A 576,716-nucleotide genomic window follows, 5' to 3' on the forward strand; every position below is an offset into this window, starting at 1 on the left:
TCAGTAAACTTACTTATTCTTTCTGTTCTCCTATTTATAAACAATGAGTTATGGTCGAACCTGAAAAATTAAGTGATTTTTTATAGTATTTCCTTATTCACAGCTATACTTGGCCTTAATATATAGAATAACTAATAACATTTCCTTTGCTTGTAATATAACTTTTGCTACATTGAAAACAAATATAGGACTACTCTTGGAAGCCTTTCCTGCAGTGAATGTTTCCTGAAAGCACCAGCCACAGGCAAACAGTAAAAATGCATCTTTTTCAGACATAACAAGGATTCAGTTACGTTACTTTATAAAAAAAAAAAAAAAGACAATATAGTTTCACCACAGCACTGCACAATGTGAGCTTAAAAGCTCCTGTAAGCAGTTGCAATACATGTACTCGTTTGTTATGGCTGAAAATTTATTTCAAATGCATTCCCTAAGAAATATAGTACCCAACACCACATCTTTCCTTGTTTCTCATAACATTAACAAGAGAATCGTAGAATTTGGAAAAATCTCAGGGCGCTAAAATTCCCTGAAATCTTGTCCATTACTTATTTCTAAATATTACAAGTAGTAACTTTTTCCGCCTCTCTTCATAAAGACAGTTTCTCCTTCAACACAGATGGAAGAACAATATCCCTCAGACAATGAAGTCCCATGAAGAACTTATTCTTTAGGAATTTCTGTGTTCTTTTGTACTGAATGAGAATGAGATGAAGCAAAGACAGCCATTTCCTTCTTTCCCCTACTATTCTCCAGCTCCAAAATGGTAAAGAACTGTTATCTTACTTAAGAACAAGTTTACTTTTGTGTTCTTGGAACTCTGGAAGGCAAAAACCCTTCTCAAAAGCAGCATTTCTTTGTGACGTTTTCTGAAAAATATTCACTGCAGTTTTTGAATCTTTTGCTTAATTAAAGCTCATCGAATCTAGGGCAAAGTTTGTGAATAAAACTGGATTGTAATTAAGCAGCAACAAACTTTGCACTTCCATTGCTTATGATTGTATGGATTATAACAGCATCCTGAAAACATGTTACTTTTAGCAGAGGCCATCACAACATCATCAGTGTTGTTTTTTCTAGTTAATTAGCAAACAACAATTCTTTTCATTATAATTAGCAAGTAGTATAAGATAGACAATGTTACTAAAGATAAACTCAGTCTCTTAGCTCTCTTGGACCCAAGGTACTGAGTGCTGGAGACAGTCGAAGCTTTAGATTTTATACAAAGGTTGACAAGGTTGTGACACTGTGTGACATTATGGAACTATTCACTATAATAGTAAATTTGATGTACAGGAAGAATAGCACTTTCGAGCGTCTGAGATTGTAGCTTGACTTCCCACAGGGACCAAGATCCATTAAAATTCTCCTCATTTTCCATCCAAGACATGAGAGAAAGAAACCAAGAGACCAAGAAATAATTAAGGGAAATAATATTTCACAGGATTTTGAGTTTTGGGCAATATGTGCAAAACTCAAAGAATAAATTTTGAATTCAGACTGTTTCAATAGGTTTAAGATATTCTAGGAATCAAAAAACAACAACAACAACAAACTGCCTGCTCAACTTAAAGAGAGAGAAACTGTATCAGTGAAATACTCACTGAAGAAAATACAGAAACTATCCTGTGACTTGGATAGCCTGCCATACACGTGCATACCTTGCTCCGCAGGCTTAAAAATGAAATCCCCTCTTGCTATTTTTACCTGCCCCAAAGAAAGAGAAAGCTTTTTTCTTCTGTACTTTTGAAGAGAGCCCCCACATCCTCAGTTGTCTGACATATTCTCCTGAGGAGTTTTGGTTTACAGCCCTTTCAGCTAGAGGAGGTAATAGGATACAAGTCCCTCTTTTCCTTGGCAACTGTGCTAACTGCTAGGTTATTCTATCAAAGAAAAGCGTAAGTCTAGCTGAGTTGTATAAGGGCAAGATTGTTGGTGGTTACTATCAAGAAAAAGCTTTGCCAAGGCATTTTGTTCAGTTCTATAAGCTTTCATTCAGCTAAATGCTTATTAGTGCAAGTGGATAAGATAATGAGACAAAGCAAATCATAAAAGACGCCACAAAATATAGGTACCTTAATTGGTCTGGTAGTGAAGAGCATTTTACACCGATGTTAACAGTATTTAAATAAATATAGCTAAATATAACTTGGCCCGTACTGTTAACCTGCTTAGAGGGCCAGGAAGTGATCCCTGATACGAAGGGCTAATGACACTAACCAACACACAACCATACTTCTTAGTGCTGGTGCCTTGTTGAGCAGATATGACTTGAGTGAAGTTAATCCAACACAGAGACTGAGACTCAGTTAACGACTAAGTAATACGCTAGAGAGAACTCTGGTGCCCTCTTATTTCTAGATTTACTAGAACTCAGATATCTAAGTTAATGCCTTGTGTTTTCTCAAAGTTTTCAAAATCTTATGCTGGCTTCAAAAATTTATTTGATTTAAGAGTTAAAGCTAGAAATAGCTAGGTTTTAGGCAAGGAATAGACTCATAAGGATTAAACTTTTTTATTTTGACACCAGCAGTCCTACCTGAAATAAATTCAGAGCATTCTGGTTCATAATAATGCAGCTAAAGTCAAAGAAAGATCTTGTAATCAGAATACAGCTACAGCAAAGACAGTATCAGTTTGAATGTGGCCGTAATGATAAGCTAGCGTACTAAAGAAGAGTTATCAACCTTTTCTGCTTTTGGGTGCTATTCATATTTTAGTAGAATAAAAAATTAAGCTCACTGACAAAACAATCCTCCTGCTTTACTTAATTACTTGTTTTCCATTTTTTAGGAGTTTACAGTCCTCAGGAGTCTGGGTATCACGGATTAAAACCCACTATGCTGGACAAACTCTCCTAAGTCTCATCCTCCAGTCCTTTCTCATGCACAATTTTCACTTACTTTTCTTTCTGATTTAAATGAGACTTCTGCTTGATGTGGTTTGGGGGTACAGTTGGGCTCCTGTTTCCTATCTATTTTCTTACAGAAAAGGTTCTTCCCCACAGCTTGTTTCCAGCTGGTGGCTGGATCTGTCTCTGCTTTCCAAAGCAAATACTTTGCTAAAATCTGTAACAGGAAAGTCAACTGACAGATGTGTGCAAGATAAAAGCATACTTCTCTCCCAAACAGCAAGTTAAAATTACACAGGAATCTATATTCACAGACCTAGATTCCCTCCACCTATAAAGCATCCTACTATCTTATGCATTGATACACTTTCAACGGCATAAAAAGTAGTTACATTTATTCTGCAAAGCAACTGAATAATGAGTTACGGCACAGAACTACACTCTATATATACACCCTATGACATCTATTCCATCACTTTCACCAGTTCTAAATCTAACACAGTCTTCAGAATAACAATTTCTTCCCAACCTTCTTTTAAGACCAAAAGCTGAGATTTGTCTATGGCTAAGGGATGTCACTTTCACAGGAAAAATTTTAATAGATGTAACTGAACAATATGAAATCTCCTGACAGTTTCTTTACAGAACAAAGCTGTAGAAAAATTTGGAAAATATGACCTGCTTTTCAAAAAGAAAAAAAAGTGACAGTGGTTGCTTATTTGTCTTCCTGAGAGGTATTACTAGGGGATCCAGTCATGAGGGAGATATGTTCAGCAGCACTGAGTTAATGAATGCCAAAGGGAAATAGGAAATGGGCAAACTCCAAAGAACCTAGCACCCTGAGAAACTTATCCTAAATAAGTTCATCTTCCAATGAACAAGGGAAATTTTTTTTAGGAGTTCTTCTCAGTATGTACAAGTAAGACATTGCTGTCATCCTCCCTGGTCATGTGCATACTTTCTTTCAAATGTATTGCAAAGTATTGACTCACAGAAGTCCTTGCAAATTTATTTGATTTCTGGAGTTTTGACCAAAACTGAAGTACGCAAAACTGAGTCAATATTTGCCTCCTTGTCACAGGAAAGAGAGACACCTGCCAGGCTTCAATCTAAGCATCTCCTCTAAAGTAAGCTTCCAAGTGTAGGATCAGCTTCTGTATAGAAATTAGGCCAAGACAGAACCACAAAAGCTGGATTCCAAAGGTGCTCACTTTCACACACATTGACATCAACTGCCCTGTTGTTTCTTATTTACATTCTTATGAAGATGTTTGATCCCAGCTCACTTCAAGCTGCTTGTTTAGACTCTGCCTTCCAAGAGGGGCACAGAGAATAACAGCACTTGTACAATGACAGTTTTGGAAGGTTCCTGTAGTCTCTCTACTCCTAATGATACATGTAGAGCCCAAACCACTCCTTGTCCTCATGTTGGAAATGCCCACACAGTCTTGAAAGCCGTCCGCAACTGTATCTGCTCTTTCTTTCTTGTCCAATACTTGATATTCTTCCAGTTAGCAGTCCTTAGCATCATCTATTAACCTGCTCATTAATGTCCTCATTGCATTTGGTCATTTCAGGAAAGGGAGAGGTTATTTTGGATAGGAATAAACTTCTTCCCCAGTAAAGAATACGTTCTACTGACTCTGTCCTCATTCAGTGGCTAAACACTCCTTCAGTAAGCATTCTCCCATGGGAATAGTTTCTGGCTCAAGAATAGGTCAGGTGCTCCTCTCCTTTTATCTTCTGGGATAACACGCTCTGTTCCTTACCTCTGAAGTGACTCTCTGTAAAACAAACTCATTGGGAAAGTTCTGTACAGCTATGGACAGAACTGTGTTTCAAGGGTTCCCTGAAGCTTTGTTGCAAAATTCCCTCCTGATTACTTCCCTAAAGGCATCGAGGTCAGTCAGGGAAGCAACCAGCATGCAAATTCAATGGTGGCTTTTATCAGGGAGGGTAATGATGTATTTTTTAAATCTTTCAAGCAGAGTCCCTATTAATGCATGACTAAAATAAAAAAGCCCATTGGGATAGTCTGAACTTAATCCCTGTGCGGATCTTCATGGGGTTTCTTTGGTTTAGAGAGCAATGCAGATGATTGCCAAGCCAGGAACAGTTGCTTGCAGCAGTTGTGAACTGTATGACTGAACCACAGGCAGAGCACCCTCACTCAGCCAGGTAGACTAGCAAAGGGAGACACACCCATGTGCTAAGAAGTCACCACACTAAGACTTTGTGGGATGTGGAGCAAGAAGTCAGTGGTTCCCTTTCTTCTTCACATTCCTGAGCAGCTGTTGCATAATTTGAGCTGTGGTGAAGCTATCAGATTGATCTTCTCAGCCAGTTAAGTGGAATGAAGTTCCTGAGTAAGCTGCTTTCAGACTACTAAATCCTACTACTACCCAGTAGTGCTGAGGTGTCTAGTTTCACCGAGGTCCCAAGTGGAATCTCACAAACTCTGGCTTAAACTTACATGCAACTTGGACAAAGGGTTTCAACATAAAGGATTGTGACGGGATCATTATTATCCAAATAATCTAACTTTTCCATTTTTACCTAAAATCCATTTAAGCCATTTCCCTGGAACCTCATAGATAACTTGCATTTTTCTGTCAATTGTGGAGCAACCTTCAGAATATATGGGTTCCTGGGGCCAATTACATTATCATCCACTTAGGATCACTCTTGCAGGTCTCCTACCTCACACGATAGCATGCTTGTTATCATCTTTAGGATGACAGTTGCTGAGGAAATCACCTGAACCACAGTTGTATCAACCAGTCTGCCAGATTTCAGGTCATCCACATCTGTCATACGCTGAGCAATCTGCCAGATCCATAAAGCATTTCAAGAGACTGCTCCTGCTCATGCTGGCAGAAAGGTGTCATGTCAGCCCACTGATCTGAGATCCCTCCACAAAGTGTGTTCGTTTCCATGGTAAATATGGGCCTGACTCGTTGCACAACCTGAGGCACCTAGGGTCTCTTTCCCTGTCTCCAGTAGCTAACGAAGAATGGCGCACATAGACTTGTGTCATACTTGCTGGTTCGGTGTGTGGGCTATCCAGGGCATCCTGAATTCTCTAGTGCATTTCAAATGACACGTATCAGCTACGTTTGGGGAACTGACCTGAGCACTGTCTTTCTGTGATGAGACTAGAGCTAGATAACCTAACTCTTGGCAGAGGCTGAGTCAGCTCTTTCAGTACTTTTGCAGCAGAAAGGCTGGTCTCCCATCAGATTTTGAGCCAGTAGCATCTCAAGCTCTCACTTGAAGCATCTAAATTAACTGTCTGCTCTTAAAGCTGAAGTCATGACAAAACCCTGGAAAGGATATTGTGATATGGATTCAGAAGAAAATGTGGAGCTGAACACACTAATTGCTTCATGATTTTGAGTTTCCTCTCGTTTCTTACAGAGGGGAAACATTTAGCTGAACTTTCTCCTCCTCCAAACGGAGCATTAAGTACAAAAAATAGCTCCAGGAAAGATCTGGTCTCTACACCTCTACAAGGGAGCACAGAGCCCACATCATAGGACTCTTCAGTGGCTTAGCTGAATATAGTTTAAATATAAAGTGCGAGAAGCTGTATCCACTTGCAACAATTATTGCATGTCCCAGCAAGAACTCCCCATGCGTCACATGTTTTGGAAAACAGATTTATCAGGCAGATCTCCTTGTCAACTCAAATCTGATTGGAAACAGAGAAAGAAGCCTTCTTTCATTGGAAAATATTCCAACAGGAGGGTTAATTAACTAACTGATTCCTGTTGGAATGGGAGAAAAATCTCCTATCAATGATATTAACTGAAAGGCCTCTCTAATCAGACTAAAATTTTCTCTCTCTACTACTGAAGCTTGAAATAGATTCTACTACTTTTAGGAGCTCCTGTAGTCTGGATGACCCCAGAAAAAGAGAGAAAATCATAAAGGAGGGAGCACTGTATTAGTACCTCTAACTCCCAAATGCTGTAAGAAAAATCATTTGGGGCTTTGGCTAGCATGGAATATTACAGTCTGGATCCCTTATAACTAACATTATAAAAGGTTGAAATGTTTTTTTTTTCCCATGCTAATGCATGCAACTATTTCAGCTTTCTGGAAAAATATCAGTTATATAAAATATAACTTAGGTTAAATCTGATTTCTGCGTGTACCAGCAAAGTGTCACAAGCCATTCATTAGTCTCTGGATTTACACTATCTTATACTAAGCCTTTTATGTTAGGTCATCATAGGACCCATTTACAGACATGGAAGAAGAGACAGAAACCTCACGCAAGTCCTTATATTTTCTCAGTAGCACCTCCAGATGGCAAGTTAGCCCACCTATGATCTGAATCACTCACTGACTGTTGAGAGCCAAAGGCAGCCGTATTTCCAGTTTTGGATCTTTGGTTACTTGCTTAATGTTAGTTTAGAAAAATGCAGACTCTAATATAAAGCTTCAACATGCTGGCTGATAAAACTCAACAATGAGCTTAATGGAATGAAGTGCAATCTGCAGAGCAAAAAGCAGAGCTAAAAAAAAAAAACCTCTACATTTCTTCTGTGTAATTAAATAAAACAGCCAGAGATGAAGCACTGGTTCAAGTTTAGCAATCCTAAAAGTTTCTCATTTTTCTCAACACCAGTCCCATTTTCTCATTTCTATTCCATCTAAAACCTGTATTGGTTTTCTTATTAATGGATTACTTTAATTAAAAAAAATCTTAGAAATTATTTACAAAATTGCCTTGTATCTTCCCCCAAGTAGCTGAGCTAATCTAGCTTGCAACTATATTTCTTTGGTTTATTTTATCAGACTGGCTTATCTCTCTTTTATTTCCTAATATTTTACATATTTTACTAGTTCATGTATCTGTCTCTTCTTAATCATAGTTTCTTGTTGAGTGTCCTTGTTTCTCCTTATCTTCTGACACATTATGTTGCAAGACATGTTTTTATGGTTTCTAAAAAAAATTTCCCATACATTAATATTTGTCAGCACTAGCTGCATGGTTGGTATACAAATAAATCACTTCCTGTTCCCTAAACCTTCATAAACAAACAAGAGGGGAAAAGGGAGGAAGATGAAGATTTGGCCTCAATCTGACATGAAGATGGAATGCAGCTGGAGAAAGTATCCATACTCAGAAAGAAAGCCAAATAAGACAATAAAAAGAATAAATTTATTTTTCTTATGGGACTTCCTTAACATACCTTTCCAGAGCACAGTACTGGCTGTTTCATCTCTTCCCAGCATCAGTGTTTAAAGTTCTACAATTTGACTGTCAGTTCAGATTAGAACTAGACAGAGTTCAGTCAACATTTGTTTCTTCTTCATTTTCAGCTAGTCACTTTAGAATTACTAAAGGAAATTATAGGTTTAATTCAGTAGAAATTCAGAAGCAAAGTTTTATTTTTGTAATGATTAAAATCAAAGATCCAGGCTGTTTGCTTGTTTATCTTTAAAATGACCTGGCAGAAAGCACAGCTTCATGTTCATAGACAGATTATGGCGAAAACTTCAAAGAAATATGTTTCTTTTCTCTTCATACCTTTTATACTTCCTAACCAACCATAGCATTCCTAAAACATTAGATTATCTACTATTACTACACTCATTTAAATCAAATGTATATTAGCTTCTATTACCAAATCACCATATACTATGTTATTAGTATAACTTAACTTTGAACTTGGGCACTTTCAAAAACAATTTTACCAAGCATCCAAGGCATTCTAACTCAATAAAGATATAGCTTTTCTTTCATTTCTAACCATCAAATAAGATTTAAAAGGTCACTAGAATCTTTCTGCTAGTAGAGCAACTTCTGTGTGTCAGCGTACAAACAATTCAATTCAATCTCTCCATACAAAGCACATTTCTTAAACCTAAGTTCTCCCTCATTACACTTCTGCAAAGCCAAAAAACCTTAGTAGCTTCACTGTAATTTTTATATAGAGTTGTTGTCAGGTAGAAAAAATTTGAAGGTCTTGAAATTTAAGAGTTACTCCTCGTCCAGTCTTTGACCTTCTTAGGAAAAAGTCTAGTTCCAGAGAAGGATCACCTTATCTTTTCATATATTTAAAAACTGCCAAAGTCTGTATGGCCTATTGTCTCAGCATCAACGTGCTATCCAAGGTTCAGCTAAGAATATTAATACATTCTTCATAAAGTCATGGTTTTCTATTTTTCTCAGAATATAGCAGACGTAAAAGTCTAGAAATTCAAGGGTAAAAAGGTCTAGCAAAAACTCGATTATTAATTTTGGAAGCAAAGGAATCTTGCTGCAGAGCTTCCTAGAACGGGAACAAGTTAAGACCTTGTATCCGAGACATACCTCAATCAGCTGACCAGGCAACATAAAGCAGCATAAAAAGGACTGTTTAAAGTGCAACGGAAAATTAATAGGATGAACAGCAGCTAGGACTTTTCTAGAAATTAAGGTCCGTGGACTATACTGGGATATGGTTTCAGCTGAAAGTGAACTGGTGTGAAAGGCAAAATGATAGCAGCTGGAAGCAAGATTCTTGAAGATTGAAACATATCTTTTCCTGTTGCAGAGGTCAGGTTAGCAGGGCTTGCCAGAAGGCTTATAATGAAAATGACTGAGTAGAAGTTTAAAGGCTAAGGACAATGAAGGCATTTTGCTTGTACTAGCTCCTAAAATAGATCTATATCTAAAGGAGCTAGTGAATTCAAAGCTCACCTATAGTTAAAATAAAAATGCCCTTCTAACCAAAGAAATTAAAAGCATGGCTGCATCACCCCTTTACAGTAAGAAAGACTTGCAACGTGTGGCACATCTACCTTCACATTTAACTACTTTGTGTTGCGTTAAGATGAGTGAAGAAGCTGGAAAAAGCATCGTAACTGCCTGATTAAAGGAGATCTACAGCTTTTATGTACTATTTATCTATTTCAAACTTTAATTAAAATATGGTGGGCATCTCTGGAGGGCAATTTATTCCACCATAAAAACAGGTGCCTGAGGCAGGTGGGATGAATTGCCCTCTGGAGACACTCATCTCTTCTCATTCACTATGGAAAGAGCTTAACTAGTGTAGGCAAAATAGCTAATACATATATGGTTAAAATGAGCGAATCCTGCCTGCAGGAGATAGATTGATTATTAGCTGCTAGTGATAGACTTACTTAGACGTGTTGCCTACTTAATTAAATATTGAGCTAGATCAGAGTGAGATACCTAACCTTTAGATAACTAAAATTAGATAAAATAAATCTTCCCTTTTGTGACAAGAATGGCTACCGAAGAGAAGGGGTTGTAAGTCAGCTTCTATCTTATTCCAAGTGTGAATTGGCAAAGGCCAAAAACTTTTTCCTTATTCGTGGCACTGTTTTGAACAGGAAAAACTCTAAAATTTCATCAAAATGTAGCTAACTAAATTTATATTATATTTTATTGTTTTAAACTCATTATTGCAATAGCTGTTTTTAAGGGAGTGAAGTGCTAAGAGGTGTGCCAGGTTACCCTAAACTGAACAGGCATTTCCAGGTTATTTCTGAGCACAGTGTGGCAAACAGTCCTATTCTCACATCACCTGTCAGTGGCTCTGGAAAAAAGGATAGCCTGTCTGTATATGACCGATAATCTTGTAGCTTGCTCCAAATCCCTGTATCGGTATGCCTTTATGCAGACATAAGGAAAACTTATAGAGAGATGTTCGCAAAGCTCATGCTTCATTTCTGGATAAAATTTTGCTGAATGTCATACTCGCATTTCTGTTCTTTTGGTTTTTTGTTAGTAAATATGCCACACAAGTTTTAAAAGAGAAAAACATTTGTAATTAAAATGTATACTAATTGGTTAATAATCCACCTATTCTACTTTAGTAAATACTCAGTGGTCAGTCATAAATTAAGCAGCTTATTTAAAAAATATAGAAGAGGAATATATCAATTATTTAACTTTATAACATATAAAACCTTTCTACCTTTTTGTCTGCAGAGTATAAAAATACAGGGAGTGTAAACTGATACAGATGTAAACCAAATAGATATGTTTCTACTTAAAAGCCATGGCTGCTCTTTCACCTGGTTTTTGCAATGATTTCTACAACACAGAATATTAGCCTGGCATTAAATTTATATAACAAGAATGCAACTTACTTAACCCTCTTTTTCACAGAATGTTTGAAGATGTTGTCACCTCTGATTCCTAATTGCAGTAATGCAACAAACAATAAAGTATAGTTATAGAGTTATTACTTTAAAAGTTGTTATTTTAAACCTTTAAATTTTATTGTGACCAGCACTTACTGCTGCCCATATTGATGCCTGCTAATGAATCACTTGTTTTTAAATATTCCTTTAATATCTTCATATAAATGTTATATAAAATGTACACAAGAACAGTCTTTTTGTTACACAGACAAACATAATATTATAAGATCCTGCATGTCTTCACTGATCTTAGGGGCATGACTGAAGGGTGGGGTCAGTTTTAATCCTTGTTGTAGCTCTGCAAATCTGTTTTGCTGCATGAAGGATGTTTCTAGCTTAATAGCAGGTACCTAAACTGTTTTCTCGTAATCTAAACTCAGTAAGGAATCCTTCTACCAAATGCAAGGGCAGGAGGAAAAGATCAGATTGTCTCTTTCTGATACCCTCTCCAAGAACTTCAAAATAATCTTTTCAGTGGCATTTATAGTACTGGATATAATACTAAATACTGACTTCAACGGCTTGGTATATATACATAGAATCAACTTTCCTTCCCTTCTCTCCACTTCTCCATTATGTAATGAAGGAGTATACCAAGTCTTTTTTGATACCACACTGTGCCTAGACATTAAAGTAACAGAGAGTATGGATTCTTTAAGAACTTAGGAAAATAGCTTGCCCTTGGTTATGAAGAGATAGTACACACCTGTGGATCAGCTAAGCTGTATAATTCCCAACTGATGACTTTAAACACAGGCCAGGCTCAGAGAGAATGATATTACTGGTGGTGAGAGGAGAAAGGAAAAGAAAGTCAGAGGCTTTAGGCCTTGTATGAACTGAATGGGTTCATACAATGGGGTTTTTTGCTAAGTGAACTAAGTGATGCTCTTTTTTTTTTTTACTTTGTAAAATAATGCCTGTCTATATAATTGCAATAGTTGCATGTAGCTGTTAGCTGTTATGACTAGCCTACTTTCATGTCCTTGTTTCTCTTTAAAAAAAAAAAAAAAAAAAAAAAAGGGAGAGAATTCCTATTTCCGAGACTTGGTTTTGTGCATTGTAAAATTGTAAGAATCAAAATCTTATGTAGCTCTATGGCACTTTTTATATGACTTTCTCTAATTTTTGTATTACGGACTTGTGTAAGAATGGAGTTGCGTTCCTGTCAATGATACAAACATATTTTGTGGTAAAAGTAAACCCTATGAAAGTGTAAATCATATATGTTAGTACCTTTTGGAGAAGTATTTGTTAATTGCCTAGTTCTTAATTTATTTACTTCATAGCCTACTGTTTTTTGTGGTGCTGTCTGCTGAATCAGAATACTGTGTAGTATTAACTTGGATGCCTCTAAACTTTTATTCTGCCAAAGAGAGAGAGACTTATTTAATGAGACCTATTCTTATATGAGAACATGACAAATGTTATTTCACCTTGGTTCTCTAACACTGCACTCCCTTCCACTTTCTGATTTAGGATTGACACTAAAACAATTAAAGGATAAGTTATTGTTCTCATCCTGGTTGTAATTCTGAGTACTAACACAAAACCAGTATTTTGGTTCTCTTTTAATAATCTGGGACTACTAGGGGAATTCCAGAAAAAAACCAAATCTTTGAATCAGTAAGGTTTTCAATTAGCATTCTTAGGATTCTTATGTGCCCCTTCTCTGTAATCAGTTAATTTTAAAAAGCTTATTCCTGTCGGTTTTCTTAATATCTGTTTTAACGGAATGAAAAACGTCTGACTGCTTCCAGGTAACGCAATTACTTTCCAGATATAGAATAACCACATTAGAGTGGTTAATATTTTTAACTTTACTATCTCTATTTACTAGTAGACAGAGGGATACCCCTCTTTCGGATATACTGCTTCCAGATACACGTTATTGCTCGAAGCCATGTCAGTCAAAAACCTTCCTTGACGTCTGGTTTTCTTTATTCATCTACCTTTTGTAAAGTCTTAGAGTATCTTTCCTCCCCTCCCTCCCTTTTCCCCATATCACGGTTGGTTTAGGGCTGAGTGTTGTCTTAATTTTGCAACAGAAAACAATAGGCTTTAGGTAAAGTTGTCCTCTTTTCTGACTTTTAAAAACCTTTTAAAAATAATAAAATAAACTTTGAAACTCTTACCTTGTAGTAATTTTTCTGTCTCTATTTCTTCCCCCCAATATGCTTCAGTCAATTATCCTATCTCTAGATCTAGATCTTCTAAAACACTAAATGCATGTAAATAGTCATAGCAGTTGTAAACAGAGTATTTTTAGTTTATTCGATATAATCAAGTCATTAGGATAGGTTCCTTGGTGACCTCCAAGTTTCCGTGCAGAGACCACCTTCATAGTTAGTCCTTGTAGTCCAAGATAATTGTCAGCTTGAATGTAGATCTTCATATTTTAAAACTATGCTTCTCTACAAACTCGTTTCTTTGAACCTTCATCATGTGTCTCCTGAAGCCCTTATAATAGTAACATTATTCTTTTTTTAATGTTAAAGACGAGCACAGTCCTTTAATAGTTTCTTTGTTTTGACTTCTCTTCCCTTTCTTTTTTTAGTGTGCTGGTGTGATTAAACTGTTCACAAAATTATCTATGTACCACCAAACATAGGAGAGGAAGAGTCCCTGGTTCAGGGTTCAGCTGGCATCAACTGAATCGTGTCCAAAATGCTTAGGATTGGCTTCCTCTAGAGTAAACTACATGTACCTGACTTATAAGGCACATGGCTTTGGGATTCCTCTGTGTACAGAGGTATGTCTAATGGGCTGCCGTTCTCCCTCGTATGCCGTCACGACTCTGGATTTCAGGAGAGTAGACTTTGATCTCTTCAGGGATCTGCTTGGAAGAAGCCCAAGGGAGACTGCTCTGAAAAGAAAAGGGGTCCAAGGCTCACCTCCTTCTAGCTCAAGAACAGTCCATCCCATTGAGCAGCAAATCAAGCAAAGGTGACAGGAGGTCTGCAGTGATGAACAAGGAGCTCCTAACTAAACTAAAAAGTGAAAAAGAAGCAACGCAAGAGTTGTAAGAAGGGGAACAGGTGACCCCATATGTATAATAACCTGTGGCAACGGACTCCTCTCAGTGGTACCCAGTGACAGGACAAGAGGCAATGGGAACAGACTGAAACTCAGGAAGTTCTACATGAACACTGAAACTCAGGAAGTTCTACATGAACATTTAAAAAAAATAATAATAATTTCTAGCTGTGAAGGTGGAACAGATTGCCCAGAGAGTTGTAGAGTCTTCATCTTTGGAGATATCCAAAACTGGACTGGACACGGTCCTGGACAACCTGCTCTAGCAGACCCTGCTTTGAGTAGAGGAGGCTTGAACTAGATGATCTCCAGAGGTTCCTTCCAACCTCACCAGTTCTGTTCTATGTTTTTCTTGAACAGGTAGTAACGGTGTTTTACCTTCACATTCATATAAAGTGTCCCACAACCTTTAGTGAATCCAATTATATAAATTGAATGGTTGTTCATATTTAGACAAGTTCTTAGCGTGCTTATATAAACAACTAACAATAAAACATAGTGACACTTTTCAATTTTGTTCATGATGTGCTAGGTGCAAACCTGTAGCATATGTTCTTAATGTGTTCTCCTTGCAGCATGAAAAATCTTTCTACCTGTTACACCTCATCCTTTTGCTGAGATAATTACATTTTCCTCCCACAATCATACAGATCATCTCACTCATACATCTTTCTTTCCCACTTGATTTATGAAGTACTCAATTTATTTTCATGCTCATTTTACAGCTAACAATGTGCTTTAATATTTTTCCTGTCTTTTCTGGAGTCAGCATAAACGTCAAAGAATACCAGCCTCTGATTTATTCTCATCAGATTTTGAAGGTAATTGTAACTTTCTAAAGCTCCTGATGACATCGTCATCTATCCATTGTGTTTCATCATTGTTGGAGACTTTCTAAAGAAGTTCACAGTTCTCAACAGTGCTGCTTATAAAGTCTCATTTTTGTTCAAGGGGACTGAGACACTCTCCTCTTACCCATTACTGAGTTCTCTATATGGCTTCCTTTTTTATATATATAATCAACAAATTACAACATATTAAGAATTTGTCTTTCTAGGCAGGTTGAGAAACATCTTTTGACAGCTGCTAACATAACACTGCAAAGTTCCTAACCTGTCCTGATCAAATTCCAGACATCTTTGTAGCGAAGAAATCAAACATAATCGTCGTGGCTCTCTGCATCCAAGCATAAAAGCTGCAGCACTATCCTCTGAAACTTATCTTGTTTGCTGGCATGTATGTTTGTGTATGATAGGCTCTGGGACGTATAAGAATATGAAAGATCTGCCTCTTTAAAACCGTTCCAAGTTGAGAATAATATTCAGCTCTACTGAACAGTAATAACAGTTCAGATCTGTCAGCTCAATTGACTGAGTATTCGACTACCAGTGCCAAATTCAAAGATAGTGTTCTATTCCAGTGCTGCTTGCAACAGTGGGAGTATCTGGGAGTATCATGAGTTGGTATATTGTTTGGGCCAAAGTAACATGCCTTGCTACTCAGAATAGTAACAGTCATAGGAGTGTGTCATCTTGGTGGTACAAGAAGTAATTAGAGCTGCTTGAGTTCAATTCCTAATTTCACTCTTTTCGGGGTATATTTTTCATTTAATTCCTGCATGTTTCTTGTAGTTTGCTAGCTTAGTGCACTGTGACACCATTTTATTTTCTTGTTAGAACTTGTAATGCAAGATACAAATGTGCTTGGGTTACTGAAATCCACACTTTCCCTGAGTTTGACAGTAAGAGAGAAAGAAACATGTCTTAGGCTGTTAACCGTATTTCCTCAAATTAATTCACTAGTTACACTAGAAGGTGCTGAAATATGACGTGCCTGGAATAAATTCAGTGTTGATGTCCTTGCACCAGTGAGCCACCAGCCTCGTGACTATGGTGCGCTTAGAAATATGAGACACTGAAGGAGTGACCAGTCAAAATTCACCCTGACTCATATACTCAGTTTGAACTAAGGGTTTCTCTTTCTTAAAACGTGTGAACAAGGGGGCTGTGACTGTTTTTTTTCCCTCCTCACATCTCAGGCACAGCTGTAATGTATTTAAGCAGTCTGCGCAAAATAGAACAACTTCAGCAAGAAATGAGAGAAAAATCACCACCATAACCTCCCCTTTAAGGTGACCAGAAGAGTTTTGAGGAAATGGAAGATATGGTTTAGAATATGGAAAATCTGTTTTCAAATCTATCTGTAGTAAGCATTAACATTAAACTAATCTTATGGAGCTAGACCACTTTCCTTGTGTGCTGCTACAAATGCCTGGAAAAGAAAATATTATTTTTGGGTTAAAAACATAATTTTCTTTTTTCATGGAGGTGAGAGAAATTGAAAAGCTCTCCCCACCTAATGTGAACGGATTCTTCTCTTGCACAGCTACTAAGCTGCAAAATCACATAGCCTTAGTTTGACGTATCTGTGTGTGTCTGTGCCTGTGTTGGAAGGAGGATGAGAGAAAAATTGCATCAATTTCACTCACTACTTGGTCTCCTGATTGGGCTGGAAAATAATCAAAAATGAGTCTAGCTAACAGAATTCAGTCACCCAGTACCAGGGCAGCTTATTTCTTAACTTTATGTTAAACTATCACCTCTATGAAGTAATTCACCGAAAGGCGGAGCACAATGCCTAAGCTCTATGGCAAAACACTGTGCCGGTAATGGTAATTATCCACATGTAACTTGATATACCTTCTGCAAAACACGTGAGTGATGAAAATAGTGTTGTTTTCCCCCTGCCCCTCCCTCCTTTGAATCAATACAGCTATGCATAAAAGTAACTTTTGCAAACTCACAGTTTGTAGTCTTTTCCCTCTAAAGCGATAGTCAGCATTATTTTAAGTAGCAGCTTGAAGTGTCTCTCTCTTGTTTGTTTGTCCGATATTACGGTAACGTCACCAGGCTGTGCTGCTAGTAATTCAAGTGTGTGTGATGGCATATGTGAGCCCATTCCCTGTATGCAGGAAAGTGTTCTGTCTTGCTTGGATTTATATGTTATCCAAGGAGAGAGGTCTGTCTGAACACCAAATAAGGTGCCATCTGAAGGACTAGTCAGGGAGGATAAATACAACATTTCACAGGCATACTCTTGAGTGGCACAATTAATTTGGGGATTCTATGGACTTGGGGGTGGCGTGTTTTTTAAGTCTTTTGTTTATTGCCTAATAAGCCACACAAGTTAATTTGGTAGTATTATATAAGGAGTTACTTCGCAATGGAAATAACCTTCCTTCAGTGGACCTAAGCCCGCTGTAAACAGAGAGAGGTAAACAGAGAGAAGTCAGTTCACAAGTCTGGGCAGTGAATTTGATGTATTATTAAACATGATAGCAGTCTTATAGGTGAGGATCTGTGCCCTATTTGCTTTGCAAACAGACTAGCAAAAAAAAAAGAATAGGGAACGGAAGAGGTGTGCTTCATATCAGAGACAAAAAAATAGAAGAAAATTGTATCTATAGATGTCAAACCATGTTAAGTCATAACATCTGAGACTTCACAGTCCTCAGAGGTGGTGTCTCCATGTAAATCATGCTACAGCTCTAAGAAAAAGTAAATAAAGGAAAAGAAAGCTTAAGTATAAGGTACAAAAATAATAGAATTTGGATTAATCTATACTGAAGAATGATCCGAGGGAAATGCTCTAAAGCAAAGCCTTCAAAACTGTCACAGGCACAGCCCCTGATGCTTCTAAACATAGGTAGGAGAGCAAAGACGTTCACAGAACAAGAATTTGGGGGAGGAAAGAGGGTAAAGTAAATAAACTCCTTGTTTTGAGTTGGAGGAATGGGATTGAGAAGGGGTAAGGAGAGGGGAAGCCAGCTGGATCCTAGATTCATTCCATACCCTATTAAGTCAGTAACAAGCCTCCAGAACAAAGATCCACCTCCTAATATACTACGAACATGTTACTAAAGCATATGAGAAACTACACTACCTCATGGTAGAATTAGCAAAATCCATACACTTGGATGCAGGCCATTTAGCATGGTAAGCTGTAGAGAGCATCCCATAAATAATGGCTGAGTAGGCTTTGGCCAAACACTTTCAAATATGTCAAAACACAAGTTGAAAGAGAAGTAGTGGGCTGCCTATTTGCTTTTGGTTTAACTGTTTATAATCTGCTCCCAGAAGTGTCAGGAATTGCCCTTGTTCTAGGGACCATCTGAAATGTGTTAACCCAGGGTTATTCTACTCAAGTAGAATAAAAGTTAAAAACACACCTATGGATGTGGAAATTTCTCACTGGCTGATTTAGTGATGTATATTGGTAAGGAAATCATCTCTCAATTGATTAATGTAGTAGTCTTTAGTACTTATAAGCCAATGAGGCAAAAAGCCTCCAAGAATAAAGTAGCTGGTGCAACAACGGGTATACGCATAATGCTCATTCATGGTCTAGTGACTGCAATGTGATGATTCAGATGTAGAAAGTGTGTGTTGTTTGACCTTACAGCTGAGAAGGTTGACTGAGCTACTCATATAATCAAAATCCTGTGAGTCTGTGTGTTTAAAAGAACCAAAATTAAAAGATTTAATTTAATTTATAATTGCTCAAGAAAATTATTTAAAGTAACTTACACTGTTAGTAAAAGTATGTCTGCATATAGATGTGTGGCATTTTAAGCAGTTGTACCCTATAACACTTTTTTGCTGTAACATCCTTTCACCTTCCTATCTAGACTTCCAAAACTTCCACTGACAAGTGAAAGTCCTACATATATCCCTGGCTCCCTGGCTCCCTGAGAATTTGAGATTCATGAATTTGAGATTGACCTATTTTATCCATTTGAGAAGACTCAATAATATCATTTCAGTCTTGTGTGAAAACATAATAGAAGGGGATATATAATCTTATCCCACTATTCTTTCTGGGATACTTAAGGTTATTGTTAGCAGATTAACTTGTTTGAGATGTTAAAAGAATTTTTTTCTCCCAAGCCAATAGAATGCAGGTGTGTTCTGTATCTTGTACAGGATGCAAGATTTACAGTCCCCACTGAAATGTTCCTCACATAGCTTCTGGCAGGACACTGGACTTCACCTAAGTGTTCTTTCTAATCCGTGTATCTATGGTAGGACTTCTGAATGGGATTAAATCTTACTCTGTATTCTATTTCCTTATCCTATACAACATGCTAATAAATTATTCCATGGGATCTAATCCCAACTACTCTTATTTACTGTAATGCTAGTCCTATCACCATGTTACAAGTAAAATGTTGGGGCATTTTTTGGGGGGGTGGGGGTGGGAGGGGTGATCTCACTACTGCACCTGAGGGAAGTCACTACCTTAACTTCAAGACTTGATATATATGGTACGTTATAAAACGTTTAAGACGATAGCTTTTACGCTGCAGGATTTTTTTGCATACTTTTAAGTGAGTTTCAAAGAAAAAAATTTAAAGAAAGGAATGTAGTGAATTAAAGGATAAACATCAGCAAAATAGAAAGTAAAAAAAGACAGACGTTGGAGAAGGGAGCTTTTGGACAGAAGGCTCTGTGGAATCTGTGACAGCCAGCATTCAAAATAAAAATGGTCATTTTTTTCCCCTTTAGCAGGTGTCTGTAATTAAGTTTAGGAAAACTTGACTTGTAAAATACATGAGCAAATACAGATATGAGGATTTGCTAAACTGGTTTTGAACATCTCAGTTTTATTTTTGTTTATATGTGCTTCATATAGACATTAAACATTGGGAAGTGTTAGAAGGTGTCACTGTTGGACCTGGAAAATAATCAGGTAGACAGGTACAAGCATCTCCATTGTAGGAATGGATAAGAAAGCATTTTCTCTAATGCGGAGAGAGCACAGTCCTACCCTGTCCTCTTTATAAATAATCTATTATTTATAATAATTTAATACATTAATTATAATTAATTATAAAAGGCACAGGATAGGAGCTATGTTGTAAAGTTCTTTTTTTCCTTTAAATATAATAAAATCTCAAAATAAATGCTGGCATTTAAAATATAAAAAGTTGTATATTTGTGAGCAAAATGATAAAACGGACTTTAGTTTTGTTGAAACTACAAAATGAAAAACGGTCCCTTTAACTAATCACATTAGCAGTGGAGCTGTAGGACTAGGTACTTAAACTTAGGTATCTCTTACCATGTCTTGTCTGCTTCACAAGACATCTTGATAATGACAGAACTTTAGTGACCAACAATTTTCTTTTTCACTGTTATTAGTTTAAGTCCCCATTCCTGGAGAAAATCTGAGAGCAAGAGGTAGCTGCTGCAGGTGAACAAAGAACTCTAAATAATAACCTGATTGTAGTAAATTGCAAGTTCTAGTGCAGAAGTGCTGAATTCTGTTCTTCACAACTCTCCCTGACTGCAGTTAACTATCTAGTTTACATATGTTGAAGTTATCTTATTCCAGACTCTGCTTGCTTTTGAAGAAATTACTATATTGTTTTTTTATGAGATTTTCAAAGTCTACACAACCAAGGCCTAGAAATATAATTCAAAAGTGAAAGGGTGAGATGCTGAAATCTTGGATGTTTGCCCTTTACATGCCATGATGTAGGAGAGGGGAGCTTTTGAATTACGTCAGAAATTCTTGTTCTGCTGTGTAGAAACTCATGTTAATACAACACTGATCAGTGTGAGCGGTGACAGTGAACGTGACCGGCCATCAGATTCTGACTCTGAAGGACTTCCGAACAATCTGTTCCTCTAAAACTAACTTATGAAGGTACGAAGTGGAGGCATTGAACTGCTAGAAACCCCACCTCAAGGCAAAAGGAAGAAGCTGACTGGAAAAGTATTTCATTCTGTAACAGCAAGCAGCAGATGATAGCAAAAAAGGAGGAGATGATTATTGTCAGAAGCAAGCACTTAATGCAAAGCACTTAATGGTTATTTTCATTTGACGGAAGTCATGTTTTGGCGGTACAATAAATTTATCTTTTAGGCATCTACTGCTGTATCAGATCTCCTGCACCTACATAAAGCAAAGGGCTAATCTGATGCACTTCGATTAACCAAAACTACCCTACTAGTTGTTTTAAACAAATATAAATCTGTAATCATTTCATCCCAGCTGCAGAAGTACTGGCAATACCAGTTCTGGGATAAAGCTGATCCAGATGTGTACTGTTGACTGTTTTTACATTGCATGGATCTGGTATTACCCAAATCAGTCTCAGAGAAAGAACATGAAATGTGAGTACTGTACCTCACACTTTAAAAAAAAAAGAGGAAGAGGAGAAAAAAAAGGGGGGGAGGGGCAAAGCACGTTCCTCATTGGAAGAACAAAAAAAGTGAAAATATTGCTGTGTTCCACAATAGCCTCACTAGGTGTCAATCATTTTTGTATTGCAAAAGCAAAAAGAGCTTGGAGATGGATGTATGGATGACCCAGAGTTACTCTTCCTCGGCAAACGCCAGCTGTATTGTCAAACATTATTGCTCATCATAGGCTGAAACTTAAAGGAGGACTGTACTCTGATCCTATGGATACTTAAAAAGATTCCTCCCCTAAAAAGCAAAAATACTTGAGATGAAAAACACACGTATAATAGTAGTTGCAGCTTGCAAAGAATACTGTTTGCCACACTGTGTGCAGCTCTGTACAACACAAGCCCAGACAACTTCTGGAGTTTGAAGCAATAAGCAAGAATTGCAATCAATTGCATCACTTCATAAAAGTGTGCCGGCGCTCTGCTTTTATGGCGCACACATTAAGAGAGCTACAATAACAGCATTAGTGCCGAAGAAGCATTCTGAGAGGACAATGCTACAGCAGAAGATAGCCAGCCAGCGCACACTTGGTGAGGGAAGAATTACTATTTGGATGTGAGAGAGGCAGCAGCTACAAGAACACCCCCAAATGATCTGAAACTTGCCTAACAGGAATGATTTTAGGTAGCTGCTGAAAGAGGTGCTAGAAACACTTAATAATTCCCAGAAGCAATACAATTTTTTGGTAGTTACCACCAGATGACATGCAGCATGGTTTCTTGTGGCTCCTCGTCTCACTGCTGGATTATCCTTTTCTGGTCTTTTTTTTATACACTACACTGTAAGAATTATGATTGAAGACTTTTTATGTAGTTAGTATTTTAATACCTCTCTTTGGCTGGACCCTGGTGCCTCTATCTGCATTTAGGCAGTAGCTTTTTCTTCAGTGATGGCACTAATTTGGCTGTCTCTCTGCTTCCTGGACAGCTGCCTTTTAGAAAACTTGTATGAATTCATTACTTTTGACATTCCATTTCTCTGCAAAGAGTACTTGAAATTTGGCTGGACTGTGTAATTATTGGTGGGCTATATGCAAGTTTAAAAAATGACACGTAATTCACCTGTATTTGCTGTTACGCAGGAAGGAAGTGTTGGAGAAAATATTTCTCTGTATTCAGCATCTACATCTTGCCAGGCTTTTTAGGCCCTCTTTTCAAAAGAGAAAATATGATAGCATGCATCTTCTTTGGCTGGTAGTTTTTCTGCAGACTGCAATCCAACCTGCATTTGGCATGCAGACTTAAAAACAGTATTTTTTTGTTTGCCCCCTTTTTTTTTGAAGTGTGCTGTCATCTGTACAGCTGAAGTTTTCAGCTCAGTACTGCCGTAGAAGGTGCGACCAACAGCTTCGAGCAGCAATGAAGGAGCAGGGACACAGGCGGCAGGGCTAAGATTAACATGGATGAAGAGCGAAATAGAAGACGAAGGGAATGCAAGAAGGTAGTCTAGAATTAAGAAGAACGTATAGGAAGATAGAGTAAAAGCATCTTGGAGCCAGCAAAGACAGCTTAAGGAAATTGAGGCCTAATGTAGCAATTGAATTATACAAGAGTGTATAAATCAGAAAAAGAGTGTTGTTCCTCGAAGGGGTCCCGGTCAGGCAGTGGACACAAAGCAGTCGCTGGCGGAGCAGGGCTCAGCTGCTGCGGCCACGCACCTGAGCGGCACGCGGCTGCCGCCCCGGCGCGGGGGCCTCGTGGCTAGGCCGCGAGGGCCACGGCTGCTGAGGTGGGGAGCGCGTGCCTCCTGCCCAAATACCGCGCGATGCCCAAGTAAAAGACAGAGCCCCTCTCCCCCCCTTTCAACACCCAGGGACGACAGCCGGGATGGGGGGGGCGAGGAGGCGCTGGGCCCGCCGGGCTGTGAAACGAACCCCCCGAGCGGCGCTGGCCTCGCCGTCCTCCGCCGCTAACGGCGGCACAGGCGCTCGCTAAGGCGGCGGGAGCTGCCGCGGCTGGGGGGGGGGGAGGGAAGCGCCAACGGCCGCCGGGCGGGCGGCGGCTCAAGCCAGCGCAGCAGGTGCCAGCGCCTGCCCGGCCCCGGATTTCCCGGGGGCCGCGCGGGGGGAGGAGGGGCGGGGCCGCACTGCGCATGCGCCCTCCGCCCCGCCTGGCACACGGCGGGAGGTGGGGCCGTGGCGGCGGCTGTGCGGCGGCGCTGACGAGAAACTCCGGCGGGGAAGCGGCAGCCGCTGGCCTCCGCCCCCTGCAGCGGGAGGAAGAAGCGAGCGGCCGCCTCCATCTCCTCCTCCTCCTCCCCCCCACCCCGGCCCCGCAGACGCGCGGTTCGGCCCGGCCTCCGGCGGGAGGGGGCCGCGGCCGGCTGTGCGCCCGGGGCGGGGCCCCAGAGCCGCGGCTGAGGGGAGGAGAGGGGGTACTCCCGCGCCCCCGGCCCCAGCCCGGGTGGATGAGCGGCCTCGAGGGCGGCGGCGGCCTCTCCATGGCTGGGCTCCGGCGGTGAAGGCAGCGGGAGCCGCCTGTGTCCGTGTCTCGCCGGGAGGCAACTTAGCCACCAGGGGGCGGGTGGGGAGGGGGATGAGCGCTGCAGCCGCCGCCGCCTCCTCCTCCTCCTCCTCTGCGGGAGCCGCCGTCGCCGCCTGCACCGGGGGCGAAGGCGGCTTCTTCTTCTTTTCCAGCGGCTCTGGTGCGGCGGGGCCCATGGGGCCCGAAGAGGGCTGTGGCGGCGGGCTTGGAGCCCTGCCTGGAGCCCTGGCGCCGCCGTCGCTGGGCTGCCGGGGCCGCTACCAGCTGCTGCTTTCGGGGAAGGCCCTGGCCGAAAGATACCGGAAGATTTACACGGCGGCGCTGAGCGACAGGGAGCTGGGGAGTCACCCGGGCAGGTAACGTGTGCCGATCTCCCTCCCGGGCGAGAGGGATGCGGCCGCTCCTACCCCGGGCTGGGGGAAGACCCTGCCGCCGGTGCCTCTCCCGTCTCCTGCCCTTCCTTGCCCTCCTCCGCTTCCCTGACATGCGGCGCAATGGCCTCTGCTGGGGATAACGTGGCCTTGGAAGGGGGGGGAGGGAGGGAGGGAGGGGGTGGTGATGTAACCCCGCTGCTCTCCGGGTACCATCCCCTGGCTGCCGCCGAGGCCCTGCCACTAGTTTGGCTGGCGGTGCCGTGCAGATGGCGCTGCCAACCCGTCCCCCCCCCCCCCCCCCCCGGCCAGTGCAGCAGTTACCTGTGCTTGTTTCCCCTCCCCCACCGCCGAGACTTGGGGCTAGATCACGCCCTTTTCGTGAAAGATAACCGTGTAAACTCCGCTCCTCCCATCCCTTTGCGGCCACCAAGGTAATAATTCATTTCCTCATAGTTTCCATGTTGAAATCCCGGGTAAACAACTAGCCCTATGGCCAGGCCTTGAGTCTCGCTGCTGTCAGGGTCTGGCGTGGCAAGTCTGAATCTTATGTTTTCTATTGAGACCTTTTGCTGCCTCCTTTGCACAGCACCTGCGTGTCCTCCTAGTGGGGCCATCCAAGTAAGCGGTCTTGCTGTTTTGCCTTATGTCAGAACAGCCTCTACCTGTCTCGCCTTATTCCTTGCGGTGATCTCCTCCTCTGCCCCCGTGTCGGCAGCCTAGGTATCCTCCAGCCTGCATGTCTTGCTACCCTGTGTCTGGAGAGGGACCACATCCCAGCTGTAGGCAGCTTTTTCCCCGGGTAGGAGGCGGGGGTGGGGGGGGAGAAAGGGTGTGTCATCCCTCCCCCTTCCCAGGACCTCAGACGGATGATGCACCCAGGGACTGCCTTTCTCACAAGCAGCTGCCCCGTCCTGCTTGCCAGTTTTCACCCTCCTCCATCCTCAGGCCTGAACAGGACCCGCAGGACCGTGCGGGTGCTTTTCCCCAGGGCTGCCTCGCTGCCTTCCCCCCGCCGGCCGTGACACGCTGGCTATCCCAGCGCAGCCCCAGCTGGGAGCCTGCCGCTTAAGGCTTTGCCGGAGAATCCCCCTGCCTCGCCGGCGGGGAGGAGGCCGCCGCAGGGGCGAAGGCGACAGCGAGGCGGGCGGCGGCGATAAAGGGCCGCCCGGCACGTGCTGGCGGGAGGGGCGGGGGCGCCCGGCGCGAGCCGCCTCCCTCCCCCCTCCTTCCCCCCCCCCCCCCCCGCCGCCGCCTAGGCGGCCGTTAGCGGGTGCCGCGCGCGGCCGAGGCGGCGGCCGTTGGCCCGCGGGGCCCGGCAGGCCGTTAACCCGCGGCGCGTGCAGCGCCCCGCCCAGGGCGGCGCTCCCGGGCCGTGGGGGGGGGGGGGTCGGCAAGGGGAAGGCGCCGGGCCGCGGGCTTGGCGGACGCTGAGTGACGGAGTGAAACGCGGCGCTGAGGGCGGGGTGAGGGGCTCGCAGCAGGAGCCCTGTCGCGGCGGCCGCTTTGTATGAGGGGGCCGACGGGTGGTGCTGCCTTGAGCCCTTTGGGGCTCGTCCCCCCCTCCGTGAGCGGTGCTCGAGTGCTCCCCGTTGTTTTCCTCTGGGGTTTGTTGAGGGCGTGGATGACATGAAAAGAGCACGTTCCCGTGTTTGCATCCTTTACTGGTATTAAGCTGTGGTGTGGGTGCCCTAGTCCCAGTATGAGTATTAAGTCACCGTTATTTGAAGTTTGCAAATGGTTGTAAAGCACTGGGTGGTTGTGGGGGGGAGGGGTTCTATTTTTTTCTTACTTTCTCCTTCTAGTTTCTTATATTATTTTACTCCTGCATGTATCCTTCTTGGTGGAGCAAATAACCCGTGTTATTCAAGTCACTCTGGAGAGAAAGGAACTTTCTCGTTTTGCTTTTCGCAAACGCAAAAAAAAGTGGACTTTTCAAACACAGGCATGTGGCATCTTTGCAATTACCTGATTCTGTTCAGAGTATGTGATAGGGAAACTAATTTCTTTGATTCGGTGCTTGTAAGAGTTTCCTTACTCTTATAATCTGTAGTTCAGTGCTCATACTTTTTTCTCTTAACTGCTCTTTTCCTACTCGGAGTCCTGTATTATGTAATCCTGCTACTGCAAACACTAAATGTAAGGAAACTTAAGCTTTAATCAACCGTGTGGTTTGTTCTAAGGTGTTCAGACATTTATCTGAACTTTACTTGTCTATATATTTTTTTAAAGTTTTGGATTTGTTGTGTTCTCGGTGTTTTTTTTTTGGTTTCAGGATAATTTAACTTGTATCTTTTCTACTTAACTGTTGTGGAAAATACTAGCTTTGAGTGTGTGTCAATTTTGATGTTTCTTTTAATTGACGTTCTTAAAACATTTGCCTCCAGGATAGCGTAGATTGCATTCTTCTTGGATCTGTTTGTTACTGAAACATTGTTATGGGAATGTCAACTAGAGTTGAAAGAGTGAAATTCAAAATTACTATATATCTTTCTTTTTGAAGGCTAGACTTCATCATATCTTGGCTACATTGTGTCATCTTAGAGCAGATCAAAGAAGCCAGAATCCTCTACAGAGGGAAAACAGAATATAGCAAGTGAAGAACAGCTAGTTTATGTTTGTGAATGTAGCCAGTCTGGACTGTTGAACTTCTAAGAGGATTAATATTTAATAATCAAATAGTTGTCCAATATCTCTTGATACTGACCTCCAAAGTCTATTGTATCATACTTTCTAAAGAGATGCTTTCAAGTAATTTGTGATTGCATCTAGGTATCACAGTAGATAACAATATCAGATGGATTAATTCAAGATTAAGACACTATAGGTTATAACATGCATCTTGATTTGGTTTTTGTCTAGGTGGAAAATTGAAGCCTCTAAAGCTCTCGTTAACAATGTTTGTGACTAGAAAAATATCTTGAAGTAGCTTAAAAATTAACTAATAAAATTCTTCCTGTGTTCAGAGGAAACTCTGTTTTGAGGAATGATAGTGTAACCTGTTTGTAGTATGTTGACACAGAGTTTTTGCTTCAAGCATGCAAAGTAACATTCCACCCTTACAATGGTGTGACCAATGCTTCAGGGAGCACTTTATCACAAACCTGACCTTGATTTTTATGAAGAACTAGAAAGCAGTATCAAAATGCCCATGCATAGACAAGGAAAATTAAACGTTGTGGGGATTACTTAGTGTCACATGTAAGATTAATTTCACATTTACAGAGTGTTTGTTTGAAAGTAGTAAGTATTACGTGTTGAATGGGATGTAACCATTGGCTTTAACAAAGAAGTAACAATGCTTTGCGTCCCTTATGTGGTACAGGCCATGATGTCATGAACACTTTTGTCTTTAAAAGAAACAGTTCCGTTCCTATGCTTGTTCCCCGCTCTGTGCTGATGTACTTATGTATGTAGCCTCTTGCAGTACCAGGTTAGAGACCTACTCTGGGTTAAAATTAACCCAGCAAACATGGTTTGTTTTAATCCAGATTAATTCCCCAATCTGGCTCACCTTGCAATTTTACCTGTGCTTGTGACAGCACGAGGGGAAGGGTTGCCCAGGAATTTATGTAGACAGGTGGGATGAGAGAAGCTGCTGCTTTTGTCACTAGTGTCAGCTTAATATGTTTATGAAAGGAAAGCAGAAAACAGTATCTGATCTTCTCATGTACAACCATCTTCGGTCAGATGACAACTTTAGGAGTATATTATAGTACTATTAACTGTTCAAAATTTGCTTGTCGAGATTTTTTTGAAAGATAAATCTAATTTGATTATACTTAATTTGTGATCTGTTTTGTGGCTGCTGAAGTAATTGAAAATGACTGGTAGTTGCATAATAGCTGGTATAGCCATGAAGGTCTGTAAAACACCAGCAGAAGGTATGAGCTCTGTTTAGAGGGCAAGTAAAACTTCATGTTATTGGAGTATTGTGTTTCTCCTGTGCTTGGTATTGAGTAGATGAAACTGCAAGTCTGCTCTATTGAAGCTAATCAAAGACAGATAACCATGTATTTTTAATGTTGAAAGTTGCTCATAGCTCAAAGAAGAAGGTCTCTCTCTCTCTCTTGTGCGCGCATAGTTCTGATATTTCTTATACTTATTACTAAAGATAATGCCGTCCTGCTGATAGTCTTCAAGTTCTTAATTTGTTCTTTACAAGAAGTTTGCTAGAAACGTGCTATCAATTATTTTAAAAATAGTAACCATTTAAAAATACAAATGATTTCTCTGGGTTACCTTTTTTGCCCATCCCTTCTTTATTAGACTTGCCTCTTTTAGTTTAAATTCTTCACAGGAGGAAAAACTTCTATCTGTATTCTGGGAAAAAACAAATCCAAAGTTGTGAAGTGGCTTGCCTTGAGAACAGGGAAAATTCCAGTGACGACTGGAATGTAGGATTTCTGCTATTGACCTTCTGCTTGTTTTTTCCAGCCATTTTGGCTGAAGAAGAAGCAGCCAACTTCTTCATACTTGGTGATAAAGGGAATTTTTGGAGGTAGGCCAACTCATCTGCACTCTTAGTGGTAAATTATGCATCTATTGGGGCAAACTGATCTCTAATTTAATGTTTATGCATTTCAGAGTTGACCCTAAATCTTCCCTTTGCTGAAAAATGCAGTATTGATTTGGCCCCGGAATGTTTTTAATGTTTACTTTTCGGAATTTCATTGGAGAAGGGCTACTGAACTACTTTTGCACTGCCAAGTTAATAAAAAAAATTTGTAGAAACAGTGTTTTGTGTTTAGATGTGTGAAGTTTGTGTTGATTTGGTTGTTAGTATACCAGAAAGCCTTAATTTCTTAAGATCTGCAGCCTTTACAAAGCTGTTAGCTGTTTTTGGTTTGAAATTTGCATTTTTTAAATGAAACTATAATTCCAGAAAACTTGGAAGCTTTTGTTTGAAAAGCTGAAGGTTATGTGTAAAGACTAATAAAATAAGGAGATGTTAGTGCTTCTTATGAAGTATTGTGTGTTGCATTGCCTCTCTCTTTATTTTTCTAAAATAAGATTTGCTGCTCTGTTTTTTTTTTTAATTCTAATGTTTTATAAACATTGTTTTACAAAAAAGAAGTTGAAGTTAGTCCGTGTGTAAACTTAAAACTATATTTTGTTGGACAATTGATGTGCTGTTGGGTCCTACATTAAGCTAACTTATGCTTCAGAAAAGACGATAAGAGTTGCTGTCTGCTTTAGACTTTTTGTTTGGAATATAATAGTATTTTGCTTGTTATTTAATCCCTGTTAACCCATAGCACAATAAACTATTAATCTCGTGCGTTTTAGTTATTTGTCAGTTTTTTCGTAGCTTTTATTTTAAAGGCACTGTAGTAGACACTTAGACTAAGTCTAACAGGGTTTCTATTCATGCGGTGTTAGCATAGAAAAAAACAGTTATAATGAAAGCTGGAAAGAAGCAAGTAAACTGCAAAATTATTAATAAATCAAGGAAATAGAATTCAGGATGGAAAACTGGGGCAAAAGTTTTTTAGATGTTTTTAAAAGGACAAACTGAGTTCTCATCATGAAATTGCTTGGAGAGGCTTAAGATATATGTCATTTGAGAAATTAGAAAACATGGAATCCATGAGGGGAGCATTCAGATTTTGTGGGTTGCTGGAAATGAACCTTCTTTTCATGAATACAGAGGTGGAAGTCTCATTAGAAGTCTAGTGATGCTAAAAGACACCTTTATCATCTTGTGTAGTCATTCATTCTTCTGTTTCTTATTTAGCAGGACAGTGTGCAGTTTAGGAAGGAATTAGTACATATGATGGAATCACGCTTTGTGTCTTTGTTGTTTACTAAATCATATATGAAGCTTTTGCCTTTCAGTCACAAGTTTGACTATAGGCTATGGCTAAAATTGAACAGAAGCTCCAGAAGGGCTGTCAAACTGGTCTTTTTAGCTAAGGGGGTGTGGTTGTAGGTCAAGTACCAGCAGCTATTATATACTGTTAATTACATTACATGACTATATACTGTTAATTAATGACATTCGGGATCTTTACTTGTGGAGAAAGAAAACAATTAGGTGCAGAACATATCAGTTTGTTACCGAATTATTTGTATCGGTACCCTGACCATTTCACTATAATGTCTTGATTATTGTTGGTTAAGCCTTTTTTAGTGTTTTAGTAATATGGTAATTACCTCCGGAAGTGTCTTTCTAGCGTGACAACTAATGATGGTGGTAGATTGCTGCATCTTTTCCTACTCCCGTTACTGGCTCTTGAGTTGCAGCTTTGGCATTTGTGTAGATACTTTTCAAGCATGGATATGCACTTATGTCATTTTCCTTTATTGCTAGATGAATCCTTGATGTTTGTCAATCTCTTGATGTTGTTGCCACCTTTAAGGATCTTGCTGGCTTAGCATGCTCTGAAGTACTGCGTTTAATGTGCCTTAAACTTTGAGATGGTTTGTCCTTTATAAATATTGGGTTTGGGATTATTGACGGGGATGTTTTTGTGACTGATTGTAGGCGTTAGGGTCTGTACAGTGTCAAAGTTTTCAGCTATGGCAACACATCTTGCTCAAGCATTAGCGTTATATTAGCTCTATATGAGCTCACTTTGCATGAATTTTATTTTCTCTGTAGATAACAAAATGTCCTCTTTTCCACTTTAAACAAACAGATTTTTGCCTGAGTATTCTACTGAAGTTCACAAGAATTTGGAATTTTAATATGCAAACATAAGAAAATACAACTTTTAAGTGGGATGGAAGGAGAGGAACTGGCATATTAGATTTGCAACAGTTGTGATTTACTGTTTTCTTAATATTTTAACCTGTGATTGATTTTTCTAATTTATTTCAAGATGAGCCACACCTGGCAAGTCAAGGAATAGTCAAGAGTTATTTTGCTTAATTGAAATTGGACTTACCTTTAAAAAAAATTTAAGTAATGAGAGTTCTATTGGCAGTTTTAATATGAGGGCCAATATTCTATTCTCAGTAATCTTCAGACTTTCTAAGCTACATGGCCCTGGGAGATTCTTCCACCTCCTGACTTGAGACCATCTGTGTATGTGTTCCAGAGTCTCGTATTTTTTTTATTTTTATTTTATTATAATTATTATTTACTAGAGGAAATGCCTGTTAACATTTCAATTTCAATTATGCTAACTGCTCTGGCTTGCTGATGGTCTGGTAGGTGGCAAATACAAGCAGTTCAAGTTATGCTGCAGTCAAATGTAGCTGCAGCAATTTAAGAAGTTAACCATCCCCCACTGCTAGCTGAAAAGAGTGCTGTAAATGGCCTTTCTGCTTCCTAAAATCTTGACACTGAATTTGAGCTTCTGGTATGTTAGCCATCTCTCTCCCCAACCCCTCCGCCTTTCCCGATAATATTTTCAAGATACTTATTTAGTAAGGTCTTCTCCTGGCATATGATTACAAATATGTTTTACCAAATCTGCAACTTAACAGTATTTGTCTTTATAAAGAACACCTATGACATATCAGTAATATAATCTTTCATATTGAAGACACGCATTGCCTGTGTTAACTTTGGGCACTTGATCCTTTGCATCATCTCTCAAATACATAATTATATTTTTGTCTTTTTCCTACCAACTTGCCATAAACAGTGCTTCAGACCGAGGTACTGTTTGGAATAGCAGTATTTCAATTCAGTAAAGCTTTTAGATGCCAATAAAAGATTGCTTAGCAAAAGTATATTGAGAATATAACTTCTGCCACTCCATAGGATCATACTACAAATTGTCACAACAGGAGGAAGGGCTAACTGCTATAAGTGGCTATGTTAGCATATGTGGTTTATGCATGTTTACATGTAATACACTTTCTTAGTAACTCATATTTCATAGTAGATAGCATGTGGCTTACTACATCACTGCGAAGAGGTGAATGTGCGGATGCACTTAATCTCACAATTGATATTGTTGTCATAACTGAAAAATGCTTCTTTCTTTGCATGTGTTATAGCTATAAATACTTCAGGCTGAGAAAACTGTGGGTTTTTTCTTTTCTGATTTATTTTGTTATTAATTTAATGACTCTAAATCTGTACCTGTTGCACAGCTTAGAAAAGAGAAGCCTTAACACAGCTTCCTTGTCCCCAGATAATTTTGATGCTCTGTGCTTAGATTAGTGCTATTCCTTATTTTTTGTGTGTTTTTTTTTTTCCTCTAGCCCAGGACTTTTGCCTGTACAGGTGCTTGAGTTCAAGAGAAGTAGAGAGAAGACCCTTTCCAAACTTGATGAGCTGAGTTTCTGTAAAATAGGAATCTAGGTTTAAATCTCCTCAGACCAAGATTCATTGTCTTCCTGTACTGTTTTCATGGCAAGTACTTTAAACCACTGGATGAACACTTTAGTTGGTGTCACAGCCTCTTTTTCAGATGTCTCTGTGAAGGTTCTTGTGGCCGCTATACTTTGCGGTGAACAAAAGTATTTCACACTTGTGGCTCAGTGGTGTTGGTGCTTATTAGAGGCAGTTTGCCCTCTCATTTGAATTAGGTGCAAGGAAGACCAGGTTAAGATTTACAAACAGGCTTTTTGTTACATGTCGCTTTATATGCACATGGAGACAATGTCATCATATGTGTATGCTAGCAGAACTCTTGGCAGCTTAGAAAATTTTCTAAGAAAAAGTCTTATATCATCTTCTGTTACCTAAAAGATTAGGCAGAAGTTATTTGGATTGTTTTCTTGCATTTATGATACCAGAAATTGCATGATTGAGCTTTATAAGCCTGCCTGCTCTTTTCTTTTTTTGGTTTTACCCTAAGTCCCATTACGTGATTTTTATCTTGTTTGAACTTGTAAAATTACTGAATGCATTTAGCTTTTTAATAGAAAATACTGTGGTTCAACTGTTTAGAATTAAAAGAAAAAGTTTTGAAAATTATTATATTGCGTTAAAATGTATTTTTTCAGTTCCCTTGTGGATGCACAGTGCAATATTTGTCTGTTTTAAAGCTAGGAAGGAATCTTTTCTGTCTAGGACTTTCTTAAGGCAACTTAATTCCTTGCAAAGCCAGGAGAGGTGTGTGTAGAATCCTTGATTCATGTTCCCAAGCATAATTGTCTAAGGTAATGGTTTTTGAACTGTGGTTTAGGAATTCAGGGTGGGGGGGGGGGAGGGAAATCTTACAGGTTCAATGAAGGGGAAAGTAAGAAAAAGTCAAAAAGAATAAGCCTGTTAATAGTTTTATATTTTTCAGTAGAGGTTTGCATTACTCGCCGTATTTCTTTTTTTTTTTTTTAATGAAAATAATTGAAAATCTCTTCCCTAACGTGTGCTGCAGTGCCACAGTACTTAGACCATTTTGGTCCTGCCCTCCATCAGACTGTAAAAATGTTGTGCTAAGAGTTTTAACCTTAACAGGATCAAACCCTGAACTCTTTATTTCCCTTCTCCGGCGTCCTTGCTGCAGTTGATAACACCACTCATCTTTACTATTGCTGAGTCTTTAATCCAAGGAGATTGTCCTTATATAGATCTGCAGTCAGTCATTCTCATTACATTGAGATCAGCTTGTTCTTAAATGAAGACCTTATTCTCCCATTTTTATTGTTATAACCTCTTGCCTCTTATTTTGATTATTTCACCATGAATTATCTATATTGTTCCTCACAACTCACCTCATACCTGCTTTTGCCTTTCTCCCATTGGCCAAAATATTGTTTCTTGCTAACAGATATGCTCATATGTTTTCATTATGCTTGGGTGTTCTCAAACTAGTCAAGTGTCTATTCCATTTTTCTTCAAACCAATCAATTCTCTATCCTATTTTACTTCTAGAATATAAGTTATAACATTTGCCATTGACAATTGCAAACTGTTAAGTTTTATTTCAGTTGTGTGCACCAGTTGATTGTCTTGTGCTACTCAGTGAAGACAATGTTGGGTTTATTTGGTTTACTTGGGATAGTAATTACTCTATGGAAAGATGTACTGTCATTAACCTCCGCTAAAGTGCTTTCTTTTAATAAATACAGTTTTTCCTAAACTTTATGGAGCATCTTACCTCTCCAAATTGAGCCTTGCATAGAATCATATCAGCAAAATTTTAAGATTGCTTTGTAGGTGTTTTTTTTATTTTGGTGGTTGTATTTTGATTGGAAAGTGGCCAAAAGGTGCCGATATTGTCACTTTTGCTGTGGTTGAAAACTTTTCAACAAAGCAAAAATCAGCGAGTCCTAAAACATCTGTTAAGGGTGGGAGAAATAGATATATTTTTATATGGAAAGCCTTGAGGTGGAATGTTACCCTTGTGTATGTGGTCTCACAGATCTAACTTCTTAGACAGCATTGCAGCTAATTAATGAAAAATCAGATAATTGCAGAGACAAACCTACAGCTTTCAGTGTTTATACTGAAAGGTCGTTCCCTTTGTGTAGGGAGTATGTTGTAGGAATACCTTCTTGCATGTTCTTTGTTTATACAAGATATTTTTATGCTATGTTAAAAGCATTTGCACTTATAAAAGGGAGATTACCAAACACTATTTTGCACTTTTGCACTTTTGCACTTCTGTTGTGGTTAAATGAAAGTCAATTCCATTTCACTCGTGTAGTTGGTTTTAATTTCATCTATAGTACCTGCAGTATTTAGATTTCAGACCATACTGGAGAGGTTTAGAAAGGATGTTCCAGGAATCTGAATAACCCCTTTCTTTAAGCCTCCAAAATTTTAGTTTTAAAGAAAAAATGTTGATTGTTTTTAAAAGTTTGCAGTAATAACAACAACGATACAGATAGGTGTCATAAGTCTGAAAAATAGCTCTGAATTATAAATTGAGAAGTCAGACATAAAAAAGATGTGCAATTCCAACTTGCAGATAGCATATCAAAGTGCCAAGTATCAAGCAGTCAGGTGGCCTTTTACTTCTTCTGAAACGGTGTGTGTGGGGAGGAGTTCCAGACCACAGTAATGTGACTATTGGTCTTACTCCAGTCTTCCAGATCTGTGTTTGATGTCTTAACTGTCTGTAGCTTCTGGTCAGCTCCTTATTCCTCCCCACCCAATGTTCTCTCAAATCTGTCTCCTTTAGTTTTCAGTTTTTCTTAACCTTTTCTCTTTAGGTACCTTAAAAGACTAATTTAGCCTGTCCTACTCGTCTGCCTCCGCTTTCCCTTAAGCCTATCTCAATTGGGTTGCAGTTGATATTCCTTACCCTGGTTTAGAGGCTTAGGTGTCAGGATTTTGATGTTTTTTCCATTTGTAGATGTGCTATTGAGGCCCGAATTTTCCTTTTCTATTGACGTGTATAAGTTCACATCAGAATGTTTATTTAATAACTCAAATAAGATAATACAGTGGCTGGTAATGGTTTGGAGGGCAGACTGTTAGAAGGAGAGTTGAGCTATTGCCCGTTTATTTAAAAAACTGATGGGGTTCCTCGAGCATTATATCTTAGGCTTACCAAATTAAGCTGCTATTATGTTAAACATTTAAAGTTATTTGAGAATCATAATGTCATTGTAACCAGTAGCAATTGTGAAGTCTTAATTACAGCTAAGGAAAAACTCAGTTGTGCTATGTTGTGTCCTTTTAGGATCTGCCAGTCAGGCTGGGACAGTTTACCTCTCCAGAGATTTTCCATAGCTGAATTTCTTAAAAAACCTGTATCCCCTTGGTGAAAAGTAATGCTACTGCTGGTAGTTTTCAGTAAGAGTAGATGATCTACAGGTGCCTTCCAGGTAATTTTTAGGAAAAATACTCCATGAGTAGGAGGGATCTCCATATGAGGCATACATGCCTGTTTTCTGACAGGAGATATCACAGGGAACAAACATGTGGAGTGCTGAACAGTCAGTTCCAGCAGCAGAGCTATGGCTGCAAGAAGTGGTCACTTTGTTACTGGAAACATTTATTGGGTCTTTAGGCCATCAGTAGAAGTAAAGGGCTTATAAGCAGAACTGAAAAGTTAGCGATAGTTGTAGTTTTTAATAAATGAAAGATACGTACTTTTGTCTTAACATTCCTATATGCATGGTAGTAAGATCCAAATTCAAGTCACTTATTTGAGTATTGTAAAACTGTTTTCAGGCCCTATCTGTATTTATAATCTTGCGGGGACAGTAGGCAGGCTTCTAAGTGGCAGTTAGCCCACAGTTTGGGGATATTATTCCAAAAGTTCCAGCTTTTTTTTTTTTTTTTTTGGCCTGTAATTTTGGAAGAGGCTGTAACTGTTGTCTTTTCCTACCCTACCTGCAACTGTGCAAAGAAAAAGGGAAGATCAAGAAACTTCTTCTGGGAGACGTTTTTCATGAACTGCTTCACAGAGTAAAACTATCTACAGAGCAAACACGTGATCAGAGTTACTCAAAAACGCAGGGGTACGAACCACTGGCTACAGAATTTTGATTGCAAAAGGCACTCTTTCTGAAGAATCATGTGGAGTTCATTGCGAAGTTACAGTGGAAGAATTTAAATGGTGTATTTATTTCTTCAGAAATGTACATTTTTGACTTTTTCTCTTTCCTTTTGTAATCTATAGGTAAAACTTTGAGTTTGTTTATGAAGGAAGTATAGGACATAACAGTACAGTGACTCTATGTGCATGTATATTTCATAAAACTTGATAGTTCTTAGAAAATACTTTTTCATTACGCTAGGAGAGTTCATACGTATTTATATAATACATATTTGTGTACCAGGTTTCATTTTATAGAGGTGCATTATTTCCTTCTCAAACATATTATGGCAAGTCCTTGTTGAATATTGATCAGTATTATTGCAGGTGATATGAACAATTAAGTATTTAAGTTTGCGGAGCTATTATTTGTGAGCAGACTTTTTATTTATCAAGAGAACAAATTGATATTTTGGGTTATAATGTTATTTGATGTCCTCTGGGACTGGAGGTTGAAAGTAAGTTGCATGTTTGGATGATAAAAGGAATGTAGCTGTTGGCTACTTAGGCATCAAAGGGAGGTATCTGCAAAGGCAGAAAGTAAAGCAAGGAAAGCCTTAAAGTTCAGTTGTAGGATGCTTCAAAGAGCTTATAAGGGTGGTGAAACACTTACTGAGACCAGTCAACATGAATAGCTCACTTTGGCACTGATTAGGATTAATCCTTCCTGTAGTAGTTTTGTATTGTAGAGACCTAGGTGGAGGAATCCAAAAGAGAGTCAAGGACAGAATTAGGAGTTAGGTGGTATAGACTAGAGCTAGTGCTTGAGGTCATTTATGAACAACGTAGCTGTAATCTTCCCTGAAGTGATACGTTCTGTATGTCAACCTTATGGTATGTTAGATAGCATCAATGATGAAAGCAAGAATATAGAAAGAACAGGCTAGAGAGCAGTTAGCTGTTTTCGCAACAGACCGATAATATTTCCCCTTTGGGTGGCTGGGAAAACTGGCTGAGGCAATTTCATAGCTATTAGGGATTTTCTTGGAGAATTCATGGAAGATGTATAAGGTTTTAGAAGACTAGTATAAAGTGAACAGGTAAATAGTGCCTGCTTTGAAAATGGATAAAGGAGAACTCAAGATACTCTAGAGTAGTTTGTGTAAATTACATTTCTAAAAGTACTGGAAAAATTTTATGTTATATAAAAGAAGGTGATGAAGTAGACACAAAGTGGATTTATGATGAACCATGGCGGGGAAACTTAATACAGCACTATTAACAGCTATCTAAAGCTCATTTTCAAATAATTATAGGCGATCGTTAGTATTGTCCCAAAATAAATCTTTATTTTAAATGCTAAGCTTGTTCTAAAATCAGATGATACAGTTTGTATCCAGCTCCAGACACCCAGTTCTGCAACTCGGGGCTTGCTCTGAACCAAACCAAACCTTACAATATCTTGTTATAGCAGGTCAGATGGGACTGTACCAGAAATCTACCTCTAGTCTTGGGCCTGCACCAGGAAGCATGTACCGAACTCCAAGCAGATGCAAGTGAGAAAAACATGAGAACTGGTGCTGCCCCTGTCTGCTTATTGAATGGTCTGTAGCCATCCTTTCTCAGGTGGATTTTTTTTTTTTCTCGTGTTGTCTTCCCACCTCTTCTTTCCTAGAAGAATAGCAGGTTTGGCTTTTGGACAGTCAATTTGATTATCCCTGCTCTAGATGGAACTACTGTAAGGTGGGTTCAAAGCTGCTTAGAAAACCACCCTTGATGGCTGCTGCCGACTGGCTTGCTGTCGGATGGGCAGAACGCATGAAGAAGTAACAATAGGTGTTGTCCACCTGGATCTGTCCTAGGTCCTGAAATATTCAATCTTTTCATTAACAATTTGGATTATAGGGTTGAGAGTATGCTTTGTGTATGACACCAAGCTTGGAAAGGTTATAAGTATACTCAAGGTAAGAATAACCTCAATACATGATTCAAGAAAAAAATCGATAAGCACAAACATGAAAACAACATTGTGAATAAAATGTAAAGTAAAAATTCTTCATGAGAGGTTCTGTGTATTATATAAAATTATAAATTGAATGTCATTCAGCAGTATCATTCTGTTTGAGTACTTGTGCTTTTTTTCAAAATGTGTTGGAATTTTTTTGTTTTTTCTTTTTTGTTTTATGCACTGTAGGAAACCTGAAGTAATTTTTGTCCTTTACTTTGCACTTCAGGACTGGGGGGCTTTTTTATCCCCTTTTTTTCCCTTCATTGAGAAGGATGAGTTGTGAGTGTAAAGAGAATAGCAAAATTGGATGTCAGCGACATAAATGATTGGTAGTTTAGAAAATACGACTGCTAAGCTTGAAGGATTGATACTACTTAATTGACAGAAGACTTATCTCTTCTCAGTCTTCAAATAAATTCAAGCCAGCTGTGGAAAAAGAATGAACTGTTTTTTTCTGTGCAGTAGAAGTAAAATAATAGCATTTAATTTCCACAAGGGAGATTCAGAAAAGACTTCAAAAAGTACTTTTTAATAGATTTAGCTAAGATGTAGTGGATGGATGGTCGTTCTAAGCATTTACTATCTCTACAGGGAGAATGCCTATCATCAATGAAATAGAATTTGACTACTCCTGCCCTGGACCATGGGATGGAAAACCTGACCTTTCAGGGTCCTTTGCAGACACTGTTTTTCAATGATTCTAGAATACTCTCCACCTCTCAAATTACATTTTATATTACCTGGGGACATGCACAACTTTTCTGTACCATTGAAGTTGTCTGGAAATAAATATTTTAGTCTTAAAGATCCTGACTGCCTTGTCCCAGTTGATCCATCTGCAGAGCATAATTTTTGGTTGTACATATTGGTGCTGTGCACTTCTTAGGATATCCTTCAGCGTGGGTTATAGGCAAGATGGAATATGGATTGATTCAAGTGAGTGGCTTATCTTGTTGTGGGTGTGTATTTTAGATGTGGTAGTTTGATTTTCATCCTTTAAGTGTGGATACTATTCTAGTATTGATTATGCTGTGTAATTGCCATAAATGTCTGGTTTTATGCCTAAACTGTCTGTATATTTGCTGCTCCAGATGGTGAAAAGATGAAAAATCTCAGTGTCCCTCTGTTAGGAAGCATAATGAGATCTGTGGTACGGAACTAAAAAAATGCTACATTTAGGATTAGAAAAAATGTACTGTTCCCACAATATGCAGGGACGCTTGTTATACACTCAGATTTTACTTTAGTATGTAAATAAAGAGTGAGGATCACAGAATAGTTGAGGTTGGAAGGGACTTGGGGAGCTTGTCTCATCCAAGCTCGCTGCTTAAAGCAGGATCAACCAGAGCAGCTCACTCAGGACCTTGTGCCATTGGGTTTTGAATATGCCAAAAGATGGGGAATCCAGTCTCTCAGAGCAACATGTTCCAGTGTTTGATGACCCTTATAGTAAAGAGGTTCTTATATTTAAATGAAACTTCCTCTATTTGTTTCATGACCTTTCACTGGGCACCACTGTGAAGAGACTGGCTCCATCTTCTATACATCCTCCCATCAGGTGTTTACGTGCATTGATAAGATGCTCCCTGAGTCTTCTCTAGGCTGAACAGTCCCTTCTCTCCTATGAGGAAAGGCAGCAAGAGCTGGGCCTGTTCAGCCTGGAAAAGAGAAGGCTTGGGGGGAATCTGATCAATGTGTACAAGTATCTGAAGGGAGGGTGGCAAGAGGATGGGGTCAGACTCTTCTCTGTGGTGCCCAGTGACAGGACGAGAGGCAACGGGCAGAAACGGAAACACAGAAGTTCCAGCTGAGCACGAGGGAAAAACTTCTTGGCTGTGAGGGTGACAGGGCACTGGAGCAGGTTGCCCAGAGAGGTTGTGGAGTCTCCCTCGCTGGAGATAGTCAAAACCCGCCTGGACGTGAACCTGGGCAGTGTGCTCTGGAGGAGCCTGCTTGAGGAGGGGGGTTGGACTAGATGTCCAGAGGTCCCTTCCAACCTAAACTCTTCTGTGATCTTGCTCAGCATCTCCTCATGGGTCAGATGCTCTAAGCCTCTAATCGTCTTTGTGACCCTTCACTAGACTTGCTTCATTATGCCCATGTCTGTCTTGTACTGGGAAGCCCAAAGCTGAACATAGATGTGGCCTAACCAGTGCTGAAGAGAGGAAAAGGATAATCTTGTTCGAGCTCTTGGTAATGTTTTTCCTAATGCCATCCACAATGCTGTTGGCTTCCTTTGCTGGCTCATGTTCAACGTATCCACCAGGAGAAAGCCCCAGGTCTTTTTCTGTAAAGCTACTTTCTAGCTGGGCAAGCTCTAGCCTGTACAGGTGCATGGGGTTATTCCTTCCCTGGTGCAAGGCTGGACATTCCCCTTTACTCCTTCAAGAGATTCGTGTTGGCCAATTTCTCCAGCCTATCGAGATCCCTCTGAATAGCAGCATAAGCATCAGGGATACCAACCAGCCCTCCATGTTTTCTGCCCTCTGCAGACTTGCTAAAAATGTACTCTATCTTATCATCCAGGTCACTAATGAAGAGCTTAAACCGTATTGGCCTCAGTATTCACCCCTAGGTGATCCTACTGGTGATTGACCTGCGGCTGAACTTTGTGCTGCTCCTTGCAACCCTCTGAGCCTGGCAGTTCAGTCAGTTTTCAGTCTACCTCATTTCCACCTACATAGCCTGTACTTCATCAGCTTGCCTATTAAGATATCATGGGAGATAGTTGTGAAAGCCTTACTGAAGCGCAGATAAACAACATCTGCTGTTCTCCCTCTATCCGCTGAGCCAGCTTTCTCATTGTAGAAGGCTACCAGGTTTGTCAAGCATAATTTCCCATTCATAAATCCAAGCTGACTATTCCCAATCACTTTTTCACCTCTTATATGGTTGCTTTTTATATTTTATTTTAGGCAGGATCTCCTTGTTACAGAATCACAGAATGGTTGAGGTTGGAAGGGTCCTCTGGAGATCATCTAGTCCAACCCCCCTGCTCAAGCAGGGTCCTCTAGAGCATATTTCCCAGAGTTGCGTCCAGACGGGTTTTGACTATCTCCAGCGAAGGAGACTCCACAACCTCTCTGGGCAACCTGCTCCAGTGCCCTGTCACCCTCACAGCCAAGAAGTTTTTCCTCATGTTCAGGTGGACCTGCCTGTGGTTCAGTTTGTGCCCGTTGCCTCTTGTCCTGTTGCTGGGCACCACGGAGAAGAGGCTGGCCTCATCCTCTTGACACCCCCCCTTCAGATACTTGTACACGTTGATGAGATCGCCTCTCAATCTTCTCTTCTCCAGGCTGAACAGGCCCAGCTCTTGCAGTCTTTCTTCATAGGAGAGGTGCTCCAGCCCTCTAATCATCTTGGTAGCCCTCCGCTGGACTCTCTCCAGGAGTGCCATGTCTCTCTTGTCCTGGGGAGCCCACAACTGGACCCAGCACTCCAGACGAGGCCTCCCCAGGGTTGAGTAGAGGAGCAGGATCACCTCCCTCGACCTGCTGGCAACACTCTGCCTCATGCAGTCCAGGAGACCCTTGGCCTTCTTGGCCACAAGGGCACGTTGCTGGCTCATGTTTAACTTGTTGTCCACGAGGACTCCCAGGTCCTTCTCGGCAGAGCTGCTTTCCAGCAGGTCAGCCCCCAGCCTGTCCTGGTGCATGGGGGTTATTCCACCCTAACATTCCTAATTTCTCCTTTCTTCATCTGTACTGGCTTCCTGATGCCTTTGCTTGACTTGTGCACATGCAGGTGGACCATTTTTGAACTTGGAGGAGGTGATTCTTGAAAATCAACCAGCTCTCCTGCAATCTTTTTCTCTGTAGGCCTATATACTAGATTATTCTCTGTGTGTGTGTGTGTGTGTGTATATATATACATATTAGATTATTCTAAGCAGGTCCCTGAAGAGGCCAAAGTCTGCTCTTTCTTGAAGTTCAAGGTTTTGATCCTACTTTCAGCTTGCTACGTTTTCTCAGGATCTTGAACTCCACCATGGTCACTGCTATATAGTTGTAGCTGTGGCTGCCCCTGACCTACATAACCCTGACCAGTTCTTCCATGTTTGTAAGTATGAGCTCCAGCAGACCTTCTCCTCTCATTGGCTCCTTGATCACCTGTTTCAGGAAGTTATCGTCAATGCGTTCGAGAAACCTCTAGGATTGCTTGTGCGCTGCAGAGTTGCCCTTCTACCAAAGATTGGGCTGATTAAAGTCCCACATGAGTACTAGGACCTGTGAATGTAAGGCCTCTTGTGGTTATCTGAAGAAGACCTGATCTGCTTCTTCCTGATCATGTGGTCTGTAGCAGACAATCATAACAGTGTCACCCGCGTTGGTCTGCACTCTTAATTCTAACCCATATGCTCTCAACTGGCTCATCATCTGTTTCATCGTCTGGTGAATAATGAAAAGGACAAGGCCATCCAGTTGGCATGATGCCAAAACTATGATAAACATGCTAGTTGAGCTTGGACATGGAAAGGTAAAGGAGAACCATCAAACTGAATGGTACAAACATGTGAAAATGACTGTGTCTGCAGCTTTCTTTGAAGTATAATTTATACCTCCCAAAGACTAAAAGAGGAGAGTGATGGAGTCGTGGCATTTTCTAGGCAGTCATTTTATGCTGATACAACTCAATTTACTCAAAATAGTCTTCTCTTTCCCTATTTCTCTTTTATAAACAAGTCTGTAATACTTTGGTTCTGCAGTGGTGAATTAGGAGCACGACGCTTTTGTGTGCTGTAGAGTGACTATGAAGATAAGTCTTTGAAAAATTGAGAGGTGCATAGGTGTTATTGTAATATGCTTTTTCAAAAAAATAAAAAACCACGAAAGAGGTGTAGACTTCTTGACAGTTTGCTGGATAGGAGTTAAGGTAGGTAAGACAGGACACTGTGGCTGACATCTAACCCCTTTGGACCAATTAGCCTTTCTCTGGTCTTGTTGCCATTTTGGCAAATGTGATGTTCCATTGTATTGTGGTAGTCTTTGCATAATGTATTTTGTAATTTGTGGATCCTTTATGACAGTAATAAACCTGTACAAAGAAAGCTGCCAAGCAGACTAGTGAGTATGTGATTTCTGCATGTAAATATGAGTATTTTTATTACTGATCTTGAGCTGTTATTCCGTATGAAGCAGCTGAGGAAAACAGAGTGGAGGAAGCATCAGTCAATTGCTTTTCAACCTGTGTCTATATGTCAGTATGTTACACTTTGGTATGTTGGTAGATCTGCAGCTGTTTAGGGAACTTGATGCTATGATGTTTTTACAGACTCTAATGAGGATGTTGAGACACGATGGTGACTACAGGACTCTCGGGGCTATCATGATTGTAGTTTGGAGTTGCAGGCTACTTGACTTAAAAAGTTGGTTGTTAAGCTTGGTTGTTACGAAGGTAATGCTTTCTATTTCTTGTCCAACCAAATTGACTTGTCAGCGACTGTAATTCATCAAATTCAGGGAACAAAAAAATGATTTGATATCAGTAATATGACAGTGTGCACTTTAGTGTCACTGAGTAGTTGCTGCCTCTAATAGCGTTTTTTCCATCAGCCCTTGACTGCTGAAGTTAACTGCACAGAGTGAATACCTATGGAAACTTGAAATAATATAGACTATTTGTCATTGATCTAGCCACAGCATGCCTTTGTAATAGACCTCTCCTGTCAACAGTATGCTTTTTCCTAGGAAGCCTAGCCACCTCATCAGAACCAGCAAGTTTAGAAAAATTCACTGAGTTAAATTCAGTTGGAAATTAAAAAAATATATATTACCGTGTGGTAGCATGTGGCTTACTAAATTCACTCATTTCTCCAAAATGTACTCAAAGATTTAATCAGTAGCAGGGTGACTGGGTGTGAAACTGTACTAGCTATCATGACCTTTGGTAACACATTTCACATAAAAGAAAAGCAGTTTAATACAAATTTTGTTACTCCCATTTTGCCTTAGCAGTAGGGACAGAATAATACTTTTAGTGATGCTTTTAGTGTTACATGGTGTAGCCGAGACGCAGTAACGTTGCCCTGTATTTACTAATTCAGTGACAATATTGGGGGAAAAAAAGTCCCACACAAAAACTTCCTGTTCCTTCTCAAATGTAAGTTATAAATTGCAATTCAGGACTACTGTGCTTCGAGGAAAGGTTCTTCTCTTTGGATTTCCTCAGATCTTGCAAACAGAATAAGAGTAATGATAGTAAAGCAGCTGATGAGTGTCTCACCTTTAATGTAGCAAATCTTGCAAATATTACCTTCTGATTTAAAAATTAGTGAACTAGTCATGGTGTTACTTCCTTCCATTGCAGATGCCACAACATTGAATAGAAAGTCATTTAACAACTACATTTAAAAACTGTTAAACAATTGGTCAGTTGCCTTTTTTTTGTGTGTGTCAGACAATTGCTTGATCTTCCCGAACGGAACATTTGAAGTCTTTACTTTTATTCTCAGCTTCTTCTCTGAAGGCAGTAGGTGCATCACCTTTCAGTCTTTCTTTGGGTCCATTTGCTATGAGCATTTTCTTGCAACGGTCTCCTGGTGTTCTACGCTCATTTGATATGTGATTTCTTTGGGGTCTAATTCAAATTTACTAATTTAGTCTCAAATACTTCCATAGCTTGAAGCAGTTTGCAGAGTCTAAGACTGGGTGATGATAGTAGTTCGATTTGCATGGACTAAATAATATTAATAGCTGACTTGAAAATTAAAGGCTAAAGGCCTTCTGCCAGTGGAAGCAGACTGTCAGCATAGAGTCCAGGACTTTTACAAATGGTAGTTTATGTCAGTTTATAATTGTTAATGAAGAATGTACTTGATAAATCAGCTTAAAAAAAAAACACTGAGGAAGCCACATCAAGTTTTGTTAATCTTTAAGCAGTAGAAAAGTCAGAAGTATAATTAATGCTTGTGATTTCCAACAGGAAATTACTCATAATCTGCTTAACTTTTTTCATGAATATACCTGCCCATATTCTATACTTTCTATCTGAATATTAAGACTTCCTGACATAATGGAATGTAACAATAGAACAGTTTCATATACGCACATACATATATATGTATATATGCTAAATGTATGCACGTTATTAACATATCAGCATTAGTATTATGCGTAGTAATGATGATAGGTTTCTCAGGACTGTTATAAGATTAGATGCTGATGAATGTTTTCATTAATTGATTACTAGTTCTGAAGTTTCTTTTGGATATTGGATGAAAGTATAGTCCTTGACAAAAATGTTGGGAGTGTGTTATCCTTGAGACTTCATTTTAAGAAAAGAAGAAAATTAGGAAATAAAATGAGGATTCTCAGCATGACATTTCTGTACTCAAGTAGTTTTTGTGCAAAACATCATTCAAGCCTAAAACGTGCTAAAGATAATGAATGTTGTAGAAAGTTTATACTTGCAGAGTCTTTCATGGTTGATGTATGAAAGAGGCAGGTCATAGCACCACCGCTTGGACTCTGAAAGAGCCTTTCCCACTTGCTAATTGAAAAAAAAGATTGTCTGGGCATCGTTGAGAAACGAAATTAATCCTTACAATAGTGGGGGGATGTCATTTTGAAAATGAGCCGAACTCTTGGCAGGAAAGGAAAAAGACTAAATTTGGAGGGTTATATGTAGATACACACACACACACACACACACACATGAAAAAAAAATGTTTATAGACTATAAAAGATTTGGGAAGTTTGCAAGGATTTTGAGAGGCGGGATTAAATTTAAAAAGTTTTGGAGAGCTGAGTTAGTGTCCTTTAAAAAAAACCCTTATCAGGTTATCTCTGGTAAAATGCAAAATGTACTGACTGTGTTTAATAGGCTTAATGAAGAGCACACCTAGGTAAAGAGGGATGGAAGCTTGGTTTGCAGGTTTGTAGAAAAAGGTCTTCAAGTTACTTTGGATTACCTAGGTCTACCATGCCATACTTCCGTGAAGAAAGCAAAATAGTAGCTGGTTCGTAGTTAGAAGTGTTATCTTTGAGGCATATGAAGCATTTCTTCCTCCTCTGCTGAACAAGTAAGAAAATACTTCTCTCTGTTTTGGTCAGTGCAGTTTATATGCGATATGGACTGAGAGAGTCCACAAGTCCAAAATAAATCAGGTCTTCTACACCTGAAGCTAGGAGGAAAGTTTCGTAAAAGGATATTTCATCTAGAGAAAAAGATTTATCATGGCTACAGAGTGGAAGGGACTACACTATTCTTTATGTTTGACAGTAGAATAAGAATGAATTGCACTAAACTGTAATAAGAAGGACAATTTTTTTCGATATAAGGATACTTAAGTAGTGGCATGAGCTGTGGAGGCTGGTTGCAGAAATTGGGATATTAGAGGTGGTGTGTGGGTTTTTGGGTCCTCCTTATCCAAATAGCGTGGGCACTGTGCTGCAAATGATTTGAATATAATTGATCCTGTACTGTTGAGGAACCTGAGAGATCCTCTATGTTCTCTTTATAAGCTCCAATTTACTGTATCTTTTCCCCTCTCTGAATCACTTCTGTTAACTCTAGGGTCATGGTAGTTATTCCTTTTTGTATTCAAGACTCAACATCTATTAGTAAAAGGGCGAGATAATTTGCTTCTTCAGAGAGTGTCCGGATCAGGAATGTACCTCTCTCTTTCAAATCTGAAGGCTAACAGATGACAGTGGGAAGGATGATGAAATATCTCGCAGGCAGCTTTTTTGGGGATATTGTTTGCAAGGGTTCTTTGAGCTTGTTTTCTGACTGGTGAGTGCTGATCAAACTGCAGTTTCCAGCTTTCGATTGCTGGACTATGAAACTTTTATCCTCTTGAAGTCAGAGTGTTACACAGGAGATAGTAGTAAGTAATATCTTGTTGGTCCCTCAAAAATATTATTTAGAACAAAATTGTTCAAATAAAATATTTAGATTTCTCTGATTCTCAGTCTCTCTCCTATCTGTTACTTGAAAGTGCAGCTTCTTACTTCCTGTGATTTTGAGACTCCATATTATTATTATTATTGTTATTATTTCAATGATAAACATTATTATTAAATAATATTACATAATATTTTTCCAGCTAAGCTGAACTGTAAATTATTTGAGTGATGTTCGAGTGACATAAAAAATGTTAGTAATTGTTGCTTAAAGTCCAATTTAGAATGAGCTGTATGCTGCACAAAGAACATCAGCCTCTTTCGCAGAGGACGTAATCTGGATAGACCAGAGAAAAGCAGAGCGGGTTAAAAAGATTACATTTCAAGCAGGGTAGTCTCTGTGATGGTGGTAAGACAAAACAGTTGTGTGTATGGTGTCTTTTTTCTATGCTTTTTTTTTTTCCTTTGGAGAACGTTGTTTTACTGGATAAATAAAATGGAAGAGAAAAAGAATGTGATAGGAATGTGATAGGAGGTGTGGGCAGAAGAGGATTAGAGGATAATGTGTTAGCTGGAGCTGTAATGTAAAGAGACTGTTGAAATGAAAATCCTGTAAGCTTACGATGGGGAGAGTCCAGCCAGGAGTGTAAAAAAACTTTGTATTCAAAAGTTGTAGTTTTTTCCACCAACTGTAGTTTTTGACAAAATATATATTTTCAAAGCTATTTCTTTGTCATGGAAGGCCTGAATCTGTATCTGGTAAAGACTTAGCAAAATGCACACATTACTGACTTTCCTAAATTTGTGGTAATAATTTCTAGTATTGATACAGCACCACTGGGCTTGTAATAGGAGCGACAGGGTAAAATAGTATAATACTTAGGGATTTCTTTTCTGTCCTAGCATATATTCTGCTTAAAGTGGTAAGAGTAAAGGCTGTTGATTCAGTAGAGAATTAGGAAAGATTTATTTTTAAGACCTCTGTTTTATACTCTGAAATTCAAACCATATCGATTTCCTTTGCCTAGAAGAAAATGATTAGGAGGACTTCTAACAGATTTTTCTCTACAGATGCTGGTGTTTGCCATGGGTAAGGAAGGGAGTTTAATTTTTTATTCTCATGATTTTCTGCTCTTTTTTTTCAGGAGTAAGAAACTTTTTAGCAAGAAAAAATTAAAAAGGAAACAGAAGACTAAATTAAAAGTAAAAACACGCAGCAAGGTAAGACTGTAGCTAACTTTTTGGAAGTACAGTCTGAAAAACAGAAGTAAATTCAGCTGAGATAAAGGAAAAATAAGTGTACTTAGTTTATTTGCTTAGAAAAGGTAACAATCCAATAATTTCTGTCTATTTACTGTGTTCTACATGACTATTACACCAATATTAATCTTGTTAACTTATGTTTGCTACTAATGTTCAGGATGAAATAATGTTTTTAGTTTTCCAGTTCCTAGAAGGTTGATGTGGCTAATAAACGTGTGGCTCTTCATAATTAAGTTTTAAGAGATGCATCTCTAGCCAACAGCTAGAGACTACTGCTGCAAGCACTTCTTCCGATATTAACTAAAGGAGAAATGGAGCACCCAGTGTCCAAGCAATTCAAAGTAACGCTTGTAAATTCCTCCCTACAGGAACAAATAATTATCAATTTCTTTTAAAATCACTTTAAACGCCTCGGAGCAGTACAGTGAGCTTTATTAAAATATTTACATGAGTAGTTCTTGCAGAAGTCTAGGCAAAAGTAACAGGAGTTTTAAATATTGCTCTGCTGCATTGGAGAGCTATTCTTTCTGTATCGAAGGGAGAATCTTGGAGGGATTTTCATGAAGGGTCACTGTAGACGCAGCAGAGGATCACTCCTCCTAGGTTCCTGTTGTAGTCAGTAGAGAGAAAGTAGCTCTTCTCCGGAATGGTTCTGCAGGACAGTGCTACTGAAATACCAGTAAAAGCGTTTTCTAGTCAATTGAATACCCCCATAACGCATGTATGCCATCAAATTGGACCTCTTATCCCTATTTGTCAAACCTCCTGTAGCTACTCTATCTGAAAGACAGATGACTTTGGGAGGGCGAAGCAAGACCAATATCTCTTAATTTAGTCTTGCCTTTTTGGATACTTGCCAGGTTGTTGTGCTTATCTCAAGTAGTGTAGCTCCGGACTGTGGTGTGAAAGGGGCTTATCTTCAACATTTCTTTCCTGTAGCGTACAGGAAAACGTTTCTAGTGCAAACTGAGTTTCTCAACCTTTTTTTCCAGTCACTATGAAATTAGAGAGGAGTTTAGCCTTATTCTCTTTTTCCTTTTTTATCAAACCCACTGCCAAGATAGAAGACAAAGCTAGAAATTTGACAAAACTCTGCAGAGTGTATAATTTTTGTGTGCTCTGTTTGGTGACAGAAGCTTGTGCTTTTAAAATAAGGTAACTCACAGCTCTTCAGATAACTCTTTTTTGATTATAGTTACCGTATAAAGGGAGCCTTGTCTTTCCAGATAGCAGTGCCCTTGTTGAAAAACCAAGCAGGAAGTTAAATCCAGAACTCCTGTTCTCCACAAGCTTGGCAGTCAAACATATTTCTTGGATTTAGTTGCATTGGATAAATGGATTGGTAGGATCCCTTTGGAATGCCCTAGAAAGACGTAAATTTTTTAAAGTCTGGTTCTTATCAGTAGTTACATGTTTGGTGCTTGCTGATTGTACCTCATGCCTGTAGATGTTGGTTCCCAGTATCTTTTTTGGGCTTAAAGCAGCTTCTACTTTAAGCATTAAGTGGGATTTTTTTTGTCTTTGAAGAGGCCCGGTGGGTTTTTGGTAGTCCTTCGCTATTTACTGGTACTCTGTTCTAGGCAGTCTTTCATGCAGGCCAAGGCTGACCAGCAGAGGATTGGTGTTCATTCTGAGACGTTGAGGTGCAGAAAGGCGCTCCATCGTACTCCTTCATGATAGCAGGAAGCTGAAAACTTCCTGGAAAATGTAACTGAAGAGGGGAAAAATAAAATTGGCTTCATAATTTCAGGCTGTCAACTTTGGTTTATTAACTAAGTTTTTTTTTTTTTTTAATCCAGCTGCCTTTCAATGTGTTCTCATGCTTACCAGAGCAGAATAAGCAAAATGATCTCTTTTGCACCATAATGTCTGAAAACAGACCTGTGTTTGGTGAGGGAAATTTGGATTTCCATTTTAAGTCTCGTATTAGGGCAGATCTTCCTGTAGTGATGGACTTTTCTCTCTGAGGAGGAGAGCTTGCAGGGATCAGTTTATCTTATAAGAACCAGAGTCCTGTAGTCCTAATCTAGCTTTCTTTTGGCAGCTTTCTTTTGATCTGCTGGGGTGGAGGAGAGGCTTAAATTAAGAATAATCTGAAAGAACCCCCTAAAATTTCTCCATATCTTGTGATTACTAAGAATGATAATTGAATAAGAAAAGAATGAGTGACTGAAGAGAGGAGAATATAAAAATTATCACTGCTGAGAAAGTGGAATAAAATCATTCTCATCATTTAGGCATTAATGTTCTAACATTTAAATAAAAAGTATTCATTGATGTCTGCTGCAGCACAGTGGTTTGGGTCTTACTCTTTGTAAGCTGCGGTCATGTTATGATCACTTGTATTTGAACTACTGCTAACTTGTGGTTTTTTAGTTTGGTATTTTTTTAATGAAGGTATCTTTTTAAATTAAGGTATAATCAAGTTTTTTCTTGTGTGTGCAGTGGTTTTGGCTTTAGAAATTCAGTGCTGAATAGAATGACGCTTACATAAGAAATGAATATGTGATCATTATACCTGGGGTTAATACCTTGGATACCCCTTTTTTGGGAAACGTCATTATGACTAGAAAATTGTCATCTCTGTGGCTTGTCTCTCAACACTATGAATGTTGCCTTTTTTTCCTGTGTATTAGACAAGCTTCAAAGCAAGAGGGAGTTTCCCCACTATATTATTACCACATAAGAGTACCAGTTAGGACACTTATCTGGAAGGCTAGAATTTTGGGCTTGGATGGAAAAGCAGAGTTTGTCATCTTCTGTTCCAATGATGTTATTCAAAGAATACTGAAAAATTGGGTTCTGCCAGAGATGGAAGATGTACTTGTAGTGAAAGGCATCAGGAACTCCATCTGTTTAGTTTCTGCAGAAGAATTTTAAACTGTGACTTGTTTAGCCTAACAGAAATGTAAGGAATAAAACTTTGGGAAAGGATTGTTCAGATAACAAGAGAAATTTGTCACTAACTAATGACTGCATGATGAAGTCAGATCAATTGAAATAAATAATCATCTCTGTTATTAAAAGCACGTTTAGCTTTTTGGATAATTTGGCAATGTTTTCAGTGGCTTCTATATTATTTGATGTTTCAACCTCAAGAGGGCATCCCTTTCTAGGAGATCTTCAAACTGTTCAAAGAAGAATTAGCAAGGTCCTATACTCTGTATTATGCACAGGTTAGATAGATGATTATTATTGCCTTATCTATCTTTAACAGCAGATTAACTTTCATTTCCTAGATTATAGTCTATTTCTGTCGCATCCAAGAATAAACCGTTATTACAGCCATCTGGTTCAAAAGGAAGGAAATGGATTGGTGAGAATATAAGCAATATCTGGATTTCATCTTTTGGGAAATCGATTTATTCGGGTGGGAGACAAGCGTAGAAGAGAGGTTTTGTTTTTTCCACTACTTTCCTGGAGAGTACTTGAACATTACACAAGGCTAACTGAAAAGAGTACTTGTGAGTCTGGTTGCTCTGTTTTATTAAGAAAATCTCTGCTGTTTGACCTCTTCTGCATAACATATCCCTCCATTTAACAGGGACTTTACATTTACAAGGGCAAGTTGTGCTTCAGGGTATGGGCACCTGTGCTTCATTCTCTTTCTCATATGATAGCCTCTTTCAGAAAAAAAAAAACACACAAAGGAAATAAAGGGTTTATTTTAGTTTGATGTGCTAAGACTATGTTTATTATTCTTAACTTATTTTGACTTTGCACGTTCTCGTTTACCGGTATAATAGATTTTATTTTTCAGTGGTTCAGGATCAAATTGTTCTTTGTTCAGTATCTTTAATAAGACTTTTTAATTTTATGTAGTTTTCTTGGAGAGCATCGTTTTCTTTGCCTACCGAAGTGCAGAAAGCTTTCATGAAAAATTTAAATAAACGACACTGCGCTTTACAGATTCACCATTTGTTCCTCTGAAGAACATGTCTTAGTGCTGCTGACCATTGAAATGAGTTCACCACTGTTACCTCATCATACATGGTTTCAATTTGGAGTTCCTTTCTGAAGTTTAGATTGCACATTTCATAAGAATGACATATGGTATTTAAAAATGGCTCTGCCTTTCTACCAAAATTTAATTGTAGCTATTCTTTCAAGCACAAAAAAAAAGTTCCACCATCCAAGACAGAAGACGTGACAAACACAGGCTTTCTGTTTTCTAATGTATGTTTTATTGTGTACCTCAACCCACGAAGGTGGATTTTTGATTTGTGGTGATACAAAGTGAAATAACAAAGATAAAAATTTCAGAATGTCCCACTTTGATATGGTTCAGATCAGAACCACTACTCCAAAAGGTGTAATTTTTTTTTTTTCTAGTCTTGAAGCCCCGGGTATGTTTATGTGTGATTTTTGTTTTCATTTTTCAGGGCAAATGCTTTGGTAGAAAAAAACCTAAGCCTATCAACTTGTCTTTTACTCAGACATCCTACAACCTGTGCCTCTGGTCATTCTTATATTTAATGAGCGCTTTTGATTACAGTATTCCAGTAACTGTTAAGAAAAGACATTTAGAGGCGCAGAAAAAGTGGTTGCAGCTTTTCTCGTTACTTACACGCTCCTAAAAAGCTACCTTTCACACATCTGTGGATCTCAATATACTTAAGACCAAGAAAACAAGCTTTTTTTTTTCCCTTGAAATAATGAATTCCATCTATCAAGAGCAGTCTGATTTGAATTATTAATTATCCTGTATCTACATACAGTTAATTAGTTGCTTAATTGAGTTCTTAAAAGATCATTAACATTTTGACTTAATGTACAACTCTACCTTGGCAACGGGGAAGTATTATGTGTCAATGTGAAATGCAGTGCTGTCAGTAAAATAATTGTCATAACACAAATAGACTTTATTAGGTTGATGCAAGAATTACTAAGTGGGGTTCTCTAGCCACTGCTAGTGTTTAGATTGTCATAGTGATCTGTTCTACTTCAAAATCTAGTAGCAAGCTTTTAGAAGAAGTGGCAGAAATCTCATATTACCTAGGAAGTCTGCTATACTGCTAAGGCTCTGCGGAAGAGCAACCCAGCATCACGGATCTCATTAACTGCAAAACAGGAAACTTTCAGATGGTGGTGAAATGAACTTAAGTCTCAGTTTCTTAATTTGATAAGAACATCTGAGCTCTGAAAGGTACTCTGTGAAGTGAATCTGTTGTAACTTCGAAAGGAAAAAAACTTCTTACCTGATATGGGAAAAATTTTGGATGTCTGTTTTGAATGCTTTGCACTACCACTTTATTTTTTTTTAAAGGAGCTCCTTTGAACTGGGAAAGTAGAAAAAATTCCTGTCTTTTTTTTTTTTTTTTTTAACATTAGTTCCCTTTATCTGTGCTTTTGTAGAATAAAAGGGGACGTTTACGTAACCTGTTCATATTCTTCTTCTTTTGACCTGAAGTTTGTCTCAAAGACCTTGTAGTTAAAGCCACCGAGTGAGTTAAGCAAACTGATTCTGAATAAATTACTGGTAATTTTTACTTTATGGTAAATCAAGTGGAGAGAGAGAAGAAGTGATCACAAGTTCCCTTCCTACTCTCCAAAGAGAGGCACAATATATCTTTTTTTTAATAGAGCATCTTTATTTTGCCTTGAGAAATGCTAAACGTTCATGTGCATATACTTTTACCATTAATTATTCCAAATAAAATGTAAAAATTATAAACCTATTTTTCTCCTCAAGTGAAAGACACTGAACAGTGCAAGTCATAGTGACATTTCAGTTTTAGCCTGTTCTTACAGCCCTGCCCAACTTACTGTTCAAAGAGGGATTTATTTGGTACACTCCAAAGGTCAATGGTTTTAAGCTGACAAAAGCTGGGTAGTGAGTGTTAAAATTATTCTTAAGGGACATTAGTAGAATTGCTACTATATTTATCAAGTATATAACAAAATGGAACATAAGATGCTTTTAATTTCAAAGAATTAACAATTCTGATAGAAAAGGTGTTGTAGGAGGTGAACTAGGGATATGAAAGAAGACAAATCCAAGCGGGAAGTTAACCTCAGAGCTAGGAGTAAACTCTGAGTCATGTATTTTAGTGCTATGTTGTCTGTTTAGGTAGAGCAGACTTTTGTGGAGAGTGTTGTACCATATTGAAGTCTGAATTATTGTCTCTAAATTTATAGTTTGTGCACTGTGGTAAAAGAATGAGACACAAAGCACAGAATGATAGAATGATTAAAATGATTACAGTTAAAAAGCTAAAACGTTAGGTAATGGCCTTTTTAATACTGGTGAAGTTACCTGAAAATAAAGCAGGAGTTTATTTCTGAAAATTAGTCAGTTTTTTATTAACAGGCAAGAAAACAGTCATCGATACTTTATCTAGCCCTATAAAGTTTAAAATTATCTATGCGGCTAAGATGATTTGGCCAGCCTACTTCGAAAGAGGTCATGTGAACTATAGCAAACCTGGAGTGAACAAACACTAGCTTTAGCACATGACAAGAAAAAACTAAAAAGTGGAAGCTCTTCACATAAGTTATAATTACAATATTTGATACTAATTAGATAAGTGAACTTCAGATAGAGATACTTTAGAGGATCCTGATTTCTTTTTTCGTGCAACTGTTGAGCCATGAAATAGGAAACGCATAGTCAATTTACTAACTTTATTTTGACCTGTGCAAATGAACTGAGTTAGCTTTAAAGCTGAAAGCTAATGTGATAGCTTGTATATTTGCCTTATCAGCAAGTGCAAAAGGTCTTGGGGTATGCGTATGAATGTTTGACAGATAAGGATAATACAGACATATAAGATTATAACACATGATTTCTATCTCTCCGTGCTAATAAACCGTTTAGTTTTCTGGTGCCAAATAAACTTTAAAGAATGTAATAGCTCATTATTGTTGGTACCAGTTCAAATCTGTTGTGATGTAATTTGATATTGGAATAATATAGCAAGCTATATCTTGAGTTGTTGAATTGCTTGGTGTCTTGGGTTTTTAATAGCAGCTTTATTTATTAGTTCAAAGATTTTCATGCTGAATGAAAACTAACCTAACGTTCTCTTTGCAGCCCTAATGACAAACGAGTTCTCTTGTGCTCAAAAAGAGTCTGAATGTGTGTGTAGGGAACTGTTTTTTCAGCTTTTTTTTTTTTTTTTTTACATTTTCTTCATTTTATTTGTGTATTACTGTTAGCACTGACACAAGTTAGAAGAATTAACACCCTCTGTCTCTGTTGGATAAAACAGGTTTCAGACTAAACCACTGCTTCTTAATGCCTTAATCTGGAATAATTTTACAATAATAATGCAAGTGAAGGATACCCGAACATATACCAGTACAGTTAGAATAACACTATAGTCAAAAAGAAATATGCAAACTGTAAAATATTTTGAATTTGATTTAAGTCTTCTGTTCTTAAGTGTTGCAATACATGGTTATTAAAAGTTCCAACTTAGCTCATGTTATTTCTGGTAATAATTAAAACATATATGCAGATAAAATGCATTATGAATCATTACTTTCTTTCGATGTACAAAGTTATACCGTATTATAGAGTAAATCACCTCCTTCAAACATTATCCAGTTCAGTGGTTCTCAAACTTTTTACCTTCTTCTCTAATAGTTTAAGATCGTTTTCCCATCATTTCTCTCGCATATGTATGTATATTTCGACCCTCTGATCTAATCCAAGTCACTGTAACATAATTTGCTTTGTACTTCCCTGCTGTATGAATGCAGTCATTCATAATATCTTTCTCCCTTTTAAAATGTAAGGGCAAAAAGTCCTCCACGCCACATGCCCTAAAACTACAAGAAACAAAACAACCTTTTGAAGTCGGTCATGACCCTTCCTCAGTATAGCCTAATCCCCCTGCAGATTTTACATTCCATGTTCAAGCACAGTTGCCCTGCATTTTAAACCTAGGCCTTTTGTAATTCTTTAGTTTCTCTGTCCTCTGTTTACATAGAGTTATTATAGGGAATTGCTTCTCTCCCTGTACCTTTCCCTATACTGGGCTATCCCTTCATAGCCTGGGCTCGTAACAGTCTGTCCTACTAAGCAACCCAAGATAAAGTACTCCTTGCCTGGTTTTTGTGTCTGTGTGTATTTTTTGGGGGGTGTTTTTGTTTTGTTTGTATTTTAGTTACTCCATTCTTCCTGCCTCATCTCATTCTCGCAGAAAGGGATGGTATGGAGCAGAACGTAAAAAATGTTTTTCAAGTCTCATGACAGCCTCAGGTAGGCTGTTCTGGGACTCAGCAGTGACTGCCTGTATGCTAGCAGTACATAGCTAGGAAAAGGGATGGCAAGCATTTGTGTAGTGGTAGCTTCCCACAACAGTTTCCCAACTCTTATTTTATGGCTCAGGGCTTCTGAAAACAAGATGATGTCCTTCTGCTTAATAAGCTTTGAGGGACTTTTCATCAGGAATGTATCCATTATGTTTTCATTTCTTTTTTAATTGTGTAATATTATCTACAGCATCTTGCGGTGGGCATTTTTTGAACCTTCCATCTCATCAATGAAAAAACGACTAACGATGTTTAAACATTGTAATATAAATTTAGTAAACAGATTATTAATAAACAATAAAATTTAAAGTTAACAGCTACAGTATTAGCACATTTTAAAATTCAATAATAACAATAATAAAACTGATCCTTGTTCAGAAGATGAATCTTGAAATCTGACAGCCAACTGCCGGAGACGTTGGACAGTGCGGACAATTCTCAAGTCTGAACTGTCTTTGACCCTGTTCATTTTCCATCCCAGTGTCCTCATTGAGTTATGTGAGACAGGGACTGAAGCCAAATGGAACGTTCGGGGATTTCTTTGTCTTCCTCCTTTCTTCCCTGCCTAAAATATAGTTAGTGCCTTAACAAGAAAGTTCAGTCACCAGTTTGAGAATCACTTGATTGGCCAAAATTATTGTGAGACTGTTGAGATGACTTATCTTTGGCTTGAAATTTCTTTGGCTTGGAGCTTGAAACTTCTAATAAATTTCATGCAAAACAGAATTTTGCTTCCTCTTAAAAACCAATCTTGTTTTTCAGACGGAAAACCTAGAGAGTACAATAACCATACCGGATATCAGATTACATAGCAACCCTTCAGCTTTTAATGTTTACTGCAATGTACGCCACTGTGTACTGGAGTGGCAAAAAAAGGAAGCATCCGTATCTTTGGCTTCAAAGAACAGCGTACAGAGTGGCGATTCGGACAGCGATGAAGAAGAGGAATCCAAAGAGCCACCCATTAAACTTCCAAAGGCAAGTAACTGGATGCCATTTCAAGTGCGCCATGTGTGTGGTCTAAAGTTGGTATGTTCTTTGTAGGGGAAAAAAGAAAAGGATTATAAGCTAGCTACTTGGAAAATAGGAATTATTGTATTCGTAGTCCGTCTAGTCCAGAATCATCTGCAAGTGTGATTGTCAAATGCACGTGAGCGCTTCCAATTCTCAGAGAATAGGAGAAAACACATCTTTCCTACAAGAGGAGTTGACTCTTTCAATTAAAGGTAGATGTATTTACTGAATTAGATTTAGGTACCTGCCAGATAATTAATATTAGTGAGTTAAGTATTCTTTTATAAGTACTTTTATTTTTACTTTTACTTGAAAATAACCTGCAGCTTCAAAAGTCTGCACAAAATGCAGATAAGGTCACTCCTCCAGCTGCTGGAAGCTAGTAGCTTGTGGTAGAAAAGGATACTTTCTCTTGCTTTACCCCCAAAAGAGAGTAAATGTCTGTATTATTGGAATTCGGTTTGGGCATATTTTTTAAGATGATCTACAGGTTATACATGCAATTGCAGTAACTGTGAATTATTCCTTAAATTTTTTAAATTCTTCCTCTTTTAGCTTCAGTGCCTTTTTATCATAGATAATACTAGGTGATTAGTAATATACATTAAGATTTTGGACAGTATAGTACAACGATCAGGTGCATTTTGGGGGGGGGGGGTTGTTTTGTCGGCTTTGTTTACCATTTGAGATTAATCCCTTTTTCTATGTCTATAGTAGAATCAGCAGTGGAAAGTCAGAAATACTCTAGATAGGAATTACTGTTTTTTTCCCTTTATTTTTCAATTTGCTCGTAATTCCACTTGTTTTGTACTGTGTAACTGCAATGGATTCAGTTTTGTTCATTGTTAGCTTATTAATGCTATGAATCCTGTTTCTTTTTGGTTTTTTTTGAGTCTAAAAAAACTTATTCAGAGTAATTTTCCCTGTTTCTTCTAATTATATTCCAAATACTGAATTAAAAAGACTACTGCTACAGTAATTTTGTTGAATGTTCTACTTGCTTGGAAAGTTAGAATTTTATAGATGATTGTGTTTAGATAGTTTTATCTAAAGGACACAATTGGTATTCTGGAAATAGCAATAGAGAATTGCAGAGGAATGTAAACTAGGTTACTATGCAGCTTGATAACTGAAATATCATTGTATATAGTTGCAAAATAATGCACAGTCAGTAGAAAAAAGTTAGCATTATTAATGCACTGTATATGACTGCACATAGATTGTATTAAGTGAGACAAGTTCTTACAGATGCTTCATTTAAAATTGTAATTAAAAAGCAATCTAATATTGCAAAGAATGGACTGGAGTTTCAAAAAGCTTCTGGAATTAGAGGATGATCAGATATCACCATGGCACAGACAAAACAGTTGCATGTGGAAAGTAGAAGATTGCTATTGCTAAGGGTGTCAGAGTTTAAAATTTTCAAGTTGTAACACAAAATAAAGGAAAAAACTATTCTCTTTAGAAACACTTCAAGTCTTTTACTTGGAGGCCGTTATCTGTGTGAAGTCTTTTATTTATATAGAATAGAAATAAATTAATGCAGAATAGTAAATATATTATTACATACTATGTATTCTTAAAAATACATATAAATTAATGCAGGTATTTAATCATGCAATTATGAGGGAGAAGTTAAAGGAAATAAAATGATAGTGTAGATGAGACTTCTTGAAGGTTTTTTTTTTTTTAAACAATTAGTTATGGGTCATAATACCTGCACCCAGGATAGAAATGATATGTACCATTCATAAGGCAAGCTTATACTTTTAAGTCTCAAAGATGTTAGAAAGGGAGCAAGAGGATGGCTGTACGATGAGCGTCAGTGAAAGCTGGCGGGCTGTGACACAAATTGAGACTGCAGCACCACTTATTTTGGCTCATAGAATCTTGAGAGCTGGGAGAAAAAGTTTAAGATGTCTTGAAAAGAACTGTGTTCTTACTGTGTCATTCAATGTACAGGATTTGGAGGAAGGCTTGTTGTTGTTTTTTTAATAATGCTCATATTTTTGAGTACCCTCTGCCTCAGTGTAGCGCAGATAGTGGATTTTTCTCAGCTTAGTCTCCAAGGCCGCATGTGTGCCCCATCTATTCTCCTAGCCACACTAGTGAAACCTGTGGGGAGAAAACAATATAAAGAGAGCTTCCAAACTGTAAAGCAGGATCAGGGATGTGGGATGCCCTTATCTTGGTTCTTCCTGGCTATAGCAGTGAACGCACACAAACCTCTCTGGTTTCCAGGGGTTTGTCGCTGAATTTTGTTAAGTATTTGCTTACTGTGCTTTTTCTCTGTTAAATCTATGTTGCCTGGGACTGTCTGCCACCTTAGTAGTAGGTACGAAAGTGAAGAGACCTGTCCAAGGTCTGTATCCAATCTGCTATCTCAGATACTAAACAAAATTTGTGTAGATTTGGATAAATTCCAGTATAAATATCTGTTGTTGATTCTAAGTTAGTTACTGTTGTAGTGGAAGTTCACCAAATTAATTCCCCTTCTGTTTTACATTTGTTAGGTTCTCTGCTTTCTCCAGCTGCTTCTGTCACCTGTGAAATAGGCGTTCTGTTTGAAGATCAGATAAAACTTCTAGACGCATCTCAGAAATATTATCAGTGAAAATAAAGTTTGTAGAGATGTTGTACGGTGCATCTTATTCTTTAGCCTGCAAGATTATGCAGGGTTTTGGACCCTGGAAAAAACATCCATGCTGTCATTTTATTGACAGGTTTTTTTCTGTAGATTCCATGCATGTGTTTCATTCCTTCAAAGGAGAGGAGGGAAATGTAAAGTGCAGTCCACAGGAAAACTGATGTTGCGCTTTGGAGACTTTATTTGATTTTGTTTTTATTCTTCCTCCATCAGTCAAACAGGTGCTAAAATAACTTCTGAAAGACAAGAGTGAGATAAATAAGATGACAGAAAAGATGGTTACAGGGCATCCAGTAGACATTTTAGCTGGCTATCAAAATAAGTCTGTAGCCTCATTTTAAACATGAGTGGCAGTTCTGTCAACCGTTTTATTTATTTTCACATTTCAGTCTTTTTCCTTCAATCTTAATCAAAGGTAAATCTGTCTTAAATACTCTAAACATGAGGGCCTGTCTCTTGACATCTTAGCTCTAGATTTCTGAATAGAAACACACAGTGAGCTTTTGAAGATGGACTCACCTGTTTGTAACAAGAGTTCCTCCTGCTTTCTCTTATTTCATCCACATAATTATTAGAAGTACTGAGTTTGATAAATTCCTGAAAGGAGCAGTCAGTGAAGGGAAGCATAATTGTAATCTCAGAATATTCAGGAAGGCTAAAAAGGGAAAGTTAAGAGTGACTGTAACAGTACTCTTACAGGTGCTGTGTAAGTTGGCATAACGTGTGTCTGTGACAAGTACAGACTTTAGTACAGTTTTAGTAATGAGTAAATAACCTTCATTTGATTATGTTGCCTCAAAAACTATATGAGGCTTTTGAGGGGAAAGTACTAGTGGTACCAATATCAGCTGAGAAATGTAATGTTACTGAAGTGAGGAACTCAGGTTGCACGTGAGTTCTCACTAGCTTGCTCACATTAATGAGTGAGGGAAAGGGAAGTAAGATCTGTCAATTGAAGTGTGAACTCAATAGAAATTAGGAGCAGTCAGAGTCATGGTTTCTCTTACATTCCTGACTCTGTCCAAAAAGTGGAAGTTTCTTTATTTTTTTCAGGGAATTGCTACTGTATTTAGATGTGCTCTTCCATATAACAGGCATAACTTCTGTTAAATACTTACTATTATAGTTGTGTAAGTAGATTTTAGGTTCGATACTTTCTTTCTTTGAATTAGTATTATATTCTGTATTACATCGTGTTAGTCAAATGACTGTCTTGTTCTGTGAACATTAGGATGTACCATTATTGATGAAGATCCAAAATGTTATCAGATCTTCTAAAATATTTTGTACTTTTTTAGATCATTGAAGTTGGATTATGTGAAGTCTTTGAACTGATAAAGGAGACAAGATTTTCTCATCCATCCTTGTGTCTCAGGAGTCTACAAGCCCTACTTAATGTGCTCCAGGGCCAGCAGCCAGAAGGCCTCCAGTCAGAGCCTCCTGAAGTCCTAGGTAATATCTTTCTTCCCCATTTTATTTTATTTTCCTCCCTTTTTTTATTTTATAGAAAGAATACCGAAGAAAATGGTTTTAGCAAACATCTGTGAGACAGTAGCGTTTTTTCCTTGTTTTAATTAATGCAGATTTATGCTTGTTTTCTGTTCTGAACTCACTGGCTTGGTTCTGGAGGGTAGACTCCCTTATGGTGTGTGTGACTACTTTCTCGCCATTAACCTTTTGTAGAACAGAAGTGCTGACATTTAAAGGTGTGCAAAAAAAAGTATTCTGTAATTGCGTGATGTAAAGTTTCACTGAAACATACCATAAACCTGGTAGCCTAGTAAATTTTGATTCATTTGCTTTACTGTATCTATAAACGAATGTATAAAACATTGGGTGTTAATGTAGAGAAAATAATTCTACAGAGAACTTCTGTCCTGATCTACCGCTCTATTCTATCACTTACCTATTTAATACTATAATATAATATTATACTTTATATAAAGCTACCTAAATTGTTAGAGTTGTTAGAATTCTTGCTTTTGTTTCCGCTTGTCAATCAGAAGTTTGTCTGGAAATTCCTTTTGCTTTTAGTGGTACTGAACACAAAAGGTCAGCTGTTAATGGCTGTGGATATATGGGTGATTATACTGTCCTTTCAGTTAAAATGCGGTTATCCCCTGGCTATAACCATAGTTTTTACTGGCTTATAGGATTGCAAGGAAAGGCAGACTGTAATATCTGTTGTTTTAAAACAAAAACAAAACAAAACAAAACTCTTCAGACTACCTACCTGTTTGTTCTATGTTATGGCTCGGCAGTGTTCTATTTCCGAAGATCATAGTAGTTTACGACCAAAAGCTTTTATATGCTGTTGAAGTAAGGTTGCACAGAGCATAAAAGCTACAAAGCAGGCTTGGTTTTGGTTATTACTGCCTTACAGTGCCTTTAATTTCATAAAAATTGAAGTAGATTTTGTTTCTACATTGATTGCTATGGATGTTCAGTCGCTAAGTAGTGCTTAAAAAATAAAGCTTATGGTTAAAATAATTGTCAAGATACTGATTTGAAATGCTAATTTCTGATAAATGTGATATGCTTCAACCTGGGTAGCGGTCACAAAGATTAGACAAGGGTTGATTAAAACCTACATGTAATCTTAGTATTGAGCTAGCTTGAATGGGCAGATAAATAATTCCTTTTGGCCCATTAATTATTGATATATGTTCCATTGTGACAGAAGGATTGAGGGTTTCCTTATTCTTCGGTCATTGTGAATATCAAGACTTACCTTTTTCTGGGGAAAAAGAATGAAGCATTAATGACTTTTGCAGGCCTATCTAAATAGGATGCTTTATCTTTATTTACTAGCGCTGATTAATAGCTAAACAAAAGGGGGAATAACTAATGTTAGAAACTAGGTGCTACTCAAGGACTAACATAATTTGCACCTACTAGAAGTATTTTGTAATTTCCTCTCTCAAACTTTTTATGTAGAAAGACCGGTATGAGCGATCACTGGTGAAAACAGATTGTTTTAACCTTTGGTTATTGACTAAAGACATCAAACATGAAATATGATCTGAAAGCAATTGACATAAATTATACTTGAAAGAATAAAATGTTACTCTTTTTCAAAGTAGAATTACATTTAAATTGTATTTGTTGGGTATCTGCTTTGGAATTGGAAATAGTTTCATGTTCCAAAACTGTTTAGATAAGCCTGTATGCTTGAGGGCAGGAGAGAAAGCATCCTATGCTAGAATTTCTTAGTCAGAATTTCCTGACCTTTGATAATTTCTGATGCTTTTGACTAGGTTCATATGTGTACTATATTATATTTGCAAATAATAATTTTTGTGATAAGAAAGTAAATAGTGGTATTAAAATACACGCCTGGGATCATATTGATCTTCTTGTGAGTTTAGGGCTCTACCATGTTTTTTGATTTCTATGTTCTGTTCTTTAGAACTAATGACTCACTGAAGTTCCACAGTAGTATAGTGCCCTTTGCAGTTCTCTTTTCTCCTCATTCACTGGCATAATTTTAACCATCAGTAAAGTGTAAAGGGAGAAACTGAAAATAGGACTAACTAAACGTCTGAGGAAAGATATACACTGTGTATTTTCTAATACACTGTTTAAAAATTAATCTCCCACGGATTGGAAACCTGCTTAGTGTGGTTTGGCGACTTGCCTACGTAATTGTTGCATTTTATTTGCAGAATCCCTGTTCCAGCTTCTTCTGGAGATAACTGTCCGAAGCACGGGAATGAATGATAGTACAGGACAGTCCTTGACAGCACTTTCCTGCGCTTGCCTCTTCAGTTTGGTAGCTGCGTGGGGAGAGACAGGAAGAACATTGCAAGCAATCTCCGCTATCCTCACCAATAATGGCAGCCATGCTTGTCAAACTATTCAGGTCTTGCACTAAATCTTCTTTTTATCTGGAAGTTTGTGTAAATCACACATACCTGAGTTCTGAGAAGATCTAATATGTACATTCAGCTGCCTTCTTTTCTTACTATTTTTGAAATGGATATTTCTTTTTCTCTCTTAAGTTGGAGATAGTACGTAAAATAGAACATAAAAAATGGGCAAATGGGTTTTTGGAGTGTGAATTTAAGCTTTTTATAGTTCTACTATGTAATGTAAAATGTTGTGATGGAAGTGCCATAATCTGTTTATTTGTTTTATTGTTTAGGTGCCAACCATTTTAAACTCTCTTCAGAGGAGCGTACAGGCAGTTCTGGTGGGCAAAATCCAAATCCAGGACTGGTTCAGTAATGGGATAAAGAAGGCAGCCCTGATGCACAAATGGCCATTAAAAGAGATATCTGTAGATGAAGATGACCAGTGCCTACTTCAGAGTGACGGTTTTTTCCTCTATCTCTTATGTAAAGATGGACTTTACAAAATTGGCTCTGGATATAGTGGGACAGTGAGGGTAATGCGATTTCTTGTCTGGTGAATGGCAGTTGAAATGTTGATTTACCTTTAGTGATGTTCTGTTGCCTTTTAGAATCTTTTGTAGCTTACTAATTTGTTCTTTTATGCTCTCTCTAAACTCTTCTGATGATTTCTGTGAGCATTTTACAGCCTTTTCTTTCATTTTTTAAAATTCTCAATATGATTGAAGACTTTTTTATTTAGATGATAAATGAGTAACTGTAAAATTGGCATTCTGACGTTTGTTAAACTACTGGTGTGTGTGTGTGTGTTTTTCTTTCTTTTTTTTTTTTCTTCTCAGGGCCATATATACAATTCTACATCCCGCATCAAAAACAGAAAGGAAAAAAAATCCTGGTTAGGCTATGCTCAGGTAGGTGAATACCTAAAACATAACCCCCTGCCCAAATGTATAACTCAAGTAAAGCATGATTTAGGGTAAGCTTACATGACTGTTGTATTGTTCCTTTTGTTTTGGTTTTAAATTTATTTTTTTGGTACTGACTTTAAATTATGGTTGTGAAAGATGGGGAACACTTACATGTACTGGCATACAGAAAGAATTAATGAAAAGTATAATTTATTTGTGCTATCACTTTAATACTTTTTCAGAGTATGGTGGTTTAACTTTTAAATCTGTGAATTGTGCAGTTGCTCTTAATTGATGTACTCTAATTAAATTGTGAAGTGAGTATAAAAACATGCACTGTCATAAGAAAACAGTATAAGAATACAATTTCTAGTTGCTAAAAACAGCTGTTTACAAAAAGTAATTGTTTTAAAAATATTTGCAGTAAAATACAGAAGTGCTATTTTGGGAGTAGGGAGGGTAAATATAATAACAAGTAGAGATATCTGTTGACATTACCTCTGCAAAGTTTTATCTGTGTTTGGATATTTTGTTTTTTTAGTTAGTTAGCTTTTTGGAATATCAGCCACCTTTTCCTATACGTGTACCTTTCATTATAAAAATAGATTTTGTTTAGAATCCTGTTTTTTCCACTGAGTGCCCAGAAATTCCAAATTTAGAGAATTTGCTTCATTTTGCAACTACTTAGCAATTTTTATTGAATTTTTACTACTAACTGAGTGAGCTCATTGTGAAACTAAAAGCATACTCATTGCATGCTTTTGAAGTGAAATTGTCAGTTAGAAATAAATATTCCAGTATTACAGTTATGTATATGCATATATATATGTGTATATACATACATATATATGAAATCTGATTTTGCTCCGTATTGAAAGAGATAGATTAGCAGAAAATGTATTGGTGCAATACAAATGTGGCAGGAGGCATACACTCAGAAGCTTTTTTTTAAATTAGATTAGAAAGAAATAGGAACAATTCAGTTTAACTGTATATAGTTACATAATTTGAACATTCTGTATATGGCCATAAATATATATTTTTTGAGTGCTTACGCAGGTGTGTGCAGCAAATGTGTCACACACTGGTTGTTCCTGTATAAAGCGACTGCTAGCTGGGAAAATGTCAGGCTGAGGCTGTATTTCTAGGAGGATGTGCAGGTCATACTTAATGTTAAATATATAGCCATAAAAAGGTGGGATATGCCCTCGCTCTCATTTCCCTTCAGCTGCTTGGTTAAATCAGCTCAGGTTCGAGTCACTTTTCTTACTTCGTCGTCTAAATTAAACTGAAGCTTTTCTATCCACCTCAATGCTCTTTACTTATTTTTCCTAGTTTGATTGTGATTTTTTCCTCCATCACATAGATTGCTTTATCCAGAAAAATTCCGGTAGCTTGGATGGGAAGGATTTAGTTGGTTGGTTGTTTTTGTTTGTTTATTTATTTGCTTTAATTAGACGATCATAACTAGGATCTCTTATTCTTTCAAAAATGAGGATATTCTGGGGATATGCAGACCTCCCTGTGAAATAAGTCCATTCTTAGACATGCAGGATTCTCACCTGAGACTATTCTCGCTTAAAGCCAGTGCGAGCCATTGTCAGATTTCTCAGTATGACATTGCCATTGCCAGAATGGTCATTTAGTCATTATTCATCCTGGCGTCTGGAATCCTCCTGTAGGTGAATACTAGTTTGCTTGGCCTTAGTTACATTGAATGAGCATGTTGATAAGTGCCCTTAAATAATCTTTTTCCTTTCCTGTAGCTGCTTTTATATCAGAAGTATTGTATGGGAGTAAATTCCCTAACCATGTTTCTACCCTGCTTCCTGAAGGGTTCACTATCATTGTGGAATTGAAAAGATGTGAGCGCAGAGTTACTATGTTGCCTCTCTTATGGATCGTTTGTGTTATGCAGAATCAGAGATTTTGTAAGCTCTATAGAAAAAGCTGAAGCAAAACTTACTGGACTGTATTTGTTTATGTGTACAGTCAAAGTTACAGCTGTAAGTAATAAACCTGAAATGTGAGTTCCAAGTAAGCACATCTTTTTTCTGACAAACCTACTAAACTGGTGACTGAATCAAGCCTTTTAAAAAAAAATCTGTGAAGATAGAGAAGATGCTGCTTTGGTACACCAAAGGAGAATTGTCAATATGGGCTGCTGACCAGAATAGGTAATTTGGGGCAGATGAAGATCTTCTGCGCGTGGAGGGAAATCATTAGGCTTGAATATCTCCCTTCTCTTAGGTTTCATTAGCAACTGGGAGATGAATATAACAACTTAGGTGTTCAATCTTTTGTATCATGGCTGCTGTCACCAAAATCACCATATGCTTTGGGAGATCTCTTTGGTGAAGAGCTGAGAAAGAACACATACATGGCATCATGTTTTTGTCAAAACAGACTTTTTCCTAGTAGGAGTCAAGGTAGTTGAAATAATTAACATTTCTGAAAAATCCTCTAGTCTTTTAATATATGTATTAATCCTCATTAATCTTCATTCTGCTATACAGGGCAATATATGCCCCTCCTTCCTAGAGTTCCTGGGAATCTTTTATGAATTTGGAAGGTGGGAACAGGAATGTGGCGCTGGGGGTGGTTTGTCTGTGTGTATATCTCTGTGTGTGTGCGTGCGTGTGTGTATGTATTTTTTTAACTATCGCTGTGCCTTTTTCACTGTATTTTATACCCATATGAAGAATAGAGAGTTATTACATGTGGCTTCAAGAGCTGTTTATGAGCATCAGCATGCTGATCACAGCATGAAGACAGTGTGGAGAGGGCCAGATTGCCAGCTTTTATCCTAGAATTTGGTTAATGGAAAAAGTTAATTATCAAAATGAAGCAATGAAGTAAAAGGTTTCCAGAGTTATTACAGAATATCTAAAATAATAATGGATCTTTTTTTCATTTTTCACAATATCCTTTGTATTTAAGAAAATGTCATACTAAAATATTTTTACTTTTACCAGGGGTATCTGTTATACAGAGATGTGAATAATCACAGTATGACAGCCATAAGAATAAACCCTGAAACTTTGGAACAAGATGGTGCAGTTGCTTTGCCAGGTATGAAACTCCAGATATGACTCAAGATGGTGATAGCTTACTGTTCACATGCTGTGTATTTTCAGGTAAACAGAAGAGAAATCAAGATAGATTTTGAGGTCAGAAAGAGACTGCTTTTTGTGAGTCTGATCTGACAAGCTGCTGTAATTCATTCAGAGCTCTTGCACCTACTTCAGTTGCTGAAAGAATATCAAAACTTTTTAGGATGTATAGTCATCTTAATTGAAAGACTCCAGCTGTTTAACTCCCCTTTTAAAGAAGTTTTATTTGTTTCTAGTTCGAGCTAGAGAGAATTTGGCTTACATATAACTTTGTTTCCAGTATCTTTTATGCGTAGGTGGTTACAAACTATGACCAAGACCGTTGGTTTTTAATATAGGCATATCCAGAGAACACATGGTTCTAATGTTTAAATGGGGGGGAGGGGAAGAGATCTTTGTTGTTATTGTTTTTTTTAGATATAGGAGCATCATAATCTGGGTTTCTGTTTAGAATATGAGGATATTCCTGAAATGTGCTTTAATGACCTCCCTGTGAAATAAATCTATTCTTAACCCCTCCTGCAAACAGCTGATGAGGCACACAATTATCTCTCAATCAAACAATGACAGGCTCGTTCTGTAGATCGGAAGAAAGATTTTGTGCTGCATCCTGACCTAAATAAGGAAGTGCTGATTGAAACCTCAGAAAAACTCTCTGGGCTTCCATATTTCAAACAGAAATAGTAATTTTTAAAAAAACATATGAATGTAGAATCTACTCTGTGTAACCTTTTGTAAGTCCTTAAAATGTGAATGTCTTTTTAAGCTGTTTAATCTTTGTGGAGCTGTAGGTGAAGTTTGAGTGAAGCGTGTCCAAGGACCTGACAAATTGCCTTCCTGGAATTGCTTTTCCACTTTCTTCTCCTCAAGGCAGCTTCAACCATTAGGGCCCTTTGAGATCCTTAATTATGTTACCATTGATAAACAAATGAGTGTTCTTCATGCAAATCTTGAGAGATGCTTGAACACATTTGCAGTCTACACCTCAGAGCTGTTAGCTTTGTTTTGCAAATCTCAGCCTAAACAAGTGTCCTTCTGCAAGACAGCCTCTTTATACTTCAAAAAAGACACTAGTATAACAAGGGTATGACTTCTATTAATTCTTTACTGCAAAAGTAAATCTTATAACTATGGGAATACCCATTCAGAAATCCCTCAGATTCCCTCATGCAAGTGTATTTTGTATGGTTTGTGATAGCGTCAAAAAAAAAAAAGAATGCTAGATGATGCCCCTGACAACTGTTTTCATTTCAGTTCTTGAACTTGTGCTGTCTTGCTTTTTGCACGTCTACAAATTTATCTTGCAGTGTTATACTGTGAGCAAATACAGCCTTGTTCTTTTGACTAGGACAAATGTAAATGTTACTTAATAACCACTTCCAGTTATTTCCGTTTTCCCATTAGAAGGAAAGAAATGGCGCTGGGAGGAGGGTATGTTGACCTGTCCTGGGGAAACTTGAATATGCACACAACTCTAAATGGTAGTAGTTGCCCCACTGTAATCTTAACTTGCAGCATTTGTAGCATGTTCTGTTGTTCTGAAAAAATATGTCGTATAGTATATCTCTACCATATTTGTACCGTGTCTGAAGAGCCATATCAACTAGGAGGAAATACTTGGATTCGTATAAATGTTCAGCTGTTAGCGGGCGTATTGCCCTCTGGTTCTGTCCTAAGTTACCTCTTTCAAATGCCTGGGTTGGTGATAATGCATTCAAATAAGGTACTCGCATTTATTCATAAAGGGTTGTGTGGCTAATAGGAGTAGATCTTAGTCAGAAGGCATGAGAGCCTTAGAAAACTGTGAACATTATTTTCTCCTTTCTCAGACAATAGAGTCCGTCAGACTCTTGAAAACCAGAAAGTTCTCTTTCGAGAGACAGTCTTTCCATTCTGACAGATGACCTAGCAAATGACAGCGTATCTGAGACTACCAGGCTATGTGTCAACAATCTTGCACCTGACGCCTTTGCCAAACTTCAGATGCGGTCCTTGAGCTGTGTATCTCTTCCCTGCCCAATTACCATACACGAATCCCCAAATTCAATGAGACTTGCTAGGTGATTGGACCTGAATTTACAGAGGTTTTCGTCTTGAGTTTCTTTATCAGTAATGTTTACTAGGTACCTTAGTGGCTCCACTGTCCTTTGCAATTACATATGAATATCTTGGAGCTCAGAACTGTTCACCTGGTCTGCAGCAGTACGGCCAATTTAAGCTAGTCTAGTAATTCCTGCCTGGTAAGCACCACATCCGTAACGTGTACTATATGAACGGGGAAGGGATGACTTGGCAGTCGTCTTGTCTTAAAGCCTATAACGATGGCTGAACTGTTTTGAATAAATGCCTGATGCATTCAGATATATGCCTTAGTTTCCTAAAAACCGTGGATCTATTTTCAGTTATTAGTCTGGCAAAATTTATAAACAATTGAAAAAAATGAGATGAATAATGACAAGTTTGACTGTCATCTCTGTCCATAGGTTTTATAGCCTGGATCGAGGACACTCCTTAAAGATACTGACCGTGATTTAAAAAAAGAGCCAAAAAGAAACAAACCAAAGAAGTTTTTGGGGTGGAGGAAAGATTAAATCTCCCAGCAACATCAGAATTTAGTTGTGTTATAATAATTTAGGCTACTCTATCGTTAAATGCTTCTATTGGGTAACCCCTTTTATTTCACACAATGGAAGGAGTTTTAACAAATCTTGAAGGGACAAAGGAATATTATGTGCTTTTGGTAAGAGAGAGAGGAGATCCTAGAGTAAAATGATGTTATCAGTAGTGTGATGTCTCTTTAGGCAAATTGTCCCTAGAAATCTCTTAGTTGAAGTGACAGCAAATTAGGCAGAAGTCGAGAGCAGCATATGCTAATATAAGTTAATGCAGTGCGCGTCATCTTTCTCTCACAGATTGTCATACTGAAGGGCAGAATATCCTCTTCACTGATGGAGAATACATTAATCAGATAGCAGCCTCGAGAGATGTAAGTGTGGCATGTAATGGGTAAACTTATTTTCTCTCACCTGCTAATATCATTTTACAAAATGTATGCAGTTGCCTTTTGTTTAAATATTTGACTTTTTCCTAGCTAACAAAAGGAAGAAATCCATGTAGGTAGAGATAATGAGAAATTGCAGTGTACGTACCTAATGAGCAGTTTTTGGTATTTATCCATATGATTTTGATTTGTGATGGAACATGATTTTTCAGATAGCTTTAAAGAACAGCCTTGTTGCTGTGTCTGGGGAGAAAATATCTCATACCTGGAATAATAGATTTTTTTAGCTGATTTTTCTACAAGGTCTCTCTGGGATAAGCTTCCTAGTGCTTAATTTTTCTCTAATTAAATTTCTTGTAATTACTTTTGTACCGATTAGTCAATTTCAGCTAGATTTGATAGAAGAGGTGTCAAAGATGCTCCTTTCCTATAGGCTTTATATGAAAATTGACTCTTGGTCAAAGGTGTGGAAACTCAAATTAGTGCTTCTGCTCAGGGCAGAACAGGACTAGCTGTTGTATATTTTATCTGATAGGCAGTTATTACATTCATAGTACTGGACTGGGCACTGATTTTTTTGCTGATAAGAAGACTACAGTAGTGGGGGATGGGGTTTAATGCTGTGGAGGGTGTCTGGAGATGCCAGACATGCATCTATAAGGAAACTGGGATTAATCTATTTCACTGTTCGGTTCAAATGCAAATATCTAGAAGTCATAAATACTGTTGAGTTAAGTATCTCAGTTAAAAGGGAACATTTTTAAATAGTAAAGGAATTAATGATTTCTTACTCCAATCCAAGAAGGAGAATTTGATCTCCAGTTAAGATTTGCCCCGGAGATAAGCCCCAGTTGATACACCTGTAAGCGGAAACCTATTCTTAGCTGCTGTTTAATGCAATCACTCTTAAACTGCACAGCAGATTTTGAGTTTTTAATGAGGAGAGGTTGAGGGCTTAACAGGTAGATAGAAATAATTGTAAAAACAAGATTTTTGTAGTGAAAGTCAGAGTTAATTGTTTCTGTAGCAATTCACTATTTTTATAGTGAATTCAGAATTTTTCTGTTGTAAGGTCTGTCAGATGGTTCTCTTCAGCTCATCCTGTTTGCTACTTCCTTGTTTTGTTAGCAGTTTTCTCTTCTGTATTACATGTAACTTTGTCAGTGTGTCATCTGATAATATGATCTGGAATATTATTCTACCAGATGCACTTAGGCCATGAAAAGTAAATGAATGTATTTATTGTCTGGTATGAAGTGAATATTTTGCTTATTACAGGATGGCTTTGTAGTTCGAATATTTGCAACGAGTACTGAGCCAGTACTGCAGCAAGAACTGCAGCTTAAGCTTGCAAGAAAATGCTTACATGCCTGTGGTATCTCATTATTTGATCTGGAGAAAGACTTGCATATTATCAGTAAGTCCCCTTCTTTGAAGACTAATAATCAGCTGGTAATTCACTTAATACAACTGAATCACTGCCCTTCCCTTTATTTGCCTTTATTATGTGCAAGAAGATACAGCTCTATGATAAACATGTGGAGAAGTACAAGGGTTTTGAAATTACTTAATCACATTTGACTCATAGTAACGCACACAGAAAGACCACTGTTTGCAATGAGTGTCTATGGTGCTATCCATGGAGTCCATTTAGCTTTCTAATTAAACATGATAGTTCTTGGCCTTCCAACATTTTCTTCTAGTTTGGACTAAACATATCATTATTCGAAGTTTCGACTTCATAGTAGTGCTCCTATAACATGTAGCTAAGCTATGGAACTCCTTGCCATGGGACAAAGTTTAGAAAAGTTTAAAGGACTGCTGGCTGGATTCATGGAAATGAATGTGTTGAAAGATGCAAAATGCTTGGAAACAGTGGTCACATCAGAATTTGAGCTGTAAAAATTGTTGGTGTCTAAGAAGTATTTTGCAGAAATATCACTTGGCATTTGCTTTGTTCTTCTGCTTTGTTAGGTTTCTGCTTTTTTCGGAAGAAAAAGATATTTATCTAGATGAACCTCTTGTCTGGCCAAGTGTAGTTACTCTTACATTTTTATGCTCTCTTTTTTTCCTTTGACCTGTGCTGGGTCTAGCCCAGTAAGCCTTCTTGTGGTAGCAAAACTTCATTTCACTTGCAGCTTTCTTGGAAGCTTTATTGTGGTCTGACCTCAGTGACTGATTATCCCTGGCAGAGTTTGGTTCGTAAAGAATAAAATGATCTGTGAAACTGCCTGTTAAACTGAAATCTTATTGTGCAGGTACAGGATTTGATGAGGAATCGGCTGTCCTTGGTGCTGGAAGAGAATTCGCACTAATGAAAACTGCTAGTGGAAAGGTATTGGAAATGTTTTGTAGTAAATATTAAATTGTATCAATATATTTCTAAACCTTTTTTAATTTTAACTATTCATTTCTACAATTATATTCTACCTCCTTAATATAATTAGAATAAATTTATATGACTGTATTGTCAGAGCCCTCTTTAAGAGAAAAAATGAAAATGACTAATTGAATATTTAAACAGATAGTGTTGGAACCCTTGGGAAATCGGTTCTTAACTGTTTCAGTGAATTCATAGGCATCTTCACAATCTTATGTAGATGCATTGTGGGGCTTTCTGTATTGGATTGGAGGGGTTACCTTTTTTTCTACAAGTGGTGTATTAGTACATTTGCAGACTGTCCACCTCTCCATGACTTTTCATAAGCATCCACCTATAGTCATTTATTTAAATTCTGGCCCGATTTTTTTTTTCAGATACTTCAGAGAATTAACTTGAGACTTCCCTATGTGATGGTTTCAGTTGACTTTAAACCTGTTCTTAATAATCTGATATGACAGCTCTGCTCAGTGGAGACTGTTTAATTTTGCTGAGGCACTTGCTTATTCATTGACATTTACAAGTGATTTTGCTTACTTTGCCTGTGACTTTTCCTATTACTTACTGTGTTTTTTCAGTTTAGGAAACTAATAGTTTTTTACTTGTATAAGCATAGAAACTTTGTTTCTGTGTGATCAGAATTCTGTTGCTTTATTGGAATAGAAACTTTGTTCTGCTCCTATCAAAACAGCAAGATGGATGAAAATGGCCATAAATAATGGGAACAAAGCTGTTCCCAATAAAATTTAATAATGAAAAACACAGAATTTGATAAAGCAGGACTCTTCGGACATTTAGAGGAGGCAGACTAATTTGGTCTTAAGAGTGACAAATGCCCCTTCCTATTAAAATGAACAAGTTTCCCGGTTTTGGTCCCTGAAGCGGTACATTCACCTTACTAAAACATAAAATGCATTGCATAGGGTGTAATGAAAGACACCTCTAGCTGCCCACAAAGGTTAACTTAGCTATTTTTATAGTGCTATTGAATAGCATAGTTCTAGAAGAAGCCTTTTTGTCTTTAACAGTAGTTCTGTATTAGTTCATGGGAAGTACTCTATATTATCTTACACAGTTTAGGTGCTTAGTGGCCACTGTGCATTTACTGAAAATATGGTTTAAATAATCATGCCTTAAAGCCCGTGTAAAATGTGCAGTCATTTGGTAATAATTTTTTTTATTTTCATTGTTATAATATGGTTATAACCATATGTCTTTTACATGGACCTCATGTTTCTCTCTGAAATGTTTTAAATGTTTAGTTTCCTCTGAGTAGTTTTCTCTTGTGTATTCAACTTTTCTAGTAAAACAATTTTTAAACCAAAGACAGCAGAAAGCATATTTCAAAAGAAGTAGAATGTAATCAAAATGTTTCCGACATGAAATCCAAATTCTTACATTTAGGATAGAGACATTGAAATGGCGTAATAAAAATCAGGAAATAATCTGTGCATTTTGAACAACACACTTTCAAAACAAAGGTGCAACGCCCATGTGCTGTGACGTAATTGGAAATTATATACTGTTTTCTTTTAGATTTATTATACTGGCAAATATCAGAGCCTTGGAATCAAACAAGGTGGTCCGTCAGCTGGAAAATGGGTTGAACTACCAATCACAAAATCTCCAAAGATTATTCAGTTCTCTGTTGGACACGATGGTTCACACGCCTTACTTGTTGCAGAGGATGGAAGTATATTCTTCACAGGTTCTGCTAGTAAAGGAGAGGATGGCGAATCAAGTATGTATTATATTTCTTTGATCAATGATTAATAAAAGATTATTAAACACCTGCTAATTTGAGAGAAACAGTGCTAAGAATTTCCAAGAACATATAAGCATTTCATTGATAAAATTTGGAAAAGTATTTTATGTAATAGATCTGATGACTAGGACTACCTCTGTCTGAGAGAGATGTTAAAATAATTACCCATATCAAATGTCTCTTTAGGATGTGAGCACAGCAACTAACTCCATGAAGTTATATTCTCAAGCAAAAACCTGATTGTTACAAGAACTTTACTGTTACGATTTTCCTAATTTTTTTCAGTATTGGGGTGATACTTTCCACATAAATTTAAGTGCTGCTGGATTTGAATTTTACCTGAGGCACAAGTCTTGACAACCAGTTTCAGTATCTCTCCCAGACAGAGTTGTTTAACTCAGTTTAGCACAGTTGGCACTATGTGGTTAGAGTGCTGTTTTAGAGCTTTTCTGAGAAAAGGCAGTAATAGATCCGGTCCAAAGGCCACGCAATCTGACTGGGACTTTGTCTTGAAACTGAAAAACCAAACTCGTGCCTTTTCACTGTTGTTTTAGAGAACTTTGGGGACAGGTTTTTTGCCAGCTAATGCTTCCCCATAACAGGAAGGACGCGGATTAGCAATTGTAGAGTCTCAGCCTTCAACAATTAAATACTTCACTTTAGGAAACAGGCTGTTATATTAGGTGATTTAGAGGAGATAAAAAAGGTAAAGGATGTATTCTGATAAATAGAAAGCTCCTGACGATCTTTAAACAAAACTGATCTTTCTGGGTAGGCGTTCTCATGATTGGGTGCATTTTAATAGGGGAATATACTCTACATTTTATAGTTCATATTTTCATATAGCATTAAAGCTTAACTCAAATTCACATTCATATTCCCTAATGTTCTATTTAAAGAGTATCATTTGATATTACCATTACAATTAATGGACTTTTCACAAAAACATGGTTGTTGAAAAGTTCAGTCTGTCAACCACGAAATTTAATTTCAGATCTAAGAAGACAGAAATTTTTCTTCATCAGTACAGTCAATAATAAATATGATAAATCCTACTCAAATCTCTGTATAATATTTAAGTCTTTAACCATGGAAGATGGTTAAAATTTAAAAACTCTGATACGCAGCATGGGGTAGAGTCCAGCTTTTTGTCTCAGTGAACTCTATGGTAGATTTATATTTCAGGACAGTTGTTAACAAAAACTGAGTGGACTACACATGTGACCAGGCAGGAACAAGACATTTAACTTACTATAAATGTATTCCTGTGAAAGATTAACTATATTAACAGTAATCCCAAGAATGTGTTCTTTTCTCCTTTAATATAACTAAAATTAAAAAGGGAAGAATGTATTTTAAGATTTGATAATGCATATGGAGCTGTGGGGGAGAAAATCCTAAATATTTTAGGGACTAGGTGTGGATTCTTAAATGTGTTCAGGATAGGGAAGTTCGAAATAGTACTGTTGCACAAAAGTCTCAATAGCAAACTTGGTATCTGCTGTAGTAACCTTATAGTATCATCTGAAATGCAAATCTTCTGTGGGACAAAATCAAACTTCTTTGTAGCATAAGAGTATGTTTAAGAAATTTAAACATTTCAGGCAAAAAGATTTCAGAAAATATATTATAAAGCTGGAGTTTTGCAGTTTTTTTGATTAGGGAAGTCATCCAAAATACAGTTAAACAGATTCTTTTTATTGTATACTTAATCTACAATTTTATATGAAATAGAGTTCAGCACTTTATTGTGAAGTAAATTACCATTACTTCTTTTGTTTAAACTAGTGAAATTTAAGTTAAGAAGATCTAGTGCTTATACTATCATACAGCACGTATATATGTGGATGTGCATGTGTGTGTGTGTGTGTGTGTGTGTGTGTGTGTGTGTGTGTGTGTGTGTATGTATATATACACACAGAGTCTTGGAGATTCATCATTGGAATATACCTATTTAGTCCTGATTTTGCTTACCATTGAAATTTTAGAGAAGACATTGCAGTCCACTAAAAATTAGACCAGGAGACTATGCTGATGGAATTTTTTAGTAGCTGTCTGAAAACTAACCCCTACTTAGGAAACAAATGTTACTGTTTGTGGTAAAAACTGTGTCTTTAAAGTTTGTTTTGTAGAATGACTTATGATTTCTGTATTTATTAAAGCTAAAAGTAGGCGGCAGTCAAAACCTTATAAACCCAAAAAAATCATTAAAATGGAAGGAAAGATTGTGATATCTACAGCTTGCAATAATGGAAGCAGTTCTGTAATTTCAAAAGATGGAGAACTCTACATGTTTGGAAAAGATGCTATTTATTCTGATAGTACAAGTAAGTTATTTTTATCTTGAAGTGATTTCTCAAATAGAATAATTGAAATCAATCTGAAATAAAGTCTTAGCCTGTGGAAATGAGGTTTGTGCCCTCCTTACTCTTGTAGTTGCTTTCTGAATCTCTGCTCATTCAGTGAAATATGATAGAGGGGTGGAAAGAGAAGACCGTTTCCTTGAGTTCTTTGAAAATGCATGAAAAGACTTGGGACAAATACCTACATTAATTATAATTTATTAGACACTAAAAGGCTGCACAGGGAAAAGTCATAGAAAATGAGGCATGTTAGGAAGAAAGGTGACAGGAAACCAGGCATTGTAGGTGTCTTTGCTTATAGAATGGCCTGTTTCGGATTAGCTTGTGATCCAGTACATCTCAATTTAAATAAAAATATTAGGGAAACAAATTCCAATTGTACTATGACTCCTTCAGAATTATTTTTCAGAAGCAGTGATTTGGAGATTTGGGGCATTGTTTTTGCTTTTGGCTTTTCCTTTTTGTAGAACAAATAATCTAGGACTAATTCTCCTTTCACTTCCTGTTTTAGCACTCGTTCTGTGTATCTGCTATTCTCCCTTACCCTTAAGAGTTGTCAGTACCCATTAATAATTTTATTTTAATTGTGGATGTTTCCTTCTCAGGAAGGAAGTGCCGTTTGCCGCTGAACTATTTTATTTCTCCTAGGTTTAGTAACAGATTTGAAAGGGCACTTTGTGACTCAGGTAGCCATGGGCAAAGCTCACACCTGTGCATTAATGAAGAACGGGGAAGTTTGGACATTTGGCGTCAATAATAAAGGACAGTGTGGACGAGACACAGGTTCCATGAGCCAGGGAGGAAAAGGTGAGGAACCTAGATTTATTTCCTTCCTTTTTTTTGTTCTTGAAAATAGGAAAATTAAAAAACATAGCTAAGCATTTTATTCAAAATATAATTCCAATAGTACAGTTTAAGTATGTACAGTGTGCTTAAAAAGAGACAAGCACAAGTGCTTTCATTTCACCTGTCAGACACTTGGTGTTCTGTACATACTAACACGCATAGCTGTATAAAAATTATCTCAATTGCTTTTCTTTTGTTAGTGAGAGGAAGCTTTTCTTTAAAACAAATGAACAAAACCAAACCTCACCACTGCAATCATATTACTATGCGGTTGTCCTGGTAAGAATAAATTTCTGCCTTTCCTTGTTTGCCTTCGGTCTTGAGGCTGCTCTGTTTGCGTGAGCAGGGCATGAAAGCAAGTCCACTTCTTTCTCCATGCGACTGAATATTTCCCTTACTCCTAAAACCAGGTGTGAGGAGTCCGTCTCCTCTACCTTTGCAGGATTGGAATGTTTTATGCATCCCGAGTAATTAACCTGTTGCTAGTACACTGGATGCAAACGTTTAATTCCTCTTTTAGTTGCAAAGTCTAAGTATCTACCCCAGCCCATGCCTGGGGAGATTTCAGAAGTGCAGTCAGGCTGGTTGAGCATGCAAATAAGGCATATGCACATTCCTTTCAAAATCTAATGTGTACATTTTCTTCGGAGCTTCTTCAGTAGCGACAATTGGCCTCAGAAAACAGCTATTTTTTGTGTTTCAATCTTACTAGGTTTTGGAGTTGAGAACATGGCAACAGCAATGGATGAAGACCTAGAAGAAGAATTAGATGAAAAAGATGAGAAGTCCATGATGTGTCCTCCAGGCATGCATAAATGGAAGCTGGAGCAGTGCATGGTGTGCACTGTATGTGGAGATTGCACAGGCTATGGAGCCAGCTGTGTTAGTAGTGGGCGGCCTGATAGAGTACCTGGAGGGTAAGGAAATGTGTTAGCGTTCGTGTGTTGAATATAAACCAGACTGCTGTGTTCTTAAACTTCAGTCTAAAATTGTATTGTGTCTAAATGATATGTGTTTTTAAAATCAGAAGTAGGTTACAATTCTTACAAACAACTTGAAATGGATGCAGTTAATTCCTTTTAAATGTATTTTTTACATGTGTTTAGGATATACTCTCTGCTTTACTAGAAGCTGGTGAATATAGACTCATGTAGTTTGCCTTTTGCCTAGATGACATAAAGTACTGCAGTCCAAATGACAGAGATACTGGCTTTGGGATAACCTTTCTTCATCCTATAACAGAAGAATTTTATCTTGCTGTTTCATTTGCTTTTATCTGTTATTTCAGGGTTAAGCTGCATAAAGAGTCGCTGCTTTATATATTGCTATTACCATCTTCTCCAGCACTGCATTGCTCATTGTTTTCTTGTTTGTGTTTTCACATAGTGTAATTTTAATTAAATGAAGAAAAGTTAATGCTGAGAAGTCAGTTCAGACATCTGTCATCACTGTATGCTCCCTGGCATTGGTCAACAGTGTCTAGGATTTAAACTCGCTCTACTTCCTGTTTATCTCGGGAAGAATTACATTATTATTCCGTTTGGTTGGTAGGCATGTATGTTTTAAATGTCCAAGGCATCAGTAATGCATGAAAATAAAAGTAGTGATAAAGCAACTCTGTTTGCTGCAGAATCTGTGGCTGTGGCTCGGGTGAGTCAGGCTGCGCCGTATGTGGCTGCTGCAAGGCGTGTGCTAGAGAACTGGATGGCCAAGAGGCAAGGCAAAGAGGAATCCTTGATGCTGTAAAAGAGATGATACCTTTAGATCTCTTGTTGGGTAAGTGATATGAAACTGGCAGGCTGTTCTTTTTTAACTTTCTTACTGCAGTTTTTTTATTTCCGGTTGAAGTGAGTATTTTTTTCTCAAGACTTCTGTGTGTACTCATTAAATAAAATCAGTCCCACTGCTGACTTTTGAAACTTGAGACAGAGTAACCGGTTAGTGTAAGAAACAGGACTGTTCTTTTCAGTTATTATTTCTGTTTACATTTTGATTTTTTTCCTGTGAAGTGTGATAAGGCTTTGTATCTTAACTAGTGCAGTTCTTTCTTTGCAGTCAGTTACTGACCTTCAGACTTTTGTGACAATTTTAGTGTAACAGTTCTTAATACGGATAAAATGTTGCCTGTCAAGCAGTTTTATTTCTTAGGAAGTCTAAAAGAGAAATTTTTCTGGTAAGTGAAAAATTTTGTAGTTGACCTTACCATAGATAATGTGTGCCATTTTGACTTGTGTCATTAGGATGCTAATACTGATACTACAAAGTTGTTCCTGTCCTTTTGTGACAACCTGAGAGGTTTGCTATAATCTTTTTTATCAGAAATTTTTTGCAGTAGAATGCCACATAAAAGATGGGGAATGCTATTTTTTGAAAATCTTTCTTTTTTCCTCTCCAAAATTTTTGGAGAAAATGAGCTTCCAGGAGTGTGAAAAATACTAAAAAAAATTACTGTAGGGAAAAAAAGGCAATGATGCGGTAATTGGAAAATACAAATTGGGGTCTTGTCGTCTTAAAAGATCTGTTATCAAAGCATTTTTAATATCTTACTCTTTGTACTTACAGCTGGGCAATTTTAGGTTTCGGGGAAGTTTTGATAGCTCTGACTTCGCTCCCTTAATTTTTTATATTTAAATACATATTTAGGCATTCATCCTACATGGAGGTAGCAACTGATATAGAAAAGGACTGTAAAATAATCGGATTCATGACCTGAAAGTATTTATACATCTCACCCACTTTTTTTTTTCAAAATAGTAATAATTTTAAAAAATCCTATGCTATAGTTTGACTGTGGGATTCCCCCCCCCCCAAAAGTTAAATAAAACCTGGCAGTGGTTCTCTTGATAAGTTGTTTTAAAAGTAAGGATCCCTAATACGTCATTGTGCGCTCCTCATATTCCGTAGTCTGACATGCATATATTCCTAAATATAATTTACTTCGGTATGGCTAGCATAGAAATAGATTTGTGCTGTATTGCACTGATGGTGAATGGCAGCAGCCGCTCTGCTTCCCAGCTCCGTTCTGATGCATGACCAAGGAGGAGTTACATTTTCTGTGCTTTACACTGCTTTGCTAACTCCTCTACTAGCAGGTTAGATGACAGCTCTTGATCCTGTGCTGGGTTTGCATAGTTTGAGTTGAGAGCATTGAATTGGTTGGGCCACATCATGTAGAAAGCTGACAGAGCTCCCAGCTTTTTGATTTGATATTGGGTGCAGGGGGGCTGGCTGGTTGTTCATTTGAAGATGTTACGATTTGGGAGGTGCTGCTGAAGAAACATTGGAAGAAGGTAGTGTTTACAGCAGTTTTATTGTTAGTTCATTCTAGTCATATTTTCTGTTACAGAACTGCTTGTCAGAGTGTTTTGAATTGTTATTGGATTAGGCAATGAGGTAAATATATCAGGATTTACATATAGATGTATGCCTGTGTTAAAATAATTGCATCTTTCTTAGGAAGCACAAACTGTATAGTGGCAAAGTGTTCTTAAAGTAAAAAACATCCAATCTATTTAAAATGTTTTAATAATATAATTGATTTTGTGTTTGTTTTAATAATAATGATATTTGAAACTTTCTGAGTAAAAATAGAGACAGCCATGGCAGCCCATAACTAAATATAAATGTGTATATGCCTGATGGAAAGAAAGTACTAAATTCTGTTAAGTGATGTTGAAATTGTGTCGGACTTGTGAAAATCAGGAAGTTCAGAGATGAGGCCTAAGGCACATGAACACCTGAAGTCTGCTTATCTCCTTTCCTTATTTCTAAATACCATATCAGAGCCATGTAAAGGGCAGGTAGTAGGCCTCAATTTTGATTTACACAGTAAGTTTTACTAGGGTTTATTACTATAAAAACAATTTAAAAAAAAAAAAAGTTTTGTATGTTTTATTTTCTTAATTGATGTAGCTGTCCCTGTTCCTGGAGTTAATATTGAAGAACACCTTCAGTTACGGCAAGAAGAAAAGCGGCAACGTGTAAATAGGAGACACAGATTGGAAGAAGGAAGAGGTAAGTGACCTTCTTATGAGAGATTTGAATAAGTTAAGCTAACTTCCTAGTCCATTTTCTAGCAAAGGAAATTAATTAGTTTTGCTCGAATAGACCAAGACAGTTTGCACACAAAAATCGGAACCTAAAAAGCTAGCTTATGTTATTTAGCGTGCTTTGGAAAATTGGGAAAAATCTATATGTTTGCCAAAGTCTACTCGTTAGAGTTAGAATTTTAATGATTAAGGTTTTCATTTAATATACCTTTAAATAGTCAGTTTTCATTTTTTGCTGTTTCCTAGCTGAATAGTGTTTTTTTAATGTAGATGCTAATACTGCCTTATATGAGTTGAAATGACTATATGCCTGCCTAGTGCTATTCTCACTACAGTATGAGCTATGTTATTATTATAATTTTTAATGAATTTTTAGTATAACGGTAATCAAAAGTTCTTCTGTTTTATAAAAGGAATTTTTTCTCTATTTGAATCGTATGAAAAAATCTGGTACACCAACTAAACTATTTTAGAACTGTATCACTTCAAAATTTTCTTGCCCTATGTATTGCTTGCCTCAGAATTGCTCCTGATTTTCACACAAATTGTGCTTTGACAGGTTTTCAATATGCCTCTTGTTTTAAAAGGCCTCAAAGTGTTAATCTGGTAAATAAGTTGAGAGATTCAGGCTGATAGAACTCCTAATATTTTAGTGAAACATGCTGATGCGGTTGATAAGTTCTTCTGTTGAAAACAGAAGCGACTTTGTTTAAGTTTTATGGGCTTCTCCTGTGGGTGTAAGTACCATTTTGATTCTCCTTTTAAGAATTTGATGCAATTTTTTTCTCAGATATAAAATGTGGTCAAACTTAGCTCCTAGACTGCAAGCCAGTGAACAGTGTGGGACAGCTTTTGGGTTTATTTTACTTGCCTGTAAGTAATAACTAGTCTTACCACAAGTAAAGGAGGATGGGAAGAGAGAGCTTAGAACTTCCTAGACATGTGGAAAAGGACAGAAGATTTATTTTCCTTCAAATCTCTAGGGGTTACTTTTAGCTAAGGTGTGGAGAAGGGAAGCCTTTTTCTTGTTCTGTCTTATCTGATACTGGAGCTGCATACTGCTGACAAAATTAGGTACAGCTAGCAATCCTGAAGTGTCCCACATTAGTGTCTAATCCCTTTTCTTAAATGCTCATTACTGTGGCTTTTCGAGCCCCTGGGATCATGCAAGGCTGCTACCGTTGAACCCAGAAAGGTAAGGTTGATGATGGAGCTGGGAAATAAATTTTTAGTATCTGCAGACAGAGAAAGAGAACAACAGAGGAGTATTTCAGTTTGCTCCCATTTCTAAGATGTTACAAGGCTTTTTTTGGTAATCTGAATCTTAACTGTGACTGGAACTAGAACCAGAGCATCATGTCCCTTTTGTGTGTTGTCCATCTCTTAAAAGAAAATGTTTTGAATCTAACCAAGGCGCAGATGATCGATAGTAGGAACGTATTTGTTGTTGGTTTTATAGGTGTATGGGGACTGTAGCTGAAGTGATACTGTTGGACAGCTTGCACGTATGCACGTATTCATGTTCTTTATCAAAGAACATTGAAATTCCCTACCTCTGCCAATATTGGAGGTAGTGGGTATGTCTGCCTGGAAGGGCAGAGATTAATCTCCTGTTTAAGTTCATGATGACTTATGTGATAAAACTGGGAATAGTGTTGTGAGTTTTGCTCATACTTGATTTAGAAAATCAGATATTATCCAGTGAAAATGTTGGCATTGTCTGCTGCTTGTCCCTCCAAAGATGATGCTATTTTCCCTGAATGTGTGGAAAGAACAGCACCGTTCTTGAACTCTTTATGTTACTGTTCTGGTTCATGAGAGAGACCTGGAACATTCATTCAGATATCTATTAGGTTTTCATTATGGTGTGTGAGAAGTTTTGCCTGAAAAACTTAAGTTAAACTGATGTTAGAAAGAATAGACTGTTGTCCCAAGGAGTTTGAAAATGTGAGCATTCACGAAACCTTGCTTTTGAAATGGCTATTTAGAGATCCAAAGAAAGGTTTTAACCTTTTGCTTTTCTGAAAACTTCCATTACTCAGTTAAAGGCCAAATTAGCTCTCTGAAGGGCTTCCATTCAGGTCCACAGGGATTCATTTGTTAGGTTTACGATTCTTGCATTGTAACAGGTTAGTGTATGGCTTTTGTTCTTTAGCACCAAATCAGCAAGAAACAAAGCATGTATCACATTTAAGTAGGGTTTTTCTTGCCTTAGTGGACTGTAGAATTCCCGGACCAGCAGGTTAAGGTGTTACCCCGGTATACATAAAAGCTTAAATTTGTAAATATGCTGAGTTTACTAATAAACTTTCTAAAGCGTGCATAAGAGCCAATAGCTCTTTAAAAAAAGGAAAGTTGAATTCTATTAAGCTGAATTATTGTAATTTATACATTGTATTAATTTAAACGTAGAGCTGAAAGAAATAGTTAAATTGCATAATAAATCAAAGATGGTACATCGATCTTTAAAATAAGCACTCAGTTGTGCAATGTATGGGAGTATATACAGTGGTGAAACATTAGTTCATATATGTTGTAAAGAGGTATATGAAATACACCTTATACAGTGAAAGTAACAAGGCTAAGATCATCATTTACTTAGTGAGCTAATTTTGACAGCCATTTCTGTGACTTTTTCTGATTGATATTTAAAGTAATATCATTTAGAAGCAGTAAGTCTGTTACTTACAAATAATTATGTCAGGCGGCAAGAATATGAAAACAGTTTTTCAACTGTTATCTAACTAACATACTAAAAGTCCAGAAATAGCTCTCTTTATGGTGATAAGTGGTCTCTGTTCACTGCTATTTTACTATTTATCTGTCTCAGCTTGTGATGTAAAAGCCTTTATATAATCCTTACCAAGATACAGATTTCATGTATAATTAACCAAGGTTTAGCTTTTGATGCCCCGGTAGAAAGGGAAAGCTATTTTCTTTCAGTCTTATTCTTAGAAGGAAAAATTTTCCTGGGAATTGATTAATCTTAGTTAAAGTTGCTAAGTACTGAGACAGTATTAGCTGAGACTTCTTGCATTTGGGCAGTGTTTGACTTTCTGGAGAGTAATTGATTCAGTTAATTAAGTGATTATTACTGCAGTAAGCTGATTATCAAATCTATTCAACATCTATTCAAGCAACAGTAACTTGAAATCAGTTTGCCAGTAACGCTTTTTGTTCATTACTGAATGTATACCTAAATTTACAGCAAAATTACCTATTCAGATACAGTATTTTCCCTGAATATTGGGCAGCTAAGTAGATTATAGTGTATAGGTTGTTAGTTAACTATTTATTTTGATGCTTCCAGGACCTGCAAATTATGTTTGTTTCAAAGTTTCTAAAAAGAAATTCTTGTACTTGAAACAGTATCAAACCTGTATAATGTGTTCCATGAGTTTCTGTTTAAGAGACCAGGAGAAAGCTGTAGAATTGTTGTCCTTAATTGCCAGCAAATACGCGTTTATGTGAAACTGTGCTCATGTACTTGAGTTTGTGGATTCTGTCCGAAACAGATGATGATTGTTAATAAATTTTATTTTTTAAGTAGAGATAAAAATATTTCTGTTACACTGTTAGAACTTCAGATTTGCCATGAACTCAACAAAAGCACAGTTTTGTTTTATATTTAGTATTTTAGTTTACATGTGTATATATAGAAATATGTATATTAGACGAATATGAAAGATGTAAAGTCAAATATTCAGACGTGAGAAAGTACCAAAATTAGTATTATCATAAATCTTTCTTCCACCTCATTCTCTGTCACCCGCAAAATTGCCCTGCATGCTTGTATTGGTTGGTCTGCATCTCTTTTTTCCCCCATGAAAAGCACTAATAATTTTTCTTCCCCATCTAATTTGTACAATTCAAATGTCACTAGAGAAGAGCTTTAAGAAACACAGGAAGAAGCATGTGTCCTGTTTTTATTTCCAGTAGTTTGAACCAAATAAGTGAACTGCAACATAGAACAATAATTAAAATGAAAGTTAACCTCAGTGCCGTCATGGCAGGAGGATGTTCTCCAGGAATATTTCTGCCATGATAATAAATTGCTATTCATTGTTTGAAAAATGCATCTTAAATGCTGCAACTTCACCGTTGTCCCTGCCGTATAGGAATATTAAGTTTTGTTTTATTTAAGGCTAGAGATGGGAGAGTATCTCAGTTGAATGTTTTCCGCTTTTAGTGGAACTGAAATTTTATTTGTCCTTGATTTCACTTTTTAAAATGCATTAAATATTTTTCTGTAAAATTTACCAAATGTTGCTCTGTTGGGTAAGTATTTTTCTGTATTAGGTGTCTACTTCCCTATTTTATTATTTAAAAAAATCTGTCTTTTTCTTACTAATTTTTTGGAAGCCAAAAATATGATTTTACAGTAGGAAATGCTATGGAAGCGTGGACTTCAGTTACTAAATACATACAGAAAAGATTCTGTATTTAAAAGAACAAAAACGATGAAATAAAACACTAAAAAGTTAAGAACTGGAAGAAGCAAGATTCCCCTGTGCAACCTTAATTTCCACTGCTTGTGTATACTGCTCATGATATAATCTTCAGTTATGTGGTCATTTACTATTTTCTCATGTAGCCTGAAATACTCCGTGCATTGGTCTAGAAGAGGGCAGTCGAGATCCTTGAATTTGGTTCTTGCTAATCACAGCCAGCCAAACAGCAATTATTTAGCAAAAGATACTAAACAAGGAAAAATAATAATTCAGATAGAAAACTGTGAAACTTCTAAGTGCTTAGATGGTCTACTATTCAAAAGCATCTAAGTGCGCATAAGGTGATATTAATCGTGTGACTATTAGCGTAGTGCACTGCCTTATTTAATAAGCACATTCTGTTTTACTAGAAAATGAAGCAAGAGTTCTGTGGATAAATGATTTTTGCTCTGCGCTCTTAACTGACTGCCTTTGAAGGTCCACGTTGCATGGACTGGTTCCTGTAGGACCCAGAAATAAAATCCCTAATCTTGACGTTTTCTGGTACTGGGATATTTGACTTGGCCGCTTAGCTATGCAAAGACATTCTATTAAAAAGTTAAGGGGGAGGGTGGATTTGGTCTTGCATCATCTAGCACCTGATGTAAAATAGCAGCGCTGGAGTCTACTAGTGACTCTCCCTTGCTTATCTCTGTAACTTGAGCCACCAAAAACTAATAAGAGTAACAGGTTGTTATTTCTCTTGCAGGTCTACATTAGAGGCTTCTAGCAGAGGATTTATTTGTTTATTTGTTTATTTTTTCAAATAATCCTCTGGGACAAAGCAGAAGAAATGTCTAACACATGGCTGAACTGATCCACTGGAATAATTCATAGAATCTAAATACTACTCCCTTTATATAGGAGGCCTCAGATACAAGCAGGGAGCAGATATGGACTGTATGAATTGTTCTAGTGGTTTGTTTCCTATGGTGTTATTTCGGGGGCGAGGGGCAGGGGGTCCGTTACATGTTGCCAGCACATAACTGAAAAAGCAGGCATCATATAGTCAAAATGTAGATATTTCTTATCATATTGTGGTCACGTTACAGATTTGGCATGTATAAAAAGCCAAACAACTCAACAGACTTGCACATTCTGTTACATGGATTAGACACAAAATGGAAGAATCTTACCTTTAACTTTATTTTGGACTCGGATTCTTTATGTAGTGGATGAGAATGCAGGGGATGTAAGGACATTCAGGAGCAAAGAGAAATCCTGCTTTGGTCAGAAAGTCAGATACTGTCATAGAGATTTCATCTTGAATAAGAAAGCCAGAAGAATGGCTTGGCAACTAAAGGCAGCATTGTACTAGCACTGTGCAGGAGCTGACCACACTTAAGTATTCCATATGTTCTCTCTCTCCCAAACCTCCCATAATTCTTTTCCTCACCCTAATATACTTCAACTCCTTCTGTCCTGTAATTCTCTCTCTTTTGCCATCTTTTTAACGCCAAAACATCAAAGGTTGCCTTTACGCTGTATATGGTCCCCTGGTTGTATGTTGTGCAGGCATTTTCTGAAACTTTGGAATTTTTTCCGTAAGTTTTCTGGTGATCATAGATCTTCTGATCAATCACCTATGAATATCTTAGTCCCATATGCTTCAGCCTACAATCATCTCAGTCTTTGGATTTCTCTTTGCAACTGTTTTCTCGTCTTAGTTTCACTCTTTTCATATTGTCAGGGCTATGCTGTGTTTCTAGGGCTTTTCATTTCATTAGGAACTACTCAGTAAGCAAATCCCAGTCTTCCATCACTTTTTTTTTTTTAAACTGTGTTTAATTCTAGTCTTTTTTCTCCTGCTCTTCATCCAGCTTACATCTATATCCTCTGTCCTCCAAGCATTTTTAGCTTTCATATTTGTTTGCCTGTCATTCATCTCTCCCCTTTTTTGCTTTCTCCTGGTCTGCCTCAGTAGGCAACTCCTCAGTGTTTCCCCTCCAACTTTAGCAGATGGAAAGAGTGATCTAACTTTTTTTATTGAGTCTGAACAATGGAAGGTAGGAAATTAAATGTAGTGAATGGTCTGGTGGAAAGTGATCTCTAACACATAGGTTAATTGAGACTGTGGTATGGTATATCTATTAAATGGAAGCTCTGATTGAGAGGAGGCTCTGAAAAGTGAAATAGCAAGATGACTAAAGAATCTGTAAGATAATAAAAAGCAAACTGTATTAGACCTTGATTGTCAGAAGGAGTTCTTAGCTAGGTGGGCTGTTTTGGTTGAACTGGGATAAAAAGAGTCCAGATAGATAAACACAGCAGAACCAACAACAGAAAATCTGTTGTACGTAGAAACACGCACAAATAAAGAGATTATATTAGCTAATGTAGGTACGAAACTCAAAACTAGGAGGAAAGGCAGTAGTGGGTTTTTAACACACTTGTAATTTTCCTTTTTATTTGCAATATAGTATAATTATAGTGTAGTAGTTAATACTAAAACTTGTGAACCTCAATGAGTAAACGCAAGTTTCTTCATCTGAAGAAGATTTGGCCTGATTTCCACTTAAATTTCTGTGCATACTGTTTCCTATTAGTGAAGAATCTGATGAGGTAAAGGTCAGGAAACCTGGGATGATGGGCGTTTACAGAAAGTTAGACTATATTAATCTGTCAGTAAAGATTAGCTGAGGAAACAGAACATCAGGGATTGGGAATTGCGGGGGAGGGGGGGTGTGCAGGGAAGGAAAAACAATTACTTATTGTCATAGGTCCACTAAGGTATTTATAACATGACACACACTTGCTTTTTTTAAAGGAAAAAAAAAAAGGACTGAGTTGGGAGGCCTGTGGAATGGTGAAAGAAGGGTTTTCCAGAATTTAGCAGCTCCTAGTTTGTTTTCCATTGAATGTCAAACTTCTGGAACAAGGAGGTGCAGCCTCCAAAATTTATGATGGCATGCTAACCCCTAAAGTAGAGCGGAAAAATACAGATTTAGACAACAAATTGCAGGCGCATGATTAACATGTAATCAGCCTCAGTTAAACTCAGTGCAGCACTGTAGGGATCTAGATTAAAAAATGGAATCTAGAGAAAATTTTAAATAAATATATGATTACTTTCTTCAAATACAGGTCTCTCAAGATTTGACCTTTGCATAGATGGGAAATATTCAAAGAATAACTTAACTAGTTTTCAAAATGAATGAGAAGATAACAAAAAATCACATGGTTCAAATAATTCTGTGCCCAAAACAGTTATTTTTGACTCACTGTTATCTTTATGAACAATAACTCTGTATTTTAAATAAGGTAATTATGAACAGTCTTATGGTTGTGGACTTTCTTTTATTTAGCATTGATGTAATGATATTGTGATATTGTAGTATTTTGAATGCAGTATTTTAGGATGTAAGGCACGATAACTAAACTAATTTTAACTATTAAAGAGAGTAATGGATATTCACTGTCACATTTTACTCCAGTCTGAGTCCATTGTATTTCCATTGCCTGGAGTACAGTTGCATACTTAAAAATCCAGGTAAAACTGTCACTGTGGGATATTGATCGTTTCTTTGCATAGTGTTTCTGTTTTATTATCAAGAAATACCAAATTTATTTTAATTTGGGCCTCTTGAATTTAGAAAAACAAGATTATTGTGTAATTAAATATTCATTTTTTCATTGCTTTTGATTTGAATTTTGTTTAACACACTGTTTCCATTTTTGTGAGCTTTTCTATGCATGTGCAAAATGTTTCTCCTCAGGCCCCCTTGTATTTCCTGGTCCTATTTTTATGAACCATCGAGAACAGGCTCTAGCCAGAATCAGACCCCATCCAGCACAGCTAAAGCATAAACGGGACAAGCACAAAGGTATTTGGTCTTCCTTATTGGCTAGGGTGGAAATAAGCCCACCCTCCAAGTCACTTCTTCCATTTGCTGAATCTCTCTTTTCAAAGCAATGTACAAAATGGATTCTGCTTTTCTTCTTGTTAGCATTTTGTTACCTGAGGAGAAAGAGAACGCATTTAGATGTTGACCTGCTTTAAAAGTGTGCATTTTAGATAGTCTACATCATCTTTGTGTTTCTTTCCTTTTTTGATGAAGGATGTCATTGTTTTTCTGTGTCTTTTCTTGTTTCTAAGGTTTTCTCATTCCTACGTTCTTTAATTTTACCGTAGAAAACTTTGACGCTGTCCAGTGACTCAGATGTGACACGTGCACCGTTATTGTTTTGAACCTTTGTGTTGTAATCTGTGCCGACTACTAATGCATTTATTCTAATCTTCTTAGTTCTAGCATAAAATTTGCTTTTCATAGTCTACCATCTATTAATAAGCCTTTATTTAGAACTGAAATGTTTAAAAATAATGTAAATAGCATAAGTATAAGCAAAAGTGTAATTTTTACATTACAGTGTTCTTTGGAGTTAAACGTTCTTTTGCAGAGTTGTAAGTATGGGATGTCTTTGGTATCTCTGACACTTATGCTAATTCATTAAACTTGGTATTCTAAATATGTAGTGTTCTCAGGTACAAGTGAATTTTTTAGCAAGATAGCGAGTTACTAAATATTTCAAATGAACTTATTTAAAAAGCTGAACTGTGGCAAATCTGATCATATGCATGGAGTTAGTACATATAAATATATATGTATATGTGTACACACACACACACACACACAAACACACACACACACACACACACACACACACGTATCCATATTTATATATATAAAACAGAAATGTGTAAAATGTAGATGACAGACCTGAGTGAAGTAAGCAGAAAGCTCTGAAAATAGTGAGGGCCTGGAACGCTGTGAATAATCTTGAAAGAGTAACTAAATATGGGAACACAAAAAATGGTTAGAATGGCATTTCAGTGGACTCAACAGAAGTTAGTGATATGTGTTTGGCATGTACATATACAAATTATATGACAGTTTGAAGCCTTTTTGGGTATGATTTCAGTGTATATGGGTAATATACATACTTAATTATGAACATACTGGATCATGACGTTATCTCAAATTAATTTTAGGGAAATCAAAGCAGAATATGGTCCAATGAAAGCAGAATATGGTCCTTTGTATTTGTATAATATATATTATCTAATGTATTTGTATAATATATAGTCTTAACTTTAACTGTAGGTGGGTTAAGGAAAAGATATTTATCGTAATCTCCCTGGGAGACCTTTCATACTGAAAGACAAAATGTAAGGAAACTAAATGCTGTAATTTGAGTAATAGTTAGCTGATGGCCTTTTTTTTCCATCTGGATACTTCTGCTGGTTGTACTGCTTTGCAAGCCCATGTCCTTGCAGGCAAGGAGTGTAATCGTCCTGCATACCTCTGAACATCCTGGGCATATTCATAATTGGAGCTCCCTTTAGTTTTGTGGGAAATATTTCCGTAGCTACCTCAAATATCTCCTTACGAAAGTTATATGTACTAGTGTCAGTTTGAGGTTTTCCTTTTTCCTTGGAATTGTAAGCACAATGCCAAGGTGTGTACTGTGTGGAAAGATTGTGTCAGATATGCTCTGTACAACTGACAAGGAATATTTGTCTGAAGCAGCATCTTTAGAAGTAAGCTTTCAGACCCTTCTCTGCCACAGAAGATTGCTTCCCAAAAGAAGACCACAAATTTCACTAGAAACTGGAAATATCTCTTAACTTCTGAAAGAGCTTCAAAGGGAAAAGGAAAACCACTAGTGAAGTGGGTTGTTACTGAAGTAGTGGGGGAGAGGGAACTCACTTGAAAAGGATAAGAAATGCACTTAATCTTCAGAAGGCTTTCCTTGTAAGCAAGATTTTACTTGCATGTTTTTGTTTACTGTGCATAGAAGACAAAAGCACTGATCTCGAGCAATCTGAGGCTGTAATGTTGACTTCAGCACAAGCACGCCATAACATTGGCATTGGAATGCTCTTTAGTCTCACTTTTAAATGTGATGCTTTCCAAACCAGCACCCTTGATTTCTGATGCTTCTGCTAAAGTAGCCTTGTAAAGACTATACCAACCAGACCTTCGAGGTTTTCTGGGAGGGAACATTTATTTTAACCGGTAGTACTGATGAGACCAGTACTAAAGCAGTTGGTACCTGTTCAAGCCTGTCGTTCTGGAGCTACAGAACTTTACTTTATAATGACATATATAAACTTGAATGCGAACAGCCTCTTCAGCACTGACAATTATGGCCCAACTTAAACTATTTTACTGATATAAAATTGTAAAATCTACCTCATTCTTATATGTGAAATTCTTCTGTTGAATTGCTCTGTTGAAACCTCCTTTAACGTCATCATGAACCCTAATTTTCTGGGAAACTGGCCTGTCATCTACTCATTTCAAAGGTCCTTTACTTAGGGTTTATAGAGTTTGCGTATCAAGACTGTTGTTACAAGGAATGTGTTAAACATAGTCTTTCTGGTCTTTGTATCTCCATCATAAGTGCAAATAGAAAGGAGTTGTTACCACTTTCTTGGGGCTCATGGAGTGTTTTGAAACTGAGAAGAAAAATTAGCTTGTGCTTAATACTTATTCTGTAATGAGGCAGCAGCAGCTTCTTAGTCCGCATTTCTGATCCCTGGGGATCACTGGGAATTTGAGTAGAAAAAGATACATAAAAGTCTTCATATGTCTGTACATTTTTCAGCTATAGAAATCAGCTGAGTAGAAATTAAAAACAAAGTAAACTCCTTGAATCAGTTAAATATATGTAGGAAATGCCACCCTTTTTTCTGTATTTGGGTAGTTACTGCAATTTAAAAATATTCTAAACAGTATGAGACCAAATCCCCTCAAAAGGACAAAGGTTAGATGAGGCTGAACCTTTATAGATGAAAAAAGTTACATATCAACCACTTTGTGAATGCTAGTACCAAATTATCAGAAGGTTCAGGAAGATTCAGTTGTAATTCACTCTCAAAACTGTAAAATACACTCTCTGAAGGCTAAGGCACTTTGAAGCACTCACTGAAGGGCACCTGACAACGAAAACGTAGTTCTTAGACTTAGGCGTGAATGATGCAGGAATCTTTATAATTTCCATATTGACACTTCTATGGTCTGATAGTCTTATTTTCAAACACTATATATTACTGAACAAGTTCAAAGCACGGCTGAAGTTTTTTTGCATAAGACTTTTGGAGAAGATGAATGTTGCACAAAAAATTTCAGAGCCACTTTTTGTTTAATTGATTTACACATTACTGTCATTGAGGGGACACTATAGGCAGGGACTCGCTCAGAATTTAAGTCCTGAGCAATAGTAGTGTATGTCAAACCTCACGAGAATACATAATCGGAAGCTGTTGCTGTCATGTCTCGTCACAAGTATTAATCACAAAGTAGATTGTGATTAACACCAAAGTAGATTACTTTTTTTCTTTTAAATAACATTTCTTTTTTGCCATTTTAAGTTCTGTCTCTCTTTTCAAACTTCTGTGCCATCTTTCATATCTGCCCCTCTCTTCCCCATCACTCGGTAGTTCTTTTTGGAGGCTTAAAATTCGTTAGAGGAGGTTGCCCAGAATTCTGAGAATATTAGAAGAAATTCTTCATGTGAAATACTGCAAAGAGAAAGCTATGCCTATGGCCTGCTCGAGCTCAGCAGGATCGGTAGTGGCCAATAGGGAAAGAAGATGCTTCTGAAGAAATTACCTCAATTGAACAGATATATAAAATATAGTATTGATATGACCTTTGGTTCGTTCTCTAGAGTTCAGAAATGCTTGTGGTTTCCTTGTTTTGTGAAAAAACCCACCACTTAAATGATTTACTCCAGAAGTTATGTTAGCTAAGTGATATGGACAGTTATTCTTTGCCATTTTTAAGGTCCTTACAAGGATCTCTAATGTATCTGTAGAAAATAAGGTTAAATCATAAATGTGTGCCTTTTTGTCCATCTGATAATTAAAGCTGAATACCTAATAAAAGAAGACAACACTGAAGATGGCCTCCCTGATTTCTGTTCTCTGTTTGAAAGTGACTAGAGGTGGATGGATCTCTGTAGTCCTCCAAAGCACCTTTCCATGTGGCAAAGTATCCAATTCACAAAAAAATGCCTATCAGACAAATACACTTCCTTTACTTTTAGTTCATTTAGCATACAAAAACAAGTGCATGGAGATCATGGGTATGCTTTGCCGTTGCTCAGGATTGCAGTTTTACTTGAGTCCAAGTCAGATCATGGAACAAGGAACTTGGTCTCTCAATTCCTGTTTGCATTTACTTATTGGTTAAATTAAGCAAGCAAGCCAGTACTGGTACAAAAATTCAGGATACGGATGTTCTTGAGTTCATAATTTAAATGCAAGTTAATTATCTTACGTGTCATGCACTTGCGATTCTACATACCAGACTTCACTGAGAAGTTCAGTTAAGGTCTGTAGCAAGCTCTCAGCCATCCAACAGGCTTATTTATTCTTCTGCCCTCCCAAGATGGATGATTTTTCACAACCAGAAGGAGATTCCTTTCCCTCCCCACCTGTATTGTAGCTGTAATACTGGTTGCCGGTATTTCAACTGAAGCCTGGAGTGGACAGCCAAGAAGCTACAGTCACAGACTGATTTGTTCAAGAAACATTGCTATTGTAAAGACTATTAATGTTAGTAAGGCATTCAGAATATCTTGTGAGGGTTGTACGTCACAGATACTAACCACCAGTAAACTGGACTGATAGCTATTATTTAGGTAATCTCTGCTAAACTAAACAAATCTGTATTGACATTTGCTGTGGTATTAAGAGACAGTTTTTTCTATACCTTTTTTCTATATATTTTTTTGTGTACACAGCCTTGTTACTTTAGAGCTTTTACAAGTCTCACGTTTCTTCTGTGAGGAGAAGAAACGTACCACTAGGCATCCTTAGAAGCACTTTTCCTCTCCTCCAAACTGGTCATTGAGAAATGAAATACCACGCAAACTACAGCTGGGGAACACTGACAAAGTTTTTTGCCCCAGGTCTAAGTCCAGGTTTTGTGACTGGACCTGTGTGAGAATGTATCTTTTTTTTCATTTCTCACTTTTTCAAGGTACTGAAAGGGAAGTGGTTGACCCAATACTTATTTGCAGCCTTACCTGTAAGAGTAAGAAAATGCAAGGCTTGCTTCTTCTGGCCGGTACTGCTAGAAAAATAGCGTATGTGTTGCCCATGTAATGGAGTACATAAGTATGCAGTACAGCTCAAAAATTCAGTTGCTGTAAAGGTGAGTGATAGTGTTCTGTGTAGTCTGGAACATGTTAGTCAAAAGACTTTTTTGCCATAAACAATGATTAGGTGAACCTTATTTTGGTTAGGTACAAGAGTTTTATGCTTACTGCACATAGATGATTTCCGAAGACTCAGTCAATTCAAAATTCATGAGACATTTACTAACCATTCAAGGAAAGCTAAGAGAATTTTCTTGTCAAGCCTGCAAATTTCATGGTTAAGCAAAGTAAAATGTATCCTGAAGTCAGTTGCTTCCATTCCTGCATTCTTAAATGCTTTGAGAAGTTAGCCTCACAACTTAGAAAGGCTAATTCTGGAAAACTTTTTCCTTTAAAATAAATTTATTTCTTCAATAAGGAAGCACAAAATTTGTCTCATATGAACGGTCTTTTTCTTCATCTCACACAACAGTATTTAGTGATGTCCTATGTGTAGTATGGTGTCATACTTTCATTTAAAACTTTGGAAAAAATGAGAATATGTCTAGAAACATTTTTTGTTCAAAGGTTCAAGGTCTCTTACTTATTATTTGTGAAAATAGCAGTCCTAAACTCTTTGTTAGCAATTTTTGAAGCACCTAAAAACGGTACGTCCTTCCTTAACAGTGGAATAAGAAATGCAAGTGCATGCGTTCAAGTGTTTGCAGGTCACTTGCTATGTCACTGTTATATGACCAGAATACGACTTTTGCTAATTTTTTTAATATGACTGTACATTGGCGACATGGTTGCTGTGTATCTAATTGGTTTCATCATTGCAAGCACCTGCAGTCCCATCACATGCTTGCTGGACTTACGCATTCCTTGCAGGTGACTGGACAAGTGCATTTGCACAGTGGGAGTGGTTGATTTTTTGTCATGCCCATCAGTGACACAAGTGGAGCCAGGGTCCACAGGCATAGACTTCCAGAACAATTCACTTCTCTTTGCTCTTATCTGAAAAGCTTGTGTGAAATAAGGAAGCGGTAAGCAGGCTGCCAACGGAATAAATTATTCTGGTGGCAATATTTGCCCTCAGATCCATCACTTGTTTACCTTGGCATATAGATTTTAATACAAAAGTAAGCATAAAAAGCTCATAGGTCCTGTTTTTTGCGAATAGTCAAACTGTTAAATAAAAGACTAGAAACATATTAAGGCAAAATTATATGACCAATAGAAAAACTTTTATGTTTGCAGTATAGTAATTTTGGTGAAATAGTGATTGCCTCTATCTGCTTTTGTTATTCCTGATGTTCATTAAAAAAAAAAGTTACCACTTCACAGAGAAACTTTCGAACTTTTTTTTCCTAATACGCATGTTGTCTAGTAGTATACAATAGACGTTGCTAGAAATGCCTCTAAATTCCCATGTCAATTCTGAGAGCTAGGGAGTTCCTTTACCATATCTCCACTTCACATACATACACTAATTATGTAGTACAAGTGTGCTTTTTGGTAAAGTTTGCCCACTTCTTAGAAGGAAGAGATACTTCACTTACTGTTTAAACCTAATTCTCTAAAAGCTCTTCTTAATATCTGTGTGCACTATTTTCTCTGCAGAGATAGAATGCATGGAGATTCATATGTCTTTTTCACGTACCGTATTCACATACCTTCTCTACACAATTATTGCTAGAAAATAACTTTTTTCAGAACAGTGATGTTTGTTAAAATTGATTAATAATAAAAGTGTGAAATGACTTTACTTTAATGGCAGTTTGTGTGCAGTAAAAGGAAAAAAAAAGCAATATCTATAACAACAGGGTTATGTTTTAAGGTCTGAAAGATTTGCAAGTCTTTAAGTGCTATACTGCACACAGTGAATAATGAAGACTCAGAGTTCAAAGACTTCCATGAATAATTATTCAGGAAAACATTACATGTAGAAATAGTAGATATAGATCTAAACTACCAACATACTATTTGAAGCAGCAGTTTTTTTACCTCTGTCAGTTTTGTTAATAAAAGAGTAATCAGTCGGAATTACCACAGATGGGATGTGGAATTTCTTGGGGGCAGTTATTTTTCACTTCAGGAATTTTGTCCTGGATCTCTGTGCGAGCATAGAAACCTCTCTGGTTTAAATAGCTAAGTGTTCTGTTACAAAATCTACAGATATTTGCTGGGCTGTATATACTGAAATCATATATGAAATTCTTCGTTATGACTATACACTTCCTTTAGAGCTTTCATTGACAGCTTTCTTCCCAAGACTAAGCAGTTTACTGATGATGAATATGCTGCGCGTTTCTCTGTCATTTTAGTTTCCTGCTACTATTATGAAACCAGTGGCAATATAATTTCTCAGAATCGCAGAATGGTTGAGGTTGGAAAGGACCTCTAGAGAACATCTAGTCCAACCCTCCTGCTCGGGCAGGGTCACCTGGAGCACGTTGCCCAGGGTTGTGTCCAGATGGCTTTTAAATGTCTCCAAGGATGAAGACTCCACAACATCTCTGTAGTTACAATCTAACTATTAGAGGACTTTAAAATGACATTTTGATTTCTGGAGAGGATCGTGGCTTTCAAGAAATTTATAAATAATACACTTATCACCTTAATGCTCTTATCAGATGTAAGGGCAGTTTGACATTAGGAAGCAATCACACACACCATACTTGCTAAAAGAAATCAGAGAAACAATGTCTAAAAATACATCTTAAATCAAAAGGGAATGGACACAGTAGTAGTGAGTATGTTGCCGATGTCTGAGATGGAACTGCATAAATAGTTGTTAGTTATGTAAGATAAGGACTGTATGACCAACTTGGAGTCAAGTAAAATCCTTAACAAGTTTTTTCGGTTTAATTGCTGTGCTATCTGTGTACTTCAAAACGTTATTTTATTGAAAAATTAAAGTGATAGTTATTAAGCAAAGCTTCTGAAGTTATTTCAAGTTTCTGTTTTGCTGATCATTTTTGTTGACTCTTTAGAAGTTCCTGCTTTAGAGGATATTGTATTTTCCAGTATGTAACTTTGATGCAGTAGATTGTTTAGAAGTATATTTTCTGTCCTCTTTCAAGTCTACTTCATTGACATGTTTTGAGCTGTTTCTCTCACTCTTCCGTGAGTTCTTGCTCCTATCTTATGAAGTGGGGGGGATTTATATGCTATTCTTGTTCTGTTCTTTCTTCTAACATAATATTTTTAGAAGACTAGGTATATAATTATAAATTGTGTTTACAGATGGGAGTGGAGAAAGAGGGGAGAAGGATGCCAGCAAAATCACAACCTATCCACCAGGGGCCGTCCGCTTTGACTGTGAACTGCGAGCCATACAAGTCAGTTGTGGATTTCACCATTCAGGTAAAAAAAATGAAAATTTTAATTACGCTTTAGAGTTTGAGGTTTTTTTTATTGTTGTCATATGTAGTTCCACTGCTTTATGTTTAGTGTTCAATAAGGATGTATGCTGGGAACATTAAGAAGTTGAATAAGTTTCAGTATCACTGTGTAGCCTGCTTCTCTGTCCTTCAGCAGTGAAAAGGGCTAGAAATACCGTATATGGAATTAACTCAGAGCTTGTAAGCAAGTTTTGAGCCATTTGGTAACATGTGCAAGTCAAGTTTCCAACCCTGTGTAGAGAGGCAAGCTGTGATAGGTTGTGGAAGGTGGTACAGATATTTTAGTGTGATGTTCCAATAGGAGCTGTTAGCTGTGCTTCTCAGAAAGGCTAACTAGCACTGGTGCAGTATCACATTAAGATGTGTGTCTTGCTTCAGTTTTCTGAACTGCAGTTCACACTGTTGCCCTCAAAGTGGTTTAATGTTAGTGCTAGTTTATGCCACCTCCCTACCAATGGCCTCTCTTTTTCTGAATGATGAAAATGATCCTGTGTGACTTCCCTGTATATTTTGACTTACTAGAAGGGGTAAACTGTAAATCTTATGTGGTACAGGGTTCTTCTTACTGAGCAAGAAAGATCTGTATGCTGATAAGCAGGCAAAAACTATTGTAATCATTTCAACAGTTTTTTTTTGAACTAAGCCAGTAAGGGTTGCTCTTGAAAGAAAATGTAATCTGTCATTTGCTTCTTTTCTGACTGTTCTTAATGGATATCTTGCTGGATAAAAGCAGATTACATAACCGTGTAAACACTGGCAGTTACAGTTATGAGTGATGGTAAAAAATAGCACCCTCTTCTTCTGAGTGTTTTTAAATATATTCATGTAGTGAGTATGTATATGTCTAAGGGCTTGACACCTGGTTTTTTTTTTCCTTATCAATGTATATAGCTTATCCCAGCCCCACATACTGAAGGAATGTAGGGAATTTGCTGTGTAAAAAATATTTGTATGAAATATAAGAAATACTTCTTCAAAGAAGATTTTTGACTGTATTGAAAGAATATTCTGTGTACATACATGCCTTTGTAGAAGTTCTAAGGTGGTCATCATATTTTTGAAGTCTTATCTATCTACTTTAATATGTATATGAAAAGCTATTTTAGCTAAATAGCCGAGACAAGGTCTTTTTGGCTTACTTGTTATCCATATGCTTTAAGAATATTCACCACTAATGAAAGTTCAATGAAAGTTGAAAAAAAATCAGTCTTCCAAGCTTGAACTTAATTTTCACTTTTGCTAATTACAATGTAAATCTCATTTGAAAGAACTGTATATGGACATTAATGAGTGAAAGTAAATACAGTGTTTGATGATGTCTTTATTCAGTGTTAAAGACCTGCATAAGGCTATTTAAATGATTATGTTTGATGTTTGCAGTTAGATAAAAATGTCTCTTTGTGGGACCAGTCTCTCACAGTAAGTTTTTTAGTTGTTCACCACTTTAGTTTGTATAGTTAATCTTTTTTAAAGTTTCAGTCTTTCAGTAAGAAAAACAGTACATGCATGGTATCTTTTCCTGTAGAAATAGTAAAATGGATCTGTCCAGCTCTTAGCAAGCAAATAAAGGTAGAAATAGTTTCGGAAATCTACTGATAGATACCTCAGTTTAGCAGTCAGTTTTTCTGATTTTGCTGACTTGCTCATTTTTAATAAAAGGGCTTGCTTCTCCTACTCTCTCCTCAAAATACAGTTATACTGTAGATCTTTAATCTCTTTAAATTACAGAATTAAAATATAATTTGAAAGATACATTATAATTTGTAGTCTATCTCCTAGCAAATCTGGGTATATGAGATGTGGTCTGCAAAACACAGAAGAGGCTTCTCTAGAATGTTTAATATGTGTACATGTAGTACTTGTACAGTAGATCTTGTTCAATCCTTACTAGGATCAGCACTTTGCAGAACTGGAACCTGGAGATGAATTTCTGTGGATACTTCTGCGCGTACAAATTTTAAGGGTCAGAATAGCTCTGGTAATGCAAATAGCTGCAGCAGTGTCACTTGCACATTTAAACTGAAGTATGCAATCCTTTTCCAGCTCAGCAATAAAAATTTCTATCCTCTTTAGCCATACTCAGCTTCTTAAATATTTTTAATCATGTATGGCGCGAATGGAAACATGGACCTGTGAAAACTTTTACTATATCTGAGAAATACTGATTTGTTTATTTGTTTGTTTCCAGTGGTTTTAATGGAGAATGGTGATGTTTACACATTTGGATATGGGCAGCATGGGCAACTTGGACATGGTGATGTTAATTCCAGGTAAGCTGAAAAGTAATCGAAGGTCATGATTGTATGTTGATGTATGGCTATATAAAGAGTGGCTAAAATTCGCTGTTTCTCTGTAGCTAGGAAGTGGGAAAACTCAACTATTGTCCAAATTAGAAGTTGATAAACTCTCAACCTAAGCTTATGCGCTATACCCTGCTGGATAGATGCATGGTTAACAGTAACCATACTATTGCACTGTATAAGCAATCTGTTTAATATGTGAAAGCTTCTGTATATAAATATTGGCATAACTTTGATAATTAACTTGAAAGTTCTTCAGTCTTTTCACCTCTGTGCCACATATATGAGTGCATAACGTTGAAATCTGATGAATATTTCATTCTACAAAATATCACATATGCAATAATTCAAGTAGTATGATGTTATAAACTTAGATTACTCTGTTTCTGTTACATTGCTGGCAGTAGTCCATTTGTGATAAAATCTCCTTTTTTATTTGTTTCTTAAATAATCCCCTAAATTAAGTCACTTTTAGTTTGAGACTCAGCTGCATTTTATAGACACCTAATTTAGGTGTCAGCATGGGAGAGACATGTTTACTTTCTTTGTGGTCGATGGAAAAACACTCAGAGAAGTCAATAGGGTCTGGAGAGCTATTTGGCTAACTAGATATATATCTACTCACTCAGTAAGTATGCTCTGTAAGTAGCTCTGTTAACTGTTGGCTAGATCTCTGTTGACTACAATGAGGGCGCAGACAACTGAATTCAGGTGTCTTTAATGTGAAGCTCAATCTCACCCTTAGTATCTCTTCTGGTCACTAAAGTATCAGTGTCCAGCCATAAAAGGAAATGTAATAATGTCATTCTTTGGGCAAGCACATATACCATGTGCACATAAGACACAGGATTTTGAATAGCAGGAATCACTGGGGCTTCGCAGATGTCCCGTAATGCCTAGTATTCTTATGTAAGAGGTGGAGCATCTATTACCTGTCTTCAGTTCTGTCCTTTTTCTTGTAGCAGTGAGGTGAAAATTACTTGAGCATCTATCCTCCTAATCTCTTTGGAGACTTTCAAATCATTTCTTTTACCAAGTTTCTGAAGAAATCTTCATCATCTTAAAACTCATTGGCTTCACTAAACAAAGGGGAAAAGGGAAGGAAGGAAGACACTTTACTGGAAGTATTACTTGGCACTGACTGCTGTGCTTAATGGTAATCTCTAAACTGTTACCCCTACTACAGTTTATGTTGGATTGGTGAATGCAGTCTGTGTTTCTGCCCGTGCTAGGACTACATCACAGATAAGTACTCTTTTTTCCTTCCTGGAAATTCATTGAGAATTGGTCCAAGCTATGACTGCTTTAGCAGGCAATTCAAGTCACTGCTAAAATAAGGTTAGTTTCTCCCTTCACTACTGAGTAGGTTCAAACAGCAGTGGCATTTTCACTGATAACTTACTATCTCCCATTTCCAACTTTGATGAAATCACTTGGCATTTCTGATGACATCGGGGCTGTCTGCTCTATTTATTGCAGGCAATAAACCCCACATCTGTTGCTTATTAAGACAGAAACTGGATGGAGACCAAATGCAGTTCAGAACGAGATCCTAGAGGAGAATATGGAACATTCTGTCTCAAAGGATAGTGCTTGACCAGGCCTAGCATGTGAGGAGGTACAAGGGGCTTGGCACTGGCTTACGTATTGTTCTGCAGCAGACCCTAGGCAATGTCTGAAAAAAACCTTGACAGAATTTCGAGTATGTCCTATGCATGAGAACTGGCTATAATGCTATATTGCTGTTTAGCACCATCATTCAAATGGTAATTTCCTCATTGATGTACTTCTTTTTCCAGCTTTAAGTAGAGATCTCTCCTCTGTCCTCACAGTAAGGGACTCAGAGAAGGAAACAGGGAATCCTTATGCAGAGTTCCACCTGAGTTGGGATGCAGTGGTGCTCAGATGGCCAGCTCCAGCCAGGTCAGTGGTATGTCAGTCATGCAGTGTGTCACATTGCCTGTATTGACCTCGAGAAGACCATTGTCTTCTGAATCCAGGAACTGATACTCTACTGTGCTTCCAGGAAAAAAAAAAGAGGGAGTACTATTTAGGCAGCCTAGCTATTAAATATGAGGGCCCCTGAAAGCAAGAACTGACAGGAACAATGCAGCAACTCTCATCCTCATCTGAGGGAGCCATCTTCATTGCCAGGTGAAGCAATGAAGTAAGTTCCTGAGCAGTGATTGATGACTTATCCTTTCAGAGACTTCTGTCTTGCAGTGTATACAGTCAGGCAATAGTTCAATGAGTTTTGAAAATGCTTTAATATTTTGAATTCTGTACAGCTATCCTGAAATGTCTTTGTCCTTAATAAAAGGAATTCTGGATCTATATCTTAGAGTATGGTAAACCCCACAAATTCTTCCTCCAGCTTCCGTAGGAAGGAGGCATATTACATGCCCTTGGAGGGCTATGCCTGCAAGCAAACAAAACAGCATATGTACAGGTTGACTTGGTTCTGAATAAACCATTGATAGGACTGAAGTGGTGTGGAGGAACAAGTAATATGCACAGGATGGTCTTATTTTTTCTCCAGCAAGGTCTTTAATCATTCACAGACAGACCGCTTCAGTATAAGTGATCTGGTTCCTGAGAGATTTTTTTTTCTGTTTGGGTACGCTGGATCTTGGAGCTATTGAGCTGATCTGCATAGTCTTTCTGTTCTAAAGTCGACAGTGACAGATGTTGATGATCTATGCACAACAACAGGGGTTTCTTAGCCTCTGTCATAGGGATGCTTATGCTCTCCTAAAACTAGATGCAGAATGGATGGATAGAAACTCAGTGGGATCAAGCAATGCTTTAAAGTACCTAGTCTTGTTGAAAAATAGTGAGTCTTGCATTTTGCTAAGCAAAGGGCTATCTCTTGCAGATGCTTCTCTCAAGAAACTGTGACTCCAAACTCCAGATTCTTTCCTTTATTGTTCAAAATTTGCCTGCATTTCTTACACAGGCTGTTGGTTTCGACACCGTGTTAGCAAACACATGATTTGGTGATCAAGCTCCAGAAATGGAACCTCTGAAGTAAGACAACCCTATTGTGTCTTTACTTCCCAGGAGTCAGCAATGATATGGAAGAAATATTGAGCGGGCCTTCCATGGACCGTCATATACATTCATTTTAAGGATAAAACATAGAGACTATATCCTACTAATATCTCTAGGAAAAAAAACATGTCCAGCATCTCTGCTCCATAGGACTCTATTTCTAGACTCACTGTCTGGTATTTTTCAGCACTGGAGTACCAGTCTTATTTACACCTTTTCGCTAGATACATCTACTAACATCTAAAATCAATAAATCCCCATTTTTTTTACTCCCATATTGCCCAGCCCTGACTGTGACTGACAGGAATTTTAGTACAATTTTCACAGTAACAGCCTATGCTTTTTTGAACCTGGTTTTACAGCACCATGGTCAGCTGCCCTGAGTGAAATCTTCCCTTGCCTGGCAGCCTGCTTTGGCAGGGTAAGTCTGGATAAGTACCATGGACAGCGATGGTTCCAGCAGTAGTTGCAGGACGTGTTTTCAAAGGACAACCACATCCACTGCCAGCAATGCTTACTCTTCAGGGTGAAAGAGAGTTTCTGTGCAGGCAGCCTAAATGCATTTGGACCTTTTGCAGGATCCTGAGTTATCTGATGCGTGTATATCTTTCCTGCCTTTTATTCAAATGTTTTAGGTTTTCCCAAGTAGTCTCAGATTGCAATCTGTATAGTTGAGATGGGTCTTTTGTGATGATACTAAGAGTCTTATTTCATACCCAGAAGCCAAAGAATCTGCTATGTTCATACCAAAATTTCCTTCAACTCCTTTTGAGAATATTTCTTACTTTCTCTCATTCAAATGGAGAAAGACCGATTATCAAAACTTTGGCCAGAAGATCTCTCAGACACTTAAGTGTCTGCAGAGTTTATCTGTGTTGAGTTTCAGATGAATAGAGAAATACTTAATAACATCACAAGTTTTAAATTTCATATAAATCAGTCAAACCTGCTCTTTTTTTTCACTAAATCCCTCCTTTTATGGAGTGAAAACTATTTCTTTACAGTTTTACTTTGTTTTGTTGGCACGGCCAAATATCTTGGACTTTTTTTTGTTAATTTTATAAGTGTAGTATAATTAGCCTCTCCAAAAGGCAAGCTATCATAATGATAAAGCTGTCTATGAGAATAGCATATTCTCTCTACATTAGTTGCCTGTCCAATTTTGCTCAGCTACAACTAACAGAGTATCTTTCGTGCTCCTCAGATAACTTTGCTGGTAGAGTCAACCAGCAAGATAGAAAGGAGGAGTAAGGATTGGAGGTTTGTTGGTTTGTTTTTAATATAAATTACTATTTTTATAGTTATCAGAGTAAACATGATGTTTGTGAGAGTAAAGGACTGAATTCTGCTTGCTAGCCATCTGCAGTGGGATTCACAAAAACATGCACTTCAAGGAAGAAGTAACTCTGGCTCTTTGAAATTATTCATTGTGTCTCCCATACTCTACCTTGCCATCTGCTGTGAGAGTCTTTAAGTCATCATGGAATTCAAACTACAGGAAAACGGAGAGAAACTTGCAGAGTTTTTTGCCCTATGTCATTTTACGTGAGAGTATAGAGAGTCATGCAATGCATATGTAAGTCCAGGAAACACCAATTCCCATCTATTATGCTTCAGATACACAAGCAGTGATAATAGCATCTTAATGAATTTATTACCTTTGGGATAAATAGCTTCTGTGATAATAGTTTAGTTTTCATCCATCAAATAGACAAAATGTTCACTTTATATTTAAAAGTATAGGACTGATAATTTCATGCCTGCAGTTGTCACAATTTTTAGGGGAAAAAAGCTTTAGTGAAAAGTTTTGAGAGAAAGAATCTTTCATTGATTTTTTTTCTTTCTAAGAGGGGTAATTTTAGCTACATTTCATTTCTCCTTCAGTGCCTTTTCCAGCTTGCCTTAAAGTTAATGGGAGTTGAATGATGTCCCAGTAATGTTTCTTTTGTTTTTAAAATGTTTCATCATTGCTGCTGCTGAACTTCATTTGGAGTGGGTGTGTGTAATCTTCTTGGTGTGTAAACCCACATGATTGTAGACCAACAAAGGCCTTTAAATTTATGAATGTTGTGTTGTGCATCCTGTACCACATTTTATGCTTTCTCTCCATCTCCACCATTCTTCTTTTCCATATTTCCATGTGCCTCTATCTTCCCTTCTCTTTCTCCTACCCTGTCTCTTTACCTCCTGAACAGACACGATGCCTTTCCTTTCTCCCACTTTCTCTACTTTTTTACCTGCAATTTAGCCAAAAACAGAATGTGCAAATAACCCATATTTTTCCCCATCAGCTGCTGAACAATAGCTAAGTAACTATGTACTAACACTTCCTTGTTGAGCATAAGACAGCCTGTTCTTATTTTAGATTGACCTACTTTTGAAAGTCCATATTTAAATGTGAGTTTAGAAGGGTGCTCTTGTTCTGTGGTCAGTTACCAACATGAGGTCTTTCAGGAACAAGCTTTTCTTCAAATTCACATTCTTTGTAAGTCCAAAATAATTTTGAAGTGTAGGTAGACACTCATTATGTGGTTCAAAGACTGCTGCAGTTCTGGTAGGCTCCTGTTCAGTTTGGTGTCATTTAGATTACAATTTTAGTTTTAGTATCTCATGCTTCATTCTTTTTGTCTTTCGGGCTATTTCTTTTCTAAGATATCTTTTAATTTTTTTCTTTCTTTACTTCTTGTTCATACTATTGATTTTTTTCCTTTCACTCCTACTGAGTTGGGACATTGATTTCCCTATGCCTGTTCATATTGGGGAGGCATAAAGATTAGACTTTTCCAGATCTTTCTGGAAAACAATATGACGAGGATTGACAGTCTGAATTTAATGTAAAGTCATTTTTCAATGTATTATTCTCCAGTAGAAAACTTCTGGAGGTGGGTAGACATTCTCTCCCTTTTATAACTCCCTAGACAGCTATCTCAGGAGGGTCATATCACTACTATTTCTGGTAATTGTACTAGAGTTTCAACCGTGTAAGTCTTTGATTGTTTCAATGTAAAGAATTTTATTTTTAACCATCATTCACACTCCAGTATGTTTTAATGCTGCATTTTTCTAAGTGTAATCTATTAGTGTAATCCTACAGTAATAAATTAAATTAGTCATTTTTATGCTATGGTAATTTCTTGAGTTTAATTGAAAAGGGAATTTAACCTGGTTCCCTGTAACAAAAGGGGACTAAACTTAAGTATTCAGAGCAGTCTTTCACACCTGTTTCAAAAGATTTTTTCCTTGATAGTCCTTCAGTTCACTCTCGTTAGATATTAATTTTTCATTTAATATGTAAGATATTGCTTGGCTCTGGTTCCGTACAGTATGTGAATATAGTGAATCTATTTTACAGTCAGTGAAATCGTAATAACACCAGTATATATGTTAAATGTTGCATAAGCATGTATTGATACAAAATTAATTTATTTTGATATAGGGGATGTCCCACTTTGGTGCAAGCATTACCAGGTCCTAGTACACAAGTTACTGCTGGAAGCAACCATACAGCTATACTCTTAATGGATGGCCAGGTTTTCACATTTGGAAGTTTCTCAGTAAGGAAATAATATTTACTTGTGGGAATGAGGTAGTAGTTAATATACTGTGCATCTATAGTAAATTATTCAAAGACCTTTCAAAACTGTCTATTTATATTTGCACACGTAGAACAGCTCAGGACTTCTGCATGTTTTTGTGTCTGTGTCCCTGTTATGTTTACAAATGTGGCCTCTAATGCTGTTGTGGTTAGAAAGGCATGATGCCAAAAATTCTTGGTGTTTTATATTTTGATTAATGATCAGCATTTAATATTGGGCTGTTTTATTAGGTGGACAAGTTTTTTCAAACTATAATTGCTGCTAGCATTGTTGCAATCCCAACTGAATATCTATTGCATATTCTATTACCTGTCTGTACGCATTAGTTGGGAAAGATAACAGGGTCCTGTTTTTCATAGAAATGGGAAAGAGTTACAGACGTTATGCTTAGGGAGTCATTGTTGGCTAATACAGCATAACTCTGGTACTCTTCTTTCATGTTCATATGGCGCATATTCTTCTATGTCCATGTGGAATCCATTTATATATTCATTGAATAAGCACTTAGACATCATTTAACTCCCCTTTCTTCTGACTTTGCAACTTTATGCCTCCTTGTCCTGGCAAATGCCCCCTCACTGCAGTTTCTGCAGAGTAGTCTGTTGCTAGTACTTTCTTACTAATGTCCTTTTGACAAAAGCTAGAGTACAGGTAATGAGCTATTTTTATATGCTTTAAGAACAATATACTGCCAAACACAAAGGAAGAGCACCTTTTGAAACCTTTTGGGGTTTTTTTAAACAAAAAAAAATAAAAAAAAGAAATTTTTAGAATCAGTAAACCCTAATTTTAATTAAATCTGTGCCATAGGAAGACTCTTACATTAGATAATATTTTGTTGTTTTTCAGGTCGGGAGTAAAAAATGTTGATGTATGTCTTTTTCAAAGGTGATTTGGGCACAAAAAAGCTTAAGCTCTATTGACTTTCAGTGAAAGAGCCTCTGGAAAGCCAAATTCACTTTGAAAAATAGGACTTAAAAATCTATCTCTTAACTGAGCTTTTTTTCTTTTTCTAAAAAAATGTTGAGACCATATTTAAACCACCTGATGTATGTATCTGATTTTAATATTGTAATGAGAGAAAGTTGGTTGACAGCCTTATAAATCAGAAAAGCTGAAAATCAAGTACATAACCTGTAGATACCTTCACTAATTTCCTTACATACAGAAGGAAGTTTTCCTGTCTTGCACGGAGTTTCTCTCATATTTGTCAAAAGTCTTCATTTGAAAGTAAATTTATAAATCGTAAAAGCACGAAATAGGCAAAACCAGCATTGAGATGAAATGAAAACAGAAACAGATTAAATTTACAGTATTATAATTTTCAGAAAATAGATTACAAAATAAACATAAAAACGTGTTACTGTTTATTCGTTAATACACTTTTAGTTATAACTAAGGTGTAGAGAACAGTTGGGATTATGTTGGGTATGTATAGTTATAAACTATGGGCTGTTCAAGTTCACTTGGGTTGAAGGATCTACAATGATATCAATGTATCCACTGTCTGTGGACATAATTTACTGAAATTGAATTTACTAGTTAATACTGCATTCAAATCAGCAGGAAATAAAGTGTATATTATTAAGTAGTATCTATAAATGCATGTGTATCCATTACAAAGCTGTATTGTATGCATACAGTATAACAAACTTGATTGGTTTTCATTCTTGGTTCGGCTTTTACAAGTTCCTGACATTGCATAGGTGAATAATGAATTCTCTTCACTCAAAATCAGTTGAAAAGTAAATTTTTAAAGGTGGACTGCACTGCTCCAGTTTATATTTGTTAGGTCATCTGATCAGTCTCTTCCTTTGTGTTTGTTTCTCCCAAACAAAACTGTTTCTTTTACTTCAATATGATATTAAGTAGAGCACGTGGAACACAAATGTGATCCAAAAAACTAAGTAATTTTAAAAGAGCTTTTGAATAAAGATCTTTTGGACTAGAAAAATGACTTTGATAAGTTGAAAAATGTTAGAATGTTTTTGAAAAACAGTGCATAATATTGTGTATACTTATTCTTCTGGTTTGATGATCTCAAAAGTATAGAAATAATTTTATCTTCGAAGACTGTCAATTCAGAACATATCCTTAAGCCATCCTGATTTTTCATTAAAGAAGCTATATGTTGATTGGAGAAAAAAAATTACCTAGCATTAGAAAGCTGGTGAATTTTGTTTCTACAAGGAAATATTCTAGTATTTCTTTGGGTGCTGCACCTCTACTTTCCCAAAGCAAATATGCATTTATAGAGTGGCGTTTTCAAAGTTCCAGTCCGTGTTCTCAGTTCTGTGTACGGATTTTACTAGGTTCCTCTCAATAGGAAGTAAATAAGGTGTCTCTGAAACAGAAGCAGGAATAGGAATTTAGAACTAATTTTTAGGGAATTTCCAGCAAATGTATAATTTAAGGCTTCCCCCTGCCCTTCTAGCTTTCTTACCTCTTAACTTTATGGACTTGATCAACAGCTCAGATTGTCAGTCTCATCCACAGAGTGAGACTTACTCACTGCTGTGAATAACTCTGTGTTAGGTAGAAAGAGAGATGTGTAGTATGCTGGATAGAAAGTATTAGCTGTACATGCCTGTTCTTCTCTCACGTTTTAAATTAAAAGTTACCTTGACTTCATTGATTTGCAGTGAATTTCACAGAATCACAGAACCTCTCCAGAGGTTGGAAGCGACCTCTGAAGATCATCTAGTCCAACCCCCCTGCTCAAGCAGGGTCCTCTAGAGCACGTTACCCAGAATCACGTCCAGACGGGTTTTGACTCTCTCCAGGGAAGGAGACTCCACTACCTCTCTGGGCAACCTGTTCCAGTGCCCTGTCACTCTCACAGCAAAGAAGTTTTTCCTCATGTTCAGGTGGACCTGCCTGTGGTTCAGTTTGTGCCCGTTGCCTCTTGTCCTGTTGCTGGGCACCACGGAGAAGAGGCTGGCCTCATCCTCTTGACACTCCCCCTTCAGATACTTGTACACGTTGATGAGATCGCCTCTCAATCTTCTCTTCTCCAGGCTGAACAGGCCCAGCTCTTGCAGTCTTTCTTCATAGGAGAGGTGCTCCAGCCCTCTAATCATCTTGGTAGTCCTCCGCTGGACTCTCTCCAGGAGTGCCATGTCTCTCTTGTCCTGGGGAGCCCAGAACTGGACCCAGCACTCCAGGTGAGGCCTCCCCAGGGTTGAGTAGAGGAGCAGGATCACCTCCCTCGACCTGCTGGCAACACTCTGGCTCATGCAGTCCAGGAGACCCTTGGCCTTCTTGGCCACAAGGGCACGTTGCTGGCTCATGCTTAACTTGTTGTCCACGAGGACTCCCAGGTCCTTCTCGGCAGAGCTGCTTTCCAGCAGGTCAACCCTCAGCCTGTCCTGGTGCATGGGGGTTATTCCTCCCGAGGTGCAGGACCCTGCACTTGCCTTTGTTGGACTTCAGGAGGTTCCCCTCTGCTCTCCTCTCCAGTTTGACGAGGTCCCTCTGAATGGCGGCACAGCCTTCTGGTGTGTCAGCCACTCCTTCCTGTTTTGTAGCATCAGCAAACTTGCTGAGGGTGCACTCTGTCCCTTCCTCCAGGTCACTGATGAATACATTGAACAAGACTGGACCCAGGACTGACCCCTGGGGGACACCGCTAGCTACAGGCCTCCCACTAGACTCTGCGCCACTGACCGCAACCCTCTGAGCTCGGCCATCCAGCCAGTTCTCAAGCCACCTCCCTGTCCGCTCGTCTAGCCCACACTTCCTGAGCTTACCCAGGAGGATGTGATGGGAGACAGTGTCCAAAGCCTTGCTGCAGTCCACGCAGACAACATCCACCGCTCTGCCCTCCTCTACCCAGCCAGTCATTCCATCAGAGAAGGCTATCAGATTGGTCAAGCATGACTTCCCTTTGGTGAATCCATGCTGACCACTCCTGATCACCTTCTTGTCCTCCAGATGCTTAGTGAGGACCTCCAGGAGGAGCTGTTGCATCCCCTTTCCAGGGCTGGAGGTGAGGCTGACAGGCCTGTAGTTCCCTGGCTCCTCCTCCTTACCCTTTCTGAAGACTGGGGTGACGCTGGCTTTCTTCCAGTCCTCAGGCACCTCTCCTGATCTCCAGGACCTTTCAAAGATGATGGAGAGTGGCCTAGCGATAACATCCGCCAGCTCCCTCAGCACTCGCGGGTGCATCCCATCGGGGCCCGTGCATTTATGGATGTCAAGTTTGGACAAAAGATCTCTAACCTGATCCTCCTCAACCAAGGGAGAGTCTTCCTTTCTCCAGCCTTCCTCTCTTGTCTCCAAGGTCTGGAATTCCTGAGGACTGGCCTTAGCAGTGAAGACTGAAACAAAGGCAGCATTCAATAACTCTGCCTTCTCTGTATCCTTCGTCACCAGGGCACCCGCCCCATTCAGCAGTGGGCCCACGTTTTCCCTAGTCTTCCTTTTGCTATTGATGTATTTGTAGAAGCCCTTCTTGTTGTCCTTGACATCCCTTGCCAGATGTAATTCCAACTGGGCCTTAGCCTTCCTTGTCGCATCCCTGCACGCTCTGACAACGTCCCTGTATTCCTCCCAAGTGGCCTGTCCCCTTTTCCACATTCTGTACACTTCCTTCTTCCGTTTGATTTTTGCCAGGAGTTCCTTGCTCATCCATGCAGGTCTCCTGCCTGCTTTGCTGGACTTCTTCCTCAGAGGGGTGCTCCCGTCTTGAGCCTGGAGGAAGTGACGCTTGAATATTAACCAGCTTTCTTGGACCCTTCTTCCTTCTAGGGCCCTACCCCATGAGATTCCAGGAAAGTTAGCTCTCCTGAAGCCCAGCGTTGCAATCCTACTTATTGCCCTGCTTCCTCCCTGCAGGTGCCTGAACTCCACCATCTCATGATCACTGCAGCCAACGCTGCCCCCAGCCTCCACATCTCCAACAATCCTTCTTTGTTTGTTAGTACAAGGTCCAGCAGCACATCTTTCCTGGTTGGCTTCTCCATCACCTGTGTCAAAAAGTTATCCTCAGCGCTCTACAGGAACCTCCTCAACCATTTGTGCCTAGCTGTGTTGTCTTTCTAGCAGATGTCAGGGTGGTTGAAGTCTCCCATGAGAACCAGGGCCTGTGATCGTGAGGCTACTTGCAGCTGTCTGTAGAAGGCCTCATCAACTTCCTCTTCCTGATCAGGTGGCCTGTAGTAAACCCCCACCGCTGTGTCACCCATGTTAGCCTGCCCTTTAATCCTTACCCGTAAGCTCTCAACTCATTCTTCATCCACCCCGAAGCAGCGCTCGTTGTATTCCAGGTGCTCTCTCACACTCTCTCACATAAAGGGCAACTCCACCACCTCACCTTCCTGGCCTGTCTTTCCTAAAAAGCACATAGCTGTCCATGACAGCATTCCAATCAAGTGAGCTATCCCACCATGCCTCTGTAACTGCAACGAGATCATGGCTGTGGCCGCACACAGATCTCTAATTCTTCCTGCTTATTCCCCATGTCAGGATGTTATTGAGCATATGCAGAGACGCTTGCTTCGGCACTTGACGCTTTTTAGCACAATTTTGATATGCTAATCAATTTCTAGGTATAGTTAGGTGGTATTTGCTTTGTATGACCTACTATCTGTACAAACGAGGAGGTGAGTGGAATTTAGATACAGTCTGAATCTGACTGTAGAGGTTTTGTGTATTCATTCATTCCTGGTTTAGCACTGAGGTTATTTAGATATTAAGTAGTGAAGCAGAATAAATGCTTTTAAAATTGATTCTGAGGATGGAAATGAGTGTTCTACATCATGGAGAGTTTGAATTGTTTAAAAATTGTTTTTCATTAAAAAACCTAACTGTATAGGGAGGAAAGAATCTGCCAGTAGCTTGTTGTTGTATTAAAATGTGTAATGCTTCACTTCTTAGAGTAATCATTGCTTTCTGAAAGAAGTTTTGTGGTAAACTGTTTCTTCCAGACTACTTATTTTATATGTTGAAACTGTCTAAATAAGTAAAACTTGTTTATCTGAAACTATTACTGATAGTATTTCCCCATTAGACTTATTGTTATTAGTATTTACTAATTATTGCATTTTGTCTGTAGAAAGGCCAGCTTGGTAGACCAATTTTGGATATGCCCTACTGGAACGCAAAACCAGCACCTATGCCTAATATTGGCTCTAAATATGGACGCAAAGCTACATGGATTGGAGCAAGCGGAGACCAGACTTTTCTTCGGATTGATGAAGCTCTCATTAATTCTCATGTACTGGCTACATCAGAGATATTTGCAAGCAGGCATATAATAGGCAAGAACTGTTCTAGAATATTTTAAATCTATTTACAATATTATTGGAGAAAAATTACGTTGTCATGCAAGCAATAGAGGAGCAACAAGTAAAAAGTGTGAATGGAGTGAATTACAGTATTTTGACTTTCTGTAGTTCAACTGCACATTGTGGGGCTAGCTCCTTTAGAAAAGTAATTGTATTAAAAATTAGAATGTAAAAGTGCAAGCTTTTCTCATATTTTAATGCTTTATTGCAATCTTACTATGACTTATCTTTTGCTCTAGCGGTACATGTGTTCTTCCCTATCACATTATTACTGCGTGCATAGAAGATGCCATATAAATAGTGGAATCTCCATATTTTTCTGCTGTTTTTGTTCCCTGATCTAGGTTTGGTACCAGCTTCAATATCAGAACCCCCTCCTTTTAAATGTCTTCTGATAAACAAAGTAGATGGCAGTTGCAAAACATTCAATGATTCTGAACAGGAAGACCTTCAAGGATCTGGTGTGTGCCTGGATCCTGTCTATGATGTTATTTGGAGGCAAGTGTGAATTACAGCTATTTAAGTCGTAGTGTAGAAATAACTTAAAATAACTTGGAAGGTCTGCTCTACTCCTGATTTAGCTATGTCCACTTTCCTAGTAAAAAACCCAGCTCTTAAACTTTCGTGTATCTTTCTTCGTATCTTTTGAATAACTTGTTCAAGGAAGCCCAAAATCCAAATTTTTGGATTTCTGTTCCTTTTTGCATCATTCTCGTTCCAGTCGCATGATATTTGGGGACACACTAATGTATTCCGCTTATTTTTTCTTACTTATTCTTCCTTGCCCTCCCTCTGTCCATTCCACACCATCCTGAATATTTTAATTTTCTTGTCATACGCAGTTTCCACCACTTTGTATCTTAAACCTTTGTCCTTCTCTCAAGCTTTAGGGAGAAATATCTGAACAGGTGAACAGGAGTGAGGGTATTTTCAGCTCTGACAGTTTCAGAGGTGATGATATTTATGTAGATGATATAGGCATTCAAGTTACAGTCGTGTATATTTGGTAGTCTTTGGGATTGGTTGCATTCAGTGGAATCTTTGAGCAGCCATAGGTCGTAAGCGCTTGTTTCAAAATAGCATCATGACATCAAATTCTTTTATACTGATTTAAAAGGCTCTGGTAGTCAAGATTCAGGACAGAATTTTGGAGTGTTATCTGGGTGCACTAGTGGATAACGTTTAGACTATTTGAAGACTTAGGCAAAACAAGAATAATCAGTTACAGTTAGAGTAAAGCGGAGAACCAGCTGGTACATTCGTCTAGAATGTAGGACCATCATGCAGGACCATATCCAAAAAAGTCCTTAGGCTACCTGAATCTTATTTTAGATGCCTTAATCCAAAACTGAGATTCCATAACTTAATAGGCACCTAACAGTGAAGCTAGTATGTTTACTAAGCATGTTTCTTCATGACCCCTGAAGTTCCTTGAACGACTTCTAATTCTACACTGTGCACATCCCCAGTCTCGTTAGGCAGATAACAGTTCTTACTTAAATTATGCTGAGATCTGAAGTGAGGAAGGGTACAGCCTAAGTCTGTTAAGGCTCTTGTACATGTATTGTCAACATGACTAAAATACACTGAAAGACAGAATTTATGAAAAATGCAATTATTGATGGCCATTGGACAGCAGCCAGTGTAGAGATAAAAAAGTTAGGTGATTTCTGTGTTTTTCCATCTGCTAGTGTTTTGAGTTAGTAAAGTTTATCTCTGGCATAGTGATGTTCAATTCTAACACTTTGTACTAGCAAATCTGCATTTTACATTAAATAGTTTATAAAATTTAAGCATCAGCTAGTTTGGTTTTTTTTAGTAGATGAAAGGTTTTTTTACTCTGTTTTGTCTTGCTCTAGGTTTCGACCAAATGCTAGGGAACTGTGGAGTTACAATGCAGTAGTTGCCGATTCCAGACTTCCCTCAGCTCCAGACATGCAATCCCGGTGTAGTATTCTGAGTCCAGAACTTGCTCTACCTACAGGTTCCAAAGCTCTCACCACCAGATCTCATGCAGCTTTGCACATTCTAGGTATTCATTTATAGTTGATGGTTCAGAAGCTTAAGTGAAATAAAGGCACACTAGTTCATGTATAAATAAATTGTAATCTGACAGCTTTCTGACTTCTGAGTTAAAAATTGAGTTGGTAAGCTTTCACCATTGCTCTTAACACTTATGATGTGGCTGACAGACACATTAGTTTTAATCAAAATTGTTATTTTCTGCCATCTTAATGCTGCTAGAGGTTTTTAGAGTTTTAGTGGAACCTGCTACTAGAGGGAAGCAGAAGTAATGTAAAAGACCTTCCTAGTTAATTTAGAACAGTATGCAGAACATAGGAAATACTACTTAATTTACCATGGAGTCTCCAAAAGACAACAAAAAAAACCCCTTCAAATGTGTGATTTAAAGAAATTACAAAGTAATTAGAATTCCTTGTTTGCAGTTTTGTATAATCAGACACTAATAGTAGTGATTTCCCTTTCTAATCTGAAAAGCTTACTGAAACAAAAAAATATTCTCACTATATCCATGTATAAACTGGCCATATGTAGCTTACCCAATGCTTCAAAGCTCATCTTTGGAAATTATTTAGGTTACTTGTTGCGTGATCGTGAGGAGTGATCAGTTCCTTGTCCTCTGTTCTTCACTCCGTGTTAGAGATGCAATGATATTTAACTTGCGCAGTACTTTTTTGTATCCAGGTCAGAATAAGAGGCCATGTTAGATATCTATGTATATGAAACAAAATGTCTTGTATGAAGGTTCTCAAATCTGTCCATAATTCAGTTGCTACTTCAAGTCTTTTTTGGTAATACGGGAAATAAAAAAAAAAAAAGGGAGTATGCTACTAGCCATTTATGTGCCATTAGAAAAGTTGCAAAGTAGATTTAGCCACCTGTTTCTTGGTTAATCGCAAAAATGGACTGGTTAAATAAAATTGATCTTCAACAGCAAACCTTAGGTTCTACAACAGTGACTCCTCTGACCTAGGAAAGTTAAAGTGATTCTCAGTAGCGTATATGTGGCTTAGAGGCAAAGCAGTTTTGTTGCTGTGATCTTTTTTACTAGTATTCATTTCGATTTCACCAATTATGATCAACAGTGAGACATTTTGATTGTTTCTTGGTTTTACTTTCTTTTAGGTTGTCTTGATACGTTGGCTGCTATGCAGGACTTAAAAATGGGTGTAGCAAATACAGAAGAAGAGACTCAAGCAGTAATGAAAGTTTATTCTAAAGAAGACTATAGCATTGTTAACAGATTTGAAAGTATGTGCACAGTAAGGTTTTATTGTATAAGCTAATCAAGCGTGTGGAATACAAGACTATTTAATATAGATTAACTCTGTTTTTTGTTGTATGTTTGTTTTTTTCTGTAGGTCATGGAGGAGGTTGGGGTTATTCAGCCCACTCAGTAGAAGCTATCCGTTTCTGTGCCGATACAGATATTTTGTTGGGTGGTCTTGGTCTTTTTGGAGGTAGGGGCGAATACACTGCTAAAATAAAGGTAAGATTTTTTAGAAAAACAGTATTATCTCTCAAAATGAAAACTTTAGAAATACCACTTCAAGCTGTAATTTTAAGTTTATTTCTTGACGAGTGAGTCATTTACTGTGTATTAAAACCTTAATAGTAGAACAGAAAGCAGGCTCCTCAGTGAGACGTAATGAACCTTATGAAGGTAAGGTGGGTGAGACAGAGAACTGAGAATTACTATTCCTAACTGTGCAGTGACCCATTCCTACCTTCACTAAGTGCTATGCCATCTCACAAGTGTCTTGTGGCAGTGGATAGAACTGTCCTATGATATATCAACATGAAGCTCTGTGAGGTCCACCTGCAGAAAATTTAGATGTGCTGGGTGGGCTTCAAGTTGGAGTCATCTAGTATGTCAGGCTGTGGGCCTCTGAAATTCCTTCAGAATCATGGTCTACCTGAGCCATCGTTTTCTACTGTCCCTGCCCCTTATTTCTCAGGCTGCTATCTGATGCATTTATTAAGGATTTCAGAAACTTTCTGAAAGACATTGAAAAGGAAGGAGCTAATATCTGTATGAGATCTGTAGTAGATGTGTACATTCAGAATATGTTATTCCTGTTTTTGTCATTTAGATGGTTCTGAGATCTCTTTTTCAGTTTTCAGATGAGTAGGATTATTGATTATTAAGGTTTGTTTTAGGGAAATTGACAGGATATGGTCAGCAGTAACATTTGTATAGGAAAAAACTGGACATCTTCCAAAATATGTGGCTGTACTTCAGTCTGCTTTAACACATTGACTGAGAATTACAAATGATTAAGAAAAACACAAAGACTTAACCAAAAGAAAGCATGACTAAAGGTTGAATGCTAAATAGGGAGATGGTAACCCCATCAAACACTCATATAGTATTTTTCCATATTTTGTTGTCTAGGATTAGGTTATGGACAAGATAACATTTGCCAGTCCTACCACAGATACACTGTGTACTAAATAGAGGTTTACAAGAGAAGTCACAGATCTGTATCGTGGGCCTTTTTCAAACTGATCTAACTGTAAAAGTGATTTTTGTGTGAGTAAGAAACCTAAGTTCTTTTGAGAAAGGTATCATTTTCTGTCCTAGTCATCGGCTGTTCGTGACATCAGTGACTAGCTCTGCTAAACAGTCAAGCTGTCCCTTTTAGATGACTGTATTTCCAGTGTATTTCAATTTGTGAGAGTCTTTCCCTTCTATTCAACATTAAGACTCCTTCCACTAGAAGTGGAATCAGGCTATGGTTTCTTCAGAAACATTCCTCGTGTAAGGTGTATAAAAGCAGCTGCTTGGAGTAATCCTTTATCTATTTTAATTGCTCTGTATTTGCCTTACCTGCAAGATTTAGGGAATTCTACACTTCGGATCACAGTAGGAGGCCAGTGTTAAGTATTATTTATTTAACAGCAAAGGATATTACAGAATCCTGACCTCCAGGTGGAAATTTGCCTGTCTAGCAAACTAGCAATCATTTTTTGGGGAAGAATAGTTGTAGACACTTTCCAGAATGTCAGATGGAAAAGAAGCGATGTTATGAAGTTTCTAACAGCAAGAGTTTGTTGTTTTTTTTTTAATTCCACTAGTTATTTGAATTGGGTCCGGATGGCGGGGACCACGAGACTGATGGGGACCTTCTCGCTGAAACAGATGTCTTAGCATATGATTGTGCTGCAAGGTAAGACATTTTCTTCATCTACTTTTACCTACTTCTTGTTTTTCTTCATATGCATTTTAAAATTATTTTAAATATAAACAAAGATGATCTATATCATTAAAATTTTCAGCATTTCACAGAATGACAGAATGGCTGAGGTCGGAAGGGACCTCTGGAGATCATCTAGTCCAACCCCCCTGCTCAAGCAGGGTCCTCTAGAGCACGTTGCCCAGGACCATGTCTAGATGGCTTTTGAATATCCCCAAGGATAGGGACTCCACAACCTCTCTGGGCAACCTGTTGCCACCTGTATGCGTGTGGCGTAAAACTTTTACCTAATGAAAATGAGTGTGTCAGGGAAAGGAGTAAAATACCAAATACTACCCCAAGCCATTGTGGTACTAAATTAAAAAAAAAAAAAAAAAACAACTGACACTTTCACATACAAATCAAAGTCAAATCCTGTGTTCATGTGATGAGCAGACAAGACAAACAAAACATTGTAGTTCTTTTGAATAGTTCTGTCAAAGGACCCTTTCAAATACAAATGTGTATTTGCATTAAACAACTCATCATTAGACTTATTAAAATTGCAGCATGAATTTATGATAATCAAGGATTATGTTGTACTTTAGCGCATTATGGGACACAGAAAATAGAAGCAGTTATTATTTGAAGCGCTTTGTGCATCTGGAAAGGGTCAGCCATGTTTTAGCTGCTTTCTGATTCCCTGTTGCTGGGAAAGAATTTACTGGTGAAACCATCCACAGCTAATTCTGTTAAGTTTAATGTTAATGTATTATACCCTCTAAAAATATATTCTATTACTTTCTTAAATATTCATGGGTAATTCCTTAAAATTTGTATATAAATTCATCATTTAAAAATAAATTACCCAGAATTTCCTGAAACTGAAGTAAAAATTTAGAATGAATACATTTCTTGTAGTAGTAGGTACTGAATATGATTAATCTTTTGTTGTTTTATGTTAAATTAACTTAATCTCTTCTTACTGTATTTGGCATTTGTTATCTGATTGTTTGAAGTCCAGAGTGGGCTTAGGCATGTGTAGGTCCTTCTGACATTAAAAAAAAGAAAAAGCAACAATGTATTTTTTCAGCAAAGTAATTGTTAATATTTGATATAAATAGATGCCTGAGATATTATCTTATTCTCTTTAATTTTTACTCTATTAATATTCAATTTTCTTTTATAAACAGGATATCATTTTCCAGATAGTAATCTGTAAACTAATTCAGATGTATCTTTTTTGAAATTTGCTCCTCCCAGAGAAAAGTATGCAATGATGTTTGATGAACCAGTACTCTTACAAGCTGGCTGGTGGTATGTAGCCTGGGCAAGAGTGTCGGGACCTAGCAGTGATTGTGGATCTCATGGACAGGCCTCTATTACTACAGATGACGGGTATTTTTTTTTTTTTTTAATCTTTATGCAAAAGAAGAGATGTAGTATTACTTGATTAATATATATATTTTTTTTTCCTTCAGTGTTGTCTTTCAATTTAAAAGTTCCAAGAAATCAAATAATGGTACAGATGTTAATGCAGGCCAGATTCCACAGTTACTATACAGGTAATATTTTGACTTGCATTTAGAACAAGTTATTAATAAATTTTTTAAATAGAGGACCTGTAAAAGTAAGCATGCATGACATCATTTTCGTAGTAAGTTAAGGAAATTAGGATCTGAGAAATGTAGAGAAAGTTGAAGTGTCTTTGAGAAGAGTGATAAGTACGTTATACCAAGATCTGTTTCTCTGTGATTTTCTTTAAAAGGTCATTTTTCATATATTATGTTCTGAAACTTTTAATTTAAACAATAGTTTTAAAAGTATCTCTTAGTTCTGTAGGTGCTGATGTTTTTGGCTAACATGCTTCATTTTTTGGATAGTTAGGAAGTATTCTGTTAAGCAGGACTCAGTGTCACAGCAGTATGCTATCAGAGAGATTTTCACACTGTAATTTTAATGGCAACCAGAAACAAATTTTTTTTGAAAATTAATTACTGTAAATTTATTCTTACCATGATGAATGTTATGTAATCTTGTTTAAAAAAAGCAAGAACTCTTTCACTTTATTGCCAGTGTTTTTTTCAGATTAACTCAGCTATTTATGAGGTCATACCATTTTTTTCAATACCAGTTCTACTAATCCTTCACACAGGTTCTCTGGCTGCTCTTTCTCTTTACCATGTCCTTTTCAGAGTCCCTTCTGGTAGCAGCTCACTTCTGTAGAAAAGCTCTGTGTCCACAGACCCTCTCTCTCCAAAGGAAGGAGATTCTATAATAACTACTTTCTTGTACGAAACAATCAAAAAAAGTTGGCAGTCCTTCCTGGACTTGCAAACGCTCCTCAGCCATATTGTCCCTTCAGAGGCCCCAAAGTTTGTCTTTGTGTACAGTCAGCTCTCACAGAAATTACCGAAATGAGTAACAGTTTGTGCCAGGACTTTCTATGCATCAGCGCAAATGAAACCTTCAGTGGTCAGAACTCCTTCTGCTGGTATTCAAACTAATTCTGGTATTGTTGCTTAAGAATCTTTTTATCACTGACATTTGTTGAGCAGCCATCTAAAGCTCCATTTATACTTGAATGAAGGACTGCCATCCCAAGTGGCAGCACAGGAGCGGTGCTGCGTTCACAGGTGCTGCCTGTGTTGGTTTTGCTTTTACTGTGAGGGGCTTTGGCACCCACCTCCTGATACCTCGAGTGACTACAAACAATATCCATGCAAATCAGTGTTAAGAATAGGCAAAGGAGACAAAGAGAGAAAACTAGTTACTTATTAGGAACCAGAGTTCTTCAAGATGTTAGTTGAAGTGTCCTTTTGCTTCCCACCCTCTTCTTTTTCCTATAGTCCATAGACTATATATATTTTTGGAGTGCAGTTTGAGTGGAATTAAAGGGATAAAGGTATGCTCCAACCTTTGTTTGCCTCCGGGAGGTGGGAGCTGATTTTACCTCCACCAGTACTGAGAAGAAAAACAGGATATGGTTCTGAATGCTTTTTATGCACAGACATCTCACAGTAGAAAAAACATCTCACAGCCTACACATACTAATAAACTAGGATTCTTTGAGGAATAACTTTGCTATTCTTAAGAATGCCATCTGAAGACATGTAGTATATAGCTATATTAATTCCCTATGTATTTAGATCTTGGCCTAATTAAATGCTGTAAGCTGGACAGAAATCAAGATATTTGATGTTGGTTTAGAAGTACTGGGAACTGGAGGAAGCTGTGCTGAAACTGAGCATTTCAGGATAGTTCTACTAAACTTTTCTTCCACTTATTTAATGGACAACAGAAACAGTAAAGCTTAATGCAGATTTTGAGTCAGTTCTTAAATTGTGCTTCCAGGCTGCCGACGAGTGATGGCAGCGCATCCAAAGGAAAACAGCAAAGCAGTGAACCTGTGCATATTTTAAAGAGATCTTTTGCCAGAACTGTCTCTGTAGTGAGTATTATCAAGAACTCTGTGTCTTTCCTGCGAGTTCATCTGTAATTGCAAAACTGAAAGATGTGTATGTGGAAATAACTAATGATTATTTTCCCGCGTGTTTCATCAAGCAGAAGCTAGGTACACTGATACGTGTGATTGTTCTATTTTTTTTACTTCTTCTGAAGAGTTCGGATGTAAACTTCATTTTAAGCTAAACTTAATATTGTCCTGATGATGAGCGCCTGGAGATGTACTTGTTTATAAGGTTTAATTTACTTTTCATGAATGAGCTACTGGGATTTTTTTTGTCTGAGTTTGTAGTTAATGGCTGCATTCATTGTACTAACCCTCTGCCAAGAAATTGTGCGTTAACAATTGTCTGCAGATTTGAGGGGGCTTCACTATCTGCTCTTTTATGTGGCTTTTAGATTACCGTAAGCCATACTTAGTCATTGGTAATACTAATTTTCCTCTTGGATGCATTCTAGTACCCACTGAGAATCAGATGGCATTTAATTAAACTTTGGTAAGCTGAAGTAAGGAGTACTAATAGGCACAGTGAAATGCAGATATTAATAGAAGATAGCTACAGTTCTTTAAAAGCAGGAGCTTAGTCAAAATTTGAGGGAGATAATACTGCATTAACTTAAAATGCAATATTTTAATGCAGGATAAGGCCAATTTAGTCTTTGTCTTTTAAAAGTAAAGTCATTTCTTTGTCGGTCACAAGTTATGATTATTTCTTTTTCAGTTCTATCCTATCTTTTTGTATTTTATCCTGTATTATGTTTACTATCCATATTCTCTGTTGATAACTCTTCTTGAAATTATTGCCCATAATAGGCAAGATTCCCTGCAGCCTAATTTTCTTTACTAACTTTTTTTCTTATTTATTTTCTCCATTTCTTTGATATTCCCTAATGATCAGGATGATCTTCTGCTCTTCAGATTTCTTCTAGAAATGTATTTTCCATACGATTTGCATTTTCAGTTATCATGTCATTAGTCCTTACTAACAGATACTCTTAATATGTGCTTGCTTAAAGATGTTTGCCTTAAGCTGTGAAGGCTTTAATACTCTGCATTGTATCCTCCTTCTTCATTATCTTCCTGCTGTTATCCCTCCTCGCCATAGATCTGAGTTTGGGATAAGAGGAGAGATTTGGCTTTCTGGAGAGAATTAACGCATTCTGGACATTTTATAAATAACTTTGAACAATCAGCTTTTCCCTGCAGCTTGAAGGTGTTCAATCCTAAATACTTGTCCTAGGTGCCTAGGTGCCTTCTGAGGTACAATTTTATGAAACTACCAAGCACATTTAATAACAGTAGAAGCAAATATTTGGACAAAAAAAACTTTGTAAACCCTTATATTTCTTGTGAACCACTATACACTTGTGTTGAACTTTCAAGTACTGTAAATGTGACATAGTTCCATAGCCCTCCCATGGCCTTGCAGATCATACTATGTAAAAATAAAACAAACCCAGCCCTGATAGAATTCTTTACCGTTACAGCAAGAACGTGTTCTGTTCAAAGTAGGTCTTATGTTATTCGTACACAGATGCAGCAAGTGAAGATTACTGAAAAACTGTATTACAGGTGAATAGAAAAAGTTGTTACTTCTCAGTTGTTTTATAATTGAGAGACGTGCATGAACATAGCATTATAATACATTATAAATTGCTTTTAGCATGGCATTGGAGTGAAGTATCCCCTACATTCTCAGGTCTCTTATTCTCAAACAAGTACGTTTTGTGCGATGTATGATACATGTATGTAGACGTAAATATGTTTTCATAATATACCTGGATATAGAAGCCTTTTGCTTTTCATCTTGTTTTGATGTTGAAAGTTCACCTGTGTTTTGGACACAAAATCTTCTTTTTGTATCCTTCGCATTCTGAAATAGGAATGCTTTGAATCTTTGTTGAGCATTCTTCACTGGAGTTGGACAACATTGGTGCTAGGAGTTGAAGAACTTCGTGGACTGAAAGGATTCCAATACACCGCTACCCTTTTGGATTTAGAAAGGTTGCGCTTTGTGGGCACATGTTGTCTGAGGTTGCTGAGGGTCTACACCTGTGAAATATATCCAATATCAGGTAATTTTTTTTAGTTCACTTTTTTTAGTTCATATTTATCAGCAAGTAGTGATATACAGGACATTGAGAATTTGGTCTAAGCATTCATCTTTGGTATGCTGTAAGATAAAATTGACTGCACATGTCTTTAAGGGAGCAGTTACTAGATTTGCAGTAAAAAATGAGACATTAGCATTATCTGCATAACCAAGCATGCAGCACTACATGTATATTTTAAAATTAATTTGTTGTTTGGCTTGACAGTCAAGTTCTTTTGGACTACTCTGTAGCTTCTGTTATCCCATTTCTGTGCATTGTGGCTGCATTGCTAGGGGGCACAATCTATTTAAATTTGAAAGACAGTATCTGTTTTTCATGCCTGTAGTTTAACAGCGTTCAAATTAAAATGAAGCATATATAACGAAAGACTGGAAATTCGGGTTTCTGATATTCATATTTCTTTGATGTAGTCTAATTCTTATTTCCCCATCCTTCCGTATTTTGCAGTGTGGGATTAACTTCTCTAAATGTAGATTCATTAACATTGCTAACTTCTGATTGTTCTACTTGCATGTATAATATGCATTTATATATATATATAAAAATGTTTCATTTATGCTGCAATAGTGCTCTTCTTTTTCTTACCTTCTAGCTACGGCTAAGGCTGTTGTAGAAGAAACCAGCAAACTAGCAGATTGCATTGGAAAAACTAGGACTTTGCTAAGAAAAATTTTATCTGAAGGAGTTGATCACTGCATGGTGAAGCTGGACAATGACCCCCAAGGATATCTCAGTCAGCCCCTGAGTCTTTTAGAAGCTGTTCTTCAGGAATGTCATAATACTTTCACAGCTTGCTTTCATTCTTTTTATCCAACGCCAGCTCTCCAGTGGGCATGCCTTTGTGACTTACTGAATTGTTTGGATCAGGTATACGAAAATGGCACAAGTGAATATTACAACTTAGCTTTTCTTCAAAGGAAAGGCCAAACAGTATTTATATTCTTTAATACTTGTTTTTATGTTTATCCTGTTTTGCAACTTGAATTCTGCTGTGTTTTTTTTAGCATTGTAAAAAAAGAAGTGTGTTCAAGTTCAGCAAGAACTAGGAGCTTCTGTTTCCCTTAGAGGAAAGATTCTTTCTCTGGGGCAGTGAAAAAAATTTGTGATGCTACTTCCAAGTTCCAGTGTATGCGTCTTCAGTGTGTAGTCCATGTCTTACATGTGACTGTTGTTGCTGCACCATGCTTCAGGACATGGTTGTGATATTTTTGATACTCATCACTAATAGCTGAGTGATTCCTCAACATTAAATGTCCCAACAGTGCTCTGATCCAGAAAAGCTGGCAATACTCTCCTATAATGACCTTTTTTCTTCTAAGCATCTTGCTTGTTGTGAATGAGCATCTGATATCTAAGCAGTGTAGTTGCTTGCTTGCATTGATTGCAATGAGATTTAAGCAGTTTGCTCCACTGCTTGAAAGTCCATTTAGCATATTAAAATTCAAGGAAGAATCAATCCTATAATGTATTATTCTAATTAAATTGTTTGATTAATTATGGTATTGTTTTGCCTTCAAAGTGTCATAATTCCAAAAGTAATTTTACATGGGTTCATTATTTTAAGTGCTCTAATTTGAAAGATTTAAATGGAAGCTCCAAGTTTTATCATGAGATAAATAAAGTAAAATTCACAGGACAATTTCTTTGTATGAAATTGCTTATTTAAATTATTTTATGACTACTATAAAACTGGACAGTTCCTTTCAAAAGTTGTTTTTCCGTCATTCACAATGCTACAAGAATTACAGTAAGATTTTTATTTTTTTAGCTCTGTGTCTGTTGTTCTGAAATAGGCTGAAAGTTGGAAGAAAAACAGAAGAGGATAGCTGCCTTAGTGTTCAGGATTCAGTTCTTGGTTCGGCTGTGAACACAAGACTTAAACGGAACGATAGCTTCTCTGTTGCATCCTAGAGTTCTGTGAAAATTCAGATATTGAATATTTTAAGTTATTCAGGTGTTAAAGTGGAGGATGCCATTAATATCTGAACTGAAATATACAAAAAGTGATAACATTTTAAAACATAACCAACTTTCAGACTGCTGCTACCCATTTGTAATGTAATTTCTTGGATGGGTTTTGATGAATGTGGCATTGCCCTTCTACTTATTTATTTTTATGTTCTTAGGACATCCAGGAAGCAAACTTCAAGACCTCCAGCAGCCGACTTCTTGCTGCTGTTATGTCAGCTCTCTGCCATACTTCGGTAAAACTGACCTCTATCTTTCCGATTGCTTATGATGGAGAGGCGCTGCTGCGATCAATGGTCAAACAAGTCAGCACTGAGAACGACTCTGCTCTGGCCCACCGTTTTCCTCTTTTGGTTGCACACATGGAAAAACTTAGTCAGGTTAGGGTAACATTCTAAAAATATGATGATGTGTTTTATTTTGCAACAAAATATAAAGAGTTATGTAAATTACGTTTTTAGCATTGTAAGTCTGTAGCTGAATTTGCCCAAATGTTTACTTTCTAAAGGGCTTGTTTCAGAAGCTTGAAATTTTATCAAACTTTTATCTTTTAGTCTGAAAATTTCCAATTATTTCGTGTAGAGAATGTTTGAACAAAAATTAGTCTTAAATATTTTTGAATTCTAAATTAGCAGAAGTATATTTTAAAGTTGTTATTGTCTTCTGTTGCCTATTGTCGCCTCATGTTTTCTTGATTCTTCAATTACCTAATGTTTATAATAGATGAAAAGCAAGTTGTCTTTATTTTTCATTTTTATTATCATGTTACAGAGTGAAGAAAATGTTTCAGGGATGACGAGCTTTCGGGAAGTGCTGGAAAAGATGTTGGTCATTGTTGTTTTACCAGTACGGAACAGCCTTAGACGAGAAAATGAACTTTTCTCTTCACATCTAGTTTCTAATACCTGTGGGTTACTTGCTAGTATTGTGAGTGAGCTTACAGCATCTGCATTAGGATCTGAGGTAAAGTTTTTGTAAAATCATTCTTAATAGAAATCTTTTAGGGCATGTGTATTATTAATGTGGTATGTGCTGTGACTACAGTTATACAGGTTATGCAAATCTTTCGCAAATGCTGTTTCTGTTCTCAGTAACTTTCAGATATCTGGCATAGTTCTAACAGCAAGTGATCGTTGTATTAGGGAAACACTGCTAAAATTAGCTACTTCATTATGGCTGAAGGATATTGTAAATTGTTTCCAATATGACAGTAGTTCTTTTTTCATTGTTTTTTTATTTTACATGTAAGTCTAAGCATGCATACACTTGAAATATGTTCTTTCAGTGCTCACTGGAGGCAACGCCACGTTCCTGAGCATCTCTGTGCCTGTGATGGCATAATGGGTGCCTTATATGCTCTAATCCGGTCCTTTTTTTAATATGAGTCAGAATTGATAATGCATTTTGTTTATGCGTTGTGTGGCTCCCCCCCTTTATGTGTAAACATACATACATATAAATGTGCATGGATACGTGCTTTGTATATACGTATATGTAAACTTAAACACATAATTCATGAGACTTCATTAGACTTTTTCTTTTTTATCTGCTTTTTATTAGAAAGTTGAGAGTTGTGTTGAGTTCAACTTCTGTGTGTGATTATGAAACTCTAAATTTTAAGAATTTCCCTTTTATGAGGGATGTCTTTGAATGATAGGAATATATGTTAATTTTATTAAAGGCACATCACTGTGTTTGTACTGTCTGCAGATTTTTTGACAGAAAGAACCCAGCTTGTGATAATCTCTGAGTTAAAGATGTTTTTCTAATGTATTTTTTCTCTCCTGATCTTGGCTTTACGTAGGGCCGACGTATCTAACTCTTTCGGAAGCATGGTTAAGCTATCAGTCGTGCTGATTTCATCCTATGAAATAAATATTTGAATGTTTAGGAATTGTATGAAATTATATTTCTTTTTAGCTGAAGTTGGAAAGAAGTCCCAAGAGTGGCATCTTTTATATTTTAAGAGTCAATTTTTTAAATTTACCATGTTAAAAATCTAGCAATTTAATTAACTTAACTTAGCTTCATTAAAGCTACCTAATGTTTAACAGTTAATTATTTTTGTTGCTTGTATTTAACTTTCTACAGGTGGATGGACTGAACTCTCTCCATTCTGTCAAATCCACACCAAATCGATTCACTAAAACAAGTCAGGGAAGAAGCTGGAATACTGGGAATGGATCCCCTGATGCAATATGTTTCTCTGTAGACAAACCCGGTGTAGTTGTAGTAGGATTTTCTGTTTATGGTGGAGGAGGAATTCATGAGTATGAGCTGGAAGTATTAGTTGATGATGTAAGTGCTGAATCTGAATTCAAAAAAAATTTGAACAGAAGTAACCTCAGAGCTTTTGGTAATATATTTTACAATATAATATGTATTGTTATACAGGCTAGACTAACAGTACACCAGGGTTTTTTAGATTTGATTTTGGGGGTGTTTTTTTGTGGTATTGCAAGCTACATACCTTGTCCAGTGGATTCACTATCTTTGTTAAGGCCTTTAAATCTTACTTCATTACAAATAATGTTTTACCTATAGTGGGCTTTTTGGATCCTGAAGCTAAGCATAAATTAGCACCAGTTATCTCTGCATACCATTAAGGAAAATAAGAAGTAAAGAATAAGAAATAAAGCAGACAAATTTAAAACATTTAAATTCAAAAGTTGGGGAAAGGGATAGCCTACCAGCCTATTAGCGGTTAGGCTATAGCTACAGGTGTTTCACATGCCGTTTAAGTGTAATGTGTGATGAAGACACCTCTGTTCTGCTACACACAGTTGCTCACTTCAAATGACTTTTTTGACCTGTTCCAAAGGGCAAGCGTGTGTTGCTATGGGAAATCCCCCTCTCTGTTCAAGAATTTCCTTTTTAACAGAAAGGCCTAGCTGTTGAATCTGAACAGGTTTTTCAGTTTTTTTTTTTTTTACTTGTAATGCTATGTATCCCAGTTTATGCAAGAAAATGTAACTTGTTGCAGTGTAACAGAGCTGCATGAACGTGTCGCCTATTTGCATTATAAACCTATTAAAATGCCTTTATTTCTTTGAATCAGAGTGATCACACTGGAGATTCAACTCATTCTCATAGATGGACATCTTTAGAGTTAGTTAAAGGAACTTACACCACAGATGATTCTGCCAGTGACATAGCTGAAATCAGACTTGACAAAGTTGTGCCACTAAAGGTAAATAAGGGAAGTGCATGTGGCCGTAGGTTTCATGTGACTTCTGAAGATACCAAAATTTAGAATGTTACAGATGAATTGTTTTCTGTGTACACATTTTAAAAATGAATCTTAAAATGTTTGCTTTATAAATTTTTAGTGTCACCCGGTAACTGAAAAGTGGAAATCCTGTCAGGAAAAAGAAATTGAATCTTAATTTTTATAATAACCAAATCTATTGTAACTTGCTTAGTATTCTCAAATACGTAAAATTTTAATGTGCCATGTGATAGATAGTTTTGGGAGGTATCTGGTCACTTTTCAGGTAATAAATAATATTTTACATAAATCATGCTCCATAGCTTGGAAGCAGCTTTAAGCAATAACTTTAACTTTTTAAAAATACCAGACCTTTTTCAGTTAATTTCATTTTTTGAGTGCTTTAAAGCATTTTTCCCACTTTCCCGTATTCATGTAACATAATAATTAATTTCATAACATTGTGAAGCCTAACTTGTGTATTTGTTTTACACTATATATTATTTTTGGCTTTTCCTTTTAAGGAAAATGTGAAATATGCAGTTAGATTGAGGAATTACGGAAGCCGAACTGCCAATGGAGATGGAGGAATGACTACAGTTCAGTGTCCAGATGGTGTAACATTTACGTTTAGTACATGTAGTCTGAGCAGTAATGGCACAAATCAAACACGAGGACAAATTCCACAGATTCTTTATTACAGGTTTGTGTGTTGTTGTGATCCATTTCCAAGAAGAGTGAATAAAACCACTGTAATTTTGTACCACGTCTATTTTTGAGAAGTAACCGAAATAAATATGTCTGGAGTATGTGTAAGGAGAGCAATTCTTTAACAGCAGTATCGCCTTGTTCCAGTGTAGTTTCAGTCATAGGTTATCTAGTGAAGACAATTTTGGGGGCGTTCAGTTGTCCTCTGCTTCTTTCAGTCTTGTTTAGAGTCTCTTTTTTTGATTTGGCAAATATTATTTCGTTTTAGAGGTGCCTGCCTTCAGATGCGTGAAGACCTGATTTTCAAAATGTGGTAACATCTGAATATATTAATTACTACCATTATCTGTACAGCAAAGAAATGCGACATATCTTTAAGCAAATATCAGTTTCTGTGGTAAATAGATCATCATCAGTAGATCCAAGGAATAAAAGCATGGAATAATAATTTATTTTGATTCCTAGTTTTGTGGGAAATGTATCTACTCCAGATTTATGTTGTCATATTAAAATAATAACAAAAGATGAAGAGTGTAAAATAAGTAGTGCTACAACAAAATGATGTATTTTGGTCTAACAGCCACCGCAAAAGGTGTTGCTTTTAACGAAGCTTTGAAGGAGCTGAAATAGGAAGAAATAAAGTTGCCAGCAAAATTGTAGCAATAGTATATTGGAAGATAGAGGATAGTTTGAAACTGTTTTTAAAACATTAGATTTGCTGTACTTCGACTGAGACAATGATTCAGCTTGTCAGTAGTCAACAGTAGGTGTTCAGTCAGTTGATACAGAAACAGAGTTTGTAAAATTCACGCTTCCTTTTATTTAAAGGATATTCAAATACAGAGTTGATGCGACAGTTATTGCTTATACAAATACCAAGAAAGGCCATGCCAAAAGAAGTGTGTTAACATGCTTCTGATTAGGAGAGAAATGCATTGAATTGATTTGTTAGAACTGTACTGCTGAGCCCAGTCTCAGTGACTAATAAATTTAAATTAAAAAGGCTTGAACCTGGCAAAAAAGCTGCAATTCTAGCACACAATGACAGAAAAATTTTTTGCACAGACTGTCCCATCAGTTACTTCTATTGAAATGTCAGTGTTTGTTATAGAGAAAAGAAAAATTAAGATGCCTTAGAAACTGCAGGACAGTCTGTTAAATGATGTTTTAGAAAGTGCTTCTCACCTTGCACGGCAATTGGAAGATTTGTACCCAAGGGTGACTGCAGCTTGTCAACTTCTTCTAAACTTTCTCTCAGTTTTCTTTCACAGTGGCATAGCGCCTCAGACATGTTTCGTCTCTTCTCAAAATCTAAGTAGCCATAGTTGCGGCTCAGGTTACGATCAAGGGCAGTTTCTGGATTTATTAGATATATTCTAGAAAACCATATTTGTTTTCATTGGCTGTTGGAATGGGCTTTGGTCCTAAATGATCTTGCTAAACCATCATTCAAGCCATTCGAAAGAACTATTTGTAATCTCTGTTACTTAGGATAACAAAGATTAGGGCTGTATTGCAGCTAGATGAACTGACAGGTTTCATAGCCTTTTCCTCTGGGAACCGTAATTACTAGGTTTCTTCAAAAGGAGCTGTGTACCTACCGCCAATACTTACTGTTTCAGCACAAATTTGGCTTGAGATTCTGCATTCTGTTTGAATGCTGTTGTGGCTCTCTTACCTCATATCCGAATTCAAGAAACTTTTCTTTGAGTGAAGAAGTTCTAAAATGAGACAGGCAGCAATCAAATCCTCTTTCCAAAGAGGATTACTTTAATATTAGGGAAAGAAATCCCTAGATATCGAAGGATTTGTAAGAATGGTTAATTTCATTCATAGACAGAGAAGGAGAAGTATCTTTGCTGTACATTTCATTTGATTGCATGCTGAACTGCTCCAAGTAAAGTTCTTGAGTGCTCTGAGGTGCTAGTCCAGGAATCTTAGAGTTCCAGAATGCTCTTTTGGAGGATTAGAAGTTTCTGGACAAATGTAAGAAATCCAGATAAGTGCTGGAAATTTACTTCATCTGTTGACTGAATGACTTCAGTTGTCCATGCCAAAGCCAAATCACTGTCATATTGAGGGCTTGAATTTGTTAAAAACTACTGACGGAGTGTTTTGAAAATACCAGTCAAAAATACCTCTTATATACCTCAGTTGAATAGTTTTGTATATAGTCTCCATATGTTGATTAGGAGAACTTAATTTGACCTATGGAAAGGATTTCAAAGGGGAAACTATTTGTTAAAGTTAAGCCCAACGTTGTATTTCTAAAGCAAAATTAATCTTTTGAATGAGGAGGGGAAATGCACTTCCCGGTTGTGTAACTGCAGAAATAACCATTGAACGAGTTTTACTGGTTTCTGTGATGCATTTAATATTTTTATTCAGATGGGTGGTTGGTTTTAGAAGAACATAACAATGCACTTCTGCAGATTTGAAAGGCATCTAGCCAAAATAAATATTTCGGAAATATGTTTTGCATATTTTCTTTCAAAAAATAAAATAAAATGATCGCAAAGGGCTGACGCTGAGGCATTGCCTCAGAGATATCCTCTGTGGTTGCTTTAATTGTTCCCTTTGCTGTTTTATCATAAATTAATTGTTTTCTGTGCTGAAAATCAATCAGTCTTGTTTTTTAAGTTAATTTGGTACTTTGTGAACTTACTTTAACTTCATCCACCATCCAGGAGTGAGTATGATGGAGATCTGCAATCACAGCTTTTGAGTAAAGCTAATGAAGAAGATAAAAATTGTAGCAGAGCGCTTTCTGTTGTGAGCGCTGTTGTACGAGCAGCCAAAGACCTGTTGCACAGGGCTCTTGCTGTAGATGGTAAGACTTTTCAAAATTCAAACTTAGTTTCTTTCTTTGATAGCAGGCGGTAAAAGTAGGATATCAGTGTTTTAACAGTTGCAATAACTGTTCTGCCTTCCGAATTATATTTTTCTAACCTATCATAGCTGTAGTTGTCAAACTGTGAACAACATCCTAAATCATTGAGTTGCACTTGAGATATCACAGGCAGATATCTCGTCTAAACCTGCCCTGCGAGCATCATATTAAAGCTGGTAAGATTCTGTAAGCCAGAAGATGTGCTGATGGGTCAATTCCAAATTTTATTGAATATTTTGTACAGTGGTGGTGATTAGGAAAACTGGAAAAGGTAATGCATTTATAGGCACTTAAACATTTAGTTTTGAAAAATTTAGACATCAGCCTTAAAACTGAATGTCTTTCAGTTTTAAGCTACCATCTTCAGTCATCCGAGTTAAAATTAGAGGAGTCTAGAGTATTGGATAGTGCTGTAGGAACTGATTTGAGAGGGGTATGGGTTCATACTGTAGAAGGTATGAACACAGTATCACAGAAATGGAGAAGAATACAATAAAATTATGCTCTAAGAGGCAAAACTTTTTACCGTAGTGTTATATATAATTCCATGTTTATCTGTCTCGGGTGTACTTTGCAGGTTTATAGTTTGATTTTGAAGCACAATGCCTATACCAGGAAAGTAATTTAAAGTTAAAACTACAAGTGTAACTCATAAAAAGCGTACTAGAAAAATAAGTTTTATTCTGAACCGTGATACCTTTATTATAAGGATTATTATAATACTTGTGTTATAATTATCTTCGTTTAGCTGAAGACATTCCAGAACTGCTCAGCTCTTCCAGTCTGTTTTCAATGCTGCTTCCCCTCATAATAGCCTACATAGGACCAGTAGCGGCAGCTATTCCCAAGGTATGCTCTTCAATAGAAGTTACTGAAGAAATTTACGAATGTTTTAGGAGGAAAAGGTTTAGTCTGAAACCATGAAAATGTGAATGTTTTTAAGCTTTTATGAATTTGTGATTTATATTTGACCACTGGACACAGTATGAATTTTCCAAGAGTCAAGAATTTTGAAAACATGTAAAGTCGTGATGGTTTTTTTTTTCTTCACTTACGTTGAAGACATTATGAAAAAGACACCTTAAGGAAGCAGAGGGGAACAAGACTGGCTTTGACAACAAGAAGAACCAAAAAAGTTAGAGGGGTCTGGATTTATTAGTTATTTATTGCTGATTATCAGGGGGGTAAGAAGTCCTTTATTTTATGTAGTTTCTGTTCATATAATGAACATCCAAAGCAGTGATAGCTGCTCTTTAAATGAGAATTATATCTTTTAAACTTAGAGATGGGAAGATGTCAAAATATAAATAAAAACGCCTTCACTTTCCACTGGCAGAGCACACTTAAACCTATGCCTGACCTGGAACAGTCTTTGGAGCATCTCTAAAATGATGCTTTGTAAAAAAAAAAACCTAACATCAATTTCAGTCAAATTAATACACATTATAGCGTAGGAATCCTTAACACTTTTAAGTCACGGTCTTCAATCTGTGAATAGATTACAAACGTTCCTAATCCTTAGCTGATAGACATTATTGTCTTCCCTTGCTTTTTCATGAACTATAAACTCTCTTCTATAACTATAAACTCTCTGAACTATAGCTTCTCTTGAAGGGAGGAGGAAGGAGGACTGACCACTTAAAATCTAGTGGATTCATTCCATTAAAAACAATTTCAAGTGTTAGTTACCTTGTTCCCATGATGAAATTTAGTTCTGCAGCCAAGTGTTTTGCTTGGTAAGTGCTCCTCTCCTTTGAGAATGTGGTAAAAATTACAGTATATCTCTCTGCAGTATAGATACTTTGTACAGTGCAGAGACACTGCATGCATTCAGAAAGTTGAATGTTTGAAAAATAACAATATTTTTATAAAACAGTATAACTGGATAACCACTGATTATATGCCTTAAATACGGTATTTGTCTTTCATAGCTATTGTTAATGTTAACGGCTTTTCAGTCTGTTTAGATGGTGTTTTAATGTACATATTTCACAGTTGCAAACTCAGATTCTTGTTTCATTTTTTGTTAAGTCTCTAAGATGGGTATTTGGCTGAGATGAATGTCGTGGTGCCTTTTCTGAAAGGATTGAGTAGATGCAGAATTGGAAAATATGGCTGAGTGAATTGCCTGATAGTGATATTCTGAGAATATCCAAAACGAGCACTGTAGACAGATGTAGGTTTCTGAGTATTGTTTTTACCCAGTCTTAAGTAATACTTTATTGTATATTGTGTCATGATACAGGTTGCTGTTGAAGTCTTTGGCCTAGTACAACAGCTACTTCCTTCTGTGGCAATTTTGAATCAGAAGTATGCCCCTCCAGCTTTTAACCCAAATCAGTCTACAGACAGCACCACAGGAAACCAGCCAGAACAAGGGCTTTCGGCTTGTACTACCTCTAACCACTATGCTGTCGTAGAGAGTGAACATCCCTATAAACCAGCCTGTGTTACACACTATAAGGTAAGCGGCATATCTAAGTTTGCATGCCGTTTCTTAAATTCTTTGGACATGTGTTTTTTGTTTTGTGAAAAAGGACTATCTGAAAAATTGTTGCATGGGTGATACGATATTATCTAATTTAGGAGACTGGGTTTCCTATATTATTACTGCATTGCTCTCTGCAGAAACCTCTGTTTCTCCAATAAGTATAGAACAAACCTGTAGGTTCAGCCCCCTAAAGTCAGTATCTAATTTAAGCACCTAAATTTGCTCGGTGTTAGATTTTACTGCTCTGTCATGCACAGATTCTTTGCTCTAACTGTACAGATTTTGCATGCATTTCTCTCTCATTGTATGTGTGTATATATGAGGCTTGAAATTATAAGTTGCAAACCCGTAATAAAGCACATGTTGGTAAGCGGTATATTGTCAAATTTTTAATCTAGATCAGTATTTTGTATACCATTCTTAACACTTACAATTCTTTACTAGTAATTTCTTCATTAAAGATGTAGACGATTCGTGCACTCGTCTCAAACTTACTTAAGATTTAATTTTTAAAAACATAAACTATTTCTTGGTATGAAACAAAATAAGTGAAGAGTATATACATTGGCGTCTGAAAGCTAGATAGACAAGTACTGTAGTTTTGATTTTTTGCATGTAAGCTCTTTCTGAGTTCCTGTTGCTGGATTTAGAAGTTTGATGCCGTTATATAGACATTATCTGATCATATCGCAAGCTTTCTTACCTAACGCTAAAATGATGTTTTGTAAAAATACCTAACATCAATTTCAGTCAAAATACTATGCATTGTAGCATAGTGTAGCGTAGTGTAGCATTCTGTTGTTGGATCTGCCTATTTAAATTCTTCATGAATTACTGTAGCTTGGACCGTGGTTTGGGATTGCACAAGACTCTGAAGTCCTCTTTAACTACCGTTAAGTCACTTCGTATGGGATTGATTGACTCTATTAAAATAAAATTTTATTTTCCTGAAGGTCAGTGAAGAAAGGCTGGTTTTGTCTACCTGAGTTAAGGGCTCAGGTGTAAACTACATGCCTGAGATAAATCCCGAGTGAGTTCTTTAGTGATATTGATACCAAAACTGTAAATACAAAGGTTGCAAATCTGGAATCAAGTAAGAGGTGGCAATCATTAATTGTTATTCCACTTGAGCTGAGAGAGAAAGACATCTGCTGCAGAAAATGTAGTTATCATCGGAGCTTCCTGGAGTGATGATGCTTATTGTCGTTGCAAAAGCTTGCAGAGCCTATGTGAAATGTTAGTCTCAGCTGTTTCTGCTTTTGAAATTCTGCAGCTACATGCTATCCTACTGCAGGCCAGGTTCATGAGCGCACTTGAGCTGCTTTGTACTTTTCTAGGGTTGCACAAAGCAGTCTTTGAGTCTGACTTTGAAGTTTGTATAGAATGAGGTATTTGAGAGTTAAATGTTAATAGTATTCTGTGGTTGTTTAGTTTAATGTTCCAGTATTTAAAAATAAAAACAATCACAATTGGAATCATAAACTCAAAGAATTAATCTGAGCATAGATTAAAATACGTGACTGTAGTTTAGGTAAGGTTAAAGCATTTCAGATATATTTGGATTTTAAAGAATAAATCTTGAAAATTTGGTTAATGTTAATTAAAAACTTATCAAAGCAACTATATAAAACTGAAAAATTGAATCGCTTTCATAACTTGAAATATTAAAAAGCAAAGACGAAAAAAGTGTATTTAAATGTATAAATATCCACTTAAACATAACTGTCTTTTTGGGCTACTGCTTTGTTTTAGGTGACTTTTCCTGAATGTGTCAGGTGGATAACAATAGAGTTTGACACTCAGTGTGGCACTGCTCAATCAGAGGATGTTCTTCGTTTACTAATTCCTGTCAGAATTGCGCAGAGTCTGGGATTTGGACCAAAGCACACTTCTGTTCATGAAAATCTTAATTCATGGATAGAACTGAAAAAATTCTCTGGATCATCAGGATGGCCCACTATGGTATTAGTATTGCCAGGTAATAAATATATACTTCAATAATTTCTAGTAATGTAAATTATGAAAGTAATGAAAAGACTAGTAAAAATGGGAATTATGAAAATAATGAAAAATGAAAAAAATGACAAGTCTGATTTTTCTGCAAATGAAAAATTTGATTGCAGGAATTTTGAGTCACCATTGAAAACAAAGGTGAAAAAGAGTCTCTGTCCAAGCTGGCAAGAGTTTATAATGAGCCATTAGTTGCACATCAGTGAAGCACATTGATCCTAGGTTTCTTTTTTGAAATGTTGATTTGTGTATTTCTAAAGATTATCTTCTACCTGTTATATGTGAAGCCTAGGTTTCATTTATGTTTATATAGCAGAAACAAACAAAATAGGAGGAATAGTAAAAGTTCTTATCAATTTATTTTATGGATTCTTTTGCTTCCTGTAAGGAAACGAAGCACTTTTTTCCTTGGAGACTGCATCAGACTATGTGAAAGATGAAAAGGCATGTTTTTACGGTTTCAAATGTTACGCGATTGGATATGAATTTAGTCCAGGATCTGATGAGGTAAGGAGAAAGTGAAATGGCTATAATGGCACCCATTTCATTCCCTTCTCTAAGGCCAGCTTTTTTTGTAGACATAATTTTGTTTCCACTTCTAACTAAAAAACATTAGCAAAATATTTTTACCTGATATTCATGCAACTTTTAAACGTTTATTTTACAGAAAGTATTTGTTTGGAATATTTAAATGTGAATGTATATTTGCTTCTTTTATATATATATATATATATATATATATATATATATATATATATATATATATATATGTATAAATGTGACTGTCTACAGATCAATATAGTGTTATGGTTTTATCATCTATTAAGTCAATGGGATATGATATTTCCTAAAATTCTGACTTAGTCTTCTTTACTAAATCCAAAGGATTGGTGCTTTCAGATACACAGTGATTCACATTTTACTGTCTCTGCTACTTATGTGATGACAGACTTGCATCATTTTTCCCTTATTGGCTTATACCAGAGTTCTGGGACTCCCTGGAAAAGCTGTGCTCATTTAGGCTATCTGAGTTTTTGCATAGTGGTGACCTGATCCTGCTTTAAGGACATGAATTGTTTCCACTGCAGTTTCTTTGTTGCAAAGGGAAAATAAAATTTCTTCATGTACTTGAGAGAATATTTTATCTTAGCTATTTTAAGACAAAATACCTAACATGCTTTGTTACAACCTAAAAACAATAGACTGTTCCTTGTCTTAGGAGTGTTTAGGTCCGTAGCCTCATGATCGTCACAAGTTTTGCTTCTTGTTTATACTGCAACTGTCACAGATTTATCTCATCTTATTCATGAAATTTGCTCAAGCTAGGTCACATTCTCAAGTTTTCATGAGATTCTTTGAAATTTCATAACGTGTCTGCTATGGATCAGAAGATATTTCATAAGATTATTAGCTATGATTGTCTCATTGGCTTGCAGCAAATCAAATTTACAGATAATCTAATTAGTCTAATATTGCATAATAGTTGGTGAATGCTGTATTACTTTTGACAGGTACAGTCATTAGCTGCTTAAGCAGATACATGTTACCGGCAAGAACCGCGTTCCTGTGCAGGATCAGGTCACCACCTGCTTTGTCTCTCATTACACTATTTTCTCAGCTACAACGGAGGGTTCTCCACCTGAAGTAGCAATATTCATCTTTTAGTGCTAATGAGTGCCATTTTTACTGAGAGATTCCAGACTCAGAGTGATACAGCAGTTAGACAGCAAAGAAATTCTGCAAATGGAAAAGGAAGTGTTATATTGCTTAAGTTACCTTGCATCTCAGAAGTAAAGCCCCCACAAAAGTCACATAACAGGAATATCTGTTCTTCTCAATCATGATTAGGACAAGGTCTTTGTTCCCCTTAAAGTTTCTGTGTTACCTACAGGTACGGCCTAAGTGTTTTCCTTTTAAGGAGAGTTACAATACTCCATTTTTGGAGTATCAGCTTAGCTTTAAAGGACCTTAAATTAAGTGTTTGAACATACTGCACAAGTTTCACGTTCTTTTGAGAGCTTTGTGATGACAGTTTTCTGAAGTTTTATCACTGGTAGAAAAGGCATATATGTTCTGGTGACTGCTCTGTTTGCTCTAGCTTAGAAGAACAAAGTATCAGAAAGACCCAGTTCAGGTCAGTGTGCTTCGTTTCTGCCCATCTGATTTTCTACTTTTAAAGGGCAAGCTTCTGCTACCCTTACCTAACTGTAGTATCTAAAGTGGCAGGCATTGTTACAGAAGTGTCTGGAAAAACTGAAAGATGCTGCTGAATGTGAGCAAGTGCATCAAGAAATCAATATATAGGTATAGTTGAACTATTAAACTTTGTGTAAATGTCATTTTTTTGCAAAATTTGGCTAAGATTTGCGCTTTCATAAGTGAAAAGGGAGGTTTTCTGCGTGGTCATTATGAAAACTACAAAATACATGCAAAAACCGCCACCTTTTCTTCTGCATAAAGAGTTCAGTTACCTTAGTGATGCCATCAGTATTGAGTTATGGGTGAGCACACAGCAGGTGTGTTGGCCCACATTTCACATATTTTAGTTACTATTTCAGAACTTGCAGTCTGAGTCCTAAAGATGTATTTTATTGAGGGCTGGATCTAAAATGCATTTTGGAATAATTTAATCTGCTTGGGAATCTTGGAGAATACAAGGCAAATCTAGGGTTACGGATTTGAAGCTCTTTCCACAAAAAGAGTTTTGACCTTACGTTATATTGCCAATTTCTGAAGGTCTGCCTAGAAAATCCATCAGATGAATATTTTCCATCTCTTCCATTTTTTATTTCTCCTCTGTGGGAGGAATCTATCATAGTTTTCTTGGAAGTACTGAACCCTGCACAGATTTCTTTAAAACTTAAAAGTGGTATTACTGTCAACAACACCGTTTTATGAGCAAAGTTAAAGAGGCTGTGCTTGCATGTAGTTGGTCCAAGCTGAAGGGAACATGAAATACATTTCTCTGTGACTAGAAAATAGCAACAGCCTCCCTAGCAATACTACCCTCTCCCCATTCCCTGCACCCAGCCTCCTTCCCTCCATGTGCTTGAAAAGCGTGCATGCGGCCTGTAGCAAATGAAATAGAAGCAGCTCTGTTCCTTTCTTCAGAGAACAGCATCGAAAGATACTGAGGGAGACTCTGTCATGTGTTTTCAGTGGCAAGCATGGGGGGGGGGGGTCGGGGGGGGGGGAAATCTTCTCCTCTTCCCCTAGAATGACACAATCAATGGGAAGAAAAATCTCTTTCCAGGACAAAGGTGGAGGGAAGAAACTTCTTCTAGGATTTATAATGGAGAAAATGTGGAACCCTTTTCCCATCCTTGTCTCTCTAGCTAGAGAGGAAGAGGAAAACAAAGTTTTAAACAGCATTACCTTTAAACAGTACAGAAAAGTGAGCTTGCATGGTATATGTGTATAGCTTTGAAGAGGTATTGCTTTGCAATCTTAATATATATCAGTAGTTTTTGTAGTAGAAAGTTCCCTTTCTCTTTAATACTATGGACTAAAGAAAGTATCTTCCTCTGATAGTAGGCTACCAGAAGCCTGGTAATCTGCTTAATAATACTCCTACCTAGTTGAAATTGTTCGGAAATTTTTTGTACTCTAGTCCATGTCATAGGACAGCATAAATGTAAGGCAAGGAGAATATTAATGAAACACTTCAAACTGGAATAGAGCATTAATATTTCTCAGGATAAAGCAGTGTTAGGGAAGCCTGTCCATTCAGTTATGTTTTCTGAAACAGTATTTTTATTTTAAAATTTATTTAAATATGAAGGGTATTATTCAGCTGGAGAAAGAATTGGCCAATTTAGGAGGATCGTGTGCAGCAGCTTTGATGAAGAAAGATCTAGCACTTCCAATTGGTAAGTCCTTCTCAAAGAACACCTTTTGTTACTTCATCATTGATGCAAGTTTGCTGAATGAATAATGCCTCAGTCTTAATGATGCTTTGACTTAGAGATGATCATGTAAAATTGATTCTTAAAATGTAATTAGTCAACAGAGATAATAAAATAGCATTGTTTTCTACTTACACTATTCCCTTTTTGCGTCTATGGGAAGGAGAGAAACCCGATCATTTAAATCTGAACCAGCTCACCCCATCCACAGGTAGTAAGTATATCAGTGTACAAGCTATATCCTACAGTTTCCTGGTGGTTCTTCACAAATGTGCAGGTATCTTATTTGTATTTCTCTCTCACTGCTTTTTCTCCCTGCGCTCCACACCTTTTGAATGAAAAATACCTGCAGCATTGAATTGCAAAATGGAAAATTATATGTTTAATATTGCAAGTGGTGGTTGTATCTCTAGACATTACAGCCTAAAATATTTCTGCTGGCTTTTCTTACAGTTACCAAAATAATGCATACTTTTACAGCAGATGCAGCAAACACAAGTTTACAGTAACGCAAGTGCAGTTTAAGATACAAGGAAAAGTGAGAGTTTAGCAAATATAAATGGATATGAAAAATGAATTATGACTTTTTAATGATACAGCCAAATTCTGTATAATAGAATTTCTACCAATAAACGTTAGTGTGATTAGGTTTTAATTTAGGAGTGCAAGCAAGTGCTTAGATATTGTCAACGAATGTGGAAGAGAAAGGTGCACGTTAATGAGCAGGAAGTCATTGATCAGGGTGCAGTTACTGCCACAAAACTTAATTTCGATTTTTTTAACATGACATTTTTCTTGTGTATTTGAATGTGCAACTGTCTTACTTTATGTTGTAAGTAGGCACCTCAATTGCACTTGTAAATCTGTACTTCTCTCTCAAAAGTACAGGCAATTCTGTAGTGTAAATGGAGGACCCTCTTCTGTTATCCTTCCAACAATAGCCACATTAATTCCTCAGTTTCATTAATATCTCTAGTGTCCACTTATCTTATTCCCTTTTTCTATGCAAAAAAGAAGCAGCAGTTTAAATGCTTCTAACTTCCTTTCATTTCCTAGGTTTTCTAATGCTTCATTCTTCTATCGAAAGAAGGTTTTATTTTGCTTTATTTTAAATTAATTTTGAAAAGGTGTATTTAAAACAAGAAGGGAAAGTAGGTAGTACATAGATTTGCTTCTCTGCTTTCAGAAAGAGGGAATTTCAAATGAAAAACATGTCTCAGTTACTTATGCAGCCTCAGCAACCTTGTAAAAGAAGTTGTATGTGAACTGCAGCAGAGGAGTGATAGGTTCATTGACTGTAAAGGGTTTTCTGATTACAGAAGTAATTATAAGTGATGCATCTGACCATTTACCTAGCACCTACTCCAGCACTTCAGTGAAGTCTGTTAGTATTGCTGATAGTGTTACAAACACAATGACAAAAAGACGTAAGCACGTAGTGTTTCTCTGTAAGACTACTGGACCCTATGAATCAACAAAATTGATCAATTGTACACAGGAGTAGTAGTGTTTGCCTGTTGTGATGGAAATCACAGTGCAGTCTTTTTCAGCCTGTTTTCAGTTGTAGGTAGTTTTACTTAGTTTAAGTGTTTTGCCTCATGTCTCACACACAAAACAGAATCAGGGAAAGAGAAGAAATCTGGTTTTCTAGAGCAGCGTTTAAATAAGTTAGTACCAGACTACTTATCCTGCATTCTAAATTATTTCTCTTCTTTTGCTGGAAGTGAAATGGTGTCTTGAAGAGCACTGTGCATTACATGTCACTCGCATTGCTTATCTGCAGTAAAATATCATTTTATTCACAGAATGGAGTCTCCTTTAAGGGAAAACCTATGTAATCCTTTACAAGACTATCTTGTAATGCATACAGTCAAGAAGGCCTTTTGCGTTAGACTTTTCAAACTTTTACATGCTTCATTTTAAAATTTTGCAATTTTACCTTGGTTTCTTGTATGTTTGTAAATCTGTACAGTCCAAAGGCAGTAGCCTAAGAAAAAAGCTCACTCCAGAAAGGAATAAACCACTTCACTTACAGTGCCTCAACTTTGATATTTAGAAGTTAGGCATCTGTGTCTTAAGCTAGTAACGCCAGCCGCCTTCTTTCTGTCTCTTTGGAGGTTAATGTAGACATCTTCAGAGGATGGATCACTTCATCCTCGAATGAACATCTAAGAAAAAATGACATCAATCATCCAAAGGAGGGACCTATATTTCCTTCACAGAATCACAGAATCGTTTAGGTTGGAAGGGACCTCTGGAGATCATCTAGTCCAACCTCCTTGCTCAAGCAGGGTCCTCTAGAGCACGTTACCCAGAATCACGTCCAGACGGGTTTTGAATATCTCCAGGGAAGGAGGCTCCACAACCTCTCTGGGCAACCTGTTTCAGTGCCCTGTCACCCTCACAGGAAAGAAGTTTTTCCTCACATTCAGATGGACTTTCCTGTGTTTCAGTTTGTGCCCGTTGCCTCTTGTCCTGTTGCTGGGCACCACGGAGAAGAGGCTGGCCTCATCCTCTTGACACCCCCCCTTCAGATACTTGTACACGTTGATGAGATCGCCTCTCAATCTTCTCTTCTCCAGGCTGAACAGGCCCAGCTCTTGCAGTCTTTCTTCATAGGAGAGGTGCTCCAGCCCTCTAATCATCTTGGTAGCCCTCCGCTGGACTCTCTCCAGGAGTGCCATGTCTCTCTTGTCCTGGGGAGCCCACAACTGGACCCAGCACTCCAGGTGAGGCCTCCCCAGGGTTGAGTAGAGGAGCAGGATTACCTCCCTCGACCTGCTGGCAACACTCTGGCTCATGCAGTCCAGGAGACCCTTGGCCTTCTTGGCCACAAGGGCACGTTGCTGGCTCATGCTTAACTTGTTGTCCACGAGGACTCCCAGGTCCTTCTCGGCAGAGCTGCTTTCCAGCAGGTCAACCCCCAGCCTGTCCTGGTGCATGGGGACCCTGCACTTGCCTTTGTTGGACTTCAGGAGGTTCCCCTCTGCTCTCCTCTCCAGTTTGACGAGGTCCCTCTGAATGGCGGCACAGCCTTCTGGTGTGTCAGCCACTCCTTCCTGTTTTGTAGCATCAGCAAACTTGCTGAGGGTGCACTCTGTCCCTTCCTCCAGGTCACTGATGAATACATTGAACAAGACTGGACCCAGGACTGACCCCTGGGGGACACCGCTAGCTACAGGCCTCCCACTAGACTCTGCGCCACTGACCGCAACCCTCTGAGCTCGGCCATCCAGCCAGTTCTCAAGCCACCTCCCTGTCCGCTCGTCTAGCCCACACTTCTGAGCTTACCTCGGAGGATGTGATGGGAGACAGTGTCCAAAGCCTTGCTGCAGTCCACGCAGACAGCATCCACCGCTCTGCCCTCCTCTACCCAGCCAGTCATTCCATCAGAGAAGGCTATCAGATTGGTCAAGCATGACTTCCCTTTGGTGAATCCATGCTGACCACTCCTGATCACCTTCTTGTCCTCCAGATGCTTAGTGAGGACCTCCAGGAGGAGCTGTTGCATCCCCTTTCCAGGGCTGGAGGTGAGGCTGACAGGCCTGTAGTTCCCTGGCTCCTCCTCCTTACCCTTTCTGAAGACTGGGGTGACGCTGGCTTTCTTCCAGTCCTCAGGCACCTCTCCTGATCTCCAGGACCTTTCAAAGATGATGGAGAGTGGCCTAGCGATAACATCCGCCAGCTCCCTCAGCACTCGCGGGTGCATCCCATCGGGGCCCGTGCATTTATGGATGTCAAGTTTGGACAAAAGATCTCTAACCTGATCCTCCTCAACCAAGGGAGAGTCTTCCTTTCTCCAGCCTTCCTCTCTTGTCTCCAAGGTCTGGAATTCCTGAGGACTGGCCTTAGCAGTGAAGACTGAAACAAAGGCAGCATTCAATAACTCTGCCTTCTCTGTATCCTTCGTCACCAGGGCACCCGCCCCATTCAGCAGTGGGCCCACGTTTTCCCTAGTCTTCCTTTTGCTATTGATGTATTTGTAGAAGCCCTTCTTGTTGTCCTTGACATCCCTTGCCAGATGTAATTCCAACTGGGCCTTAGCCTTCCTTGTCGCATCCCTGCACGCTCTGACAACGTCCCTGTATTCCTCCCAAGTGGCCTGTCCCCTTTTCCACATTCTGTACACTTCCTTCTTCCGTTTGATTTTTGCCAGGAGTTCCTTGCTCATCCATGCAGATCTCCTGCCCGCTTTGGCTGGATTCATTTCCTCTTAAGATATCCTATAATCTCTAAATCAAGGCTCATTATCTCATGTTTTGCTGCCCCAAGCTAGGTGAAGTAAATCCAGATCTATTTCCCAGATAATTTTTAGACCTCTGGATCCAAATAAGTGCTCTTAAAACATAAAGATTTTGAAGAAGACGATAAGAAACTTGATAAATGTCAAGGCAGAATTTAAGAAAAGGAAGAAGTAAACAAATGGATGAAAATTCTCACGAGATATGTCTAGGAAGGTTGTGCAGAGGGCATCATGAGGGTGAAAAAAGACTTACCTGCAAACTTGATATCAAGAAAAATACCCAAAGTGCCTGCGTTGACTTCAAATCAGAGTTGTTAGTTGTTACTAGCATCCTTGTAGATCCTTTCATCTTCAACGTTATTTGCCAGATCGCATCTTGGTGTTTTGATTTTAAGGAGGTTGTCCTTCGCAAAGCTTTTCTGTGCTTTTTAGGAGTTGTTGTGGTGGGTATATTCTGTGTACACACAGTCAAATACTTGTCCAAGTGTTCCTCTAGAGCCACTAGGAAAAAAAAGTGATTGGAAAGGACATCAAGAAGGCATTAGCCTTTTTTGCTCTAGAGGAAGATACTTTGGATTCCTTCATGCGATAGGAAAACTTCGTCTGTGAGAGTGCACCCAAATATTATTTGAGTTATCACCTTGAAAAGGTCACATTTTCTCCTTGTCAGTTCTGCAAGACTTTAAGATATTTGTTCTAGTGAGAGATCTGGTCTGTGTTTGTGATCTGACTTGAACAACAATGTGGAATTGATCGGTGTGTTTGACTTTGTTACTTATTTGCTTATTTTGTCTCTGTATCAGCTATTTCTGAGACCAGAATTTTTATACGCTTCTATTTCTGTCAATTTTTAAAAATGCATTATCACTTTATTCTTTAGATTTCTCTTCCTCTCTTCTTATTAGTAGAATTGCCTGACGTTTTTGAGAGAGAGTAGAAATTTGGTAACTACCTGTTTTACATTTATTTTATGTTAAAGACTATGTTTGGCAATTGTGATCACTGTGGAATCAGAATTTTGAGCAGCATTTGTGAGGAGCAAATACCATATGGTAGAATATATTTGAGATTTATGTTTTAGAAGGAATCATAGACTTGTAGAGTTTAACAGATTTTCAGTTAGTGATGTCAGGGTGAGTTCTTAAAGGGAGCAGCTTGCGCATAGTTCATAAGTTCTGCTTCCTGGAAATCATCTTCCCCTCCTAGAATCTTTCTCTGAAAGTATTTGCTGTCATCCAAAGATTTGCCATACATACTTTCCTGGAGATAAGAAGATAAGAACCAATTTTTTTTTTTTTAATGTAAATTACATTGTGTATTTGCTTGTGCACTGAACTACACAATATTGCATGTTTTCTGTGTTACTTGAAAATATTGACTGTTCATTAAGGAATATTGAATTAACTTTTGAACTGCTGGATAAATAGTGTTGCACATCATCTTACAAATTTAAACTTAGTAATATAAATGGCTTTACTAAACAGAGTTGAATTTCATATTCTGTAATAACTAGATAAATGTCAATATTATTTTATGAAAAATATGTTTTTGCATTTTTACAGCAGGTAATGAACTTGAAGAAGATCTTGAGATTCTTGAAGAGGCTGCTTTACAGGTATACTGTTGCTTCTTTTCTACTGCAACATATTTCACTACATAGTTGTGTTAAAATCTTTTGACAGCTACAGAATAAAATCACTTGTAAGGTCTTCTTAATAGGAGGGAATTTAGTTTGCTATAAAACTGATTTAAAATTTTATTGAACTGGTAGCATTTATTAACAGGCATAATTTAAGAATTTTACCCTAAATTTTCAAAACTGGTGGCTTTAGTTTTTTATCTCTGTTTCTCTCTTTCTATTTCTGGCTGTCCCATAATTCCTTGTGGGGAATATGAGCTTTTAAAATTGGAGTGCTGCTTAAATTGTCAAAAGCATGCCATTTAAATTCTTATATTCATGACAAAAATAATTAATCGTTGTGAAAATACAGTTTTTCCTACTTAGCTGAACAAAAATTATTAAACTGATGTCACTGCCTCTTTTTTGGAAACAAGGTAGATGAGCGTATTTGTAGGTATCCTTCCACAGGTTTTTTAAGCTCATTTGTTCATAGCACACAGAAGTTAGGTCTCTGTGGAAAGTAAATTCAAGATGAAATATTGTCTGAGATGTAGAATTTTCATCCCAGGGGACATACAGAACATTTTTAGTCATTGACTTTAAAATGAATGCTTTCGGTACTGTAACCCTATTTACTATTTCATGGTCAATTAATGGATCTTTTTTCAAGTCCTGGTTGATAATGCATGATACAGAAAGAAGTTTCAATTGACTTTTAGATCTAGAGTCTCTTTTGTAAATAGAATATAATATTATTTGCCAGTTGATTTAAATTCACTTATGTATTTCACAGAGGCTGTCTTGAAAGATACACTTTTTATGAAGAGTATCTTTTTAAAGGGATAATGGACATGTGAAAGCAGGGCATTCCAGTCTTGATGTGCAACTATTTAAATTATATCTCAGAAAATCTTACAGAAGTTCAGTATTTATATGAGGTCTTTCTGATAATAAACAGGCTCAGAAAAAAAAAAATGCATCAATATCTCATAGGAAATTAGATGGCTAAATATATTTCATGACCTTCTGGCTTAGGTTTTCTGTTTTAACAGCACATTTTAGGTGCTACCAAAGTTAATGTTTCACATGTCTTCAAAACTGCAGAAATAAAATAGATTTTCAGATGAAGGACGATGTTTATGAAGTTCCAGATACTATGACTGCAGTTGTTCTGGATTGATGATTTATTTCTTTTTCCTTATGGCAGTTGGTGCTGGTCAATAGTTCCCTATTTATAGTCCATGGCTGGCAATGAACAATGAGAGCAGTTTTCACATTCTTCGTCTTCTAATTAGATTCAAGACACCTATTTTGAGATTCAGTTATTACTGTACTTGCTGGAGAAATGTGCTAGTCTATAGTAGGATACCACTGCAGAGGCTTTGCAACCTTCTTACAAGTCAGGATAGTTAAACAGAAAGTGCCTGGGAGGAATCAGCTGTTCCTTGAATGGAACATTTTTTCAGCAGACTGTTCTTGGGCCCACTGTGTGCTAATTCAAAAAATGAACTAAGAGTGTATGTGCAAGTAATTGATTCATTTTCGCTTTAGTTCTGTCTGTTCAATATTTTATACATCTCTCCACCTTTCTCCTCCCTCTCCTTCTTGCAAAGAAGAGATTTCTTTTACTTTGTCTCACCAAAAAATGTCTTACGTAGGAGGTCAACCTTTCAGTAATCTATATATCCAGCCTTTTATTTTCTTTTGGAACTTTCTCACTGGCCGCAGTTCAGAAGAATGAAGTTCTTCATTCTTCTTCTGGTCACAATTCATACTCATAACATCAAAGTTCATGTTAATTTATTATTTATTGCAGAAATCCTCCTTCAATTCAATTCAAGCTTATTTAATCTCTTTTGACGCAAATTATTGATGTTTCCTAGACTGAATGGACAATACCAGAGGACGTAGGAACAGGTGTTTTTTTTTTTTTTTTTTAACCTTCATGAAGGCAAAGGTTATCCACTTTTCTCCTACTGGAATGGTTTCCAGTCCACTAAATGTCTTTGCCAATATTATTGTATTGCGGAAAAGTATAGCATTATGGGAAAGCATGTATGGATAAGATAATGAAAATGCTGTTTTATTGCCTTCCTTTCTCCTTCCCGTCTCCTCCTCTCCCCCCCAAAAAGGTGTGCAAATCTCACTCTGGCATTCTTGGTAAAGGCTTGGCACTATCTCACTCACCTACTATATTGGAAGCTCTTGAAGGAAACCTTCCACTGCAGGTGCAAAGCAATGAGCAGTCATTTCTGGAGGATTTCATTGCCTGTGTACCAGGATCAAGTGGAGGACGACTTGCAAGGTAACAATTTTTGTGCTGCATGAATAAACCCTTTACTTCATAGTTTTAATGTTTAAATTTTGTTTCAAAATAGAAAAAGTTTAGTTAGATGTTAAATTTTAAAAACTGCACTGTTTCTTATCCTAAACAACTAGCTATATGATTTTACTAATTATGTCAAATATTAATTAAGTAAAGCGATTTGGCCATATTGTTTCTATTACTGTTTTGGGGAAAAGCACTGAAGTGTTCAGACCTTCTGCATCCTTTCTTAGACAAAGGTCATGTTTGTATAGACTATGAATTTATCTCTCTTTGGGGCTAGAAGAGATTTTAATATTAAGTGTTTCTCTTTGCTGTAGATGGCTTCAGCCAGATTCATATGCTGATCCTCAAAAAACATCTTTGATTTTAAATAAGGATGACATTCGATGTGGCTGGCCAACTGTTATTACAGTACAAACAAAAGACCAGTATGGGGATGTTGTTCATGTTCCTAATATGAAGGTAATTACAATAATCTTGTCTGTTCTTATATTTTATCATGCGTTCTTTTAATAAAAACTTAATGAATTATTAGTATTGTAGATATTCCACAGAGTACTCTTGCCTACTGGGGAAAGTGGCATTCTTAAATTCAGTATATTCAGTGGGCCTTTCTTACCTCTAAATCTACAGAATTATCAAGTTCTCTATTATGCTAACACCATTGCATGGAGTCTGATTTGTAATGACATGTATACCTGTTGGAATAACCAGCTGTGGAATATACTTGATGATGATGAGAATACATTTTTATTTCTAAGCCAGGAAAGCATACAATAAATTGTAAACTGAGTAAATCTAATTGAAAAAAGAATGAGAAGCACATTGCTGAACCGTTTTAGAGTTACTTTATTTTAAGGCTACAGCTGCACTTCTCCCTTCCCCGTTTCTGATATTTGGAAGCTCCTATAGTCAATGAGATTTAAAAAATAAAAATTAAAAAAAAAATTAAATTTAATTAAATAAAAATAACGTTGCAGATTAAAATTAAATTAAAATAAAATATGTATAAAAATTAAATTAAAAATAACTGTAGAATTCTTGGGGGTTTTGCCTCACCGTCTTCAGTTAATTACTGATCTTTACAGCTGTTGAAGTGCGAGAAAGGAAGTGTTCATCACAGCCTCAGACAGAACCTGCAAACCCTTGCAGTCTTCTTTGGGAAGAAGACTATGGGATACACATAAAAATTGGCTACTTGATTAGATGTAGTAAAGTATTCAAACAAAACAAATTGAACACTAAATACTAGTCAGATAGTTTTAATAAATTAGATTTCATCTATATTTTAGATTCCACTATTACTCTGGAGTAGTACAGATGTTTTCAATACTTGATTTTGCTGAAGCCCAGAAATAAGTGAAGTACCTTATAACAAGATACAAAGGCATAATTCCTGTCAAAAGAATTATCAAATCTACTCTTGGTATGTGATGTGAGTTATCTTACAGTGGGCTGTAAGTTCATTAATGAACAGTGAGTTTATAACACTAACACAAGATTCAGGTTAGTCACAAACAGAACTTGAGTGAAATGTGAATGTGTGTTTATTGACTTAAATTTGTAGTAGGGGAAGTAGAAAGGTGAGTAGTGATCCTGTTCTGTCAATCAGGAAAAGGATATGTCGTAATACACACATCAAAAGAGTTGCTGTTTTTTTATTTAATGACTGTTTTTCTACATTACTACATTAAAGTAGCAGAAATCTTAATTTAATTTAATCATTCCTTTAGATTCATTCAGCGTGCAATGTACTGATTTAACTTCTAGTAAATTAAGTTAAATTCTAATTAACAGCGTTAGAAATCTACAGCAATTCAACACACTTTATTGCTCATCTAGTAATGCGTAAATTTATTTTCAAGATAGTTTGTCCATTCTTCCTCAGAAAACTAAGTACAGCTGCAGTAATGGAGATCTGTGGTACCTTAGGGAAAAAAGCAGATAAAAGATGCATTAAGGTGTGCAGTATGAAGGTACAGTAGGCTGATTCTTTGTAGAGCTAGCCAAGATTCATTTTGGCCATTTCTGAGCCAAATCTAAGAAGCCCCAGTGACTCTCTCTGAAACCTATGCACTCGTTTGGAAGGCTCTCTTCTGCGCTTTGTAGCATTTCCTGTTGTGGGAAAATTTAGCTAGGCATACCAGAATACATATTGCTTTCTAGAGAGTGCTTTGGGACAGGCATAATTGGCACAAAATTAGAACTAAGCGCTGCTAGCCCTTACTGATCATGTACAAAGCTACTTGGGTGCTTCCCTCCTGTACTTCTGCATTCTCGGGTTCTGCGCTGAGATGCTTTACTTCGTTTTGCAAAGAGTCAAGTGTGGACCCATAGGTTTTTGACACATGACTGGATTTATAGTGACTGCTTTAACCACTCTGTCGCTATACCTTCTCAAATGTGTAGGTGTGTTTTCTCCCTAAATTATCTTCTGTATTACACATCTTATTGCAGGTGGAGGTCAAAGCTATTCCTGTTTCTCAGAAAAAAACATCTTTGCAACAAGAACAAGTTAAAAAAGTGCAACGAATACCAGGGAGTCCTGCAACAGCGGCTTCCCCTAGCACTGATATGACCTTTGGAGGACTTCCTTCACCAAAACTTGACTCTTCTTATGAACCAATGATCGTCAAAGAAGCTCGATATATTGCTATTACAATGATGAAGGTAATCTATTGTCATTTGTGCAATGTAGCTGTAAAATACGGTATTCTAAGTGTGTATGAAGTTGTGCAGAGGGGAAGGAAAAAGTATGCTTCAATTTGATGACAATCTAAAAGTGAATTGCTTAGTTACAAATTGCCTTGATTGTATTTATTAAGTTGAGGAGAAGACTGTGTGTATCTAAAGGGGCCAATTGCCTACACTATAAACAGTTATGAGCCAGGTTAGAATTTAAAAAAAGAAGTTATATCTTTGATTGATTTTACTTACACTGATTAGAAAACTGGCATGGGTTAGAGGAGAAAAGAAAACCACTATAGAAATAGAAAAAAAAAATCAAATCTGTATACTCACATAGAGTTGGAGTGTTGATATGAATCTGTATTATAAACTATAAGCGGTAAACATAGCAAAAAATCTGAGCTCAGCATAGTAGAAAGATGATACAAATGAGTTCTATAATGACTTTAGAAAATTAAAATATCACATGTAGGAAAATATTAAACAGTGTCTATTGAGATTAGCTATTGTGAAATGAGAGCTCAGAGAGTTTGCAGGCAGTAGTTTTTAAAAAGGTGGAGGTGAAAACTGAACACAGTATTAATTTGAATGTATGTTGGAATCTGTAGGGTAAATTACATATATGCAATATATTGATCCTATTAAGAGATATGAGATGATGCATATAGCTAGGAGTTGGATAACTTAAGAATATGATTAGTCAGGAATTAGAGAAGGGTAATACTTATAATCCATGTGGATTTATGGGAAAGATGAGCCAACTAGCATTTTTTAAAGGTTACAGGCTTGTTTTCTACAGATGTTAATGCTGTAAGGAGCATTAAATATATGTAAGGAGTTCAACTGGTTATTAAATAGCAGCTTAATGAATCAGTGGAAGAAATATGAAATCAACATAGTATGCAACAGATAGTTTACAAATTCATTAAATCATTTGTCTGAAAACGTATTTTCAACAACGGAATCTGTATCAGGGAGACAAGTGGATTTTATTTTAATTTATTTGGGATACTGCAAGGATCAGTTCTTGGCTGGATGCTACTTGCTGTATTTTCCAATGACTTGAGGAAAAAATATATTATTTACTCAAAGTTAAGGCCGGGTGGGTTTTCTAATCATCTTTACGCACAGGCATACGCTGCTTCTTTTTTAGTAACAGGTATCAAACCTGCTTACACAGCTGTTACGGTGACATAATTTGTAACACATTAGATAATCTGCAGTAATTGACTATGGAGCAAGTACGAGGTGTCCAGGAATTGATCTTTAGAAATGATGCGCCCTTTGGGTGAGGAATGTCTGATATTAGCCACTTAACTGGTAATCATCTTTAACTTACATCAGGATAAAATAAAATGCAAGTATTCATTTAAAGTTGTCTTAGTAGATGACAATGCAAATCTTTGCAAAGGTGAAGAAGTAAAAGGAAATCACACACCTAGGTAAATACAAAAAGCATCTCTCTCTTCTTGTTCAAGCATGCTTGACTTTTGTATTTGACACCTTTTTGTGGAGTCTTACAGAGGTTCCCTCAAAATCAGTCTTTCCCATCCAATAACTTCAGCTAACTTTTTTTTATTCAGCAGAGAGTTGATATTTTGCTATTTATAGTAAGAACTGTCTGGCCTTCTGGGAGATGCAAATGTATTGTTACCTGCTATTCTTTATTAGTTTATTAACAGCTTACTGATTCAAGAAAGTGTAAAAATTCTCTTCTACTTCCCTCCTTGTATTACTCAGCACACTCATTTCAGTGTAAAATGCAAACATCCACTGACCTTGCTGTTTTATATCAACATGTACATTGTATCAGTACTTGATGGAAACATCCGTATGTGATTGGTAACTAGGTTTTTTTTTTTTACTTGGTAAACAGAGTTTCAAGAGGATCCTTTTTTTTATTGATGAATCTAAAGATGTTTGATGGCCTTCAGCAAGTGACTAGGGCTGTGCTCACTGCTGACATTTGTGATTTACAGGGATACACTACAGAAAGTTTTGGAAAAGTCCTGAACCACAGAGAGCTCAAACTAGAAAATCCAGACTCTCAGGGATTTCCAGGTTTTGGAAACTGCATTGCTTAGTCTTTGAACTGTCTCTAATTTAATGTACTGGGAGGATAGTGGAATCTAGCCTTTACAACTGATACATTGTGTACTCTGTGCTTTCTGAATGGCATATGGATTTTTCCCAGCTGTTTACGGGGATGGTTTCTAAATTTCACTTCAGCCATTTTATGATCTAGCAATATTTTCTGAACTTCACATCCCATGTCCAGAACATATGTATGCACTCCATATTTCAATTTACAGTGGTTATTCGAAAGCTTCCTTTCTTTTTTGTTCTGAGAAGCCTCTTCAGATTATCATTTCAGATTTGTTTTATTTCTGAGGCTGTGGTTTCATAATAGTTTAGGCTTATCTAATAGCTCATCAACTCTATAGTAATCTGATCCATCCTCTGGAAAGCACATGTTCAGGCAGCTAGATTGAGGAATTAAACTGGCATAAACTGCTCACTTTTTTAAGGTTAGTTTTCTGCTGTCATAGCAGTCTACACGGGGAGACACTGGGGTGCTCATGGGAGATTGTAGAGAAGAGAGTCAGACTCTTCTTAGAGGTGCACAGAGAAAGGATATGCAGCAGTGGGCCCAATTTGTGAAAAGAGAAAGTCCATTTAGATATTAGGGGGAAAAATCACAATGTGAGTAGTCAGACATTGAAATAGGATACCCAGAGAGACTATGGAATCTCTGTGCTTGGAGATACTCAAAACTTGACCAGATATGCCCCTGAACAAGCTGATTGAATTTGAAATTTGGATCTAACTTTGAGGGTGGCCCCTAGTTTGAGCAGAGGGTTGAACTCGATTACCTCCAGAGGTCTCATCTAACATGAATTATTGTATAATTCAATGATATGCACAATAGAAAGTGAAATCATGAGAGCAATATTCTGGGATCATGCCAGCAGAAACTTAGTTTGACTTAAATTGTCGTGGTGCTGTATCCCTTAGATGCTCTATGGATATTTGTGACGTACAAGGAAATTGAAATCCAGCTTATTAAGTAGAACTCTGTAGAGGAATATAAAAAGGATCCAACGTTTTTTTATTAAAATTAGGTTTAAAATAATTCAAAGGCTGTGACTGTATTAAGTAAATAATACTTTTGTTAGCAATATACATCTTTCCTAAATATGTATTATATTATATATATTTATATAGATGTATGTTGTACCTAGGTAATGTCAATTTAAAGAGTAAGTGAAGGTATTTGTTCGTGTATGTATGTATGTTTGTTTCTCTTTTTGTGTTTTGGAACTGATCTCTGGTTCCATGTGCAGTGCTTCTGGTAAGTGTAAAAGTTAGATTCGTGTGTTTTGAGAAAATACTCCACTTTTCTTTTTATTCATGATAGTGTTATAATTGACAATTGTTGATTTAATATTTTTAATTTCATCTATTTGTAGGTATATGAAAATTATTCTTTTGAAGAACTGCGCTTCGCTTCACCGACTCCAAAGAGGTAAACATTAAAAAATAACCGTATAAAAGGGGCTAAAATTAAAATGTCCTGTCGTTTCTGCTTATGCCCAGAGCCAAAAGCCGTGACTGCAGAGGCTTTTTTCTGCAGAGAAATCTTGGCTAAGTAAAAATCTGTAATCTCGTTTCAACACTGAAAATTTTCTAAGGGTAGAAACACAACATGCTATTTTATTTTCTTAAATTTAGACATTCTTTTAAAAATTTTGCATTCTTAATTTTTCTAATGTTGATTCCTTATTTCTATTATCCACTTTCTGAATGTGATCTTTCATCATTTGCTATAAGTACATGTGGCATAGAAGGTTATATCTTTAAAGGAGATAACTTGGGGTTACTACATTGGACGGGGGGAGAGAAATGGTATTTAGATCTTCTGGAAGAAAAAAATAAAATTCCTTTTAAATTTTCTAAATTAAGTATTACAGATGATTTTCAGAAAGCCAGCAATTGCTTAATGTTTTCAATTCTGTTTTGTTTATGCCTAGACCCAGTGAAAACATGTTGATCAGAGTCAACAACGATGGTACATACTGTGCAAACTGGACTCCAGGAGCAGTTGGGCTCTATACCATTCATGTTACTATAGATGGCATCGAAATAGGTACTTAATTTTAACTATGTTTAAGCAAAACTGGTATTATATTGTGTGCCAGTAAATGCATAGGTTTCTCAGTTCTCATACAGTTTAATATTAAAGTTCGTAGCAAAACTTACCATCCACATTTTGGTCCAAAAGTCTAATTCTCTCTTCTTTCTTGAGAGAAAAAAAATCACAATTATTCTCTCACTGAAGTGAAGTCATATTTGGAAAACATGTATATGTAATGTGGTTAGACTACAAGAATAATGAAGAATCTTATTCCCTACTCTTTATGTTGCTTTGAGAGATTTAGGGCTGCAAGAAGATGTCCTCTTTCAGCTGAGGCTGGCTGGGAACTATAGTTGAAGGGAATAAAAACCTGAAGAACCTAAGAAAAGGGGAAATTATTTCTGACCACACAAGAGTAAATAGTGTCATTTCTCCTTTCGAAAATTGAGGAAGTGTGAGACTCTCAAATATGTGTACCAATTTTAAGTGCTTTGGGTTTCTTCCTTGCTGAAAATCTTTTAGCTGGCCTGCTGATCTTAGGGACTATAGTATGAGATACTATATGTAAGGTAGAAAGAATACTTGTCCAAAAAAAAGCCTGTATCTGGAATTGTATGTCAAAATTCACCATCTGAAATCACAACGTGAAAGACGTCTCAGAATATGTTTCATGTTATCTGTAATATTACAAGTCTAACATAAACCTATTTCATGAAAGTTTTATGCATGTTAAAAACAAACAGCTTAGCTGTTACGGTCTTTGAGACTGTTAATCAAATAAAGATGAAAACAAAACCTGACCTAAGTTGGTCCTGCTTTGAGTGGAGGAGGGAGGGCCACTAGAGGGGATTTGGACCTCCAAAGGTCACTTTCAACCTAAATTATTCTGTTTCTTTTCTATGATACCATATCACCTATTCAGAAATACTAGGTAAATCCCCCCAAAATTCAGTTTTTGAGCAATACATATACACATCCCTACATGCATACATACATATATGCATACACATACATACATATATACATACATACACACACACACATACATACATATTTATGTGTATATATATAAAAGAAGTACCAGGAGATTTCTTAAGCCACAATGCAGTTTCCACTTTTCAATATGCCTTTTGGCAGGCTCAGACTGAGACACCTAGAAACTGTTTTTTATCTGTTTGTGGGCCTACTATTTAGCCTGTCTGCAAACTTAACACTGTTTATTCCCAAATATGCCTACAAACGTGCACACTCACTCTCCTTCTCTGTCTACAATAGTGATTATAAGTAACCATGTCCATATATGCATAGACAATACCTCTGCAATGTTTCACATTGTAAAACGGGCTGGTATTAGATCTTTGCAGCAGTAGAAAGAATTCAGTTACCCTTTGAAATTGGTGTATAGACCGCTCTAAGATGATGCAGCAGAACCTCTGAATGGGCAAAAAGGCTATCACTTGTTTAGACCTAGCCTACTGAGCTTTTGGGGGTTTAGGATTTCCTCGCTGTGGACTTCATCTCAAATTTGAATGGGAAACAAAACATTAGGCTTCAGAGCAGGTGTAGCAGCTAGGTCAGTATCGTCAGGCTCAAGAGAGAGGAAATGAAAATGCATAGTGGATGTAGATAGTGGGGTTTATTTAAAAACCATGAGATGGTGGAGTTCAGGATCCTACGAGGAGGGAGCAGGGCAATAAGTAGGATTGCAACGCTGGGCTTCAGGAGAGCTGACTTTGGCCTCTTCAGGGACCTACTTAGGGAAATCTCATGGGGTAGGGCCCTAGAAGGAAGAAGGGTCCAAGAAAGCTGGTTAATATTCAAGCGTCACTTCCTCCAGGCTCAAGAGCAGTGCATCCCTCTGAGGAAGAAGTCGAGCAAAGCGGGCAGGAGACCTGCATGGATGAGCAAGGAACTCCTGGCAAAAATCAAACGGAAGAAGGAAGTGTACAGAATGTGGAAAAGGGGACAGGCCACTTGGGAGGAATACAGGGACGTTGTCAGAGTGTGCAGGGATGCGACAAGGAAGGCTACGGCCCAGTTGGAATTACATCTGGCAAGGGATGTCAAGGACAACAAGAAGGGCTTCTACAAATACATCAATAGCAAAAGGAAGACTAGGGAAAACGTGGGCCCACTGCTGAATGGGGCGGGTGCCCTGGTGACGAAGGATACAGAGAAGGCAGAGTTATTGAATGCTACCTTTGTTTCAGTCTTCACTGCTAAGGCCAGTCCTCAGGAATTCCAGACCTTGGAGACAAGAGAGGAAGGCTGGAGAAAGGAAGACTCTCCCTTGGTTGAGGAGGATCAGGTTAGAGATCTTTTGTCCAAACTTGACATCCATAAATGCACGGGCCCCGATGGGATGCACCCGCGAGTGCTGAGGGAGCTGGCGGATGTTATCGCTAGGCCACTCTCCATCATCTTTGAAAGGTCCTGGAGATCAGGAGAGGTGCCTGAGGACTGGAAGAAAGCCAGCGTCACGCCAGTCTTCAGAAAGGGTAAGGAGGAGGAGCCAGGGAACTACAGGCCTGTCAGCCTCACCTCCAGCCCTGGAAAGGGGATGCAACAGCTCCTCCTGGAGGTCCTCACTAAGCATCTGGAGGACAAGAAGGTGATCAGGAGTGGTCAGCATGGATTCACCAAAGGGAAATCATGCTTGACCAATCTGATAGCCTTCTCTGATGGAATGACTGGCTGGGTAGAGGAGGGCAGAGCGGTGGATGTTGTCTGCGTGGACTGCAGCAAGGCTTTGGACACTGTCTCCCATCACATCCTCCTGGGTAAGCTCAGGAAGTGTGGGCTAGACGAGCGGACAGGGAGGTGGCTTGAGAACTGGCTGGATGGCCGAGCTCAGAGGGTTGCGGTCAGTGGCGCAGAGTCTAGTGGGAGGCCTGTAGCTAGCGGTGTCCCCCAGGGGTCAGTCCTGGGTCCAGTCTTGTTCAATGTATTCATCAGTGACCTGGAGGAAGGGACAGAGTGCACCCTCAGCAAGTTTGCTGATGCTACAAAACAGGAAGGAGTGGCTGACACACCAGAAGGCTGTGCCGCCATTCAGAGGGACCTCGTCAAACTGGAGAGGAGAGCAGAGGGGAACCTCCTGAAGTCCAACAAAGGCAAGTGCAGGGTCCTGCACCTCGGGAGGAATAACCCCCATGCACCAGGACAGGCTGGGGGTTGACCTGCTGGAAAGCAGCTCTGCCGAGAAGGACCTGGGAGTCCTCGTGGACAACAAGTTAAGCATGAGCCAGCAACGTGCCCTTGTGGCCAAGAAGGCCAAGGGTCTCCTGGACTGCATGAGGCAGAGTGTTGCCAGCAGGTCGAGGGAGGTGATCCTGCTCCTCTACTCAACCCTGGGGAGGCCTCACCTGGAGTGCTGGGTCCAGTTGTGGGCTCCCCAGGACAAGAGAGACATGGCACTCCTGGAGAGAGTCCAGCGGAGGGCTACCAAGATGATTAGAGGGCTGGAGCACCTCTCCTATGAAGAAAGACTGCAAGAGCTGGGCCTGTTCAGCCTGGAGAAGAGAAGATTGAGAGGCGATCTCATCAACGTGTACAAGTATCTGAAGGGGGAGTGTCAAGAGGATGAGGCCAGCCTCTTCTCCGTGGTGCCCAGCAACAGGACAAGAGGCAACGGGCACAAACTGAACCACAGGCAGGTCCACCTGAACATGAGGAAAAACTTCTTGGCTGTGAGGGTGACAGGGCACTGGAGCAGGTTGCCCAGAGAGGTAGTGGAGTCTCCTTCGCTGGAGATATTCAAAACCCGTCTGGACGTGATTCTGGGTAACGTGCTCTAGAGGACCCTGCTTGAGCAGGGAGGTTGGACTAGATGATCTCCAGAGGTCCCTTCCAACCTAAACGATTCTGTGATTCTGTGAACCAACACAATTAGAGCTTGTATCCTACTTGGTTATTTCACATGTTCACTTATTCACTCCCACCTCAGTGTTACATTCACTTTCTCAACTTCCCTTCTCAGGAGGGAGATCGATGCTGGCCTGGAAAGGTCAGACAGTCATTTCAGTTTGCGCTGTGCAACTGCATGCAGTTAGCTGTCTCAGGGGTACTGGCCAAGGTCCCTTCGAATCCCCTGGCATTTGTCTCTTCACATCTCTCTGATCCCCAGGACCTTCCCCCATTTCCAGGATCTTGCCTCCAGTCGGGATCGTCACCCTCTTCTTTCCATGCCCTCTTCTCTCCAAGATCCTTCTTTGTTTCAGGAGTCCTTCTTTTTGGCCTGCTAAAAGGTTCTCTTTCTGGAACACCAAGCCCCCAGTTTTCCCAATCTAAATTTTCTATGTGCAGAAGCACAACATGTGATTAGTCTCCGAATTGGAAGATTCAGGACATGCCACTTTTGAGTTGCATAAAGTTACCAAGTTTCGTTCCATGGGTTACCAAAATTTACAGCCAGCCCATATCAGTTGCAGCTAGCAGCTGGCTTGTGGTTGTGCGTTCAAAAGTTTCATTTCAGACATTGATCCATCCGTACACACACCCACACCCAATTATCTGCTACCTGCTAGCATTCACAATTTAAGCTATTTTTTTGCCTATGACATTCCACCCCGTGCTTCTGCATCTGGACTATTTAGATATTATTATTAGGATGATATAGAGTTATTTAGTTAACAAAGCATGGATATCACTCAGGCTTGGACTTACTGTTACGCTTGGATTGATAATTCAATTCCAGATGCAAGAAGGTAGCAATACTTTTGGCATCGATTCTATGGAGTAATACTTTGCATATGGAATTTGTAGTATGATTTGTTAATTCATTTACCTGATGTCATTTATTAAGCAGTACTTCAGATCTAGAGTTGAAGGTCATACTTCTTGATCTTAATTTTTTTATGAGGCCTTTGCATCTGGGCTGTGCTTTTGAGTGGGCTTCAGTCTATGGTTTTGTACCCCTCAGATTGTGTTGACCCACTATAATGGGGTCCATGCAGTTAATAGAATGACTATACTGCAGTATATTGAACTGTGTGCGGTACTTGGCAACATCTGCTCTTGCCTCACAGGTGTTCTGGAGCAGGTGGATCGGTCCCCCAGTTGCGTGTTATAGTCAGCAAGAGGTACATCACATGTAAGCGCGTAGAGTTAGACAATGCTTAATACAATTAGTGTAAACAACATTACAGTTGGATACATTTTCACATCTAGCAGTTCTGCAGCCTTGAGGGTACAATTCCAAGAATAACTTTTTATTTTTAGATGTACAGTAGGCTCATGCTTGGATGGTATTTGATTGATTATAACCTTGGTGATTGATAAGCCTCCTATGACTGTTTACCTGTTTACTCATTTTTGACTGTTTTATCAAATTAGTCAAATCCCTTTCTGATCTTACAGATAATATAGTGAATAGGGTAGCAAAGATATTGAAGGCCTCATGGTTAGGCCTAGATCTTATGGGAGGGTTTGTGTGAGTTTATCAGCAATTCACCTCTCTCGATGCTGTGCAGCATCTTTTGTAAATACATAGTGATTCTCATAAATACACACAAACACACATATACGTAATGTTCATAGTTCAGTATCTATGATACTGGAATGGGATGATCAATTTTCTGTGTTACTTATAGAAGATAAGATTAATAAAAGATTGTTTTAATCGTTATCTTTGTTCCCCAAGCTGGAACATTTTCCTTCATAGAGGCTTCCAGTGTACTCAGTCACTTTTTCTCTAGTCCTTCGTCGGTTGATTCTGCATAAATAAACAGACAAACTTTACATGTTAGTTTAAATCAGCAGTTGTTGCATTTCTGCATAGAGTTTACCATCTTTTTCTCTTAAAGGGAAGATGTTAACACATTACTTAGGAACATTACTTAGGGTCAATTTTTAGAGATACTAGAACACAGCTGTTAAGCTTGGTTATTAGAGAGGTGTGGGTATCCTCTAATACTTATTTATGCCATCTTACTTCAATGTTACTTCTGTTCTAGGTCAGTCTTAATATCTTATCACTGTCACTTCTCAAGCCTTTGGATACCCGTGTTTAACTTTAGTACTGACAGCGCTGATTTTCCCCTCTGTTTCAAACCTCTTACTTTCTTGGAACCACTCCTAGATTCCTTATGTTACTCACGCATATATTTAGAAGAACATTACTGAAACCAACAATTTTATCGCTAAATCTGGCTGCTTCTTTTCAAGTTGCAGCTCTTCAAAGGATCACTCTTTAAAACGAAACAAAAAGACTTACTAAGGTCACTACGTTACTACAGTTCGGCTTTAATTGTGACTGCTGAAATAATTTCTGTTTATATTACCCAAGGTTATATCGCTCTGTTACTTAACTTTGAACTGTTTCTTTATGTAGATTTTTTTTTTATGATCAGAGATTTTTTACTGTGTCTTATTTTCCAGCTCAATCTGTTTTTATAACACTGTTGGCAAGATGCTGCTTCTTTACAGTATAGGCTTTTTCTTGTAGACCTGTGCTTCTAAGGCTCTTACCTGCTTATTACATTCTGGTGATTAGCATCTGCAGCAGCACATCAGGCATGAGCTATCATCTCTCCAGAAGCTTTGACTAGCACCTCTTAAGCTCTCGGCTCACAGTTCTTGAAATATTAACCCTGCAGAAACAGTTAGGATACAAAATTACTTGACTAAAAGTGCTTGTATGCATAATGTGTGACAGATATTTAAGAGGAACATTAAATGGTGTATCTGTAAATTTCCCCATGTGAGGATACAAATGTTGGGAAAGTAATACTTTGCATCATTGAGCACCTGCACATGTTGCCTATGTGAGACAGATCAGTGAGTGGTTATTTTGTATATTCTGAGTTATAGCACAAATTAACTATAGTCACCGTTTGACTGACATATCTCCTTATAATGTTTTTACTTAAACTCAGTCTTTGTTTGCTTATAGATGCTGGACTAGAAGTGAAAGTAAAAGATCCTCCAAAGGGAATGATACCACCTGGAACCCAACTTATTAAGCCAAAAGCAGAACCTCAGCCAAACAAGGTTTGGAGAGTTAAAAATATATATATTTTACTGGTCTTTGGGTGGTGTTTTGTTGTTGTTTAGTACATGCTTTAGTACATGCTTACAGCGGTGCAGAACCTGAGGATATATGTAAATCACTTTAATATGCTGAATGCACATAAAATGAAAGATGTTCATTCCATTATCTTTTTATTTGTCCATTAATAAAACTAAGAAATTGTGCAGAAACTGACTTTCTCTTGACTTGTCACACAAACATTGTACAACCACTATAAAGAATACAGACTGCATTAGGCACTGTTATTAGTTCTTTTTGTTTGATATTGTACTGTGGTGTGAAAAGGAAAATAGCTTTATAAAGATCTGGTTTGTTTTGTGATAAGCCTCTTTCTTCAGTCAATATAAAATGCTATATTAATTTAGTAACATCTTTCATAGAATTTCATACTTTTATGTTAAAAAGCCCCATCTGTAGCTTTTGACTTCCCCATTTTGTCCATCCAAAAGGACTAAAGTAGACACAAATAATGGAGGAAAGCTGAAAGATGGCAATGCTTTAAAGAAAACAACTTTCTCTGAGATGCTCAGGAAGTGATAACCAGCAAGGTGCTGAATCTTTTGTTTGTGGAATTAAGCTGTATTAAACGGTGTGGAATTGTGAAATACGACAAGGTTATTCTTGTCTGTCTTATTACAAGAACAAAGGTGGACTATTCAAGGATCAAGTATTTGCCAACTTATTACCTATACAGTGCATCTTGATCTATTTCTTTTCCAACTGTCGGGATAATCTAGAGACAATAACTTTATTATACAGCTACGCAGTCCATAAATGGATCTAGTGTCTGCTTCTGCCACTAACAAGATCCTTCCCTCTGTACCCCTACCATGAAAGAAAACAAAAATTACCTTTAGTTTCCAAGTAGCTTTTGACTCCTTATTGCATTTTTTAAAAAATATACTCTTAGATTTTCCCCCTTCTCTTGTGGTTAGGAATAGCTAACCTGGTTACTCTATTAAGCTAATTAAAACACCCCATTGCTATTAGGTGAGATTCATCTCACATAAATTAATGACATCTCTGTCCAAGCTCATCATCGTCTGTCATTTGCAGCCAGTGAAGTGAAAGAGACATCTGTTCCACAGTGAGATAAATTGCTGACTGGAAGCGCCTTCTCTCTTTTCAGTTAGTGCAATGGGAATCTAGGTGCCTGGCTCATATATGATGGCTGCGATTAGTCACGTAACACTCATCATAAACAGTTACGAATACCTGACAAAAGTTAGGTCACTGATATTCTGAAGTATTAGCCAGTGTTTAATCATATTCCTGTGTCTTTCTGCTTGTGTGTCTTGTTTTTTCCTTTGAGTTGTGAGGTCTTTAAAAGAAGAGCCATCTTTCTGTCCTGTAAGAGCTAGTGTCTGTAGAGCCTTCGTCCATAGCTAGGATTTATTGATATTGCAGTAATACACGAGATTTTTCGTGATAAATCATTTTATCAGTCTTCTTTGTCACAATAAATCTCATAATAAACCAAATTTGAATAAATCTGTGTGTATGAACAGCAGTATTATGAATAATACAGGAAGGTAATTACTGTACTGTACTCCATGCTTCGGAAGCCAAGAATGCAAATTACACATGTATCAGTTAAAGGTGGTCCAATATACCAAATACTGTTTCATTGAGAGGAATGAACAGTTCATCTTCTTGAAGCTTCTTCATCTTCTTTTCCAGCCCTAAATTTCGGATAGTTATAGCCAAAAGACACTAACAGTACTTTCTCAGTGGTAATCTATTCTCAACTCAGAATATTTACGTTGAGCCTGAGGAGCATTCCGGTTCTGAGGTCAAACCTGTTTGAATCTTAAATTGAAAATGGATGATATATCATGATTTGGCATTGATTTCTTCATTCTCTGTTATTTGAAATGGGATGAAAATCTAACTTTCATGTCTGTCGAAGTTGGCAAAGATGATTATCATAGTTACCTGTTTCCAGCCTAGGAATATGAACACTAATAAGTGCTATGCCCTCATTGGCTGTGAAATTCAGATAAACAAAATTTGTGGTAAATACCATCCCACATCCTACTGAGGGAAACCTTATGTCTCAAGCTATGTAATGTAACTTGGAGTATTTGGAAAGACCACAAGAAAGCAGCCCTACTTTAGCTGAAATGGAAGGGGCAAGATTAGTACCAGTATGATTGTATACTAACATGTTTTGATGGTTTCTTGTGTCTTTGCATGTTTTGGACAAGAAACTAGTGTCTGTTGCAAAAAAACAGAAAAGCTCTGGGCAGCGGATGATTTTTTTGCCTCCCTTCACAGGAGGGTATTGCGCTTGTTAAGATTGTTGTATCCTATATAACACACCTTTCTGTGCTGCAAGATGTACCTGTTTTCACGTTCACCAGATAGGACGGCAGAGTAACAGAGCTTTTGCAAAGCACCATGCCCTGTAGTGTGTATATACATATATGTACGTATATGTTCATTGCTGTGCCTCTCTTCTAGTCAGTTCTTTCAGGCTAAGCCCTTCTTCCATGGAAAAAGTGACTGTGAAGATGTTAAAGGAGAGAGTTACTCGACCACTGTGCCACATGGAAATGTTTAAAGCAAAGAGATTCTGTATCAGAAAGAGTGAGATAATTAGGGTTGTCATGTAGAGGCAAAGGGGAAGGCTTCATCTATCTTTTCTTGTATTCCCTTAGACAGTCTTTCCATGGATCCGATCCGTAAACAATCAATAGTTGCTGTTTGAGATTTTCTATTAAATAATTGGTTGTTATAAGGCAGGCAAACCTTCCTTCCAGGCCTCTATATATTCCTCTCTATATATTCTTCAGGATATGTGAATATATATTCTCTATATATATCCTAAAGGATATGTGAATTCTCCTTTCTCTGTATTCAGATTTTTAATCAAAGCTCTAGCTAACCTGTCATGAATTTCTGGAGCCCAAAATCTTGGGATAATAATGCAGCCCCCCCTGATTTGCATGGCTTTGTTTATAAGCTTGTTTATGTTGGGAATGCTGTTAGTAGTGATTCAGCATTGTATACTTACAAAGACCTTGAAAATTCTTGGATATAGTACTTAGTTTGAAAGAAGTCTAAATTCTGGGAATAACAGGATTACCAGTAAGCAAACCCTTAAACATTTTGGAGTGGAGTTAAATTTGAAATTTCTGGTCTTTCTAAGCTTCTTACCTTTCATCAGTTTTCTCTTTTTTTTTTTAGTGAAACATATATTTTTTTTTAAACTAGCCTTTCAGATAAATGTAATTTCTTAACATAATTCCTTTCTTTAACAAATATGAATTAATGCACTTCCTTATTAGATTTCAGTACCTTTTCTTGAGTTTATTGTTTCCTTATCATTTTGTGCTTTAGGTTGAGTAGAAGATTGTGTGTATGTTCTTAGTTGATACTTTTTTCAGTTTTACATGTGGAATTTAGAAGTGGCCTTCCAAGAAAAACGTTTTGTACAACATAAACAGAATATATGAATCTCTTAGGCCATCTTTTTGGTTTCAGAAATTACATTTTCTGATTTTATATTTATTCTTTGATGGGTCAGGTGCCTGATAACTTGTTTGAATGGCAAAAAAAGATGATGAATAACAACTGGGAGATTTTAGGTATTATAGTAAATCAAACTAGCAACAAGGCGTGTCTGATCTAACCTTCCTATGGAAAAGGGAGAAATTATTGAGATAGCTGTCTTATAAATTATAAACAAAATAAGGAAGTAGAAAGATCTGCGCTCTTACTGTTTTTAAATTGCTACTTCTCTAAGAAAAATGCCCAAATTTTAACCAAAAAACTGACTAAAAGTAGAGTGTTTTGGTAGCACCAAACGGGAACCAGTAATCCTGGGTTCGTTAGTTACTGGCGATACTAAATTTAAAAAAACAAAACTTTGAAACTGACAGGAATGAATAAAGTTGAGGTGAGCGTTTAAAGAATCAGAAGCTTTCACTGAATGTTGTTTAACAGAGATTTTTCAGAGATTGCGTCAATGTACTTTTACTGGTAGGACGTTTTTGAACGTTGTATTGGGTATAACAAAAATTAAAATCATATGTAACAGCCATGGGAAACTAGCAACAAACTGTAACTCTTACGACTGCCATTTCATCACTGTAGCATTTCAGAATCTGTTAAATCTATTTCTTTTTACCCTTTGAGAACTCTGTTCCAATTTTTCTTCCTTACTGTCTTCCTTTGCTTCTCTTAGGTCCGCAAATTTGTGGCCAAGGACAGTGCAGGGCTTCGTATCCGTAGCCACCCTTCCCTTCAAAGTGAGCAGATAGGCATAGTGAAAGTCAATGGATCCATCACTTTCATTGACGAGGTAATTAATACGAAATTTCTGTTGAAAATTGGTCGAAGATGTAAAGTTAATCCATGCAAATAATGGCTTATTTTTTTCATGTTTAGATGTTGACGTATATAATTTAAGAATATGTGAGCTATAAATTGCAAAATTATAAATATTTAGCCATTTCATTTTTCAAGCTGTTATTTCTTTACTTATTTTAAAATGTGTACAACAAACTTTTGAAAATGTTATATGAGGAAACAAAATTCTTAGAGTTCATTGTACTATATTATATCTCTAAGAACTTAATTCTTCATGATTTACTATTTGAACAAAAATTCTAAAGTGTAAGTATCATTTACATTATACCTTTCACTTACACTTCTGAAAGATCACTATTACATCAGACTGTTGTGCATGTATTTTTCTTACAGTATAACTTCCTATATATGTATAATGTCATGCAAGGGATATTTTTGCAGTTTACTAAATAAATGCAGAAGTGGAAAACTCAAAAGTGGAGAACAGTAAGCTTATGAAAGCTTAGCTTATTTCTTTCATCTTTTCTCTCAAAGCAAATCTTGTTATTGCGTGATTGCATTAATGTCACTCCTAGCCTGTTAAAAAGATATGCCTCTAATTGCTCTGATACTCTGATTGTGTCAATATCCCTCTTTACCTCTTCTTACATTTTGCGAATATAGTTAAGAGCATTTCTGTCTTGCTACTGCTGTCTGCTTGTCTAAAGGCTGTTAATCCTTACTAGCCAGGAACAGTTACAGGAGGGCATGGCTCGTTTTTGTTGCTTGTTTCCCATAGATCCACAATGATGATGGTGTTTGGCTGAGGCTGAACGATGAGACAATAAAGAAGTATGTTCCTAACATGAATGGTTACACTGAAGCCTGGTGTCTCTCTTTTAACCAGCATCTTGGCAAGAGCCTTCTGGTACCTGTTGACGTAAGTAAAAGGTGCCTTTGAAAAATATCCAAAGTACACTCTGTCCTCATTATAAGCCTTTCTTTAATTAAGGCTGCAAATGATCAGTCGTGAGGTAAAGTTTTTAAATCATTCCATGCCGTCTTATGTATGTATTTGCCTTTTTGAGGGCTATTGTGTAATGAGGGTGGAGTGTAGAAAGGTACAAGACTTTTTATGTTGAAGGCTTCTCTTCTGGGAGAGAAACAAAAGTGCAAGGACCAATATGATAGGGTACTGAAGTGTAATCCTATTAAAGTATGGTCTGAACCAGTTGTTTCTGATGGCAAGACCTCATTGTACATAAAAATGGCCCATTGATGCAGGGGATTTCTGAAGAGGCTTACTGCCAGAAGTTAATCCATGTAACTGATGCTTTTTTTTTTTAAAGCTTGAAAAAAATCCTTTGGACCTCTTGCTTTTCACAGATATCTTTTGTGAGTTTTATATTTGAATCCTTGAGTTATCAATTTATTACCTAATCAGAGAATCCTAAAGCATCAAGACCAAGTAACAATATTGAATTTATAATTAGAGCGAGCATTATTTTTCTGGATAGCTTTAATAGCGATCACCATCTTTACAATCCAAAGATTATACGTTTCCTAGTGACAAGGTAGGGCAAAGAAAAAAAAAGTACGTTAGCCAAATCGATGTTTCTCAAAAATTGTTACACAAGTACAGGCCTTTCTGGCTCATCTATCTTTGAGCATTACCCAGAGAAGGCAGAAGCTCGACTTCTACAGGGCAGAATGTGAGAACCAGAAATAGTTGCTACTGCAGGTGCTTAGATTCGACTTTTCCTCTGAGTGGAGTGAGCTACAGCCTGTAGTTAAAGAGAGTTAACAAATATTTGGCCAATTTAAACACCTGCAGCCACTAATTTCACCCTGTTTATATTTCCCTGTAGTAGAACTGAGATATTCCCAGTTCCAATGAAACTGAGCTGCTTGCCAATAGCAAATCTGGCAATTCATAGATGACCTGTGGCTGCAGCCTGTATTCTGAGAAACACGAAGTCAAATGAAATCTCTTCTTATTCACCTGCTTATCTGGAAATTATTTGTTAACAGAATTCTCTTTGGAGGTTTCTTTCAATAAAGTCTTTATTTTGGAGAATGACTTTAGTATTGCATTTGGGAAGCAAATTATTTCTATCCTCAGCTATCAGTCCCTCAGATACAATAGTGACCAGCATATTTATCTAGATTATTGTAGAGTATGTGAAACACAGAAAAAAAGTTAGTTTTACTTAAAATCTTACTCATATTTTTGATCTTAGAAATCAATACTTATTAAAAATAGCTGTAGTGTACTTCTGTGAAACGCTAATGTTTATATGCAGCCATTAAATTTTACCCATTCATCTATGATAGAAGTGAATTCACCCATGACTAAATATTTAACTTGGGTAAATAATCTAAGAATGGATGGGTATTATATTTTGTGAGATTTTTTTTTTTCCCGTCACTGATACTTTTTTACTTGCTGAGAGGAAAATCTGAAGGCTCATGAGGTTTTTTATATCCCTGGAACAGTAGTCATGTACATGGTTAGCAAGAACTTACTGGATGATGTTTTTCTAATGGCTCCAGTAAACACTTTTTTTCCAGGGAAGAATATACTCTCAGCTCTCTGAGAAAAGCTTAAAAGGAATGGTTCATATAAAAAAAAAGAAAATGAACATTCAGTCTTGATAATGTAAGAGATTTCATTTGAATAAGTATGTCAGGTACCATGAAATGTAAAAAACAGTATATAATTATCATTTGTGTATTAAATTATAAAATGGCTCTTTTTCATATACTTCACTATATGATTGCTTCTTTAAAGTTCAGACAAAATATTACCATCTTTTACTTCTTCTTAAAGAGTATCATGGGCTAGTTTTGATACCGTTTAAACTGTTATGAGCCGAGAGGTATTACTAGTTTTCTTTTAACTAACCAGTTACCTTACATCCTTAATGGCAGAAGGTAAAATCACGTGCCTTCATAGCATCAGATCAGTGAGCAGCCAGTGGCCAACAGAGCAAAAGTTTTATGAAAGCAACTGTAATTATAATGTGGCTAGCTATAGTACCAGATGTATTTTGATAGCTATATAATTAGAAATAAGTTTCAGATGGGAGGTTTCTGTGCATCTCCTCTTTTCAAATTTTTTTGAAAGGACATAGAAAGGAAAAAGGAAAGAATGCTCTCTAATATCTTCGTCTTTTCTTAAAGACCACAAAATAAAATTCACGGTTCACTGGCTTACTTTTGAATGCCTTTGTGCTTGCTGCATGCTCTTATCCCATAATGCACACCACATAACCCCCAACTTCATGAAGTTCAGTTAACTCTTTTGTAAGCCCCTGATTTTTATAACTCAGCTTAAAACTTGTTTTTCCTGGTGAATGTAGATCACATGAAGTGATACTGTTTTCTTGGTAGAGAGTTTTAAAATAAAATCTCTTAAGGTAATTACTGAGCTGAGAATACTGAAGAACATACATCTTTCATCCCTCTAAATTGTCCAAGAAAAGAACTGTATTTTAAGTTGTCAGATTTGATAAATGCAGACCTCTAGAGGTGAATGACCCATATGGCAAAGGATATTCAATTAGGTAATAAACGCTTAGAGAGTCTGTGGAACAAACTGAAATTATCTATATCTGTGCATCCTTTTATGTTGATTTGGATAACTGGATGACATTATGACCAGAATGCAGTAAAAAATCTGTTAATATGCAAGATTTTTGAAATTCAAAGCTGTCCTACCAATGTTGGCTCCAGAAGAGGCAGACATACTGGAAAAGTCTCCTACATGACTGAAAATACATAGGGAAAATCAAATGGCTGAATTAGGTGTGGTATTCCCTATTCAAATTAACATCAACTTTCAGTTACTCCTACAGTTACTTTTGTTTGACTCATTTTTTTATTTAACTCATGAGTGTGCAGACCTGGCAATGCCCATTATGCTACTTTTGGTTACCATTAGATGCATAAGCCTTTTGTCATCATCCCTTAAGTAAATAAAATCTCTCAGTACGTTTTGCAAAATAGATTTAAGGTATATTTTCTAGAGAAAGCTTTAAATATTCTATTTCATTACGGTATTAAGGAAGTAATGAACAAAGAAAATAGTAGAGATGATTTTCAGAAGTGCTAATTTCAGCCTCTAGTTCTGTGTAGTGTATATATTGTGTTTGCATTTTATGTTTATTTATAGACATTGACAAAGCACTTTATGATAAAGCAAATATCTAATAGCTTAGATCTCGGGAAATGCATCTCTAAATATTTTGATCAAAGCTATTATATGTAAAGATAAAAGATCACAGGAAAGCAGAGACCTCTTGTAATTACCAGACTCTACTTATTTTTGCTGTGCTCATTTACTTTGTAAGAAGAGCTGTATATTCAAATCTGCTCCTTTTGTTGCTCTTTTCATGAGGAATTGCTATGTAGTCATTGATCTAAAATTGTGAATATTATCCATTGTAGGTAATATGATCATGAGACTGAGTTTATGCTAACCTTAACAGATTGTGATCTTGGATAAGCTACTTGCTTTCCTGGTAGTTAATTTTCTCTCTGTTTTGTGAGATTCAGTTAACCTTTTTTGAAAAATATTTGTAAAGTTCTGATAGACTGTTATGTATACGGACAGATATGCTTACACATAGTACATAGCAAAAAGGTACATAACACCTAGAACAATACACACTAGGGAGAAATAGTATTTTATTTTATGGGAAGTTAACTTACCCTCTCTTTTGATTAAGCTCTGGAACTTGACATTTTGAAATCATATTCTGAATATGCTTCTGTTACTTATTTCAAATGTCAACCATTATAATTACATGGAGTACTATACCCTTCTGCAGTTTTAATTGTTACATTCCCCAACCATTGTAGGCAAACAGCATGGAGGAACTGCAAGTTTTTCAAGCCGTTATTCCAGTGGAAAAAAAGAACCCAAATTAATAGGGAGATTGCCGTGTTTGATCACAGAACCTCAGAAAGCTTAATGTAGCTGTGCTTCAGTGTTTCCACATAACAATAGACTTCCTCAGTCATTTTAGGCATGATAGGGAACAATTGGACAGTAAATAACTCTGTTGAGTAAGATGTCAAGATGATTGTTTAAGATAATAGCTTGTTGCTGTAAGAAAATAATACTAATTTATTTTCGTTTGTTTATTTTCTGCTAATATTTGGTGGTGAACTGTATTCAATTTTATGATTTCTGAAACTTAGACTCTATTGGAAATGAATCTGAAATTAGGAATTCTGGAAATTATTTTTAATTTTTGGAAGGGAAGGCTGAAAAGTAAAAAAAAACAAAACCAAAAAAAAGTAAATCTACTGATGGTAGCATAAGGACTAAATGTAGAAGCTTGAATGTAGTAGTTTCTAATTCTCAAATGAATGCATGCATGATGTATTCTTCTAAACTTGCATGTATCATGCCAGGAAGGAAGGGAGTTTTAAAAATTCCAAGAGCAAATCAGAGGAGAGGTTCTAGTTTGACCTCCTCTATGTGGCAGAGGCAGCATGGTCCCATTGCACTATTGTTAGTTTCTTTTGTGTTTTTCACATACAGCTTTATAACATACAAAACCAGTTCTCCGAAATGATGTTTAATATTTTACATATGGATAGTCCACATTTCTCTGTGTGATAGAAGTCAGTCACAAAATATGAGATGCATACCAGGTAATAATCAGTCTGTTAAACTACATTATGTATCTATGAAATAAACTCTGACTGGGCAAATGTAGGCTTTTTATAGTCATCATAGTTTTATGTCAAACTGATACGCCTTCACTCTTCCATCTTCATATTTAACAACATGCCATACCCCCCCCCCCCAAACAACAACAACAAAAAAGCAAATAGATTTCTCACTCACCTATTAGTTCCTCTTTCAATTCCAGGTAGATATACTATGTTCTAAAGAAATTATTGTGTTTGACAATTTCTCTGTTCTTGTCAAAATTATGAACAATTTGCATTACTAAACCTTGATGTAAGCAAAAGTTTTGCAGGGTGTAGCTAGATGATTTGCTTTTTTCTTGAGATGGAGTTGTTCATTTGTAACATATGTGAATGTGTTTTCCAGGAATATAGAAAAAGCATGTCAAGGTTCTGTTTCTGGTTCAAGTGATTCATTTCCTTTTCTTTAACTACTGTTAAATTTTAATGTGACTGTTGTCCAGGGATTTCACTTGCTTCCCTTGTCAGAATTTAGATTAACAGATTAAAAGATGTTGATGTATCTTTTAATACAGATAAAATGGTAGCTTTGCCAAAGGTTTTCTGACATAAATACTGATTATTAATACTACTATCTGTACGCTATTACTAATTCTTACATTTGACAGGAACAGTGGAAATTTCTTTGAAATGGATAGAAGCAAAAGTGATACTTCATGGAGAATAGATAGCTTTTTTGATGTTCTCCAAGGGCTAATAAATACTGTCCTAGCTGTTCTGTGGGAGGAAAATGTACACAGAACATTGTTTATTTCTATTTTATGGGCAATTGATTATAAAATTCATGAATTGTCTTTCGCAGCTCCACTTGGTTTATGATGCTTCATAAGAAACTAGTAAATGTATTGTATATTTTATAAAATTAATGAGATCGTAGTGCTCGTTCTCCTTACAGCACTCTATTAAATTTTCGCTTCTTATAAAGAGTGCGATTTTGGTGTGCAAACTAGTGATACCATTTTGTAAAAGTGAGTTGCTTTCAGCAATATTGAGCTTAGCACTTCTGCATCTTTTCAATACTGAAATGGTAACTAAAAGTCCATGTGCAATTGTCCTGCAATAATAATTGAAATTGTCTTTCAAAAAAGCAATCTATCCTACTATAAAACGATGGCACGTACTGGAACAATCTATTGTTCATTGTGGCAGAAGTGTGAGATCTGTCTTGCACAAAGTCTCAAGTTTTATAAGAAATGTCTGGCTCTTAATTCAGTAAATGGCATGACACACTACATTCATTTCGAGCTTTCGACATACCAAACTGCTTTTGTTTAATAGATGATTTGCCATGGTGTGCGATGAACTCAGGTGACTCCATTTGAAAAAGCAAACTTTTCCCTTTTGCAAAACATACTACCAGTAAAATTACTTGTGAAGAAAGTCTGCATTATGCTATCTCTAGCTTCTTCCTCCAATGTTTCTTTGTTCCCATTTCTTTGTTGATATTTGTCTTTTTTAAACTTTATTGCTCAGAATGTCTTTAATGCTAGCCAAGGAGTCAGGGATTTGGACTTTTTTTCATGGACTTCCAAAGCTTTACCCCCCAAGGTGAGTTAAATGTCAGGAACAGTCACATTGCATCTCTTGTTTTCAGAATGTACATTGTAATTCAACTTTACATTAAATATTCTTTGAGGTCTCTTTTATTTGGAAATTTTTTAATGGGAAATGGCAGATTTTCATAGCATATTGTATCTGTACTTATTCCTTTAAGATAAGGAAAAATACTAAAGGAGATTACTGAATATTCATTAATTCGTAAGTAGCACCCTTCTCTTTTTAACAAATGAAATGAGAAATTCAGAAGGAAGGCCTAGAAGCCTCCATAAATGCTTTCGTTCTCTCTTTTTAACACAAAACGCACTGGTAAATTTTTTCTGTTTTTCAAGGGCACATAATTAAGCATTTAATAAGAGGACAAATTCATATGAGTAAACTCACAAATATTTAACAAATACTCAGTCCATTCCTAGTCTATTTTAAAATTGCATGATTATAAGAAAAAATTGTTATATACTGTTAAGCAGTTTAAATTCTCTGCTTGTTTTTCTAAATTTCTTTGCTACCCTGTAGTGATTTTGATGTCAGAGTTGTTTCTCTTCATAATGAAGATTATACTCAGTGTTGCACATTTTAGTTTAGAGGTTTAAAACAATGGTTTTTCACCAAGTCTTCTTCCCCAAAATAGTGAACTTCTTTGCTGCTATATAAATATATAGAAAATACTCAAGCTGTCTTTAGAACACAGTTTTTTCTCCTTAAACTAGTTTACCTCAGCTTGCATTACCTTACTTTAAAATTGGCTTATTTGCAGAACAGATTCATTCAGTGTAAAGGCTTATTGGAAAGACTGCTCTAGTATTCTGGACATAGCGCGTAGACTTGAATACTGAAAAGCTGAAAATATAATAATTAAAGAGATCAGAAGAAATCATGTTAATTAAAAGGGAAATAAAATAGCCAGAAGATTGGTTTAAAGCTGATGAAAGGAGGTACTTTTTTTAAACAGCAGGTAGTGAACTCCTGGAAGGTGTTGTTGCAGGAGATTGTGTTGGCAGAAAGTATCGGCATGTTCAGAAAGGAATTAAACAAATTCATAGAAACCAGATTCTTGACCATACAGTAAAAGAAATAGGGATTTACCCTCTAACATGCATAATCAAATGATTTTAGAGCTGGTGGTGTATAAGGGATGAACCACTAATAATGGCTTGCGTGCTATTTCTAAACAGCATCTCCTATTGCATTGTTGGAGACAATATACTGGACTAAGTGAACCACCGGCCTCACTCAGTAGGGCATTGCTCAGGTTCTTAACTTTCAGCTCTTAAAAACACGTGTTATTTGCAGTATAAGCATAATAGACCTTACTCCTGCTTCTCATTTGCTTTCTTCTGATCTGAACGTCCCTAACACTCACTACTCCTTTCCCTCATATTTTCCTATACAATAGGCATTTTACTACATTACAGCTGATTGCAAATTTGTGCCACTAGTTCTCTTTTTTCCCAGCAGCTCCCATTTTTCGTGACAGGATATGCAAAAGTGTGTTGTCATTTCAGATTTAGATATATTTTTTAATCTGTAATTGTTAACTAAGTGAAACAAATGTGCAGGCTGTTCTGTTTGTCATAGTGAAAATAATGAACACACGGTACTATTTATGCATGCATTTAAGAATCTGTGGTGTTGCTATTACTCTTTGTCGTAACTTTACCTTTACTCTGTATTAGCAACCTATTAGAAAAGTGAAGTCCAAAAAAGAAGCGTTATCATTTGGAAAGAGATAATATTTAAATTCCCTTTACGGAGCCCCAGACTTTTTACTGAATTCTTTCACAAATAGAGCAGGAAGGCTGAGTTTCTATCCTGATAAATGTCGGTATGAGACAAGGTTTAGTGAAAGTGGTAGAGTAAATAATTTGCATCTAACTGCAGATAGGAGGTATTCCATATGTGTAAATGGTCTTCATTTTCACCATTGTTGTTTAAAGAGTAATATGGCTCTTTTCAGTTAATTCCCAATTTACTAGTAGTTCAGTTGTTCTGTGTATCATTGCATGCTAAAATTGGCAGTGTAACTAGCACCTCTTATATTTGGAATTTAGTTACTGTGGTCTTGAAAGAAGTATATCTTATCTCAAGAGTTCAGTGTTATTAGCAGGTTTCATTCTGTTCTGTTTTGTTTTGCCTTTTTTTAATTTTTGCAGGAATCTAGGTCTAATACTGATGATTTTTTCAAAGACCTAAATTCACACTGCCCACAGGAAGCAGTGATGCAAGAACAAGATATGCCATTCTTTCGAGGTGGACCTGGAGTGTACAAGGTAGTGAAGACTGGCCCATCAGGTCACAACATCAGAAGCTGCCCTAACCTTAGAGGTATCCCAATTGGAATGTTAGTTCTGGGAAACAAAGTCAAGGCAGTGGGCGAGGTATGGATCCTTGTAGCTTTAGTTCATGTCTTCATAGATAGCAGTGTGTAACAGTAGTAAACTCAACAAAAGAATCTGCCCCTATCCAGGTTTGCTTTTCCAATCCTCATGATAAATACTAACTTTTGACCTTGGTTTATATTATAAATACTAATGCAATTCTGTCTTTTGCCTTTTAGATATGTGTGCATTGATTGGAATAACATTAAAGTTGTACTGCAGTTACATATGCTTGTTTATTTATTTCTGTTATATATTTCAATATTCCTTACCAAATAATATTTCCTGTTTTATTTTTTTGATCATATGCTTTGAAAGAATTTTATTTCACTGAAAAAATTTTTTTCTAGGGCCTAACTAATTAAAGAATGATTCTATTTCTCTGTGCTGATTCAGTTGTTCAGTTGCTGAACCATTATTACTGTTCCTAGTTGTCCAGCCGTGGTGTTTTACAGTTAAGAAGGGCTTAAGGATGTAGTGTGTCATGCTATTTCCTAAATAATGTCAGGAACAAAATTAGTACACATATGAACATTTCATATAGAACTAGGTATTATAACTTTTTTATTGCAGCCACCAAAAAAAAAAAAAAGCATACCATGTTGAATATCTCCTTTCAAGTTCTTATTTAAACATCTTGTTTGGATGTTACAAAACGGTGATGTTGATGTTTTGCTTTTACTGAACATAAGCAGGTCTAATATTTTTGAAATATTCCTAATTGTAAACGTGCCATAAATGGTTTTGGTCTTTTGATCTACCTCAGCCTGTGACCTTCATTTAAGAAACTTTTTTATTAATGTTATCTTTGTAATATGAAGATTACATATTTTTCAGATACTGAAACATGTTGCTGAATCATGCTACTGAAGTATCTGAAAAGTCAGTAAATTGTGCTTTTTTTGTGTATGTGCATCAGGTGACTAATTCAGAAGGTACATGGGTGCAAATGGATAAGAACAGCATGGTAGAGTTCTGTGAAAGTGATGAAGGCGAGGCATGGTCATTAGCTAGAGACAGAGGTGGAAACCAGTACCTCCGACATGAAGATGGCAAGTTTGTTTTTTTTTTTTTAAATAACTTATGCAAATTTTATAAGCTAAGTAGATAGGACAAATGACTTAGGAAGGAACTGTGAATGTTAAAGAAGTATAACAATTATTCATACTTTTTCATTTGAGTTACTTTGCATAGTTGAACTTTAAAGCTGTTTTAAAATACGTTCTTCAAGTGTCTGGTTTTTTAAAAATATTTCCCAATGTTTTCTTTCAGACCGGTTATGGATCATAATTTTGTCCTTCTTTCTTTCAGCTATAGAGATAATTTTCAAAAAAGTAACTCTGTCTTGCTTTTGTTATTTCCTTTGGTCTATTTTGTGTTTCTCTGAAAAACAGAACAGAATGAGTGATTTATGTCAGTTCTGATTGTGTTTATTTTGTTAATTCTGCCACATAGCATCGTATTAAAACCCGTTACAGATTTTTAAACACTATCTTGAAAATTAACATCAAATTAGTTCATTATTTGAGCTGACAAAGTATGATTACCTTCTGTTAAAATGCAAGACCTTCTGTCCTGATAATTCACATTCAGGTTAGGTAAGACCTTGATACAATAAAAGGAAACATTAAAAAATCTTAGTACACATATATACTTAGTTTTTTTCATTTGTTTTCTTAAATCATTCTCCTTGTTGATCTCCCTCCAAACAGGTTATCATTGCTGATCTAAAATGTCTTCTTTTCACCCTGAATGCTTCAGGTGATTACCCTGAGGTTTCCTGAAACTGTTATTGTCATTTCCTTAGCAGATGGTCCTGGACCTTCTGGATGGGTTCTCCTGTGCAAGATTATGAGCTACCTATATTTCCTCAAAAAATGGCACCAGATGGGACTTTATCAGTATCTATACTAGCCAATCAGTATCAGTACTAGCCAGTGAATCATAGAATAGTTAAGTTTGGAAGGAACTTATGGAGGTCATCTAGCCCAACGTCCCTCTCAGCGCAGATCCAGCTAGATGAGATTGATCAGGCCCTTGTCTAGTCAAATGCTCAGTATCTCCAAAAATGGAGATTTTGCAACCTCTCTGGGCAACCTGTTCATGGTTTGACCCATGTTCATGGTGAAAATTTTCCTAATACACAATCACATTTTCCCATGCTGTACCCTTTGTTTGTTGTCTCTTGTCCTGTCACTGTGAATCTCTGAGAAGAGTCTGGCTTCATCTTCTCTGAATGCGCCTGTTAGATAGAGAGTTGAAGAGAGCAACAAGATCTCCCTTTAACTCTCTCTTCTTAAGTCTGAACAAACCCAGTTCTGTCAGCTTCTCAGACATTACATGCTGCAGTCCTTTGACCATCTTGGCCCCTGTTGGACTCACAGGATGTCGGTGCCTGTCTTGTGATGGGGAACCCGAAACTGGACACAGCGCTCCAGATATCCAGTGTCTCCCTCTTGTCTTTCCAGTGTCTAGTAAAAGTTACTACGGATCTTCATCGGCATGCTTTTGTTAAATGTTTTGTTAAAGGTTTCTCTCTGAGAATGCCTCTGAGGTTCTTCTGCTGATCAGGTTTCATAGAGTTACCTGTGAGATTGGTTTGTTTTAGCTCCCTTAGTTTCCTCAAGACTGTTATCCTTTTTTCCTTTAGCATGTGTTTCTGTATTTTCTGAATATATTGGGACAGTTTCTGTCTATAATCTTCTCTCTCTGTTTATGGAATGTGTCTACCACATCCATTTGTCTAAAGCTGTCTTCGTGAAAAACTTCTACCTCAGCAGTTATATTCTGCTTATGCTTTTAGGCTGTGCTTACAGTCAGTCTCTTACTTGTTTATTATAATAGACTCTTTGCCCTGACTTGGGCATTTTGTGTTGAAAATTGATTTTTATTTAGATGCTTTGATGATTATCATCACATTACAGTATGAAGGCAAAGAAGTTCCTTGGTAATATTTAAGCATTTATTGTGAGCTGTTGCTTAATTTTAAGATAAAAAACGTTCATTGAAGACAGAGAAAAAACAGAAGTGCTTTATAAAATGTATATATAGTGAACAAGAACGGTTTATTTAAAATTTAGTATTTATTAATCAGAACAGTATTTTACTATTGAAATCATGCATATTCAGAATACAGTTGTTCATTTTATCATTTCCTGTCCTAAAATGAGACTATTCACTTTTTCAGTATAATCTCATTTCTCTGAAGTTAATAAACTTTTTCCTAATTTGTAGTCTAAATATTTCATAATCAGGTTATGTATACATGTAGTTGTGCAAAATTTTCCATTCAAGAGTATGCATTTTGAGGAATAGATAAAATTTGCATTTAAGGCACTTGACAAATTATTCTCAGTAGTCTTTTCCAGCTTCAGTAATTTATCTGTCCTTTCATCCTTTCTATATAGAAAATGGTTTTTCAGATTTATCATTGTTTACAACAGAATTCTCAAATTTGGAAGAGTTTAAACAAGACCTTTGTTTGAAGGCCCAGCTTTAAATTCTTGCTACTTACATGCTGTTATTTGAAGAACAGTTTCAGTATGTCTTCATTCTTGCAGAACAGAAATGCAATCTCCAAACTTGGAGGACTAAACTAGAACAGGATTTTTATAATCAAATGCATTGGGATTTTGTTTTGGTAATTTTGTGTGTGACTCCTATGCCTGGTTTTATTCTTGTCTAGAAAATCTTTGTTTTTATAATTAAGATAAAGGCAGATGTCTCTTGTGCATCTAGCTAAAGCAGTTTGAGAAGTCATCACTGCTATTACTGAGATGTTTCTGTGTTCCTATTCTATGTTCCTAGTCCATTTCAGTACCAAGCAAAACTAATGAGCTTAAGTCACAGCTGAAAATGATTTAAGCTGATCTCTTCTATTTACCATGAAATGAATTAGGAATGCTCACTGTCATGAGTTACAATGCTTTTACTGGAGGGAAATGAGCAGTTGGAGGAGCTCCAGCTAGATCTGCAACTGGCTGTATTTTTATCCACAAATTATACCATCATTCAGATTACTTTTGTATTTTTATTTTTGAATAAAATGATAAGGAGATTCTCAGTAAGAAGTTAGGTTTGTTTCAGAGACAAAGCAAAAGAGTCATACTAAGCACCCAAGTCTGTAGTCAGGTATCAAGATATTTTGACTGAAACAGTACAGCTAGATAGAGCTGTAATTCAGAAAGTACCAACGTTTTTTTCTATCGTTGGTTAAAATAGGCAGGAAGCTCGTTTTAAGTGCAGCATTTTATTATTGCCATCCTTCTTTAAGTTCTAGTACTAGTTTTCCTGTATCGTAGATAAATAATATCAGCTTAACAAAGGAGAAAGTAGATTTATCAAGATGTGCGGGTTCTTTATTTACCAATTACTTGGACTGTTGTTCTCATTTATAACAAAATCAAAAAAGGGGGTATGTGGGTGTGTGATATTCTAACCATCTCTATATATTTTTCAAATTTTCTCTTGTAATTCTACGTATGAAGAAGGAAAAAGAAGGATATTCTAGAGCCTTTCTTTTTTTAAACTGAATTTAAATTTCCAGCTTTCTCACAGATTAAAAACTTTTTGTTTTAATTTCTATATATGTGTAATATATTAAAGTACATTCTCTGAAGTGCAGATTTGGTCTGAAATGCAGTTTTATTAAAATGGCACTTAGAAGAGCTGTGTTTTCATAATTGTATCCATGTTAATTTTAGTTTCTTTACAAGAGAAAAAGCTCTCCAGACCAACCTGAACTTTTAACGTGTATTTGGGGAGATTTCACATGGATTATTTTTTAGAGATCATCACTGAGAATGATATTCCTGAACACATTAAATCAGTAATGCTTCTCTAAACCCTTTTTAGTCAAGTGGATCTTGTCTCTTATTTATGTTAGCTCTTCTGTTGTTATGGGTATTCAAAAAGACCTCAGGCTGTTTTGGGTTTGGGTTTTTTTTTTTAATATACAAAAGCAAAGCTGTAGTGCCCAGTTTATACACTGAATAGATCTATCAAGAAATCAGTGAAAATGTCTTATATCCCGTGAACAATTAAGGTGGTAGCCATGATTAAAAATTTATTGGCTCTGAGTTTATTGTCACTCTGAAAACTCTCTTTTCTCTACCCTGCTTTGTCAAATGAATTTAACAATTGCTATCCAAAGAATAAACAATTGAATGGTGTGATATTACTGGAAGATTAAGTATCAAGCTTGTTCAGAGTAGTATATGACAGCAAACTTTACAACAACTGAGTCAAACATAAAATCAGTTTGCATGGTATTATCCACTTAATTTTGTTTATTTTTAGAGCATGAGCTCTAAAGAGGAGAGATGTGCTTTCCTTTCTGAAGAGAATTGGATAGAGTGTGGAAGAGTGCTATCCGTGGAAAAAAAATTTTGAATACTGCTGCTTTGCCTTGTGACTCATCTTTCCAATGTAAATTAGTTACTAAGAAAGTCTGATTCTGAAGTGATGGCTTTTTTTGCAGAGCAAGTTCTTCTAGATCAGAATGTTCAGACTCCTCCTCCAAGTCCTTTTTCAATACAAGCTTTCAGTAAGGGGACAAGCTGTAGTAATGGACAAGGATTTGATTATGGCCTCGGAAATAACAAAGGTATGTTTTTACACTCAAACATTTTATAAAAGGCTTTATAGAGAGTATTTATACGAAAGTGAAATTAAGAAGGATCAATAAATATCTCTGTCTTACACTTGAGGCTTTCTATAGGGGTAGGCACAATACTATGATGCAGAAATGAAAAATATTTATTTTTAAAACAAGATGAGATAAATGTTGGATTTAGAAAATACTGGTTTAAAAAATCAGAAAGATATATAAACGTTTCTCATCTGTCTGTCCTAACATTTTAAGTGCTTTTAATTCGATGACAAGATAAAAGATACTAATTGAGATTTAAGATGTAAAACTAATTAGTTGTAGCTAGTTACCTTTCAGCCACATAGATACCAGTTATAAATGCTGGGAAGTATATAATACCTTATTCATTTTACTGTCATAAAATAATTCTTTCTTTTAAGCATGGTTTATTTCATTGCCAAGATATAAATACCGTATAGGCCATCACAGTAAGCTCAAACTGCCTGCCTTTTGCTTGTTCCTTTATTAGATCTAGAAGATACAGAAGGGACTTTTGCCAAGGCAGATGTCCTTGAGAAATATTGAAACATGGAGCTTTTTCATTCTCCTTTTACATATCTGTACTCTGCTCATGCCACTACGAATGTGGACCTTAGGGGTGCTATATTTTTTTAATGCCAACACATATTACGGGTGGTTTGCTGAATAAAATGACGTCATTCGGGACTTGTTTTAAAGGCAGAAGGATGAAGGGAAAATTTATTCCTAGATTTTTTTGTCCGTTATTTTCATAACATGAAACAGTGCTATGTAATTTCAGTGTTTCATCACATAGAAAGTAGTTCACATTTGTCTACACATTGCTACAGGAAACTCTTTTTTTGGACAAAGGTTGGAAAAAGCTCAAGTGCTTTTCCTTTGTTTATAGGGGTTTTTATAGAGTACTGTTTTCCCAGTTCAGGCATACTCATTTCAAAGTAAAGGCTGAATCATGGAAGCAGGGGTGCTTAAGGTGCCTGGCCTGTGAGGCAGTATTACAACTTGTCTAAATGTCAACTGTATAATAGCACAAAAGTATTACCTATTCTTTTCCTGGGCTAAGATACTAGACAAAGAATATTTTTCTTGTATTATTCAGAGATAAATTTTTGAAGATAAATATACTGTACTAACAGGAATCCTCGTATCCAAAGACATTGTGATGCCTTTCACTATGTCCTATCATAGTCTCTTTTGGGGTGCTGCAGCTACAGAAAGTTTAGAAGCAGGTCCTGGCATTAAATTCCATATCATTTTATGTGTGTTATTCTTTTGACCTACCCTCAAATTGTGATGTTTAGTGTGGGTGAACAACCCAGCTAAATGGATTTACTTTTTCCATGTAGCTGTAGTTGCTTCTGAATTCCTCAAGAGTGGAGAGTTGTTGTCAGCTCTATGTGAAAGAGTAGAAATATTATTTTCCCCAAAATAGAATTTTTCTATTGTATCATTATTTTATATACCACCTTCTGTCTTGCATTCTCAGGTCAAAGAAGCTTTGAGTTGTGGGAATAGAAAGAACTGAAAGTGCCAACACTATCTTTCAAGAGAATTTTTGAGTGAAGCACTTCTGTTGAAGATGCTTGTTTGTCAGAAAAACTCTTTTTGTAGGGGTATACTAGTTCCATTACAAATTTCTTAGCCATCTATGAAGATTACAGGCTGCTGGTCAAATGTAAAGATCCCCATGAAGTAGATGTGTATTTACGGTATTGCCTGCAAGGCAGAAGACATAGCTCTCGCAACCATTCTGTTTGATTTAGCCATGTCTTCTATATTCCAGCCTTCTACATTGCCAGTGAGTCTTTAATATTCCTTGTGAATGCCTCTACCCCAAAATGCATTGTTATTCTGAGCAGATAGCTTTCAAACTATTCTTAGTGGAACTTCCCTTTGAAGTAATTACTCATTTTAGGAAATGGGCCTGTAACGTGGAGGATAGTGTCCTCATCATCCAGCGTATGCCAGTGTTCTTTCTCTTGTCCAGGTTATTATTCATGTATATAAACTGGAACAATTCCAACAGAAAAGGACTTGTGTATATCTGTGCTGCTTTATATATAATATCTTCTTGGAGCATTTTATGGTTTGAGAGAGGATCTGCTTAGTCTCACAGTCATGAGCTTTGCAGGAACTCCAGGATTGCTTTACAGATGCTTCTGAGAGTAGCCTTTGTAATGTCAAGCTATTTAAATGGTTCTAATTACAGATAACTAGCCTTTCTTTACTACAGTTTTGAAAGTAGTCTTCCAGAAAGAGGCAGAATAAGATTTAGCGTGATATTCTAAGAGTTATTAGACACTTGAACAGTTGCCATTCTTTGTCCAGTGAAAGTGATTAACTGCAATAATAGATTATCTATATTAATTTCTAAAAATAAATAACCTGGTAACAGGAATCCTATTTTATTGCGGATCCAAGAAATGTTAGAAGGAAACATTTTCCCTGTTTATATTTAAATAACACATTGGCTGATCTAGCCTTTATAGTGCTGGAAGTCGCTTGCCAGTCTTGGGATATCGTCATAAGCCACAGGGCTATGGCGGTAGCTCCGGGGTCTAGGTTTCTGAACAAGCTTGGAGGAAGGAAACTTCTTCTGACTGCTAGGCCTTGTACACTGCTATAAAAATCATGACCCTATCCTCTTCCACTGAGCAGACAAATAGTGACAACACTGATTGTGTGGCTTATGTATAGGCACAGTAGATGATGTCTAGCTGTTAGGCTTAGTTGCGCTTCTAATAGCCCCTCTATGCCTCCTCTGAGAAAACAGGAGGAAAGATAGAAGACTGATTAAAATCATGTCATGATTTTGGAATGTGGCCCATGTACGTGTGCTTACACACAGTGTAGATCTGAATTGATTAGTTATTCAGGAAGAAGGAATTAAATTAATTGAATTTTTTTAATAATCAATGATATCTAAAAATTTAATGTAAAATGTTTTGGGCCCTGGTAATGATCTTCTTTTTCACTTTTATAGATACTAAATTTCATAACTGGTCTAAGAGCTTTAACAAATTAGTAGAAATTGATCAAGAGATAAGACTGGTTCACTGCTATAATCCTGCTTCATGTACTGTGTGGAGAACTGAGCTACTGTGTCTTGGGAAAAATAGTTCTCTATTGCTGTCAACTGCCAGCTGGTAGAGCAAACCCAGCTGTTGAAGTAAACATATGTCAAACACGTGGATCTTATCACCATAACTCTTTAGAATTATAAGAATTGGCATATTTAGTAGTGATGATGGTTGTTTTTAAATCAGATAAAGAGGGAGTAGCTTTATAACATTTTAAAATACAAAAAAATGTGTAGTGAGTGCTATGTGGATGACTGGAATAAATAAGCTAATAGAAAAACAGGTGGTGGATAAAAAAAGATATCATAAGGTATTCTCAGGAACATAGTACAGGTATGCCCAGCACCATGGAATTAGGATACCTCTTGAGCTGCTCTCCCTCATTCAGCTTGACTCCTTGAGATCCAGCAATCATAGATCTCCCTGGGATCCTCTGCACTGCTTTGTGTTCTGAAAGGGCTTATTTGTGTAGGTGCTGGGACTGGATGAAGTCTGGTTTATGTCTGTTTTCATGGCATGACTCTTAGAGCAGTAAGCCCTAACAGAGCGCTGGGAAAAGCAGGACAGATGCACAAAAGGTGCTTTAGCTTTGCCAAGGTACTGAGGTGAAAGAGCCTGATGAAATGCCTCTACATTGTCAGCTGTGCTTTGTGCTCCCAGTTCTTCTGCAAAATGCAATGCAAAGCTACCTGAACTGGCTTTGCACTAAAGCAGTACTTGTTCAGCAGTTTACTAGTTTACTAGTTCAGGTTTTGTAAACTGCTGAAACAAAAGTTAAATTGAGAAGATGTGTAGGTACGTTCAAGTGAAGGTGCACAAAGCACGCTCTGAATAATGCCAGCACAAGCGTTTTTGCCTATGTGGCATGGTTATTCTGCCTATGAAGCGCCCACAGAAGGCTGAGAGTTACTACCAGGCTTTGTTTTCTGCTGCTGGTTCTTTCTCCGGTAACTAGTGTGAGCTTTATCTATCCAGAAAAAGGATGCAACTCTTGGCCTGAAATTAATTTTTTAAATAGTTATGTTTAAGAATAATAGTGATTTACCAAGCATATCTGTCACATTTGGGTTAGTATGGAAGGAATGATTGCTGCCCAAGTACTGATTTCAAATTTTTTTAGATACACTACTTCCGTAACTGTGCAATAAAAATGGTTTATTGCTACCTATAGGTGAATATTTAGATAGGATTTCCAGCTTCTCTCTAGTATTTTTGTCCTCTCACTTTTAAAACAAAAGTATCAAGGAAATAAGTGAAATGTTTTATTTTGGAGTTCTTAGATAACATAGGGTTCCACAGACCCACCAGTCTTTCTCTAGTTTCATGAAAAGACAATTGATAATTACCTAAAAGTGTTCCAGATTCAGTAAGTTGTAAATTGTGTATTAGCTGCTTTTTTTTTTTTTTTTTTTGGCCAAGATTTCTGTAATGCTGTCAAAATGATATGAAGTTGCAGAATTAAGTAATGCTTTTGGGGTTTGGTTGGTGACAGTTCAACTCTTACAGGCTCTCAACCTCTTGGTGCCTCCATCTCATGTTGCTTAAGTATGCCTCAAGCTATATCATGGTGTGATACTCTACCTTGTTACTTTAGGCACCTTATACTTTTAATGCTCATCTATAGTTTTTTTGAGAATCAGCATTCAGAAATTAACTATATTTTTAACATGCCAGCTTTTGTGAAGACCCTCATTTCTCCCTCAGTGAATATATGTAGTTCTTCAGGAAACCAGTTTGTTCTTAAATGATATTTCTTTAAAAAAGAGTTCCTCAACCTGATCCTTATCTTGAAAAACAGCATGACAGAATACTTTTAAAGATATTTGCAAAAATAGGCAAATATTTTTCAAAGTCTGGAACAGAAATACACTTACCAAAGCATAATGACATGTTATCTTTCCCTTCTCATCAGTTTTTCTAATCTTTATCTGCATGTTCTGTTGCATGTGTGTCTTATAGTAAATGCTAGGGATATCTGCTTGTTCTTTGGCTGCTCTACATTTTTTAGCAAGATGAATTTTAGATTAAGCTGTCTTTTGAAATGTTTTAAATAATTTGAGCAAAATATCCATGATTCTTAAAAGCCCTGCTTGTACTTTTCAATAATTTTATTGCCATGCATGGGGTGACATCTTTATATTTAGCCAGAACCAAAGCTGTGTGTGGCTAAATAAGATTTGTGAGCTTTTTCTATTATCTTCATTTAAACTTTATTGAGAACCATTTTACTCTGCTTTTCTGGAGAATGACAAGTAACAGGTTGTAGTTTTGACTGTTTTGCCCACTACAGGTGACCAACTGAGTGCCATACTGAATTCCATTCAGTCACGGCCAAATCTCCCAGCTCCTTCCATCTTTGATCAAGCTGCAAAACCTCCCTCTTCCCTAGTCCACAGTCCATTTGTGTTCGGACAGTCCCTTTCCTTCCAGCAGCCTCAGCCACAGCTTCAGAGTAAGTTTGTCAGCCTTACCTGCCTCATCAGTCCATTTCTGAAGCTTTGATATTGCTGTTCTTCGTTGCTTACCAGCTACTAATCATCCCTCCATGCACTTTTCTGATTTTGTTTTGTTGAGTTAGTTTTTCATGAATTGTAAGCATGTGAGGTAATGCTCCTAGAGAAGCATACCTGTTCAACTTTAATTTCGGTATTGACAGTATTTTGTTGACAGTATTTTGCTTTTGTATGTGCTCTGCAGTGTAGATAACATTCATGAAAGTGCATTTCCAATATTGTATGCAACTCTGCGTTTATAATTAAGGTGTATATTATATACAGTACAAAATGTTGATAATTCCTTTAACATGAGAAATTGACTGCAGTAAATTCATAGTTCTTAAATTTTCTTACCTCCTGCATTCCTAGTTTTGTCATCACTTCTAACCTTAGGGAGAGCGGAAAAGTTGGGACACCTTGGCAATACTTATAACAAAGGCTTTTGTAATCTTGTGTTGGGTGCTCATGGGACTGACATGCACATGAAAGTTTGCACCTGAACGTGAGTAGCAGTCAGTTACTGATGAGAGCAGTTGCTTATAGAAGGACAAGAAGCTGTTTACTTTTTGTTTAATGAAAAATAAAATCTTAATACTCATGACACATGGCAGGTATCAGAGTCCTGGAGAATAAATTCCTCCTTATCCACAGAAAAGATATAGTCATGCAGGCCCTATGCATCACAGATATACTAGTCTTCTCTCTCCTTTAAACGATCCTTGAGAAATACCTTGTTTTTTTCTTGTGGGACCTTGTCAGTCAGTTCAGTCTGTATTGCTATTCAGTTCTGGATCTCTCTGCTTGAAACGTATTCAAGTGTTGGTAGTCAGTGAAGTGCGTCGAATGAGAGCTAGATTAAAATCTCTAGTTCATTTGAGTAAAGACAGGAGAAATACTCTAACAGTGACCTTCTGTACTTACGCAGAGTTAAACCAATGTCCCGAAAGCAAAATATTCTGTAACTCACTGAAATAAAACAGATGACTGCCAATGGCATCAGTGTCCCCCTCATTGAGAATTGATCAGTTGTTGAGAAAATGTGCTGTGTATTTTCTCTCCTATCACTTTTTGTTTTCTTGATTAGAGTAGGGAAGCCAGAATTTCTAATTCAGCTTTTATCGGATATAACCGTAATTGTCTTATTTCAAGCTTCAACTGTTTTATTCTTTAATTTTTTGTATTATATGAAAAGAAAAGCTATCTTTTTTTTTTTCTTGCCTGTCCAACAGATATAGATAAATTGTTTTCAGGAAGTTGCAATCCACCATTCCTATTTTAGTAAGGATCCCTGATTCAGAGAAGAAGCCTTTTGTGTCAGACAGGAGCGGCACTGGTTGTCTACCGAAAGATATAATATGGGAACTGTGAAAATATTTTAAGTTTGTGGCTGCATCTCAGCTTAGTATAAAATCTCAACCTACTTGGTTACTTGTCCTGCTGTTTTAGATATTCCAGCAGGACAGAAATTCTCAACTAGAGCTGGTATACTGATGTGCTGACTAGTTTGAGACAAGGACCTGCTTCCAAACAGTTTATCATGTAATTTAAGATTTGATTGAAATAATGTAAATTACACATGAGGAAGGAGAGAATTACTAACTTTTTTTTCTTCTTTTTTTCTGCCAAACGTTAAGGAGTATGGCGGGAGAAGAGAATTTCCTGTTAGAACTTAGTCTTTTGAAAATGTGTTAGTCCTCCCTTTACAAGTTCATTTAAAGGTCTAATTCAGAATATTGTTTGGGAAACCAGTGAGGCTTTATTCATGGACTTGTTCATTTAATAATCAAGGAAATTATCAGACACCGCTGAAACTTAAATAACATTGTCTAGATTGAACATTATTTTATGTTAAGCAATGACTGTTATTAACTTATTTCTAGAAATTGTCCATGTTAGAAAGTAATCATTTCATTTGCACTATAAGATTAATTGGAATATCTAGGCATATAGCCAATAAAAATATTTAGACAAAAAAAATCTATTCAGATCTAATTCCACTGTATATTTTTTAAATCTGTGATCAAGTCTGATGCAGCTATAATAGAGTTGTAACAGAAACACGGTTATTTTGAAGTGTGCCATTTTCATAATTTATTTCCAGTGCTTTATAGTCTCCTATTATCAAACATGTAATTAGAAGTTAAATCCATTAAAAGACATATCCCAAGGCTCCTTATCAAGTCAATTGGATGTTTGCCGTAGGCATGCATAGTTTTCATTTTGAATTGTGTGTTCTAGTCCCTAAGCGGTTCCTACAATAAAAAATTAATCTTAAAATTAAAATGAATGTTTATAGTCAATAATTGTTAAATTACAAGGGACTAATGATAGTTTAACAGTTGTTAGAAGTAGTTATCCTGCTTCTAGATTTAGTTTTTGACTAAAAGCATGCCTAACTAGTTTAGACTGCCACTTACATATTCTACTCTTCCTCCATTATTCTTCCTCTTGTTGAGGAGAAATCTTATTTTGAAGCATAATTTTCAGGGAAGTTAGGATCAAGCTGAAGATCCCCTAGAGCTATTTCCTTAAGTAGCTATTTCTAAAAGGAGGAAAGATGCTGGTCTGATTATAATGTATAGTCTGACTGAGAGATAGCAGTTTTTATTTAGAAGACTTTGCAGCTAACTGTTATCGCTGTAGAACAGCTCCTGTGTTTGGTGAGGGAAGGGGGTGGGATTTTTTGTTTTTTGTTTTTCCCAAATTCATTTAAGGAAGGGGGAAGGGTTTGTGGCAACCTTCTGTTTTCAGATACAGTATTGGGTTATTTTTTGTGGAACTACTACAATGTGTTAGACAACTGGCTCCAGAGATGCAATGCTTGAGAGAATGGAAAGTATCTCATTTTCATTTTGTTATTGTCATAATATTAAAAATAGCTTAATTAGTAAAAATCTTGTGTGTTTTGCCAAAGGAGCCTCGGAATGTGTTACAGAGGACTAGTATAAAAAGGAAAGGGAAACGGTGTTGCTCGGTTTTGTATTATTTGCCAGGACTTTACAAAGCCCTGTATGTTCTGTGTTATTTAGTGCCTTTGCTAATTTTCACATGTGCTCATGCAGTGGGTAAAAGCCAAGAGATGATTTTTTTTTTCATAGGGACAGACAGAACTAAGATGCTCTTGTCATGTGCTGTAGTTCCCTTTGGGTCTTTTATGCAGCTTAAACTGCAACAAGGCTAGAAGGGAGCGTGTAACCTAAGTGGAGTTTAGAAACAGCTGTACTGACTTGGAATCATAGAAAGGACTTTTTTCCCCCAAAAGAAAACCAGTTTATGTATGTTAATTCCTTGATTATTCCAACAAATAGTCTGTACGTACTCCAGCCTTTCTGCAATTTGCTTCTGAAAAGTTCTAAAAATCATCAGTAGCAGATTTGCTCAGGAGCTGCAGGTTCCCACAGCTGTGAGATTATTACTGATTACTTGATTAATTGGTCTCTGAATTTTGTGAAAAATGGAAGACTCAAATTTCTGATTGGTCCTGAACATAGCTGAAGTGTGGAAACGTAGCGGGTCAAGGAAGATATTGTTTCTTAACCTCCAGCAGTGTGTGCTGGGTCACAAAAGTCCTTAGATTCAACAAGTCAGGAAGACCGAATCTTGCCACACTGTCCAGCATCAGTACTGAAATTTCAGAACTGGCCATTGAGCTGGGAAGCTGGGGAGGGAACTGTGAGACCTTGCCAGTTAAAGCTTCCTAACGTGTTTTTCTTGCACCATCTGAATTGCTACCACAAATGAAGAACATATTTATTGGCAGAAAAGGCTTTGGGCCCCCTAATTAGCCTCATCTGTCACACCCACTCCACTGTAGCCCTGGCAAGTCACTGCAAGCAGTTGCACAGCTCAGCTATTTCCTGATTCATCTCAATCCAGACAGAAGCTGCGGTGCTGAGCTGCTGTTAAATACATGCGTGGTGTCCTGTCATACTGCCTCCTTGTAAATCCATGCATGCTGCTGGGTTCCAACCCAGTATGCTCTCCCTATGGAGGAGATCAAGCCCTGCCATTCATGTGAGGGATTCCTTGATACCTCCCTTCAGTATTGTGTCACCACTTTCTTCTATTTGTTGTTCTTTTACTTACTACTATGTGCTAGTTACAGAGCGTTTAGAACCACTGGCTTTACCTGTACTGCTTTTATCAGCATTTCCTAAGCTGTGGAGAGGGTATAAAACACATATGGAACACGTTACTCCTCTTGGTAGTGTTTCAGTAAAGTGGAAGGAGAGAATCTTTTTAACCAATTACACTGACATATTCTGTATCACAAGCACAGAAATGCCTTGACTGTCATGCTATGCAGCCAGAGAGTATTAGTTGAGCTGTTTTTTCAGATGCAACATATTGTCAAAGCAGCATTCCTGAAAACTGGAGATGATAAGTTAAGCTACTTCATACCTTAAGCTTTATGGATTTGGTATACTAAGATGGATACAAAGCATACATTTCAGACTATTTAAATCCAAAACCTTTCCTTGGGGACTGGTAAGATAAAGGGTGGAGGAAAAACACAAATTCTGTCAAGCTTTATTTTAGAATTAAGTTTGGCTTATCATGCCTTCAAAAACAATAATTGTGAATTACAAAATTATAGGTTCATTTTATCTACCCTTTCAAGTGCAGGAATTTTACTTTTCAATTAATATTACTTTCAATTCATATAGTCAAGTGACTCAAATGTTAGTGCTCTAACTTTACTTTTGGATAATAAACGTTGCCAACATTTTCCTAATGAAGCTGCATTCTGGCTTTTGCTTTTACTCATTCATTCATTCCCCTATTAATGCTGTCTAACACTACTTTCCCTTTTTAATATTTAGTATTCACATGTTGACTTCAGTATATCTTTTTACTCATGTGGAAAAAGAATCCTTGCCCAACTGCCACTATGGCATTTTCAGGTTCGGAAAAAAAAGATTTACTGCAGTTCTTAAGAAAATCAGCTAACAGCCATATCCAGCTTCATATCAGTAGCAGTGAGTGAAAGAAGAATGCGTTCTTTTGCATACACTGGGTAGATAGAAGGGCAGAAACAGGTCCCTACTTTCCTTCATCAGCATGCAGAAAGACAGAAGAGGAATGTCTTTTTAAGAAGAAAATTCACCTTATCTCACTGCTCTAGAGACACAGTTTTACTAGTCTTTTTTGGTTTATACGTTCAAAACAGTCTAGAGCAGCGTGGATCAGTAAGCAATCTGTCATGCCTCCTGTTTGGCTTACCAGCTTTCCCTCTGAGGAAGCAGGTATGGTTGTTAGAAGACTATGGGCTGCCATAGGAACTGAGCTACCTCTTATGTCTCCATATTATGCAGCTTTTCAAGCTATTTCCATATAGGAGCAAAAAGTGTGATGGAAGATACGCAGTCACATTTGAATGTCTAGAGACAGAGCTTTGGACATGCCTTTGTAGTCTTTGAGGGTGATTAAAAAAAGGGAATTCTGTCCCTGTAGCTGACCAGCTGTCCTGGATAAACATAGATCATTTCCGAAGGCAAGCAAGGAGATTATGTGGGGAAGTTAGTCTCTTTGACCCACGGTCTCCTTCCTGAAGTGTTTGAGAAGCAGTACAGCATTCAACATAAAATAGATCACAACACTGTAAAATGTAAGTGTTCTCAGATACAGAACGAAACAGCAAAGTATATACATGACCTTGGATTGTGTAAATAATTTTCTTTGATCATTTTTAGAGCATAAGGCTAATATACCAAATTGACATTTTAGGCTTATATTTGCAGAACTGTTCCTCTCATGCAACTTTACGTTCCTAATGTGTTTTTCTATATTTTACCTTAAAAAAAAAAAAAAAAAAGTGATAGCAAAGAGACAACCAGTCACTCAGAAGTTACACAGTTAGCCCTGAAGCATAGTTATCATATGTAGGCATCCAAGTAGGTAGTACTGTTGTTAAATTTATTCTGATACTGCACTGAGATAGAGAGATTGTTGTCTTGTTTTAAAATGAAATTCTTATTTCAAGAATGTATGAACACCTTCATTCTTGTTTTACAATCTGTAGAACTATAGCTGATTCCTTAAGAATGGAGTTTCTAATACATTTATGTGTACAAATCAGTAGATGTGATACCACACAACAAATCTCTTAAGCTACGCAGGGATTAAAATCACTAATTTGGAATACACTTACCTTCCTTCATTTGTACAAAGAGATCTTTCTAAAGCAGAGTATCTTCTAATGAATATACAAAATAAATCTCTTCAATATTGTTAATGTGGTAAGAATTTGCCCTTTTTTTTACTGGAAGGAATAGGCAGAATAAAAACAACATTGCAGGAAAGGAAGATGGTAGACTTGAATCTGAAACTCCTTGTTATCTCACTCCAAGCTCTCTTTGAAGCTATACCTCTAGCAGATTTGATGTTGATGGAATCTAACCATATTGAAACTATCTTGGATTATACTTTGGGATTTTACTTTAACTTTGGGTTTTTTTCTTAAGGCAAAATTTTGTTTAAGGGTTAGTACAGAAATTGTCATGTCTGCACTGTTTGGTCAAATCTCTTTTACTCCTGCTTATATCTCTTTGTAGTATAGAGAAGGTTAAGTTTGGGTTATGCATGCAGTTTTTGAAACAGTTCATTATTGAAGTACATTCAAATTTTAAAGGATGATTTTGGTGAATTTAATGTATTTTTCATCATTCTTTCCAGTAATTAGTGAGACTTTACAAAACAAACATCCCGCATGTTCTCTAATTTTCTCAGGAGGTTGTGAGACTTGGTCATCTAGAAGGCCACACTGCAGTTTTAAATAAGTCACGTCTGTGAATTCACAGATTAAAAGTTCGTGCTTAAAAAAAGAGTTTTGTTCAAGACTAGGCACTGCTATGTTTTTATAATAAAGTGTAAATCACATTGACTAGTCTCTGAAGATTACATTTTAGATTCTAGTAACTTAGACTGAAACCACAGAAGTGATCTTTTATTCTTTTAAAGATGTAAATCAGGGAAAATGTTTGGAAGTAAGTATTTCTCTTTTAAAGCTAGTGTAGGAATCTTAATGATTACTTCAGAATATTTAGCAAAGGAGATGCATATCATTTGAAATGCTTGTTTTTATCTTTGCTATTTTTTCCATTGAATCTGTGCTGCTTCTGTGCAACTGTTTTCCACTGTAGAAACTTCATCCTGCTGCCTTGCTTCTCGTGAGCGTATTTACAAAACTAGTGATGTAGCTGGGCCTGCCTCTGCTATTTCATCTCTCTCTCACAAACTGAAGGGTGGGTATGCATGTAAACATAGCAAGGTTATTCAGATGTTACGGTCAGTGTTTTGCTTCTCCTTCCATTCATTTTCATTTCATTCACCTAATAAAATGCCGTTTAACAAGTAAACGTTCAAGTTTGGTATTTATTGGAGTTCATCTGATGTAACCATTCAGTGTTGCCTTACTGAGTTGCAGTGATTTCATTATATATGACTTAACTATCTTTTGACGTTTTGTAACCAGAAAGTTCACTCTTAATCCAGTCTCATAGTACTTGTTTTCAAACAGTAAATAAATGAAGTATGGAAGAAGGGGGAAGAAAACTTTCAATGTTATTTTTTTGACTTACAGATAAATCTGTTGCGCTGTTTGAGTCCAGAATGCTAAGTAGGGTAATTTACCTGTATACGTACAAATCCTAATCTTTTTGGATAGGAGAGTTGGATTAAAAAAATCATTAAAAAATAAAATTATTGCTAGACTATACCTTTGATAAAACAGTTTTGCTCTAACATGTTTTCCTACTTGATATTACTGGTCATGCAGGTACTTTGAATTTGATACATTGCCCAAAGGTTGCCGGTGTTTTATGTCCTTTAAGAAGACAGTTGTCTTCCTTTCTCTTTTTTTTTCGTTTTTGAAGAGTTGTGTTAAAAGTTCTTTAATTGATCATCTTTAGAGTATTTTCTCATCTAGAAAATTTTAAATTAGTCTTTTCTGTGTCTGGAAAAAGTGTATATAAAGCAATTACAATTTTCATTTCTGAACTCACGTATCGCAAAGTAGACTTAAAATAGTTTACCATTAGAACTGATGAATAACTGAGTGAGCATGGGAGAAAGGTTGAATTGACATTAAATAAATATTTTTAATACTTTTCTTTTAGCAAGGACAATCATTTTATAAGACAAGACATGCCATTTTATTTCTTCCCTTCCTTTTCCCCCTCAAATTATGGAACTCAAATGAAAAAAGAATAAGGAAGGATGGGACTCTCAAAATTCCTTAAAGATGTTAATGTTTGAGATGTTCCCATTACATTCTACTGTTTACATTTGGCATATTGTTCCTGAATATAGACAAAATATTTCTTCTCTGGCTGGAGAAGCATGAGCTCCTAGGTTGTCCCATGTCCTGGGAGGCCAGGAGAATACCTTAACCTGCAAGCTTATTAAATATTCTGACATAGGTGTTGTTCACTTTTTCCTATTGCTGCTTTGCTTTCTTATAAACTGCATAAATATGGAGGGCGGGGGGGGGGGGGGAATAATAATTACTTTGTGACCTGAGGAAACATCTGTTTTCTAGACCTCACCCCAAAGAACGTTTGATTTTGTACTGTGAGGAGTAACAGTGTTAGTAGAAGAAACTGAAATTACCCATGCTTCTCTGCATTCTCTAGCATAGAAATAAGGCTTCGTGCATGAGAGCTGGAAGAAGTTGGTTCAGCTCCCATCAAGCGGAAGGAAGTAAACCCAGGTTTCCCACCTTCAAAGTAAATATTGAAGGTTCTGGGTGAAAGACAACTGCTATAATGTCCTTTTCTCTTCTCTATTCCCATTAGAAACCAAGATCCAAATTTAGCATACATTCTCTGATTAATTGAAACTTAATTTTTTGGCAAATAATTGTTTCTCCAAAAACGTACCCAGATCAGTTGAAATAGCATTGTAGTGACTGAAAGTCAAATAATTCCAAGTATTGAAACCTCATTCTGCAAGCTTTGTAAGACATATTTCTTCATTTTTAACTAATACAGGCCCATTAAAATCAGAAGGACTAACCATATGTTCAAAGCTTTACAGTGTTATGCTTTGGAGAGAGTTATATAGAAAAATTAATTCATGATTGCCACATTGCTTGCCAGTGATTTAAACATCACTTGTCTTGAATTGATTGAGTATGTTCATAAAATTATTAGAAGCAGATTGTTTTAATGAGTTACTTCTTTGCATATGCTTGTGTTTAGCATGTATTTATATTAAGCTGTGTATAATTTTTGCAGCTCTTTGGATTACTATATGTACAGAGTCAATGTGCAATAAGTTACTGCATCAAAATAAGACGTTGGAGACAGGAGTTGATGGTTTAGCCTAATAGTGATTAAGCAGCTTGTTTTGAGTCGGTTATGTTCTGTACCAGTTGATAGCATGTGGTCTTAAAAATGTGGCAGGTTAACCTCAGGTTATCCATGTGATTTGTTTTAAACGTGTTTGTAAGCCTCTTACCCACTTTACTTTATAGCTGCATTTACCTTCCGTTTTACCTGACTTGTGAGCATGCAAGAAAATCAATCTGGTTGCACATATGATCGTTCAGCAAGTCCTCTTGTTGTAATCACCCTGACACACATAGAGATAATCAGTACATCATTCTTGGTTTCTGTTGCAACTCTGGTAAACTTAGTTAACGGCTCCTCCAATTCTAGCTGAGAAAACAAATTGTACTTCCTTTATGAGTGTTTTGTGGAAATAGTGAACTGTGGCTTTTGATAACTTCCTGGTAGTGTGTTTTCTATAAATATTTCCTAACATGTTTTGAGATGTATTTTTGTTATATCTTTGGGAAAAATATTAAAATTATTCTAGTGGAAAAAAAATCTCTTTAGATTTGCTTTCATTTTGATGTGAATAGAAGCATGTGTCTGAATTATATCTTGTGTTCAGGTGTTTAATCCTTGATTTGCATTGTTAAAAGTATCACTCTTAAAGTATCGTAATTTGATTATAAAATGTACTAAACAGGTGACCGAGTGAATTTCACAGCAGCTGCTAGACCAGTTTCTCCAGCAGGAAAATCGGATATGTCATCCAAACACAGGGCTGACAGCCGGTCACCCAAACCTGATGTGCGAATGAACAGAGCCGCTGCTGACCAGAAGAAACCTAGGAATACGGAAGGTTTATCTGCCAGTGAATCTCTTATGCTGAAATCAGATGCTGCAAAATTGCGGTCAGATTCTCACAGCAGATCTTTGTCTCCAAACCATAACACTTTGCAAACACTAAAAACTGATGGAAGAACAACTACTGGTCTGAGAGCTGAATCTCCAGGGCCAGGAACCCGGTCGTCTTCTCCAAAGACAAAGACGCTTACGGCAGTTAGATCTGGTGCTAGTTCTCCGCGATCCTCATCACCACATGATAAGACTCTACCTCAGAAAGCTTCATCCCCTGTAAAAACAAAGCTTGATCCTCCTCGAGAGCGATCCAAATCAGATTCTTACACATTAGATCCAGACACCCTTCGCAAAAAGAAAGTGCCACTAACAGAACCCTTAAGGGGGCGGTCCACTTCACCCAAACCAAAAATTATTGCAAAAGATGGAAAGCCTGTTACAGAAACTGAAAATAGAGCTCCTTCCCCGCATGTTGTACAAGAAAATCTTCACAGTGAGGTTGTTGAAGTATGTACTTCAAGTACTTTAAAGACTAATAGCATTATAGATAGCACCTGTGAAGATAACACAGATTTTAAAAGTCTGGATGATAGTTCTAATAAAGTTCACTTCAGCATCGGAAAAGCACCACTGAAAGATGAGCAAGACATGAGAGCGTCTCCAAAAGTGAGCCGTAAATGTGCTGGTAGGCACACAAGACCTAAAAAGGAAAAGTCCAGCTTTCTTTTCAAAGGCGATGGCTCCAAACCTGTAGAGCCAGCCAAGCAAGCAATGTCCCCTTCTGTTGCAGAATGTGCTAGAGCTGTCTTTGCTGCTTTTCTCTGGCATGAAGGAATCGTTCATGATGCTATGGCTTGTTCATCTTTTTTGAAGTTTAATCCAGACCTGTCCAAAGAGCATGCACCAATACGAAGCAGTCTTAATCAACAGCCAGCAGAGGAAAAAGAAACCAAGTTGAAAAACAGACATTCATTGGAAATATCATCTGCTCTTAACATGTTCAACATTGCACCTCATGGACCAGACATATCTAAAATGGGTAGCATCAATAAAAATAAGGTCCTGTCTATGTTAAAAGAACCACCTCTGCATGAGAAGTGTGAGGATGGAAAAACTGAAGCTACCTCCTTTGAAACATCCAGTCACACAATGAAATCTAAGTCTCCTCTTCCATTAACGCTGCAGCACTTGGTAGCTTTTTGGGAAGACATTTCTTTAGCAACTATTAAAGCAGCTTCCCAAAATATGATTTTTCCAAGTCCTGGTTCTTGTGCAGTTTTAAAGAAAAAGGAAAGTGACAAAGATAACAAGAAAGCCAAAAAAGAGAAGAAGAAGAAAGAAAAGGTTGAGACTAGGCCAAGGGGAAATCTTTTTGGAGAGATGGCCCAGCTTGCAGTGGGAGGACCTGAAAAAGACACTATCTGTGAGTTGTGTGGAGAATCCCATCCATATCCAGTGACTTACCACATGAGACAAGCTCATCCAGGTGAGATTAGATATTTCTCTTCCTCTTATCTGCTTATAGAATATATTATACACACATTGACATTAGTTATTGTTATGAAAAGAAGTCAAGCTGCCTTGTTCACAGTATAAGCTAAATTAAAATTTGATGCCTTGAATACTTATTTAAGTAATGTTAAGTGTCATGAGCCACAAAGATGATTAATGAGTGGAACATCTCTCATAAGAGGAGGGCCTGAGAGAGCTGGGATTGTTTAGCCTCAGGAAGAAAAGTCTCAAGGGTGTTCTTATCGGTGTTTATAAATACCAGATAAGAGAGAGGGTGTACAGAAGAGGGAGCCATACTCTTCTCAGTGGTGCGCAGTGACAGGACAAGAGGCAATGGCCACAGATTGAAACACAGGAAATTCTGTGATCTGAGCTGTCAAAGATGCTGAAGAAGGTTGTCTGAAACAAAGCCAACACGATGAACTGACTTTACAGGGCCTCTTCAGAAACATACCGTTTGTTAAAATTTAGGAATTCAAACTATGCTGAGAAAATTGCAAATAAAAATAGAAGTATAATATTGGTTAATTAGAGTTGTCTAATTACCTGTTGCCTGTAATTAACAGGCAATTAATTACCTGTTGTAATCCCCGGGCATCAGTGACTTGAGTCTTTTGGCTTAAAATTTATCTTGAAAAAAAAAATACTGTTAAAATCTCCGAAGTTTTAAACCTTAGTCAGAAGGCAGTTTGTAAGATACAAACTGAGTCTGTACTTTTACTGCTCTGGACAGATCACTACATTTGTTCAGGAATCGGTTTAATTTTAAGAAAGGAAACAAGGTAAATCAATGTTAACCAGGTATTATTTAGCTATTTAAAAGTTAAATATGTTGTGCTTTCTTTTGAAAAAGGATCACTTTTTGAAGGAGTTAGCTAACTTGTAATAACTAGGCTTACCACAGACTAAATGATTTATGTGTTTTCTAACTTATAAACTAAACAAATTATTTTGCCAGTTACTGAAGTTCAGGCTATTTTACCTGTTATTGAAGTTCAGGCTGATATTGTACGCAATAGCATTAGTACTGCGTAGGAAGTTAAAGCAAAATTAAAGCAGCTTTAAATTTTTTTCTCATTCAGCAGTTATCAATGTCCTGAATTTTTCTGAGAAAGAATAATCAGCAAAGGAATCCACTTTATTCCCTTTTAGGCTTCAGTAGACATATGGGGAGGAGGGGCTTATGTTTGTTAAATTGTGGATGAGGTTAGCTACTGTGTAATACTGACCTTACCATCAGTTAGTTGTCTGAATAGGGAACTACTGACGCTTCAGACAGAATTATAAATAAACACTTGAAAACTACAGAGTATTTACATTTCTTGAAGTATGGCGCTCTCTCACACACACACACACCCCTTTTCCCCATCAGTTAAGAGGTATAAAAAAGGGGAAAATTGGGATAGGAAAAGATAAGTTTGTCCCTTTTCTTCCTTCCTCTTTCCATTCCACATTTTACAGGTAGGAAAATAATAATCCTTATTTTGAAATAACATCTTTTTCATCTGTTTACCATATGTAGGTTGTGGCCGTTACGCAGGTGGCCAAGGTTATAATAGCATTGGACACTTTTGTGGAGGATGGGCTGGTAATTGTGGTGATGGTGGTATTGGAGGAAGCACTTGGTATCTGGTTTGTGATCGATGCAGAGAAAAATACCTCCGTGAAAAGCAAGCAGCAGCAAGAGAGAAGGTATTATCTGTTTCTAATGTGTTTATCCCTCTCTCTGTTTAATACTAATATACGTTCATAGCTTGTATGTAATGCGGGACCAGTTTGATAAATTTTGAATTTCAGAATGTTGTAAGGTTTTGAAATATTTGTGGATAGCTTTAAAATATAAAAAAAAAATTGCTGATTACTTCTGATTTGGTACTTCACATTCCTTTCCAAATACTTTTACATTCTTTTTTTACTTCTCGAGTAATTTTATTTTTCATCCTGATACAGTTACGTTATAGGATTAGTACTTAATTTTTAAAAGTATGTCTTGATTTATTTAACTTTGGATTTTGTTTTGTTTATTGAATTATGAGTATTGTTTTAACTTCATATGTTTATAGTTTCTTTAATGATCTTAACCATCCAGATCATCAGAGATAATTCCATCCTGCCACTGTATATCTGTAGTATAGATCTGGAGTCATTTCTGCTTTTCATCTTCTACCGTATTGTTTGATGCAGGAAGAAGGAAGTTTTAATTTCACTTTTCTCAGGTTAGAGAGAGGAAGTATGGAACATACTTCCACTGTTCATACAGCTAGCTCTGTTTGTGGGGCGCTACCTCTTTCATTCGCCCACAAAAACGTTGGTCTTTATCATTCAAAATGCTCTGTGTTTGTGAAGGCGGCTGACTCAGCCCCGTACACCTGGAAAGATGAACTGTTTCATAGAGTGCTAGTGTGGACTTCTTAATAGGCTGCTCTTTCTCATGGGTACTGAGTCCTGGGATATTGAACTGAGCCTTACCTCTGCACTGGCCTAAAATGATTCCAAAATAAGGATGTAGAGGAATATGAGATCAGTGCTGGCTTAGCTTTGTCCCTATTTTATTCACAGATTTTTATTGTCTTCCTCCAAGAATGGTTTCAAGAACTTAGTTGGAGAGAGTAAGGAAATTCCTGGGCTGCCGGCTTTTGCAGTTTTTGTCTGACACCAGGATGATCTTGTCTTTCCCACTGGGAAGGCAAGGAGGGGGGCAAAGTTGTCCTTTATGTGAGAGAGCAGCGAGAACGCATGGAGCTCTGCCTAGGGACAGATGATGAGTCAGTCGTGAGCTTATAGGTTAGGATTAGAGAGCAGACCAATATGTGTGACATTATGGGTGGGTGTCTACTACAGACCACTTGATCAGGAAAAATAGTAGGTGAGGCCTTCTTCAGACAACTGGAAGAAGCCTCATATTCACATGCTCTGGTCCTCCTGGGGGACTTGAACCACCCCGTTACATGCTGGAAGGACAACACAGCAGAGCATAAGCAATCCAAGAAGTTTCTGGAATACAATGATGTCACGCTTCCTGACCCAAGTGAATGAGGTGCTGACAAGGGGAGGGGCTGTGCTGGACCTCATGCTTACAAGCAGGGAAGGACTGGTCAGGAACGTGAAAGTCAGGGGCAACCTTGGCTACAGTGATCATGAGATGATGGAGTTCTGGATCCTGAGAGGAGGGGAGAAAAGCAAAAAGTAGGATCACGACCCTTGACTTCAAGAGAGCAGACTTCAGCCCCTTCAGGGATCTGCTTGGAAGAATCCCATGGGAGATGGTCCTGGGGAGAAGAGGGGTGCAGGAGAGATGGTTGATTTTCAAAGATCACTTCATCCAAGCTCAAGGATGGTCCATCCCAATTAGCAGGAAATCAAGCAAAGGCAGGAGGGCTCAGGGATAGACGAGGAACTCCTGATGAAGCTCAAACGTAAAAAGGAAGCATACAGGAGGTGGAAGCACAGATAAGTGACCTGTGAGGAATATAGAGAAACTCTCTGCGTATGTAAGTATGGGGTTAGGAAAGCCAAAGCCCACCTGGAGTTGAACCTGGCAAGTGACATGAAGGGCAACAAGGAAGGTTTCTACAGGTGCATCAGCAGCAAAAGGAAGAGTAAGGAAAATGTGGGCTCACTGCTGAAAGGGGAGGGGGACATGGTCACAAATTACACGGAGAAGGCCGAGGTACTGAATGTCTTCATCGTCTCGGTCTTAACTGGTAAGACTGTCAGCCGTTCCCAGTCTCTGAAATCAGTGGGAAATGGACGTGCAGTCAGTGGACATGCATGAGTACATGGGGCTTGATGGGATGCACCCAGGCAGCATCTCATGGGTGTCCTGAGGGAGCTGGCTGATGTCACTGCAAGACCATTCTTGATCATCTCTGAGCGATCATGATGACTGTAGGTGGTTACTGATAACTGGAAGAAAGCAAATGTCACTCCTATCTTAAGGGAGGGCAAGAAAGACGATCCAGGGAACTACTAGCCAGTCAGCCTCACCTCAATCCCTGGGAAGGAGATGGAGCAAATAATCCTGGAACATAACAATTTCCAAACATACAAAGGACAAAAACGTGTTTGGGAGTAGTCAGCATGGACTTACGAAGGGGAGATTATGTCTCACCAACCTGATAGCCTTCTACAGTGAGATGACTGGCTTGAGGGATGGGAGGAGAGCAGTGTTATAATCTTGACTTCAGTAAGTCTTTTGACAGTCTCCCATAGCATTCTCATTGACAAACTGATGAAGTACAGACTATGTTAGTGGACAGTCAGGTGGAATGAAAACTGATGCAACTGCTGGGCTCATAGGGCTGTGATCAGTGGCATGAAGTCCAGCTGGAGGTCAGTCACCAGAGATGTGCCCCTGGGATCAATACTGGGGCCGATATGGTTATCACCTTCATTAGTGACCTTGGCAATGGGGTAGAGTGCACTCAGCAAGTCTGCAGATGATAGAGAACTGGGAGAAGCAGTTGATGATAGACCAGATCGTTGTTCAGGCAGAGAGGAACCTCATCAAGTTCAACAAAGGCAAGTGTAAAGTCCTGCACCTCAAGAGAAATAACCCAGTGTGCCAGTAAAGGCTGAGGGCTGACCTGCTGGAAAGCAGCTCTGCAGAGAAGAACTTGGGGGTCCTGGTGGACACCCAGTTGACCGTGAACCAGCAATGCACCTTTGTAGCAAAGAAGGCCAAGGGTATCCTGGGCTGCGTTAGAAAGAGCATTGTCAGCAGGTCAGGGGAGGTGATCCTTCCCTCTAGTTGGCTCTGGTGAGGCCGCGCCTCGCTTTCTGTGTCCAGTTCTGGGCTCCCCAATACAAGAGGGACATGGACTTACTGGAGCAAGTCCAGCAAAGGGCAGCTGAGATAGTGAAGGGTCTGGAGCTTACAGGTTGAGGCTGAGGGAAAGGGGGCCATTTAGTCTGGAGAAGAGAAGACTGAGGCTGCGTCTTATCAATGTGTATAAATGCTTGATGGGATGTTGTAAAGAAGATGGAGCCAGACTTTTCTCAGTGCAGACAAGAAACAGTGGGCACAACCTGAAATACAATCAATTCTATTTAAACATAAGAAAAAAATTCTTTGCAGTGAGGGTGATCAAGCACTGAAGCAGGTTGCCAGAGAGGTTATGGAGTCTCCATCTTCAGAGATATTCAAAACCCAATTGGACGTGGTCCTGGGCAACCTGCTGTAGCTGAACCTGATTTGAGGAGGGAGGTTGGAGTAGGCAATCGCTAGAGGTCCTCAATAATTCGATGATTCTATGACACTTATCTGTCAGAAATGTACAGCGTAGAAATCAAACTCTCAAAACACCTGAGAAATACAATACATTGGCCCAAGGAGAAATTATGAGAAATATTTGTGAATGCTCAGCAGAGCTGCCTGCCTTGAAGCCTGACCAGATCAGAATCATCAGCTTTTCTGAAGAGAAAAATAGATTCATCCTTCTAGACTATGAATGTGGATAGCAGAGAAAGAGTGTTGTCTTTTCTTTAAGAACCATCCTAACTTTTTATGGGCTTCTGAAGCTAACTTTTCTCTGGCTCCTTCCTCCTGTTTTTTCTTTTCATCCTTTGCTTGTTTTAGCATCTTTCCTCTGTAGTATTCATTATGTCTTACAAACTTACAAGCAGAGAGGTAGAGAAAGAGAGATGGAGCATTTCTTCCCCCTCTCCCCGCTATCTTAGAATAACAAAGTTGATAGGAATCCACAATCTCAAAAGAACTTTAATCTCCACAAGTAAAAGTAGTACGTTTGTAAAAATGTAAAACGGTATATACTTGGCAATTAGACGTCTTATTGGCCGGAGGTACTGGCAGTATCTGTGAAGGTTGCTGGTGATCTTCCTCATCTAGGAAAAGCTCACACTATGCTCATTTTTGGCCTCAAATGTTTTTTCTTCAGGACTCCAGCTTTATTTCTAATATTATAAATACAGTAACAGATCTTTTATCAGCTGACTTCGTTCCTTGATTGAAACCTTTTTGCACGGATTTTCTGTTACTTAAGGTTTGCCTGCTTCGTAGGCCATCAAAGTTTTTTTCTCTTTTGTCCCTTGCCCTGTAAGCTTCTAGACAGAGATGCTCCAGGCCTGGCAATCCCATGCTAGTTTGAGTAAAGGAATCTGATTTGAGGAGCAATTGAAGTTTAAAAGGCTTCTTTCCTGTAATGGGAATAGTTACTGTCCTTGAAGGAGCGGCCTATCTGCTCCTCTGACAGCAAAAATGAGTGCTGCATTGATTGCACGGGAGGAATTTTGGAGGTGGGAAAGAGTCTATTAGTCAGAGACTGTCTATTTAGTTAGGCATCTAAATAAAATGTAGCTATTTCTAATTTAAGTTTATGCAACACTTAAAAGGTAGCCACAAAGGCCTGTCGTGGTGTTTCAGAACATCTAGACTAGATTTTTAAACTTACGATTTAGCCAGAGAGCTACAGAGAGCTACAGAGAGCTTGGTGCTTTAGGGGGCTCCTGAAGGCCTAAGTACCTCTTCCCATGGTACATGGCAAGAGAGATTATGAGACACTGGAATGAATCATCTCATTGGTGTCTCTTTCTAGCGCTGTTTATCTGTTTCTGGTTTCTGAGTCACTCAATAAATAGAACCGTCATTCCTAGAGCGTTGACCGGAACATCTACTCTTCTGTTTAGCATGAGTCGCTCAGACACTTTATTGTTTATTCTTGTTCGTTGATCTACAGATTTTGCATTCCAGTGTCCTACATGGAAACTGAGCGTTTCTCAGGCAGAGTTATCACCTGGTGGTTAGGGTGGAACTCAGGTTGTCTATTCAGACCACTTTCAGGCTGAGAATGGCCTAAAGCATAGGTCTTGGGAATGCTCTAGTTACTAGAGCTTTTTTAAAAGGTTTACCATGGCTATTTTATCCTCATTTTCTTTCACTGGACTATGCCATGTTCAAGAAGAGTTGTTCAGATCGAAGTTATACCTCGGAGATTAGGCACCTCTGGGACTTGAAGGCTGACGCTGCATCTTTCTGCCCGTTACTGAATTTTTAGCAAAGTCGAGGCAATTGTCTTCCCAGACCAAGGTGTTTTTTAGCCTCGTGAAAATGCTGGGAAACCTTTTTGGTTCAGTGTGTGGCAGAGGTTAAGTGCAAAGTTGAAGTGTTCAAAGAGGGGAAATGTATCTATTGTTTGCTGATAATTAGGTGCCTAAAATCCCAGTGTAGGTAGAAACTAGGCAAAAATTGTAGCACATAGCCATGTGTTTATACTGTGGAGAGTACAATGCGAGTAAAATTGTACAAGCTGCCTAATTCAAGAATTCTTTAAGTTGTGGTTGTGGTTGCTTTGATTTGTAGTTTTATGTTAGAAGTAACGTTTTAGTGTTTTTAAACCAATCTGAATAAAATAGTAATGCTGTTATGTGACATCATGGCCAGGCTTTTATGTGAGGACATAACTATACTTCTTGCAAACTGGAGCGTTTTTTAATGGGAATAGCAAGAAAGATGTTCTTCTTAAACTCTTACCCTGACCGATTTCAAATCCTTGCTTCAAAATACACAAATATAAATGAGGCTTTTTTAAGACAAGCAGAACAATGTTAATATATTTTCATTCTTAAAATTAAATTTATTGAAACTGGATTTTTTTTGTATTTTTCTAGATTAAGCAATCTAGGCGAAAACCAATGCAAGTTAAAACTCCTCGTGCCTTGCCAACTATGGAAGCTCATCAAGTGATTAAAGCTAACGCACTGTATTTGCTGTCACTGAGTAGTGCGGCTGAACCCAGTATCCTCTGCTATCACCCTGCAAAAACATTTCAGTCTCAACTTCCCAGTGTTAAAGAAGGAATTTCTGAAGACTTTCCTATTAAAATGCCATGTCTCTATCTACAGACATTAGCAAGGTAATTAAAGGTAGTTTAAAGGCAGTAAAACGACATTATGTTTTTCACTAGCACAAAGAAGTCAGAACTAGCTTCAGTACATTAGGTGAACAGAAAAGGAATAGTGTCAGCTGATTAACTGTATTTACAAAGGACTTGTGTGTGTGTGTGCACGCGCGCGTGTGCGTGTCTGTGTGTGTGTTTTAGTAACTTTTAGGCTTAATGCTAACTTAAAATTCTAATTTGATGCAGGCATCATCATGAAAACTTCGTTGGGTACCAGGATGACAACCTCTTCCAGGATGAGATGAGGTACCTGCGCTCAACTTCAGTACCTGCACCGTACATCTCTGTTACTCCTGATGCAAGCCCTAATGTCTTTGAAGAGCCAGAGAGTAACATGAAATCTATGCCCCCAAGGTACTTCCTTGTCATTCTAGGTACTACATGCAGATACTAAAACATTAGCACAACACCAAGTTCAAAAAAAAAAGAGAAACATTGCTGTAGTTAAGTAGGTAAAGAATCAGGTCAGCCCAGATCGATCTCTTGGAATTGCAGCAAAAAAGCCAAAAAACCATAAAATCATAGCTTCATAGCTACAGAAATATCTTCAGTGAATCATGGCAGTGTCAGATGTATTTTCAAACACTAACAGTGTGAGTTTGCACACCAATTCTGGTTTTATGATTTGAAGCTTGAAGGGACAATGCAGGTGAATTGCTTTCTTCTAGAAATGTCTTGATTTCACAACCTAAATACAAACAAAATGTTTCTTAAGAAACGGATGAATTAATCTTAGCATACCTTAGGAAAACTCATCCTTACTCCAGGCCTGCTTTTTTCCCTGTAGACACAAAATTCTTCCGGGCTCTCCAAAACTGCAGAACTGAATAAGTGATCAGAAAAGCAGTGATCCAAGAACAGTAATTGTTGCAAGCTCCTTGAAACGTAGCAATTTTTTTTTCTCTATTTCCATTCTATAGCAAGACTGACCGTAGTGCAGATGAACTGCCTTTTTGAAAGGAAGTAGCTGGCATTTTCCTTTCAAGATTTCATTCTGAAGGGAAGCTTGAAAAGGGAGGAATAGCACCCCTTACATTTTCAGAGCAAATTTTTGGTTGTTTTTTCCATGGGAAGTTACACATTTCACTGAAGAAGTGACAGCTTAATGGTGTCTAGTACCAAGACTGCTAGATGGATTCTGTTACGTTAAGCCAATTTCCTGTCTAAAGGAGTTTACTATAACCTAATTGAAGCAGTTATGGAGTTTTTTGTTTTGCCTAGGGGACAAAAGCTCTCAGAATATCTTAATGAGTAGTTCAGGATCAACTTTGATGCTTGGGTTTTTTCAGATGTCAAAGAGTGATTCCTCATATTATAGTGAGGATGTAATGAAGCAAAAAATTACTATTAATCTGTTTTTATTTCAATTTATTATATTTTACACTGACTAAAAAAAACAGTTTACTGGAATGCCGCAATCTACAATATAGTCTTTTCAGAAATAGAACTTTTCTAGCAAAACTCCTTAAGAGTGCATCGTATTGGTATATTCCTTTATTAAAACTGTGGGCACCGTGGTCTCCTGAGGTCTATAGGGAGAGCATAAGCTGGGAGATCTTCTGCAGACTGTAAGAAGTCCACTGAAGGTAAGGAGTAAAACATATGAGAGGGGTAGCCATAACAATTGAAAATGGACTTTAAGGCTCACGATGTTGCATTCATTACACGAACGTCTAAATTTCAGCTGGCTTGCATATGTAAAAATTCACTTCATAGATGTTTTCACACACATTCCCAGGGCAAATTTCAAACGCCTGAAATTTCAGGCGTTATCTGAATGTTTGTATTCCTCTGAAAAATACGTGAATTCATGGAACTTACTGAGTACATCATTACATTTATGTATAAGACATTTGCGTGCCTTTTCATCGTAACTAATTCTAATGTTTTTCTTCTTTCTCAAATTTAACAATTATTAGATACATAAGACAAACTTTCATCCCACAGTAGTATTGTCATTATTAAAATGCATGCCTCTTTATTTAATATATATGTGTGATTTAAGTATTATATTCACTAATGGGTGTATAACTTCACTGATTTCTTTGCAGTTTGGAAACCAGTCCAATAACAGACACAGATCTTGCAAAGCGTACAGTCTTTCAAAGATCATATTCGGTTGTTGCATCGGAATATGACAAACAGCACTCAATTTTGCCAGCCCGAGTTAAGGCAATCCCCAGGAGACGAGTCAACAGTGGAGATGCAGGTAAGAGAGCAGACATCTGAAGCAAGGAAAAAATAGTCAAAGATATGACGTTGGATTTACAGTTCTTGGAAACAGTGGAGAATTATAAATTCTTATAAATGCATACAATGACTTTTATTTCTTTTTACTAGCAAATATTAACTGTTTGTTAATACTCACAGGATTAGCCTAAGAACAACTCAGGAATAACTGCAGTTTTGAAATATGTGGTGCCTCTTTTGTGCTTGATTTAAAAACTGGAGTAGTACTTTCTCAGTTTTAGTGTCTGCCTACTTTCTCAGTTGAAGCATCACTTTTCCACATTGTTTTTAGTATACTGTTTTCTTAGAAAAAATGAACAGAAATATCAGTTCTATTATTACTCTTTTGCTTTTTATGTTCACTGTGGCTGTAAAATTACATTGCACAAAGAATCTGACGTATGCATATTTTTATGCTTTTAAATAGAAGTGGGATCCTCTCTCCTGAGACATCCATCTCCTGAACTTTCTCGGTTAATCTCCGCCCACAGCTCTCTTTCCAAAGGAGAGAGAAATTTCCAGTGGCCAGTACTGGCATTTGTAATCCAGCATCATGATCTGGAAGGACTTGAAATAGCAATGAAACAAGCCTTACGGAAATCTGCTTGCCGAGTCTTTGCCATGGAGGTATTACTGTACTATTGGATCTGTTTATAATAAGACATTAGCAATTTCTATGTCGGATACATTTTAAAACAGTTTATATATATGTGTGTGTGTGTGTGTGTGTGTGTGTGTGTGTGTGTATGTGTGTGTAAAAATAAAAACAAAAAAAGAATTCTATTACTGATTTCTTGCAGTTCTTACATCAGTAAGCCTTATTAAAAATTTCATTTAGTTGTATTATTTATTAACTCTCAAAGTCAAGAATGCTAATTTTACCTGTAAACCTTCTCCAGCAGTATATTCGTATTTGTTCTATAGAAAATCTCTGATAAGGGAGTATTATTAAGGCTGCAAAAATCAATTATTCAGGTACTGTTTTCTTCTCATTATAGATATATTCCCTGTCTTACTTGCAACTCCTTTTTCAAATCTTGGTTTGAAAATTGTATCTTTAGAATTGTTTTGGTGCTGATAGTATCTGGGTAGTTTACAACTTCCTCCCGAAAGGGGTGAATGCTACCCAAGTTATGTAGATAGTGAATGAGCCACCAAAAGATCGGTTAAAGATCAGTTATTGCAACGAAAGCTGCAAGAGGCATCCTCAGTAGGACGTTATTTTAAATTTCAGCTGAGCTCTAGTGAAGTTTCTTCTGAGCTTGTACACAATGAAAGCGTTTTCAAGTACTTATAACTTGTGAAAATCTAGGTGTATTTTCTCAGGTGGAGTAAACAGCACATATCTACTGTAAGCACCACCACTCAAATTTGAGGTCTCAACAGCAATTCACAAAAGCATTGCAGCTTTGAAAAGAAGAATGTAAGAATGTTGCATTATCTTGAAAACTTTTTTTTTTCCCACTACGTTCGTTTTTTGGAAGTGGCTGAATTATTTTGATTAATTCAGCCAATGGTGGGAACCAAAGCTCAGCCTACAAGGTTGTAAATTATAAGTAATCTTTACTTGGTTAACCAAATTGGGTAATAAGCAGTGCTGCTACCTCATTCTGTAATAATCTCTGGAAACACATAAGGACTTTACTTTTTTCACCCTTAAAGATTTTTTAAAGAGCTTATTTTTGTACATGGTGTTTCTGAACTAGTTTGCTATGTCCCCTGCAATATATTTGCCATTTTAAGAAACTGATTAAGCTACTGATTTAGAGAAATGTGCCTTATTTGAAGACCTGTGTGTGATTACTTGACTCCCCAAATGTGTCTGTGTATCTGTTTGTATAAAGTGTTTAAAACGTAGTTCTACTCCAGCTTTGCTTAGCCAATTGATAACTCTGTGTGTATTTTATTTTAGGCTTTTAACTGGCTTCTTTGTAATGTCATTCAAACAACTTCTCTTCATGATATTTTATGGCATTTTGTGGCTTCTTTGACTCCTGCACCTGTAGAGCCTGAAGAGGAGGAAGATGAAGAAAATAAATCAAATAAAGAAAATGCAGAACAAGTATGTGAGGTTCAGCATACCTTTCATAAATATAATATCTTTATTGATTTTGAAATCAATTTAGAAATATTTTACTATGTCTAAAAAGAAGCCTTAATCCTCTCTTCTGTGAAACGGAGCCCTAATAATGGAATGAAAATTTTTACTCTTAAATCATACAATATGTGCTTGAATCCTTTAATAATCACAGTTAAATTTAATTTTCCTTCTCAAGTTGCCAAATTTTGTGTGCTGATGAATTCCAGTCTTTAAATACATTATTCTTACTCATATTCAAACAGTGTAAGGAAAAAACCCATAAGCACCTTTGCCTATAGCCCAGTAACAAAAAAGTTTTGCTGTTTACTTTCTATTCTCCCCGCTAAAGAAAAAAAAAACAAAAAAGAGAAAATAGGAACTTTTTTGTTCAGCGCATTAAGAAAATACATAGTTTTCAAAATTTGGCACGCGAAATGGTACAGTCTGACACAACACTGAAAAAGCGTATTCTCACAGTCTCTTCTAGATTTAGCTGTAATGATTGAAAACATTATTCTACCCACCATGAGTACCTCAAGAGATCATGCTAGCACTCCTCACAAGTCAATCAGGGTAATTTTTGTCACTTCAAATGTAATCCAGCTCTGAAACTATAAATTCTGGAATGATTCCTTTCAGCATTTCAGCTCCGGTATATTTCTGTAGTTGTTTGCAAAGTGACTGTAATCTCATCCTACATTTTGTGTGAGGTATCAATTTTTGCCTGTTATATATCAACATGCAGGTTTATAATTCTACGTACTTGTTTTTTAAGAGTACCAAATGCTGGTATGTATGCATTAAAGCTGATTGTCACTAGCTCCGTCTATTATAAATACGCTTGAATGCTGTTTCTCTGCCAAGCTCCAGCAATCTTCTCCCCCGTAATAACTTCAATTGGCACATCAAAACAGTTTTCAGCTAGTTGCTAAATACAGCTCAGCTGATGTATATTCAACTCCGGTGTCTTCCTTCAGTAGTGTGATCAAATAATAAAAATACCTATCATAAATATGTGCACACTATGTAACAAATCTAAGGCAATTATTTGGTACTTCTCCAGCATTAGGATTCTTTTGTGTGTGTGAAATATTTAGACATAATCTTTTAATGCACTAGGAGTGGGTGAAAAATTCAGTACTGAATTTTGAAACATTGGGGGTGGGGCTCTAGAACGCGAAAGGGTTTAACACATAAGATGCAGATCCAAGGGGTAATGTCCAGTCCAGTAAAAGAAACCAAAATGCAACAGTTACTAGACTACAGAGGAGGCAGGAAGGAGCAGGATGCTAACTGCCTAGTCAGGATGCTGAGGGGAAGGAGAATAGCTAGGATTTGAACTTTTTTTGAATAACTGACTGGACAAAGTCCTGGGCCGCCTGCTGTAGGTGACCTTGCTTGAGCAGGGGGTTGGACTAGATGATCTCTAAAGTTCCCTTTCAACCTCAACCATTCTGTGATTCTGTGACTTTAAATTTATTTTCAAGTGGATCCCTTCAGGAATTGAGCGTAGTGTGTTTGTGCTTTTTCCTGTCCCAAACATCTTCATGATATCCTGAACATCTTAATATGTCAAATTTCCAAATAGTCCTGTTGTCCTGGAGGTTGTACAATACAGGAAATATGACCATTATCTCTAAAAAAAAAAAAAATTCTCATCCCGAATAATTTTTTCTAATATGATTGAAAAATTGTCTCAACAGTGAAGGCTAATGAATAATGTTCTAAACAGAATTTTCATGAAAAAACAACCTATATTAACACAGCTGCTACTTTTAATTTTCAGAATGAAGTGACAGGCTACAATCAGGTCATATTTTTTTATAGTGATCTATCTTCCATCATTTTCAATAAAACTAATGGTTTTACTGCACTGAGGTTTTCCAGTTGTAGTTATAGCAGTACAATTAGAATATAAAAATCCCTTTATGTAGTTGTAATTGCAAAGAAGGTTATATTGATTCAAGAACAAAAACAAAATTAACTTTAGTAAGAGTCCTTTTAGATCTCCAGATTTCTTTGTCTTAGCGTGTAAATCTGATCTAGTCTGGTCGTACGCTGGAGAAACACACTGATAAGTTTTCATTTGTCTGGAGAGAAGGGTGGTGGCTGGAAGATGTGCCAGCTAGAAAGACCTCGTTTGAGTACAGACTCCCTCCAGAACTACAGTGCAGCATTTCAGCTTGTTTTGCTGTGGTACCTCATGTACCTGACAGAGCTGACTGACAGCAAAAAGTCAGTCTTGATGTTTCTATGATGTTTACTGCTCAGAAAAGTTATTAGCAGCTGGAGTGTGTTAATCTTTCTGGGTCTTATTAAGTATTTTTTTTTAGGTGGTTATGTTTCCAATCTTTAAATTGCAAGAAATATCATGTAGTAAGATACTTTCGAGATTTCTTGTTTCATGTTCATGTATAAGTTGTTATTTAAAAACATAAAAATTTGTTATTTCAAAAATTCTCAGACGCTGTCTACTTTGAAGTTCCTGTCCATTGTAGGATTATTGCAGTTATTCTCAAAACAAATACTATAAATGTTTTTACTCCTATTTATTTCATCTTTTTTGTTTGAAAGTCTATTAACAAATTCCGTTGCATCTTAGGAGAAAGACACAAGAGTATGTGAACATCCTCTGTCGGATATAGTGATTGCTGGTGAAGCAGCTCATCCCTTACCCCACACTTTTCATCGTCTACTCCAGACAATCTCTGATCTTATGATGTCTCTTCCCAGTGGTAGTGCATTACAGCAAATGGCCTTAAGGTAAGCATAAACTAGGAAAATTCTCAGGAGGCTCAAAGTATCCTAACAGTAGCAATGAAAAGATTTTGCATTGCAGATCAGAAGTCTGAAACAACTTAATGTGTCTGTAAAAACGAGCATGTACCTCCTTACACATAATATAAAAGATTTTGTAGAGTAAAAATGAATTTGATCTTAAAATTCTATAGTGTATTTAAAAAAAAAATAACCGCAATATACCATAGTATCTGTGAGTATGTGCATGGTAGCTTAATAACATTTGCCTGAAAAATCTGTTATCTGACTAGTTTCCTTAAACTGTTTGAAATTTTTTTCTTGCGTATTTGTCTTAAATACAAATTGAATAATACTGACTCTATTTGTAGTTATGGTTACACAGTTGTAAAAAAGTTTATTCCTGCCTTCCTCAAAATGACTCAGAAACAATTATGATCCTGCAAAAATTTGAAGTTAAGGGTTTATAAAAACCTTTTGAGAAGCAAAAATGTAATTAATAGCTTTGCTGGTAGGTTCTGTCTCTTAAGCAATGTTCAAAATTTCAAAATCCGCTGAATGTTTTTTCAGATGCTGGAGTCTCAAATTCAAACAATCTGATCACCAGTTCTTGCATCAAAGCAATGTTTTCCATCATATCAACAATATTTTGTCTAAATCTGATGATGGAGATAGTGAAGAGAGTTTTAGTATCAGTATACAGTCTGGTTTTGAAGTCATGAATCAGGCAAGTATTATACCTCTATCACAGAAACAGATTAGTTGTGAAAAACTTGTAGTCCCTGTAATTGAACTGTTTTAATTAAAATGTTTTTACTTGCAGTGTTGTATTTCCTTGAATGCATCTCACTTATAATTGGAATCCTGTTGTTGATGTTCAGATTTTCATATTTAGCTGTAAAGGTTCAAATGTTGTCCCTTAACCTAAATCTCATTTAAATCTGCATTTTGGAGCAGTGTTTGTGTTATGTTAGTCCATTTTTTAACAGGTATTTTTGAATGCTGAACGCTTTTAGCTTGTAATTGCTCATATATTTTTTCTTCTTTTATTCTGAGGAGAACAAATTAATACTCCTAATGAACATCTGTAGAGTGTTTTCTTCCATTTATTAATGCATTTACATATTTACTAATATATTTGGTTATTAGTATTTCCTTTGATTATAAGCGCTGAATAAATTCAACCTGTGAATAACAAATGTCTTCTTTAGTTTAGAGAGCATATTCTTCTTCATAACAGGTCTGTCTGCCGGGTTTAAAAAAGTGTAGACAATGTATGCGTTTGGACTTAATTTCAGATATTTTAAAGTTTCTCATGTGTTTTCACAGGAATTGTGTATTGTGGTTTGTCTAAAAGACCTAACGAGCATTGTTGACATTAAAACATCAAGCCGACCTGCCATGATTGGTAGTTTAACAGATGGATCTACAGAAACGTTCTGGGAGTCAGGAGACGAAGATAAAAACAAAACTAAAAACATCACAATTAACTGCGTAAAAGGAATCAATGCTCGTTATGTGTGCGTTCATGTAGACAATTCCAGAGATCTCGGGGTAAGAGAGAAATGAAATGTGTCTTACTGAAACTGCGTAGTCAAAGTGGTGTCTATTTACAAAGCAGAAGCTACCGTTTTCTTTGCCCAGGTCCATTTAGAATTCTAATTCAGAAGCTCACATTTCAAAAACAAAGTTTCTAATTCTTGTGGTTTTGAAGGCTATTTCTACTGTGAATAGAATGGTTCAACTAAACTTACAGTTTGCGTGAACCTGGGACCGTGAAACTTAATTCTCAGTGGCATGTTCAATTTCATCATTTACTTTTCCTGCTCATGATTTCTGTAGAAGCATTGAAATGAGGAGTTTTTTTATAATATGCCAAAGTATTTTCCAGACTTCTGAGTATCACAAAGTGCAACTGTCCATTTTGTCCAATCTCAGAGTTTGTTTTTCCTTCAAACTGTCCTGTGCACAATAGTAATACTCTGTAAAACATAAGGTTGTTAAATGTAGGGGAAGTTAAAACATGCTTAATTTAATTTAACTTACTTGAGCTATCATCATAATGCCAACAGGCTATAGTGGAATATCACAGAACTGTATCATCTTTCCAGAAGGAGAAGACCTTTTCACTTAATACATTTATCTTTACTGAGAGAACTGTACAGTAGTATTGCAAATATACCTTTATTTCAACTGAAACTTTTAATACAAAGAGAGATTTTGGGGGGAGTTACGCTTTGGAATTCTTTGTTGTCCTTGATATTGATCACTTCTTAAATTTATTTTCTTAATAATACAGTTTGTCTCTCTTTTACATATGCACTTGCTTAATGTGGAAGAAATCACCAAAATGGTCCTCACCTGCACAGTTATAGTATTTCTTTCTTGCTTCACTTGTCTGTTGCAGAACAAAGTGACTTCAATGACTTTCCTAACTGGCAAGGCAGTAGAAGATCTCTGCCGAATAAAGCAGGTAAACCAATTTAATAGTTGACAGGTGTAAAAATTGCAGTCATTTTTTGGCTGCATGTAGCACAGTTTTTCTGAGCAAATATTTCTTTTTATTTATGATAAACATCAGCGTGTTTTGCACCATAATATCCGTGAAAAATGCTGTTTTATTAGTGACAGAATTCAGTCATTACACATACTAGAGCTGAAAGGATAAGGCATTGGATGGAAAATTTTCTAAATAGACTATTTAAGTTGCATTTTACAAGTCTAGCAGACCATCTCATTTCTTTTAGGAGTATTCCTCCCCCGTAATATGACCAAAGCAATTACATGGAATAGTACTAAATATTACTAGATAAGCAGATGCTCATCAGTGTTGCACTGACATTTCCTTTTTATCTGCCAGTTCAGTTTCCTTTAGAGAAATGCAGCTTAAGAGTCAGCAGAAGTTCAACACTATATGAAGGAGAAAATTAAAGATTTGCCTTCAGCCTGATTTTTTTCAAGATACATTTTCTAATGCGTATATATAATACACATTTTTCCTTGCCATTCTTAGTTCGTAGGTTCAGGTAGCTAAAGACTTGTCTGGAGGCTCACATTCAGAATAGAATTCAGCCTTGATTGTTCTGTTCCTAAATCAAATGATACTCTTTTTTTTTTTTTTTTTTTTTTTACATCAAGAACAATGTTTCATGCTTTGAAATCAATGCGTCCCATCGAAGACGTTAAGGTTTCAAATGGGCAGTTGCCATTTTGCACTCAGAACTTTATTATTTGCCTTACTGACAGCCGGTAGTAAAGTCCGTCAAGGAAAACATTGTCTTTAGGTGTCTCACAGCTCTTCCACTTTATTGCAATAGTATCTGGTGATACAGAAATTCTGTATAGTGACAGTTGCAGGGAGGTGGTTTGCTTTTTCTCTGCCTTTTGTGTCCTCAGAGGACATAACTGCAGCTCCAAAAGGCCTTAGAAACCAGAAGGAAGTAAACTTTGGTACAGTGGGTTTGTGCTAAAGAGCGAAGTGTGTATGTGTATATATACAGACAGATCTAAAATGTGTATGTATGTATCTGTGGGTATATATAGAGATACATATGCACATACACCCAGTCTCTTGGAGAATCACAGCAACTATAGTGTCAGTAGCATTTCTTTTTTGAGAGTAGGCTTACTTGGTATGTCTGCCTATCCAATTAAATAAAGAAAGGCCAAGGCAGAGCGCAGGCACTGGACTCCTGGTCATTCATACAGTTTAATTGCTAGTTCACTCCCTGCTTTTGTTTCTGCCTATGCAAACACAACGCTTAGGCATTTTCCGTGGGTGGTTCACTCTCAGAAGATAGGCAGGACTTCACTGAGCTTTGCTCCCTCCTTGCTTGCACAGTCGTCCTATGCTTTTCCAGCAGGGTTTTTATCTTCAGACACACTCACACGATACACTCTTAACTCATGCATCATACACCTTCTGTTCCATGATATTAAAAAAGAAAAAAAACAGTCTTGTCTGCAGTAGCACAGTTGAATACGGACACTGAGAACTGCAGTAGAAACGAAGGAAGAACAGATAATAGCTTTATTATCAATAGTGTTTGTGCCCCATGGAAGTGAGAGAACACTCAGGACCAGTTTAGGCTCACACAAGCTGCTTTGAGCAGCAGCATGAGGCATTATGCCCTGTCAGTTTTTATTTTGCACTAGTGACATTGCAGTTTTGGTCATATTAACATTAATTTAATGTGTTTTTTATTCGTATTGATTTTAAAATAAACCAAAATATAATTTGATGCAGTTCATCTGTCTTTTTTACAGTTATTAAGTCCTGCCTCTCTGAAAAAGGAGAGCAGACATTTACTTCCATAAAGTTAAGATTTCTTTTACAGGGTGTTATGTGCGTAGGGGGGTATAATTTAAGTACTGATAACCGTGTGTTGTATTTGAGGTAAATTATGTGGGGTTTTGTTAGGTATTAGTGAACAAACATCAATTCGAAATGATTTATGAATGTGTGACCCTGTGCAAAAGGGCTTGATAGCCCACTATTTTTAATAGGCTTTAGAAATGAATGAAAAATGAATGAAAAATAAATGGCTATATTTCGTTTTATTTAAATCTAAGAATTTTTATCTAAATACATGAAATTTAGTACTTCTAGAATTAAACATGTTAGTAATCATACTGTTCAGAATGAGAATTTTATAACAAATGGTATATTGGTCCACAGGTATATAGTGGGTTTGTTTTGGATGTACATGAATTATTTGTTTGATATTGTGTTGTCATTTCACACCTTTGTATTCCTGTTTAATAGGTAGACTTGGATTCAAGACATATTGGCTGGATAACAAGTGAACTTCCTGGGGGTGATAATCACATCATCAAAATTGAATTGAAGGGTCCAGAGAACACATTAAGAGTTCGACAAGTGAAAATTCTTGGATGGAAAGATGGTGAAAGCATTAAAATAGCAGGCCAGATTTCTGCAAGTGTAGCTCAGCAAAGAAACTGTGAATCTGAGACACTGCGAGTATTCCGACTTATTACATCCCAGGTGTGATTTTAGCACTATGTTACACAGTAAAAAATTAAAGAACCTGAAAGTTACCTGAGTCATTTTTTGACTCCTGGTGCTTTATATTTTGATGTAAGATGTCATGTCTTCATGAGTTTCTCTGAGCTAATTGTCCCTGTCTTCCTTCCAGGTTTTTGGAAAACTCATCTCTGGAGATGCTGAGCCAACCCCAGAACAAGAAGAAAAAGCGCTGTTGTCTTCCCCAGAAGGAGAAGAAAAAGTACACAATGTATTTATTTGTATTCTATCAATATCACTTTACTGCAAAAATTATCCAGGATAATTTTCAGTATTTGCCCTGTGTCTTTAAGCTACATCGTTTTCGGAATAAAAGAGTAGTAAAATGTCACCATGCCTTATTAAAAAAAATCATTGATAATTTTCATTAGTAGACTTGAATTGGACCATATATATTTAGAGGAAAGATCGTAGCAATGGTGGTGCAAATTATGTCAACAATTACAGAAGAACTTAAAAAGTACAGTAATGATCAAGCCCAAAGTCCCTCTTTCCCAGAATCTTCCTCTCAAGAGAAGCTAGTGGTTCTGCTGACGTTTGGGAAAAATGTGTAAGAAACAGCACCAGTATCCTTTCCCAAGTATACTCTCCTGTCTTTCAGCAAGCAGTAGTTTAGGAAGTGTTCCTGAACCAGTGGTTGTATGGCGACCATCACGTTTAGTAGCCAAAATTGGACAGTGCTCAAAGAATATAATTTCTTTTTTCAGTTCATTTACGCTTTTGCCTTACCTAGGACCTTGTAGTGATAATTTCCTTGATTTAGTTGTTCATTTTGGAAGCGTGTATTTTTGTCTTCTTAGGCCTCCTCTGTGATAATTAATTGTTTCCTGTTTCTTATATTATATTTTTCCTGTACTTACCTTTGCCGCATTTTTTTCATCTGGCCTGTATTTTTCACTTCAAGATGTCATTTTTTATAGACAGCTCTTGGGACCTCTTTAAGGGCCTCCCCTTCAGTGATGTCTTCTTCAAGCTCAGCTTTAGTCTCTTCAGTTTCTGCTCATATAAAAGTCATGCTACTCACCTAATCAATCTTGTCACATTTTCTTCTGTACTTTTTATAGCTTTCTGATGAGTTTTTAGAAACAGGATGACCAAAACCATATTACTCTCTGATTTATTTGTTCCACCATCTTCATTTCTTTGCATTTACTGGTTTTGAATGCCATCTTGCTGGCCAGTTATTCAGAATTGTGAGAAACTTTTGTAGCTCTTCGCATTCCTGCTTTTCAGTATACACATTTCATAATAAGCAGTCTACCATACTTAGAAGAACAAAATCTCAATTTTTTGTATGTACTGAAAGCTTGTTTTTAATAGCTAGCTAGTTAGTGATCACCTTAACCTTTTCATTCTGCCTGAAGTATAAAATCACTTTGTTTTGCATTACTACTTTGAAACTTAGCATGCAAATAATTCTGAACTTGCGAAACTCCCCATCATTCCATTGAAAATTAAAAAGCCTGTCATTCAATTGTCATTCAATTATCTTATACTTCTAAAACAAAATTATGCAAGTTGGGAATTTCAGCCACTGCAATCATAGAAAGCTCACACTGCCTTCCTTGAACCGTAATTTCTCTTTTGATTTCTAAGACAACAAAATATCTTGGAAAGAATAAATCTGATATGACCCAGGGAAGTTGTACATGATCTTTCAAATAGAAATATGACACTATTGTTAAGGTTTCTTAGTCTCATGTATGTTCTGAACAGCTGCTGCCAGACAATAATGGCAAAAATAAACAAAAAAAAACCCCTTTGAATAGCTTCCAACAATTACTGCAAATTCCTGGCAATATTTTGTTGCCTTTTTCGTAGCACATAGAATTTTAAAAAATGTTTAGTCTTACTGTGTTTTTCAATTTTGGGAAACATTTAAAAAGATAAACTGGAAAATATTTTTTGTACACTGCTTTACAAAGACTTCAGTCAGCGAGTGTATTCAGCTGCACGGAGAAGCTGTATCTTAGGCAACTGCATTTCCTTTGTTATGCCTATTATTTTATCTCATGCTCCAACTTCATATCTTACAAAACAAGAAGAGAAGAAATACATCTCAGATGTATTAATTAACCATAATTAAACTGATCTTGCTTACATATCGTTTTTCTGTGTAACAAACAGCTGCAAACTTTTAGAACGAACTTTGTTGATATTTCATATTAATCGCTACGGCAACTAGGAAATGTTCTTGAAACTCTTGATATAACATTGAATGTTCTTTTTATAAAGGCAACGTCAGATGCAGACTTGAAAGAGCACATGGTAGGGATCATATTCAGCCGGAGCAAACTGACAAATTTACAAAAGCAGGTTTGTTCGTTCTTAAATGCTTTGAAAGCTTACGTTTTGTGTATATTGCCATAAGTATGCTCTTTTTAGTAAACATGGAACCTTTTATTTGACATTTTCAGTTAGAATTTCTGTTGTTCTCTATCATCAAAGTTTGGTGTATGTTTTAAATTATGTATGTGGGTGGCTTTATATGAAAAATCTAATGGAAGTGATACTGAAAAAAACATGGGATAAAAAATGTTCTGTTAGCCTTAATTTCAAATAATATAGAATTGAGTTGTGAATGGTACTCATTCTTGTTTGCTGAGAATAGTCCCATGACAACGAACCAGGAGAGATTCAGTTAAAGAATTTAGATTCCTTCTTCAAACAGCCTTTAAAACAATTTAGGTTTGATACCATATAGCCCTAAAAAGGGAATCCGTATAATCAGTATATTATTAAATGATTTCTTTCTGCAAGGTCAGTGACGGCTTGGATTTGTTGTTTTAACTACTTACCTTTGTCTGTCTCAATAAAAAGTAATAGTTACGGAGTACTTTTTTTAACATATTTTTTCATATACCAAAAAGAGCATCCTTTTAATGTTATTTGTATAACACCTATCAGGAGACAGACATTGCAGTAAAGATTTTCATGGCAAGACAAGAGGAATTAGGTTCCCTTTAAATTTTAGTAGATTCTGCATCGTATCTTATTCCTCTAACTTCTCTTGACACACCTCTGTTAAAATCTTCTAAATAGACTATTTAATGTGCTTAATGTGAAAACGGGCTTTCTAAAATCTCTTCAACTTCCTTAATAGTAGACTATACAAGAGACTGTAAGTAGTTCTGATGAGTCCTTTTCTTTTGACTGTGTTGAACTTCTTTCTGTTCTTTTTTATTTTTATCTGAGTCTTAGGTAAAAAGCAAATTAAAAGGCAGGTACTTAAGAGAGGTTTAATTCAATGAAAATTTTCAGAATGAAGATGAGTGAATCAGTATTATATCTAAGTATTCTAAATTTGAATTTATGTAGAAAAGTAATTTAAGTACAGGCCAAATTTCGTAGGCCTTCTGGTTTTGTCACAAACATGAGAATATTTAAAGTATTTTCATAGTCTTTCACTTTCAAAAGTTTTAATATGTTACTGTGCACGTGGATTCTGTTTGGATAGGTATGTGCTCATATAGTCCAGGCCATCCGAATGGAAGCAACCCGTGTGCGTGAGGAGTGGGAGCACGCCATCTCTAGCAAAGAGAACGCCAACTCACAGCCTAACGATGAAGATGCGTCTTCTGACGCTTATTGCTTTGAACTGCTGTCAATGGTGCTGGCACTGAGCGGTTCCAATGTGGGCCGGCAGTACCTGGCTCAGCAGCTGACCCTGCTCCAGGATCTCTTCTCGTTACTACACACAGCTTCTCCCAGGGTACAGAGACAGGTGAGAGCTACCTCATCCGTCTTTGGAAAATGTCTTTAAAATTATGTAATCGTGTTCTTGATAGTATAACATGTACCTGAAATTATCTTTTGTGACATGTAGTTTCAGATTTTCCCTTTAAAAATGTTATCACTCTCAATTGCAGACTATTCCCAATTGGAAATAATTGTAAATAAAGCAACTTATTTTGGTATTGCAGTCATGAGTAGAGGCCAAATAGAAAGTTATGAGCATCTGAAACACTATTTACTATAGACTCTCTTTTGCTCCTTCAAATATCAGAGCTGTTACTTCTCCATTTCTCACATGTATTAAGGTTAAAAGCTGGTTTATTTATTTATTACAAATAATAATTCTGCAGAAAAAGCAGTTCAGTTTTCAGGTGCGGAAGGAGTTAGTGAGGTGTTTGCTCATCTTGTAGTACCATCTCGTGCCAGTTTGCTATGGGGAAGGCATCCAAGAGAGCTGCACCGTCATCACCCCATTTAGATAAGCGCACCATGTGCTCCAAATGTAAATATTTGTATGCTTTGAGGAGGCCATCATTTATTCTTACCCTTTTAATGTTTTTTCTGCACTTTCTTCATGTCTGGCCTCAAGGCACAGTGACAGCTAGAGTTATGGGATAATTAATGACTGTCCATTAAAACTATAAGCAATATGCAGTTAACACTAGGGGAAAAATAGATCTTGACTTCTTTGCAATTTTTTGCCTTTTTTTGCTCATCAGCGTATCTCAAATTTCAACTTTTTATGTTTAAGAGAAAAACCAACCTGTTAAGGATTAGCCCTTTCAGTGTAAACAAATATGTGCTGTTTTTAGATCAATGTTGTAAAAATTATTCCACCCGAATTAGAACTGTTATTTTATTCTGAGATGCAAAATTACTAGTTATTTAGCTTCTAATATTGACTTTTTTATTTTTCCTCTTTTTAAATTAAGATTTAAAATAAAAAATTGGATTGATTGCAATACTAAGATGGCACAACTTGTGTTTAGAAAACAGGAGAATTAAGAAGAAGGAATATTAGCATGGTCATAAAATTAATGCTATTTATTTGATATGTAAATATATTAAACACCATACATGTAACTAGAACTAAGTTGTGTTCGTTACAGGCAAGTTGAATATTACCATATTGCCTTTTTATTGTTTTCCTTGTTTTTATTTAAACCATATATTGTAATGCAGCAATTGGAGATTTTAAATAGTGATTTCCAGCAGAGCCTTAAGTGGTTTAGAGCAGACCTTGAGAGAGCAGAGCAGAGTTTTCAGAGTTGTTTGAGTATTTCATCTTATAGATACGTAAGGTCTACATAGCCTGTACTGTTTACATCAGAGGCTTTTGATTAGCCATGTGTATTCTTCATCTGCCATGTATCCTAAACGTCTTTATATCTTACACTCAGGGTATGAGTACCGTGGAACTGGACCATTCCTTTCCAGTGTTAGTGCCCACAGGCAGAGCTTTAATGTCCATGTTCATTTCTGAACTTGAATGTTTTCTGTCTGTGTATGTGTGTGTTTATATGCACATAATATAACACACATACATATATTTAAAATATTTCCTATAGTACAATTAATGCAGTAGCTGGCTGTTGCTAGCTGGTATGCCTTCTCTGTGTGGATTTTTGGTTACTTTTTCAAGAGTTTTCATATCCATACTTTCTACATTTCTTTTTCCAATTTTCTGGACTGTTTGAATGTCTCATCTCAAGTCGTCTGCCCCTTTTGGCAATTCTGATTCATTGCAGACATGCAAAATGCTGGGGGGGTTTTCTTGAAATGTAGACACTTTTTCAAAAGAACATTGGAGGCCTGACAAAACAGGTATAAAATATTACTCCTTAAACTTCCATACATCCTGATTTGGACCAAACCTTACTGGGCATGTCCAGTTCCATCTCCATTCCACCAGTTGGTGAGGTTGAAGTTTATCCTTTCAAGACAGCTCCTCTTAGTCCTACAACTATTGGTACCAATTTCCTTTTCAAAAAACTGATTAGAAGGAAAACTTAAAGGAGAAGAAACGTATCATGCTTCTCATTCTTTAAAGGCAGGTATTTTCTATTTTAAAAAGTCCTACAGTGGTCTTTCACTGTTGCAGCAAGGATTTTCCATCATGTAAAGATTATATGCAAAGTGGATATGTCTGTAATGTGAAAACAAATCAAAGCTGTCCAAACATCTCTATGACTGCTATCATAAAGTCATTACCAAGCATATTTTTATGATTGTATTAAGGCCAAGTGTTGTTCAAGTGAGATCAGTCCTGAAACGTTAGGCTTCATCTCAGTATATTAATAGCAAATAAAATAGAACTAAGTGTATATTGCACTTAAAAGCAAGATAGAAACTTCTTACAGGTATGATTTAAATTTAGAAAGTAGATTCATCCCTTCTTACAGAAATAGCCTGTGAAAAAGAAAAAGAATTTTATTTAATTTGCTTGAAAACTCCAGCTGTCCTGCTAAGAGTTTTGGTGTTTTGATTCTTTTTCTAGGTAACATCATTACTAAGACGTGTTTTGCCTGAGGTAACGCCAAGTCGCCTGGCCAGCATCATAGGCGTGAAGTCCCTTCCACCAGCAGATATAAGTGATATCATTCACTCAACAGAAAAAGGAGATTGGAATAAACTGGGTATCTTGGACATGTTTTTGGGATGCATTGCCAAAGCTCTCACTGTACAGCTGAAAGCCAAAGGAACTACTATAACTGGGACAGCTGGCACTACCGCAGGCAAAGGAGTTACTACAGTCACACTTCCAATGATTTTCAACTCCAGGTTTGTTAAAAAAGAGTGTATTATCGAGCTAAAGGCATAAAAGAAACATGTCAGTTATATTCTTTGTCTCTGTCTTTTGTAATCTTTGTTTTATAAACTGTAATGTTTCTATAACACTTTTGACAGTATAAGTAAGTCAGCAGTTATTGCAGTGTTTGATACAAACTGCTGTATGCTGAATGTGTGCTATATTTGTGGTAGTTTTTAACACATAGTAGCTAATTATTTGCGTGTATTTCATGTACTGTAATACATCCTTTTGTAGCTATATTCGACGAGGTGAAAGCCACTGGTGGATGAAGGGTTCAACACCTACACAGATTTCGGAGATCATTATCAAACTGATTAAAGACATGGCAGCAGTAAGTTTCTGACCTCTAAATGTGTGGGGGATATTCAAATATTTCTGGTAATAAAGAATACACTTTGTTCCTTAGTCTTCATTACAGTTCGTACTGGGCTGAGTTGTTAAAGGTAAATGAGTGTGAAGAGGAAAAAAGGTATAATCTTTTGGATAGAGTCCAGGCCGAGGAGCAGCAGTAACTGAGTTCTGTTTCTGACTTTGCTAAATGTTTTATCCAGTATTATAAGTTTTTGGATGAGTCACTTGAACCAAAAATTCAGTACTGTTTTCTACATTATTAACTTAGAAGCCTGAATTTTAAGGAGTTTTGAGCTCCAATTAAAAATTGAGAACTCCAATTAAAAATTAAAAAGTGTCTGTGAGGTAAGAGAATAGTGTTTTTTTGATTATATGGAGTGTTTATATGTGGAATTTCTTGTTAAGATTAGCTTCTTTCAGTCTTACTGAAATCTACGTTTATAGTTATTTATTAGTTTCATCGTCTGGGCTAAAATTTTCCATGGGTGTGTCTGCTTCAGGCAAGTTTTTCTGGCAGAAGAATTTGATGAAAAATGATTCAGCTATTTCCCAGAAACTATATCAGAGAAGAAGTAGGCTTTGTGTATGTTTATTAGGAAGAGGGGGGAAGTCGTTTGGTGGGGTTTTGTACTTTTTAATTGTATACCTATTTCAGTGAAATGATCCTATTCACCTGGATTTTCCTCTGTGATTACCCTTGGAGAGCTGGGTTTCAGCATGTTCAGCAGATGTTCAAATTTGAAGCCATATTTTCTAAAGCATTCACTATATATAAATTAAGGACATCCCTTGCAAAGTTGCTGAGCCAGGGTAGGAGTTCCCTGCAATTGCTATTCTTGATTTTGAAGACAAGATTTCAGAATGTCACAATTGATCTTTAATTGACAGTTATTATTAAAGTGTGTCTTGTCTCTCAGCAGTGCTGATCCATGCGTAAGATGATTATTCTTACCTTCAGTTGCTCCACTGGCTAGAGTGGAAAGATCTGTTGTTGGTACCACTGTGAGATTCCACATGATAGATTATTTTTCTCTTTGGTTTTTCAATATTTTAGGAAATTGCATATAAAAAATAGGACTAAAAAGATGGCAGCTGCAAAGATAAGTGCTCAGAAGACAGTAAATGCCAGGATTAATATGGTGACTGCTGTACATATATGCCTGTATGTTTTCCTCAGGCTGCCCGCTTCCTTCAGTTTACAGGAAGCACCATACATTGGGAAAGAATTGAGTGGGGTTAATTTCTCAGGACTGTTTTTTTAAGGGTTGTTGCCAGCGTAGCCGGTGTCTCCCACATACCCAAGAGTTTTCCTATAGTGCCTGGCTGTTGGATCTTGATGTGCATCTTCAATTCTTTTGTTTAAGCCATTCTACTTGGCATGAATATATAGTTATTTATTACTCACAGAAAAAAGGATCAAGTCAGTCAGATAAAATGTAGTCATCTCAGATGTGGATATAAATCCCCTTCCAGTAGATTTTGAAGTAATTACACAAAGTGTAGCAGCTTCTGAAGAAATTTGAGGGTGAGTTTCCGCAGGTCTGTCTGATTTGAAAATACCTGATTTGCCAAGGTCATCCCTGACTTACTTTTTCTCTTCTAACCTGAGATCCTAACCTAACTTTGCTTGTAGCAGCTAATTACAATTTGAGTTCTTCTTAATATTTTAAAGGGAAAGCTATAATAAATTGAGTTTTAGACATTTACATATATTTTCCTCTCCAACAGGGTCACCTGTCAGAAGCGTGGTCCCGTGTGACGAAGAATGCTATTGCTGAAACCATCATAGCTCTGACCAAAATGGAAGAAGAATACAGATCACCAGTGAGATGCATTGCAACAACCAGAGTAAGAACTTTACTGAGTTTTACATTAGTTAATTGCAAACATGCAGAAAGAGCCCATTATTTATTTACCTAGTTTTTCTCTTTCTCTCTCTATTTCTTCTGTTACATTTTCTAGAAACTGGGACTAACGTAACCTCAACAGGTTGCTTTTAAATTATGACGTTCCTACCGCCTTAGGGGGTACAGTTTTTGGCTTCTAAAACATATAATTACACTTAATAATTTTGTGTAAAAGAAGTTTGCAATGATTATAAGCATTTGATAATCATGACTTTTTCCATCTTAAAAGGTTCTGCCAATTGTCTCTCTCATCTCCTTACTCATACATTCTCTGCTCTTTGGAAGACACTATCTCAGAAGAATACCAACTGCTGCTGTCACTGTGTTAGTTTCATCAGGGTTTAAAAGTAGCCCTGAACATCAGGCTAGCTCTCCTGGTGAATGAGCTTTGTTAGTTTTATCATGGAGTTGCTCTTTTTTTTTTGGCAATCCAGTAGAATTTTTCAGCTTCTGATCTGCCATCGCAAAATGCAGTTGTCAAGTACATTTCAGTCTGGCTTGTAGGCCTACTGACAAAAATGAAGTTAGCCTCATGTTGGTAATCTCCTTAGGCTTTCACTAATGGAGAGAAAGAGAGAGAAGCTTCTTCTGAAGGTTGTTTGTTCAAAACACTTTTCCAGACAATCTTGTATGCCTTGTACAGTCAAAGGGAAACAGAAGGAACCCAGTCTCACTGGGCTAAAGCTACTTTTTGGGACTGTTCTGTTTCGTTCAATTACTTTTCTTCTTCCCCAAAGCCTTTAAGGTTTGGGAAGGACATGCGAGTGTTAATGATTTCCTGTATTTGCCACATTTCTCTATAATATGGTATGACTGATAACTAGCATGTGATAACTAGCATGTTTATGACCATAAATTGACATATTTGCAAGAGACAAGGTAACTCCCCAGGATGCTGTTCTTACCTGCCAAAGTTTATATTTTTAGTATTTTGGGGTTTTTTTATTTAGTATATCTAAAACATTTAATTCTGCCTTCCCTTTCAATAGCTGTGGTTGGCCCTAGCATCCCTCTGTGTACTTGATCAGGATCATGTTGATAGACTGTCCTCAGGAAGATGGATGGGAAAAGATGGACAGCAGAAACAGATGGTGAGACTGAAATCCATATCCTTTTTGTCTATGTTAATTTACTCAGTGGTCAAAGAATTTAGAACAAGTGTTAAAGAAAAGTTGATTTGGCCTAACTTTATTCCTCCCTTTTGTCCTCCATGGGAATGGCACGTATATATTTGAAACACCTGTGTTTTAGACACAAACAGGTCAGAAATAGGGTAGCAATTACACTGTTATTCAAGATGGAGCATGGCCTTTCAAAGACCTTTAGGATGTATTCTGAGCATAGATTGACTTGGTTGATACAGTACCCTCTACCAGAGCTTCTTCCTTTCTATCAGGATCCCTATGACATAATGATGTTAATTCATCTGTATTGCAATCTTAAGATTCAGTTCTTTTGTGGCCCATAAGAACTTTCCTTTCTCCATGGTTTAGCTTCTTCTTCCAGACCTGGGGGAGAGAGTGATTACCTCGAAGAGAAAGAAAGACTTTCTAAGTGGATAAACAAGCTGAATTTAGTAAACACGCAACATTCACCTAGAGGATTTATGATTTAATCTGAAATATGATGGATGGAGTTGCTGTCCATGTTTTTCAGTATCATGAAACTTATGATTTTTTTTTTTAAATGTGAATCAGAAATGAGCAAAACAATGAAGTTGGTCTCTCTGTAATTTGGGTTAGGTAGATCCCTGTGGAAGGTGAAGGAAGATTGTGCCTTCCTGCTAGCAACTGGGTATGCTTAGAGAGGAGAAACCTCTGAAGCAATTTAATACAAGCAGAAAGAGAATATAGGAGACAGCTAGAGAGTGCTGCGGCAAGAGCAAGGACTAAAACTTGGCTGAGCGAAGGAAGCAGACACAAAGGTCTCTGACGTTATTAAAAAGAGGAGACTTTTTCTAGAAAATCAAGGGACTGCTGTAGAGCTTGTTGCAAATCAGTTACAGGAAATTGCTTGACTAAGAGAAAACCTGAAGCCTGGAACAAGCTGCCAGATCATGAGCAGGGAGAAGATGTATTTTTTAATCTTTAAATTCTGGCTTCCCAGCAGATTTGAATTTTTTACCTAAAAGGTCAGCTTTGTTTCAGTGTATCATTTAATGAAACACCTTTAGAAATTGAAAGCCTGCTTGGTGTTTTCAGCTGTGCTCACTTTTAAAAACTCACAGATCCACATCAAAACTGAATGACTCAAAACCCCAACCCCGATAGGGTAATACCTGTGAGGCCTTCCATGGAGGGTTTGAAACAGCAGCCCCAGTAAATTAAATAAGGACCCTATAGGTTTTACCCTGATTTAATTCAGATGGAATTAACCATTTCAGGATAGGTCTGTGCTAAGGACTTTTGTTAACTCATTCAATAACTGAACTAGAAATATGGTTTCCATAGTAAAAAAGACTTTATGAAACCAAAATGAACCCATTTCATCTGTCCTTGTTTCCCCAGAAAGAGTGCTCCATTGCCTCAGGCTGCCTGTAGTGTTCCACAGAGCCAAGCACTAGGGGATTAGAGAGCCATAGGTGAAGTCTAGTTTGTAGGCAGGAAGGCAAAAGTAAGAAATCTGGGCTTGTAACGTGGACTAGTGGAAGCCTCAGAGGAGCGGCCGAGGTGTAGGTAAGCAGGGGTATGAGCCGCTGAACCCAGTCTTAAGTTCCCCGATCCTATTGTATAGCAGGGTATTCAAATTTTGAGGTGATCTGTGTGTTTTCCTTGCTGGGAATGCTATTGGAAGGATTCTGATCTAAGCTGCATGACAGTATAATGGAAATCGTATGTTTTGGGAGCTCAGTGGAAGGTCATTCTTAGAATATGTTTTGGGAGCTCAGTGGAAGGTCACTCTTAGAAATATGCATAATCAAAGTCAGTCATTGAACTCTTATTGTACAGGTATTTTTAATGGTAAAACCCAGGGATCTGTGTTGAATTAAAAATATATCGATAGAGTAAGTAAATTTTATGGTAGATTTTGAAGTTTGCTACCTGGAATGTATTCTCTCTGCATTGTGGATGACCTACAGCTTTGAATAAGTGCTTGAACAGAGTAAAAATATCATATCACAGTAGTTGAGCGTAAATACCTTGCATGTTGATTCATCTCAGTGTTCATACCTCTGAGCTTCTCTGTTAAGATACCTGTAACCCATGGTAGCTCATAAATGTTTCCGAGTAACTCAGGCTACTTGAAAATGATTTCTCAAATATATTATTGAATAAAAGTTTTTGTTGCATCAGGCAAAATATGAGGTCAGAAGAAGCGATGTAGTGCTGTCGGGCTTTTTGTGTCCAGGAGTAATTACTGATTATTCTAAAGATACAATTGATAGCCTAAGTAAGCTCTTTATTGCCCCTTATTGACTTCCTTGCATCATTTTTTGAGAGCATAAAGACAGAGGTATTGAAAGGAAATGAGAGATGTAGTAAAAAGAGAATTATTTCATTATATTTCTTCATTTTTTCCAGCCAATGTGTGATAACCATGATGATGGTGAAACTGCTGCAATTATTTTATGTAATGCCTGTGGGAATTTGTGTACAGATTGTGACCGATTCCTTCATCTCCATCGACGAACGAAAACTCATCAGAGACAGGTAGACTATACATGACATCGCGTTGTAGACATGTCATACATTATGTGCATTTCCCCAGTTAATAGATAAGAAAACAGCAGTAGCAAGAAACAAATCTGCCAATAGTGTTCTTTTTTTTATTTTGGAGATGAGATTGATAAGTTTCCATTTGATTCTTTGTTCCATTTTAGTTAAATTTCCTTGCCCGTCTTCTGAAGAAGATTGCAAAATCATGTAGCAGTCTCTAATTTTAACTTTTATGCTACATTACTTTTTCCTTTCTCATTCTAACATTGTTTAGGAAGGTTTCTCAGGAAAGATCTAGGAACAGCACAGCCTTTCTTAAAGACATATTGATTCTTTATTCCTTTTAAATTGTATCTCCTTTACTTCTTCTATCATATGGAGTCAGTGCTTGTGAACTCCTCCTTTTTTTTTCTTAATATCCAGGAGTCATTATTTTTTAGTATCCATATTTGACAGCAAATTTTCCTATTCGTTCCCTCATGTCAGTCTTCTCCTATATGATCTTCAGGTTCCATTCACACGGAAATGTGTGAAATATCATATCAATAGGCTTGAAAATGTCCTAGTTTCTTTGAGTTTGGTTTTTAGGGACATAATGTATTTCATCTCTAAATGACACAGATGGGTTTTGGTAACTTGCCGTGTAGTTTTCCAATTAATGCTCTATTGTATTTTGCCCTTTTGCCCCCTCCACCTCTGAACCCGAAACTACGTTCTCCGTGTGGTATTGCCACTCATTTCTTTTTCTCATTGAAGAATTACCTTGAGTATGCTGCTACTTTTGAAACTATTGAACATTCCCTCTTTATTGACCCTTTATTGCTCTTTTGTGTTTTTGTCATCCTTTATTTTCCCGATTCCCTATGACTGCTTACCTTTGTACAGAGGTTAGGGTAACAGAGCTCATTAATAAAGTTAATTCAATAGAAATCATTCCTCATTATCCTGTCTTTGAGTGCCCCTATATTAGATTTTTAGTTTGGAACAGGAATGTGCTTTTGAAGCAGATCTGATCACTGTACTTTGATTTGTGTTACAAAGCAGTCTTGGAGTGCATGAACTGAATTCCTTTCAGATGAAACTAAAGAAAATGATAGATCCAAGCACACACCTGGTGCACTCCAACTGCTAATAGGCATTCGATCCAAGGGATCAGACTAGTCCAAAGCACATGTATGAGGTGAACATCAGATACTTGGCACCAATGATTTCACTCTACAGGTCTGTTCCTTGGTGCTTCAGTATTTGTAATGTAGACTCAGCCTTGAAGTTGCATGTGGATCTGTTCTCTTCTATTTCTTAGCTAAAATCTTTGCAATTTCCTCAGAAAATTTCCATTTTTATCATCTTAAGAGTATTTTAAATGTCTGCTTCCCTGTCATGTCACATCACAGTCTAGTCTCATTTATTTTTCTGATTTCTCCTATATAGCCTGTTCAGATTACAGTTGATAAAAGTAAGTTCTTATCTCACATAAGCTCTCACATCTCTCCTTTAATCTGTCCAAAAGAGCTATTTATCAGACTTTGCTATTCACCTCTAAAAGCATGTTTAAACTTTTAATCTTTATTTACCACCTTTACCTTTACATCTCTCATGTCTAGCCTCTCAGTTTAAATTTTAGATTCTGTCACGTTCACTGTCTCCTATTTTCTGTTAGCTTCCTTTTCTATGTCCAGCTTCTGTCCTACCGTTTACTATATTTTCTCCCCTGCAAGAAAGGACAGCCTGTAAGTTATTGTGACCTGCTTACACAAATCCTTCCTGAAGAAATTAGGGTTTTTTTCATGGTTCTAATGCAAATAAAATAGTTTAAAATGAGTTTATGCATACACACCAATGAAAATTCTAACTCCTGTTGCGTTGCAGGTGAAATTAATGAAAGCAGAGCGGTCTTCAAAACCTAGAAAAGGAGGAAAAGACTGCATAAAATCCACCAAGGATTTCATGCAGTTTTTTGGTGTTATGAAATTTTTAAAGTCTCCTGATTTTAGCTAAAAGTATTCACTGCATATGCTAAAATTGTAAGTAACCTGTTCCAGAGAAACTAGGCTCCCCATAATGGACTAGAAAATAACTTGTAACACACAATACAGTGATTAACTAACAAGAGAGAATATGAAAAATTTACACAGGACAGTAACATGAAATGACTTGATGTATTATATGGATAATAAATGAGAAGGAAAAACATTCAGATTCAAGCTTGATATTGTCTTGAAGATCACTAATAGGTAGTTAATCTGTCAAGGTCATGCCAAACTTCCAAGAAAGTTACAGAGCGTCTCTGGATGGGACTTTAGTGTGAACTAAGTGTCTGAGTGAAAACCTATTACTGTGTCAGTAGTATAGAACTGTTTTCATAAATCTAGGCAATTGACTCTAAGTAATTTGACTCAGCCAGTAGACCTTACCATATTGTCTTAATTTGCAAAAGGTAAACAATAACAAACATGCTTAACTTGGAATTAATCATCTTCTGCATGATGCGAACAGATTTATCTGGTGACTATTTGTAATCAGCCTGGCTTTCTGACTTTTGCTCATAGAAGTATCTTGGCTATTTCTTAACCTTACCACCTCTGATTCCTCCCGGACATCTCATTTTATATTAGCAGAATTAAAGTTAATTTAGATGTAAATTCTTTATAATTTTGCTTTGATAAACTTACTAACACAGTTATGTGGGGATACTTCTAATGTTATCTCATGCTTGTAATATGCTATGGCCTACTGAGTGAGTTGAATGGTAGCTATGAACTCCACGTCCTATATTTAGTAAATTAGTCAGAAAAAATGTTGTGCAGCTCTCTTCTTATCATTGTTGCACTATTGTTTTCTAGTCCTGTTCCCCACCCTGTCAGTTCAAGAGTTAATTTTATATATTTTTATCTTAAAGAACACGAAGCTACAAAGCTTTTATCCATTCCGCAGTTTGTACAAATTATGGAATATGTCAGAAAATTGCAGTAGACGAACTCCATGGAATCTATAAATACTTGATGAAAATCCAAAGAGAGGGTGACAAAAATAACATAAGGATACTGTTTATTATCTGTGTGGTTAAACTAACAGGTGTTCAAAGAAGAAGAAGAAGCTATCAAAGTTGATCTTCACGAGGGTTGTGGTAGGACCAAACTTTTCTGGCTGATGGCATTAGCAGATTCTAAAACCATGAAGGCTATGGTGGAGTTTAGAGAACAGACAGGTAAAACAGAAGTGCTACTACTTGTCCTTTATCCTGATTATTTTTGCCTTACTGAGCATTTGTCAAAAAAAAAAAAAAAGCAGCAGCATTTGGAGTTTTTCTTCTGCTTTAGGGCAATGCTTTTGATAGTTGCTTATTAATAAAAATAAAACATTATAAATTATTTTTGATGATTGGTGAGAACGTGGTATTTGGAACATCAACAAAATAAAGAGGGTGTCCTCAGGAGAGATGAACAAATGCAACAAATTTGAAGCAGAACGCTGCCAGCAAAGTAGGACATTGAAGGTAGAATTCATCTGGCCAGTTGTGTAGATCCACAGTGTGGGGCATCCACATCTAAGACAGTTGTCTGACATGCCTTTGTAGTTGATAGAAGTGGACCCTTTAGGGCACCAAGTCACCTCAGTCTAGGTAGTTATCTAAAATAAGGTGGATGAATTGCCCTAAAGTCCTTATTTCCCTTAATCAACTACAAAAATCACAGGTTGTTTACATCTGATGTAGATGTGTTGGTATCTAAAGATAAATATCAGTCGAAAGAACTGAATTCTCAGTTTGAGAAGGTTCTATAAAAGCCCAACCTCTTTCCATCTCAGTTTTAGCTGCATTTTAAATTGTGCGGCTCTCAGCGTGAAGTACTCTTTTGTATCTGCTGCTAAGTTGCCTCATATTCTTTTACTCCTCTCAATAAGAACATATATATATTTCTTGAAATTTTTTTCTCTCAGGAGTTAATAGTAGTTTTCATCATCCCCAAGTAAATGCTAAATGTCTTCCCTGAACGACAGTGCGTTCTGTGACATGTTTTTAATGTTCGCAAGCTCAATTTTTTCTTCGTTTTTGTACTATTGTATTGATGGTATATTTGAAGAAACAAATTCTAAGCTGTAGAGTGTTTTAGTAAGTGTTTGTAGCTAATTTGCCAAACCAAATTAAGCAATATTTTAAATTATAAAAAGTTGATAAGGTACATGATAATGGCGAGTAATTTCAAAGTAGGCAGAGGGTTATTGTTTTAGAAAACTTTAGACTTTTAAATTACATGTGCTTAATTTATTTAACAGTTACTTTTTGTGTGTTTATGTGGTTTGTGTTTATATCTGTTGTTAGAATATTAATGACTTATATTTCATTGTGACAATTTTAATTTTGTTTGTTTTGGGGGGGACATAGGCAAACCGACCACTAGCAGTTCTGAAGCATGTCGTTTCTGCGGTTGTAGGAGTGGAACAGAATTATCAGCAGTGGGAAGTGTTTGTTCTGATACAGATTGCCAGGTGTGTATTAATAAGTATCAATCATCATGAGTTATGTAAGATAGAAGAGGCTGTAGGATCTGATTAATTTCTTATTTTGAGAAAACCTTGTTTGCATTAGTAGTCCGTTTCAAATCACACTTCTTAGAAGAAAAAGGATTGAATATTGAATATTATAATATAATTACAATATTTACAAGATTGTAAATGTTCAGTTTAGTTACAGACTACAAACACCAGTTCTCAAATGAAATACTGGGTAGCTTCTTTTTGTTGTTATCTTCAAAAGCGTCTCAGTTTTCACAATAGTGTTCCATTTATGAAGTAAAATATACACTGTCAACATAAAGTCTTGTTTATTGAAAAGTTTGATAAAACTAGTTAAAGTAACAGCTTGTATACGTCATCTGAGCACAGAACATTTAAGACCAGGGATTGTTTGACCAAGTTTTTCCATCAACTTGTGATCATTATGTGATGAGGTGTTTTTTAGAATGGGTGATAGTGTATCTCTTTCAGAGGACCAAAATCTGCAGATTTCTTTGCAGATTTCTTAAAGGCTGTTTATCCAGGGCAAACAGTGTTTATGTAGGAGGCATTTAATGCGCAAAATACACACGGAGGATTAAAGAACACTTCTCTTCATATTAAAACTACGTGTTACAGTTTTTAAAAGGTGATATTAGTATGCTGAATACTCTTATTATTATAAGTAATTTTACATTAAAATATGATGTTTGTGTTGTGTTTCCCCAAAATAGTTTCTCTTTACATAAATTTTGGTTTTGTTGGGCCGTTGCTATTCACGAGTAACACAGTATAAGTGAAGGTATCGGTTCTATTTCAAGTAGACAAAATGTGCAGTGTTTTCTCCCAAGTATCTGCTGTAACAAAGACAACATTTATCGTGATTCTTTCATCTACGTTTCATTGCACGAAATGGCAATACTTCAGAAAGTAACACTATAACAAACCTTTTCTTCGGGGAGGGAGAGGAGATTAATTCAATTTACTTTTAACAGGAGTATGCTAAAATTGCCTGTAGCAAGACACACCCATGTGGTCATCCGTGTGGAGGCGTTAAGAATGAAGAGCACTGTTTGCCATGCTTGCATGGTTGTGATAAGAGTGCTACAACTCTTAAACAAGATGCTGATGACATGTGCATGATCTGTTTTACTGAAGCACTTTCAGCAGCACCAGCTATTCAGGTAGAACTTTTTTGTTCCCCTTTTAAGAGATAAATACTACGGTAGTAATGTTAAACGTGGAAAAAAATAAAATATAAAGTCCCTGAAGCTATACTCTTAAAAGTTTCAAAACAGACAATATGAAAGTAACAGTATGAAAGTTGCTTGAAATGCTTTCTTTTTGTCTGTCATTACCACTATTTCCAGAAAGAAAATTGCATCAATTTAATTTTTTATGCTTACTTTATTTAAAATGTATTATATGTTATAAATGGGAAAACCAACTGAAGTGATTAGTGGATATATTTCATGTCTATTTTGTATATCTACTGGCTGTTTTGGAGTGGAGTGCTTATGATTTTAAAGACTATTTAATATTCTTTCTCTTTGTTAAGAAGAAAATCGAGGTCCCACAGGTTTTTAAATCGTTTAATTTTGGATTTGGTACATGTCACCACTTAAAAGCAAATAACTACATACATTACAGTGGTTAATGTAACTTCATTGTTCACTTATATGCGTTCTTTTTCTAAAGCTGGACTGCAGCCATGTATTCCATTTGCAATGCTGTCAACGAGTACTAGAAAACAGATGGCTTGGGCCAAGGATAACTTTTGGGTTCATGTCCTGTCCTATTTGCAAGGTACATGTTTACTGTCTAGGTCAAGAGAGTTATCCAATATTGTCTTTTTTTCCCATCTATCATATTGTTTGTTATGAAATAAGTAAGGAATACATCACTCTGTTTTCTTAATTTCTCATGTCACTAAAGAAAGAGTATCACTAATGTATCTTCCTACCTTTCTTACTGTTCCCTGAAGTAAGGTTCCTTTTAAAAGTAACCATAATGCAGACGTTATCTTAATACTTCTCTATTCTCAGAACCGTCCGTCAGTTTGTAACTTCTGCAGATTTGGGCGCAATAGGCGGGGTGGGGGGCTGAGGGAAGGAAGAAGTAATCCTCATTCATATTATCTCAAGCAGGAAAGATGGGTTCTTTCCTTTTAAACCTGCTTTGAGTTGAAGAATATATATGTACCTACACTTGATTCAGTTTAAATTGCCAAAAATTCCTCTTATAATCTAGAAATTCATAATTAAAGTAAATAAAAGAATATGATAGCTGCTGGAAAAAAAGAGCACATTAAAACCTAGGAATATTAAATTTATGAACGGTCAGCCGTTCCTGTACGGCCTTTGTTTTGTTTTTTTTTTTTTCATGCTGTATTTTGGTAATTTATGGCAACAGCTTCTGATTGTTAAAAGACATAGAGGTGATACAGAGTATTATCAGGCATCATTCTTCCTGCTGAGCAATAAGTGGAAAAGGAACAAAATTAGAGAAAATACATGATCAGAATATTCATGTACTGTAGTGAATCTTTCATATACCCTTTGTGATTGTTACAGTCTATTGTAAGGGCTGATGAAATTATGTTACAAAAAGCGCTGTGAAAAGCATTCCTGTTTACTGTTTTTGCAACAAGTGTGTACTATATCTGCCTTTTCTTGAAACATTCATTCTAATATTGCCTGAGCACTATGTTTTTATGGCATCCATAATGTTTTCTGTATTCTGCCCGTAATACAAATTACTACAGCTATTATAATAAGGATATAAGGTATTCTAATTGTTTTTTCTTTGTTTTAGAACAAAATTAATCATACAGTATTAAAGGATTTGCTTGATCCAATCAAAGACCTCTATGAAGATGTAAGGAGGAAAGCTCTAATGAGGTTGGAATATGAAGGGTTGCACAAAAGTGAGGCCATCACAACACCAGGTGTTAGATTTTATAATGACCCAGCTGGCTATGCCATGAACAGATACGCTTATTACGTTTGCTACAAATGCAAAAAGGTACGACAATTAGTACTTCCTCAGATTAAATGGAGATGATGGTTTCAAAACGCATTCCTTTAAGAATGTAACACATTTAATATATCGTGTATGGATTAGGAAAGCAAGAAAAGAAAATTACGTTGTCAAATCTTAAAACGTTTTAAGTATTGAGCAAGTTAGACATACACAGTTTCTGTCCTTGTAAGACTTGAAAGTGTATACAGACCAATTCAGAAACCAAATGAATATTGAGGTGATAGCCTCTTAAAAGAATGTGCAGATATTACTGTGCTACGACATCAAATGTCTCTTTGTCCTACTTTCATTTCACATTTTACAGGAACATTAAAACAGCATACAGCATAGGTTTCATTTCAACTCTTTGATACGTGGAGTTGATCACTAAGATTTCATCTAAATATTACTGTTACTTGAGTTGGAGTTCATTGGAACTGCAAGAAACAGTGAATTTAGGATAGAAAAATGACTGTTGCTGCAAACCTGTTGATGCGATTTTACCCAGTGATAGTCTTAATTGATAAGAAGAGCTTCTGTAATTTTGATTTGTGATATTAGAAGTCATAGTGCAGTTGTTCAGGATGGGGATAATGAAACTGTGCCACCCTTAAGTGATTATGCATAAGTTCAGATCTTAGCATCTGGAGTTCCAGTGAAGTGCAGCAACTATGGAGCTGATAGCCAGATGTGTTAGAAGAATCAAAAATGAGTTAAGAGAGGAAATGTGCAATCTAACCTGCTGGAGTCTAGGTCAAATATGTACCGTTTTCTTCAGCTAGAAGATATAAAATGGAAAAGGAAGACAAACGTCGTAAAGAAACATTCCCTGGTTTCCCCACCACCAGAGAAGAGAAGACAAATGCTCTTTAATTTTACAAAGACAAGCGTTAGGGAAATTTTGGATAATCATTGATGCCCTCCCATTGCTTCTTTGATCCGAAGCTGGTTTTAGTGTCCCTCTTCTCCTTGCTTATCTTTTTTCCTTTTCCCTTAGTGATGAATAGAATGAGACCATCCCATGATAACATTTTCAAGGCAAACATCAATAATTTTTGTCTTAAATTGCAGTGCACAATTTAGAGCTAGAGGAGAAAGGACTGACTTCTCTTCCATGTGCTAGAGAAGAGCAGTAGCTCCTCCAGCTCACTATTACAGTTACTCAGTTCGCTTTGTTCCTGCCTCTCACAGTTAATCAATTTGCACTCCTCGTGCTGTAGAAACTTATCAAGAAAATGTTTTGGCTCCCTTCCAAAAATACTTAGGTTTTTCAGTCTTATTTTTCTCCCATTTTTATTCCTGTCCCAGTTTCTCATACTTTCCAGTATTTCATACTCAGTATTTAAGTGCTTTTCTTGTTTCCCTCCTCCTTGCCTTGCATCTCTTTATTCCCTTTTGTATCGTGTCCATATGTCTTAACAGCAACAAACAGCTATTTAATTTCTTAACTCCTTCCCTTCCTCCAGCCGCTGTTCACCCCAAATTAATAACTAATTCCCTAATACATATCCCTTAGGAGTTTCCCTTTTCTTGTAGTCTGCAGAGTTTGGGGAAAGTTGGGCTGCTTAGATTTTTCCTTCCTGACAGTTGCCTTGAGACCACTCTCCATTTACAAACATACAACCTGGATTGTCACTGCAAAAGGGAGTCCTTATATGTTGAGAGCAAGAGTTCTATGTATTGTCTAATTAGCTAATCCGATGGTAACAGAGGAAGCATGGATGTTACTTCTTGCCTCATCTCACCTACTACTGTGTTTGGAAACGTTTTAGTATAGAAGGAAATCCATCAAAGGTGGCAGTCTTACTTGGTGCACTGTTGTGTTAAGATAACAGTTGTCTGTGGATTAATGTCTAACCATTCCTATATCAAATTTATTAGGCATATTTTGGTGGTGAAGCTCGTTGTGATGCTGAGGCTGGGCAAGGAGATGACTATGATCCAAGAGAGCTTATTTGTGGTGCGTGCTCTGATGTTTCAAGGGCTCAGGTGAGCAAAGAACTTAGGTTCATGTTTTTATTTCATTGTGAAGCTTTTCCTATGAGTGCCTGAGCTGTACAATAATTCACGTTCATTTACAATTATATGTATTGTATGGTTTTAATCTGTAGTTCAGAATAGAAAAATATATTGGTCAGATTGTTACAGCATGGGTATTTCATTTATCAGTGTTTGTTTTCTTTCTATTCAGATGTGTCCCAAACACGGTACAGATTTCTTAGAGTACAAATGCCGCTACTGCTGTTCAGTTGCTGTTTTCTTCTGTTTTGGGACAACACATTTTTGCAATGCTTGCCATGATGATTTCCAAAGAATGACAAGCATCCCTAAAGAAGAACTTCCACATTGTCCTGCAGGTAGTATTTTTACAAAACAAATTTACCACACTAAATTCTCAGATAAGTAATTACTCCTAATTGGTATTCGTATGTTATCTTGCCGATAATTTTTAGGAATTCTACAGGGTCAGTCATATAAATTTATAAGTTCAGCATCTTAAGTAATCCTAGAATGGGTTTGTTCTATGTGGCGTTTTTCTTTTTTTTGGCTTGTTAGTTTTCTTGGTAATAATACAGACAGTGCTGTTGTCACATAAGACTGATCTTTGAAACGTAAAACATTAGATACTGTGCTACAGAAAAACATTTCAATCTACCTACAGCAACCCAGACTTCAGGTATGACATGCTGTATTACAGTTACAGTAGCAAATTTAACACACTACCATTAAATGATATATCTCAGCTTAGGTATCTCTCATCCATAAATTATTGCCAACACCTTAGTTTCTGACTTCATGTGTCGTTGATTTGATGCTGATCTCATTAAACCATGTTGTATGTGTTGCTGGTGGAAAACAAATGAGATCATTTTGATTAAGATATTTACATGGAAAAAGTAAACAAAAAAGATGAGAATTGCTGATGCAACCTTAAAATTACTCTTGATTGCAGAGCATAAGTCTTGTTCATATTTACAGATTTTGATTTTACATTGGGCTGATTTTTTCCACCATATTGATGAGAAGACATTTATTTTAGTTTTCTTCCTGTAAGCCTTTCACCGCTTTTACTTTGATAAATTTGATTTATTTAAGTTATAGGCAGTCTGGTCATTCGTTTTTTTCTTCAAATATGAATTTAATGTTTGAGATAACTAAGTGTTTTAGGGAGCTAACACTTCTCGCTTATGTTTATTTATATCTAATCAAATGGCTTTTTTTTCTCTTTGTCTATTAAGCCTTCAGACTTCTTGCTTGACTCTGACCATGTGAAAGCACCTTGCTATCTGCTGTTTCTTAAGTTCTCATTATTGATGCCTTATGAATTCATATTATAGAAATATTACCCTTTACTTAAGATGTTTTTGAGGAAATGTAATAGGTAGTTACATCTCGTTTGCAAATATTAATCTTTTTTTTTTTCCGTCACCCTTGAATTCACTATAGGTCCCAAAGGTAAACAACTTGAAGGAACAGAATGTCCACTTCATGTTGTCCATCCACCCACTGGTGAAGAATTTGCTCTGGGTTGTGGGGTTTGCAGAAATGCTCACACTTTTTAGACTAGCAGGTTTTTTTTTTTACCAGAGCAAAGCAGGTGCCCTCATCCCTCAAGTGTCCTGAGAATAAAGTCCATTTGGGATGAGGATGGGACCATTTCATAACCCAGGTAAAAGGAACAATTTACAGTGCAAGAAGGATGCCAAATACTATGTACATAATTCTTGCTGTGAGAAATTGACATTTTTTGAACCAAGACATCAAAACTTGTGAGGTGTTTGCATGTGGCCATTACAGTCATTGGCTAGGAAACATTGGACATTTACAAATAATTAATTGCTATTAAAGGATCTGTGTGTCTGTGGACTATGAATGATGCTGGCTTTCAGGAGAAAGAAAAAAAAATATTGATTATTGTATACTGACTTTTTGTAATCTTGTACAATTGTAACGCATCACAAGTGGGGATGGGAAAGAGGAATATTCTGGTTTATTTCCTAGACTGTTATAAAAAAATTGTGTTAGGAAGGCATAAATGTAACAAGTATCACGCTGTATATAAAGGTATCAATGTTTGTCCTGTATAAGAATTATTAAATTACAACAGCAGTTTCATTTAAACTTCTGGGTTATGTTTGAGCCTGAAATTTTAATGAAGTGCAATACTGAGTGTGCCTCATATCTTGCAGCTGTAAACATAATGGAATGTACATGTCAATAAAGCCACTGTACATTTTTATACAGTGAAAGTCTAATGAATGTGTAAGCCTCAGTTTTCAGAAATGTTTTGTAAAACAAGGTTCATTTCTTATACTTATTTCTGCAGGTTTTTTTAAAAGTAGGAAAGTTATTGGGTAAACTGATGGTTACGGAAGAAGTACTTAAAACATGAAAAACGTTGCTCGAATCTTGTTCAAAAGAAAAGGTGGATAATTGTACTGGAATTCATGTAAAATATCATATTTCCATTTCAGGTGTTTTTATCAGCTGTTAAGAATCTTCTTTGAGTACTATACTACCCCCACCTTTGGTACAAATAACCTTTTGCCACGAATCCAATAATATTCATTTAGCAGAGTGCCTGTGATCAGTTGTCTGCTCCTCAACAGTGAGAGCAAAATATAAAGTTTAAGTAAAGGCTTTTTTCCTATAAGGTTCTCTCTTCAGCCTTTCTGTGTTAGGTATGCTCAACTCCTTTTCTAGTATTTCTATCTTAAGGTTAGTTAAGGAATGTTATATGGGCCTCTAGTGGGCTCTGGGACCCAGAGATCCCTCCTGCCTGCCGCTGGAGCTGAGCCTGGTGTGCCTGTGCACCCAGTGAAAGCATAACACCCCCTCACTCCCTAGTTCCCAAGCACCCCGGCAGTCACAGATCCTTCAAATACCAGCATGGCCCCTTTGTCTGTCTGGTATCCCTGCCCACATCCTGCGCCTCCTACTTGCTGGCTAGTCCAGCCTGAAGTTAGCTAGCACATTACACACACACACACACACACACATGCACACATACCCCAGGTAACAAACACTCCAGCCCCACAGCAGCTGGTGCCCAGGCACATGGAGCTACCACCTGTGGTCCCGTTCCAGTGGCTGATGCAAAGGCCCTCACCTGCTCCACTTGCTGTTGCTGTTGCTAGGACTCCTACTTGTGCCAGTTGCCACCATCGCCCGAGATCTGACTCCAGTAGTTGGCCCCAAATTCACTCCCTCCGCCCCCCTCAGTAACCAGCAGTCCTTGCACGCAGCCCCATAACCCTGTGGTCCCACCAACCACAGTGGTCTCTGGGACCCTCACCCCCGCCAGTTGCTGGCACCGCAGACATGGGTGCAGCTGTCGCCCGAGGTCTGATTTGAGTTGCTGGTCTGAATCCACTCACTCAGAGTCTCCTGTTGCTGGCGCCTAGACCTTACAGCACTTAGATATGGGATAAATAAATAGAGATTACACAGAAAGTTAGTTAAAGGATTTAATGAGAAAATAGGACAGACTGTGGTGATCAGGCGCAGGACTCAGTCAGACAAGTGTACTGACTGGCAACTGCTTCACACAGTTGGCCCCTTTTATACACCCTCTTCTCTATGCCCCTCTGGGTTCCTTAGAAAGTTTTGCATAGTGCCACAAGCCTCCTTCTTATCTAAAAATCCTCCTATTTGTCTTGTTTCCCCCTTCTCATCAGTGCCACAGTCCAGGTTGGTTATGTCTGCAGTTTCTTAACGGCCCATCAATTAGCGACTGGAGAATTCGCTGGCTACTGTTTCTCCATTTTAGGAGCCTCTTCCTGCACCCCAGTAAGGTGATGATAAGTTGATCTCTCACCTTTTGTCCTTGTTACCTCTCCTTCCTAAGATGCCTCTGTTATTTTCTTCTCACTGCCATGAAATAGCTGCACAAGAAGATTGGCCAGGAAAGCTGCTGGTGTCTCCAAGGAACGAAAGAGGTAGCCAGAAATTCAGGGCGAAACTAACTCCTTCCCAGAACAGAAAAAGCCAAGATAGCTTTGTCCTTTGCAGAACTGCCAATTCTTCCCATGGTAGGGTGAATTAGCCCACTCTGCACACACACACACACACAGTCCATTTGTCAGCTCAGCCCAGAAAAGGAGTACTCCTGGGTATTTTCTGCTCATGTTCGCCATCTTAAAAACATTGGTTGGATGTGTGCATCCCAACTTATTTTTTTCAGGTGACTCATATTTGAGAAAATTGACAAGAGACATGCCCCGTTGCTAAGTTGGTATTATTTTTTCTCAAGACAAAAAGTCAACAGGGCACCTTATAGCTGAATCACTTGACAGATTGTTAGGCAGTAAATCAACTAGTCATACTAAAGACAGAGATGAATCACATCTCCTTTACTTTCCAGGGTTTCTAGCTGCCTTTCTCCCCAGTCTTTAAGTGGAGAAGGTAACTAGAAAAGTGCCTAAGGAAAAATATCTGGATGATGAGGTAAGCTTAAGAATGAGGAATGAATTTTGAAGGGACTAATCTGTTCTTTGAGGTGATGACAGAGAGATTCTAGGGTTAAAGGGAAACTCTATGGACATAGTCTTGGAAGGAAGGGGAAGCAGAAAGAGCATGGCACAGCGTCTGAAATGTCACTGTTCTGGGAAAGAGACTGCAGGTTGCAGAAGGCTGTTGGAGGAGCTGTGAGGAACAGAGGATACAGGAATGGTTTTGAAAATGAAGGCGCTGAGATGTGCATCACTGAGGTACTTGAACAAGCAGTTGGAGACCATTAGGATCAATCGGGCACCTGAGGACTGTGCTGATGCCACACAGTAAGAGGTCCCAGGGACGACATTGATCACTAGTTAGGGCAAGAGAAGTATTATGTATTCCTGTGATGTGTAGCACTTTGACTTTGCTGCTTTTCCTTTCCCCACTAAAGAACAGGAGCTGAGTTAGACAGAGGGATAAGGCTTAGCATAACTGCACAGAGGGAAGGGAGCAGGGTCTTGGGCTGACCCCTTTGGAGCTGCCACGCAACGGGGCAGCAGGAGGAGCAATGCCTGAGCCAGGCCAGGCGTCCCTGCTCTTCCTTGGCTCCCCACACAGGCAGAGAGAGAGACAGGGCATGACCTCCAGCCTGCCTCATGCCATGCTCGCTGCCCCATGCTCTGCTGCTTCTATGACCTGTGTCTCACCAGTCAATGCCACCAAGAGTACACTATTCCATGGGTACCCAACTGCTTGGAAACGATATTCAGAGAAATGACTAAAAGTTTACAATCAAATCAGAGTAATATTGAATGATACTCCCTGGAGTTCTGCCCTACTTCTGGCTCTATTAAGTGCTGTCATTCGTCACCTGAGTGATGGAATAAACAACAGCAATATTAAATTCATAAATTGTACTACGGGAGGTAGGAGCACAAAGATACAGTTAGGTACACCCTCAGCACCGTTTAGCTATTTTTGATCCTGATAATTTAAGTTTTTAACATAGTATCTGCTGCTCTCAGCCTTATAAAATAAGATGAATGGTTCATCTGTGTGCTGTTTGTCATTTTTCATTGAACCACAACTTCCATCAGAGTAGAGGCTGAGGCCAAAGATCATTTGTATTAATTTAAATGTTATTTTACCTGAAATACCTTTTATTATTCATTTATTTTTAGCTATTCTGACTTGGAATAGAATCCAGAGCAGCATCAGTTATTAAAAAGTTTGACAAAAATTTTTGTGTGTCAGAAATGCCTGTAGAAAGGGGAAAGAGAGTTTATGAAGCCCCAAAGAAGATTACATGGTAATAGCAGTGTACCCTGTTTTCCCAGTTCCTCACTTTGCATTATATAAACTAAGTCAGGAATCTTCTTTTTTTAGATGATCAAATTTGAACTCCAAGTTGGTGTGACTATGTATTCTTTACATCTAGATTGCAATATTTATCAGGGCTTTTTGATGCAAAATTTAGTACAGTCAAAGGAACAAAGCTTTTTAGCAATATAAGTTAATGCATTTCAGTCCCAGACAGACACTGGTACACTTTTAATAGCAATGAAGTGTATGCAGCTCCTCAGGTCAGATTCTCTGCCCTGATGTGTTCACGCCTCCTAGACTCCAGAGGACACTTTTTAGCCGTGAAAGCAGAGCAGCTTCTACAGTACCTTACCATGTGCCCAGGCAAAGAAACAAAGGGATAATTTATCCTCCTCTGTTCAGAGTGCTGTTCAGACTTAGTTACCCTTGTAAGCATTATCATCCCCCTTTCATAAAGGAGGAACTGAGAAGAAGGTGATGCAAGTTGTTCACGACTACTCTCTCTGTCTTCCCAGATTCTAGGAAGAACTTCAACCAGGGTTTTTACTGCAGTCCATAAAATGTATTCTCTACCATTTTAAATGCAATGTAAGATGTTAAAAAAGGGGAGAAACTGATTTTTTTCTCTATGTGTAGGTACAAAGGATAGAATTAATCTTACGTGTTCATAATGCAGGTATTGACACCTGAGTGAATCATTCTTGGTTCTTTTTATTATCAGGAGAGAGAAATTGACACTTTTGCGGTACAAACAATCAGATCTATTTTAGATAACTATTAAAGAAGACACACTGTGTTACACTGACCATGTTATACTGACCATATTAACTATGTCTCTATTACTTGCATAGAGAGTACGGGATCAAACATCCATAATCTATTTTGGAAGGCTTTTAGAAATGTTTTCTACATCTTGAGCTTTCTCTGTTCTGCAGAGGAAAAGGAATTAGGAAAATTAGGAAAGTAGGAAAACTAAAATTGTTTTTTCAAACAACCTTCAGTACCTCACTTGAATGTTAAAAACCCCACTGGCTAAGAGCAGCAGCAGAATAGCCCTTGGTAGCTAGAGCTGTATTATGTCCCTTAGATGGCCTTTTGTCTGGTATGTCCTCTATAACTACAGGAAATTATCTATCTACCAGCATCAAAAACCTCTTACTTCACTCACAATCCAAAACATCCCCCCCATCCCAAAAAAAACATGGCTACTTTTTCTTCCTATGTCTTTCTGCCCCTTTTTCCTGCTACTTCTCTCTTACTACATTCATTTCTTACGGTTTATTCATGGCGGTTTATTCATGGCTTCATTGTTGCTCGCTCTCTCACCCATTCTCACCTTCTTAGTCTGTCATTTTCCAAACAGGCACTTTACAAAATAGGAAATAAATGTGTCTAAGTCCATTTGTTCCATCACTCACTGAGATTAGCAGTGCACAGCAAATAATGCTAAGGTGCTGCAATACTGTTGGAGTAATATGATGAAGCCTGAGAGTTTTTGGACCCTTTCTCCACAATGATATGTTTTATAATTAGGAAATAGATCATTAGAAAAATTATAGTTACTGTGTCTCCTGAGGAAAAGTTTCTAAGTCATACATCTCTTCATTCCCTCTGTGTTCAACATCACCTTGCAAGGCTCTTCATCTGTGTTTTAAAGACATGAGATTCGTAATAAATAAAGAACAGAAAGCCCACTAAAAGAGCTGTGGGGAGGGGGGGGTGCCCATTTCCCCCAATTTCCAGCACGCACGTTTGTTGGCTCCTTCTATGTGTATTTGAATAAGAGTGTTTCTGATTCTCGCACTTCAGTTCTGCGCTGCATACTTTCATCTGTCACAGCTGGCTCCTCATACACAAAAAAGCAGCAGTAGAGCAGGGAAATTTGGAGCACTTCAGCCCTTATCTGTAAAAAGGAAGGGAGATGGAAGGACAGTACAGAGCTCATTTTCCCTTACTTTCCCTCTTCTTTGCTCCCACTGAAGAAATTGGTAGGTTTCACTCTGGCCGTCTTACATGCAACACAACTGAAAGAGGAGATCCTGTTCAGAGAAAGCAAGAGATGGGGGACGAGGGAGAGGTTTTTCTCCTTCCCCCCAGCTGACTTTCTTTGCCGGGTCTGAGGCAGCTGGCAAAAGTACAACTGAAGTAGAAATGGGCACAAGGGATTGCCAGCAGTTCCTCACCTTCCTTGGCTCCCGGGGCTCTGAAGAGACTGTTAAGAGCTAAAGAAAAGTACAATCAAGGTGAAATTTGGCACAATCTGCTAAAATCCAACCTTTTTTAAAACTATTAGGGATTTAAAAAGCCACTGGTCCCTCCCAGTGCACACTAATTCATTGTATTAACTGGACATTGCACCTACCTACAGCATGGAAGAATCGGGCTGGCCACAGTCAGCTCCAGTTGCAGCTGGATTTAAGCCTTAGTTGAAGAACTATTCTTTACCTAAAAAAAACAGGCATTAATATGAGAATCTACCAGTATGAAAATGACCCAAATGTGCAGGAGATTCCAGACTTCAGTCCAGCTCATTAATAGATACATCATCAAATCTTTGTAAACTAGACCCAGCCCTAGTTTGGATACAGCTATCCCAGCAAAAATTGGCTTTATAACTCCCCACCCACACACACAAAAAAGCTGTGTAGGCAGAAGCACAGCTTTGCTTACACAGCTTCAACAGCACCTAGTACATAACAGGTATGGCTTCATTTAAACTAGAGATTTCAGCATTTTCATGTTGACATGCCATGGCTTAGATGGCTGTAACACAGACATAACTGCATGAAGAAAACTTCTCCCTACAAAAGCATATTAAGGAAAGACTAATACAGTGGAAGATTAATGCACATAATTTAAAGTATTTTACATCTTCGGGCATAAGGTCTTATAATACAGGTGTTAAATTATAGAGGAATGAGTTACGGAGAGTAGCCAAATCTTAGCTGTCTAAGCTAAGGTGTCTAGACACCACCATGTCCACCACCATTTTTAGAAAATTTCTGAGCGTAGCACTATACTTACAGATTAGTTTGAAAACTATTTTTGCATATTTCAGCCTTCTCATTTTAAATTTATTTTAGAAATTGAGATGATCATGGTGGGGAAAGAAACACCAAAGAACATGACACTACTAAATTCAGTTTATTAGGTGGACAGAGTGAGGGATAGGCTGTGTCAGAGAAAAGCTGCTCACACACACCCCATCCATCAACTGATACCCTCCTTGATTACTACACCAGAGGTGTGGTGCAGTGGAGCGCAGGAAACACAACACTGCCTCCGACCAGTCTCAGTGTTGGGCTCTTGTGTAGCAGCTCAGCTCCCATGCTTAACAGTTCCACCTTGGGCGTTCTCCTTCTACACGGTGTCGGACATCCACATAACGACGTTCCCCCCCACCACCACTACTGCTCTCTACCACTGATTACAGCCAGATGTTTGTAGTGTATATCGGCCACGTTCTGAGGTTGCGGTACACCTTTCCAGCAGATTGACATATTTTTAATGTCAGTTGCTGATCCATGGCCCATGAAATGGAAACACTCTGTTCTTGTTTGCACCACCCTGTTTACCACAGCTCACGACATGCAGCCTGTTTGTACTGAGCTCAGCTCTTGGCCAAGGTGAGGTCGTGGCACTCCCACGTCATTCCATCCATTGGCCTTGCCAACATCTGGCAAATACCAGGTTTCATACATACACACTCATGTATTCACTTGCATTATATGTCATTAGTTTACAAATAGCTTGAACTTTCACAGGTGTATCCACCCAGTGAGCACAAAACAATTACAGTAAAAGTTAATGTGGCACAGACAAATTAATCAGTCACCACGAGGGCTGGATAATCTCAGTCCTTACGAAAAGATTCTCATTAATCCCACTTCATGAGTTCATTGTTTCATCCATGCAGGGACTAGATAGGGAGCTTCAGGGCCACAGTCATTCAGGAAACTTTGTAGTTTTTTCTCACGTTCTACTACTTGATCCATTAGAGATGTTGCAGATGGCTCAGAGTGCGGTAGTTGTACTGCAGATGCCCTGTCCACCAGCCCAAGGCATAATGGATCTACGGACACAGGGCTGTTACACAGCCTGCTCTCGCGGTTGGGGTCTAGTAGTGATGAAGCTGTCTTGCCAAGGTGTAGGGCTCTTCACCAGGTATAATGAAATAGACAACCAAATATGAAGCAACAAACCAACTGTAATCAACAGCACAACGATAGGGCATAACAGCAGCTGTAATAGGGCATTGCCAATCATTGACCACCCACCAAAGATGTCCCCCCGCCAGTCAGCTAATGAGTTTCCTAGGGTAACAGCCACTTTCACAGTCCATCGGGATTGATGAGACACCTGAACTAGCTCTCTGTGCTGTGGTCCTAAGGTTTCATGCAGGTTGTCTTCTGCTACTTGGAACTTCAGTCACTTTGGATACGACTGTTTTCCATGTTGTACCTAATATGGGGTTCGGCCAGTGAAAGTGTGAAACGAATTTGAGGTATTGCTGTAATACACATAACATAAGACGATAACATTACATCTGCATCCTACTTGTACCTCTCTCCCCATTTTCCCCAATACAAACAGGGTTTAAGCAACATCCTAGTTCAAGCCTTTAAGACGACATTTAAGACTACTGTCTCTACCTCTAGGCCGTTAGGTCTTCCCCTGCTCACTGTGCGGTGTCTCATGGCCTGGGTCCATAGGACTTTACTCCCCCATGATCAGGACTCTGGGTACAACTATGTAACTCTCACTAGCCAAAATGTTTGGATAGCATTGTCATATTCTGGCAAGCCATAAGTGCCGTGACACTGACTGAATTCAACATTTCCCACAAACTGGTGCCTACTGGCAGGATGCTGCATCTATTCTTCCTGCACATTTGTACTTTCAAAAGCTTGGTAACAGCTAGGTTTGCCACCCGCTGGCTGATATACGGCAGTTAGAAACAGGGTCCAGGACGCATACTCAAAAAACAGAATCACGGTGTCCATGGAAGAGCCATTTCACAGGCTATGTAAGGCATCCTCTTCCAATGCCTAGTTACCAAGGCCAGCACTAACATAAATACCAGCCCCCTCTTAACAATAAGCACGTCTGGGATTTTAACTTTTCCACTGCTGGCTGAATAGATTTTCGGAGAGACCCACAGAACACAGAGAAATTCTTGAAAAATAAAAAGCTCTGCTACCAGGTCAGCCTATCAATGAGATGGCAGTATACCTCTCCAGCAGTCTCAGGGTATTCTTCTTCTGTCAGTTGCTGATCCACAGACCATGCCATGGAAACTCAGTTCTTGTTTGCATTGCCCAGTTTGCCATGGCTCACCATACTCAGCCCACTTGTATTGAACTTGGCTCTGGGCCAAAGCAAGGCCATGATACTCCTATCTCAGAGGCGCTCCAGCAAATGGAAATTTTATTACTGTGTAGTCTTACAAAATATAGCAGAATAATATGATAGCTTTTACAGATGAAGAAACCATCTGAGCTATTCATCTGGCAACAATTACTGTAGTCTCTAGAGACAAAATTAATATCTAGATAGTAATGAGTTTTGAGAAGTCTTTTAAAGCAATTATCCCCAGCTTCTGCTGAACAACGAGGACCAATACTGAGCAATCAACTTGTTGCAGGCAACACTCTGCTCTGCTGTCTCTTCTGCTTAGGTTTACCTTTTTATTTTTCTGTGGCCATAACAACATCAGGAGGTCCCGTCTGCAAGCCGTAAGTTCAGGTGCTCTGTTTTAAGGACCACTTTACTTGTGGCTATTTCTTAAAAAAATAGGTGTATGGAATTGCATAATGAATGCTGTTAGAAGACCTTCTTTAGGCCACTTCTGCTCTCAGCACTTCATGGCCACAGTCACTGGGAATGTTTCCAGAACGTTTCCCTCTCTTTTACAGACCAGCCCAGAGCTGTGAACGGTGTCTTTGGACCTTTGCCACACTTGGACCTTTCTTTGTCTGCTACCAACTCTCTCAGCTCCAGCCACCTCAGAGTTAAAGAGCTTAAAGTCAACAGCATAGCTTTACCAATCAGCTAAGCCAGAGCCAGACAGTGCAGGCTTAGCAGGCACCAGGTGATGTTGACAAAACAACAGCTGTTCATAGGTTTCCTTTCATTTGTTTCTGGTCACTCTACCAATTCTCATGCTTTGCCAATGGAGAATTGTTCGCAGTGCTCTGCACTGTGTCCTGGATCTGATTTGGTTCAATGTGCTGTGCTGCAGCTGCCCATCTCACTGATTTTGCTTGCTACACCCCCAAATATATTGTGTGAGGCACAGAGTTCCTTCTGCACTTGTCCTCTCCTCGTCCTACACTCAGCATGCCCAAAACATACAGAAGCAATTATGGCAAAGCAAACAGAGCACTGGCATTGAAGGAAACTTTTTTTGTTCGAAATATCAGGCAACAAAATGACAAGGGAGTGTAGTAAGTCTCCCTCAGTAAGTTAACACTGGGCGCACATCTACACTCAGATCATGCATCGAGGGTTGCAAAATAGTATTACCTCAAAATAATGGGATTGCAGCCCTGTTATGTTTCTTGAGACTTCTACACAGACCCAGAATAAACTGTTGCCACAAGGTGTTCGATTCTCTGCAGATACCAGAATTTCATCAGAGTATACTTGATTCATCTTGGTGAAATGCTGTTTACACTGACCTCGCATGACATGGATCAGTCACTGCACAATGCAGTGAAACATAAGGGAAATACATAAGGGAACATAATGAAAACCTAAGGGAAGCTACTAGAAGGACCTCTTGCTTGCTCCGCTGAAAGTAATAGATACTGTCTCCAGTTTTGAGCCTAGCTTTCAGTCAACCCCTCGTAGTCACAGTCTAGCTTGCTCTCCCACATCTCCAGCAGTTTGCAGATTATATACTTGCAACTATAACTTGCCAGGAGTGACCCCTACACACATCTTGCAGCTATAATTGAGGACTTTTATCATCCCGCCTTTAGAGAACCTATTACTACAAACAGTAATAAGGGGATGAAAGGAGAATTCTTAAATAGCAAGAATGAAAGATAGCTAATATTTCTAGGTGAGGACAGAAAAATTGTTACTTCGGTTTACTTGCCTAAGTATTGGCTTCAGCAATATATACATTTCAAGGTTTATGCAGCTGTTCTATATAACTGGATGTTATCACAAGTATAACTGAGAAGCCCATTAATCTGCTCATGGCGATAACCACCTCCTTATCCAAAAATTTTGGTTGCATTTCCTGAAAAGCTGAAGGGTCGACACAGAGACTGAGAATTACAATCACTGAGCTTGAGCAAATGTCTCAAGACATTCTGAGTTTGAGAAGAGATTATTGTCACAGAAATTCAGTATTAACATTGCTCATTAAAAAATACTGCTGTTTCTTTGCTGGTGAGTTTTTCCCCCCCACCAAACATCTCAAGCAACTAGACTTCAAACCGAAAATCTAAAAGAAACGAGTTTCCTTCTGTTAACAGATTTTAAGTATGCAAGAATTATTTTTTTGTTATAAAGCATTTGCTGAAGAACTCAAGAATGCTGACATTTGGGAGACCGCAGAAGAACTGTTACCCTATTTTGAGGCCTTTTCAAGACTGGGAAAGCATATGACCACAGCTCATGCTTTTCAGGAACTTCATGATGGGATTCAGAATCGTAACTCACTAGTCTAAAAAACTGTGGAGCAATATACTTGTTATTGCTTGCAAAATATATTGTTGTTAGTTTTGGGCATCTTAACAACTTGTAAAAGTTTCAGTCACGCTACTGGACTGAAAAACGTGCTGTATGTGATGCAATGCATTTGCAGGAGAAACTACCATCACAAGACATTTGCAACCAAAGGACGCTGTCGCACATCACTTTCTTTCACCTTCTGTGCCTAGCAATAGCTTAAGTAAATGGTAACTTCATTCCCAGTGCCTGCTGGACCCACAAGACAATCATTATTCGCTCTCTCCACTACATTTATTCCTAAATAACTGGCTCTGCTAGCGATGAAGATACAGCTCCTCTGCCGCTACTAGTTTTTCCCTAGACTTCACTCCTCCCTTTACCAGCCGCCAAGCACCTGCCCGGGAAAGCCTCCAGGCAGGCCCAGCCTGGCCACCCTGAAGTGCAGCAGCCAAGCGAAGCCAACGGCCTGCCCGCCAAGGCGGCCGGCTGAGGTGGCGCGCGCCGAGGCAAGAGGCAGCCAGCACTGAGTCACGGCCAGGACAACGCAGGCCGGGAGGCGGGAGCAGGACGAGCCGGCAGCTCCTTCCCCCTGGCAGCCGCGGCTGCCGCCTCACCTCTGCCACGGCAGCGCCGCGGCGTAGTGGCTCCGCAGCGACCGTTACGGCCCCGGAGCGACCGTTAACGGCGGGCAGCCCCGCTCGCGCCCCCTCCCGCGCGGCGCGCAGGCTGCAGAGCGGGCGGGGGCGCGCGCGCGCGCGCGCGCTGCCGCCGTGGGCCGCACGGCCCCGCAGCGCGCCCGCCGCCATTTTGGCTGGGGCGCGTCGCTTCCGCTGCTGCGGAGTAAACAGAGCGGGAGGGCGGCGTAGGGGGGAGGGCGGCGGTGGCTGGTGCTGCTGGGTGAGGGAGGCGGTGGCGTCGGCTTCGGTGGAGGTGCTGATGTGGCCGGAGCGGAGGTGCCAGCGCGGCCCGAGCCCCGGTTAACGCGAAGCGCAGCAGGGAGCCGCCAGGTGAAGGGAGCTGGAGGGGGGGTGGGCGGTGGCCGCGCCGGTGTTTTCTGTGGGTCCGGGGGCGCGGGCTGGGGCGCCGGGGTAGGGAGGAGGGAGCGGGAGGGCCGAGCGGCCGCGGAGCGGGGCTGCGCGTCGCGGCGGCCTGCTGCGGCGGCGGCGGCGGCGGCCTCGGAGCTGGGGCCGGTGGCCGGGCGGAGGGGGCCGAGCCGGGGAGAAGCGTCCCCGGCAGAGCGGGGCTGAGGGCCGAGCCCGCGGCGTGCCCCGGGTATCGCCTCGGCGGGCTCCGCTGCTTCACCGCCGAGCAGCCTTCCCCCCCCTAGCAGCAGCCATAAACTGTCAGAAAACCCCGGGCGGTTTTCAGCGGAGCTAATGGTTAGGCAGCCGTTGGTCTAGGGGCTGGGGTTGTGTCTGGGTCGCCCCCTCCGTCGGTCCGCTCTCCTTATTCGCGCACAAGCTTTTCCTTTCGTTTCCTTTTCTTAATAAAAAAAAAAAAAAAAGTGCCCCACTTCGGCTATGAATAAAGCAACAAGCTCAGTAATACCGTGTTGATCCCGCTTTCCTACGAACAGGCTTAAACAGCCGTGCACGTTTTTGTTTGTTTATTTTTTTTTTTTTCTGAACTGCCTGCGCCTGTATTCTGCCTGCGCCTTACTCGGCATTAAAAGCAATGTAAAGCGTGCGCTTTGCTCCTCCCCCGAGTTACTGGCTGAACTATGTGATCGCGCTTGCACGTGACTGCCGCAAGCAAGCGTGGGCTGCGCCCAGATGCGGAGTTTGGAAAACTGAGTGCAGAGACAAGTTATTACTATAGGTCGAGAAACTTACTTGGAAAAGCTTACCGAGTCAGGCATCCTGATATTATACACCTTTCTATCCCGGTGGGTTTTTTTTTTTTTTCCCTTCTGTCAAGATCTTAGTTTTTAAAGCGAAGTTGATTACAGCAGTGACTTGGAAGAACTTATCGGTGATGTGTGTGTCCTGAGTATGCCAGAGAGAGTTAAAAGTAAGATGGATGGTTCAGGTGCTGTAAAAAGTGTTAAGCTGTTATTGTCTGACAGATAGGTTGCACCGATACAGTAATATGCTTGCACAAAATCTTGCATCTATCTTTGTTTTCCTCACTGAGAAGTTATTTGTGTTGGCCTTGGATTTAAAATGCTGAGCTCTTTGGACCATCAGATACATAAACCAAAGCGAACTTAACTGCCTGATTGCATTTGCCTGTTCTTATATTAAATTTTTAATCTATTCTTATATTAAATTTGCAGAAAGTTTTACTTTCTTAAATGGCCCTAATTTTCTATAAACTACTTGTAGATGGCTCTGCAAAGTTCCAGAGGCAAATATGCATTCTTCTAATTGTACATTTGTTTTGTTGTTTTAATGAGGTTGAAACCAATTATGTCTTTAAAAAGCTACTCTAATACTTTAAATGCATGAAGAAGAAGAAGATAAAGCAGTCATCTAATACGTCAGGTTATATTTTTACTCTTGGGTGTAGGTTGTTTTTTTTTTAAGTTCTACAGGGAAAGGGTTTTTTTTTTTTAAAAAAAAAAAATCTATGATTACATCAACATCCAGAGGATCGGTAACAAAAATGTTATGTGGAAGTGTCTCATCTTTTCATATCTCCTGCTTCTCGATCATGTAGCGTGTAGAACTCATGGTCTGTTATTTTCTTGGAAAATTGTGACCTGAAATTGTTCATCAGTACAGTTCGAGTGATGGCCATATTATTTTCTTTACTGGCTGTCTATAAAAACTTCAAATGCCTATGACTTCAACAGTGGGGTTTGATCTGTAACTAATATATGTGACTTCTTAGAATTCATCGCAGCTAGTCAGTGAGCTCAGAGGCGCAGCTTGTAGGCTGGCCGTTAATGACCTGGTGCACTTCTACCAGTCATGTCTCTAAGGGCCTTTCCAGCTGGAAAGTTCACGCAGTCTGCCGGCAGCAGCTCGCTCCTGTTCGTCTTTTGGAAATGTGCTACGTCTACTGCCTGTGTCTTCGAGCAGATCAGTTATAGTAAATGTGCTGTATGTGTGAATTAACTCTACCCAACGTGCACAGTAGCCTAGATAGAGGGTCAGGGTCTGAAATTTCTCCTCTAATACTGTGATATAAGTAGCCTGTCTAACTAGAAAACGTGTACATCACTGAATTAGCTCAACAGCAAAAGATGAGGCAGAATCTTTATAAGGGAAGACTGGAAGAGCTGAGCCTAACTTTTACCTTGTATTGCTCTTAACAGACTAACGAGAAATGGATTTGGGAAGACATAAAAACATGCTGTCCCAAATTTGACAACTTGCATATCACTATTACTCCTTAAAACCTAGTTATTTGGATTATCTGTTTAACAACCTGAAGTTTAAAGGAATATTTCAGTTTAAACTAGATTATTACAAGTGACATTCTTGGACTATGCTTAGCAGTTATCTTAAACACAAGCATGACAGATCTGCAATAGATTTGCTAACCTAATTGTTGATTTGGTATGAATTTTAATTAGTCAGTCTCCACAGCTGCAAAATCCAGTTGCTTTGTGTTTTCCTTAGTAGCACATAAATGTAAGTTACTATATTTTCTTGCTTCCCTCCTGTATGAATGAAATTAGCAGCTCAGCAACAAAACTCTCACGTGGAAAGCCTGTTATAGCACAGGAGGAATGTTTTGCATAGGCTTATAATCATGAGCTGCTGATCACAGTAAATAGTTTTAAGGAAGCAGGTAGACACTTTTACGCAGTAATGTTTTCGTCTCATGATTGCCACTAGTGCTAGTGGGATTAAAAAGTGAAGTTGAAAGAATCAAGAGGCTAATTCTATTCACTAGTCTTTCATGAGAGTGTGTTCAGGTTTGATTACATCATTTTATAAATCAATTCAGACATTGACTGGTAGCTTCATTTCTGTTATCATGAATTGAAGGTAGTAGGTGGGACCGAAGAAAGGTGCTTCAAAGATAGGTAAGGAGATGCGAGGCTTTGGGAATATAAGCTGTGATGCATTGGATGATAAGCAGTATAATTTTTCACTTGTATATCTAAAATGTTAGGCTATTTTAAAAAGATTTTTAGTCTTTTACTCAGCTGCAGTAAATGGCATGGGAAAGAAAATTGGCCAGTTTCCAAGTGAACTGGATATGTAATGTACATGTAGTTGTGCGTGAACATTATATACCAGAATGACTTCACTGTGTATGAAGTTCATATTTATCTTCTAGAAACACTGAGCTTTGTTTATAAGTGTCAGTACCTCCGCTCTGCGTCCCCTCCCAAAGATTCTCTTAGCTTTTTAAAAAACGAGAATTGAGTGTATTGTAGTTTAGTCTGAGGTCTTATTCACAATCCCTTATAATGTACATTTGGTTTTTTTTAGAACAGATTACTAGGTAGAAGTTCAGTTTTAAACTGGCATCTACATAAGAACACACTATGATCAAAATCTGTTGCTAAATTTTTAAATTGACACAATGGGGTTTTTTCTCTTTAATATGCGCAGTAAGGTAGAACCTATATTAATGGGATCCCTGTGAAAGAAGTACATGCTACTGAGAACGAGATACCTTTTACCTCAGACTTCCTGAATTTGATACGATTTTGAAGAAAATTTGCTGTCTCTTCTGTAATCCTCTTTTGGGGCTTGAACCTTCCAGATTGTTACCAGAAATCTTTCACAATCCCTAACTAATTCATTGAAAAATCAAAAGCATGCGAGCGTTATTAATGAAATATGTTTTAAAGGATACTGCTTTAAAATAGGTGCATATTGAGGTATTTTTTGCTGATAAATATAAGGTTCTTGGTGTCTGGGAATAAAAATGAACTGGGCAGATACAACACTTGCAAAGATGCATATATCCATTTTATGCTGTCTTGGCCTGCCTTTTACCGTCCTTAGTTTTAAATTTTGTTGTTCCTGCTAAATATGCCTAAAGGAGTAATATAGCTGGCAATGTACTGTGTACACAGAATTGTTCACAAGAGTCTTTGCAACAGCAGGGAGGTAAAATAATAATCCACAAAATACTAAAACTGATTAAATGCGAAGTAGTCTCAAACACACGAAAGTGTGCAGTATTAATGATTAGAGAAGTAATATTAAAGGTATATGTTTAGATAATAATCTAATTTTTAGAATACTATTTCAAACTTGTCTTTTTGTTCCTTTACGTAGAAAAAACCTGCAAAAATATAGTTACAGAAACAGGCATCTTTACCTCAACAATTATCCAATAAAATTGTTATTCTTTTGAACTCTTACATTTACAAAATAAAGACAGAATATTTTTTATTTTTATAGAATGAAACGAGGAAGGAAAATTAATGAGACTAACAACAGTTCATCTGAAGAGGCAGCTGAGAAAGAGTCCAAGAGACACAAGATTACAGATGAGAAAAATGTAATTGTGCGGAGTCCTGACTGGGCTAACCTGCTTCAAGATGTTATCCTGCAGGTATTTCAGTACTTGCCCCTTCTGGATCGTGCTCATGCATCACAGGTCTGCCGGAACTGGAACCAAGTGTTTCATATGCCTGATCTCTGGAGGTGTTTTGAATTTGAACTGAATCAACCAGCTACATCTTACTTGAGGGCTACACATCCTGAACTAATCAAACAAATAATTAAGAGGCATTCCAATCATCTGCAGTATGTAAGCTTCAAGGTAGTGTATTTTATAGGCTCCTTTTTAAAGTAACTTTCTAAAAAGCATTAATTTTTGTTTTCCTTTTATTAGGAAAGATTCAAGGAAATGTCTTTGATACTCTTGAGATAGTTTTCATGATTTGTCTACATAAATATGAGAGCATGAGAAGCATGAGAAGTATGATATAATTAAAATGAGTAATTGAAATGTCAGTGATGATTGACAGCTGTGCTCAAGACGTTTTAATTTACGGAAAACTAGAGAACGTGTCACTAAATGTTACAAGAGGCTTATTACCCGATCTTCATGATTAGGATTGCCAGTTATTTTAAAAAGGAGTATAGCAAGTCTTTCTCTGGTAAGCCTAGTTTTCAAGCACAGTATCTTGAAGAAATGAGTTCTCTTAAATAGGTATATAGACATGGAAGTTATCTTCCGATTCATTTGTTTATTTGTATATATTTTCAGGACCCAAACTTAGAGTAACTGTTCTGAAAATACTTTTTCGTTGCCTTATCTGTTTTTTTTTTTTCCTTGAAGTATCTTAGCTGCTTAGAATTCTACCTCAACAAATGATCAGAAATATTTCAGTTCTGATACTACTATACATCTGAATACTTGTCTCAGAATTAAGTTTAATCAGGATTCATAAACGAGGCATTTCCCTATTCCATGTTCTTTAGGGAGCTGGATCTAATACTCATGGTTAGAAAACATCTAATGCACAAAAATTCTAAGTGTAATCGTACTAGTATCCAACTAGTAGTTTTAGCCCTAAGTGGTATGGGATTGTCTGCATATGGGATTTAGTCACTACAGACTCTGTTAACTGGAAAAAGCGCACAGGCTTGTGCATCCTTTGTACATCCTTTGTACAAAGGATGATACACCTACCGCTGATGCTTGGCTGAGAAATACCATTTGGTCAAAATTGGCTTTGTTAACATCATAGAATTACTTACTTTCAACAAATTAGAACCTTTAACGTTGGCCACGTCTACATTTCTCGCTGTTTATGAAGGGTGTTGTGAAACAGTCGTGGCTGTTCACAAATTTAGAAAGGAAACTGCTTCTGTAGTAAATCTATCATATACCTTTTGTTTCTGAAAGCTAGCAGTTTCAGTGTTGTAGGAAACATGGGTGTGTGAGTAGTTGGGGCACATCTGCCTGTTCATGTGTATTGCTACTGCTTGATCTGATGCCAGGTGTAAACTGGTTATAACAAGGTGTATGTGTGTATCTCAGCATCTGAATAAAGACAACTTTTAGCTGCATTGGAAAGACTTCAGTGTCTAATTCCAGACATTGTTTTGCACCAGATGTTCTTGAAGAATGTCGGACGTCTTTTACCGGTAGGGGGATACCCATGTGATTTCTTGAATGTGTCCCTAAAATTGTGCCTCCATGTTGCAGAACAGAGACTAAATCTGGAAGAAATTAAGGAGCAAGGATAGTCACAAGGAAGTAGATATAACACTGATTATTATTCTGTCACTGCTGGAAACTTGAATTTTTATTTAGGCAAAGTAAGGGTGGATAGTTGAAAATAAAGGCTTTTCAGCTTGTGTTCGAATGGAAAATGAACATTCATCCGACTACAGGCTTACTTCAGATCGGTTGCTGAGAAGGTCGCATGGCCTATGGCACATTTAAAATTGATCTTGCAATCAAGCTTTTTATTATTTCCTAAGTTTACGAAGTTGTCATGCCTACTGTATACGAGAGATTATTTAGAAAGCACATCTGAGTTTTGAGGAACATCCACTAGAGGCACACTAGCTGATTAAGCTGTGTAACAAGTAGACTAATAATGAAGACTTTTCAGGGTATCCACTGTGTATCTGTCATGGTATTAATGATAAAGGCCTAGTCAGATAGGTTGAGATTATACTTAACCCTCCAGCAGCTCCATGCTGTGAACTGAAGCGCTGAAAAAGGAATCGGCTCTTTTTACGTAGTGAAGTGTTTATAGATTTCCTACATTTTGATAAGTTATAGAGGAAAATGGGGCAGGTTGTGGAGCCGAGCGAGTATTTGCTTGCTTGTTTTTCGATGTGGATTAAATATCTTTGAACAAACTCCTTAGTTGGCCTTTCGCTCTGCTCAATTTTACAGAAGTATTTAGGAGTGCTGTAAATTGATAGTAGATTATCTTAGATTTTTTTATGCATACTTTTTCTGGAAAGAAAAAAAGTTACTGAATTTACATTTAGGACATCAGTAGAATTCCAGTGAGGTTTTTTGTTGCTCTTTTTTTTTTTTTTTTTTTTTAAATCACATTTCAACAGGTAACATAAAAATGTTGAAGTGTAGCTACTTGGATTCTTTGTGAAGTGTTTGATATAGTATTTTCTGAAACAATTCATTTTATTTTAAGGTGGACAGCAGCAAGGAATCTGCAGAAGCAGCTTGTGATATTTTATCACAGCTCGTGAATTGCTCTCTGAAAACACTTGGGCTAATTTCAACTGCCCGGCCAAGCTTCATGGATTTACCAAAGGTATTTTAATATGTATATTTTCTTACAGAAGAATATTGCAGTGGTTCGTATAATATTATTAATACTTTAAGAAAAGCTTTAGGGTACGAGTTATAATTTTGGGCAAATAAAACTTTGTTCTTGGACTCTATGAAAGGGAGGAACTGAGGTGTTGTACTAAGATGGATACCTAAAGCTATCATATGAGAACTTGGTCCTGACCTTATTCTTCAAAGTACTCCTTCTGTCTGTTTGCTCTTAATGAAATATTGAGGAATATGTTGCAAGTCAGGAGGTTACAGGTTTATGTCTATGTAATTGTAATGTGGGATTGTGGGGGGACTGTGTTTGGGAGAGGGTTCCTAAGGAAATGAGGCACTTTTATGGTCTAGTAAGTGGTAAAATTTCATCCATATAGACTTGCTGTAGGGATTATGTTGTCATTGAGATCTCTTTCTGAAACGAAGTATGATCATGATTTTCAGAACTTAATATTGTATAGTCAAGTACCAGATTCTTAAGTGTCTGCACTGCATTTTTAAATTAATTCTGTCAAATTTTTACCTGGTAGCATTTAACTAAACATTACATTTTGTTAAAAGGCCCCTAATTGAGAAGACAACGCATCTCTTTTCCGTGCTTCTAAACAAGAGTCCCTGCTAGTGAGGTAGAAATGCGCTATCGCTGAGGAGTGGGAGAGTGGTCGTGGTAACCTGGGCTGCTAGTTCCGTGCAGGACCCTCTTGAGTATTTCTCAGCCTTGATTCCTGAACCCCGCTGTATGTGAATCACCAGATCCAGCTAAACTATCAGCTTGGTCTCAATGAAGTCATTGCTGATGATGGCAACAGGACAAGAAGAAAGTAGGGATAACCTTAGAGAAGGAAATAGGGGATGAGGCAGCAAGGGTAGCAGGGCTGCAGAGGAAGGAGAGAGGGAAGGTTCCAGCGTAGGCAGGATTTAAGCAGGGTTAGCTACTGAAGGATTATTAATTATTATCCTGGGCAGTGATCACAGTCACGTCATGGTGTTCTCTTGAATGTATTTTTAATCCTTAATTTTCAATGAGGCTTTCTAGACATTTTAACTCGATTCTGTAGGGCTTTTTACTCTTTTCGCGTGCTTTCAGAGGTGAATGTGCAAATACCTGAATGTAGTGAAAACAGTTCACAATCTTAATATGTTAGAAATAATCTGTCCTTTTACCTGTTGCATATGTTATTATTTCTTAATCTGTTTTGCTCTTTTACTTTTTTTCCCTGAAAGGGTATGCTGTGGTTGTTCAGCTTGATGAATAATTATTTGTAGTCATTCATGTTATAGTCTTACTCAGTTTCAACATTTCTGAAATACAATCTTCCTTTTTTTTTTTTTTTTTGTTCAGAGTAAATTCACATTTACCCTGTAAAATTCATTCAAAATGAGTCTAAATTAACTCTGGACATAATTGGGCATTTCTATGTTTACCACTTGAGTAAAGTTTGTCACCTGCAGATATTGTCAGGAATGATTTCTAAATTTCCTTAGACCACTAGTGAAGCTAAAGAATAGACTTAAACCAAGAATAAGTTCTTGTGGGAAGCCGTTAGTAACAGCCCCATTGGATGAGAAGCAGGTAAAGATGGATCTGAAAATTCATCAAACTTTATTTTTAAAATCAGATTGTAGAGGAAGTCTAAACTATTTGGCGTTATTTTTATCAGCACTCTTCTGCTCTCTAACAGTGTGAAATCTGGCAAACGTTATTTGTAGATCACATTCCAGCATTATGTTACCTGAACTTTTCACTAAGTACGTTCTGCATGAATCCTTTAAAGAGTCTGCTATCAAAATCTCAGAATCATACTGTTGCTTACGTGTGCGTCAATATTGAAAAGACATTAAATCGCTAGCTTTTACCTTTTGGAGTATTGCCTGTCTTCATTTCACTCTTCAAACTATGGTTTCAAGTTACCTGTTTCTACAAGCATGTTTAATTTTCTTTATCTATTTAACATCCTCCTTAGAGGGAGTTACATTCTAACTACGGAGAGAATGAAGACACAATATTAACAAATTTACAAAGTGGAAATGTTATTTGAGCACCTTTTCTTCTTCAGGAGATAATGTATATAATTAGAGTACTGCCAGTGTACTTGGAAGTGCTGCCCAGAGCCAAAGTGCTAATGCTCCTTATTTGAACGCTATTTTCATTTGCATTAACTGACTTTGCCAGTTTATATAAACATGAAAATATTAATTCCTGCTCTAAATCTAATTGTGTGTGAGTTTTAGTAAAAAACAAAGATGCCACATATGAATGAGCAAATAATGTTTTTGATCCTTCTCTCATATAACCGTATTCGGGATTCTACACTGCATGTGGTTCAGAGTGGAACCACACAGAAATCAAATTACTTAACTAATCAGAAAATTATATGCAAAAGACTTGTGTATTCATGTTCTAATACCTCATTTGGATAGAGGATAACTCTTACTTAGGAGGCTGGGTATATATATTTTGTATACATACACATATATATGTATATGTATACATCAATTTTATATGTGTGTTTTATATATATGGTATACATTAAAGACAATAATATTCCAAATTTTGACTTCAGATAACCAGGATTTAGTTGGTCTTCCAAATAGATAGGCTTTATCTGATTCTTATTTCCGTATGTATTGAAATGTTCTGTTTGTTTATAATTTGGCTATTCATTGAACAGTCACGTCACGTTCATTAAATATTTAATTATCAGTTTCCTTATCTGAATGCCGTCTTTGTCAGTTCCTAGAATTTTAGCCGTAAGGTCCCCAGAAATGTGTTGTATGTTTGCATTTGCTAGTTAAATGCTGATATCGTATATTTCAACTTTTGGTAATGGAAGCAATAGTCTCAGTCATGTGTTTCTGTAGATTGAAGTGGGAGGTGGGGGAGGATGTGCACTGTTGACCGTTGAGTTACTTCTGGGAAAAAAAGCATGAATTGGGCAGCAGACCATTGTTGTAGTACTTACCACTGAAGAGCAGCTTTAGAGCTATTCACTTTTCCAGTCCAGTTAGTTGTCAAGGTAAATCCATTCAAAGGGGGTCAACCCTAAGTATTGTGGGGGGGTGGCAGCTGGCCAGTACCGCTTGGCTTCAGGCGTTTCTTAAACCTGTAGGTATACCCTACCTATACAAAAGCCACTTCATTCAACTCATCATCATATTATTATATCTTTTCTCATTTTGCCATCGTCCTCTTGGAAGAGGTTGACCTCACCATCATAAAGTTCATAGTCTTTCTAGTTTATACAGCAGTAGAATGCCTTGTTTTAGTCTCTGTTCCTTTTCCAAGAGTTTCTAACGTTTTGTTTGCTAGTTTGAATGCTGCTGCTGGTTGAATTGGCGTTCTTTGGGAAATCCTGACAATCCCCAAATTCTTTCCAAGTGCTCACAGCTGATTTAACGCACATCACTTTGCATAGTTAAAATTGTTTCCCCATGTGCGTTACTTTGTGTTTATTGACATTGAATTTCATTTTCCATTTTTATAGCCTACTTGATCAGTAATCTGAGGTTTTTTTTTTTTTTTGGTAAGTCTTTGCAGTCAGTCTTAGGTCAGACTTACTTCCCTGTTCACCTTTATTCCCACGTGTTTTTCCATGACTGTGTTCAACATGAGTGTCCTTAACTATATCTCTGTTCTATAATGAGTTTAGTATTCCTATAATAAATGCTTCTTTATTCTTTAGATGTGCACAAGATGTTTTTTGCCTAATTGTGGATTTCAGTAGTTTCGGTCTCATTCGTTTTTACTGTATTGAGTGTGCTAAAAACTTGAAGGATCGCTTAGTTTTAGGTCCACTTGTTAAAACTGCCTAAAACAAAAATATGCTTAATACAAAGAATATTTAGGAAACAAGTTCATATGTAGTCTGGATTCTGCTACTTCATGCTTCTAGAAAGGCTAGTAAGGAACTCCAGGGGTTAGTGCTGCTGAGAAGCGATTGAAATTCATGAAACATATTAAGTTGAGAAAGTTGAGGTTTTAGAGATAGGAGGAGAAATAACTGAGGTATTAATTTAAACATAACTTGAATTTTTTGTCTTAGCTGTCTACAGAAGTCTTCTTTCTGTTAGAGTTATAATCTTTGTGTTTGGAGGTATATAGGGATTAGCATAGTGTTCCAGAGCTTATCGGAGAAAAGCTGATTCTTAAACTTCTTCATGAACAAAGTTTGGCTAAGAGTTAGTTGGTCCTCTTTCCCAGTTGACTAGATCCAGCCACTTGTCTTTCTCCTATTAACTCCATACAAAGTTACGCTGAATTCATTCCCTTTCTTTTTCTCTCCCCGTACCTGAGCTTGAGGCTACCACCATGTGCCTTGTTCCTTCTGCTACAAACTGCGCTCCTGAGTAGCCGAGAACCTATCCTGGTTATGCTGCTGCATTGAAAAAATACTTGATCACACGTATCTGACTTGCCGCGCTTTACTGATTTGGCATCTCACCAGTGCAGTACAACTCACTGCATGGGAATTTCTGTTCTAGGGGATGCTTCTGAAAGAACGTGGTGCTTATTAAAGAGAGTGATTTGCAAATTCTCTCTAAAATAAGGGCATCTATGTTTTTTTTCTCTTCAGTTGTGGCCTTCCGGTAGCATGGTTTAGGTTTGTGCAGTGGATTGTTCTGGTGAGGCTTTCAGTTTATGTTCAACGTTGAACATTCTGATTTGCCAAATACATAGATTGGTAGCAAAAATGATGAAACTTCCTCTTTATTCAATAATGTGTTAACAGTATTCTTCATTTATAAGTATTCAATATCAAAATATCAAATGCTATGAATAAATAAAGGAAAGCTAGGATTACTGTGTACAGTGTAGATCAGTGAGGTTTTTATTTCAAATACCACTGTTTCATTTAAACTTCTTTTTTCTACAGTCTCACTTTATTTCTGCACTGACAGTGGTGTTTGTAAACTCCAAATCCCTGTCTTCATTGAAGATCGATGATACACCAGTAGATGATCCGTCTCTCAAAGTACTAGTGGCTAACAACAGTGACACACTCAAACTGTTAAAAATGAGCAGTTGTCCTCATGTTTCTCCAGCTGGTAAGCTACTGTGTCTTTGTTCTGGTTTTTAAAGTGTATTTGTTAAACTCTTTCTAAAAAACAGTAAGCCTCTTGGAGAGGGGGAACGAGGGGAATAGAGCGATGCTGAATGTAGCGACTATATATAGCAGCTGTCTCAGAGGAAGATACTATTCAGCTGCTTGTCCGTCCATCCCACGCTTCTCTCCCCAGGAGTATTGCAGAATGAGTACTTGGCTAATAATAAAATAGTGCATGGCTATTTTGGACAAATAAGTAACTGCTTGTGGAGGTTCAGAGAGTATGTACTGACTTGATAGTTGCATTACTTCTGCAATGATAATGTAAGCATTTCAGTATAATTAAGCATTTTTGGAATGCAAGTTCTTTTTCAGCAGTTCCTAATATATGTGATTTGAGGTTTTGGAATGTCACGCCTTATGAAGGTGTTGGCTTAGTTGTTTTGAAAGAAAAGTTTAATCTTTTGCTGGAGAACAAGTGCAGGCAGCACTCAAAGGGGAGATGAGCCTGAGCTGTGCAGAACTGTCGTTACCAGTTACACTTCATTAACAGTGTAAAAGGGTGTTTGTAGCAAAAATGAAGCTAGCCCATATCAGAATGACAGCCTTATCCAGTTTATTGCAGTTCATAGAACTCTCACTTGTGGAAGACTTGCACAATGCAGAGCATTCCTAAGATTGTTTTCACAGATTATATGTAGCCTGTCAACACATACAGTTTTTCAGCAAGGATTGGAAGAAGAGCCATAAGTGAGATGCGAGTAACTTTGCTAAATTTCTTTTCGTATGTTGCGCAGAAACAACAAGATAGCTTTTATCATGCTAATATATTGTGATCCAAATTATTAAATATATTACACGTAAAATTCACCAGCAGGAGTCCTAAGAATATGGGAAGATGATACTGTAACAGAAGTCATTTTGTTGTAGCCACGATAAAAAAAAACCCACAAACTTGATACCCTTGCAGGGGAAGTTCTCAAACACGAGGTTTTGTGTTTGGTTTTATATGAATAAATCCTGAGAATGCAGATATGTTTTGCAGCAGATCTGTCTAGCAGAGTGTTTACCAGCATGTTAATTGAGATGTTGTTTCTTTCAAAGCTTGATAAGCATAGATAGAGCTTTACTTAAATTAGATGACCATTTTTTTCGACTTAAACTTTCATTTGAGAATCCTTGCATGCCTGAGAAGTACAGAAGCTGTAACATGTACGTCTAGAGGAGGAGGCTCTAGCAGTAGTTTGTAGCAAGGTGAGGGGAGTAGGTCCCTTGGATTTGGATCCAAGAGCGTCCTGGTCGCATCAGCCCTAGCAGCCCTAGCCCTAGAAACAAGGAGCACGACTACTGTTGCGCTTCCTAGAATTGAGATTAATAGAAGGAAATCAGCTACGTTAGTAACAAAGCCAGAGGGAGTGCTACATAAATGGCAGAATAATTTGATCACTTAATGGAGGTCTGGATGTGCTTTGAGAAGGAGAAAAGAGTGGAACAAAGCAGAAAGAGGCTTGTTGGCCTCAGAACAAGCAGAGTGCAAAAGTGAGACTGTCCAAGGAAAATGAGAAGCTTTGAGCACTGACTTACTCCCCCACCCCCACCCCGGCAGTATCCTAATTGGGCTGCTATAAACTGTGGAAAAAACTTTGATTGAACCAAAAGGACCGTGAGTTACCCCAAACTAACTCCTTTTGGATGCACTGCACATGGCATTACAAGCCTTCAAATTGAAGTTCCAGGGAGGTGTTCCATCCTAGATTACTACTTAAGACTTTAATTATTAGTGAAGGGCAGAGAGGAATAATGCAGGTAGTGCAAAGAGAGACACCACTATTGCAGGGATGAAAGGAAAGACTGATATCAAACTGTGAATTGCTTCCAAAAGATGTTCCGAGTAATCCATAAGTTACTGTGGAACATAAAAGGCATGTTTGGGTTTGGGCTGGAGAATACAAGGGCAGTGAAATATTTCTAATCTGTGTGAGTGTACCTGAAATTTCTGCTGCTTGCTGTTTCCCATCTGGACTTTAACCCATGTTAGAACTGGAACAGCACCTTGTAAAAGAAGATAGTGGTTATTCTTAAATCTACATTGATGCGCTGTCTTTTATTACCTGACATACTAGCTATTGCAATAGAGGGGACTGAAAGTATTTCTGTAAAGGTTGCAGGTCTGCTCTAGGGGTGAGAGGGTCGCTCCCCTTTGGATAAGGGGGTAGGGGAGAGGATGGGTAGGCTGTGCCCACATTAGCAGTATAGCACACAGGAGAGTTCTTTTGATGGCAATCTGCCAGAATTTGTAGTAGGCACTCAAAGCAATTTACTTCTACTGACACAAACGTTAAGACTGTGCCCAGGGATGCTTGGTAGGGTGCACAACTCGCAGAATGGACTCCAGGCTCTCCTGCAGTCTACGCGTGCATCCTGCACAGAGAACTGTGACAGAAACAAATTCCGTGGATGTGCAGTCCTAGAACCATAATGGATCTCAGCACATTGAACCCCAGTCCTTCCATCTTTGCGTTGCACTAGTCACTACTGTAAATGTACCCTTTATAAAGATTATTTTTTGAAGGATGCCAGCTTTGCATTTGCATGATGAGTAACAAGTGAGTTTGGATGCCAGAAAGTGTAGCAAGTTTTTTCCTGAAACTGTGTAGTGATAAGACAGGGTTTGTGGCCATTCGTAGGAGGATTGCTGTAAGAATCACTTTGTCTCTTGTGATTTATGGACAAGAAAAGATCTCTGGCATGTGTTTATGGGGCACAGAATTCAGTAATTAGTTGTTTTACACTTGTACTCTGATCTTTAAAGTTTTCACTTCATCTTGGAATTTTTTCTATGAATTGAGTATGTTTCCACATCTGAACTGTTTTTACAGGAACCAGGTGCAGTAAGAGTTTGGTTAAAATTCTATCCTGTTAAGGTCTATCAGTCCAACAACCGTTTTATATTTGAAATTACAGTATTTGATGTAGCCACAACTGCTTCCATTTGATGTGTTTTTTTTTCCTGACCCCGAAGTGGAAAACTCATACAACCTTTTTTCCAGTAACTTTCTTTTAAAAGAAAGAAAGCAGCCTATTTTTAGGTTCAGTATAGGCTTCTTTTTGAGCTTAGTAACTGCAGCTTAAAATAGCTGCTGTCTTTTAATATTTCTTCCCATTGTTTCAAAGCTGTAATGTATTGAGCTCAGATTTTGCGGTTACATATTAAATGTTATGTTCTCATCTCCTCTGTTAATGGCAAGACCTAATTTCATGCGATTGTCTGAGTCACACGAAATGCAGAAGACTGTATAAAGGAAGTACTGTTCTAAAACTGTTACCTGTGCATTAATATTGCCTGCGTCTGTTTGTGAAGTTTTCAGTCATTCTGTTATCTTGAGTTCTTTTTGTTAGTGTCTTTGTCTTCCATAAGCAGCAGGTAATTTTGATGTGCTTAGAGGGAGAAAGAGAGTCTGAAAATCACTCTTCTAGCAATTACTGCACCCAGTTTTTATTGTTTTTCCCTATTTCCCCTCTTCTGCTCCATGTTTTCCAAGTCTAATTATTTATACTTTGTTAGAAAGAATGGAGAGCAGCACCTCCTGATCTATGTTATAGTCTAGCATTCATTTTAAGTATGCTTTCCTCTGGTGGCAGATTGCATTCGTGGCCGCTTTGTCAGCCATTGACATGGTCAGCAGTTGTTCCAGAGCAGACTATGGAAATATTTTCATTATGAGTAAGCCCCTTTTCCAACAGTGACTGAGTATGCATGGACTTAGGGCAGGGCAGAGCAGTCAGTCTGCTGTCAGTGTATTTGTCATATTAGAATTAAATCCCACAGGAAAAGTGTACAATGTGATGTGTTAACTTTTTTACGTTTCTCTAGCAAAATAGCAGTACAGTCACCTAGTGTGTGTATATCTTACTGCATAGATTCAAAGAATATACAAGAGCATCCTTATGTGAATAAGGCAGATTCATATTTGTGTTGTCCAGTTTGATTTTGTTTTGATGTTGTGTCTTGATCATGTGCTCAAATATCTTTGCATCTTCTTGACACGCATAAACAAACCTACTCTTATGTGACACTGTTTTCTTGTTCAATTATTAGTGTATTTATCTGTTTATGTAACCCCTTTCAAAATGTTCCTTCTCACAAGGTATCCTTTGTGTGGCTGACCAGTGTCACGGTTTACGTGAGTTGGCGCTAAACTACCATCTGCTAAGTGATGAGCTTCTGCTTGCGTTGTCTTCTGAAAAACATGTCAGACTAGAACACTTGCGTATTGATGTCGTCAGTGAAAATCCTGGACAGACTCAGTTCCACACAATTCAAAAAAGCAGCTGGGACGCTTTCATCAAGCATTCTCCTAAAGTAAACTTAGTAATGTACTTTTTCTTGTACGAAGAAGAGTTTGACCCATTCTTTCGTTATGAAATACCTGTCACTCACCTTTACTTTGGAAGATCGGTAAGCAAAGATGTACTTGGCCGTGTTGGGATGACGTGTCCTCGTTTAGTTGAACTCGTTGTATGCGCCAATGGATTACGGCCACTGGATGAGGAGCTGATTCGTATTGCAGAACGTTGCAAGTATCTGTCAGCTGTTGGCCTAGGCGAGTGTGAAGTCTCTTGCAGTGCCTTTGTTGAGTTTGTCAAGATGTGTGGTGGTCGTCTCTCTCAGCTTTCTATTATGGAGGAAGTCTTGATTCCTGACCAGAAATATAGCTTAGAGCAGATTCATTGGGAAGTTTCAAAGCATCTTGGTAGAGTCTGGTTCCCAGACATGATGCCCACGTGGTAAAGTTCTTAAAAGACTTCAGGGCAGATGGAATAGCACCTTAAACCCAAGCCTACCATATTGCAATTTATTATATGAGCTTACTTAATACTATAGTTTTTATTGTAAGTCACTGCATTGTTTGATAGAAAATTAATTTCTCACTTAAAAATTACTTCTGAAATCCAGATTTAAAGATAGAAATTGTACATAGGTCCAAAACCCTTTTTTATCTAAGGGAAGTGTTTTCTGTTTAGATTTACTCTTTTCATGGACAGTGACCACAAACTTCTATAGAAATAAAAAAAAAAAAAAATTACAATATTGAAATGTACCTGTGAAACATCAGGTGTCCGTATGCTGTCCTTCTTGATTTAGATGCTAGTACTGAAAACAATTGGATTTGATCCTAAAAACAGATTAAATTGCGTGCTTCTGTTGGAGACTATAGCATTTCTAAATGCAGTCACCTAGATGACAGGAACAAGATTATACGGAATATTTAGTATGCTGTGAAACGTGCACCTTATTTTATATACAAATCATAAGAGGCAAGAGCAATACACAGCAATATAATTTAGATAATTAAAATATTAAATTTGCTACCTTTATTCAACAAATTATTAAATCCAGCTAATGTATTTACAGTGTAAGCAAATAGTAATGAGAGTTAACAAAAATTTGGATTTTTTTTTCTTCTATGCATTTTAATGTAGTTTGCTTATGGGGTCTTGGATCCATGCCTAAACCTGTTTTAAGGTATTATGTTTAGCTCAGGAAGCGGAAGCATTCTGGGGAAAAAATGTAGATATATTGTATTTAAAAACATATTGGAGTTAATGGGCTCTTCTTGCGCATTAACCAGTTTTGCAGCATAAGGTTAGACAGATAAGTGCAAGCTTTATTAGATGAACACTGCAATGTTAAATAAACATGATGACATGGATGTGAAGAGCATAGTGAAAGAAAAGAAAGTTAACATTTGAGTTGTGACCAAGAACCTTTTAACAAAATCTTAGACCTATTCGCTGCTTAAAATCTGGGGGAAAATGGCTTTGTAACAGTTGCTTAAGCTGTATAAACTACCTGTATACTGTAAATTTGTTTCAGAAACGTTGATGTATAAAGTGAATGTTTGATAGATGATCATTTTGTATACCTTTAATTAAGCTAGTTCAATCCCTTCATAACATTTAAAAACCTAAAAGCAGTCAACTTGCGTGAATTAAGCAATCAACAAAGAAGAGCAATACTCAAAATTTTTTTGAATATTGGTAAGTCCATTTATTAAAGGAAGTATTAGTCTGTAACTGGTATAGGCAGCGTAACACCCATAATCTGGATGTGGCTTGTGACTTCATTTCTTAATGCCAGCAGTTACATTATCACCGTTATTACATTTTCTCTTTTGCATTATTGATTCGTAACACTAAAATATTAACGTGGCTGCTGAATGTGTTTGAAAGGTATAATCGGCCATCAGCAAGGTAAAGCCCTCCCCAGTTTGGGGCTGTATTAAACTTTGCCGGTGGTTTCCTTTCATTTGAGCTGTACAGCTAGTCCTAGTAATAAGTAGATTTTCTTTACTTCTGACTTGAGTAGATGTTTATCCAAATGTATAGGCCAATTGTAATACACTTACGAGCATATTTAAGTTCCTAAGTATGTTTTGAGCAAGCATTGCTCAGTGGACTGGACATCTTTACAGAGGAGTTGTATGTTTCTGTAGAGTTTTGTGATTTAATAATCTTCATTTTATTAAATGTGTTTTTGTATTAGATTTTGTTAATTTAATGTAATACTATAATTTGCTTTTATTTGTATAAAAGGTGTCGATATATTTAGACTGTAAAAGTAAAAAAAACAAACAAACAAAAAAAAACCTTGTTGTATTCTGACTCTTGGAATTGCCAGTGTCTTAGTGATAAAAATGGAGTAGCACTAATAATCTGGAGAAGAGGGAATGTTTTCACTGAATTAATGTTTGAAGTAATTTCATCCAGTAATGCTGCTAAAATCTCATTGGGCCTGGATTGCTGGTGTCATGATGTTGGCCAGGGAAGCAATACTTGGGTCTGCCGCCTACTGCTGCGCTAGTGGGAATAAATGAAAGGCAAGGCAGCTAACTTTAATCTCCGAGTTCCCTCAGTTATTGATGCATCGCTTTAGGAATTTGTATCTCTGAGGTTCAGCCTTCTGCTTCTCATAGCTAACATCTTCCTCACCTCACCTTAAATTGTGAGGTGGGGGAAGATGTTAGTGGCTGAAGTTGTGCTGAGGTGCTTAACTGTAATTGAAACGCTTTCCCTAGCAGGGTAACTGGCTGGCTTTTTCCGAGGAGGACTCTGGCAGCTTTGTTGCGGAAACTTCGAAAAAAGCAAAATACAAAACCCGCTTCCTATGTTGTGTGCTCCATTAAAAGCTGGAGTTATCCCTGTCCTTCTGTGTTGGTGTAAATGCCACACAGAATTGTATCACTATCAAAGTGGAGTTAGTGTTGTTTAAGGGAAAAAAAAACACTTGAAAGTGGTTGTCTCCCTTCCACTGAAGGTCTGAAGTTCTTATACACAAACCAGTTGCGGCATTCTCAGTTCAAATAATCCAGCTCTAAAACATACTTTCTGGGAAAGTCTGAATTCTAATTACCTACCTTGAGTCTAAATGTTAGTGAAACTATTTCCAGTACAATGATTAGTCAGCTTTCAGCTGCACCTCTTCCAAAATTGTGTCTTGCAGTGGTGGAGTTTAATTCCACCCAGTTATGCATTCTTTCGAGCTTTCTGTTCAGAACCTTAAATCTCTCAAGCCAAGTATTCAAGTGAGGGGTTGTCTCCCCAGAATATGGACCTGTGAAGTCATACATACTCGCATCAAAAAGCGGAAGTGAAGAACACAAGCTGGCATATGTAAGTGCCTGCCTGTAGGAATCAAATTATATACTACTATATTGCTGAATATACTGACAGATCTTGTGTTAGTCTTATTTTAGAAATGATGCCTTCTTTCTGTTTCTTACCAGAAGCAGGAAGAAGGGATGCAGTATCCCTGACAAGTAGCTATTCAGTTATCTCTGTCCTTTTTTGTTGCTACACATTTATTGTTCTCTAATTTCTGGCGAAAACATATTAGGCTGTACCAGTTTCTCGTCAAAGTGACGCCTTATAGCTTCTGGAGTATTAAAGCAAAATATGCTAAATTGAGCAAATTGTACAGATTAAGTAGGAAAAGTGAGACAAGCTCTGTTGCATTATACAGGTACAAAAACCCAGCAAGACAGCATGTACTGAGAGAACCATGAAGTTATGTATGTTCAGGCATAGCCATGAAAAGTGATTGTTTCTTTAATACAGACACCCCTTATTTTGATCAAATTCTTTAATCAGTATGAAGGTCTCGCCTCTGTAATCACCTGTACAGTACATCATAAAGCTGCCTGAAGTTATTGTATAATCTCTCCAGATAGTACCAGTGCATGAACACCCATCTCTTTGATGGCTTGGAGCTGAGCAATACATCTGTAACATGCTGGATTCAAAACCATCTGCCACTGCATATGTATTTCAGGATTTGGTATTTCCAGTTCAGTAGGGCCTTTCAGTGCAGCCCAAACAGCAGCAGCCCTGGCTGTTGCCGGGGTTGGGGGGGGGAGGGGAATGACTTTGGTGCCTAGGCTTCCTAGGTCCCATATGAAGAAACCCAAGTAATGTAAAGTGGAAGAATGATGATGCCAGGCTGAGCAGAGAACCTCTTTTACCAGTTCAGTAGGGAAGGCTGTGGATCACCCCACCACAGCATCTGCCTCATGCTCCGAAAAGTCAGTGCAGCCTGTTCCAACAGCATAAGCTTTGTAGCATATGCTAGAGAATAAGCTTTTTTGGTGCTTCTGCTGGCCTGGTTCCATGAGCCTATTTCCCTTTAGACCTCTGGCTTTCAGGTCCTTTGAGGCTCTTACCTGGGCAGATGCAGGGGTAACCTTGCACCTGCAACCCTGAGGGGTTTCAAAGTCATAAGAACCTGCATCAACAAGAACTTAATCCACTGTAGATAGGCTTGCAGTGCCCCTTCATCTTCCCTCATGCCTCCCAGATTGCTTTCTTGGTGCGTACTGTGCAGACTCTTAACAACCCAAGTGTTAAGTAAGTCTGGGAGCCTGACGTGGGCCTCCAGAGTCCTCTCATGTTGAGGTAGAAAAAGAACTTTGAGTTTCATACAACAGTGGAACTAAATTAGCAGCTCTCTCCTGCTGAACAGAGGCAATTTCATCACCTCACTCCACTCCTCTTATACTCAGCTCATTACATGATAATGTAATCCAACAAATTAATTTCAGTGACTCTTAATACAAGGTCAATTTTTTGCCATTCTTATGGTTTGAATCGGATCACTGTGTGCTTGCAATGTATACAGTAGCTGCAGGCTGTTAATTCAGCTCACGTCAAACAAAACTGCAGCTTTACAGTATCTGAAGGGAGGCTGTCAAGAGGATGGGGTCAGACTCTTCTCCGTGGTGCCCAGTGACAGGACGAGAGGCAACAGGCACAAACTGAAACACAGGCAGTTCCATCTGAACATGAGGAAAAACTTCTTTGCTGAGAGGGTGACAGAGCACTGGAGCAGGTTGCCCAGAGAGGTCATGGAGTCTCCTTCACTGGAGAGAGTCAAAACCCGCCTGGATGTGATCCTATGCAATGTGCTCTAGCTGACGCTGCTTGAGCGGGGGGGTTGGACTAGATGATCTCCAGCGGTCCCTTCCAACCTCAACTGTTCTGTGATTCTGTGGCCTGCTCATTTAACTGCTTAACTACTATGCAGTAAAAAAAAACACTACAGTAGTGCTACTAGTTCTGCAAACGGTTAAAAAAAGTTACCGCTGTGCATTTGGAAAAGATTCTGCTGCTGCAGCCATGTTTGTTGTGTACGTTCCTTTTCAGCTACCAAGGCAAAGTGAACAGCTACTTTCTAGAAAGCAGTTGGGTTTAATAGCCAACTAATTGCCAAACTATTCTAGACACACTCAAGAGCAATACAATACTTCAAGGACACCACAGCTGGCACAGCACCTTCACTGCCACTATCACTACCAGCAGTGTTTGTAATTGCTTTTTACAGGCATATCTGTGATAAGCACTAATTCTTAACTGTGACTTTCACAGCCCACAAAAGTTATTTCTTTCATATTAAAGATGCCGTGCTTCTGTAAGAATTGAAAAGGAATATAAACATGGCTTCTATGAAGCTGACCTAATTTACGCCTCAATTAGACCTTTTTTTTAAGAAGGGAGACCGCTAGATCACTGGAGTTAGTTATACATCAAAGTTGATCCTGTAATGGACTATGTGCCTTCCATCCAAGAGAGAAAACCATTACACCAACTGAAGGAAGAGCTGTCTGTATTAAGTTTACAATGCAGATGAGGAAAGTGACAAGGTAACATCCATACCATCTTCTCATAAATTCACTTGCCCCCTCCCCACCTTGGTAAGCAGCTATGTTATGAATCAGAGAACAGTTCATAGATCCTAGGTGCACAAAAGAAACCAAAGAAATACAGATCTAAGGCACCTGTTGAGGAAACTGAGTACATCTAGGCACTCGTGTTTGTTAGCTCCTACACCTGGACAGCTGAGTTAGTCAGACCAAAAAAAAAAGCCTTCGAGTCTGTGTGTCCCATTGCTATCAGTAGCCATCTGTTCCCATAAAGCCATCTCTGTGGAGAGAACCTGAGAGCAGGCCAGGCAGGCTGCCTCTCCTTCACCCTCCCGGCATGCTGCAGTTTAGCCAGAGGTGTAGCCACATCGGAGGGTCATCCAATGTCCAGTGACTGTGGTTACATGGAAGCTGGCCAAGTCAAAGCTGTTCAAGCGTTCAGGGACTTTTGGCAGCTGACAAGAAAAAAGTCATTATTTCACCTGGTCTAGCAAAATCTTCCCAAAGCAACTTTTACGGCTAGCAGTGAAGTACACAACATTTTAATAACATCCCAGTAACTCTCCAAATTTTTGAAGCATATCCTGGTGAACGGCAAGGTTGGTTCTCAAGTTCTCTGGTTCTCATAAAGCAAAGAATGTTTTGCTGCCATTAGGTAAAGGGATTTCTTCATAAATTATTTTGAGGTAAGGAGATTTCATAGGTAAAAACCAGTATTCCAAGTTGTAAAAGAGGTAAAACTGATGATTCAAAATGACACGATCAATTATTTTTAAAAGATCCACGACGAACTCTCCAACTGTCCGATGAGGTCTGAACGGATAGTAGAAGTCTCTTATAGCTGCAGCCAAAGTCTTGTTTCCTGCAGGTCCAAAAATAGACGTTTCATTTCCCAAATAAATGGGTTCTCCACTGAATAAAATTATGCTGGTATAGTTTGTTTGTATCTTATTAAATATAGCTCCTAAGTCAGCTAGCTTCTGGAATGTTCTCAGTATAAATTTAGAGCATTCATAAGAGTCAAACCATACAACTGATTGTTTGTCAGGACTTGCTTGAACTGTCCAGGTCTCATAATAAATGCCAGTCTCATTGTCATACTTCACCCATTTTGCCATTTCATTAAACATGGTTCCTGTAGGAGATGAAAATAAGCAGTACAGATACAAGTTAACAGAAATACACAGAAATATCTTCCATCTTGAGGTTCCCCTCCCTTCCCTGCAAAAGTTTATCTATAACATCCTAGCTATATAAAGACACAAGGTTTGGGTTGGAGGGAGTAGTGATACCCCACTGAATAAACTGTATTTACATACAAGTTATTTCAATTGTATTTGCTTTTTCTGCCCCATTTCCTGCTACTATTCCAAAACATCCAAACTTCAGAGTACCACAATACCTGTTATTTTGTCTTATACATGTAGAAAAATAGAGCAGGTTATGCTATCTACAACTGAAGTTGACAAAGCCCTCCCCAGTGGAGCAGGTGTTTCAGCACTTCCTAACATTTTATCCTTATTCAGCAATTTAGGTCAGAAGCTTTCATGCCCCTTCCCAAAAGAAGCCTACTTAACCTCAGAATGAGATACCCTTTTGTTTCAGCAGCTCCTCAGCTAGCAAAATTGAGCTAAGTCAAAAAGATACAAGCAGGACATGAAAGCAAGTACATTTAAAGACCTGGAGGATTATTTTTATTTAGAATACATGTTCGGAGTATTCTGGTTATGGGCTACTCACACCTGAAATCAAGAAGACATCTCTAATTCAGCTCATCTCTCTGGTAGCTCTTTACAGGCGATGCATCTGCCTCCTCAAAGTCAGAGCTGAAGCAGAGCACTAGTCTAGCTTCTGTTTTCCTCACACTCCCAGTAACGCATCCCAGCCTAGGCCTTTCCTTTCTGTTTTCTCCGTTCCTGTTAAAGTATACAGCCGCTATGACTCAGACCTGTCCAGCACCTCACACCTGCAGTACAGCCAAGTTTTGTAGATTCTTTTTGTGTGATATGTGTTAGAAAACACAATCAGATAATGCGTCTCATATTTATCCTAAGGTAAGGCATGCATGTAGGCAACTACCTCAGAGCAGCTAAAGCTCACACATTCACCTTCTAGGTTACCCCACTGTAACTTGTTCTTCACTTAAGAGCTTTTGGGCTTTACAATAAACATAACAATCATTCCGTTTATTGAGACTTGCTGGATACTTGCTTTTTTAATTGTTCATGCCTTGTTTTAATAAAACAGCAGGTCATAAAAATCTGTATCAAGACCTGTACTTACATGCACTATAGATGGGCTTGCAGCTGCCCCTTATCTTCTCTAACTCCTAGCAGATTAGCTTCTTGGTGTGTATTCTGCAATGTACTGTCACTCCTTGTAGGAGTGACAATCCATTGTAGGTTTTGTCTCTCCTAACAAGACCGAGATGGACTTAATATAAACCTCTGGTCTTAACAACCAATAAATTAAACAACAAATATTGTAGTTTAATGCACTGCATCTTCATGATAATACTGTTATTTACGTTTTCAGTGTGTACAGAAAGAAAATGTCTTAAGATTCTTCCAAGTGATTAAGGACTACAAAAGTGAAAGCTGCAAAACTAGCCAAAAAAAAAAAAAAAAACCTCTAGAAGACTGTTCAAACCCTGCACTTCTTTATTCAGGAACAGTTTAGAGGACCACGTACTGTCTCCTGGAGTGACGTGTCACCTTACAAAAGCAAAGGAAGCACACCTGATAAAAGTTTGTAAACTTATGACAAATACCAGGAAGTGAAATCTGTTTTGCCAGGCTTCAGAACACAAGTGAAAGAGGCTGCTTGCGGAAAACAGAAGAGCAAATTCATAACCAATGCCTTGAAAAGTACATCCTTTCAAGGTATTATTGGTGGTGAAGCTCATCTGACACGTTGTAATCATGTGCTCTAGAAATATTCAAAAAGAAAAGGGAGGGGGGATTTGGCATTTGTAAGGGTAACAAAACTTTTCAGTGTATTCATTATAAACATGTCATTCTAGAAAACTGTGGAAGCTGTATTAAACCTTATTGTTCAGGGCTTAAGTCAGTCTCTTACTACTGTCTTTTTATGTGGAAGAGTATGCCACAGCTTCCTCCTACATAATCTTTTTGCATGTTCCACTGAAGAACTCAGTATTGGACGATGTCTGGGACCTGTACTAAATTGAAGGAGCAGAAACCTGCCATTCCAAACGCACGCTTTGGAATTTATACACTTTACAGTACCATTTCAGATTTGTCTGCGATATACGGTATAAAAGAACTCAGATCAATGTATTCCTAACTATCTAGATCACCTCCCGACCTCTACTCAAGCAGACCCCAGAAGTAAGGAAGATTAGGAAGAAAAATAAATAAATAAATAAATAAATAAATCAAACTCTGTATGACTCTATCAGAAGATGTCAAGCCAGTCAAAAACTCAGACTTGGGATATTCTTGCTTGATCTGCATAAAATGAACGTACCATACAAGCAACACTTATGATCCATGAGCCGGGTTAAAGAAATTGAAAATGCCCCAAGTGTGGTCTCTGACACTCTTGGCCAACAGCTCCATTCGATCTTGCAAGGCCAAAGATGGTCCAGCTGTTTCATATTTTAAAGCTCCCTCATACTAGACAGCCTGTTTTTTGTCTGCTTTCTGAAGGAAGCGAGTCCAGCTGATGATGCTGTCCATATGTGCTTGTGTCCACGCACCCCTTTTCCAGGGGAAAGCAGCTCTCTTTATTCCGTTGGTTAAAGAACCACCTAGGATTTCTAACTGCACCAAATAGATATAATCTCGACACGCACTCCCAGCAAGCCACTAAAAGTGAAAGGGGCCTAACATAAAACACCACAACACACTAGCTGTAATCTGACGCTCCACTGAGCAGTGGACCACTTAATCACGCTAACTGAAGAGAGTAAATGGTTTTGCTCACATAAAATGCAATAGTCCTGAAAGAGCTTTGCTCTTACTCGCTATATTACTACAGTAATGGATTGGATTTATTAAAGCTTTTTATTTCAGGGTATCAATTTTCAGTATATTCCAGGAAGCTATTCTGGGGTTCATTCACATCTTTAGAGCTGTAAATCCTGGTTTTGTTCTATGACATATGACAGACAGATCTATTACTGGAGACATCTGCACATTTTGTAATACATAGAGTGGGGAAGATGGAAACGAAGACAAATATTTTTGACGTGTATTGAAACTATTTATAAATATGCCTTATTTGTTTGCTCAGTAATGCATACATTTTTACCAGTTTTTCCTATCTCAGCTGCCATCTGCCGCTTCACAGTAGAAGGCTTTGTTTTGGTGAAGCATGTGAAAAGAGTCCATAATTGTTCTGTATAAGCTGCTTTACTATTTTTATACTCAAGAGACTCAAGTATTTTTATATAGCAACATCAAATGGCACTCATTTAACAATATCTCTTCAGTGCAGCCTGTTCAAAAGGCAGTGGCCTGATACCACTTTCTACATTACGGAGAGTGCAGAGAGAATTTTTCCATTTCAAACTAGCAGCATCAGTCACTACATTACAAACAACCTACAGAAAGTAAGTGAAAAGATACTGCTTTACATGAAGGCTGCCTCTGTATTTCATGATACTACTGCCACCAGAATTGTCTGAAATCTACCTGATATTGTGGTCACGAGAACCAAAGTTCCGTTTTCCTTCCAGTGTGCATCATCTATTCCTTCATAGAAGCAGGCAGCTCCCTGGTTGCACCAGAATGGCGCATCCATGCCAGGCCGGAGGTGCGGAAATGTGCAGTTCCCAAGCTGGAAGAGTTCGTACCACTCCATTGTGTAGTTTTTGCCAGTCAGAGAGCTCCTGAAGCCCACAGCATCATGCATAATTTTCTGGAAAAGGAAAAAAAATGCTTTAACATAAAGAAAATCCTGTAAAACTGACTTCAGCTTGAACCGTACAGAAAATGAGATGCTAGGGAGCTGTTGTGTAACAGGGGGAGGGAAGGGGAAAGGGGTTCCTATAACATCTTCAGTAGCGTTGACGCACAACATATTAGACTGTATCACGCACATGGAGTCATGTCTCAGTGCTCATCTATCCATCCTTTGTATATTCTGTTATTCAGGGGCAGATACTCAGGGGGAGCTCACTGCCAAAACTCAAAACTTTTGAACCTTCACCTCATAGGGATCCCAAAGAAATTAACAGAACTGAGTCACCAAAAACAGACCATAGCAATAGAAGCCACAAAAGGAGTAAGATATACATTTTTTTTAAGCTGCACAGCAAATACATAAATTCAACCTTAGTTTAACAATCAAGATAATGATATTTAAAGTTAATCCCATCTTTGACTCTGTGTTTGGGGTTTTTAAAGCTTATTTATGCTACTATTAGACCTATACAACCATTAAAGTTGAGACTCTCTCACATTCGCACGTCTGCACAAATAGATACTTTGTTCAACACTAATTGTAATACCCAAGAAAGAATGGTTAAAGGCAGACAAGTCCGCACGATCCATCTTTTTGATCAGTTTTCCATTGCTGACAGATATTCACGTGCATGCAAATATGCCTTTAACAACAAAAAGTTAACACGCTAAACAGACATTTCAACAGATGTAAGGGGCCAAACCCATGTATCTTCTAGGTGCACTGTTAGTGCAGAACAAAACCCCCAAAATATGATGGTGTTGTGTGCATACAAAACACTGCCAATATTCAGCTCTGCAGGGGAACATATTCAAATCCACAAACAGTACTGGTCACGCTCTTTTCTTTGGCTAAGATAAGTTTCAGACAAAAGTTACAGAACTTACTGCTTTTCAGGCATCTTTCCTATAGTTAGCCAAGGCTGCGTGCACCAATACTCTTCCATAGAGGCATATTGCAACCTTACGGCTCCTATTCTTGACACGTCGTTGATGTCAGCTGAATTGCCACTGTAATTTTGTTAAACAAAAACATCACCTTACCAAATGTCCAAGTAGGTCCCCGTATTTGAATTCCCACACTGGAGCCTGTAATCGGTAAACTTCAATGGCATCTTCTTCTTTCATCAGTGGAATGGCAGAGCCAGTGGGACAGAACGTATAACGAGCTTGGCAGTAAGGATCAGTTTTTGGACGGTAATCAAAGCGCCTGTGTTGAGAAAGAGAAGCAGGCAGAATGGTAAGCATAGCTTCACGGCTGGAATAACTGTCTTGTGACTTCCTAAGAGCCTGAGTCAGAGAGCTCCATTGTGTAGCATCTTCCAAAGACAAATTCTGTGATCCAGACTCTGCAAAACTTGGAATAGACAAGTTTGCAAGACTGCTGAGGTGCACGTTTGCAGAACTGGGACTTAAGGCTACACAATGAGAATGCAAATCACCTTGGACAGGGTGCGGATGTCTTAGAAGTAGAAACAATGTGAATTGCAAAGGGCAACTTGCATTCACAAAATCAGAGACCCATAGATGTTGACTAGAGGGATGGCTGAGCTCTTCCTCGAACATGTTTCCCTCACAGTCTGTCTACACAGGGATGGATCGGTTTGCTTTGGGAAACTATACTGAAGTAATAGCTCCCTAAGTGGAGCCTCTTTTACACCAGAACGTTGAGAATATCAGAAGGAAACATGCTATTCCTCTACCTAATTTAAATAAAGAGGCCTAAGAACCTAAATTCACTCACTTTTTCTATTCATCATTCCGAATTAAACCTTGAGTACAGAAAGTGAATCACAATACATGCAAACAGCAAAAAAAAACCCCAAAATTTCCAGTAAGTCTTCCTTTGCCAATCTCCTTCTAGTCCCACCCTAACTCCTAAGAGTGTGAGATATATTTCACTTCAGTAAGATGCCTATATTCCTGCCTGGAGTTGCCAAGGTAGACGGGCATACACAGGCTCTCCAAAGCACACCCTGTGAGTTTAACACACCAGGAAGCTGTTGCCCATAGTTACCGAATGGCACAAATACCCTAGCTCTCAGATGACTCAAGCATACTGGACTTCCTGAGCCATACTAAAAAGCCTCTAACCCTGCCTATACACTGCAGTTTCTCCCTCTGGGTTTTTCCAAGCTTACTGCTGTAGTTCTGAACGTCTACTTTCATTCTGCCTAGGCTGAAAAAAAAAAAAATCTAGCTAGAAAGAGAGCATATGGCCAAAAAGCAGAGATTTACACCTGGCATACATCCTGTTTCCAAATTATACCAAATTATTCCAAATTAAGTTTTCAATTTTCCCCGCCCCACCGTACCTCACATACGACACTAAGATAAACAAGTATGTTTCAATGAATACTTCATTAATACTTAATCGGAAGCATAAAAATTCCCCATTTCTGAGGGTTGGGCTCACACCGACCTACAGGCTTTTATTCTGGTTTTGACCATCCTGAGACCAGGCCTCACAATTGCAGAACTCACTGGAAAATCTGAAAGATTCACGACTGCAAGACAAGTTCCTTAGGCATTACCTGATTGCCAGGGCTAGCAATTACACAAGCTTTCAAGATCTCAGACATTCATGAGATTAACAGTTAAGTTAGATAACACTTCCTTTTACAAATAACAAACCCACACAGAACACACGTACAAGTGTGTTCCTCCTGCACAGGCTAGTTTCCCTAGCCTACACAAAGTGTTATTTACTCACTTCAGTGCCATGCAATAAATTAATACCTACTCTTCCACTTTTCCCAACAGTACCACTGCCGCCTTCTGGAGCTGGAGCAGCTGGCAGGATTTTTCTCCATTTCATTTACCATCAATAGCAGTACGAAAAGAACTTCAATTTAAAAAAAATCTTAACTTGATTTCCTTATCGCAGTTTCTTACTAAAATAGAAACTAAATGAGCGCCTTTAAAGCTAGGGCACTCATCACTGAGGGCAACAACCCATCTGCTGGAAGAAAAAATACAGCTATCAGGTCAAGTACGTGCTACCTCTTCTCTAACATGTGAGCTGAGCATATAAAATATAGTACTAACAACAAGCCACATATTCCTATTATTAAAAAGTGAAGCTATTAATAGCCTTTTTAGAACAAATGCCAAAACTGGAAAGCCTGATGGCTCTCTCAGCTCTCCTGCCAGCACTTCATTCTGTACAGAACAGAAATATGAGAATGGTGCCTACCAGAACGGGCATTTTTGCAATAATTTCTCAAATTAGTTTTACTAACCATCAAAACTAATACTTTCTGGGAATAGCGCAAGGAGTATGGGCAATCCTCCTAACAGTACAAGGAGGATGGGCACTGTGGCACTAACTTCAGAGCACTTGGATAACGCTGTCAGAGGATCAGGAGAAAACAAAACAACAACAATCACTTAGCCGCGATTTTAACCTTAAGACCTTGGAGGACCAAACCGAACTTCCAGGCCAGCACTTCATACACATAGCACCTTCCTTCATGACGGATTTCAAGGAGCCGAGTCGAAAAGAGCAGCTTAACCGCATGACCCCTCATGAGAGGTTCCTGCAGCATGACCCTAAGCAAACCAAAGTTTTCCTGCAGTCAGGCTCCCTGCGGGGGCGGCCCTGTTTTGGCTAGCCGGCTGGAAGGCAGCCCGGGGCAGGACAGAGGGCAAAAACTGCGCCCCCGAGATTAAGACAGGGCGGACACCCCACCTCCGCCCGCCAGGCTTCACAGCGCCATTTACTGCGCCGACGACCCTCGCCCTGCTGCCGCCAAGCCGCGGCGCCCGCCTCGCGCGCGGCCGTTGGCCCCGCCCCGCCTCGCGCGCGGCCGTTGGCCCCGCCCCGCCCCGCCTCGCGCGCGGCCGTTGGACCAGCCCCGCCTCGCGCGCTCGCGGTGGGGGGAGGGGACACTCCCCCCCCCCACAGTTCCCCCCGCTCCCGCCGCCATCACAGCCCGCACCGGGGAAGTGGGCAACGGGGTAGGGAGGCCGCGAGTGAGGTGCGGGGACGTGCCTTTCCCTCCCCCCCCCCCCCCCCGCCCCGGCAGCGGCCTCCCTCCGCCAGCCACTCACCTGTAAGGCACCGGCCAGCGCCGCTGCGCGGAGCGGAGCCCGGCCGAGAAGCACGGCGCCCAGGCCAACAGCAGCAGCAGCCGCTGGCAGAGGCGAGCGGCGCCCATGGCGGCGCGGCCCCGCTCCCCTCTGCCGCCGGGGCCGTTGCTCGCGGCCTGCGGGGCGCCGTGCCGAGCCCCGGTGCTGCCGCCGGCCGTGGGTAGGCGGGAGCGGGGCTGAGGGAAGCTGCGCAGCGAGCCCCAGCTGGGCGGGAGGCGGCCGGCCCTGCCCACGCCCACGGGGCCCGGGGCGGCCGGAGAGGCCTCGTCGGCCCCGCCGAGGTTACACTGACGGGGGCGGGGGGGGGGGGGGCGGACGCTTGCTGGAGGGCCGAGGCTGGAGGTGATGAGGAGCTAAAGCAGCGGCCTTGCGTGAAGGAGGAAAACATCACGTTAGGTACAGTGTAGAAAGGAAATGCATGAAGGCCACAGTTTTAGCCTTTTTTCACCTCGTGCTTTGGAAAAAAATATGTTGAATCACTGCCTAAACTGGACTTTGTGCTGGGTGCAAATGTAAGAGTGCTAGCTGCAGCCAGCTTGCATGTTTTTGAATGCTTTACTTTGCTGAAGGAAGGTGTGCAGCACTGTGCCCTGGCACCCTAGCCGTGAACCTAGCTCTGATGCTGCCACATAGCAGAGCAGTGAATCATCTCCACATTGCAAACACACGTTTATTTGAAGTCCCATACCAACTTTCATCATTTTTACCAGCTCTGAGGATGTTGGAGAGCAGCAGGGGGTAGGGCTGTTTTACATGGGACAGTAAGCCAGGAGCCAAGCTGACCGCACTGCTGGCAGGCACAGTGACTGTCGCACAGTCCTGAACAGGGCCAGGTTTGTGGTAGTGACAGGACCCAGCAAGAGTCAAAGACAGAGCAAGATAAAGTCAAGTCCAGGGTCCAGCCAGGAGACAGGACTAGAGATGAGGCTACTTACAACATTGGTTCAGGGTCCGTGCAGGAAGAGCAGCTCGTAAGGCAGGACAGCAGGAGACAGGACTGGACACAGCATAGCTCATGCTAGGTCTGGGTGCCCAGGCCTAAGCTCATGGGTCCTTGGCCAGAAGGTGTGTGGGCAGGGGCCCTGACTGAGGCTGGCCAGAGTAACTAGGGCCTATTAGTGCACTCAGGGCCTGGAGAGCAGCTGCTTCTCCCTTAAAGGTGCGTGTTTCCACCCTGCAAAGATGTGGCTTCAGGTTCCCTCTTGTAAAATGGTCTTTTTGCTGTTGGTTGTCATGGGCCCAGGCCAGACAAGAGTCATCTTGGGGCTGTTTCAAGGTGAGGCAGAACCCAGGGAGGGACATGTCACAAGCTGGGATGAGGACATGAAGCCAGTTCAGGGACAGAGGGCCATGACAAGGTCACAGAACCAGGGCAGGAGCATGGTATGGATCTGGAGCTGGGACAGGGCCATCCCATCCCAATCAGGTCCAAGGTCTATCCCGGGAACAGGGCTACCTATGATGTCAATCTGAGGTCCATCCAAGAAAGAGGGTAAGAAACAAGCCTGAAGACAAGGCTACCTGCAAGTTAGGTCCACAGTCCATCTAAGGAGGACTAGTCAGTAAGTCAGGCCAGGAAGAAACAGGGAATTCCAGCTCTGAAGATGCTCAGTTCCCTAGCGTTAACTGGCCCTACCAAACAGGCGAGTTGGTGAGTCTACTCGTCTCTCCAAATGTGCATTGGATTTAAGCTCCTTGCAGAGGACAGCCCTTTCCTAGGTCCCAGGAGTGAGGAGGACTCTGGTGGGATTCCAGCTCTGAAGATGCTCATTTCCCCTATCTCGAACCCTACCTCTCCTTCACCTCTACTCCTCTCTTGCTGCTGAGCCCAGCGAGTCCCATATTAGCAAGCAAGGTGTGCTGAACTACACATCTCTTCTCACCAAGCACATGTTGGATCTCTGAGGGGGCTGAGATGGCTCTAGTGGAATTGCCCTGGGGCCCTGCTCAGCCTGGAGGATCAGATGAGGGCCTGGTGTAGTACAGCCCTCTAACTCCATGCGCATTTTGAGCTGGGAGGGGTCTCCCAGGGTGTGGTTGCAGAGACGATTAGGATTAGGTGGTCAGGGAACTGAAGGTTTTCAGAGCTGGAGTTGCACTGCAGTCCTGCCCAACCCTGGTGGGTGGGATGTGGGCTGCAATGGGAACAAAGCTGTAGCTTTATATTCACTTGGAGCACAGCGTTGCCAGCAGACAGCAGCCTGCGCTTAGGCAGGCATTTTCCCTACCTTGTCCCTCTCGTGTTCAAGAATCTCCCTACTCACGGTCACGCAGGGAGCCCCAATCTCTCAGTATATAGCTGAATGCATTTTGCTACAGACAGAGGTTTTTCTTTTGTATGCCATTTTTCCTGCCTGATGCAGGGTTGTGTCCCCTGCAGAGCTCTCATACTCTGAATTTTTGGCAAACACTCCCATCTTCTGCAGGATGCAGCCTATCAGCCTTTTGGTGCAGTAAAAGTGTAGGCTTTTATTAAGCGCAAGTTTCTTCTTCTTAGAAGAGAAGAAGCTAACAAACAACGAAGGACTGGGAACTGAGATTTTGCTAAAATTAAGCTCTCTAGTCTCTGGTGTAGCATTTGCGTGCCCAGTTGTAAGTAGGGGGCTAGGGATGAACATCTGCCTTGGCTCAAAGAAGCCCTTCTGTTCCTTAGGGCAAGGCCCTAGTGACTCAGCCGGCAGTGGGTGAAGGAAGGACTGGCGGGAGAATTTCGCTCTGCTTTTCCTGTACGTGCCTTACTAGTTAGGGTGGCCCTGAAACAAATAGCATCGGGGTCCTGCGAGAGAGTTGGCCTCTACCTGAATTCCGCGTTTTCTGGCTTTCAAAGCATGATATTCAGTATACCCTTATAGTCATCTGTCTGTGTAAAACGAAGAAAGCTTCATACCGAAACCACTGGTCCTTTACTAGGTCTTACTGGAGGCACAGCAGCTTTCAGACAGTCTAAGGACATGCAGATTTTGTCACAGCCGTTACAAAAATTGAGTAAAAAATTATCAGATACTTTCTCTACTTTAGTCAGGTTACTGCTGCACTGTGATAAAAGGGCCAGAGAGGAAATGAAAACTAAATTACAGTTGAGCGTGTCTCTCTTAAAAATAAAGGAACATCTAATTTTGCTGTACTTCCCACTGACATTTAAATCTTACCACTCCCTGCATTTCATAAGGCAGAAAAGATAATACTAAAACTAAATGACCTAGTGAAAAACACCTAACCAGGAATTATGTCCACACTGCAGTAGCACAAGTTGTTTTCTCATCTTCACAGCCTGATTCCTTTGGCTGGGCACAGGCTGGGTGAGACCACCGGGTGCGGGCTGTGTCAGACCCCTGGGTGCAGGCTGAGCTCCCTGGGCCCAGGCTGTGTGAGCCCCCCCCCCCCCAGATGTGGGCTGTCAGATGTGGGCTGAGACCCCGGGCATGGGCTGCGTGGGACCTCTCAGCACAGGCTTTATGAGGTCCTGAGGTGCAGGCGGTGTGAGACCCTGGGCACAGGCTGAGACCCCGGGCATGGGCTGCGTGGGACCCCTCAGCGCAGGCTCTATGAGGTCCTGAGGTGCAGGCGGTGTGAGACCCCGGGCATGGGCTGCGTGGGACCCCTCAGCGCAGGCTCTATGAGGTCCTGAGGTGCAGGCGGTGTGAGACCCTGGGCACAGGCTGAGACCCCGGGCATGGGCTGCGTGGGACCCCTCAGCGCAGGCTCTATGAGGTCCTGAGGTGCAAGCGGTGAGCCCCTGGGTGCAGGCTGTGCCAGACCCTGGGTGTGGGTTGTGCAAGACCCCAGGCACAGGCTGTGCGAGACCCCGGGCGGAGGTTGTGCGAGACCCCAGATGCAGGCTGCGTGAGTGAGACCCCAGGCGTGGATTGTGCGAGGCCCTGGGTGTGGGCTGAGCGAGCCCCCGGGTGCGGGCTGCGTGGCTGGCGCGGAAGCAGGCCCGCGGCCGCGCGCCGCCTGGCAGGGAGCTGCGAGATGGCGGCTGGGCCGGAGCCCGGCTTCTCCCCCGAACGCTGCCTTTCTGCTCGGGCACAGGGCCACGGCAGAGCCGCAGCGCCGTCACGGCGTGAGCCAGCCGCGCCGCTTGGCTGCACCCAAGCCCACCCTTGTTTGGGTGACCTCCGCCCACGCCGAGGGCGGGGAGAAGGGTCCCCGGCGGGAAGGCGGAGGCAGCGGGGGGAAGGCGGAGAGAGGGAGGGAGGACCGCGGCCGCCATGGGCAAGCGGGTGGCCTTGGTCCTCGCCGGCTGCGGCGTCTTCGATGGCAGCGAGATTCACGAGGCCTCGGCGGCGCTGGTGCACCTCAGCCGCGGCGGCGCCGAGGTAGGAGCGCGGCGGCAACGGGGGCGACCGGCGCCGCCGCCGCCGCCGGGCCGGGCCGGGGCTGCCGCCGAGCAGGGCAGCGAGCAGCCCCCGCAGGGGCTCCCTCTCCCTCTGCCCTCCCGCTCTGCGCCCTTGGCCCGCAGCTGCCGGCTGCCCGTCCTGGGCCTTAATTTAGTCCCGGTTACTTTATTTTCCCCCGGTTTTGTTTGTTTTGTTTTGTTATTTTGGCGCCTTCGGCCACGACGCGCGTTGGGTGGCGGCGGGGAGGGCGGTCAGAGGCGGGGTGGCGGCCCCCGCACCCAGCGAGCCGGGGGGGGGGGCGGGGGCCACGGCTTTGAAGTGGGGAGCTAAAGATGGGGTCAGGTTAAAAAAAATTCTTGAGCCAGATAGCTCCTTGCTAGCTGCTTCTGCACAAGGCCGGCTGCTGCCCTGGCTTAGGCTTTTTGCCTGTTTGTTTGCTGCTCGGCCGCTCCCACCTTTTTTTGGGCGTGACTCGCCTGGTCGTAGGGAGGGCGCTGCCCCCGATATCTTAGTGCAGAGCTGAGGTTTTCGTGGGTCACCAAAAAAAAATCACATGTTCAGTGCAACGGCCCTAGCCCAGATTAGCTGAATCAGTGAGCGCTGAGAAGGTGGCAAAGCAGGCATCAAAACAGAGATGTGAAAATAGCCACTGTGTTCGAGTTGTGACAGAGCTTCATCCTGCTGATGCCACTTTTCCCTTTCAGGCATAACCCACATAAGTTCTGTCTTGTTTTCTGTTTTTCTTCCTGCTTCTAGTCTCTCAGGAAAATGAATACATATTCTCTAACTGTAATGTCTGTACTAGAAATGCATGTGAAGTTTGAATCTTGATCTTCTGTCTTTTTTACATCTCTTCTAGCACCTTGATCCCATAAAGGTCAAGAACAGACTTTCTGTTAACTCTGCTGTAACCAGGCGGCTTCTTTTGATATATAAATGTACATGTGTGTATATATATTTTATATATAATCTGAATATATACTATACATAGTTCATGTGTGTTTGTATATGTGCATGTGTGTGTACACACACACATACTTTATATATACTATATAAATATAATGCACTGTTTGTGCCTCGGATTATCCACCTGAGAGTGAAGTCAGGCTCTGGCAAAATCAGTAAGCTTAATGCTGGCATAAGAATATGCTCCCGTCAGACATTGCAGGGATAAGATAGGGAGAAGAGCTGAATTTAGCCATCCTCATACATCACATCGTCTATCACTGTGGTTATTTGTTGCAATATATTGTCCTGTGGAATCCACTTTCCTTCGGTAAGAGACTTCAGCAACAAAAACTGTTTTGATTAAATGATCTTCATCCTCAGCAGTATGTAGGGGTTTTGTTTACATGCGCAAAATTGCTTTATCTCTGTGTTCTAGGTAAAGATATTTGCTCCTAATATTGAGCAAAGGGATGTAGTCAACCATTTAAAAGGAAGTCCAACAGGAGAGAAGAGAAATGTGCTAGTTGAAAGCGCCAGACTGGCAAGAGGCAACATTCAGGATTTGGCTGAACTGAAAGTTAGTGAATTCGATGCAGTCATTTTCCCTGGTAGGTGCTTTTAAAAGAAAATCATTCAGACTTCTTTAATTGCAAATGACTGCCTTGCCTTCAGTACTTTTTTATGTTTAAATTCGTTCAGATAATACTCTTGAATGTGAGAGACATCTTTCTTTTTTACTTATTTATTTTCTTTTGAAGATAACGAAATATTTTAGCAAGCTCTTGTGGGCTGGCAAGTCATCTCAGATTATTTATTAATTTAAAGTTTATTAATTTAAAATGCCACAGTCTTCTTCTGGTGTTAGATTAAACATCATACCGTTCTTTCTTTCTAGAGATTGTCAGGTCTTCCGTACCTGCTTGTGGACAAGAACGTTGACCAGAGTAGAAGAATAAGGCCAGGACTTGCCATTACGTTGCAATGCCTTAATTTTAGTGCGTCTGAAATTGATGGCAGAATAGCAGGTTGCCCGATAGATGATATTGCCCGTCAGACGGGAGCACTTTTTTTTTTAATTATGTATCTGGCTGCTCCTGATCAAGCTATACTAAGTATGTTTATGGAATATTGTTTTATACACCAAAAAATTGCTTTTCAGAAGGATGTAATTGTAATGATTTTAGAAGTGAAGAAACAAAAGTGTTATGAGAGAATTACGACATGCTCAAGATCACTTTCCAGAGTAGTCATAATATTGTTAAATACTGCCTTCACAACTGGGCCCAAGGGTTAGTTTTTAAATTGATTCACTGTCTTCTGTTGTAAGGCCAGCAGATGGCATATGTGTATAACGCTGATAAATATACCTCTAAAACTGGAATGAGTTAGTGACATCAGGGCTGATCTGGGAGTAGAAGCTAGCAAATATTTTCCACGTTAATTTCATGCTCTGTTATAACCCAGACTCAGGGGGGTTACAGTAATAACTTTTAGAGGGAAATAAAACCCTATTAAGTTTGAAAATTAAAATCTTACCTCAGAGATTCCAGATAACAGCCAAAAGTGACTAAAGGGGATGTAATGAAAGCAAAAATATTAAAAGTGCAAAACGTCTTGATGTTGTCCCTTGAAATACTTCTGAAAATTTGTGTTGCATCATGATTATTTATTATAGAAAATGTGATGTTGTGTGCATTCCCTAGGAAGTCAAATATAATGGATGGTTACACTTCCTAATAGCTTTGATAATTTAGATGGTTCTAAATCCAGCAAGCGATGATGCTATAAAATATAATGTGTTTGTAGAATTAAATGAGGAGCAAATGCAGATAAAGGATTACTTCTTATAACTAATTTCTGGAAAGACAAATTGAGCATTTTTTTTTAACAGCAAATTATGTCATCATTTACAAGTGGTATGCCTCAGAATATCACATTTTTATCCATTCCTTTTTATGTAGTAGCTGTATAGTTTTTATGATGTAAACCTTGCTTTAATTTTTTTAAGTCCAAAAAAGATTTCTAGGAGGAAAAAACTCTCTTTTATAACTGTTTAAATAGTAACTAAAACTCGTCAGTGAAATTACTCTAGAGGGTCAATCTATTGTCTGCATTATCCTCATGAACTGCTTTCTCCTACTTTTAATTATCATTGCTCTTTTAATCCCCCTCTTGCTTACTGATGAGAGCGTATCAGATTGTGCAATGACTAGCAAATGAATATAAGGTTTCCTGTTTCTCTATTTATTGCTCACTGAAACAAGATTAAGCCTTCTGACCTACGTAACATATATGGAATTAAAAATCTGCAGTTAAACTTCTAACATTATAAACCCATCATGTTTTATCTGCTGAAAACTTTCAGTAGAGTAACTTAAACTTTCTACCTATACTATGGTTACATTGTGAAAAGACTGAAAAAAGATAACTTCTTTCTAGTGTGGTACTTAATAGCTTTTAGCAGTGCCTTATATTTGCCTTTGTTTTTTTTTTTTTTTTTGAGGTGGATTTGGTGTAGCAAAGAACCTGTGTTCCTGGGCAGTAGATGGCAAGAACTGTACTGTCAATGAGCACGTGAACTCCACTCTCCAAGCTTTCCATAGTGCTAAAAAACCAATTGGTTTGTGCTGCATATCTCCAGTCTTGGCAGCTAAAGTCTTTCCTGGTTGTGAGGTCACTGTTGGCCAAGATAAAAATGTTGATGGAAGGTAAGAAGGGGATGGACGGAGATAGTTTACCTGGGAGTTAATATTAGAAAACACTAGTCTTCTCTGCAAAAGCTCAGGCCTCTGGTATGAGTAACCATTGGGTAACTTATTAGTTATGTTTTTTTCTTATTTTAAGCTTTTTCACTCGCTTAATAACAGTAGGCATAGAACTATCAGGGCAGAGAAGCTGAATGTGGACGTCGGGTGACTCATTATGCACTTTGATGTTAGAACAATTTATCCCTGAGTTCAGAAATACATTGGTCTGTGACATGTTCTGTGATACCAACATCCGCAGGCACATTACCATTAAAAAAATGTAAAGACGACAAGTAAATCTTGCCCAAACCATCTGTCCGTGAGCCAGTGCAGGGAACATAGGCTCCCAGACTGGCTTTCTTCTGCAGTGTGGGTGCCAGTGACTGTCCGTCAGTCCTGAAAGGGACAGAACAAAGCAATTGTTGTAGGATCCTAGTTGTACAAACTAGCAGGTGGCCATGGGTATCAAGTTATTTTTTCTCAATACATTCATGGTAATTGAGTGTCTAGTTGTAGCTCGTATTACATGAGATATGGGATTTGCTTACCTAATAGCTTTGAAGGCTCAGATTCATGTTGCAAAAGTGGTCATCTGAACGAGCATTTAAACTATGTCTTTGGGGTTTTGTTTGCTCAGGAGTTTTTAATGAGTTTTTCTGGTGGTAGTGGTTTGGGGCCAGTATGGAGGAAGCAGCTGAGAGCAGGGCCTGGCAGTCAGTGCTGCTTCAAGGACTGTCAACTCCTGATCAACTTCTGAATCAGCAGCTACACAGCCATAGTGAAGGTTTATCTCTGTCCCCTATTCCTGCCTTTTCCTCAGGAAAAACAAAAAACCCTCTGCAGAATCCCAGTGAAAGTCTTTATATAGAGGGGCAGAAAAAGATCTAACATTCTGCAAGCGCACCTGGCTTCTCACAAACTTTCGGGCATCAGTTATTGCCGCACTTAGTATCACCTTGTAAACTTATTAAAAGATTGTTAAACAGAATCATGCCGTCACACATACTGTGAACATGCATTTTAGATGTTAAATCTCTTGTTTTCAAAGTTATCGGATCAGTTGCTATGGACATAGGGGATAAGGGAAAATCTGACAGTGGAAGTCTGTTCGACTTCATTGTTATCATCAGCTAAAAAGATCACTTAAATATTCCTGTTGTTCTCTCATTCAAGTTACGTTGTCAGTTGGTTATGGCTACAGCATCTCTTTATGTTAATTAAAGTCTTTTTACTTACAGATTTCCCGATGTTGAAATAGCATCTGCTATAGCAGAGCTCGGATGTAAGCATGTTTGCAAAGATGTAAATGAATCGCATGTGGATAAAGCCAATAAGATAGTTACTACCTGTGCTTTCATGTGCAAGGCTCCTTTGCATGAAATCTTTGATGGAATCGGAACAATGATAGAAGAGGTCCTGAAACTTGCCTGACTGGAAATGTACAAGTATCTGCAAGGAGATCCACTTAGCTAAACATAAAAATTTAGCCTCCTTTGATTGTATTAATAAAATAATGCAACTATTAAACTTCACAGTTGTTTTTTTTTAATCTGTAACACATCAAATGGTTATTGCAACTTGATCTTTTTTTTTTTTTTTCCTTTAAATTAGGAAGTGTCTGTTGAAGTTTTTTTTTTTTTTTTTCTCCCTAAATCTTGAATGTATTCAGACTCACATAACCTGCCTCACCTTAAAATAGGTCTTACCTACTCGGAATAAATAACCTGGAACAGCGGCCTAAGTGCACATTCCTTACAGTTACTGGTCAGCTTTTTGGACACTGTTAGGAAAGGTGGGGCTGAATGTCTAGTAGAAGCATTGCCTCAAAACTGAAATACAAATACAGCAGGAAACAAATTGTGAAGAACAAACCTGTACCACAGAGCAGCCACATGAGGGAAATAATGCTTTTATGAACAGCGGCCTAGAATTCTCCCTCTTGTTCTGCAGCTGGTGTGAACAGGAAAGGCACTATTATTTGCCTCATCAATGCAAGACCAGTCTTGATAGTGAAGCTTGAGGTGTTGCAGAGTATCAAATGCTATTACTCTGTATGGTGTGTTTATTTTAGCACAAATGTAGCAGGTAGCCTCTTCGAGGAGGCTCTCTAGGTAAGTATACAGAAATACATATTTGAAGGCATTTAATTTTCTTTGCCCTTCTCACAGTGATGTTTCTCACAGAGACAACATTTCCATACTCCTCCGGAATTTGGAACTTCCTTATGAAGTTATTTAATGGAAGCAGAATGCGTACACTTTTGTGGCAGAAGGGCAGGGGCATTTTTGTGTAGCACGAAAGCAGTGCTCTACCTCTAGAGGTACAAAGATAACTGAAGTACAGCAGAGGATATTCTGTTCAGCCTCTCTGACTGAAATATGCACGTAATCTCTAAATTATTTACTTAGTCAAAAAAACACAATATTGCACTGAGCATGGCTCTTATGTTACAGGAGTCCAATTTAAAAGTTCCTGAATCACTAAATGAGAGATTTTCCTGAATTTTTTACTAGCTTTGTGAATAGCATCTAGCTGTAAGTTGGGCTCTAAAGTGATGGAATACTGTTTAAAGTAAGTGCAGTTTCTCTGAAAGTGCTCTGGCGGACTGTCCCAGTAAAAATGTACTTAATACAGAAGAGTCCTCTACTTTTTCCAGATTATACACCGTCTCTATAATGCCTTCTGTGGCTTCTGCAGAGAGGACTCTGGAGGCATTGGATTGGAATTTTTTCTCCAAGTCTTCTTTTTTCAGAGGTTTCCTCCAGTGCCCATAGAACGTATTGCAGCGGTCACTGAATGTGTTGCCATCCTGAAGTGTAACGCTCACTTCACAATAAAGACTCTCAAAGCTGGGCTTGTTATCAGAAGGATGCTCTAGGTGTGTTTTGCAGAGAAGCTCCCGTAAGGCTGCTCTATGAATGTTCTCACTGGCAAAGGACTGAACTGACATGCTGCCATCCAGTAAAGCAGAGCATGCAACAAACTGGAAAGAGTGTCGAGCTTCATGTTCTGAATTAGGGGTGGGTCTGTTCACGTATCTGACCTCTGGGACCTTGACGATGACTTTCTGAATTTTGTCAAGGGGGAGCATGTTATGGTGCTCTACGAGCTTCCTCCTAACAGAAGAGGCTGCATCAGCCACCCAGTGTGTTCCAAGGTGAGCAGGAAAGCGTTTGATGGCTACGTCTTGTTGGTCCAACAGCCAAGGATAGGACTGTAAGGTTGGCAGAGTCTGTGGGTTGTAATCTGTATAAAAGGCACCCATCCCCGAATCCATGTCCAAGATCTGTCCGTTTCCTTGAACACCCAGTGATGCTAAGCAAGCTGCTTCCAGTCCATGTTTTGCTGCATTGCCAACGTGGAGGGGCTTTGTCTGGGTTGCTGCATTAGCCAGTGGGGCACCTGCATAGGAGGCAGCAATAGCCAAGGTGTTTTTACATTGCAGCTGGTCAAGAGCTAGCAGTTTAGCACAGGCTGCTGCACTTCCCATTGTACCAACCACAGTGGGTGGGTGAAACCTGAGAAAACAAAATCTCTTTCATCACTGTATTTCGTAAAGTCACATGCATTCACTGTATGCACAAGCTCCCATTTCCTTTCGTTACAGTGGAAGGTGGGTTGTACCACAAACGAAACATTCAAAATTCAAGGGCTAGTACTAAGGGCTGTCCTAGTGTAAAAGCTGCCTCTTTTCCCTAGGAACAGGTTAAAATGAAATAGCCTCACTTAGAATAGGTCCTCCCCAGAAAACAATTGAAAAGTAGAACTGCTTATAGTTAAGGCATACTGAACAGAGTAATGGTAAAAGAGTCCTAGTCCTCTATGAAGCATACACACTGGGGAACGCAAATTCTTATATTCTGAACCAGTTTTGCAAAACCGGTAGAAGAAAAACAGAAAACAGAAGACTGAGTCCATCCTGCACTTCAGGGCTTTTCCTCTGAGCACACCATGTCTTCTTGGGCTCTGATGTGAGCCCAGCTCAGGTGAATCCATACTACTGTGAGGCAGCAACTGCTTGCAAAGGAGACAGATCAGATGTATTCATGAGCCTCTGAGGGCTACGTTGTTAAACCTTGTCCCTTTTGCGGCTATTTTTCATTAACGATCATCAAAGCCTTCTTGTAGATGGATCAATGCTCTCAAAAAAATTTTAGCTAAGCATTAAATAGTCATGAAAGTGTAGTCATTTTTAAGATTGGCTAAAACCTTCACTAAATTTCTGGACAAACAACATAGCAAATACAAACAACTGTGCCATTTGTAGTTTTGCTGGCATTTGATTAAGTATATTAACCCTGAAAAAACTTCCACTCAGCTTACTCTTTGAAGTGTTTTATGTACCTTTTAGGAATGTTCCTGGCTTCACTGGAAAAGCGTAGCAACCTGCCTTGCACTTCAATTCCCACGTTGAAAGCTAAGAGCAGGTCAAGGCCAGAGATTTTTTTCTTTTGAGAAAAGGCCTCTGAGAGTGCAATCACAGCAGGAAGCACAGCCCCAGACGGGTGTGTGGCTGGGTGCCATGTGTCATCAAAATCCATTGAGTGCACCTAATGTAAAGAGAAACTTTGATTTGTCGTTAGAAATCAACTGTTTACCTTGACAAGATCAACTCAGTCAAATGAAAATTCTGCAATTAGTAGAAAGATATTGAAAGACTTGATTTTTCTTAGAAAGCAAAACTTTTTTAAAAAAGTCTTTCTTCTAAGTACTTTACTCCCAGCGTGGCTTGTTGAGAAGTAGAAATGCATTATAAATCCTGCATCAAAGGGGCATAATTCTGATCCTAGCTGCACTAGTCTAAAATCAGCATGACATTGATATTTCTTTCCTACAATAGACTTTTGTTGCTTTAACTAGACTGGTATAATTAAAGCAGTGATTCTAGAGGTACCATGTGAATGTAGATGTATCTGTTTTCACTTCCCCAAAACAGTATCTAAGTATACTGAAATTACTTCTTCTGTGCTGCTGACTAATGCTGACATTAGGGCTCGTTCCAGTAAAATTTTAGTAGTGAAAGTCCGTAATTCCCACTGAAAGTTGTAGCAGAATAGCTCTTCTGGTGCAGACCAGCAGCATGCCAACAGGCACAAGCCTGAAAATGTTAATCGGGCTTTAGCCTGAATTTTCAGCACTGCAGAGCAGACCTGTCACTTGAGCAATCAGATTCACTGGGGCTGCTGGGAGCAGGAGCAAGCTTCAGTGTTAAAAATGAGATGAGCTGCTTAGCCCTTAAGAGCATCTGGAGGGGCCTCCTCTTCCCTGAACCCAGAGTCTGGCTGCTCCAGAAGTTTTCAGATGTTCCCAGCATGGCGTATTGCTGCTGTTTTGATAGCAGACTGCTCCCAGCAGTGTAGAAAAGCATTGTTATCATCTGGAGTCTACTAGAAAACCCCAAATGTCCTAAGGAATTGCAGGCATCAGGAGTAGCATTTTAAACACAATCACAATGCCTCAGTATCGGAACTCACTTTCATGCCTATTCATGTGTGTCTTGTTTCAGAGCTCTACAAGCAAGGACGGTTGTAACGCTCCCCAGCACTCAGATCTGGCCCTGTAATGCTGGGAATACACAATTCTGGCACCCTTAGGCTCCGGCTGCTGAGGAGTTTGGTTCTAAACAGACGAAAGAAGATCCAGTGCCCCCCTTGAAGAGTTTGATGCCAATTGTGAAGATGCCCTGCAGTGTGGGATATGGAGAGTTGTGTCTAAAACCCAGTCAGCTGTGTTCCTTGAGTCTTCCATAAGCACTTAGAATTGACCTGTGACCAAGATGTAAACTGAAATTATCACATATATATTAGCAGCCAGATCTGAATATCACACTGATTGCTAGGAGCTGAGAGGTACTATATCTCATTTCCAAAATAATTTTTTCTACATTGGAAACGAGGTGTCAAATTTGACCTCTGCTCTTGTTGTCACACTAATTTAGATAGGCTTAATATATCATTTCCTTGGATGGTTGCCTTCCCTAGTTTTGCATAATTACCATATTTGTCTACACCACCTCTGGCATATCCATTGATTGCAATTGGTTTCAGCCTAGATCTGAATATAGGCAAAATTCTGAGGAGTCAGTTATTGCTCTACTGATAAAATGTGTGTCCAAAATGTATAATTGGCTTTTGCAGATTGCATAACTGAAAATTAGTTTTGGGATATATCTGTGATAGTACACAAGTATATGTATAGGTGCATATGCAAGTATTTGTGTTTTTCTGTAATTATACTTGGTTAGTTGGGATGAAATTTGGATCCTGCTGAAATCAGTGAAAGCTAGAGTATCTCTTTGTTTTGTAACAAGATTGTAATAAACTGTAGCGTCTTGTACCTTTGAAAACAGCCCCAAGTCCCAAAATAACCGTAGAGGATGCTGTTGACTTAGATCAGATACATATCATCTCATTCTTTGAGCCTGGTCTCATTGGAAGAAAGTTGAAGCACACTAGGAGAATAGCCTAGGACTCAGGTATAAGAATAAAGTAAACTAAGATTTTAGGAGCTTTCTGTTCTTTCCATAAGAAGGATGGAATCAATTAGTGTGATTTAAGAGCAAATAAAAGAGAGTCCCTTACAGCCACTCCATTTACAAAAGCTGCATACAGAGGAGGAAGTCGGAAACCCAAGTGGCCCCAGGCGGTACTGGATATATCTGAGCTGTAGATCTGAAACAAATTGACATCGATTAATTCAAAATCCCGAACCGAAGGATAAATGTATACTGTATCTCTGATGTAACTGAGATCAGATCATACCCTTTTGGGACTCAGCTGCTCCCTTCCATAGGAAATGAAAATGTCAATATATTATTGTATCGGAAAGTATGAAAAGAAACCCTTTTTCCGGAGGACTTGTGTCAAGGGCTCAAATAGATTACAGGGAGCAGACCAGCACCATGGGCCTGACCATCCAGTACCTTCGCAACACCTCTGACCATTGGTGTCCCTTTCTAAAAGCTCATCGGCAATTCCCTCAGGACTGTCATCATCTTATTTGGGAGGGTTTCCAGTTAAAAGGTTCTGTTTCTTTCAGTTTTAGTAGACCCTGGATGAACGAAATATGGCTTTCTGATGCTGACATTCCCACATTCTGAAGGGCACCTTTCCTTTACTTTTGCTGTGCAGGCCTTTTCGATGAAGAGATCTTTACAAAATTCAATACAAGTGCATAAACTACCACAGTTTTACTGTATAAAGAGAGATCTTGGCACACAGAGTTCTGGAGCCTCAGTCCAACTAGCCAAGTATTACAGGTAAAACAGTGGGCTAAATTCCTTCCCACTGATGCACCCTTAGCTCGGAAAGGCTTCTACTCAGGGTCAAGTATTCCTCGTTTAAGCAGAATGAGACTGGAGGAGAAACACAATCAGCATACCTTGGACAATAATTATGTTTATGGACCGGAAATAACCCAACATTAACTTTCCATGTATTTTAACAGTCTCTTATTTTGGAAAGTCTAGTGTTCAGTAATGTTTCCTTTGCTGATGCTTTTCCTAAAATCTTGTATGTGAAAGAAAGGAAGGGATTCTTAGTTAACCGTGTTCTGCTTTCAGTGGAGAGTCTTAGCATACAGTTTATTGCATAGACTTTTACCCAACCCGTAAATCCCTTCTCGCCAATGGGTAGAACACTCCCTCTCTCCTCTCCCACATCATCAACGGAATCTCACCATGAAAAAGTTCCCCCCTAGCAGCCCAAATTTTCGTTTGCTTTTCTTATAGCTAAATCTGAGGGTATACTATGAATACTAAACATCTTACTTTGCTGTACTGTATCACTTTGTGGCAGATCTCAGTGCTGGTACCGAGAAGCCCAACTCCAAGAGTATCCAGAATCATTCGCTTGCTTCTCTGAATGACTTGGTCTGTCAAATGGTTTCCATTCAAACCATGAATCACACTGGCAAAATTTCCCGTAACTGTCTGGGAGAGAAAAAAAATTAGATATTCCCCTTTCCCTTCATTTAACGAAAATATTTTAAAAAATCTTTTTCCCCCCCCCTTTTTTGTTTTCAGGCTTGGGTCATTGCTTAGCATGCTGGCCATTTCTGTTGTCGTGTGCTTGCTGGTATGAATTGCATCAGGAAAACTGATGCTTGAATTGTTCCCCTTTTTATTCCCGGAAATAGCACAGTGTTACTTCTGTTTTCTTTTCACTTTCATCTGTCTCCTTATCTGTTCTCTATTTCTGCTGCTTCCTCCCTGACTTGAGCCCTTAAGATGCAGGTGATGTAACTTGGTAAGTTATAAAAAAGAATAGGAGCAAAAAGCACCTGGCTTTCAATAGCACCTTTTTATTGCCATTGAAATCAGTGGGAATTTGGCACTTCAGGCCAGCGCAGCCACTGCCACCTAGGGAGGTAAGATTTAATCTCTATGAGTAGCCAAATAACTATCCCAAGCCTCACTGAGCTTAGAGCTCAGTGAGAGATGGCACTTGGCAGCTCTACCTCTTACCAGCAGCTCCTGGCCGGCAGCTCCCACTGAATTCACACTCAGTTGGAGTTCTAGCTGTTCTCCAAGACAAGATCTCGCCTCTCCGAAAAGCAGTGGCTCCTCGTTCCTGGCTCCTGCTGATCTGGGAATTATATTCCTCATTTTTTGCTTTCCCACTGAGTATTGACCCATTATGCAAACTCAGCACGCTTTGCCTTGACTGGAGCTGTTAGCTGCTACTAATACTCCTATTAGAAACTAATCTAGGATTTCCCTCCTCTACTAGTTATAAACTTTCTCCTGTAGAGAGGCATAGGTTATTTACAACAAGTCTGTACATACACTTGCTGTTCTGCGCTAGCATTGCTGTAATAGCTCTCCCCTGTCTTTGGAAATTGTCTTTTTCCATTTCTCCTCTTTTTCCCCGTCCATTACTCCCCTGCATATATTCACAGAATTATAATATTTCCTCTCAGCCTTTATTTTGCTAGGTTAAGTAAGCCAAACTGTGCCACTCCCTCCTTTAGAATACAGGTCCTTCATCCCCCCTGACTATGCCAGTAGCTTTGCATTGCATTGTTCCAATTGGATTTATTTTTTCTGGTAATGGTGACTGAACTGTACCCATTATTTCAGCTAAGAAGTTCTCACTGAGCTTTGTAGCCAAGCATCAAGAGAGTTTTAAGGAATACAAGGCATTTAAGGCAGGTGAAGTACATATCCCACGGTGTGATGCACACCAACAGAAACATGCACAGTGAAGATACAAAAGCTTAGATTGTAAGTACATCTTAAAGTGCAAAGAAATAAAGAGGGTACCTTTGCCCACATCTTGGATGGATGGTGAGTGGTCCCAGAGAGAAGCAACAAATGACTGGCAACCAGGGAACAGTGAAAAATCAGTCTTTTACTATTTATATACGTGTGCTCGTGTGGGGAGGGGAAATATTAGGACCAATCTGCTGCTCATCTTGTCCTGCCCATTTCCTCCTCTGCCTGGAAATGCTCCTTTTTCAACATTTTCAACTTTCCTCTGACTAACTGCACTATAAACTGCTGGGACATGTGAGAGATGACCTTGCAAGTCAAGTCCATGTGTCATGCGTAAGCTGATATATGTGTTTATTAGCAGACAGAAACTAGGATACTAATTTGAGTGTCTTATATATGGGAGCACGGAGAGAAGAGGTCATCAGGTGTGTCAGCCTGATTTTGGGGAACTACAGTATAGCATGAATAATTTTACCTATAGCGAGAGCAGTTAGCCTGTTATCAGTCTACAGTATGGCAAAGGCTATTTTAAGTTAAAATGTCCTGTTACCATTTTCTTCTCTCACTATATCTGTCTCTTCCATAATATATGTAGGTCAGACATGAAAACTGTGCAGCACTGGAATTTCAGACTGTATGTTGGTTTAAAGCAGCTCTTTGCATTTAATGGTGTTTTAACAGCATGAATCACTATGAGAGACCAGGTACGTCCGATTCCTTTCTACTACCAGATTTTCTGCATCTTAGGCTTAGGATTTTCTGCTTCTTTGAGGAAGGAGGCACTTCTTCCAACACCAGCTTAGGGGTTTCACTTCTGCAGGAATCCAAGACTACAAGTTAGACTAAATCTGTGAGACGTTACTTCAGCTGGCACTGAGTGAGAAATCCATCCGCAGCCCATCAGGAATGGAGCAGACCCCAGAGGTGCATGAATAGAGACCACTCAATAATTCTGAAGTGAAAACCTAATGCATGTCTGAAGTTCCAGACCTCCTGGATTAGGAATCAAAGCGTAGACTCTTTCAAATTTACAGTCTTGCACCTACATGCTTAAGTGCTACCTCACATACTTTAGGGCTCTCAGCCCTTTCCTCAGTCTAGCCTCAAGTCATTTTCTAAAGCCTTCTCAAACTCTTGATTTCTTCCAGATAGAGAGCTATAGGGGTCGATGCATACAACTAACGTTAATTGGAGTGAATCTAACTATGACTGAAAGGGACAGTCGTGTTCCATGCTCCATCCTCTCCCCACTCCCTGGCCACACAGGAGGTTCTCCTCCTCCTTCCACCAGCTCTGATGCTCAGCAGATCCCTTTCTGAGCTGATTCAGCCTCTCTTTGGAGCCAGCTCAGGGACTCTCATCTATCAGACTAAACTGAGTTTCTTTGTCCCAGAAATGCAAAATTAAATCTAGCATTGGGAGTAGAAAGAGGGAGGAGGAGGGTTAGCAGTATTCTGTGAAAAATCTAAGAGGGGACACGTATGTGGAAAGCGATGGGAGGGAGTCAGTTGTTCCCCAACAAGCTCTAACCTAGATGTGTGCCTACTTTGCCTGTACCTTGAGCGAGCTGTACCTACGCATCTCATCTTCAGGTGCCTAACCTGAGGCTGAAAACTACACTGGGCAACAGGATCTAAAATGACAGAAGCTGAAGTGTGCCTCCACGGGTGTAGCCAAAGAGCCCAGGGCCCAAGACTCCTAAAACCCAGCCCTGCAAACACATATGTACTTTTGTGCTGGCTAATGTGCATTGTGTGGCGCCTCAGTTTGAAATCATGGTCCTGTCTTTCTTCTAAATATGAGCAGCTATTCAGCACGGCTACTAATCCTTTTCCCAGTTCTCACACACATTTCTCTACGAGCACGCCACATCTTTCTGCAATTTTCCCTTGCTCATACCTACAAAACCTACACCTAATAAAACAACCCAGCAGCATTTCCCAGTTCTTGTCAGATGTGCATTTTGGCCACATTTTGACCCCATGGGGAGACACAGCCTGAATACGCATCAGGGCTTCTCTCCCCTGCCCCCCATTTCCACACTAAGGAAAACCTCAGAGGTTGCCTGGATGTGCTGGGAATTACTGCTGTTCCTGATACTGGGGTTTACAAATCTAGTCATTATAGCCCAGCTAACAGGACTGGTCACACCGGCAAGACTGGCAACAGTTAGAATGGTTAGTATAATAAGTAGTTGGTATGAGATTAAAAAAGGGAAAGATTTTGTTACCTGTTTATTTTTGTTCTTTCAGATCACCCTTCCCTCCAGAAAATTAGAAGAGAATATACACATTAAATAAAAAATATTCATATCCTACAGTCAGTCCTCTTTCAGGCCTCTTTTCCCATTATCTTTTGGATACCATTTGTAATCTAGCTTCTCTTACTTCTGTCTCTCATTTTTCCTCCTTCTCCTTTGGGACAGAATCAGACTGAAGTGAAATTTGAATGTCTCCTTGGACCCTCTGTGCCACTGGATAGCACAAAGGAGACACAACAGCCACCAACCCAGTTAAGGAGAATTCTCCTAACACAAGAAGCACATGGGACCCTTTGTATTTCCCTTTACAACTCCAATGGAAGGAGCAGTGAATATAACTGAACAGCTCAAAGATATGAGAAAACTATGAAGCAATGTAACTCCCTATTGCTCTAATTTATTGCTTTAATGATTGCTCTAATACAGGTGGCATTATACCGGAAAGCCCACAGTCAAAATGAGGTAAAAATGGCTTGTAACCCCCTTCATCTTCGAAAGGCATTAAGGCAGTGCCAGCCTGTAGGTCTGCATCCTCACAATCAGTAACTGCATCATCCCTCAAAACAAGGCCTTTACTACTGCTTACAGCTTACAATGTCATATTGCCTAACACTTTGAGTCACCTGTTGTAATAATCAAGTGCAGGGCTGCATTTAATCCCATGTCAAGACTTAAAAGTGAATTCAAATATCATCGAGAACTTGTGATGTGCTTTGTAATGTAATTTGCTGTCACACAGTCCTAGCTGCAGCTCAGATATACTGTCACTTCCTTCTGTAACCTTGATTGCATTATGGATTGTCTAATACATTGTAATAATAATTAGTAGTGCTAAGGACTGAACTGAGATGTCATGAGAAAGTCATTTTTTAAAAATGAAGGGAAACTGTAAACATACAAAATTAGATTACTTTGGAGACTGATTTTCAAAATGTGGTCTGCAGACCTCAGAGGCAGGGGGGTACACTCTAGACTAGGAGGGAAAGGAAAACAAGATGATTATCATTGCAGGGGGAAAAACTTTCTACACAAAATTCTGTATACCTCCACAGGAAAATTTATAGTGGTCTAAATAAAAAAAGGCTGAAAACCACTGACTGAGAGTTTGGCACAGGCCTTCCTCTCTGACAAAGGAAATCTGCTGCTTTCCTCTCCTTTGACATAATATGCCCATGGTTCAGCATTTTGGGCAGAAAATGTGTTAACTAGTAAACATGATGGAAAGACAAAACACCTTCATCAAAATGCCGTTTGTAACAGCGTGTGTAGCTACAGTATAGAGTTGCTTTGATTACAGAACAAGGCTTTAGACAACGAGTGCCCCACAGAGCATATTTTCTCCTGCTGACATCATATTTTTTAGCTGCTATTTCTTCTTTTGCCTACAGCTATTTTAGGATAAATTCTGCCCACACCTGCAAGCTGTATGTTCGCAACTCAAAGCAGTATCTCGCCTCACTCTTATGTTCTTTTTGTCCTAAAAATTATGACAAAATACACAGGTCAGGCTTTCTTCGCTCTAAGCCAGCTTCTAAGATATAACTTTGTTCATGGTCTGTGTTAACATGAGAAAAAGAGAGTCAGATGGCAATGATGTGCTTTGCTTACAGAACACCAGCTACTGCAAAGGATCTGAAAACAACTTACAAATGCAGAACCTGCTCCTTTTCGCTCCACTGAGATTTTAAAATCATAATAAAGAGGAGAGAATTCTGCAGGGACAGAATCTTAATGAACGGTCTGCAACAGGGGGCGTGATGTAAATCTTCTTACCAGCTAGACAGCTGTAAATCTTGGGATCCTGTAACTCGGTACCACAATCATTACACTCTCCTGTGCCTCTTTTTTCCCCAACCTATCTCCCTGTATTCACTACAGCAGCGGTTACTGAGCTAGCCAGCTCAATACAGCCTTTGTCAACAGCAGAGATCAGGAAAAGCAATGATTGCACCATAAAACATGTGACTCTGAAAATTTCATGTCTTTAATAGTTCTCCTGTTTACTTACTTGCAAAACTAGTGACAATTGCAATGCCATCTGAGAAATTGCCACAACTTGCTTCCTTTTTTTCAAAGTCACAGCAAATCTTGGAAGCGCCAGGCCATATTCCGATAAAGGCTGCTAAAGGCTGCTATGTCAAGACACCAGATTTACACTATTGTTCTCCCCTTCATAAATTAGTGGTGTTATTTCTAAAGAGAAGTCTGTGCAGTTCACTTCAACTAGTAATGTATTCCTTGACTAGCTTACACTAACTGTAAGATGGCAGTACTAGATATGCCTGGGAGAATCAGGTCAGATCTTGTTCCAGTCAGATTGGTCACCTCAGCAGACAGCAGACTGGACGTACCACGAACCACTGGGCCCCAACCACTCCATCAGCAGAAAAAAGGATGTTTGAGGTGGGCCAAAAAGTGTATTACTGAACAACCCGGTGAACCCCTTTTGACACTGCTAATGGAGGGGTGTGAGCGGCCTAAACTGTAACAGCACAAAAAGACCATTAAAGTTCCATTAAAAATTTCAGTTGACCTAGTGTTAATTTTAGGTCTCACCGTTACCACAGTCTGTACCTGTAAGACTTACGCCAGCATTCAGCTGCTGACAATGCAAAGGGGTACACCATGCTTGGCTGCCTCTGGTCCACAGCAAGGCAGCAGCGGAAAACAATACATACAGGAAAATGATATAGCCATCCCCACTCCTCCCAGCAATCCACCTCTGGCATGAATTTGAGGGTGCATGGTGGGATACCACCTCTTCTCTCCGGGATACTTTGTAGCCAAGTTTCCAAAGCTTTTGTTCACCTCGCTGTAGCTTCCTACCCTGTTTTCTAGCACAGTCAGGAGCAGGTGACTAGGGCTTCTGTACAGCATGACCTCCAGTCTGAATAGTAGCAGCAGGGGTAGTAGATCGCGCGGGTTTTCTGTCCATATTCTATTCAGACCTTATTATGATAACTTCACTTTGTTCACAGTTTTGGCAGCCTGGGGCAGTCTGTATCACACGCTGCTCTCTTAATAAAAGAGTAGTCATAATGTCTCTCTTAAGTGGCCAAAATACAGCCAGATGCCATTATAGGATTGGTATCGTCTGGAAAGATGATTTAACTTTACCAGCATAAATGAGGAGTTTGATTGGCAGAACCCAGATCAGTGCGGATGCACGTAGGGATGCGGCAATTTTAATGAAAGTGCCAGTAGAACTCTGGTAGTGCAAATTAAACATTAGTCACCCTGCTACACTGTTGCATCTTACACACATGCACCAAAAAAAAAAAAAAAAAGGTACACAGCAGAGACCTTTCCTAATCATTTTAGAGAAAGGCCCAGATGTCAGGCCATAACAGTTAACAGCAAGCCTGCAGTGGTAGTCCAGTGGAGAGACACGGATATCAAGAACTGTTACGTGACAAGCTGATATTCAACATTAATTAAGGGATAAAGGAACCTGTCCGTATCTAAATTATTAATTAGGGATTTTGAATTTCTTGGATTTTATCCCAGACACCATTCCCAACTTCTGTCTGCACTGAAGGGGCTCCAGTAACAGCTAAAGCATACACCATAAAAACAGAATGCCTCATAACACTTTCTCCTTCAAAGACAAATAGGGTTTGGGTGAATAATCCACCTAATTTTATGGGAGTCCAACATATACCTGCTGGCAGATGCAGAAGCGCTTAAAAGACTGGTACTGGGAGATACTGAACATGCTGGTATAGCTCTTCCTCCAGCTTTCACTGTAGACACTCTTTCCTCTCCTATCTGCTTAATCCTTCCAAACATAAGCCCACTGAAATGATTTAAAACCATGTTGCAAAAGTCACAGAGTACTTGTTGCTACTGTATTGTTTGTTCTGTAAGACTGTGCTTTTTTCTCTTAATTACTGCACTGTAACATATTCTCAGACAAGGTGTTTTCACTGAGGTCCCAGGGGCAGCTCAGGTATCCCATGAGCTACGTAGGTGTTGCTGTCTAGTAGCATCCTATCATCTCTTTTGAGGCATTCCCCTAACTGGAGAATGACTTTTTCCCCCATGTGAGGCTATACACCATTAGATCATGCATTTTTCAACTCAGATAGATTTCAAAAGTACCAAGAAATATTGCAAAGCAGCCTAAAAATTACACATTAAATGTGGCAGTGTGTAAATGTGATTTATGCTGTAATTATATGACAAGTCACGGTGGTTACTGGTCGTGAGATATTACATGTTTTAGATGACAAAACACGCTGAGGAATTTCTAACTGTTTATGTATTCATCTCTAAAGAGAAAATGGGCAGAATCAAACTGCAAAAACAGAAATAAGGTTATGTTCGAAGGCAACAGATGTAAATACATAAAACATTTATATTATTACACTTTTCTAATAGAATATTTAAATAAAGGATTGGATAATGATTTGATTTAAATTAGTCTTTTTTCCATAAATAATCCTTTTAAGAATCTTTTTAGAATTTATGTAATGACACTACTTTTCCCTAACATCACTGATCTTCAGCATAGTAGATCAAGATGGAGGAAGCATTAAAAATAAAGGAAAATAACTAATTTCACAGACTGAAAGGTCTGATTCTGTAACTTTTGGTTATTTATGTTGATTCTTTAGTGTCAGCAGTGTTTAAAATTATTCATATAAAAAAGGTAGTGTCAGATGTACTGGAGCTCAGATAATATTTTATTTACTTTTTTCCCTCACTGCAATATTTGAAGATCTCCCTCTTGATGTGGCCTTGAAAGTTGCAGGAGTAATAGAGCTAGCTGTAAGAAAAGTAATATCTTATTTGAGTCATTATATTTTTTATTTTACAAAAATTACTAAAGGTCACATTCACAGAATCACAGAATTACAGAACAGTTGAGGCTGGAAGGGACCTCTGGAGATCATCTAGTCTAACCCCCCTGCTCAAGCACGGTCACGTTGCCCAGCATTGTGTCCAGACGGCACGTACATTCAGTGAGACTGTACAACGTTAGCGGTACCATCAACTCACGCAGCTTATCCTATTGACTTTGGTCACTATTCTGAATGGCACAAAGGCAGCAATACGATTTTGATTTTACTATAATAATGAAATAAAACAAAGTAACCTTATTCAGCCCTTCTAAAATTAGGTTTCCTCAATGCTGCATCTGCTTTTTCCATTGATCAAACTGGGCAGTTTTGAAGTCTGTTTTGTAGTCTCAGCTTTCTTTTGGGCCTTTTTTGCTTTTTTATTTGCCTGGTTTGGTATGGTAACTTACTAAACTTTGAGGGAAAAGTCAGAAAATAAAGATGTATGGTTTTTTGTTTTTAACTAATTCACTAAGCTGCAAATGAAGGAATACTGAAATGTTTTGGTACATCCTAAAACACCAACACAATTGAAGCAGCATGAGTCATGTTACTGAACTAATGATGCACAGAGTAGGAACAATGCAATGCCATTTTACAGCACAAGAAAAGCAGACAGCTACCTTAGGTAGCAACTTGCTTGCTGCCAGTATTACCTACAAATGAAAAGAGAGAGCTGAATTTTTTCAGCCTGAACCACCCACCCCTGCTTTGTGCTCACTCTCTTCTGCTGCTGCTGCTGCCAAAGGAAGGGCTCACAAGGAGGAACAGGGTGGTTCATGCTGAGAAGTTATGATGTTTCCCACAGGTTCCGGATGTCTCAAGCCTACTACCCGTAGCAACAGCTGGGCCATCTTCACAGGACTCTCTGTCTTGCAACCACAGCCCAGTCCCTTGCACTGTCCCTTTCCTTCCTTCAGTGACAAGGCCCAGGCCTCTTTCTCCTCGGTCTTCTATTTCCCTCAAATTTTAGAGGTATAACTTTTGGAATTGGGGAAAGTGGATGGCTCCTTGGGGAGGGTGAAAGAAGAGAGGGAAGAAAAGCTATGTGACCGTACAGCAATAAAACATGTCCTGTCTCTTAGGATGCTGGAAGAGGAAATCTCTGTGCGGCAGCGAAAGGAGAATTGTAGGAGGGAAAGAAATAGATCCCAAGCCTCCTAAAGTCTTCCAGAACACGTATGTTCCCATCCCCTAAGCTCCACTGACTCCTCGCAGGTCTTATCTTTCTCGCCCCAGAAACAAATTTTAAAGCAGCATTTAATTTTCTTATGCTGCTGTGAAGCTGAATAAATCACTCCTGTTTGGAAAGGGAGAGCTAGTGCTAACTTCTCATAGCTCTCTCAGCAGCAGCAGCAGGCAGCATGCTTCTGTGAAGCCCCTCTGCTTAACTGACCCCCATAAAATAAATGCAACTGCTCCAATTTCTCAGTTTTATACGAGGAGCTGGTGCATTGGGGCACAGAGCAATTATATGCAGAGCCGCCTGACTGAGGCATAGCCAGTTTGCTCATAGAGCCTCTGTAGTTGAGCCTAAATCAGTATCACTTTCAGTGCAGCAGTAGGGTCCACGCTTCCTATTGCAGTTCACGTGGGGTTTGTGGCCGCTCTGTCAGCACTGCCTCTTAGCAGGCAGGCTGTCTGCCTTGCACGTCTCCCCAAAAAAACCTCTGGCACTCACTTCTCGCTTGGCTCATCTGCCCCCTGCCCGTCTCCCGAGCCTCTGCTGCATCCTTTGCTGCAACCCCTCAGCACCCACAGCAAGTGTGCTGCTTGCTGCTGCTGGACTGCTGTGTCCGGAGTCAGCCTCGGGGCTGGAAGTGCTGCCTGTCCTATGGACTGGCCTATAGCATGGCAGACGGGGTAGCCGATGTGGCCCTGGCCTTAGTGAAGTGCTGCACATGAAGTGCACATTTCTGTATTTTAAAGCTCTTTTCAGCCTATGCCGGCATTGACCTTCCGGTGCCGTGACCCTATGGGCAGGGCCCCTAGCCACTGCTCAAAAAAGTAGCCATCATGCTCTGGAATCCGGCCAGCGTCAACTCGTACTCACACAGTGGCAAACAGTCCGGGATGTGGGGTTCCTCTTAGGCCTGTTGTTAAAAGACATGTTCAATGCCAATGGACAAGTTCCATATCGCAACGATCTCCTGAAAGCTCAAAAGCTTCTTTAGGCTCATATTAGTCCACTCTCCAGCCCTGGGGGGCTCTATAAGCATGCGAATAGTTCCCCAGCTCCTCCTGGGGAATACTGTCCCACGCATGCAGGAGCTGGGGAACTATTAAAGGCACAACTATAAGCTGAAGTTGGTACATACCTGGCATACATGTCTCAGACAATTTGAACCTCTTCTTCTGGGGCCTGGCTAATGACTTCATCTCACCTACGAACAGGAGTACTGGCCTCAGGCCTCTCAGTTCCTGCAGCGAGCATTCAGATAATTAACAGCAAGGTGAACTGCATGACAACGTGGATGCCAGTGTTCAGGCCCAAACGTCAACTTCAGTTTTTCCACATCATTCATAAAGTTAGTGAGAAGTCAGTGTAGCAGGACTCAACCGAGAACCGTAGGGCTTTCAAGGTCACCTCCAAGCAGGCCTATACTACTTCAGGTAGTGAATCCATCATGTGTGAGAGAACAGCCACCTGTGAAAATATGTGCCTGCACCATCTGGAGGCAAGGTTCACCAAGCTGGGCACATGTGAGCTTGCATGCCTTCAATCACTGTTATTTGCCACAGCGTTTTCAAGCATTTCCCTCTCTGCTTCTGTAGGTGAACTAGTCCTCTCTCCCATCCGACATGTAGTCAGTCCTAATAATCTCCTTCAGGGGCCTGAGTGGAAGCTCACGCTGTTCGGACAGAAAACATGGTCATATCTGCCTGCAAAGCCTTGAGGACCTAAATTGCCTAAAGATGCCTCCTAAACAATGTCTTCTACTGAATGTTTCCTTCCTCTGAGCTTGCAGTTTAAAGATGCCAGAGGAAGGGTTATATGGCTTTCTGTCCACCCTTGCTTCCCTTGCTAAAGGTATTTGCCCTGCCTCTTCTTGGTCCTGTGGACAGCAGAAGTAACTCAAAATATTGATGGGGACAGTGTCCAGCTGTCTGGCATATCTGGAGCAGGTGCTACTCAGCAATGGCAGCAACTGCTCTTTCCCTAGCTGGAGCTAGGCTCTGTTATGAACTGCCTTGCTCTGTTTCCTTGGCTGTGTGTGCAGGAACTAGTGCACTAGCCTTGCACTACTCATCCTCCACCCCTTATTTCATCCTGTCTGTGCCATTATTTCCTGTCAGAACTACTGCCTGTCCCTTTCAGGCTCAGTAATAAGGTTGTGAGCTGCCTCTTCTGGCTTTGGGTCAAACAGTTCTTGCCTCGGGAGTTTGATACCACATGGGAGCTCACCACGTTGATGACTGCTCTTGAGATGTGGCTGAGAGGAAAAAACCCAAACCAAACCAAAAATCACAAACCTATCATACCTTCCTAGGAGCCATTCTCAAGCATTGTAATTACCCCCTAGTCTTTTCATATAGACACAGAAACCTTTGTTAGCCAGTGTCTATTACGGCAGCTCCTCCAAAGCTTGCAGTTTTGTATCTGCATCCCACCTCTGCTTTCATTCTGGTATCCCAGAAGTACAATTGGTGTAAAGCCCTTACTGAGACTGTAGAACAGCAAAGGGGAGATGTTCCAGGGTCTGGGAGAGGGAGAGGGCTTGTGGTCAGACCTCTGCAAAATCTCCACATGTTCATGAGAAAGGAAAAAAAATATGGCTAAGGGAGGCAGGAAAGTAAGAAACTCATGTGATTTTATTGTACGAAATCCAATGTATTATTTTTGCATCTCTGCTCAATTCCTATCCAGAGCTGAGAGATGAGTGAATCAAGAACTACTGACTGATTTAAGTGCCACACTGTACACTGGAGTGGGTAATGGAGCGGTGATCGTTTGCCAGCCATGTTTGCTGTAGAATCATTTCAAGTGACAGCACTTCCAGCTAGATACGAGAGTCAATGGGATGGCGAGCATGCTTACTGACTCCAAGTGAAAAATACTCATAGACCTATGCCTACCCTGAGGATGCCGGTTAATCACCTGGTATTATATCCCTTCCTTATTTGGAGAAATTAGCTTTCCTTCCTTTCTCCCTCCACTCGTACTCTCTCTACACAGCGGGAAGCAGCTCTTCTTGATACCACTATAGGACGCCAACCTGCCATAACTTAGAAAAATATCCAGTCTAGTTTACGCCCTGGGAGCGGACCCCACACTGACCCTGGAACATGGTGATCTGTAGTCAGATTGCATGTGAATCATTCTGGAATGAGATCACTACAGTGGCTGTAACTGTTGGAGATGGCACTTGCAAAGAGGTGAACGATTCCTCTCTCCTATCCAACCAGTCATCAGCCCTAATAATCTCCATTAGGGTAGATGCCTCTAGTGGAGGAGCTGAAGCTTCAGGGACATTCAAGAAAGGAGCATAGGATGGAAGGAGAAAGTCGCACTGCATCTGGGCTGTGACAAAGATATGGTCAGTCTGTGAGGAATCCCCGTAAGGACAGGGACAGGCCTCAAAAATTCACTAGGTTCTGATAAGCAGGTAGGTGGCGCATGTAGGCAAGTGGAGCTCCTTCCTCAGGGTCATCAGATTACAATGCGGCCTCTATTGCAGAGATCAGGCCCAAAGGTTCCCCACTATCCACATCATCTCTGAGCCTGCAGGGCCATGAATCCATAGTTTGTCCACAAGCCTCCAGTGTCCCTGTACTCTGAGAGCCACATGAGAGTCCTCACAGAAAGGACAGTAAAGCCTGGCAATCCTTTCCTTCAGAGCAAGCATTCCTGAACTTCTTCTTATGTCTGTTCCAGTCGGCTGTTCTGGTAGCACTGACCTCATCTGGGCAGCACAAGGTTCTTTCCCAGTAGGGCCTGTTGAAACAGCTAAACTCCTGTGGTAAACTGCTTCCTGATGTTCACTAAAGCCGATCTGGGCTTTAGGTGGTCCCTCCCATTTGTTGCCAGAATAAGATCCCACAGAGATGAAAAGAATGCTCTGCATCCTGCTGTATTAGCTCTGCAGCAGCGGGGTATGAAGGCCAATTCATTGCAGAGATGGCTTGAGAAGTAGAAAAAGGACACAGGTATGGAGAGGATAGGGTAGGAGGCCTGCTAGGTTACTTTTGGAGGCCTGGCACAAGCTGGCTCACACTGGACAGCATCTGGTTACTTCCCTAGCGGTTTTAAGGAAGAACATGAGTTCACCAGGAGTGCCCAGGCCTACCTGCCACGCTAGGGGGTTGCTTTGCTTTAGACATGAAAGAGGAGTACAAGCCAGGAGGCAGGTAGAGACAGCAGTCAGGGAGAAAGGAATGAAGCTTTAGCAAATGTGAAAGTACAAATGCTGCCAGTGTCCCTTGGGGATTCTGCCAGGTTACACAGGATAGAGTAACTCATAGGCTACTGCAGTCTACAGTGGGATATGAGTTCAGCTAAGTAGAAAACGAGAGTCGCTACTGGTGTGTTCTTCTTCTTTACAATGTGGATTTGATCCGCAGTAGACAAGCTAGCATAGACTCCAACCTCAGCAGTACTAACAAGCAAAGCGACTTTAAGAACCAAATGCATTTGGGACCTTTGCTGTTTTATCTTCACTATTTCTGAATCCTCAAGGCTCATATTTCTTTTTCTCTACAGTAATAAGAATGAGAAACCATCATAGTAAAAGCTAAAATTCTCAGTTGACTATAGGACTTCAGATGCTGATAGCCTTAAGAATAAAAAGAAGTACTTCAAGACTCTAGGTCACATACAACACATTCACATGACAGAACTATATGAGTGCAAATCAGGATCGAATCCATATTTGGAAATATAGAGTATTTATAAGTATCTAAAAGATAGAAAACTACAAATCTTAACATCTAATTTCTATGCATTACCACAACATAGTACTTGTATGAAGCCACTAACCTCCAAAGAGTTCAGCTTACATGGAGGATTGCCTGAGAATCTGTCATGTATTATAGTCTCAGTGTAGGTCAGTGTACACACATAGCAAAACTGAAGGAAACTTAAGGAAAACGATACTCTAGCTACAGAAATATTTGACTGAGGTTCTTCTTGAAGTTTGACATTGTCCTAACTTAAAATTAAACATGATGAAATGGCCACATAAGCAGTGATCACATAGGGAAAAACGCAGAGCAGAATGACCTTCCTCAAACGGAAAAAATGCGGCACAGGACGACGCACTCATATTCATACATTTATTTTGTGAGTACAATTATTATACAGGTATGCGAAGTCGCAGTAATGACATACACAAATTAGGCATGGAAAACGGGCAGAAAAGCATATGAGCAACTGCTGATCTCATTAGTCATCTTTCTGAAGGGTCATTCACTCATAACTTAATGACAAACTTCGAACATTTTTCAGAATAGAGAAACACTTTAAATGCACCATATAGGAAAAAGATACAAAAAAAATCGGAAAGGAGTCAGAGGAGAGTAAGAATGACAAGAGGCTTACAAAACAAGGCCTGCGAAGAAGGTGTGAGCAGGTTTACTAGAAATGAGAAGTCTGTGTGGTTTTACATCACAAGCTAAACCAATGAAAAAACTGGCACTTGTCTGATGTCCTCCCCAGGGGCTGGTTAAATGAATTAAGTTAGTAGAAAACTCATTTTAGAAAAGAACAAAGCATTTCTCCACTTACTTTCTGATCTGGTTCATCACAATCACATGAGGCTAGCTGAGTTGTGGAAAAGAGCAGAGTGGTTAATTCTGGCAGCAGGTCATCTTCAGATTGACTTGGCTTTAACGTGAAAGTGTACCCTATGAGGAAACATGACACAGAAATACAATCTGTGTATTTTATTAGGAAAAGGATGTTGAGCATCTATGCTACGTTCACTGAGGAAAGAAAAAAGGGTAAAAGAAATCTGCTGAATATTCAGCAAAGATTTTTGTTTTATGTGAAGGAAAACTTTCTAACAGGAAGCGTACGGGGTATTGAAACTTTAAAATAGCCTATTTAAGACTATTGTGGAATTTTGTTCATTTGAGTCATTACCAGTGCGTTGCACTGGTGTCTGCCAGGATTAGTCCAAGCTTTCTTATCCTGCCTCGATGTAGAGGCGGATTGGAAGGTGATTTCTTGAGATCCATTCCAACCCTCCCTTTTATGACTTCACGAGTTACCAAGTGCACCTACCCTGCCTGAATTAGCTCTAACTGAAGTTTATGTTACTTGGAAAAATGGCTCTAACAAGAACAGGTCAGATTCTAATATTGTTATTCGGTCAATATTTTGTTAAAGGCCAGAGGAACATCTGTGAACACATTATCCACAGACACACTGTCAGACATACTGCTCATGTTCTGCTTTGTGTTCCAAAATATTTGCTGAATTAGCTCAGCTGGTCTTTAAATACACCAGGAGAATAAGCCTATAAGAGTAACCTGGCGTTTAGCAGTGATTTTCAGACTTATGGTTATGACCTCAAACGGGATTGCAACACTTGTATGTAGTTTCTCAAGAACGATGGAAATTCACTTAAAACAACTGGCAAATCAGTACATTGGGATTTACGACTAGTAAATTTTTGTTGAAATGTAAGTGAAATACAGTTCAAACGACAGAAGTGTAAGCAGGAACTGTAATTTACAGAACTAAATGAAGCAGAGAGATATGCTGCATTCTGATTAGGGTTTTTTTTTTTTTTTGGCAAACTTTACTAGAAATGACAGGGCGCAGAGTCAGTGGATAAGATTCGGAAAATTTCAAAATTCACTTAATCTTTTTTTCCCTGTAGCCAATAAATGCCTTTATTAATAATTCTCTCTAACAAAATGTTCTGTCGACAAACTAAACACCACCTCTTTCCTATAGAAAATTCCCTATTCCCTTTACTGTACGGAAGTTCTGGAGAGAGTTTTAGTATGCTCAGGAAGAATGTAACCAAAAAAACGTTAAAGGTATTTATTAAGAAAATAAGCCAACTACCTTAATTAATAAACCTTCTCTAGCTAATGAACTAGACGAAACAGTTCAAATGCAGCAAGTCTGTGGGTACGTACAGACTTCTGATCAAGCTAAGAAATATTCTCTTACAGAGCATCTTTTCAAGTGTTTGGAAGTCTTGGCAAATGGAGAGGATCGATAATCATTTAGGGAGAATGCATAAGCCCTTCAAAGAAATCTGAGTGCAGAACTTGCTCCGTAATCATACCCATCATCCTGATGCTGTGCAGCCTCACCTGGGAGATGCGACTATGGGACATAAAGCTGCCATCCAGTGTTTTGAGAAGAGCGCAGCTTTCTTCTTTGACAGCCTTGCTGCCTTTGAAACTCAAGTCTAGTTGTTCTAATGGGACTGATCAAAGAGGGAGAGGAGACTTCAAAAGACTCTGCCTCTGTGAACTATTCAGAAGGCTGAACTGACAAAATCTTGTGACAGGTACCATAATTTATTTTCTTCCTTGATTTTATTCTGCCCTTTCACATTTGCTTCTTCCTTCCTTTTTTGGTGTGTAGTGCTAAAGAAACCTGCTTCCCTTTCGTTTTTTTGTGAATGTATACACTTGCATATACATCAAAAATACTCAGTTCCTCCAGCTTATAAAGGAGTCTCCTGTATTGCTTCCTACCAGGGTTCAGTAGTTTTTGAAGATTTGTTGTCAGTCACACGTTTTAAGGCAATTATAATCCTCTACTCAAAACACGGGTCACAGAGATTCAGCAGTGTAATGCATGGTTGTGACTGCCTGACTGACAAGAGGCATATTTTTATCATAGGGGTAACTCAACAGGAAAAACAGGACAGTAATAACAGATACACGTAGTAGGAAAGAACAAAACGCTAAGAGAAAATCCTGAAAAGCGGCCTGCAGTTCCTCTAGGCCTCTACGTGTATGGGAACGTATGTGCGTATGTCTTCGTTTAACTTTATTTTATTCGCTTAATGCTCATCTGTGACGATGCCGTCTCTTCCTCCATTGTAACATGCAGTCCTTTTACCTTATGTGTCCAAAGCAGAATAACACACAATCTTCCCTTTCTTTGTCCTGATGCTCACCCTCGGGTCATTAAACTCTATTCATTTCCTTCTTCCACTTCCATATCTCTTTTCCCTTACTGCCCTTATGGAAGGAATGACTTCCTCAACTGATTTATCAAAATACCAGTTCTCATTTGAACCCTTTCTGAAATGCACTTCATGTGATACCCTCACTTACAGGAATACATTTTTAAATTCATCTTTGAGGGAATTTCCAAGTGTCTCCAATTTGACATCTATGTCTTTTCAGGGTGTAACTCTGCAAAAGGTGACGGATTTTCTTTATTTCGGTGACGCTCCATCAAATATATTGCCCATTAGTAAGTTAGATGTTCCATCTGAGGAGTCTAAATTAAAGACAAAATCAGATCTCTATTTAAATAATAAATAAGCTGACAGAAATACTTTGATGATTATGCGGGTATCTAATTTTAGTCAGTCTTGAAACTGTTGACCTCAGTGATTCACGTCTCATCCCTTTTCAAAGAAAAATAATATTTTACTTCCTTTATTCTCAGTTTATAGATCTGCCTTTCATCTTACTTACCTCCTCTAAACTCTTTGCCTGAGTCCTCTCAGAATAACGGAGTTATGGCCCAAGATACTCAGATATCTTTCCCTCTTTTTACTGGTTCTCCATTTGTCTTGTTCATCCAAAATAGTGAAAAAAAAAAAAAAAAGGATGAACCTGTTGGAGTGTGGTTAGCCTCATCACACTTATCATAAAGGCCTGATATTGTGGCTTTCTCTTACATTTGCAACAGGCCAATCCTTTCCTAAAAGAAGCTAAGCCACTGGCTATCATCCTGTCCCTACTCTCTTCCTCCTCCAGTCCTGCCCTCACTCCTTGCTGCTAGCAGAGCTGTATTTGGTGTATCTGTACTAATAAACAGAACAGGCTGAGGGAGTGTCTCTGCTTTTGGACCCCAACTGTCTACACTGCTTTTTAATCTCATGTTTTGGCTCTGTTTTGGACCACTTGGCTTTCTCTGCAAGGCAATCTGCTCCCAAGGGGGTAGCCATAAATAGTGTGGACATGAGCCAGACAGTGCCACTTGACCTCAGAGCCATGGACTGCAAACAGAGTTCGTAGACCCGGAGAAGACAACAGCATGTCTAGGCATCCCCACTATTACCTTCCTGATGGCACTCTAGTTTCTTGGTGAAGCAGTAACATTATTATATTCATATTATTTGTTCCTGTTGATTACATATGCTGCAACTGTATTTATTGCTGAGAAAGGTGCTGAAATAAACCAAGTGGTTGCTAATTAACCAAGTGATTCTGGAATCATTTTTTACCTCCACAAAAATGGTAGCATTTTTTTTTAAAACCTCTACAAATAGATGGCAATTGGGCCTGCCAGTGAGCACTGCATCACTAATAAGATGTAGTCCATTCCTTTTAGGTAAATAAATTTGAGGTTAAAAATAAATGTAATGAAGGGTCACTTATACTCTTACTAGAGTAAACTCTTATACTCTTACTAGAGCAAACATTGTATGTGTGACTGGGAAGAACTTCATACAGAGAATGATATTATTCAGAATTTGGAGGGTAAGTTCACACCACCCTGATAAGGCTAGCTGGTACCGCCTATAAGAAGTGCCCCTGTTTGCAGGAAACTGAGCTATTAAACGTATTTCATGAAACGGCTTATTTAAGCTGTGATACTGCAGTGCCTTAAAAACTGGGACCAGAGGCAGCACTGCCACCTACTGCTCCCGATAGCTTGGGTCTCACTCTCGCCAGAGGAACTACAACTCGGGTCTCCTCACAAACTGAAAGAGTAAATAAAAACTGTGTCCTTTGCAAAACATCAGGGAATAAAAGCAGTCATCTTTACTCTTCCTTCACAGTTTCAAAAAGAAAACAAGCCATCTTGCCACCTCTGTTTTGCAGGTTAGTCACACGTTTGGATGCTGTTATCTTTGGCTAGTTCAATGGGCAGAGCTTTGTGAGGGATTTACTGAAACTGTTAGGCAATTAGCATCTCACCAGAATATGGCTTTATACTAATAATATTGTCCGTAGAGAAAGGTATGATGGACAGTTGTCAAAAAGAGAGATAAAGGGAAGAATAACAGAGAAGAAAATCAAGATCAAAATCATATTAAACACATGACCCGGGACTGAGAGTGCATATATTCATATTTTTTCAACATCACCTGTCCTATACGGCTAAAATTATTAGCTTAAATCTTAAAAATCTTGTCCCTGAAAGACCCTGCCAGAAATGTGCCCAAAGGGTTACTATTTTAAGGTCATAATGGGAACTATCACGGCATTTGTAATGCTAAAGCAGTACGTTACTGGCACAAACTAATAACTACTGCTAAAAAGCTTTTTGGAAACGGGGCATCAATGTTTGTGGCTAGCAAGAGACAGTTCACTGAGATTAACTCAGTCACAAGAGACATGACTGGTGAAGGGCAATTCTAAGAGATCACTAAAGAAGCCATAGCGGGGTTTTAAGAGCTAGATCTGGCGACCTTGGAGCTCCAGATGAGACTTTATTATGAATTCATTAGAATTTAAGTAGTTATACAGGTTGCCAGAAACTGCGAAAAGGGGTGATGATTTTGTATTATAACAATAAATAAGTAAATTTTGAAGGAAAGTCCCTGTACTGTTTGGGAAATTTGCACTTCCACATCTACCCTAGGAAATGCTTAGACAAAAAGAAAGAAACGTATATGGAAAGACACGCATACAATGCATTCAGTGAGCAACTAGTCATGCATGCTGGGTGACATCCTGGCTGAAACCACAGGGGACTTTCCCATTGAGTTCAGAGAGGCCGGGATTTCAACTTCTACCTTTACATTTACACGTGGAGTTCTGCAGGAAAGATTTGCTTTCTGGCTTTTGAGAGAAAAAGTATTTGTGCTAGATTCTAAATAAAACTGCTTTCCACGTTAAAAAAACCATTTGGCACGGCGCGGTACTACAACAACCTGTTCATACTTTGTTTTCTGATGCTTTGAATCAGGAACATCCTTGCTCATCCAGTCAAGCTGCCTGATGCTACTCTACCTGAGGTATACTAACACTGCTTTGTACGCCCATTCTTTGCCCCATTAGAGTCCTCATTCATAAATCATTTAAACACATAAACCTGATGACTCTTGCCCTGCTACTGCCCTTAGTCATTTTGTCTATGCCTGGAAACTCTCTAGGATGCCAGAGCAAAGCTGACTGAGACAAATGCCTGGCAATACATTTCTTTTTTTCCTTCAGTGCAAATACAAACAGGCTGTCCTGCAGTTCCAGCAAAAATGGAGCAGAGGAGATATATTTCCACAGCCAGACACTGTTCTCAGCTGTGAGATACATAGCAACTAACAGCATTACCTCCTGGATAGCCAGATCCCTGATATTTTCCAGCTGAGACAAATCTGACTGTCTCCTAATTTGGATGCATCAGGCCAAGAAGTTTGCCAGGCAAAGCAGTTTTCTAAAGAAAATTACTATGAATCTTACCATAAATTACTGCATTAAGTTCCCAGTCTAGCTCAAACATATGACAGAAAAAAAAAAAAAAAAGAAAATATCTAACTGTAAGGTGAAGTAGTAGGTTACTATGAAATTCACACTTAACTGAAAGGTACAGTAGAAGTCAAAAGAAAATTATACCGGATAAATTACTATGTATTTGTTTATTCATACAGTGTTAGCAGACAAATTATACCCAGACTTCATGTGCACTTATAAGTATGTTGTTCCCCCTCTCTTCAATGTGGCGGCTTGAAAGAGCGCATACATACCTAATGTCTAACCTAATGTTGAGGTTACGATATTGGGGCTTTAGGGATAGGGATTAATGAATTGAGTTTGCTATGCTTTTCTGTGCAGCAATTTTCCAGAAGAACTATGGATTTATGATTTACATAATAACAAGGGTTGAGATACTCAAAGCTAAGGAAAAGATTTAACTACACAACTCCAATTAATATAAGTGGCAATTGTGTGGCTAAGACCCGTAGCTAGCTTTGCGTTTTCAACCAAGAATCTTTACGTTGTCATAAAGCTTCTCACAGAACCTAATATTTGTGCCCCAGGTAAGTGGAATATGATACAGAACGGGAAATGTTACAATCCTACAAGAAAATTCAACATGAAATACAGAACAGGTGAATGGAAAAAAATTGGTGTTAACTCAAGGTGGCGTGATCTGTAGGGTTTAAATGCTCAATAAACTCACTGAGAATACCCAGATGAGATTAGTAAGCCAAAATTTTGCTCCACAAAGAAAGCACAATATCAACAAAAGAGAGTTTTGGGCAGTGGATAGAATAAAAGATTTTATGCAAAAGAATCAATTCTGTTAAGCAGCAAAATATTAGTCACACATTTACAATCAGGTGTTCAGTGCCAATAACGTGTATCGATGAGATTCTCCTGAGGTTTCCCAAATTGTATATCAAACATCTGCATCACTGGAACGCAACCAGCACACATATGAGGAACTCTCATCGGTAACACAGTTATTACTATCTTCACTCCGGCTGATGGAAAAAGCACCAGCACTACAAAAGCAACAAGGTATTACATTGGTAAAAGTAAGCAGAACATGCCCTCATAGCCCATCTACTGTTGTCAAAAGACAGGAATCCAAACACTACCTTTTTGTAACAGAAGTCACAGAATCACAGAATGGTCAAGGTTGGAAGGGGCCTCTGGAGATCATCTAGTCCAACCCCTCTGCTCAAGCAGTGTCATCTAGAGCGTATTGCACAGGATCGCATCCAGGCAGGTTTTGAATATCTCCAGGGAAAGAGATTTCACAACCTCTCTGGGCAACCTGTTCCAAGTCAGAGACTGAGAAGGTTAAGAGAGGTCATGGGGGTAGATTACTGATGAATCTTTTGCTCTTCAAAGCCACTCCACTATCAAAGAGGTCTGAATAACCACATTTATTTTCTATACACAATATTAAAACCTGGCTATGTAACTATTTTGCTCCTCTAAAACACTGAAAATATGCACTTGAGGGCTCATAAAACATAGAAAGAATTGCCACCCATTCCCTATATATTTATTTTGCTTTTTCCTGGCTATAAATTTCATTTCTGCCCTTCTCCTCCTCCTCCTTAATAAGTCTTACGCTTGGCAACTTCACTTTTTTTTTTTCCCGGATGGTCGGTCACAGACAGAGTCTTGACTTACAAAAGTGATCTTTTCTATTCCAGAAGCCTTTTTATCACTCTGACTGCAGGCTTTATGCTTATCATCTGCCTCTCAGATAAGCTTCTCTTTCACCATCCTATAATCTCACCCTATTTCTATGTGATTTAACCTCCCAGAGATGAATATTTTTTTGCTTGTTTTATTCGAAGGGATTTTATAGGCACTTTGTATCCATTCTGACACAATCTAGATTTGTGGCACATGGTTAAAAAATACAAATACAACATTCCATTTTTTGAAGTTGTCAGTTTGGCAAAATGCACGCATATACAATGCACGTTAAAAATTAAAAGGTGAAAATAAACTAATAAATCCTTTTCCATTGGATATAACACTTTGCAGGCTAACCTAACTGTATGGAACATACTTCTGTAATAGTCTTGTTGCAGATATAAGAAAATAATTTATGTATTTAATTACCTGAGCCCCCAAATTCATATTCATAAGCCAAAGCAATCTTTATTTTGTCAACAGCTTGCAGGCATACAAAGAGAGGAGAGCTTTTTAAAAATCTAATTCCCATATTCTTGAGGGCTTAAAGAGTCTGCAGACTGCTGGAATTAAGTGGCTGTGATTTGTTGGTAAATTCAGATGTTTGCTTCATTAAAACTTCATTAAACCTAAACAGTTTTACTCTTCATTCTATATATTCATGAAATGTCCTGACCAGTCTCTCAGACATTTATTCTGTTCATATAATGTTACTTTGTAGTAATAATGTATTATTTATGCTTACATACAGGACTCATATTTCCATATGTTGTACATAGATGGTATCTTAAGGGAAATCCCTACAAAGGAGAGTGATAATTCCCCCATATAAGCACTTGCAACAGGAAAGCGCATTCAGAATTTTTTCGACATAGTAATTTAATCCTGTTTTGGCCTCTCCAGCTAAGGAGCAAAATATGTGCAGTAAACACTTCTACGGAGGGAGACAGTCTTATGAATCTCACCTACAAATGAACTGTACCAACTCACAGTAAGTTTCTTTACAGCTAAGGAACAGCTGCTTTTCATTACTTCGTGCAATAACATCTCATTAGCACGGTACATCCGTAAGTTGCGGAACCATCAACTATGCCTGATAAAGTCGATTCCATTTTTCTTCTGAGTTTGGCTTGAAGAAACAGAGCTCAGTCCAAGCAGAAAATCAAGTTGGGTTATACGGTGGCTAATGGGTAAGAGAAGTTCTGGAAACACTGCTGAAGATGAGGGATGGCACTTCAAGAATTAAATGTTCTGGCAAATTAAACTTTGGTGTTAGCAAAGGCGGACTTCTACTACTTCACTCACTAGGCAGAGATTGTCAGCGATTAGGCAGCAAATCATTTCCCCTGTCAAGTAAGGGAAAAGAAACGTATTATATCTGTTAGTTTACCTGCCAGGTGAGGGAGGATATCAGCAAACTGAAGTTCTAGCATCTCATTCTGGCATGGGTTGCACAGCTAAGACATGCTGCCTACAGGAGCTAAGAGTATTTAATTACAGCCTTCACTCACAGATGTCCCCACTGGCACGGACCCCAGTGATACCCATGAGTGACACATACTTTGGCAAGGTCCTGACAGAATGGATGTTTCCCAGGAGGTCTGGAACAGCTAGAAGCTTATGGAGCTGCATACCATATAGGAGGCCTGCACTCTGAGGCCAAAGAGGCAGAAAAAAGCTTGGGTAGCTTAACAATAAAGGCGCTCTCTTTTTTTGTGCATACAAATCCTGTTTTCCATCTTCTAGGTGAGAGCACTGAGTCTCTACAGAGTTACTTCATTTCAGTCTCTGTCAGAGGAGACGAAATTTGGTGAGTGGAGCCCAGTACTTAAACTGCGGAGCCCAGTAAAAAGCTGGAACTACCTCCGCCATATTCAAAACATCCTTCAGGACTGATACCCTGTGAGGACACGAGCAAGCAGGGAACTGAGAGACACTATGTAAGCTTTGTTAAGCTGTTCATTCCCTGCCAGTTTATCCTCCAAGGTTAGTTTAGACCAGCTGTGAAACAAGCAAAGTTGCCTAAGTTCAGTTCTGCCATGGAGGATACAACCTTAAGTCTCCATAGGGGGAAAAAACAAAACAAAACCAGTACAAACAAGCCTCTCCTAGGCAGTACTGTCAAAACACATTTGCCAGCTTTTTAAACTAGAGTGCCTGCTGCAGGCTTTCTGCAGGCTTTCAGCTAAGCATTAAAGGCCTTTTTCCCCGCTATACTTTTACGGCTGTTGTAAGGATCCCTGGTAAGGATCCCAATATTTCTCCTATTAAACACAACAGGAACTCTACAATGAATTCAATACAAAATGATACAAAGAGAATAAAGCAGATCATTTCATTTTTGAGTATGTCAAAATGAATTATTCAATTTCATTTGCTCATTTTAATCTAAGTTAAAGAGTTAACATTGATTAAGCACCTGCTTACACTGGTACATGGTGGCAGGAAGAAAAAGCAAATGAAGTAGCCGTTGTTCACGGCTAATATACGACACGGCTAAATATGATGGAGAATTACCATCATCATTATTAGCAGTTAAATGTGAGGATTCAAAAGTAAATAAACAGAAAATCAGGCACTGCTAAGTATATGCTTTGGGTTCTTTACACCTACAAAACCATTAGCTATTATGCCTTTGAAGAATGACTTTGCTGAGAAGAATTATATCAATACACTTTGAATTCCTTTATTCAACCACATTTTCTTTACTAATTCTGATACAAAACCTGCGAGGTTCTAAAACGTCATGAAAAAGTATTTTCTCTTGCATAAAGTTCTTGCTTAGGCATGATACCACATTTCATTTCTCCGAAAAACAGACTCAAGGCTAATTCTTAATTCACCCCTCTGCAAACCAGCGCTCAATGTTCCTATGTTCTGATTCTAGCTCCCTTCCAGGATTTGACTCCTGGCTTTGGACCTCTTCCAATCTTGTTTAAGCTTGGTTCCTGGCTTCAGTTCCTACCTTGTGGCTTTCAGGGCTGGGAAGGACTGCCGATATACTGGTCTCTCACACTTATTTATTGTAATGACAGGTATTGGAACTCAGAAGATCAAAAAAGGGCTTTTTTTGGTACCAAAACCTATTCTGAAGCCTGACAGAGCTATAAGGAGGAAGGCTGTTAATAAGCGGGAGTAGAGGTTGTTTGATATCCTAATTAGCTCTGTTAAAAGATAGATAATGTGTTGCATTTTCCCTATTAGAAGAAACTTTTGCTGACTCATCAGACTGCCAAATTCTAGGACGCTGCATAGTGCTGCTCGTGCACCTTGACGGTTAATGTAGAAGATCAATGAAACTTCCACACATGTTTGGAAAGGTCTGATTGTCTTTCTGTCACTACTGAAGCCAGGTCAGAATGCTGCTTGTTCATAGATAGGAAAACTGCCAAGGGAAGATTTGAAGACGTGAATGAAACATTTCGCAGAGACGTGGAAGATGAATTTCTGAAAGCCAAAGCTCACAAACAGAACACTAATTTCAAACTACTCCATAGGGGGAATATCAAGGCAGAAAAGTATCGCATACTGTGCACGTAAAATGTTGCACCACTGCATACTACAAAATGACATAGAGATCCTTTTTCGTTATCTGACAGGGCCGTAACTTCCTGATAATTAACCAAAACAGGGAAACAGGAAATCAAGCATCCCATTTGCCTAGGTATCACCTGAAAATAAATTGTTAGGGGTACGTCCATATTCGGCAAGAGGGCATAGCCTCATGTCTTGTGTCCTCTAAATTCAGTGATGCTCAAGATTTGTGTGGAAGGTGCGCCCTTTAACACTTCTCCTTGCTGAGACAGAAACAACCTGCATGCCTTCAAGACATTGAGAGGGTACCTTTTGTCTCTCAGGTTTTGTAAAGGTGTTTGAAGGAAATTAATACAGCTCTGAACTACATCAGTTGCTTACTTGCTCTGTATAGATGAAGGATGTGGAATACAGTCTACGGCTGTCAGTCCTTGCCCCTTTCTCCTTCCCCAAACCCTGCAGAGCACTACCCTCACAAAGTTCTTCAGAGCAATAATACCTCTATCTTCTACTAGAAGGAGCAAAGTGCTCGAGCACTTGACGACCCCCTGAGGTCCCTTCCAACCTAAATTATTCTATGATTCTTCAGTATTGTCCATGTTTGAACATACATATTTTCCTAACAGCTGGACTTCCAGGAACATGCAGCTCCAGTTAAACATATGCAAACACACGGGCACAATATCATCTTTATTAACTGATATATCGGATACAGTTTCATAGATAACATTCTTTACAATTCACAAGAAATATGCAGATCTGTGAATATGCCTATGCAGCTAGATAAAGCATAGGAGACTGAGTTTGCACAGAGCACTCTAGTTTGTGGGAGCAGGGTTTTTCTATCTTTGTGTGGAATAACGCACAACTCAGGTTTTGGACCACTCCACTTGGTACCACTTGAGTATAATGCAGAGCCTGATAGTTGCACCCGAGCAATGATTCCGAAAGAGATGTTTCACCTAATAGCCATCCATTGACTACTATCAAAGTCAAACCTACAGAAATGCACACATTTTAGAGAGCATATAAGCCCCAAAAACGTAAAGAGTGCCCAATTCAGACACTAAACTCTGCTCTGGGACTAACCATATTCTTTTCCTTGAACCGTCTAAGCAGGACTGTGAAGCTTAAACGAGCATAGCTGAGCTTCCAGTTCAGTATAAATCACTCACTCCTTTTGTTGCATTTTATGCAGGAAGCTAAATATTTTACTGAACTCAATATTAAACACTGGAACAATTCAATCATATTTAATTAGACCTTTCTAATCAAAGTAGTAGCATTTCACTCAATATAGACTTAAAGAAGATAACAATACATGCTAAAGTCCACTTTAGTTCTGAACAGGGGTCAAATGTGATCTTGCTTTGTCAAGTTTCTCAGGAAGAGGCTGAATATAGTAATATAATAGTTTGCAGCTTTTTTCGTGACAAAAAGTTATGTTTTTCTCTTTATTACACATCTCGGCTCATGCGAGGAATATTTTGGAACTCTACGTTTACTAATTGCAATGTAAGTTTACTCCCGCTAGGTGTTACCCTTCCTCTACAGTTTGTGAATCTGTTTGATGAAAGAAACTGTCCTGTGTGAACAAATTTGGACCTGATTATCACCACGGGTTCACTACCTGAAATGCAAAATGCAGGCTTGTTCTTCATCCTAGGCTAGTGTTAGTGGGAAATAAGATGGAAACATCCTTCTCAATGTTCAAACAATAAATGCAACTCCCCCCCTCTAGAAAACAAATAATCTAAATACTTGTCAAAATAAAAAAAAAAAAAGTTGCTGGGTCCGGTCAAATTAAGATGGCATGCATTCAGCACACATAGCCAATCCTGCTAGGTAGCTAACAGCAAACACTAAAATATGTGTCTGTCTTATATGAAGTAGCTATTACTCAGAAAAGGCATGTTACTAGACAGAGAAATTCAACTACATGTTTATTGTCATAAAGCCTTGCCTGTCCATTTGACCACACTTAACTCCCTTTACGGGGGATGCATGCCTAACAACGCATTCTGTGGCATTCTTGAATGTTACATGTACTAATATTTCACTGTCTCCCACACAAAATGAGAATAGAACACTGAGATTACGATTGTTAGGCAACCCGTTGACAGGTAAATAAAAAATAGTTGATATATTTATCCATGTTAATATCCTCAGAAAAAAAACCAACTCTCCTCACTGAAGAAAACTGTAGCCGTATAAAAAAAGAAGAGATAGGAAATGGAGAAAAAAGTGGCTGAATATTTGGTGAAGAGGGGAAAACGCTGTTAAAGAAATAGGTTACAATAAGCACAGCCAAAGCATTCCTACCTGCATAAAGCAGCAGCGCAATGCCAGAGAAGCTAATTCTTCTGAAGAGAGGTCACTACAAAACAGTACTAAAAGTACTAGATATTTCAGTGCTGGGCATGTTTTTAAGTCCGCAAAAGGATAGCTGTCTCACAGACAAACACTGCAAGTTGGGTCTTTGCCCAGGACTGTTGAACAGGCTGCATGAACAGCACCTTCCTGTGAGAAGGCTCCTCGCTCCCTTTTTGATGCGGAGGCAGGGGGCAGCTTGCACTTCGGGGCACAGGACATTGCAGTGGGATAAATCAGTTTGTGCCCCTAAAGGAAGACTCGTGGGGCAGTGGCCCAAGTAAGGTGTTTGTTACAGCTGTGCACCTCCCCTCAACGCACATGGTTTTGGACACGCTATGGTGCTGCAGAGGAGCATGGCAGGTCCATCTCATTTGGCCTCCCACCAGATGACAGGCAATCAGAGGTAAACCTGTGGCGAACTGACATTTGAAGGAGCAGGATAACTTACTCGTTTGTTTGTGAAACTTCTGAAAATATGAATTTAAAGATCCATTATGCTCAAGTCGTACTAAAATAAGAAATAGATTACTGCTGTGTTTTTCTTAACCTACATTGATGCTCACTTGGTAACAGAGAAATGAGGTTTTACTAACAGGTGAATTAAACACCCTTTTTTTAAAATATGAAGATTTTTAAGACTTGCCTGCTGGTACATATAAAATCTTTCATTACAAACTCTGCTATGAATACTTGACCTCACTAGCATTATACGATCTCATCTTCTGGGTGCACAGTTTAATCACAGTGCGCTTAACAGAGAGCCCACATTAGGGAAGCTGAGTTTAAAATATGAATCTGTGGGAGGCTCTTGAGGTGGCTTCTTCTAAGTATGGTCGGGAGTGGGGTGAGGTGGGGGGGAGATGCTAGATTAAGGAACGGAGAGGCAAAAGAAACTCCATGAAGCTGTTAATCGGGAAACCACAATGTGAAAAGTCCCTGTGCCTTGAGTTTTGGACAGTTGAGCCTAAAATAGTGCAAGGAAACAAATCAAAGATTCCCTATACGTTAGCAGATAAGTCATATTAATTTCTCCTTTTCTATAATGGCAAGCTGATTATATAGTTACATGGTTATGTGATCATATGGCAAATAATATTAATTTCCATTTCTTTGCTTTCTTCCTGATTTTCCAAAGCTAGCGTAACCTTCCTCCTAGACCTCTCAAAAAAGAGAGAGAAACAATTTGCTTGTTACAAAATGCCCACAAACTATCACAGTAACCTAGTTTGCCATTTTGCTCCCACGAAAATACGTGACAGCCAGAGTCTGGCAGCTTGCTTTTCCACATGAAAAGTAATGTTCCACATCTTTTTCTGAACTCTGCTACCTTACTTTTAATCTTGTTCAGATTACAACTCCTGTAACTTCGAGTATCCAGTTCCCTAAACCCACCGTGACTCCTCAGAGCGCAACACCTCCCTGTCAGCTGTCTCTTGCCACAGTTGTCTTCTTGTCATCCATTCCCTTTTCAAAACTTTTCTCAATTCCCTCTCTTCTTCCTCTTGGGCAAACTTTGATCTTCCTTTCTGAGAACGAACTTGTTTTTCCTTCCTTCCCTCTTCTGCTCTGCTCCCCCCCATCTTTCACCTCCTACTTCATGGACAAATGTATTAGGGTACTTGCAGCAGGGTGTCTCACAGAGAAGGGGCAGTGCCTGTTGCCTTACTACTCCTCAGACCTCACTGTCTTTTCAGCTGTTTTCTCAAGGAAGAAAGGATGCGTGAACGCCCAGAGGAGCGCAGATGAGTACACCAAAGCAGCAGCTCTCTGCTGCCTGCAAAGACACACAGAAACCTAGATGAAATTCAAGCAAAAGCCTGAAACATAATTGAAGTGGCTTCTGCCAATGTCTTTTAAATAGACACTTATGTTTCACGCAGATCCTGATGTACCTAGCTCATCTAAATTACATCGGAACTGTAAGGGCATCTGTCCACACACTCACTGCCAGGCGCGTGGGCTCTCACGACAAAGTCCTGCTCGACCGCAGCCAGAAAGGACTCCATCCATTCCGGCGTCTCCCACGCCGCCAGCGCCTTCCCCTGGCCTGCCTGGGCCAAGCCCCAGCACCAGGGCAGCGGCAGTGACTCCCAGCCGCGGAGGCGGCTCCTGGCCCCAGCCAGCCCAACAGGGCGCGTCGCGGCTCCTACGGCCACTGCCGCTGCACTGCCGCCTCCAAGTTTCTCCCCAGGGGAGCAGATCGGCAGATGCTTTCACAGCCTTCCTGAAGCTGCTGAAAAACTGCAATTTGACAGTGAGTGATCGTGACAGCAGCAATCGTGACAGCGAGTCTTGCAATCCCAGGGAAGGCAGGGAAACGCAATGCCCCAGGTGAGGCAGCTGAAAAGCCAGCACCAGCATGGCATGCATGACACGCTTGGTTTTCTCTGTGAAGGAGACAGGAAGGAGAGGACGTGGTTACCTCGCTGGGGTCCCAGGTTTGGACAAACTTTTGAAAGAGTGGCACAGGCACAGCCCAGCTCCCTCGCCAGAACACGGGTCTCTCGCTGCTTTCACGGTTCTGCATTTCGGAGGCCAAGCAATGAAAGCAGCAAGGCCGGGGTGCTGACACCCACCGTGCGGGAGTAATGGAGATGATTCCTTGCCCACGAAAGACGAGACGTTTCAAGGAAGCCAGACAGCGAGCCAAAGCCCGGGGGCGGTGGGGGCAGCCGGGCACTCCCACCGCCCCTGCCGAGCTCGCCTCTGCCAAACAAGCTTTTTCTCGGCACCGGCCGCGCACGGCCGCGCTGCCGGAGCGGCCCCGGGGCCCGAGGCGGAGCGAGGTGGCGGCGCAGCGGGCTGGGAGCGGGCAGCGGGAGCCCCGCCGCGTCCGCTGCAGACGGGGCCCGGCAGGACGGGGAGGGGGGGGAGACCCTGCGTCAGTGCAAACCCGTCCCCTTCCCCTCCCCGTGCGAGCGCGGATGGCTGCGCTCGGCTCTGCCTCCCGCCGGCCTCCCACGCCTCCCGCGAGGTGCGGCCGCGCTACATAAACACGGCCCCGCCGCCGCCGCCGGGGCTCTCCTCTCGCAGCCCGACGGAGCAACCTCGCCCGCAGGAGGCGGCGAGCGGGCAGCTGGGCGCAGCGGCCGGACGGGGCGGGAGGCTCCGGCGGGTAGCGGCGGAGAGCAGCGCGCTCCCCCGCGGCCGGCGGCACCTGCCGGAGCCGAGGAGGCAGGAGGAGGAGGAGGAGGAAGGGCAGCAGCGGCGGCAGCGGCTCCCCGCCGGCGGCGGGCTCTCCTCGGCATGGCCCTGGCGGACAGCGCCCGCGGGCTGCCCAACGGCGGCGGCGTCTCGCCGGCGGCGGCGGGCAGCGGGGTGGCAGGCAGCGGGGCGGCGGCGGGGCCGGGGCCGGGCGGCTGGTCGGCCTTCCCGGAGATCGTGGAGCTGAACGTGGGCGGGCAGGTGTACGTGACGCGGCGCTGCACCGTGGTGTCGGTGCGCGACTCGCTGCTCTGGCGCATGTTCTCGCAGCAGCAACCCAGCGAGCTGCCCCGGGACAGCAAAGGCCGCTTCTTCCTCGACCGCGACGGCTTCCTCTTCCGCTACATCCTGGACTACCTGCGGGACCTGCAGCTGGTGCTGCCCGAGCACTTCCCCGAGCGCAGCCGCCTCCAGCGGGAGGCCGAGTACTTCCAGCTGCCCGACCTGGCGCGCCGCCTGGCGCAGGCACGGGCCGCCGCCGCCGCCCGCCCCGCCGCCCTGCACCGCGACGGCTCGCTGTGCGCCGACGAGCCGCCGCCGCTCGGCTACCTGGAGGCCGAGCCGCCCGAGGGCGGCGGCAGCGCCGCGTCCGCGCCGTCGCCCACCGCCAGCCGCAGCCCCTCCGGCGGCCCGCTGCTGACGCCCTCGCAGTCCCTGGACGGCGCGGGCGGGCGGCGCTCGGGCTACATCACCATCGGCTACCGCGGCTCTTACACCATCGGGCGGGAGGCGCAGGCCGACGCCAAGTTCCGGCGGGTGGCGCGCATCACCGTCTGCGGCAAGACGGCGCTGGCCAAGGAGGTCTTCGGCGAGACGCTGAACGAGAGCCGCGACCCCGACCGCCCCCCCGAGCGCTACACCGCCCGCTACTACCTCAAGTTCAACTTCCTCGAGCAGGCCTTCGACCGCCTCTCCGAGGCCGGCTTCCGCATGGCCGCCTGCTCCTCCACCGGCACCTGCGCCTTCGGCCCCGAGCAGGGCGGCCCCGCCGACGACAAGATCTGGACCAGCTACACCGAGTACGTCTTCTGCCGGGACTGAAGCCGCGCCGCCGCCAAGATGGCGCCGCCGCCGCCGCCAAGATGGCGCCGCCGCCGCTCCACGCGCCCTGGCCCTGCCCGCGCACGCGGAGGGCGGCGGCGGCGCGCGCTCTCCTCGCGCGCGGGCCGCGGCCGCCGGCCCTGCCCCCGCCCGCACGCGCCCCCTTCCTTCCCCCACCCCCTTCCCCGCCGGCGGCAGGCCGCCATGTCGCGGTGCGGCCGCCATGTCGTGTCGCGTCGCGTCGCGGCCGCCGTCCCCTTTCACGGGCCTTCCAGGTAGCTGTTGTAGGTGGTGGGGAGAGGGAGCGCGGGTGGAAAACTACCCCTCCAGAAGGGCAGCGTGCCTGGGGCTTGCCCCTGCCCGAGGTCTCGCCGCGCACCGACGCGGAGGGATCGCTCCGCCACCGCGGGGAGTTTTAAAAGTTGTTTCTTAGCGGCTGAGTAACTTTTTTTTCCAGTTGCTTTTCGGCATCTTCCGTTGGAGATGGTAGGGCAGAGGGCTTTCTCTTCTCATCCTCGTGCTCTTGAGATTTTCCCTCTTGGACTGGTTTGTACTTGTCCATTTTACCTCCCTTCCCCCCTCCCCAATGCCTATCTGTGAAAGAATCTCACTCCAGCTCATATTTCCTCCCTCGAGATCTGTAATTTTGCAAGAAACACGTGCCCTTTCACGACCAGCTGCATCCATATCCCCTTCCTGCTCTCTGCATCTCTGAACTTCCCCCTGAAAGCTTTTAAACTGGGTCAGGGCCTGTGTTGTAGGTGTGCAAGGCTGAGTTTTTGAGAGAGAATTTGAGAGGACAAATTCTCTGGACAGCCAATCGCTTGAACTATAAAATGTCCTCAGAGACTCGTCTACCCCCTCTAGAGGTAAAGCAAACTTCAAGTGCTTGTGAATTGTAACCCTCCTGGGTGGTGTCAAGTCTTTATAATACCCCTAAATTTACTGTCTGCAATCTGCATAGACAGTTCAATGCATGTATTTTTGAACACCTTTAAAATGATTGGGGTGAAATAGAAGCAGGCTTGCCAGAGGGAAGGTAGGGCCTGCTTCCTGTAAAAGTGGTATCATGTATGTTGAATAGATGCAGATGTGCGTTATAAGTGCGAACAAGAACACTCTGCTTATTACTTTAAGTTTTGTCATTTTAGTGTTGTAAACCTTGAAGCCATCAGAGCTGATGCTGAAACAACTTTTTCAAGACACGGTTTATTTGCTTTGATGGCAATATTATCAGGGAAGTGACACTGCTAAGAGTTAAGTACCTCTTTCTAGACAAAGTTAATAATTCCTAGAAAGGCTTAAGCCCAGTCCTTACAAAAACAAGAACGATGCCAGCTTTCTTCAGGGGAAATTACCTTTCTAAAAGTGAAGCTTTTGAAGCGAAGTGTTCGGTTCATATAATCGAACAGTCTTTTTTTTTTTTTTCCCGAAGGAGGCAGCCATCGCATTCTTTGGAGCATACTATCTAAGCAGCAGTTTTTTACAATAAAGAAGACTGAGTAGGTCTTTTCAATAAATTGCTGAAGATTTGAGTACAAAAGCACTTAAAAACCTGTACTTAATTTAAAAACCTGTAACGTCCGTTCAGACCATAACAGAAAAATAAAATTTTGTATCCTAAATGTTCAAGAACTTTAGTGGTATGTGTTAAAGATTGAAGTTACGTTTTAAAAACTGTTGAATAAATTGATTGTCCTTACCCCTGAATTTAGAAATACTGCTAGCACTTGTAATCTAACCAAAGAATTTTGCAGTAGGGTTTTATTTTTAAAACCTTAATTCCTAAGAAAAGAGCTGTAGTTACATATGTATTGAGTTTGAGTTTCAGTGCTTAGTCTCTGTCTTCACCACTTGGCCTTTTGTTAAGTGCATAACTTTAGTTAAGTGCATAAAACTGAAAATAATTTGCATTGTCATGAGGTTTTTTTTATATTACTGAGATTGTTTATCGATGTGATTACATTGAAAGTACGTATATGAAAGCACTAGATACTGTCCAGTTGTAGATAGTTGTATAATGGAGTATTTTTAAACGGAGAGAAATGTGTACATGTCAAACTAGATGAGCAATAAGATAGCAATGGGAGGCCAATACACCTGAACACAGAATGAAACCTGTTTGTCCTATGCCTTACTCTGAGATGATTTGTTTGTGCATATGTTATTTTTACCGCAAGTGGAAGGATATCGATCGCAGCTACTAGGTCTTTACAGTGTCATTCTCACGAATAATGACTGTCTTTTTCTAGTTTCTGTTAAGTAATTCTGAAGTATGTTTTTTAAAATTTTGTATAAAATCAGTTTACAGTAAAGTGCTTAAATTCGCTCTAGATAGCTTTCTTTTTTTAAGACTCTTGTACTGCAGCTTACTAAATCCATCATAGGAGCTATGAATAGAGGCAGTTTTAAATTGAAATTGTGATTTAGTGTACATATATATACAGTATATAAACATTTTACACGAATCATTTAGTTTTTTAATCATTTTAGTGCTACAGAATTTCATAGTATATCTAGCTGAACATTTACATACTACGCTATGTACATAATATGGTAATGTTTTATTGGTTTCCTGTACCTATTTCTATGGAAAACTGAATATGAGTGTCAGCATCATCGTAGAACTGAAATGGATTTCTTATTTGCTTGAATGTGAATCATAACTAAACTTCCAGATAGCTAAATAGATCTCTGAAATGAAAGTTGCCTGTATTTTGATCAATGAATGCCCACCCGTTTGCTAGCAGGTGAGCCAGAAGCTCTTGTGGCATTTTAAAGTAAAAATGGGTGTAATAAAAACATACACTGATGATTTTTAATCTTCGAGATTGTACTAAAAACTCTCTAAGTGATTAATTTTAGGAAATGAGGTCCTTTCTTTGCCAATAACTCATTACAATCTAGGTTTAAAGCTGTAGTGCCATAAATTTAATAGTCATTTGATGGTTTACCAGGGAAGACTACGTTTTTGCTGAACACACATCGATAGTTTCAGTCGAATTTGTAAAGAGTAAGCTCACTGGGCAAAGTCACTAAGTTATGCCAGTCTGCTCTACTGAGGGCTCAAAGGGTGGATAAACACGATGACTCCGCTGACCTGTTGATGTGCCGAAGGACAAAGTCTAAAGGCATTGTAGAGTTGCTACTGGAGTACTATATACTGTTTGTAGCTGTTGTTTGTTTATGCTTCATGTACTTCTGGATAAATGCAGTAGCATTTACAAGTGCTATTAAAAAGCAAAGGCAGTCTTTCTTTTAATTAGAAGTTAAGGCACAGGTCTTTTCCGTGATGCATATCATGGAGGGTAGCTTTGGAAGATGTTTGATAGGATGTTTATATTTTTATACATGTAGATAATGAGCCACTTATTCATTCTTACTTTCACATGTATAGCATTGAAAATAAAGATCCTCCTAGGAAAATATTTCAGACCAAATTAAATTCTTGTTCTTTAAATACTAACTCAGTTGTGTGGTTTATGCTGTCCTTTTTACTCTCATTAAAGATGTCATTAGCTTTGCTTTCTGTTCTGCTGTATCACATTCATAACTTCAGCAAAGACTCCTAACTAATGGGTAGAGCACAAACGTAGAACAGAGAATGGTATGTGTACGGGGATTCCCAATAACATCCATGGCAAGATAAACAGAAATTTATAATGCTCAGATCAAATACTTACCTTTTAAGCAGCACAGACAATTTTTGGTGGTACCAGTCAATATAAATCAGTCCTCATAGTGATTAAATAGCTTAATTTGAACAGTGCAAAATAATTATTCAGCTAAGATGCTGATGTTTTCATGAAGCCAGGTAATAATAACACTGACTATAGTAGTAGTAATTTAATGAAGCCAGCATGAATACCTAAGGAAATGCATGATCTGAGAGAGCAGAAACATTTTAGGAATAATTTTGTTTGGATTTTTAAAAAGCAGAAAATAAATGCTTTAAGAAATTGCATTAAGGAACAGAATGGTGATCTTTTTATTAGCTACTTCTATGATCTCTAGCAAATTATTATAAACCTAATAGGTTTATACTGTGTTCAGATTCATAGAAAATTAGGAATGATTTGCTAGTAAAATGCATTTTTCCAGTCCTGTGAATCATTTTTATACTTAGTAGAACTTTCTTTGCTAGCATGATTAGAATGTACAGGAACCAGCTGAAGGAAGCTTACTCAATCATTTCCTTCGACTACTTGACAGCATTTGAGAGCTTTCTTATAATACAATGCTATAAGAAAGGAATTGTTCTGTGAGCAACAACACTTTGAATCCTATCTTCCTGCAGTCTTGGGTCTCATTTCCGTTATACTACCAGTTCAGTTGCGCTGCTCTCCCCCCTCTCTTTTATTTTACTCTCACTAGGCAAAAGACAGCGTGTGCTTTGACAGAGTCAGTCGGGGCTATACTGAGTGTTATGGCTGAATTCTACCTTTCTCCCGTAGTGAACTACAGATTTTTTTTTTCTTTCCTTTACACAGCTAACTTACTTATTCATGGAATTTGTAAGACTGTAACATCTGTGAGGTTTTTCAGTTCTCTTTCAATTTTGCTTGAAATTGCATATGAGCTCAGAAGTTATTAAGGGGGGACAGATGTCCATCCAAACAGACAGTGGTAGTGGATAAGTCTTATTTCTTTAGAAAACAAGGGTAACAACAAATTACTGTAATTAATGCTTGGCACCGTCTATATAAAATCTTCTGTCAAAGGAGAACACAATAGTCCAAGTGTACTAAACCCCTATAGACCGAGGAGGCAAGTGGCCATGCTTCCTTTTGTAGCGCTGACCAGTCAACTAAATGAATGGGCAGGCTAGAATGGCTTAACACTTATTTTCCAGCCTGCAGGTTTCTGCAGTGTTTCCCAATGTAGCTCTGACAGCTTTGAGACTTGTTGTAACAGCCCTTCTTGGCTGCCTGTCCTCTTTGCTGCTTAGGTCTTTTACAGCAGTTTGGAGAATATTCGCAGATGGCCGTAAGCTGTCTGTCAGTACCTTTGCTGGAGAAAATTTCTGTTACAAATATGGAGCTTTTAGGTTCCCTTCTGCCCTATTGGCTGGCAGAAATAGATCAGAATGTAGACAAATATCTTTTTCAAAGGTTGGGTTTGACTCAGTTTTTATTGCAGGAGAACTTCAGCTTATTTGTTAATGCGAAAAGTAGTGGAAGTGCATTGTTGCTTTAAAAATGCTAGGATTTAGCTTTGTGAAACGGAATGTTCGTTTTGTTTTTCCTAAGATTGCGCTGCCTGTGTTTTTCCCCTCTCAGTGAACTGTACAAGATATAAGATTCTACTGCTAAATGAAGCTGTCATTTATAATTGCTAAAGTATTAATACCACCGTTACAGGTAGTCTGTTTGAAATACGCCACACAACTGCTGAGAGTCGAAACTACGGTCAATCAGATCATTACATTTCTTCCCTCTTCCACTCACCATTCTGTTCAAACGGGAATAAAATTCAACTTTGTGATACATTTCTTGCTGTAAATGCTATTTAGTGTGTAATACAGAATATTTTATTTTATGCTTCTGTCGAAGCTGCTAGCAGCAGTGAGTCAGCTTTTTGAAGTAGATCTCTTTCCTTGTGAGAAAATAAGAGCTAGGAGAAATATTTGCGCAAATTGGTAGCAGCCTCATGTGTTTTGGGGAAATGCATTGATATCACAAGAAATTCAAGACAGTTTTGTGTCTAATCCAAACAATAAATTCACAAATTACTCACATCTTGCAAACCTGGGGGGGGGAAAAATTGTTGAAGACTGTAGTCCTGCTTGTTATTTGTTTGTTCTAAGTCTTATTTGTTATCATCTGGATGAAAGAAATTTTGTTCTCTACCTTTAAAAAAGGTCTGTGTTCAGCTGTTGAGAAATGACACTGTTCCCAGTAGACCTTACTTAGCAAGGACAGATGCGGGTTAATTGTTCATCATCCTTTTTGTTCAACGTAGTGTTAAAGGGAAGGGAGTGCCTATAGGAACATACAGATATGAGCCGCTGTCCTTTAACGTCAGTATGTAGATGATGCCCAACTCTGTACAACTTTTGACTTGATTTTGCAGCTTAACAATTCACTCGGACTAGAATGTAAGTAAGCGTTAACTCACTGAAGTTTAACTAGAGAAGGTGAGAATAGCATATGTAGATTGAGGAAAAATACAGCTCTGTTGATGAAGAGTGATTTATTATTTTTGCTTGTAACTTGGAGTTAAAAGTTGCAACCTTGGTTAGTTTACTAAGCAGGTTGGGACTTTAAAATAAAAAGTAAACTAAAAGAAAATCTCTTTTTCTCTGATCCTCTCCCTGCACGTAGACGTTCTTCAGGACTGAACACAGTGCTGCTATGATGAGAGCGATCTTTCTTTTTGGTTACAGAGCTAACTACAAAACCCCACAATACTGCCATCTCTCTTTAGGCTATTTTTCTGGTAGTGGCTGAGTTTTTAGAACACGCCAACACTTCATAAACAGTCTTTCCAGCAGAACATGTTATCCTAACTATGTAGGCTTCTCTTGATATTGGATGTTGGTTTTGACTCAGATTTTCCAAATAGCTTAGTGACAATCTCTCCCCCTTATAATACTACAATGTTTGTGATTATTAAAAGCCTAAAGTTAAAGTTGTTTCCTTTAAAAGGGCAGAGACTGTTCCAGGAATGTGATTTCTTTTTTTTATTTTAGTAAGGGATCCCGATTATGGCAGCATTTTTTTTTTCAAATCCTTAGTCTTATACAAGCATTCCTCATTTTCCTCACCTTATAAAATCCATTTCAACATCTTCCTGTGGCTGAGAGCTCGAGACACAGACAAGTATTTCAGAGAGCTGCAGGGACCAGGAGCTCTTTGCAATGACTCACAAGTCATACACGGCAACGTCTTCCTTTTTCTTTCTGCTGTGGTCCCACTGCTCTATTGCGGTCCGAGCCCAGGCAGGCAGGCGGCTGGGTCCCAGGCTCCAGGATGACCCCCTGGTTCTGACCGCAGCAGCCCCTTCTGCCTCACTCTCTTCCCAGCAGTGACTGAGAGGGCTCAGTAGTCCCTGAGCCGGCACAGCCTGGCTGCTGGTGCCTCGCCTGGATGAAGGGGCAGCATTTGTATTCTGGGAAGCTCTGTGCAGCCCAACAGCCACAAATTGGCACTTTGCGCCCGTTAAACTTCTGAACTGCTTATTTCCAGGGTTTGCTTCCAACACCCGTATGTTATCTGCTGTCTGAGGAAATGGTTGGAACGTGGGAAAGAGCTGGTTGTTTAGAGTAGGCTGCCTGATAGCTTGCGTGCTGTGAGGGATAAGGTTTGGTGCTAAAAGGATGGTAAAGACAGTTAAAAGCAGTTTTACAGTTGCTTAGAACCTGAGGGGTCTGAATAACCCATGAAAAGTGCTGTGTAAACTATAATAAAACTATATAGAGGCACCTTTTCTTTTATAGATGAGAACAGTGGCTTTATTAGCAAAAATACTTTGCTAGAACACTAGCTCATTTATGCGCCTGGACCTATTTGTATCATGTTAAAGGCTGTAGAATATTCAGTTGCGGGTAGCTGGACCAAACTGGCATATTTCTTTAGAAAACATTCGAGGGGTAGTATGTGGGGATACAAATGCACTAATACTTCTGTATTCTAAAAGATAAGTTTGTAGGTCATTTGCAGATCAGAAGATGGAAGTTTTTTCAGTAAGTTATTTCCTAGGATTTGAGAACAAACAGAAACATCAGCATCATCTAGTTTTAGTTTCTACATGGCATTGACTGCAGGACTTCCCTGAATAGAGCCTTTAAATCAAACAACTGTCTCTCTTAGACAACCATCTAATCTCATAGAAGATACTGAGGATGAAAAGGAACACATCACAATGCTTGACAAATTGTTCCGGCTGCTAATAAACTTTGGTGTTAAAATGCGCACTTCAGTCCTACTCTGAATTAAACTAGCTTCAGCTTCCAACTAGCTTCAGCTTCTTGTTTCATCTTCACTGTTACCCCAAAACTATTCTGTATCAAGGCGTGTTAGGGTAACCTCACAGCAGCTTTATTTGATTTAAATCTGGGGAGATACTGTCCTATCCTTTCTGTCCATTCCCAGCCACATATCCCCATAAGGTGTTTTCTCTTGGCACTATTCACGTGACCACGTGGTCAGCCAGTTCAGGGAGCTGCTCTGGTCGAAAAATAATTTGTCTTTTGTTTGTTTAAGGTTTTTAACTCTACCAGGTCCCTGAACTGGTTAAAACTGCATAAAATAAAGTTTTTTTTTAATGCCAGGAGAAATGGTTTGATAGCTAAACAGAGTGAACTCCTGTAGTCTGCCAGTAGAAGGGATAAATATCCTGGGAAAACAAAACAAAATTTATACGAGAAGATCTATTTTCCAAACAGCAATGCTGATTGACATTATATATTACTCAACTGTTTACTGTCATTTCTTATTACATTATTTTGCTGAGGATTGATGGCAAGTTGGCAGTTACCCAATTTCACCCTCTCAGGGTGAAAGTCCTTTGGAACTTGCCCAGGCTTCTGAGACTTTCTAAAAAGTCTGCATTAGTAATTATGCAGACTGTGAAAGACACCGGATATAAGTTGGCCAGACCTTCTGATTAAAAAAGCTACTTGTTGCTCATCTTTTTTGATTAGTCTCAGAAGGGAAATAGTTCATTATTCTGAACAGACTTGCAGAATAAAATAGTTACACTTTTCCCGAACTAACAAGCTTCCAACCTCCATCCAGTAATATATCAAATATTATTTTTCACATTGTTCCTAATAAACTTAAATAATTTTATTCTTGAATATGCTGACTACTGCTTTCTTCTTCTTCTTCTTCTTACCTTATTGAGTTTATACAATACAGTTAGTACAGCATTTGGAATTTATAGCTGGTGATTTATACAGATTACAATTACCTTCACTTTCCCATTAGAGGTTGTATTTATGCCTTTTTAATAGCTTGTATCTGGATCCTGTCCCATGACGTACTGGATATATATAACTCCCATTGATCTCAATAAAAGGTGCTGTCACTGCAGGAGGTACTTGAAAATTTAGCCGAACCTATGTTCTCTCTTCTACATTCATGACTACATTTATTTGGCGAAACTGTGACGCGGGATATAGAAATGCAGATATGCAGTATTTGAAAAAGTTTTTCATTTTCCTGAAGGAAGCAAAATTTGCTGACAAGCAAAGTAACAGACCTTCTATTGCGATTCATATTACTTATTAATAATCTTAATATTTTATTCACCAAATCTTACAGGAAACTAGAGAAAAGAACTTAAAAACTTACTCTTCTGTTTAAAGGCAAAATGTTCAAATATGCCCTGCTGCTTCACTGATATAAGACCAGAAGACGTTGTAGTAGTGTTTGTTTTAGGCAGTGTATAATGTTTCCCTTAATTTAATAATCGAAAGAAAACTTCTTTACTCCTAGTCAGTATTTCTTTTTGAAAACAAAACTATATGGAGTAGTGACTATAAAGCAGTAATATTTTGTGCTGATGGCCGTCTCAAGTATCTCGAAACACTAACCTTAATTTCTTGAAACGATTTCTAGCTGTGTCTAGAAATCTACCCTGCTTATATAATATTTCCGAAAAGCTGGAAAATATCTGAATTATAAGTGTTATGAGTTATGGGCATATGAAATATGATTTTCGTAATTACATTCATAGTAAATCCCATGTTTAGCTATCCAGGGCACAAGGACCTAGGTTCATGAAGGGCAGCACGTAAGTATTGTTGTTGCTGTTGTTAACTTCAAAACTTAAAGAAAGTGATAAACCAGAACACACAATTCAAATACCATATTTTTGTTAGAAGGTTCAAAACATACAGACAGGAAATCTGCTTTTGATTTTTAGAATGCAAGGCTTACAACACTTTTAAAATAATCACAATACTTTGCACGTATGAGGGACTTCAAAAATCTTGTGCATAGTGTATCTTTATGTTTTGGCTGTTTAATCTTATTCTAGCTCCTGTGGTGTACATCCAGGGCATAGCTAGAGGATATACCAGAGGAGTACTTTCTCAGGTCTTTCCTAGCAGCTGTCTTGACACAGCCAAAAGTTGTTTCTTCATTCTCTTCCGTTATCTGAGCCTTCTCCTAAACCGCATTTACGCAGTCACCTGCGAATATTGCTAATGTGCGTTTTGGAACGTTACACGTGCGGCACACAGCAGCAGCAGCTCTTTTGCTCTTACCTGGACTTGCGCTCACAAGAGTTGATGCATTCTTTTTTGGGGTCCTGTTTCTGGTAAATATGAATTTTTATGGAAATCTGAGGGACAGTGTGGAAACCTACTTGTGGTAAAGGCATGTGGCCAAACAAGAGCATCACTAATGACAATTTCCCTTTTCCTGGAGGCTCTATACTTGGCTTACTCACCCCACAAGCACTAGCGTGTGGAAGCTGGTATTGTCTGGATAAATAACATTTAACATTGCAAGTAACAAGTTGTAGTAGCTGCTCCCTTACTTTGTCTTCTTTCTATATGGGTTGCTCCTCAAGAGAAGGCCTCGTTGCAGCTTTGAATACAATTTTGGCTACAGTCCCCTCAGGATAACCCATACAGTTATCCTCACCATTTTCCCATATTTTCATTGGCCATTAAGAACACTGTTGCAAGATTAGATTAAAGAAAACTAGAGGAAAAACTACTGCTTTAAATTAGCATCCTTAGACAATGTAAGATTTAATTTTTACATCAGCAAATGGGAATAAAAGGATCCCTGATTGAAATCAGAAAGTCGTTCCCTTTATATGGAGTAACAGGATGCTTTGTTCTGAATAACTTAGTTTAAATCAAGCAAGGATGTCTTCCTGAGGTCAGGATGGCTCTCCTCTGAAACAGCACTTCTGTAATACTAAAAATTTTCCTCAAGATGAAATATCTGTTTGTGAAATATAGGCTTTTCACAAACAGGAAAGGGTAGAACCTGGGACAATTATTCCAAATGTATAAATTCCTCCAACCCTCCCAGCCTTTTCCAAAGATACTGTGTCCCCATGAAACTTCTGTGTTTTCCTTGTGGCACACCACCAGCTAGGAAACATATTTCACAGTGCCTTTTCACTGTTTTTAACACAGATGCCCTCGTTCTGCAGCAATTTTCATCTTTCCTGAGGCAATTTATTGGCCTGTGGTTTTCCTTTCCAGCTATTACCTTCCTTAACGGTACCTTTACCAATTCTGAATCTCCTGTAACAGCTGGTGAATGAGTACTTCTAACAAGGCTGACATTAGATTAAGTCATTTGCTGACTATGTTAACTGTTTTAGCTCTTATATTTTTTCCCTCTTTTGAATTAAAAGCTTGTGGTTAAGACACAATTTTGTCCAGGTAAATGAAATGTAACATACACGTGACGTTTCTGAATCTGTGGTGTAGTTATAGGAAGATAGGAATTGTCGTACCAGATCAGCTAACCGGTTTGCCTAGTCCTTTATTCTCTCTCTGATTGTGACTATTATTGGGTACATAGAGGAATCTATTGAAATGTCTGTAAAGCCCATGGAGCATCCCAGAGTACTGTCTATAAACCCGTTTTTTAATACACAGCAAAGCATTTTTCTTACGCATTCAATGAGAAATTGTACGATATAAATGTACTATGGAAAAAGGAAAGGTCACTAGAGGAAATGTATTCTGAATGTTCTTTCGGTGTACGTATGTGGAGAAACCTATTGCAGTACCAGTGCAGTATAAATCGCATTGCGTTCCTTTCTGCTCAGCTGCACTTAGCTCAGACACAAATCAAAGGCTTGGTAAAAAGATCTTGCACCTCTCCCATTATATAATATTTTTCCCCTTGAAATGAAGAAGAATTTTGTCTGTGATTTTTCAAGAATGTTTTTAATATTTTGGTAAGAGAATGTTCCTTTCTATGGCTATTTTATATATAAAAGAAAGATTTAGAAAGAGAATTTATGTAGTTCTACTAAAGCGTTAGTCTTTTCCTCAAGATATATCCCCTGTATTGCTACTTTATTGATTTAATGTCTTTGATTATTTTATTTTTAAAAGATTTTGGATCTGCTTCTTATCAACTTTATTTGCTTTGGTTCTCAATCACATTTTGTAAATTTAGTAAAGGAATCTTCAGGTTTTTGCTGATCCAGCTAAAACCTGCAGTCTGCATTGGCTTTATAGGACCAGACCGATTTAAATGCATACATGGATGAATCTGTTTCATTCCTCTTCTGTTAACGTTCTCTTCCCCTACAGCTTTTCTAGCTTCTTTTTCCAAAATTTTCTCAAACTGTGAGGTAATTGAAAGTTACAGTAGGGATTAGCTCTGGGTGGAAGTGGGTGGACTTTGGCAAATGGCATTGCTGGAAAATGCATTTCACAAACAGCTTTAGCTATACGGAAATGGAGGGAAAAGTGGAACTGAGAGCACCCCTGATGATTTTAAGTTAGACCGCAGGGCCCGGGGTACCAGCTCCAAAACTGAGAGGAGATTCTCCTTGCTGCATGGAATAGAAAACTTATCTAGGATGTGGGAGATCAGAGTACACCCCCTCTTTGCCTGATTTGGAGCAGAAATTTGAATGAGACCTTACAGGAGAATGCCCTACCCCAGTTGTTAGTGGGTATCTGCAGTCTTACTGATCCACTTCAAAGGGATGGAAGGACAAATCCAGCTGCCTTTTTGTAATAACTCTAACCAGGGGTCACTGAACCTCTGTGCGGGTCGGTGAACCTCTGTGCAGAGCCTGGGTCCTGTTTGACCACACGATATGCTTTTCAGCCTGACACAGCGGAGAAAAGTCTAATGTTAGGGAACGGCCTGGCAGCAGAATGGTTGAAGTGCTGGAGGTCATCAGGAGGCAAGAGAACAACACTGGTACTGGCTCAGCACAGATAGCTGGAGAGACTGGAGCAGCACTTCTCTCTGCATCGGACGAGCGTATTATGAGGTACAACTTATTACGATGGCAAAATAGGTCTCTTGATGGACTGGAAGGAACGGGACAGGGATAAAAAGGCTGAATGGACTTGGATGAGGAACATCTACATTCATTATTGGTGGTGTTTTTGGAAATTGTAGCTTCTGTTTCCCAGATATTCCTTCTCTCTCAGCACATGGAGAGCAAATACGGATTTCAAGCCAGAAGAACAAAGAGCAGTGAGTCATGTTTACTATATATGTGCTTATTTTTAGAAAGAAAATCAGAATTACGCATTTTGTAAATATGAGTGCATATATGGGCATATATTTCTTAGCCTAATTCGGTCATCCCAGACCATTGTAATTCAGTAGGAATGAGCACTGAATGAGCTTCATGATTGTCTTGGATCATCTAGGTTGTAAGTTCCACTTTGCTTTAATAGGTAGAAAATATCCTTAGGGGTGAGGGAACATGATTCAAGTCCGTTGCTACCCTTGTCTTGCTCTCCCTACTGGAGTAAGGGCATGAGAAAATCAGTTCTCCTCATACAAACCTACATTCCCAGCATCTTGTGTGTGTGGTTTTTTTTTTTTTTTTTTTTTAAGGAAAAGAGGGAGTGTTTCCTATCCTGGGCATGTGATATAGAATAATTTTTTTATTCAGGAAAATGTGCCGTTTCATCAGCTACCTTTTAGATGAGGTAAATTTGAAGCTGTCAGGACTTACCAGTCCTTGCTACTCTTATCTAGCTGATGAAAAAATCCCTTTTCCATAAATAGAAACTCCTTGATGGCCTATAAATGATTCTGTTCCTAGCAGAGAATGTCTGTGGAAAGACCACATGGCTAATAGCTTTGGAGCTTTGCCATAGACCATGAAGAAAGATGGAATGAAAGCATAGCAAGATAGTAAAAATATGGACCTGTTGCCTTCTGTGATGGGTAGAAAAGGAGTGATTTTCTTCAATTCAAAAGAAATAGTAGCATACTCTATTCTTTCTTCTGAAGTCCTTTTCTTGGATGGAGATATCTACTCGGGGTTCCTAACAGAAGACTCAAAGTTCCTGGGAGAAAGAAAAGTCTTACAGGAGTGTAACCATTGCATGGTATTTTTGTCCTCTTAGGCAGCTAAATATCAAAGAGAGAGAGAAATGGAAGACAGAGGGAGAGAGGAAGAAAGAAAGAAGGGAAAGGAAGTCAAAGAGGAGGAAGGGAGGGGAAAGAAGGGGAAAAGAGGGCAAGGAAGAAGGGGAGAGGAGAACTGGTCCAGCACAATCACAGGTAGTGAGGGGAATCCACGCTGCTTGTCTTTTGGCACCTTACTGGTTATCAAATCCGTGTGGAAGAACCCCCTCTTCATGAACTGTACTAAGATCTCAGGGAGACTAGCTTGAACTCTCTTGAATCTTCTGTGCTCCATACAATTATTATTACAAGTTTTGACTCATCCAAATAATGAGGCTGGCTGGATGAACTGTTCTCAGTCTATTTCTGTAAAGAAATAATGAGAAATTTTAGAAAGGAGTATTAAGAAATGCTAAGAACTGTAGTCAGTCCAAACTATGTCATTCAATTCTGTTACAAACAAATCGCCCTGTCAGTAGTTACTCAGATTTGAAACAGCTTTCTTTGTTTGCAAACAGCTGGGATGCCTGCAATCATTTCTGATGGTATGTAAATAGTCTTTTATTAATAAAGTGTTTTGGTGGCAGTATATATTGGGACATCAGTGCTACAAAAAAGAGAAAGGGGTACAACTTTTTATTATTATACAACTTATTATTTACAACTATATTTTAACAGAGAATCTAAGTCTGCATAAAGCACTAGCAAATAGACAGCTGTGTATACAATAGCAATATCGTCTACCATGTCCACATTGTCGTGTGATGTGAGTGTGCTTGGCATCCTTGATTTTCCTTCGTGCGTGGACTGAGCTGCAGAGATTACAGGTGCACTTTCTGCCTGCCTGTATCAGCCCTGGAGAGCAGCAATGCCTGAAAAACACACTGTGGTTAATAACTGCAGACCAGATGCTGTGCTTAATTAACCACTGAGATAGGTAAATGAGTAACAGGGAAATGATAGGAAAGATTCAGGTAGGAAGGTATTCAGATCTAACATTTCTTCCTTTTGAATACATAGCGTAGGCATTTCCTTTTCAGAAATGATTTAAGGATTTTTTTTCTTTAAAACTCTCCACTTCTACGATACAGCAGAGCTCCTAGCAGTTAAGGGATTCATTTCTCCGGGCAGCAATTGCTGAATGGTGTCAAGTGAGCATTTGCATGTGAAGAAAAGATGGCATTGCCTCTGAAACATTTCAGATGCCAGCTAGGCCAGCTCCAGCTGGCCGTGAGGTGCTGACTCCTGCACAATCACTGCAAGACCTGCTGGTCAGTTGTGCAATTTCTTTCTCCTGTTGTGGCTAACACTTGTATTTTTCCCTCTGAAAGGAGCTTGACCCCATTAGACATCACACAAGGCTCAAGTTTCAAGATGATGGAGGCCATTTAAGTATTTGGGTCATTTTTAAAAGCTGTTTTCAAAATTCCTTTTATGATTGAGGGAAAGGGGTATATTTGTGTCAGTGCAGAGACAGCTGATTTGCAGGAATAAGAAAGGAATTTTTTTATGTATTTGGTCTGGAGTTATTAACCTCCGAATAAGCTAGTTGTTATGTTGACAGTACGAGTTAAGTTGCTTGAGCAAGAATAACAAGAAAAAGATATTCTGCTATGTGCTGCAAATAGGTACTTGAACTGATCAACGATAAGTGACGGGAGTTCTGTTCTCTTCAATAAGTTGGTTCAAGATCGATCTGCAAAGAAAGCATATTTGTAAATAAAAACGCAGTGAAAGAATTCATTACTCCTGTTGGCTGCCTGTCTTGTATTTTCTTTTAGAAATAATTTCCTCTTTACTTTCTCACCTAAACAGGCGTATTAGATATGTAGCTATATTCCAATAGCAAACCAATGCTTTTCTGAAGTTTGTTTGAATTTTTTTTTAAAGGTGCAGGGTTTTGTTCCTGTACAAAAAAGGCGATACAGCTCTGCTGGCATTATCCACCTTCTCAACACCCACTCAGAAGCGTCAAGTAGAAGTGTCTGACAAGGTACCATTCTTCTTCTGCATTCATAATTATCTTTCTATCATTTTTTCCCTCATCCGTAGACTCTCTCAGTATACTTTCTTTTCCATTTTGCACACTGCAGAGTGTAGATGGCAAGTTAGTGGGATATGCCTTTTGTCATTCTTTCTACCTTTTTATAATATAGTTGAAAAGTCACTCTGAGACTAGTCTTGTGAAATAAAATGAAATTTCTAGAAGTGTGTACTCAAGGAATACGAGATGACTACTTTCTAAATTGCAAAACCACTAAACCAGAACTCCTAGTAGTCTATCCAGTTGCCTTAGAGGGAGGGAAAGGAGCTAAGTCTCTACATCTGCAGGTTATGCTTTAAACTGTGTCTAACTTTCAAAGACATAGTAATACAAGATTGTTAGAGTGATATAACATCCAAGGTTATATAGCCTTATCAAGAAATGTGAACTACGTGGGAAAATGCAAGTTCTGCTTCTGCTTTTACTCCATGTGTGTCCTTTTATAACACTCTTGTACTGGACAAATTACGCAAAATAGATTATCCTATAGAGTCTCTGCATTCAAAGCATGACAGGTGTATGAAACAGGGAAGCGTGGAGACAAAAGGTAGGGGCCAGACATGAAAGATTTTTTATATTTTGATACATCAAAAAGTTGGAGGGTCAGAGTTTCAACTATTGCTGTGAGTACTGAAGAATTTGGGTGCACTTTTCTCTAGACAGTTATTCAAGTGAATTAAGAAACGCTTCTGTCAGGCTCATTTTTAGAATCATTATTCACCAAGTTATAGAAATCTAGGTCTATAAACACAGTAATAAATCTAAAATAACGAGCATTTGAGGAGGGCTTAAAATACTCAAGTGTTGACCATCAGCGGTTAACAGCTAGACTAGCTCCAGTGCATGTGAAGGACGATTATAATCAAGAGCTCTTTTTTCTTTTCTTGACATTCAGCTCCACATCCAGGGATGGTGCTTCACCCCATAGATTACTGCTTTGAAAGTGCTCTAGCATTCAAACTTCTGATCCAGTTTAGGGTTGCAGTTCTCAGAGGTGTTACAGACCATTGTTGTACCAGTCCTAAATAGGTCAGTTTTAGCCGTGCTGTATGCTACAACACTATGACTTGGAGACCTTTACAGTATGGAACATTTTGTTTATCACAAATGGTATCCCTTATATCCCTAACAGACAATATACACCCCCATAGCATGCTTCATGTAATTTGAAGTTCACGTTCATATGCAGTTCTTACTTGTGACACAGCATAAGATTTTTTGATTTAATTTTCCGGTGGGTGTGCCGTGTTTAGGGGTTTATTTTTTTCTAGTAGCCCATTCCCAACATGGTACGCTAAAGGCTTTGAACGTATGCATTCAATGATGCATTTATAGTCTGTTTTTTCCTCATACTGTCAACACCTGTGCAATTTTTCTGCCCAAATCTGAAACTGTTCCTTACTATGTGAAATGTATTAGGGTGAAACAGCGTAATATCTGTAAGCCTATATAGAGAGATTAGGCAAATATGGAAAGAAAGCATTATATGGCTATTGCAATAATTATACATCGGATTTTTAAATACTGTATTTAAAAAGGGGCAGATGAAAGTAAATATTAAATCTCTGTTTAGTTTATAATTACTTTTACCAAGCTGTATAATTAGGAATCTTCACATTAACAAGAAAAGTTGTTGATAGGTACTTATAAATTCTTTGCAGCAGAAATCAGGTCTACTAATCTAAATTTAGCAGTTTGGATGTAAACTAGGAATTAGGCCCTCGTATACTTATAATGTAAATGTAGTCTAAAAAGAAACAGATATAATTCATTTATCTTCAAAAAATGTTTCATTAAACATGTTACAAATACACACACACTGCAGCATTCAGGTGAAATAACAAAAAATGTAAACACTGACTAAATATAATCTATTCATGTAAGAAAATTTTCAGAGATCAAAACAATGAACAGAACAATTTTATCCCTTCCTGGAAAAATCATCCTTTTGCAGCTTCACTGGTTCATGAACTTTTGGTTAATAAATTCACTTTTTCCGTTTCAGATGAAAACTTGCAACAGAGTTCAAGTGTTTCATGCAACTTCCTGCATTCAATCAACGCTGAAATGCTCAAACAAATGGAAAAAAATAAGCCATCTCCCAAATACTGGAATTAAATGATGTTCTCAGTAATGGTAGTGGCAGTGAGTAACAGGACAACGTGACTTGTCTGTAAAACCTTTCTTCACTTCAGAATATTACCTGGAGGACTTTATACAGAACATAAATCTCGAGGTCCTTCGGAGATTAGGCCTTGAGTGTGCCACGTTCGTGTGATCCTTTGGAAGGCAGTATGGGGTAGAACTGAGCTTGTTGTCTATGCGTTACATGGCTGGAAGAGAAAAAACACTTCCCTCCCTTCTGAGCAGAATTTCTAGTTACATTGCAACATGAGTTATCTCCCATGAGAATTAGCTAGAAGTTAAATTAGTTTAACTTCACTAGAGTTCATCCTGACAATGTGCAACACAAAAGTCAATCTAAAGCAATCAGTATATTAACTGTCATAAATATCCAAGGCTTGGACACACGGATTTGAAGATTTTTAATTAGCAATGTACAGTCACTCAGTCATTAATAGTGTTAGTAGTTTTGTTGCCGTATTATGCTGCAACAAGATTTACGTTTACTTGTAAGTTAGACACATTAGACACTGACCAGTAATGGGGGTCTGATCTTTGAAAGGCAAAGCCTTGTGTATATGAATCAACATTACATCAAAAAGTACAGAAGGTCCTGAATCACTCAAAAGGTTGTTCATATCCAAATACGGCTTTCTGAAGAGCCAAAATATTATTCTTCCTGTCCAAACCATGAATACAATTTTTTTTCCAATGATATGCTGACATTGTTTACTGACACTATTTGTCTAGCTAAGATGAATTGATAGGATTTTTTGTACTTTTTGTCAAGATGGATTTCCATATTATATTAAGCAGGTGAATTTAGAAATGTACTTTTGCTAGCTGGGAAAGCATACTAATTATAGATAATTAAAAAAAATGAATATAAGCTACCTTGCAAGAAACAAAATATCATTAAAAAAACCTATATCTTTATATTAACTATCATTATAAGAGATAGGAAATTGAAAGTAAGAACTGAAGTACTTAATATCTACTTGCATTTTAGCTAAACTCAATCAGGAAGAAGAATCCACGCATAACAGAATTGCTGGTTTATGTCACTGCTAGCAGCATACGGGTTTAGTATCATTAATCTAGAAAATAACGGACCGTGTGACAATTTTCTATTTTCTATCTCCTAAAGATTACTTTGGGGCACTAGTTTTCCATTATTTCATAGTTCCATTTCAGTATGTCCAAACATTTCTCCTTATGGAAATGTGTATGGATGTTGTGAAATCTGCAGTGTTGTGAAACCTGTGTACAGTGATTTGGACTGGAATCATTTGAGTGGCAGATGAAAAACAAAAATAAATGTAACTATGTAAAAGGAAAAATACAATCGAATAAGCAGCACTATGTTTATACAGTTTTACAATATAAGACTTCCAGGATTAGGATTACTTAAACTTATGCATTCACCTATATTTAGGAAATATTTAAACATTTGCTTAACCTGAAGCATAGATTTAAAATCAGCTTGAACTTTGGTGGAAGCTAGGCAGAATAAGAGTGTTTTTGTGAACAGTGGATTTCAATGGCCGGCTCTACCGTGGAAGCATATGAAAACACTACCAGTGACTAATGTCCCTGTATTACAATAAATATGTGCACAAAGACTAATAAGCCTTAAATGCTGTTGTATGTATCTTTATGTGTTTATATTTACTTTAGCACTTTGTTGGTTAAGTCTAAAGTAAATGGGAAATCTCCATGTGACTAGAGCAAAAGTTGAACTGAGCCCTCAGTTAGCAACTAGTTGTCAGCTAACTTTGTTTCTGAGATACAGCAAACTGTTGTGGAACGGGAAATGAAGACAACTAGTGACGTTAGTTGCATTTCTGGAAGAAACATGGATGATTTTCTAAGGCTGATGTGAAAATTTGTTCATAGTGCTAGCCAGAAGGTCGTCAGGGTTGCACACGGGAGTCAAGTGTCTTTGTTCAGCCAAAGCGGTGGAGAACTCAACAGGTTTGTTGCTAAGGTAAAGCAATAGCAGCTGCTGCTCTAAGCAAATGGCTTTTTAGAATTAGAAACCATTAGTGTCTGAAATGACACATTCAGAAGGTGTCTCTACATGAATAACTAGCTCACACAGCAAAGCTGCAACTACCTGATAGCGCAATACTTTTCCCACTTTTGAAGTTTTTTTATAGATCTGAAAGGTTCCAATGACTGGCAATGCTAGTTTACTCCTTATATGACAAATACGTGGTGAATGAAGGCATTTTCATATATTGAAGCAACCTGCACGTTTATATTTCTTACAGCTGATTCAAAGATGTAATTGAAACCCTAAAGAGCTTTTGCTCGTTACAGTAATGAAAGCCACACTAAACAGCTTTTTGTGAATTCCTGGTTTGGAGAACTGCAGAGTAATTATTCAGGTGTTTCTGTGGAAGAAAAAAAAATTTCCATTAGACACAATATCTTGCTGCAGATTTTAGTTCTCTCTTTTCTGTTTCAGCTGGCTTTTCCCCAGTTCAGACATTTCAACTTCCTTAGAAACCTTTCTTGTTTCGTATGGTAGTTTGCATAGTAGCTGAAAAGGAACTGGACCTGTCTTTCATAAGTCAAATACTGTGCAAAATTCTTATTTCTGTAATGCATCAAGTTTTCCTTTACTTATTAGAGAAACCTACCAAAGTTTCTGTTTTATTTTCCCATACAGCTTCTAGGGACCTTGTACATTCCAAATGCATAAGGCCCAGCATTACGTTTTGCAGCTGAACTAAAGTGTGTATCAAATCGTATCAGAACCTAGAAACGAAAATAATAAGATCGACTTACTTTAAAGTAAATTCTCTGCAGATTGTGATGACCTAATGCAAGTAAATGAGAAAAATATAGATAACTGGTATTTCTAACTTAATCTTTGACCTCTCAGTAAGTCATTTTAATATTAAAATTATTCTCACTATTCTTTCTGCATGAAAGATCAAAACAAATCTTTCATTTTAATATAATTCATGCAGGAAAGCATTGACCAAAAATACTGGAGTACTTTTAGCGTTTAGTGTCCTATATCAAACATGCCAAGATGAGACCTAAAAGCCCTCCAGAGAATTCACATTTGCCTCAGTGCTGTTAGTAAAAGTTGTAATTATCTCTGTCTTTTGAAAATGCTTTAAATGAAATACAACCTAGTTGTATTTCAGCAAGCAAAGACATTATAATCTATTTTTTCATTATAAGATGTTGGTACATAACCAAGAAGAGTAATAACAGGATCATTTCTGTTGTTAGTAAACTGTTACAATGTATATCCACTTAGTAGAACAGTGACAATCAGAAATTCTCTTACTTTATCTCAGCAGTACAGCCCTGTCCTATAGGCAGACAAAGGGCTTGCTTATCTGGGATATTTTCCCTCTAACAGTCCTGTTTCCTCTCATTTAATTGTCAGTATGTGGGGGTTTAGGGTTTGCCTAATTGCTTTCGCCTTCACTCTTGACAGCATTACTGAGGCTAGCATCTCTAGTGAAGTCCCTTGGGCCTTACTGCTGCTAAATTATGCATGTTAAGAGTTCTGTACCCCAGAGCAACTTTTACCTCCTGTTATTGAAGGGTTTAGTGAAGTGAAGCATGACCTCAATAGAGGCAGAGCGTAGGCTGGGGTAGAAGTAAGCAAGGCTGGCAATGATCTAATTAAGAGTCACGAACCTGAGAGGGACTATGGGGGTTGCATGAGCAGGCCTGGCTCTCAGTTAAAGGTCTCCTTTCCCATATTTTTAAAAACCTGTCCATGAAGTTTGCTTGGATTCGCTTTATTGAAATATGAAAGCAGCCACAGATGCCTTTGAATTTTCCATCTGTCCACATCTTTTACAAGGCTCTAGTTTTACAGCTGAAACCTGCCAGTTGAGGAGAAACTTCTAAATGTGTTGTGACAAGGAAGGGCATACTGCCCTTTTTACATTCTGAAATTTTTAAGTGTTTTACTTTTCAGTCATGTATGCAGTTCGGGAAAAAGCAATGGGAAGAAATGTCAGTGGAGAGAGGATCCTCTGCATAAGAATAAGTGTGTTGGGTGAGGGCAAAGGTCCATCTCACCCAGGATGTTCTTTCTGGAGGTGAGCAATAGAGAAGTTCGGGGTAAAAAAGGGAAAAGTTAGGGAAGAATGTAAAGACATGTATGTAAAGCAAACATACAATGGTATTTTCCAGTCTGCCATTCCCAGAGTCTAGAGACTGGCAGCTTAGGCGCTTCCTAAGCCAGTAGCTATGTCTCTGCCTTTACTAATGCTTGATGGATTTCTGTTCCATGAATTTATCTGATTCCTTTTCAAATCCCTGTGAACTATTGATATCTCCAACATCTAGCAGCAGGGAGTCCCAAGGTTTAGCTACATCCTGTTTAAGAAGTACGTTCCTCTTTTTGTTTTGAGCCTGTCACATAATTCTATTTGGTGACTACTAGTTGTTGGATAGGAAACGAATAAGCATTCCTCATTCACCTTCTCCCTGACAGGACTTTTTTTAGCTCTCTGTCATATTCTCTCCTTAGTCATCACTTCCCCATGGTAAAAAGTCCTTGTCTAGTTGGTCATTCCTTGTCACTCCCTGCCTCTAATCAGTCTTCTGCTATTTTCCTCTGTAGTATTGTCTCTCCTGTTCTCTTTGTGGTTTGTAGATCTCACAAATATTGTTACGCTGTTTCCTTCGTAATTACCTGTATATTCATGCAACTTTGAGCCCGTTTACCTGCTATATTGGAAGTGGAAAGCATAAGAATGGCAAACCAGGTCAGACCAAAAGTCTGTGTACTATCCTGTCTCTGAGGATGTCTGTTAGCAAGTGCCTGGGGAAGCGTATGAGACTAGATCAAGAAATTGTGATTCTTCTGGAAGTTTTGCACATTCAGCACGCTGCAAAATAGTTTTTACTTTCTTTTTAAGTGACACAAAAATTTTCCAGAAAAACAGAGTTTTGCCTCCCTGCTTTGTCCCTTACTGAATTCCAGTCTTAGAGTGAAAAGATGGATCAGTCTGCTGTTTGCATATTCTATTTCTTGAGATTTTTTAAAAAAAAAAAAAAGTTTCCTTGTCAGGAGAGACTACCTGATATTACAGAAAATGTTGAAAAGTATACAAACCCAGGGTAACTATTTGAGACTATTTACTTCAAGAATAAATCTTTTTTATTCACCTTGAAAAATCATTTCCTGGAAAAAAATCTCTTTTGAAACCTGAAGCTAAAGCTGCCCCAAACTTTTTCTGCAGTAACAAATAAATATAGAATGCAGCAAAATGCAGTAACCTCAACAAATCCTGAACTGATGACTGTGTAAAATATGCTTAGTTTCAGGGCGTATAATTCTGTAAGCAAACTGACAAGTTTCCATCCCTACAGACCTTCTGTTGCTCTCATAAACTTTCACTGAATAATGTTTTCATGACCTAAGAAACTGATAATATATACATTTAATGACTGTATGAAGGAATGAATCAATTAAAATACAATTAAGAGCTGCTGCTTCAACATGGGTTTTTTAAAGTCAGTTGGAAATAATTAACTTCAGGATGATTTACTGCAGAGCTTAATTTTTCAGTTAGATTTGGAGTAAACTACATGAGCTGTTCTCAACAATATCGCTCTCTAAAGTTTTAATGGATGCAGAGGGAGTTAAAATAGCGTTACTTGCCTTTGCAACCGCCTAATAGGTATACTGCTTCAGAACCTCAACGCTTATGACATTTATTTTCGGTGGCACATTTCTAACAAGGCACTATCATATTTTGAACACCACCTTTTTGTGATGCAAGGATTTTGTAAAAGGCAAGCCCTCAAGAAACCCGCAGACCGGCTCTTCCCATCTCTCACAGCGCACATCAGCATAATACTGAACTGCAAATTGATTATGGGTTCTCAACTTTCCCTCTGAAATCACATAAAACCACAGGAAGTTAAATGTGCAAGTAAGCTCCTATTGATTTCTGATTAGCAAAGATAATGTCTACAGTCTACGGATACGGTAGACATAGTCTTATTTTTCTGAGAAACAGCTCTTTGTTGATTGAATTGAATCTCTATATAGTCATACATTTGAACTCACATAACACAAAGGATGCTTTTCTAAATCCGTTTTTGACTTCAGAGTTTTTGATACACAAATAGGGTTAACTTCTCTGTCAACCAGTAGAAAATGGTCACTTCATGCCTCTGTCATGAGAAAATAATGAAGAGTTCTATGTATGTATTCCTATTCTCTTCACGTGAGTTCTCACTCGCACAATCAACTCCCATTTTTACTCAGAAAAGCAGACTGCCTTGCTCACACATGATCTCTGACTTTTTACGGGTCTCAGCCAGTCTGAGCATAATTCTTAGTTTACTGAAAGCATATTCATCTCCAGTTTTTCCATGGCGCGAGCTTTTCACCTTGCAATAATAAACTGTGTCACACTGGAAGGAACCAAGCGTTAAATTTACTACATAATTCTTTTGAGGAGTCAAACTGTTCTGTATTGTTTGATTTCATGATGCCATCCGTTATGAGCTTCATTCTCAGCTTTCAGCTATCGGCTTTCATTCCCAGTATTCTGGAAGGACAACAAACTAAAGCATGCATGACAGTTGAAGAAAAATACTTTCAGCTAAGAGTCAGTCCCTTCCTCAGGAAACACCTGAGTTTCAGGAACTCTCACTCTCTGTTTTCATTCCTTGTGTTCACATAGTACATGTGAGATAAATATCTTCACTATAGCTGATATGTTTGCTTGAGCTACTATAAGGGAATTTCTGGAACATCAGGTAGCTGGATCCCTTCTGGAACGGTGCCTTTCTGTTGCTGCACTTATTTTCAATATCTTCTGTCAGAGATTAAAAAGTAAAAGTACCTTGAGTCTCTTTGTTGTTAGGAGTTGGCATGACAAAGTAATAACAAACTGATCGCATGACTAGCTTTTTTCTGGAATGACACTAAGCTTTCTGCACGCCATGGTGTACTTGTTTTTGAGCTTCTTTTACTTGCTCTACTTCACTGACGCCGTTACAGTTTTATCTGCACCACCCTGCAACTTCCTTTTGCTCACAACGCATTTCATCACCTACAAGACCGTATGTGATCTGTTATTAGGCAAGAAATCTGGGCAATCAGCACATTCAGAGCTGGACGTCAGAGCAGCAGCTGGGGGAACCTGCAGTGCGTACTCTTAACTTGAGACTTCCAGTCTGTGTGTAAACAACTGCTAGTTTAATATTTGGCTTTTCATTAAAACTTGTCTTTCTTCTCTCTTTATCGACCAGTAAAGCCCAGATTGCCTGAACAGGAAAGAGCAATGCTGTGGTAATGAGATTTCGAAAGAGAAGTTAAACTTGTTCATATAGAAAAGGAAGGACATGAGAAGTAGGAAGCGTTGAAGACGAGACGAATAGGATTATGAGAAGTTTACAGGGTTTGACAGCCTCTTCTGGCACCAGAAGGGCAGCTTTGCACAACTTCCAAGTTCTAAGCTAGTACAGCAAACCAGCATGTGACAGAAGGCATCCCCCCATGGGCCTGTATTTTTCCCAGGGAGGCTGTTTCTGTCGCACGGTCTAAAAGCCTGGAAAGGAAACTCCCTCACCGTACGAAAATCCTGCCTTTCGTTGCAGTTACTCTTGGAGATCATCATGGGTTTTGCTCATGGCAAATCCAGCTATCTCTTTCCCTAGAGCTATGAGATCCATGAACAAGGACTTTATTCTCAGTACTGCCATTGGCTTTTCTGCTGACTGCAGACGTGTAGCTCTTCTAATTTCCAGCTGTTTCCTCTTCTACCTCCAGAAATTGACTTTAGCCTAGGGAAGTTAGTTTTCCTACCTTTCCTATGTTTTAAGACTGGGAAAACAGCGTCTGCCATGGATGATGCAGAGCACCTACCCTTAGACTTACTTTCAGTTGCTTTTGTTTCTCTGTGGATTGTAGAGAGATCCTAAGGATGCGAGTTTCCCAAGCGAGATTAGCATTATGAACACCCCGTAGGTTTCAACTGACCTATTTGAAGAACAAAGCTAGTATTTGAACCTGCTTATAAAGAACTTGCAAGACTTCAAACACAGTGCTGAACTGATAGACACAGTTATCGTTGACTACCCAAAGAGGCAGCATCTCTCTTTTCATATAGTGTGTCTTCACATGCAACAGAGAAACGCTGACTGTAGAGCTAACTCTCTTAGTACAGAGATTTTTTGTGCCCTTTATGTGCCATGTGATTTTATGCGCCCTTTATCCAAGGCCTGTAATGTTACTTGCATCTCAACACCTGATGCAGAAGAGAATCTCTGGTTAAGAGATTCTGGGTCTGCCTTGCGCTGTGGGAATCATTTTACCTGCAGCCTGATTCATCCCACTTAAAATAAGTTTCTAAAACAATGCCTATAAGGCTAAATAAAAAAGGGCTAAGTACACACTGAGTTGCACCTACAGAGTGAGTTGCCTCAACACAGGGTAGGGCTAGCCCCTTCTATGGTCTGGAAGCTAATTGGAGCAGCCTGAAACAGTGCCAGGGAGTGAGAAGACAGGAAGACAGGCAAGCAGTCTGGTGATCAAGGGTGCAGTGCTTGACCTTGCTCTCTAGCACGCTTTTGTCTACTATCTAGCTGTACCTTGGGAGGAGCAATATGCATTTCTCCTTAGAGATGCCAGAGAGATTAATTACACCCACAGCATTTAAACATCCTTGTCATGCAAAAGACTTTTTGCCATGAATGTATGGCACATGAGTGGCTCATGAACGTGTGGTATCTGATGAGGAACCATGAAGGGAGAAATGTAAAATGAGTACTGACCATGAAGTCAGTACATTAAGGGATAGATACTGACAATACCATGTCCATCCATTTACTTTTAAAGCAAACAGCTTAGTAATAACACCTGAAACTCTGTGTTTTTGCAGTGCTATTGGAGATGGATAAACTAGGACAGAGAGAGATCCACAGTTTTCAAGCCCAGAAGAAACATCTACTATTAAGTGCTCTAACCTACTGTATGTCAGATCATTTCTGCATGGAATTCCTAATTTTCACATGTAGAGTAAATGTTTAAAACTCTTAAAATAAGCATGTACTTTAGCTGTTCCAAAGACTAGCTTAATTTATGGATAACATGGCTAATAATACATGTACATACTTTTAGGTCTAAATCTGGCCAGTTTCAAGCTACATTCATGCATTCAAGTTTCATTCACGCTAATGATTGCATTCTGCATCATTATTTTCTTCTTAGTTGTTAAAGAGTAGCGGAAACATTTCTGTTGTGTAAGTTCTTTCAGACAAAAACATGATCCCCTCTTAATTGTCTCTCAGATGGTTCAAGAGCCTCAGAAGTTCTTTTTGTGGAATATGAAATATTTTCTAATTCTGTTTTCAACTGTCACAAGTTTATCCACATCCTTTTTGCATTACAGATACCAGACTTGGAGACAGCATTTCAGTTACCTCTCCACTGTCAGCCTTGAAAGTGGTGCCATCGCTCTCTTCCAGCACGATATTCCAATACTGGTATGTATGTACTCAAAAAAATCATGTGTTTTACAGTACTGCCCTGTCACTGACCCAAGGTCTCGCAGGTAATCTGTGTCAGGAACAGGAAAGCAACTCCATTTCCTAAATGTCAGTTCAGCGATTTACTCTCTAAGGACTCACTGGAAAATAAATTACAACATAATATGAAGTTTGTGAAGTTTTCTAGTGACTCTCAGGGGCTTTAGAGCCATTAGTTACTTCATTTTTGGCGTTACCTCTATCTACATAGCTGGGTTCTGCCTAAGCATTTATTTTCCACTACATAAACTGCCTCAAGAAACAGTGGTTGTTTGTCTGTTCTTCCTTTGATTGTGTACGGTAGAATTACTACATGGTGGTAATCTTTCTTTTTGTTTTATAACTCTAACAGGAAGCTTTGGGAGCTGATTAAGGAGAGCCCAGGCATCTCTCTTAAATGGAGATAGGAGAAGGGATGAGAAGTTTTGCAAACCCTTGGATAAAGAATATGTAAATGTCATTGTCTTTAATAGAGACATCATTTATCCGACTTTAAATGCACAGAACATTGGAAAAATGTGACTTTTACCTTCATTTGCACTTTCCTACGGATTATATTAGCGATTAGAAAGCTTAGAAATATTTTGTTCCATTGCTGTACTAAGGACTTGTTCTCATTCACTCTTAAAAATTCCTCTGTAATTCTACTTCTCCAAAGGATGGGCAGTCTGGGGAGACCCCTTTATGTGGCTGTGACACTTGTGTCTTCATTCTAAGTGCCTGGTGATTCCCCCCAAAAAATCCTTAAATTCCCTACATAGTCATAAGTTAGGTGCTTTTGAAGATCCCCGGGGGAGATCCAGTCCATCTAAGATGGATTTTAAAATTCATCAATGTCACTAATTAAGTGCTTAAATTTAGTGAATTGGAGCTCTTTCTGGGCATCTTCAAGAGCATATTCTTCCCTCTATTGCTGATTCACTTACTTAAGGAAGCATGATCCAGCAGATACTTAAACATTAGGCATAACCAAACCCTGCGAAATGAAAACAAGGCAGAATTCTTCTCATACTGTACATCTGCGTTATTCTTGTATCTATAGAGAGCATGTCAAATCATATTTATGGCATACTTCTGACCATATTCTCACAGCTTTTGCATCAGTTCTAAGATCTCCTTGGCTTTTCAAACATCTCTTATAATTATTTCAGTTTATGCAAAATTTCATTCTTCTCAGGCCACAAGACCAGATCAGGCAACAGGGAGTCTTTGAATGCTGGGAGGTGTAAGTCTTTCTCATGTGCATCAGAGAGAAAACTCTAGGAACAGCATACAAGAGCAGGAAGGAATGAAAGAAAATACTTGATGGCACAGTATTTAATAATAGCCACGCAGCAAGATTTTCTAGTGATACATTATTTCAGGGTAACCATTCCAGGACAGTGCCAAAATATTCCTTCATTCTTTGGTATGTGTACCACTTGTTTACTGAATGACTGTGTTATCTGTAACATTAGGAGAGCGTTTTGGGAACATTAAGATTTTCAGTGGACATTTTATCTTTTTCTTAAAAGAGAAAAGGCACATTCCGTCTCTTAGACCCCACCTTCCCCTGCTAACTTTTGGGCCTGTTGACCTACCTCAGCAAAATCTGAGAGAGAGGTCGGAGTTTCCAAGACAATTACGTTATAACCCTTGTAATGAACACTGATGTCTGGGTGGAGAGTACAGAAGCAACCATTTCAGGTTGGAGCTTTTTATTATTTTAGTGCTAAGCTAATGCTAATATTATCTAAGTCAAGTGCACATGCCTATTATTTACTTTTCAGCTGGTTTGACTAACTTGACCTTTGGAAAATATCAGCTCATCTCTTCATCTTTTTCAATGTACCATTTCCTACTAGGAGTATTTAAAGTAAACAATATCGTAGTGAGGCCTCCATGTTTTATGGTGCATATATTCATGTTCTCTGAGTTTTATGTATGCCCCCTAAAGGTAGCTAGGATTTAAAAATCTACTTCAAAAAATATATCTAAAACTTAAAAGTTGAAGGTCAAAAATAGTACTTTACCGTTCTTGGAAATGAGACCTGATCATGACACATGATTTACTTTGTTCTTCTCATTCTTTTTGGTTCCAGATCTTTACAGACTCAGAGAGAAATCAAGATAATTGTTTCATTCAACTTACATTTCAAATGTTTTTCATATTCAGTATGCCTAAATGCTTCTTTTTAAAACGAAAGCTGAAATTTGAAGATATTAACATGAGTCTTGGGTGTGATCTGATAGAGACTATGGCTTTTTCTGGCCTGTGTTATAAAGTGCACTTGTGCTATGTATATAGTGAGAAAAAGAAGACACATCATTACATCGTGTTCTACTTGAAATATGTTATTGCATTCACTTGGAATACCTTATCCATAGGCTTATCTGTAGCTTTTTGATAAGAATGTAGTGGAGCCATTTAAAATTCATGCTGTTAAGACCTTTATGTCTCATCAAAACTCACTGTGACATCATCCTGTTTATGTTATAGCATGCAAAGACTATACTCAATCTAACTTCAGCTTTCAAACTTTAAGTTTTACCAGTTGTGTTATGTTTGATCAGTATTTATTTGACTTGAAGTGAGAACTTTCACATCTGCTTCTTCTATGCACATTTGGTCTGTATGTTAGTACATGACAGGTCTAATCCTCTGGAATTACTATTTCATTCTTATGCTGTATTTCCCTGGACAATAAAATAAAATTTGTTTAAATAAAACAGAGAAGTTTACATTTAGTGTGTTAAAATTATCATATTTTAACTTGTTTATCTTTTTCTTTCATTTACTTTGTATGCTGTTGCTGCTGTAGTGCTCAAGCTCAAGTTAATCAGTTACATAGATTTATATTTTGGAATTTTGATATTAAGAAGTATATTTTGTTTCCTGGGGAAATTCCAGTTGTGTTCAGAAAGGCTTACTTTTCCTGTAACCAGTCTCCACAGTATTCTGTAGTCTGTATGATTCGGTGAGATTATATTGAGCTTAAGCAGGGAATACATGAGCAGCAGCAGCCTGACATACTCCCATATCCACTGATTTCCAGTATTCAGGCCTTGTAGGGAAAATGCAGGCTGACTGTGGACAAGCGCATGGGCTGTCTAGACTTGCCCGCTGATATAGTCACCTCACAATGCCATATTAATGATATATGAAGCCACCCTTACTTGCAGAATCTCATGTGCTCTGGGCTATTACGACTGAGTCTTTCTTAAAGCCAGTCTTCTTATTCCTATCAGCGCATCAGATAGATAGATAGACATAACCATTTTTCCCCGAAACTCAGTCCTTAAGCACCAGCGTTTGCTTCTTAAAAAAATAATGTGCACCATTACATAATGTCCATCCACAGGTATATACTATGCCAGCGTGGAGGAAAGAGAAAATGCAGTAAGAGACCAGCTTGACTAAAGGATGAACTGAGCATGAACCTTAAACACAAGAAAGAATCAAACTGGGAGTAGAAACTAGGTCAGGCTACTGAGGATGAGTGATAAATATAACATGAACATGTAGGAACAAATTTTGAAAAGCCAAAGTTCAAAATAAGATGCACCTGCCAAGTGATATCAGTCAATTTAGAAGTACAATTGTAGCAGAGAGAAGATCAGGGAAAAAGTAAGTTGGTCAGCTACTCAGTGGAGAGGAAAAACTATTGTTGAATGATACTGAGAAGCCAAATGATTTAATAATTTTTTTTGCTTCAGTCTTTACAAGGACGTTCAATTGCAGTTGAGTAGTATTATAGTTAATACCAGTGACAAAAGGAAAGACCCTCAACTTTGAATGGGGAAGGAACACCTTAGAGATTAGAGTTTTTCAAGTCAGTAGGGGACTGGGGAAACTGAAGAACTGCATGGTGAAATATTAAGACAGTAATGTTGCATTTGAGAGTGTATGAAGGGTAGGTGGGCTCTTGAAACGCTTGCAAAGGGAAAACCAATGTCTGTCTTTAAATAAGGAGAAAGGAAGGGTGCAGTATAGTTCAGCCAATAGCTTAATTTCAGTTCTCAGAAAATATTGGAACAAATGATCAAACAAACTATTTGTTGGCACTTGGAAGGCAACAAGGACCTGGACAGCAGCCAATGCTGAATTGTCAAATCCGTGTGACTTCCTTCTCCAACAGAACGTCAGGATATGAGGACATAAATGCCATTTATCTTGACCTCACTAAGGCTTTTTATATCGTCTTATATAGCAATTCAGGAAAATGTGGTCTATATAAAACACTAACACAGTATGGATGCCGAAGGATTGGGTAGATTTCATAGACCAGGAAATAATGATCAATGCTTGCAATAAAAAGGAAAGCACATGTTTAGTAGGGTTCCTCAAAGACATTTCTTCAGTTTGGTTCTGTTCAGGTGTTTTCTTAATGTTCTAAAAAATATGCCCATTGAATTTTCAGGTGATATGGAGTTGGGACACATGATAAGAACACAGAATTCAAAATGACCTTGAAAATTTGAGTAAGTAGCCTGAAAATAGGAAGATGAAATCGCATAGGGTCAAGGGTAATGTATTGTACTTTGGCAGAAGTAGTCAACTACACACATGTGGGAAAGGAACTTGAGAGAAGGAGCTGCAGTTTACACTGGATCCCAAGGTGAACATAAGTCACACCAGTGGAAAAAGGCAAATGTCATTCTAGGAGGTACACTCAAGGAGTATAGTATGCAAGATGCATGAAATACTACTTTCCCTTTGCTTATTGTAAGCTTGCAGAATGGTGTTCAGTTTGAGGCATTGCACTTCATTGAAGAGAACTGGAGAGTTCAGAGAAGGCAGCTAGGGGTGATCACATGTCTTCCAAACATGACTTACATGGGAAGATTGAATAAGCGTTATTTAATCAAGAGGAAGAAAAGAAGGGCATGAACGCAGTAGTCAGGTGTGTGAAAGTACGTTACAAAGAGGAGCGTAATTTGTCCTTTACTTTTGGATTCTGATTAGGAACTGGGAAAACTTTCTTATGTATATGGAGAGTGAAGAGTTGGTAGGCTACTGGTAATGTTATGCCCTTAAAACTGGAGGCCTTTCACAGCAGTTTAGACAAATATACGTGAAGAAAACTTGGATATACTTTGTCCATTTTAGTGTCAGGCGTGGCCTAATGACTACATGCAGTCCCATCGCGCTCTGTCATTTCTAGAATTAAAAGAGTCAGTTCAAATAGGCTATGTAGTTATGATATGAGATCCCAAATGTCAGCTTGTCTTCAGGGGATATAATGTGAAAATTTCTGAAACAAAAAGGGGAGATGGGCAAGTCTCAAACATATGTTATTGAGGAGTTCACAAAGCGTAAAAAAAGAAGACTTGCATAAGTCTAAGAATAAATCCGGTGCAAAGAGACATGAGTTCTTTTGGCAAATGTATGCATGAAAATGAGAGAGACAGAACATGTATGACAGTCTATGGCATCTAGTCATTTATTTTCTTATTTAAGAAAAAATTGTTTTATGGTTATAACTAGAAAGGCCTCACACTTCTATCAGACGTCTCTTTCCTAAAAATAAATTAGATATGCTTCCTGAAATAATTTGTTGTCTATATTTGCAGTATAACACTGCATTCAGTGGATATAATGTGAATAAAGGATTAAGATGCAGACTTCATCAATGCATCAGGTAACGTTCTCTTCAGCATACTTGTAACCTGCAGCAATTCAATCTTTTCTACAGGCAGAGGCTTTGTTCTGCAAACCTAATACATAAATCCTTTTCAGTATAGATGGTTTAGCAGCATTCATAAATAAGAAATCCTTCTTAGCAATATATCCCAGCCTTCACAAAGCTGATTAGCAGATTTCTAGCAGGACACCCTTGGTTTGTGAATGCCTGTACTATAAGATCAGCCATGCTCGTGAGAAAAAATAATAAACAAATGCTCAACATATGTGAGAATGTAGCTGCAGATAAAGTAAAAGCTCTTTCACGGCTAACTTCAAATATAAAAGTTAGTTGGTATAAGATTAGATTAAGCAAGAAAAAAAGCAGGGAAGTAAAAAGTTCAATTTTTATCTTGACTGTCATAATTTTTGAGGAACCTCTTAAAATGCTCTCTTGCTAACATTAATTTTTTCTACAGCTGTGATTAAAAAGTTGAGACTTATGCCTGCAAGTATGTCTGGATTCAGAGTGTACTAATGTTATACTTGGCTTAGGGTAAAACTATAGGCCTCTGTGAAATGGATACCATCTCAGGACTGAAGTCATTTTTATAATTGAAGCCAGTGCATGTTCCATTCCTTCCAAATCATCCATCTGGGGAAGAGGTTTGCGTATTAGAGAAGGTGGCTTAATTTTCCATTACTAGCCATAGCCCAGTGATGCCTGAACCCCAAGTAAAAAGTAGCATAAAATCCAATTAAAAGCAAACATACTTGAGAAACTTAACTGGTTAGAGGTGTTCATGTTTTGGTAAAACCTCACTTTTATATTGTTTTCTCTTGCATATTTTAGAACAATCAGTGAAATTTTGATTAATTTGTATTAAAATAATAATACATTAGTTTGGCGAGTGAGGTGCCTGGTGTATTTTGAAGATTCAGTCTTAAGGATTAAAGAATGAATGAATACCGACAATATCAAATAGTATCAAATTAGTAGCAATTAGTATAGACTTTAGAGCCCTAGGCCTAATCCTCTTCTCACACCTTATTTAGAATATTATATTCCAGTTGCCTGCAATGGCGTTCCTCCTTATGTTTAGCAGAGTTAAACAAAAGTGTATGATAAAACAGTGGTAGACACACATATGAACAGAGAATAGAAAATAGATGAAGGCCTACACCAGGTAGATGGTGTAGGCTACATCTATCCTGACAGGTGTAACCACTGCAAACAGTGATCCTGAATCTACAGGCCAAGTGGGATGCAGTTAGGGCTACTCCCACTTTAGTCAACCCAACCACATCCATTCTGTAAAACACTTAGCCCTGGGATCCATAGGATGACCTTGCAGATTTCATTATTATTTTGTATGTGTTATTTCTGGTTCAAAGTGCTGAAATAATCTTAGGGGTGTATTGCAGCCCACCAGATTAATGGTTAAAAGTAATGATGTTTATCTAGAAGAGGAATTGGAGGGATGAATCTCTTCCTGCAGCCTGCAGTGGCACTCAGAGACCTTTGTGATGGCTGATGTGATTGTTCCTCTAAGCCTTTACAATGCTTCACTAAAAAAGGAGATTCCCAAGACCATCTCCAGTGCTGGCTATTGTAGACACCTACACCTGGAGGAGCATGCAGGAGCAAGCACCCATATCCTTTTAGAGGGACACCGTATGGAAAGCAGGAACAGACCCAGTGGTCCACGGTAATACCTGTGCATTTTGGGCTTTCCTATTGAGAGATGATGTTGGGAAGTCAACCTTTTCTTCTGATCTGAGGTCTGACTTGGAAAATAGCTTTCATTGGTGGGATTTTGCTCAGTTTAGGAGCAAAACCTACAGGACGCATTTAATTCAGTGGACTGAAAAGGCTCTCATGCACGTTGTCTGTCTTTCACTCAGTTTTCATCTGTGGGCCTGCCAGCCTGAGCCTGGCTTTACTCCAAGACCCTCCAGTCTGGAGGTCAGTCATCGAGTTCCCTTGGTCAAGAAATTGCTGAGTGTCTTGTGTGGCTTCTTACATGGTTTAGGTGCAAACATCAGTCATGGAGATCAAGGGGATATTGTTTTCTCTAGGTGGACTATGGGAGCCTATTTTCTGTCCACAGCTTCTATGCACTTTGTATGGGACTCTTGTAAGGACCTCGGCTCTCACTGGAGTAAAGTATGTGACCCTGATGATGTGTTTTGTCCCCCAGCTCACTGCATGGAAAAAAAAAACAAATTGTCACAACTGAATCCTGCAACTGGAGTTACTGGGGCGGCTTGCGCTTCTCCCTCTCTGCCAGGCCTAGGCAGAGGATTCTGCGGAGTGGGCAGGGGCGTGGGCAGCTGTGTGGGCTCCCTCTGTGGAGGGGGCACTTGGACCTGGGCTATATGCAGGGAGACAACAGTGTACCTTTTCTCCAGTTCTTAGGGGTGGATATTCTGCTAAAAGCCGGCATATAGGCAAGCTGAGTCTGTAGCGGAGTGCTGTTCTATTTTATGTCACCTGCCAGATGCAGGTGCAGTGGGTAAAGCTGACAGTCCAGAGGTCCAGGCACAGGTTTCCCTGTCTCCTGCTAATGCATGCTAGCAGATGCTGGCTGAAGGAGCACAGTGGGTTGTCTGGGCGTGGGCAGCAGAGAAAAGCAAAAAGAGAGTTGCCTGCCCTGCAGCAAGGGATCTGGGGCATCCACAGAGGTTCGTGGGCATGGCTGGGGTCTCTCCTGAATACCCTCGCAAAATGAGGTCACTTCAGGCAGAGTGGTCTCCGGGCAAGAAGGTTTTCAGAAGAGACTGTCGGCATTTTACTTAGAAATCCACCACAGTTGCAGGAAGTGTCCTCAAAGTTGCATTGAACTGATGTTTTGGAAATATTCATATTTAAATACACATCATACCTCATAGCTTTTTCAATATTCAGAATTCATTTATCTTAAATTTTAGTGTCTTCCATATGTTTACCATCAGCTGAAGGACCAGAACTGATGAAGTGCTCGGAAATGTTTTGTCATGCTGTATATGAGTTTCTTACTTTGTAGCTAATGTTTTTGTGTTTAACCTGCACCCCTTCTGAGGAGAGATGAATAGCCGCTGTTAGTACTGTTACTTCACACTTACATAATAGCTATTCATTTGTTTCACAAGCAAATTTTTCCATTAAGGTTTTCCAAGCCTCACATCACAGTAGTCTGCTGTTGAAATTGTGATTTGACACAAGATTGGCTTGCACATAACTGGTACAGGTTGGCACATAGTGCTACCATATTCCCTCTAACAGAAGCTCTGGCTTAGATGACAGTGCTCCCTTTTGATCTAAACAAAATTGACTCCATTTGGCAAGTGAATCTTGCTAAAGAGCCCCTTGGGAAATAATAACATCGTGCAGTGTGGTAAAATTTGTAGTAAGAGCATTATTACGGAAAGCTATTAGATAAATTTGCAAATGGGTTTGTTTGTGTGTCTGCATTTTTAAAAAATCACGTGCACTCGAATGATCTGTAGATATATTTCATGGTTATATACATTTGACTTTTGAGCTGTATTTTGGATTATACTGAGTAAGAGTTTTATAAATGAAATTCAGTGAAGTGAAAGCAAATGGATTTTGGAATTTGGTTGCATTAAGCATGTTTCAGGATAAGTTTAGCACTCAGTCAGTTTTTTTTGGCCTATTGTAATGTCAGCAGCCGGTGTATCTGTCAGTTTGTATCACAATACTTTAGAAAAGTATGGGAGTAAGAGATGAAATAAAATAGAAAACTTACCTATGTGATTCAGGACTATTATGAAGTATACAGAGCAGTTTTAGAGTCTATTTTCTGACCTTTTTTTTATTTTTTAGATTCATTCAAAGACTGTTTGTGCTCCATTGGAAATGCTGTTTTATTAAATGCATGGCTGTTGGGAAGACAGCAACTGAGAGCACCTTCCGGAAGCCTCCAGTCCCTCCCCACACTGGAAGAAACTGAGTTTCTTTAAATTTTTCTAACCATAGTCTTATATCCGTGGTATTGACCAGTAGTGCTTAGGGGAGGAAGAGTTTCATTTACATTCATTATTAAGCCACTCATTTCTGAAATCCTGCAGAATTTACACCACACACGTGGGATGAACCCTCTCTTACTGTAAATAGGTCTAGGACTGCAAGTTTATTGCTGCATAGACATAACGCATAGCTAAGGTACGTGGGGAGAGGGCTCGGCCCTGGCCTGAGGTTAAGCTAACTGAACACAAAGTGAACTGCTGGACTGGACGTTAGAAATTGCTGAACATAACAAGTAACAGAGTGTGAAGCTGACAAAAGTTACCCATAGCACCCTAAGGGATGATCGCTGTTTCTGAGAGGTTGTTGAAGGGAGTTATTGTGAGAAATGACTGAACGCCACTAACAGCTGAAGGGGGGGATTGGTGACCTATCGGGGGGTAGAGTCCCGCAAGGCCAGCAGCGTCTTTCTAATTCTGTCAGTGATGCCATGTCAGGCAGAGCTGGTCTAGGTAACGGCATCAGAAATAACAAATTTGGGTGCGGAAGTAGCAACAATTAGCTATGGGCAGGTTGCTTCTTTGGGAGGGAACCAGATACGACAAAAAGGAGAACTGAGGTGGATCAGGGAAGAAGCAGCATCAGAACATGGCGAGGAGGAGGATAAAATGGGGCGGTTGCGTGCAAATAAGTTGCAGGTCAGCACTCTTCTGCGGCCCAGCCCTGTGCCTGATCACCGCAGCCTGTCCCACCTTATTAAACTCTACTCCTGCCTATCTTTCTGTACAAGTGTGCTCTCCGTGCTGTGTGTGAGTGTGGTGAGACGCTCGTAAACTTCAAGCCGGCCTAGCTGGTGAGCAGGGCAAGAGCTCTGGGTCTAGATACTGGAGGGGCCGTATGTCTGGGGCCGTATGTCTGGGGAGACTGGGTCTCTGGGAGGAGATAATGGAAGAGCTATAGGCCTGGGCCAGCTGCAGGAGAGACGTGTGCGTGTATGTGTGCGTGAGCGTGTGCTTATTGGGAGTACATGCTCAGCCTTGCTACTGGCTGGACCTGGGAGCGAGGAGCAGCAGCAGTCTCACATCCAGCCAACTGGGAAAGAAAACAGCTGTCCCAAAGAAAGAAAACAGTAGTCCCAAAGACTGCTGGCTTTTCCTTCTCTTAGCATACATTGCATATGCTTTACCCATGGCAAACAACCCTTGGTTGTGAAGATGCCCACACGATTTTCCTTCTCCGATTCATAATTTCCTCTGACCAACCTGACTGCAATAATTCAAAACAAATTCTACAGCTTTATATAGGATTTCAGCCACTGTGCAGCTCAGCGAAGGTCTGCAATCTGAAATCGTTTGTGTTGCTGCTGTGCAGACAGGCCAGCTTGTGATATACCTTGACCCACGCACACTTGTATCTGCACCTCCATCTGCAGAGTATATGGAAAGTTTTAGAGTCCATGTCAAAGTATTGTAACTTCAAAAGGGTATAACCAGAAACATTCTGCAATAACAAAGTATTTACCTCTATTGGGCCATTAAATATAGTTTGAGTTTTATTGACAAAGAATGTTTTTTCTTGTGTGAAGCCAGTTCCAAAAGCATAGACTATACTTCTTGTTTTAAACATACATGTAATCACTGCTTATGTTATGTTTTAGAGATCACTAAAATAAAAAAAAAATGAAGTTGTTTCTCAATGTATAAGTATTCTTTCAAATGGAAGATTTTGTTTCATCAGTGCTTCATTATACTAACCAAATCCTCTCAACACTTTCAGCCGAAGGTAAAATATTTCAGCTCAAAGCAAAAGGCATGTGTTTGGAAATGCTGCTGCCATAGCTCAGGGGATGTACACGCTTGCTATAATTTCCTCCTGGAAAATGGCCTTTTTTTTAAATGTAGACTAGATTTTCACTGAGACACTGCATTGCATCTGTGAAACACAATGCACTTTGGCAAAAGAGTAAAATGAGAGATTATGGTTCATTCTGGGAAATATGTTTGAGCTAAGGATTTGATTCTTGAAATGAGCATTCCCAATCTAAATTTTAAAGTTTTGGGGCTTAACATTTATTTTTCACCTGAAATACTGCTTTCTGTGAAAAGAAACCCACTCTATTCTATTACATAGGTTAGAATAAATTGACCTTTCATCAGATTAAGGCACAAGATGGATATTTGTATGTCTGATGATGTTTCTTTGTCCTCAAAGGCTAAAGTTTGAAAGTGAAGAAAAGTTTTAAAAGGCAAAATTCAACCTTTTTATAGGCAGTTGCTAATGCATACATTTTGCTGAAATTTACTCTTTTGTACCTGTTTCTGTACAACTTGGACAAAATCCTACCATGAAGTAATTTGAGTGTTGAAGCCTTTCCAGTTTTAATAATGTTGTTAATAGTCTTTAGTAGCCATTAAATGTCTGATTATTGTCTACTGTAGAAGTGGATGGGAATTCAGCTATAGGATTTACTGAATAAATTGGGTACAAACAGTCTAGGAAATCCGTCCTTAAATTATCAAAATAACATTGCTTCCATTCTTTACCCAAAGTTCAAAACATGTACAATTTAGATTTTGCATGAAACTGTGAATTGTTTCGTATTTCATATATGTCATTCTATTTCTCAGTTGTCATTCATATTCACACAAATTATTCACACAACAAACAGAACAGTGGCCTGTTACACCAGCTGTAGCACACTGTACTGACACTATTGTTGATTGTTTAAATGCTACTGAGATACTTTCTTGTAACATTTTGGCAATTCATTTCTTGTGTTAGCCATTAGTTGATACAGTATTCCCCTCAGATAATACACAAATAATCTCTTTACTATAACTCTGCAGAATATTTTTGATGAGAATTTCCTACACATCACACCGCTTAAAATGAGGAGCATGTTTTCTGAATGATGTCATGCACAGAACAAAAAAATAAGATCACCTCAGGCTATTTCTTCAATTGCTACAGCCATTGCTCCATTTGTGACTTCTATTCCCAAAATCTAGATCTGCTTTATGGTATTAGATAAGACAGTAATGTTTTCTAGTGAAAAAAAGAACTTGGGTTTATTTTTCCTTCAAACATTAGAGTTTCCCGCAGCTCCATATAATATAACCACTCTCTAACTTTATGAAGAAGGTAGCCTGTCTGCAGAAAAAATAAAGATACCAATAAAAAAGGCCATCTGATCTTTAATGAGATAAATTAAATAATGAATAGAAGCATTCAATTTTGTAGAAGCTCCTTACCCTCTGAAGCTCCTGAAAGCATATACTACTTTTATTCCTTTTATTTTTTGAAAGGCTTGATAGCATTTTGTATATTAAATGTGCTAGATAAATATCTTAAATTCTGAAGCACAAAGCTTATTATTAGCTAACTTTGATTATTGGAAATTTTTTTTCTGCAGAATTCTGCCATGCACTTAAAATATGTAGTTCTATTTGTCAAGATCTTAGTGCAGAGGTGCTATGAGCTGCTATTTCAGATGTTACTATTATTACTTTAAGTAAGTCTGTTATTTATTAAAAAAAAGGAGTGAAAACTTTCTATGGAAAACCCACTAATCTTTTTTTTTTAGCTGAAAGTGATGACCAAATCATCTGCATAAGAGCACAAGCCACAGGCTAATCTTAAGTGCTTTGGTATTGTCGAAAGTAAAATAACCTCTTGCAAGTCACTATTCGATGAAATAACACGTATGTCTATAAAGTTTCTTTACAGCAAGATGAAAAATTGGTAGTATCTTTCATGACATTTTGCTTTAATGGTAATGTGCAAGTCATTCCCAGCGTCATCATCAGGACTGTATTACTGTTATAAATCCAGTCATAACTCAAAAGGAGTTACGTATATAGTTGTTCAGTTATAAATAAACTGCTGATATTAATTACAAGTTTTTGCCTTCATCTTTGTTATTATAATGGTTACTTGCTGGCCCTTCAGGTTTTCCTATGTTATGCCCATAAGCCACTTAAAACACTAAAAGTCTCTTTGAAAATTTGTATTTGATTCTTATTTACACTTCTTGCTTCTCATCTTAATAACTATTCTGACAAACTGTTCTGCGTTTGCCGAAATGGTGAATGTTTTCTTCTCCTTTTAATATGTTCTATGTGAATATATTGCTCATAAAAACTGATAGATTAATTAAGATGGTTGGTTTGTTCCCAAGAACTGGTACGGACAGAAGCAGTATTTCCTTCAAGGTGAGCTCCGTCCTGATCCAGATTGCTCTGCCTCACAGGAGCAGGAAGGCCTGAATAAACAGTTTTTTTCAGATGTCAGCAGTCTCTATCCTCCACACCTTTGTCATTCACTACAGCATCGACTGACACCTGGTCTACAATAAGAAGTTGAGCAGTTCTCCTGTCCAATGATGTGACCAAGCTCCTATGTATATATATTAAACTGCATCATTTCTCCGCAGATGAGAGTATCCATCAGCTTGTACCCTGTGGAGGTCAGCAGCCCAAACAGAAGTGCCGGGGCATCTGAAAAGCCAGTTGTGTATTATGGATCTAGCTGGACTCAGCTGGATGCTGGATGCCCTGTGTACCTTGAAAGGCCATAGTGAACTTTGAAGTGAGTTTTGGGGAAACCTCAGATTTTAGGAAGTGCACATAATGTCGTAAATTTTGCCAGCTGTCCAAATTCACATGAGTTTAACATGAAGATGTCTACAGAAGCTAACAACTGACATTCAGTAACAATGAACAGTCAGCCACATAAATATTAATATATAACTAAATTAATGTAATCAAACAACAATATTGAATAATCAAATGGGGAGAACTGATTACCCTTGGAAGCTGGTAAATAATATTGAAGAAATGCCAGAGAATCTGCTCTTCCATAAATACTGCTGTACTGTATATTTATGCTCCTGGAGTGCTGGTAGGATTTCATATTTCTTACTCTCGTAACTTGTTACAAATGGATGACAGGCTGAAAAAAAAGTTCCTTGAAATGAAGTTATAGTCTAAAGTTTGGAAATCAGAATGGAAAATTGTATGCTCATTATAATTATCTTTTTCAGTTGCAGTGTCAAACTACATACAATACTGTGCAACTTGAATGTTCACGTCCTGACCTAAGAAAAAGAAGAAACTCTGTAAACACAGAACATCTATCGGAACCCAGCAAACCCACACAGTTCTTCTTTCTCACTGGGGCCGGAGGAGCTTTTGCTTAGCCACTTCCTAATATTCTCCCTAAAGATATACTGCTTCTGAAAGCAACACTGCAGTTCTTTAAACGTACATTTTCAAAATGAGAGGTCTCGTTGTGTGTTTTGACTGTTGCAATTTTTTAATGATGGTTATCAAAAGATGTTTATAAAAGGTACACTTTGCATGTGAATGGTGCTGTGTAATTGGTGATAATAACACATACATTTACAGAAATTAGGCTATCTTCCTGACTAAAAATGTGACTAAATCCTTGTGTTTTATGGCCAAATCTGTTCTGGGATAACTTGACATGCTTAATGAAAAAGCTTTTGAGAATCTAAACTATTTTGCCTCCAGTGAACATCAGACTATATATTATTCTGTGAAACATGACTATCAAACATTTTTGTCGGGTTGATTGTGCATGAAAGACTGAAATATTTGCATCAGCAAGAATAATCTCTACAGGATTTTCATATCAGAGTGCTCCCTTTTTTCAGGCGTAAATGTAGCGTCTCCTCCCCAGGTGACTACCTTGAAAAATGAGAGGGGGAAATGAGAAATAAGTGCCTTATAATTTCCTGACTTGATGTGGTTTTTAAGTGCACCTTTTTCCTCTGTTGTGCAGTAATCACCAAAATGCTGTTAGAAACAGCAGTTCCTTTTTCCCGTCTTTAATGAAGATTTTTACAGCTAGTCTTAACTGTATTTCTGACATAACCTGAAAAGTTCAGTATATTAAATCAGTATATTAAATGTAAAGCTTCTCTTTACAATATATAGCAAAACATCATGGAAAAGAGACAGCAATCATTTCCCTTTTTAGTATAGAAGCTCAAAATTGTCTGGCAAGCTCTCTTACCCCTTGGATAATCCAGGGAACAAAAGGTAGAGTTAATCTAATTTCTACTGCAATCTTAGCAGCTCTTAAAATCCTTCATGTATACTTGTTTTGGCTTTGATTACACTTGAAAAAGACTGTAATCTAATTTTGTATTTCTGTTGTATATAATTGCTTACTCTTTGACTAAATAATATTTCCAATCCAAAAACCTCCATATGATCTGAAAACACTACTCACACCACTGCTACTTATGAATATGTTGCTACTGACAGAAAAATGACCGTGTTTTTTTTTTTTTTTTTGCAAAGTATTTTTTGGTTATTGTTTACCAATGAAAGTATATCATAGAATTGCATTACTGCAGGCATACCATAACTGTGATCATCAGCTGGGAGGGCAGGAAGAGGAGCAAGGCATTAGTTTTCTTTTTCTCCTGAATATTTTTAATACAGGCTTATGCAGAATTCGCAGGACACGTCACATCTGACATAATAAAAAAGTGTTATTGCTAACCTGCACCAAGTCTGCTCTATATTTCAGATAGAATAAAGTCGGTATACTGAAAAAGCAGTGTTTGGCTCCTCCTGAGTCTCTGACAAAGGCGCAAATATTGGCTTTTTATTCTCTGCTGCTCTGCTATTCAAATAGAATAAAATATCAGTCATGCGTTTTTTTAGTATGTCTGAATGAGTTCTTTTGCCATTTCAGGCTTGGTGCGTAGTGTACTTGAGGTTTAGTTTTTCTTTTCAGCTTAACAAAGTAAGTTTCTTTTGTCCCTCCTCCTCCTCCTGGAGCCCTCTTAAAAATCTCTGAAGGATTTTTCTACTTTATGTACATCTTATATTTTTATCTTTGTTCTACAAATAATTTGCATCTAAAGGAACCCAGAGCCATTCCTCCAGAAACCACGGTCAACAACTGCAAGGGGACCAGTAAGCCTTGCGGGTGTCAGCTAGACTGCGGGGAGTGGTGATTCTGAAGGAAACGCTAGCTGTGTCTGTTTGACATGGCTCTAGGAGCTTAGAGCCAATATCATGTAATTCCTTGAAACCCAGGAGTGCCTGTCACTTCTGACCCCAGAGAAGACCCCAAAGGCCAGCTTTGGTGAGCAATCAGAAATCTGTGTGTGTTAATTTTCACCTGCAGCTACATTACACGTTTTATTTTCAGCAGTGTTAGGGAAGATATTCTAGAAACATTTCGGGCCGCTCCTGTGTATGACAAGTGTTTTTGAAAACTTCATCTCAGTGGTTACACCATAAGAGGTGTTAATTGGTCATCTGTCGGTTTTGGAGCTCAGAAGGAAGTTGTCTTTTCCCCTATCCAAACAATTTGCAAAGACTCCCTCACAAAAAGCTGCTCGTTTTAAGTCTCAAACACTTTTCAGTGCCTGTTTATTCCTTTAAGCAAATAGCTCCACTGCACCCATGACACAAGCGTCTGAAAAAAGGAAAGCATCCTCACAAAGACTGCACGGGCCACTTGCAGCTCCTGCAGAAATGTGTGTGCTTGCTGACTGCTTGAGAAGCAGCCTCACTTAGGGCCACTGTTTCTGCTCCACTACCTCCTGCCCTGGAGCAGTCGCGCCCAGGGAAAGATGCTACAGCTGACGACAAAAGGTGAGGCAGGCAATGCCAGTGCACAGAGTAAGGAGCATACAGGAGATCAAAAACATGGAAATGAGAAAGTGGAGATGTAGTGAAAGGAAACCACAAAAGGCAGAGAACATATGAACAGCAAGTGGGGTACGGGAATGGTGAAGGCAAAGGAGAGTCAGGACAATGTTTTTAAGTCAAAACCTGGTGGACTCGGAGCTGTGCACAGCTTGTAGCATGTGCGCCGCTGCTCTAAAAGGCATGGGAAAGCGGGGAAGAGCCACGGCATCAACTTTGGCTTTTTTTCTGAAAGGGTGCACGGCGAATGCCTGCAGGGATTTAGTGGGAAGCTGCTGCAGCTCCTGAGCCCCTGCGAGAGCTGTGGGGGAGCTGGCCCAGGAGCCTCTATCCCTGGATGGGGCGGACACCCTGACAGGCAGGCCGGTGGGAATTCGCCCCTGAGAGGCGTAGCTCAGCCTCCAGCTTCTCCTCCAGCCGCCTACCAGGCTTTAAAGGTACTGCCCGTCAGCGGCTTCACAGCATCCGACCTCCAACGAGACACAGCCTCCGGCTCCCACAGCAAACCCTGTTGTCTCACACAGAGCCGGGTTAAACGCTGCCCTCCGGCTCACCCAAGGTCTGGGGCAGGTTTTGTAGCCTGTGCTAAGTTACGTGTTGCCATAGCTACTGCGCTAGCTGTACCCTACTGCGATGGTTTAAACACGCTCAAGTGTTTCTTTGTCAACTGCGGGTCTCCTCCTGACTGCAGTTAGACTTATATTCGTGTACTGTCATCTGGACTGAGGAGACTCCTCAGTGACTTTTTAAGCTTAGCCTCCCTCTACGCCGAACCCCGCTTTGCTGAAGTAGTTTGTGCGTTACTGAATCTGTTTTTAAATAAAAATGAAAAGGCAAAAGAGAGAACAAGGACCCAGAGGTTTCAGTACTGATCTTAAAACTGTTTTCGTTGATTTTAGGGAAATGTAAAACTCAGATCATTGTTCACTCTACGTTTTTTGCCCGCACAGTTGAGGCCAAACATGCTTGCATCTTATTCTCATACCAAAAATTCAGCTCTGAATTGCTGTAGCTTTTAGTCTGGTACTCACAGGAAACACCCCAAAAGTGAATCAATCCCCGTCTCTTTATTTCCTTTTATGAGAATAAAGTTTAGTGAAACCAACTACATTTTCTTCACAAGTTAATTCAGTGGTTCGTGAACTGGGTTCTCTTCTTTCATTTTTGTCCCTGGTCAAGTGTCTTCCTCCTCCTAAGGACTGAGAGAGTTCAATCAGATTGCTATAATACTATATCCACAAGACAGTGCAAAATAGCTATGAAACAAACCTCAGCTCTGTTTTTGTGCAAATTCATCTATGCTGAGACACTGGAATCTGGAAAGCTCCCAGAAGAGAAGACTGGCTGAAACAGATTTATATATTTTTGTAGAAGACGGATAACACTCTCCGCTTGGCTGGGAAGCTAGAACACTTTAACAAAGCCCCGCAGCCCTCCTTACATGCTCAGTATGTTTCTGTTAGTGAAAACACGGCATTTCTATTTTGCCTCCTTTCTTCTCAGCCATATGTACCTACCTTTTGCTTCTTGTATGTCTTTGTGCTGTAAAGGACAGCGGAGCAGTTTTCATTTGCCCGCGCACATAGAGGCCAGGATTACGGAAACTTACTTTGCTCCAACCTCACCTTCTCACCCTCCACCCAGCACAGGGAGAGGTAGCAGCAGCTGAGGATTCCCCTAGTGTAAGGGAATCCGTAGTTTCCATCTGCAGGAGCAGTTCAAAGAGTAGCGAAGGGAGGGTAAGCACAGGTCCCCGCTTTTCACAGCTACTCTCTATTATGCAAGATTCAATATGAAAAGGCGGGAATTCTCTATTCCGTTTTTATATAGTCATTTCTTACAATGACTTTCAAATACAAAGTTTCCAACATTCTGAAGCCACAAAAGTAAAGTTAAATTATGAAGGTTTCTTGCCATCACAACAAAACCAAGACTGAAAAGCTGTGCTGGTATTCAAGAATCTGCGGTGATTCTTATGCATACAGGGCTGAATTCAGAGCAGCTAACGTTGCAGTGGAAGTTCCTCCACGGAGACTGGTTTGCCTTGGGCACCGGGAATGTTTGTAATGTTCTGGGAGGTTTGTCAGATCTAGATAGTATCAGCTTTATTCCAGTTTCACTTCAGTATGCTTTCATTCTCATGACAGTCAACAATCACATTGGAGCCACATGGATGAGGTTAAAAAAATCATGCACGTAACAACAGGATCAGGAAATGAAACCACCACACGGTTCCAAGCGAGCGGAAGGTAAAGCGCTATGGCATGTGGCAGGAAATTTTATGGGTAAACAACAGTTATCCACTTTATCTCACCTTTATTCTCTTTTTTCTTCAGCGCAATCACAGACAATTGTTTATTTACCTGGGATTAGAATGGGGTGCTGTTATATCCGTACACACAGCATGTATGTATTTAGCCACGGATATCTCACATGCAGAAAATTATCACTGCATCAGAAAACTCTAGCGTATCTTCTAGTAGATCCAGCCACGCTGTTAAGGCCTTTAACTCTTGACCTGCCAAACTACCTTATTGCTCTTCTTGTCTTTCAGAACAATGGAGCTCTTACTTGTTTTGTGGCTGTGGAGGAAACTAACCTTTTGTTTTTTCCTCCTCTAAATCTGGTTTGTTTTTGACTGCTCTTCACTGTTGTTGGTCAGGATAAAGAGCTTTCACACGACTGCCAAAAAAGTCAGAAAAGGACAACATTTTTAAATTTTTATATTCCTATTTATTTCTATTTGCCTAAATAATATTTCTACGAAGCCACGACTATGTGGATCTGAAAGCGCTCTCCAAAATGCTAGTCCAATTGTTCCCATTTTGTAAAGGAGATAACAAACACAAAGAGCCAATGTTGGCTACTATGGTCATGCAGTTGGCTTATTAGCTCATATCTTAGTGCACTGAGTCAGATCTCACATTCGGGCCAAGAAACAGAAGTGAGAGTCCAAGCCAACTTTTGCTTCCTCCCTAAGGCAGACATGCTGGTGTGCCTGTGTTTGGGCGTAAATTGCTGCTTGGAGTCATGCTCCTTTTCAAGGCTGTGGATGGAAATCCACCCTGGGAGGGTGTCCCTTCTCTCCTGACCACACTCTGGATTGAGAAGGTAGAGGAGAGGGGGGGAAATTCCCGTATTATTTAACCTTCCATCTGGCAGCATGACACCGGGGCATCCGGACTGCTCTGCTGTACTGCCGTTTAGCAGTGCATGTGAACGCTCAGGGTATCAAAGCTGCCATTGACCACGCTCATATAGCATGACAAAGGCTTTGGTTCATCTGTATCACCCATCACTTTCCTTCCTTTGTCGGCCTCAGATAGATAGCTCTTCTTCCACCTGGTGCAAGCTCAGGTCTCTTTCATCATCCTGAATGATCAAAAGGCACCCATCCACCACATACATGTTTTCATGACCAACATCAGACCGCTGTGATTCTCGGTGCGCTTTGCGCGTTGGGGTTTTAATGTGTGATGCTCATGTGAGTAAGCAGAGACGGAGAACCTCTGTTCAGGGTATTTCGTTTGTATCTGTACTCAGGAATCATAACCACTGGATGTCTCCTTCCTCTGCTCAGTTCCTGGATCAAAAACACATCCTGGACTTGAGCAAGCCACATTTTTAAGCCCTCCTGCCAGATCCCAGGTGGAAAATGGTGATGATACATCTCTGTAGGTAGAAATACAGTTGAAAGTCTTCAATAAGATTATGACACTACAGTGACAAGGCCAATACAAACACTTGAAATAGGAAATGCATCACAGATGGCTAATAAGTGGAGGGGCAGCCTTTGGGCTGGAGTTGTTTTGTGCCAGTCACCCAGGGCTGAAACAGAACCAGCTACAGGGAAAGGGGAAAAGCTGAAGCTCGATTTTCAGAGACTAGCAATATGTAGCTTGCACCTCAGCTTGCAGGTGGCTGTTCCCTACAGCATGGCAAAAGAAAGTGCACCAGAGAGCTGAAGAGACAACCGATTTTTGTTGGTAAATGTTAGTCAGGCTGTGACTAGTAGTAGGTCCTTTTTGTATTTGTTTTTAAAAGCCACCCATATCTGAAATGTTATGACAGGTGGTGCCCAAGGATGCAAATTTTAGTAGCTAAAAGAACACAAAAAAGCCAAGCTAGAAATGACAAGAGAAAATACTTAAAAATATGCCTTCTGCAAGAACTAATATCTTTTGAAGACTTTTAGCAAGTTTGGAAAGTTCTGTTCTCTGCAGTTTTTTCCTCACAAATTTAATGATTACGTTCATTCCTGCCATTATGAAGAAGAATTTTATTCCTGCTTTAAGTGCAAGTCTCATTGTAACCTGATCCATAATGTTATGACAACCTTAGCTCACCGTACAAACGTATTACTTTTCCCTCAGTGCCCTTACGTCATTTCCCATTTTTATGGTGTTATTATGCTTCGTAACTAGTAGCCCATAGTCTTTACGTAGCAGACCACTGAGATAGCAAAGATGCCATAAATTCGACACAAGCCACCTGTGAAATTTATGTATTTACATTAATAGAAAGCAGAGGATTTGAGAGATGTATTTGCAGTTTTGCATACAGCATAAATCATCTACTTGTTCTCTGTTTGTGACAGTCTGCAATTTAAGCAAATTATTTGCCGACACAAAATGTAAGTGGAACTGTAGGCTGAGAAGCTTCGCTGTGCTCTTTTATCTCCTCCCCTCTCCTCCCCTCTCCTCCCCTCTTCTCTCCTCTCCTCTTCTCTCCTCTCCTCTCCTCTCCTCTCCTTCTGAAGCATCTTGATCTCCCCTGAAGAAATACTTTGAAACTCAAAGCTATCTCTTTTATGAGCTGCAGGCTGAGTAATAATATGAGGAGCATGTTCTAATTCAGCAAAAATGGCTTCTTCTTAAAAAACAAGTATTTTTGGAATTGTTCCAGCAGCAGCTAGGTTTTTTCGGCCATGGGCACATGAGTGATTTCTTAGTGCCTGCTTCACACGCTTCCTTCCCGCAGCTTGGTCTCCTTCCTCCTTAATATCGTGTTGTTTCCTACATAGGTAGCTTTTTGAAAGAGCTGTAAAAGACATCTTTTATTTTTGGCTTTTCCAGTAAATCAAATGATTAGTTCCAAAGCCAGTAGCAGAATGCCCTGATTAGAAGTGTCCCAGCAGAGCAGTGCTCTGTCTTGCTATCCTTACGTGGAATATCAATTATTTCACTACTTGTAAAGTGAGTTTGGCTTTTGCTGCAGCCAGTCTTGCTGTGACAGAGAAAGTCTAGTCTTCAGAGAGAGGAAGGGACATCTGAGCAGGACTGCCTTCTACAGTTTCTTACCTTCTGGAGGAGACAAAGCCATCAGGGTTGCTGTCAGATATAGAAACGCCTCCCTCTCCTCCTCACTCAGTGCTGATCTTATAGATAGATGGGAGGAAATAAAGATCCCAGGATGATGGGGATGTCTGCTCCCTCCTCCCACCGGCAACATCAACTTTGGGAAACAGCAAAGGCAAGTTCTCAGCGTCATTGGCAGTGCAGTGGCTGCATTTAACATCTGGGGGTGAGATTACAGAATTATAAAACAGGACTCGCTCAAATGTGCAATGATTCACTACCCAGAAATAAGCAGAGAGGTGGCTCAAAAGCTTGCTTGCTCAGCAGGAACGTATATTAAATGGCCAGTGCCGCTGGCTCCAGAAGCAGGATGTTTCTAGAGCACATAAGCCTCTACAACCAGCTGCCAAGGCCCACTGAGTGTGACTTCATGAGTCCCTGTCCTTCTGCCTCTTTCTAGCCTTGTTCCTCATGTTGCACTACCTGCTTCCACTTACTCTACAGAAAACTGCAAAAGCAACCATCTCTGGTGTCCGTTACCAACTCAAGTGTGGTAGATATGGTAGATAAATCATCAATATATGTGGCAGTTATCATTCCATTACCAAATTAGTCCTTATATATTGAAGTGAAAGTTCAGGGAATGAGTCTCTTTTCTGTACTTCCTCCTTCTCCCTCCTTCCTCCTCTGTGTGATATTGCAGCCTGCTAATGTTTCCTGGCAGAATTAGAGAAGTCCCAGCACCAGAGAGTACATTTAGGCAGCTTCACTTAGAGAGTACATTTAGGCAGCTTCAATTCTAGGTCTGGAGAAGACAAACACCTGGCTTGCATGAAATGAACATGATGTCACATCTCCACTGTTTGCCTCTGATCCTTCCCTGCCTCTGCTATCCACTGCAGTAAAACATCTCTCTGGTTGCATCCAACAGCAGCGATAATTTTCCATTCTGTCTCTGTCTTGCAACTTCCCATAATGTTGTATGATTCTGATTTCACTTGTGTTTGAATAAACAAGTGGAGTCACTGCATTCTCAAACAATGACTGTGTGAGCTCATATTTTTAAAGAAAATCACATGATTTCTTACTGACAATTTTTTAGTTTTGAAGGCTGGTCATACTGGACCCAGTGTACAGTCTATTGCATGCTCAGGTACTATAATGAAGGCCACTTACCAAATTAGATCTCCTTGTTGCAATTGGACGCTACTGCCAGAGACTCTGCCAGACCATGAGGTTCTCTTATTACACATTTGATTGAAGAACTAAAGAACCAAATCAACTTGAAAGGTAACTCAAACTATAAACTTTGTGCGGTAAACAGAAGTACCAAATATATCCGTTTACCTGTGTGCCAGAACTGGAACCCAAATAGGGAAATAGGAAGCAGACGACTGATTTGAAAACCAGGCTTAATGTGTCTCCAAAAAAGAGACTTCAGCAAATATCTCTTCCATGTTTAAGGCGAATCTTGAAGACATACATGAACTCAACTAAAAGTTGTTCAGTTCAGTCCCATAGGCACTAGGTCTGCAGGTTTTTTCAGTCAGAAAGGAAAGGAACACCCCTCAAACGTTTGTGGTGCTGATGTGTCAAGCCTGGGACCTATCATGATGACATATAATGTCTCGCTGTTATTTTCTGCTGCCCCTTTCCATCTGTATCTAGTCTGCGTCTTGTCTTCTACTGCTAGATTAATTCAGATTATAAACGCTTTGCGACAGGTTCTGTCTTGTTCCATGTTTATGCGATACTTAGCACGGTTAGGCAAACATTAGATGGATCACTGTTTTTTAACCTCATTTGATAATAATGCAGAGTTAAGACCTGCAGTTGTGCCACAAACATATGCACCTGGGAATCATACTCCTTCTGAAACGTATCTTCATGCAGCCCAGGAGCAACTATCCTACTTTAAGTGACAGATGAGGAAGCAGAAGAACATTTGGCTTTTAAGGAAGCAGAAATCTCCATGGTCTGTAGGAAAAGACCCGTGTTCTGGGTCTCTACCGGTGAAAATACAGTGACTTTGGCTGCTTTTGTAGTATTTACCATGAGAATCATGAGAACAATCTGTTCCTGCGACATTTTTGACTTGGCCATCTGGAAGGGAAAACAGGGGAATGAAAGGGAAGAGAGAAATGGCAGGAGGACTGTGTGTGTGCATTTGCGTGGATGCACACCTGAGGTAGGAAGAGGGAGAGAAATAATCAGGGAGGAAAAATGAGCAGGATATAAAAGGCAGGAGGGAAGTGAGCAGAAAAAAACCCCCAAAGGAAACAGATTGTGTCTGTGCAAAAAGGCAGAAACAAAGAACCTGCCAGGAAAAGATATAGAAGGTCAAAAAAAGCCATAAAAAATAAAGAAATAAAATTAGAAATTGTTGGCTTAATTTAATCAGTTTTGTCAGAAATTGAATTAGGCCCTTTACCAGCCATTATGGGTTATTAACTAAATTTAGTGGCGTACAGTATATGTATTACTGAACTATAGCAAAGAGTCTTTGCATTAAAGTGTCTTTGTGATTTATGAAACTGTCCTCAGGAGCCAGAGAGAGACAACAAGATTCTTGCTTTTCTGCTTAAACATTTGGCTAGGATTTTTTGATTGTTTTTAGATTTTCTTAAGTACTGGAGCTACTACTTGCTGTATTATCAAGACCAACTAGTGTGGTCAAAGATAAATTCAGTCAACGTGTTCGTAGCTATGGCTTCTCCATCTCTTCTACTTTCTGTCCCACTTCACTACAGAGGAGTTTTTAACTCTGGATTGACATCTGACAGCCTGTCTTTGGGTGATGCCATTTCAGACTACTGCAATATTCAGCGTTGGTGTGAGAGTTGGTGGGATGGCACTGACTGAGCTGGGTTATTTTTGAGACTTTGTGCTTGTATGTGAAGAACAAGGTGCAGAGGAACAAATGCTGAGGAGACCATATTTAAGTATCCAAGAGATGATTTCTCCTAACCCCTCTGTCTGATGTATCCAGGTGTGCCTTTCTCAGGAGTGCTTTGGAGGAGCCCGCTGCCCTGTCTCCCCATTGAATCAGCCAGGGAGCTGTGTGTTCTGGTACTGTACGGTGCACACAATCACGCAAACATTTGTCTCCTCCTGTCTTCACCGAGCTTAGGTCCGTGCTGTACATCTCAGGGAATAATATGCATGCAAGAGTGGACAGCCCTCCTCCGGACCAAAGCAGAGTGGGCGCAGCTGGATGGCAGGTGGCTGTACAGCTTGGGGCTGGGAGTACCAGTAGAAGAAATGATGGGGTATGCTTGTTTGCTTTATAAACTATCTGTCATAATTTACTGTCTCAGGTGGAGCTGCTGTGTTGATAAATTGCATCTGTTTTTAACTAGTGAAGCTGCACAGCAGGAAGGTGAGTCACAGTCAAGAATATGTTAGCAGAGAAACTTTCACTTAGAGCTGGAAACGGAGTCACAGAGAGAATATAGGAACTTCTAGCAATATTCAAGCAAGTGTTACTGAGTTGTGGGTAGTTGGGTATCCCTGAGAGTCATCAACATTCTGATATGGGCAGCATTATCGTTTTCACATAGAGTATCGGATTCACTTTTGTATTAGTTATTCTCTTTCTCATTTTAATCCTTTGATTATTTTCTTTGCCATTTGTGTGATTTTAATTAAATAACAGCTTTTAATTTCGACTCAGTGCTTTGGGACCAATCTCTTTCTTTCCCCTTGTCATCTATGCCCATTACACTGAGCTCTGGCTGACTTACGTAGTCTGCCTAAATATCAAAGCTTTTTAAAATTGAGAACAAATGAAGAAAATGTCAGGAAAATGACAGTTTAGCTATGCTTTACATGGAAAAAAGCATTTGTAAACCCAAGGCTAATTGCAGAGAGATAAGTTCAAATGTTGAACTTGGTCAGAAGTCTTCATCGCTGATCAAAACTGGACACTGTGAACAAAGCCACCCACACCTAACAGAGTAGTGTTAACTTGGGGGCAGATGACTGCAATGCAACTCACAAAACTTGGATTGTTACCACAGTTATTTCCCTGAATTGTGAGGTGACACATTTCTTGCTTTACTGGTGGAGCAGTTATTACAAAACCTAATTTGGGTAACACAAAGCTTATCCACATCTCATGTTGATCAGACAGGTGAAATCTGTTGTGTATTTGCCACTATCCTCTCACCTCCTGGTTATAAAAGGGCACAAAGATATCAATGGCTTTTGACAAAAGCTGTTATCTAGAAGCTTTCTTTCCCTCTTTCAGGTTAACTCATTGATTAAACAGTTAGTTATCAAGCTCAAGTCAAAAATCTCATAAGAATCTTAATGAAAATAGATTCCTCCTCTCAAATGCTATGGAAAAAAAAATGCAGTGGAAATAATTCAGCATCACCAATAAAAAAGGACAGAAGAAGTTACTGAACTCGCTTCAAACAGTGGCCTATATCTATTGAGAAGATATATTAGGGTTGTAAATTAAAGTAAAAGAGGTGACATAAATCACAAAAAAAAGCAGTTAGGATCAGCACCACTTTGATGACAGATGGTAAAAGAGGTTCTTTAAAGGCAGTGCTAAAAGACCACCTTGTCATATTTGGAAACAAATAAGAAATCCCTGCTATAAAAGCGATAAACACTCCCTGGAATATTGCTGTTATGGGAAACTTCTCAAATATAGGTGGAAAACAAATGCTAAGTTCGACGGCCTCAGACTTTGCTGGTTGACATATCCAAATAGGAAACAGGTATTTAGAGAAGAACTGGGACGTCTTTTAAGATTTCTTTTTGTAAAAGCAAATATATTATAGAAGATTAGGTTTATACAATAACTTTTCCACAGGCCACTGTGTTTAGTTTTTATTCAAGCGAAGGATAAACAACAATAGGTCTGTAACTGAAGCTGTACTGACGAATAAGAGGGTCAGGAATGAAGCCGTGGTCCCAGGGCCAAAAAGGAAGGTGTAGCTGGTGTCCATCCTAACGAAGACAGCCTGGATCTCAGTTTCCTCCGGGCCCCAGTGGCCGTAGGACATAATCACTATTTCCTCTGTGAAGACATAAACACTGTTTCATCCGTGATTTTTCAGTTCAGACCACTTTAAGCTGTGCGAAGGCTATGTCACAGCCCATGATAGAGGTGCTTTGTAACACAAAACTGCGGGTGTGAGCTTCAGGTCCTGAGGTGTCATGGTGGCACATGGAGGGTTTTGAGGGTGTAAAGTACCAGAGAGTTTCGAAGGCTATTTAGAGTGGAGGGACTGCAATTTGATGCGGCCTCTGAAGTGAAACACCTCCAAAACAGCGCTCAGCCATGCTCTCAGAGAGAGCTAGCAGCAGCAACCCAAAGTGAGGCAGGGAGGAAACCAGTAATCCATCAGCGTGGGTGATCCGGGAGCCAGGGTTTCAGCTCCCTCTCACCTCCTTCTCTTGTTGACGGTATGAATGTGCTCTCAATTCTTTGGCTGCACAAGCACAGATTTTGCAAAATGAAGGGAAACAGAACTTTAAAGAGATAAAAGAAGTGAGGGCGTTTTCATAGAAGGTTAAGTTTTGAATTGTCAATGGTGCTAAAGAGACCACAACACAATGACCACAAAAAAAAAGACAAAGAAAGAAAAGATTCCTCGGAAATTTATGGTAAAACTTTTGAAGAAGAAAAGCAAACTACTGAAGAAGCCACAGGGTAGACCTCAATGCTGTGTTATACTAGTCAGATTTCAAAATTACGACAAAAAGAGATAGATAGCAAAAGCTTTACCTTCTTTCAAATGCTTCAGCACTAAGGAAATATTTCTTAATGTTTCTAAATTTCAGCGTGCAATAGGGCTGTGACATTTTCACTCTTACAGAGGAGGTAAGCTAGAAATTATATAAGTAAGTTCCCCCCTTCTACCCAGAAAAAAGAATTCAAAAGGAACTTTGTGAATTCATTTATGTGTATGCCTCTTTGTAAAAATAACTCCAGTAATGGGGAATGCAGTTCTGACCATTGAGAGATGTTTTGCCATAGGAATGGCCTTAGTTAAAAACACAGTAGAAGATAGGTTCACAGTCCTTTTAGTTCAGGACTATGAGTAAGTGTTGGTTACATTAAGGAAAAAAATAACCTTTTTTTTCTTTCCTGCTAAAAATATGGAAGAATTTATAAAACAGGAAGATAAGTTTTCCCTTTGGAAAGCTTTCCTCTATCGTGTTAATGATATTGCATTCATTATTCTGTAAAACTCCAGATGATGGTTATTTCTTACATTTTATTTCATTTTTGGACAATGCAAAAAAAACTTTCAGGAGCTAAAAATTCACTAGATCCAATAAGCCAGGCATAAATGTAAAACATTTCTTCGTTATTGTAAAGCCATAAAAAAAATTTCTTCATAACTGAAGCTGCCCTTTAAGGTACCCAGCACATCTAGTCTTTAGAAGTAATGGAAACTCCTGCAATGCTACCTTATGGACTGTGCTGCTTTGCTCCTATGTTAAGTGGCAGGAAAGTGAAAAACAGGTCAACTTTGCTGCTGAGACGCCGTAAAGAATTGTTCATTGTCATTAAGCTGTTGCTCAACAAAGGAATAAGCAGTAAAAAGGCTGAAGTAATTTGCAAACAGCTTGGAAAGAGGAGCACCAGTTACAGAAGGCTTTGGAGAAGGCACGAAGAAGCCAGTCTGTGTGGTATTTCGCTGGAGTACTCCCTGTACCTGCAGCATCTCTAAAAAGGGGGCAGTTTTCTCTTAGAAATAAGTAGGCCTATTATGTTATAATTCAGCATGTGCTATGTGAAACATATGGACTGTGGGACTAGTGACTCTCATAGGAAGGAAAAAAATTAACAAGCAAACAAAGCTGAGTCAGGAGTGTATGTGCTGACCAGGCTGGAGCATCCAGCAGTGTAGTGTGAATGTGCAAGGAGGTAAGCAGTGTCTGACCTGAGAAATGCAATTACTGGTGATCTACAAAGCAGTTATGATGATGCCAACCAGCAAACGTAAGCTGCTGAGAAACACAGAAGGAGACATTTCTAGAAATTATAATAGCTCTTCCATTCATTGCTTGGCGTCACATGTTTGACTGCAAAACAAAGCTGAGACAGGCAATAATATAATCATTATTGGCCCTGTTAGGCATTTCAGCAGACTATAAAGCTATATTTCAAGATGCTGACATGCAGATGCTTTTGGGCAGATCATGAAATTACTGGCAATCTGGCAAAGAAAATGAATTATTATATTCATACTCTTACTGAGTAGATCGGCAGCTCTGTAAGGGGCAAGAAGATGTTTAGGTAAGCTGAAGTTTTGTCTCAAAAGCTCATATTTGTATAAAATCACTGAATATAAAAGAAAGCCCATCCCCTTACCAAAGATCAAATATGAAGGTTTACTGTATGGTTTAAGACTATTCTACATGGTAGTACTATGGTAAGCCCAACTGTAAAACCACCAAAGCAAAAGTTAAGAGCAGAGTATCAGACTGAATGCAGGCATGCAGAAGCTGAGGAAAACTTAATCAGACTTCCAGTAATAATCAGACATCCATTGACTTCTGAGAAAGTCTGAACATCCCCAGAGAAGCTAAAATTCCAAGGGAATATCTAAACCAAAGTGTATGGAAAACCTAGTGACTCTGCAAGACAAATTGTCTTAGGTTTTATTGGAATCTCTTAGATGCTGCTATCGCCCTTGAAATAATACACAGATACTCAAAAATACCTATTTCAAGAATAAAGAAAACCAAATGGAAGGCTAAAGCCTGGGAGCAGCACTGCTGCAAAGCTAGCAGATAACAGCATTTGTTATCAGGGTCCAGAAAGGCACAGAAAAGGAGTAAGTTTGGATAAAAAGGCAGTGACTGGCGGTTGGCTTTCCAGCATGGAGTAATTAACTTGACCTCAGCCATAAAGGCAGTTGAAACCCTTCACAACCCATTGGAAAGCATTATATAGAGACCATTGACCAAACATTACCCAGGAAAGTTAGATACCCTTTTTTAAAGATAAACTGAAGAAGGCATATTTCTCAGGTGCAACTTAAGTGGCTCTATATGATTCAGGAAAGAGAGCGTCATCATACTAGAACATTTTTCTACTTACCGTGAGAGGCACTAGGCTGAGCAACACCACCCTGAGTGACTGCTTGGAAAAGAAAATTATTTGTGCACCCAAACTGTCCAATCCATAAGGTGACATAGGAATATGTTTATATTAATAGGTAGAGGACAGCCTGTGCCTTGACGACCAGGCAGTAAACCTGGGCAGTTTATAAACTGCTACTGTATAATGGGCATATGCATACTTGGGGAAACTGAAAAGCCTTAGGTGAATTGGGAAATATGTGTGTTGTTGAGGAGTGAATGTCCAATGAGCATGGTGAGGTGTGTAAAGACCATGATAACCAAGAACAGAAAAAAATACGCTAGCCTTTGGAAATCCCAATTCACCTATGGAAAAGATCAGAATATTTATTTCCCTTTACTGACAAGAAAAATATGGTCAAAGACTTTTACTCCGTTCTCTGGAATCCGAACTATCTGAAAGATACTCAAGCAGATAATGTGATCCAGCAAACTGAAGGGATATTGTGAAAGGTATGTTAGGATGTGTAATTCTCATGCGCTGCTTCAGTACACTGTAGCAGAATTCAAATAGGAACCTTTGCTATGTTGTTGTCATGCCCAGAAACGGTGAAGAACAACAGTAATATTTTTTTCTGAAGAAACAGAAACAAAACAGGTATTTACTTGGAATCCATAACAGTAACTTCCACCATCTGTGAAATTAAGGTGCTTTTACGCAGAAATAATTGAACCATCCTTTTGGCATAAAACCTTAATAATGCATTAAATGAAAGTCATGACCCTAATCGCATACTTCCTTTTAGTCTGAAATCAGGAAGCAGAGGAGACCATTACGTTTAATTTACTAGTATTGCTTTCCTCAGTGCATCATTTCTTCCCAAGGCTCTTGCAAAGCTATGGAAAGGAAGAGTCAAAAGTGAAAAGAGTCAAGAGGTTGATAGTAAAGGCCAGAAGAGGCAGTGGGGGATACCTACCCGCACCACTGTTGTCATGCACAGGACCATAGATCAGCAGAGATGTGTCAGAAAATCGAGGCTCTGCTTCCTGCAAAGGCACTCTGTCACAATAAATAGATGGTATATATATAAATATTTAAGATGACACATAGCTAAGCAGAGAGCCGGCTACAGCAAAAGAGGCAGAAAGAGAGGCTGCTAGGCACAACTTTAGCCATCACCTACCCTTATAAATTAACAGCAAAGGAGAGCCGTGAGATGTAGGCCTAATGAGCTGATTATGAACTCAGGATAGCAGTTAAGCTGTAACTGAAGATAACCTCAAAGTAGAGGCAGACTATACAAAGCGAAACTCTGTTTTTAATTAAAGGAGTCTCTTGGAATTGGAAGAAAAGCAGCAAACTCCTTTTTCCTTCCAGCAGTTAGAAGGGAGTGGAGCTTCAATTTTATAAATTGCTAATTAATCTGGAGCTTATACAAACCATTAATCTCCTATGTCTGGCCTAGGTCTAGCAGAAGTCCTGTCACGCCCCTCACTCCTGCATTTAAGAGCGCCATTCAAAATTTTTGCATTGTTAAAGTTTCAACCTTCTCGGGGAAACGGAGAAATAATTATGGTTTCTGAGGAATATTTTTAACAATTTTCTACTTAATAAAGTGTTTGCAGAGCTAAATGAAAAAAAAAAGAAAAAAAGGAAAAGGATTTTCAGACTTCAGGTGATGGGTCCAAAATAATAGAGGATCATTGATAGTACAGTATGATGTCATCAGTGTTTCAGTTACCCTAAATTATAGAAAATCCCCACGTGCATACAATTAGGGCACTGAAACAACTTTAACTCTTCCCCATAGTCCCATAGCGCAATAGCCATATGGTTGTAATTAAAGCATCTCAGTGTCTGCAGTCCCAGAAGAGGAACAAATTACTTTTTCACTTTTGATGTTTTATTTTCAATTCTCTTGTGAGAGAATTCTCTGTTACCTTCATTGCAAGGAGTAATATTTAGAAAAGAAAAGTTTAGAATTAAATGGCATTTGGTGCCAAGATTTGCATAGCTGAAAATTCATCTCCGCATGACACTTTCTATCAGTGAAGCTGTCAAAGACCACTCTTTTCAAAGTGCTTTTCAATCCCATTGCTGTTAATGGGACTGAGGGCATATGTCCCCTGTCACACTGTGACGGTCAGCACCTCACTTTGTTTCCAACACGCACAAAGCCAACAGCACTACACTGTTGGCCAGTTAAGCCAATTAAACTGCCGATGTGGGTGCACCTAATTGATAGGGTGACTTTGCCTGTGCTGAGCTGCCCAGCAGTTTTGCTACTAGTATCCAAGGGAGCTAATTTAAATCTAGGCTTTGCGATATTGCATTTCTGCTATTTAATAGCTGAATTGTCTACACTGTCAGAAGCCTGGAGTTTTTGGTAGAATAAGGCCCTGTTCTGTGAGGAACACAAATGATATTTTTCTTTTGAAGTTCCAAGTATAGCAATACGGTGACCACATATTTGTTTCGTCTCCCATTTGGGTTCATTATCATATAAAGCTGAAATGGATAGTTACCGGCAGCCATTCTTGTAGAGCTGTTTGCCATTTCTGAGCAAGATAAGCTCTACCTGGCTTTCTTTTCCTAGTTTCTGAACTAGTAAGTCTTGCTCCAGCCCATCCTCCACTTTTGAGGCTAGTTATATTACGAATTTTCTTTCTCTTCTTTCCAGGCAAACGTTCTCTTTGCAGCTAGGTCCTTCCTTTCTGTTGCCAGGCACACTTTTTTTCCCTTAGGTTGCTAGGCAATGTTAGTTTTCTTCTTTTACTTCTCATCTCAGTTCTGCTCACCATCCCCTTCCAGCATTACCCAGCACCTTTTATTTATTGTCATCACTGCCCGCACATAGACAGCTGAATAAAATTAAAGAAGTGAAGACTGAAAGGTGTTTAAATGAAGACTCGTCGCTGTAGCTAGCCTTAAAAAGTCAAGATTTATGGAAAAATTCAAATTTTAAAGTAGGAGATTGCATGTTTCCCCTGAAGAATGCCTTTTAATAAGATCCAAATTTATTGTGAACAGTTCTGATGGGGTGGTGAGGAAGGCATTGGTTGTAATTATCTATTCTAATGTCATGTATACTAAAAATAGCATAAAAGGCCACAAGGTTAAGCTATACTTCACTACATTTGCTTAAAAATCCATCATAGAGTTCCTCTGGGATCTCATTTAGTAAACCTGCTTCAGCAAAGAGTGGCGTACGTAAGAAATCAATTTCTTTTCCTCCATCAAAAAAGGAGTGGCTAAATAACTGTTGTTTTATATCAGAAAATGCAAGTGATACATTGAAAGGTCCTGGAGATCAGGAGAGGTGCCTGAGGACTGGAAGAAAGCCAATGTCACGCCAGTCTTCAAAAAGGGCAAGAAGGAGGAGCCAGGAAACTACAGGCCTGCCAGCCTCACCTCCAGCCCTGGAAAGGTGATGGAACAGCTCCTCCTGAAGGTCATCACTAAGCATCTGGAGGACAAGAAGGTGATCAGGAGTAGTCAGCATGGATTCACCAAAGGGAAATCATGCTTGACCAATCTGATAGCCTTTTATGACGGAATGACTGGCTGGGTAGATGAGGGGAGAGCAGTGGATGTTGTCTCCCTGGACTTCAGCAAGGCTTTGGACACTGTCTCCCTTTACATCCTCCTAGGTAAGCTCAGGAAGTGTGGGCTAGACGAGTGGACAGTGAGGTGGATTGAGAACTGGCTGGATGGCCGAGCTCAGAGGGTTGCGGTCAGTGGCGCAGAGTCTAGTGGGAGGCCTGTAGCTAGCGATGTCCCCCAGGGGTCAGTCCTGGGTCCAGTCTTGTTCAATGTATTCCTCAATGACCTGGAGGAAGGGACAGAGTGCACCCTCAGCAAGTTTGCTGATGATACTAAACTGAGAGGAGTGGCTGACACACCGGAAGGCTGTGCTGCCATTCAGAGGGACCTGGACAGGCTGGAGAGCTGGGCGGAGAGGAACCTCCTGAAGTCCAATAAAGGCAAGTGCAGGGTCCTGCACCTCGGGAGGAACAACGCCATGCACCAGGACAGGCTGGGGGTTGACCTGCTGGAAAGGAGCTCTGCCGAGAAGGACCTGGGAGTGCTGGTGGACAACAAGTTAAACATGAGCCAGCAGTGTGCCCTTGTGGCCAAGAAGGCCAATGGTCTCCTGGGGTGCATTAGGCAGAGTGTTGCCAGCAGGTGGAGGGAGGTGATCCTGCCCCTCTCCTCAGCCCTGGTGAGGCCTCGTCTGGAGTGCTGGGTCCACTTGTGGGCTCCCCAGTCCAAGAGAGACATGGCGCTACTGGAGAGAGTCCAGCGGAGGGCTACCAAGATGATTAGAGGGCTGGAGCATCTCTCCTATGAAGAAAGACTGCAAGAGCTGGGCCTGTTCAGCCTGGAGAAGAGAAGATTGAGAGGCGATCTCATCAACGTGTACAAGTATCTGAAGGGGGAGTGTCAAGAGGATGAGGCCAGCCTCTTCTCCGTGGTGCCCAGCAACAGGCCAAGAGGCAACGGGCACAAACTGAACCACAGGCAGTTCCACCTGAACCTGAGAAAAAACTTCTTCACTGTGAGGGTGACAGAGCATTGGAACAGGTTGCCCAGAGAGGTAGTGGAGTCTCCTTCGCTGGAGATATTCCAAACCCGTCTGGATGTGATCCTGGGTAACGTGCTCTAGAGGACCCTGCTTGAGCAGGGGGGTTGGACTAGATGCTCTCCAGAGGTCCCTTCCAACCTAAGCGATTCTGTGATTCTGTGACTGCAGACATGCTGTCCCAGGCTAACAGTACTGAAATTCCTAACAGATGTTAAATATCTGGGGTTTTTTGCCCTCAAAATTTCCGACAACTTTTTATTCCACTGATGCTGTAGCATAGACAGTTGTTCCTGCTCTCCCAGCTAAATTGCTTCTGTCATATAATTTCAGCATTGACTTGTTTGAAACGACACACAGCAGCATGGGACAAGAGACAGACAAACGGCTCATCATCCCAGCTAATAAACTTAAGATAAGAGTTTCCCCTCAGCCTCTCGTTTATCAAACTCAGTCTTCCTGTACGAGGGGCTGCTCATGTTGCCCTTCCAGAGTCAGCTATCTTCTCTTTCCTAACCAAACCTCCTACCCTTCTGGTTTCTCTTTGAGTTCTCCTCTTCTGTTTTAAGTGGCCTAAAGATTGCCCCCTGCTTGCCAGACTCTGACTTTTCTCCATCCCTGATGGAGATCGAGGCTAAGAGGAGCCCAACCATGTTGTTGTGTGCCCACTGCTCCTCTCCACCCTCTGCACCTGGCAGATCTTGCTCTTCATTGCCTCTTGAAGGGGCAAGATCCTCCCTAGGCCTGCCCTGTTCATCTCTGGGAGGATCCAAGTGGATTCATAGTGGAATAATATAACGAATAGAGATGATGCAACAACACAATATTCCAGTACCACCATAATCCAATAGCCTATCTAGTTCAGCCATACAGGCTGAGGTGAGGACTCCCTTTTACTGCTTCTCTAGTGTGTTGCACTCCAGCTTTCTCTCCTGTATAGCCTTTGCTGAGGTTTCATTCAAGTTTGAATGGTGTGCCCACTTCTCCTCCCCTTTGCATGTCTTTATTGAGGTTTGTTAATGGCAATAGAATCAAGGTAAATATATGTTGGTATGAGAAGAAAATAAGGCTGGCTTTCTGGTCTTTGTTGACCTGAGAGTTCTTTTGCACCACCAGACAAAAATTCTGTTTGTCTCACACACCAGCTCTATAAAAGAAAGAAATGTTTCTGGATATTCCTTGAACAGGTTTTGTATGAAATCACTAATGTAAATTTTCAAACAGTATTTATCAAAGTAGTTCCACAGACGGCAGTGCAGATTTATGGCAGCTGAAACTCATGAAAACCTTAAAAATCAAATTGGAAGGGCTCCTCTTGTACCACTAAATCCTGCCTCTAGCAATTGCAGTTTATTTTGTCAAATAACCAGTTTCATAAACTGATCATGCTTTTGGTTTTGATATGTGAATATTGTTTGCTTTGCTGTGGTTGGAGCAATTTTTTTTTTTTTTTAAATAGAAAAAGTATAAAAGAAAGGCATTATTGCACGAAATATGGAAGAAGTATTTCACAGCAAAGAATGTAAAGAATAGAGAATTTCTCTGACTAAAATACTCCAGGGTTTCTTAGTTTTCTCAAACTTGATCTGACTGGAGAAGGTTGAAAATAACGTGAACTGAAAAATGAAATAGAAAGGAAGGCTCCATGCTAAAACCTTTCATGTGTCTTTCGCATTGTCCCATTAGTTTGGCCTCAGTGTCTGACAAAGCCTGAATTTCCATTCCAAGACGCATAGAAGAACTGCACGTGCATCTTAGTCTGATCACTTCCATTACTTCCATCACTTCTATTACAAGCTTTACTTAGTAATCTCTGTATCAGAAAATGCTATCAGGTTCCTTGTTTAAGCCTTGTAAAACACAATTTCTCTTACAGTCCATGCAAGGGCCAAAGCACAATAGCATTTCCTTATAGAACTGTCTTTTGTTAGGAGCTGGCCTCAGCTTTACCCTTATCTCATTTCACAGGTATGGTCCAAATATCAGATATGCCTTTTGGAATTCACTTTTTTTTCTGTGTGATGATAATGAGGGGCCTTTCCTTGCTCTGTCAATACCTGAGCTTGTTCAACGAGTCTTTATCAACCCCGGGGCTAAAGATTCTCCTCTGCGTATGACCCTACCCATTTCACTAATTTTGCAGCTTGCGAATTTGCTGAATCACAACTGCTGCTTTCCTCTGCTGATGAAAAAATTATCTGGGGAAACAAAACAAAACAAATAAAACAAACAACCAGACCCAAAGTCTTTGTTAGAATAGTAAAACTGTTCCTGAAATCCTTACAGGCGAAGCCTTGGAAATATATGGGTCAATGATTTTAGATTTGCCCCAACTAGGATAGGCTGTGGTCTTTTAAATCTATGCAGCTAAGGGTTTGCTCTAGAAACCAGTTCACCACTCCTTGATTTTAAGAATCTGTGCAGGCTGGTATGTCATGAAATGCCTTTTTGCCCCTGTCTGCATTTTAGATGGCATCTTATAAGGATGCTTTTTCAGGCATAAGTTGCTTTCAAAAGAGCAGTACCCGGAAAAAATCATGGAGACGAGCTGGTCACTGACTCCCACTTGACGGTGGAGCCTGTTGAGTTCCTGAAGGTGAAGCAGAGCCCTTTGCTCTGTTAGACCATGGCACCTGACTCCCATGGACCACAAAGTTATTTCCCTCAGTGCAGTACTGTATTTCCATTTTTGGGAATATTGTAAGGAGCAAAGATAAGCCAACATCTCTAAAAGCAAAAAAAAAAAAAAAAGGATCTTTAGGATCGTATAAGCATAAATGTATAGCACGCTCAGAAGAGGCAAAAATAGTTCAGTTATTCTGGAAGAGATACAGGTATAATAAAAACCTTAGGCTACAGCCCAGTGGTGAGGTCTGGGAGCCTTCTAGCTCCCTTAGTCCAGTGCTGCCTGTGAGTGACTGAACTGTTACTGTTAGCAGGGTTCACTTGCTGAGCTAGCTTAGCACCAGGTAAGGTCACATTCAGAGCTGAAATGGTTTCTATTCAATCAGTTCAGGTGTCTTTGAAACACACTCTTGTGCCTGCAGGTACAGAGGTAGCAAGGGCAGAGAAAGCTCTAGGCTGCTTTCACCTGCCAGCATAGATACAGCAGTATATGTCTTTGATACATGATGGATGTGCAGTTTCTCCCTTGTGGCCTGTTTTAGGGGGCACTAAGACACCGTGATGAAAAGTAGTGAGTAGTTTTACCCATATAAAACACAAGCAAAGGTCATGGCAGAAATTCTTATCGTTATTTCCTAATGTCATGTAACCTCAGTGCCAAGCTGGACTTGATTGCTCGTGAGCTTTAGTTCAGCTGATGCCAGGTGATGAACCTTGTTCGGCACAAGAGAGCAGAGAGCATTAAGGAGAACACTTTTTTTTTTTTTTTAAATCATCCTGCTTAAAAACTAAAATATAAGGTGACAGAGATAAAAAGTGTTTTCAGACTGCTGCAGTATTGCCTCGTCACTGTGTTTTGCAAAGGGGGATATCAGAGATACTACCAAGGGCAGGGTAAAAGAGAAGGTTACTTGAGAAAGGTTGAATGACTGCCTGCTCCAGGGGAGTATGTTATTCTTTCCCTCTCCTAAAGACCATTCAGTAACACAATACCTCTTTGCTTAATTTTACCAGTGGGGCCTGGCTCTGTCCTTAAAAGAACAAGTATGCTCATAAAAGTAATACCAATTTATGAATAGGAAGAAAAGCAGTTAATCATCCTGGTTGTGAGCAGACTTGTCCAGTCTCTTGGCTACAAAATGGAGTGACTGGGTCAGGGTCTCCAAAAGATGATTGTGAAGTAAAGCTCCCCTCCTGCACTCCACAACTCTATGCCAGCTATTATATGTGATTTTAAATGCAATTTTCAATGTAATCCACTGACCTGTGGCTCTGAAGTTAGCTCCTGAGTCTCTGTCCTTTTTCCCAAGTGAGTTTCGTCATGCCTGTGAGCCATGAAAATCTGGACCGGTGACATGGGAATAAACCACCACCGAGCGCACACATATTGTGAGCTGAGTCTATAGAGGCAGTCTAGGCTCTGATTCCTCAGAGCGTGCAACCCTGTGCTTAACCTTAGGCATGTGGCTACACCTGCGCAATCAACGATGCCCATCAACTCAAGCTGCTGTTAGGTAGCTGCTTACTTCTGCCCAATTGAACAGAAGACCAGGCAGGGTCTGTAGGGCAAAACAATGCCTAAGTCTGCACTACTAGATAAGAGAAGGCCAAGAGGCACGGGCTGAGCTGTCTTGACAATGTTTAGTCCAACTCCCTCCATAAAAAAAAAGAACCAGCTGGTGTGGTCAAAAGCAGAGCCAAGTATAAGAAGTGTGGCTGATCAGGAGCAAAGCGGTCAAGATCTCTCCCTTGCGTTTATTATTTAGAAACACAGAGATAACTTGTGAGTCTAACTCTAGAATGCTGTTTTAGATTTGAAAGCCCAGCCAGCTTTTCCCTACATTTTTTCTCTCTAAATAGAATAGTATTTGTGAAGCCATAGTTTTATTCACAATTTAAGCGGACATGCAATATGTTTCATGATTTCAGATACACATCTTTAGATGTTCACAAGCATATTTTCTCTGATTTTTACCTTGCAAAATTACTTATTAGGAAGGCACTTTAATTAATTTCTAATGCTGAACTAGCATTTCTCCTTTTATTCTCTTTTATAGCTAGGGGTTTGTATTTGGTAACTTTTTATTAGATATGCTCAGATGGGATGTAGGCCAGTTATCCAGCTGTGTGCCAGATGGTAAATATTTAAGGTTTATTCTCATCTTTTTGGAACATTTATTTTTAGTATTTTTGGTATGGATATTGACAGTCATAACACATGTGCACAGATTGTTATGACTGGTAGCACACAGCATCCTCCATAACAGGCTTAGTTTATTTGATCTTTTCAGCCTCATCTTGTACTGTGCTTCTCTGTTTCTGCTCTATTATTTTCCAGGCTGAGGCTTTACAGCCTTGATCTGATTTTCATGTAGTCTGATATCTTTTGGATGAGAATTATAAATGTCCTATCATCCCAATTTGTCTGTATATGCAGAACTCTAACCTTGACTTACCCTGTTGTGATTGGGCACAGATGTACAACCGATCCGAAGCATCAGACCTTGACAGCTCTTCATCGATGAGAAGAGTTAAGGTTATGGTGCCTGACTTGGTTTGATATATCTCTGCCTTCACAGATCTCAGTCACAGGCTTTAATAGACTTTTCATAAGCACATTTCTTTTTTTCTCCTCTCCCTCCTTTTCTGAAAGAGAACTTTAAAAGTGAAGATCTTCAAAGAAGAAAATATGGGTTGACAACCAGACTGTTAGTCACAGCAATATGTTTAAGGCACTCGACATTGTTTGCATAGCTCTTATCTCTTTCACTTTAGTGGCTTGTTTCTTTACGAAATGTGACTATTATACCTCACTCTGTGTCATTAGGAGTGTTTCTAGCACTGAAAATGGAAAAACCATATTCATAGCTATGCTGTATGGTTCTGGCAGCACACCCCAGACCCTTCTAACTGTGAAAGAGCCAGGTCCAAAGGGGAAGTGAAGAACTGACTGGATATCATGATGGCACTGGGAAGGTTTGCTCAAATAGTGTTTCTGCTTTGGCACAAAGCTAGGAAAAGAAGCAAAAGAATCAAAAAAAGGCAAAAAAAAAAAAAAGGCACTTTCGTTTTAGGCCTCTCACACCATTTGGGCAATCTTGGACCTAAGTGAAGAGATAGAATGAATGGAAAGAAACTGGGCACGTTTGCATGACCTTTTGCAGGGTCATACAGAGATACTGACTCTGTTAGAAACAGAAGGAACCAAATACCTGGGTCAGCTATTTTCACCAGAGCGATCTCATCTGGTATTGCTCTGGAGTGTCCACACTGCCACCAAAAACAGGTGGCTCGTGGAGCACAGAACTGCTTTTGGCACCTTGTAGGAAATTCTAGGGTGGAGGATGAAGTCCTCTGAAGGCCTGAGGGCAGGTTTGTGCCATGCAGTAATATAACATGCAAAGCTCCCTGACCTTATACGGACCAGAGCTCTCATGTCCAGACAGCAGGGCCAAGAAGAGTGCAAGGCCTGGGACTCAAAAGCAATATGACTGTTTCCCTGTGGCACTGCTTCTCGACTAACAAATGCCACCTTTTAGCTGCCTTCCAGTTGCAGACTGAGCAGCAGCTGCTGAGTCTGTGCTGATGGGGTTACAGTATCATAACAGTCCGACTGAGACTGACTAATCTTGCTGAGATGGGAAAGTACACTCTGCTTCTGTTCGCTCTTGCCTACTATCTTAATATTGGGACCCATCCAGTTTCTTAAAACTTAATCTGTGCTCAGTATGAGCTCACCCACTTTTGGAATTTAATATAAGTTGCAACAAAAATCCCTTCCAAGAGGTGTTATTAAAAAGAAACAGATTTCAAGAAGTTTTGAGTTAGCATTAAATCCAACACAGCTTAAAACTCTATAAACAAAACAGCTTCTTGATGATCACTTACTTTTTTTTTTTAAAAAAATCTCTGTTGCTCAGGCACATCCATTTCAAAACCCGGTGTGTAGAAGCCAGATTTGATGGAGCTGCTTTTGTAGGGCTAGCTCTTGACTTATACGTCTGTGCGACCAGAACCAGATCTGAAGGATGGTGAAGAGAAGAGGTGCACCTTGAGTTGTAGAGCAGAGGACTCAGTGAAGAACAGCATTATAACTGAGTAGAGCTAAAATGATTGGGTGCATTTTAGACCTAGATTGCAAAATCCTCCCTAGAGCCAAAGGCTTTAAAGATATCATTCAAACTGGAGGGAGGATCTATTTTGTACTGATATACCTATTTCTAGTTAAATTAACTATTAAATGAAAATAAAATCTGTTTTTGAGACCCAGTCCTTTTAGCTACTGTTTATCTGAGTTTCAGACTTCTGCAAGGAGTTTCGTGTAAGTGGAACTAACCGTTATCTCCCATCACAGCCTGGCGAATCTATCCCAAGCCAGAACCACTGCCTCAGTGGTCTATGTTATTCTACTTGAAATGTAGGCTTGCATTACTTGCAGCCCTGAGCATGGGTTTATGTCAGGGGGAAAGTAGCCTTTTCACAGAATATATCCCTGCACATGTGTTTAGCCATAAACTGCTCTGAGAAGACAAGCACTCACTATGCCAGCAGTGACACTTGCTTTCCCTAATGACATCTTATGTTATCTGGGCTTGGCTGGCAACACTATCAAGTTGTGGAGTGAAGCAAACCTTGAAAAAAATAAAGGATCTAAAAATGAAGGACTTGACATTGCATTTGAGATGAATTTAGGATGCAACTGAGAAAAATATCTGGGGAAAATTTAACCTTTCTAAGGGTTATTCTGCCAAACTGGCTGCCATACCCTCTGGCCATGGCTACCTCAGGTAAGGTGGGAGGTACAGCAGGGAGCACATTCAGAGAGCTTCTGCTTTTTCTTTAGCTACCTTTGAGTTAGATGCTATGCTGTCAGGTGCATGTGTATTTGCTGGGTCGCAATGACTTCATGAATAGTAAGTAGTCTTTCTGGGCAGGTATCTCAAATGCAGCTTGGTAACAAATATCCAGCCAAACTCGGCTATCTTAGTTTCCTTCAAATCTTTCCGAAATCTAAAGACAGTACAACTGCAGACACAAATTCTTTCCTTATGGTGCGGGCACGCTTAGTATGAGAAGGGTTTCTTTACTGTTCTGAGCTAAAGTTTGCTATCATCAGTACATCCAGAAATATTGTGTTTGTGAGCCAATGAGAGAATTCAGAGTACTCAAGCTGCCTTGCATTAGTCATATGAATTTTGTCAGAAGCAACTTGTGCTAAAAGAGCTGACGAAGTGCCTGCATCTTTGTACAAAGAGCCCTCCCACTGAACAGAACGGGTCTTTAAAACACTTTCAAGGCCAAAGGCAGAGGTGCCAGAGCACCTCTAAGCCAGAGCACCTGGAATAGGATAGGTTTATGCAGTGTATTTCTGAGCAGCTTCTAAAGGCTGGAATGTAAAGATATCATCTTCTAGAAGAATAATATCTTGCTGATACTCCGCCCAGAGGGAAGCTGCTTGTTAGTGCATTTCATATCATAGTAGTGAAAGTGCTGCTCCCACCATTTGATGTCCTCTGGGATGAATTAACTCTATTGCCTTCATATTAAATAAGGGACAAGTTGCAGTATGTGTTGGATTAACTTCAATAGTCAAAGAAAGATATTAGTCTAAACTTACAGCCCTCGTAAGGAAGTACAGCTCAGCCGGCCTCAACAGTCTTGCACTTTTTTACATCAGCAATGAAATTCAGCCAAAATTTCCCTGAGATATTTTTGTACTTTGTTCCCAAGCACTCATTTGATTTCCTGGACTTGTTGATACTGATGTCATTCTCCTAGGCAAACAAAATGCCAGCAATCCACCATGTCAGCCGTTTAGAGAATTTGGGGCCAAATGAAAAGATATTCAGTTCAGTTGATTTTTCATAAAAATGTAGCAGATCAGGCTTTTGTTCCTTTCAACGGGAAGAAAAAGCATCTGATTATGGGGAGTTTTTATCGCGTGTAATGCAATGGTTCCTGCTAGCATTAAGAAGCATATTCAGTTCCACTCTAAACTCACTAAGTGTTTGAAGCCAATACAGCTCCACAGATATGCAGTCAGACTTTTGTGCTGACACACCCAGCTTACTTTAAATTCAGTCATTTCAGATACCAGGATGCAGAGTAATTGGAGTGCCAGACTATGTATAAGTACTCAGGGTCTGTGGTAGGCTGGGCAGCTTGTGATGATGCTCACAATGAGATGGCACCAAGATGACTGGTACCTGAGTAACGTCAGTGTGAGTCTGTCTCCACGCTGCAGTCAAACCTGCTACTGCAACAGCGTAACCTAACTCCAGCTCTTACAGCTGTGGCCAGCAACTTTTTTAAACAGAAGTCTGATCTACTGAAATTTTCCTAAATTCTGTTGTTTTGTTATTTCCGGTATTGAGACAATGACTGTTTTATTTTGTTCTTGCTTTTGTCATGCAGCACTTAACCTTTCTCTATACAGTACTTCTTTTAATTCCTTTTTTTCTTAGCTTTCCCTCTTTCTTTTACAGCCCTTGCATTTTGGGTTATTATAAAGACCTTTCAAACTTGATTGTGCTTCTATTCTTTATTTATAGGTTCATTTGCAGTTGCTAACTTACGACAGAGTCTTATCTTTTATTTTTCACCAGGTCTAATGTTGAAACTAAATCAGAAAGAGGGAATGATGAACTACTTTCGTGACAAAAAGGAAGGATACATTCCTGTCGTGCGGAAAAACAATGATGTCCCTTGGCAGTACTACAAGTTAGCTACAGAAAGGGCAAATAACTCAAAAGCTTGGTTTCTTCCTCATATTTGTACTATCTCACTGTCTTCCTCAGCTTCCTGCTACCATTTCCCAGCTTGAGAACTGAGGGCTTAAAAACCCTTTCTCTCCTGAAACACCCATGATCTGCAGTCTCCCAGGGCAGTATCAAGGAGCTGGAGATAGGCTTGTGGCTTGGGATGCTTAACTTCTGCATTTTTCTGTGGGTGTGGGACAAACCCATCCCAAAGTCTAAATTGGATACGGTTCTTAATAGCAGCTTTAAAATACAAATGCCAGGCTATAGCATCTTCCCAACTTCAGGTGTCAGCTGATATCTGCTCCAGAGGCCAACACCATCTTTAAGATGCTGGTGTGAGCCCTATGTGACTTCCAGCCTGCAGAAACATTAGCCAGGAGCTCTGGGAGCAGTAGGAATTAGGGCTGTGAGGACCTAGCAAGGCCTATGTCACAGTCCTCCTGCAGGGAGACCTCATGCAGGCTGGTCCTTGCTGATCTCCTGCCTGAGCTGGGCGACCAGTTTGCTTGGCACATGTCGTGGAAGGCAGCACAGAGCAAAGGACAGGCATGGCTTTTCCCTCTAGGGCTGGCAGAATGAGTAAAAGGACTTTTTTTCTTCCCTATTCTGTTTGCAAAATGGGTCCCTTGAGCAAGTGCCTTCCCAGGAGAGCTGCGCGGTGTAAATTAACAGTTCCTGCAGATTTTCAAGTCTGGCTCTCATGGCTGGCAAAAACACATCAGGCATCTTACGCTGAGGCTTCCAGCAGATCACGTGGGGGGACTTGATATTTTTTATGCTACTTGAGAGACCTTCTGTACTTCCCTCCAAACCCCCTAGGATGTACGTGCCTAATATAAAAACCGCTGGTCCATACACCTGGCCACAGATGAGAGTTTGTCTGCAGTGAAACCTTATTAATGCTACTGATTTATAATTGTAAAATTTACAACTCACCACTGAACTGTGTTTCTGCATCAAAGCTTTGACCTTCCACATTGTTTCAAACTTGCGCATTGAAAAACTTTCTATGCTTATTTTCTCATTTCACAAGTTTTCTGGAAAATGCAACTCATTTAATCCAAATATGCAATGCGATCATATTTATACTACCTTAGAGCTGTTTATCCATACCCACAGCACGTTGTACAAATTCGGCCAGATTGATTTTTAACATGATTTACTAGTGCCCCAAACTCAAGATCAATAACACCACTGTACAAAATATGCAGATAGCCTGAAAGTATATTCCGAATGCTGACAATTTAACTTTGGACATCACTGACTGTTTCTGCAGAACATTTTAGCAGAAACATTCACATACTCCCAGCTGTGCAAAATGTTACTGGCATTTCGTATGGTGAAAATACTTTCTAGAGGGCCAGAGAGGGCCAAGCAATTCATAAATGTGCTTCTGAAGTGATAAGAGTTTCCTCCTCACAACTAGTCACAATTTTTGGCAATGTGGTCTCTTATTAAGAAAGGGGAAATAAGGGCATACTTTGCACCATTCCTATATTTTGCTGATTTTTTTCAGCATAGTGCTCTAAAGAGAACCCTGGGGAGGACTGACTCCATACCACAGAAGACAAATATATCATTGATGAGAAATGTGTATGTATTTCTAATAGCACCCACCCTCATACACGTATTTATTCTTTAAATTTTTTCCAATTCTTAGTCTTTTACCTAAAATAGCTGTGTATGTGGTTAATCTCCTCCACAATTTAGGAATGGGGAGAAGGGAAAAAAAAGACCTCAGCAGCAAAGGAGATGGTTAATGGTGGGGGCAGCATAGGGGATGCCTGCTCCAGTACTTGGCCACCAGTGGTCCTGTGTGGGCAAATGGAGTTGTCATCTACTGAAGGAAGAGATTTTGGTCAAAAGTTGCCAAGATCACAGCTTGCTGTTTGCCCTGAGAAGCACTATGGGATCCTTGACTTTCAACTAAGCAGCCATGAGATACAGTCTTCAATTTTCAGTCTTGTTTGGAGCAGGCAGCTCACCACTGAGATGCCCTTAGGATCTCTACAGGAAGTTGGGTGCTGCTGCTGAATGCAGGTGCTCAGCAGCCCTCAGGACAGGCAAATCTCATTTTGCTGACACAAAGAGCATTTCAAACTCTGTCTGCAGGCAGCTGTTAAGAGCTGTGGCACAGAATGTCTCACTGGAAAAGCCCATCTTCAAATCTGTGGAGCAGCAGTTTCCTTCAGATTATACCCACAAATCATACAAAGTATCACAGGAGCTTGGTACCAAAATGAAGACATCCTGCAAGTCTGTTGCAGTGGGTGAGCACAGGAACCCAGGAATGTGCTCTGATCGATATACCTACACTGATCACTTTAGAGAACTGGTTGAATCAAGATTTTTCGTGTACTGCAACCCAGTATTGAAGAAATGCAGGGAAATCCCTTTGCCCTGACACTCCTCAAAACAGCTAGCTTAGTCCACATCAGTTCTAAGGAACTGCTGCTGTTAAAAACCACAAAGGCACGGGGCTATGTAATGAAATGCAAAGCAAAGATAAAAAGACTATCACAATACTAGCTCAACAATGTGAACTACATGCGGAGCCAGCTCTGCACCTCTGTTTATACTGCCGGGACTGTTAGCTGAAGAACCTGCTGAAAGCCAGTGGTTTGGCTATACAAATGCGCAGGTAAGGACACAAGTGGAACGGTTATAGAGAAGGAGACTGGGTGGTGCAGGGCTTTTAGAGCAGCTGTTCTGCAATAGAAATAGAAACATAGAAATGCCACATGAAGAGGATTGCTCCTAGACAGGATCAAACACGATGACAGAGAGAAGCCATTGCACACTACTAGATCCCAGGAAAAAACTTAATGGACTATTCCTTATGGCAGCTGGTGTTCCCTGGAGCATGTTGGATCTCGTGTCCAAATCCAGATCTCCTTTCCAAAGGATCATAGGCTCCAAGTGCTCAATTTGCTGGAACTCCCCTTCCCTTCCCAACTTCTCCAGCCATCCACAGAGCCTAGAAACATTGCTCTTGAAGGTGTCCTGACAAGATTAATAACTCCCTCTCCTCTTGCTTCCTCTGCATGCCAGGCAGTCTTCAGAATATTCTGTATATTCTATAATGTGTCCCTCCTTCATCATATTTCCTGTCTTGCTTAATCACTGTCCCAGTAGTTCAATTTCTTGCTCATCAGAGGTTGTCACTGTAAGATGTTTCTGATATGGGGAAAAACATCCTAATCTTTCTAATAGCTTTGAATCTGGATTTCCCAGAAGTGACCCATCTATAGCTTCTAGTCTCTTTAATGTTATTGTTTTCATTCCATAACCGCTCATCCCGGACCTCTTTTAAAACAGAGGTTTACACTGTGATTGTGTAGTACCAGAACCCACAGTTTCACCCTGTGCACCTGTGAATAGCTCTACTTTTTTCTTTTTATCAGTCTATATAGCCGTCTGGAAAGATCTATTTTATAAGTAGAGTGTACTTTGACCTATTTAAATAAATATATTTGGGAGTACTGAAGAAGGAATAAGCTGATCTACGTGGAAAAGAAAAAAGATGAGGTCACTAGTGCAGCCGTTATTAAGCTGTGTATGCTTGTTTCATTTAGCTAGACAATTTCAAAATGTCTAGAATGCTGTAAGTACCTCTTGTAAATAAATAAGCATAATGTAACATACTTATTAGTTAAGAAATGAGAAAAAACAACTGTTATGTGGTGACAATTTTTCAAGCAACAGGGCAGATAGACCAACACTTTGGTGCCCAGTTCTGTCAGGCTTCTTGAGCCAAAGAGAACTAATCCTGAAATAATTACACAAGAACTGTGTATTGGGAAACCAGAACAGATGAGAAGTTAAAAGGAGAGAGAGTTCAAACAGAAAGTGGCTTTGTGACCTGGCACAGTACAATCCATGGCCATGTCTGATGTTTTGATGCTGCCAAAGACTGGTGCAATTGGATTCAGAAGGACCTGGAAATGTCTCAGTGAAACCTGGCTGACGTCACCTCCTCTTTTTTAAGGACACTCAGAATTTACTGACAGAGCTAAAATACATGCCCGCCCAGGCACTGATAAGGAAATGATAACAGTGAGTAGCTACTGACTTGAAGACACTAAGTGATAGTTTGTCCAGAAAGCAGATGAGGTGCGGAAGTGGTGTTTGGCAGTAGTCAAATGTTCTGACCTCACTTCTCTTTCCTTATTTTTACAATTGTCGGCGCTGGCTATATTATGTCATACTTACAGGAGGAAATTCAATAACCGCTACTGGTATGCGTGGGCACTTTTCCCTTCCTTTTGAGAAAACAGAGTTGTGTAATCAGAGCCTATATTTTATGACAAGAGTCTAAAAAAGGACATCAGCCATTTTCAGTTACTTACTAACATGGCTAACGTTATGCAGACTATTCTGTTGTGTTTTACCCAGTCTCGTTTAAATGCCCCAAGTAAGCTTCCACTATTTCTACTGGAAGACTCTCGCACAGTCTAATTATTTCAAAATATTTATTAAGAACTTGTATTTTCAATTCCTTTTTTAAAAGATCTGAAAAAATCCAACCAAATAAGGATGACTTCATTCTAAACAAAATTTGATTCAAACACAAGTCATACAATTTTGTACAAGCTCCTTGTTTTCCCAGCCAATCTGCTCTTTCATATAAAGATACATTGGTGTGAAATTTGATTTCCTGCACATGAAAATAATTAGGCAGCAGATTTACAGGAGTTTGTATTGGGATGTATCTTTTTTGTTGCATCACTGACATAAATTGTGATTTGCTGCCATATTTAACAAGATTAGGTGATCTTTGTTCAGTTTACGTGCCTCAGCTCTTTTTGTGTAGTTTAGAAGCTGGAATTTAAAGGAAAATCAGCTGATCACAAGAGAACAAGACTTGCGTATCTGTGACTATCTTCCAGTAGCACTATCAGGAGGAATATGAACATAGCGGTAATAGCTCATAAGCATAGCATCACCATGGTAAATTGTCATAGTACCTACTCAAAAGGGCACTGGACTAAAATTAGAAGACTATGCTGCTGGTGAGTCATTGATCATTGCAGAAATAGCTTCGTGTTCTGATATGATATTTTACACTACCATGGGTGAGAGACAGTAACAGAAGCTGATCATTCCGCTGAAATTTGTCATATTACCCAGAGGTCAGACTTCTCAAATAATAGTTTTCCAGTGTATGAGACCATGGCTTGTTTGCTGACTTAAAAGAGGACCTGTGTGGTGCATTGGCTTTCTGGGGAAGCTTGATCACCTAAGCTCATGTTGAAGTAGAGGGGAATGGAAGAGGAGTACGCATTATATTGTGGGTTTTTTTTGGAACAACCTTTCTGTAGGATATCCAGAGGGGAAGAGGGAAAGAGGCCATGCTACTCCCTGGAAACGCACAAAGTAAGCACGGTGAGAGGATAAACATGGGCAGGGAGTGCCATTGCCTAACTTGCATGCTAAAGGCATGAAGAAAGTTCACGTATATCTAGGCTGTACTGCACTAAATGCACCCTACGACTGTGATTCATACACACACACAGCCAGCAAAGAGTTCAAATGTGACCAGTATATTCGCACTACTGCGTTGTATTTTAGCTTTGGCTGTCAAAGCTATTGCCAAAATGAATGTACAATGACAACGGGTATTTATGCAGAAACTCCTGCCCTAAGTCACTGCTTCAGCAGCTGATTATGTAAAACGATAGCAGGGGAGTAGAAGAGCGAGATTCTGCTCTTAGTTCCGCAAACATAAATCCAGAATAGCTCTACAGAAGCTTGTGGAGTTATTTCTGATTTACTGTAGTGTGACTGTGAGACAAATAGGTCCAAGGAGTATAGCTGCTTAATGTTTCCTTCTGTACATTCTTTTATTACTTTGTACAAAGAGAGGTAGACAGCCTCCTGTTACAGGGTGATTCAGCATCTCCCCAAAACACTATGGTATAATTATAATCACACAGACAGCCAGATGCATTGATCTAAGAGAGCAGCCTTTGAGTTCAAGACATCTTGTTATTCCAATAAAACTGGCCTAAAGTTGATATTGTCTTCAAAACGGAAGAAAAAAAGAATCGTAGATTGCCAGGCACATCAGACAGTTACGAATGCTTTGCAGATAAATATTAAAAAAGGGTCCAGTCACAATGAGTGCCTGGGACAGTGAGTGGTGGCTGTAGACCTTTTAAAAACAGAAAAATCAATAAAATTTCAGGCCCACAAGCCCCTCTTTAGATATGAAATAGAAACAGAGGACTTAAAAGCTAAATACAAGCTGACAACAATTATTCTGAATGAAATTATGAATTTTAATCAGTTTATCAAACTATGTGAACAGAAAGAGAAGGTGGCATGTGTTGAGTAAAGTAGGGGGTTGGTAAAGAAAGACATGATAAAGCAGTTCTACCCTATGGCAGAAGGAGAGAGCTCATTTGTCAGTTGTTGAAAATGGTGGTGTTAATGAGGGAATGTGAGAAGGAGAGATTGCATTTGTGTTGCAGCTGTGATTTCTAATATTGAGTAGAGTTATTAATTTTAATTCTCAAGACCATCTTTTGGAAGCACTTTTAAGCAGGAGAGACATCCCTCTTGATGATTAGAACAGGGAGGTCAGCGCTGGAGAAGCCAATCTGTGGGAAATGTCTTCCTTCCGGTTTATTGGGTATTTCGATCCTTTATCAGTTGTTTGGGTGTGCTCATTCTGATGTGTAATGGCTCTTAATTTCACCTGAGTTTTTTCTTTCGACTAGCAAGTGCACTGAATGAATATATTACGCTCTGGGAAGTGCAAGTGTAAGATCTAGGGATTTTCATGGTTCTATTACGGGAGCATTAATTCTGGCAGCTCTGATCAGACAGTGGGAAGTTTTACGTTTGTTTACGTGTGATGGTCCTCAGGAAAAGCTGGTTCTTATTATGATTTTAGTGAGGTAGGAGGGATGTTTGAAGGCCTGTTTCCTAACAAAAAGTCATAATAGATATTATCCGTCCATCTCCACTGGTCATACATTACTCATACTGCTGTGGCTAGGGCAGTGTTTCCCACATCACTTATCTTCCTTTTCTTTACTTTAGGATCTAGAATCAGAGAAAGGAACTGAATGTTTGTTAGGGACGTGTGCTGTTAGCCTTCAGAGTCTGAGTCACACCGAAAGAAACTACTACCTTGAAGGTCTGCTTGCCTAAGCTGTTTGTACCGTAACTATGCGGGTCTACGAGGAGAGCAGCTGAGAGAGACCAGGAATTGTACCTCATGCTCACTCTTTTCAAAACCACACTGATTTACCAGTTCTGCTGATGACACTGATACTGCGTTATTTTGAAAAGCAGATGAACCTTTTTTTTCAGGGATAAGCTAGGCAAAGATGATATGGCACTCACAAATGAGGTAGAAGCACACAGTGAAGTAGAATTAAAGATAAAGTTCTGCACTCAGGTATACTAACGCACAATGCCTGTGGAAATTGTCATACAAATGTATACAAATGTATACATACATGAGTGTATGTATATATCTCAGGGCAAAGTTTGGACTTCAGTTCCTCAGTTTGGACAGATTTATTTTCCCTGCGGATTGACTGTCTGCTGCTTTTGAACACGTATGTAAATTCCAGAGCTGTCCTGATGCTGTTTGCTGATACAGTAGTGCAAGAAATCGGAAAGCCAGTTTATTTGTTTAGCTGAGGATTTTTTCATTTCAGGAAAATCCTCCAGTGGTATGAGGCTAGTACTGAGCCAGGTGAGCTCTTGCGTAACAGCTTGGAGGTGGGAAACAGAGAAGGAAGTGGATAACTGGAGAGCTCTCTTGTCTGACAGTTAGTGGCTATACCTACATTATAGGGATATTAGGTAAATTTTCAAAGAACTTAAGAGCACTTACAGATCAAGTCACATTTTAAAAAGTGAATTCTGAGTCTGAATATCAATAACATTAGGTCATTTATTGCAGGTACATTTTAGATATTGTCCTAAGGCTACAAAAGGTGGGCTTTGGAATGGCACCAGAGACCACTTGGAACAGGTCATTCTTGACCCCCTTCCCAACTTGTGCTTGCCCCAAAATGATGTCATTTTAATGAGCTTTGTGGAAGAATTATGTAGAAGTACCAAGAAAAATGGAGAATTTCTTTTTACAAGTCATGGACATTCAAAAACATCAGGAAGAGACAGAGGAAATAGGGATATCAATTTAACAAAAGTTTCATTTTCATTTATGTGTAGGTGTTTTCAGACTGTAGGAGGACTATGTAATAATGGTTTTATAGTGATTAGTAATGGTCTGTACATTGACATACTCATAGGGTATTTCATTTTTGTTTTTATTCAGGTTATTCACTAATTTAAGCAATACGTTTAGATGCTCAGTGAAAATTGAAAATGAATTTTACCCCATTTTAGTTGAGGTCAAGTAAATATAAAGAATAAATTGTAGCTTCACAGTGTGGCTCGCACTTTGAATAACTACTATTCCTGTCTGATTAGCACAATAATCTTCCCTATACAGGACTTTAATTGGTAGAAAAGAAGTAGAACCATTCCTATAAGAAATTTGAATTCTTTAAAGCACTGTTGTAAAAAGATAGTATTGAAAAGGTTCATTTGTCTAGAAAAATAACTTATCTTGAGTCAATGATTGTTCTGTCATTCTTTACAGTCATTTTACCTAAAATGAATGCTTGCTAAAGCATAAAAAACCCTACCCGAGATTTGCAAAACTCAGAGAGAAGAAATTTTTATGGTTTGGCTTTTTCCTGCAATAAGTAAGCGATCAAAACAGAGAGAAGTGTAGATGATCTTGAGGGGCTTTATTAAGTCAAAGAACAGAATGGGATTTTTAACAATAATAAATTGTAGAAGATGGTTGGCAAATGCATACAACGCCAGCAGACTTCTGCCAGCTTCAAATGAGGATGTATCCTAATCTGACAGGGGTTGTGCTTGATGTTGCCAACAAATAGCCCTGACAAGGTATTCAGTTCCAGACATGAATCTGGTTGGTAACAGCATGGGACAACCTCTGGAAATATTTGAATGAAGACCTGTCATAAGCCAGCTACTAACCGTCTTCCTGCTTTTTGCCTATCCATATAATGACATTGGTCAAGCAGGGCATATCCCAAAGGTCAAACACAAAGGTAAGTTGCAGTTGGCTCTTTAGCAGGGAGATAATATGACAGTGTGACAGCTGGAAAGGTATGACATAGAGATGGAATGAAAAGACTGATAAAATCATCCCTGGTCTGGCCAGAAGCCCCACTCATAGAAAGGGAGGCTTGAGATTTAGGAAGGTATGAAATTTAGGTCTCTGTTATTTGCAAAAAACTCTTGAAATTGTCTTCTATTTCCCCAAGGGTAAAAATGTCAGAGATTAACAAGTACCTTTTGCTGAGGTTCGTTCTTTTGCTTGTTGATCTGGGTGTTTGCTGGGAAGGGGCAGAGCACAAGGTGGCACCTCAGACATCATGTGGAAGTAAAGGATGATTTGGATAGCAGAGATGCTGCATCAGGAGTTAGAGACAGCTCTTCTGCGGAGCCTTGTTGCTCTATTAGAAAGGTATTGGAGATATGGTGTTCACTGAAGGGTGTGTTCTAGGGATACACAGCTTGGGACAACGGTTACATCCACTTTCTTTGAGTCTCAGTCCAACACCGAATGAAACTGATAATGGACATTATATTAAATACTCCCTATATGCCCTGAATCAGTTACTTTTTGGGAAATATTGTCATTTCCTTGCCCTCCAACCTAGAAAGCATTGGTCTAGAGCACTGGGTTCTTCAGTGGGAAAAATAAGCTCCTTCTGTGCTAAAAAGGCACCATTGTCTGGCTAGCGGGCAATAAGATCTATTAATAAGGATACTATTGACCATTTGTGGCGTAAAAGATATTGTAAATTAAATTATGTTGAGCAGACATCTCACCAGAATCACCGAGTCTTAGAATATAGGAAGTGCTACGTTTCCTACATAGCTGAAGGAGAGGTACAGGTAAACCTAGAGCTTGTTTAAAGTTGGACTACTTAACCTCTGTATCACCCACTGAAGGTGTCGCTCTTTGATCACTGACTCCATAAAGGTCCTAGCTTGACCGCATTGCGAAATTAGGCCCCTGAACTGCCTAAATCGCTATGGGATCAATCAGACTGTTGCTATAGCTTTAAAGTTTTTTGTTATTTATTTCTAGCACAGAGCTGTTATCTAACATTATATATGTGAGAATAACTTATACAGGAGCTCATTATGCAAAATTTTAGAAGCCCTTGTGGAGAATCCTATTTCTCTTTATATTGTTTGGTCAATTCAGAAAATTCAGAGATATTTTTCTTTAGAAATTTTTCCCTTAGGGAAATTATACTGGCTTTCAATAAGTTCAAAACATCTCTGGTGGCCTCTATCAACCTCTGTAGGATTCTTACTGAAGAAGTTGCTTTCATTGTTAAGGCAGCTGGGCACAGAGTGGAGGAATCATTTCAAAGATGTTACATTTAAAAGACATTACCAAGATTTCTGACTAACTACATGAAGTGGCATGTTCTTTTGATTACCCCTTAATTTGTCCTGGTCTCCTCATCTTTACTTTCTAGTGTTTGAAAGTTATTTTGCATTTCCATAGCTCACAGGACTATTAATCTCATTGCACTTCTACTGAAGTCCATCAAGAAGAGATTACGGTTCTACAGAAATATATAAATAACACAAGCCACTCACATATATTTCGTTATGCAAAACATGTCCTTCCTTACCTAGTGACTTGACGGCTAGTAAAAAATCATATTAATTGAGTACGACAAATTAAAAAGGATTCAGCTACAGAGGACAACAGAGTTCAAATAAAGGTATATTTTTTAAGAGTTTCATCATTAATTGAAGATCTTGAAACTCTACTGCAATTTAATTGTATTATTTTCTTGCATTAACTGGCATTGGACCATATATTTATATTTTCCCATAGAGCGCTTACGGATTAGACATTATTTTGGGGCATGGTTTTTGTACATTTTATGCTCTCCTTGACATTATATAAAGTTTCAGCCTTTAAAACTGTTATGACAACCCATAGTTTTTTCAAAAAACATGTTAGTATCATGATATAGTCATAGTATTTCATGCTGTTCTGTTTCTAAGTCAAATAGAGTCACTATTTGGAATGTGAGGTATTATGGTTACAATATCAAATAATGTAATATTTCATATCTTTTTAGGGCTGGAAGAATATGATTGTTATAAATAATTATATTGTAAGCCCAAGGTAATCAGTTTCAAGTAAAAGTAATTTACAGTACGGTATAATGTAGAAACATGAGTAATCCTTCCTGTCTTTCATGTGAACATCTGAAGTGACACTGATTGCAGTGGCATTCTGTCTCCCATAATCTAAGATTATATATATATATATATATATATATATATATATATATATATATGTATGTATGTATACACACACACATACACCCCTCCCCCCCATTTTTAGTATATAGATAGAGATGAAAATAAAGATAAGGTGAAATAAGGTACATTCATGTTGTGATTCATGGCACTTGGGGACTGGAATATCTAGCGTAAACTCACAGACGGTTACCAAGGTTCTCTTATAGTCAACAAGGTGCAATAAAGCCTGTTTAACAGAGCAAACCAGTTCTTAAGTGGACTCACTCAATCTCACAAAGTGCCTGTCTCTCTCTATACACTATAAAGAAAGCACAGAGCAACTAACTACACTCCTAAGTGGGAATTTCAGCTGAGCACCTAAACTTAGAAAGACTAAAACATGCACACAACATATCTCCCGTTAATGTATTTTGCCGTTGTGCAAAGGAAAACTCCTACATTACAGTGTTGCTCTGATGATACAGACAAAAATATATTTGTAGTAAAAGCCAAAGGCTTACCAGAGGAAACATTAATAGTATGAAAAGTATACAAAAACTTTAAATAAACCTAGACTAAAACAGAGATTGCATTTACTATAGATCAAGGAATGATCCTTTTTAAGAATGATCTCTCTTCTACAGCTTAATTCAGGAAGAACCTTTATTCAAAGCCATTAATAGATCAGCTATAGAGCTACTATATTAAAGCCACTTCAGTATGTCTTTTTGTGAAGTACCAGGAATGCTGGATCTTCGTAAAACCCGAAAGGGAGTCATTCATAAGAGTTTATTGACAAAGGGACCCTAGCTTTCAGATTTGTCAAAAGACAGACATTCCTCTCATTTTCTGTTTGATGAAGCTTTTCCATGAATGTGACATTTGCAGCCAATGCCCCCAACTCTACCAGCATCCTTTCCTAACCCTTTTCCAGAAGATTTTTCTCCTGACCCTTTGAAAGGAAGAGGGCATACTGTAGGCAGTGCTACACAAGAGACAATCTCACCAGCGATTTTCCTTAAAAATACTAATTTTGCCAAGGATGCTCCTTTGTGTGACAGAGCAGCTCCTGGGCTTTGGGAAAATCAGATTTAATTCCCTTATCTCATTGGAAAGGCAACTGCCCCAGCCACCAGGCTACAGACTACTTTAGGATGAGGGTGAGTCTAAGGGAGTTAGCCACCAGTTTGCCTGTTGTGCCAGAACTGTTGTGCAGAAAAAAAGAAATCATGATTCTTTTGGACCCGAGAAAAAAAAAAACTTACACGTGTAAGTGTGATTCCAAGATATGTTGGGCTTTATGTGTAAGGACAGCATTAGAGTCTTGTGCTCCTTTCAGGAGGGATGAGTCTATTTTACCTAATGACCATATAATGGAGCTAACTCATTGAAATGTGCAGTTCACATCTATCTGTCCTCGTGCATTGCTCATGGACCCTATGACTATGTCTATTGTGACCAAATCCTAGCCTTGAGGATGAGTAGCACTGTTTTTCTCTCATCTGCATTGCTTGGGGCTAGCTCCTCTGAAGCAGGTTTGTGCTGAAGTTAGCTGATTTGAGCAGTCCAAAATGGAGCCAGCGAGCGAGCAAGCTAACAGGCAGTGTGGACAGCTAGGGATTCAGCTGAAGTTTATTCCCTGGCCCTCTTTAATTAAGCAGGGTAAAAATGTACTCTAAGAGCCTAACCATGGAGGTGAATTCATATACAGGGACATGACTGCTTTTCACATGTCAAGCCTCATTGAACTCAAACAGGACACCTATATGTAACAAGGCATATAGCCATGGTCCAGGCATCTCAGTCAGGATCAATCAGATATTGACTTCTGCTAGGTGATAGGCAAAAGGAAGATCATTACCAAAGTGATGAGAAAAGGGAAAAAAATCTAGGAAAGGAGAATTATTAGAAAACTGCCTTCTCTAATGGTAAAATTCAAAGTAAAATGATTCAGTGGGATCATCTATTTGAGAGGAGCTGCCTGGATAAAAATAGATTCCTCATTGATAGTCAGATCATTGAGACTCCAGAAAAGGAGACTATTGAAAAAGTGCCTGCAAACTGACTTTGTTTGGCATCTGACTGAGCTGTAGGAGCCCTGAAGCTACCAGAAACTTCCTGCCTGCCGCTCCTGGAAATGCTTCATATAGTGCAAGCAATAAACTCTACCCAGTGGGAAACTCCAGAGTAATGCTTTATACAGATTAAATGTTAGCAGCAGGGAGAAGCTTGACAAGGACTTTCAGAAAGCTGAATGTGTGAGCTGAATACCCTTTGCTAATAGCAGGCAAGATACTGAATCGAGGACACTACACCATCCTGCCAAGATAAAGTGGCCTTAAAATTACGTTCACACCCTCTCTAAGCCAGTGGCACTGGCATGACTGTGTAAAGTAGCCTAACTTCAAATCACATTCTAGCTGTGCAAAGTCTGAAAATATTCCTGATTCTCCTTTTGCCAGTGTAAATCAAGTTAATTCCGTTAAAGTCAACTGCAGATTAAGTAATGGGATTTATAATATTTGAAATTGCATATGTTTAACAGATGGTACAACTGAATCAAATTCTTTTTCATTTGGAGTAGAGCCAGATAATTTTCATGTATATAGTTTAGATTATGTATTTTATATAATTATTTTAAAAAAACCACGCAAGTTAGGGTGAGCTTATAATATGCTTGACAGAGATGTAGTGTAGTGAATTGAATTCTGATTGACAGGAACGGTTCGATCACTGGCATTCTCCTAAATCTCCAAAACCCACCAGCTTAGGTACCAACACAAGGTGCAAAGTTCTGGCTTTCAGGAGAACGGGGAATTCATAGCGTTATGAATATTTGTCTAAATGCAAACTTCAAGATTTCCTTACTAATAGTGCTTAGTACTACTAAGAATCAGTGTGCACAACCTTGATGCGAAGGCTAATGATAGATCATACAGTATGAGATTTCCCGGATTTTTTGTTTTTGCTGATGTTATTAGTCATTCCTTTATATTGCATTTAGTAACTATAATGGTATCTCAGCTGCATGCCTGTGTAGAAATCTCCTAACAGTCCTTTTTGTGTGTATGTATGCTTTGTTTTTGTTTTTGAAGTTTCTGGTGTACTTTTCCTTGCTGTTCTTTTATTAGCTTGCTCCCTGCTCTGGACACTGTGTGCCTGGTGCTTTTCCGCTTTATAGTTCTAGCTGCAATTCTCCTGCCAAGTCTATTAGAAGGAAAAAGGCTAGGTTTAATTTTCTGTCTGTAGAAATCATCCCGAGCCCTGGCAAAAGCCCTTGGAAACTAAGTGACGGGGGAAGCTTGCAATGGGAATACCCTTGATGGATGGGCTCCAGGGCTGGGCTGCCTTCATGAACAATTCTTGCTCACAAGCACTGAGTACAAGAGACTGAGAAAATATTTGGAAGGAAATAATAAACTAAGGAAAAACTCTACGCAATAACACTTAATGAGACTATCACCTAGGAATACTCACTTTAGTTCTCCTTTAGTGTTGTGTAGCTAACCAAAGTGTGTATTGTCAGCCAGGCCCTTCCTCCACTTCATCTCACTGAGATGTTAAAACCCAGTATTTCGGCAGCTCCATCCTCTGGGTGTACGATGCTACGGGGAGTGCACTTTTGATGCCAAGTACAGAGGTTATCAGCTTCCTATGGCTTTGTGTAACCTTAGCTCAAGCAATTGGAGAATTGGAGCTCTTTCCTCCTCAGTGCACCTACTCCCTTTGAAGGTGCCTCTATACCCTTTCGGCTCTGTGGGCTGTCTCAAATTGCCTCTGCTGTTTCACCTATCTGTCTATAACATAATAAAATTGCCTCCACAGCATAGAAGCTCTTTAGGAATGAACCAGTGCCATACAGAGCCCTTAACAGAGTCTTTGACACGAGGTCCATGGCCTGGGCAGTGGCTTTCTTCTTCAAACGTATCCAGTCACCCCATTTAGCAACTCCTTACTGTGTTTCTTCACCAAACTAGGTGACTCCTAACTTTATGTGCATCCTATTCTTTCATTTTTTGAGACTTCCTGAATATTTTATTTTTCTCAGACTCAAAAATTAGCAGAATTTTAACCCCGATGACACAACTAAAAGGCAAATAAATCTCAGTTCAACAAGCTGTTCTCTTTGTTGAGCCAAATAACCTATCGAGACTTCTTTCCCCTATGTCCATCCAAAGTTGCCAAGAAATGCCAATCTGAAGGCTTTCAACACTATAAGGGAAGAATAAGTATTGCTTTTTAACGGATTCTTCCAAAATTAGATTTTTCTCACATATGTTACCTTTGAAGAGGTTCTTTATTATCAGAATATTAAGTATCATTACTGCACTGAATTATACCAGAATACTGAACAAGTTTCTGTTTTCTATATACAATTGTGTTTGCATACAATTGTTCAAAATGTTTTGCAATGTGTAAAAATGAATTTTTTTTTTTTTTTTTTTTAAGAGACAGAAGTGGTAAAGTGCCATTTTCTCAAGCTTTCTCAGTATATTATCTCTGGGCAAAAAGAAGGTAACAAGGGAAGCTTTCAAGAGGCTGCATATGATCAACACAAGAGGCATCTCACTGGGGTTCTTTGATATTCTTAATTACAAGAGTCGCTACAATTCCATATTGTGAAATATATTATCTCTAATAAGAGATCTGAAAGCTAATGACCTAAAGGCGAATGAGCACAAATCTAAACCTTGCAAAAGACAGAAGTAGAGTTTCTTTTTTCTAAGAGCCACAGAACAGAGTTCACAACCTAAGGGGAAAGTTGGGTGACAGTGGCTAGGATTAAAGGAATTTTTTTTCTAATATTTAGTTCACTGAAGAGTGCATTTTTGGTTGGCCAGAATCAACCACAGTAACATTTGTGAACTAGAGCTTTTATTTTGAGCAGGAAAGGAGAGGTACACAGCGTAAGCATTGCCAGTAGGATCCCCTCTAAAACGTCCCTATCCAGGAGTCTGAAATGCTCACCCGAAACGAGGTGCTCCCTTTCGTTTCAGTCCCCTCAGTGCTCTGGGTGGTTAGACTCTAAGCCTCCTTCCATCTGCATGGTTTAGCAAACCATGGCATCGTGGTCAAGGCCTCCTGCCATTTTTTGTTCAAGAGAAGACCTAAAATGCCTACCCCATTCTTTCACTTACCTTAAGTTTTCACTTTAGCATGGGATGAACCGCATTCAGGAAGGCACATCTCTCTCCAGTGAGTACAGGAAAAGACAGGTGACCAACTCCAGTATAGACACTTACATTGTGACTATATATACAAACATAGACGTGAGCCAGTTCACACTACAAAGCCTCAGGGCCAAGGATCAGTTGTTGGGCCTCTTTTATTTAGCAGTATTGGACATAGCTGGATTGACTGGCAGCCAGGGATCTCCAAGTGCCCAGGCGATCACTGCAGTCCTGGTGGAGGTAGGTGAGACCCAACAGCCTTGACTGTTTTTCAGTTAAGGACAACTGCAATTAAAATACCTCCTTCAAGATAACATACGAGGCTTTCGGGGTTACAAGTTGCCTTTGGCAATCTCTTCCCTTTGGGACTCTCTGGCATGCGACCAGTTTTTTTCAGTCCTTCCCACTGATGTTGTTCCACACTGCATAAAGTAAGAGAATGACTGAGAAGATATAGACTGAATAGCACAACAGAGCACAATAGCATGGAAATCAAGTCTTCCCAGCTTCAGTACATGTTTAAATAGGAAGCAATTTGGGAAAGTTATGGTAACCTCCATTAGTAGTCCTGTTGGTTAAACCGCTGCAGTCCAACCTTTACAGCTCTTCTTTCCTCTCAATACAGAGCGCTGAAGTGAAACTCCGCCCTGGGACCATTTCCTGCCGTGAAGGTGGAGAACTTGGGACAAGGACCTCCCCAGGAGTGACTGGGATTTAAGAATCTGCTTAAAGGAGAGGTGACCCACGTGGGAAATAGAAAGCAAATGCACAAAAATGCTCAGATAGGATCTAAGGTCTAGAAGTATCAGTAGGAAAAAAAAAATCTTAAAAAAATCTTTAAATAAACAAAAAGCAAGAAATATTGCATCGTCTGTGAATGAAAAAGGGGTTTACCACTTACCTTTATGTGCAGCAATACTTTTCTTATTCAGTTTTGCAGCCAAGGGCAACAGGAATCAAAATGTTCTTTTCGATATATTCTCCAGAGAAGAATTGAAATATAATTGCATTTTTTAGGAGATGCTTGGATTTTAACTTAACTTTATTATGCTTTAACATTCTTAGACTTTCTAAGAAAAGGAAGTCTTAGTGGAGTCACTGGAGTTTATCCTTTTAAATGAATTTTACAGACTTTGGTGAAGAAATGCTTTTTGTTTTTTGTCAATATTCTACTACAATAAAAAAAAAATCACTCTCCCACTTGTATTTTCTAATTTTCTTTTGTTGTGAACTACTGAGACAGTGTCACTTCTGATATGGATAATTATGAAGTTGGAACAGATGTTCAAAAATAGTTCAAGTATCAGTTCAAGAGAAGTATCGTAATAGGTACTTGTCAGGTCCTCAGCTGAGAGCTTGTACAAAATACTCAAATGTTACATGCTACTTCTGGAGATATTTTTCCATCATAAAGCGCTCTGACACAATTCATTTTTGTTGGCTACATTTTGCCTTTACTGGAGATGATAAAATCCTAGAGGAAATTCTTCTTGAAAAGATCATTCCTGTTTTCAAAACCAACTCCTACAAAAAGATATTAATTGTCCAAAACTTTGGTGTGTATTCTGAAGCATTTGCCTAGGCGCCCTGTGCAGTCAAGGAGGTGCCTGAGCAACTCAGCCAACCCAGTCCCTGCATAGACATTGCCGATAGGACGGATGACTTACTTTCTGGAGGTGCCTACTGCTCTGTCCTCTAGGGATGCCCTAGGCACTCACCTGAGCTGAGGTGGCTGAAGTTAAGCAGGGTGAATTTTATTCTCGGTCTTTCAGCAAAAAACATTTTTCCAAACTGCAAAAGCAGTTGTCTTATTTTATTTGTTGTTTCATGTCAGGTAAATTAAATGCATTCCAAGAATTTGCTTTTGCTTCACAAGTCTATTCATTTTGGGAAATTACATTTGTGTCTATTACTACTTTTACAGCCAGTTATTTAAAGAGATGAACAAACAAACCCTGCAGCTTTCCTTGACCAATCTGACAGGGGCTGAATGACTCCGATGGCTCAGCCCTTCTTATCTCCTTTTCTTTAGCATCACACTGGTGCAGGACATAGCATTCATGTTTCTAAGACTAAAGTTTCTCATCAGCTGTGTAAAATAAAGTATTTTTCCTTTTCATCTCAGAGAGTTTAAATTAAACTATGCCTCTGGCTTTCTCACAGGCAAGAGTCATTTAAGACAGTAGATAAGGTCTAGTGTTTGATCAACGTTAATTATAGCTGGATGATGCAAGTTTGGATGATAAAACCTAACTGTAGTAGTCTAATTTTCACAAAAGGCCTTATTCTGTGGTGCTCTTAAAAGAAAGAAATAGTGAGTTTCTTTTTCCTTATGGAGAATCTAGACAGTCCCAGTCTCCTGGTAACAAACGTCACAGTCAGAATCTTCTAATAAGGGAACACGTTATACAGTTAAGAACGGTATGTCTCTGGTTTGTTGTAAGAGATATACCCTGTTACATTAAGAAAATGCAGTCGGTTAACTCAGAATTGCCTAGGATGTAGGCAAAGGTTACAGGGGACCTCTTTCATTCTCACAGTAAGTGATACCAGGTGATTTCCACCGAGAAGTACTCTGGATATAGTTTTCATGCAATGACAAGTATTCCAATCAAATCTTTCAAAGAGCACTACTGCTAGCTGATACTTTACATTTAACATGAAGTCTGATAAGTTTTCAAATTAAACTGTACTCAAGATGAAGCATGATCTCAACCTTTATTAGTTGCTGGAGCACTCACATTGGAGAGGGACTTTAGGAATAACCATGATTATGGAGAAGGCAGGAGTGAGAGCATTCTGCTGCCCTAGCACAACTTATTTAAAACTATCCGCACAAATCCTGGGGAAAATAGGGCCCACCAGCTTTCCAACGATGGCTGGATTACCTACCTTCTTGTTTTCACAAAACACAAGTGTCATGGTTGAAAGTAGTGATTCACAGACTGCCAAAGAGACAGATGCATGCACATACGTAACTCATGGTGGCATAATCCTTGCATCCTTAAGAAGCTATGCTAAAAAACCAACAGCAGTTACCAGGTAGGTTAAGGTCTTAATGGGCCACAGTGCTTTCATAGATTAAGAGAAAGTGAAAAATTGTCAAAAAATTGATGAATAGACAAAACAGAACAATTTCAGAATTGGTAGATATCCTATGGGCAGAAAAAAGACTGAAAGAATCAGATGCATTATTTATGGGAAATCATCCTTTCAAATTATTCTTATCCTTTGCTCAAAATTCATTTTGTTGGTGAATCTGCAGTCACCAAAAACTACTTGACTACTGTTTGAGTGAGCATCTGATTTTAGTTGCTGAGTAAGACTGGCAGTCATGCCCTATTCCTGTATATACTGTAACAGAGCATGGCAAAGAGTAAACATACAAAAGTACAAGGAAAGAAGACTTCTCTTCCTCTCGGGCCTTTGCTCTTTCTTTTGAGGTTTTTGGCCAAATAGCTCATTCTGTATAAATTCTTTGTTAGTGCAATGAGGTATAACATTGTCCATAGATTCTGGTCTCCAGATATTCCTCTATATGATAGGCTGTCAGACATGCTGAATTTGAAGGTGTCGCTCTCACTCGAGAAGAACACTGTAAGTCATTCCATCTCCGTTTCTCTCAATTTCTTCGTGTTCTGCTGAGCAACATTTTATTTTACCCTTTTTAACCCATGCATGCAAACGTAATAGAAATAAAAAGAAATTTGGGAATGAGCAGCAAAAATGATTAAAAGCGTGGGAAGCCTCTGCGTTAAGCCAAACTGAGTAGTGTCATTAATGAAGAAATCAATAAGATCTAATAGAAAAATAAATTGTACAGAAAATGTTGCAATTACTCTCTCTTGATACAAAAAGGACTGGGGGATTCCAGCAGAGCTGGAATGTGAGACTTTTACAACTGATTTTTTTTCACAGAACAATCAATACGAGAAATTCATCTCTTCTGCCTCCCCCGATATAATAGGGTTAGTAGATTTTTAAAAAGGACAAACCATACACACAGGTAATAAAAAAACAATCAAATCTCAAAGTGAAAAGCCCGAGTTGTGTGCCCTATTTTATTTTTGTAGAAACAAGGTAACTGCTGGGTATCAATTTAAAAATTAGCTAGGGTAAGGCTGCTCTATAACTACCTGCTTAGGGGATTCAGGAAAAGCCTGGAAATCGTAATACATCACTGCAGATCTGGCCTAGCATAGCCGTTTTTATGTATAAGGTCAAACGCTGTAGTTGAAAGAGAGACAGACAGGGGGCAAGGACTCACAGATATACCAGAACTGATGATAGCTCATTCACAGATGGAGGAAGGGTCTCAGCAAGCCTGATTTTGCACCGATATTGCAAAAATCCGGATTTTGCACATCCTGATCTTCCTGTAGGGACCTAGAGCCTCCTTTGAAAGGCTTTACAACAGGGTTTTCCCTGGTTTACACCAGTAAAAGCGAAATGAAAACAGACGAAGGGCTTTCATCAGGCGATTTTTACAGAAGGGGCTTTGGCAGTTTTCAGGGTTTACCTCCCATTCCCACAGCTGCTTGCTCCTTTCCGCTGTAGGCTGCTACCCAGCAGATGAGCTGGCAGAGCAGGGGAGCTGAGCACTCCTCACTCATGGCATCTCACCTGGCTTACCTGTACAGGTGGCTAGCTTTCCACTGCAGCAAGTGAGCAACACTGTCACAGCCTGTTTCCCTAAATTTCTCTGGAGGAAAGGATGACCCCCAGGACACAGGCAACAGCAATCGGCCGGGCAGAAAGCAATATCTTAAAATCGCCACTGCCGCTGCTGGCCTCCACCTGGGATTAAATGATGTTTCCAGGCTTCGTTTCACAGGGTCTAATGTTTTCAGTCCAAATGGAACAAGCTGAAGAAAACGAGAAAAGAAGTATTTACAGAAGAAGCACTGATTTAACCTGGTTCCTATGAGCAGATGCCCTGTGACAGTACAGTTTATACCTAGAAAGTACTGTAATTTATTGTAATAAACCAATTTAGTAGAATCCACACAGCTATATTCATTGATATACATGAATATATTTGAACTCAAAGAACTGATCTGGTTTGGCTATCGAATATATAGTGCATAAACTCTTGGGCTTAAGCCTGGTTTATAGCAAATTTAAAGTAGATTTCAGGGAATTTAGGAGCACCCATGCACTACCTTGCGGTGGTCACACAATGGCTGTTAGTGCCCAGATGTGTTCTGATTGTAACATGCAACCAATTAAAGCAGTTAGTGAATTTTCCTCAGAGCAGGTGTTGTTCATCTGCAGAGAAAGAGGAATTTGGAGAAAGTTGAATGAGTATGTTGGGAATGGGGCATAAAGGTATTGGCATTGTTGCTTGGTTTTCCTTTTCTTTCCAAAGAAAGTACTTGAGGCAGAGCAGTGGAAGTGATGGTAGAGGCGCTATATGAAGCTTTTGTAGGTGTTGAGTTTATACTAACTGATGTTTTGGGGTTTTATCAGATTTTTCTTTCTTACTTAACGGTTACAAGAGGAATACCCTCACTTGCATTAAATGTGCAGCCAAGCCAGTACAAGCTTTTGCACGCGCTTGGTTTCAGTATGGTGAATCTCACAATTTCCTAACTGCTTCCCACTTCTCCTGCAGACATCTGTGTGATTTCCAGAGAAAGGGAAAACTTTTTTTTTCTTCCTTCACACATACACTGCAGGGAAAGAAGGCTAATGAGGACTGCGATGTTGAAATGTTCTCCAGAATGTAACACTCAAGCATATGTTTCTTCTCTTCGAGACAAAAACAAAACAAAAACAAAAAAAACCTCCACAGATTATAACAAAGACGAGAGCCGCTAGCACTGGATGTTTCCCATTCCCTTTGTAACAGTACCTTGATAATAGTCACTCGTTCAATACAGGCGATGATCACATTGAAAATGACTAAGTTGTTACTTGCTCTGATTAATCTGAAATCATCGTGAATACATTTAAAACAAGCCTTCATTACCACCCTAGGATATTAGATACAACAATGTTGTTTGATTGAATTATGGATTATAACTCTCTTTTTTTTCCCCCGGAAATGTACTTAAATGGGGCTAAAGAGAGATGGAACTTTAAAAATTATTTCAGAGCTGTCTTAGAAAATGTGAATTAATGAACATTGTACACATGAAGATTTTATTTCAGTTATTCTCTTCTGTCCTTTCACAGAGTATAGTGGCATTTCACAAATTAGGAAAAATCAAAAATGATTGGTTATGTTAGGCAGAAGTATTTGACAGATATAAGTCATATTGTCGTAGCTCTGAAGCAAAAATAAAGGTGGAAATTTGCATCATCTGAAGATTTACACTCTCTGTATGCATATTTTATATCAGGCTTTAAATTCATTTTGAAAAAAACAAATTCACATATAGTATGTCTTACCCAGAATGTTCACGCAAATAGAGAATGCCTTGGAATTAGACTTATCCTTTGTTTTCACATTTTTGTCTTTCATTGGTATTAACTTTTTTCATTCTGAACAAATGTTTTTTCAAACTGGGACATTTATACATAGCTTCCTGACAGTTTTTCAAGCTAAATCGTGGCTACAGATGCTGTACTTTACTGTATGTGTAAATACTTATGTTTCTATAATATTTTGAGAAATTCAGTATATTGAAAATTAAAAAATACTTTCTAAAATTAAAATTGAAAAGTATATTTGACATTAAATAGATGTCTTGTGCACATTTTAAATCATGTTCTGTGGTGATTTTTGCCTGAACTTGTAGTCCTTAATCTGTTCAAGTCTTCAGAAGACTGTCTTTTAAGAATCTTCACATAAAGGATTTAGATCACCAGTCCTACAGAATTTTGAATTTTATTAGTGTCCTTTGCAGATTCCAGACAATTTTCTCATATCTTAAAATGGAGTGACTCTTTTAAGTAAATGTAACTACATTAGTACGAATTCAGCACACACATGTTTTTAATATGAATATAAACTTCATACTGTAGTATTGTATAGTTTAGAAAGATAAAGCTTTAAGAATGTTTGCCCAAAATTTGGCCATTTCCATTCTAGCCTGGGTGGACGCTTATGATTAAGAACACAAGCCCAAAAATTGTGTGTGTGTAGAAAACACATTTTAGGCATTCGCACAAGAGCAGATCCAATCCTTTGGCAAAACTAACAATAAATATTTCTTTGAATAGTGGTTTCTAATTCCCCTTGTTTTCAATGGCCTGTGCATATAGCTGACATAGTTAAGATACCCTTTTTTACTCTGCTTGTCGTAATTCAGTTCAGAGAGAGCCTTTATTCTCACACACACTTACACACCGGCAGCTGCAGGGGAAGCATGTCCAATACACAGATCAGGCAGAGGCTTACTGATTAGTGGGCCTGGGGCTGTGTAAATCACTGTTAGCTGTCTGCTTCTTAGATAACAGAGCTTAGTATTAATTGCTGAGTTCATAGTTGTTGGTTCCTTTGCATTTTCTACTGTTCTGCTGTTTATGCTTTCTATGGTATCTATCTCTAACCCTTCAGTTTTCTTCTAGCATTTTAAAAAATTTAAATCAGTCATTGTGACTCCATTCTTTGGGAATAAGAATTTCTATGAGTTACATAATATAAAATTGAATTAATAGATTAACTGATTGTAATGGAGCATTGGAAATTATGTAGTTTGACTTGCATACCACAGACCATAAGACTTTGAATTAATTCTGGTTGGAACCGAAGCACAGTTTTTTAGATAAACGTGCAATCTCAATTTAAAAAACGTTTGGTGATGAAGATTTTACTACAGCCCTTGATATAGTTTCATTGGCAAGTTTTTTCTCTCTGGTAAACATTTGCATTTTATTTCTAATAACTACGTCAGTTTTGAGTTTAATAATTACATTGTAACACTATATACCAGTCAATCTTTTTTTTTTTTTTTAATGATGCTCAGTAGACTCTGCAGCCTGTTTTTGTAATGCAAATAGACAGCATGCTGTATAAAAAATGCTGAATTCCAGCTTCTGCTCTGATCCCTTCCTTATGCGCGCCTCTTGAAATTTCACTAGCTCATAACTTGATCATTTACTTCACGACTGGAATTTTCCATGCTTAGGGCTGATCTCCGTTACACAAGTCCTCGCCTAGTGACAGTCCCATCACAGAGAGTCACAGTAGCCTGGTAGAAGGAGCTCTGTTCTGCCAGCAGATTGACGCCACCGTCCTGAAGGACAGAGGCTAATCCAGTGAAAGCACCGTGCCCTGACAGTACCAGCACCTGGGAACTGCTGGCATAGGTAAATTGGTTACTGAGTGTATATTTTCCACACTCTAGCTGACAAAAATATAGCTGAAAAACTGTAGTGTAAACTGGATCTCAATCTTTCACTTCAGAGGAGAACTGTTTGTTTCCAAAACATGTTCATATGCTATTTCAGTAGCATATGGTCATGTTTTATGATGTATGTTGGCATCTCTTGGGGTGGAAAATGCAACACAAACATGACTTATCAAAGTGTGGAACCAGAAGGAGGAAAACTTGGCTTGAGGTACCTACCTCAGTGTATGAGCTTTTCAGATGCTTTCTAAATAACATAATTTCTCACTTAGGTTAGGGGGTAAATGTCAAGCTTCCAGGTTTTCAATATTCCATCCTGTTCTTCAGCACATCTTTCTGGATTTCCTTCCTTACTTTTTAGCTAGTCGAGGTAATAAAATAGTATTAACCATGGTTTCTCAGCTGGCTCTTTTACACAGAGAGGAGGTGGCAAGGAGAGAGTGCCATGAAGATTACTTCAAGTTTTCATGAGACTCTTCAAAAGGAAGAGAAACTCTTTGTTACCATTGGTATCTTGAATTAAAAAAAATAAAAAAAAGTTCTGTAATTTAAGTGTTTACCTCAACAATAGTAACCTATGTTTGTGGCTGGTTGGAAAACTGCCTGACTTTGTCCATGCAGACAGCTCTTTCATGAGAAACATTTAAACTCTGCTCCTTGGGACATATAAATCACCAGTCATTCAGATCAAGTCATCCATTTTTCAGCCAGTCATTTAATAACATGTAATATACATGGAAAATTCCATAGAACTGATGCAGCCTAAACCAAAAATCTGCTTGGAATAATGCTACAGATGCCAAATGTTTTATATTTCTAAAGAATGTTTTTTTAAATAAATATTTCATCAAATAAGTTATTATTACCTTTTTAATCTGAAACTGAACTTTATCAAAACTATTTTATAGGTATCTGCTATTCATTATTAAGTGTATGGAAGCAAATGTTGGCTGTGATCACCCAGTTCCAGATATTCTTGGAAAAGATCTAGTGGAACGTGTTTTTTTGCTGCAGAACTGAGTGAATTACTTATTCCTTCCAACTACAATAGCAATATTTCAATGAAGAGCATTTGCTTAGCTCTTCCCTTTTGTTTTTGTAGACAGAGTTATCAGATTAACATGTTAAGGTTGTTGCTAGAAAGAAGCAAATCATAAAACCAGCAGATTTTCCCATTCACCGTGTGCTCTTTGAGTCTCAGTATTGTGAAATAATCTTTGTGCTTCTTTAGGAAATATTGGTTTTGATGTTTGCAGAGCCTCTGGGAACTCTGGACATTTGTAATTAAAATGTTACTGATTGGATACTTTATTTAAATTCTCTATAGGTCATGTTTAGACAGTTTAAGTTCAACCTAAGCCTATTGTCTCACATTATTACTTTTACCTGGTTCCCCCCTAAGATCCTTTGGCAAAAGTGATTAAAATCTGTGACCCTTTCAAAAGCCTTCAAAGGTGCCTTCTTTCTTGCTTACTTAACGACAAGGAATTAGTTTGAATTTAAGCTACATGAATATTGACCAACGTGAATAAAACTCGTTGCAATTCTAGAGTAGTTGTGAACTGTGGCTTTTGATTTTAAAATACATCCAGCCTATGTTTCTCTCTGTATGTACCCCCACACACCATTTTTTCTATATATTGAAGACATTTTACTACAAATCGGAAGAGTGTTTTCACACATTTGATTTTTAAAATGAATAGGTATGCTTCGGTGTAAGGTATTTTTGCAGAACTGCATTTGTGAAGGTGTTTCAATAGTTGCACAGCTATTTCATTGAGCATAATTCTAGTAATTATAATAACCTATGAAAAGCCAGCATTTTGAAGGAATGCTTTGTCTCTTACCTTTCAACATGCCTTGGAAGTTGAATCTAAATTCGGTCCAGGTGATTAAAATAATTATTGCTGATATTTTTGTTTTTGCTGTTTCAGAGGTCTCTTGAATGATGTGCTCTTTAGGGTTTAATAACTTCCCTCCATCTCCATCTAAAATTTGGTGCATAAACAACAATAATGAGCAAGTAGTATGTTGCAAGCAATGACATACGTTGCTTGCATTTGGATTTGTCTACATTGTGCAGTTCAGTATCGGGTAGAGAGCTGTGCTGCCTCTGTCTATATAGCACTATTGGTGATATACAGAGAAGGTATCCTGCATAAAATGGACTGAAAACTAGCCCAGGTGGAATAACCTACCACTGCTATAAATTCCAGAGCTTCTATTTTCAGAAATATCTGTCCCAGGTATCTCTGCATGACGTAGCATTGTATGATATGGATAAATCTAGGGTCCCTGAATAAAAATCCATCAGAGAAAGTAGGCACATGCAATAGAAGGTGACCCTAAGCCAAAATGGCATCAACGACTGCTTGACTGCCTGGTTATGAGCAGTGATAGAGAATCTCATGGTCACATTGGTGTTTGGTGCTTGGGACCATGGTCTATTTCTTTTCTGCAGAGCAAAGTATCTTCTCGCACATTAAAGATACTGGTGATAAATAACGATCGTAATTATTATTCACTTAGTGTTAGAGATGTGTGCTTATTCTCTCTTCATGCAATACCACCTATTTTGGACTAAGTAATGTGGACAGCTACAAGAAACATGGATCCAATTGCTAACAATTTAAAATGTAAGGCCACTGAACCTGTGTAGCTGTCTGTAGTATCAGAGACTAGGAAGTTTGTATTTTATGTGCTGCACTGCAGCAGGCTTTGTGAATGCATGTAAAATGATGAGCAAGAAGAATAAGGAAGAAAGGGTCAGGGCAAGAGTTAATATTTTGAGAGAAGCCAAACAAGTATATGTGTTTATTAGAGAATACTTCACACCGTGAGGGACACCATCTCTGGATACACACTTCTTCTTGTTCAGGTTGCTGCCCAAGAAGGCTTAAGGTCCATGCAGCCACTGGTTCTGTAAGAGAGTAGAACAGGTCATACTAATCCAACAGCTGATAAGACAAACGGAGAATTTTGATTATTTTGATCAAGTAAAACCTCCTTCTCCAAGAGCACAAGGGGACAGTGGAGGACTCCTGCTGGAATGAGCAGATGGGAAGTAGCTGTACTAGAAGCAAACCTCCCGACTGACATTGTGTGTTAGGCAAGAAAGGATGTGTTGTGTGAAAGGAAATAGCAGGAACCAAGATGATTGCTGGCATTTATATAAAGCTACTTGACTTTTATCAGATAGGGGGAAATGATTAGTTGGCACTTATATTAATTGCTGAAGAGACATAGGAGGCTTTCATTTTGAGCCTAAGCATGATGGGATACCTCATTAAGGGTGCAGAATAAATTTCACTTGATTTAAAAATCTTAAGAAAGAAAGAATGATTTGTTCTTTGTTCATCTTAGACTGGAGCAGGATTGCACTGCAAGCAATTTGCTGTAGTTTGGTAAGGCTGGCAGTTACAGATCAGGGCTGCTTTCCAAACCGGCTGTTAAAAACCTCATCTAGCAAACCTTTGCTCCCTGTGGTTGCTGTTCTTTGTCCTGAGACGCACATCCATCTTAGTAAGCAGCTCCTTCTGATAAACAGGCTTGAGCTTAGGTCCAGGTATCTTCCCTCTCTGGGCAGAGGTTGAGGGTAGGGAGAGTCTTCTCCCTTCTGCTTCCTTCCATCACCGCATTTCTCTAGCTCAACTGGAACCAGCCGCTGTTCACTGGGCAGCTTATCTCAGATCCAGCAGCTTCAGTCAACCCTGGTAGGTCTTTTTTTCTTTTTTTTTCTGACAAGGCACAAAAGAATGAGATGTATAGAACTGTGTGTTGGCTTCAGAGTACGTTGCACTCTGAGTAGAGGAATTACAGACATGCATGCAACTGAAAATGTGATGCAATATCCAGCTTCAAACTGCCTGCAGAATAGGGTATAATTCAGGATTTTACATACCTATATTGTACCATTTGCAGTATCTATGTAACAAAGGCAGATCAAGAATGAGAAGAACAAGTTATGTCCTTGGATTCAAGCCTAGTGGCTCAAACTGAGAGATGAATCAGAAGCAGACTTCTACAGCAGATGACAGAACGTCATCAAAGCTGATCACTGCCAGCTAGAATGGTATGGCTTGGCTGCGTTACTTCATGCGATGGGAAAGGCAAGGACTTCTATCACTGACAGAAGGGAAATGGTTAAAATTAGAGAAATAACTGAATTTAGAAAATATCTTTCCCAAGACTTCTTTTTTCCTAGAGAAATATAAAATTCGAGAAGGGAATCCCCTTGCACGCAGCACAGGGAATAAATAGGAAGAATTAGAGATCTGTGTGCAGTTGCAGGGCTATGATCTCCTTGCAATTACAGAGACTTGGTAGGACAGCTCACATGACTGGACTGCTGTCATGGCCAGCTGTGTGCTTTTCAGGAAAGACAGGCCAGGAAGGCAAGGTGGTGGAGTTGCTCTTTATGCAAGCGAGCAGCTGGAGTATATCGAGCGCTGCTTGGGGGTGGATGAAGAGTGAATGGAGAGCTTATGGGTAAGGATTAAAGGGCAGATTAACATGGGTGACACTGTTGTGGGCGTTTACTACAGGCCACCTGATCAGGAAGAGGAAGTTGATGAGGCTAGTCATTACAAAACCCTAATTATTTATTAAGCCCCTGTGTAACAAAGCTTCCTTTTTCAACCTACAGATTGAAATACTTTACTCAAAAGCATTGCAACATTTTGAACCTCCCCCTCCCCGCCCCCCTCACTGTTTTATTCCCAGCAAACTAAGCATATTGTAAAGCAATAGTTCACCATCAGTTCTACAGTGATCTTTGTTGCCAGTCACAGGCTTACATCAGTACCTCTTCTTCATATTACTTTAACAAGGACTATGATGCTTTCATATCATCTTTATGTAATCTTTCAACTTTTCAAACGGTTGGCTTTAAAATATAGCTAGGGATCATTAGCTTCCGAACCATTGCCAGGAAAGATTTACAGAGGGCGAAAACAAATCATGAGCTTTATGCTCTCCTAACTAGCAGTACCTGGAAGTGACTCATGAACTCCAAGTGACATGGCACAGCTGTGGCCACACAATACGAGCCTCACTTTTTTCAGAGAGCCTAGATCCATTTCTGTATGACCTCTTTCACTGTTATTTTCATTAGTTTTTCCTTTATTGTCGCACTGTAAATGTGATTTTTGCTATTGCTAGTAAAAGGCCCCAGGTTTTGTAAGGACCTGACAGTGCAGGATCTCAGACTTTTTTGGGCTTGCCTTGGTGTGAGCTGGCCTTGGCTTGCTTTAGAAATTGCCTAGTGGCCAAGTGACTATTGCCAGACCTGTGGTAGTTTCATCTCTGGGAATATCGCATGTGGTAAAGGTCTGACAAAGCCAGGTAGTCAAGAAAAGCTAGGTAGTGGGACAAGGAACAGCCCTCTGTGTTAGACTGGCTAAGGGAGGCTGCTGAACAACTTTCAATCTTTACCTGGAAGCAGACCTTGTTAAGAAAACATACACAAATAACTGCAAGAAGACAACAAGACTGAGGAGGAATGGATTCCCACTAGCATAGATGTCAAACCCCTCCCAGTGAAGGCCTCAGTTATGATGTTGTGTCAAACACACCCCTCTCCGCTGAAGGAAGACGGTGCTGTCGAACTTGGAAGCCAAAGGGACTTTGGAAGCATGAGCATAGTTTCAGGAAAAAGCACTAGATAATAATACGTTTTCTTGTATAACAAATTTAAGAGTATTATTAATGAGGCATTTTTGTATGGGCTTGGGCTGACCGTACGCTCTTGAAACGGGCCTAATAATTTGGACTACTACACTGTTAAACTACTACACTGATTGGACAAACAAGGAATTCTTATTTCTGTACATAGGGTATGTTCCTTTTTGACTATAACCAGATTTTGGGTGCAACAGCGTGTATCTCAATTTGTTTGATCTGCATAGTTTTTGCTTCCATTTATAGGAATGAGCTTCACTAGTTCCTGGAGTCAGTGTTTTCTCTAAGATTTAGCTTGACCTAAAAGATCAGAAAGAGAGAATGAAAGCTTATTCACTTGCATTTTATATTCTGCAACCACAGTTTTCTTTATAAAAATCTAGCTAATAGATGACCAGTATGAGCACATTTAGAGAGGGCTGCATTTTACAGCTGCTTCGCTTTTGAATTTTCTACTGAAGTCAGAATTAAATACTGAAATAAAGTATTCTAAACAGTTCTAACATTTCTGTTGGACACATAGAACCACATTCTACCTTAGAATATAAAGTCATCTGCCCTGTACAAGAACAATTTTGAATGCTCCAGACTGCCTTGTTAAGAACTTGGATTTATATGAGAAAATACATGTCTCCCCAAAGCCAATCATCCTTTTAATTTCACTACGGTTACTTTAATTGAACAAGATTAACAGTAAGCCAAAGGAAATAACAACAGGGACAATCAAGTTAGCATGGCAAGGGAGTCTTGTTTACAAACTAGAGCTAGCATCAATTCATTTCTGGCTTCAGTTCCTAGCCTCTACTTCAAAAGCAATTATTTACAAATGACAAATGTTATGAACTCCGAGGACCTTACATGTTATGGATCTTGGAAGTACAATAACCCTGTATTTATTAGCTCTAAAAGCTTCATTCAGCACCTCCAAAGGACCCAGCAGATTTAACAGCCAGATGTCTGTTTATTGAACGGATATATGCAAATAATGTTTTGTAAGCAGTAAGTTGGGGTTCCAAAATGGTGCCTACAGTATAAAAGACAAAAATGTAATTCAGACATACTTATACTTTTGTTGCTCCAAAGCCATCAGAATCAAGCCTATTGTCTCTAGACAAAAGTATTTTTTCCCTTTTGCTTCCACAGATAATAGTCTGATGATCCATAAAATGCCTTCTGTGCTGGAAACCCAAAAGGCTCTTAAAGTAGAACAGTAAAACATGACTTGCTTGATTATCTTGTTATTCTTTTCGAACACACTGAATTTTTTTCCAAAGCAATCAAATGTTTTCAACTTCCTGAACATTTGCAGTTATTATTATTTTCTGTGGTTTATTCCTCAGAAGGCTTAAAGCTACCCCTAATTGTAAAAAGTAATCCCTAGTATGAAAACTGTCTTATTCTGTGCGTTGTGCCAATAATTACTGAAGAATATGAAGAATGAGGTGTATATGAATCTATATATGAATGGCAGGTGGCATCCTTTCCCATATAATGCAAATACATGGCGTAGCTCCTCCAGAGTAATCAGATTGCCAGTGAAGATAAGTTAACATAAGCCTCCACAATTCAAATGGTTATTGTTTTGGAAGTAACCAAAGTCATATAATGCTGTTCATTCCCTTTGCTATAAAAAAGCTCCTTCTCTGGGAGCAAATATTCATCTGCTTACTCAAACTGTAGTTAATCTTATCAGAAACAAACCTCGTGGAGATTCTTTCTAACACTGACAATGTTCGGCTGCAAACACAAAAAGCTTACTGTTTATTATACACATTCTGACCTAAAGGTAAAGTCTCATTTGGTTTACAGCTTTATATATTTTATTCAGGTACAAAGGAAATCAACGGCTGACGAGTCTGAAATGAAAATGCAGCCAAATCAAAGTAGGAACAAATAAATCTCTCTATTTGCTGAAATATTTAAATCATCACTCAGCTGAAAATCTTTGATATATTTAAACACAGAATTAACAACAAGTTTGCATTACAGAGGGTCTATGTAACGCTCATCAATGTCATAGCTAAGAGCCTTTTGAAAGCAACCAAATGATGTGAGGGATTGTTCTCTATTTGATTTACTGGTATCCCAAGAAAGGGTCAGAGATATTTGACTTCTGTTTGCTGGTTGCATGGGGTGACCAGTTGGAGAGCAGCTTTTGCAGAGAAGGACCTGGGGGTCTTGGTGATCAAGTTGACCATGAGCCAGTAATGTGCCGTCATTGCAAACAAAGCTAACAGCATCCTGGGCTGTATTAGGAAGATCGTTGCCAGGAGGTTGAGAGAGGTGATCCTTCCCTCTACTCAGCTCTGGTGAGGCCGCATCTGGAGTGCTGGATCCAGGTCTGGGCTCCCCAGTATGAGAAAGACGTGGATTTACTAGAACAAGTCCAGCAAAGGGCCACAAAGATGATTAAGGGACTGGAAGATTTCTCATACAAGAAGAGGCTGAGAGAGCTTGGCCTGTTCAGCCTGGAGAAGAGAAGGCTCGGGGGAATCTTATCGATGTGTATAAATACCTGATGGGAAGGTATAAAGAAGACAGAGCCAGACTTCTCTGCTTTAGCATAACAAAACGCTTTGTTTCTGTTGTGTTAGTCTCACTTAACAGTGTTTTCATTGTGTTGCAAAGGCCAGGGAGGTTTACTCTTCTCCCGCCCCTCTTCTCCAATAAATACTGTACCTTCTGGAAGTGCTTTTCGTCTTCCTCTGAGGCAGTGATGATAAGCTATGGTCAGAGATGGTGTGTTGGTCAGATGTGCTAGCACACCAAACGGTACTGAAAGTCTGGGGAAGGTGGCTTATGTGTCTTGTTCACTTGTTCAGGATTAAAGTGATCCTCAGACCGAAAGTCAAAAAAGACTTTCTTCCTCAGTCAAACAGGCAATGGTGATTGCTTTTTTGATTTTGGTTTTCCACCTTCCTCTGAGGGTTAGGTCGTGGCTCATTTCATAGCATCACTTAGGTGGCCTTTTTTATATCAGCTGCTATTTCAAGGACCTAGGACACTGGTGAGGCCCTCAGTCTCCTCTGCTCCTATATTGTCACTTCCAGGGCTTTAAATGCTTTCATTTGCTTTAGGATGTTATAGAGCATTTAATAGTGCATCAGTGAATGAAGGGGATATCGAAAGTCCTTAACTGAACATCTATTGTTAGTAGTAGAAGGAGGCTGGATGCAATGGATCAAGCAGTTCCTGATTTTATCCATAATGATAAAACTAACTGATAAAACCATGACTTTACTGAGCCCAAGTGACACAAAGAATAGCCATCTCCGTACAACCTAGAACTTGGCCTTGGATATTCCCTGGTAACGCTAAGGCATGACTAACATTTTGTGTGAATGCGTTTTTAATTACTTCAAAGTGTCTGAAATAATGTGATGGCTATGTTGCATCGTATATCAGTGGTGTTGCCATGGCATTAAACCCAGAGTGAATGTTTCATGTCCTCAGGTGTGGCTAGCGCGTACGTGGAGTACCCTCTTTCAAGAAATACAAGGCTTCAAAACCTCCTGGTACAGTGTTGTTTGGTTGTGGAGGGTGGAGTCGGCCAAATTTGGTGCACTGTCATCCATGCTGCCTTTCTGGAGGGATTCTTGGAGTGAACTATACCTAGAAAGACCAGGCTTTGTCTTGAGATGAGTTTACTTGAGTCATCCAAGATATAATCAGAAGCCAGTAAGCAATTAAGCAGTGTGGACGAATGGGGGTCCAATGTTCAAGCTCTTCCTTGGACTCTTTTGTAGGGTTGCAAAGGTATCCTGAGGGCCTTGAAAAAAAGGCCCAATACAGGGATATATAAAAGCATTTAGATCTTTTCAGGTTCCCAACCATTATGCAGAAGTACCTAGAAAACTCACCTAATTCGTAGGTTTTCACATATCAAAATAACTTTTCTGTATGTGTGTCAGTCTACTTTGTGGATTTGGCTCGCGTGCGGGTCCACTTACATCTTATGTGCTACAGTACTGACAGTCACAACACTGAAATAAGTCTTGTGGATCCTGCCACTTGAGTACAGGATCAGTTTATACAGGCTGAGAAGGCAACACAGGGAGCAGAGGATAGGAGAGTATTTTCTGTGTTGACTGGAGTTGCCTCTGGTTCTTAGGAATTTCTTTTGTTCTTTGTCTCTCTCTTCTGCTGTAAATGAATAGCTTGATTAGCATATAGATTTACTCAGTTGTATTTATGTTTATGTATGAAAATGAATTGCTGAGCTCTGCGCAAATATGTGTGAAACTGATGAGGGAAAGCTGAACTGAAGTCATTAATTTGCATTTGATTTTAAAGTTATGTAGTCCTATCATCTTCTTGTTTGTAAGAATTGCTCCACAGCGTAGACAAAGAGTGGAACCTCGGCCTCCTAGGAAGACCTCATTCACCAGAGTAAGTCATTTAATCTGCAGCTCATGTCTCACTCTTCCCTTTTCCAAAGGCTTTCAGATATAGGCAGGGACCAGGGGATAAATTATTCTAGGAGCTTATCTCTCCTCAATCCCATGACTGAAGGAACATTCCCCAAAGGTGTAATACATATGTATTTGGTCGTGTGGTCTGATATGCCTCTTTATTCCTCTGTAGGACTGGATATGACTATCACAAGACAGGATGTCTGCATTGTGGTCATGCAGTGGATGCATGGGTGACTACATGATGACAGAGAGGCTACAGAGTCCCTCAATAGTTTTAACCCATGTGTTTTGCTCTGCCTAACCAGTTGAATACCAGCCCCTGGGGGATTCTACTGCACTCTGTTTCATTGAACCATGGCAGGTAGTCTTCAGGAAAAGCTTTTTTGGCAGAGAAAACATTCTCCCACAGGTAGCAAAGGTCAGTTAGACCCATTAAGAGACTCAGACATCAGAGCTAACACATGCTCCTTGAGTTGTGCCCTATGTATGTCAAAGTTGGGGGCAGCCTAGTGAAAAGACCTGAGCAATGCACTGACATGTTCAAAAAAAAACTGTGATGACAAGCAGATGTGCTGATGAATGTTAAATTGTTTGGAGCTCTTATAGAGTTCATTCCCAGAAATAAGCAGTCATAGCACAAATAAGTGTGGTCTCTCTTATCTCCAACATTGTTCAATAGATTTAGGAAGTCAGAAACAGCCAGAACTGCCATAGTTTGTGAGGCCTCTGCAGAAGTGTGTTTGAACTGCAATTAATTTCATCAGGACGTTCTCAAGAACCAACATTTCCACTTTCCAAATCTCTTTTACTATAAAAGGAAGGCCTTTGGATATCCTTGGGGGATGTGCAAACCCAGGGAAAATAGCTCCGAACTGTGAGAGAACACAGCACAGGACTTCTGGCAGATTTTAACACTGTCCAGATTTTCTGTAGTTAAAGAAAAACTGTGAATATCAAGTTACAGGTGAAGACAACTTTGCAGTGAAGACAATGGATTAAAACTCAGGAGATGTGGATTTAACTTGTAACTCACTTTCTTGCCAACTGTATGAAACTTATTTCATCCCTCTTTGTTTCAGTCTATACAACACATATGAGATATTGCATTTCCTCTTCCCTTTGTCTGTCTTCTCTATTTAGAATGTGACTTCTGCTATGAATAACTTTAATGAGCCATGTATACATAAGCCCACTGGGAAACCTCTACACGAGCTCTTGTCACTCCACTTCAGTTTATAGCTCCAGGATTGCAATACAAGAGCAGTCATGACCTTATTTTGGTAATAATAGCTGTAGAATGTCTTATAAAACAAGTCACAATGAAAATCAGAGTCTGAGGATATTCAATACGAAAAGAAGGGAAAAGGACACTGAAATTTTGAGCGCTAAACAAACTGTCGGTGGCAAATTCATTGACTAATGCTACCGCACTACTGGAGAACCTAAATCTGTAGAAGGTATTAAAGTAGAAATAAACTACTTTAACTCGAGGAATCCAGAATTATTTTATCTTGTTAATTGCTATGTTTCATCATCATCAAAGTTAGACCGAATAGTTGCTAAGTATGCTGCACGTGAACTGATTTCCCCTGTTGCTCAATCAGCATTCAAATGTTACATTGCTCAGGCTGTAAACTTCCCCACAAAACTTATGTATATTGATGGGCATGGATCTCAGCTATGTACATTGCTGAATTTGCAACTTCTAAATCTTTTCTTACGCCACTATGGAATTACTAACAGCAGTGCTGCACAAAGTTAAAGTTCATTTAGCCCCTTCATTCACAACCATTCAAATTCAGCCTAGTGTTTAGTTTTTTAACTTCTTTCATTGGTATGTCAGTTGGATATCAAGGTAAAGCTAGGAGACCAATTAGTTATTGATAACAGAAGGCATCTGTACAGGGAATACCAAGTTTACAGGAGAAAGAAAAGGTAGATACCTACCCCAAGAGCCTAATCTAAAGCCAAAAGAAATTAAAGGGAGACTTTTGTCTTCAGTGCTCAGGCCCCAAGTGATCCATATCTGTAAAATTAATAAGCTATTGCTCAGTGGTAGTGTCAAAAGGAAAAAAGAACTGATGTCTTTGAGCTCACTTACTTTTAGCTTGATGCAAAGCTGTATTAGGTATAATCCCATTTTTCAGAGTGAATGAAATCCTGTGTTATCTGAAAAACTAGAGCTGCTGCCTCAGATTTATGAAGCTTAACCTGTTTAGCTTGACAAATGCTGTTCAGGATCAAAAGCCACTGATGTAAACAATGCTGTATCTACAAGGTCAGGAACGCTCTAGGGAAGAAGTTGTCTTGGTACAATGTGAGGCAGAAGGAAATACATTAAACCTGTAGATAACAATAATTATAGTACGATTGCTTTCATAAGCCCAGAGTCCCAGGACGTTGGGCAAATGCACTCAGGCAAGTGCAGCAATATTTTGCTTCTCACTGATAAGATCTCTGTATGATGGTCTTTTATTTTTAGTGAACCCTTAGCTTAGATCCCATTCTTTCATCTTACTGTTTCTCTAGGAAGTCACAAGACAGATTCCTTCTGGATTTGCAATGTCTACTTATTTTGCAATATAAAAATGGTACAGTCTTAAAGTAGTTCTGCTCAAAATTTTGCTACAATCTGAAAAAAAAAATTGATTTCTGGACAGAGGCTTTAGTGGCAGATAGTTTATGTAGAACTACGGAGCTGTGGAAAGAAATATGGAAATCAATTTCGACCACAGTGGCGCTCTTTCTGTAAGATCACTTGTCGGGCTCCTGGTCTTTGTGAGTGGAGTGCCGAAGAAGCACACAAACCTCAGCTAGTGCTTTGCACCTAGTCGGTGCTCATTTAAACAGCCTTCGGAGATGTTTGACCCCGAAGCAAAGTATCTAATAAAGGCTGTAGTAATCTCAATAGCTGAAGTTACAGATCAGTTACTCTTCAGTCATTTTAGACACACAGTCAAGTTTAAGCATTCTTAGTAGTATTTCCTTTACAAATAAGAGCTCTTCAAGGCCTTCCTCTTGTTTAGTTTGACAATAGTTAACCTCTTCTTTTTCCTCAGAGAAGTTTAACTGTGTGGAAGGGCAGAATGTCAATTTTTGTTCCATTTGTGAGTTTCATTGCTACTTCTGGCAAAGTGCAGCGATAACACAAAGATACCACTTGTGTATGTACCTGACTGGAAACTGGAGAGATGAAGGCTATGGCAGATATGTGGATCTCTAGTCAAGTCAGAATTTTATTGAAGGCTATGATGGCAGAAGAAAGAGGGAACAGCTGAAGACTAGGTATACAGGCTTCTGTGATACAAATAAATGTTTCTGTTCTTAACTAAAATGAGCCAGAAGAAGTATTTGCAGCACTGTCTCCAGAACTGCATATTACAAATATCCTCCACTTGCACATAGATCCACATAGACCATATTTTACACTGATTCTGGGTAGATGCTCTGTTTGCTACACTGTACTAATACTGATCGTGTAACTGTGCATTTATACTGTGTGGTGCCCATTCTCTGGGCATGTATCCAAATGGTCCTGGGGCTTGGTGCCTCCATGGTAGCCAAGAAACATGAAAGTCTCTACACTCAAATATTTTTTATTACGTACGCATCCAACTCACTAACCCATACAAGAAAAATGGTAGATTAGCATAAAAGTCCATAAGCCAATATTCAACATCATGTAAATACCTTTATTATAACAAAAAGCAAAGAATGCAATCAGTAGAGTGGTGCTTCACCTGAAAAACTTCTCTGATTATGAAATGCTTAGCTCTAAAACGATCTGAGAGATTTCTTCTCAGCTTTGAGCAGCAATTAATTGTGAGGACATTTAAGATATTATCAGACTAGTCATTAATTACTTCTAGAAATGTTTTTGCACATGTGAGAAACTGGCTCTCTTTCCCCACTCTAGCGCTATTAATTCAGTTTGTTACCATATGTTGCAGAAACAGGAAGTCTGGCACTTCCAGAAAACTGCTGGCTGCAACTGGCTATATGCTACAGAACCACGAAGTCACAAAAATGGCATTTCTATGAATGTCAAAGTCTTACTGCTAGTATAATCCCTGCAGGCAGAATTAATAACATGAGAAAAAATAAACGAATCAATGGATAATTACCTAATACTCCCCAGACTCCGTATGATAGGTATTGCAGAGACTGAAGTGTTATTGCATAATTCCATAATCTATGAAGTCATCTGGGAATGGTGCTCAGAAATTGGCCCCTGTTAATGGGCATGCAGTGTTGCACAGTCAGAAAGTAGGCAGAAACTTTAAAAGCATCAGGACATCTAAATGATTTTTTTGCATGTAAATTTTATTAAATATATCAGCACCAACTACACATAAAAGTGTTAACTGCTTTAACGATGATCCCAGATGTGGTAATACGTTTTCAATTATTTATTTAATTTATAGCTGCAAAGAAAGCATTTGCTATTAATGCTTAATTATGACGTTCTCTGAAACAACCGAAAGTCAAATTTTTCTATGTTGTGAATACAAGACACCGGCTCTTCTAATAAATAACTAGTACGCTCTTCATGAAAAGTAGGAGCCCAAATTTTTGATAGTGATAAACTAACACCTCAAGGATTAAGCACAAAGTAGATTTTAATGAATCAAATAAATATCGTAATCAGTATCATACTCTCTGTACTAATCAATTCCATATTAAAATCTATTTGCTGTATTTGTCCTAACAATATCAATATTCAGAGGACCAAAGGTCTTTCTCTGAATGTGTAACTCCATTGCAGAAGTAATTGAAAGGAAAATTAGATGTTTTGTTCTTCACAAACAGGGGGGTCAATAAGGTCATCTGATGAGGAAAGAACAGGCATTCTGAAATTATAGACAAAAATACATTCTTTTAATGCTAACACAAGCAGCAATGAAGTAATTATTGACTCAAGTTTTCTGCTGACTCATGGAAACAAGGTTTAATTGGTTTATATTGTTCATATTTTCCGTATTTTTTGTGCGTATTTAAAAAATATTAACATTTTGGGCACAATTTCTAAAGAAATGAAGCTTATGCAAACATAAGCTGTCTGGGGGGGGAGAGAGAGAGCAAAAGGGAGAGAGACTGGCCATTTCAACTGGGCTTGACTCAAAAGCAGGGAAATCCAATGATCTATAAGATGTACAAACATCTTCTCAAAGAGGACAGACCCTATAACTTAATTAAGAGAAATGCTGTTAAATGAGGATGTGTATTACCAGCTGGGTGTGAATCTACATGGAAGAACAATGTGATTGCTTTACACATGAAAAAATATTTTATCTGTACTCCCAATCAATTCTAATACTGAAATACACAGGAAAGAAGACTCGGTTCATTTTGGTGCTCACATGATTACTTTTTTCATGTTTCCTCCTGACCCTGTTAGAATGACAACTGAGACTGTAGGGCTCGATACTCTAGCAGATGGTGAGCAACATGGCAAAACTCACAGATCTAGACTCCCAAGTCTCACAGGACACTGGTAACAATCTCACATAATTTCTCTCCAAATAGCAAATCTGTTTAAACCCTCTCTTGAGTCTCCCTTCATGCTCTAACTTCCATGGTTTATGGAGGGGGAGGATGAGATTCAGAGAGGGTGTCAAGCCAAGCTTGGCACTGAAGTGTCCAAGAGTTCGTTGGCCATTCAATTAGTGCTCGTCCAGATGTTCCTCCCTGCAGAGATCTTTCCCACTCGTGTTGCATGTGGGGAGGGTTACATGAGGGTCCGTGAAACATATTTCAGCTGCTGGATGGCTCTCCAGCTCCTCTGCAGGCCAGGGAATTGATTTTCATCTCTTCCCCTATGAACCTGCTAAGACACTGCATAGAGAATTTATGCATAAGTGATTTTTCAAGGAGAGATATCTTTATCACCTATTATCTCAGTTTGATTTCTAATACACAACAAAAAAAATCCATTGCAATCATTTTTTTTTTTTTTCTGGAAGGGAATTAATACTGGAGTTAGTGTAACTATTTTCACCGATTAATGACCACTGAGAAAATCTGAAAATTGAATAAACATAATTGCTTATCCATACCCTGTAAACACCACTTAAAGAGCTTAGAAGCTACATAATGTTAATGTGAATCATCATTTCTCAGGAATGCAACATGTATCTGAAATTCCTGTCAAAAATCTTATGTTGCTCAGGGTTTTATTACCTGAAATGGAAAACTTTAGGCTACTCGTTTCCTTAAAGATATTGCAGCAAATGTCATTATCAGCTGTCACCTATAAAGTAGCAGGGATTAATATCAAAGCCATTATTCTGTTAAACAAAAATCGGAACAATGTAAGAGATTAAGAAGTGACCGGAAAAAACGATGAGAAAAGTGCAGCTCTAATAATTCTTAGTTATCAAGAAATAACAGTGTCGTGGTCTTTTAGAACCAAAGTAGAAGCAGTATTCTAGGTTTGAGTTTGTTATCATATACATGCGACATCATATACATGTGACATCATAGGAAGACTCACTAAATTCTCTGTGCTGGTCAAATATAAGCTGAAGATAGTGTTACAGCTTAGCTGAAATTACACGGAAAGGCTTCACAGAAACACTATAGTGTTGTACTAATACAGCACTTCACAGCTTCTGTGTAAGCATTAACTGAATATTAATCATAATTCCTTGAAACTGTAAGACAAAGAATAAAATTCCCCTCCCCTTTAGATGCATTAGAGTTGAAATTTTACTTTTCAGATACTGGGCACTGCAGTGAGCAAATGCTTTGTGTATTAGTCATTCAGATTACATGAAACATCCCTCTGCACACATCTCATCATGGTGGGTGAAATATCATCCAGACAGGATGGAACAAGTGATATGTGACAGCAGGTTTAAAATTAAAAAAATATATATTTAATGACCTAATTTGTACAAGCAGACAAGCTATTTTGATATTTACTATTTACAAATGTTGACTCTTTTTTTACAACTGTCATCTGCTTCAGTTATACTATTTTAAGATCCCTGGTGACACAATAAGATCCCACAGTAAAGGAGAGAGTTTGCAGCTTAGTGCTGCTGAAAAAGGCTTGAAGGTACAATCTACCTACTGGTGCCTAATGTAAACACTGCTTTACCTAATCAGCCTCTTAAAGCAAGTACCCTATCTAGTCAGTAGACTGAGTAGGGTATTTCTGATGACGTACAGAGAGAAAATACTGTTTACCTACAATAAGCATCTATTTTTCTCATTCACTCTACAGAAAACACAATTTCTATAGTGGAGGTGCTCACCTTTTGCATAACGGGCTAAGGTCAGAGCACTGATTCAGAAGGCGGAAGACCCTTTTATCTTTACCCATTGAGCGTCTAAAGTAAAATGCATGTATGTTATAGGGAGTTGCTCACGAGCTTTAGTTTTCCTTCAAGTCTGTGGCCTAAACCCTGCATTAAGTTCCCTCTTACTTCTCCCCTTCTGGCCCCTCTGGCTTTTTCTTCCTCACTGCACAATGCTACATCTTTACCAGGAGGGTGGGAATGTCCTTCCTTCCCAGGTTATCACATAGCTTCATCCCTCAGATGCTCTTTTGAGATGTTGTTCCCATGGCAGCAACGGCTCTCAGACTGGAAAAGGATAAAAATTCAGATCTTTCTTAGATTCACTGCGCCTCTGCAGAACGTGTCCGTATCACAGTGTGTAGGAGATACATTAGTGATACGCAGCAATGCAGACTGACTACACGAAGGGCAAAGCAGGACCAGCATGTCCCCAATACATCAAACCCACTGCATCTCTGCTGTACGTTTGGATGGCGACCATTGGTCTGGGCCTTCTGGATGTCAGGCATCCTTGGTGGAGTTGCACCCAGTGCTCCCCCAGCTGGGTTCAGGGTTACCTAGAAACCACAGGTAAATATACCGCCATATGCAGTGCTGATGATGACGAACTGAGGTCCTTAGGTGACTTGGTGAATCTGGGCCTGAGGATATTTTTGTAGTTCTCGGTCAAGTCTAGTTTGTGCTGTTCTCCTCCGGATGTGGAGATCCCCATTAAGTTACAAATCTCTCAGCTTTCAGTCAGAAGCAAACTGAAACCCAAATACACTCCTATTCATTATCTATATAGCAATAATACCCCTAATAGCATGCTTGCTAATTTACTGGGTTGCACTGAAATCACTTAGGTGAGCTACACCTCACACAAATATTTCTGCTAAGTAGATGAAGTTGAACCAAGACACGAAAACCATGAGGACTGGCTCACTCCAAGGTGGAAACGCTCAGCTCTTGGTCTCTTGAGTAGATTTAAAGGCTCAGAGCTTCTCTCAAATACAAAAATACTCTAGAAAATCCAAGGAGAGGTAAACACAGTCAGAAACTGTAAAATATGTGTATAGTAAATGCAGAGAAAGAATTTCATCTCTTTCTAGCAAAAAAGAGGACTCCTGCATCTGATTTGTCTTCTGTGTTAACCTGAATTTCTCTTCTTTCATCTCACGGATGGTGCTTTCATCCGTCAGGAGAACACAGCTCCGAGGTAGTAGGAAGTTAAAACAGTAACACAACAGCAAAATGGCTCTGTCACTGCATGGCAGAACCCCTTTCTAATCTCCTCCCCTTTCTATAATGCATTTCCAGCTTATCATAGTCAGGTCTAATAGACACATTTCTTCTGTGCCAGGTCTGAATTTATTGCTCAATAAATAAGATAGCAAATTTGAAAAGGTTACATCAATAAGATGCAGTACGTTTTTAGTTTGTACAAATGAATCACCTTGTCAATAGATACACAAAATCTAAAATTTATTTTCTTAGTAGAAGAGCAGGTGGTTCAGCAGGAGTGTGTAGCATGCCCATAAAGCCATCTGGTGAGATACGGCATACAACAAGCTATGTGACATGAAGGCTTTGCTTCAGAAAAAAAGAGAACCAAGAATCCCTCATTTACTCTGGCAGAGGAACCAGCTTTGAGACATGAAAAGAGGCAGGACAAAAATTTGGCAGAAGAAGCAAAGCCTTTAAAGCTCAGCCAGGTGGAGACATCAGTGTTTTCTTTATGCACTACCAAATTTACAGCTGCAAAAGCAGTTCTAGTTTAAGTATCTTTAACCTATTCCTCTTACCTCAAACCATGCCATAAAGCAGGTGAAGAGTCTGCTTAATCAGTAGGCTTAAGAGCAGGATCCAAATTTATAATATGAGATGCATTTAAACATTTTATAAGGAGATGTATCTGAAAGTACAGCTATCTGCTTTGGTACATTTGACTTATGATAGTTTTCCTTTTGTAAATATAGAAATAGAAAGGAATCTGATCCTCAGCAGCGACTGGAGGAAGCCTAATTGAATACTTCAGTAAGAAAGCAGAAATTTTGTCTGTTTTTGTTCATCAGTTTGGATGCACTAAGACGTACAAGCCACTGTACTTTTCCTCCCTGGCTATTCAAGACCAGTGGTCACACAGGCCAGACTCATTCCCAGCCTATTTCAGTCTCATGAAAGGATCTAGAGCAGAATTCAGCTGTTCCAGGAGTCTTAATAGGTGACTAAATGAACACCATCTTGTTCCCAAATATTAGCTTGACAGGCAATGCTTTGTTGTCAGCCCAGAAGATGATCTGAGAGGAGAGAGGATACCTATAAACTGAGGGATAGAGATGAAAGTCAACCAGAAACTGCAATGTATTAGAGGGAGAGGGAGTGTGAATGGTCACCAAAAGGAATTTTCCAGACAACGTTATGTTGGCACACATTGCCAGTGCACTTTGAGGATCCAACAGGTTGTAGGAGCAGGGGAGGACAGAGGAAGAGGGGACAGCGGAACCCACGAGGGAGATGAAAACCGAGCACCTTTCTAGAGGAAGCAATGGACAGGCAACAAGGTACCAGGCAATTCTCCAGGCTTTATTGCAGCACTCGACCCTGAGGATCAGATTTCTCAAGTGACCTGAATGCTACTACTGACGCTGCATTTGCAATTGCTATCTTTTATCACAGCAGGTAGCAGGAAGAAAGCCTGACCTTTAGATATTCAGCGAGAGTTTGAGAACTGTTAGCAGCTGGATGGCATTCCTTCGCATCCCATCTCCCATTTCCCTTCATACTTTTGGAAATCTCCCGCTAGAAAGTTTAACAAACACAATCATCTCGTTAAAGATGAGAAATGCTGCATTTCTCTGAAGCTAAGTGTTTTCCTTTAGGTGACTGAGCATTTCACTACAAGGTCATAAAGAGAAAAGAGTGGGATTCAACGTACTTAACTTAGACCTTTAATATTTCTTTCACATATTTCTTTACTGCTTAATTTCTGACTCATGCTGTTATCATTTGTTCTTTAACTCAATACATTGCTTAATTCTACATTGCAAGTTAGGGTACAGTTTATAGAAAAGATGTTATACATAACAAAATGCTCAAGCACTGTGTCATAGCTTTACAGAACTTTTAAATTAATTACATCAGAAAAATATAGTTATATATAGTTACTGAGCTTGTAAAATAATCTAGCTTGTTTACAAGGAAACACAGAAGCCTGAAAGGAATTTCTCATTTTAAAAATTAACCTATTTTTTCCTCAGGGGTGCAATTATCTTGAACAACACAAATATATCATGAAATCCAATAACTCTCTTCTCTGAGACAATGTAGACAGCATTTTTGATGCAGACTTTTAATCATTTACTTGAGAAACCTTAGCACTGGAAAAAGCAACATGCTTTCAGGAGTAGGAAGGAAACCTGGACAATTGTTGGCTTATTGTCTAAATAGAGATGGATATTTGTGAAGTAATCCCAGAAGGTAGAGGGTTTCTACCACTTAATTTGACAGTAGGAGCAAATTTTTTTCTGAGCTCCACAGAATCTCTTGTCCATGGCAGAATCTTTTGATCCCGTAGCACGTTTCTCTTTTGCGTTGAAAACCTTGATAGGATACAGAAGCAGTTTATTCCCTTTCCAACCCTTGTTCTCCAAAACCCTATCCCTGCTTTCAAAACACAAGGTCCAACTGCTCTTGGGAGCCATGTAGTGTTATGGGAGTTTCTGCAGAATAAATAGTGTACACTGTCACTTGACAGTTACTCAGAAATATATCATACAGGCCTGTATAGATATTTTTCACGTGTCAGCTTGATTTCATATTTTTGCTTCACGATGCTTTTCTCCTCAGCTGAATATTTATACAAGCCATCTTTATTTGACTGGTATTGCCTCCAGCCTGGAAGAACTTTGCCTATGCATACCGCTACCAAATTCACTGCTATCATCTGACAAATGCAGTGTCCTTCCAAATCATTTATTTTCTAAAACTATCTTTATCACTTCCACTTTTAAAAGCTGTTAGAAATTTGAATTAACTAATTGAAGTAACTCCGTTAATCGGTTAGGGGAAAAAAAAAAAAGCTTAAATATAAAATGAAGGGCCTGGAAATTAGCGCTGTATGACCAGGACAGAGCTCCCCAGTTCCATTAGTGCTCCTATGCTGCTAGCAGCCAAGGATCTCAGCAACAAAATGTGGCAGTAGATGAAGGGAAAAACACGATATTGCCAGGGTACTGAGCCTGCTACACAAGACATAGTGAATCTGCGTGATTGTTGTAAACTTAGGACAATGAGAGATGTTTATTCCAGGGATTAATTTAGCTTCTTCAGTAGCAACTCTCTGTATGTCTGAATGAAGGGAGAGGTGTGTGAAAGATGTACAGCACTGGTTTTAACCCACCATCTTCCCTTTAGTCTGAGCTGTACACGCAGCTTAGCTAAAACATAGAATCTATCTTCATCTCTTTGAAAGCCTGTTAATAATCCCCTCCTTAAAATCTCATTTATTAGCTTGACATCTAGAGCAATGAAGATTTCACTTGAGACAGGGCTGTAATGATCTGGATACGGTTCAATAAAGTAGTGAGGCGAAACAGTTTTCTGAAATGTTGGTTTCTGTATATACCATTTCCATCCACCTTACAGAGGCTGAATTAATTATTTCTTGCAAGCTCTAGTTTTATTATTTCCTTATACTCCGTATGGCCTACTTTTTCCTATTCTTCAAGTTCTTGATTCAGCGAAGTGCTTTGTATCCTCAACTCACAAAGAAGTCAAGACTGGAGGAAGGGTGGATGCTCCTATAGACAATGTTACAGCAGTCTGTAACCCGAGAGAAAATGGTCACTCACCCCGTTTTTCTCCTTTGCCTCCATTATTGTGAGCAGCAGAGTAGAGAGCGGAGATAGAAGATAGCTATTTATCTGTGCTACGGCAGCATTCTTCCTTGCAGCAAATTCTTGCCTGAAGAAAATAAGCGGTTTACCAGTACTTTACCACCAATGGAAAAGAGAGCATGGGCCAGAACATCTGTTACAGACTTAATGTGAGACTCAGCAAAGCTGTATGTAAAGTACTTAGAGCATCATAGATGTGGGAGCAAAAGGGAGTTGCTAGCTCAGTCAATGTGACCTTCACTATAGCATAGAATTTCATCCAGCTGTGTTGGAATTAAGCCTACAAGCCAGTAGAAAAAGACCAACATGATGTACATGTGCACATTGTCAAGACAAACATGTTTGCTGCACTGATAAAACTATATCTAGTATGCAATGAATGCAAACCAACAAAAATAATTGAATTGTAAGTTTTCTCCATTCAGTTTCTTCATCCCACAGGAAGATCCGGAAACACACGAGGTAGTGGAGTCTCCTTCGCTGGAGATATTCCAAACCCGTCTGGATGTGATCCTGGGCAATATGCTCTAGGTGACCCTGCTTGAACAGGGAGGTTGGACTAGATGATCTCCAGAGGTCCCATCCAACCTAAAAGATTCTGTGATTCTGTAACACAGGTATTGACAGAGAAGTAAGAAGTGGGGAAATGATCTTTTTACCAGTAAGGCGTTCTCAAAAAAAGTGTGAATAAGAATTTGAAAAGGGCCAGATCTTAAAGGAGATAAGCAAATTCATCGCTATTATTGCTATATTAAACTAAGTAAAAGATTGTCTATCATCAGCCTAACCTACAACACAAAAATCCCAGGAGTTTCCTAGTGGCTCCATCTCTGGCAGTAAAGCCAATAAATCTCTCTCAAAGCTAGACAGCTGAAGGAAGCTACTCCAGATCTCAGCATCTGCGGCTTGTAATTGCCAAGTAGCTAATCCTGTTCTCAGCTGTTGGTAGTAATTTTGGACCATATTCAAGGTGAAGAAAACAGACAACACCTACAGAGAAAAAGATACATATCTCTGGGTGGCCCTCTGAATTTCCCCTCTGATTTCAGTGTGCCTAGTGAAGGTGTCTTCCTTGAGTGCCTGCTCAACAGTGAGAGGGAGATGCATGGAAGGCCTCTGGTGGGGGATTCAATCCACCTCAATCAGGTGTTTACGCTCATTAATTACCAAGTGGTTCCCCAGCTGTGTGTTTGGGTTTATGAAAAGGGTTGCATGGAGAGGGAATAAATGTAAGTGGTTTTGTGGCAAGCAAATTGCTGCTATCTGCCCAGATGGGAATGGCCGGAGCATGTCTCTCTCGGTGTGTCGCTCTCCCAGATCAGTGCCTGGGCAGGTGGCAGGCTTACACTCTCTTTCCAGCGGACGTGGTATTGATGTGACTGTGTTCACATACAGGTAATCCCAGTACTTAACAAATACCACTCCTTGCATATAAAGACTGAGATAGCTCATGTCTGCAGATGATCCACCACTGGGAAGGAGTGAACCATACTGTATGGCGGAGGAGATATTTGTTCTCTCCCAAGGAAAGAGGACTCTATGAAATGAAAAGCGTGGGGGTGGGAATAAAAGGTTTTAGCTGATGCAAGGTTCAAGGATGCTGTTGCTCTCTAGGCTTAAGAAAAGACTTTTGTTTGATAAGTTTCCTTTGTATCAATGAATACAGCTCACCTGCGCTTACTTCTTGCAACGGTACTTTTTTGACAAACAACCCACAGGCTGCATGCATGATAATATGATATATTTTCTATTCTAATTCTGTGACTTGATCCTCACAGAAATTTATTTTAGGAACAGAAGATACTTGAGAAATTATCTTACTATCTACGTATTTACTGCTGTTACTTTTGCTGAAGAGAACCAGAAGATAAAGCAAAACTATGTACTATGCACCTCTGATCGGGAATCACGTATGTTGGATGTGCCTTCTTCATCCTGTCAGATCATTCCCATTTGGTTCTTAGGGTTAGGCTGCTTAAAGATGGGTCTCTACTGACCTAGGGGAAGGTGGAGGAGAGAAAGGTCCTCCTCAGCTTTATTTTCTGTGACCAGTTTATTCTAAGTTTCTGCAACACATGATTAAAAGATTGAGGATCTTGGTCACTGGTATGATATACAGGTCTAGGGAAGAATTATATCAAGAAAGATGGAAACCTGTAAACAATGTTAGCCTTACCTGAAATGACTATGTGGAAGGTCATCCTTACTTTTCTCATATCACCAGAGTTTACCAGATGAGAAATAAGAGAGCAAGAAAGCTATGCTGAAAAGAAGAGATGTACTGTTGCTAAGTTTCTAAGACAATTCAGACAGCAGAAATAACACACAGAAGTGCAATTGGCTCTGAAGACTCTCTCATCCCTTATCTTTTCATACTGTTTAGATCATACTTTTTTTGCAGTACTGTAGGCTAGTGATTCTGAAATTCTCAATAAAGACAGAGGAAATTAATGTTATGCCTTGTGTTCCAGAGCAAGCTTAAACTGCAAATTCTCTTTCAAGTTACTTGATCCCTTAACAAATTAAATTCATTACAATTGCTTCAGGCCATCGTGTTAGCCACATGTGGGTATGCTGGGCTTGAGACTATCCTTTCCTTTTGAGCAAATAGATGTGAAATTTAGATGATTGCGCCTACACGGGAAGGTCAAACACAGGTCATCTTCTTCATATTGCACCTGATTTTGAACTGGAAATGTTATTTTATATGCTGATATCAAAAACAGCATTACTTTAGTTAATTCCCCTGAGCTGCAAAACTTGGTTTTGGCATCTCTTGCTGGTACCAGAAATCAATTAAAGGAAAATCCTGTACAAGCATAATTAATGCTTTCTACATTGTAAAATTTTGCAATGATGTAGTTGGTTCATGTTTTCAGTGTGGAAAGGATAGAGGGAAGGGACAGTACATTAATCCAACTAAGCCAGGCCTAAAATTGGCGGTGTAACTGTGCCAGGTACCTAGATAATGCATTCACTTGGCATCAGTCTGCAGTAACATCTGAGGAGGACAGAACCATCATCGTTAATTTAAAAACACAGGTGCATGCAGTCTTTAGGATTTTATTCAGCCACCTGTTATAGGTACCTAATCTAGAGAGCAAGAAACCAGTCACTGTCAGACAATACAGAAAAGGAGTACAAGGCACACAACTGTGGTGGGATTCATTTGCTACTAGTAGGCATTTTAATGTTATTTTAAGCACTGTAAGATATCCTGCCTGGCTTCCAGCTGCTACTCCAGAGGAGTGCAGGTCTCCTGTAAGCCCTATATCATATCTACCAGCCCTGCATAGATGTCCTGGATATGCTTCACAAATGGCACAAGGTACCCACGTTTAGGCAAGTGAGTCCTCCCCCTAAGATGGGACTGAGCTCCACATTGCAGACCCTGAGGCTCTTTAGGGGTGGGTTCAGCCCCAGAACGTACATGTCCGTCTGTGAGTTAGGTGTCTAAGCTCCTGCTGCAGCTGATGGAGACCTGAGGTTTGACTCGTTTTCCCAGATGGAAGCACCTAGTCCCATATGCGTATCACAGATGTCTTCACAGGGCTGGCAGAGGATACAAGACCTTCGGGAGAGCCCTACCTGTCTAAAATGGCAGCTGGAGGTCAAGTGAGATAGCTGAAGGCATCTCAAATGCTCTAGATGCCTATTTATGAGTAATCTTTGATTATAATGGGAGCTCAGACATCCAGTTCACAGGTAGACATCTACATACAGACACCTAAATTTAGGAATCTTTAAGTTGACTCTTACCCTAAACTTCATTCCCTTCTTTGGCTCTAGCCAAAGCAGTAGAGTTCTTCTGCTCTGGCTTTCTGTGGAGTAAGGAGTGGGGGGATGCTTCTGACGTACAAAGTAGTATATGGACCAACTCCTCTACTTATCTGAAAAATAGGCTGATAACCAGCTTGTGCCAAGCTCTTCCTTGCTGCTGAAGGGCTTCTCGTTGCAGGAAAAGTTAAGGAAAATAATTTTTCAGTACTGAATTTGTCCTGACTCAGCTGTTGTTCAGTGACAGTCTCTCAGAAAAGTACAAAACTGTATAGTCTCTTTTAGCTTAATAAGTGAAGTTTCCGTAATTAATATTGATTCATAACAAATATTTTAGTGAGGAAAAATAGTTTTGATTGTTTAGTGATTTTACTAACTTCTTCTTACCACTTAGCTTTATTTCATTTCCATGCAATTTTGACATCCAAATATTTACTTTTCTGCAGTGATTCAAAAAATGTGATGTTGCCACATGTCCATAGGATTAGTCAGAGGAATATCACCAAATAGCCTGTCTGCTAGTTAGGCCTGTAAGTATTTCATTATCTCAGCACACAAGGTCAGTCCTGCTCTAGCAAGAATGGGATGGAATGGCAAATAATTTTGCTCATAGTAGTAAATAATTTGTGTCCATTTCTGTTGCATATCTAATGCAGAGAAAGTGCATCAGTGCAGATTGTTTGCCCAGTTAGGAAGCTGACAGAAAAGTCAAACTTTAGCATAAGCCAAAAAACTAAATGACCATCTTGAAGAACTTTAACCTGTTATTTCCCATGCTGTTTTTCTACGGACAGTGAATTTGTCTACCCATCAATAATTCTAGAAATAAAGTTGCTGGGTTTATCTGAAGAATGATTTAGTAGATGTCCCAGAAGTCATCCACATTTCTCAGGCATCAGCACAAAATACAATTTCAAATGAGGACAAATGTAATTGACAAAAATGTATATAATTCATACAGATCATTGGTTTCTTTTACTTATTTTGGTCATGTACCACCTTTACTGACATGAAGAGTGTCAGCGGCCCAGCAGTAGTTTGCATGCCACCTGCTGCTGAATGGGTATCACTAATGGTAAACACATCTCAGTTTGTAACTCTGGTATTATGTTTACCAGGAGATCTCAAAGTAGTATTTGGGCAGGAACACACTTGCTATCTTACAACAAAATATTGCTTGTACTTTTACAAAGTAAAATAATCCTCGTCCCAAAGCTGGTTAAAAGTCATCTACAGACAAGAAGAAGAAGAAACAGTGGAAGAAAGGTAACAGTTTTTGTTCTGGTGATAGTTTTAGAAAGAGATTTAGGCATAGGGCTGCCACCTGAGCCACTTCCCTTCCCCTCGAAATGAAATCTTCAAGAAAGTGTATACTTTCTGTCAGCAGTCGTCTACAGACCTGCTTATGTCGTTGATGCTGTTGAGCTGCTTGGAGACCTTAGCTCACACTTACCTGAACTGATCATTTTCAGATAGGAATCTCTCAGAATGGAACTCCCACAAAACAACAGTCAGAAGGAGGACTTAGCAGGTTTAACTCTCTGCCGTTTCAGCTAGCAGGCAAGTGCGAGTTTCTGCTGACTACCTAACAATACTCTGGGTGCAGCTTGGAGGCCTTGTGAGTCCTAAGCTTAGGAACTAGCTCTTCCCATGCAACACGCGAGGAATGTGAGTGGCCCTTGCAGTTGAGAAGTCTACTTAATTTTGTATCTGCTTCAATTTTTAAAGTGAATCTCCAAGTCCATTAGACCAGGAAGAGCTTGAACACATTTCCAAGCATAGCCAGTGCAAGAGAACAAACAGCAGTCCGCATTTTTGGACTGGAACAAAAATATGTGACATAAAATACATTCAAAATGCATTTAACAGAGTGCTGGATGAAGAAAGGGTTTTTTTTTTTTAAGATCTATGAATCTGATAAAACTAGAATTCGCTGGTTTTCACTTATAGCAATACTACAATTTCAAACATTTTTCTCTTCATTTGTGATCTATTTTTAATTCTGAGACTACGTCCCACAGTGTATATGGCTGTGTAGATGCCTTCTGCATAAGTAGCTATGCAGGGGAGTATCTGCTTATGTAAGCACTTAATTTGTTCTGTCTTCAGAAATCTAAAGAGAGCTGCAGACATGCTCTGACTGCATTTCGCGGCTGGAATTATCAATATAAATGAGAGCCAAGGGGGTTTTAATGAATTTCCAGCACTGTATTTTTGCTGAAAAAAAACAGCCGTTTTAGGTGTCATGAGATATGCAGGCCCATTAGTCAAAACGTGCAGGGAAGTCTTCCGGCCAAGAAGAAGTGATTTCCACAAAAGGCAAATTCCCTTGGATCTGTCAGAGAGAGGTCTGTTTTTGTTAAGAATCGCAGTCTGCTGTTTCTAATCGCCTAACAAGGAAGAGAGATAAATACATCAAGCATATTTTTGTCTCTAAATATCATGACAAGTTCTAATATTTAGATACCTTAGCATTGACTTAGACACATAACTCTGAACAAGCTTGAAAAAAGTTCCTATGCCAAGGGAGAGTTTGGCTTTGAATCCTGCCTGGACATGTATTTCCAGAAGAGGCTTTATGGAGCCTGTGTTGATTTTGTGCCGTCCACAGAGACAACAAACAGGACTGTGGTCTCAGTGCTCGGGGCAACAAACCGGTATTTGCTCTGTAATGTAGAAATTATCTAATTTTGTGAGGAATGTTTCATCTCTTCCTCTTACTGGCGACATCACTATGGGTACAAAACTCCAAAGTGTTCCCATAAAAGGGGAAAATGTGAATATTTTGGGAATGCTGAAGGATTTGTATCAAACTTATGAGGATGCGCTTGGAACCTGCTCCTTCCCATTGCCGCATTTTGACTTTTCCTGTGCTCCCCACCACTTTCTGTGTCAATTTTAAGCCACGTCTTGCCCTCACCCTTAAGGTTCTGCCCAGTCCTGATCTCCTTTCCATCCTGTCTTGCAATTTCTGCTCTTTTTCAGCTTCCACCTCTCCTTGAAAAACTAACGATGTCCTTATTTATGCTCAAGTAAAATAGATTAGATAAAAGTCCTTGCCTGCATATGCCCAAAGGAGTGAAGATATGCTCAGGTGCAATCATCCTTTTGCTAGAGCTGAGAAGTATTATTACTGATACTACAGGTAAATGTTCATATTCCGAAGAGCTCTTAAGAGCTGGCTCTGCTTATTATATGTTGTGCCGCTTAGCTGCAGATCTCACACCTTTCTAGTGCAGCAGAAGTGGAAACACAGGAATGTGTCCCAAGAAAAACAGCAGAGCCAAATTTGATTATCAGGCGTACACTATTAATAATTTTCAGCTCTCCCTGCTTGAGATCTTCTCTAGTGTAATTAATTGCCTAATCTAAGGCAATGCTAATCCAAGACAAATCCAAGGCAAATACATAAATAAACAAACATATACTTATGAACATTGTAGATAAAACAAGCAGAGATTTCTAAACGACTTTGGTCGTTTCGTTCCTTTTGGTGTTTCATTAATTTACCTTTTTCTTTGGGATTTTTTTTTGGAAATATTTTTCTTTATTCAGCTGGAGAAAGGGGTCATAATCAGAATGACAAAAAGACAAACTTGTTGCATTGCTTTTTATCTTTCTTTAGTGTTGTGATAATGATATTTTACTAGTTAGTAGAAGTTTTTACAGCTTTTTGGAGTATTGATTTCTATTCGTGAGTATGTTAAACCAAGTCACTAAAAACCAGTAACTTCTGCAATTTTGCAGAGTAAATGGTTGTTGCGAATGAATGAGGAGTGATGCACTCATAAGAGGGAAGCAGCAACATGTTCTATTGAGGTAAGACAGTGATTTAACAAAGTTCAATGGTATATAAGACAGTGGTTTAATGAGATTTGATGGCAAGGTTTGCTTGGTTATTTATTGCATAGAGTACAGGAACAGGCGAAATCATCAACGAGACCCTCCCAATGAGTCATGGAGGTTCAGAGTAGACTCCCTTGCTTTCCAAACTCCTCCTTAGCCCCAAACTTAGCTAATGGTCTATGTCTAAAGGATTATGTGCACAATCAATCTGAGATACACTTAGCAAAGTTTGCAGAGTCTCAGTGTGCTATTAGTCTCTTACTGAGGATCTGTTGCAAGTAAGGAGCCTCTTGACCTCGAGGAGTAACCCTGAGAGGCATCCCAACTCAAGGGGAGATTCACCGCTGTGCAGCTAGCTGCCGTGCAGGACTGCTCATTGGGCTGCAGTGCTATTTGTGGGCAAGGAGCTCGACTCATGGTCATAACATATTTGGTGTGGAGATGTATCTTTTTGCTGATCTCACGCCATGTGTGGGGAAAGAGACCTTTTTGCTGATCTCATGCCACTTAGGGGAAAATATACCCCTTTTTGCTGATCGCATGCCCGTTTCTGGCCCCACCATTTGCAACCAGTATCACCCACTCCTCCTGGTCAGCCCTGGGTGCTGTCAGCTATTTGCAGTCAGTTGGAGACTGAGATGAGGGAGTTATACTCTGCCTTGCCTTGGGCCTGAGATTGGGGGTGGGGGAAGGGTACTTGTGCACCTCCACGGAGGTCCCATGAATAAGAAGAGGCAGGGCATGGAGGGAGTGAAGGTAAAAAAAAGAGCCTAATTTTGTACTTAGTCATTTAACTTCCATTCAGCAAACTGATGTTCAGTTTCTGATCCAGTTACAAATCTTAGGACAAATCCGTTAGATACAAAAATATATTTAAGCATCTACCTTCCGTGTTTTCTTGTTAGCTGTTAGAAGAGCTGGGACAAAAATGCTTAAATATCTCTATGGGTCTGTGCCTTCTTTGCTCTGGTCTCTAGTCCTCTGTTGCTTAATGAAAGATGAGCTTTCTTCAGGTATTAGATATGTTATGAAAATAAATCTTTGTACATTTAAGAGTCATACAAATACTGTGAACCGTATAAATACTTGTATATAACTATAGATTCAGATGTCTGCTGTGCTTTGGTATTAAAATGTACAGTTCTGAACTTTCTGCCTTTCCTTTTCTGTTTTCTTTCAGATATTTGCATAGTGAAATAGTGTCCAATAATCTCTGATAGTGTCATCATTTCAATCACAAGTTATTAGGACTTCATTAATTAATCCTTTGCTACTGTTCGTAATTTTATTTTATCCCAACATCTATGGTATTTTTTCCACTCCTGCATTTCTATATCTTCTTATATGGATTTTTGTTGCCTCTATTCAGTCTTGTAGACTAATCTGTTGCAAACTGGAAACTATGAGGAGTCACAACAGAGCATGGCTATGTCAAGAGCCAGTTGCAGAAGGCTGCTAGTCCTGATCCTCCCAGAAGTGGAAGGATGTACTGGGCTCTACCCCAACTTCTGCCTCTTAGCCACAAAAGCAAAAGAAATATGTGTTCTTCCTTACAAAATTATTCTTCCAAAAAAAAAAAAAAAAGAGACACCTGGGAATTTGTTATTATTATCTTAAGATAAGATATCTAAGATACATTAGTGTGAAGAAACCATTCAGTGTCAAGAAGTGTGCCCTGAGTGCTCAGGGAAACTGGTGCTGGCCATACCTCTATGCTGTTGGAGAGCGTAGATAGTCTTTGAACAGACAGAGAAGAGAGGAGATAGTCTTAGTTTCTATAATTTTGCTAATAGTAGGCAATATCTTATAGCCAGGGAATTTCTATGGCTATCTTTGACTTTCTTTCATGCTCCACTAAATGCCTGGTCAGCACTCATTTCCCATAGTTTCTACCAGTTGTGATGTATGGGAGGAGATTCCCTGGAAAACAAGACCGTGAGCTCTAAGACTGTTACCATCTAGGTTATGTCCAGTTTGGGAACTGAGGCATAAGATAGTAGTGTGAAAAATTTTGACATTTGCATCTGTAAATGCAGAGCTGAATGTTCATATCATCACTTTAGGTGCAACAGGAGCAGCAAAAGTGCATCTCTGTTCCTGTGGATGTAGCCTGCAATATAGTGGAAAAATTGCGCATACTTTCTGAGGTAATTGTGAACAAAGAGACAAAGAAGATGTCTCCAGTGTTTTCAAACAAGCCTGAACACTGAATGATTCTATGCCTGTAAGGATAAATTTGATGTTATACTTTGTTATCTAATATTAACCACAGACTTAAACAATGAAATGAAATGGTGCTGTAATGAAATTTCACTAGTCTTCTTGACACCACAGAAGAACTGAGACTATTAAATGAACTGCAAAGGAGAGAGAAAAATTATCTCTGGACACACATTTGTATATTAGGTGGTGATTTTTTCTACAGATGCACTAATTACAATTTTAATTCATGCATGAAGAAAAGAGGGAGCACAGATTACTTCTGTCAAAATAGTTCTGAATGCTGTGAAGCTGTAAATGGTAATGTTCCTTCGGAGGGAATGTTAACATGCCTTTTTCTTTACTGTTATTTTGCTCTACTCCCTTGTTATCTTGTAGAAAATGCTGATTGTCATTCAAGCCTCAAAATAAGAATATAATGGCTATGTAGGATTTCAGAAAGAAAACACGGAAAATGCAAGACCAGCAAAGCCGTTTAACAGAATGTATTTTTTTACTCTTGAAAAGTACTTTAGTTGTTTAGAAAAGTATCTGTAAAACTGTGCTTATCTTGCCACATGGCTTAATCACAAGATAATGAACTGTGCTGAGTGGTGACATGCATCGGTAGTCCTATTATAACATTGTGATGTAATGCTATTAATGCATTTTGCTGCAGTGCAGAACATTAATCCTAATGAACATAACGTAGCAGAGATCTTTGTAGTTGTTGTGTCCTCTCTCTTAGGTTTTGACAGAGTACTTGAACACTTAATAGACAGAGGAAATACTTGGGTGTGTGACTAAACCAAGACTTTACAACTAACGGAAGGATAAGAGAAATGAAGGAAGTATCCATTATCCTTCTGTGACAATTTACTCCAAATAGAAAGACTGAACAAGTTTCCTGGAGTAGTATGAATAAGTCATTTGTTAAAAATTAAAGACCATATAGTGTTTGAATAGGAACCAGAAAGAAAGAAAAGAATACAAAATTACTGTTTTCTCTGATAAGACATTCATCTGTTTTCCTCCATCCTTATACTAAATGAGTTCTACAGAATCATATATTAACATCTGTTGAGAGGAAAAAAATAGCTTTGAAGTTGAAATTTCGTTATGCCAATCAAGAAGATGACATTAATAACTTCTTTAGCAGTGACTGTTCCTAATGAGCAGATACCTACTGCATGAAAGCACTGCCATATTCCTTTCCAGAGACAGCACAGTGTTCTTGACCCACCATCAAAGTCTGCGTAAGAGATATGTAATGCAAAATTAACTCGTTATAGGCAACACGATGGTCTGTGTTACCCAGTGATCAAAAAGAGAACATTCTTATTGATTGCTGCTTCCTGTTAAATGCAAACAGTGTGAGAGACTCTACAGTGGTTATGACTATATAGTATCAAGGCAGATACGTACATGAGCTTCCCTGTGGCTTTGAGGTATCAGATATTCATCAGCCAGGGTTGGTAAAATATTATTTTCCATCTTACATTATTACATAGTTAGGATTTAATGAGATTCATCTTTAAGTGAAACATTTACCATTGGAAACAGAACACGGGGTGAGCTGTCCTTATTATGCATTAATTCTACTTTAATCCATTAATGATTATTTTACTTCTGTGTTATTCATATTGCCGTAATATTGGGCTTTTTGGAGGGGGGGGGTGTTAGTTAACTCAACTTAATTACAAATGCAGTGAAGTCCTTGGTCCTTGTTTCCCAGCAGTATTCAGAGCAGTCATTATATTACAGGCTGCAAAGTGTAATTGAGGATTATTTTAAATTCTGTTTATGAGAATGAGCTCCAAACTTCTTCAGCTCATTTCCACCAGAATTAAAACAATATTTTTACAGGCATTTTTCAGATCCATGCCTTAGATTTTTTTTCCTCAGAGGAAAAATAATACTTTAAATGGAAGTAAATGTAACATTCTACCCTGTTCCAGTTTCACTTAGTACCATAAGTGCTGATTCCACTGGAATTAACAATGAACTAATGAAAATAAATTGATTAGCAGAAAATACCATCTTTAAAAGACATAAGAATATAATAGACAAAAATCTGAACTAACAGTAATTGTAAATTAGAAATTTCTGGACTGCTGCTATAGAAAATATATTAACTTTTAAAATAAGGGTAGACTATGAATTGACCTAGAAAAGACAGAATATAATTTACATTTTGCTTTTGATCCTTTATTCAAGGGTTGGGCTAGGTTTTTTTTTCCTTTTAAAAATCGTCATGGTTTTGGCCACAGATGTTACTGTAGCAAAAAAGCTATTCAGATAAGAATGAGGAATCATTTAGAAATCCAAGGAAAATGACTTATTTGATTGTTTCTAAACAAAGAAGGAGAAAAGTACATTAAAACATGGTATAATTATACATTTTGCATAGCTCTTCTGAAACCACTAGTGCCATCTTTAAGACGATGTGCCTCCTAGGGCTGATTCCTCAGCTCCTCCAGCTTCCAGTTTATTTGCATGTTACTGAAATTAGTTTTATTTCTTTCATGTCAATGTAATATTTATGAATAGAGTTGGGACACTGCAGAGTAAATTACTCTTTCTTACTACAAAGTTGTCACACTATACACTTCAGCATTGCTTAGCTGAAATACATCTCATCCAAAGACATTCAGCTTGCAAAAAAACCTCGTCTGCGTGAATGTAATCGAGCTCCAGAAAACTCCCCTCAATGAACTTTAAAATATCTTAATTATAATGAAATCATCAGTATTAATTATTGTAATAGTATTTTTCAGAGAGCTTATTATTATTGTCAACATTTGTGAAGAATCCAAAAATTTGTCAGCATAGACAGAGTAAGAAGAAGACTAGAGGCATGTCCACAAGTAAAAATGGTATAAGAAATGAGTAAAAGCAATGAGATGACGGAAAGAAATAAAGCCCTTTTTCTCAATCATGGAAAATGCCAATATATATCTTTGAGGTACCAGCATATCATACAGTAAAGATAGACCTATTTCAGCCAGTGGAGACATTGGGCTTGAATCAGATCCCTAAGCATAGGCCTCTAGTACCATTTGAGCTGCTCCGGGTATCTTGGAGGCCTCTACCTGCCGCTGCAGGTAGGCGAGGATCTCCAGTATGGAGGTGAGAGGATGCCTGCGAGCCCTGTTGGGATATCTAAGGAGCCTGAAAGGGCACTGAGCGCTCATCGTTAGGCAGCTCAGATGAGCTTCTCAAATTTCATTGGAAGGTGACATCAAATAATTACAGAATTAATAAAAAGAATAGTCGGATGGGAACAGTAAGATCCAACACTAATGAAAGAAGAAACACTGTATTGGTATGGATATACCTTGCAGTTTACTTACAATCATTAGAAGGGGGATCTGTCTGCGTTGTTGCTGAGATGCCAGCACTCATTTACTTGCTTACTCCCTCGCTTCTCTGCTTCTGAAGACCTCAATTTATTTAGTTAATCTTTGAAAAACTAAAAATTACCATACTATCTGGAAAATAAGAAACAGAAGTCTGTCACTTTCCAGAGGGTGTGCATCTGTCCCAGTACCATCTTTATCACTGTCCCTGTTTCAGTTTTCTCAGTTGAGATCCATACTAGAAACTATATACATATGTATACCAGCCTTACAGGCTATGAGTTTTAACAATGCTTAGGTGATTGAATGTTTTGCTAATGCCAAACAGAATAAATGATACAATAAGAATAGCTTGTTCTTCTAGAACACTTGTAAGAAGATTTCTGTCAAAAGTGATGTTACTGTGATATCATCAAATTGGAAACTAACAAAATTATAATTTATAATGCATCTTAAAGTACTGAAAGATGTTATTGGAAAGATTCTTTCTGTGAAGCAAAATAAGATGAACATTGTCACATCACCGCAAGCTGATAGAGACTGCCAGGCTTTCAGACGCTAAATTAGAAACAGATGTCTTCCCACACAAAGAAAATGATCTTATTAGTAAATGTTTCTTCTAATGATGACAAAAGTGAGACTTCAGCCAAGAGAAGAGAGGAACTGTACGTACCAGAAGATGGACTCTGGAGTTCATTAGGAGAATTGAAGGGAGCAGTTATAGCCACTTAATTAAGAACTCTTTTATGATGGATATTTTGAACAATCTGATGGAAGCCTGGCAAATCCACTTACTTTTAAAAATACACGTAAATCTTCGGTTTTTTTGTTAATTTGGGACATATTTACTTTTCTTTCCAAGATCACTTGGAAATATTTTAAGATTACAAGCAATGTTCTCAAGCAAAAATAATATGTACTTCTGCAGTTAACAAACTCAGCTGTTGATATCTTGAGTAGATGTGGTTAGAAATGCTTTGGGGGACTAACAGGAAACTGAGCCAGGAAACTACAGGCCTGTCAGCCTCACCTCCAGCCCTGGAAAGCTGGTGCAACAGCTCATCCTGGAGGTCATCACTAACCATCTGGAGGACAAGAAGGTGATCAGGAGTAGTCAACATGGATTCCCCAAAGGGAAATCATGCTTGACCAATCTGATAGCCTTTTATGACGGAATGACTGGCTGGGTAGAGGAGGGGAGAGCAGTGGATGTTGTCTACCTGGACTTCAGCAAGGCTTTGGACACTGTCTCCCATCACATCCTCATAGGTAAACTCAGGAAGTGTGAGTTGGGTGAGTGGACAGTGAGGTGGATTGAGAACTGGCTGGATGGCCGAGCTCAGAGGGTTGTGGTCAGTGGTGCAGAGTCAAGATGGAAGCCTGTAGCTAGCGGTGTCCCCCAGGGGTCAGTCCTGGGTCCAGTCTTGTCCCTGGGTCTTGTCCCTGGAGGAAGGGACAGAGTGCACCCTCAGCAAGTTTGCTGATGATACTAAACCGGGGGGAGTGGCTGACACACCAGAAGGCTGTGCTGCCCTTCAGAGGGACCTGGACAGGCTGGAGAGCTGGGTGGAGAGGAACCTCCTGAAGTCCAACAAAGGCAAGTGCAGGGTCCTACACTTTGGGAGGAAAAACCCCTATGCAGCAGTACAGGCTGGGGGTTGACCTGCTGGAAAGGAGCTCTGCAGAGAAGGACCTGGGAGTCCTCATGGACAACAAGTTAACCACGAGCCAGCAGTGTGCCCTTGTGGCCAAGAAGGCCAATGGTCTCCTGGGGTGCATTGGGAAGAGTGTTGCCAGCAGGTGGAGGGAGGTGATCCTGCCCCTCTCCTCAGCCCTGAGGAGCCCTCACCTGGAGTGCTGTGTCCAGTTCTGGGCTCCCCAGTCCAAGAGAGACATGGCACTCCTGGAGAGAGTCCAGCGGAGGGCTACCAAGATGATTAGAGGGCTGGAGCACCTCTCCTATGAAGAAAGACTGCAAGAGCTGGGCCTGTTCAGCCTGGAGAAGAGAAGATTGAGAGGGGATCTCATCAACGTGTACAAGTATCTGAAGGGGGAGTGTCAAGAGGATGAGGCCAGCCTCTTCTCCGTGGTGCCCAGCAACAGGACAAGAGGCAACGGGCACAAACTGAACCACAGGCAGTTCCACCTGAACCTGAGAAAAAACTTCTTCACTGTGAGGGTGACAGAGCATTGGAACAGGTTGCCCAGAGAGGTAGTGGAGTCTCCTTCGCTGGAGATATTCCAAACCCGTCTGGATGTGATCCTGGGCAATATGCTCTAGGTGACCCTGCTTGAACAGGGAGGTTGGACTAGATGATCTCCAGAGGTCCCTTCCAACCTAAACCATTCTGTGATTCTGTGATTCTGTGAACACAATGTCACTTTTATTTAGGTACAACTTTGCTTCAAAAACTGTATCTTCCACCTAAATTCAGTTCATTTTTATTCACAGTAAATATTACAACGGGAAATTCTGTAAGACTTTTCACTAGAGGACCCCAAAGTGCTGGTTAAGGGTGAGTAAAGGATCATTTACTCCATTTTACACTCTTTGACTGGGACGCATTGTTGACTTTGAAACAGAAGAGTCTGTTCTCCACTGGGGTGTATAAAATATTTCTTTTTAAATAACAACAATGATTTTAAACAACTACATATGTTCTTGCCATAATGTGAAATCTTAAAAGCCTTTATGTAAGCGTGAATCCTCAGATGAACTCAAATTAAATAAGTTATTGGTCTGAAAGCATCATGTCACGTAGACTACATGAGCCCTGGCATGAAGCCTGCTGGAACAGATTTGCGGGTGAGGGAACATATGAAGACATCAACATGTAGGGTCTTGCAGAAGAGTCCCAGCACTCCTAAACCCTTGGTGCAAAATGTGCTGTCAAAAAAAAATGCGTTTTGCATGGCTTAGGTGATTGTCCTACTCCAAAACTACAGGAATTCATTTCTTTCTCATGCATGCAATTGTGTGACTAAGCACCAGAGACTTCTTTTTTTTTTTTTTTTTTTAAATCTTACAGGCTGCATTAGCTAAACCCAGATATTCTCCTCTAAACAGAGGGGAACAGCCAACTAGCTGTTGAAATGGCTGAAAGTTTAACCTGAGCAAGGTGGCTTTCGGTCTTGCTGCTGCCTGCTTGTTTGCTGCTTGTTGCTGTTGCTTGCTTGCTGTGTTGACCAGCAAACCACGCTGGCACAGTTGGTTTGGGAGCAAGTATTTCCCCTTGCAAAAGGTTGTGGCAGCGGCTGCTACTGCTGCCACTTACTCCAGGCTCCTGGGGACCTGGTGCAGCACGGTAAATTCCCACTGTGGTCTTAAAACCCATAATTAGTAAAACACTATCATCTAACCCTTTTTGTATATATGGAATAGCAGCACCAGGACAACAAAATTCCAACATCAGAAAATGTTCCTCTCCTGAATCTCTTGACTTCCAAGTGAAGCTTTGCATTTTAATGTGTGTGTAGGTGAGTGAAAGTAGATTAAATATTTTCATATATTGATTTTCAGCATACCTATGACAAACATTGGAGCATCCTGAGGGAATGGGGTGGGCAGAAAGAGGAGCAAAAGAGAGATTAACTCTCTTAACACAATTAAGAGACAAGTCTTTTCAATCTGGCAGGTTCCCATTGTATGTCATATACTCAATTTTGCAATGTATAGCTGTAGTACTTCTAGACAGAAGGAGGGTAGGATTGAAAACCGTGTTCTTTTCCAGGTACCAAGTCGGCTAGGATAGATTAGCAATTTAATACATTCACTGCGTTGTATTTAGTTAAAAGTGAAAGAAACAACACTCTTGGTAAAAAGTTGTAACCTTGTTTTAAAACTTATAGAGTTACTACTACACCACTACATGCTTGTTCTTCACCTATCAAAAAAGAAGGGATTATAAGACGTAATTTTGACTGAAATATTATTCAAAGTGTGGCTAAATGTGCCTCAAAAGAACAAGCTTCTTGTAGCTGTAGCAGCAGGAACATGATCAGTTTCACTGGCTATTTTCACATCCAGTTTCTTCCTAAAATTAACGAGCAGTAGTGCACAATGTGTCAGGAAGGAAGTGTTGTCAAGCAAAGAGCGGAGAGTTCAACCCCTGAAATATACACGGACGTTCTGGTACGTGGAGCTGAATCTTATTGACGGGCTGACTCGTAAACTGAAAGAGGTTTCTAGGTCAGTAAATGTTTGGCCAGAAATCAGTGCTCTACATTTCCTTGTCTAATACTCAAGCATCAGCAAAAATGTCAGTACAACTTAGCTTCTCGTGGCACTTTTTTGTTTTGAAATGAGTTATTTAAAGTGAAGTAGAATGATACTTATTTGAATTGCCTGGGTAGTTGCAACTACTTTGTGTGCACAGCAGGCTCAACAAAAATGAGAACGAGGATTGACTTTTCTCAGGTCAGGGTAAGGGAGAGACGGTGAGGACAAATCACTTGAAACAACCCTGAAGAAGAGAGAGTGATGAGGAGCCTGACCACCACTTTAGGTTGCTTGCAAGCCCATGCTCCCTCAATACCGCAGCACTACCCTAGAAGACGGTTCACCCTGCCTTAACAACCCTCCAGGTGTCGGAGTGTCAGAATTGGCATAAAATACCAGGAAGTAAAAAATGATTATTCTTACTTTCTGCTAGGATCAGTAATTTGTGGTTATTACAATTTTTTCATAAATAAACGAGATATGACTGTCCTTTATCACTAGAGGCTGCGTGAATGGCTTCGGAGGCCATACCTAACTCTTTCTCTGCTCTGAATCTGGATCTGATTCTGCAGTGTATGTATCTACAAGCTGATGATGGGCTCAGCTTGGTTGCCTAAAATATAAACATCTGGGACCACCTCTAAGCGCTGAGATGTCACAGGGCATCGTAGACTTCTCCCTAGGGCTGATGATGTGACATGAAGACTATAGGAGACTGTCCTTCTGGACCAACAGCTGCATGCCAGGCAGGATACTCAAAGGCAAATCAAATAGCAATAAACACCCATGTTTAGGCAACTGCATTGAGCCCATTGGGGTCTTCAGAGCTGTTTAACTGACTAAATCTGTTTAGTTTAGGATAGCTGAATAACTCTCTAGACTCCACTGACTGGACTGACTAGATTTCCACAGACTGTGAGGTACTTAGAAAGCCAGCTCACTTTTTAAGACACATATTGCAGCAACTAAATCTAGGTACCTGAAGCTGGAATTAAACCTAGAGCTGAATTCCACCTTTTCGTGCTGAATTAAATTAGCTTTGACAATGGTGTAGACCATTTAAAGGGAATGGAGAAAGAAAAGGATTAAAAAAAAAGATTGGAGGTTAGAAGACAAGTGAGGGAAGACCAAAAGAACTTGATCAATCTGTAGAAGACTGAGAGGCACAATAATGAATGATCTTCAAATTTTTTTTGAAGAGAGGAAAGTTGTAAATTAATCCCCAAGTGCACTGAGAATAAAAAGATGAAATGTAGCAAACGGAAATTCAGCTCAGACGTTGAAAGAGGAATTTCTAATCATAAGGAGAGTGAAGTGCTGATGTACACAGCCTGGGGAGGCTGCGGAATCACAGTCTCTGCTATTTTTAAAGAACAGGTTAGACAAACATTTTCCAGGAATCATGTTCATGTAGTTGAATGCGCCTGGACTAAGCTGGACTAAGTGACCTTTCAATCTCTTCACACCCTATTTTCTCTGCTAGTTCATGTCTTCTACTTCTCAGTCTGTGCTGAACTGCTCCTTGCTGAACAGGAAAAATCAATAAATATCTGCTTTACTTTAAATTATACTTCTTTTAGCAGCGCATATTCCAGATCAGACAGCAACAATACTGAAATGCCAAGGTGGTGATGAGGTACTGAAAGAAATATCTGTTTTAATGGCTCTGTTAGAAGACTTCTTGGTGGAAAAGGAAATACAGCTGTAAGCAAGAAGTAACTGTAAGTAGCATATGCTTTATTCATTAATTTAAAACTCTAATACTTTTTTTCTAGCAAGAAGAAATACTTGTAAGAGAGTAGAGTGTGACATAAAATAGAGGAGCGCATACCTGATCTTATTTTACACTTGCCGCTGTCACCATCACTGTTCTCCCCCTAAGTCCCAATAGCGCTCGCCCTTGCTCTATTGCTTCAGGGCATCCCTGACAAGGGCTCCTATGCCTGGCAGCTAGATAATTAACAGGAGCAGGGAGCTCGTATTCTCTCATATCAACCCAGTGGCAAAACTGAAGCAAAAGTCTAGTCCTTGGCAGAGGCCACGTCGCATTCGAGCTGCCTGTAGCTGTCTGGGGAGGCAGGGATGTTGTTGTCACTATACTGTTTTTTCTGCTTGTAACACAAGGACTGGTATAAAATTTTAAATAGAAAGCTTCCTGCCGTGTCTTCTTTCATCGTAAGTGTAAAGACATTTTGAGTCGAGATCGGGCTCCAGATTGTATTTTGTCCTGAGTGGAAATTAGCACCAAGCCTTGCAATTTCGAGTGAAGTAGCTCTGCCGCACATATGCAGTGATCTCCCACAGCACTACTCAGTCTAGAGGTGGGAATTCTAAAATGAAGTGACTTTGTATAGCGGTTATTCTACTTCTTCTGGAAAAGATGCTGAATAACAAGGTAGACAAGACATCGCAGGCCCTTGACTGACCTCTCTCTTCAGGTCACTACTTCCCTTTCAACCCCTATGGTTTTAGTTGCTAAAATAAAAAAATAAATCTAACATCCTTCTGACAGTTTAGTACTTTTCAGTCAAGGTAGTTTGTGCTCTCATTGCAACTCATGGCGACAGAATTCATTGCTCATTTAACACAGACACCTCTCCTAAAAACTGGGGAAAGTGGAAAATTTACAGCTGAGGATGTAAGCTGTTGCTACGTTATGGGAAGGAGGAGTGGGTAGAGCTGGGAGAAGGGACATTGACCTCAGCTGAGGGGGAAAAGGGAGGGACAGCAGAGGAGAAAGATAATAAGACCGCAAAAAAGAAGTGACTGGAAAGTAAGTGAGAACAGTTCTGAGAGCAAAGAGGCAATTAACTACCAATCTCCAGGTGCGGGCCTATGCTTACAGTTTCTTGGAACGACCTTATGCGCAGCCGGTAAGAGGATATTCAACTCTGAGCTCAAGAAATAGGTGTGTTGAAAGGAGCCAGAGGCCTTTTCAGCTCACAGGGGTGCACTGGGTAGAAGGGAGGGAGTCAAGCAGACTGTTGCACCATGAACTCATGCAAAAATGCTCGCGCTTCTTGAGGCTGGTACAGGCAGGGGATAAAACTCAATCCCCTGCCTTAATTGCTTATTTGTTATTACAGAGTTACTGCCCACGACCATAAGACAGGCACTGGTTACTATCTGCCCTTCCTAAGTTTTATGCTGCTCAGAAGCGTCATTGTGAGAATAAATCTAAACTATTTTTTCAGAAGTAAGCATGGCTGGGCTCCCTGGATGCTTCAGCAGCCAGCCTCAGGCCCGAGACGCCGTGTTATGTGAAGCCAGCGTCTGCAGCAAAGGGCATGGCACTAGATCTCCAAATCATCTCAGCAGCTGGGGGTCAGCGGCAAGTTAGAGGAAAGCTCCAGTTTCTGAGCCTAGCTATATTATTTGGCTGACAGCTGGATCTCTGAGTGAAAGTGAATTGTTAACACTGCTGGCAGCAGGAAGAGCAGGCAGCCACCAGGGCTGAAGGGTTTTGGTTAACGAATGCTAAGTAATGAGCTTACAGTGGTTTCATTTAATTTTAAATAAAGATAGCACGGTTTCTTTGCTCAGGTTAGTACATCATCTGCTTATTTGGAGAAGTTGGCCATTTAAAAAATAATAATGTATGACTCTAATTCCATACTTGAAAATACATTGCATATTGCAGCAAAGCAGTGCTGGTATGGTATTACAGATGTACAGAAACTGCTGTCTAGAAATAGGGCAGAAAAATACTCTTCAAATCTTAAAGTCTTGGGAGTTGCCAGCTCTTCATGAGACTTGGCTTGTGGACACGCACAAGGGAAAATAAAATGACTACTAGCATCAATAATATAACTCACTCAGCTGTCACTTCATCCAAATACCCTGCAGGGTAGGGTGATACCTTCTCGGGATTTGAAAGGGAGGAAAGATAATGCTTGCCCATCTTGATCAGGTTATTCCATAGCTGGTGGGAATCACAGCCAGTTCACAAATGAAGCCTAAGACATAACAGTTAATGAGTTCACTAGCTTCACTACAGACAGTCCTGGAGGCCCACACATCCTCGTAACAGCACAGACCATTTCAGAGAATTAAGTATTATTAAGTAATGGATTGTTTATAGGCATTTGAAATTCTCTAATCCATTGACATTCTTTCCCCAGGAAATAACTGTAACTGCAAAGATCAAGAACAATACAGGAAACTGTTCCTTTCATGAGAACTGGCTGTGTTTCGCAGAGGCTGATCTAGCATAGTGCTTATTAGTGCTGGCTATTACGTTATACAAAAGCCAATGTTATGCAAGGCGGTTTGGTGAGAGCGCAGGTGCTGGCAGGGGTGGCCCTGGCAGTCTCCCCACCTGAGCGAGCACTGAATAGCAGAGAGCCCTGCTGCATGCCCTGCTTGCCTTCGGCCAGTCAACACCACGCAACAGTAACTCCCTTGTCACATGACTTTTTCAGGCTGGCTCCTCCTGAGTCTTGAAGACTTTCCACCTCAAATAGGGCCACTTCCAATTTTTGCAGTGGTTGCGGGTGGTTAGCTATAGCGCTGGCTTAGAGGATGGGTTTGCTACACTGGCTGGCACCTGTCTTCGTGGTCATAGTGCAGGTCAGGACTGCTGCACACCTTGTGCTCCTGTACGATCTTGCTGTACTGTTGGCCAAACTGGAGTCAGTCTTGGCTGGGGATTTGCACAGTGCTGCTGCACTGTGTATTGCTGCTACAGTAACAGCAGCGCCTCTAAAATATGCCTGTTGCGTCCTTAGTCTCTCCATAATGGTCTCTGTAGCTCCATCATAGTGCCCATTGATTGTCTCTGCTGGCCTACAGCCAGTCTGCTGACCTTGTTTGGCCAGGTTTCAAAACAGAGTTGGAGTGGTACTCTTCCCTTCCATGAGGTGAAGGTCCCTGCTGACCTGTCTTTGGTTGGCAGGAGGAAGGAAGTGTAGGATTTCCGTCTAATCTCCCACCAAACAGGGACCTGAAGCAGCCAGAACTAGAGCTTCCCTTTCAGAAGAGCAGCTAACTCTGGGGAGTGACCCCACCATAGATGACTGCTGTGCAAATATCGTCTGCAGCAGCAGGTTTAAATGAAAAAAATTCCTTCTTAATGCTGGTATTCACCTATTTTTGCAGTTACTGGGAATGATTCATCCCACCTAACTTAAGCCATCTAGAATTTAATCCGCTAGGTACAAACTAGATACCTAGGTTCCTTCTATAGTTAGTGGATTGACACGGGTATCTCATAGTGATGACTCATCCCATCCAAGGTGGATGTCTAAGATAGGTGTCATGAATCACCCTCTGGAAATATCTATTATTCTCCATTAACTGTAGAGAGAGCCTAAGCAATTACCTGCAGAACACCCATTTAGAAATAAGAGGCCTGATCCCCACCAACAACAAAAGTGTTATATCTCTAGCTTTACAGAGTGCTATGGCAGACAGAACTGTGAGCACCCTATACCGCCCAAGAGCTGTGCTGCTGACTGGAGCCTGCAGGGGAAGGTGGGGACTAGTGCCCACTTGGTCACCCTACCCCAGTATGGATGCACATGACGCATCGGCTGATAAAGGTTACATAAGTGCATTTGATTTCTCAAAACCTCACAGTTAAACTCCTACAAAAATTATCATGATGAACAGAGATGGTTACATTTTGGAGTTCCCAGTGCTGCCTGACATTTGGAGGAGCCTTTCCCCTCTCCCAACATGGTAACTGCATAGCTGACATACTGTGTCCACTCCTGGGTACCAAAGTTCAGCAAAGACATAGCTCAACTGGAGATAGTCCACATAGAGCAAAAATGATCAGAACCTGAAACATGGCCTATAGGAAAACTGAAAACTAAGCAAGATTTATATGCATGTTTGCATCTACTTATGTTCCCATGCCATATTAATAATAAGATTTATTTAAGTGGTTTCAAAATACTTCCAGTCAAGTCAGGGCTTTATCGTCAGAAGACGGAAAAGCAAACCAAAAAAAGGATTGTTAAACTTAATTTTATTTTTTGCAGATTAGGTAATTTAGAGAGAATAAATAATTCCTGCTAGGTCTCTCATTGATGTCTTGCTGAGTGTCTGCTGAGAGATTTACTTAGGAGTCACAATAAACCTGACAAGGCACCTAACCAAGTGACTGCAGGTATGTGACTGTGTTTTGTTTTGTATGTTATTACATCAAACATGCAGTATACAATGCAGAGAATATTTTTTCCCTTGTTTTTATGCTATTTCCCTCTCCTGTTACTGATTCTGGCCTCAATCAGGAATATAGGCAAGCCTGTTTGAGTCCGATTTTGCAACTGTAAGCAGTTTGGAGAAAGGACATAATGATAGCCAAGAAAGCTTAGTCTAATAAATAGTATTTATGTTGTATTGTATAGTGTTTTATGATTTATTTCATTAAATTCAGAGTGAGGGATGATTCTTTCTTAAGTAAGAAGGCTTTGAGGATCTAGGGTTTTCCTCAGAAGAGGATTACCAGGTTTACTTGAATTTATTCACAGAATGAACCTGTGAACGTGTATGCTGAATGGTCATTCATATCCTTCTGGAATTTCATTTACTTCCAGAACTTATTTCTGGAGAGTACAAAATTATGACTATTACAGGTTTCTCAGTATGATTAATGCCATATATGTGAGTTTCTTGGAGTTTACTTAACTCTTCACCTTCTTTAGAAGTTACAAGCAGAAACTAGTCTGGCTGAAGAGATTAAAATCTTAAGTTTGGGGAAATAACTTTGATCTCAGCTAGCAAAAATGACTAGCTCCATTAAGTTATGCAGCTGCAGGTTTTATCAGTTTCTGTGGTATTGCTGTCATAGCTACAATGAGCTAAGGACACCAGTAAGACAAGGTTCCTAGGTAGAGGTAACAGCTGGTTTATTTCTTTCTCGTTTTTCACTTTGGAGTGCTTCATTGTTTATTGAGACCAGTGTTAAAAGCCCTTGCTATGCTCATGGAATACATCCAGTGAGGCAAAAGAAGTCAATTATTAAAGACTCAAAACTAGGCTTTTAGAAATTCAAGGAACTGTGAACATGAATCACTGAGCTGATGAAAAAAGAAAGAGGAGGCAGAAGAGGGAGACTAACTGTATATCCTATTGGTTAGAGAAGGCAAGCGGTATGTGAATATGTCTCTTTAAAGTCCTGAATCTAATGAATATTTAGTTATTAATACAAAAGGGAAGAGTTTCAATAGGACGAAGACCCACTCTACTGAAGACAGTGTTCTACCTGCTCCCTGTGAGGCAGGGCTCGCAGCTTCCCGTTCACTTGCGCATCCTGACTATTCACATAACATAAATATCAATTCACAAAACTCAGGTACAGTTCTGGGAACAGCTGACTACAGGGTTGGCTCCCAAAAAGCACGGTGGACCAAACCTTACGTTTGACTCCCTTTATCCGACATTATCTTTTCTATGCAGCCTCTAGAACCCCAGCAAAGAATATATTTTCTCAGTAGCAGGGTATAAAACTGTCCAGTGGGCTGTGACCTTTCAGGGTGGCACTTCTACCTTTTCCCAACCAAGTGGAGCAGATCATGCCTGAAGTACTTTGAGAAGGACGGCAGATACAGTGGTGTGACTTGGATTTTTCTCTCCATTTGGGAGAGAAAATTGGTGCTCTGCAGCTCAGGCACCCTCCTGGGGGTAGACTCTAGGAACCTTTCTTTCCAAAAATGAAGGAGATCTACCTTTTGTGTCAAGAAGAGTTTAGTGTATTGATATATACTAACATGTGCTAGCTTCAATTCTATGTTCGTTTCTATTGTATTTGGATCACCGAGCTAGATGAGATATTGTCGGCCTCAATCCACCTGGCCCATGAGGCATTACAGAAAGTGGTCCCATTTGGAGCAATGCTACCTTGATTAAAATATCCCATCTTGACTTAAGGTGAGAGGGAATCCACGTAGCCCTTGGTAAATGACTTGGTTGATCAGATACTCAGTCAATGAATCATATTCACCTTATATTTTACTCGAATTTGCCTGGCTTCAAATTTCAAATGTGAAATCTTGCTATATATTTAGCAGATTGACCAAAAATCCTTCCATCACGTTGATTCTTACTCAGTTTAAGTTACAGCTTTACTTTCAAAGTGCTAAATAGTTAGAGTGCCTGGAGATTTTTACTAAACAATAGAAAATATGACTCAGTTTAGCTTTTCTTTGAACATGGACCAATTCAATGCTCTTCTTGTGATGTATTTGCCAGAACTGAATCTATTATTTTTAGCAACCATCTGAAATCTATTATTTTCACCAATAACAGAAAGAGGTAAGGTAACAAATCTCCTATACTCTATTTGCAATCTTTTCTTTTAAGCTTCCTTAAGTTAGTCCCTTCTCTAAGAAGCATTAATCCATAATTCCCAGCTTCCAGGAAAATACTCTAACCATATTTTATATGTTTACAGTTTCTTCTAAGGATAGTAGGAGACAAAGTAGGTAGGTTGGGATGTATTTTAACTGTTTCACTTTGCCTGCACAGCCTAATTAGTAACACGGCCAGAGCTACTCTATGATCTAAGTCTACCAAATATTTTAGGATAATTACTAAGTGAAGTAGGGTCAGGAGTCCAAATCTCATGCCTTCCAGATAGAGTGACCTGACCACCGTACTTACAGATGCATGCTTACTTTTGTTCTGGATAATGGATATACTAATGGATATAGTAACTAGCAATGGATGAATTTCACTCTAAGCTGATAATGTACAAATCATTCCTGTGTCAATGATATCCAAGACAAAGATTGTTTATTTATATTGGATTTTGTGTGTGTGTGCAAATATCAAAGTGAGTGAAGTGGAAAAGAAGGATATAGGACTAGGAAATTTTACCAACAGTGAGAAACAAAAATAACCCAGTCTGTGACTAGCTTTAGAAGTTGCAAGTGTTTGAAAATGCAACACATCCAGCAACTGAATTTTACTTATTTTTTTACTGAAGCAAAAGAGTAATACTTAGAGAGTCAATAAAAGAGATTTTGATTGAGTCTTCAGTAAATTTTAGAAACAATGAAACTTTGCTTTTTTAATATGGTTAGGGATTAGAGAAAAAGTGTCTCTCCTTTTGGAGGAAATTGCAAATGTGAACTAATGTCATTTCTTTAAAGCTGTGCATAAATCCTCATTCAGCTCTGGATCAACAGATGCTGGGAATCTTCCCGAACACAGGAGGAAACAGCCACCTCTCGCAGAGCCACAGTTCCTTGCCTGCTTAGCCTGGTCCCTGCCTGCTGTTTTCACCATATACCTCAGGTGCACTAGCAGGGATTTCAGCTGGGGTTGACCTTTGCATCTGCTTTCTTTCCACTTTCTGTCATCTGCCCAAGAGGCAAGTCTTCTAGCACAGCATGTATACAGTATAAGGCAAAACACTGTAGAAATAACACTGCTCATCATTTTCCCCATCCCAGAACATAGACGATGCTACTTTTTGCATTTCTCAGATGCTACCTGGTTTTGTATTTATTTAGAAATTGATTTTTGCTCGCTTTGAACAGTCAGTGTCTAAAACAAAGACGTTGCTTCACCTCGTCTGTCAGAGCTGCATCCCCGGATGAACAAAAGATCATTCAGAGCAACAACTCTGAAGCACAGACCTCTAAGAACGCTGTTTTAATAATAACCATGCTGACTCCAAAAACCCTAAGAAAGTCTAAGCAACATACTTTCAAAGACAGCGTATAAAACCCAGCATATTTTATCTATGGCATGTGGTAGGTATATAAGGGTTTTAATCATATTTAATTATGAAGGTCAATTCATTTCTGACGTTGCTATAGTGCTGATACAGTCTTCCCAAATTCCTTACAGTGAAGCCATTATGACATACAATACCACCAGATTTATTCTAGAGTCATTAAAAATAAATTCATGAATTTCAAAATCATTCCTAGGGCTAGTTAGTTTTTCCACTTGCTTACACTATGATGTGTGTCAAAAGCATGTTTCTAGTTCAGAGGAAAACATTAAAAACCTCCAAAAATGGCATAAAACTGCCTCTTCCAACCAAATGTGCAGATTTCAAGAGCTTCTCTCAGGGCTAAAAGTGAAAGGTATGTGTCCTGTCATAGTTACGCAATTCCGGGGGTTAAAAAAAGGTCCTTTTCCTAGTCCAAAAGGTCATTAAATAAAACACAGAAAATTCCACCTGAATATAAGGAAATAATTTTTTACTGTGAGGGTATCAGAGCGCAGGAACAGGTGGCCCACAGAGGTTGTGGAGTCTCTGTCCTTGGAGATATTGAAAACTCAGCTGGACACAGTCCTGGACAGCCTGCTCTAGGTGACCCTGCTGGAGCAGGGGGGTTGGACCAGATGATCTCCAGAGGTCCTTGACAATCCTAAATAATCTGTGATTCTGTGATAAAATACGAGACCTTCATTGAATACTGACTCACTCTAGAACAGTGTTTACATTAAAAGAAAAAAAAAAATTTTGGAAGAGGGACTGATAGAAAATTCATATGTGAAGTATAAAGGCTATTGTAACCCACCAAGAAGAATATTTTAGGTTAGCTATTCAAATGGCCAGCATAAGTTTGGTTTGTGATGCATTAAAGGACAGATTTTAGTGCACAGATTAGTTTCACACACGGCTGTGCAATTAATTGCATGGTTATCTCCTTTATGTGACATTTATGTACTGCAGTACTATCAGCATCACCCAGTTTCTATGTGCCTTACCTTGCAAGGCAGCTTCTCATTAGAGGGGAAATGAGTATAAATTCCTGTATAAATCCTCAGATTATACATCCTTAGTGTAATATCTTTATCCAGAGTATTTATCACTATTTCAGAACAGAGGTAGGCACACTCAAGTCACGGGTAAATTAGCGTTTCAGGAACTCAACTGACAGCAGTACCTGCCTAAAGGTGGTAATTCTGCCTACATAAATAATCCTACTATAGTAGAAAGAGTAAGAAAACAAGTTCCTTTGCCATTTCAGCACTTACCTTCCCACCCATCCACCCACTACCACCACCAAACCAACCAGAGCGCAAAATCCTGAGGCACATTAGCAATTGCCTGCGGCTCACCCACAAGACTTTGTGAAAGCGCTTGTAATAGTGCCATCTAGTGACATCTTCCACAAAAATAACCTACAAGCTGTCCAAATCATCCAAAAAACCATGTTAGCTGCTGCAGCCGGCAAACCTTAATGGCCATTGACGCCTGCACGGATCAACATGTTGTGCCGTTGGCCTCCAAAGATGACCTTGTCGTCAGGACCAACACCTAGACCTTGTTCATTTCCTTCGTTCACTTCCTACTTTAATCTAGAGCAATTATCCTCAGTTCTCCATGCTTGGGTATCCTCCGCTACTGCGGATACCAGTAAAGCTCTTATTTATTCTAATTATGCTATTGATGCAGTTTATTTAATACTTGAAAAATACATCAGATGTAAGTGCTAAATAGTATTTAATATTTATATATAGGGTACCTATTAGACTGGCTGGCCAGCTAAGCTCAGGCTGCAGAAAGCATTGAATATTCTGCCAAATACCTTTCAGAGTACCAAAAATAAAAAGTCTTGGTCACCTCTAGCACTAGATAATCTTATTCATTTGGGTGATCATAGTCACTAAATGACCTCTGCCAGTGACTTCAGTAAGTGATGCAGCATAAACTGTGGAACAGATAGAGCAGATGCTCAAGGCACTGAAGATAAAGTAGTATATTAGTTTTCAAATATTTTCAATTTCTGTGGCTCTGTGAGAACAAAATGATCCTATAATGAATAAGTGCTTAAAGTAGATATCAATGCTTTGTTACAAACAGAAATGTGTTGCAAAGATTCAGCAACAAGTATTTAATGCCTCCCTACAATCTATAACCCACCTTTGATTTCTTTGATCATGACAAGGCGCTGCTGTGCCTGTGGATGATGGGACATCTGGACTGTCTGGAAGGGTAACACATGGATTAGTCACTCACTTCTGAGGAGGCCCAGCACGGTCTTTGGAATTCCATTTTGTGCTTTGAGGCCCCTTTTATGTGGCACCTCTAAAGAGCTTATATTATCCACCATGTTAAAGCTGTCTTCAAGGCCAGATGAGAACCAGAAACACTGTAACATTTTTTTTTTTCCAGATGCTTGTCTCTTGTCACCTTTTCAGCAAGTCCTGAGAGAGTGGATGCTCTCCCTATTCCTAAAGTATATCCTATACTTTAAGACTATGCACCTGAACCTTTCTCACATGTCATCGCAATGCAACCTGCATTCTGCAGAAAGGCAGGTATTGCATATTGCAATGCAATATGTCCTGGCTATAGACACAGTGCTAGCAGAAATGCATAGGGTTAAAGTTCTCCAACACCATCTAATTTGAAGAAATTTCTTTGGCTGCTTATAACATTATCAAATTACTTCCTCATGAGATGTTTGCCTAATTGTATTTGTATCTTTTGGCAAAAGCAGGTTGAACAATATATACATACCTGTGCCCTCCCTGCCCTCCTTCCCCCACTACAGCTGTTGCATAGAAAAGAGCTGGTACTTCTGTGATTTGGAATAGAGACCAGGCATTTGGGAGGAGTACCACCCTAGCAATAGGGATTGTTCTTTAGCATTAGACTGGAAATCCACTCAACTTTGGTTACAAATACACCAGCCCATGTCTGACCACGAGAGACCTGTTAGTTTGACAGACAGGTCTGGATCTCACTTATTTTTGGTGGAGTTTGGTGCTGAGGTATGGAAGAAAACAGGAGAGAGCTTTCTTAAGCAATTGCTGCTCATGGCTGCCAGGGGTTGTGTGTGGTGCCAGCTGTAAGGATGGAGAGTGGGACAGTGCTCCTTTCAGTGCAGGAGGAGAAAGTGACCTAGGATTAGAATGGAGTAAGATGAAGAAAACTTGGGGGAAAATAGACACAAACAATAGATGGAGAAACGGGAAAAGAGATGGAGGTTGAGGGAAAGGGGAAGTTGAACTAGAAGGAGATAAGAGTATATAAACATCCAAACGCAAGATAGGACACATTCCCATCATTTCTCCATTTGCTTGTTGCCCATTAAAGGGCAGTGAGTGCATCTCCCTCTGCACCGTAATCTGGTGCACGTGGTAAACAATAGCCTGCCTGGGCTGCCATTTACTCTTCTAATTCAAGCGGCTAGAAGGTCTAGACATTGCTAAAGGTCTAATTATTTCAATGATTCTGACAATTCACGCATGACCTTTGGGTTGACTCCTCGTCATACCTGCAGTCTGAAGGCAGAGAAGTCAAGCACTCAAGAGTTCCCGAACCCCTCTAGGCGTGTATTTCTCTTACTCAGTAGTTCATTTGGTTCTCAGAGCAGATCATGCTCAGGGAACGAATCAGCCGCACAGCAAATTAAGTTGTTGTCTCTAGGACACAGCCTCATTAGTTACAAAGGTTGGCAGGAATTTGGTGAATGAAACAAGGACTTCAAGAAGAAAAATAATGATCTTATGGTATACACAGTCATAAGACATCCTGGAGAACTGAATTTGATCCCTTCCTCTGTCACAGTATTCCTGTGTGATCCTAGGCAAGTAACCGAGATAATTTTGCCCTTACATACATGTAAAAACTGTATCATAATCCATATACATATGAGAGGCAAATGAAACCCATTTTAGTTCTGCCATGGGCTGAACTGTGATTAAAAAGGTAATCTCATAGCAGTGATGACAATTTTCAAAGCTATGTCTCAGTTACATGGGTACTGTACCCAGCACAATGTTCTGATACATCTTACAGAAGAAATTGGTGCTCTGTGCCCCATTATGGCTGTACTGTACAGGGACTGTGCCTGCAGGATTTGCTTGTTTCCCAGCTCAAGGTTTCTGGGACAAGAGCATTCCAGACTAATTAAATATTTTCCCTGTGAATGGTGGCATCCATTTAAATGAGTGGAAGAGAAAGTGTTTAATAAACATTCGAGGAGTGAACATTGTCTGGTGCCTTTTTGAAAGGAGATGTCACTGGGGAATCAAGAATAAAAGATGTTTCTGTTTAAACAAAACTATTTCAAAGCCTTGGAATCATGTGTTGGAAGATTTTCAAAAATATTAAGAGAGTGTAGCTGGGTGGCTGCGTAACTGTGTATGTTCTTCCAGTGTAGTTTCAGGAAAACTTTCAGGGCTACTAAGCAAAAGGAGATGGGCAAGAGCTTTCAGAACTTAAAAGAACAAAATGCTCTTTAGTAAACTATGAATCACTTAAATAAAAGTGACTCCATGAAAAGGTAGCTTCAGCAGTTAGCTCTTGGATTCCTGAAATGCAGAGTGGATCTAAATCTCAAGTTAACCCTAATCTCAGTATCTGTCTCATCATGATGAAACCACAGCAGTTAATTGTTGCGATGACAGTCTGTGGTTACTTTTGGCTGGTGTAAAGTTTGGTAATGTACAGTAGCGGACGTTGGTGAACCCTGCTTAAGAAGTGGAGCCTTAATGTCTGGGCTAAATATTTTCATTTCTATCTCAGTACAACTTCAGTGAAGGAAGTTCTTGGAAAATGGCAATCCAAGAAATTAGGATATGTGGGTGCTAGAAAATATTAGTATTTTTTGTTGTAAATAAGCAGGAATCTGATAGTCTGAAAGTCTCCAGTCACTAACAGAAGAAGGATTGAACACCCTGAAGGCTTGAATTACTGCTTTCTCTGCCAAAGACACAATCTCTTCTTCAGCCTTTCTAGCTTTGTCTTGAACTGCCTGCAGTACAAGACGCTGAGCCGATCTCTGTCACTTGTTCAGATCTCAGCGACTTCTCATTTTAGAAGTCTGGAAAATAACAAGAATTGTGGTTCAGAAAAGTAAATTATTTTCTCAAAAGTGCATTTTTAGTCTTCACTGGAATAAAGCTAAGATATTTCCAAATTCTTCACTAGGGGAAAACAAATGAGAAAGAAAAAGAACAAAACAAACGACCAGACCAAGCCAAGCCAAGCCAAACCAAACCAAGAGAGAGACACCACCACGATATTGTGGCTAAAATATTCACCTGAACCATAGGAGATCATGGGTCAATTTCCAGCTCTACCTGATTCAGGGCTGGCACTCCACATCCGCAGTGAGTGCTCTAGCATGCACATTATAGCATTGGTTTCTTTATTGGGAGCAATAAATTATGAAGAACAGTTTAAACAGAAGAGAATGAGAAGGATTAAGTACTCCCCATCAATCCAAAACACTAAGAGATTTGTGCATAATTCTTCAACACCTTCAGGACATTTCTTCTGCATTTTCCTATCAGTAAATTTATGAAACTGTTATGTCTTCCTCTCCTCATCTTTCATCCTGCAACTATACAGACTTCCCAGTGAGGATTTGCCTAAAATCTCACATCTCCACGAAAAGTTCCACGTTCCAAAGTTCCAAAAAAAAAAAGTTCCAAACCACCCTGTTTCAATGAAACTTTTCTCAGTGAAAAAATCCTTATGAGCACTTCTTTTGACCTTTCCTTATATCACTTTTCTTCTGCTGTGTCCATTTGTGAACACTATGAATACATTTCTTTTTAATGTATATGTTCAGGTGTTTTAGACTCTGGATAATATTTAAGTGCATCTTTTTTTCATCTGTCATTTCAACTTTTTGGGGGAGATTTGTTTTGGTTTTTTTTGCTAGAGAGAACAAAAAAGGATATATTCGCAAAGAGATTGCATTTAAGTAGAAATTTTTAAATGAAAGTAATTTAATTTTCAATTTTCAAAAAAAAAATCCATAACAGATTACCTGGGGAATGTTATTTCGTCTAATTTATCTCTAAAGGAAGCGCTCTCTCTTGTGCAGGACAGATGCGAGCACTGTGATACCTATGGAGCCACGGAAAATGCCACAACTGTTATATGTTTTCTGTTCTTTCAGACCTGTATTTCTCTATTAGCTGTCTATAACCTGGAAGAAACAAGGTCTAAAGCACAAAGCATGATATAATGTTATTCTAAGGACATCAGAATCACTGAAGCGTATTGGGCTGAATCAGGCATTCTTAACATTAGTCCCTGCTAGACATCATGCCGCCATGGTTATGTGTTACAAGTAGTATCATGTGCTAGCTTTAGTGTATTTACAAGCAAAATAAGAAACAGTAGCAAAACTTTAGCAAATATGTTAAATATTATTTCCATTCATTACCTACAAAGCTAATTCTCCTTTTCAGAGCTATGAAGCATCTCAGCTTTTACACTGAGTTGCCAAGTCCTGGAACTGTGTCCATCAGCTGCTCCAACCCTTGTTCCATGCCAGTTTTCTTTTACAAGCCTCCACGCAAAAGCCAGTATTCTGAAATGACTACCAAGCTTACCTTTACAGATTCCACAGATTTGCCTTCAGAATTTTACTGCAGGCAAAAGGAAGAGAGACAAAAGTGAAAGACATGAGCATATTATATAAATCACTTATTTTCTTCATGACAACCTCTTTTTTGCAAGAAAAAATCTCTCCTGGAGAATTAGATATTCATGAGAAGACGTAGGTGGGTTTGTTTGTTTTGCAGGCAAACTCCCAAAAGAGACTCCTTTGTATTACAATTTCAGAATAAATAGATTAACAGGAATTAGAGAAAAAGCGGATATCAATTTTCAGACAAAATTCCCAAGACAGAATAAAGCACATTAGAATACGGAAGGCCTGTAGGCACAATAGCTGGCAATCTATAACACATTGAAATGTTGCTCAATACAGTAAAACAATAAGTAATAATAAAAATATGTTATTCTATTTAAACCAAGTGTTGTTTTGTGGCAAAGAAAAGGGTATATAACCCTTAACTACTTTGTTTAATTTTTTTGTAAATGAAGAACATAATGTTTTCTCTGCTCATAATTTTCATGGTGTTCTTAAGTGTTCCCCATAGCTGTTCTCAGATCCCATTTGATAGTGACCACTGGACCGCATAAAGAGTTGAATTCTGTCTGGTTTATGAGAAGAAATACACACCATGACAAGGCAGATACACAAAGGAATGGTGAAAGCAGGGTAAGATGACACCTGGTAGCATCAGTACAAGTCTGTGTGAATGCTTAAATTGATCCTGGGGTGGGGAGGTGGGGGAAGTAAGAGAGAGAAATGCATTTTTGTTAATGTGTGTGTCAGTTTACATGTGTGATATCCTAAATGCAAGGAAGTAAATCAGAGGAGACTGCTGGAGAAAACAAGGAGAAAATAAATCAATGAGGACAATGCAGAAGTTATTAATTGGGCTGCTTGGTTAAAAGGATAAGATTTATGCTTTATTGGGTTTATCAGCACTGGCTGGAATAAGCCTTCGAAAGAAAGACGCATACAAATTGCAGCTAGCCCCTATCTCTCCTAAGCTAGAGATCATGGAAATTGAAAGGCCAGAAGGGATATTCTAAATTGCAAAGTGGATAAGATCTGTGTAGGTTTTTTTTTCCTGTATTAATCCTTCACTCTAACTGCTCTATGATTCTGGATAAATAAAGTATCTTGAAACCATTGTTTCTGAATATCCTTAAGCAACCATTATTACAGTTTCAAAGATCTCTACAGTTTCATTCGCTATAACTGTTGACAGATTTTAATGCAAGACAAGCCACAGCAGGTGGCTGTGGATTTAAAAAAAAATTCTATTACCTGAAGATAGAGGCCTTTTTGGGGAGGGGATGATTTATCTCCAAAAAAGTCTGATATATTGACAAATCTAAGTGATGGACTTCAGTGCACAGCATAGAGAAAGTGTTAATCACATGTACATTTATAGTTTGGACTTAATTACGTTCCAGTTAAAATCAAATAGGAATTTTACCGTGGCTAAGACCAGATCAGAATCCAGAAACACATTTTCTGTAAGCTCTTCTGGACAAGATGCTTTTGAGACCTTAGAGAAAATTGTCACATTATAGATGCTATATGTAATTTGCATTGTGCATGAAATTATGAAATAGGGACAGCCACAAGATGGCAAAGTATGTCAGAATTCAGAGACAGTCATTTATATGGTCTTGGATAAATTCAATTGTTATTTTATTTCTGCTTCACTTTGTAGAAGCTGAAAAAAATCAACAGCAAGAAATAGCTTTAGCTACGCAATGGAAACGTGGTTTAGTCTTTTTGATGGATGTAAGTGAAGTTAAAACAAATTTCAGAGTTTGCTATTGACTTTCAGTGAAAGATATGTCAAATATTGACACTTACATTTTTCATTTCACTGTATTATGTAAAATAAAGCTGCTTTCTTCCTATTTCATGAAAGCAAACCCATTCTTTCTGAAGATAGCAAAGTTGAGCATCTTTTTCTTCACTTTACAAAGTTCATTCACTATAAAAAAATAAGACAAGGATAGAAATATATTATAGTACAAAATATTGAATGATTTAGTTAGAAAGCACTCAAATACATGCTGTTAATTGCAAAATCTACAGCACTTTTAATAGATCAGAACAAGACAAGGAAAAGTCATGCCAAATATTTGTGATCATCTTATGCACAGATATGTACAGAGATGACACGAAAGTGCTAAGTTTGCCTTTGCAGAGCTGTTTTGGATCTAGAATAGGCAAATGTAACTTTGCTTTTAAACTAACAAAAATATTTTATCAAATAGTTGGAGAATAGTTATTACATTCCCTTTGACTTTTAAAGTATTTCTGGTGGAAACATTTAACTCAGACATTTCTCTAGCTTATCTAGAGGGGAAAACATCTCTAAGTGTCTTTGTTGTGTGGAAACTGATCTATGGAGAAATAGGTGACTGATGTAATATAAAGATCTGGGCGGGGGGGTTGCTTTGCTTATTTTCTTAGCTTTTTAATCTTTTCAGATATAAAAGAAAAAAAAAATCCCTTTTAACCCCTTTCTTCATAAAACAGCTAAGACAATCCTGACTTCTGATAATCAGAAGTGAATTAAAACACCTCAAAGCCAGAATCAAAGTCATCATGTCTTGAACTAGTTCACTAATTCAGCCTTCAAGAAAAGAGCTGGTTTAGTTGCATGCAGGTTAGACATCTAACTATTACTCCAAAGTGACTTGAGTCCTCTACTGCCCAGCGTCATTTTCTGCTTCAGGTTTCTTTTGTTGTCACTGTAAATGACACACGTGTATTGCCTCATCCGGGGAGGGGGATGCATGGACAGTGATGCTGTAGGAGTCACCTGGCCCCAGCAGATGTAAAGACAGATCCTATTGCCAGATCCTATTGCCCTCAGGGAAACACAAGGATGTGAAGGCATGGAGATCATGTATAGGTGTTTGAGGAGTAAAGTCTGGCTAAAAGCTGGATCTTCCTGCTTTTTGGGATGCTCCCTACGTGTAGAAGTTTCAAGTCCTTGCAGGTCTCTACCACCTCACTTTGTTGGCACTAGTCTGAAGATGCTCCTTTGAATATGGTACAGAGGGCTTTGATCTAAACTCCACTGGAGCTGAATGTCTCTCATGTATTTGAGTGGGAATACACAGAAACAAAAGGCTTTTTTTCTTTGGAGCTGGCAGGGATTTTGCTTTTCACAGCACCTGGAATCTGAATGAACCCTAATATTTCACCTTCCGAGGTCCAGCAGTCCTACCTCCTTTGGGCTTTCCTATTGCGTTCATAATAATCTAATAGAGTGCAGTCTTCACTAGTTTCCTACTTTAGAAATCAGCATGGCACTTCCCGATAGATGAAGAAAGTGGTTATTATACAATGTGAATATCTGCCACTGCGATGAATCTATAATTAGGATACCCACTTATGGACCTTTTCCAAATACATCTGAACAGTTGCGCCAGTTACAGACATAATTGTAAATGAATCAGAGTAAGCATCAGCAAATGAATCAAACTGGAAGTTGTACAGTTTGCCTTGCTAATTACACTGCTCACAAAATAGCTGACATGAGATGTCTGCTACCTGCTGGCTGGGGAATGCAGGGGGTTCTTTATGCTAATATTGAGCACTATTAATAAATAGGATATTTAAATAGAAAAATATAAATAGCTTCTGAGAGTGATCGAAAGTGGCTATTTTAACATCTAGAACATTCTCCATCTATTAGATTTGCAACCCAAATGTTGGTGGGAACGTGTTTGCAGCGTGTTGGCAGAAAATACAGATGCTTTCCTCTTATTTTGAACTTTATCTGAATTTAGATCCAAGTAGCTTTTTCTTCTAGGTTTTCAGCTGCTAATATGAGCAAGTCTTGGTGGGACAGGCTGAAGAAGTATAAACTCAGGCCTTTATTGACATTGACTTTAGGCCCTGTTAAAGTAAGGAGATTCCTGCAATCTCTATCATTTCACATCCCCCTCACTTCCTTAGAGTATTTTTTTCCTTTTTATTGATTTGGGAATCATAGATATAAGCCTTTTACTCCTTTTTTTGTTGTTGTTTAGAGAACTTTTAAGCAGCTATTTATCATGGAGTTTTGCCACAGCCCTTTACAAAGAAAATCACAGGGAACACGCAATATTGACAGTTACTAATATCACACTGATGTCACACTCATCAAAACAACCTTCATTTTGCAACTGACCCCTTTTAACGGCGTTAATACTTGACTAATATAACCAGCCCTGTCCGCTTCCCCATCGCCAGCTGGTTCAGTCCTACACAAGATGACAGCAAAGGATGGTGAGGAGGAAGCGGGAGAGAGGAAGCGGAGACTAAAGCGACTGCTGCCTCTTCTTCAGTGGTGCTTGCTTTGCTCTGCAACTCAGCAGAAGCAGAAGTGCCTCGCAGATGCCTCTTCAATCAACTCGGCAAGTGTTGATATGGCCTCTCCAATCCTAGAAGTCAGGAAAAAAATCACCACATCTGTAACCCCTAGTAGCAAACTTCTCGATCCAGTAAGAAGCTTGTCAGCAAGGACGAGGAGTGCCAAGCTCATCACGGTCTCTGTTGCCCTTTCAATCTTTCACTCAAATGAACCAGGTTTACCGCACACGTGCTGACTCAAGAGGAGCTAGAGGCAGGCACAGCTCTACTGCCTGTGTAAAACATTGCCAGCTGAGAGCAGGGAAGAGGCAAGTCTGCAAAAGTGTGGGCTTAAAGGCAGTTCACACTCCAGTTTAATCACTGGAATTATCCAGAAGTAAATCTGGCCAAGGGCTTTTTCAGCCCTTGTGGCTTTGAAAATAGAGGGGAGGAAGATAAGGCAGAGGCTCAGAGGGTTCCACAAGAAAGAAAGGGTTCAAATTAACTTATTTTGCTTATTAATGATGTGTGTAAATTAAGTAGAATTATGTTTGGTTCTTATCTTCTGTGGTCTGTCTCAGATGGCTTACAAACACTGATTATGGAAAGATTATCATTAGGTTTTTTATGATTATATGTGCATAAAAGCTCTTTTGAGGCTGGTACTCGTGCATTCGTATCTTTGTAATATTGCTGATATTTTTCCTGAAGAGCTCACTGTGTAATTGGGGAATCTGTGCAAGAAAGTAGCACCTGGGAATACTTGTATTAGATCTCTCAGGTATACTTATCTGCAAGAACCTTCCAAGAAACCAGTAAGTCTCTATTATTTTTACTTCTTTATACATGAGGTTTTTTCCTTCTCAGATTGAAAACAGTTTTTTAGCCTACTTCAGGAATTTCTGATACACCCACGTTCTGCAGTATCATGCTTCGGAGAATAAAATACCTCTAATGAAAAGTTCTTGCTCTTGCTTATTTTCTTGTGCTGCTAAGGAAGCCAAGCGCTGCTCAGAGAAACCTTCTTGTAGAGCATTTTCAGCAAAAAATGACTTATCTTTGAAATCCTTGTGCTTTCTGTGCATTTTTAAACAGTTGTGCATAGCTCCATCACCTTAGGCACAGTTTCCTCTACTGAAAAAGATCAAGAGAAAATAAAATAAACAGAAAAAAATGGAAACGATAGGTCTAAAGAAAAATTGCTTGAGTAAGGCATGAGAAGGGTAATGAAGGAGTTCCCAGGGGATGAATTGAAGGTAATAGAGAGGCTAAAGAAGAAAAAAAAGTCTGTTAAGGGAGAACATTTTTGAGTGGCAAAGAGAAAAAAAGAATGGACAGTACACAGAGGAAGAAATATAGGCAAGTGAGCTGGGCTGAAGAGGAATGTAAAGCGCGTGTGTCACTGCATGTTAGTCATGGAAACAGGAAAGCTTTAGCAAAAGAAAGGGTACAGAAGTGAGGGCAAAGCAGTGAAGCATATTGGGAGTTTTCAGCTGCTCCCTTCACTTTGCATCTTTTCTTCCTGCCACTCAGCACATTTCTAGTTAAACATCCTTTCACCAAAGTCTTCCATATGCTCCCCTTCTTCATCATCAGCCACTGACTATCTTCCCACTTCCCACCAGCCCTCTCCCTCAGCTCCTGTTAGCTGAGGACAGATTTTGTTCAGCTCTTAAAAGTTGTGCTGTGTGGAAGGGTGACATATTACATTGCTTCCCTGCGTTGTCTCATAAAAATGGGCAAGATAGCCTTGCAGATCATGTGCTCTGCCACGAGGAGCATCTGGTGTGGTAGAGGAAGGAGACAACCCATGTCTATTTTCCTTCTCTAACGGCTACCCAGATAAAGAGCCCCCGGGTTTCCAGTTCTTCTTTTTTCTCCAGGAGAGTATGAGATAAAGAGGCCAAGAACTTGTTTCTACATCAGTTTTAGAGAGGGAGTAAAATGCAGGATGGCTGTCTCCTTCCCTAGATCTCTCCTAGAGGGATTTGAGGGGGAGTGAGGAAAAAGCCTGTGTGATTCCCTGTCCCCATGACTAAGCTCTGCCAGCACTGAAGACCACACAAGGAAGAGGAAAAGCACAAGCATAAGAAGACACGACTAGTATGCAGGTGGTGACAAATGAGCATATGGAAAAAAATGGCAACAGTAGTAGTTGGTGGAGAGGGAGTAAGGGAGTGAAGCTTGGAATGAGGGACCAAGCAAAGGGAAAAGAGGAAAAGAAAGAAGCTCCCTGCTCAGTGCTTGCCATACAGGAGCCTTCTGTTCCCAGTCACTTCCAGTGCCACCAGCTGCTCCTCTTCCATTCCCCCCTCCCATTTCCTACCCACCAGATCTCTTTTCTTCCAGCTAAATGACGATATTAAAAATCCAGAGCGTTGAGCACAGCAGCTTGCAGGACTCTTCCTTTCAGGAGCTGTCTTCGTTACGCTCTCGCTCCCAGAGACACAAGAGAGAGAAGCCTGGAACAGATTTTAATAAGCAACGTTCACTTTAGTTTGCATGTAGTTGAAGTACAGAAAGCAGTAAAAGCTTTGACAGTGGAAGAGCAATTTGTCCAGCATCGTCACTGTGTTCCTACTGGAGAAAAAAACTCTGTAGCTTCCCATCCTGTTTTCTACAGTTTTTCCCTTCAGTCATAGAGCCTTAGCAATATCTAAAACATGAATTACAGTGCAAGGGATCTCTCGCCTCACTCTACTTATCATTTTGAATCATTGACATTATCTGTTTAAGCATGGTAACACCATGCTTAGTTATGGTTAATATTTGGAGATAAACATATCAAACGGGTCCTGACAGTAAAGGAACAAAGTTTACAGTTTTCTATTGTATACAAACAAAGAGAGAGCATTTCACTTGACATTTTAAATGAAGTAGTTATAGAGTTAGGCTAGCAGAAGGAATAGCACGTACAATTTAAAGCTTCAGATTTTTAATCTTAACTATTTGTTTTAGGTCAGTGAAAGTAAATTACTAATGGTTTCAACTCAAATGGACAATTCATTTGATGATTCTGAAAGATGTGGAAAAAAACAGAAGCCTGAAACAAGCTAATCGACAGAGCAGAGTCAGAGCAGAGTCTGCAGATAACCAACAGTATTTTTAAACTCCTTACCACAGCCTAAATTCCATTAGCATGAGACTTGGAAGGACACATCTGTTATTCTTTAAGGAACTAAAGCAGCTGGCTGGCCTCCTAGCTCTCGAACAAAGTGTTCAGGGCCCACATGGCAACACTTTGCTGCATATAATGAATCTGTTTAGTTTAAATTATTTTTTGAAAGAAAACAAAAAAGAAAGGCATGAGTAATGATTAAGAAGCATCTGTGAGGGATCTGCTATACTCTGCTTTTTTTGCAAAACCTGTCTGCATAGGTTGCTTCATCTATCACCTAGAGTTACTAGCAGCAGTACAAACATGTGGAAGTACTGTGGATAAAAAATACAGCGTCTGGAGATTAGTCTAGCTTCCTGTTTTACTAAGTCTTATTACACATGAATTGAGAGTTTACAGAATAGGTGTCAGGAAAGCTCTGTTTGAGTTCAAGGCTATTCACAACAAACTGATTCAAAATATTGGCCAGGCATTTCTTTTCTGAACCACCTTTCTGTTGGACCGGGCATGCAGACTGTACAGGAGAATTCAGGTTTCTCCTGATTCTAAAGATTTTATAAAATCCAGATCTGGGAGTATGAGGGAGAAAAAGTGAGGGGTGGAAAGTAGATCAAGAGGGTAATATTATCTGTAGAGCCAAAACAAGGTTTAAGTGAAACCAGCTGTGTTTGAAGCTATCTATGAAGTACTATATCAAGAAAACCACAGAAATAAATCATATGCAGAGAAAATTTGCCATTCACTCTTTAGGTGAAGAAATTAGTGCTTATGTAAGGGTGCAGCTACATACCACACACTGAGACAGAGGGGTGTCGGCATGAGTGCTGGTATGTATACACACATACTACACTGGAAATGCACAGTAGCTTAAAAAATTGTCAAAAATTACAAGAAACATTTATTTACAAGAAATATGTAGAGGAAAGGTTTGTGATTAAGTGAGTAGACTTCATCCATTGCACTCAAAGCACTTTAGTACTCAAGTTTACAGTGACCTCACAGCTAATGCAATCTGCAAACATAAAGTATTTGCCCTAGGTGGTGAAAACGTTCATATAGACTGTCCTGAGTTGTTTCACACAAAACCTAACTGGAATCCTTTAAATCCTTAAAACTGCTTTCATACTTTCTTTATAAATCAGGGTATTTCCACGTGTTTGCATGATTTCTTGGTACAGTTGGCAGGCAAAGCAAATCAAAACAAAGTTTTTTGTTTGTTTCTTTTCTTTTTTTTTTACTGTTTTTTAGCTAGGACTATTGAAGATATTAAGCTCCTATTTCCAAAGTCTTCTCTTCAAATTTATCTTTTATTACTTTATCAAAAAAAAGATTATAAATGTGTAATTACTTAAGAAGACAAGCTGTTCCCCACTTTACGGAAATGGAAGAGCAGCAAAGTTTTTGTGAGATTTGGAAGGCCTACCGCAACCTGGCTGAGACGTTCTTGGTGGGAGACTGCCTTTGTGTTTGGTCACCCTTTGCCTAGGGTGGATAGGCTTGTTGATATTTTACAGCTTGACTCCATTCATTCAACCGTGCAGTTCCCTGGGCAGCCAAGTTCCAGATGCCTCATAATGCATGCTGGTCACAGAAGTATTAGAAATACTACTTCAAGTAAAACCTTTCAAAAAAGTACTATAATCATACTTTTCGAAAGATATGTTTAAATCAGCTTCGTCTATTTTAAGCAGAAAAAAAGCCAACTGAAAAACGTCAAGGGATATTATACCACTTTGAGTGGAGACACTAATAATTTTTTTAGGTAAGAACCCTGTGATTAAAAGCTGAAAATTAAAATAAATATATTATGGAAAAATGAGATTTCAGCATGTATGGACTTAGGGATGATCGCTAGAAGTTCCCTAGCTCTTATATCAGCTCCGTCAGTGATTTTCTGTATGACCTGAAATTAAGAGATATAAATTTTCTAGGAAGAAATAATTTACAGTAGAGCAAATGGCAAGCTGGAAAAATCGAACAAACTTTCAGGGATCTAATCCTTTCAGTCACTGAATATCTCTGTTCCACTTTTATCTATCTAGCTGTAGTCTAAGGTACAAGGATTTTGGGGAGGATTGTTTGAAAAATTCAAAACATTAAACTGTTGCTGTAAGTAAGTAAGTTAGTTATCTGCCTCATCTGAATTGCCTTTTTTTAGGCTGCCGAAGTGACATATTGTAAACAGCAACACTACAGCTATTGTCTCCCCAAACTTGCTTACAATAACTCACATTCTGACTTGTTTCTGAAGGCTGTCCACAGTAAAACGCAAGAACAAAATAAGATGTTCACAGATGCCAGAGAGCAGAAGATGAGACTTACTTCTCAAGGCAGATCCTAACTGAGAACAATGCTGCAAAACTAAGATGTGTGCAAACTTGAGGACGTCTGGATCTGTTAAGGAAATCCCAAACGCTAGAGATGGCTGATTCTCCGGGCTACTCCCAGCAAAACTTGTGATGGAAACCAAATGGATGTTCCCTTGACTAGCTGTTTATCTTCAGAAAGTTTAACTACAAGATAGAGTTGCTTCCTCAAAAGCTCCCAGGGGAACTGCTTTCTGAAAACTTCAAGGGATCTCAAAGGTGTTTTGGGTAGAAGGTAAACAGGCAACAGTTGATAAAACACTTAATTATCAGTCAAGGCGTCTGGCTGGTCCCACTGAGCACTGAAAAACAGAGCCATATGTGTATATTCCTGTGAAACACTTTGGCACCAGCTCAGCTGGGGCATTGAAATGTGCTAGGCTTCATGTTCACAATTAATTCTGGTCCAGGGACTGTGGCATCGTACCCAGAGTACTCCCGTGCACCAGAGCATGGAAAGCTACAATTTCAGTGTGCTGCTTTAAGATGGCATGGATCCAAGGCCACCTTCACTCCTACAGCTCTGCCCAGGCAGTTACAGTCAGTGCCATCTCACTTTCCAGACCATTTCTCTGCTCTATTACCCTAAATATCTCCTACTATATATCAAGGAAAAACTGACCAAATAACGTGGACTTAATCTTCATCTCCCGCTTTAGCAAAAGGAAGAATGGGAAGCTGCCAGCAGGAAAAGCTTGAGAACCTTTGAATCATTTCATTACGTTGTATTGCACAGGGGATTTTATTGTTTAGAAGGAGAAGAATAAGTGTTTGCTCAAAATATAGAGCAATTGACCTTCAAGGTCAGCAGACCTGGTGGTGGTTTACAGCATAACTACTTACTAAATACTAGAAGGAGAATGCATCTAATAATACCATCAATTTCTTTTCCATTCTCAAACTCATCTCCTAGGTCTCACGCGGGAATGGAAATTGTGCCACTGGGGACAAAATAGCACCACGCTCATAATATTTCCTCACATTTCCTTCCTACATCTCCTTACGTTTCCTGTATGTTGGATTCATCTCAATAAAGCTTGGTTGAAGGTCAGCCCAGGTTGTAAGCTTCTTACAACTTCCATTATCATCAGTATAGAGAAATTCTGAGTGATTCTCTACGATCGTGTCATGTAAATATTGACCTTAGCAGCAGCAAAAATACCTGCTTTCTTATTACGATATGAACTGTGCCTTGTCATTTCTGCTCAAAAACAGAGAGAGGGCTGTGTGCAAAGAGTCACCAGTCTGGAGGAAAGCTCTTTCTCTCTGTTCTTCAAGCCTGTACTCTTGTGGTTTGAGCATGCTTTCTTGATGTCAAGTTACTGTGCTATCCTGAAAAAGCAGGCTTGCTTGCGTGGCTCCCCATTAGCAGGAGACTATTTTCCCATTCTCCAAAAGAAATTTTCAAGTTAATATTCCCAAGTTTTCTATTTCTTCACTTAAACTAAGATGTTTAGAATTTCCTGCTGGCCATTGGCTATTTTAACATAATCCTCACAGGTTTAGAGCAGAGAATTTGTTTTGAGTCTGAGAAATATTTAGCATAGCAGAAAGAAATGGAGAGTATGACACACACAGATATAGAAAACAGGGGCTCTCAGATAATCAAATAATCAGGAAAGGATTTAGTATTATCCAATAAATCTATGGAGACTACTGAATCAAGATCTCATTCACTGATCTGTATTTACATATTTAGCTGAAATGGAAGAGCACAAAAAGAGAAGTGAACTCCAACTCAGGCCCTCATTTGGGATGTGAGCAAACAGCAATGCAGAAATTTTAAACTGTTTTCCACATACCAACTGTGTACTTTGGTCATTTCTTTACTGATTATTTTGACAAAATCCTGACTACTTTAGGCCAGAAATTCTATCCTGAGACGTCTCTGTCATTCTTTCTCATCAAAATTTTTATTCAAATTGGATTTTGAGAAATTGTCACTTTCCCATCACAGAGGGAAAACCCTAGTTCCTGGCAGCTAGAGTTACCATCATCTCTCTGTGACAGTTTTGCTATTCCTTCGGTTCATTTGCAGCCTAGTAGATGAAACCTGGCTCTCGAACTGAGCAGAGCTTTGCTCCTTCTCTCTTCTGCTGAGCAGCCTTAGGAAAGCCCTTATTCCTCCCTGTTCTTCACCTTCCCCAAGAGAAATATTGAGATCTGTCTCCTCTACAAAGTGCTTTGAGATCTGTTGTTGGCAATCGCTTTCTGAAGGTTAGCTACCTGATCTCCATACCTACCTACTTGTCCCCTTTCAGCTGATTTGCACCACTGTTCACACAAACATGAAATGTTTGCGTGCTCCCAACCATTCATTCAAGGCCTCCTTGGGCCCACTTAATTCCTGTATTATATTAGCAAGAAACTTTGTCTCACAGTGTCAAAGAAATGTGATTACCTCTCTGAAATTGCTTTTCAGAAACTAACCTCTACGTTTAAAACAAATCAAAACATAATGTAATCAACTCAGGTTGCTTTTGACAGATGTTTAAAGCAATTTTATGCTACATAGCTTCCTTGCATCTGGTTTCTGCAGTGCCGGGTTACATTATTTACAATTTAGGTACACCTAATATGAGGTGGATTGTTTGTCATTAGATAATCCACCTCTAGACGCTACTATTCCTTTACTTCTAGCATTTCTGTTGTGAGTTTAATGCTTGCAAAATGATTTGCACTGACAGCAAGGAAAAATTAAGTTCCCTGTTTACACACTGGGAAAAGCACATTAACTTCCTCTACAGCCCTATGAAAGTGCCTTAACCCAGCATGGCTCCAGATGTCAAATATTAAAATATCCTTGAAGATATGCTTAGTGTTAAACATGTGAGTTTGTCCACCATATATCTTGAAATCAATTATACTAATCCTTTCCTAAACTAAATCTTTGAACTGCTCTTTCAAACCGAGGCTCTACTGCCCACCCCTGGGCATAGGAAAGCAGTTCACTCTCAAAATACGTTTAATTCATGACTTTCCTCTTGAGCAACTGCAGTTGACCCTGAGGCAGTCAGTTATTCCACCAATGTCTGGAATCGACCGGATAATCATGACTTTCTTTCAAAACCTTTCTCAATTGGGTTGGAGCAAGTTGCCTGAAAGACTCTGTATCTCCCCGCTAAACAGATGAATTTGACTTCTCCCTCCTCACCACAGGCCATAAAATAAATGTTAACATTCCTGGTCTTCATCGCACTACAAGTAAACGAAAGGAAGGAAATTAACCTGCATTACATCTACTAATCACCCTGGCAAAATTGTTTTCCTGCTCAATGTTAAATAGTAAACAAGTAATTATAATTTGAAATAGCCCCTAAAGAAGGCACCTCTGAGAAATGCAGCTTTGTTGTTATATCAAAAAACCTCATTGAAAATACAAATATAATATCTTGAAAAGGACTGGAAACATGATTAGTATCTTTAACGTAGTATTTAAATAATTCACCCCCTCAGGAGAGAATAAAGGTTATTTGAAACAGATACTGTAATGAACAAAATGCATTCTTTTATCCCCACTGCTGTTTTTGAAGACATCTCCTGCTAGTTGATGGTGTTTGTTCTTCAGGCCTAAAGTAGTTCTTGACGTTATTTCTCCCCCACCACGAAGCTTCAAAGGGACACTGCCAATTATAGTTTTAGGTCTAGTTGCATAGTTTGGTGGACTTACAAAACTGTTATTAAAAGGTAAAGCATAAAAAATAAAGTTGTGAATATATCAAAGTGAACACCTTCAGCAGAGGAAACTAGAATGCATAGCCAAGCCCACAGCAGCCTGCTCCTATACTGTGGCAGAAGAAATGGCATGTGTCCAGAGAAGGCTGTGAGCAGCCATAAACAGCGTCGGTTCTAGCTTTCTTGCTCTTGCAGCTAGTTATACCCTTTACAAATGCTGAGCTTTAGGTCTGTCTTTGGGAAAACGTGTCTATCCCAGGGATACACTGATTAGCTGTTAGCTCACTCCCTCTCTCTGTATGAGGCCTCCTAAATAAATTTCTTCAAGACAAATCTGCAGTGCGGAGTGCTCCTCTGAGGCAGTCTAGGTGCAAATCAGTTGCTGACATGCTTTTGTTACGCAGTGTAGACTTGGCCTCAGAGTTCCTTGGCACCGACTTCTTCCCATCTACAGCTGGTCCCTTCTCCCCACTTCTCAGGCATCCATAGAATTTTCTTCTCTAGTACCCAGGGATTTAAGAGAGAGATCGGGGGGTATCTGAGAATCTCATAGCTTTTGACAATATCAGCAATAAACATTCAGATTTGGAAGGAGTGCTCCCCTCATTTGTATGGGCCTGTTTCCTTGGAAAAGCTCAACAGTCTTTGAATGAGTGTGAATACACACAAGGATGAATATGAATATACATGTAAGTATGAATATGCAACAGCAGTTTTATTCAAGAATCGCAGTTAATGGTAACAGCCTTTTTTCCCTCAAATTAATTAGAAAATATATGTCAGCATATTTAAATAAAGCATTAAAATCAGAGCACAGCATGAATAATATTTAAATTAAATCTGACAGCATAAGAAATATAAAAAAAAAGATTTCTCAGAGTAGTGGAAATAAGGAATTTTGAAAACTACAGCTTCTTAAAGAGGAAATAATTAAAAGACCTGCTTCAGTAAGATAATTTATGGAATCACCTTATCAGCAAATAAAAAATGTAGTTAAACTAAATGAGGCCTCCATAAAATGAAAAGGAGGATAAATGAAAGCAAGACAATAGATATATATAAACATAGCTTTGCAGGAATGCAGAGAAACCAAAACCAGGCAGATTGTTCTCATGAAAGTAGTCTCACTTCTTGCAGCTGAAACCTCTGTGTTGCTAAAAGCACTAGTCTTTTAAAAATGTATTTATTTAATTTATTTAATTTATTAAATGTATTTATTTATTATTTAAGCACATCTCAAAACAAGCAGTTATACAGTAAGGATCTCAAGTCTCTGAATGGTAGAGCTTAAAAGAGGAAGATGCATGGTACCAAATGCCTGAAAAATACTTTTTTCCTGCTTGCTTTGGGTCAGAATAGATAAGGAGCGTACCTATGCAGATGTATTTCTTGTTCTAACACTTCTACTGTTGGAATACACCCAGGACAACCTGATTTTGCACATTGCAAGCCAAGTTCTAGGCCCCTGGAGAAGTACAGTGGGTGGGAGCCCTGCCAGACTCAGCGCTGGCTTTAATGGCATTTAATGTCTTTAAAACTCTGGATGCCAGTGCCCATCCTCACTCTTTCCTGATGTGATATAGCCAGTTATGTCTTATATTTAACTGAATGGCATGGTCTCTGGGCAACAATGATATACATTGCTGAATAAAAATAGTTCTTTACCTTGTGGCTGATTAATCAAGAATATCTTCCTACAGTTCAGCTGTATGTCCCCGTTGTTACCAAGAACAGGTAGAAATTCTCCTCAGTGGTTTAATGTGTTTCCTAATCCGTGTGTGTTCGGGACCTGCACACAGGGAGCTTTTAACAAGCCCTTACTTGTATACAGTTTCATATGCCCGTGTACTTAAAGGTTCTCCATCACCTACTGCAAAACAAATATATCTTGGCAACTAGGAGTAGTTGTGAATAGTGACTGATTCCTTCCATTCTGCTGTTCAGCCTTACACAAAAATCAAGATGTGATTGTAAGGCTGGAGAAGGTGCCGCCACAGCCTCCTTGTGGTACACGAGAGGGTGCTGGAGAAGTAATAGCGCTTCACTCCAATACGGGCTGCTCAATTAAACCAACCCCTGATCTTCAACCAAAGGCATTCTCAACTCAACAAGTGGGAACAATGACATCTTTGCAGGGGGACTTGAGCATCCAGCACCAAGGAGCAGCGTACCATCACTGAATATGTGTGTGGATAGCTGGCCAGAAATGTCAAAAAAAAAAAAAAAAACCCAGGTGCTGATCCTAAACTTCTGTGCCTACACTGAAGGGAAGAACCGCCAGTTATTAATCCAGCAGTGGTCCAGATTAATTCGCAAAACTAGAAAGTCTGTATGGGGAACAAAAGAGAGTTTAATGTGTAGACTTAAATCAAGCTGTGTGTTATGAAATGCATTTCTACATTTAGAAATCTTAGAAAAGAAAGATTCTTAGAAGTCTGACCTCAGTGGCATCCTTTTGAATTCAGGAGGATAAGAGAACAATCCTTCAGGGGAACAATAGCTCTGAAACCAGTGGTCTTATTTTACATCCCAGGACTACGGATATTTTAAATGGAATGGAGATTACCTGTCACCATAGATAACCATGCTTTTACCACTTCTGGTCGTACAAATTTAATCCTGCTGTAGGGAGCATAGGAGAAGGAAGGAATATGGTAGAAAGAAAGGCATGGAAAGAAAGGCAGGAATTAATAATGTTGCTCCTTACAGCAATAGTCAAGATATATCTTCCTTTGCAAGATCTCAGATTGGTTTGGCAGCATGTGCTGTAATCTTTGGGGACAGTAGCTTGGAGCTGATTTCTGAAGACTGCTCATCTCCAGTGTCATCATATCAACTACCTGTCAATGGCATAGGCACTGGTTAGGAGGAGATCATTTTCCTATTTTTCAGAAGATGCTTTGCTTTGGGGAAGAAGGAAATGATATTCAGGAAATATGAATGTTAATTCATATTAACAAAAGGAGAAGGAATACAGGAAAGTGTGACTGTTGTGGGGAAGAAACCTCTGGCTTTCGCCCCACCTTGTCTAGTCTTTTGAATTTCACATCATGTCATTCAGTTTTTCTTTCCTGTGCCTAGACAAGTTCCCCAAACCTAAATCTGCAGAGGAAAAGAAAAAAATAGTTGTATTAGCTCTGCTTCAAGGACAACAATTTTCTCTCTATTTTTGTGAGTGATAAGTATGTGTACCTTATTTTAGAATTCATGTTCATTTGATGGTTAACTCAACCTTCACAGTGGCTGTATGGACATTGATTTACTTCACATTACTCTGATGTTTCTACACTACACAGACCTAATGAAATACGTTATCTCTCTTTAAAAACCTTTACTTTCCTCCACCATGTTTATAGCCCAGGATGCAATATTTGTCTTTGAGTTTAGGCATCCCTTTCAGGAAAAGTAGTTTTCACTGATGACAGGTAAACACGATAGGACGTTACAAAAGTTCAACAGTATATAAAAATTAGTTACTTGTGCTTGTGCAGATTACTTATAACTTTTCACACTGACTTGTATCAAAAGCAGGAAGAAATGCGTGCTTTTGACATTTTGGAAAGTCTTAGTCATTTGAACTCTTAATTCTTTACAAGATGCACAGTTAACTAGAGGAATTACAGTCCATATTCTTCTAGGCATAAACAAGACATTGGGTGTTAACTGTCAGTTCTTGTAAGGAGATTTAAGCAATTTCCTGACGGTCTCTTTGAACAGAAGTTCAGCATTTGCTTTCTGTTAGTAAGTACTGTCTCGTTGCCCAATTTTCACATCACTGAAAATCCTCCTAAGACAAGCAAACTTCTTGACAAAGTGCCTGAGAGTTTGGATTCAGAACTCAATACAGCAAATGTCTTTGATATGGGCATTGGATAGGATGTCAGCTGCTTTAGCAGAAAGCTGAGATGCAATGACAGTTCTCTGAAAAGCTGTTTTTCCGTGTACAGTTTTTATTTAATATATAGAAAATACTATTTAGGTATGACAAAGGGAGATGGAGTTTGTTTCAAAGTAGAAATTCATCATGCTGCTGTGCACAAAGGAAAAAAATGGTCAATTTGTTCTTATCCAAATACCTTGAATTTTGAAAACAACCAATTACTTATGAAATATTACAGACCAGGAACTACTTGGTTTAAAAAAAAAGATGTAAGCAACATTTTATTTGGAAAAAAGTCACCATTCATGCAGAGGTAAGCTATGGAAAGACAAAGGTTTGTTACAGAAATTGTGTGAGCAGCTATATGGTTGCTTTGGAAAACTACTGTCATTTGAAGGACAGGAGAAGATACAATTACCTTACCTATGAGGCTACTTTCTTTGTGCCATCAACAGGTCTCTTTCTTCTATATTTTGGAAAAAAAATGAATGCTGCTAAGTTAGCTAATCAACCCTTACAACACTCCTAACTGCTTTTATTAACTTTCTTTCAAAAATGTGGATGTTACTGTAAAACATCTTTTTTCTTCATTTTTTATCATTTTTGGTCATTTTGTCCCTACCCACCTAACTTCCAACTCTGTAATTAAAATTGCCAAGTGACAAAAATTAAAGCTATGTCATCTTCCTGTGCTGAGAGAGATGATTGCATCTCCGTGGGTGTGACTCTTCACAGATAACTAACTGAATCAGTTTGACTCTCGCGTAAGCCAGCTATCCTGGCTTTCCCTGTAGTCAGTGAACAGTCATGGTCATTCCTCAGGGAGATTCATCACATTTGTCTTGGGCACTTATTTTAGGACAGAATGAGTAATATTTTTAAAGGGATGTTTTTCTGCCATTGACTGTAAAAGGAGCTACATCAACCAGCTTCTGCAAAGTCTAGCTTCTGGATGGCTTAAGTTAGGTGTGATCAGTTCCACTTTAAATGTCCCAAAAAGGGGAGCTACACACCAGTAGAATGCTGGCTCCAACTGGACTAATTTTGCCCCATATATTGCAAACCTTAACCAAATAAACGTGATTGATTTGGAGACTTGACAGAAAAGTCTAAACACCTTGAGCCAGAGAAAGGATGAATGGAGACGTAGATCTGGAGACTCTTTTCTTTGGGAATTGTAGAGAGGTACTGATAAAATCCTCCCTGAGTTCACTGGCATACATGCTAGACGGGTTTCCCTCATCTTTCCCTGCTGTAATTAAATTCATTTCAAAGTCATGTTTTTTTTTCTGAAAAAGCCCACTTCTGTCTGTTCTTAATATAACTATTTATTTTCAGCAAGAAGGCCCCTACTGGATTTCCTTCTGTCCCTCTTACTACTACAGCAATTATCTCACAGGAGGGAGGAATGGCCACAAATCCAATTGTGAGGGCTATTCAGACACGCTTTTGGCTGGTAATGCATATGTTTAAAAAAGACATTAATATTATTTCTTTTAAAACTTAATTTTGAATGTCTGGCATGGACTGTGCTATGCACAGGCACAATAAGAAGAGTTAGGGAGAACCTTCCAGCAGTGACTCTATTTTCTGTTTGTTTGCTCGAAGCAGTTGCACTACAGGCTGAATGAAAGACACAGGATCTACACAGTACTTTTGTATTTTTAAAGAACTCATAACCCCTGTCCCCAGCCTGCAAATCAATTTTAGGAGCCCTGAGTAGGTATCTTCCTTTTCAGTTTCATCAGAAAAGATCTGTCTAATCTAATCTGTCATATTTCTAATGTGCACATTCTCAGAGCGTTTCATTGCCTCACTGAGAAAAATTTCCACAGAAAGGGAAGGAAATTCTGCCTGAAAATTTTAGCTACCTTAAAGTTTGGTGAAGAAAGTATGGGATGGTGATTCATAGGTAGCTTTCTACATTTTACTTAACCAGATGCACTTAATAATGGAATCTACTTAATTGTGCCTCATCCCAAGGAACAAATTTGGCCTAAAGGTAGTGAATGGCATTTCCTGCTGAGTAATGAGGATAGTTCGGACAGATATTTCTGCTTAATGGATATTATTCAGCAAGGGCTAACAGCTTAGGTCATGTTTAAGTACATGACAAATGAGCATGATATTCTAGACTTTCAATTTTCAGTTTCCTAATGCAGAAGCAGCCAAATTTTAAAAAGTAAAAATAAGCAATTAAGATGGAATAAAATAATTTTATCTGTCTGTGTTTGTATATTACCATATCTTATTTTAAGGCTTTGACATCCTTAAATTACACACAAGTCTATAAGAGACCATTGAAATATTATTTACTGCTGGACGCCAGCCATATCTGTCAGCGTACCAAAAATATACAGTTGACAATGAGTCATAAATAAGAGATTAATTAGTGCAGTAGTTGGAAGTTATTTTGCTGACCCAGATATTTAGTATCCACTTCACTAAGATAATTTGCATACGTTCTACCCTCTGATCATCTGTTAGAAGATTTGATTAAAAAATCGAGTCTAAGAACATTGGTGGCTGAAGGGAAGGGGCACACGAGCAACTAGATGGCACGTGGCTGAAGTCTCAGCATGAAGGTAAATAACCCTCAGCGCTGGCATGATGAAGGTGTCAGTGAGGGTGATAGTATCGGTACCTTTGGAAACAGGACAATAGACATTATATTTAGAAGCTCAAAGGTCACCATGAAAATGCCTAATTGCTTTACACTCTTGATTTAAGCCCTGTTCCCTTGTTCTGCATTTTATTCTTTTTTGCTCAAGTCACTGGGAATTTTGCCAGTGATCCCAGTGGGAGAATTATGCCTACAGGAAAAGCATTTTCAGATATTATAAGAATTTATGGCAATATAAAAATTGCATGCATATTACAGGCGACACAGACATCACATATTGAAGGTGGTATATGCCAACTGCCAAACTGCAGTTATAGGAAAAGCCTAATTTGCCATAAACCTTAACTACTTTACCTGATTTCTGTCCCACAGTTCTCCCTTGGATTGACTTTAATATCCTAATGTGCCATCCTACTGTAACATCCTATATCCTGCTGTAATACAGTAAGGAATGCCTGCACAATTTCAGAATGTTAGCCATTTTTTTAAAAGAAAATACGGAATTGCTGAAGGAACACTTACCTTTTTCTTTTTTGATTTAATCTTCTGTATCTACTAATAAAAAAAGGTCCCTGAAATACAGTGAGAGGAATTATACCATAGCTATATTGCTTTTCTACTGAAGTCACAATAAATAGGCCTCTCTCTGTATCTCTCTCTCTCTCACAGCTAACGGCGTATTTGTGCTGGTAGCTAAACATATATTTGGTTGGCTGCTGTGCAGAACATGCGTTTGGCCATCTTAGCAGTAATAGACAGTAATTTCCTATACATTAAATTATGGATAGTGGGAAAAAGCCCACTGTAATGTTCCCACGTTCTTTCTGAGGATCACTATTTTTTTTTCCCCCAGAGTAAAGAACACTTCAAAAAACAAATGCAGGCATGATAAGCTGTAGTCCAGAGGTTAAGAAAACATAGTTGTTAGTGACTTGTAGCAGAGGAAATCCCACTATATTTTAAGGGGGCTCTAATACAAATGCACGGAATTTTATCTGTTTTTAAAAGACCATAGGCATTCATTTTTAATTATAGCAACTTATATAAAGACTATGTGTTTGAACTATTTATGAACTGGGAATTGAATTCCTTGTGCAGCCAAGACTTCCCCTGGAAGCCCTGACACATGAGGAATCCAGTGTCAGCTCTAGAATAAAATCTCTCCTGCAAAAGCTTTTCTACTACTAACTACAGCTAAAAGCGTTAATGATCCACATGTCAGATGAGATCAGATCACAAATAAAGAACATCTGCTGAGGCTCAACTCAGTCAAGGTGGATGGTGGGCAATCAGGAAGGCTTAGAGGAATTTGCCACTATGCTGTCACCTTCTTTGGCTGTAGGTCCAGGCCCACCATCAGGATACCGCGTTTTTTTTCTGGGTGGAATCTATAGAAGTTACAGCCTCTTAGCCGATGCTGTCCCCTCTGGGTAGAACCATGTTGCCTTTTCTAATGTTTTCTTTTGCCCCTTGAGCCCTGCATTTCTCTCTACAAACAACTTCAACAGGAGAGAAGACTTGCTTGGCCTTTTCTACAGTTTTATGTTGCTCTCCTAGGGGCTGGAAGTAGTGAATTCGTAATCCTGTCAAAATGGGAAAGTCCAGATATCAGGCTTCAGTCCAAAAGTTTTTGAGCTGTAAACAGGCTACCACTAAATCATAGATGTTATTTATCAAGACAGTTAGCTTGGCTTACGTACCTATGTTTGCGGAGTTAGCTAACGCTAGCTTCAAAGGCAGCTGAACACCGAAATACCTTTAAAATTCTTGGCCTTCTTTCCACCGTGAAACCATGGAAAAAAGGAAAATCCCAGGGACTCCAAATTGTTTTAATATCATGCTAAATTAAGGCGTCCTTTCTAGATATGCAGGTTTAAAATATCATTCTCCTAGCTGTTGGCACTCCTATCACTGTGTTGTTTATTTGTATTAAGTGCATTTTAACTATGTCATCACAATGCTTTCTAGAAAGTGGAGGATGTTTGGAGCATGGGGAGTAGTGATAATCAAGATAAAACTGCTCCTGAAAGGGCTTCTGAGAAATAAAAGGAACCTTTTTCCTATTGGTAACAATATATTAGACAAAGATGCAACACTTGGTTTTCCACAATATTTTTGTTGACTCTTTGACAAAATCGTAGTGATATGAAATTTCTAGCAGAATAGGGTAACACAACTCTCTTATGTTGTTGTAAGGAAATCACAGACAAGATAAGGGCATTCAGCAAATGATATGCTATGTACACCATGTGTTCAATAGCCCTTGGAGTCCATAGGGAAAACCAAGCCCCTTCTTGAGGAAGTAGAAAGGTACAAATGTGAACACCTTAAACAGAGGCAAGATACCCCTGGTTAATACATTTGGCTAGCCCACTGATAATCCTTTCCTGTAAACCAATGGGCTTCTTGTGCCCAGCACCCCAATTACAGATTCCTGGAGAGAAGATGGAACAACTTTTTTTTTTTTAATTTTTCCGCTTAATTTTTCTAAAATGCACATTATCCTGAGTATTGATTCTTCTAGTCTTTCCCAGTATATACCCTTCTTCAAGTGTTTGGCTTCAAAAATGAAGTTTACTGTCTACATCTACAGTGTCTTTCAGGAACACCATCAGCAATGGCCAAAAGGCCAAATTCCCTGACTCTTTAATCCTCCATTTGTTTGAGATGGGCGTGATGAACACGGTATTCAAACATATGTTAGCATAATAGATCCTCTGAGACACAAGACATTAAATGGACTGAGATGAGGAGAGGAGGTATTAACACAGCATCAAGGTCAGATTTGTGAGGTTTTGATTTTAAGTAAAAAGACAAGTTGGCCAACATAGATCTTGCAAAATATAATCTTGGTGATATGCCCAATTATATGAAACGAGAAAAAAAAGAGCTTTGAACTCTTATTTGCCAACTTATTTACTCAGAAAAAATTCTTTAGTTGCGTGCAAGGTTTCACTGATCAGCTGTTTCCTATACAGAATCATCTTATAATTTTTAAGAGCAAGTTCTGTTATCTATCTCTGAAGTGCCAGGATGAATAAACTCACGTTTCAGAAAAAGAAATAATTTGGGGCTAGACCAAGCACAGAAAATTCCAGCCTAAAAAGAGATAGGGGTGAAAACTGTCATTGCAGAGGCCAAATTACCAGTTCAGCTATATTATGCATTAACTGAATTTATGATTAGTGAAAATTAGGCTTGAGCAAAAAATGCAGGGGACTTCTATTTAAATCAGAGGGAGCGGATGAGGGGAAAGCCAATAAAAAAAGGGTGATAAACATTTTCTCAAAAAAAAATGCAATCTTGAGCTTGAATAGACACAGAAATGGCCTTGGGTGACCTTCAGATGACATTTTGTTGAGAGAGATGATGCCTGGTTCTGTCTCCTCAAAGCAAATGAATTATTGTTGCTTTATCCAAACAAAGGAATCTCTGAAACACTCAAGTCAATAGCCTTTCAAGCAACATCTCTCAGAAAGGATAGGAAATATCATGGGCACACAGAAAACTGAAGAGGAAAGTGAATATTTAAAAAATATTTCTTTGGACAAAAGTGCGAGATGCAGCTCTTGACACGGACTAGAGCCTTTTTTCAGAGACCACTGAACTAAAACATTAAACAAAAAGAGATAGGAAAGGCACTGGCCAGTGCAAAACATGCCAGGTTAAAAACAGAGCAGAAAGCAGAGAGGCTGCTACCTCTGATCTGAAAATATAAAATGAAAATCTGATTCTAGAGTGGCTAGGCATTGCTGGAGCATTGTTAACCAAAAGACAGTAATTTCTCCCAAGAAAAAAGAGAAACTTACAGCTACTTTTTGTTTTCCATACAAGGAATGCTTAACATTTTCTTTTCTTTTTTTTTTCTTTTTTTTTTTCCAAATGTGTGTGACCTAATAAATGATGGGGAAATAAAATGCCAGAATGTACATTAAGAAGAGAAAAGGTAAGACTCTGAGACACATATTCATTCATCTTTAGGCTACTAAAAGCTGACCACGATGACAATGATGATATCCCATCAAATGTGCTCTTTTGTTCAGAATGAGCACCATATTTTATTGATTCCCAGTGAAATTGCTCTGAGATGAATCAAAATACCAGCTGCCCCATTTACTGAGCTGTGAAATATTTCTGTTCGCTGTGCAGCTGTGTGAACCTGAACTAATCTAAAGGGCAGATCATCTATAAGAGAACTCAAAATAGTTTTATTGCAGCAGTTTGCCTAAGTATTAAATACTCCCCGCTCATGTGCGATTGTGAGCCATGGCTTTTACAGAAGGAAAAGCAGTGTTACTTAATGGATAGAATGCAGATTGATGCCAGTTTAGCATCGATGCACCAAAATTGCAGAGAGCTATTAAATATACCCAATTTTGCAAAGTACTATGAAATCTCATGCCCAGATGGTATGTGAAGGTGCTCAGTACCTTGCACGAGGTACTTAACATTTTGCAAAACTAGGTACTTCCACTTTCTGGGTGATAATTCAAGCCTTCCTGATAAAATCATGTGTTTCTCCAGTGTTACCAATACAAGGGGTCAGAAGGGATCAGACTAGCCTACTAATCTGTGTATTTGACAGATGGTAAATGATAAAGCAGCATTAAAATCAGCCAACCACCTTAAAGTTTTCATTTTAGTGCCAGTGCATATGTATGCCGATTTGGGAATTATGGTGTAACTAACCTAAAGCATATAGTATTGCTCTTTTACACATAATGGGAGGATTAAGTCGGCGTAGTAGATTTGATGGTCACTATCAAAATACAACTGATAACAAAAAATCTAGAAAAGATATGGGAATATGCTAAGACAGGAACTGAAGTCTCTCTTCTTGGTAACACATTTTTCCTAGCATATTTTGTATTTTTTGAGAAGTACACTTTTATCTCAGAGGGTACATGGTTCAGCAAATCCTTAAACCGCTTTACTTTGGTGAATAAGAGAACTCTTCTCAGTTGATACACCTTAGGCCATATAGCTCCAAAGGGAGTCCGTGGGAAAGGAATGAATTTAGCTATACCTTTAAACATACATTATGAAGATAGAAGGATTTCTGGAAAGCTGAAAAAACTTGTAGAATAGCCCTACTAGCGCTAGTTTTAGAGTTTTGCACATTTTTTTTAAATATTAGCTGTCAGTTTGTCTGCTTATCTACCTATGAAGTAACACTTTTGAAGACTATACTCAATCACATCCAGAATTTTGGGAATATTCTAATGGTTCATGGGCATAAAAATATTGATTGGGGGCACTGAAAAAGCAAGATGGAACAGGAGACATGCGTGCATTCCTTGCTACCTGTTTAGCACAACCCCAGGCTCAAATACTTTTTGCAATGGTCTGTGGCTCCAACCCTGAGCCATTTTACGCTTGATAAGGCTATCCTGAACTACAAAGTACCTCTCTCCCTTCCCTTGGTAGAACAGAATGGATTGATAAGGTATTTCCCAAGCAAATGATAATATTACAGAGAACAGTAGCCCCTGGGATAGGGAGGAGGGGTGAACGCAGAATAGCAGGATTAGAGAATGGGTCGCCTGGCAGGGCATGGGCCCTGGTCTGACGAAAGAATAAGGAATGCTGCTATTGACGAGGAAACAACTGGGATGACCCGGTAAATAAGACATAGTACTGGGGGCTGAGTCTGGACAATGTGGTCTTGTCTGGTGTCAGTGGAATGAGGACAACAACAGAGCCCACAGACCCCCCTGCCACTGGGGGGGAGGAGGAGCGGGGGAGCTGGGGCAGGATTTTGACCCAGAGAAAGAAGCAGAAGAACAACATACGAGGGGATGAGGTAGCACCCAGAGTTAGCGGTAAGAGGGTCCTTGGCACAGAGAGAGAACAGCTAATTGGAAGCCAGCTCTGTCCCTGCCAAGAGAAAAATGCAGAGGAACGGGGGATGGCAGAGAGGGAGCTGCTAGAATACAATGAGGAAATGCAGGGAAACGTGGTATTTGTTCGCAATGAGCTTAACCAACAAAAGCTGATGAAATGTGTAGTCTCCATGCTGCTGCTGCTTCCCTGTGCCTTTTAACTACATAGCTTTCATTAATGCCCAAATTTAGCAATGTTTTCAGTTGGGCGGGCAGAGGGGATTGTGAACAACATGATGATTTTGCATTATTTTGCTATCCACATGAATCTTGGCAAAGTTCTTGTACAGTTTGGCTCAGCGTGGGAGTATATTCGTGACTGATGTCTAGCTAGAAGCTCCTGATAATGCTAAAAATTCCACAAAAAATCCAAGGTCCTAATGCACTTACTTAAAGATACTGTCTGTGCAACATACACGTCAAAAAGAGATGATCAGTGTGATCTGCAACTTTTGCAAGGAATGGGCAGGCAGAAAAGACAAGACATATACACACACATATATATGTGTGTATATAGATATATTATATATATATAGGGAGAGAGAGAGAGGCATACATGCAACTTTTTCTTTGCTGGTATACTTTTGGGGGAAAAAATGTAAAAGCACTTGTACAGAAGTGCCTTCAAGTTGGGCTGAATTTATGACTGGATAATAACCATATAAAATTTGTGGAACTATTCAGGGATTGATTATATAATGCTAGGTTATGGGAAAAAAAAAAGCTTTCTCATTACCAATAGAATTAAGGTGGCTATAATTTGTTTCCACCTCTGAAAACTAACGTTAGATCCAAAGACTTCTCAGCTCAATGGTAAGACTCCTGTGTTAATTCTATACTAGTATATTAAACAGGTCTGGGACCTCTCTCTGTCGTTAAAAACAACAGTATGGAACAGCCCCATAATATGGAATGCATAATATCAAACACATTTACATTCTGAAATGGCATGGTCACTTCCAAAATGACTATTAAAAACAGTCCATGACCCATGCTAACTTCCAAACTATGTCTGGGAGTTGTTTGGGAGAGTGCTGGTTGGTCTAGGTCGAAAATATAACATTTTAATACGATATAGAAAATATTCCAGTGATCAGTAATGCTCCCTGGTAAGATTTAATTTATTTGTATGGATGTAGCTCCTTCATCTTTAGTAGGCTTAAAGATACCAGAATCATCCCTCAGATCCTCTAAAACAATATAAATAAGACAAGTTCTATAAACACCTCTTCTCAGTGCACGTTACCTATGTATTTCATGTTGCAGCCTGAGTTTGGAAAACATTTGTGGCTCTGAAGAAGTGTGACTGTACGATTATATGCTTTGATGGATCAAGGCACTTATTTGTTGATAGCTTTATGGAATGGTATTCGTATGCAACCTGATCACTGTGGCATTCCAAGAGCCAGAAGAAAACCCTCCTAAATGGGTGTTCTCTAACAGGTTTTCCCATAAAACAATATTCTTAGAAAGAAGGTAACACTTAAGTTATTTTCAATCTTTTGAAGTTTAGATTTTCCGTCTGCTAGGGATAATGAAACAAAGTGAGTTCCAATAATAAATTCCATTTGCAATATAGATTTCTCTCAAAAAAACTGCTTAGGAAGGATGGAAAGAAGAAATACAACAGGAAAATATGCTTTCGTTATCCCCAGAGTGCTAATTTTCTAGTTCGTTTTCTGCGTATATATAGCACAGTATGGATCAAGAACAAAGAGGAACAGAAACCAAGCAGAAAGCTGTTGAAAGAAAAACTAATTACACGAGGGAATATGAGTGAAATAAACAGCTTTTCACCAGTTAGGTAAACGGCACAAGGTATTTAGGCGTCAGAACTATATAGAAGTCCAAATTGTTACAAACACCCACATCGTGAGTCGCAAACCCTGTAACGAGGAAGATGACTGTATAGCACGGGAACGCCCAAACTGCAGTTCATGAACGGCTCAGATGCAGCCCATTGACCAAATAGTGGTATTGACGCCTGGGATGCTGACAGAGCTCCTTCCCGACAAGTGTCCCTGCTGCAGTAAGAACTAGGAAGCTGCTGCCTGAGCGATGCACCAAATTCCTGAGGATAAAGTGATTTACAGCAAAAGCTCCCAGTCCTACCTGCTATGCTGCTTGCCACGTATCGCCTGCAGGAATGCAGGCATTCCACCTGTATCACAAATGGCATTTCCAGGTCAAGTCGTGGTAGGGATGGTACAGTTCAAGGAGTTGGTGTTGCGGTTGGTGTTTTGATCTTTGGAGGCTGAGGAAGGATGTGGGAGGTAGACAGTAGGGTCTAGGGGAGGTTAAGCTATATGGTATCAGCAAGGAAAACACGGAGTTTGCAGCTGAGGGAAATGTAGCTGGGAATGGCAGGATGATGGGAGAGTATGAATGGTGATGGGCCTTGACCATGTGAAAATTATTAATACGGCTTTGCCATATCAAGGACACTCTTTTCTAGCAAAGATAAATAGCACTAGGAATGTATCCCTGCACTTTAAAAATGGCTTTTAAACACATTTTCCCTCTTACAAGCCTGTATATTCTTCAACCATTTTGCGCTATCAGCGTTTTGTCAAGCAAAACTCAGAGCTTTACTTTGAAACATGCAGCCATCACATGCTCTTCACGTGCAAAGGCTTTTAGTTTGTTACAGTATCAAGCATGGTGTTTATTTAAAAATTATGTATGGTAAAAATTAAGAAAAAAATGGTAAATGTGGCTTCAGAGGCATCTGCTCTTTTGAAACCCTAAAATTGCTTCAATCTGAACAGCTATTCTACGTTTATATATAGAAGCATATAAAATATGTTTTAAAAGGAAAATCATAATTGACCTACCATTTAGTGCTTTAGATCTTTTAATTAATTGATCCCCTAATTATTGAAAACTGTAGCAGAACAAATGGTAAACAGGTTGGTTTGGAGCGTTTTTTGTAAGGATTTTAGCACACAGACATGCAGCAATATGTGTGTACAGAAAAGCATTCTACAGGATTATACAATATATTGCTCTTTAAATATAGCACAGCACTAGAGACCAAAGTTTTCTGAATATCCAAGCATGTATTTTGGAGTTGTCAGTCTATTGGGGGAGCAATTTGTGAATTAAAGTCCTTAGCAGTGTATATTTAGATGCAATAAAGCATAGTGATTCAAAGGACTATCTCATAAAGACTGGGTTATAGATAAAAGAAAAGCTGAGATCTGAACTTTGGTTTATGGCTTCAGCTCACATTACATGTCAAACATAGTGGTTAAATGTCATTATTTTCAAATAAATTTACACAGGCAGTTAAATGTATTGCACAGGATTTTATTTTATCTGCTCTTTCTTCAGGCAAAATATATCCTTCTATAGATGAAACTGGTTTAAATTCAATAAGATAATACTAATCCTTTTTAATACTCTAGCAGCAACTTGCTGTGAGATTATCCTTCCTTTCCCTTTTGCAAATGCATAAATCAGGGCCATTTAAAGGGGGAGAGATCATCAGCACAGGAGGGTCAGACATGCTCAGGCTTCTGCTGGAGCTCACTATACCTTGCAGTAATTTCCCATACTTATAGCTTCACATGCACAGAAGATACTCTGGGGAAAAAGAGGAATATAGGGGAAACCTGGGGACATCCTCACAAGATCTAGTAATTCTTTAGCACAGATCTCAAGGAACAATGAGACCGAGTGGCCAAAAGTTGCTCTTTCCAGCGACTATGAGTTGCACGTCATGCCAAGGATGCAATCAGATTCTCCTATGAGTCTTCTGGTGTAATCTGCAGTGGAAATCCACCTCGAAAGCCAAGTTTCCAAGAAAGATCACTTTTTTGGCTGTCATTGTGTGGAACGACATCTCATTCAAGGAGTTTTGCCCATTACGAAAAACCACTAAAAGCATTGAAATTTGGCACAATTTAAGACGAGCTATTTTAGTTGAAACTGGTTTTTATACTCTTTTCTGAAAGAGAACCCAAGAATAAACTTTGTGATACACGTAAAAAGTTAGAGAGCCACGATCCAGGGCTGAACTGAGGAGCTGAGTTATTTAATCATACATATGCAACCACTATATCTCATGAGCCCAAAGAAAGGTTTGGGAGAAACCAGATTCCTAGATGTTTGAGCTGGAGCAGCTTCTGCAGAAGTAGAACTGCAGACACCACAGGGAACTTTTGGTAGAAAAAGAAAAGCAATGAAATAATTTTGGGGTTTCCATAGTTACATGACCTTAAGCATCAGATTTCTGGATTGCAGTTTTAGATTTAACTCCTTTTTTTGAACTAGTGCCCAGTGGTAGGTTTTGATGGAATCTATCTGTATACCTTTTCTCCTCGTGAGGTCTAATACTTCATCAAGTAAAAATGAAGTTTCTCCACATGACAGAACAGATTCACTGATTGCCATGGAAATTTCCAGTAATTGAATATTATAATCAGAAGAGTCCTAAAATTAGCTAAACTAAATGAAATTAAAGTTCTTTACTTCTGAATACTAAAGGTACAATTCCCTTCAAGATTAACATGCTATATAGGTGTATGCACACTGATGTCTAAATTATGTGCTAGATGTTACAGTTAACGGAGATCTAAGGCATGATTAAGTTCTCTTAACATTTGAGATGTCCTACAGTGTCTAAGACATCCATGGGGAACTGACAGACACAGCAGTCTTATGTCATATCCGACACAAGACCTATGGGACCACCTCACTCATCTGGTCCAGCAGCAAGTGGCCAGGGTCTGCAAGAATGTCACAAACGGCGTGAGTTCCTATGTCTGGGCAACTGCTGGAAAGTACACGGTGTAAAACTTTGCTTATTGACTGCTTTACCACTCAACACTGAGAAATCTGCACATCACTGCTGCTAAACTTAGAGTTTCAGACTTTCGCATTCCTCTCAGTGGATGTTATTCTGAGAGGAATCCTTTGGGTGTAAAACACATGAATGTACTTTTTTACCATGCTAACATGGTGAATGGCTCTAACTATTTATGCAATTGCAAAGCTTATCTTTAGGTGGTTATGTACATTTAAAGAGCTTTCTGGTAGAAACTCATGCCAACAGTTTTTCTGTTTTGGGGCACAGAGAAAGTTTAGTTGTATGGATGGTGGGTGCACTATGTTATTTGAACTCAGGGCCAGAGAATCCCTTATATTTGGTAGAATTAGTGGCAACATTGACAGAAAGTCCTGGACTCATGCTGTGGATAGGCAAATTTTTGGTGCTGTTCATCAGAGCTCAAGGTGAATGACAGTGTCTGGCAATTAACAGTGAGAGTGTTCGCTATTCAAGTTCGCTACTCAGTTCCCGGTTACTACTGGAAATGCAGGCCACTGAAATACATTCACTTTCTCAGTTATTAGTAGTAATTAACCCCAAACCCACTTAGCTCATTATGTTTGGGAATATTAGTAAGAAGTTTATTGCAATTACTCTGGGTTCCCCAATACAAGAGAGACATGGAGCTACTGGAGAAAGTCCAGTGAAGAGCTGCTAAGATGATGAAGGGACTGGAGCATCTCTCATAGGGGGAAAGGCTGAGAGAGCTGGGACTCTTCAGCCTGGAGAATTGAAGACTGAGGGGGGAAATTCATCAATGTGTATAAGTGTCTGAAGGAAGGGTGTCAAGAGGATGGGGTCAGCCTCTTTTCAGTGGTGCCCAGTGACAGGACAAGAAGCAATGGGCACATACTGAAACACAGGCAGTTCTGTCTGAACATGAGGAAAAGTTACTGTGAAGGTGACTGAGCCTTGGAACTGAGCCTTGAGGTTGCCCAGAGAGGTTGTGGAGCCTCCATTCTTGGAGACAGTCAAAAACTGTCTGGACATAATCCTGTGCAACATGTTCTAGGTGACCCTGCTTGATCAGGGGGGTAGGACTAAATGGACTAAATGATCTTCAATCCTCTCCCTCCCTCTCCCTTCCAACAGCAACGATTCTGTAATTCTTACTGAAACATCTCTTCTCCAAAATACATTTGGAGGTTAACTATTCTGTCCACTAGATACATCTTTCCCCTTCGGCTTAGTATGGCATTCCCTACATATTTAGCCCACTCTCATGACTAATTTTTCCATCATTTTCCATACATTCTATGCATTTGTAGTCTCTACCATTGTTTATTTTCCCAATTTGAGTGCAAGCTACTGAGTAGCTGTGACCATGTGGGATGCAGTCGTACATTAAGTTGGAATGGGTGGTAGTTTATAAGCTTCACGCTGACAGAATAATAGCTTATTGAAATATTTTCTAAAGAGGTTTATAATTCTTTAAAAAGGCTTCCTTTTTAAAGATTTTTTTTAATACTTATTGAAATATTACCAGAGGACGAACTATGGAGGATACCTTATTATTTAGCTAGCTGGAAAACTGAAACGATGTTAAATATATATGTCCAGATAAATCTGAAGATTTCTCCTGAAAAGGTGTAATCAGTCATAACTTTAATCTGTTGCAGCTGACTTCCATGGTAAGAGTTTAGTTGGGTTAGCTTTCCTTATATGCTAGATGCTCTTCTTTCAACATCAGTAGTCCCTTCTTCTGACGATCTTGCCTCACTGCTCAGCAATAGAATTCCAGGGACTTATACATGAATTTCCCAGTGAGGGAGAAATCAAGGATATAGTGTGAACAGACTAAACTTGGCTTATTCTATCTACATGCACACACACGTCTCAGCAGCTCGTAAAACTATGGTGACTGTGAACAGCAAGCAACCAATTTCCCTCCCAGGTATCAATCATGTCATTACACAACACCTGGTATGCAGAGAACCTCTCAGTTTTGAGAATTTTCTCAAATTCTAAAGAAGAAAGGAAACTTCCCTGCTGCTTACATAGCCCCTTTCCAAAAGCTATGGTCTCAGCTGGAATGTTACTTAATGTAAAACGTTAGGACAATGTGTTCTCCCAACTCCGACAATTACTTGCAGGCTAGGAAAAGAGTTTAGCAGACTGTATGCAATAATGCCACCTACTGCCACCTGCCACACATAATTTGTATAGCTGCAAAGCAAAGTAGTGATTCCTTTTTTACTAGTTCCTCACATTTCTGGATTCATGACCTTAATTTTGAGCCGAATGGGAATTGTACCTGAGCAATGTCAAAGTAAACTGCTCATTGTCTTAACGTTTCAAGATAATGCCTGATTAAACTGTCAAACACATATTCATAATGCAAGAATGTATGTTTTTATTTTACTAAAGTTAAAACAGATTGTTCATAAAAATAAATACAGTGTCAGACCTCAACAGTCTGACTAGAGTTTTGCAAATATATTTATGCTTCAGATGTTAACTTTTAAGATTAAGAAAAAGAAAATATGACTTACCCAGAGTCAATATGTCAGTATTTTCAGTAGTACATGTATCACATTTTGAATGAACTGATCCATCCAAGGGAAACACGATATAAATTATCAGCACAGTAATATGTTTTAGAATTATGACAGTGCAAATGTATGAATAAAACTTCCTTTATTCTTTAATAATTATACAGAACTGTAATTCCATATTTAGATAATCATTCAAGTCTTCAAATCTATGTGTTAGTACATATTACATTCCTTTCCTATTGAACCCATAAGTAAGTTTTTTTTAATTCATTTCAGATAGGTTCAGAGTTTCTTGCACCAGTTATGATGAAATTTTCAAACTCTGTATATAAAATTCTGGTGTAAAATCCATATACAGCACAGCAGAAGACTTAAACGTGTGCTTGAATGTTTACAGTAACACGGTACATGGTTTCATAACGTATAAGCATTTCAGAGATCCTGGCGAAAGTTATGCATTACATTTCCATCATATTTATAATTACAGCCGGACATACTCCGAAGCACAAATACTAAATCCGCCAAAAAATGTTTCTCAGTCCTGAAGATCTGTATTTTATAAAGCAGTGCTGACTGGAAAAATATAAATGCATTTCCATTTAGAGCCATGATTTTATTAAACGTGGATACATCTATGGTTATTCAGCAGGTAAATACAAATAATGTCTTGGAAGAACCAAGTTCACTTCCACCTTCTACCTCGGGAGATTTAAACTCATATCCCTCCTCTGAGAGACATGGAAGCACTACACTGAGCTGAGGTGGACTCTGTTGGATGCTGTTTTCTTCACATAAGTAACTAAAATTTGATTGAAATACGTAGTTGGTCACAGCTGCCCAGCATCCTAGCTGGCTGTCATTACACTAGTCAGTAGGGTTTGGGTTGGTTTTTGGGTTTGTTTGTTTTTTTAACCTATTCCACTGTGTTTAGGATAATCCTACAGCCCCTGAGAGGATGAGCCAGAGTGTGATTTTGACACCCTCGTCTGGAGGTAGGAAGGGGGCTTCAGTTCCCCTGTTTCACTTGTAAATGTATTTGCCAGAAGAAGAAGCAAGGGCATAGCAAAGGGAGAAGGTGAGAGGAAGAAGGAGCTAGAATGTGTTGAGGAGCTGACATTTCCTTTCTCTTCCCCCTTTCACCACTAGCTCCAGCGCTCCCTCATCACGCTGCCAGCTTCTCCACACAAGGGATGTGTAGCCTGCTACCCTCAACTTTCCTCTGTAGAAAATGTTATCCGTTATACTGAGCTGATCAATACTGGAGTCTGCTAACATGCACATGCACAAACAAGCAGCACGAGGTGGATTCACATCCTGGGTGGGTGCTCCCGTTTCGGAGCAGCTCTGTAAGAGGGCAAGCTTGTCTGCTAACAATTCATGAAGCTACCTCTTTGTTTCCATTGGTTTTCTTGCAAAGTGTTAGAATGAAAACTTTACTCTGACAGATGGACATATTTCACACCAAATAAACTGCCATATTTGGGAGTGGGGTGACCAGAGGGTGGAGGCAACACCCCCTCCAAATTGTATTGGGGCAGATGTCTAACTGACTTTCAAACTGAAAAATAAATTATTCTGAAAAATCAACTTTTTGCTTTAGATTTTTTTTATAGGTGTTCTGGTAATAAGAGGTAATTTCATGCACATCATGAGTTTTTAATTGATATTTCATTAGATTTTACAATGGTTACAAAAAAGGAAAGAGACAACTATTTATCTTAGAAGCTGAATTTAATTAATTCTTGCTCCAGTGAAGCTGGAGTTTGAGAACTGATTTAGCTTACATTACATGATCTGCTAGGTTCACTGGAGAACAGAGTTTCAACCCTATTTAATTAACAGTAGAGTTCTTAATTCCAGAAGGATCACAGAAGGACCCAGAGGTTGATTTGGCGTACTGAGGAGTTTTGTTTTTTAAGTTGATTGTGTGCTCTGAAACGGGCAAGATTATCAGACCTGGAGACAACAGGTAGCAACAGTGAAGGCCTCCAGGCTTTCTTACAGCGGTATTCCTGAGTCTAATTCCTCTGATGACATGTTGAGAAGAACAGTATAGAAGCTTACTTGCTAATACTAATTATAAAACACCCTCTCAAGAAATGTCTTTTTTTGAAAATAAATTTTGGGATTTATTTTTCTCTTGATCTAGAGGGCTACCTGACATAGCCCTTCCCACTGTGAAAAGTACAGTATCACAGCCATTTTCTTCATTTAGCAAACAGCTAAGAGGGATGCATGCTGTACAATATTACTTTCATGACAGTGGTTGAAATACATCATTCACAGCTTGCACCAACTCTTACTTTCCTTTACTAAGCTTGAAAACCTGAATAACTGCTTAGTAACTAATGTAGTTATGGCAATACAACTCTTAGCAGATCCGTGGCATATGAAGCTGAAAGTTCAGATAAAGGTGAGATTTGAAAGATAGTTTAGCTGAAGACATTGAATTACAGAAATACCTTTTCCAATGCAGCGTGCTGCATTCAGGCAGCATAAATCACCAGTGACTGGAAAGAAACTGAGCAAAATCTCACTCACAGCTCCAAAATCTTTACACTGACCTTCAAAAAAGCTTTAAACTGACCTCAAATCATCATTGCATCTTGTCTAATATGCTTCCTTTTTAGGAAATGGTTATGTTATAAGATGCATGTACACGCATACCAATCCTATGAATTATTTTGGAGGGCAAATGAGTGTTAATTTAATAGTCAATTAATAGTAGCCAAATGAACAGAGTCTTCTGGCCCTATATAACTCAGAGAAAAATGATGCATTTCAAGATTTGATTTGATTTTAAGCAGCAAACTAGATTTCTACAAACAAAGAATAAGATTAGATGGCCACAACTGTTGTCATGACTTTCGTCACCAATGTATTATAAACATAAAAGTTCCAAACAATTTTTCACCTGAATGGGGAATGGAAAAAGAAGGATGTCTTCACACAAATAAAAACAGACTTTTATACCTGAACGCCATTTTTATATGTTGTGCAGTCAGTTTTGCTGGTCACAAGCCGCTGTTTAATAAGGTGACAACAATCTCCCTTCAAAATGCATAAGTAAAGAAGTTTTGAAGTTTCCCTCTGAAGGAGGGAGAAAATGTCACAAAACATTTTGCCAACTTTTTTTCCACTAAGTAATACATAAAAAGGATGCTTTGAAGCATCATTTGAATACAACTTGAAAACGAAGCAACAAAAAGTATGGGACCTTTATGCTTCTTCTCAGATTCTTCTCTTTATTCTTCAGCTCTGCTTTCTATCATCCTTCCAGATCTATCAGTGGAAGGGTGTTCTGCAGTCCTCCTCCTTCAGAAAAAATAGTAAAATTTTTATTTAGGAATCTCTGTCTTCAAAGTTCAGTCTGGATAAATAAAAAAACTGCAGAACTCTCTACATTTTAAGATATAAAGGCATCAGGAAAGGTCAACCACAAGGACAGTTAAAATGAGTTAGGTTATGAAGGATCTGCCTTGAGAGAAAAGAGTAAAAAGGCTGAGACACCAGTCCTGAAGAGGAGATGCGAATGAGGTTTGCAAAATCATGAAGGCAATGGATGAGGTGAATGCTGAACCTTACTTGCCAAATCCTACAATATTAGAAGTAGGGGGCAGTCACTGAAAGTAGAGAGATCAGTTTCAAAACAAATGTAAAGTCAAAGTCCTTCTTTACGAAGTCGGCAGGGAGCTTCTAGAATCTGTTGCCACAGGGGGTTGTGGAGGCACATAATATCAGCAGCTTCAAAAAGGGATTAGACAAATTCATGGGAAATACATCCATAGACAGATACAACAGGGAATAGGCAGGGATGGGATCTCTAATATCTCTAATCCAACAGTTGTGGATGCTGGCAGAGTGTAAAGGGAACGGACCACAGACAAAAGTGGGCTCCTGTGCTTCCACTGCTCATGAGCTACGGCCACTCTCACAGGTGAGATGAGCAAGAGGGACTGCTAGCCCGAGCCTGCCTGACTGCTGCGCTCCTGTGTTCCTGTGATGCTTAATCGAAGTTGTCTTCCTCAAGAAAAGAATACCTCGGTAGACTTTCAAGAAGCGGAAAAAGCGATCAATACGGGAGCCAAGGAAGAATGCTGATAACATGCAGTCAGGAAACGTTCTTGAACAAGAGCTGTGTATTGAACGCACAGCGCTTGTCTGCCCTCTCAATACTCTCATTCAACTTCCTTGACTTACAACTTCCTTGCCATTTCTTATCTTTGCTCAACAGCTATGCACTGAGATAGCATGATTTTTACAGCACATTTTTGCCATAGCACGATTTTATATGAGTCAACAAGATATTTTTGGAGGGAAAATGCTTATGCGGGGAACTACTGGATTAGGTTGGGTTTTTTTAGAAGAAGGAAGGATTTTGGAAATGTAGGCTAAGCATTAAATTAAAATCTTCATGGAATAGCTACAGAACTTCAGGTAATCAAAATAAAGTCATTTCACTGAAAACCTTAAACGTTCTCTTAAATAACCTGGCAGAATTTTTCCTAAGACTTCAACATTATTGATAAACTTTTTTTTAATAAGATTGCTCAAGAACACCATAAATACATAGCTCAATTCCCTTTGTTCTTCAAAGAATTTAATAAGCACACGAGGTACCAGTAAGCCCTATTATTAGTATTATCGGCATCAAATAAGAATGCCACAAAATGCTCTACATACCTGGATCTCAGTCAGCAATCTCACAGTCAAACTATCTTAAATAGAAAACCTTCTGTGTTCTATTATTCCAAACAGAAAGAAAAACCACCAGAGAATATTGGTTGATCAGTAGGTGGCAAAAAATATTCCTAACTGCCCAGTATAATCACAGGGCTTTTTAGAGTTCCTATTTAAACCAATAAGAGCTTTCCAAACAGCCTCAATGGGAGAAGGATTGGGGTTTTAGTAATACTGGGCCCTACATGTGGAGCGTCAGCAATTTATAAATCAGTGCTACTGAATAAAATGAACACAAAATGTCATCCCGCAGCGCTAGTGGTGTTCCAGCAGTTGGCTGAGGATTTGCTCCATGGAGAAAAGAACTGAATAAATCAGTCCCACACCTGCAATAGCTTTAATATCAAGCCTTGTCCAATGATGCCATTTGAAGTATTTTAAACTATTTTTGTTTCCCCTTTCAACTACCACCATATAAAGATGATGGGCAATTGCTGGGCACACTGCAAACAGCTGCATTCTCTCCCTTTGCCACCTGTTAAAGAAGGCAAAAAAATCCAGCAGCCTTCTTCCAAAGGGAGATAACTGCCATTTTTTGCCTCCTCACTACAACCCTCTCTTGCCTCAGGAATCTCTCACTTCCTTTCTTTGTAATAGCCGAGATATTAATGAGGAATGCAAATCTCAGTGCACCCACTGCACCATACGTCCTGGCTGAATTGTGTTTCTGCTTTTGGCATACTTGCACATTAAAAAAATGCATTTCTTTGCTTTGCTTTGGGCTAAACAAGTACTCACGAGAAGTGGCAAACATGAAAATCCTAGAGATAGCTGATTGTTTACTCATGCTTTGTTTGTAGTCCTCATGATCCTCAGCTCTTTTCACTTTTACTATTTAAGTAGCTGAGATCCCCCAGCACCTATGGACTGCTGATGGAAAAGAGGCATAGAGCAAAAAGACTTATCTCGTGGGCATGGATGATATTTTGGAGTACTGTGCTTCTCCACAGGGAAAGATGACACTGTCAGATCAAATTTTGACTAGAGGTCTAACCAAGTCTCTTTCTGGATCATTTTAAAATCTAAATCTTCTTAGGGGATTTTGTGTGATGGTAAGACTACATGAAAGTGAATACGTTCATAAAAGGATTATACAGAAACTTTAGTATCATGGGTTTATTTGCCTTCAGGTAGTATTGGAACTGAAAAACAAAATGGGCAGAAAAGTTCTGAACAGCCTACAATAGTTTGTAAGAGAAAGAGGTACGTGTTGGCATTTTTACACCCTGCGTTTAAACCATGAAACTCATTGCCACAGAATGTCCTTTCTGCAAGTTTATACACTTTCAGAGAGCACCTAGATGATTTAAAGGATTAAAAACTGAAGGATATTAAACAGAAAGGCATCATCTTGGCTGTGGAAGTCACTGAGCAACAGACCACCAAAATCTGGAGAGTACCTTGGGAAAGTATCACTGTTTTCCATTTTTTCATTGTTTTCCTTAAGCATTTACTGTTGAGCTATCATCTGAGACAGAATACTGCTTGATCTGATCCCAGTTGTTGCTATGTTATGTAACCTGGGTCTCACAGTGTCTGAAAATTAGATACTACCAATATTGCTAAATCACAGTGGCCATACCTGCTGTTTTTTATATTGGCTCTAGAGCAGACTCTTCCAGTAATTCGCACACCTCCCTGATTTGCCATGGGGCTCAGACAAAGTCTAGCTGTCTAGCTGCTCAACTGAAGGCGCTTAGAGTGGATGTTTCGATCTTTAGGTGAGATCAAGAGAATTTTAAGGACCAAAACATTGGCACCTAAGGAAATTTGCAGATGCTGACTGTAGCATTCCTTTTTTTTTCTTTTTTTAGACTGCAGTTCCTGAAATCTCCTCAAACTCCAGAGTCCTCTCCAGGTCTCATTCACAAAAATACAGTATATAAAAGGCACTGAATCTGTATTGCTACATCCTGACTATGCGCATTCTGTACTTTTTAGCATATTGTACAAACACTAGCACATGATGAAAGCGGGAGTAGTGGGGTGATGTGTCACTCGTCCTCAGGGCCCAACAGGAATGGTAGCTCCCTTTTCTCTGGGAAAGTGCTAATATTGCAACTTCTATGCTAGAAGAAGAAAGAAAATACAGGAGAACAAGGCTGCCTGTGTATCTGCCTGGGCCCTATGCACTAACTGAGAGACCTCCTTCAACACCTCTCATTTATAAAGCTATTTAGGTTAACATACCTTTGAGAACTTAATAACAGAAGCACCACAAGCAGAAAGAGCAGCAGAAGTGTCTTTGTTCAGGCAAATCATAGAGCAGCACAAAGCATCTGGGGCTTTACATGAAATGAAGCTGTTGCCAAAGTAATGGGATCATGAAAGGTATAGTAAGATGAGATGACATGTTCATCCTTGCTACGCATTAGGGAAGAGAATAGGGAAAAGTCCTCTATTTTCCTCTTTCACTGCCTTTTCTTTTTCATATCTCTAAAACAGAGTTTGCAAGATCAGTAGAAACTCAAAATTCACTCCTTTCTGAGATCTGCACCTTATACCAATGAATGAAAAATAAAATTAAAGTTCATGGCTTCTTCCCTGCTTTGACTGCTCGGAATAGCCCTGGGACTTTCTGCCTGCATTGCAAGACAGTTGTTTGTTCATTTCCTCCAGCTAAATCACTTGATCTAATAAAATAAAGGCTATCTTTTTTTTTTTTTTGACTGCCAGATTCCTGTACCAGAAGAGCAAACTAGGTTTAAATTTGTTTATTTTCCCTTTTTTCATCTTTAATAGAAAACCCATTCCTTCTATTAACATTAGGACATCTTCATGGACACTCCTTTCTTCACCACTTCATACTCCCTCAATGTCTTAAACGTTGCTGTCAGTAACAAATTGTATTATATGGGCATAGTTCTTCAGACAGAAATGTCTCATTGCAGCAGCATCCCATATAAGAGGGAGGGGGTGCTTGCGGAGAGGCAGATTATGCATCTATGCCATCCATCTGTGGTTAGATGAGTGGACAGTGAGGTGGATTGAGAACTGGCTGGATGGCCGAGCTCAGAGGGTTGTGGTCAGTGGCGCAGAGTCTAGTGGGAGGCCTGTAGCTAGCGGTGTCCCCCAGGGGTCAGTCCTGGGTCCAGTCTTGTCCCTGGGTCTTGTCCCTGGAGGAAGGGACAGAGTGCACCCTCAGCAAGTTTGCTGATGCTACTAAACTGAGAGGAGTGGCTGACACACCAGAAGGCTGTGCTGCCATTCAGAGGGACCTGGACAGGCTGGAGAGCTGGGCGGAGAGGAACCTCCTGAAGTCCAACAAAGGCAAGTGCAGGGTCCTGCACCTCGGGAGGAACAACGCCATGCACCAGTACAGGCTGGGGGTTGACCTGCTGGAAAGGAGCTCTGTCGAGAAGGACCTGGGAGTGCTGGTGGACAACAAGTTAACCACGAGCCAGCAATGTGCCCTTGTGGCCAAGAAGGCCAATGGTCTTCTTGCATTGGGAAGAGTGTTGCCAGCAGGTGGAGGGAGGTGATCCTGCCCCTCTCCTCAGCCCTGGGGAGGCCTCACCTGGAGTCCTGTGTCCAGTTCTGGGCTCCCCAGTACAAGAGAGACATGGCCCTACTGGAGAGAGTCAGCGGAGGGCTACAAAGATGATGAGGGGACTGGAGCATCTCTCCTATGAAGAAAAGCTGCGAGAGCTGGGCCTGTTCAGCCTGGAGAAGAGAAGACTCAGAGGGGATCTCACTAATGTGTACAAGTATGTGAAGGGAGGGTGTCAAGAGGATGGGACCAGTCTCTGCTCCGTGGTGCCCAGTGGCAGGCCAAGAGGCAACGGGCATGAACTGAAACACAGGCAGTTCTGTCTAAACCTGAGAAAAAACTTCTTTGCTGTGAGGGTGACAGAGCACTGCCCAGAGAGGCTGTAGAGTCTCCTTCCCTGGAGATATTCAAAACCCGTCTGGATGTGATCCTGGGCAATATGCTCTAGGTGACCCTGCTTGAACAGGGAGGTTGGACTAGATGATCTCCAGAGGTCCCTTCCAATCTAAACCATTCTGTGATTCTGTGATTTCCTCCATCAGCAGCATGTTATTAAGCAACTAGAAATCTGTGCTTTATTAAGGCTGCATACATATACATACACACTAAGGCTATATACATATACAGGTGGATAATCAGGGAGTTTCTCTCTCATGATTCCTCCTGAATTAGTTGAAAACCCCATGCTGTGTTTCTTAAATTCATTTCAACTAGATAAGTATAATTGCTTCAAATAGATAGGAAGCATTCAAGGCATAAGTATGTCCCCATCACCTGTGTGTCATTATGACTCAGAGCCTGAGCAAAATAAACCCTAAAGTCAACGAGAACCTTTTGCATTGACATGAGTGGGTTTTACATTTAGCCCGTGTGAGCTAGAAGAAGAGCAGACAGTCTTCATGACACTCCAACCCACATATCTTTCTCTTCACATGGGGAAAATCAGCAGGATACATAGCATACCTCACAGAAGTCAAGGAAGAAGAGAATTTCAAGGGCTTTTCATGTGTGGGAGATATCCAGACTCCTAAAGAGTCCCACAGTTCTCTTGCTGCACAGGTCTCAGCATTCCCATGTGCTGCAGAATAATATGGCAGTTTCCAGCCAAGTAGCTCCTGCTGGCTCTTTTCCTCCCACAACAGAGATTTAGTTTATTTAATAATCCTCTTGCCAGAAAAGGGTATGACTACAATGAGAACTGCACTTGACTTGCTAATGATTGCATAAATGGATTGAAAGCCACAGGTAGTCCATATCTGAATTTGAAAACTGAGTCTTTTCTTGTGATTTGGGTTCGTTCAAACTACTGCTGTGGTATACTGAACATTTTTGAGACTGAGAGCTTACACTGTACAACGTAGCTCTTGAATAAGTTGTCTTGGGTCCAATGAAACTAGTACAATTGTGCTTGTTTATATCTTGTCTGAATTTGGCAATAAAATATTAAATCAAGTTTCCCTACGCAGCAGTAACAAGTATTATCAGTGGGATTGTGTCTGCATGGAGTGGACTAAAATCCTAGCACCATGCTGAGTCAAACTAATCAGGCTGATGCTACTGTTAAGCCTGTGGGTGTAATGAAGCAGACAGAACAGAGAATTACTCCTGTTAGGGGACTGGCTCCTTCAACCCTCTAGCCCTTTTGAAAATGTAGTTAAATTCATGCAAATAGTATTATCCATATAATTAGCCAGGACACCTGTAAATTAATGCACTATGTTGTTTCCATGATTTGGAGGTGCTACATAAAGTCAATAAGCATCTGTAGATATGAACTTTGTATCACTGAAAGTTTAAGCCTCATAAACTAATTTGAATATCTGCCTCATTTTTCACAGGTTCAGTGAGATGGCATATTTTATTTTTTCACTTAAATTTCGAAGTTACAGAGGCCTGATTGAAAACTTACTGAAATCAACAGAAAAGGCTCCATTGGCTCCTGAGAGCTTTGGATCCTACCCTTGATGCTCAGGTCTCAAATATATGTCTCATGGCAAGTGCTGGCCATGCAATAATAGCTCCATTCTTCCTGCTGCTCACACCTCATTCAGCAATTCAGCCTGTTCTTCTAATTCAATTATAAGGTCAACCTGGACAAATGTTAGTTACATATCTATGGCTTTCCTTTTATGATTTGCAAAGTTATTTCTTAATACTAGTCCAGTAAGGGTTTGTCCTACAAAAACTGTTAGTGTAGATGTTTTATGTATGTGTAATCATTCTTTCTTCATTTAATATCAACAGAACATTGGCATGAGTTTGATTGAAAACTGTTCTGATGAAAATTGGCATATATTTTGTAATTAATCTAGAAATAATTTTTTTATTGAAGAGTAAGGAATACCATGAACTATATGCACATAAATGAAATGATAAGGTCACAACTATTATGTACTCTGGAAAAAGTCTGTGAGCTCAGTAGCTGGCACTGCTGAAATAAGAAGTCATCGAACTTATCACATCTGAGAGCTCACCCACATAAGCATGGTCCACTTGGAGCCTTTACACATGTTGCACAAAAGGTGTATATATGTATACATGCTTTTTGACTAAGAAAGCAGGCATGATCTAGAAACTATAAACTAGAATTTGTTTGGCTACATAACACTTGAGCTGAATCAAAGAGATTTGGTCCATCAAATCTGTTAAAGCTTACTTCCATTAAAGCTCACTGTTCCTCCCCGACCTTACTGGAGTTACACTAGTGACTGCTATATTGACTTTTCATAATTAACATGATAGGTGCTGTAACACTTGGTATATTTTTTTCAGTGACTGATCCAGCTGCAGAGAAAACATTAGGTAGACAGCTAAAGCACCGTGATCAGTTTATAAAGACAGCAGTATCCGAATGTATCAATGTAGAAATAATTCTAATTCTCTGAAACATAATCCCTTAGTAATGTGAGAAATTGTGCCATAGTGCCTAATGTATGCATCTATGTGGACAGGAGTTCTACAATATGCATTTCAGCTGGGAATTTTCCACTTACAAAACAGGTATTCGCCATAGTTATCATACGGTAGTAAACATACAGCATAAGATAAAGGCATTAATCATAGCTACATTTATTTTTATAGATAAACAGAATGCTAGAGGATCAGCATACTGAAAAGGATACTGAAAATAACTTTGTCACCTGACTCTCATTTTGAAGATGATCTTGACATACTTCAATTTTTCTTAAAAGCTACCAAGGAATACCTAAAAGAACCACTTCTGCTACTGGAGTTAACAATATGTTGTGGAGGCATATATGACAAGGTCGTAACTATTTTCTACTCGGAAAGGAGATTTCAAGCTCAAAAGCTGATACAGCTGGAACAAGGAAGACCAGGGCTCTAACTCCACTTTTAGACTTCCCTCTGGGATGCTTCCACCGGGGTTGAAATTCATTTGGGGCAGAGCTTTGAGGAGCCCTTGGGATGATTTAAATAACTTTACCTGCCAATAGCCTGCCAATTGTGAAAACCAAAAATCGGAAAGAGGAACATGTATTCTGTCATTGTCTCTCCTTCTGAGCCTTCATTCCCACAGACGTCCCAGGATAGTGGGGGACAGAGAGCCTTTTAAGTGGGTCTTGTGTCCCTTGAAGATTCCCTCAATGAGAAAATCAAGGTCTTTCTGACAGCTTTGAGCTGCTTCATCCAAGCTAAATAATTTCCCTTCCTCTTCCACTGTGCCTCTTCTCATTTGTTTTTATGGCATTTGCTTTCTTCAAAGCTCAGTCTCCTGCTGTGTTTGCCATTCTCTCTACTTTTCCCCCATGTTTCTCTGTTCCTGTCTTTCACTTGCCTTTCATTCTCCCGGTGCTGTATCCTTATGTACCCCCTGCTGTCTCTGATATCTCTGTGCCATCCTTTCATTTCTCCTCTGCTTCCTCAATAGGCAAAGGATCATACAACAGGTTTGCAAGAAAATATTCATATATACCAGAGTTTTCCTAAAATGCTGAAACCTCACCATCTTATAGGAATAGAAGGCCTCATTTTTAATGTTGGTGCAGTGAGTTAAAGTATTTTTCTTCTGTAACAAAATTTTTCCTCTGCAAAAGATAACTAAAAATCCTTTAAAATTATATCTGTTCTAACACCATGTTGTCATGTATGAATTGTTCAAATGTTGTGAATTATTTAGGAGACTTTGACTGAAAGTTCTGAGAGAAATCAGTTCACAGATTTCTGTCAGCTCAGCGTTGCCCAGGTTCTGATTTAAATAGGGCTGATCTCTTTTTGTACTCATTTGCCCTGTCAGGCAGATCACTGGATTGCAATCTGTTTCTAACTTTAACCTCTGAGAATTTAGCACTGCTGCCAGAGAGTTTTTACATAGGTTCTTTTCCCGTTTTTCTTCTTCTGGTAAGTTATTTGATTTATAATTAATATTTTATTTTTATTAGATCTTGACCTATTTTTGCATTGTATGCAGGGGCAAGGGTATTTCTCTTGGACTGTGATATTGTACTTGATCCAGGTAAAATGAGAATAATATTCATGCAAAATTATTCATTCAAATGTTCATTTTTAACCATACCTACTATCATACTTTTAAAAAACAGACAGAAAAAAGTTATTAGTTTGATATATGACTTCGGAAGACATCATGAAAAGTTTGCAAAGACGTTTGCTGAGCTTGAACAGAAGCCTCATGAGACTGCAGCTTGCATGGAAGGGGAATGGCTTGGCTTTTATGGAGTTCCTCCGTTTTATATTCTAAATAATAAGTAGTGGCCTAGCACAGGGGACTGAAGTGGACTGAAGTGCAGAACTGGTTCAGTTCTAGGCTGATGGGAGATACAACCACTATAAAGCCAATTACTCTATGACTCCCAGCTATATATGAGAAACTGTGAATAACAGAAAAGCAAAGAAATGTTTCCAGTCTGTACTATAAATTTGGGTTTGACCAGATCTGAGAGTCTCTTCCATGCTGGGAGACTACCCTGGCAGACTGTTGTTCTGCCTTCCTGCTGCTTTGCATTGCTGTGGCAGCAGGAAACATTTTGCAGTAATTAAACATGAATCAAATCTAGGAGAGCTGATTTTCTGCATCCACACTCACATATCTATATTTTCCACTAGTGCTGAACTGTGCATAACCAGTTAACAGGTATTTTAATTGTCTCATATGCTTGGACTGCCTGCCTGCAGCTTAATGCTGTGTGCCTAGACTACTGCCTGCTGACATGCCATGTTCCATGTGGACAACTAAAATCCAGTCCTAAAATATTCTCCTCCTCCCAAGAAAAAGGGTAGGATATCATTAATAACAAAAAGCAGCCACTAACTTTTCCACACAGTGTCTCCAGAAAGTGCCAAATTATATTTCCTGGTGCTTCAGTGAGGGAATACTATCAATTGGAGAAGGTGTCTGTACTTCTGTGTACCAAAGATACATGAAAAAAACTGTCAGCTCGTAGTTTTGCAGAACAAAAGCATAAAAAGGTGTAGATGAGAGCAGCTTTAGTGTTTGTCCCTGATATAACTGGTGATATACCCACAAAAACTTGTGCTGTACCCCTTACCTACTTCAGCCCTATGATACCCAAGCACTCCTAGCACTACCCCATACATAGGACACCCTATTTTCTTCTGACTCCCCAACACCCTTCCAAGCCCATAGGCCCAATATCATTTTAAATGACTCATCTCCTGAGTGCAAAGAAATCTCACCATCCCATCCCACTTAAACCAATGGGGAAGGATGATGCACGTGGCAGGGACTACAGAGAGTCAGTGGGGAGAAAATGCTGATGAGAAACAGAGCAAGCAACTTAACAGAGCAGAGTACAGCAGGACAGAGACGGGATGCAAAGATAAAGCAACACAGATGCAGGAGGGATGAGAGGGACAGGGAGAGAGCCCATTGGGCAGCCCAAGGCTGTGCAAAATGGGCAACGTGTCCGCATCAAGCAGGCCGATCCAATGCTTATCATGTTTCTAAACTTCAGTAATCTACCGAATCTGTTTCAAAAGTAGGTTCTCTGCTTTGGCAACGAGGTGTCTCTGAAAGCCTTCCAATGAGACTTTTCTGCCTGTGTTTAGACACCTGGACTATTGGCTACATTCGGCAGTCAGGATTTCCCATGTGACTTTTCTCCATTGACAGACCGTATAAGCAACAAGAGTCCTTCATTAAGCACCTAAAATTTTACCGCAAGTGCAGTGCCTAAATTAAGTAGGCAGGATTTCATACAATGGCATTCCAGGATGGATCTATTTAGCAGGTTCGAACTCCTTTGCTCACCATTGAGATAATCTCTTTTGCTGAAGATGCATGCAAGAAGACAAGCACTCCCGAAATTCTCCAGTAAAAGCTACTCATTAGGCCCCAGATGCTAACTTTCATCTCAGCTGCTGTCTTTCATAACCACACAGCCATCCTGGGACAAAGTATTAGGATTATGACATCAAACCTGTGAATGGTATGAGGGAAGGTGTCATGTGATTTCTTTCTCATTAAACAAAAATTATTGCCAGTACTAGATGGGAAGGATTCCTGCAGGGATTCACAAAGTAGGAAAGCATACACTTTCCTATGGTACACAGTCCCAGCCTCTCAAGTCCGAGACCTCGCTAAGCTCATTTCCTATCTGTTTCAGTTAGGCGTCAAATAAGTATTCCTCCTGCCAAGACCTGCAGCTATACTGTTCAAATAGGTCAGCCAAAGGGGACAAGACTAGAAAAGATGATGGTACCAAACACCGGGAATAGAGAGTGAACCAGCATAGGTTTGTTCGTCTTTCCTGTTCTTTCCTCTGCTTTCTGTTCATCAAAAGAAAATATGTTCCCATTTTGCTAATATCACTGGCAAAGGGAGGAGCCTTCTTCCCTTTGCTTTCCTCTCATAAAGGAAATGAATATTTGGAGGGTGGAAAGCTCCTTCATTCCCATTCGAAACCACAACGAAATTGTGGCCAGAGACACGTCACTTGCTTAGTCCTTTTTCTCATGGAAGCGATTTGCCGGGAGGGGTATTGGCTGTCTTATGTCCTGTTCTGTATCTGCTCTGATGGCAAGGTCATTCTGGTCTTTGGAAGTGCTGGCTCAACTTTTCACTGAGTCAGGAATAAACTTCCCGTGAAGGGTCCGCCTCTCTTCTCCTAAATTTTTGCCTTAATGTCACTGATCAGTCATAATGATGCAAAAGACTGTGAAAGGCCGCCAGGCTCCCTACAGTGTGTCAAAAGAGCTACTGTAAAAGCTTCCAGAAATTGAAGGGATAATAACAAAGCAAAACTACTTTAATTCTGGAGTTTACTACTCAGACAAATTTGATCAGTCTGAAGAAGCCCAATTCCTTATCGCTCTGAAAGTTAAAGGCTTTGGAGATTACTGTGCAAAGCTGCCACTAAACTTGTGTGATAAAATACCATGTAAACAGATAAACCAAAGCTAAATTAAATAGATCTGACAATCACTCCTGCCTTTCATCACAATAAATGCCTGAGTCATTACTTCTAAATTAACATGTTTCCTAGGATGACATTTTAAAAATTACTTGCAACTTTTTCTCTTGGAAGATTCACTATTAAAGCTGTCTCTGCTTCCAGGTACTTGCTGACAATGAAGAATTGCACATAAAAAGGGAGACGGTATCAGGCACAATTTCTGCAGACAGCCTGCGGGCTATCTACCCGTTATCATGCAAAATCATATAAGGATGTCACTCTACTCATTTTTACTGATTCCTAGAAGGAAAGTTCTTGTCATATTCCATCCAAATTCTGACTTCATCTTCTTCCTTCATGATGAAGTGGGAAAAACAAAACTATAAAGCTGAATGAGTAGGTGACATTAGCTGAGGGTGCACTAAAAAGTTTGATTGCAGCAGCATGCTTACTTGGCCTGCAATACTGTCGTGGAAATCACAATGTTTACATGCAGACTGACAACATAATAGTGTCAAAAAGCATAAACCGATGAAAGCGCAATAGTTACAATTTAAATGTGGCTATGGCCCAAAGCTGGACTTTTATGTAGCACAGAGTGTTTAATTCTGTCTAAGTTTTCCTGCTTTGCTTCTAGAAACTTGTGTTGGATTGTATTTGATTTTCAGTCTCAGTAAATAAAAATGTTAACTATAACACTAACATGGGAGGTTCTGTCTTCTCAAATGCCCCATTATATAAAAAAGGGACACATGTAGTTGAACCAAGGCAAATTTAAATAATATAGATAATAACATGGAGTAGATAATGAAGCATGAAAAAGAGCTAGAAAGCACTCAAAGCTAAGTGACACGAAACAGGACTTTTTTAGACAAGGATTCATATTTTAAACCTATCAGGGATTTGAAAAAAATAATGGGAGATTATTTTGCAACATAGTTTCTAGCTCTTATCTTGATATGCCTATAAAAACATTTGGGAAAAAGAAAGTTATATAACTACACAATCATTTTAGGGCCCTGCTTTTGAATGGTTTCAATGAAACTCAATAGAAATGAGGCCAAAAAAAGGAAAACAAAAAATAAAAGCAATATCTAGAAAAAAATATTGTGCAACGATGGTGCTATGTTATTTTTAGCTGAACACATGAAATGTACTTACCTCAAGCAATTTGTGTGGAGCCTATACAGCAAAGGTGACCTTGAGTAAAGCCAGGAAGACCAACAGGAACAGAAAGAAGCATCATCATTTTACATAAATTCATTCACAGGTGAAGGAGAGAGAGCGGCCGTAGAATCCTGATATGTCTCATTTCAGTTAATATAGATGGAGGAAAAAAATAGTTTTGTTATTCTTGTACCTGCCAATGTCTTAAGATGTTTTTGTGTGTGATAGTATTTTGCTAGTAAGTGCCTATTGCTTGACCGGTTATATCTAGTGATGTTAGACCTGTTTCACATCTGACATCCAGCATCTTTCAAATAGTTTTTTGAAGAGCAACTCACATCAATCCAATACGAGATTAGTCAGCCTGTCAAATATAGCCCACCTACTTTTCGAGCATCAGAGGCTCAGGCACACAGTTCTCTAAAACTCTTAACTTTTGCCTATGGTCAAGTTTAGAGATACCGAAGGCCATAAATCTTCCAAGACTGTTGTGGCTGCAATTTATTTGATAGCTGCATCTAAGTCAATGAAGATTGCATCATACTCTCAGTGGAAGACTCATATTCCTTCAGGATAGGATTTGGACCAGATCCAAAATTGTACTGTGGGGTTTAATTGAATGAATGAAACACAATGTTGATTTGCCAGCTGTTATATTAGAACCTAGACTTTTAATGCCTTACTCACAAATGACTCTCTGCATGCAGAAGGAATTCAAGATTGTTCCATTTAACACCCAGCAATTCACAGCCTATAGGGAGCTCTGTTGCACACAATGCAAATACTGGGGATAAATCCAAAGCATTCCTAAGTAAAAAAGTTAAACAACCTCAGAATTGTTGAAAAATAACATAGTCTTAAAACTGTCAATTGCATCCTGCAATGAAATGCATCTATACTTATGTATACATAAATATATATATAAGTTACAGTGAAACATTTGAAAGTCTGGTGTTCCACGATTTGCTAAAAACTTGGCTTCTGGATCTCCATTCTAATTTTGAATTTAAAAAAATGTATTAACAAGAATTCTGTTCGCCTCACCCCATCCAGTACCATGAATTATGACAGCCTGTGCCCAGTATAGCTCTTTTGACATGAGCGCTCTGAAAGCTGAAAATGTAGCAGAATCTTGAACAAAGATTTGGGTGGTGGAGAGGCACAGCTTGAAGGCACATAATGGTGTTGAAATGTAGCTGTCATTTCCAAACGCAAAGACTTGAAAATATTTTTTCACTTGCCTGCCAGGATGATTTGGGTGGAAGGAGGGAAGAACTGTGCCGCTTTAGTAAATAAAGACTTGAAATAAAGGTCTAAGTTCTTAGCTTTTTAGTCTATTCCTAAAAATATAACTGTAGGTATTAGATGTTTTAGATACAGAGAGAGTTGTCTGGATTGTGAATGATGGATTGCAGAGTTAGGCCCTGAAGACCGCCATTGCTATTGTATTTGTTTCAGTCACTAATGCCACAGTATATAGACCCTATGTGCTAATCAAACCCCCTTCGCAACTGCACATGGCTAGATGTAACAGCTGAACTCAGGCACAGAAGGAAACTGCTTACCAAATGTGTATATTTAATGTCTCCACGATTCTTTAATTATTAAAATCATCACCCTTAACAACGAGGAGCTATATTATAATAAAAATGTAATAACGTTGAGCACTGAAGCTCATTTACATGAGTCAGGATAATTACACTTTCAAAATCTCTTGTGATATCTCATTTCCTAAAGGAAACAGTCCCAAAAATTATTATCTCCTGCTCCTTTGGTACTTTCTTGATATATAATTAGTGCTAGCAACCTAGTACTTTGATTTCTGACTCCTAGGACTCCCTTTTGCGTTGAATACAAAAATGTAAGTAGAAATGTGCCGACAGGAAAATGAGTAGGGAGTTCAGCAATCAAAACCCTGCTGGAAAATTATTTCTAAATCATTTGAAAGTTTGAAGAGGTAGGGAAAATTCAATTTCATTACTTTAATCAAGTACAGCAACATATTTGGCCTGTCTGTTACTTTTATTATAGTTATCATTCCATGTGTGAAATCCTAGTCCAACTAGTCAGTGGCAAAAGTTTCTCTGAGCAGATATTGAAGATTTCATCCCAATTTCTTTTTTGATTGCTCTTTCCCTGTCATAATAGCTGTACCTCAGATAATAAAGTAAGTTTAAAGCTTTATTAGCAGCAAAAATATAGTGGGTTAAACAGGTCCAAACTACATTTCATGTGCTTTTGCTTCTTACCCGGTGCTTAAAGGCAAAACGATCTTTGAACAAAAGGCCTGTTGTGTTATTTGAAAAGTATTAAGTACACAATTATAAACCCAACTTACAAATGCAAAAACACAAAATTGGAAGAATATTAACAGTGCAATATAGAGAAAAGTAATGATGAAGACTGTTGTGCAATTTAATGCAACTTGCTCTTGCATGTGCATTATGATGCAGTCTGAATTTCTTACAGCTTTTAAAAAGCTGCAAAAACAAGTTGCAAAAACATCTGCAAAGACAAGAGGGTTATTTTTCTCCCTGGTATGCTACTTCACATTTTTGGAGGTCTTCACAAATATCTGCAGATTGATTTTCATGACTGTTATTATTTCTGTCTTATAAACAGAGAACTTAAGCAGAGAAATGCAGTTGAAAGTATGGACGTCATGGATGGCTATGAAGTATTGCATATGGCACTAGACACTTTTTTGGGTAAAAGAATCCTCCATTAACTGTCATGGGAAACTAGACACTTAGTTCACATACAGACAGCTACTTACAGACACTTTCATGTATATTATAATAATCCTATTGAAGATATGTACAGATGCCTCAAGCCATTCAGCAGATCTCCTATTTATCCAGGGCTAGGCAGCTAGACTTGGTACTCTAATCTCATCTCAAATCTAGGCAGAAAGGCAGCAATATCTTTTTGCAAAAAGAGCTAGGTTTCATAGTCTCCCTCTGTTTTTGAAGACCCTTTTGGAAGATGATCTTGAAGTAATAGCTCAATTTTCTAGAGGCGACTATTGCTTCTAAGACATGCTCTGAATGTCTATAAATCTATGCAGCATCCTAGCACGCCCAAGCATATTACTAACCGAGATATCTTGGGTAGAAATATTACAACTCCACTCACGAAGACTGCAAAATCAAACCAATAATAATACAGATAACTCCAAAAGTAAGTTTGTTTTTTCAAAGCTAAAAGAGGACACGGCTTAGGTCATAGGAAACTAAAAGATGTAGTTTACTTTTGGGTTTGCTTGAATTGTCTTGGGCAAGTCACATAGGAAAAACTATCCTTTCCCCTGTCTCTAAAAGGGAGATAATGACATAACAAAGGCCTCTTTTGCAAAATACTACTAGCAGTAACAGGATAACCTTCCAGCACAGGCACTGAAGGAGGCAAGTTTTTCTGTCCTTATGTACAGAGGGGAGTTTTTTGACTCTCATAATTCATACTTCGTCACCACGTCATAAGGATCCCCCGGATGCCTCTGCTTTCTGCAGAGAGACTCAGAATGCCACCTGAGCAGTCTATTATATAGATACATGCACAGCTTTGAAACTTGTCTAGCACGATATCAGATGCCGAGTATTATTAATAGAGATATGTCACAGTTTATGTTGATAGTATGGACACTTAGAAACTGAAGTCAAAAAGGAACTACAAAAGCAGGGAGAAAAATGTTCTGGTGCCCATGCACTCAGACATCCCTGGGTACCATCAGGCATAACAGTGAGGAACGCCATCTGCTAAGCTCTGAAATGAGTTCTTTATTTGTGCTTGGCAGACGTGCAAAAAAAAAAAAGAAGGGGGGACGTAAGGAAAGGGTATGAGGAATTTGCAGCCAGAATTTGCAGCTAGGTACAAGGTAAAGCACAGGGGATGTTGTTAGCACTTCCTACATGAGGTTTTGTTTGTCCATCGGTTATCTTTCGGTAGAGGCTGGAAGCCATAATTTGAGGGACCCCCTTTAATTGCCCATGATGCTTTCCTAAGCCTGGTACTTTCAGCACTCAGGTGTTAACAACGTCTAAATATATGCTGCTGTGAAACAAATTTAGATCCTAACAGAACCCAACTGCAATAATTGAGATGTAACTAATGTCTTCTGTGCTTTCTGCAGGATAGACTAAACTAAATGTTTTACAGTAAAGGGAAGGCATATCAGGGATATTTCTCATACAGCAACGTATAAGTTCAGGTCTTTATTATTTTAAACATTAGTAATTGGAATGCAGATGGCTCAGTCCACAAGTACATAGTGCAGCTGATTTGTCATCTGAAAAGCTAAAGAAAACTCCTCTTGATCATGCTTTCAACTACCAGTACTATAAGCAAACTTATGGAGCATTATACAGTTTACAAGGGGCTTCAAAAGAACACACAGCACTGAGGCTGTACCTCCAGGAAACATGATTTTTGCCATTATTCATAACAGCCTGCAGACTTTGCACTAACCTGATAGTGCAAGGTCTCAGGATTTTGAGGGGCTTACCTTAGTGTGAGCTGGCCTTAGCTTGCTTTAGCAATTGTCTAGTTGCCAAGTGACTGTTGCCTGACTTGTAGTAGCTTCATCTCTGGGAGTACCACATGTGGCAAAGGTTGGACAAACCTAGGTATTCACCGTGGGACGAGCAACAGCCCAAATGTGTCAAGTCGGGTTGTGGCATGCTGCTGGGCAACTTTCTCACTTCAGCGAGAAACCAAGGGGAAGCAAGTAGATCTTGTTAAGAAAAGATTTAAATAACACCTCTCAAGGCTGAGGAGGGATAAAGCCTCAATATCAACACCATGCTTCTCCTGGTAAAGAGGAGGAAGATGATCCTGCCCTGAGCGTCATACTCCTCTTGATGAATAGCTTGTAATGCTGAAATCACCATGACTCTTCCTCCCTGCTGGAGAAAGACTGGTGCTTTCAACCTTAGCGTGCAGATGGATATTGGAAGGGTAAGCATAACTCCAGGGAAGAAGGGCAGACACTATGAACGCTTTTTTTTCTGCAACAGTTTTAAGAGTATAATCAATGAGACATTTCTGTATTAATTTGAACAATGAATGTATGTTTTTGTAACTAGACTAATCATTTGGACTATTAGAGTGTTAAAATATTAATTGGACTAACAGTAAATTCTTAGTTCCAGATGTGTGGTGTGTTCCCTTCTGCCCAAAAATAAGATTTTCAGTGTATCAAGATTATTTACTACTAAATCTATGTCCTGCTGGACCAGTACTACAGATCAGATTGAGAATACATGAACACATTTCTGTTGAATTAGCCAGAGCATGCAACATAAACTTTATGTTAGATTTGTGCTTGCTTGATGTCAGCTGTGGGAGGACAGATGACACATGATAGAGCCTGTTAATAATATGAAGTGACTGTACTAGAAGCTTTTGCACTAATCTGAACCAGCAAAGTAAGCTTATATAGCAGGAGCCCTTTTGCATCTTGCAGCTGCAAAGTTTGATCTGGTACTGGGAACCTCAAGACAGGCTTTTCTGTGTCATAAAACTATGGCCTCAGAATCTCTTGTGTTGTGGATTTGAATGATATGCTACTTTATTCCCTTTACCACTCATGCAAGCTCCACAGGATATTCGTAGGACAGAGAATGCTCTTTAGGATTCAATGAGTAAGCGAAGAGGTCATGAATATACTTCTCATTTTTCTCCTTGATACACCATCTTATCTTACCTTATTTCTCTCCTCTCCTTTCCCTCTCTGCCTATCACTCTCCTTGATTTTCTCCTTTCTGCCTTTGTTCTCTTTGGCCTTTCGCTAGTTCTCTCTTAGCTGTTTCTCTCTCCCTTTCTCTAGCTTCTTGCCTTTCCATGCTTTTGCATTAGTCCCCCTACTCTGGCTTTCCTATGACCTACTCCACCCCTCCTCCTTGTTGATCCATATGCTGAGCCCTGCAGATCTCTCTCCCATCAGCTCTCCTCCAGTTAAGGAGCAAGGGCAGAGCAGGGCAATGGACTAACAGTTCATGCTGCTTCCTATTTTAGGTAAGATGCTCATGTTTCTTATGGGAATAATTGCTCTGTGCATAGCTTTGCTTTGACTACAAATCTGTAAGTGCTGCTTATAGTTTAGCCATTTCCATTTCTACTAAATGCATAAATGGGAGGAAAATAATGGGATTTAACACAATGAATTGAAAAGTAATGTAATTGCATTATTTTCCGTAAATACTTGAGGGAAAATATGCAAGAAGGTAATAATTAATAATTAATTAAGATAGCTTAGGCTGGCAATACAGAAATGTATTCACTTGAAATTAAAAAATAAATAAATAAAAAGGAAAGAAATTAAATACGGTATTGGAGAGGAGATGAGAAACTCTCAGTATGCATATACTCATAATCAAACAGATCAATCTCCCATGTCCAGGGATAGACCTTATACCCAAGAAAATGTTTAAAAAGTAAAATATACTAACAGAAATTTCAATAGTATTTGCTCACAGTGGGATACTGATCTCGTAAAAGCTATAGCTACCCTTTTCAAGGTGCCCCTGGCTGTACTGTTGTATCACTGGTCGACTTTTGGTCACCTCAACGAGCTGATGATTTTGATCCAGGCTGTGAGACAGTCACCTGCAACATACAGAAAATCATCATGAACGGCAAGTCCATTTTGGTGTGTTCAGCAAGAGTTAAAACAAACTCTTTCCTGCTGACAATTTTCTCACAAGAGAAAAATGGCATTATAGGACCGCTAATATATCCAGAGGGCTAAAAGGGTTAGACTGCGAGATCAGCAGCAGAGAATAATAAAATAATGCAATGCTTGCTGAAAATATAAAATCAAAAGATCTTTATAGAGGGCAAGCCTTCATTAATAGAGGAAAAAATGGTATGTTGCAGGACATGATTTCATATTTTGTCTTCAGCTGTCAAGGAACAGAAAGTCGTCAGGGTGTCTAATTTCATCCACCTTTTCCCTCTAAGAATCAATGAACTTTAAAATCTCCCACTGCTCTTTCTTGAGGTTTTTAATCCAGATCATAATTACAGCTTTTCACAGTTAATCTTAAGTTTTCAAGCTTCAGTATGAGATGTGTTTTGACTCCTTAATCTTTTGGGGGGATCTGTTCCACCATTCCAGACACCCAACTGAGGCACCAAAATGAGGAACCAGGTTTCCCTCACTTTCCATTATATTCCAGGAGAAGTACAAAGTATAACAAAAGTGACACAAATCTCAAATAGCCTAAACCTCTTTCAGGATGTCTCTCTTGACAGATACCCAAGAAACTGCAGGAGGCTGTGTCACTAATTAAGTTCCTAATTGCTCAAAATTAGGCTGAATTAGAGATGATGAAAGACCTAAAATATGCATGGTGCTGTGCAAAGACGTGAAAAGTATACAACGCCCATCTCAGAGATTTTTGCAGCCGAACCTGCTGAACGATATGGGATTGTGGAACAGCAAGATGCAGAGGGAGGTGTCGTCTGAAGACCCGATTCAAAGCACGTTGAAGTAAATGATCCTTGACTGATTTCAGTGGGCTCTAGCTAAGGCCATCCAAGCACTTCCTCTGCTTTCCTGTGGGATTTATGGAGGTGAGCGAGGCAGCTTTCACTTCAGGGAAGCAGCGAGGTGTGACTGCCTGTCCAACGCGCAGGCATTGCCTGTTATGCCTGACGTTACTTGTCACGTGAAAAAGGTGTTTCTCTCAACGAACATTGTGCTTTGCATGTTCTGCTTTCTTTTGTGTTGTACTAACACTTCCACCTGGCAGCCTGCAACCCTCAGAAGCATCTACATGCTGTTTGAGCCATCAGCATATTTTCCTGACCTTTCTCAAAGGCAGGAAGCAGCTGCATTACTGCATCCATGCTGACAGATTCAGTCTAGGTTTTACATCTGCTGTCACCTTGCCAACCACTTTTCATCATTCTTTAAAGAAATACCTTACTTCAAAACCAAATTATCACGGTTTGGACCAAAATTGGCTTACTGAGCTTGTACAAAAGCTTGTGCCTGTAGAGTAGGTAGAAGAAGGATAAAGAGATAGCAATCAATCATTAAACGATAGAGATGCAGAGAGAGGATAATTAATCTACAGATTTTTTTTTTTTTTTTTTTTTTTTGCTATGGGAATAGGTGGTGGCATGTTATTCTTGTCTGACCTGTCAAGCAAATTGCTATCAAGCAGTTAGGCTGAAATCCCGTTTTCCACAAATCAAATTTCTATTGGTGTATTTCAGACAAATGGTTCAGCCACTTCAGAGAAGACATCTAAGATAAAAACAGATTCTTTGCTCATGTTAGCAAAGGTAAGCTTTGCTCTGGTGCTTAACTATATTTTCACATACAGTGATTTTTCAACCGTGAACGATGTTCTTTCAATGCATTTGTGTGCAGGATGTGTGTGTTGTGTAGACTTCTCTAGGTTTTTTAGTGAGTAACCTATAGCAATCAGAATTTTAACAAGTCTGTCATCCGAACTAACAAGCAGTCAGCAAAAGAAGTGATTCATACGGATTTGACAACAGCCAGGAAAATGAGTGGAACTCAAGAAACATGGATTATAGTAAGCACATAAGTGCCACAGTGCAGTGCTAAATAGAAACACCCAAGCTAGCAAAGGCACTGGGAACCTGAATCATTCTGTTAGTGTGGTACTCTCCCTGGGCTATTTTCCCCTGCCAACAAGTGCAAAAGAAACAGTAAATTTGCCCAGACAGGTCTTTGTGCTTAAACAGCTATATTGATTCAGGTATGGGACATCACCATAGCCATGAACTGTGCAGTTGAGAGTTACCATTGGATCAAACTCAAGCTCTGGAGGGAGTTTTCTCTAGTGCATACAGACTATTATGTCCTTTCCCTTCAAGCTTAATTTTATCTGACCCTTTGCAAGAGAGCATCCCTGTTGCAGTCCCTTCCCGATTCCAGTGCTGGAGCATCATTGTACTCCCACACAGACAATTTTATTTCACTTTTAATAAAAGTGAAACTTTCCTTGCCTGAACAAGCCTCATCTCCCCTTTTAGACAGTCAGTACCAACTCCTGAGCCCACAGCCATGCTTTAGCTTCTAAAGAGGAGCCACACACTTCCCTTCTAGTCTCCAGATCTTTTGCCAAAGCAGCAAAACTTTCCATCTCCTAGCGTTTCATTCAAGTCTTTTCCAAGGTCCAAAGTCTTCAGTTAACCCTCATGCTCTTGCTCTTCTCCAATATCAAAGTTCTTTCCATCTAGCTCCTTATCCCATTGAGCTTTCTTTACCCTTCAACCCTTGCTTACCATCAGATCATATTTTCATATTCCCTCCTTTTGCATTTTGTCCTTTGGCCCACTGGGTCCCATTTTGAGTCTTCTTGCGCACATGCCCAATCTGTTTGCAGTTCCTTGTTCAAATTTACACGGTAGGCTTTAATTTCCTCCTTCCATATCTTCCTCAACTTTCAGCTGCAGCCTCTTGCCCTGGCAGCCCCGCTATCCTTTTCCTCACTTCCAGTCCCACTTTTCTCACAACATGCAATACAAGTTTCCACCATCAGCAAGCTCAAATCCCATCCCATGTGCTAGCAATGTCTTCATGTCACCCCTGCCTTCCCATGTTGCTCAGTCCAGCTTTTAACCTTTCGTCATACAAATACACCACATTTTTCCTCCAGATGTCTCAGGCACATCAAGAAAGATGGTACTGAGCGCTCAGGAGAGAAAAGACCCTCTGTTCTAAGGGCTGCACGACGAGAAGAAGTTGCAACTACTGTTTTAAGCGTAGTTTTGCTAGGCTTTCGCAACAGCATGATGGAGCAGGCTCAGTGGGAATCTTAGGAGATTTTAGCCTGGAAAGCTGAAGTAAGGGCGTATCTGTGGGACATAAGCCAACTGTGGCTTTTCAAAGGCCAAATCTGAGCAGCTTTTTCCAGTGAGAGAAAAGGCATGTGCCTGCCAAAACGCACAAAAGCATACGTGCATCATGGGTCTTCTAAAAAAAAAAAAAACTTTTAACAGAAGCACAACAAATATGTGTTTCCATTCCATTACTTTTACCAAACCATTAGTGAACTGATTTAAAAATAAATAAATCTATTGAGCAGAAGGAGGCAGCCAGCATGGAAAATTTGAATTCAAAACAGTTAAATCATGGAAAGCTTGTAAGTAACTGAAAAAAAAGTATTCTAATGGCAAGCATAAGGCACACTAATTGCTGGCTGGTGCTAACAACCCCGCATGTACTACTTTTCTGATTTTTTTTTACTAGCTGACACTAAATACAGACAACAATCTGAGACAATAATAGGAGGGTGTGAGAGGCACACTCAATAAATGTCATAACTGCTAGGCTTTCAGAAAAGAGAGAGAGGGATTGGCTGAAGCAGAAGATAAACTTTTCTCTTTAAGTATATTGATGACAGACAAACCACACACTAGGTCTAATCTGGGAATCTGGAGATGATCAAGTGACTGTCAAAACAAAATGACAAATGGAGGAGGAAATACTATGCCAAAGCCTGCTCATTGATTTAAGCATTTTTTGGTGCCAATAGGAATAACAGCAATGACAACCATCTGCTGATCTCTGCAATGAATTCTTTATTTATGCTTCAAAGACTTGTGCAGAAATGGAAGCTATGGGTGAGTCTATAGACAAAACAAGGTGTTGCGGCAGATGTTTGGAGGGCTTTGCTCCTAGAAGTCCAGCTGCCACATTGCTTAGACCTCTCCAGGGGTTAAAGATCAGCTTTCTGGGGAGAAACTATCATCAGAGCTAACAATGTATTTCTAAATCTTATGCTTTCATTAATCAACTACCAGCTAAAAATAAGAGAGATTCTGATACGAATGAGGCTTCAAAAAAGGACATTGCTGTGAAAATAGAATATACAGTGACGTAAATATACATTGATGAATAAATAGAAAATTGATAGAGGATATACTGGAAATTTTTTCCCTTCTGTGGAAAATGCCATCAATTCCTGACCTCAGCTGGTAAGTTTTTGTATTGTATGTACTGCTTCAACCCAAAACTGAGCTGCTGCATGCTCATGGGAGTTGTGAATGCTATTTTTTTTAAATAAAGGTATAATGTATTGTAAGATATATTGGAACATCCATTTGCATTTACATGCAGAGCTGGTAGAAGGGTCCTGCACAAGTCAAAGGAAAACAAAAATTGAAGATTTTTTTATTAGGGCAGCAATATTTTCCTCAAGCAAAGCAGTGGCAAGCTTTGCACAATTCCCATGTGTATATACACATGTCAAATAATCACTAGTTAACAGCTGCTATTCACCACCAGTAATCACACAGTCATAGTGTAACTCAGCAAGTATAATTTTTGCCATTAGCCATAAAAGGCCACAGGCTTGGAACTGACCTGACAGCGCAAGGACTTCTCTGGGACAGAGCTGTTTTTTCTGATTTTAACAATAGTCTAGAGACCTATTGTAGCTAAAGGTCTGACAGACCTCTGTGGCGTCTTGGTAGCGTGTGAAATATAGCAGCCCTGATGTTCAGAGGGACTGGGGAAGACTTTTGTGCAATTCTTGATGAGTAGAAAGCAGATCTTGTTGAGAAAACAGCTAAAAAAGGGGAAGGAAGGAAGGAAGGGAGGGAGGATCAGAGGTAGTGACTGCCAGGCCCAAACAAAGGGTTGTTGGAAAGGTGAGCACAACTCCAGAGAAAAGGAGTAGGTATTGCTAAGTTTTCATATATAACAATTTAGAATATCACTGGTGAGGCTTTTCCATATTAACTTGGACTACGAATGTTAATTGTATTGTAACTGAGTAGCAGAAACTTTTCTTATATTTTGGTTAGATTGTTAAAATTTTAACTAGGCTAAAACTAAATCCTTGTCTCCTATATATACAATGTGTTCCCTTTTGCCCATAGCAAGTTTTTGAGTGCAACAATAGCTTAGAAACAACTTACTTTTCTGTGTCCTTCAAAGAAGAAATAATATTGATAGGTAGATGCTTAATTTTTAGTGGCAAGCATGGTATTTTATATATTTTAACTGAGACTGAGAGCACTGTTGGCTTTACACTTGAACAGATCAGCATTTCTGGACTGTGAGAACATGAACTGGTTCATATTACAGTTTGAATGTGGCTAAGCTATCCAAAGATATCTCTCTTCACTGGTAACTCTCTATTAGGTCTGCACTGAAGTTATTGCAGAGATTGGTATCAAATCACGGGTACGATTCAGTCTAACTGGCTATGTCTATAATGCTATATGCCTTTTTGTATGTATGTCTATATACGTTTCTGTCTATCACATCCACAATGCCAGATTCTTGATTCAGTCTGAGTTCTGGTTGTGACTGGGAAGAGCAGAAAACAATAAAGGAAATGTGAAGGGTTTACCTGTCTGCCACGCAACCCAGGAGGCAACTGGAGAGGAAAAGGGATCTATTTTCTTCTCAGCACAGAAGCGGGAAAGGGGAAAGCCTCCAAGACTTAATCCTGCCCTACTCACAGAAGTTGCTCAGAATATTAAAAGTAATATTTTTAACCACTGGGTCAGATCACGACACTTCTTTTGTATGAAAAAGAAAGATGCTACAGACTCTTCAAATGCATTCCACGTGCTGCAAACAAAAGGGGACAAAATCAAATTTTCAGTAACTAAGGAGTTGAAATACATACTCCGAAATGCTCTGATGCTGTTGAGGCTCTATATACTGACAAAAAAAAATATAAGAACAAACATCATTAGTGAAAAATCAATACAAGTAGAAAAACCGTAAACTAAAGGCCTGACACTTTTTACCCTCTGCCTCCTTGTTCATTTACTCCTCACACTTTATCCAAGTGTGATTGCCAAGAGGGGTCCTGCGGTGATGATTGTGGGCCATTTGTTTGGACCTTGTAAGCCAGATTTGGCCTAGAGCCTGCTGTTTGACGAGCCTAGCACTGCAAAATAAAAGAGTTCATTTAGTATTTCAGTGTTGTAAACTGATGTATTTACCTCTCTAGATCACAGCTCCCTGCTTGGTGACTCATAGCAAGTCTTCTAGCTGGCTAAATGGGTTTTGTTGGTGGTTTTTCATTGCATAGTATTTCCTGTCTGTGAGATCTTTGAAGATTGTCTAGAGAGGAAGCTAGCAGAGATGTGTACCACTTTTGAGCTATTGCCAGCTGCAAAATAAGTCTTGACAAACCCTTTTGAGAGCTAATGGTGCAGCTCAGAGACTAAAGGGTCAATATGCTCCATATGGCTGATGTCCTAGATCAGGCCTTTAACAGGTCTCTGACAGCAGAAGAGCTTTTCATGGGCAAATGCAGAAGAAAGGAGGAGTGATAAGAGGAGCACTCATCAGCTCGCAGAAGTTTAGGTTTCTTTTGAGCAGAGTTGAGCGATTCTGAAATCTATTAGGTAAAATAAGCACAACCCTGTCACTTGTCACAACCCTGCCTAAGCAGAGCTGCATATATTTCAGCATGATTCCTCTACAAATTCCTTCCAAGTGTACTCGGTATTCAGTAAGAGACTGTGCACATCTGCTGATACAAGAAGCAAGTTTAATTGCTGATGGGATTTTTTCCCACTAGCATTTCAACCCATCTGCATATTGCGATTACTGAAGCCTAATTTTGTTTTTGTCTACTTCAACCTTTTCAAGTGATATTCATTAATCCCATCTATGGCATCTCTAACATGTGGGAAATCTGCCTAGAGTAATTACAAAGTATTTCCTCTGCACTTAGTTCTCATATAAGAGCATGGGAAGATAATGAAGGCTGATTGTAGTGTCATCATTCCATTGAGGAAATGAATGATGCTGTTCAAATAACAGCTGGCTTATTATATAAAAGAAATGACAGATCAGAATAATAAAGGCAAATTCCTCTGTAACAGATCGTTTTGATTTGAAAGTCTCTAATAATTGCCTGGAATCCTGGAAATATAGAAAATAGTGCAAAAAAACCCCATACAGCTTGCTATCTTTGCATCTATGTGCATATGCATACGTATACACATACACCTACACACGTGTACATACATACAGTATTTTCCTTTTTATCATTTGTTACGTATTTATATATGTATGTATATGCATGCATTCCACTGAGATAGCAAGAAAAATTACCTTCAAAAATCACATACGTGTATGTATCAGTGAGTATATATATATGTGTTTGTGTATATATATATATAATGTATCTGCCTGTATGTATGCACATAAACATACCTCTATATACAAAAAGAAGGGATTTCTGTGCTTCAAGAGTAAATATACCATAGAGACTGGAATTAAGAGTAGTATTTTTAAATCCAAATATCGAGCCTGGAAAACAGGGTATAATTTTAGGTGAATTTCTTGTTACTGTTAACTGACCTAAACTGGGCATTTGGGAATAGAAAATGATATATATTACTATAGAAGCTAGGGTGCAATGGAAGTTTCACTGTATAATAATATTTTATAGTACAGTGCCTTTATCAGAAGTTTTCTGAAATCTTTAATCTCCACATATATACATAGCATAGAAGACCTCAGTTGTTAAATATTCCATTTAGAAGTGCTTGTGCTCAGGTTGTACCCTGAGAAGTTGAAGGGCTGATTCCACAAATTCATACCCACTGAGGGTATGGTTCTAGACAGTCTTTCAGACTATCTGTGCCCTAGAGCTTGATCCTTTTAAAAGGGAAGGGACAACATGATAATAAATTATAAAAATATGACACACAATTGCTAAATGGAGTTAGAAATGAGGACAAACTGATAACAACAAGAATGCAATGATGTCTTTAATGTCTAAGAATTTCCTTGAATAAGCTAAGGAAAACCTCATTCAACACAAGATATGACCTCACATGACAGAGCAGACAAAATTAAAGCTGGAAACACCATTATGTTAAGATGAGCCACTGGGACGAAGTCTGTCTGAACAGGCTGAAGTTGCATAATCTCAACAGTCTCAGATAGGATTCCTAAATCAGCGAAATGAGTTGTTGGAAAAATTCGTCTTGTGATCACTTGCCTCCCATTTTATGTTCCCAGGCTCCACTAACTAACCTAAACGGGGCACTTGGGATCCATAAATAAAATGGACTTCAATTAAAAAAATCACCAGAATAATACTGGTATCTAGTCCACCTTCCTGCTCAAAGCGGAGCCTGCCATGAGATCAGACCATGTTGCTCAAGGTTTTATCTAGTCGGGATAATCTCCAAGGCTGGAGACTGTACACCTGTTTGGGCAACCTTTTCCCCTCTTTGACTGTTTTAATGCGATAGGTGTGTATTTTGTATTTATACACTAGTCTTTGCCAGTGGCATAGCATGAGTTAAAATCAATGCTTAGAGCTTTAACAAAGAGACTCAAGTAGAACATGAAATCCTGCAAGAGAGAGCAATAAAGCAGTTTAAACTGAGAGTATATAAGTCTTCATGATAGGCTAACTTCAAGAAATGGCAGAATGAAAATGTAACTTGATTCAATTAGACTTTTATAATTATTCATAAATGAAGAAATAGGGATTTATATTGCCACAGTAACAAAATACCCATATGTTGTTTCTACGCAAACTTGAAAATGTAATGTTCTCACATGAAACTAAAACTGAAGCCCAGGAGCACAAAGAACAATAAAGTAATGCATTTATAATAGGAAACTGAAAATTTTCGGATCAATTGGTTTTGGCTGCAAATTAAAAGGTTGTTGAAAAGGATCTTTAACACTGAAGATGATTTCTGAGAAGTCTTCTTTTACTCCAGAGCAAAAAACGGATTTCAGAGCAAATATTTTTTCCAAAGAACAAAAAGTGTAATTTTGCACAAGTAATGATTTGCTTAATGATTTGCACAAGTAATGATTTGCATAACTCTTTTTTAAAAAAAAGTTTACATAAGCAGAGATGTAAGCAATGCTGGACATGTGAATGATGATGCCTCTTGAATATGTAGCTTTGAGAGATGCTGTTAGCTTCAGATTTAGTTCATTACTTTCATTAAAGGCTTTTACTGAAAGTCATTTTATAAAGTAGATATCTGTATGCATTTAGGACCAGATTTTGTAAGCCTGAGTTGCTAACTTTTGCATGCACAGTAGACCCTTTGACCTGAATGCCTCTTATTAAGAAACCAAAGCCCAACAACAAAGTTAAGGCTGTAAATGTTAGGAGGAAAATCAGAGCGAATAAAGTAGTCCTGAATCTTTTAGGTAGTGGGTAGCATTTGCATTTAGTATTTCTGTCTCCCGCTTGAATTCAGACATTAGAAGAAGCTGAGATCTTAATGGGAACCCAAAATATCTTTTTATTAGCACCAGACTTCTTATAGCTCTCATGAAAGTATCAAAGCATGGAGACTGAATAAGAATCTCTTCTATCGCTTACTCTTTTAAACTAAGGATATTAGAGTCTGCTGCCTGTGTTGGAAATAACATCAGCCTTCAAGAAGTTTGGGGCTTTCAGGAAGGGATAAAAGAAGGTGATTTTAATTCAAAATTTTGCACTTGACCTGCTCTCATTGACGTTATTGGAAGTTTTCCAGGCTTGTGTGTGGCATAATGCATACAAAGACACTGTGCTGGCTCTCTGTGTTGAGTGAATTTTCCCAAATGACTGAGTCTCTCAGCTGATCTACATTTTTAATTTTCAGTAACTGGGATAGACTGGTTATTCTCTTCTCTACTGATTCAGCAATGGTAGAAATATTACATTTTGTATTAGGTATCACATTACAAATTCAGAATTTGGTTCTTATTGGGAATAATCATACCATGATCAAGAGAATTAAGAAGATACATTAGAGGAGTTTTAGTTCTTGATAATTTTTTAAGTTTTTGACAATCAAATTACTAATTCAGCTTTAGCACTTAAAAGTTCTCTGAAATTTTATGCATTCAACCTCATCACATTTTTCCAGTTCTCTACATTTTCCTCACATTTCAGGACTTACTGGGGAGCTTAGCATATAAAAGTACAATATTTATATAGTTGTCAATGTCAAGCGGCCATAAACTAAAGGACACTGTCGATCCTGAGCGATGAAAGCACGAGCTGTTGTTGTGCTGGCAGATCATTCCTGAGAGTTACAGAGCAGCAACTGGTTATGTGGCGTTAGAGATAAGTCTGTCAAATCATTCAGGATTTCAATTGCTAGCGAAACACCAAGGAATGGTTTTCCCTGGCAGTCAGGGAAAAAGGAACTTACGCAGCATGCGTTGCTAAGTTGGTGGTTGCTATTATTTCTTCATTAGACTCAACAAGCATTGAAAAGATCGGGTAGGGAGACAGTAAGGGAAAAGAAGCTCTTCTCTGAATTGCCTTCACCTAAATTAGATGCTTCCCAGCCCACAGCTGGATCACAGTCTGGATTTGGGTTGTGGTACAATCACTGCACGAAGACTTCTGATTCTTTCGATAAAATGATAAGAGAGGTTGAAAGGAGTTAAGCGCTCAAATTCTATTCAAACGAAACAGAAAGGAGGTGCTTAAATTCTTCTAGGTCAAAAAGTGTACAGATTAAACCAACAAGCAAACAAAAGGCTTAGGTATCAAAACAGTACAAACCTGAGATTCAAAGAAGCAGTGCTCAGTTTTCACTTCCTTCAAAAGGCAACATGATTTTTTTGCTTCAAATGTCCATTGACACTTCTAGTACTGTCTTTGAGTATACTCCCTGCTGTTTGCCCTAGCCTGAGCACTTTTTTGCCTAACTCACATCTACATTCTTGTAAATAGGATGCATGTAAATAGATATAAATAGATATGAACTTGCAGCAGCAACCACAAGCCGGGACTATCCTCCTCTGTGTGAGTACTGCAAGCAAAATAGCCATGGTGCCGCTCAAGCAATGTGGCGCCTGGGCTCCTGGGTCCCTTTCAGTGGCGCAACTTTTACATGGCGATGGCAGGCTCCTGGGGTAGTCTGCAGCTTGTCACAGCTCTCTGCCTGCAGTGGTGGGAGTAAAGCTGCTTCAGTCACTGTAAAAGGGAATTCTAACCTCCAGGTCCTTGCATCAGAAGTCTTCCTTCACCCCTGCACATCTTTCTTGTGAAAGCAAGCAATGTATGCTGCTAAATTTTCCACTCGGTTCACTGTGGGCACATACCCTAAGGAGACAGTCTCTGTCTACGGACTCAAGAAAGACAGAGGCCAAGATTACGGCCCTTGAGAAGGCAATGATATTCCCCTGTACTTGCTTTTTTCTATTGACTGGTTTACGTATCATCTGCTCAAATCCTATGCTGTGTTGCATATCTCTCCACACATATAATAGCAAGCCTAGGCACAAGTTCAGGGGAGGAACTGAAACACTGCTCCAGGAGGATTTGTTTCTGCGGCTACAGAGTAACTAAATTTTCTGCTTAACAGCTGTATACTTTAGCACTAATTATGAGTCTACCCAGCCTCTGAACTTCTGCGGGAAACGTTTGAGTGTGTTACCAGCAACTGTAAGGCTGGTTTTTCACTGAAATAGTAGTACCTATGAGGACACTAAAGGAAGAAACATCATTTGCAAGGACTCTAGAATGTGTTTGATTTGCTGAGAAAATAATATTTATATGTGATAAAGCCAAAAAGGAGAATGAGAAAAGTATGAAATTCAGGAATGAAAACAGCAATATCAAACCATGTCTTACATATAGATACATCTAGAATGAAGTTCAATCTGCCTAACGTATAATATTAGCCTGCCTATACATTATTTCTATCAAAATCTTCTTCCAAAATAAGAGCCTAAATTTCCTATAAAGTTAACGGAGAGGTGGCTAACGTGAAAGGATTCCAAAAGGAGATCCTATAATCCTAAATTTTAGCCCCTAGAGTAGATGGTCGGATCTCTGTCCAGAGGATTGTCTGGATGGGAATAACCCCTTGCCAGATATTTAACACAGGACAAACAGATTCTAGCCTCGTAGTTTTCTAGTGAAAGCTGCCATATTTTAAGAAGAGACTTAGGAATATTGACTATGTGACAAGAAGGAACTTTCTGAATTTCCTGATATTGTAGGCAATTGCATTAAATAATTCTCTTCAAAAATATGAGACTCCGCCTTCCAACCGAGATGGAAGAGATTTGAAACAGCATGTTCCAGATCCATTGCAGAACCTGCTCCTCTCACATTTTTCTTCCAAAAAAGAAAGATCACAGAGACAGGTAAGTGGATTATAGAGCATATGGTGGGAATTAATAGTCTTGGAAATTAAAAAAGAAAAATTTAGTTCCTTCTATACTGTTTTATTTTTTGTTTAAGTTTGCCTTATAGTGCTACCGAGGATTATCTAGTATTCACTGTATTTATATTAGATTTGAGACTCAGGTTGCAGTCTTAATGACATGTGAGTTAGAAACCAAGTGACAATGCACCTACTTCATGGGGAATAAGTGAAAGATGGATCTCAACAGAATTAACAGCACATGCCTAAAACACCTCTGAGGTCTACATCCAGATGGAAAAGCCATGTAGCAGGACGGCAACCCCCTCAGTTATATGCATATAGTGTATGTGAGATGCTGGGAAGTAATAATAAGAGAACGATATAAAAACAATGGAGCTTTCTCTTTAAAAATTGAAATGGGTAGTTTTGGCAAATTATAAATGAAACATATGGAGAATTTCATTGACATATCTTTTTATGGGTTATTTTTTTCTATCATTGGACAAAAATAATTAACATTTTTTAAACTGGCAAGGACCCAAGCTGAATTTTTGCTCAGCGCTATTCTTATCCTGAAGCAAAAATACTAGCCGATTCCCTAACAAAAAATGGATTGTAAATATCAAACTGAGGTTGTGTGTGTGCAATTCAGATTAATGGATTCAACCAAACTGTAGAATTCACTAGTTAAACGCCCTTTAGGAGCCAGACCTCATACTAACAAATACACAGTACACAATGAACTACCTTGTACTTCCACTGTATAACTAAACACAGTACTCTACTGTATACAAAGATCCCATCCAAAGATACAGCTTCACCTCAGGCTCTGTCTAGCTTATGATATATGCTACGCTAATCTGCATGCTCTGGCAAAGGCCTGGGTTTGTGAGGAGGGACTACCGGGTCTGCAGCCCTCTCCATGGAGCGGGTGTACTCCCGCCCACGTGGTACAGGAATGCCTGCAGAGCTGCGTACCTTCTCGGTCCCTCCTCAGCCCCAGGGCTGGGGGGCACAGAAGGTGTTAGATGGAGAGCGGACGACATGACGTTGTCTCTGAAGTAAATTAGTACACTGATGTGGGAAGTTACATGGTGGGATGACAGAGGCTGGGAGTAGGAATAGGTGGGTGGTCTGTTGATGCAGCACCGAATATTGTAGGCCCTTATGTCCATTACAATTTCAAAGTTGGAATATGTTCTACTAAACTTCATCTGGCTTTGTAGTGTGGGATTACTGAGCTCCCTACGTATTTCCATACACATGCACTTTATACACATGCATACAGAAATATCTACCGAGTATCATGTGTATACTTAAATCTTTGAGTGGATTACGCAATTTTAAGACCTGCAGGCTATATAAAAACAGGAATTTAAAAGGCATATTATCTTCAAAAGAAAAGAAAGAATTATGCAGAGGGGTTTCCAGGCTATTAGCAGCAGTTCTTTTCTTTTAGCTAATTTTGAAATTAAAAAAAAAAAAAAGGTCAAATGAAATTTTGAAATAAAATGTCCTTGCAAACAAATAATGAATAAGCCTTTTGGACAGTGCCTGATAATGATTCTTTATTTTCTCCATTTGCTTTTTTTAGTATTTAAAATTTGCCTGTCAAAGTAGCATTTTGAGGAATTTCTCACAATGAGAAATAGAAATTAAAAAATGAGACTGTAATTGAGGGCTACATAAATATCAAGTAGAAAGAGGGAGAGAGAGCCACAATTATTATATTTTCCTTCACCCATTGATTATGTCATCAAAGATAATTTCTATTTACTTTCTTTCCTTCTGTGAAACATTTGAAAATGGAGCTTCTTGGATGTGTCTAATATATTTCACATATGAGCCATTACTGTGGTGTTTCTATTGCACTTCAGAATGATTTGGAAGGAACTGATTTCTTTTACTGATGCATAATTCCCCCAGAGAGGTGCAATTAGACTGCTGCGGGTCAGTCATTGCTCACTTTATCTGTGTATTTGGAAATCTGAACAATTTAAAAGATAGATATGCTTATATTGTGTTTGGGGCATAATCATTTAGGCAGAGAGTTACAAAAATAGATTTAAATGAGCTTTCATCCCGATTTGGATTTAATGGAGTGTCCTTACACCATAAAACAGAATTACCAGATTTTTAGCTGACAACCTTGGTGTAAGATGAGCCTCTTTAATCTTAGACTGTATGTTCAAAGTCACTTTAAAAAAATATTTCTGCTCAAACTGAGGCCTAACAATAGATTCTAAAAGCTTACTTACCTTAAAAAATAACAAGATAACACCACAAGGAAAGATATCCAGTCGGTAGAAGAGATCCCTTCAAAATCATCTGCATTTTTTGGCAGAAATAGGATAAAAATGGCATTTTCATTGATTGCTACAATCATTCTGTATTAATAGCAAACCCAAAGAAATCAAGGTTTTCTTTGATGCAAAGACTCAAATAGAAAGTTAACATGCTGAATCAGCCAAAAATAAGAGGAAAAAAAAACCCCATGATTAAGTGAACATAGAAGCTTTACTTTACTGTAGTAGTTGACCATATAACCACACTGACACCATCTCCTAAGGTTGGCAGTTTCCAGGCACTAACTGCAAGTTCTCTTTCACTCCAAAATAATTAATAATCTGATTCTATTTGTACTTTAGCTTAAGCCATACAACTTCTCTTCTCCGAGCACTCCAAAACAGCAGAATAAATTCCGCATATTCTTCTTTCTCTTCTATACCTCAGCAAATTTCATAAGGTTTCATATTAAAGTCACTGCCTTAAGGTCATCAGATTGCTTATCCCTCCAAAAATTCAGCTCATATCTTCAGTTAAAAATCTTATTAAACATAATGAAGCAGAAATCAATCCCTTTATGATGTGCAGTGACATTTTTCACAAATAAACTTACTTCATTCTGTTTTACCAAATAATCCATATTACTTTTACTTCACTATTTCCTTTTTCATAGAATCACAGAATCAAGTAGGTTAGAAGACACTTCTGAAGGTCATCTACTTCAGCACTTTCCTCAAAGTAGAACTAACTTCAAAGTTAGATCAGGTTGGTTGCTCAGGGCTTCGTCCACTGAATTTTGAAAATCCCCAAGGACAGAGAACCTACAGCCTCTTTGGCCCTGTTGCCGTATTTGGCCACCTTCACCGAGAACAATTATTTCCCTTGTTTTGAGAGTTGCTGCTTGTCCTCTTGCTGGACATCTCTATGAAGCGTCTGGCTCCATCTTCTCTGTAACTCCCCTTTAGGTAATAAAAGACTGCTGACAGGCCCCCATTTAGACTATATCCCCTGAGAAATCTTAGTGTCTTCCCACACACTATATGATTTAACTCCTTAACTACTTTGGTGACACTCCACTGGACTATCTTCAATTTATTAATTTCTCTTCTGTACTTGGGGAGGGGGGTGGGGAGCAAAGTGGATACAACACTCCAGATGTGGCCTCACAAGTAGCAAGCACAGGGAAATAATTGCTTCCCTTCAACTCCTATTTATGCTCTTGCCAACAGAGGCCAGCATGGTTGTCATTCATTGACGCAAAGACGTGGTTCTGACTCATATTCAATTCATTGTCCACCAGGACTGAGAGGTCCTTCTCAGTAAAGTTGTTATCTAGCCAGTCAGTTCCCAGCCTGCACTGAGGCATGGGGTTATTCTGTGACGGGTACAGGATTTTGCAGCCACCTTTGTTGAACTTCATGAGCTTCTTGTCAGCCCGTTCCTCCAGCTTGTTAAGCTTCTTCCAAATGGCAAATGCTCTCTCCAGCCTTTCACCCCAATTTAGTGTCATCCATGAACTTCTTGAGGGCACATTCCCTCCCATAGTCCAGAATGCTGATGAAGACATTAAACAGTATTGGGCCCCGCAACACCCTAGTATGAAGGGGCTCATACTATGTGTCACTGACCACCAGTTAGACTTTGAGCCATTGACCCATACTGCTTTGATGCCAATGGTCTAACTAGTTTTTCACACAGCTTGACCCCACATTAGTTTTTCACCCCTCCATCCCAAAGTCTGCAATTTGGCTGCAAGAATGCTATGGGAGACCACGTAAAAATTCTTGCAAAACCAAGACAAATGACACGTTCTGCTCTATCCTTGTCAACACAGCCAGTCATTTCATCATAGAAAGCAGCCAGGCTGGTCAGGCATTATTTGCCGTAGGAAAATTCATGTTGGCTGTTCCCAATCACTTTTTTTATCCTCCGTTTGAGTGGAAATGGCTTCCGTGAAGACTTTCTCCTTAATTATCCCAGGACTGAGGTGAGGCAGACCTTCCTGCGTCTACCTGGATTCTCCTTCTTACACTCTTTTTGTAGATGGGCAGTCTTCAGAGATCTCCCGGTTGCCATACCCTCTCAAAAATGTTAGAGATGGTCCTCACAGTAATATTGACTGCCTCCCTTAACACTTGAAATTCATCCTGTCCAGCTCTACTGACCTGTCTATATTCAGTTTGCTCTAGCTCAATTTTCTTTTGCTGTGGGCAGCATTTCTCTCCCCTTTGCTGCATCACTAGACATGAAAATCTAGGATTGACATTGAAGACTGAGTAAAGGCTTGCGAGAAAAGGCTGAGACAAGGAAGGTATTGAGTACCTAAGCCTTTTTCATGTTCTTCATCATCAGACTGCACATCCATTCAGCAGCAGACCTCATTTTCCACGCTTTCCTTAGATCCTGTAGATCCTTCTTCGTTGTGCTTCACATCCCTCACTAGTTTCAGCTGCCGTTGAGATTTCCTAATGCAATCCCTGCGTGCCTGATCAGTGTTTTCATATTCCTCCTGGGTAGCTCGTCTTTGCTGCCACCTTCTGCTCACTTCTTTTTTATGCATAAGCTTAGTCAGGAGGTCCCTGTTCAGTCAAGCTGGCCTCCTGCTCAGCTGCCTGCACAGCAGCAGGGACTGCTCTTGTGCTTTGAGGAGGTTGGCTCTGAAGATCAACCATCTCTCCTGGGCCTCTTTATGCCTCAGGACTATCAATTCCTTGAACAAGCCAAAATTCTCTCTCTTGAAGTCCATGGTCATTATTCTGATACTTGCTTTCCTCCCTTCCCTCAGGTTCTTCAGCTTTACCAACCCACAGGCACCGCAGCCAAAGCTACCACCGGCTGTTACATCCCCAGCAACCACTTTCTTATTTATGAATAATGATCTGGCACAGCACCTCTCCTAGTCAGTCTATCCAGCACCCATGTCTCAAAATTATCTTTCTTGACTTGTTTCTAGTACTCATCCCTTCCCAGCAACAGATAATTCAAAAAGAATAAGATTGCATAATTTTCTTTATCTTTCTCTATGCTTTTTCTGGTGAACTGAAATTGTATTTAGCCATTTTTATGTAACAGAATCTGACATGGTAGATCATGTTTCCTCAGCTGAATTCTTGCATGTTGCTGGTCTGTAGGCAATGTCAGTGTGGGAGATACGTTTCAGCCCAACCAAGAATTATGTTTGATTAAGGAATTCCTGGTAATGAAAGTCTGTGTTATATGATGTTACATGGGAAATCAAGTGAAGTGAATAGAATGAGTCCATGCAGCCTTAGAAATCCATTAGTTAGAGGGCATGGGGAAATGATTAAGGCAAAATAAGAATCATTTCAGCCTTTCAGTCATATTCAAGCCAAAAGTCAAGTGAAATCAGAAACCATTTTTCATTTTCTTTAAGGTCAGTGCTGCTTTATTCCTGCCAGATCTTGAAAAAAAGCTATCAGTAGTTGTGAAAAATTTTGTTCTGATCTCACGTATTTCTGGTACAAATGAAAACAGATAGAATCATAAACCTTATAAAAAGACTCACAAGTGCTCTCAGATAAGCATCCACATTACTGAGTGCTTATCTTCACTCAGTTATAGAATTAAAGGGAGAAAAAAGGTAAGGGAACAATTGCTCCCCTACTAGCATTAACCAATGTGGTACATTCGTGATTTTGTTAGGTGGGTACAACAGTGTGGTCATATAGAACCCACTCCCACACAGGTGGACCCAGCATCCAACCTTTACTGCCAATTTGCATCTAGGGGTGTCTTGTTGTTCCAGCATTTGCCTTTTTTACTCATACCGTTAACTTCTTTCTCACACAGAATTTTGCAGACGCAACTTTGATGAAAGTCTGAAGTCCATCCCCATTTCCATCTCTCCTTGTTTGTACGCTTTCCTCTCTTCTCCTTTCAAAAAATCTACTTAAAGAAAATATTACACAGTAGATTATCCTCTTGTTAAATTTATGGCCTTTGGTCATAGCCTGTACGAAATTGAAATTCTATCTCAACTGCAGTATCCCTCATCTACCAACATAATCAGAGATGTACCACTTTACTGTTCTGTTGTTACTCGAAAATGAGAACAATGACCTTTGTGTTAATTAGCTATCCCAGAGAAGCTACTGAGATGGGGAGCGTGGAACTTAACAGGGCACTATATATTCTACACATATCTTATGTTAATTATGGGCTCAAATAAGTGTTGTCACTGTACATGTTAGTAACCTTCTTAGCTCTTTCAGTTTTGTTGGAATAAGCAGTATTTCTCCTATTTTTTTTTTAAATTCAGATGAACCAGAGCATTAGAAACTGATCAATAGTTTGTGCACATGGTGCTGAGTGCTTCACTTCTATGCTACTTTCTGTTGAGGTTTATGTCCCCTCGCTGTCTAATGTTCTTGTTTCTCAAGATACTGTTGTGACACACTCCTTTTTTATTTTTGATAACATAAAGAGATAAGCCATTATCCATGTCATTGCAATTAAAAAATTCCTCATAAACATGCAAATTGTGTCTTTCCCATATGCAAATTGGACCTTTCCAGCTATCTCAGCAGTGTATATACCTCAGTCATAACAACAAAATGGCAGTACATTAAATAAGTACAACTAAATAAGTACAACTAAATAAGTACACTAAATAAGCACAACTGTCAGATCCTCCAGGTTCAGCCTCAAGTCCTGTAGTGAAAATGCTACAGCAGTCTAATTGCTGTTCTTGGCCAAGCTGCTGTCTCCTTAAGCGCCTTCAGAGATGATCTTTTTGCTCTGAGAGTATATTATCTTCACGTTATTACTTGAAGTGTTGCTTGGCAGCAAAGTTTACAGAGAGAATGTCAGGTAAGACAGATGCTGTCATCCTGAAAGCACAGTTACACAGTTGCTACTGCACAGACACACTCCTGAAACTGCATAAGCCTCCAACAGGAGCCTCCAACAGGGAGTCTGTCAATCTGTCACATGTTGCCTGCTCTGGTTAAAGATTTTAGGAGAGGTGTCTGCAAACCCAGCAAAATTTTCCTTAAAAGGTAATGGTGCAAAAATAAAAACCTGCCTGTTGTTCCCATTACAGGAGGTTCACAGGCAGTAAAGTTACTTTAAAAGCTTCTTTATCTTCATGTTTTCACTGATCTTTTTCAGATGACCAAAAGGTCTCTTTTGACCCCAGATTTCCTCACAAAATGCATATATGTCATTAATATAGATACCTCAGGTCCTTCATTCGCCACCTTGGTTTAAGAAAAATGGTTTAGGCAGGAAAACAAAATAACTTTTTCACCCTGCTAAAAGGTGGGAAAACACATTTTCTGCTCTTTCTCTCAGTGTTCATAACTGTCTGCATCAGGGTTACATTTTGTCTCATTTCCTACAAAAGTCTTCTACCCACAGTCTTGGAGAGAGCCCTCCAAGGAGAATAAGCCCTAGAAACTTTGGCTCCAAATCACAGAGCTCTGTGGATGACTTGTAATAAATAGGGGGAAGATCAAAGGAGGATTAGAGGCTGGCTATGAAGAACATCAACAAAAACGACAAAAAGAAAGATGCTAGTGTTAACTAAGTTACATTCCCACACCGAAAAAAATAAAGAACCCCTCACCTCATTCAAATTTGTTTGATTGATGGCCAAACAGAAGATGTTCTTGCATTCCTGTTTTTGATATTGTCCTGTTGTCCTACATACCAAAGACAAGAAGAGTCTCCCACAGAGATTTTCACGCTAATGGACAGGTTGGTTATATGTCCAAAACTCAGTAAATAGGCAGGAGGAATTTTAAATAGTCCATTAAATATAGTATCATCTCACTAGTTAGAAAAAAACACGCATAAAAACAAGGTAGAAAAAAAAACCTCCTCTATGATTATTATTTCTCTTTGTGACCTCTCCTCTTTCTGTCTTATACAGAAATTTACAGTTTGTTCTGGCTGCCGCTCAAGCACCAGTCACCAAGATGGACAATGAACAGCAACTATTCACTTTAAAATAATCAACAGTAACTATCATTTCCCTTTCCTTTCTTGTCTTCAGAATTAGATAAATGCTTACTTTAAGATAATCTTTATCTTTTAAGCAACACTTTTATAGCTGTGTGTTTTAGGACTTGATCCACAATAAAAGGGGTTTGAGGTTAGATCTGAGTTCAATAAGGTCTGCTGTCATGCAGCGCTACTCAATGTAGCATGATTAATGAAGCACAGCAAGGATCTTGCCCTCTGACTTATCTGGACAACCATGTTATTTTGCAGTGACGATCACCTCCTATGTGTGGCCAACTTACGTACCATGACCCTTTCTGCTCACATCAGGGTACCGGGAGCTGATAGATCCTGATTGTAGGCAGTCTAAGACTAGTGGCCAGGGAAAGCACTAACGATCTGCATCCCCTCATCCACTGCACTAGGGAAAATGCTGGAGCACTCCAAAGCTCCCAAGCGGCCCACATGACCAGGTTTCCCTTCTGTGGAAACGGGAGCACAAGGAAGAGAAAAGAAGGAGAGAAAAAGGGGTTACCCTGAAACGGTGAGGAGCTGTGATCAGGGCTGACATCCATACCTGGGAGCTGGGAAAGCAGTGATAAAGTGATGAGTTCACTGAAACTAATCATCATTTTTTATTTGACTTTAACAGATGAGCAATCGGGATTTCAGCCCACATCTTTGATTGCCAGACTGCTGCTTTGGATCGCAATGGAACTTTGCTCCTTTGACAGGGCCTGAGAAACCTTCTCTAAAATATTTGTTTTCATGATGTCAAAGAACAGAGGACCACAAGGCAAGGACCACAGTAAATATCTCAGACAGCACTACCAAAAACATAGGATACACATTAGCAATGATCTAGTGACACTTTCTTACTCTTCCCAGCTCACTGAAACATCTTCTACGTCCTGATTGGACCTACACTGCAAGGAGGAATAGAGAAGTCTCATGGAGTTATCTCAGGCAGCAACAGTGATTGCATCACTAAAATTTATAGTGACTTCAGGCAAATTGTCCTACTAGACATCTCAAAAAAATTATTTGAGGACCTCTTCAGTGTTACATACAGAAACATCCCTATTAAAACTGATCTGGAAGTAAGTAGGCAGTAAATGCTGTCTACAATCCTTATTACGGGTTTGGGAGAAATTATTATGCCTTAAAGGAGAGATATTTCCTGGTAGATAGACCACAGAATAAAAAGTGAGAGAGCATTTTGGCTTCTTTACATGATGTCAGCCATATAAATGGTTCATAAAATAGCAAAAGGTATTTTGATCTCCCTACGGCGCCTCAGAAAATGCCATGAATGTCTTAAGAGGCCATCAGGTACAGAAAAAAAAAAACTCAAAAACTGAAGTCAGAAAATAACTGTTTCTCCACCTTGTCTTTCAATTCTTACCACAATTACACACTCACATGACTCACATATTCAGATTTGTAAAGATTTTTTTTCCCTGTCACACCGTTGTAAGATGCATGCTTACTCTTAATATATTCTCTCTGTGAAAAACACAGCTTAAAACAAAGCTGGAACTTTGCCAAGGACAAGGAGGTAAATCTGTGGCTCTTAGTCGGATTAGAATAACACCAGGAGCTTATAAATGATGATCTTGATCTTTCCACACTACCGGGAGCTGATGCTTGCTAATTTTTCAGGCAACGATAATTTAATTGTGGTTTGTTGGCATGATAAAGTTTGCAGGTTGACTCTGTAAATATTTATTTGTTGGCTGCGTAATCATCTGGCTTCTAAAAGTTTTCGTTGTGAACTTTGATGGAATTCTCTTCTCACCTGCAGGCCGGAGAAGCCAACTCTTTTCCCATTTGTGGATGTCTCAAAAGTCTTGTCCAGGCAGTGAAAAAAATAATGGTGATCGGGCTAAGAAGGGAGGGACTTCAGAAAATCTCCCAGCACTGTGCCACTGCCAGGTGCCATTCAGTGAATATCAGAAACCATTTGTTTTAAATTGGAGAACAGTTAAAATATGCTGTAAAAAATTAATCGTTCTCTTGCTACATTTTCAGCTACAGTTTCAGGAACACTGAGCTTGCAAATCAATACCAAAAAAGATGAGAGGTGCAGACTATGGCTGTATATTGAGGAGGCATGCAGAGGAAAATGCAAAAGCAACTCTCTTCTTCTTGGAAGGGCTTTTGAGATCTGAAAGACCAAACTCCCACTCAGGGGTATGCCTGAGCGTACAGAAATTGCTGCAGACAGCAAAAAGTATATATACATTGACAGATGTCATCTCAGAAAGAGGAAGGAAAGGCAAGGGAGTCCGACTCTGCAAAGAAGCTGTTTTAGAGGTTCTTGCAAAGAGGTGCCACGGGAGGGAAATTCTGTGGCATGCAGTGCATCTCAGCTTAAATTTTTGTACTTTGGTCTCAAGTTTTGTTTTGCTTATTAATGGCTTTCCTTGCCACCAGCGAGTCTGACTGCATTGCTCTGTAGTCTCCGCTCGTATGTATATCTGAGTTTATTCAGAGTTGAATCATTTGTAGCTCCCCAGTTGTTTGTAAGGAGACGAGAGGCTATAGCAATGTCAAAAGGATATGTTGAAATACATAGAAAGAATAAGCAACCTACCCAAAGCAATAAAATGTTACCACATAACCACAAATTAGCAAGCACAGAGATTTACTTTTAAATTGATACTGAACTTTGTAACAAAAATATCAACCCTTATTAATCACAATCCTAACACTCATCTGGGCAAAATAGTCCATGCAGATTAGGAGCTTCTTTCACATTCCTGCAGAAGTTTAAAATACAAGCACAACAAGCTTTCAAAGGCCTGTGAAAAAGCTGTACAATTTGTTCAACCCCGAAGAACCCATTCGATTCCAGAAGCTGCAGCAATGGCTCCTGTAATTGAATGGACCTTAGTAACTGAATGGATCTTAGTAATTGGGTGTCTTGACGCACAATGCGTGTCACCTTGTGAGAGCAAAATTCTTCTGCAAAGCAGTAAAACATCTTCTACAAGATCTGGAGCTCCTGCTGGTCAGCCTATAACTGCAAAAAATTCTAACCTCAACTCACATCATCCACTTGCTTTTGTCCATAAGAAGTGAGGTATGCTTGCAGACCCAGCAGCAAGTGTAAGATGCAGAGGGTTCTTGAGGGCTGTTTGAATATTCCTTCATGTCCTCTCATTCAGGGCCCTTGCACAGTTTTTCAAATCCTGGAAGTTATTCTGAACGGTAATTCCTAGTATAAAAAAGCATTAGGTTGCAGTCGTAAGGCATTCCCCCAATGGACATTCGCTTCTTTTTCTTTCATACCAACGGTAAAAGTTTAAATCACTAGCAGGTTCACTCCTGCCCTGGGCGCTGTAAGAGAAGGTAAGATGTTGCCAGTGCATCCCCTGAGAGCTCCTGGAGAGTCTTAGCTCTGCATGGCACTGAGGAGCCTGAGAAGTCCGCATCTGTGTATGTGCCCCACTGGATATAACAAATATAATGCACATCCGAATCTGGGCAGCGTAAGAAAAAGTATTAATAAACAATGAGTGAGTGCAGATAACCAGAGCTTGGTGCATGAGTGGTAGTCTGCATTCTTGGTTTCCTCTGTCCCTAAACAAAGATAACTATGAAGGTAACCATAACATGTAACTGCAACACATATTTGCTGTCTCCTCGATATCATTAACAACACATTTTTTGACTTTCTTTTTTGAAATAAAACATGAGACGATTTAATTCCTTTGCCAATTTTCATAAGTTGTTATGTTTTTATCTTGGATGACAAAAAACAAAGTAAGTGCTAGTGTTCTTCTGGGTAATGTAACTCTAAGTTATTGAATTTACTTATTTTACATTATCAGGAACTATAACTGCAGGCAGAGTTCAGCGAGATCCACCAGCAGGCAACAACAGTATCTCTGTTTGAAATCAAAAGCAGAGGAGCCAGCATTTCTAAAAATGACACCTTTTTTCCCTTTTTGCATACTTTATTTTCTTCTCCTTTTCATCTAGTTAAAGTCATTGCAGTTTAAAAAGACACAATGGGCTTATCTGGATTAGAAAAACTCCAATAGCCATCCTACCTGTCTAGACAGATAGCAGTTACCACAGCATTTAGGAGGGTGGTTTGAGAAGTGAAGCTAACTCTTGCCTAGTTAAATAAGGTAATGTGTTCCTTTTTCTCTGAAAAAAAAAGCCAAAAAAAAAGTTATTATGCTCCAAAAATTTCTAGAAATCTGCTCTGATTGCTTTAATACATCTCATGGCAGGCAGTGAGGAGGAATATCATAGTACCGGTAATAAGCATGCCCAGGTGCACTCGCCAAACAAATGAGTGTTTGGGGGAAGCTGCAGATCACTGCAGAGTTGTATCTTGCACAAAGTCTGCATGTTGGGGGGATGTGGAACTAGCATTTCTCCACCTGCAGTGAAGTCTATCCCATATTCTGATGGCCTCTGCCTGATTCGACATGTAACGAAACTTTTAGGATAAATGATATTGGTTTCTCCTACCTAAGAGCTTAGTTTCTGTGCTCCTTAGATTCAGGCAAGGAACAAGACACATCAAGACTCACAAGATTTCAGTCAGTCTGTGCTCACAGCTGTCACTCAAGTCTGACTCCGAAAATGACAGCAGGTTTCCCATTTGGCATTCCAGAGCGCTCCCTCTGCACCAAACCCTGCTGGCCCCCGACTGCTTCATGCAGCCAGGCGTACTTTCTTTCGTCTCTTGTGCATGTCATGTAGCTCTGGTTCATGCATATTTGACAGTTCTCTGCATCATTATATATGAGGCAGTGTGTGTCCTTGCTGGCATCCTGACTGCAAGTGCAGTGCTGAAAAGGGAGACACTGGTGGCAGACAGCAGCCTTGAAAGGTGCAAGAAGCTTGTGTTGGAAAGTAAAAGTTGCACCGCAGTGAAAAGCAATCACCAAGGACGGATCAACAGTAAAACTTGGGTAGCCCCACCCTAAATAACAGCAGAGGCTTTGACAGAATCTACTGGGAAAAAAGGAACTACAAACGATCTTGATTAAAGGAACCTACAAGAGCAGAGGTCAAATAGAAAGCAGAATCTGCCAGAGCAGCAATAGTGCGGTTAGCACCAGGTCTGAGCCTGCCCAGACAAATGAGCCTGGCCTCACTTCGGGCATCCAGCAGCATTGTTTTCACTATTTCACAAACAGGAAAGGGCTCTTCTGAAAAATGAACCATTGCGTTGTGAACCCGAACAAAAGGAGAGGAGAATCAAATTTGTTTGAAATTAGCTGGTCCTTAAAAATGACTTTACAAGCACTTTTACTTCCTACTTTACAAAAATTAATGATTTTACTTGAAGTTTTTCAGCAACCAGTATGCCGTAGCTTACTGGAGTCTCTGAAACTCAATCCATAAGGACAGACCACATCTCTAATATTAACGCTTTTCCCTCTTTCCTACAGCTAGGTATTTTTTTAACCTAAATTTGACCCCAGTGGGTCATTTTTACCGTGAAGCAAATTATTCACAAAAAAAGACAAAGAATAGATCAGAAGTATTGTGGCGTCTAGGAAATATTGCTATCTTCTCTGTATAGCCACTGTGAAGCCTCGAGGAGGTTGTATCAGGGAGATAACCTACTTGAGGGATGGATACAAGTGGTATCCAGAGAGAAAGCCAGAAAGACGAGTCAGGGAAAGGAGAAGCCCTGGAAAAGGATATGCCAGCATGAGCAGGCCGTTCCTGTGCTTCTAGAAGAAGAATAAAAACGTATTAGTGAAGCAGCAAACAAGTCTTCCCAAGAAAGGGTGCCAGCAAACCACCGAAGTGAGGGACATCCATTTAAACAGCTGCTTTTTTTGTCACTGGCCATAACATCTATCCCTAATAATACATACCAGAAATGATAGGTCCTAACTCTTACAGTGCATTTCCACTCGGGTGTTCAGGGCAACTATACCATCTCATGCTACCATGACTTTTGCTGCAAGTTCTTACAGCTGTAAAGCAGGGTAGGGTTAATTTAAAGACACAACCACAGTATTTGATAACTATTATCTCTAAGGCCTATCTAGATAGGGCCAAAAAAACCCCACTTAGGCTAGCTCGGTTTGAAGGGACTAGCTTGGGCTATGGGAAATATGGCTCAATTTGTATTTTCTGCTTACACTTCCTGTGTAACCTGGAGCAAATTTTTAAAATTGCCAATATCAAGAATCTTTACAACTAAATTGGTAATTAAAGTCATTCTATCTTCCAGGGGAGCATGATGATGATAAAAACAGAGACTGTAAGCTCTGGAACTTACATCTGGAACTTGGCATCTGGAACTGAGCCAAGTGAACGTTTGCTCCCAGCTTTGCCACCAAAAAGACAGAAAGTTGCCAAAGACATAGCACAGAGCTCTTCATTCGGCAGTAATAGCCCCACATCCCAATACTTTTTAATTAAAAAAAAAATCCAAAGCCAAAAGAGAAATATATTTCTGCAAGCAGCTTACCTATGACTGAGAAGAGCTAAAGACTGCAAAGATGCGCTGATACAACTGCATTGTGTCACATTACATAAGATTGACACTATCTTTTATTAATACAGGGAATGTATTTTTAGGTAGCATGATTCACTACATAACTATGACAACACACTTGAAACATCTGAAAACAAACTGATATTCCTCCAAACTACTTAAAAGGGAGAATGCAACTTTTTCATTTTGCAGCTTTGCAGGTTTTAACTTTGTGCCTTTAGACTTCGCAGCTTAGCAGGCCCCAGACTGGCCTAGAGAATTCAGAACAGCAGTCCCTGCCTTGAGATGTGCCTCCCTGTGTCCGTACCTGCTCTGGTTTCCTACCCACTACTGTTCAGACACAGCCTGGTTTCCAAAGTAAAACTAAACATTTTTAGTCCGTACGTGATCTGCAGCTAAAAAAATACGTGGGAATAAAATTTTCAGCATTCCTAGGTCATCTAAAGTACAATCACTTCAGCTTACTAGGAAGGAATAAATTTTAGGCTATTTTCATGGAAGCAAAATAATATTGTATCAGCTGCGGTTGCTTTGGCAAGACAAAGGGCTAAACCAAGATCTGTTGTCTCAGTAAATACATAAAACCACAGGGGACAAAGGTTAAGACAGTCTATTTTTCATCAGCAAAAGCACGCACTTATTACACCTGCATTTTGCTTCTCAGATCTTCACTTAAGGAAATGGCTGCTATTGCTTGTTATGCCTTGTGTTTGGGCACTGCAGCATGTGCTCCTGGGCTTCACATTCTCGAAAACAGTGTGCATGTGTCATCAGCAGTGTTGCAGAAGTGTGGGAACAGCTACAGGGACGGGAAATGCTATTTAGTGCTGCAAATTCACCATGCCGCCCAGGAGAAGTATTAAGCCACGTGGTGACTCTGGGCTGTGGTTCTTGGCTAGGCCGTTGCCCTAGACAAGAGCATTAGCTGTTTCCACGCCTGTAAAAATCTTTCCACTGTCTTCCGATATTGTTCAAAGCAGAAATCCTTGGATCAGATCATTTCCCTGTGTGCAACTCTATTGTATAATTCCCATACTTTGGATCTGTGTCATCATATTTTGTCACTTATTCTTGGCTGAATGATAAAAATGTAATTATGAGTATGTTACATAGAAAAAAATAGATTCTTTTTGCACAGATTTTAAGGAAATCAAATAAGCACTGGTTACGGTCAGCAAAAACTTCATTTGCCCTAATTTAACAATTTAAATAACTGAAAGTTACATATCTGAATATAAACTAGTGACTCTAGATTCTCTTTGTAGTCAATGAAGGGTAGCTACGTTCTGAAGGTGATTCAGCTCATCATAAAACAGGAGTTTAAAATGATTATTCCTCTGGAGGTATCTATTTCTCTCAAATGACAACACAGGGAAGCTA

At 39.0% G+C, this 576,716-nt stretch overlaps 6 protein-coding genes and 1 long non-coding RNA gene across 42 annotated transcripts; 4 read left to right on the forward strand and 3 right to left on the reverse strand.

Moving 5' to 3' along the window:
* The first annotated feature begins 23,652 nt into the window (after positions 1-23,652).
* Positions 23,653-246,083, forward strand: MYCBP2 (MYC binding protein 2). 27 transcript variants are annotated; one of them, XM_068929451.1, is made up of 85 exons: positions 23,653-24,148; positions 48,492-48,567; positions 57,631-57,846; positions 61,828-61,981; positions 64,195-64,391; positions 64,674-64,916; positions 65,220-65,291; positions 68,264-68,360; positions 71,314-71,387; positions 72,681-72,819; positions 73,661-73,737; positions 75,319-75,523; positions 77,710-77,874; positions 78,559-78,717; positions 79,469-79,673; positions 80,387-80,532; positions 82,669-82,770; positions 91,012-91,119; positions 99,632-99,751; positions 101,978-102,059; positions 108,577-108,694; positions 114,792-114,996; positions 115,368-115,521; positions 116,883-117,055; positions 118,171-118,296; positions 118,407-118,534; positions 120,124-120,215; positions 121,485-121,619; positions 121,703-121,786; positions 123,576-123,672; positions 125,570-125,762; positions 126,394-126,668; positions 127,928-128,149; positions 128,541-128,732; positions 129,861-130,067; positions 130,828-130,959; positions 131,502-131,680; positions 134,373-134,515; positions 135,324-135,424; positions 136,821-137,039; positions 138,819-139,044; positions 139,465-139,583; positions 142,858-142,945; positions 148,787-148,839; positions 150,978-151,150; positions 151,492-151,636; positions 153,632-153,844; positions 157,333-157,388; positions 157,894-158,009; positions 164,890-164,987; positions 169,217-169,333; positions 170,120-170,260; positions 176,518-176,592; positions 178,755-178,979; positions 179,899-180,031; positions 184,459-184,584; positions 189,955-190,140; positions 200,159-201,799; positions 203,348-203,517; positions 209,452-209,696; positions 209,928-210,095; positions 211,793-211,950; positions 212,398-212,597; positions 213,883-214,032; positions 216,653-216,813; positions 217,378-217,534; positions 218,137-218,361; positions 219,215-219,280; positions 221,573-221,812; positions 221,964-222,062; positions 224,087-224,167; positions 225,309-225,575; positions 228,084-228,367; positions 228,633-228,729; positions 230,478-230,597; positions 231,646-231,747; positions 234,178-234,306; positions 237,388-237,520; positions 238,697-238,800; positions 239,802-239,990; positions 240,505-240,612; positions 241,621-241,830; positions 243,709-243,816; positions 244,019-244,184; positions 245,275-246,083. In XM_068929451.1, exons 1-85 carry the CDS (start codon positions 23,844-23,846, stop codon positions 245,388-245,390), a joined length of 14,301 nt encoding a protein of 4,766 aa, XP_068785552.1. In that variant the 5' UTR covers positions 23,653-23,843; the 3' UTR covers positions 245,391-246,083. The 27 variants fall into 27 exon arrangements, with proteins under 27 accessions (XP_068785552.1, XP_068785557.1, XP_068785564.1 ...); XM_068929456.1 differs by having other exon boundaries at positions 221,964-222,053; XM_068929463.1 differs by having other exon boundaries at positions 189,979-190,140.
* A 4,197-nt stretch (positions 246,084-250,280) lies between these two features.
* Positions 250,281-257,991, reverse strand: LOC138065490 (uncharacterized). The gene is made up of 3 exons (XR_011138539.1): positions 257,889-257,991; positions 251,951-252,033; positions 250,281-251,491 (listed from the first exon to the last, which is right to left on the reverse strand). It is a non-coding gene; the product is annotated as an uncharacterized lncRNA (long non-coding RNA).
* A 16-nt stretch (positions 257,992-258,007) lies between these two features.
* On the forward strand, positions 258,008-277,045 carry FBXL3 (F-box and leucine rich repeat protein 3). Of its 3 annotated transcripts, none has more exons than XM_068929531.1 (5): positions 258,008-258,281; positions 262,587-262,950; positions 265,310-265,432; positions 270,327-270,498; positions 274,646-277,045. In XM_068929531.1, the coding sequence occupies exons 2-5, from the start codon at positions 262,588-262,590 to the stop codon at positions 275,287-275,289; spliced, it is 1,302 nt and encodes a 433-aa protein (XP_068785632.1). In that variant the 5' UTR covers positions 258,008-258,281; position 262,587; the 3' UTR covers positions 275,290-277,045. The 3 variants fall into 3 exon arrangements, with proteins under 3 accessions (XP_068785632.1, XP_068785641.1, XP_068785649.1); XM_068929540.1 differs by lacking the exon at positions 258,008-258,281 and adding an exon at positions 258,475-259,284; XM_068929548.1 differs by lacking the exon at positions 258,008-258,281 and adding an exon at positions 259,293-261,250.
* Positions 277,046-280,639: 3,594 nt separating this feature from the next.
* On the reverse strand, positions 280,640-289,917 carry CLN5 (CLN5 intracellular trafficking protein). Of its 2 annotated transcripts, none has more exons than XM_068929564.1 (4): positions 289,675-289,917; positions 286,666-286,831; positions 285,352-285,577; positions 280,640-281,828 (listed from the first exon to the last, which is right to left on the reverse strand). In XM_068929564.1, the coding sequence occupies exons 1-4, from the start codon at positions 289,779-289,781 to the stop codon at positions 281,317-281,319; spliced, it is 1,011 nt and encodes a 336-aa protein (XP_068785665.1). In that variant the 5' UTR covers positions 289,782-289,917; the 3' UTR covers positions 280,640-281,316. The 2 variants fall into 2 exon arrangements, with proteins under 2 accessions (XP_068785665.1, XP_068785662.1); XM_068929561.1 differs by lacking the exon at positions 289,675-289,917 and adding an exon at positions 289,029-289,451.
* A 3,753-nt stretch (positions 289,918-293,670) lies between these two features.
* On the forward strand, positions 293,671-299,280 carry LOC104147475 (glutamine amidotransferase-like class 1 domain-containing protein 3, mitochondrial). Of its 3 annotated transcripts, XM_068929595.1 has the most exons (5): positions 293,724-294,032; positions 295,438-295,609; positions 295,897-296,113; positions 297,505-297,709; positions 298,987-299,280. In XM_068929595.1, the coding sequence occupies exons 2-5, from the start codon at positions 295,592-295,594 to the stop codon at positions 299,177-299,179; spliced, it is 633 nt and encodes a 210-aa protein (XP_068785696.1). In that variant the 5' UTR covers positions 293,724-294,032; positions 295,438-295,591; the 3' UTR covers positions 299,180-299,280. The 3 variants fall into 3 exon arrangements, with proteins under 3 accessions (XP_068785688.1, XP_068785696.1, XP_068785690.1); XM_068929587.1 differs by lacking the exon at positions 295,897-296,113 and having other exon boundaries at positions 293,671-294,032; XM_068929589.1 differs by lacking the exon at positions 295,897-296,113 and having other exon boundaries at positions 293,749-293,990.
* Positions 299,281-300,093: 813 nt separating this feature from the next.
* On the reverse strand, positions 300,094-307,094 carry ACOD1 (aconitate decarboxylase 1). 5 transcript variants are annotated; one of them, XM_009680138.2, is made up of 5 exons: positions 307,011-307,094; positions 305,517-305,678; positions 304,330-304,419; positions 302,093-302,298; positions 300,094-301,266 (listed from the first exon to the last, which is right to left on the reverse strand). In XM_009680138.2, exons 1-5 carry the CDS (start codon positions 307,020-307,022, stop codon positions 300,315-300,317), a joined length of 1,422 nt encoding a protein of 473 aa, XP_009678433.2. In that variant the 5' UTR covers positions 307,023-307,094; the 3' UTR covers positions 300,094-300,314. The 5 variants fall into 5 exon arrangements, with proteins under 5 accessions (XP_009678433.2, XP_068785674.1, XP_068785679.1 ...); XM_068929573.1 differs by lacking the exon at positions 307,011-307,094 and adding an exon at positions 303,223-303,513 and having other exon boundaries at positions 305,517-305,533; XM_068929578.1 differs by lacking the exon at positions 307,011-307,094 and having other exon boundaries at positions 302,093-302,314; positions 305,517-305,535.
* A 25,435-nt stretch (positions 307,095-332,529) lies between these two features.
* On the forward strand, positions 332,530-338,542 carry KCTD12 (potassium channel tetramerization domain containing 12). The gene has a single exon (XM_068929514.1). The coding sequence runs from the start codon at positions 337,467-337,469 to the stop codon at positions 338,463-338,465; it is 999 nt and encodes a 332-aa protein (XP_068785615.1). The 5' UTR covers positions 332,530-337,466; the 3' UTR covers positions 338,466-338,542.
* Positions 338,543-576,716: the final 238,174 nt, after the last annotated feature.

The sequence above is a fragment of the Struthio camelus genome, chromosome 1 (assembly GCF_040807025.1).
Source record: "Struthio camelus isolate bStrCam1 chromosome 1, bStrCam1.hap1, whole genome shotgun sequence".
NCBI classification, from domain to species: Eukaryota; Metazoa; Chordata; class Aves; order Struthioniformes; family Struthionidae; genus Struthio; species Struthio camelus.

Bases quoted from the DNA above. Each gene is read 5' to 3' on its own strand.
- FBXL3 (XM_068929531.1), top strand. From the start codon at position 262,588: ATGAAACGAGGAAGGAAAATTAATGAGACTAACAACAGTTCATCTGAA. The intron at 265,433-270,326 runs GTATTTTAATAT...TTTTTTCTACAG, and splicing joins GCTTCATGGATTTACCAAAG to TCTCACTTTATTTCTGCACT. The intron at 270,499-274,645 runs GTAAGCTACTGT...CCTTCTCACAAG, and splicing joins TCCTCATGTTTCTCCAGCTG to GTATCCTTTGTGTGGCTGAC.
- CLN5 (XM_068929561.1), bottom strand. From the start codon at position 289,141: ATGCGGTTAAGCTGCTCTTTTCGACTCGGCTCCTTGAAATCCGTCATG. The intron at 286,832-289,028 runs GTTAAAATCGCG...TTCTCAACACAG, and splicing joins TGGTCCTCCAAGGTCTTAAG to GCGCTTTGATTACCGTCCAA. The intron at 281,829-285,351 runs GTAGATTTCAGA...CATCTCCTACAG, and splicing joins TCTCGTGACCACAATATCAG to GAACCATGTTTAATGAAATG.
- LOC104147475 (XM_068929587.1), top strand. From the start codon at position 293,925: ATGGGCAAGCGGGTGGCCTTGGTCCTCGCCGGCTGCGGCGTCTTCGAT. The intron at 295,610-297,504 runs GTAGGTGCTTTT...TTTTTTTTTGAG, and splicing joins CGATGCAGTCATTTTCCCTG to GTGGATTTGGTGTAGCAAAG. The intron at 297,710-298,986 runs GTAAGAAGGGGA...TTTTACTTACAG, and splicing joins GATAAAAATGTTGATGGAAG to ATTTCCCGATGTTGAAATAG.
- KCTD12 (XM_068929514.1), top strand. From the start codon at position 337,467: ATGGCCCTGGCGGACAGCGCCCGCGGGCTGCCCAACGGCGGCGGCGTC.
- MYCBP2 (XM_068929451.1), top strand. From the start codon at position 23,844: ATGAGCGCTGCAGCCGCCGCCGCCTCCTCCTCCTCCTCCTCTGCGGGA. The intron at 128,150-128,540 runs GTTAGGGTAACA...ATCATGTTACAG, and splicing joins ACATGGAAAAACTTAGTCAG to AGTGAAGAAAATGTTTCAGG. The intron at 230,598-231,645 runs GTAAGAACTTTA...CCCTTTCAATAG, and splicing joins GATGCATTGCAACAACCAGA to CTGTGGTTGGCCCTAGCATC.
- ACOD1 (XM_009680138.2), bottom strand. The intron at 304,420-305,516 runs GTAAGATGTTTA...AATTTGTTTCAG, and splicing joins AAGTGATACAGTACAGCAAA to ATCTACAGCTCAGATATATC. The intron at 301,267-302,092 runs GTACATAAAACA...TTGTTTTCTCAG, and splicing joins GCCAGGAACATTCCTAAAAG to GTTTCACCCACCCACTGTGG.